Source organism: Ranitomeya variabilis, chromosome 2 (genome assembly GCF_051348905.1).
Source record: "Ranitomeya variabilis isolate aRanVar5 chromosome 2, aRanVar5.hap1, whole genome shotgun sequence".
Classification (NCBI taxonomy): Eukaryota; Metazoa; Chordata; class Amphibia; order Anura; family Dendrobatidae; genus Ranitomeya; species Ranitomeya variabilis.
Window position 1 is genome coordinate 194,964,257 of NC_135233.1, and position 576,716 is coordinate 195,540,972.

The 576,716-nt window shown below is 45.9% G+C and overlaps 1 protein-coding gene across 2 annotated transcripts; it reads right to left on the bottom strand.

The window, feature by feature from the left end:
• Positions 1–85,152: 85,152 nt before the first annotated feature.
• Positions 85,153–456,444, bottom strand: FRMPD3 (FERM and PDZ domain containing 3). Of its 2 annotated transcripts, XM_077283386.1 has the most exons (17): positions 456,236–456,444; positions 337,840–337,926; positions 315,860–316,003; positions 307,241–307,386; positions 268,339–268,441; positions 265,588–265,633; positions 252,001–252,105; positions 221,463–221,579; positions 220,948–221,079; positions 217,926–218,045; positions 195,917–196,053; positions 151,444–151,567; positions 151,276–151,365; positions 148,265–148,444; positions 122,565–122,709; positions 90,777–91,670; positions 85,153–89,471 (listed from the first exon to the last, which is right to left on the bottom strand). In XM_077283386.1, exons 4-17 carry the CDS (start codon positions 307,377–307,379, stop codon positions 86,971–86,973), a joined length of 4,833 nt encoding a protein of 1,610 aa, XP_077139501.1. In that variant the 5' UTR covers positions 307,380–307,386; positions 315,860–316,003; positions 337,840–337,926; positions 456,236–456,444; the 3' UTR covers positions 85,153–86,970. The 2 variants fall into 2 exon arrangements, with proteins under 2 accessions (XP_077139501.1, XP_077139502.1); XM_077283387.1 differs by lacking the exons at positions 265,588–265,633; positions 315,860–316,003; positions 337,840–337,926; positions 456,236–456,444 and having other exon boundaries at positions 307,241–307,276.
• Positions 456,445–576,716: the final 120,272 nt, after the last annotated feature.

Consider the following 576,716-nt stretch of genomic DNA (forward strand, 5'->3'; position numbering starts at 1 on the left):
AATACATTCCCTTTATTATAAGTTGTTATAAAATTAAACTGTGACCCAATCAGCGATATTGAAGAAAAGGTTCAGGGATAAGAAATATCCAGAAAAACTAATCGAGGCAGCATACAGAAGGAATTTGGACATAGAACAGTTGGATTGTCTCCCAAGTAAGAAGGGAAAAGATTGTAATGCAGAGGAAAGTAGAGGGAAAGAACGGACAGCAAAAAATGAGGAGAATAGGAGAAATCTTTGGCAGTTTCATTTTATAACACACCCTTTGTATTCAGTGTATGCGCACATGTCAGATTTTTGACATGGGCCGTATCTCAGTCTGCAAAACCAGCAGACGTGTCCCTTTTTTTCCAGCATCACAAACGAAATGAGTGTCTCACATGTGCACACTGATGACACATGGATGAGTATCATTATGACATGAGTCGCCCACCAGGGCAATGGGGATACTCGGTACTGAGTCCGGTCACCCTTAAAGGGGATGTCACGGTGGCTGCGACCCGGTCCGTGGCCCTGGGCACTCAATTGAAAGGGAAAAGTCTTTTAAGGGGCTTTGTAATAAAGTTTGTATTCATGACGCCACCTGTGGTTCTCGGTCAGAGGTGACCAACGCTGCTTAAAGGGGTCCTCTGGGGGTGATGTTACTGCAGCATAGATGGTGACGCTTCTCACAGGTGAAGCGGGGTTCTCAGGCTCCCAGTGGAGTGGACAAGGATGGTGGGTTGCCAGTAAATAAATGGAGAACACAGGGTTGCAGTCTTTACCTGGTTTACTGATGGTAGCAGGCCACAGTCCAGGATACCGGCAACAAGTGTAGATGGAGTCCAGGCAGCCTGAAGACAGGTGGAAACCCCCTTGGCAGGTCAGGTTGGGAGCCTTCCACTTTGCGCTGGCTATTAGTCCCTTGCAGCCTGAAGTGTCTTAACAAGGTCCTTGTTCTCTCCTGTCCTGGGACAGTACCTGTATGGTAGGCAATTTGAGCCGTTTCCCTAGAGTCTCTGTATACGGTGACTCTGGGCTCTAGAATGCTGTTGTACCTCAGGTTTAATGGGGCAGGTTACTTTCAGCTCTCTGCCCTCTTGTTCTGCTGTGGGACTTGCAGTTACTCACAACCTCAGGCTCCCGGTGCCCGGTTTCTGCGCTTCAGCTCTGAGAGGCTCAATCATAGCCCTCCTCAAGCTCCTAATCACTCCTCTGCTCTTTCCCTGTCTCTTGTCTGCACCGGACTAACTTCTCCTCCAGACCAGGATGGAAATAGGGAAGTTTCCCTGAAAACCAGGTTTTGAGCTCCCCCTTCTGGCCTGGAGTCAGAAAGTGTTGTATGTGAGATTACCTGCCAAAGGAATCCCTCCTGTCTCCAGGCATGGTATTACCCTCCCCGAGATTAAGGCAGCACCACTGGGGTACCCGAACTCCTGGGGTGCCACAGACACATCCTGGAATTAAATGCTCTGGTGGCATAATCCTGCGTCTGCGAAAAGCTTTACAGTTAGCATTGTTCCCAGGCTCTGGGTGCTGAATCCAACTCTCATCATTGTCTCCTGGTCTCCCTGCGATCAGCAAGATCAGGGGATGCTCATGACAGTTGTAGTCAGCACCGGCCATCTGTTTATCATGCTTATTAAATAAATAATAATTAAAAAAAAACTTTGTGGGTCCCCTTAATTTTCCTTATCAGCTGAGGGAAAGCCGACAGCTGGGGGTTGGTGTTAATATTCTGGGAAGGTGCCAATAAACATAATGGTTCTCAGCCTCTTAATAGCTCACAGCTGTTTGCTTAGCCTTTACTAGTTAGTAAAAAGGGGACCAAAAAAATGACTTGAGGTCCCCCCTAAATTGACTAACCAGCAAAGGCTAAACAGACAGCTACAGAGTGATATTAATAGGCTGGGAAGGGGGATGGACATTGTAAGGGAAGGAACTGTTCTGGTGTGGTGCATTAACTTAGAAGATCAGGACATTACGGTCATTCCCAGAAGTGTGGTGGCCCAAATCAGGAACCTCCCGGAAGAAGTAATACCCCCCAAACAGTGCAATTGGAGGTACAACCTGGAGACCCCTGAACTGTGTCAGTGAACTCCATCTCAGTGTCAGAACCTCGTTACATCAAGGAAGGCCGGCCAATATTGGAATAAATGCGGGCTGAACTGGCCGAACTCGAACCCGCTCAGGTATGACAGGTAGAAGCTCTGCTGGGGAAGTATAAGGATGTCATTGCCCTCCACGAAGATGATTTTGGCTGCACCGTGGCCATTGCGCATGAAATACCAACTGGATGTGCCATACCCATCTGAGAGCTTTACCGACAAATTCCCCCACAGTTGTACCAGGAAGTGAAAAACATGCTGAATCAGATGTTGTAGGCTGGTGTGATCCGAGAGAGCCAGAGTCCGTGGGCTGTCCCAATTATTTTGGTGCGAAAGAAAGACGGCACCTTGCGGTTTTGTGTTGGCTACTGAAAACTTACCGCCTGTACGGTGAGGGACTAGTACCCGCTGCCCCGGATTGAGGAGTCCCTGTCTGCTCTGGGTAAAGCCAAGTACTTCTCTACACTGGACCTCGCCAGTGGCTACTGGCAAGTCCCCATGTCTGAACAAGATCGTGCAAAGCATTCTTCCCATGGGTGTATACGAGTTCAACCGCATGCCGTTTGGCCTAGCTAATGCTCCTTGAACTTTCCAACATCTCATGGAGAGGTTCCTGGGGGACTTGAACTTTGAGTCGACACTCATCTATCTGGATGACATTATAGTCTTTGCAGCTTCATTTGAGGAACGTCTGCCATGCCTGAAACAAGTGTTGGCCCGCCTTCAGAAGCATGGACTAAAGATGAAGCCCCAGAAGAGTAATTTGTTCGCAACACAGATTGAATTCCTGGGTTATGTCATTTCTGCTGAAGGGGTGGAACCCTCCAAGAGAGAAGGTCGCCGTGATTCAAGACTGGCCCACTCCAGAGACCGTGAAAGATGTGCGAGCATTCCTGGGACTGACTGGTTATTATAGGCAGTTTGTGAAGAATTTCACTCAACGGGCAAAGCCCTTACAGGAACTGTTGAAGAAGGTACCCCCTGGTGGCAAGAACTGGAAAATTTGTTGGCAGGAGTCTCAAGAAGAAGCCTTTCAAGATCTCAAAAGGACACTCACTGAAGCTTCCATCCTGGCCTACACGGATTTCTCTCAGCCGTTCATTCTCCACACTGATGAGAGTCTGCTGTGACTTGGGGATGTGTTGTCGCAGATGCAGGACAGAAGAGAGAGGGTGATCGCTTACGCCAGTCAGTCCCTTCACGATTCCGAAAGCAATCCGGACAATTACGGTTCTTTCAAGTTGGAGCTGTTAGTGTTGGTGTGGGCTATGACGGAGAGATTCGCGGAATATCTGTCTGGCTCAGAAGTCTTGGTATGGACCGATAACAACCTGCTTGCGCACCTGGAGAATGCGAGACTGGGGGCCTTGGAACAGCAGTGGGTAGCCAGGATGGCGAAGTTCCATTATAAAATCGCATACAGAAGAGGGGCAGAAAATACCCACGCCGTTGGCCCAAGCGGGACAGAGATGAAGAGCTAGAGGATGAAGAGGTACCTAGATTTTGGAGGTCCACCAGGACGGTAGTGGCAACGCAGGGACAGAAACATACCCCAGCCCAAGACGACATACTGGGACAAACCCAAGATGAGTGGGCTCAGCTTTAACAGGAAGATGGTGAACTGGCTTTACTAAGACGATGTGTGGCTTCTCAGAGACTAACAAGCTCGTCGGAAAGGGGGACCTGGCCCCTGGATGTGTTGTGGATCCTACGACAGTGGGAACAACTACAAATGAAGAACGGCTTACTATATCGAAAAATGCAACTGTGGACTGAGCCGAATGTGACCTGGCAAGTCCTCGTTCCAACAATGTCACTATCTGAAATTGCTGTCACTGCACAGGAGCAAGGAGCCCACTTCGGTCCAGAGAAGACCTTCCAATGGCTACAAGGGTTCATCTTCCATCCTCAGTTGAAGGTGAAAGTGGATGAGGCCTGTAAAAAGTGCCGAACATGTGAGCTAGCTAAGCCACCAGAACAGAAGACTCCCGTTCAGTCCATTAAAACCTCTGCTCCTCTGGAACTCCTGACAACAGACTATCTGACCATCGGACCAGCCCATCAGGGCTATAAACATTGCCTGGTAGTGGATTGTAGCGCCCCCACTGCCGCAGGGCCGAGAGGTACCCGGTACCGGGCCTCTGAGTCTCTGCTCTGGGGTTGTCACGGTGGCTAGACCCGGTCCGTAACCCTGCTGAGGGGCGCCCAATGAAAGGTGTGGGTGGTGATGCTGTAGTGGTGCGGTGCAGGTCGCAGTAAATAACGAGGACACCAGGTTGCAGTCTCTTTACCTCTTTACTGAAGGCTTCAGGATCCTCGGTCCGGAATACGGTTAACCGGGCTGTGGGAGTCCGGCCGGTCCGATGGCACCTACAGAGTTCTGTCATGATTCCCAATGGCAAGGGAATGTCAGAGAACTTAAATAACCGACTAGCTCTTGGGTGATGGAATCTAGAGCTGACCGTGAGCTAAACCTACCACACAACTAACAGTGGCCGGGTGACGTACCTACGTTTTATCCCTAGACGCCCAGCACCAGCCGGAGAACTAACTAACCCTAATAGAGGAAAAAACAGACCTGGCTTACCTCTAGGGAAATTCCCCCAAAAAGGAGACAGAAGCCCCCCACATATATTGACGGTGAGTTCAGAGGAAAAGACATACGCAGTATGAAGGTAGGTTCAGCAAAGCGAGGTCCGCTTACTAGATAGTAAGAAGATACAATAGGGAACTTCACGGTCAGCTGAAAACCCTATTAAAATACCATCCAGAAATTACTTTAAGACTCATGTGTCAACTCATGACACCGGAGTGGTAATTTCGGCCCACAAGAGCTTCCAGCTACAGAAACATAACATAACTGTGAACTGGAACAAAAATGCAAACAAACTTAGGACTAAGAGTCCAACTTAGCTGATAGTAGTCTAGAAGCAGGAACATGAACAGAAAGGCTCTGGTTACATTGATGGCCGGCACTAGAATAACTGAGCAGCAAGGCTAAATAGGATACTCCCACATCCTGATGGAAACAGGTGAACAGAGAAAGTGAAGCACACAAGTCCAGTACCACCAGCGACCACCGGGGGAGCCCAAAAACCAAATTCACAACAGTACCCCCCCCCTCAAGGAGGGGGCACCGAACCCTCACAAGAACCACCAGGGCGATCAGGATGAGCCCTATGAAAGGCACGGACCAAATCAGAGGCATGAACATCAGAGGCTGTCACCCAAGAATTATCCTCCTGACCGTAGCCCTTCCACTTGACCAGATACTGAAGTTTCCGTCTGGAAACACGGGAGTCCAAGATCTTCTCCACAACGTACTCCAATTCACCCTCAACCAACACCGGAGCGGGAGGCTCAACGGAAGGCACAACCGGTACCTCATACCTGCGCAACAATGACCGATGGAAGACATTATGGATAGAAAAAGATGCCGGGAGGTCCAATCAAAAGGACACAGGGTTAAGAATCTCTAAAATCTTATACGGGCCGATGAACCGAGGCTTAAACTTAGGAGAAGAAACCCTCATAGGGACAAAACGAGAAGACAACCACACCGTCCCCAACACGAAGACGAGGACCAACACGACGACGGCGGTTAGCAAAATGCCGAGTCTTCTCCTGGGACAACTCCAAATTGTCCACCACCTGTCCCCAAATCCGATGCAACCTATCCACCACAGTATCCACTCCAGGACAATCCGAAGACTCCACCTGACCAGAAGAAAAGCGAGGATGAAACCCCGAATTGCAAAAGAAAGGAGAAACCAAAGTGGCAGAACTAGCCCGATTATTGAGGGCAAACTCCGCCAACGGCAAAAAGGCAACCCAGTCATCACCCCATCCTTAAGGATACCTGTAGGTTCAGAATCACCAGGGAAATCAGGCTCAAAACTCCTAGAAAGGGCATCCGCCTTCACATTTTTAGAACCTGGTAAGTATGAGACCACAAAATTAAACCGAGAGAAAAACAACGACCAGCGCGCCTGTCTAGGATTCAGGCGCCTGGCAGACTCAAGATAAATCAAATTCTTGTGATCGGTCAATACCACCACCTGATGTCTAGCCCCCTCAAGCCAATGACGCCACTCCTCAAAAGCCCACTTCATAGCCAAAAGCTCCCGATTACCAATATCATAATTTCGCTCGGCGGGCGAAAATTTTCGAGAAAAGAACGCACAAGGTCTCATCACGGAGCAATCGGAACTTTTCTGCGACAAGACCGCCCCAGCTCCGATCTCGGAAGCATCGACCTCAACCTGAAAAGGAAGAGTAACATCAGGCTGACGCAACACAGGGGCGGAAGAAAAGCGGCGCTTAAGCTCCCGAAAGGCCTCCACAGCAGCAGGGGACCAATCAGCAACATCAGCACCCTTTTTGGTCAAATCAGTCAAAGTTTTAGCAACATCAGAAAAACCAGTTATAAATCGACGATAAAAATTAGCAAAGCCCAAAAATTTCTGAAGGCTCTTAAGCGAAGAAGGTTGCGTCCAATCACAAATAGCCCGAACCTTGACAGGATCCATCTCAATGGAAGAGGGGGAAAAAATGTACCCCAAAAAAGAAATCTTTTGAACCCCAAAAATACACTTAGAACCCTTCACACACAAGGAATTAGCCCGCAAAACCTGAAAAACCCTCCTGACCTGTTGGACATGAGAATCCCAGTCATCCGAAAAAATCAAAATATCATCCAGATACACGATCATGAATTTATCCAAATATTCCCGGAAAATGTCATGCATAAAGGACTGAAAGACTGAAGGGGCATTTGAAAGACCAAAAGGCATTACTAAATACTCAAAATGGCCCTCGGGCGTATTAAATGCGGTTTTCCACTCATCCCCCTGCTTAATTCGCACCAAATTATACGCCCCACGGAGATCAATCTTAGAGAACCACTTAGCCCCTTTTATTCGAGCAAACAAATCAGTCAGCAGTGGCAGAGGATACTGATATCTGACTGTAATTTTATTCAAGAGTCGATAATCAATACACGGCCTCAAAGAGCCATCTTTTTTAGATACAAAGAAAAAACCGGCTCCTAAGGGAGATGAAGAAGGACGAATATGTCCCTTTTCCAGGGACTCCTTAATATATTCTCGCATAGCAGCATGTTCAGGTACAGATAGATTAAATAAACGACCCTTTGGAAATTTACTGCCCAGAATCAGATCTATGGTACAATCGCAATCTCTGTGAGGAGGTAGTGAACCAAGCTTAGGCTCCTCAAAAACATCACGATAATCAGATAAAAATTCCGGAATCTCAGAGGGAATAGATGACGAAATGGAAACCAAAGGTACGTCCCCATGAGCCCCCTGACATCCCCAGCTTAACACAGACATTGCTTTCCAGTCAAGAACTGGGTTATGAGATTGTAACCATGGCAATCCGAGCACCAAAACATCATGTAGATTGTACAACACAAGGAAGCGAATCGTCTCCTGATGGTCTGGATTCATACGCATAGTCACTTGTGTCCAGTATTGTGGTTTATTACTAACCAATGGTGTAGAGTCAATACCCTTCAGAGGTATAGGAACTTCCAGAGGCTCTAGATCAAACCCACAGCGCCTGGCAAAGGACCAATCCATGAGACTCAAAGCGGCGCCAGAGTCGACATAGGCATCCGCGGTAATTGACGATAATGAACAAATCAAGGTCACAGACAAAATAAACTTAGACTGTAAAGTGCCAATTGAAATAGACTTATCAACCTTTTTTGTACGTTTAGAGCATGCTGATATAACATGAGTTGAATCACCACAATAGAAGCACAACCCATTTTTTCGCCTAAAATTCTGCCGTTCGCTTCTGGACAGAATTCTATCACATTGCATATTTTCTGGAGCCTTCTCAGAAGACACCGCCAAATGGTGCACAGGTTTGCGCTCCCGCAAACGCCGATCAATCTGAATAGCCATTGTCATGGACTCATTCAGACCTGTAGGTGCAGGGAACCCCACCATAACATCTTTAATGGCATCAGAGAGACCCTCTCTGAAATTCGCCGCCAGGGCGCACTCATTCCACTGAGTAAGCACAGACCATTTACGAAATTTTTGGCAGTATATTTCAGCTTCATCTTGCCCTTGAGATAGGGCCATCAAGGTTTTTTCAGCCTGAATCTCTAAATTAGGTTCCTCATAAAGCAACCCCAAAGGCAGAGAAAACGCATCCACATTGAGCAATGCAGGATCCCCGGGTGCCAATGCAAATGCCCAGTCTTGAGGGTCACCCCGCAGCAAGGAAATTACTATCCTAACCTGCTGTGCGGGATCTCCAGCGGAGCGAGATCTCAGGGAAAGAAATAATTTACAATTATATTTGAAATTCAGGAAACGAGATTTATCCCCGGAGAAAAATTCTGGTATAGGAATTCTAGGTTCAGATATAGGAGCATGAATAACAAAATCCTGTAAATTTTGAACCTTCGTAGCAAGATTATTCAAACCTGTAGCCAAACTCTGAGGATCCATTTTAATCAGGTGAGATCAGAGCCATTCAAGGATTAGAAGGAGAGAGAGAGGCAAAGGCTGCAATTAGAGCAGAAATACAACTGAGTCAACTATAGAGCAAGCTCAGAAGAAAAAAAAAAAAAAATCTGCAGACTTCTTTTTCTCTCCTTTCTTCTGCCAACGGTTTTAACCCTTGGCCGGCCATACTGTCATGATTCCCAATGGCAAGGGAATGTCAGAGAACTTAAATAACCGACTAGCTCTTGGGTGATGGAATCTAGAGCTGACCGTGAGCTAAACCTACCACACAACTAACAGTGGCCGGGTGACGTACCTACGTTTTATCCCTAGACGCCCAGCGCCAGCCGGAGAACTAACTAACCCTAATAGAGGAAAAAACAGACCTGGCTTACCTCTAGGGAAATTCCCCCAAAAAGGAGACAGAAGCCCCCCACATATATTGACGGTGAGTTCAGAGGAAAAGACATACGCAGTATGAAGGTAGGTTCAGCAAAGCGAGGTCCGCTTACTAGATAGTAAGAAGATACAATAGGGAACTTCACGGTCAGCTGAAAACCCTATTAAAATACCATCCAGAAATTACTTTAAGACTCATGTGTCAACTCATGACACCGGAGTGGTAATTTCGGCCCACAAGAGCTTCCAGCTACAGAAACATAACATAACTGTGAACTGGAACAAAAATGCAAACAAACTTAGGACTAAGAGTCCAACTTAGCTGATAGTAGTCTAGAAGCAGGAACATGCAACAGAAAGGCTCTGGTTACATTGATGGCCGGCACTAGAATAACTGAGCAGCAAGGCTAAATAGGATACTCCCACATCCTGATGGAAACAGGTGAACAGAGAAAGTGAAGCACACAAGTCCAGTACCACCAGCGACCACCGGGGGAGCCCAAAAACCAAATTCCCTTTGCAGGTGGAAATCTGTGCCTACCTTCTAGCGCTTGTGTGTTGTGGTCCTCCCCTGCTGTGCTTACGGGATAGTCCCCACAACTGTTGTGTCTGTTTCTGAAGTTCCCTCACAACTCGATTATGATGTTCTTCTTCGTCCCACAGATGATATGGCTAGGACGCACCCGTATGACGGGTAGGCTCGGAGCTCTTCCTGGACCCTAGTGTCGCCCCTCTCCTGTTGTTGCCCCCTATGTCTTCTTAGGTGATTTGGGTGAGACAGCCCGCCTATAACTGACTGTCCTGCCGTAGGTTTGAAGTTAGGCCTGGAGCTCTAAACTTCCTCGGCGTTCCAGCCACCGGCTGCGCGCCTCAGTAGGATGTTGCCTCATCTTACAGCACGACTCCTACTAGTGTTTCTCCTTGTTGCGTTGATCTCGTTTCTCACTCAGCACAATAAACCTCGCTTCTTGTCCTTTCTTAGGGTACCGCCGCGATCAGGTGCAGGCGCGGTCCCGTAACGTTCTCTCAGTTCGCTAGGCCTCTGTCAGGATCCCACCCCTGACAGGGACCCCCCCTGAATCTTCCCCTGCAACACCCTCTGCCACAGGATGTTGCCTGGTTCCAACCCAGTCAGCTTTCTAACTAACTTCCTATCCAACCCCCAGTTTTACCAGATTGTGAGGAGTGGCCTAATACATAGCACCCTTAGCTCCCCCTGGAGGCCAGACTGTGAAGTGTATTGGTGTCTGTGATACCTGGTCAGGTGAACTCCTTCAGTGCCATCAGACGTACCATAGCCCCCCTTAGCGGCGGAGCATCAGTACTGCAACGACCAGGACTCTGGGGCGCTGCACTCCCCCCCGGTTAAATCCAGTACTCCTGGACTGGGAAGAAAACAACAATACATGTCAGCAAAAAGCCATACAATTTTGAAACACAGTAACAATAAGCAAATTTGAACAGAGCTTCCCTTTATGGGAGGTGCGGACACTTGAACGTTACAAACATGGTTAAATACTTTAAATAACGTACTATAAATAACTTTTTCTTACCCAACCGGGTATTCTACTAAGTGCAAATTTTTGAACAATAATTTAACGTTGCCTTTAAGGACGTACACACTGAATCCACTAAAGACCTTCTTATAAAACACTATAAGGCTAATCAACTTTTCCTTCATTTTCCATCCTTACATCTGCAGGACCGCCTGTCTATCTGCCCCAGGCCTACTGCCTCTCGTTCTGTTGCAGGACCGCCCCTTTCCGCCCGGGCCTACTGCCTTTCTGCTACTATACACAGTATAGAACTTATCAACCTTCTCTCAGTTCAAGATCACTGAGCCATCTCTGTACGGCTCCTAGGAGGACTCACCGACTAACCCCATACGGGTTGTAGCAGCAGAAAGACGCATAGAAAGACAAACAGTTAACTATTTACATCCTTGTCGAGCATTAGGGCTTCATAGTATATTGCAAGACATCAGCCGGTAGTGGACATCTCCTGACCATGGTGGCTTCGGTCCCTGATCTCCGGCTGATGCGGTATCAGTATCGGTGGTTGGTCTCTCAGGTGCAATCAGGTCACCCAGTGTCTGGATTCGAAGGCTAACCCTGGCTGCAAGCTCGGTAGCCGCAACAAGGCATACAGTGGCGATAGTAACAAGATCTGTCAAGTCCGGATCGGTCATGGTCGAGGCAACAGGTGACGCCCCCTCAGGCCCACATCGTTGGACGTTCCGAGCGCACCATCCTTGTCCACTCCGGTGGCGGGTGTAGGTCACCTGATCCCCCCTTTGCAATAGTGGGTCACCATATCGGCTGCGGAAAGGAGTCTTCACATCGTGACTAGTAACGAAGACGTCAGTCGGTAGTCCCGGTTCCTGTATGGAGCCCCAATCCCGCTTTGGGTGAAAGGCCAGCACAGTTCCCCGCTTTACCACGTCTTTCCTGCCGTGCGCAGGCTTTGGGTGTTTCACTTTTGGCGCATCAGTTTGTTCTGTCTTTTTTCGGTTTTCCCAGTGTGAGATCAGGCATTGTTTATATTGTTCCCAAGTGACCACAGCAAGGGTGAGGCCTTCCTCCCGAGCTCCATCTGGCCCGATCCAGGGGGTGTCCCACTGGAGGATCACCCCGTCTGAGCTCACGTCTAGGGGTTCTCCCATCTTGGTCGGTAGTGGAAATACCAGCTTCCCCATCGTGTTGGGGGTGAGGATCACCCGCTCCACTGAGAGGAAACGGTTATTGTCGGGGTGAGGGGCGGTCGCGGGGGCGGAACCGGTCAGGGGAGCAGGATCGGTCGGGGGAGCAGGATCGGTCGGGGGAGTAGGGGCGCCTTCCATACCTGCGCCTGATGTGATTCCACCGATGTCGATCTGTTCCGTTAACAAGGACACTGGAGTCGGCTGCAGCCCGGACCGCGGCTCCTCCAAGGCGGCCTCCCGATGTGGCTCCGCTCGCCATGGCTCCGTGGTCGGGATAGGCGGGCTCGGATCCTCCGCCAGCGGCTCCAAGGAGTTCAGATCTGTTGTGAACTCTGTTTCCGGGCTCCCTCCTGTGGTCGTGAGTGGTACTGTGTGAGTTCTCTCTTTGGGCTCCCCCTGGTGGCTCTTTTTGTTATTTTGCAGGTTCTGGCTGGGATCAGCTGTCTCGTCATCTGCTAGTTAGGTTTCCTATTTAATCCACCTGGTCCTTCATTCCTTGCCTGTTGTCGTTGTATTCAGTGCTATTCTGATTGCTCCTGTCTATATCCGTTTTCAGTCTCTCCAAGAGAAGCTAAGTTTTGTTTGCTTATTTTTGCTCATCTGTGTTCAAGATGTTTCCTAGTATATGATGGGTTTTGTCCAGCTTGCTATTATGTGATTTCCCTGCTTGCTGGTGCTCTGGGGTGCTGAGTTGCTCCCCCCACATCGTTAGTTGGTGTGGGGGTTCTCGCATTCTCTGCGTGGATATTTTTGCATAGGGTTTTTTACTGACCGCACAGATCCCTTGCTATTTTCTGCTATCTAGCGTTAGCGGGCCTCATTTGCTTAACCTGTTTCATCTCTGCGTTTGTCTTTTCCTCTTAACTCACCGTTATTATTTGTGGGGGGCTTCTATATCTCAGGGGTTATTTCTCTGAGGCAAGTGAGGTCTTTACTTTCTCTTTAGGGGTAGTCAGTTTCTCAGGCCGTGAAGAGACGTCTAGGATTTCAGGAAACGTTCCACGGCTACCTTTAGTGTGTGCGGTTAGAATCAGGTTTTGCGGTCAGTCCAGTTACCACATCCCCAGAGCTCGTCCTATTATCTTCTACTTGCTGGTTAGATTTGTGATCCTAAGCCACTGAGGATCATAACAGTACAACAGGCCCAAAGTGTTAAATGCATCGCAAAAGTGGGATAAGAGAAATCCTGAGTTAAATTTTTTTTTTTTCTGCTCTGCAGTGTGTCCTGCTTCTCTCCTCCCCTTAATCTCTGGGTGGCTTTGAGTTCAGCTGCAGACATGGATATTCAGAGTCTGACTTCTAGTGTGGATCATCTTGCTGCAAGGGTGCAAAGCATTCAGGATTTTGTTGTTCGCAGTCCTATGTCTGAGCCAAAAGTACCTATTCCTGAGTTTTTTTCTGGAGATAGATCTAGGTTTCTGAATTTTAAGAATAATTGTAAATTATTTCTTTCTTTGAGACCTCGTTCCTCTGGTGATTCCGCTCCGCAAGTTAGAATTGTTATCTCCCTGTTACGTGGCGACCCTCAAGATTGGGCTTTCTCCCTGGCGCCGGGAGATCCTGCATTGCTGAATGTGGATGCGTTTTTTCTGGCGCTTGGATTGCTTTATGAGGAACCTAATCTTGAGAACCAGGCAGAAAAGGCCTTGCTGGCTCTCTCTCAGGGTCAGGATGAAGCTGAGGTGTATTGTCAAAAATTTCGGAAATGGTCGGTGCTTACTCAATGGAATGAGTGTGCCCTGGCTGCAAATTTCAGAGAAGGTCTTTCTGAAGCCATTAAGAATGTTATGGTGGGGTTCCCCACGCCTGCGAGTCTGAATGAGTCAATGGCTTTGGCCATTCAGATTGATCGGCGTTTGCGGGAGCGCAAACCTGCGCACCATCTGGTGGTGTTTTCTGAACAGAAACCTGAGTCTATGCAATGTGATAGGATTCTGACCAGAATTGAACGGCAAAATCATAGACGTCAGAATGGGTTGTGCTTTTACTGTGGTGATTCTGCTCATGCTATCTCAGCTTGCTCTAAGCGCACAAAAAATTTCGCTAGATCTGCCACCATTGGTACTGTACAGCCTAAATTCATTTTGTCTGTTACTTTGATTTGCTCTCTGTCATCCTACTCAGTTATGGCTTTTGTAGATTCAGGTGCCGCCCTGAATCTGATGGATTTGTCATTTGCCAAGCGCTGTGGTTTTATCCTTGAGCCATTACAGTTCCCTATTCCATTGAAGGGAATTGATGCTACACCATTGGCCAAGAATAAACCTCAATACTGGACTCAAGTGACCATGTGTATGACTCCTGCACATCAGGAGGTGATTCGCTTTCTTGTGTTATATAATTTGCATGACGTTGTCGTGTTGGGTCTGCCATGGTTGCAGGCTCATAATCCAGTCCTGGATTGGAAAGCAATGTCTGTGTTGAGTTGGGGTTGCCAGGGAATTCATGGCGATGCTCCCTTGGTATCTATTGCTTCCACTACTCCTTCTGAAGTCCCTGAGTTTGTCAGACTACCAGGATGTATTTGATGAGCCCAAATCCAGTGCCCTACCTCCTCATAGGGATTGTGATTGTGCTTTAAATTTGATTCCTGGTAGTAAGTTCCCTAAGGGACGACTGTTTAATTTGTCTGTACCAGAGCATGCCGCTATGCGGAGCTATGTAAAAGAGTCTTTGGAGAAGGGACATATTCGCCCCTCCTCGTCCCCTCTTGGTGCGGGATTCTTTTTTGTGGCCAAGAAGGATGGTTCATTGAGACCCTGTATAGATTATCGCCTTCTAAATAAAATCACGGTCAAATTCCAGTATCCCTTACCATTGTTGTCTGATGTGTTTGCTCGGATTAGGGGGTCTAGTTGGTTCACCAAGATAGATCTTCGCGGTGCGTATAATCTTGTGCGTATAAAACAGGGCGATGAATGGAAAACAGCATTTAATACTCCCGAAGGCCATTTTGAGTACTTGGTGATGCCTTTTGGACTTTCTAATGCCCCTTCTGTGTTTCAGTCCTTCATGCACGATATCTTCCGAGAATATGTGGATAAATTTATGATTGTGTATCTGGATGATATTTTGGTCTTTTCAGATGATTGGGAATCCCATGTGAAGCAGGTCAGGATGGTATTTCAGGTCCTGCGTGCCAATGCCTTATTTGTGAAGGGTTCCAAATGTCTCTTCGGAGTCCAGAAAGTTTCCTTTTTAGGCTTTATTTTTTCTCCTTCTTCTATTGAGATGGACCCAGTCAAGGTCCAGGCTATTCATGATTGGACTCAACCTACATCGGTTAAGAGTCTTCAGAAGTTCTTGGGTTTTGCTAATTTTTACCGTCGCTTCATTGCTAATTTTTCTGATGTGGTTAAACCTTTGACTGATTTGACCAAGAAGGGTTCTGATGTGACTAACTGGTCTCCTGCAGCCGTTGAGGCCTTTCAGGAGCTGAAGCGCCGGTTTTCTTTGGCTCCAGTTTTATGTCAGCCAGATGTCTCTCTTCCCTTCCAGGTCGAGGTTGATGCTTCTGAAATTGGAGCAGGGGCTGTTTTGTCACAGAGAAGCTCTGATTGCTCTGTGATGAAGCCATGTGCCTTCTTTTCAAGAAAATTTTCGCCGGCTAAGCGAAATTATGATGTTGGTAATCGGGAGTTGTTGGCAATGAGGTGGGCATTTGAGGAGTGGCGACACTGGCTAGAGGGAGCTAAGCATCGTGTGGTGGTCTTGACTGATCATAAAAATTTGATTTATTTTGAGTCGACCAAGCGGTTGAATCCTAGACAGGCTCGTTGGTCGTTGTTTTTCTACGTTTCGATTTCGTGGTCTCGTACCTTCCTGGTTCAAAGAACGTGAAGGCTGATGCTCTTTCTAGGAGTTTTGTGCCTGACTCCCCTGGAGTTTCTGAGCTGGTTGGTATCCTCAAAGAGGGGGTAATTTTGTCTGCCATTTCCCCAGATTTGCGACGGGTGTTACAGGAATTTCAGGCGGATAGACCTGACCGTTGTCCATCAGAGAGACTGTTTGTCCCAGATAGATGGACCAGCAGAGTTATTTCCGAGGTCCATTCTTCAGTGTTGGCGGGTCATCCTGGGATTTTTGGTACCAGAGATTTGGTGGCTAGATCCTTCTGGTGGCCTTCCTTGTCGCGGGATGTGCGTTCCTTTGTGCAGTCCTGTGGGATTTGTGCTCGGGCTAAGCCTTGCTGTTCTCGTGCCAGTGGTTTGCTTTTGCCTTTGCCGGTTCCTAAGAGGCCTTGGACGCATATTTCCATGGATTTTATTTCGGATCTTCCGGTCTCTCAGAGAATGTCTGTCATCTGGGTGGTTTGTGATCGTTTTTCTAAAATGGTCCATTTGGTGCCCTTGCCTAAGTTGCCTTCTTCCTCTGATTTGGTTCCGTTATTTTTTCAGAATGTGGTTCATCTGCACGGCATCCCTGAAAACATTGTGTCTGACAGAGGATCCCAGTTTGTGTCCAGATTTTGGCGGTCCTTTTGTGCTAAGATGGGCATTGATTTGTCTTTTTCGTCGGCCTTCCATCCTCAGACGAATGGCCAAACCGAGCGAACTAACCAGACCTTGGAAACTTATTTGAGATGTTTTGTTTCTGCTGACCAGGATGATTGGGTGACTTTTTTGCCATTGGCCGAGTTTGCCCTTAATAATCGGGCTAGTTCGGCTACTTTGGTTTCGCCTTTTTTTTGTAATTCTGGTTTTCATCCTCGTTTTTCCTTGGGTCAGGTTGAGTCTTCTGACTGTCCTGGGGTGGATTCTGTGGTGGATAGGTTGCAGCAGATTTGGAACCGTGTGGTGGACAATTTGATGTTGTCACAAGAGAAGGCTCAGCGCTTTGCTAACCGTCGTCGCTGTGTGGGTCCCCGACTTCGTGTGGGGGATTTGGTGTGGTTGTCTTCTCCTTATGTTCCTATGAGGGTTTCTTCTCCTAAGTTTAAACCTCGTTTTATCGGTCCTTATAAAATTTTGGAAATCCTCAACCCTGTGTCATAATGTGTTCCATAGGTCTTTGTTGCGGAGGTATGTGGTGCCTGTGGTTCCTTCTGTTGAGCCTCCTGCTCCGGTGCTGGTTGAGGGAGAATTGGAATATGTGGTGGAGAAGATCTTGGATTCTCGTATTTCAAGACGGAGGCTTCAGTATTTGGTTAAGTGGAAGGGCTATGGTCAGGAGGATAATTCCTGGGTTGTCGCCTCTGATGTTCATGCGGCCGATTTGGTTCGTGCCTTCCATGTGGCTCACCCTGATCGCCCTGGGGGTTCTGGTGAGGGTTCGGTGACCCCTCCTCAAGGGGGGGTACTGTTGTGAACTCTGTTTCCGGGCTCCCTCCTGTGGTCGTGAGTGGTACTGTGTGAGTTCTCTCTTTGGGCTCCCCCTGGTGGCTCTTTTTGTTATTTTGCAGGTTCTGGCTGGGATCAGCTGTCTCGTCATCTGCTAGTTAGGTTTCCTATTTAATCCACCTGGTCCTTCATTCCTTGCCTGTTGTCGTTGTATTCAGTGCTATTCTGATTGCTCCTGTCTACATCCGTTTTCAGTCTCTCCAAGAGAAGCTAAGTTTTGTTTGCTTATTTTTGCTCATCTGTGTTCAAGATGTTTCCTAGTATATGATGGGTTTTGTCCAGCTTGCTAATATGTGATTTCCCTGCTTGCTGGTGCTCTGGGGTGCTGAGTTGCTCCCCCCACATCGTTAGTTGGTGTGGGGGTTCTCACATTCTCTGCGTGGATATTTTTGCATAGGGTTTTTTACTGACCGCACAGATCCCTTGCTATTTTCTGCTATCTAGCGTTAGCGGGCCTCATTTGCTTAACCTGTTTCATCTCTGCGTTTGTCTTTTCCTCTTAACTTACCGTTATTATTTGTGGGGGGCTTCTATATCTCAGGGGTTATTTCTCTGAGGCAAGTGAGGTCTTTACTTTCTCTTTAGGGGTAGTCAGTTTCTCAGGCCGTGAAGAGACGTCTAGGATTTCAGGAAACATTCCACGGCTACCTTTAGTGTGTGCGGTTAGGATCAGTTTTTGCGGTCAGTCCAGTTACCACATCCCCAGAGCTCGTCCTATTATCTTCTACTTGCTGGTTAGATTTGTGATCCTAAGCCACTGAGGATCATAACACAGATCCTTCAGCTGCGGTGGATGCGGATCCGCCTCTGGTGGGTGAGGGCAAGCCGGGATCATTTCGCCGTCGCTCGGGCACTTGCTGATCATCATCGCTGTCTGGCATTCGGCGGCAACGCATGCACCTGGCTCCGCCATTTCTCCAAGGTCGAGCTCCCTCTTCACCTCGTTCCCGCCGTTGCAAATCAGGGGGCGGTTCTCCTCTGCTGCTGGGCAGGTCGTCATCTCGCAGCAGAAGTCGGAGGGGGCGGTCGCTGCTTTTGGCGCCGCTTTGGTAGTCTCCTCCCATGACACGCCCTTCTTCTTCCTCTGCGCTCTCCTTAGCACTGTAATGGCGGCGGGTTTTGGCAGGAACTTTTGGCGGCAAGTGGCAATACACAGTCTTTGCAAGAAGTCACAGTCCAAACACAATAAATCACAGTTCCAAGGCACACATGACCTGATTCTTCAGGCTTAAGTAGATCCTGTTCGTTACGCCAAGTTGGAGCGCCCCCACTGCCGCAGGGCCAAGGGGTACCCGGTACCGGGCCTCTGAGTCTCTGTTCTGGGGTAGTCACGGTGGCTAGACCCGGTCCGTGACCCTGCTGAGGGGCGTCCAGTGAAAGGAGTGGATGGTGATGATGTTGTGGTGGTGCGGTGCAGGTCGCAGTAAATAACGAGGACACCAGGTTGCAGTCTCTTTACCTCTTTACTGAAGGCTTCAGGATCCTCAGTCCGGAATACGGTTAACCGGGCTGCGTAAGTCCGGCCGGTCCGATGGCACCTCCAGGGTTCCCTTTGCAGGTGGAAATCTGTGCCTACCTTCTAGCGCTTGTGTGTTGCGGTCCTCCCCTGCTGTGCTTACGGGATAGTCCCCACAACTGTTGTGTCTGTTTCTGAAGTTCCCTCACAACTCGATTATGATGTTCTTCTTCGTCCCACAGATGATATGGCTAGGACACACCCGTATGACGGGTAGGCTCGGAGCTCTTCCTGGACCCTAGTGTCGCCCCTCTCCTGTTGTTGCCCCCTATGTCTTCTTAGGTGATTTGGGTGAGACAGCCCGCCTATAACTGACTGTCCTGCCGTAGGTTTGAAGTTAGGCCTGGAGCTCTAAACTTCCTCGGCGTTCCAGCCACCGGCTGCGCGCCTCAGTAGGATGTTGCCTCATCTTACAGCACGACTCCTACTAGTGTTTCTCCTTGTTGCGTTGATCTCGTTTCTCACTCAGCACAATAAACCTCGCTTCTTGTCCTTTCTTAGGGTACCGCCGCGATCAGGTGCAGGCGCGGTCCCGTAACGTTCTCTCAGTTCGCTAGGCCTCTGTCAGGATCCCACCCCTGACAGGGACCCCCCCTGAATCTTCCCCTGCAACACCCTCTGCCACAGGATGTTGCCTGGTTCCAACCCAGTCAGCTTTCTAACTAACTTCCTATCCAACCCCCAGTTTTACCAGATTGTGAGGAGTGGCCTAATACATAGCACCCTTAGCTCCCCCTGGAGGCCAGACTGTGAAGTGTATTGGTGTCTGTGATACCTGGTCAGGTGAACTCCTTCAGTGCCATCAGACGTACCATAGCCCCCCTTAGCGGCGGAGCATCAGTACTGCAACGACCAGGACTCTGGGGCGCTGCACTCCCCCCCGGTTAAATCCAGTACTCCTGGACTGGGAAGAAAACAACAATACATGTCAGCAAAAAGCCATACAATTTTGAAACACAGTAACAATAAGCAAATTTGAACAGAGCTTCCCTTTATGGGAGGTGCGGACACTTGAACGTTACAAACATGGTTAAATACTTTAAATAACGTACTATAAATAACTTTTTCTTACCCAACCGGGTATTCTACTAAGTGCAAATTTTTGAACAATAATTTAACGTTGCCTTTAAGGACGTACACACTGAATCCACTAAAGACCTTCTTATAAAACACTATAAGGCTAATCAACTTTTCCTTCATTTTCCATCCTTACATCTGCAGGACCGCCTGTCTATCTGCCCCAGGCCTACTGCCTCTCGTTCTGTTGCAGGACCGCCCCTTTCCGCCCGGGCCTACTGCCTTTCTGCTACTATACACAGTATAGAACTTATCAACCTTCTCTCAGTTCAAGATCACTGAGCCATCTCTGTACGGCTCCTAGGAGGACTCACCGACTAACCCCATACGGGTTGTAGCAGCAGAAAGACGCATAGAAAGACAAACAGTTAACTATTTACATCCTTGTCGAGCATTAGGGCTTCATAGTATATTGCAAGACATCAGCCGGTAGTGGACATCTCCTGACCATGGTGGCTTCGGTCCCTGATCTCCGGCTGATGCGGTATCAGTATCGGTGGTTGGTCTCTCAGGTGCAATCAGGTCACCCAGTGTCTGGATTCGAAGGCTAACCCTGGCTGCAAGCTCGGTAGCCGCAACAAGGCATACAGTGGCGATAGTAACAAGATCTGTCAAGTCCGGATCGGTCATGGTCGAGGCAACAGGTGACGCCCCCTCAGGCCCACATCGTTGGACGTTCCGAGCGCACCATCCTTGTGCACTCCGGTGGCGGGTGTAGGTCACCTGATCCCCCCTTTGCAATAGTGGGTCACCATATCGGCTGCGGAAAGGAGTCTTCACATCGTGACTAGTAACGAAGACGTCAGTCGGTAGTCCCGGTTCCTGTATGGAGCCCCAATCCCGCTTTGGGTGAAAGGCCAGCACAGTTCCCCGCTTTACCACGTCTTTCCTGCCGTGCGCAGGCTTTGGGTGTTTCACTTTTGGCGCATCAGTTTGTTCTGTCTTTTTTCGGTTTTCCCAGTGTGAGATCAGGCATTGTTTATATTGTTCCCAAGTGACCACAGCAAGGGTGAGGCCTTCCTCCCGAGCTCCATCTGGCCCGATCCAGGGGGTGTCCCACTGGAGGATCACCCCGTCTGAGCTCACGTCTAGGGGTTCTCCCATCTTGGTCGGTAGTGGAAATACCAGCTTCCCCATCGTGTTGGGGGTGAGGATCACCCGCTCCACTGAGAGGAAACGGTTATTGTCGGGGTGAGGGGCGGTCGCGGGGGCGGAACCGGTCAGGGGAGCAGGATCGGTCGGGGGAGCAGGATCGGTCGGGGGAGTAGGGGCGCCTTCCATACCTGCGCCTGATGTGATTCCACCGATGTCGATCTGTTCCGTTAACAAGGACACTGGAGTCGGCTGCAGCCCGGACCGCGGCTCCTCCAAGGCGGCCTCCCGATGTGGCTCCGCTCGCCATGGCTCCGTGGTCGGGATAGGCGGGCTCGGATCCTCCGCCAGCGGCTCCAAGGAGTTCAGATCTGTTGTGAACTCTGTTTCCGGGCTCCCTCCTGTGGTCGTGAGTGGTACTGTGTGAGTTCTCTCTTTGGGCTCCCCCTGGTGGCTCTTTTTGTTATTTTGCAGGTTCTGGCTGGGATCAGCTGTCTCGTCATCTGCTAGTTAGGTTTCCTATTTAATCCACCTGGTCCTTCATTCCTTGCCTGTTGTCGTTGTATTCAGTGCTATTCTGATTGCTCCTGTCTATATCTGTTTTCAGTCTCTCCAAGAGAAGCTAAGTTTTGTTTGCTTATTTTTGCTCATCTGTGTTCAAGATGTTTCCTAGTATATGATGGGTTTTGTCCAGCTTGCTATTATGTGATTTCCCTGCTTGCTGGTGCTCTGGGGTGCTGAGTTACTCCCCCCACATCGTTAGTTGGTGTGGGGGTTCTCGCATTCTCTGCGTGGATATTTTTGCATAGGGTTTTTTACTGACCGCACAGATCCCTTGCTATTTTCTGCTATCTAGCGTTAGCGGGCCTCATTTGCTTAACCTGTTTCATCTCTGCGTTTGTCTTTTCCTCTTAACTCACCGTTATTATTTGTGGGGGGCTTCTATATCTCAGGGGTTATTTCTCTGAGGCAAGTGAGGTCTTTACTTTCTCTTTAGGGGTAGTCAGTTTCTCAGGCCGTGAAGAGACGTCTAGGATTTCAGGAAACGTTCCACGGCTACCTTTAGTGTGTGCGGTTAGAATCAGGTTTTGCGGTCAGTCCAGTTACCACATCCCCAGAGCTCGTCCTATTATCTTCTACTTGCTGGTTAGATTTGTGATCCTAAGCCACTGAGGATCATAACAGTACAACAGGCCCAAAGTGTTAAATGCATCGCAAAAGTGGGATAAGAGAAATCCTGAGTTAAATTTTTTTTTTTTCTGCTCTGCAGTGTGTCCTGCTTCTCTCCTCCCCTTAATCTCTGGGTGGCTTTGAGTTCAGCTGCAGACATGGATATTCAGAGTCTGACTTCTAGTGTGGATCATCTTGCTGCAAGGGTGCAAAGCATTCAGGATTTTGTTGTTCGCAGTCCTATGTCTGAGCCAAAAGTACCTATTCCTGAGTTTTTTTCTGGAGATAGATCTAGGTTTCTGAATTTTAAGAATAATTGTAAATTATTTCTTTCTTTGAGACCTCGTTCCTCTGGTGATTCCGCTCAGCAAGTTAGAATTGTTATCTCCCTGTTACGTGGCGACCCTCAAGATTGGGCTTTCTCCCTGGCGCCGGGAGATCCTGCATTGCTGAATGTGGATGCGTTTTTTCTGGCGCTTGGATTGCTTTATGAGGAACCTAATCTTGAGAACCAGGCAGAAAAGGCCTTGCTGGCTCTCTCTCAGGGTCAGGATGAAGCTGAGGTGTATTGTCAAAAATTTCGGAAATGGTCGGTGCTTACTCAATGGAATGAGTGTGCCCTGGCTGCAAATTTCAGAGAAGGTCTTTCTGAAGCCATTAAGAATGTTATGGTGGGGTTCCCCATGCCTGCGAGTCTGAATGAGTCAATGGCTTTGGCCATTCAGATTGATCGGCGTTTGCGGGAGCGCAAACCTGCGCACCATCTGGCGGTGTTTTCTGAACAGAAACCTGAGTCTATGCAATGTGATAGGATTCTGACCAGAATTGAACGGCAAAATCATAGACGTCAGAATGGGTTGTGCTTTTACTGTGGTGATTCTGCTCATGTTATCTCAGCTTGCTCTAAGCGCACAAAAAATTTCGCTAGATCTGCCACCATTGGTACTGTACAGCCTAAATTCATTTTGTCTGTTACTTTGATTTGCTCTCTGTCATCCTACTCAGTTATGGCTTTTGTAGATTCAGGTGCCGCCCTGAATCTGATGGATTTGTCATTTGCCAAGCGCTGTGGTTTTATCCTTGAGCCATTACAGTTCCCTATTCCATTGAAGGGAATTGATGCTACACCATTGGCCAAGAATAAACCTCAATACTGGACTCAAGTGACCATGTGTATGACTCCTGCACATCAGGAGGTGATTCGCTTTCTTGTGTTATATAATTTGCATGACGTTGTCGTGTTGGGTCTGCCATGGTTGCAGGCTCATAATCCAGTCCTGGATTGGAAAGCAATGTCTGTGTTGAGTTGGGGTTGCCAGGGAATTCATGGCGATGCTCCCTTGGTATCTATTGCTTCCACTACTCCTTCTGAAGTCCCTGAGTTTGTCAGACTACCAGGATGTATTTGATGAGCCCAAATCCAGTGCCCTACCTCCTCATAGGGATTGTGATTGTGCTTTAAATTTGATTCCTGGTAGTAAGTTCCCTAAGGGACGACTGTTTAATTTGTCTGTACCAGAGCATGCCGCTATGCGGAGCTATGTAAAAGAGTCTTTGGAGAAGGGACATATTCGCCCCTCCTCGTCCCCTCTTGGTGCGGGATTCTTTTTTGTGGCCAAGAAGGATGGTTCATTGAGACCCTGTATAGATTATCGCCTTCTAAATAAAATCACGGTCAAATTCCAGTATCCCTTACCATTGTTGTCTGATGTGTTTGCTCGGATTAGGGGGTCTAGTTGGTTCACCAAGATAGATCTTCGCGGTGCGTATAATCTTGTGCGTATAAAACAGGGCGATGAATGGAAAACAGCATTTAATACTCCCGAAGGCCATTTTGAGTACTTGGTGATGCCTTTTGGACTTTCTAATGCCCCTTCTGTGTTTCAGTCCTTCATGCACGATATCTTCCGAGAATATGTGGATAAATTTATGATTGTGTATCTGGATGATATTTTGGTCTTTTCAGATGATTGGGAATCCCATGTGAAGCAGGTCAGGATGGTATTTCAGGCCCTGCGTGCCAATGCCTTATTTGTGAAGGGTTCCAAATGTCTCTTCGGAGTCCAGAAAGTTTCCTTTTTAGGCTTTATTTTTTCTCCTTCTTCTATTGAGATGGACCCAGTCAAGGTCCAGGCTATTCATGATTGGACTCAACCTACATCGGTTAAGAGTCTTCAGAAGTTCTTGGGTTTTGCTAATTTTTACCGTCGCTTCATTGCTAATTTTTCTGGTGTGGTTAAACCTTTGACTGATTTGACCAAGAAGGGTTCTGATGTGACTAACTGGTCTCCTGCAGCCGTTGAGGCCTTTCAGGAGCTGAAGCGCCGGTTTTCTTTGGCTCCAGTTTTATGTCAGCCAGATGTCTCTCTTCCCTTCCAGGTCGAGGTTGATGCTTCTGAAATTGGAGCAGGGGCTGTTTTGTCACAGAGAAGCTCTGATTGCTCTGTGATGAAGCCATGTGCCTTCTTTTCAAGAACATTTTCGCCGGCTAAGCGAAATTATGATGTTGGTAATCGGGAGTTGTTGGCAATGAGGTGGGCATTTGAGGAGTGGCGACACTGGCTAGAGGGAGCTAAGCATCGTGTGGTGGTCTTGACTGATCATAAAAATTTGATTTATTTTGAGTCGACCAAGCGGTTGAATCCTAGACAGGCTCGTTGGTCGTTGTTTTTCTCACGTTTCGATTTCGTGGTCTCGTACCTTCCTGGTTCAAAGAACGTGAAGGCTGATGCTCTTTCTAGGAGTTTTGTGCCTGACTCCCCTGGAGTTTCTGAGCTGGTTGGTATCCTCAAAGAGGGGGTAATTTTGTCTGCCATTTCCCCAGATTTGCGACGGGTGTTACAGGAATTTCAGGCGGATAGACCTGACCGTTGTCCATCAGAGAGACTGTTTGTCCCAGATAGATGGACCAGCAGAGTTATTTCCGAGGTCCATTCTTCAGTGTTGGCGGGTCATCCTGGGATTTTTGGTACCAGAGATTTGGTGGCTAGATCCTTCTGGTGGCCTTCCTTGTCGCGGGATGTGCGTTCCTTTGTGCAGTCCTGTGGGATTTGTGCTCGGGCTAAGCCTTGCTGTTCTCGTGCCAGTGGTTTGCTTTTGCCTTTGCCGGTTCCTAAGAGGCCTTGGACGCATATTTCCATGGATTTTATTTCGGATCTTCCGGTCTCTCAGAGAATGTCTGTCATCTGGGTGGTTTGTGATCGTTTTTCTAAAATGGTCCATTTGGTGCCCTTGCCTAAGTTGCCTTCTTCCTCTGATTTGGTTCCGTTATTTTTTCAGAATGTGGTTCATCTGCACGGCATCCCTGAAAACATTGTGTCTGACAGAGGATCCCAGTTTGTGTCCAGATTTTGGCGGTCCTTTTGTGCTAAGATGGGCATTGATTTGTCTTTTTCGTCGGCCTTCCATCCTCAGACGAATGGCCAAACCGAGCGAACTAACCAGACCTTGGAAACTTATTTGAGATGTTTTGTTTCTGCTGACCAGGATGATTGGGTGACTTTTTTGCCATTGGACGAGTTTGCCCTTAATAATCGGGCTAGTTCGGCTACTTTGGTTTCGCCTTTTTTTTGTAATTCTGGTTTTCATCCTCGTTTTTCCTTGGGTCAGGTTGAGTCTTCTGACTGTCCTGGGGTGGATTCTGTGGTGGATAGGTTGCAGCAGATTTGGAACCGTGTGGTGGACAATTTGACGTTGTCACAAGAGAAGGCTCAGTGCTTTGCTAACCGTCGTCGCTGTGTGGGTCCCCGACTTCGTGTGGGGGATTTGGTGTGGTTGTCTTCTCCTTATGTTCCTATGAGGGTTTCTTCTCCTAAGTTTAAACCTCGTTTTATCGGCCCTTATAAAATTTTGGAAATCCTCAACCCTGTGTCATAATGTGTTCCATAGGTCTTTGTTGCGGAGGTATGTGGTGCCTGTGGTTCCTTCTGTTGAGCCTCCTGCTCCGGTGCTGGTTGAGGGAGAATTGGAATATGTGGTGAAGATCTTGGATTCTCGTATTTCAAGACGGAGGCTTCAGTATTTGGTTAAGTGGAAGGGCTATGGTCAGGAGGATAATTCCTGGGTTGTCGCCTCTGATGTTCATGCGGCCGATTTGGTTCGTGCCTTCCATGTGGCTCACCCTGATCGCCCTGGGGGTTCTGGTGAGGGTTCGGTGACCCCTCCTCAAGGGGGGGTACTGTTGTGAACTCTGTTTCCGGGCTCCCTCCTGTGGTCGTGAGTGGTACTGTGTGAGTTCTCTCTTTGGGCTCCCCCTGGTGGCTCTTTTTGTTATTTTGCAGGTTCTGGCTGGGATCAGCTGTCTCGTCATCTGCTAGTTAGGTTTCCTATTTAATCCACCTGGTCCTTCATTCCTTGCCTGTTGTCGTTGTATTCAGTGCTATTCTGATTGCTCCTGTCTACATCCGTTTTCAGTCTCTCCAAGAGAAGCTAAGTTTTGTTTGCTTATTTTTGCTCATCTGTGTTCAAGATGTTTCCTAGTATATGATGGGTTTTGTCCAGCTTGCTAATATGTGATTTCCCTGCTTGCTGGTGCTCTGGGGTGCTGAGTTGCTCCCCCCACATCGTTAGTTGGTGTGGGGGTTCTCACATTCTCTGCGTGGATATTTTTGCATAGGGTTTTTTACTGACCGCACAGATCCCTTGCTATTTTCTGCTATCTAGCGTTAGCGGGCCTCATTTGCTTAACCTGTTTCATCTCTGCGTTTGTCTTTTCCTCTTAACTTACCGTTATTATTTGTGGGGGGCTTCTATATCTCAGGGGTTATTTCTCTGAGGCAAGTGAGGTCTTTACTTTCTCTTTAGGGGTAGTCAGTTTCTCAGGCCGTGAAGAGACGTCTAGGATTTCAGGAAACATTCCACGGCTACCTTTAGAGTGTGCGGTTAGGATCAGTTTTTGCGGTCAGTCCAGTTACCACATCCCCAGAGCTCGTCCTATTATCTTCTACTTGCTGGTTAGATTTGTGATCCTAAGCCACTGAGGATCATAACACAGATCCTTCAGCTGCGGTGGATGCGGATCCGCCTCTGGTGGGTGAGGGCAAGCCGGGATCATTTCGCCGTCGCTCGGGCACTTGCTGATCATCATCGCTGTCTGGCATTCGGTGGCAACGCATGCACCTGGCTCCGCCATTTCTCCAAGGTCGAGCTCCCTCTTCACCTCGTTCCCGCCGTTGCAAATCAGGGGGCGGTTCTCCTCTGCTGCTGGGCAGGTCGTCATCTCGCAGCAGAAGTCGGAGGGGGCGGTCGCTGCTTTTGGCGCCGCTTTGGTAGTCTCCTCCCATGACACGCCCTTCTTCTTCCTCTGCGCTCTCCTTAGCACTGTAATGGCGGCGGGTTTTGGCAGGAACTTTTGGCGGCAAGTGGCAATACACAGTCTTTGCAAGAAGTCACAGTCCAAACACAATAAATCACAGTTCCAAGGCACACATGACCTGATTCTTCAGGCTTAAGTAGATCCTGTTCGTTACGCCAAGTTGGAGCGCCCCCACTGCCGCAGGGCCGAGGGGTACCCGGTACCGGGCCTCTGAGTCTCTGTTCTGGGGTAGTCACGGTGGCTAGACCCGGTCCGTGACCCTGCTGAGGGGCGTCCAGTGAAAGGAGTGGATGGTGATGATGTTGTGGTGGTGCGGTGCAGGTCGCAGTAAATAACGAGGACACCAGGTTGCAGTCTCTTTACCTCTTTACTGAAGGCTTCAGGATCCTCAGTCCGGAATACGGTTAACCGGGCTGCGTAAGTCCGGCCGGTCCGATGGCACCTCCAGGGTTCCCTTTGCAGGTGGAAATCTGTGCCTACCTTCTAGCGCTTGTGTGTTGCGGTCCTCCCCTGCTGTGCTTACGGGATAGTCCCCACAACTGTTGTGTCTGTTTCTGAAGTTCCCTCACAACTCGATTATGATGTTCTGCTTCGTCCCCCAGATGATATGGCTAGGACGCACCCGTATGACGGGTAGGCTCGGAGGTCTTCCGGGACCCTAGAGTCGCCCCTCTCCAAATGTTGCCCCCTATGTCTTCTTAAGTGATTTGAGTGAGACAGCCCGCCTATAACTGACTGTCCTGCCATAGGTTTGAAGTAAGGCCTGGAGCTCAATACTTCCTCGGCGTTCCGGCCACCGGTTGCGCGCCTCAGTAGGATGTTGCCTCCACTTACAGCACGACTCCTACTGGTGTTTCTCCTTGTTGCGTTGATCTCGTTTCTCTCTAAGCACAATAAACTTCTTGTCCTTTCTTGGGGTACCGCCGCAACGAAGTGCAGGTGCGGTCCAGTAACGTTCTTTCTGTTCGCTAGGCCTCTGTCAGGATCCCACCCCTGACAGGGACCCCCCTGAATCTTCCACTGCAACACCCTCTGCCACAGGATGTTGCCTGGTTCCAACCCAGTCAGCTTTCTCTCTAACTTCCTATCCAACCCCCAGTTTTACCAGATTGTGAGGAGTGGCTTAATACATAGCACCCTTAGCTCCCCCTGGAGGCCAGACTGTGAAGTGTATTGGTGTGTGTGATACCTGGTCAGGTGAACTCCTTCAGTGCCATCAGACGTACCATAGCCCCCCTTAGCGGCGGAGCATCAGTACTGCAACGACCAGGACTCTGGGGCGCTGCACTCCCCCCCGGTTAAATCCAGTTCTCCTGGACTGGGAAGAAAACAACAATACATGTCAGCAAAAAGACATACAATTTTGAAACACAGTAACAATAAGCAAATTTGAACAGAGCTTCCCTTTATGGGAGGTGCGGACACTTGAACGTTACAAACATGGTTAAATACTTTAAATAACGTACTATAAATAACTTTTTCTTACCCAACCGGGTATTCTACTAAGTGCAAATTTTGAACAATAATTTAACGTTGCCTTTAAGGACGTACACACTGAATCCACTAAAGACCTTCTTATAAAACACTATAAGGCTAATCAACTTTTCCTTCATTTTCCATCCTTACATCTGCAGGACCGCCTGTCTATCTGCCCCAGGCCTACTGCCTCTCGTTCTGTTGCAGGACCGCCCCTTTCCACCCGGGCCTACTGCCTTTCTGCTACTATACACAGTATAGAACTTATCTTCCTTCTCTCAGTTCAGGATCACCGAGCCATCTCTGTATGGCTCCTAGGAGGACTCACCGAATAACCCCATCCGGGTTCACATCCTGTCCTCATTCTTCTAGCAACATCATTAAACATTTCTCACAATTAACTAGCTCACTACATATAACTCTCATATGTAAGCATTATTAGTACTTCCTTTCAAAGCATCATCATTCTGCAAGTGCTATGGATGAACGTTCCCTTTAAGAAGGGACCAAGTCTCTATGAGGTAGTGCAACTTCTCAAGCTGCAAGTTCATTTACCGCAAGGACTCCGGTACTGCTTCCACGAACAGTTTCTTTGCAAAGAGTCCTTTTCTTTGTAAAACCAGTAGAGGGCACCTTTAAGAAGGTGCAAACTATTTACAATGAGTTTGTAATCATGCAGTGTTCATGATCCAGCAGTTCTTTTAACAATGATAAAACAGGAAACAAAAGCAGGAGAAGGGATCCCAGGTAAACAAAGGGATCCCTTTAAGAGTTAACCCTAATCGGGTTGTAGCAGCAGAGAGAACACAAAAAGGACAGCCAGTTAACTATATACAGTTTGCAAAGCACTTTAAAGCTTCACAGCAAATTGCAAGACATCAGCCGGTAGTGGACTTCTCCTGACTGTACAGGCTTCAGTCCCTGGTCTCTGGCTGATGCGATGTCAGTATCGGTGGTTGGTCTGTCGGGTGCAGTCAGGTCACCCGGTGTCTGGATTCGAAGGCTAACCCTAGCTGCAAGCTCAGTAGCCGCAACAAGGCGTACGGTGGCGATAGTAGCAAGATCTGTCAAGTCTGGTTCAATCATGGTCGAGGCAACAGGTGACGCCCCCTCAGGCCCACATCGTTGGATGTTCCAAGCGCACCATCCTTGTGCACTCCAGTGGCGGGTGTAGGTCACCTGATTCCCCCTTTGCAATAGTGGGTCACCATATCAGTTGCGGAAAGGAGTCTTCACATCGTGACTGGTAACGAAGACGTCACTCGGTAGTCCCAGTTCCTGTATGGAGCCCCAACCTCACTTTGGGTGAAAGGCCAGCACAGTTCCCCGCTTTACCACGTCTTTCCCGCCGCGTGCAGGCTATGGGTGTCGTATCTTTGGCGCATCAGTTTGTTCTGTCTCTTTTCGGTTTTTCCAATGTAAGATCAGGCATTGTTTATATTGTTCCCAAGTGAGCACAGCAAGGGTGAGGCCTTCCTCCTGAGCTCCATCCGGCCCGATCCAGGGGGTGTCCCACTGGAGGATAACCCCGTCTGAGCTCACGTCTAGGGGTTCCCCCATCTTGGTCGGTAGTGGAGGCACCAGTTTCCCCATCGTGTCTGGAGTCAGCACCACCCGCTCCACTGAGAGGAAACGGTTATTGTCGGGGTGAGGAGCGGTCGCGGGAGCGGGACCGGTCAGGGGAGCAGGATCGGTCGGGGGAGTAGGGGCGCCTTCCATACCTGCGCCTGATGTGATTCCACCGATGTCGATCTGTTCCGTTGACAAAGACACTGGAGTCGGCTGCAGCCCGGACCGCGGCTCCTCCAAGGCGGCCTCCCGATGTGGCTCCGCTCGCCATGGCTCCGTGGTTGGGATAGGTAGGCTCGGCTCCTCCGTTGGCAGCTCCAAGGAGTTCAGATCCTTCAGCTGCGGTGGACACGGGTCCGCCTCTGGTGGGTGAGGGCAAGCCGGGATCACTTCGCCGTCGCTCGGGCACTTGCTGATCATCATCACTGTCCGGCATTCGGTGGCAACGCATGCACCTGGCTCCACCATTTCTCCAAGGTGGAGCTCCCTCTTCACCTCGTTCCCGCCGTTGCAAATCAGGGGGCGGTTCTCCTCTGCTGCTGGGCAGGTCGTCATCTCGCAGCAGAAGTCGGAGGGGGTGGTCGCTGCTTTTGGCGCCGCTTTGGTAGTCTCCTCCCATGACGCGCCCTTCTGCTCCCCCTGCGCTGTAATGGCGGCGGTTCTTGGTGGGAACTTTTGGCGGCAAGTGGCAATACACAGTCTTTACAATAAGTCACAGTCCAAGTATAATAAATCACTGTTCCAAGGCACACATGACCTGATTCTTCAGGCTTAAGTAGATCCTGTTCGTGACGCCAAGTTGTAGAGCCCCCACTGCCGCAGGGCCGAAGGGTACCCGGTACCGGGCCTCTGAGTCTCTGCTCTGGGGTTGTCACGGTGGCTAGACCCGGTGTGGGTGGTGATGCTGTAGTGGTGTGGTGCAGGTCGCAGTAAATAACGAGGACACCAGGTTGCAGTCTCTTTACCTCTTTACTGAAGGCTTCAGGATCCTCGGTCCGGAATACAGTTAACCAGGCTGTGGGAGTCCGGCCGGTCCGATGGCACCTCCAGAGTTCCCTTTGCAGGTGGAAATCTGTGCCTACCTTCTAGCGCTTGTGTGTTGTGGTCCTCCCCTGCTGTGCTTACAGGATAGTCCCCACAACTGTTGTGTCTGTTTCTGAAGTTCCCTCACAACTCGATTATGATGTTCTTCTTCGTCCCCCAGATGATATGGCTAGGACGCACCCGTATGACGGGTAGGCTCGGAGCTCTTCCTGGACCCTAGTGTCGCCCCTCTCCTGTTGTTGCCCCCTATGTCTTCTTAGGTGATTTGGGTGAGACAGCCCCCCTATAACTGACTGTCCTGCCGTAGGTTTGAAGTTAGGCCTGGAGCTCTATACTTCCTCGGCGTTCCGGCCACCGGCTGCGCGCCTCAGTAGGATGTTGCCTCGTCTTACAGCACGACTCCTACTGGTGTTTCTCCTTGTTGCGTTGATCTCGTTTCTCACTCAGCACAATGAACCTCGCTTCCTGTCCTTTCTTAGGGTACCGCCGCGATCAGGTGCAGGCGCGGTCCCGTAACGTTCTCTCAGTTCGCTAGGCCTCTGTCAGGATCCCACCCCTGACAGGGACCCCCCTGAATCTTCCCCTGCAACACCCTCTGCCACAGGATGTTGCCTGGTTCCAACCCAGTCAGCTTTCTAACTAACTTCCTATCCAACCCCCAGTTTTACCAGATTGTGAGGAGTGGCCTAATGCACCCTTAGCTCCCCCTGGAGGCCAGACTGTGAAGTGTATTGGTGTGTGTGATACCTGGTCAGGTGAACTCCTTCAGTGCCATCAGACGTACCATAGCCCCCCTTAGCGGCGGAGCATCAGTACTGCAACGACCAGGACTCTGGGGCGCTGCAGGATCATTTTACAAAGTTCGCCATAATGACTCCGACACGGGATCAGACTGCAGTGTCCCCTGCATGTGTGACGCCCCAGGGTCCTGGTTGTCACAGTGACATTGCTTTCTTCACGGGGAGAGTGATGTTATGTTTGGAAGCGATGAAGGATATCTCTTTATCAGGTAATCACAATGCACACAACATGTTCACACTCCAGGCCAGAAGGGGGAGCTCTAAACCTGGTTTAGGGTGAACTCCCCTATAAATACATTCTGATCTGGAGGGAAAGCAGTCAGTCAGTGAGTTTAGTTCAGTCAGACTGTCAGAGACAGAGGAAGAGAGGAGACAGACACAGAGTGTCAGACGGTCTGAAGGGGCCCTGTAGTCTGAGGTACTACAGCCTTTGGAGAAAGAGAACAGAAAAGGAAAGAACATCATTCAGTGAGCGTGAAGGAGAGTGAGGCACAGGAGAGTGACAACAGGGGAGGACAGCTGCGAATGAGCTATCTCCCTGTGAAGCGCATATTACCGGTAGCCGGAAGACCTACGTTGTGAGGGACTTTAAGATTCACAGCAGAAACCGGCAGGACAGCTGAACTGCAAGTTACCTGTCCGCCTCAATACCCAGGAGGCACAGTGACACATAGAGCCCGAGTCATGATAGAGACCCTGTAAAAAGGCTCGAGTCACCTGTCATACAGATTTGTGTCCTAACCTATATGGGGACAGAGAAGAACTGTGAGGACCTTATCAGAAGCCATAGGCAGTAAGGGACTACAACACCACCGTGCTATAGGAAGGCTTTTAACTTCACCTGGTAAATGAAAATTCTGGATTCACTTCCAAGCCGGCCGCACCCTGCCTGTACCTGTGATCTGGTGCCCTGGACTGCGGCTGCCTGCTACCATCAGTATACCAGGTAAAGAGATTGCACCCCTGTGTCCTCTCTTCTTTACTACACCGTTCACCATCTCCATCTACACACAGGAGCCCTGGGGACCTACTTCACCTGTGGGAAGTTATACCATCTAGTTGCCATACCATCACCCCAGAGGACCCCTTTAAGCAGCCTCGGTCCCTACTGACCGAACACCACAGGTGGCGTTGTAATAGAGTGCAGGGTTGCGTATGTCACCACGGAACAGACAGATCAACTGTCGAGGGGAATTTATTAACAGGAGTAGATTCTCCTCGCAGGGAGTAAACAGGGGGTTAATAGAGGTAAAACAAAAGTAAACAGTTAAATGGAAACGAAAGGGTTAACGAGTGTTCTTGTAACTTATCAGTCCATGGAGATCCTGACTGGAGGGTCCTTTTACCAACGTGGATACAGTCACCAGCAGGGCTTGAGATTCTGGTCTTTTCTGTGTCTCCTGGAAAGTCCGGGGTTAAGTCTCTGCAGCCTGTTCTTCTCAAAGTGGAACTGGAACCAGGAAATAGCACAAACTTTCCTTCACTGCTGCAGGAGTCTCCGTAAGTCTGGCAGCTTCTCTTTAATAACGATGTCACACACACTGGACAGTTACTAATCTCACTCAGGGATCTTTGCTTGTCACTGCGGTCACCAGGGCTGCACTGAGTCACTGTCTTGCACTGTCAGGGGAAGAGTCTTCTCAGATTATGGAGGCTTCCAAGTCCCCACTCTCACCCCAGCCTTAGTGCCCTCACGGGGAGCACTCTGTCATGGGGAGCGCGGCGCTGCAGCCTGCTTTCTCTCTGGCACGCTGTCCCCTCTCTGGCGCGCTCTCTCTCCCGCACTTTTCTGACCACTCCCCTCTCTTTTCCCAGCAGTCACCACGTCCCCTCTCTCCAGGGCAGAAAGTCTTCCCCCCAACAACCCAGCTGTCTGACTAAGTGGTTCCAGGCAAGGAGCAGGGAAAGCAACCTCCTTACATTCCCCCTCTCTTAAAGCTCGCCATTCCACGGGCGAGGACTCTTCGTGCTTCTCTTTGTTCTTTGGAGGGGAGTCAGATACCTGCGATTCTCGCATCTCCTTCTGCCTTTCTTCTTGTACATACTCCCAGACTAAATGGTTTAGGAGCTGCTCATCAGTCAGGTTGAGATATGCTTTCTCTGCTTCATCAACAACTGCTGACTTCTTCTTTTTCTTCTTCTTCTTCTTCTTAGCTTTGCCGCTAGCAGATGTCTGCGTAGAGGATTCATCCTCCTCCTTGTCGTTATCGGAAACTTTAGGGACTTCTTGTTTAGGCTCCTCAGTTTGGGGGCTTAGTACAAGCAATTCTTCTCCATAGCTCCCCCTCTCTTTGACAGGAGCATTCTCGTCAAAGCTTGAGTCAGATGAATTAAGACCATGCAGGCCGGACTCTTTGTCATCTGCGCCGGGCTCTGCGGACATCACTTCCCAGGGCTTCTCAACCACACGCCCTGTCTCACACAGCTGTTCCATTTCCCCTGTCCGATCAGGAACTGGTGAGCTGACAGCCAGCACATTCTTCACCTCAGGGGACGACATCAGTGGTTCCTCCTTCTCATCGGCTCGGACCTTGAAAACGAGTGTCGCAGGAACACTTGGCACTTTCTCTCCTTCTTCAGGACCTCGTGCTGGGCAGGGTAGTAAAGCACTTTGGTGGTCCTCTCGAGTGAACGTCACTTTCTTCCTGCCGGACTGAGTCTCACCAACAAAACCTTCAGACCCAGGCTGTAGATCCACCAGGTTCGCCTTTACGTGTTGGGACAGCGCAGTCATTTCACCAGAGATGCTTGACACCTTCTCCACCTCTCCTTGGTGTCCGACATTGTGGTACTGTCTTGTCCTAGGTGGAACTCTTCTCTTCCTGCCGTACCATTCCCTCCAGGGGCGACGTTCCCTCCAGTTAGCAGGACCCTCAGAGGGGTGAGCGGATCTCTGCCACCGCTCTTCTCGGGTAGGGCAATTTCTGGACATGTGTCCCACCTTTCTGCACGTCCAGCACTCACGTCTGCGTCTGTCTGGAGGGCGCTTCAGTTTGGATCGTCGACCTCGGCAGGGGACATCTCTCATCTGCGGTTGCTCTTCATCCCAGGATACGGAGTTACACTCTGGGGCCGCCACCGAAGCCTTCTTTATGTGGCGCACCTCTCCTATATCTCTTTCTGGCGGCTTCCGCACGTTACCTCGGGATATGCCACTGGTCCCCAAAACAGCAGTAAGGGCTTTCCCCAGACTCTCAATCTCCTCCCAGATTCTTCTTATCTTCAGCTGGGAATCCCGGGTCCACATCGCCTCCTCTTCATTTTGACTGGGTGCTCCGCAGTTGTAGCATCTAGGCAGTCTTCTTCGCCGAGAGGCACTAGTCTCACTTTGGAGGGCGGTCTCTGCAGCAGGGATCTTCTTATATTCAGCCACCTCCTCACGGACTCGCTTAAGCTCCTTCTTCAAGTCTTCTACCCATTGAGGGGCTGTTACCTCCCTGCTCCATACCTTTCCCACTGGCACTACCACCCCTTGCTCTTGCTCGCGTGTGCGTGCCTCACTCCCGACCTCAGAGAAAGTCATATCTAGCTTTACATGCATGCGCTCTCGCAGGGCCTGTTTCATCAATACATCTCGCAAGCCTGTCACCAGTTGGTCTCGCAGTACAACGTCAATTGACCCCACACCTATGCCGTCCTTCCGTATAATGGCAGTATGAAGCTCCTGCAGTGCGTTCATATTTTGCGTCACGGTCTCCCCCTCTCTTTGTACCCACCAGAACAGTCACATGCGCAGCTCCCCTACGTCAGTGGGGTCCCCATGCGTCTCCTCAAGTATACGTAATACTTTGTCCAGGGTATCTCTCGCCTGGGGGGGTCTTAGCATAACAGAGTCCCGTGCATCCCCCTCTAAGGCCATCACAGCTATTTCCGCCTGCAGAGCCGGTGTCATAGGATGCATCCGCATCATCCCTCGGATGCGCTCCGTCCAACCCCACAACATGACATTACTCCCTGAAAATTTTGGCAGGTTAGCTAACATGGCTCCCAGGGAGATGCTAGACCTGGGGCTTCCCTCAACTGCTTGGTCTGCCCCTTCCGCGCTACCGTGTGACATCCTGCCGACTACGCCAAGTGTAATAGAGTGCAGGGTTGCGTATGTCACCACGGAACAGACAGACCAACTGTCGAGGGGAATTTATTAACAGGAGTAGATTCTCCTCGCAGGGAGTAAACAGGGGGTTAATAGAGGTAAAACAAAAGTAAACAGTTAAACGGAAACGAAAGGGTTAACGAGTGTTCTTGTAACTTATCAGTCCATGGAGATCCTGACTGGAGGGTCCTTTTACCAACGTGGATACAGTCACCAGCAGGGCTTGAGATTCTGGTCTTTTCTGTGTCTCCTGGAAAGTCGGGGGTTAAGTCTCTGCAGCCTGTTCTTCTCAAAGTGGAACTGGAACCAGGAAATAGCACAGACTTTCCTTCACTGCTGCAGGAGTCTCCGTAAGTCTGGCAGCTTCTCTGTAATAACGATGTCACACACACTGGACAGTTACTAATCTCACTCAGGGATCTTTGCTTGTCACTGCGGTCACCAGGGCTGCACTGAGTCACTGTCTTGCACTGTCAGGGGAAGAGTCTTCTCAGATTATGGAGGCTTCCAAGTCCCCACTCTCACCCCAGCCTTAGTGCCCTCACGGGGAGCACTCTGTCATGGGGAGCGCGGCGCTGCAGCCTGCTTTCTCTCTGGCACGCTGTCCCCTCTCTGGCGCGCTCTCTCTCCCGCACTTTTCTGACCACTCCCCTCTCTTTTCCCAGCAGTCACCACGTCCCCTCTGTCCAGGGCAGAAAGTCTTCCCCCCAACAACCCAGCTGTCTGACTAAGTGGTTCCAGGCAAGGAGCAGGGAAAGCAACCTCCTTACAGCGTCGCAAACAAACTTTATTCCTAAAACCCCTTTAAAGACTTTCCCTTTTATATGGGCGCCCAGGGCCACGGACCGGGTCACCGCCACCATGACATCCCCCTGTGAGTACCGGACCCGGTACTGAGTACCCCACGGCCCTGGCGGGCGACTCACATATGCAATATGTAAGAACTTCATTCAACCCTAGGGGTGTCCGAACAAAATTCACTCTGATCAGGGAGCTTGTTTCTTGGGAAATGTAATGAATTGCACAGTCTGTACTGGATTGACAAATCCTGCACCACACGGTTCCACTCTCAAGGGAATGGTGCATGTGAACAATTTAACCGTACACTGATCCAGCTGTTAAGAACTCTAGAGGAAGATCGGAAGGCCCGATGGCCAGAATATGTCTCGGAACTGGTGTGGGTGTACAATAATCGAATACACCGAACCACGGGATATAAACCTTATTCCCTTCTGTTCGGCCGAGATGGAAAAGGAATCACCGAGTTGGTGTTGGACCCAGAAGAGGACTACCCACAGATGGGGGTGTCCTCCTGGGTTCAAGAACACCGACACCGCCTGCAGACCTTACACTGGTTGGTCCAGTCATATTGAACAGAACCAAAGGAAGCTTTTTTTCTTATAAAATTAATAAACCTTTATTATAACAATACTGACAATTTAAAAATCCTTAAAAATACCAGCACATAACAGTAATGAAAGTGCACAAAACACAAAAGTGCAATAAAGACACCAGAAAAACTAATGAGGCACCCTGCATGGACTATTCATATCCCATATAAGCGTCATACAATTGTGCATATGGTGCAGACATGTTGCTCACCTACACGCCCATCAGAAGGAAAAATGTTCCTATATAGAAATCACCTGCTCTATGGCATTAGTCAGTATCACAATAGATAATAATATGGTTTAGGCCATAATAATAGTAAATATAGGAGCGCTGTATGGGGCACGCGCACTACAGCAGGGGTATCTGTACTCTATATTAGTTAAATATAGGGTTAGGGGCATAGATGTAGTACATGTTGACATCAGAGGTGGAAATATAAAAAAATTGTTAGCACAACGTGAACTTAAATGTGCCTCATTAGTTTTTCTGGTATCTTTATTGCACTTTTGTGTTTTGTGCACTTTCATTACTGTGTTATGTGCTGGTATTTTTAAGGATTTTTAAATTGTCAGTATTGTTATAATAAAGGTTTATTAATTTTATAAGAAAAAAGCTTCCTTTGGTTCTCTTCAATATGATATGGCAGATTTAAGGAGGTAGATAAGATTGTCGTGTGACAAATGGCAGTCACAAATATGAATCTGGAAATTCTGTTATTTATACTGGTTGGTCCAGACCAGGTTACAGGAACTAGAACATGCAGAGAGGACCTCGTCCGGAGCCACAGAGTTTTGAGTTGGAGACCGTGTCTTAGTACGGGAGAAGCGCCCTCGAGACAAGCTTGAAAATCATTGGGAGAAAGACCCGTATCGGGTGAAGAGAAGAGTTAGTCCACAGGGACCTGTTTACGAAGTTCAACCTGAGGGAAGAGAAGATGCCATCACTTGAATTCTTCATCGGAACATGCTCCAACCCTGCTTGTCTTAGAACCCTGTTTGAGTAGAAGAAGAGCCCGAGGCTCCTGAAATGGTCCATATGCTGGTAGAAGCAGAGGACGAAGAAGGGGTGAAGGAGTAGGCTCTGAGAGGTTAGAACCAGAGGATGCAAGCTCCCCATGGCTCATCCCCCGCAGCCGGACTCGGCCCCACAAGAGGGCTCCACTACTTCTTCTGAACTGAGACGCTCCGATCGAACAACAGCTGGCAAGCCTCCCAAACCCTAAGACCAAAAGAACTTTGTCTGGCAACAACTCACACAAAGGAAGAGAAGATGGACATATACTTCTCGAAGAGTCTTGCCCATGGAATGGTGAGGAAAAAGATCGGGGGAGTGTAGGGAGGAGAACCAAGTTGATGGTCTCTCCTGCGTATCTGGGCCGGAACTGTCGGGGCTGTCACCAGTGTTACAGGGGGAAGAAATTACTGACCGGAGCAGTACAGGGCACCTGACTGATGGGGGCGGGTCAGATTTAAATAGTAGTTTGAGCGGGAAGACAGGACACTTGGCGGGGACCGAGCTTGTGAGTAGTAAGACGGTTAACTCCCTCCTCACGGACCCACGCCCGCTGGCTGTGCCTATACTCCCAGCTAGCTAGACTGCCGATGCTTCCTACCCTCAGTACAAAGAGACTTCACCAGGTAGTGACCAGGATAAAGTACAGATCTTCACTCCACTCAGCCTGTGGCTGTGTTCGCTGGACCGTGTGCTCATACTGCGGCCTTGCTCACAGAACTCTCTGCTTCTTCTTCTGTGCCGCCTACCATCACCCCTGCCTCACCGGTCACACGGATCAGGAGATCGCGTGATGAAAAACCCGGACTGGATCGGAGACATCTCACACCACCTGTGGCGCCGCCGTGGGATCTTCCAGCCACCTTGCTCCAGCGCACAGAGACTGATAATTTAACCTGTTACACTCTATTGCATTTGACTTATCCTCTTTTCTCCAATCATGTTCCTTACCCCCCTGCTTGTACCATTATTGTTCTTATACATAAAGATCCTGTTAACCCTTGTTCTGCCTCCTGTGTGTCACTGCATCATATGCACTTGCTAGCATCCTACTGGTGCTGTATGCCCCGACAGCCGAATCTGGGGGGCAGGGGACTGCAAGTTCCCTGGCCACACTGAACACCTGAAGGCACGGTAGCAGACCAAAAGCCCGGCGTTGACAGTGAAAAGGACAGTGACCGTGAAATATGCTCACGCTGTCTGCCATACAGGTTAGAAATCATCACACAGGAGAGGGCTGCAGCTTAGCTACAAGCAGCAGGAACCCTAAAGGAAAGCGCAGAAGGAAAGTCATCAACCCCACCTGGCAGGGTGGATCCCCTGAAAGCCTCCAGGCAAGCTGGACTCAATCCGTCATCTGTAATTGGCACCCCAGATTGTATCTACTTTCAAGTAAAAGGTAAAGAAAACTGCACCTCTCTGTGTCCTTCACTTATTCTCTGCACCCCAACATTCAGCACCATTTGAACAATCAAATATATTTGCCCTGGGGCCCTGCTCTACCCATGGGGAGCTGAACCATATTTTCTGCATCATCATCAGCCTCAGTGGACCTAAACAACAGCGTCGGCCACCTTTTGCAGAACACCACGGGTGGCGTCATGACTAGTGTTGAGCATTCCGATACCGCAAGTATCGGGTATCGGCCGATACTTGCGGTATCGGAATTCCGATACCGGGATTCCGATACTTGCCGCGTATCGGATACCGGAATCGGAAGTTCCCAGATTCAAAATGCACAAATTCAGCCAATGAGAATGATTTCAAGTGTGGGCACATCCTGTTCAGCATGGAGGGCATGAAACTACTGGCTGTGATTGGCTGCTGAAATGATGTCATGATGCAGTTTAAAAGTCGCTGGCGCCATTTTGCGATCACTCTGCTGTGAATTCAGTTAGTGACAGGACGCTGTTTGCTGACTGAGGGCCAGTTTAGAGATAGCGATTTGCTTCTTTGTGCTTTCCAAAGGCTAATTTAGCAACCGCTGTGTTCACCTACTATTCACCTTGCTTTTGCCTTGTAGCGCTGTTTTCAAAGCGATCTGCAAGGTCTGTGTGTGTGTGTGTGTGTGTGAGTGCAGCCCACTCTCTAGTCTGAGTGCAGCCACATAGGCCATCCATAGCTGGTTGTATTCAGTTCAGGGAGGGTGGTTCATTGCCTCATACTGTCCTTTTTTTTTTTTTTCCAAGTAGTGTAGTCTGCTGCTAATTTATTCAAAAAAATCCTATTAGTGTCTTTCCACCCGTCTCCAGCTAACTTGTGGAAAAACACTACATAGGATAACGTAGAGGAGGGTTTTTGGGCCTTGCAGCGCCGTTTACGTCTGTCTGCACGGTCTCCGTGTGACTGCAGCTCTATCTGTTCTCAGTTCAGCCCCCAAAAAATAAATAAATAATAAAGTTCACCAAACACACCAGTGACACCACTTTACATTTGTGTAGGCCACATTAGCTCATATTAAAGTCTAGTCCACACTTTAGAAAATTAGTGTTTCTTATACCTGTTAGGAGGAGTTGTTCAGGAATAAGCACACAAATCCGTTAGTACTTTTCTGCTTATCTTTATCAGTCAACCAAGATGAAGAAGGCAGTGAGTAAGGCACGTGGGCGTGGGCGTGGGCGCGGAGCAGGGAGGGGACGTGGGGATTCTGTGCCTGCTGCGGGCACCGGTGACTCATCAGCACCCACTTTCACAAGGGAACAGTCATTCATGCGCAGCTTTGTCGCAGAGCGCCGTACACCGCTGCTGCGTGAAGAACAAATTGAAGCCGTTGTCGGATGGATGGCAGCTAATGCATCAACTTCAATTAGTGCCACATCCTCTCAGACACAGAGCACTGGAGAGCAGCCATCTGTCTCTTCACCACCTGCCAAATTGCCCAGGCAGACAGAGAGCCCAGGACAGGAGCCGTCTCTACTTCTGTTCTCTGAATCTCTTGGCTTGGAAACAGGGGGCCAGCCAAGCAGCATTGGAGAAATGGAAGAAGAGGCAGGGTGCAGTGATGCCCAACAGCTTTTTCTCTCTTCCTCTGAAGAGGCGGGTGGGCCAGTGGCTCCGTTCACCACATCGCAGGCCGCATCAGCTGATGATGACACTCAGGTGCCACTTACTGGTGCGTGCTCTGCTGCTGAGACTACCCAGGAGGAGCAGTTGGGGGCAGAGGGTAGTGTAGATGATGAGGTCCTTGACCCATCTTGGCGTGAGGGACAGGAAGGTGGTGGGAGCAGCTCTGAGGAAGAGATTCACCGTACGGCCCAAAGAGGGAGAGGGAGGGGGAAGACTGCGGATCCTGCAGACTCCGCTTTGGCACCCGTTAGGAGCATGTCTCTTCCAAAAGCCAAAAAGGGCGCTCCCAAGACTTGCAGTGCCTGGTCCTTTTTTGACACAGTTGCAGATGACATTTGCTATGTCAAATGCAAGGTGTGTCATCACAAAGTAAAAAGAGGGAAAAATGTCAGCAACCTCAATACCTCCAACATGTGGAAACATGTGCGCACCAGGCACCCGGCGGAGTTAGAAAAACACACTGAAGAGCTAGGCCAACCAACAGCGGCAGCTACCACCTCTTCAGCTCGTGTTGCCTCTTCCTCCAGCTCACACGCAGCTGGTTCGGCTTCCTCCCAGGATCGCCGTGGAAGAACCTCTGGCCCTGTTGTCCAGAGACCCGCTGTAATTCCACCCGCAGCACCACTTTCCCAGTCATCCACACACTCCCAGCCCAGTCTACAGCCATCGGTAGTACAGGCATGGGAGAAAAGGCGGCCTTTCTCGTCAAACCACCCACGAGCACAGGCTCTGACTGCAGGCATTGCCAAACTTCTGTCACTGGAAATGCTGTCATTCAGGCTGGTGGAGACTGACAGCTTCCATGACTTAATGTCATTGGCAGTCCCACAGTACAATGTGCCCAGCCGCTTTTACTTCAGCAGGCAAGCCGTCCCTGCCCTGAACAAGCATGTGGAGGGACACATAAAACACGCGCTACTGAACGCCGTCAGTAGCAAGGTCCACCTCACCACCGATGCGTGGACCAGTCAACATGGACAGGGGCGATACCTTTCCCTCACTGCCCATTGGGTTAATGTCGTTGAGCCGGGTACAGACCGTGCGAGTGGCGCAGGACGTGTCCTGCCCACTCCAAGGATTGCAGGAATCCATTCTGTACGCATTGACTCCTCCTCCTACACCAGTTCCTCAGAATCATCGCTGCAGGAGCCGTCACAGTCCACCTCCACATGGACCCGTGATGAACGTGTACCTGTTACGACCGACATGAGCACAGCCGTGGCCAAACGTCAACAGGCCGTCTTGAAATTAATTTATTTGGGGAATCGAAGCCACACAGCGCAGGAGCTCTGGAATGCCATCAAGCAGGAGAGCGATGTGTGGTTTGTGCCAGCGAATCTCCAGCCAGGCATGGTAGTGTGTGATAATGGCCGAAATCTGGTGGCAGCTCTGGGCCTCGGCAACCTCACTCACATCCCATGTCTGGCACATGTGCTCAATTTGGTCGTGCAGAGTTTTCTGAGGGACTATCCGGATCTTGATGCACTGCTGCACAAGGTCCGCCTAGAGTGTGCTCACTTGCGGCGTTCCAGCACGGCAAAAGCGCGCATTGCGGCTCTGCAGCGCCGACACCGCCTGCCGGAACATCGCATCATATGTGACCTACCTACCAGGTGGAATTCCACGTTACATATGTTGGAGCGGTTGTGTGAGCAGCAGCAAGCTGTAATGGAGTACCAGCTGCTTCAGGCGCAAAGAAGTCGCAGTCAGCGCCGTACAGACTTCACAACCACAGAGTGGGCCACTATGAAGGACGTCTGCCAGGTTTTGCGTCCCTTTGATTATTCCACGCGGATGGCGAGTGCAGATGATGCACTAGTCAGCATGACTGTCCCCCTTATCTGCCTGCTTGAAAAATCACTGCAAGCGCTAAGGGATGATGTTGTGGAAGAGGTGGAGGATGAGGATTCAGCATTTCCATCATCTTCTGGACAGTCAGCGCCACGTGGTTCCTCACAAACGCGTAGGCAGGGGACAGTTTGTGAGGAGGATGAGGAGGAGTCAATGGAGGAGGAAGACATCCGTCCAGAGGAGGGAGTTACACAATTGTCCAGTACTCAGTGTGTACAGCGAGGGTGGGGTGATGACGAGCGGGCAGAGATCACGCCTCCAGCAGGGGACAGCGTTTCTTGGGCAGTTGGCAGTCTGCAGCACATGGTGGATTACATGCTGCAGTGCCTGAGAAACGACCGCCGCATCGCCCACATTCTCAACATGTCTGATTATTGGGTGTTCACCCTCCTCGATCCTCGCTACCGGGACAACGTAGAAAGCCTCATCACACCGTTGAACCGGGAGTGAAAAATGCAGGAGTACCAAGACACACTGGTGAATTCCATCATCTTCTCCATTCCAACTGAGAGAAGTGCTGCTACTGCATTCCAAAGCAGCTCAGTGCGTCCAGGCAGTGGTGGAGGCTCTGCACAAAGAGGGAGCAGAAGCAGTGCCTCTGCCCAAGGCAAGACCAGTATGGCCCAACTGTGGCACAGTTTTCTGTGCCCGCCACAAAAGTCTACACCATCACAGACGGCTCCAGTCAGCAGGAGGCAACGGTTCCGTCAGATGGTGACAGACTACATGTCTTGCCCTCTTGCTGTACTCCCAGACGGCTCTTCCCCTTTCAAGTTTTGGGTCTCAAAGCTGGATACATGGCCAGAGCTAAGCCAGTATGCATTGGAGGTGCTGGCTTGCCCTGCGGCTAGTGTATTATCGGAACGTGTCTTTAGTGCTGCAGGTGGTGTACTACCTGACCGTCGCATGCGACTATCCTCCGATAACGTTGACCGGCTTACTTTCCTGAAAATGAACAAGGCCTGGATCTCGCAGGAATTTGCCACTCCTCTTCCTGATTAAATAATTAGGTCACTGTATACGTTATCCAGGTCTCCTGTTGTGTTCATCTTTCTACCACCTGAACTTAAATTCCTGGGCTCCAACACCGCCAGTTGAGGCTCAGAAGTGCCGTCTGCACAGTCAAAACATACGACCCAGTGTTATTGGGTTTCAGTAACGTCAGCTGATCCCCAGCTGTGTAGCCGGCAATGTGTCCTGCGACCGCCACGCTGACACAACAACTGAAATGTAAGGGAACCTGTCCCCCCCTCCCAAGGCGTTTGTTACTGAAAGAGCCACCTTGTACAGCAGTAATGCTGCACAAGGAAAAGGTAGCTATTTTTGTTTAGCTCCTTGCACACGCAGAACTTAAAGGGAAGGTGCCATAAAAAAATTTTTTTTTACAGCAATTGTAAAAATGTAAAGAATTAATGTTTAAATTTTCTTAAAAAATATTTTCATTTGTTTATAATTTAGTAAAATATGAAAAATAATTTGAAAAGGTTTGGCATTTCCACTTTTAAACACTAGGGGGAGCAGCTGCTGAAATTTCAGAAAAACCTAGTGTACAACTAGCTCACATTACTGCACTGCAGTAATTATGGGCGGAGTCTGCTGACGTGTGTGATGTCTCCTCTCCTTCCCTTCTAGGTGTTTGCTAAGGGATAAGAGGATGAGATTCAGGAACCCAGTGAGCAGCCATTTTGTTGGTGACTGCAGAGTAAGGCTGCCGTCACACTATCAGTATTTGGTCAGTATTTTACATCAGTATGTGTAAGCCAAAACCAGGAGTGGAACAAATAGAGGAAAAGTATAATAGAAACATATGCACCACTTCTGCAGATATCACCAACTCCTGGTTTTTGCTTACAAATACTGAGGTAAAATACTGACCAAATACTGAATGTGTGACGGCAGCCTTATACTAACAAGTAGACCGTCACCGAGGATGGCAGGCAGCAAGGATTCTGGGAGATATGTGGTGGAGGGAGCAGGGTGACAGCAGCACAGAGTATTTCAGGAGAGCAGTGTGCTGGTCTATGGAGGGGGCACCATGTTCAGTGCGCAGAGCAGCCAGGGATTGTACATAGAGCGCTGTCTTTTATACACATGGATGGACCGTCTGCTCCACAGAAATCCAGGAAACATTTCTGCGGATTGATGGCCTGTTCTGATCCAGACTTTGCATGCAGCCCTTAATCCCCTCCTCAGATCCTGTCTTCTCCATCCTGTCCTGGCGATGTGTGAAAGTGAGACGTCAGGCGCAGTCTGGGGTGACGCTGGGAAGGAAATGTAGCCATATAGTAACGATAAAAATGAGACCCCTCTCTTCAGCTGCATCACCAGCCCTGACTGCACCTAACTGGAGGTCATGCTGCCCCCTCTATTACCCTAGACCCACGTGCAGGTGCTCAGCCAGAACCACCATAGAATGGGTCCGCTTTCTGAAGATAATACTGCCATAGTGTTCTCACATAATGCCACCATATAGATCACACATAATACTATCAAATAGATCACACAATACTGTCATACAGTTCTCACATACCATCATATAGATCACAAATAATACCGCCATATAATTCTCACCTAGTACTTCCACATAGATCACACATAATCCCACAATATAGTTCTCATATACCACCGTCATATAGTTTTTACATCATTCCACAACACTGAGCAAACATAATATTGCCATATAGATCACATATAATACCGTCACATAGATCACACAATACTTGGCGGCATAATGTGTGATATTATATATAATAATATCCCGGCATAATGTGTGGTCTTTATGGGAGTATATGTGATATATATATATATATATATATATATATATATATCGGCATTATACGTGATCCATATGGTATTGTGCTGCTCTAGGGAGGTGAGAGACATATGGTGGAAGGAGCAGGGTGACAGGAGCACAGTATTTCAGGACAGCAGTGTACTGGTCTGTGGGTGGGAGGGTGTGCTCACACTCACACGCTCGCAACTGTATACTTATAGCCTTTACTGGCTATTAAAATGGGGGACACCCCCCAAAAAAAGACGTGGGGCCCCCTTATAATTAATAACCATCAAATATTATGCAGACAGCTGCGGGCTGACATTAATAGCCTAGGAAGGGGCCATGGATACTGTCCCCCCCCCAGGCTAAAAACATCAGCTCTCAGCCGCCTTTTACATGCGCCTTTTCTGGCGCTTTGCCTGGCAATTTCCACTTACCCTGTAGCGGTAGCAAGTGGGGTTAATATTTGTGGGGTTAATGTCACCTTCATATTGTCCGGTGACATCAAGCCCACGGCTTAGTAATGGAGAGGCGTCTATAAGGCACCCATCCATTACTAATCCTATAGTTGTATTGTAAATAAAGACTCGGCCAGTCCTTTATTAATCTTTTTTAAACCATACCGAACGCATAATCCTCGACTCCCTCATCTCCCACAACAAAAATAATAAACCACATTGAGGAAAGACACGCAGGGGGGAGAGGAGTGCATAGGAGAGGATTAGATACTGACTGCTGAGCCGTGTATCTAATCCTGGCCTGTGTGATACCGACAGCTGAGCCGTGTATCTAATCCTATCCTGTGTGATACCGACTGCTGAGCCTTGTATCTAATCCTGTCCTGTGTGATACCGACTACTGAGCCGTGTATCTAATCCTGTCCTGTGTGATACCGACTGCTGAGCCGTGTATCTAATCCTGTCCTGTGTGATACCGACTACTGAGCCGTGTATCTAATCCTGTCCTGTGATACCGACTGCTGAGCCGTGTATCTAATCCTGTCCTGTGATACCGACTGCTGAGCCGTGTATCTAATCCTGTCCTGTGATATCGACTGCTGAGCCGTGTATCTAATCCTGTCCTGTGTGATACCGACTACTGAGCCGTGTATCTAATCCTGGCCTGTGTGATACCGACAGCTGAGCCGTGTATCTAATCCTGTCCTGTGATACCGACTGCTGAGCCGTGTATCTAATCCTGTCCTGTGATACCGACTGCTGAGCTGTGTATCTAATCCTGTCCTGTGATACCGACTGCTGAGCCGTGTATCTAATCCTGTCCTGTGTGATACCGACTACTGAGCCGTGTATCTAATCCTGGCCTGTGTGATACCGACAGCTGAGCCGTGTATCTAATCCTGTCCTGTGTGATACCGACTGCTGAGCCGTGTATCTAATCCTGTCCTGTGTGATACCGACTGCTGAGCTGTGTATCTAATCCTGTCATGTGTGATACCGACTGCTGAGCCGTGTATCTAATCCTGTCCTATGTGATACCGACTGCTGAGCCGTGTATCTAATCCTGTCCTGTGTGATACTGACTGCTGAGGACACAGTACACGGGACAGGATTAGCTACCCAGGACAGAGGTAGCAGTGGTAGGTGTATATAGAGGCAGGTAGCAGTGGTACATTGAGGCAGATAGTGGTATACAGAGGCAGGCAGGCAGTGGTATACAGAGGCAGGCAGGCAGTGGTATACAGAGGTAGGCAGGGGTATACAGAGGCAGGCAGGCAGGGGTATACAGAGGCAGGCAGGCAGTGGTATACAGAGGCAGGCAGGCAGTGGTATACAGAGGCAGGCAGGCAGTGGTATACAGAGGCAGGCAGGCAGTGGTATACAGAGGCAGGCAGAGAGTGGTATACAGAGGCAGTCAGAGAGTGGTATACAGAGGCAGGCAGAGAGTGGTATACAGAGGCAGGCAGTGGTATACAGAGGCAGGCAGGCAGTGGTATACAGAGGCAGGCAGTGGTATACAGAGGCAGGCAGACAGTGGTATACAGAGGCAGGCAGTGGTATACAGAGGCAGGCAGACAGTGGTATACAGAGGCAGGCAGACAGTGGTATACAGAGGCAGGCAGTGGTATACAGAGGCAGGCAGGCAGGTAGCAGTGGTATACAGAGGCAGGCAGGCAGTGGTATACAGAGGCAGGCAGACAGTGGTATACAGAGGCAGGCAGTGGTATACAGAGGCAGGCAGACAGTGGTATACAGAGGCAGGCAGACAGTGGTATACAGAGGCAGGCAGGCAGGTAGCAGTGGTATACAGAGGCAGGCAGACTGGTATACAGAGGCAGGCAGTGGTATACAGAGGCAGGCAGTGGTATACAGAGGCAGGCAGGCAGGTAGCAGTGGTATACAGAGGCAGGCAGTGGTATACAGAGGCAGGCAGACAGTGGTATACAGAGGCAGGCAGGCAGGTAGCAGTGGTATACAGAGGCAGGCAGGCAGTGGTATACAGAGGCAGGCAGGCAGTGCTAGGTGGTATATAGGGGCTGGTAGCAGTGGTAGATGCATAAGAAAATAAAAACCCTGTACTTACCTTCTTTCCTCTACCAGGAAGTGCTGAGTCATGTTCAGGGCAGAGCAGTGCGACGATCTCCCTGCTGTGCTCTGAACAGGTCGGCAGTGATTGCAGCCTGTAATGTAATACTAAGTACAGGCTGCAATCACAGCTCCTCCCTGCAGATATTTACCCTGGACCCTCGGCAGCAGCTTCTCCCAGCAGCAGCTTCTGCCATCGCACGCACTGAGCTGTGTGTGCGATGGCAGAGGGAAATAAACAAAATGGCCGCGATCTCCTCTCACAGCTGTGACGCGGCAGCTCAGTGGGCGTGGCCAAGTCACAGCTGAGAGGCAGGAGATGGGGTCGGAGCCCAACCGTTGGCTCCTATGTACATGGCTGCCGTAAGTGAGGTGTGCAAGTGTCGTGCCCAGAGACTTACACCCACACTAATGAAAATGGCGGCCTCCAGTGGTGAATGTAAAAGTGAATAAATAAAAATGTATGAAAGAGGTACATTTACTTTTGTATTAAAAATAATTGATTGTATAATCAATAATTATTAATACAAAAACTAAAATCACGGCACCCTCCCTTTTTATAAAATGTGTCCACTGATACCGTAAAACCGTCCCGGAGGTGGGACTTTCCTTCGTAATATGACGCAGCACAGCCGTCATTCCTACCCCCTTGGTGCCGTGCCCCGGCTCCTCAGCGTTGTTTGATTCCGTCCCGGAGCCTGCGCTGTTATGTTATCCCTTGGCCAGGCACACTTAGCGCTGCCCGTCTTCTGACATCATTTGGTGTCAGGATGGCTGCGCCTGTGGGGCCACGCTGGCCGAGAGCCCGCCTCGCAGTGTCTTCTGATTTAATCCCACTGGGGGCCTGAGATCCATGGACATGCGCAGTGCATATCTGAACCTCCACCTCTCACTCATCTCCCTACGGCTTCTTCAGACTGTGCGGTGTCAGCTGGTCCCTAATAGCATGCCACGGCCGTGACACCGCACAGTCTTAAGAAGCCGTAGGGAGGGGAGTGAGAGGCGAGGATATGCACTGCGCATGGCCACGGATCCCAGGCCCGCGGTGGGATTACATTAGACGACACTGCGAGGCGGGCTCTCGGCCAGCGCGGCCGCACAGGCTCAGCCAGTCTGACACCAAATGATGTCAGAAGATGGGCAGCGCTAAGTGTGCCTGGCCAAGGGATAACATAACAGCGCAGGCTCCGGGACGGAATCAAACAACGCTGAGGAGCCGGGGAACGGCGCCAAGGAGGTAGGAATGACGGCTGTGCTGCGTCATATTACGAAGGAAAGTCCCACCTCCGGGACGGTTTTACGGTATCAGGGGACACATTTTATAAGTGTTTAGTTCTGTGTTTGCAAGGAGCATCATGAAAAGAGCCACCTTTTCCATCTTTTTTGCTGCACAAGCTGGCTCTTTCAGCTACAAACGCCTTGGGGGGGGGTTAAAGGTTCCCTTTCGACTTTCTCCAATCAGGCTTCGGCCTACATTGTGTTCCTCTGCTTCTCCTCCTGTCCCTGGGCTCCAACACCGCTAGTTGTTGCCTGGTAGTGCTGTACGCACAGTCAACAGTCCCTCCTCTGTTATTGGGGTTCAGTAACGTCAGCTGTTCCCCTGCTGTGTGTGTGGCAATCCCTCCTATCTCCTCCACCTCCACCTCCCCCTCCTATCCCTGGGCTCCAACACCGCTAGTTGCCGTCCAGTAGTGCTGTACGCACAGTCAACAGTCCCTCCTCTGTTATTGGGGTTCAGTAACGTCAGCTGTTCCCCTGCTGTGTGTGTGGCAATCCCTCCTACCTCCTCCTACCTCCTCCACCTCCTCCTCCTCCACCTGTCCCTGGGCTCCAACACCGCTAGTTGCCGTCCAGAAGTGCTGTACGCACAGTCCCAACAGTCCCTCCTCTGTTATTGGGGTTCAGTAACGTCAGCTGTTCCCCTGCTGTGTGTGTGGCAATCCCTCCTATCTCCTCCACCTCCCCCTCCTGTCCCTGGGCTCCAACACCGCTAGTTGCCATCCAGTAGTGCTGTACGCACAGTACCAACAGTCCCTCCTCTGTTATTGGGGTTCAGTAACGTCAGCTGTTCCCCTGCTGTGTGTGTGGCAATCCCTCCTATCTCCTCCACCTCCACCTCCCCCTCCTGTCCTTGGGCTCCAACACCGCTAGTTGCCGTCCAGTAGTGCTGTACGCACAGTACCAACAGTCCCTCCTCTGTTATTGGGGTTCAGTAACGTCAGCTGTTCCCCTGCTGTGTGTGTGGCAATCCCTCCTACCTCCTCCTACCTCCTCCACCTCCTCCTCCTCCACCTGTCCCTGGGCTCCAACACCGCTAGTTGCCGTCCAGAAGTGCTGTACGCACAGTCCCAACAGTCCCTCCTCTGTTATTGGGGTTTAGTAACGTCAGCTGTTCCCCTGCTGTGTGTGTGGCAATCCCTCCTATCTCCTCCACCTCCACCTCCCCCTCCTGTCCCTGGGCTCCAACACCGCTAGTTGCCGTCCAGTAGTGCTGTACGCACAGTCCCAACAGTCCCTCCTCTGTTATTGGGGTTCAGTAACGTCAGCTGTTCCCCTGCTGTGTGTGTGGCAATCCCTCCTATCTCCTCCACCTCCACCTCCCCCTCCTGTCCCTGGGCTCCAACACCGCTAGTTGCCGTCCAGTAGTGCTGTACGCACAGTCCCAACAGTCCCTCCTCTGTTATTGGGGTTCAGTAACGTCAGCTGTTCCCCTGCTGTGTGTGTGGGAATCCCTCCTACCTCCTCCTACCTCCTCCACCTCCTCCTCCTCCACCTGTCCCTGGGCTCCAACACCGCTAGTTGCCGTCCAGAAGTGCTGTACGCACAGTCCCAACAGTCCCTCCTCTGTTATTGGGGTTCAGTAACGTCAGCTGTTCCCCTGCTGTGTGTGTGGCAATCCCTCCTACCTCCTCCTACCTCCTCCACCTCCTCCTCCTCCACCTGTCCCTGGGCTCCAACACCGCTAGTTGCCGTCCAGAAGTGCTGTACGCACAGTCCCAACAGTCCCTCCTCTGTTATTGGGGTTCAGTAACGTCAGCTGTTCCCCTGCTGTGTGTGTGGCAATCCCTCCTATCTCCTCCACCTCCACCTCCCCCTCCTGTCCCTGGGCTCCAACACCGCTAGTTGCCGTCCAGTAGTGCTGTACACACAGTCCCAACAGTCCCTCCTCTGTTATTGGGGTTCAGTAATGTCAGCTGTTCCCCTGCTGTGTGTGTGGCAATCCCTCCTATCTCCTCCACCTCCACCTCCCCCTCCTGTCCCTGGGCTCCAACACCGCTAGTTGCCGTCCAGTAGTGCTGTACGCACAGTCCCAACAGTCCCTCCTCTGTTATTGGGGTTCAGTAACGTCAGCTGTTCCCCTGCTGTGTGTGTGGCAATCCCTCCTATCTCCTCCACCTCCACCTCCCCCTCCTGTCCCTGGGCTCCAACACCGCTAGTTGCCGTCCAGTAGTGCTGTACGCACAGTCCCAACAGTCCCTCCTCTGTTATTGGGGTTCAGTAACGTCAGCTGTTCCCCTGCTGTGTGTGTGGCAATCCCTCCTATCTCTTCCACCTCCACCTCCCCCTCCTGTCCCTGGGCTCCAACACCGCTAGTTGCCGTCCAGTAGTGCTGTACGCACAGTCCCAACAGTCCCTCCTCTGTTATTGGGGTTCAGTAACGTCAGCTGTTCCCCTGCTGTGTGTGTGGCAATCCCTCCTATCTCCTCCACCTCCACCTCCCCCTCCTGTCCCTGGGCTCCAACACCGCTAGTTGCCGTCCAGTAGTGCTGTACGCACAGTCCCAACAGTCCCTCCTCTGTTATTGGGGTTCAGTAACGTCAGCTGTTCCCCTGCTGTGTGTGTGGCAATCCCTCCTACCTCCTCCTACCTCTTCCACCTCCTCCTCCTCCACCTGTCCCTGGGCTCCAACACCGCTAGTTGCCATCCAGAAGTGCTGTACGCACAGAGCCAAACACCTCGCCAATGTGTTAGTGGGGTTCAGCACCGCCAGCTGTTCCCCTGCTGTGTATACGGCAACGTGTACTGCGACCGCCACGCACAACAAGTTAAATTTAAGGGAACCTGTCCCCCCCCCCCCCAGGCGTTTGTTACTGAAGGAGCCACCTTGTGCAGCAGTAATGATGCAAAGGGAAAAAGTGCCTCTTTTCGTGGTGCTCCTTGCACATGCTGAACCTAACACTTATGAAAAGTGTCCCCTCCTACCGTGATACCGTCCGGTTGGTGGAACTTTCCTTTGTGATGTGACGCAGCACAGCCGTCATTCTTACCCCCTTGGCGCCGTGCGCCGCCTCCTCAGCGTTGTTTGAATCAGTCCCGGAGCCTGCGCTGTTAGGTTAGCCCTTGGCCATGCACACATTTTGCGCTGCCCGTCTTCTGACATCATTTGGTGTCAGGCTGGCTGCGCCTGTGCGGCCGCGCTGGCCGAGATCCCGCCTCGTACTGTCTTCTGATTTAATCCCACTGGGGGCCTGAGATCCATGGACATGCGCAGTGCATATCTGAACCTCCACCTCTCACTCATCTCCCTACGGCTTCTTCAAACTGTGCGGTGTCAGCTGGTCCCTAATAGCATGCCACGGCCGTGACACCGCACAGTCTGAAGAAGCCGTAGGGAGGGGAGTGAGAGGCGAGGATATGCACTGCGCATGGCCACGGATCTCAGGCCCCCAGTGGGATTAAATCAGAAGACAGTACGAGGCGGGATCTCGGCCAGCGCGGCCGCACAGGCACAGCCAGCCTGACACCAAATGATGTCAGAAGACGGGCAGCGCAAAATGTGTGCATGGCCAAGGGCTAACCTAACAGCGCAGGCTCCGGGACTGATTCAAACAACGCTGAGGAGGCGGCGCACGGCGCCAAGGGGGTAAGAATGACGGCTGTGCTGCGTCACATCACAAAGGAAAGTTCCACCTACCGGACGGTATCACGGTAGGAGGGGACACTTTTCATAAGTGTTAGGTTCAGCATGTGCAAGGACCATAATTAAAAGAGCTAAGTTTACCTTTTCCAGCATTAGTGCTGTACACGATGGCTCTTTCAGCTACAAACGCCTGGGGGGGGGGTTAAAGTTTCCCTTTCAACTTGCTCCAGTGCAGGCTTCGGCCTACACTCTGCTCCCTCTCCTCCTCCTGCTGACCCTGGGCTCTAACACCGCCAGTTGGGGCCCAGATGTGCTAGCTGCACAGAGCCAAACACCAGCCAATGTGTCAGTGGGGTTCAGCACCGCCAGCTGTTCCCCTGCTGTGTAGCCGGCAATGTGTCCTGCAACAGCCACGCAGACACAAGAACTGAAATTGAAGGAAACCTGTCCCCCCTCCCCCAGGTGTTTCTATGTTTTACAGCCACCTTGTACGGCAGTAATGCTGCATGTGTGCAAGGTGGCTCAGAAACTTATTCTCCTTGCCCATGTTGAACTGAACACGTCTAAAATGAGTCCTCTGCGACCATTAAAACGTCCCTCAGGTGTGATTTTCCTTTGTATTGACACGCAACAAGCTCCTTGGTAGCGCTGCCCGTCTTCTGGCATCATGGTTTGGCTGCCGGCGCCTCTGCGGCCGCCTTGCCCCACACAACGCCCCTCGGTGTCTTATTTATTGGAACTGCGAGGGTGTGATTGATGGGCATGAGCAGTGCATCAGTTCGCCTGTCCCTCATCTCCTTCCGCCTTCTTCGGACTGTGCGTCTTCATGGCCGTGGCATGCGATAAGGGATCAGCTGACGCCGCATAGTCTGAAGCGGGTGTAAGGACCCGAGTGTGAGAGGCGAACATATGTGCTGTGCCAGGCCATGAATCCCAGCCCCGCAGTGTTTTAACAATGTTAAGATGTGTCAGTGGGGTTCAGCACCGCCAGCTGTTCCCCTGCTGTGCAGCCGGCAACGTGTCCTGCAACTGCCACGCAGACACAACAGACCCAAAGCTGCCGCCAGTGCAGGCTTCGGCCTACACACTGCTCCCTCTCCTCCTCCTGCTGACCCCGGGCTCTAATACCGCCAGTTGGGGCCCGGTACTGCTAGCTGCACAGAGAAAAACACCAGCCAATGTGTCAGTGGGGTTCAGCACCGCCAGCTGTTCCCCTGCTGTGCAGCCGGCATCGTGTCCTGCAAAAGCCACGCAGACACTTGCTCTTGTACCTTCTGCTCCCCATCCTGGTTCCAGTACCGTCAGCTGGTTCCGGGCAGAGCCTTTGGCTTAGGTGCCTCCCTCTGGGTATCCGAGTTCCACCAACGTCAGGTGGTCCTTGGTATTGCTTTCAGGCACGGGTACCTCCTGCTTAGTAACCGGGTTCCAGTAACGTCAGCTGGTCCTCGGTAGTTCCATTGGCTCTTGGACCTTCGGCTACCCATCCGGGTTCCAGCACCGTCAGCTGGTTCTCGGCAGTGTCTTTTGCTCTTGTACCTTCTGCTCCCCATCCTGGTTCCAGTACCGTCAGCTGGTTCCGGGCAGAGCCTTTGGCTTAGGTGCCTCCCTCTGGGTATCCAAGTTCCACCAACGTCAGGTGGTCCTTGGTAGTGCTGTTGTAGCGCCCCCACCGCCGCAGGGCCGAGGGGTACCCGGTACCGGGCCTCTGAGTCTCTGCTCTGGGGTTGTCACGGTGGCTAGGCCCCGGTCCGTGACCCTGCCGTGGGGCGCACAGGGGAATTACTATGTGTGGATGATGGTGGTGCGGTGCAGTAAATAACGAGGACACCAGGTTGCAGTCTCTTTACCTCTTTACTGAAGATCTCTGAGTCCGCAGTCCAGAATACGGTTCACCAGGCTGCGCAAGTCCGGCCGGTCCGATGGCACCTCCAGAGTTCTCCTCACAGGTGGAAATCTGTGCCTTCCTTCTAGCGCTATGTGTTGCGGTCCTTCCCTGCTGTGCTTACGGAAAGTCCCCACAACCGTTGTGTCTGTTTCTTAAGTTCCCTCACAACTCAATTAAATGATGTTCTTCTAATCCTCCGTCCCTCCCTGATGTTCTGGTTGGGACGGCACCCGTTTGACGGGTAGGCTCGGAGCTCTTCCGGGACCCTAGAGTCGCCCCTCTCCACAAGTTGCCCTCCAAGACTGCATAGGTGATATGTGTTAGACAGCCCGCCTTAACCCCTTCACCCCCGGAGCTTTTTCCGTTTTTCCGTTTTCGTTTTTCGCTCCCCTCCTTCCCAGAGCCATAACTTTTTTATTTTTCCGTCAATATGGCCATGTGAGGGCTTATTTTTTGCGGGACGAGTTGTACTTTTCAACGACATCATTGGTTTTAGCATGTCGTGTACTAGAAAACGGGAAAAAAATTCCAAGTGCAGTGAAATTGCAAAAAAAGTGCAATCGCACACTTGTTTTTTGCTTGCCTATTTTGCTAGGTTCACTAAATGCTAAAACTGACCTGCCATTATGATTCTCCAGGTCAGTACGAGTTCATAGACACCTAACATGACTAGGTTATTTTTCACCTAAGTGGTGAAAAAAAATTCCAAACTTTGCAAAAAACAAAACAAAACAAAATTGCGCCATTTTCCGATACTCGTAGCGTCTCCATTTTTCGTGATCTGGGGTCAGGTGAGGGCTTATTTTTTGCATGCCGAGCTGGCGTTTTTAATGATAGCATTTTGGTGCAGACACGTTCTTTTGATCGCCCGTTATTGCATTTTAATGCAATGCCGTGGCGACCAAAAAAACGTAATTCTGGCGTTCCGATTTTTTTTCTCGTTACGCCGTTTTGCGATCAGGTTAATGCTTTTTTTTTATTGATAGATCGGGCGATTCTGAACGCGGCGATACCAAATATGTGTAGGTTGGGCGCTTTTTTTATTGATTTATTTTGATTGGGGCGAAAGGGGGGTGATTTAAACTTTTATGTTTTTTTTTTTTTTTTCACATTTTTAAAAACTTTTTTTTTTTACTTTTGCCATGCTTCAATAGCCTCCATGGGAGGCTAGAAGCAGGCACAGCCCGATCGGCTCTGCTATGCAGCACCGATCATAAGATCGCTGCTACACAGCAGAATTGCAGGTGTGCTGTGAGCGCCGACCACAGGGGGGCGCTCACAGCCACCGGCAATCAGTAACCATAGAGGTCTCAAGGACCTCTATGGTTACTGTCCTGATGCATCGCCGACCCCCGATCATGTGACGGGGGTCGGCGATGCGCTCATATCCGGCCGCACGGCCGGATGCGGTAGTTAAATGCCGCTGTCTGTGTTTGACAGCGGCATTTAACTAGTTAATAGCGGCGGGTGATCGCGATTTCACCCGCCGCTATTGCGCGCACATGTCAGCTGTAAGAAACAGCTGACATGTCGCGACTTTGATGTGCGCTCACCGCCGGAGCGCACATCAAAGCGGGGGTCCCGACATGTGACGTACTATACCGTCACATGTCGGGAAGGGGTTAAACTGACTGTCCTGCCGCTGTTTGGAGTATTGCTTGAAGCTGAATGTTATTATACTCCCTCGGCGTTCCGGCCACCGGTAGTGCGCCTCAGCAGGGTGTTGCTCCGGTCTTACAGCACGACCCCTACTGGTATTTCTCCTTTTGCTTGATCTCGTTTCTCACTCAGCACAATCTATCTCGCTTCTCGTCCTTCCTTGGGCACCGCCGCTATCCTGAGCAGGCACGGTCCCGTTACGTTCGTTCAAGTTGCCAAGCCTCTGTCAGGATCCCACCCCTGACAGAGACCCTACTGTATCTTCCCCTGCAACACCCTCTGCCACAAGGTGTTGCTTGGTTCCAACCCAGTCAGCTTTTTGTCCTAACTTCCTGCCTGACCCCCAGTTTACCCACTATGGTGGGGAGTGGCCTAGTGAATAGAACCCTTAGCTCCCCCCGGAGGCCCAGCTGTGAAACGTATTGGTGTCTGTGATACCTGATCAGATGAACTCCTTCAGTGCCATCAGACGCACCATGGCTCCCCATAGTGGCGGAGCCACAGTACTGCAACGACCAGGACTCTGGGGCGCTGCACTTTCAGGCACGGGTACCTCCTGCTTAGTAACCGGGTTCCAGTAACGTCAGCTGGTCCTCGGTAGTTCCATTGGCTCTTGGACCTTCGGGTAGCCATCCGAGTTCCAGTTCCATCAGCTGGTTCTCGGCATTTTCTCAGCCTTCTTGTACCTTCTGCTACATTTCCAAGTTCAAGAGACTAAACACGATGACCCGGAAGACCACCCCTAAGATGACGACGACACCAGAGACGACAACCATCGTGATGACGACGACCCTGGAGACGATGACCCTGAAGACCACCCCGATGACGACGACCCCGGAGACGATGACCCTGAAGACCACCCCGATGACGACGACCCCGGAGACGACGACCCTGGAGACGACGACGACCTGGAAGACCGAGAAGCAGAAGAACAAGAGGCTGCAGAACAAAGAGCAGAAGAACATTAAGCATAAGACTAAATATCAGAGCAAAAAATATTATCTAAATTATAAGCAGAAGAAGACTAAGCAGTGTATGGGGGTGAGTCCGTTCCTCCTCGTGGTGCCCCTGGATAAAGCCTGATGCTGCAGGCCAAACTGAACGCGGACAAATGTAACTGTTTTGTGACAGGCAGAACGGAAGGTGTAATCTTCAAACTTTTATAGATAACAACTACGGGAATGCCTGTCACAAATAAGAATATGATGAAGAAGTAGAATATGATGAAGATAATAGTAAAATAAAAAGAATATGAACAATGTAACCAAAAAAATAATAGGTAGAAGATGAAGAAGAAGATGAATAAGGTGAAGAAGTTGATGTCAAAGAAGCTGATGATGAAGATAATGAAGAAGAAAGTGTGGGAGAAGTAAAAAAGAAGGTGAAGGGCGTGGAAGTAGTGAAACATCAATATCTGACAAAATAAAAAAAAAATTAACATAGTCAAAATCTTTCTACCGCCGAACGTCATAAAAAACAAAACAAAATCCTGCTATTCTATTACATTGGGCTAAACCTCTGTGCCTTTAATGTCTCCGCCACGTCCCCCAATACATCCTACACTATTCTTAGTTGTTTTCCTTCATGTAGAATGAACCTACAAGTTTATAAAGGGTTTATTTTAATTCTGATATTTTCGTCCCATTGACTTGCATTGGGATCGGGTATCGGTATCGGATTAGATCCGATACTTTGACGGTATCGGCCGATACTTTCCGATACCGATACTTTCCGATATCGGAAGGTATCGCTCAACACTAGTCATGACCAAACACTGCATAATTATCCTCCATTTTATGACACGGCAAGGGCCATGGAAACAGATCACGGCCCTGTGACCTCCCACATAGCACTGTACGGGCCGATCCCGGGTACCCCACGGCCCTGGCGGGCATGTCACATCCATTAGATGAGCCAATTATGGCTCTTAGTAATGGCCCTTCCCACTTGCCTTGTTGGCAAGTGGGGTAATGGTTTGGGGGTTGATGTCAGCTGTATTGTGTCTGCTGACATCAATCTCTGACATCCCCATTACTAACCCCATAGTCTAAATTAATAAAGTCACACACAGAGAAAAGTCTTTTAATTAAAAAAAAACACTCCCCAACCCTCTTTTACCCATGTTGCAACCTAAAAATAAAAATAAAATATAAAAGTAAACCTCACCTTTCTGCTGTTAATCCATAATGATGAGGTCCCATGACAATTCCCAAAATCTGCTACATCCAGATGGTATGGTGAGTGGTAACATCAAGAACGTGACCGCTCACAACACCAGCCAGAACACACTGAGCTTAACGTGAGAACGTGGCTGAAATGACAAGTGGTGATAGCCTTAAGGTTACCGCAGGTCACAGACAGTGGTTCTCATGGTTAGCTCTCTGTGAGCCAGCCTGTGCACTGCTTTAACCTTACTGAACCTTATTGCATGCCAGTCTCTATACCAGACCTTGGGCTCCGAATGTGACAGGGGCATTCACTTGGGATTCTAGTAGGGCTTCTCACTGCTTCGAATGACTGGCACAAGCTAGCCCTAGCAGGCCACTGCACCTGAATTTTACCTTGTCACGGTACTTCTGTCACGAGTGGGCCACATCCTGCTGAGACATTTGGGATATCTGGGATCAGAAGGTCACCGCGACTAGCAAATTGCAAGTCATCTTTGGAGTCCACCTATCATTTAACTTGACTGGTTCAGATTAATTTTCACTTGGTATGGAAGGGATTAAGATTTCTTTTTTGACCCTGCTGGGTTTCCATATGGCTCTAATCATCACTCAAATCTGACACTCCCTTTCATTATTTAAACTAACTCCTTGCTTTCTCCTATGCCAGTTATAGATTTCCTAATCTGACCTCCCTTGAGAAATTGTTCCAGATAAGTTGCTTAGCTCTGGTTGTTTCTCCCTGTATGTCTCCATTCCTGTATCCTCTTATTTTAGTAGTGACACTAGTGTCTTACTGCCCTGCTCACTAGTTAGGGCTAGCTCAGGGCCAGCACAGGGTGAAGGACCCGTCTAGGGATGATAGGGAGCATAGGGTGCAGTCTCAGGTGAGTGTTTAGGGGTGTCCCTTCCCCCTTTCAAAATCACCTGAGTTCTCTGCTACCTAATTTCCTTCGTTTGCGCCGCACACCGGGCATTTTTTTGCTCTGGCGTGACAAATTCCTGTCTGAGTCACTACCAGGAAGTGCCTCCCTTTCCACTTCTAGTCCCCATCCACTGGGCTAGTTCTATCATTAACTATGTCCTACCCTATAGACTAAACCTATTGTCCTATGCCATTGCTAAGCCACTTAACTACATGAACAGCACCCATACTATCCAAAGTCTAAAGGTACCGTCACATTTAGCGACGCTGCATCGATATCTACAACGATGCCGATCGCTGCAGCGTCGCTGTGTGGTCGATGGAGAGCTGTCACACAGACAGCTCTCCAGCGACCAACGATGCCGAAGTCCCCAGGTAACCAGGGTAAACATCGGGTTACTAAGCGCAGGGCCGCGCTTAGTAACCCGATGTTTACCCTGGTTACCAGTGTAAATGTTAAAAAAAAACAAACACTGCATACTTACATTGCCGTGTCTGTCGCGTCCCTCGCCTTCAGCTTCCCTGCACTGTGTAAGCGCCGGCCCTAAAGCACAGCGGTGACGTCACCGCTGTGCTTTGCTTTACAGCCGGCACTGACACAGTCAGTGCAGGAAGCTCTGAGCAGCAGCGCGGACGCCGGGGAACGTGACAGACATCAGGGGGGTGAGTATGTAGTGTTTTTTTTTTTACTTTTACAATGGTAACCAGGGTAAATATCGGGTTACTAAGCGCGGCCCTGCGCTTAGTAACCCGATATTTACCTTGGTTACCATTGTAAAACATTGCTGGCATCGTTGCTTTTGCTGTCAAACATGACGATACACGCCGATCTGACGACCAAATAAAGTTCTGGACTTTCACCAACGATATCACAGCAGGATCCAGATCGCTGCTGCGTGTCAAACACAACGAGATCGCTATCCAGGACGCTGCAACGTCACGGATCGCTATCGTTATCGTTGCAAAGTCGTTTAGTGTGAAGGTACCTTAACCCTTTGCTTACCCCACAATCTGCACTGCTCACATTATAGATTTACACTTTACATTCTTATACACTGTACATTACCATCTTACAATATAAGAGACGCACATCACTATTCATAATACATATAAAACTGCATCACACTGTACACAATGCGATTGTTGTCTCCAGGGGTAGGCGCACAGCAGAACAGTCCATCATTCTTAGGCCTCCTTCACATGTCCCAGTGATTTATGTACTGGAAAAACTAGTACTGGAGAGATCCGTGGTCCATCTCTGTGTGGAATCCGTGTGCTTTCCATGTCCGTGTGTCTGTGTGCTGTCAGTGTGACACGTATGTAATAAAATGCAGCATAGAAATTAAATAGTTTTATGTGTTAAAGATATTTATTCTGACTCCATGACTAAGGCTACTTTCACACTAGCGTCAGTACGGGGCCGTCGCCATGCGTCGGCCCGACGTACCGACGCATGCTGTGAAATAAATTTACAACGTGGGCAGCGGATGCAGTTTTACAATGCATCCGCTGCCCCATTGTAATGTCCGGGCAGGAGGAGGAAGAGTTTTGGCTGCGCATGCGCGGTCGAAAATGGTGGACACGACGCACAAAAAAAGTTACATGGAACGTTTTTTGTGCCGATGGTCCGCCAAAACACGACGCATCTGTCGCACAACGGTTGCGACGTGTGGCACTCCGTCGCAATGCGTCGCTAATGAAAGTCTATGGAGAAAAAACCCATCCTGCGGGAAACTTTGCAGGATGCGTTTTTTTCTCCAAAACGACGCATTGCGACGTGCGTCGAATGACGCTAGTGTGAAAGTAGCCTAAGCTGCAAGCGTAGGGCGCTGTGAGACACCGTTTCTAGGCTGTCTCTTTTAAACCATACTCAGTTAGTTTTAACTCGACTGTAGGAGGCACGTATGAAGATTTGTAGATAATAATAGATAAAATTGTGCTAAGAATGCCTTCCTTAGCGGGAGATCAAGAGTATAAATAGACCTATGAGGATATAGGACCATGCAGGAGCCGCACATTAGCGGGAGGTAAGCCACTGGCGGCCAGTGGTGCCGGCTGAATCTGTGGATTCTGATATAATCTAGGTACACCCCAGGTGATCAATCTGAATGTTCCAATGTCTGTAGTGGCAGGCAATCACGTGGGGTTCAATTGAGTCCCTCCGGTCTGATAAAGGGTGTTACTAGAAGTTCAAATAAAATCAAATAGGCAAAACCCTGAGCTCAAAGAGCTACTGAAAGTCATCCCACCAATAGACATGCTGACTGCAGTAAAGGGAAAGTAGGTTTACCTTTCTTGTGGTGAGTTGGATGGCAGATCTGTAGTTGAATGATGCAGGGTGATGGTCTTCCGTGCTGTATCTTGACAACGTGGAGGCAGACGGTGAGCAGATAAAATGTCCCGGTCGGTGACAAGCGCTCTGTGTGGCTCCTCCGACCAACCGCGGGAATGTCGCCACTGCAACAAGATCATGCGTGCTAGTAGCATCCGGATTGTGCATGACCTGTGTGATGTAGGTGGACACGTGGGATCCGCATGACTGATGGATGGTAAGAGGCACTGAGAGGACCAATATCCTACGTGTTTCGGAAACTCCGGTTTCCTTCCTCAGGGATGGTCCTGCTCGTAATAAGGAGGCTTTAAATACATTTCTTGATAACTGACAGGTGTGGATTAACAAAATACAAATAATTCTACCTCGCTGTTTAAGCCCTTTGGTTTAAAAGAGTCCAACAGGAAAATCCAACAGCTCTCAGCCCGTGACATTTGTTTTATAAAGTCCCCTTTCCCACAATGCTGGTGGACGATCTCTATGCCCATTACAACCATATCGTGTACCAAACCTCCATGATGTTCCAAAAAATGTTTGGACAAGGGTTGACCCACAAATTTCTTCTTAATCATCCTAAGATATTAATTGATTCTCACATTCATGGGGCATTTGGTGCGTGTAGCGCCCCCACTGCCGCAGGGCCGAGGGGTACCCGGTACCGGGCCTCTGAGTCTCTGTTCTGGGGTTGTCACGGTGGCTAGACCCGGTCCGTGACCCTGCTGAGGGGCGTACAATGATAGGTGTGCGTGATGGTGCAGTAAATAACGAGGACACCAGGTTGCAGTCTCTTTACCTCTTTACTGAAGGCTTCAGGATCCTCAATCCGGAATACGGTTAACCGGGCTGCGCAAGCCTGGCCGGTCCGATGGCACATCCAGAGCTCCCTTTGCAGGTGGAAATCTGTGCCTACCTTCTAGCGCTTGTGTGTTGTAGTCCTTCCCTGCTAAGCACCACGGGATAGTCCTCACAACTGTTGTGTCTGTTTCTCGTGTTCCCTCACAACTCGATTCTGATGTTCTTCCACGTCCCCCAGATCTTATGGTTAGGACGCACCCGTATGACGGGGAGGCTCGGAGCTCTTCCGGGACTCTAGCGTCGCCCCACTCCTGTTGTTACCCCCCTGTGTCTTCCTAGGTCAATTGGGTGAGACAGCCCGCCTATAACTGACTGTCCTGCTGTAGGTTTGAAGTTTGGCCTGGAGCTCTATACTTCCTCGGCGTTCCGGCCACCGGTTACGCGCCTCAGTAGGATGTTGCCTCGTCTTACAGCACGACTCCTACTGGTATTCTCCTTGTTGCGTTGATCTCGTTTCTCACTCAGCACAATATACCTCGCTTCTTGTCCTTTCTTGGGGTACCGCCGCTATATCGGGCAGGCGCGGTCCCGTAACGTTCTCTCTGGTTGCTAGGCCTCTGTCAGGATCCCACCCCTGACAGGGACCCCTCTGAATCTCCCCCTACAACACCCTCTGCCACAAGGTGTTGCCTGGTTCCAACCCAGTCAGCTTTCTCATCTACCTTCCTGCCTAACCCCCAGTTTTACCAGACTGTGAGGAGTGGCCTAATGCATAGTGCCCTTAGCTCCCCCTGGAGGCCAGACTGTGAAATGTATTGGTGTCTGTGATACCTGGTCAGATGAACTCCTTCAGTGCCATCAGACGTACCATAGCCCCCCTTAGTGGCGGAGCAACAGTACTGCAACGACCAGGACTCTGGGGCGCTGCACTAAGATATTAATTGATTCTCACATTCATGGGGCATTTGGTGCGTCCTACATACACTTTATTACAAGGACATTTGATTGTATACATAACCCCTTGGGTGGTGCACGTGATAGAGTCACGGATTTTTTATTCCTTGCCTCCTCTATTGATTGTAGTTTATATTTTTTGGTATGTAACTGTTGCCAGGTTTTGCATTAACGACGGGAAAAAAAACCTGCCAAATTGTTCTGAAAAAACGAGGATGATTTTTTAGAAGGATTTCCATGGACAGATGGAGCAATTATGTTACTCTAGTTACAGGCTTTTTGTATGCAAACCTAGGGAATGTGGGCAGTTGTTCCCCCTAATATTTTGTCGTCCAATGTGTTCTTATAATTCTTGAAAGTATGTGAGCCTTAGAATTGTATTGTAAAATAATAGGAACAAAGTCGTTGGAATTTTTAGTCTTTTTATTTCCATTGAGGAGGTCTGTCCGAGATTTCTCCTCCATTGACTTTCTAGCTGCTGCAAGAAGTTGCTTATCATACCCTTTGTTTAAAAATGTATTGGTCAGTGTTTATAACGTATGAAGATTTCAAAGGTTTATTTTCCAGTTGAATTCTTTTAAATATGCACATACACACAGCAGGCAAAGACTTTTCAGAAACAGACCTGCTTGCACAAGAGCTTCTAAGATGGCTGATATATGGTGAATGAGGAAGAAGAATGAGGAAAAGGGAGGGATTACTGACATCAGAGCTACATCAGAGAAAGACAGGAAGAGAGGTAGGACAAACTTCTAAAGAGAGCTCACCTTATTGCATAGCAACTGCCGTGGTAACCCCTTCCCCTTCCAAGAAGATCTAATTTGGGTTGTGATACAAACGATCTCCAGATCTGCCATTATTTGTCCAAACTAAATAAATATGATGCACCGGAGATAAGAAAATAACACACAGCCAGTGTCTGTCAGTGTACAGTTCTTGTCTGAATCTCAGATGCCCAGTCACAAGTCTTTATTACAACCAGAAAGATAAGGAAAGTGGGAATGGCTTTATACATTAACTAACAAAGAAAGTATTATGGTTGGCAATAACAAGGTTGTAAATTATGGAAACTGCTGAATTACTTGAAACTGGTTCTACCCAGATTTCTATGCCTTCTGTAACTAAGAAAACTTATCTAAAAGACACCTCTATATCAGAAACTATTCCCTGTGTTATTGCGTTTATGAATAGCACTTATAAAGCTAATTATTACTAAAATATTACATTACCAAAGATAATTAAATTGTCTAAATAATAATCAAAGCAAAGTATAAAATATTTACCATAAATAGAAAAGGCAACACTCACCGTTCCTGGTGCAATCCTTTATTCAATGGCATACATTCATGGCGGTGGGAGGTATGCGGACTGTATTAATACAGTATATGTGGAATGTAAAATATTTACCATAACAATTTCTCCCTTTTTATTATCTAGAGACAATTTATCCATCAGCTACTTCTCTATGCTATGAGAGCCTGGAGGGGATGAATCCCGTTCACTGACGGACATCTTGTTTGTAAATCTCATCATATATGATTACTGGAGGAGCTCTGTGATATTTTGCAGATGTGATAACTGATGATCTATGATGTCTGATCTTGCGTCTCTTTACATAGTGTCGTCATAACAAATATACCAATTCTAGCGGTAACATACACTAGTAATAACAACATTTATGTATGAAAGGGTAAATTAATATACTCTTGTTACCTATCCTCATTTCCACTATATGATGCCTACCATTCAGTCTGGGGCAATTGTCAGCAGCTTCTTTATATAGGAAATGTTTGCGGACGGCATTTATATCTAGAACACCATCTGAAAGTATGAAGGTTGCAGGTGTAAGGTGTGCTGAGGTGCAGGTTCCTTCTGCCCCCAGGGGGAAGTCATTCAGAGGCTGGTGACCACATACTAGATATAAATCCTGTGGCAGTATGCATAGTATGATGTCAGTGGGTCTCCCAAGACAATGTCTAAAATTCAAAAGGCCTTGCATTGGATGTTTGGCACACCAAGTTCGGCTGTTTTGGAAACCAACCTCATTCCTTCGGTATGTCTTAGGGTACCGTCACACATTGAAATTTCCATCGCTACGACGTTACGATTCGTGACGTTCTAGCGATATCGTTACGATATCGCTGTGTCTGACACGCTACTGCGATCAGACACCCTGCTGAGAATCGTACGTCGTAGCAGATCGTTTGGAACTTTCTTTCGTCGCTTGATCACCCGCTGACATCGCTGGATCGTTGTGTGTGACAGCGATCCAGCGATGTCTTCGCTTGTAACCAGGGTAAACATCGGGTAACTAAGCACAGGGCCGCGCTTAGTAACCCGATGTTTACCCTGGTTACAAGCGTAAACGTAAAAAAACAAACCGTACATACTCACCCGTCGGTGTCCTTCAGGTCCCTTGCCGTCTGCTTCCTGCTCTGAGTGCCGGCCGGAAAGTGAGAGCAGAGCGCAGCGGTGCTGCGATCTGCTCTCACTGTACGGCTGCACTCAGAGCAGGAAGCAGACGGCAAGGGACCTGAAGGACACCGACGGGTGAGTATGTACTGTTTGTTTTTTTACGTTTACGCTGGTAACCAGGGTAAACATCGGGTTACTAAGCGCGGCCCTGCGCTTAGTTACCCGATGTTTACCCTGGTTACCCGGGGACTTCGGCATCGCTCCAGCGCCGTGATTGCAACGTGTGACCGCATTCTACGACGCTGGAGCGATGATTATACGACGCTGCGACGTCACGAATCGTGCCGTCGCAGCGATGAAAATTTCAATGTGTGACGGTACCTTAAGACACAAAAGTGTAATCAAATGGTTCAAACAAGTCTGGGCATAATCTGTAAACCACAACTCAATATTGTCAAAATATCGATGGTTATTTCCCTGAAAATATCTATCATCACAAATCATAGAAGGGTTCTCACACCTTTCCTAGTCCTCGGAGTGTGGGCATCGCAAACTTAACTTTTAGTTCTTTTACTAGAATCTTACCTAATGGAAACTTCATACCAACTTTTTTAAGCTACCTGTAAGATTTACCTGTAACCATGGACTCTCCACCCACCCCACAATCTGGATCAGAATCACATGGATGTCGATAAGGTTTCCTCTATCATAATGGGTAGAATCAAAAGTCTCTTCATGGAAACAGCTATAGTTGAAAGCCTCATATGGGGTTAGGGGCACTGCAAAAAATGGCATGGTATTAGAGAATATTGGGCTATGGGTCGATAACCAGCAGTTTTTAGGAACATCTTTAGAAACTGTGTCTCACAAAAGGACTTGGTGATACTTATCAGCTTATTGTTTCAGTCCTGAGGGGGCCCAGCCGTTATGGGAGGCCCCTTGACTGTCTGGCGAGTTTGGTAAAAAATTCCCCCTTCTTCGCTTTTCTCCAGTGTGGCCAAATAAGGGGTTAATAAAGTTTTGGTGCTCCGTAGTGAGGATTGTGGGCTGACAGCGTCACTTCCGGTGGGTTCGTTACTATAAAAGGCGAGGCCGGAAATGCTCCGGCCTCTTTGAACGTGTGAGTTACGGAGCTGCCCACCCTCCCTCCCATTTTGGTTTGATTAGATGATAATTGGTGGTTTGTTAAGTTGTGTAATTTTAGGTGTATGAAGTCGCAGCGGTTGGTGGAAGAGCAATACGGGAACATGTGCCGGGAGTCCAGTGGCATAACCCCACAGAAAATTCCTCATGTGCCTCTTGACCACGACCCAGTCTCCTGGTGCCAGTGTGTGTGCTGCTTATGTAGTTGGGGTCCGAGATGGAGGAAAGAACACGGTTATGAGTAACAGTCAAATGTTTGTGCAATTCCAAGATATATTCAGTGAGGGAACTGTAGGAGGCCTGCAGCTGTCGTGGGAAATACAACCCTGTCTCAGGGACATCACTAAACAGTATTTCATACGGGGAGAGCTTCTCTCTACCCCTAGCGACTGTCCTCGCTGAATACAATGGCAAGCAATCTACCCAGAAAAAGGGGGGTTTCCTCCATGACCTTCTGGATTTTTTAATTTCAGAGCACCATTAAGGCGTTCCACCTTCCCTCTACTCTGATACATTCGGTTACTAAGACCTCTGGGGTAGCCACGTCTGCTATGACTAATATAGCTGTCAGTGGCAGTCGTACTGCTTCCTTAGCCATCTGGTCGGCCAAGGCATTCCTTACAGCAGGGGAGTTTGTTCCCATGAGAGGAGACATATGGGGCCACATGGTATGATCTAGTCTTGGTCATTTCACAGTGACCTCTTACTATTGCTGCAGTCCTTAGTGAATGGCCTTAGACCTATAATTCCGACCGCAGTATGTACTAGTTGCCCAGAGTGGCACAATATGCCCCCGTTAATCTGAAGGAAATATCCCAGGGTGCTGAACTAGAAAGCATGTCAAAGAAAGTTAATTAGGACCCATGCAGCCCAGAAAGGAAAGAGGGAGGCGTAGAGGGGGAAGCAACCATCAAGGCAAAATTCTGTAAAAGAAAAAAACAACAATATCCCATACCTTTCCGGCGCTCAGTCACGTCCCACGCTGTAAATCCATTTGAAGGGGTTAAATAATTTTACAGCCAGGAGCCTGCTAATGCAGCTGTGCTCATGACTGTAAATGGGGAATGAATTGAAAGCAGGGGAACGTAGCATCGTAGACTTGCGGTGCTGGGCCCCCTGCTGGTATAAACTCATATGAACTCTAGCGTGAGAAAATATTCAGAAAAATTCCCACGCTAAAGTTCATATGAGGTTATGCCAGCAGGGGGCGCATTACCGCAAGTCTACGATGATACGTTCCCCTGCTTTTAATTCATTCCCCAGATTTTACAGTCAGGAGCACAGCTGAATTAGCAGGCTCCTGGCTGTAAAATTATTTAACCCCTTCAGATGGATTTACAGCGTGGGACAAGACTGAATGACAGAAGGTATGGGATATTGTTGCTTTTTTCTTTTACTGAACGATGGTCTTCAGTTGGATTAAGTGTATAATAAAGATTTTACAACCCCATGTGTATTTTTATTTCAATAAAATACTTTCTTCTTCTTGTGTGTGTATTATTAACCCTTTAATATTATTGGATTAATCATGGATAGGTGTCTTATTGATATCTCTCCATTATTAACCAGGCTCAATATCACCTTACAATAGCAAGGATGACATTAACCCTTTATTACTCCATATCCCACCGCTACAGGGGAGTGAGAAGAGAGAGGATAAGTGCCGGAATAGGCGCATCTTACAGATGTGCCTTTTCTGGGGTGGCTGGGGGCAGATGTTTTTAGCCGGGGGGGGGGGGGGGCAATATCCATGGTCCCTCTCTAGGCTATTATTATCTGCCCATAGTCACTGGCTTTCCCACTCTGGCAGAGAAAATTGTGCGTGAGCCCACGTCAGTTTTTTCCGATAATTAACCCTTTATTTTAACAGCTAGAGCCCCCAAATTTTGCACACAGACTCTACTAACATTAGTAGTGATGAACATGCAAAAAAAAGGGATATGAAATGGTTTACTGTATGTAACCATGTCTCATATCCTGAAAACAAAAGTTGCCGCGCTGCAAGGCACTTACTGGTTCACGCAGAGTCCTGAGTATTGCCACTAGTGCACCGAAAACTTCTCCACCGTCCGGTGGTCTCTACTGAAGGGAGCGTCCTCCCCAAGAATGCAGATCCCCTGTGGAAACTCGTCGCCGCAGCTCAGCGGAAGCCTCGGCCGATGGCGCCGCTGCCAGCGACGCGAGGTGTGCAGGGGGCGTGGTTAGATGGTTACCTTGAGGAAGAGGGACGTTACCCTCGAAACGCGTCGGGATTGGCCCCCGCTCACGTCCGTTACACACGGCTAGGTGACATCACCATCTAACCACGCCCCCTGCACACCTCGCGTCGCTGGCAGCGGCGCCATCGGCCGAGGCTTCCGCTGAGCTGCGGCGACGAGTTTCCACAGGGGATCTGCATTCTTGGGGAAGACGCTCCCTTCAGTAGAGACCACCGGACGGTGGAGGTTTTCGGTGCACTAGTGGCAATACTCAGGACTCTGCGTGAACCAGTAAGTGCCTTGCAGCGCGGCAACTTTTGTTTTCATTTTTGATTCATCTTTGGGCAGTTTCACACACCTACTGGCTTGTTTGCCTGCTGCTGCTTTATTCAGGCACGCGTGTCTAGCGCCCCTGTGATCCACAATCACAATATTTTGAGATGTCTCATATCCTGTCGGGTTTGATAAGGAGATAGCAAAAGCTGGTAATTGAATTACCGGCTTTTATGCTATCTAGCGCTGTATGAAATATAAATATATATATATATGTATATGTATATATATATATATATATATATATACAGTATGTGTCTCAATGACATATATACAGTACAGACCAAAAGTTTGGACACACCTCATTTAAAGATTTTTCATGACTATGAAAATTGTACATTCACACTGAAGGCATCAAAACTATAAATTAACACATGTGGAATTATATACTTAACAAAAAAGTGTGAAACAACTGAAAGTATTCAGTAGGACTATCAGCTGTGTATCCACCAGACTTCTGCACAACACAACTGATGGTGCCAACCCCATTTATAAGGCAAGAAATCCCATTTATTAAACCTGACAGGGCACACTTGTGAATAGAAAACCATTCCCGGTGACTACCTCTTGAAGCTCATCAAGAGAATGCCAAGAGTGTGCAAAGCAGTCATCAAAGCAAAAGGTGGCTATTTTGAAGAACCTAGAATATAAGACATATTTTCAGTTATTTCACACTTTTTTGTTAAGTATATCATTCCACATGTGTTAATTCATAGTTTTGATGCCTTCAGTGTGAATGTACAAATTTCATAGTCATGAAAATACAGAAAAATCTTTAAATGAGAAGGTGTGTCCAAACTTTTGGTCTTTGGTCTGTACTGTATATATATATATATATATATATATATATATATATATATATATATATATATATATATATATATATATATATATATACCTATACTATGTGTAGACATTTATTCGATCTATTCTATTCTAACCTGTCAGTGTAATTTTACTGTACACCGCACTGAATTGCCGGCTTTTCTATAGAACACCGGTGCGTATTTCTCGCAAGTCACACGCATGGTCCATGTGTAATCCGTATTTTTCTCGCCCCCATAGACTTTCATTGGCAGATTTTTTGCGCAATACGCTGACAAACGCAGCATGCTGTGATTTTCTCAGCCCGTAAAATACGGCTGAGAAATATACGGCAGATAGGAGCTACCCCATAGAGAATCATTGGTTCATGTGCAATGTGTAGTTTTTGCGCCTCTCATACGTCCATAAAACTCTCTAGTGTGATGCTGGCCTAGTACCTAACCTGATCCTCCCTCCTCCCACCATGTTGAGTCCCAGGAGACTAGTGATCCTACACTAGGAAAATCCGAGGAGCTACATACCTCATTATTTCTTGATTGTGGCCTCTTACCCTGCATGTTCCAAGAGGGACAGGAGGACATGATGTTTAGTGATGCACAAAACTTAGAGCAGCCATGGTCACAAGAAGATGATGGTGGGGAATGGAAAATTTTGTCTAACAAGGTGGATGATGGATAGACACAGTTGCCGATAAGTCAGGTTGTTATTAAGTCACAAAGTCAGGAGGACCAGGGTGCAGTGGTGGAAGACGAGGTGGTGGATGACAAAGTCACTAATCCAATCTGGGAAGCAGGCATGAAGAGCAAGACCAACAGGGCCGAGGGGTAGGGATTGGCATCACCTAAACAGGCAGGAAGAGGCAATGGGGCGACCAGAAAGAGAAAGTGGGCAATTGTTGCACAGAGCACCGACACTTGTGAATTTCACCATTTAAGGCTACGTTCACATTTGCGTTGTGCGCCGCAGCGTCGGCGCCGCAGCGCACAACGCAAACAAAAACGCGGCAAAACGCACGCTAAAACGCTGCGTTTTGCGCCGCATGCGTCCTTTTTGGCCGAAAGTTGGACGCCAAAAAAATGCAACTTGATGCGTTTCTTGCGTCCAACGCTTGCGGCCATGCAGCGCAAAACGCAGCACAACGCATGTCCATGCGCCCCCATGTTAAATATAGGGGCGCATGACGCATGCGGCGCCGCTGCGGCGCCCGACGCTGCGGCGCTGACCGCAAATGTGAACGTAGCCTAAGAGTGAGGTGTTCCTCAGTCTGGGACTTTTCTAAAAGAGTTGTGAGACAAAAAAATGGTCATTTTCAAACTGTGTCATGCCAAGACCAGCAGGGGCCTGATCACCAAGAGCCTAACCACCACCAGCATGATCAAGCACATATCATCTAAGCACTAGGGATGAGCAGATGTGCTCTGTGATACTCAGTTATCAGTCAAGTATCACGGTGCTCGGATGTGCTTGTTAGTCCGCGAGTAATGGGTGGAGCTCGATGTAAAACTCAAATGCCCGCCCCACATCTTTGACGCCTCTTATGCAGCCATTAAACATGTGGGGATTGACTGTGAGACACTGTAATGCCTTAGCCATCTTGGTTGTGGCATTACTGTGATTGGCTGGCTGTGTCACATAATCAGGGGTTATAAAAGGACAGGCGCCGCCCGGCTCAGCACACCATTGCACAGCTCTGTGATACTTCATGTTGGTGAGAGAGAGTGCTTGTCTAGGCCTGTATGCTCATGATAACAAATTAGAGGCCTATAGTGTAGATACTGATGCTGAAGCTGAGCCATCATACTAACATCCCTAACAGCAAATTGTTGTCAACACATACAAACTGCATTTAGCCTAGAGAGGAAGAGAGAGTTGCTGGTGCAGCAAGCGTGACAGAATCCAGTCTGTAGAGAGGGATTAGGGCTGTGCAGTCTGCTGGGCAAATATATAGCTGCATTTTTTTGTTGGTGCTGGAAAAATTTAATATATTTTGGTTCAGCAAGTATTATGTGCTTCGAAGTTCTTTTTTGTGTTATATAACACACTCAAAAATCATTGAAATAATTTGCTGGGATACATTTCTCAGCCAGACACTATTCCGCAGTGTGGAGTACATTTCTATGATCTCTAAAAGTGAACAAAAGTTTTATGCAAATTGCCTCTTCAGAGAAAAAGAGGACTTAAACTCTATAGCGCCATCTGTTGGAAGTAGCGATCCTACAAGTCACAATCAACCCTTTAACGAGTCGTGTAATATGACTTAGGATAAAAGCCAAATCAGTATCTCAATTCACAGACACTGCGTTTCGGGCAGTTGGCCCTCATCAGTGCGAAGCATGAGAACTAATTTGGCTAGGTGAGAGGCTCTGGACTGGGGCTAAGGGGCAACGTTTCTCCTTATGGAGAGCGACATACCAGCTTTTAAAAATGTTGTAGGCCTCAATTTCTCAGACATACAGTGTTACGTTGTCTGTGAACATTTATGTGATCTCTAAAACTGCTAAACATTTTTTACAATTTTGTTGACTTCCATTTCTCAGATTTATTCTGTTACTTGGTCTGTGAATATTTCTGTGATATCTAAAAGTGAACAAAAGCTTTTAAACATTTTTAGGCTTCCATTTCTCAACCATTCAGTGTTACATGGTCTGTGAACATTTGTGTGATCTCTAAAACTGAGAAAAAGCTTTGACACATTTTCTGGATTGAATTTGATTGTCATCCATACACTTTTGTGTTCTTTCTGTTATGTTACATTGTTGTGGAGTAAACCCACAGAAACCACTTTGATTCCAGTGGGTGACCATTTTTTTCTTTTATTAAAATTAAACTTGGTTTCAAGAGATCTAACAACTATAAAATGCGTTAGGCGTGTGTTAAGGGACAGAGAAGTGGAGGTGCTGATCATGGTGCACTGATGAGAGTCAGCACAGCCCATGTACAGAGAACCATAAGTATCGCTGGTTGCTATGGACAATAGCTGTTTTGTTTGATGGATCTGGGTCTAGCTCAGCAGTGTATGAGTTGTCAGGGTCTGTTTTGTTTAATTAATGCCTGGATAAGGCTAGAGATTTATGTCTATGAGTTTGTTTTGGTGCTGTGCAACCTGTGGAAAGCAATAAAAACTGCATGTTTTTGGACCAAAACTACATTGCCTGTGTACAGGTACGGACTGGGGCAGAAATTCAGTCCTGGCATTTGAAATCAGACAGGCCCATGTTGTCCCCGTCCCCATGAACCAGATGGCATATATTACTAATATTACCCTGGAAGGAGGAAAGGAAGATTTCCTACAAGTCCAATATTTCTAATGATACCCGTGGCCTGTTCGGGTAAGTGACGGATTCAGCAACTTTGTGCTCCATCACAACTCTTAACAGTATGGGTATCTTGAGAACACCAATTCTATTAACAACGTAGCAGGCAAGGCGGCCCATGACCAGACAGGCCCTTCTGGCATTTGCCAGAATTGCCAGATGGCCAGTCCGGCCCTGCCTGTGTGAACGCTCCCTAAGGCCTAATACCGACCAAAGAGACTGAAACCCTACAATATATAAGGAAATCGAGGATCTCTGTGCAGTGAGGATCTCTGGAGGAAAGAGGCAGAGGGAGATGGGGTCAGATGCAGAGATCCTCACTGCACAGGGCCAGATTCCCAGCCCCGCAGTGTGAATACATCATAACACACTGAGGGGTGGGATCTGAGGCCTCCGCTACATGCAGGCGCAATATCCTTACATTACCTGATGTAAGTTCAGGGGCAGCGGACACGGCACATGCCCGAAAACTGATTGCAGAGCGCAGGCGCCGGTGACGTCACGAGAAAGAGAGAAGGCGGCGCCCGGAGGCCAGAGGGGGATGATGGATGGCTGCAAGGCAGTTGAGTCAGGGGGAGAAAACATACCTTCCTGACTCAATAGAGGTATGGCGGGAAGTTTATAAAACTCATTACTTCATCATTCCTAGTGTGATGCAGTGACCCCTGTTGCAGCTAGGGGGAACTGTGTGTGCTCCTCGGGATATGTATAGAGGCATTTCTGTTGTTATAATGGTGGTGAAACAGCAACTGGCAGAATTGTAAGTGACCGATATGTGTCACAGAGGGAGTCTGCGTGTTAAGTCTGAAGTAATGTTGTTCTGGGACCTGTAGTGTTATGAACCCAGTGGCTTAGGATCACAAATCTAACCAGCTAAGTCAGAGATAATAGGACAAGCTCTGGGGATGTGGTAACTGGACTGACCGCAAACCTGATCCTAACCAAACACACTAAAGGCAGCCGTGGAACGTTTCCTGAAATCCTAGACGTCTCTTCACGGCCTGAGAAACTGACTACCCCTAGAGATAAAGTAAGACCTCACTTGCCTCAGAGAAATAACCCCAAAGATATAGAACAGCCCCCCACAAATAATAACGATGAGTTAAGAGGAAAAGACAAACGCAGAGATGAAACAGGTTAAGCAAATGAGGCCCGCTAACACTAGATAGCAGAAAATAGCAAGGGATCTGTGCGGTCAGTAAAAAACCCTATACAAAAATATCCACGCAGAGAATGCGAGAACCCCCACACCAACTAACGATGTGGGGGGAGCAACTCAGCACCCCAGAGCTACCAGCAAGCAGAGAAATCACATATTAGCAAGCTGGACAAAACTCATAAAATTCTAGGAAACATATTGAACATAGATGAGCAAGAATAAGCAAACAGAACTTAGCTTCTCATGGAGAGACTGATAACGGATGTAGACAGGAGCAATCAGAATAGCACTGAATACAACGACAGCAGGCATAGACTGAGAGTCCAAGTGAGCTTAAATAGAAAACCAGCCCACAGATAACGAGACAGCTGATGCCAGTCACAAACCTGCAGAAAGACAGCACTCACACAGTACCACTTGTGACCACAAGAGGGAGCCCAGAAATAGAGTTCACAACACTGTAGTTCCACAAGTGTTTGTATAGTAAGGGAGACTGACGGGACCAGTTATGAGAAAAGGGCGGGTCGAACTAGCCACACACACACTCCCACCTGTGGGAGTGGTTACTGCTTCATATTATGACCAGGGTGTGGGTCACATGGTCTCTTGGTCTCTGAGTGTGGACCTGAATGGTATATACTGGAATATCCTGGAGAGCCTATGAGTTGGGAGTGCCGCCTCCCTGAAGAGCATGTGGTGGGGCTTTGGACCTGGTGGCCTAGGGTATTGGACAAACGTCCTGAATAGCACCCAGACAGGACACATGCCTATGTGTTGGACAGTCACCTGTAGGGACGGACGTCCTGAATAGCGCACTGAGTAGCCTGTGTTGGAAGTCCTGGGAGTAGGCTTCCTGAAGAGCACAACCTGTGTTGGATGTCCTGGGAGTAGGAGTCCTGGAGAGCACATACCAGTGTGTTGGACGGACCCAGGTGGGATGGACATCCTGAATAGTGCACAGTGAGACTGTGGTCCTGGACGGTCTGTGTTGGAATTGGAAGCTCCTGTGAGTGGAGTCTTCCTGGAGCACCTGAGAGACCGTGGACCTGGACGGTCTGTGTTGGGGAAGCTACCGACCTTCAGTGGCTCTGGACTAACTGATGTGTGCCTGCCAGGCAAGTTGGTGAACCCCGTAAGGCAGCTTCCCTGAGAGAGAGAGGACTGACAGGAGGTCAGCATGTGGAGCAGGAGCTCCAGAAAGGTAACACCCGGGAAGGGGGGCTATCATAACGGCAGAGACGTATCTGCCAGTGGAACAAACTGTTGGTGCTTGTTGTGTTCCATGGATAGTGATGAACTGTGTGGTCTCCCACGGTAACTGGATGAAGTGAGGTCCAGCGTGTTTAGAGATGGCGAGCCAATGTTGTGTGCGCTATATGACATGGACATTGATACGGCGTATGGACACCCCCGGGAACTAGTCAAGGAGGGCTGGTGGGTGTAGTGTCTGAACTGTGAGTTAAAGCCGTATATGAAATATCCAAATCAAAGCTGCAACTTAATGTCACTGGTTAGTGCCTATTGTGTTCTATGAAGTTTATAAACAAACTGTGCATAACCCGGTTTATGATGCTATATTAAACCGCATGGACTGTATTTGTGTTAAAAAAATGTTCCTGTGTGACTGAATCCCGTTGCTAAGCGAGTGTCCCCCAACACATTCAGTAAGCACAATCTTACACTAGGGATAATAAACATAAGAGCCACCTTCACAGAATACAGCCTTAGTGCTGCTGAAGGCGGCTCTTTTACTTTAATAGGCCCTGAGGGGGTGACAGGTTCCCTTTAAGTGATGACAGTAGTGACCGCAGGGCAGACTCTGACACTTCATAGACCGAGGTGTTAGATCGAGATATTAATACTTATTAATACTTATAATAATTGTACACTTATTTGCATAGCAGAGATAAAATTTGTTTGTTTGGAGAATCTCTTTATTCAGAATTAGCCTATTCATTTTGTAAATACTTTGCTGCGTTTCAATCCCTTTGTTAACTCATTAATATTGTACCTCAGTTACCCAACTTTTTCCGTGTCAAGCAAATAAATAATTTTGGTTAAAGTTACCATTGTGTCTTCCTTTTTTGTCTTTGTTGCATCCACGAACCTCTTTACATGTGCACGCTGAAACTGAGCTAAAAGCAAGTCTAAAATGGAATCTATCTAATATATAAAGCTGAATGTGTGTGTATGTGTGTGAGTGTGTGTGTGTATGTATCTAATATATAAAGTGTATATAGCTGAATGTGTGTGTATGTGTGTGAGTGTGTGTGTGTGTGTATGTACCTAATATATAAAGTGTATATATATATGTGTGTGTATGTGTGTATGACCGGGATTGGCATCTGCACCGTCGCAGCTACAGCCACAAACTTTTGCACAGCCACACTGGACCCCGAGAGCGTCATAGGCTATGTTGTGAGGTGAAATTTTAACCCTGCGCGTTCCAATTCACAAAACAATTTTGCCCCTATCTACATAATGGGGAAAAAGTGAAAGGAAAAGTGTTGGAGGCAAATTGACAGCTGCGAGATGTGAACAAGGGGGACTTAAAGAATGAGAGCGGTGGCGCCAAAGAGTATATACTGTACAGTTGCTAAGGTGGGGCCCCGACATGGGATACTCACCACACACGGGGATATGAACACACAAACAAAATGCGCCACACACTACCACGTGCTTGAACACATATATCACCCTCAGCACACATTTCACCACACATACACCAACCTCGCCACATAAAAGTCAAAACACAAAAGTCGCCACTGAAAACTCGCCACGCGAAAAATTCGCCATGCTCAAAACTCGCCACATGCAAAACTAGGCTCACGCAAAACTCGCCACACGTGCAAAACTCACCTCATGGAAAACTCGCCATATGCAAAACTTGCACACGCAGAAAAATTGCCACATGCACAAAAGTTCCAACACTTGCAAAATTGCCTCACATAAAACTTGCACATACTCAAAACGCACCACACATAAAACTCGCCACGCGCAAAACTCGCCATGCGCAAAACTTGCTGCACACAACTTGCTACACTAACCTGACACAAAAAGTTGCTACACGCATGTCGCCACACAAAACTCATCTCACAAAAGTCGCTACATGCATGTCGCCACACGCAACTCAACACACACAACTTGACACATGAAACTCGCCCTAAAACCCACACAAGTCTGGTATTATCCTTCAAAATTCTGATTAATAAGCAGACAAACTACAAGAGCAACAAATGTACCATATAGAAAATACGGCAGCTGTCAGTCACATGACCTGTCTATTATGTGTATGTGTGAGCTAATATATACTTCCAGGAAGGAGGGCTTCCTGTTGGCTGGGGATTTATCAGGTTGCCAATAGCAACCAATCACAGCTCAGCTTCTATTTTGCTACAGTTAATTAATCTGAGCTCTGATTGGTTAATATAGGCACAAAGGACATTCTCAGTATAACAAAGCTCGTGTGAGGTAATGTCAGTAAGGGTGTGTTGGTGGAAAGGCTGGTCAGTCACATTACCTCTATGTGGGAGGATATAGAAACTGCCAGTTACAGACTATTTTTACCACAATAATGCCTCATAAGAAAAGGAATTCCATGGCACGAATGTCAGCTGATGCGAAAATAAAAGCTGCATTACGGGCCAATGAAAAATGTGAAGACGGAGAAACAAGGCTGACACACATGAGAACAGTAGCTGCTTCATCAAGAGCCAATGAACTTTCTGAGGAGAGGGAAGCAAGGCTTGCAGACAAGAGAACAAGAGCTGCTTCCTTAAGAGGCAATGAACTTTCTGAGGAGAGGGAAGCGGAGCTTGCAGACATGAAAACAAGAGCAACTTCCTCAAGAGCCAATGAACTTTCTGAGGAGAGGGAAGCAAGGCTTGCACACATGAGAACGGCAGCTGCTTCCTCAAGGGTCAATGAACTTTCTGAGGAGAGGGAAGCGAGGCTTGCAGAAATGAAAACAAGAGCTGCTTTCTCAAGGGCCAATTAACTTTCTGAGGAGAGGGAAGCAAGGCTTGCAGATAAGAGAAGAAGAGCTGCTTCCTCAAGAGCCAATGAGTCATCTCAGCAGAGAGAAGGCCGACTTGCCACTAAGAGAATTGCTATTTCTTCCACCAGGGCACAGGAAATGGTTGGAGATTTAAAACATGTGCCTTTTGTTACCAGTCAGACATAAACTATCAGGATAATCCTAAAGTTCAGATAGGAAAAATGGATGTGGTCTGCATGTACTGCAGTGCCCTGAAATGGAAAGATGAACCGCCAGGTTTATGCTGTGCAAATGGCAAGATAAAACTTCCACCTCTCCTGTCACTACCAGATCCCCTAAAGTCTATGATGACAGGTACCAGTACAATATCAAAGCATTTCTTGGACAACATCAGGAAGTACAACTCCTGCTTCCAAATGACATCATTTGGTGCAACAAAAGAAATGTTTACTACAGGATTTATGCCGACATTTAAAGTTCAAGGACAGGTTTACCACTCAGTTGGCTCACTGCTTCCATTACAAGGAGAAGAACCTCAATTTCTTCAACTCTTCTTCATGGGAAATGCAGAAGCAGAGGCTCAGTGGAGCAGTTATTAACCCGGGCGAAGACGGGTTGTACAGCTAGTCTATACTATAAAATACTAAAGTTTTAGAACAGGTTATTATTCCATGAAAGTTTCAGTTTAATATTTTTTTTGCCGATCAATAAATAATTCAGTTGAATGGAAATTAAATCCAGAGATAAATAAAACTGAACTGAGCCTAACGGTCTATGTGCTTCACACAATGACCCATACTAGTACCGTACCTGACAGCTGAGCTTTCTGATACCTTCTTTCCAACTGTAGAAACATATGCAAATGAAAGTTATGTAAAACAAAAAAACTGGATAACAACAAGTTTACACTTTTTAATATTTTTTTTAAGCAGAGCAAGAAATAAAATCTTTATATATAGTGAAATATATATATATCTGTATTTATTAATTATTTATATGTATATATAATCGGATATTTATATATATTTATTTATACATACATTTTTCACAAGAAAGTTCCCCTCCAGAAAGCAAGAAAACAGCAATTTAGTTTACAGACATAAAAGTTGCACACGTATGACTCAACTCAATTGGCAGATCCCGGTTTTAATAAAATCCTTGACTTCACCTCATTTTCAGACTCCGGTTTTCTGATTTGTATCTTCCGGTTCCACAAGCATTCTACCACAAGTACTGCACTGACGCTCTGACTTTCAACCTTGGCACAATACTTCTGAGATCCGCACAGCACCATTTACTACACTGGCGAGAAAGCACATCTACCTTTGCGGCAATATAAGTTCTCATTTTCTGTACATAACATTATTTATTGCAAAGCTCTTATGTTTTTACATATGGAAGTAGTGGAATACCTGTCATTGTATAAAATTATATTTTTATGTAGAGATTTGATGTGCCAGTCATGAGACATCTAGTGTACAAACATTTACAAATTAAGCTGGAAGTGCACTGGGGGCGTGGCAATGCACTAAGAAGAATCAGTCAAAGTATATGGGCACGCCCCAGCGCACTTCCAGCCTGATTTGCATATATATTTTGCTGTAAGTTTCTCATGACTGGTGCATTGGATCTCTGCAAAAAAGTATATTATTTTTTACAGGGGACAAATACCTATATAGACAAACCACTACTTCCACATGTAAAATAGCAATGACAGTTTCCCTTTAATTTTGGATACTTAACAAGGAGTATAACTCTTTTGCTGCCTTGTGTCCATTGCCAACTGTGTCCATAAAATCCATTAGGATCCATTTGATTTTTTTTATTCAGAAGTCCTGTAGCATAATTATTTCCATTTTTAATGTTTATGTGTCTATGTTTTCAACTTTTACTTTTTAGACCCTATTTATGGAAAATACTTTCATCTCTACATCATTACTTTGATTGTTTTTTTTTTCAAAACTAATGTATATATATAATATTGGTAATATTTATTACTTTTTAGCTACTTAGTTATTTTTGCCCTAGAAATTAGACAGAAGATCGACCTTCTTAAAATATGATGAAATTCCAGCCATTTTGTACCAAACACTGCGTAATTGCATCTATAAATATAAAATTTCAATCTCTTTTTATTTGCTAAAATCTTCGTTTCCACAATGCCAGGAGTAAACTTGGCTGGAAATGAGTCGTCTCTGGATCCATAATTCTGCATCTATGCAATCACGTACATTCATTGAGAAGGCGGGAATCGTGCTGAATGTCAGGGCTGCCTTCCTGCGATGACAGGGCGCCATTAGTTTACCCAGTTCTGCTAATGACAAATGCCCCCGCTAAGAAAATGAGCGTAGAAAGCCGATGTCCAATCCTGAGTGCGAGGCTCGATGCTCCGCTTCTAGTTCCCGTTATAGACTCCTCTATTCAGGCACATTAGGAAAGCTGTACATGGCCTGTCGGGGAGTTTATCATATAATAAATAACTATTATAAATAATTCACACAGGAAAGTCGCCGGCTCCTAAGGCCTCATCCAGATGTCCGTGTTCCATTCATGGTTCTCACGGATATAACATGTATCCATTATAAGCTATGGGGCTCTTCACATGTTTGTGTGTTTTTAAGGACCGCGTGTCTGCAAAAAATCATGACGACATGTCTGTTTTTTTATTAGTGTCACAGGTGAAAGACATCCATACAGCCCCCAACAGTTTGATGGCCACCAAAGCCTGAAGAGTTTCCCCATACAGTATAATGCTCCTATGACCATCACTATTAAATATGATGAAGGCATCCACAGCTTTCCAACCCCACACAGCATGATTGTCCCACAGTCCCAAAAACAGTATGACAGCCCCCCACACAATAAATGGTCCCTCAGCTCTTCACACAGTTTGATGGTTCCACAGCATCCCACACAGTATGATGGTCTCTACATGGTATAGCCCCACACACACAGTATGATTTCCCTTAGAGCCCCTTACAGCAGTATGATGGGCTCCACAACCCGTGCACACGCAAAGTATGATGGTCCCACAGCAACCCACACAGAATAATGGCACCCACACTAAGTACAATGGTCCCACAGCCACCCACACAATATGATAGCCCACATAGTCCCCCCACAGCATGATGATCCCAAAGCCAATCAAATAGTATGATGGTACCACAGCCCACCCCCATAGCACTATGATGGCCCCCACACACATTATGATGGTCCTAAAGCCTCCCAAACAGTATGATAGCCCCACAGTGCCAACAAAATGGCCCCCATAGCTACACATGCAGTATGATGGTCCCACAGCTCTCCTACAGCAGTGTGTTGGCCCCCACATCCCCTGCCCCTACACACAGTATGATGGCTCCTACAGCCTCCCACACAAAGTATGATGGTCTCCAAACCCCTCCACAGCGATATGATGGACACCACAGCCACCCACACAATATGATGACCCTCACAGTCCCCCAACAGTAGGATGATCCCAAAGCCAATCAAATAGTATGATGGTACCACAGCCCACTCCCACAGCACTATGATGGCCCCTACAGCCCCCCACACAAAGTATGATGGTCTCCAAACCCCTCCACAGCAATATGATGGACACCACAGCCCCACACAAATGTTGATGGTCTTATAGCCCCCAAACAGTATGATGGTCCTACAAACCAAATCTGGGACTGTTGGCGGTATCCATGATAGTTGGGACTATAGATAAGTGGATCAATTCACGGGAGTCCGGTCCACATCTAGATCAGTGGTACAGTGGGTCTGGATGAGAGGCAGCAAACCTCTAACCTTCCAACGTTCCCGGTGACTTTTGATCCCCCAGGGCCGGTGGGACGTTATCTGTTCGTCCTGCTCATCTCTAGTTGGGACCTGGGGATTATTTTTTGTTCCTTCATTCACAGTCGCAGCCGCCAGAACTTTTTCTCATCTTTATGTAGCTCCATTATACGACATCTGTCTTTTTTGTGTCTGTAAGGCCGTGTTCACACGGTGCAGAAATACTGTGGTTTTTATTTTTCTGCAGGATCCGCACTAGACTACACAATAACAATCTTCACTGATTACTGTTGCATTTCTTATGCATTTTCCCCTTATTTGTTGCATTTTTAGTGCAGATAAGAATCCGCGTTTTTTAAGTGCTTTTTTATAGTACAGAAAAGTTTTGATTCTGCACTTAAAAAAAAGTGATTGCAGTTTTTACATGCTTATTTTTTAGGCTCCACATAGAAGTGTCCAGAGGAAAAAAAGCACCAAAACCGCACAGCTATGCAGCGTCTTTACACGGACTGTGAGCGCTGGTTTCATTAAATCACATCCACTCTGCTTGGACAGCTAAACACAGCAGAATTTCTGTGCAAAAAAAGGCAGAATAAACGCAGCATTTACGCTACATGTGAACGCAGTCTAAATGTTTAAGCACAGGTGATTCCATGAAATCACCCATAAGTTTTAATTTTTTTTTAAAGTTTTATGTAGGATTATTTCTTCGCCTCGTTTTGGTGTGTAAATAAATTATTGTGCAATTAATATAATTTTTTTTTTACTATAGAAAAAAAACCTTTTTTTTGTTTATATTCTTTGGTGTTCATATTTCAAACTAAATAACCTGCCGAGTGAATTCTCCAAGACATTACAGTCCGGTGGATTCCTAATACATGCAGATGTTTATGTATGTAAGGCTACTTTCACACTAGTGTCGGGCCCGGCCCGTCGCAGTGCGTCGGGCCGAGGTTCCCGACGCTAGCGTTCTCTGCGCCGCACAACGGGGGCAGCGGATGCATTTTTCCAGCGCATCCTCTGCCCCATTGTGAGGTGTGGGGAGGTGGGGGCGGAGTTCCGGCCGCGCATGCGCGGTCGGAAAAAGCGGACCGTCGGTAGCAAAAAACGTTACATGTAGCGTTTTTTGCAGCCGACGGTCCGCCACAACACGGCGCAACCGTCGCACGATGGTTGCGACGTGTGTCAATGCATCGCAAATGCGTCGCTAATGTTAGTCAATGGGAAAAAAACGCATCCTGCAAGCACTTTTGCAGGATGCGTTTTTTTGCCAAAACGACGCATTGCGACGTATTGAAAAAAACGCTAGTGTGAAAGTAGCCTTAGCAAATGTATATTGTATGAAAAATAAACTTTTCTTTTTTGTATTTTTTGCACTGTTTTTTTTTAATTTTTGCTTTTGAAACCTGAGCAGCTCACGCTGGATTGCATCAGTAGAAGCTTTAATCCTGCCCCATAAACTTGGCGTTGGAGGAAAGGTTATCAGATTACTAGTACACTACCACTGTAGCATCGTGTTACACATAAATCAAATTATGTATCTTCATTTTTTTTCTTTGTCCAATGCTCAGAAGTCATCAATGTTTGGTGATGGTCTGTCACCCCGAAACGTCACTAATTGAAGAGAAAAAGAGCTGATCTGCAGCAATGGCTCCATACACTGTTTGCTTTCAGCCGCTGATGAAGATGAAAATATCTGATCAATGGGGCTGTCAGGCATCTTCCCTCCATCAGTCTTATATTAGGCATCTTAACCTTAAAGGGAATCTCTCCGTAGGTTTTTGTTATGTAATTTTATAGCAGAATGATGTAGGGGCAGAGACCCTGATTCCAGCGATGTGTCACTTAGTTTACTGGGTGTAGCAGTTGTGATAGAATCAGTTTTCTCTGCTGCAGATGTAGCAGATCTCAGCATTCTGTGCTGTGTATACCCCGCCCACACCACTGATTGGCTGATTTCTGTGTACATGTTTCATAGGCAGAAAGCTGCCAATCAGTGGTGGGGGCGTGGTTGGACCAAAAGGCATGAGACACCTAGTCCTGTAGTGATAATCTCCTGCAGATAAAACACTGATTTTATTGAAACAGCAAAACACATCGCTGGAATTAGGGTCTCTTCTCTACATCATGCCACTCTCAGGTTACATAATAAAGTCTTTCATATTAAAGAAGTGGAGAATCCCTTTAACGAATATATTTTTACAGTTCACAGTTCTGGTTTTGGCGAAAGTGTGAATGTGTCAGGAAGAATGGAGATCTGGAAAAATGATCTTTATCTTACAATTATAATCATCTTATAATAATCTTATAATTTAATTTATAATTATCGTAAGTAACTTTTTTTTTTCTTTTAAAACCTAAGACTTGGACGCGGCAGAAATCGAGCTACCCTCCCTGTTATGCTTGACATGATCATATCACACAGAAAAGTTCAACTGTAGGCACATTTATACGAATATACTGTTAGGAAAAAAAACAAAAAACATCGAAGGTCCCATTGTGATGATTACTATCCAGTTATAGAAGTATATTCCCTAAGTTAAGAAACATTTTTGAGGCTTGAACCTTGAAGTTAGTTGACCGACTCCAAGCTGGCCATCAATTAGTGATTCCTCCATGTTTGTCCCCAAAAGTCGGCAAATTGGTAGAAATAGCGACTATAGCCAAGTTGTAGGACTACAATCTCTAGTTAATGGCAAGCTTGAGTTTGCACTTAGGCTTGTAGGTCAGTCACCAGTATAGTAATACAACCAAGCACTTTGTATTGCTTGTCGGAGCTGCTCCACATCGGATGAGATGCAATTGCTATACTACACACATAGAATATTCACTTTGTATCACAGCCATTATTTTGCCTATACATCTTTTTTAGTCTGCTAAGGTCACGAGCAGGTACGGTAATTGCTATGATGGTTCTTTATAATAATATTTTACATTTTGAATGTTAAATACGTACATTAGTAGAAAAATAGACTTATTAAATTAAAACTTTTATTTAATATATATATATTTTTGGCCTATGCTCATGCTCAAAGTTTCTTTTTCAGTTGAGGGGAATATACGCATGCTCCACCCATTTTCCTTTTTTTGGGGGGGGATTTTTTTTAGCTACAAAAATCCTTACGTATTAGAAAGGAAAAGTTGTGGAACCAAGAAAATCACAGTGGGATGGTAGCTATGTACAGAGGCAATTCTATTATTGATGTTTTATAATCAGACGTCTCGGTGTGGCACAGTGACACAGATTTCGAGTCACCAAAGAACGTTGATGAACTTGATCGATATTATACAGTCATAAGCACTTAAGAATCTCTTACCAAAACTCCAATTTCCCGTAGGCATATTAAGGCTGGTAGTATCCAAAAGGGATAATTTTTTTTTAGAGTTTTCATATAAGTTCAAGCATGTTTAGTATATAAGGAGCTTTCTACACTACTTGCTCATTAGGGTTTTTATAGATCGGGAAAAGGTGCTAACCGCTGTAGCTACTGTAGCAGATTGCTTGGCTAACTGGCCCACCACAGTATGACTATGTCCAGCTGTCCTAGCACTGGATTCCTCTGCTGCTCTGAGCAAGAACGTATAATTTCTCACCACTTCTTCTACTTTGCTCAACAGTTCCTGACGTTGACTTTCTGATCGGATCACAAACACCAGTTTTACAAAAGTCTCAATCAAGCCACAAAGAACCTGAAAGCTGGAAGTCACTGCTGTCAACATATGTTCTGGATTCTTATCTACTCCAGCCATTCTTCTGCAAGATGCCCTGAATTCCTTAAAACGCAATGTTAATTCTTGTTTGCGTTTGCTCAGGTGCACTGAATTAAGCTTAGGTGCTCCAGCTTCAGTGCTGACCAGGCACTGGCGCAAAATGGTGAGAAGTTCACTGGTGTCAAGTTGGACAGACATGAAGCCATCAGGTAGGGAGTAAGAACGTCCGCGTAATGCATTAACTTTCGCAAGACTGCCCTCAAAAGTGGCAATGCGGAGATCAATTTCTTGGGTTTGAACATCTTCTGAGCCACTACACACAGTAGCATCCAGGACTTGAAGGGTGTGACTTAAAACAGGTGTGTTATCTGAATTTATTCGCATCCCTGGGAGTATCTGCATTGGAATGGAGTATGATAATTCATCTTTGTCGTTGTTGTCATCAGCAGATAAGCATCTACGGCAGTTAAAGCAATGACGAAAAGAACAACATTTTTCCCCTGTAAATGACCCTTCTTCTCCAGGCAACTTGGTTTGCACAGAAATAATGTCTCCTTGCCGTGGAAGAATAACTGGATTCTTTGTTTCCTCCTTGCTCCCTGTTGTATCTACAGTTTTGGTTTTATGCATCGAAGGTTCACTGTCTTTCTTCTGTGATTTAGTAGGAGGAGGAATTTTGGGGGCTTCCTTTTTATCTCCATCAGTTACATTACTTTTTACCGGTAACTTAGTAAAAAGCACATTACTTTCATCATGTGTCGTTGAAGAACTAATACATGAAGACATCTTTTCTGTTCCCCGGGACTCAAGACTTGAAGAACGGACAAGTCTAATTCCTGTAGGTCCTGTGCCAGGCACTCTTGATTTGCTTCTTGGCTCTGGTTCAAGAACAGGGTTAGGTGGAACACGTATACCTCTTATAATACGCTTACAATCACAGCTGCGCCTCTGTTCACGAGACATTCCCGGAACTTTTTGAAGAGGACTGCTACGTACCTGACATGAGCATCGTCCAGGTACCAATGAGGGTGGAGCTTCACTGCGTTGACCACTTATTTTTCCCTGTGGCTTAAGCAGTTCTTCGAGAAATTCCATTTCATACTGCTTAACCTTAAGCAGCTGTGCTTGGCGCTCATCTGTTTCTCGTCTCATACGCGTGGGGAATGTTGCAGAAAACAGTTTCCGTAATCTAAAAGGGGCTCGAGCTCTAGGTTTAGCTGGTGCATCACAATCTTCTAGCTGAATTGGAGTAGGCACTTTTTCAGATATTCTTAAGGTTGATGCTATGTCAATGTCTGATTTGGCTGCTATTTTTGCGTTGTCTCGTGCATGCAAGAGGCTATTGGAGGCAGAAGGGATTTGCTCCGTTTTGACACCTTTTTCATTTGTTTCTTGCTTTGTTTTGCTCAGGTTTGGTGAAACTATATTTTCTACTTGGAATTTGTTGACCTCCTTTTTTTCAACTATTGCTTGGCTTTTACGCTGTTCCTCCAGCGTCTTGGCAGAACAAGCTTTAGCATGGAGTCTCTCATCATCTGTTGGAGATAAGTGAAGCACATCATGTCCACCATTACTTCTCTCGCCCAATATTACTGGGGAGGAATGTCCTTGTATTCGGCAATCACAATGGCTATCTAGTAAGGGTTTACTTTCTCCTAGATCTTTATCCTTTTGAATTGTAGAACCTTTCTTATGGCCATTTTCTGTTGGCAATGACAAAGTTGCATCAACAGTGCTTTCAGTGAAAGCTGAGGAAGGACCTGTACTCTTTTTTGGAACACTTTGTGAGATTTTTGTGGTCCTCAGGGGTGTGGTAAAGCAACGGTCTTCCATAGATGTTTCAGGAGATATGTGCGTGGATACTTCATTATTTAAATGAAACAGTGAATTTGAAGCTGCATCTGTTGACTCTTGTTGAAGGCCGGCCCCAATCAAATGCTGTTGTAAAACTGAAGGCTTTAACAAAGGGCTTGTGTCCAAGTGACCTAAAGAGTAAGGAGAAGAGAGGACGGCCTGAGCAGTACATGTCTGTATTCTGAATGGGAGATCCTTCCGAGAAAGCAGACTCTCCTTGTTAAGGTGTTGGGCCAAGAAGTAGGCAGTGTTGTGATGCTGTTTCATAGCTGTCACCATCTCGGAAACATCTGTGAGTTCTGAGGAGTTTGTTTCATGACCTGAATCAAGGGACGACTCAGGAGTAATGGTTGCGAGGACAATGAGGCCTGGAAAAAACAGCACATTCAGTGACTAAAAAAATATGGTTGCAAAAATATTCATTTTTATTTTAAGAAAGCTATAAATAGTATACAAATGTTCATATTTTGTGTTAATATAATGTATACTGACTAATAATGTAATTAACTTTATGCAAATAAGTACAATTAACCACAGGATGTAAATCAGGTAGAAAATGCAAGTCAAAATGCCCCATGCAGTTGTGCAATTAAATCACGTAGTATCTAAAATCGTCAATCAAAACCAGTAAAAACAGAGTTCAAGTCCTCGTCCTCTCTGAAGAGGCAATTTGCGTATTTTAATCTGAGAAATATAACTTGCAATGGAGTTCAATTCATTAGAATATTAAACCTTAAATTTTGGCAGTTTTCCTACGTATTTTTTTAGAGCTAGGAGTCCAACTCCCATTATCCACACTACCTGATGAATTGTTCAGTGAGAATACATTTCACAGTGCAAAACTTTAAAGGGTCTTTTCTGCTTTGGAAAACCCATGCCTTCTTCCTGTGGTTTGTTTTTAAAAAACAAACTTGCTTTATTAAGTCTTTCCACTGCTGCTCCTGGTGTCTGTTATTGTCTGCATTGCTGATGTCATGTTGATAACGCTGCAGCCAATCAGTGGCTATGAGCAGGTTGTACAATCAACACGAGCCAGTGAGTATTAATGGTGGCTCTGGTGCTGTATTCATATAATGGAGTAGTTCTATTGCTGTATTCATGTACTGATGGTGGTTATGGTAATGTACTCAAGTACCATTGGTTGCTCCGGTGCCATATTCATGTACTGATTCTGGTGATGTATTAATTTATTGATGGTGGCTCTGGTGATGTATTAATGTATTGGTGGCAATTTGGGTGATATATTCATGAACTAATGGTGATTGTGGTGATGTATTCATGTTCTTATGGTGGTTCTGGTGGTGATGATATGCCTATGTCAATAGCGTGGTCCAAAAGTTAAGAGAAGATACTGATACCTTGCACCAACAACTAAAACGATACAACAAGGCCTTAAAAAAAGGCGTTTAATTTTCCTAGAAATATAGTTTGAAACCTATTTTGTAAGTTCAACTGGTATTTTGCGTTTAATGTGGAAAAACCAATTATTAGGTGTATTGAGCTATTGAAATAGTTCTTGTTTGATTGGTTTATTGTATTCTAGAAAGTTAGTAAGCAACTGTATATGGTAAACATTGCAAATTTTGAAAGTGCTACAAGATTAAGGTTTCTGATCATCTTTTAGGTTACTATTACTGTATATATTTTGACATGGCCAAAGTAACACAACATACCTGCTGTTGGTTGTGGTGCAGGACTGGGAAAGTCCTCAGAAGCAGCAAGAGCCTCCAAAGCTTGAAGAGTGGAAACTAGAGCATCATCAAGTTCTTTTGCATGATCTTTGACAGTCCGTGTTTGGACACTGTCAATTAAGGTGACTGGTAACTCCTCATATCCACATACTGGCATCACACTGTCTTTTTGATGTTCCCTGATGTTTCCTTTCAGATGTTCCCTGCCCTTTTCCTGACCCTTTACATCAGTTTGTTTGGTTTCTTCCTCATCTGAACTGTTATCCCCAAATCCTGGGGGAGGTGGTGCTGCAGAAGGCAAAAGAGTTGCTGTCTCACAGGTCTCCCTTTCATCTGATCCACCTTCTCTTTCATCCTCACCCTCTTCTTCCTCTTTATTTTTCATATGTTCAGGAGGCGGCAAGGATATGAGATCAACCATGTTGTCCCTACAGGTTGAAGATCCACACGGGTTTTTACATTGCACATCCATGTCGCCTCCCCCCAACTGGCTCTTTATTTTGGCCTTACAGGAGTCACAATAGAATTGGGTGCTCTCCAGTTTCACCTGGGTATCCATTGTGAAGGAACGGGACCTGCTGACCTCGGGCGAATCCTTGATCCCCACCGTTCCATGTTGGTTGGATGTCCCTTTGGGTGTGGGATCAGATTTTGTTCTTGGCCTGGCTTCTTCTGTAACAAGATTTTGGTTGACATCTCTCCCCTCCTTGTCGTGTAGGTTGAGGTAGCACAAACCGACAGGCTCCTTGTCCTCTGAAAGGTTATGGGGTGTAGGAGCTGGGCCCTTTGAGAGGGGGAAATTCGCAGATGAGTGGGAGGAGGCAGTTGCCTTAACTGAGACTGGCACGCGTGGCACTGTGGGCATACTGATGTGATCTAAAAAGAATATGAACAATACAGTCAATTAAGTGACAGTAAAAGTTATCAGTAAAATATAATTATTGCATTATGAGTTGATGTACAATACAGTCTGTTTAAGAAGGAAAATGACTTTTGAGGTTTAGGCACTATTATTCCTGGTAAGTGAAAATTTGCCTTTAAAGTAGTTATTTTTTATAACAAGGTTGGAAAACCAGAGATCAGCATTCAACATTTAAATTGTAGAAAAAAATGTAAATGAATAATCTATTTTTATTGGTTATTATTAGAGAAGGGCGGGCAAACCCAAACAGTAAAGTTCGATGTCTGTACCAAACACCTACTGTTCATGCATGGACACCGAACACGGACTTCATCAGGAAGTCTATGTTACTGTTCAGGTTCGGCTGCCCGAACACCAGGTGTTTGTCATGTGTTTGTTATGTGCATGACAGCGCGGCAAACACCACTTCTGATTGGAGGTGAAATCATCCCCGACTGTCAGTCAGCTGTCAGTCACTGGTGTCAGCTGATGGGAGTACAGCTCCCATGATCTGACACTGGCTGTCGCTAATAAAAGTGAGAGCAGGAGCGGCTGATGGGAGTGTTCATTAGCCAGCTCCTGTGCTGTAAATAAATTATTTTAAAAAACCCAGCATGGGTTCCCCTGTATTTTTGATAACCAGCCAGGCAAAACTCACAGCTGCAGGCTGCAACCCTCTGTAGTCAGCTTCAAAAAGGCTGGTTATCAAGAATAGATGGGTCACCATGCCGTATTTTACAATTATTTAAATAAATCATTTAAAAAACGATGTGGGGCCCCCCCATTTTTGACAACAGCCTTGCTAAAGACAGTTGGGGGCTGGTATTCTCAGGTTGGTAAGGAGCCATGGATATTGCCCCCCCCCAGCCTATAAATAGCAGCCCGCAGCTGCCCAGAAAAGGCACATCTATTAGATGTGCCAATTCTGGCACTTTGCCCGGCTCTTCTCACTTGCCATGTAGTGGTGGCAAGTGTGGTTAATATTTGTGGGGTTGATGTCACCTTTGTATTGGCTGGTGATATCAAGCCCACTGCTTAGTAATGAAGAGGAGTCTATAAGGCACCTAACCATTACTAATCCTATAGTTGTATGGTAAATAAAGATGCAGCCAGAATAAAGTCCTTTATTTGAAGTAAAACAAAACACAGTTTTACCATTTTATTTAACCCTAGAACGCATACCCATAGAAATCTACACATTCACGCACCTGGGGCCTTTTAGGCCTGTTTACAATTATCATGGAATAACTCAAATAAAAATACTTTTCAAAGTTTATTGCAAAGTAAGGATGCATTCCCACTAGCGCAGGGGTCCGCCAGGACGGGATTCCGTAATGGATCTGACCTCCTGGTGACCCCAGCTAAGGCTGGCGGATGCATACCTGGGGCCTCGCAGGCCTGCCAGGTTACTTGTTTTCTATTTTCTGTAAAATTACCGTATTTTCCGGCGTATAAGACGACTTTTTAACCCCTAAAAATTGTCCCAAAAGTCGGGGGTCGTCTTATACGCCGAGTACGGCGTGTGCAGGGAGCGATCCTGGATGTTCCCAGGGTCTGAAGGAGAGGAAACTCTCCTTCAGGCCCTGGGATCCATATTCATGTAAAAAATAAAGAATAAAAATAAAAAATATGGATATACTCACCCCTCCGGTCACCTGAGCGGTCACGGACCAATCATAGGACTGTGACGTCATCGAAGGTCCTTCACGCTCTGCAATTCTTAGGAACGGAGGCAGACGCTTGCAGCGGTGACAGCCAGGCTTCTCGGAGGGGTGAGTATATCCATATTTTTTATTTTTATTCTTTATTTTACACATGAATATGGATTCCAGGGCCTGAAGGAGAGTTTCCTCTCCTTCAGACCCTGGGAACCACACGCCGTATAAGATGACTGGGCGTATAAGATGACCCCCGTCTTATACAGCAGGCATATCTCAAATTCCATATTTTATATGGAAAAGTTGGGGGTCGTCTTATACGCCCAGTCGCCTTATACACCAGAAAATACGGTACTTTAGTTAGAATTTTGAAACTCTAGGTATTCCTCAGGTATATAGTTGTTAGTAATTTCCAGTTGTTCATATATTTTTATGTTATAGGCATTTCGGTATAACAACCTTTTTTTGGGACTACCACATATTCACGCACCTGGGGCCTTTTAGGCCTGTGTGCAAATAACACGGAATAACTCAAATAAAAATACTTTTCAAAATTTATTTTACAATTGCAAGGTAAGGATGCATTCCAACTAGTGCTGGGGTCTGCCAGGAGGGGATCCGTAATGGATTTGACCTTCTGGTGACCCCAGCTAAGGCTGGCGGAATCCCGCCATTCCGGCAGCCTTAGCTGGAGTTACCAGGAGCTCAGATCCATTATGGATCCCCTTCTGGCGAACCCCAGCGCTACTGGGAACACAGCCTAAGATGTGTATATTTCAAAACATAATTATGTGCATAAAACAACAAAAAAGTAAGTTAACGGGCACGCCAAATATAGGCATTCTATATGCAATTTTTTTATGAAAACATTTTTTGGTTGTAGCAAACTTGGTGCAGGAATATTTATTTGTAATCATCCAAGAAGAGAAAAGAAAGGAAAATATGTGGCACTCACCCTTCTTTTGCTGTGCGTTCGTGTTCTTTATTGGATATAACTAAAACAGGTTACAAACATCCATGCTTGGACATCAGGTTTACGGGAGGGTGCGGAGGTGGAGCGTGGATATTTATTTGTAACTTTACATATTCCCCTGACAATTCTCGCATATTATTTTTTCGGCTGAATGTTCCCTGCATACATTTTGTCCGCAAGTAGAACAGAAACGCTCCGATTTTCTTTCCTTCTTTGCTGGACAAATATAGCAGCGCTTTCTTTTTTTTTTCTCTTTGCTCTGGATGTTCCAGAAAGCGTATTCCACATCGGATCATTGCCTCCATAATTTGCCTTGATAAGCATATCATGCTGCTTCTCTCCATCATAGTAGGCATCAAAAGTTCATAACAAAGTTCTGTCAAAAATAGACGTCTCTTGTCTTTCCAGTTGGCATGGAATTCTGGATTAGTTTGACAATAAACAATGTAGCTATTGAGGGCTGACACATCAAGGATATTGGAAAAAAGGGAATGCAGAATCCACACTCTTCCCAGCAATAGCAGCAATAGCAGAGTCATAAAAGTTCTTCCCCAGCAACAATACAGACAAAAAGACTGAGTATCACATGCAAACCTAGTACAGGCCTAAAAGGCCCCAGGTGCGTGAATATGGGGTAGTCCCAAAAAAAGGTTGTTATACCGAAATGTCTGTAACATAAAAATATATGAATAACTGGAAATTACTAACAACTATATACCTGAGGATTACCTAGATTTTCAAAATTCTAACTAAAGTACTTTTACAGAAAATAGAAAACAAGTAACCTGGCAGGCCTGCGAGGCCCCAGGTATGCGTTCTAGGGTTAAAAATCACAAACGCAGTTATACTCACCTAAAGCCTAATTCCACCGAAGCCCTCGTCTTCTGTAAGAAAACAAAAATAATTCAGGTCTGGGGGAAAAACAGTTTTCAACCTGGACAGTGCCAAGATGTAAGAAGGTGGCGGGGACTGTTGTGAACTCTGTTTTCGGGCTCCCTCTTGTGGTCACACGTGGTATTGTGTGAGTTTTGTTTTTGGGCTCCCCCTGGTGGCTTTGTTTGTTATCCTGCGGATCTGTGGCTAATCAGCTGCCTCGTTATGCACTAGGGAGTTTTCTATTTAGCTCTGCTTCACCTCCACTTGTTGCCGGCTGTCGATGTATTCTGTGCTATTCTGATCTTCCCTGATTATCTTCGTTTTCGGTCTCTTCTGGAGAAGCTAAGTTTCTGTTTGATTATTTTTTGCTCATCAGTCTGCAATATGATTTCAGTGTATGATGAGTTTAGTCCAGCTTGCTAATATGTAGTTCTTGCTGCTGGTAAGCTCTGGGGTACGGAGTTGCTTCCCCCGCACCGTTAGTTGGTGGGGGGCTCGAGCAATCTCTGCGTGGATATTTTGCTTAGGGTTTTCTATTGACCGCACAGCTCCCTTCCTATTTTCTGCTATCTAGTGTTAGCGGGCCTCATTTGCTAAATCTATTTCATCTCTGCGTTTGTGCTTTCCCCTTAACTCACCGTTAGTATTTGTGGGGGGCTTTTCTATATCTTTGGGGGCATTTCTCTGAGGCAAGTAAGGACTTTACTTTCCCTCTAGGAATAGGTAGTTTCTCAGGCCGTGAAGAGACTTCTAGGATTTTCAGGTAACGTTCCACGGCTGCCTATAGTTGTTTGCGGATAGGATCAGGTTGCAGTCAATCCAGATACCACTTCCCCAGAGCTGGTCGTCGGTTTAGTTACTTAGCTAGTCAAACTTGCGATCCTTGCCACTAGGATCATAACAGGGGACCCTCACATGCCTTCTCTCTCCTGAACACTGAGCACATGTGTCACATGCGTCACCCTGTTACTAATGTAATGTGCGGTTTCCTAATGTTATTATATTGTGATGTGATGCACTTGTTATATACTGTGTGTAAGTTTAGGGATAGTTTAGGACCATAGGGGGACTAGAATAAAGGGGGGCATCATAGAGATAGGATAGTATAGAATAGACAGAAGTGTTAGATACAGGCAGCTTAGAGGTTAAGCAGATGGGAGGAGTTACAGAGCAGAGCAGCACAGAGCAGGGAGGTATAGGACAGGCACTTCCTGATTGGAGGCAGAAGCCTGGGCAGCCTTGCCCAGGGTAAACTGCAGCAGTGAAAGTGAACAGTTGGACAGCTGTGGGGATAGAGCTGCTATGGCAGGAAGGGGCCCCTGGCATGGGAGTCATGCAGGCAGTCACCAGCAAGAATAGAACCCAACCTGAAAAGGATCTGGGGTCTAAGATCGGGGCAAGAGGAGCTGAGATGGCGATCCTGGCACCTTTCCCAATTGGAACCTGACCTGGGACTGGTAGGAAGCTGGTGGGCCTGGAGCACAAGTGGAGCAGAGATTGTCCAGAAGAGAGACAGGGATCGTCCAATAGTGGGTCAGAGATTGAGCAAGAGTGAGACAGAGGCTGCAAAGATATAGACAGAGGCTGCAAGGATTTAGACAGAGGCTGCAAAGATATAGACAGAGTTGACAGGAAGAAACGAGGCTGCCTGGAAGGCAAGGAAAGATAAAAAGATGTCTCTGTGTTTAACTTGTGCTGCCTGTGTGATGAATACAGATAAGAAGATAGCTCTGTGTTTAACTTCACAAGATCTCCTTCTCTACTCCCGTCTTATCTCCTCTTCCCACAATCGCACACAAGATTTCTCTTGCGAATCACCCCTACTCTGGAACTCTCTACCACAACATATCAGACTCTCACCTACCATCAAAACCTTCAAAAAGAACCTGAAGACCCACCTCTTCCGACAAGCCTACAACCTGCAGTAACCACCGATCGACCAAACCACTGCACGACCAGCTCTATCCTCACCTACTGTATCCTCACCCATCCCTTGTAGATTGTGAGTCCTAGCGGGCAGGGTCCTCTCTCCTCCTGTACCAGTTGTGACTTGTATTGTTCAAGATAATTGTACTTGTTTTTATTATGTATACCCCTCCTCACATGTAAAGCGCCATGGAATAAATGGCGCTATAATAATAAATAATAATAATAATAATAACTTGTGCTGCCTATGTGATAAATACACTGCTGTCCAGTAAAGTTAAGGTGCTTGAAAAAGACCTCGACTCCGAAGTGATTTATGGGGCTCATGAATGCGGAGTCGGCGTGACCGCAGCCAAGGGAAACCTGACAGTGACTGTGAGTGTTCTGCTGTGCATGCTGCATATGTAGCCAAAGGGACATTGTATTTTATCTATGGAGCACCAGGGTGCGGGAACCGTACAGCCCATTGCCACGACTACCAACCTTACAAAGAAACAACCGTCCAGACTGACAACCACTGGTGAATTAGCTGCTGCGACGCAGACTCAGTGATCAGCGGTGACGTCATTGAAGTTACCTCCGGTCACTGAGGCTATGCTCCCAGCTGAACTGCGGTGACCTCAGTGAGATCCCCATTAGCACTGTAAACTCTCACTGGCTGCTATTTTTAGGCTGGGGGGCAATATCCATGGCTCTTTACCAGCCTGAGAATACCAGCCCCCAGCTGTCTGCTTTAGCAAGGCTGGGTGTCAAAAATGGGGGGGACCCCACACTGTTTTTTTAAAATTATTTAAATAATTAAAAAATATGGCATGGTGACCCCTCTATTCTTGATACCCAGCCTTGTTGAAGCTGACAGCTGAGTGTTGCAGCCCCCAGCTGTGAGTTTTGCCTGGCTGGTTATCAAAAATACAGAGGAACCCATGCCATTTTTTTTTTTTATTATTTATTTTAAACGCACGAGTCGGCTAATGAATACACTCATTAGGTGCTCCTGCTCTCCCTGTTCGTCAGGCAATACATGCATATGATTCGGCTGTTGAACAACCACAAGACATGCAGCCACACTGACTTGAGCATATTGTAGTATTTGGGCATGCCAAATATGCTCTATTAGCAGTCGAGCATGTTCGGATAACACCTTATCTGAGCACACTCGATTATAACTAATAATATTCCCGTTCTGGTATAATATCCCCATCCTATTATACGGTAATATCCCCATACTGGAATAATGTCGTCATTCTGGTATAATATCTCCATTCTGGCATAATGTTCCCATTCTAGTGTAATGTTCAACCGTCCTTGTACAATGTTCCCATATTGGTATAATATCCCCATTCAGGTATAATGTCACCCATGCTGGTATAATGTCCCATGTGCTGGTATAATGTCCCATGTGCTGGTATAATGTCCCCATTCTGTAATAATGTCTCCATTCTGGTACAATATCCTCATACTGGTATAATGTCCACCATCTTGGTATTATGTCCCCAGCCTCTTGTAATGCACACAGTACTGGTATAATGTCCCCGTTGTGGTATAATATTCCGATTCTGGTATAATGTTACCCATGCTTTTATAATGTCCAGTGTCCTGGGCCCCATCCGTTTTTCTCCAGTATATTTTAAAAAGAACCAAACAATTCTACTCAGCATCTCCTGCTCTCATGCCAAGCATTGTCCTCTTCAGGAGCCGGGAGCTATCTTCGGTGCATTGGCACGGACAGCACATGACGTCACCGCCATGTGCCGCATGTCATTGGCAAGCTGACAGCTGCTGCTGGCCTGTGATTGACCGGTGGTGCGTATTGCAGCACAAGGAGGCAGTGGCTCTCTGCGCTGCAATATATTTCATCTGAATGTGCGTCCTCGAATGCACATCCAGGTGAAATTGGCATTGGTGGGCCCCCCTTCTGCAGTTGCCCAGTCGCAGTCACACCTTCTGTGACCATGATCGTTACACCCCGGATAATGTAGTACTGGGACGACGGCATATGAGCCATAGGTTCGCCACCCCTGCCTTAGTTTCCATGCAATGATCCTTGGACTCAAAGGTTATATATAACCAACAGCTCTATTTCTAAACACTCGCACAAACATTCATCCTTATATCTTCTGATTGTGAAAGTGTAATGCCATATTGAAGAGAGATACATATCTAGCAGGTACATCTGGGGCCAATTATCTCCTATCGGGGAAAACAAATCCAATATGGCCAATTATATTGCACAACCTTCCATCTTATTGGTACATGTATCAATTTTTAAACCATATCTGTCAATGTGAGCTCCCATTATTACCTTTCCAGCTACAAATAATAAAGTATTGTGCATGTCTTTATTTGTCAATTATTAATTATCTGTTTTGTACTATAGGGTAACATTTACATACTACAACTTCATAGGTACCATTCCTCCATGTCCTGAGTTTTAACAGACACAAAAAGAGAAGATCTTGTTAAGAATGACCATTCTTTATGTTGACTTTTAAATTTATTCTGTTTGTTCTTTGGTTGGTAAAGACACACAGGCTATTGTTTGTACGAAACTGGATGTGACTCTGTAGTTGCTGTTTGTTGTAACATAATGTGATGTTATCCTGGATGGCAAAGATACAGGGTAATAGAACAATAGATGTTTGTCAATATATTGATTACACATTGTGCAGACCAGCTAGCTTGTTGACTTGAAAAACAGAGGAGGAAAAACTATGCAAATTGATTAAATACTCAAACAATGAGAGTTAAACTCACCCCCCCCGACCATCCAGGAACACGCTATAGGACAGCAGCCAGGACATCATGGCTCCGTCACAAGGGACACAGATTTGACCTTCTACAGGATACCAGCTTAGGGGACCACAGCCCCGGCTGAAAGAATACAGATGTGCTCCATTGACCATCACTGAACCCATGGATACATTTGGAGAAACTAGGATTAGGACCTATCGGTCACCTGAGTCCCATGGATGCGTTTGGGAAAGCCAGGATTGGAACCCACCAGTCACCTGGCTCTATGGAGATGTTCAGAGAAGCCAGGTTATGAACTTACGGTCACCTGGCCTCATGCGTCAATGGACTGTTGTGCCAATTCAACTGCTATATCTCAGATATCTATTACATAGGACTGTAGGGAATACCCACTATCTTATCCAAACTTAAAGAGAACCTGTCATGTGTAAAAAACACTACTAACATGCAGTTATGGGGTTAGTCTGCGGATTAATAGCATTATCAACCTGCCCGGTCCCTACGCTTATAACCTCACTGCCAGAAGGAAATTAACATTATTACCCATGGCTGTCAGTCAGTGCCAGAGGCACTCACTATATACAGAGCAATGACTAATGCCGTGCTGGTGTCACCTCCGTGACTGAAACCAGAATGCTGCCAGGAGGAATAAAGTTAATTTCCTCCCGGAAGAGGGGCTCTAAGTGCCGCTCCAGTGTAGGTTCAGAATGCTATTAATAGCATTTTTTCATGTGACAAGTGACAAGTTCTCTTTAACACATGATAAGTAGTGATGGATGAATCTGTGGATGTTCGGGTCCGGCGGGTATGACCAAACATCTAAAACAAAGTTTGGTGTGGGTACCAGAACAGTACAAGAACCCATACTTAAACCCATTCACATGACTTTGGGGCCCAAACATCGAGGGTTTCCCATGCTGTCATCTGTATGACAGGGAAGCAAATACAGGCTCTGATCAATACCGCCGGTCAGAGAGCTGCGATTCCCACGCTGTTATATGACAGCGTCAGCAACCAGGTGTCACTGGCGGTAAAAAGGTTACCAACGGTCATACACATGATAACAGCGAGAGGAGGTGCCACTGATAGGAATTTTCATCAGCCGCCTCCTGTGCTATAAATAAATAAAACAAATATTATGTGGGGTCTCTTCTATTTTTGATAACCAGTGTAGGAAAAACTGACAGCTGCAGGCTGCAATCCTCAGCTGTCAGCTTTATCATGGCTGGTTATTAAAAATACAGGGGTCCCTATGCCATTTTTAAAATTATTTAAATAAATATTTTTTTAAAATAGCGTACGGTCCCCCCATTTTTGACAATCAGCCAAGATAAACCAAACAGCTGGGGGATGGTATTCTCAGACTGGAAAGGGGCCATTGACATTAGCTCCTCAATCTTAAAATAGCAGCCTGCAGCCTCCACAGAAAAGGTGTATCTATTAGATGTGCAAATTCTGACTCTTTGTCCAGCTCTTCGCACTTACTCTGGTACGGAGGCATGTAGTGGTTGTGGGGTTGATGTCAGCTGTTTTATTGAAGCTGACATCAATCCCACAGGTTAATAATGGAGAGGCATCTATAAGATGCCCCAATTACTAACCCCATAGTTAGATTGTAAAAAATACACAGCCAGAATAAAATCCTTTAATTGAACGACAGACACTGAAACCTTTACTTGAAATAAAAATGAAAAGCACAGTTATACTTACCTTACACCTAATCCACCAATGCCCATGTCATCTGTAAAAGATGAAAAATAGTAAACAACCATATCCTTCACCTGTCCCCATTGTGAACATAATCCTTCAATGCCCATTTCCCCTGGAAAAGAAGAAAAATAATAAACAACCATGTCTTTCACTTGTCCGAAGTGAAGATAGATAATCCATATTGTCTCATGACGATCCAGATGATTTGGAGAGTTGGTAATCGCTCCTGCAGTGTCTAGCACTGAGCTGCCATGATAACGTTTACCGGAGTTCAAACCCGATGAACCCCAGTGACCTCACTTATGACACGGCTCGCTGCGTAAGAAAATTCTCCTGCAGTGAGCAGTGCCATAAGTGAGGTCACTGGGATTACCAAGTTTGAACTCCGGTGAACTTTCTGATGGCAACTCAGCTCTAGACGCTGCAGGAGTGATTACACTCCTGTCAGTGTGTTACAGTTGGTGGGGATAGCGGTCGCATCACTCAAGTGACTACTATCTAAGGCCGGGTTCACATTTGCATATATGTGCGCAGCGTTTTATCCGCACAGATCCGCATGCGTCTTGCGTACCTATCTTTAACATGGTGTACGCAGGGACATGCATTTGCATCAGTTCGCATGTGGATGCGTACACATGCGTAGTTTCGCAGTGTGCGGTGGGGTCCGGCGAATGCAACATGTTGCATTTTTTGAGGTGTCAATTATGCGCAATCATTTGCATGCAGATGATTGCGGATGGAGTGCATCAAAACAACGCATTACTGTCTATGGGAATGCATTGGTACGCAAGGACATGCGTACGCATGCGTTTGATACGCATGTGTACTTCAGAATGAGCAGGTGCAGGAACTGGTTTCAGGTATCCCCAAAACAGAGCTGTATAAAAGGAAGTGTGGAAACTGCAAGGCCATTACTTTCAAGACTCTGGATCTGACAACACTGGCTATGTAAGTATAGAACCTTTGAAAATGTCCTGGTGCTGCCATCTGTCCTGGTATTGCTGTCCTGGTGAGGACAACACTGTCTATGTAAGTATAGACTTTGAAAATGTCTGTCTCTCTCACTGCTTTTTCTGTTCCTTCCAATATTGATGCACAATACACAGTGTGTCAACACAATACACCTGTGCCCAATCAGGGGATTAAATATACAAAATCCCATGCAGCAAATATATATATCCTACAGAGAATAACTGCAAAAGCCAGGATACACAAACATATAAATTTTATTAAATAATACAAAACTTTTGGCCAACCATAAACCAGAATGTTTTGAAAGGTGAATGCTACAAAGGAGCCGCAGATCGGAGGTTAAACACATGCTAATTTAAATACCATTGTCCACATTAACATAGATTGGTGTGAATAGCAAGTCCAAAAGTAGGAACAATACACTAAGCTGGTGAAAAACATCCAGCAACAACACCCAATGCAGACAAAAAAAGACATAAAGAATTGGAGTAAAGCATAGTTACCTCAGACCTGCGGCACCACCACCCCAACGCGCGTTTCGGCGTGCGTGCCTTCTTCCGGGGAGTCCCCCTTTATGTCTTTTTTTGTCTGCATTGGGTGTTGTTGCTGGATGTTTTTCACCAGCTTAGTGTATTGTTCCTACTTTTGGACTTGCTATTCACACCAATCTATGTTAATGTGGACAATGGTATTTAAATTAGCATGTGTTTAACCTCAGATCTGCGGCTCCTTTGTAGCATTCACCTTTCAAAAAATTCTGGTTTATGGTTGGCCAAAAGTTTTGTATTATTTAATAAAATTTATATGTTTGTGTATCCTGGCTTTTGCAGTTATTCTCTGTAGGATATATATTTTTCTGTTCCTTGTAGACTGGTTGTCTCTCCTGGTGTTTCAGGAGAAAAAACAGGGTGTAAGTAGTTTTTTCATCAGAGTTGTAATGAATTTGTCTTCAGTTTTATTTAAAATTCTTTTGTTTTATTTGATCTATAGGTTCCACAACGGGAAGAAGCCAAACAGAACATTGACAACTAGCAACTAATTAACCTTGTGCAAGAGCGAGTACCGTTGTGGGACACCTGTGATCGTCAGCACTCCGACATTGTTGTGATTCGACAACTCTGGGAAGAAGTGGCCAGATCGCTGTTGCATGATTGGGAATGTGCGACGCCACATGCCAGAAATGATTTTGGTAAGTATTGCAATGTGGTCTGACGCGCCAGTGAACCTGTAAATGTAGGTGTATTGTTTTACATTTAATTTTTTCCTTTCTTTCCCCCTTCACAGTGAAGAGAATAAGAGTCCGTTGGCATTCGATTAAGGATTGCTTCAATAAGAACATGAGAGCCGAGAATCAGGTTAAAAGTGGTGCTGCTCAAAGGCTAAGGAAATACAAATACCTCCGTAACCTTGCTTTTCTGAGGCCTGCGCTTGCTCAGCGAACTTGAGTATCTTTTGTGTTGTCTTACTATTAAACTTTTTTTTTTTTTTAACTAATGTTTTTCTTTTATTTTCCACACAGAACCTGGTGCAGCACAACACAACCTGGATCGTCCTCTGTGTTGAAGCGGCCCCTCATCTACCAGCCACCGAACAGACACAGTCCCAATCATCCACCAGCGATGGAGCAACCTGGCAGGCTTCATAGGTTGGGGAACAGGCAGCCAGTCCATCTGGTTTTCCCCTCTCCCAGCCCTCTGGCGCTGCTTTTGTTGGGTCTTCTCATCAGCTGCAGAGGGCCTGGGAGAGGCCAGTCATGCCCGAATTTATGCACTCAAGCTCGGTCTTCCAGGATGGGATTAAGGTGCTTGGTGATAGACTGAAGAGTGGGTTCACCTATGTGAACACACTTCTACAGGATGTCAACAAACGCTGAGGATATTACTGGCAGCCGAACATCTAGTTTCCAACTCCCACAGCACCAAACTATCCTCCACCACCACCGCCTCCATTTCACAGATCCACCACGCTGCAGAGTTCAGGACCCCTGCAGCCAGCAGCATCCACCACGCTCCCAAGTTCAGCACCCTTGCAGCCAGCAGCATCCACCACGCTCCCGAGTTCAACACCCCTGCAGCCAGCAGCATCCACCACATAGCCGAGTTCAGCACCCCTGCAGCCAGCAGCATCCATGACGCTGCCCAGTCCAGCACCACCCCAGAAGACTGCTACAGAGGCCACCACTCCCACTTGGTCAAGAAAACAAAGGACAAAAACAAAACATTCCTATCAGGATGAAGACCCGGAGCCAAAAACCCTGCCAAAATTGAACCCACCACCTCCACCCTCACCTACAAATGTGTCTGTTTTCAAATGTGTCACTGCCTTCCCTTGTGTCAGTGTCTGTCCCTTCCTGTTTGTCTATCCATTCCCATGATTCCACTGTGTCGTCTACTCCGAGTGTGTCCAGTCCCATCCTTCAATTTGTTGCCCCTTCCCCTGTAACCCCTTCCTCATCAACTACCACCCAATCCTCACAGCTCCACACCCCCAAGGTCCACCACATCTTACATAGACCCTGATCCTAAACCCATTTTTTTTGTTAAATAAAATTTTTATTTTGTTTGCACAATATCTGTGTTTTCTTGGTCTCTTACCATGCCGACGCCGCAAACACACATATGTGTGTATTGTATTGTTAATGGAACTTGTAGCAGGTGTTTTACTGGAGGTCTTTTATTATTTAAGTCAGCAAACATTACAGGTACATTTTAATATTATAGGTACATTTTAACATTACAGGAACTTTTTAACATTACAGTTACATTTTAAAATGACAAGAACATTTTACTTAGCGGCTTAAACCATTCAGTCTTGTCATGCCACACGTCCATTATCAGAAACAAAGTAAGCAGCAAACTTATTCCTCATCTGGGCAACTTCCACTGTAGCCCTCAGAGGGTGATGTTGGTAATCCTGCAATGTAACAGGTTCCTCAGGTTTTAAGTTGGGTCGCTCTTTTGTCTGGATGTAATTGTACATAACAACACACGCTTTAACAACCTCATACAATTCTCTCAATTTTTAGATTGATGGCTGTTCCCAAAATGCGCCATTTAGATACCAGCAATCCAAAGGCACACTCCACAGTTCTTCATGCCCTTGTCAGTCGATAGTTCTAAATCTGTTTGGTGTGATTGAAGTCCCGACTTGAGTACAGTTTTATGAGGTTGGCACACATTTGAAAGGCTTCATCCCCAACCACAACAAACGGCATTGGCGGTCCTTCAGTGTTTGGAAGAGGTCGTGGCTGTGAAAAATTGAAATTATTATCATACAAACGTTGGCCCATGTCAGAGTTTTTGAAAGTCTGAGACTCATTTCCTTGTCCAAATGAGCAAACATCCACGGCAACAAATCGTCATTCAGCATCTGCAATCGCCATGAGAACAGTCAAAAAGTATTTTTTGTACTCGGTTCCACTTCCAGCTTGTTTCATAATCTGAATGTGTTTGCCGTCCACAGCCCCCACACAGTTAGGAAAATTACAAATGTCCTGGAATTTTGCAGCATTTTCCAGCCAGAGTTCAGTTGTGGGTTGGGGAGGAATTCTTGACACAGAACGTCACACAATGCACGACAGGTGTCTCCAACAATCCCAGAAAGGGTGGACTGTCCAATCCTGAATTGGAAATGTAGAGATCTTAAGGTCTCTCCGGTAGCCAGGAATCCTCCAAACATAAAAGGGAGAAAAAAAATTAATACCTGGCTTTTCTAACAATAATACTATCGACATGTGTTTGTTTTTCAAAATTACGAACCTCAGGGTCACCAACAGACGTTCCTCAGCAGGAATTCCTTGACGGAGTTTTGTGTCCTGCCTGCTGATGGACCCTCGGACACGTTGCAGCAATTCATTGAAGCTCTGTTCTGACATTCTCGTGTACTCAAAAAAACTTCTCCGGGTTTTCACGCAGCTCATTGTACAATGAGTGGTAGGCTCCACGGCTCTCTCGGAGTTCAAGGATGGGGTGTTGCAAGTAGCAACGACGACATCTTCTCTGTCTTTTTCTTCTCCTTTCTTCCTCACAAGCCACAGCAAAAGCTAAAGCCAATTTCAATTGTAAATCTAGATTATCATAGAAACTCTCCATGTCAAGATCCATCTTGCAGCTGGATACAGTAGCCAAAGACAAGGATATCATCAGTGCACTGTGCCTATATATATAGAAATCCCATGAGCCACGCCTATTGGGTGGCTGATGTCAAGGAAAAGCTACTGTAAAAAGCATTAGAAATATTGAAAGCATGGGCATAAACAACGCAAACACATGCCAAAACGCATGCACACGCAGCGTTTTTTTGCCGTCATGAGTAAGATGATGCGGATAAAAAATGCTGCGTAAGCTTGCGTTTTTGCATGTTTTTGTGCATGCAGATGATATGCTGCGCACACAGACGCTAATGTGAACCTAGCCTAAATCATCACTATCTTTGTGAGACAGTATGGATTATCTTCAGTTCGGACAGGTGAGGGATATGGTTGTTTATTATTTTTCTTCTTTTCTAGGGGACATGGTCATCGGTGGATTAAGTGTAACGTGAGTATTGTGGTTGTATATTATTTTTCTTCTTTTCCAGGGGACATGGGCATCAGAGATTTATCTTCGCAATGGAGACAGGTGAGGGATATGGTTGATTTTTATACATGGGCATCGGTGGATTAGACGTAAGGTGAGTGTACACTGGGACTTCTGACACTCTGGGTATCTATTCTACCCTTTGGCTCCTCACTTTATATCTATGATTGATATTGATTTTTCTACTCTGCACCTTGAGCCATGGTATGCATTTTTCTTTGTGTCTGGCTTCTCTCATTTACTTATTTGATTATGTTTTGAGGTACCGTATTTTTCGGCATATAAGACGCACCGGACCATAAGACGCACCCCAAATTTGGGGTGAAAATTGCAGAAAAAAAGATTTTTTATAAGATGGGGGTCCATCTTATTGTCCGAATTTACAGTATCTTACCTGTGGGCTGGTGGTGGCAGAGCAGGGTCACAGGAGGCATGGTGTTGGCAGAGGTGGGGTGAGGCGGTACAGCGTGCACCTGAGCAGGGTCCCTTCCTGCTTAGGTGGGCGACGCCACGGCCTGGTGTCCATGGGAGGGTGGCAGCAGTGGTTACCGACAGAGGTGCTGGGATGAGGAGGCACAGTGAGAGGTATGGCGTGAGAGGGGTCCCTTTCCCCGGTGAGGTGATGCAGCAGCCCGGTAATGCAGCAGAGCCGGGTGAATCCTGTTGTTACCGCGGTGGCAGAGGTGTGGAGATGAGGAGGCGCAGTAAGCGGGGTCCCTTTCCCCGGTGAGGTGATGCAGCAGCCCGGTAATGCAGCAGAGGCGGGTGAATCCTGTTGTTATCGGTGCGCGCGGCCATCTTCCTGAGGCCGCGCGTGTGCAGATGGAGGTCTCTGCTGCCCGGGGCTTCAGGAAAATGGCCGCGGGATGTCGCGCGTGCGCAGATGGGGATCGCAGAGGCCATTTTCCTGAAGCCGAGTTCGCATCAGGAAGATGGCCGTGCGCACCGATAACAACAGGATTCACCCAGCTCTGCTGCATTACCGGGCTGCTGCATCACCTCACCGGGGAAAGGGACCCCGCTCACTGCGCCTCCTCATCTCCACACCTCTGCCACCGCACCTCTGTCGCCACGGTCCACGGTAAGCCTGCACTGCGAATATAAGACGCACCTCCCATTTCCCCCCCTTTTTTTGGGGGGAAAAAGTGCGTCTTATATGCCGCAAAATACGGTATTTACCAATTGCAATCATAATATTAACCCGCTGCAAGCCTCATTAGGGGCAGTCAGGGATGTAGTGTCTAGGTATATTTATTTACCATATATACTCGAGTATAAGCCGACTCGAGTATAAGCTGACCCCCCTAATTTTGCCACAAAATACTGGGAAAACTTAATGACTCGAGTATAAGCCTAGGGTGGGAAATGCAGCAGCTACCGGTAAATGTCAAAAGTAAAAATAGACACCAATAAAAGTAAAATTAATTGAGACATCACTAGGTTAAGTGTTTTTGAATATCCATATTGAATCAGGAGCCCCATATAATGCTCCATACAGTTCATGATGGGCCCCATAAGATGCTCCATACTAAAATATGCCCCATATAATCCTGCATAAAGGTTAATAATGGCCCCATAAGATGCTCCATAGACACATTTGCCCAATATAATGCTGCACAAATGTTGATTATGGCCCCATAAGATGCTCCATAAAGATATTTGCCCCATATAGTGCTGCACAAACGTTATGGCCCCATAAGATACTCCATACAGACACTTGCCCCATTTGCTGTTGCTGCGATTTAAAAAAAAATCACATACTCACCTCTCTGTCGCTCAGGCCCCTAGCACTTTCAATATTCACCTGCTCCTCATTCCGGCGCCGCTCCATCTTCAGCGTCTTCTGCACTGACGTTCAGGCAGAGGGCGCACACTGACCACATCATCGCGCCCTCTGACCTGAGCGTCACTGCAGAAGACGCTGAAGACGGAACGGCAGCTGGAACGGGGAGCAGGTGAATATCGTGCAGCGCTGCGCTCCCCCTCCCCATTATACTCACCTGCTCCTGGCGCGGTGCAGTCCCTGCTTCCTCGGCGACGCAGATTCTCCCTGTACTGAGCGGTCACCGTTACCGCTCATTACAGTAATGAATATGCGGCTCCACCCCTATGGGAGGTGGAGCAGCATATTCATTACTGTAATGAGCGGTACCATGTGACCGCTCAGTACAGGAAGAAGCTGCCAGCGCCGGGGAAGCCAGGGACCTGCAGGGACCGCGCCAGGAGCAGGTGAGTATAATTAGACAGCCCCCGCTCTCCCTCCCCTGCCGACTCCTGGGCATGACTCGAGTATAAGCCGAGAGGGGGACTTTCAGCCATAAAAATGGGCTGAAAATCTTGGCTTATACTCGAGTATATACGGTACTTATTTTGCACCCTATTGTTGCAAATTGTTTGCACTTTATTTACTTCTATAGATGATTATTGCATACTACTGCTTTATAAGTGAACCTTGTAATTAAAATTCATTATGCAGGTAGTTGCAGATTGCGTATAATTATGGATACAATATAATTATTATTTTGATATTATCCATCTATTTTTTAATCCCAGTGCTTTGCTTGTTTTTTTCTGCATGGTCTGTGTATATCTCAAAAACACTTTCTTGTAACATTTTAAGTGTATGTTTTAATAAAATTTATTTTTTATGCATTACTATGTTTGGAGGACTTTTTTGCTCCACATAGGTGGCCTCCATGCTTATGATTTAGGGCATTTTTTGTTCTAACACTGGGGGCGTATACAACTGTTCCACAAGCCAACTATGAGGTAATGATGGCGTGCTGAGCAGTGATCGCTATTTCAGATTAACCCCTTTGACGCTGATTAGTCAGTAACTATTGTTCAGTCAATCAGTGCCAAAGGGGTTAATCAGGAGATGTGAAGAGTAGACGCGATCAGCCAATCCAGACAGCATCAATCATCGCATGTCACATGTTTTTTTGTTTTTTTTAACTTTATTGTGTCTTTGCTGTGATTGGCTGGTCAGAATTAATCAGTCAATCACAGCGATCACTGACGCGTGGGTGGCGGTCTAGTCCGACAACAGCCATCTTAACTCGTTCATTGAGCGGTGCAACGTGGTCACCGGAAATTGTGGCGCCGTATATATAGTACACTTTGCGGGAACGCAACTCTGGCAGCGCCGTATATATATGGTGCATGTCATGAAGGGGTTAATGTACGACCTACATTTTGGAAAAAGATGAGCGTACATTATGCAAATACAATATTTCTGTGTTTCATCTTTCCAAAAAATAAACTATAGGGGAGTATCCAACAGCACCACCAAACAAAAAACCTACCCCTTAAAACCATCAATCTTTATTAATATTCCCGTATAATACCAAAAATCCAAAAACCTGGATAAAACACATCCCTATAGGGACTACATATACCAGGAATAAGGGATACAGCCTACAGATAGAACCTCTTATACAGACGGCATTTAAATCCCTAACAAACTGGTAATCACAGACAAGACACACCCACAAATGGATCAAATTAGATCCATGATGAATATATTTAAGCACTATAATGTATACTCTAACCTATGGCTGTCACTATTCCTATCAAATTATAGGCCTCAACAACACTATAGTAAAGCTATGTAGTGTAACAAGGCACAAGCCAGCCAAAGTGAGAGCTATAGTAAACCCAAGCTGCCCTGTGTGGATCTAACAGAAAAAATGCTTCAACAGCTTAAGATTATTAAATATAGCTAACACTGGATCTCAACTGCCTTTCTAAGTTACACAGACAGGTTAGATATACCTCCCAATGACATGGTTAGAGGAATATACCCATATCAAAAATTAACTGATGCCTAAGTGGATAAAGTGCTTAATGTGCTAATTATGCACCATATACTGCAAAAGTCATAACTCATATGAGGGATTACCTAGGGATATAAGGGACAGCCGTCGAGGAGCGGGGGCTCCTCATCGCATATCTAGGGTGCCAACCTCCGCTGTTAGGAAGGACATCAGACTTTAGGGCCTATTAGGGCCAGCAGAGGCATATTGTATTCAACAATATTTTTCTTTTTTCAAATATTTTTTCATTTTTGATAATTTTTTCTTGTTACTTTTGATTTTTTCATTTTTTTCCATATTTGTGTTATTTTTGGTAGTATTTAAATGCCGTCTGTATAAGAGGTTCTCTCTGTAGGCTGTATCCCTTATTCCTGGTATATGTAGTCCCTATAGGGATGTGTTTTATCTAGGTTTTTGGATTTTTGGTATTATATGGGAATATTAATAAAGATTGATGGTTTTAAGGGGTAGGTTTTTTGTTTGGTAGAGCTGTGTTTCATCTTTCTAACCTCATGACAACACCACAATAGACAGAGATTATCCATCGTAGCTATGGATACAATTGTTCATACTGTGCTCCCATGCCTCAGTTATTCTCAAGGTCTTCCTAAGAACTCATTTCCACAACTATTATGCATATAGTGTTCCCAAGGTCATAAACATTAGATTATTGCAGGATGTAAGATGTTTCTGATAACAGGAGAATCTTTTTTGAAAACTTTTTTTTCACAAAGGTGTAAATGTACTTTTTAACAGAAATACCTTAATACATTGTACTGCACATCAATGGCATGGGCCAGGGGGGTCTATGGTTGGCACAAATTACTTAAGTTTAATAAAATGTTATTAAAATGAAGAAAGACAGTATATGGAGAGAGGTATAAAAACATGTCCGAATTGCTTCATACATGTATTCTCCTCTCTGAAAAATGTGAATGAAATGCATAAAAGCTAGGGCAGCATCAGAAAGGCATAGTTGAATCTTTGAATTTTCGGCAAATAAAACTACCGGTATTTGGGGATTTTTCCAGGACTGGGCGGCTTTCTTAAATTTTGTTTGGGCAAAGTCTAATCAGGGCTTTCTATTTTTAATGCTGATTTATGGTTTGCCTCTTGTGGTGAACCCTCTGCTGTTAATTTGGCCATTCCCAACATTTCTGCAATCTCTGATGAATTTCTTCTTTTTTGCAGCCTAATGATGGTCTGTTTCTCTTCCATTGAGAGCTCCTTTGATCGCCTGTTGTGGGTTCACAGCAACAGTTTCCAAATGCAAATCCTACACCAGGAATCAGCTCCAGAACTTTTCCCTGCTTCGTTGATGATCAATTAATGAGGGAAAAGCCTACACAGCTTATTAAAGAGCTTTTGAGATAATTGTCCAATTACTTTTGGTCCCTTTAAAAAGAGGCAGCTCCATATAAAAGAGCTGTAATTCCTAAACCTTACTCCAATGAGGGTGTGAAGACCCTCAAATTAAAACTGAGAGTCGGCATGTTAAGATCATATTCATTATATAACTGGATCTAGAATATATTTGGGAAAACAGCTAAAATGGCAAAACTTGTACAAATATTTCTGGACCTAACTGTACTCTGATTTTACAGTATTGTAATTTCACATAACTATATGGCATGCTGATTTCACACAGTGTAGCAGAGCTCAGTTTGTCAGCCGTACTTTAGGTTTTCCTGCAGTCCTGCGTTTTCCTGCAGTTTTCTGGAGTTACCATCATTTTAATTTTATAAATCAATAGTTCTGGTGAAAATAAGAAACATTGTAATATATCTTATCAGAGAAATCTGCTCCTCTCTTCCCTAGGACTAATCAGTCATTCTCAAAATTTTCAATTCCTGGGCAAAATTTGTATTGAATGAAGACAGATTGTAAAATTAGTGAGATGGGAGATGCTGGTTGCTACTGCAAAGATTCTATGTTGAGGCAGAGCTTCCTCAAATCTTTTATACAGAATCTTACAAAAAAAACAACCGTCATCTCCGATCTCACTAATAGGTAAAAAAAAATTTCATTAAATACAGACTGTCTAGTATTTACCCATGAACTGAGAGTGAAAAATCAGTCCAGAAGGAGAAAAAAGCAGATTTTGTTGCAAAGTTTCTCATTTTCATGGGTACTATTGATTTACAAAATGAAAACTAAAACACATTTTACCAAATATTGCAATTTTTTGGCGCTTTTCTCTCGAGTTGGATTCTTGAGGAATTTTCAGTTTGGTGCATTTTTGCGAATTTTCTAAGTATTTGCGACTTTCGATGCTGAAATGTTGCAAAAATGGCTAAAAACAAAAATATAGAGCATGTGTGATTTTTAGAAGTATTCATGCACAGCATGTGCCATTTAGGCCGGTTTCACACGTCAGTGTCTCCAGTACGTGAGGTGACAGTTTCCTCACGTACCGGAGACACTGACACACGTAGACCCATTAAAATCAATGCATCTGTGCAGATGTCATTGATTTTTTGCGGACCGTGTCTCCGTGTGCCAAACACGGAGACATGTCAGTGTTCATGGGAGCGCACGTATTACACGGACCCATTAAAGCCAATGGGTCCGTGTAAAACACGGACCGCACACGGACGTTCTCCATCTGCAGTCCGTTTGCGTGCAGGAGACAGCGCTACAGTAAGCGCTGTCCCCCCACATGGTGCTGAAGCCGCGATTCATATCTTCTCTCCAGCAGCGTTTGCTGCAGAGAAGATATGAATAATAGTGTTTAAAAGACAGATCTATGTGTCCGCCGCCCTCCCACCCCCTGTGCGCCCCCCCCCCGCTGTCCTGAAAATACTCACCTGCTCCCTCGTTGGCTGTAGCTTCTTCCTGGTCTGACCGCGGCTTCTCTACTGTATGCGGTCACGTGGGGCCGCCGATTACACTCATGAATATGTGGCTCCACCTCCAATAGGGGTGGAGCCGCCTATTCATGAGTGTAAATGAGCAGCCCCACGTGACCGCATACACTAGAAGCCGCGGCCAGACCAGGAAGCAGCGAGGGAGGCGGGTAAGTATTTTCTGACCAGCAGGGGGGCGCACAGGGGGTGGGAGGGCGGCAGGCACATAGATCTTTATTTTAAACACTATTATTCATATCTTCTCTGCAGCAAACGCTGCTGCAGGGAACATATGAATCGCAGCTTCAGCACCAGATGCTCCTACGTGTGGTACCCAGCACGGTGCGTGTGGTACCCAGTGGGAACATGGGCGGCACACGTGTGCCGCAAGTGTGACACACTGATGTACACAAGAAACGTAGGGGCACACGGACACGGATAATTCCGGTACCGATTGTTTCCGGTACCGGAATTATCTGGACGTGTGGGACAGCCCTTAGAAGAATTTGTTGTAGAAAATGTCAGTGAATAACACGAGACAAAAAAAGAAAAGTGACTTCAATAAATTACAAATGATGAATCGGCCCATTGAGTTTTCAGATCTGTAGCTTTGTGTATCTTTATGCTGGGCTATCTGGCCTCTCCAGTATTGTTTTTGTATTTTTTCTTAGGGCACCGAGTGTGTGGGATCAATGATGGGATAGTTTTAAGTGTGGGTTGATATTAATTATAATGCTACCCAATTTATCACAGTTTTGATCATTTTGCATAAGAAAAATCACTTTTTAACCATTTTTGTTTTGCATCTTATTCTGAGAGCTTTTACATTGTTTTTATTTTACAGAGCTGTGAGCGGCTTTTATTGGGACCGTACAACTTTTTGATCACTTTTTATTTCATTTTTTTATAAGGTGGAATGAACCAAAGCAGCACTTTTGGCATTGCTTTTTCTTTTTTTTTGCGGCATGGATAAATATTCATATTGTGTATGTATCATTACAGACATGGTGATATCAAATATTCAAAATTTAGATTAAACCATTTTTTATTGAGAAAACTGGGATTTTGGGGAAGGTGTGTTTACTTTTTTTTTATTGTTTACAATATTTAATAGTCCACAATGGGGACTCGAACATGCGATCCTATGAACGCACGGGTACTACTTTTGTAGTGTGATGTAGTGTTTGGCTGACAGGCAGCTATACTAAATAGAGAGTTCACATAACTGCATGAACCGGTCACCAGCCAGTGTGTGCACATTACAGACACAGAGGGTTAATCATTGCATGGAGGGTGTGTGTACAGATGATACGGGTGTCCTAATTTTGAAGAAAATTTTGTATGGGCAAAATGCGGATCATTAGGTAAGTGGGGTAAGGCAAAAGGCCAGTCTAAACAAATGCATTTTTAGGCCACACTTTGAGCTGTGTGTATTGAGAATTAATCTAATTGTCCTGGGTAGTGCATTCCAAAAAATTGCCGCAACACACGGGATGTCTTGGAGAATGGGAGGTTCAGATTATTGATGAGTTAGGCTACTTTCACACTAGCGTTTTTTGCAATACGTCGCAATGCGTCGTTTTGGCGAAAAAACGCATCCTGCAAAAGTGCTTGCATGATGTGTTTTTTCACCATTGACTAACATTAGCGACGCATTTGCAACGCATTGCCACACGTAGCAACCGTCGCGCGACGGTTGCGCCGTGTTGTGGCGGACCGTCGGATGCAAAAAACGTTACATGTAACGTTTTTTGCTGCCGACGGACCGCCATTTCCGACCGCGCATGTGCGGCCGGAACTCCGCCCCCACCTCCCCGCACCTCACAATGGGGCGGCGGACGCGCAGGAAAAATGCATCCGCTGCCCCCGTTGTGCGGCGTGTACAACGCTAGCGTCGGTAACCTCGGCCCGACACACTGCGATGGGCCGAGCCCGACACTAGTGTGAAAGAAGCCTTAGTCTTAGGTCATGAGCAGAATGGAGGGCACCTGAAGGATGGTAGACTGAGACCAGGGAAGAGATGTAGAGTGGGGCAGAACTGTGGAGCGCTTTGTTGGTGAGAGTGATAAGTTTATATTAAACTCTGTATCAGATGAGTAACAGGTGCAATGACTGGCACTGGGTGGAGGCATCGGTGTAGCGGTTGGAAAGGAATATGATTAGTGTTGAGCATTCCGATACCGCAAGTATCGGGTATCGGCCGATACTTGCGGTATCGGAATTCCGATACCGAGATCCGATACTTTTGTGGTATCGGGAATCGGAATCGGAAGTTCCCAGTGTATGGTTCCCAGGGTCTGAAGGAGAGGAAACTCTCCTTCAGGCCCTGGGATCCATATCCATGTAAAAAATAAAGAATTAAAATAAAAAATAGGGATATACTCACCCTCTGACGCGCCCTGGTAGTAACCGGCAGCCTGCTTTGCTTAAAATGAGCGCGTTCAGCACCTTCCATGACGTCACGGCTTCTGATTGGTCACGTGCTGCTCATGTGACCGCCACGCGACCAATCACAAGCCGCGACGTCATCCCTCAGGTCCTAAATTCCCTTCTAGGAATTTAGGACCTGAGGGATGACGTCACGGCTTCTGATTGGTCGCGTGACGGTCACATGAGCGGCACGCGACCAATCAGAAGTTGTGACGTCATGGAAGGTACTAAACGCGCTCATTTTAAGCAAAGAAGGCTGCCGGTTCACAGCGGTAAGGTCCAGGCTGCGTCGGAGAGGTGAGTATATCAATATTTTTTATTTTAATTCTTTATTTTACACATTCATATGGATCCCAGGGCCTGAAGGAGAGTTTCCTCTCCTTCAGACCCTGGGAACCATCAGGGATACCTTCCAATACGTGAGTCCCATTGACTTGTATTGGTATCGGGTATCGGTATCGGCGAGATCCGATACTTTGCCGGTATCGGCCGATACTTTCCGATACCGATACTTTCAAGTATCGGACGGTATCGCTCAACACTAAATATGATCCTGGCTGCTGCATTCTGGAAGGATTGGAGAGGGAAGAGTTTGTTAAGAAGAGGACAATAGTCCAGACAAAAATGAATAAGAGCTACAGCAAGAGTTTTTGCAGAGTCAAAGGTAAGAAAAGGTAAATTCTAGAGATGTTTTTGAGTTGTAGGTGACATGAGAGAGAGAGAGTGATCGGATGTGGGGAGTGAAGGAAAGATCTGAATCAAATATAATCCCAAGACAGTTACTGGGGACACACGGACATGATATCGCGCATAGGTAGGTTGAGGGTGGGAGGAAAGACAAGGAGTTCAGTTTTTGATAGATTCAGTTTTAGATGGAGGAAGGACATAATGTTAGAGACAGGCGATTATGTGCTGCTGTCACAGTTAGGGAAGGAACTATGTATATCAGGCGGGCTCCTAGAGCTGATCACACCAGTATAGAAGCCGTGCCATGCAATTGGCACGATGTACATATCCATCACAGAAAGTGACATATGTTCATGACAGACATCCAAGACATATGGCATTAAGGCCTAAACAGCTGTATCCTAAAGGATTATTCCCTGAAATCAAAGTTATATCACACCCATATGTAAATGTGGAGATGATGGCTAACACCACTCTGAAGACCTCTGTTGATTTATTGTGTGTAAATTGTATTGCATGTTTTACCCTCCTGGAGGCTGCAATTCCTGTTAGTCAGGGGTAAGAGGGTGAACTGTAGGGCCGGTCCAGAGTTGGGGAAAAGTAAGGGGCACCAGTGCTTTAGTTCCTGGTTTTATAAGAGTCGAGAGAGAGCTGGTGAGCAGAATGGACACACACGCCAATGTCATCATTGGTTGTGTGTTAAGTAACAGACCTACAAGGGAACACAATATTCAGCAAGTAATCTACACTGGGGAGAGTCATCCTCATAACAGGCAAGTTAGGGTACCTATGCAAGAAAATATTATGCAAGTTTCAGTGTTAGCCAGACCTGGAGATCAGCAGTGAAAGAATATGGGATCAGCCAGGTTAGGGTACGTCAGTAAGGTAGGAACAAGTGAGAGTTCCCTTACATTGTTCACCAGAGTGCAGTTAGGGTGCAGTGGGCACAGCGTAACACATTGACCCATGTGTCCCTGTACTGGGAAGATGGAGGCATCCAGCTTAACCTGTTGTGCATATGTAACATTCTTCACAGGAAATGTGCCGCTGTTCATAACCACTACGAATGTGCCTTTGCATTGTGCAGAAAGGAAAGTTAAGCATTGTTCGTGCTACCCCTTTTATACCGGGGCGATGAGGGTGGTGGAGAGGGCAATGATGGGGGTGGTGAAGAGGGCAACGATTGGGGAGAGGATAAGGCAATGATGGAGGTGGGGGAGAAAGCAATGATGGGGTGGTGAAGAAGGTAATGATGGAGGTGATGGAGAGGACAATGATTGGGGTGGTGGCAAGGGCAATGATGGAGGTGGTAGAGAGGCAATGATAGAGGTGGGGGAGAAGGCAAAGATGGAGGTGGTGGAGAGGGCAACAATTGAAGTGGGGAGAAGACAATGGTGGAGGCGGGGGAGAAAGCAATGATGGAGGTGGTGTAGAGGACAATGATGGGATGCGGGGTGGAGGAGGACAATGATGGATGTGGGGGATTGGGATAGGAGAAAGGGGGACTTATAATGGACTTGTGAATAGAGGGAGGGGAGAAGGATGTTAGATATGGATGTAAAATTAATTGGGTAGTGGAGGATGGTGCTAAGACCCTGATAGTGTCCATTTTTACTTTTATGAACGAACCTATAAAAGAAAAATATATGAGTATATATGTATAATTATTTTGTTTGAAACTAATTTTGTAATGATAATCAACATTTGTCATGTGCTATACCATGTGTCCATTAGTTGAACTTTGACACTGTTTGACATGATATTCATTTTGAGCGCCAGATTTAAATGTGTAATCTATTTAAACAGCATGTAGTGATATTGTAAGCTTTAAGCATCTCCCGAGGAAGAAGTCCTAGTGACTTCGAAACACGTTTAGAATAAACCATCAATTTTATCTCCAATACGCCTGGACATTCATCTTTACAGCAGCGCGGATATTAACCACAAAACTTCTAGATTAAGAATGTAGAATAAGGGATTTTACAGATAATGTGGTGGTGCACCATCTTGGGTGTCAGGTCCGAGCATTTCTACAAGAACAGTTTCCTGGAAAGTGGATTTGTCGTCGTGGGCCAGTTGAATGACCACCCAGGTCTCCCAATCTGACCCCTTTAGACTTTTATCTTTGGGGTCATCTGAAGGCAATTGTCTATGCTGTGTAGATACAAGAGGTGCAGCATCTGAAACAAGGTTACTGGAAGTCTGTGCTAGCATTTCTTCTGAGGTGTTGCTATCTGTGTGTCAAGAGTGGGAGAAGAGGGTTGCATTGACAATCCAACATAATGGGCAGCACTTTGAACATATTTTATAAGTGATCATAAACTTGAAAATAACTCATGAAAGAATAAAGTTACATGAAAACCAAGCACACAACTGGTTCTCTTGTGAAATTCTCAATAAGTTTGATGTGTCACATGATCCTCTTCCCATTGGAAAAAATAAAGTTGGATCCAAAATTGCCGACTTCAAAATGGCCACCCATCTTGAAAAGTTTTCCCCCTCCCATATACTAATGTGCCACAAACAGGAGGTTGATATCACCAACCATTCCTATATATATATATATATATATATATATATATATATATATATATATATATATATATATATATATATATATATATATATATATACAGTATATATATATACAGCTCTGGCAAAAATTAAGAGACCACCACATCAGAACCCTGTCATGGGCAGCCAAATCTCCAGACCTGAACCCCATTGAAAACCTCTGGAATATAATCAAGAGGATGACGGATAGTCACAAGCCATCAAACAAAGAAGAACTGCTTACATTTTTGCGCCAGGAGCAGTGTGAAAGACTGGTGGAAAGCATGCCAAGACGCCTGAAAGCTGTGATTAACAATCGTGGTTATTCCACAAAATATTGATTTCTGAACTCTTCCTGAGGTAACACATTAGTATTGTTGTTTCTAAATGATTATGAACTTGTTTTCTTTGCATTATTTGAGGTATGAAAGCACTGTTTTTTTTTTTTTTTGTAATTTTGACCATTTCTCCTTTTCAGAAAAAAAACAACTAAATATATAGCTTGGAATTTCGGATACATGTTGTCAGAAGTTTATAGAATAAAAGAACAATTTACATTTTACTCAAAAACATACCTAGAAAGAGAAAAATCAGACCAGCTGAACATTTTGCGGTGGTCTCTTAATTTTTGCCAGAGCTGTATATATACTGTAAATACAGTATATATATACCTGTAGCTGTGTCGTCAGAAAAGGAGGGTGGTCCAGACACATTTCTTGCACAGGGGCCCCAGGCTGTCAGTGTCCACTCCTGCTTGTATATCTGTTTCAACCTCGGTAAACAAGCCTTTATTTTTGCAAAACCATCTGTTTTCTTCATCGTGAAATTAAAGGGGGTCCGGTGCCACACAAATTATGCCAGAAAGGACAAGGGATAGCATACAGTGTGACCGCTGGGCCCACCGCTGATCCCCAAAATGGGGCTGTGCATCCCCATAACTGAACTCTGCAGAGTGCCATCTTGAATTGCGAAGAACTACACATGCTTAACCTCTGCCATATTCTTTCACTATAGGACTGTCAGACAAAGTCAAGCACAGTGCTCTCCTATTTTTCGCAGTACCATAGACAAGTATACGCACCTCCGCTCTATGCAAGATAGGGCTTTTCAGAGATTGGTTTCCAAGATCCAGTTCACTGTTCTCGGGATTGTTGGTAGTCCCTATGGTCAGACCTCCAGTGATCAGTAAGTTATAGCTGATCTTCTGGATAGGGTAAACCTATGATCCTGGGAATAACCTTCTAAGGGTGGTTTTACACACAGCAGTTTTTGGAGTAAAGCACTCGAGGGAGATATTTATTTATTTGTTTCCCACTTCTGGTGCATTTTCTGAGCTGTTGGTAGCTTTTTTTAAAAGCCTAGCATGAACAATTTATAAAAATGTCTGAACAAATAAAAATAAATGGTCATCAACCATTCCCTCCTCTATTTCAAACCGGGTACAGCGTGAACTAAAAAAATATATACCAACATTCTTCCTGTGTAACACTGGTTCCCTGCCAGTCCCCTTGCTTTGTCTTCTGGTAGGGATGGCACCGGACCACAATCAAACAGTGGCTTCATCGGGTGGACAAGACCTTTTAAATATTTTCAGGGTCATTTTATTTGCTAATTGTGCCCCTTTGTCTCAAGTTGGTCATATAACACTGCAATAAAATCTACAGTGTATTGAAAAAGTATTCATACCCCTTGAACTTTTCCTCATTATTTCACATTGCACCCACAAATTTAAATGTATTTTATTGAGATTTTCTGTGACACCAACACACAGTAAAAAGTATTTTTGAGGTGTAAAGGAAATAATGCAGGGTTTGCTAATTATCTAAAAAAAATAAATCTGATAATTGTGATGTGCATTTGTATTCACTCCCTGAGTCAGTACTATGTAGGACCACCTTTCTCTGCAGTTACTGCTGCAGTCTTTTGGGGTCTGTGTCTCCAGCTTTGCTCATCTAGAGGTGACATTTTGCGCCTTCTTTTGCACACTCGCTCTAGCTCAGTGAGATTCGATGGAGATGTCTGAGATCAGTAATTTTCAAGTCTTAACACAATTTCTTAATGGGATTTAGGTCTTGACTGTGACTGGGCCGTTCACACACATGAATATGCTTTGATTCTAAAAAATCCACTGTAGCTGTGGTAGGATGTGTGATGGTGGGGACGGTGTTTTTGGGTGATGTCTGGTGTTAGTTGTCCACCACACATAGCCTTTTTACATTTAGACCAAAAAGTTCTACTTTGGTCTCATCTGATCAGAGCACCTTCTTCCACATGCTCACTGTGTCCTCTGTAATCACATAATCCACAGGACACAGTTGTCCTGTTTACACATACTCCCACCTGAGCTATTGATATCTGCTTCTCTAATTCGTGCTCTCCTTGCTTGGGATGTCAGGTTAGGTGGATGGCCTTGACTTGGTAGGTTTCCAGTTGTGCCAAACTCCTTCCAGTTTTGTATGATGTATTGAACAGTGATGTTCAGAGCTTGGGCCATTTTCTTTATAATCTTACCCTGCTTTACTCTTCTCCACAACTTTATCCCTAACCTGTCTGGTGTGTTCCTTGGTTTTCTTGATGCTGTTTGTTCACTAATGTTCTCAAACATCTGAGGCCTTCACAGAACAGCTGTAGTTATGCTGAGAACAAATTATATACAAATGGACTCAATTTACCAATTATTTGACTTCTGGAGACAACCCGTCACTCAGGATTTTATTTAGGGGTCTCAGACTACAGGGGCTGAATACAAATGCACATCCAAATTTTTCAGATTTATATTTTTTTAAATAATTCAAAAACCAAATATAATTCCCTTTACATGTCACAAATACTTACTACTTTGTATCAGTATCACATAAAATCCCAATAAAATACATTTAAGTTTGTGCATGCAACATGAATAAATGTGGAAAAGTTCATGGGGTATGAACACATTTTCAAGAAGAGTGCGTGTGGGCTCTTTTGTCAATAATGTTATGAGCATGGATGTTTAAATTTCCTTCAATCTAGGCAGCACTAACAATCAATGTTATATTGTTTATTGTTTATATTTATGGCTTACATTAGATGAATAATAGAGCAGATGAAAGTCATACCTGCCTTGATAATCTGAGGTGGAGGCAAGTGACCTGTTGTTCTGTAAAATATGCCTTTCTTGGGGTCCACCAGCAGACGAAAATATCCTGCCACCAAACAGGCGAAGCTTGTGGCTTCAGGCCAATCCATAAGTAGCACAAGTGACTGATAAATAGGAACATAAAAAAAGGGTCAGAAACCGGGTCAGAGATAAATGATAACGAGAGTTACATGTTTCGAGATGTTCACACCCACCACTTTGATATTGATCACCTAGTCTCAGATTAGGCTATCAGTGACAGACCAGTGGGAGAGGGTGGGAAACACTTGTCACCTCCGCCCTTCACCTATTATCAGCTCCGATTGTGGTTGAAGGTGAACAATCTATGGAGCAGAACAGCACAACTCCAGATTCTGGTTAGTGGTTGTTGCCAATAACTGCATCTCTAGAGAGCGCAGAAACCAGCTCTGTTCTGCTCCACACTCCATTCTCCTCCGTCTGCTGTCGGAGCGGAGAAGCGCTAATTAGTCGGGGTGATGGCTTATCCTAAGTATAGGAAATCAGTTTCAAAGAAGCGGACAACCCCTTCTATGCCATTAATATAAAGCACAAAGGCTATGTTCACACTGAATTTTTAGAGAAGTTCAAAAATTCATCATTTTCCCGTTTTGGGGAGTTTCAGGAGACATTTTCGTCTTCTGAAGCAGTTTTGAAGAGTTTTGGAACTGTTTTTTGAAGCCATTTCATTGGACAGTGCTGAGTTTGGAAAATGTTCCTTCTCTGTGGATTTCCTATGAAAATGTATTGGAAGGGTTTTTAAGAGTTTTTGAAGCAGTTTGTGAGGAGGACTTGGAAGATGATGACCCCTATTGAAAAAAAACTAAAAAAAAAAAATAGTGTAAACACATGTTCACACTCCGTCTAGTTATGTTATTTTTTTAGTGAATATGTTGAAAAAATTGGAAAAAATCATAGAAATTTTTAAACACACCCCTAAAAAACATTTCATTTTAATGCTGATGTGCAGAGATGGTCAGATGAGGTTTATCGGGCTACAGTATAAACAATGAATAATAGGGAGGTAAAGAATAGGGATGTAATAGCTAAAAGTAGCGTTCGGTGCATTATACGCATTACATATACAACAAGCTGCTGCGCACACATACACGCAACACTTCTGCACTTAAGGCCCAGTCACACTTAGCGACGCTAAAGCGATCCCGACAACGATACGACCTGTCAGGGATCGTTGCTGCGTCGCTATGTGGTCGCTGGTGAGATGTCAAACAGTGAGATCTTCCCAACGACGCAGCAGCGATGCGGCGACCTGTAGCGACCTGTAGAACGATTGACGTGATGACGTTTCAGACCTCGATGAGGGACTGAGTCGTCAATGAGGTCGTTGGTAAGGTGTCAAACACAGCTTGTGTGCTACCCAGCGGGACCTCAACGATCAAAAAAAGGTCCAGGCCATTCCGACACGACCAGCGATCTCACAGCAGGGGCCTGATCGCTGGTACGTGTCACACATAGCGAGATCGCTACTGAGGTCGCTGTTGCGTCACAAAACTTGTGACTCAGCAGCGATCTCGCTAGCGACCTCGCTTTGTGTGACGGGGGCTTTACAGTAGATGTACACACACAACCACAAATACACACAGCACTGCTACACACACAGCTCTACTGCACACATACATACAATTATACAGCTCTGCTGCACACATTGCTGTGATGCCACTTTCCTGGTAATTTTAGTAAACAGGAAGCACATGGTTGTGATCTATAAGGATGAAAATGGTGTTTGACGTTGTTTTTTTCTTTTTATGTGTTACTTTTCAACATTTGCTTTGCCAAATGTTTTGCATATTTTGGCATGGGAAGTCACATTTTTGGGTAGTCATATGTAGTCAAATTTATTTATATTTGTTTGTGTGTTTTTCAGTTAAAACATGGCAAAGACAAAGCCAAATTTATAACCAGATGTCAGGAAGCTTATTATTCTGAGCATGAAGTCAGGCAAAAGCCCATAAGAGGAACTATGGAATTCATCGGCTCTCAGAGTCAAGTGCCACCTTTATTAAAGAAAGAAAAAGAAGGTTATGGAACAGCTGACAAACCTAGAATTTGGGATGACCACAGAAAACTTCCTCCAAAGTTGATCACGTTATTATGAAAAAGTCAGTTTCCGACACCCATAAAAGTGCTGTACAGATTTCACATGAAATGAATGAAAAATATGGGGGTCAACATGACTCGCCAAACTGGGGTGTGACGGCTAACAGCAGTAGGGTTGAATGTATGAGTTCCAGTCAAGGAGCCTTTCATCTCTGCAAAGAACCAGAAGGTCCGACTTGAGTTTGCCAAAGAACATGGCCAATGGAAAGAGTCAGATTGGTCTAAGGTGTGTGGTCGGATGAATCCAATCTGTTTGCTAGTGATGGCAAGCACTACATATACTGCCTGACTGGAAAATGCAATGATATAAGGTACCAAATACCTACAGTGAAGCATGGTGGTGGCAATGTCATGGTTTGGGGCTGCTTTTCTTCATCTGCCATTGGCCTTCTGATTAGAATCGGTGGAAATATGAATGCTACCATGTACAAGGTAAAAACAATGTAGGCAGGGGCTGGACAATGATCCTAAGCACACATCCAATTTAGTCAACAATTGGTTAGCAAAGAAAAATGTTCGCCTGTTGCAATGGCCAAGCCAATCACCTGATTTACACCCTATAGAGCACCATTGGGATGAGTTAGGGTGAAGAGTTGGGGCCTTTACACATAGCCATAAAGATGAATTATTTGCAGATTTGCAAATGGAATGGAACGAGATCCCTCAGTCTGTCTTATACCCGAGTGGCTTCAATGCCCGTCGGTGCAGTAATTAAAGGAAGAGGTTATGCTACAAAATACAAAGTTATGGCATTGTAACAATGAATTACTCTCTATGTTGTGATCAATAAATAGTGTATGCAAAACTTTTGGCAGTCAGTTTTCTTTCATTACATTACAATACCGATATTCTATGGCATTTTGGTTAAAACTAACGTCTTGCACGATGACAACTTCATGCACTGTCAATTCATCACAAGGAAAATGGCGTCACAACAACCAGACAGAAGTAATCATACTTTAAAAAAATGCAAAGCTTTTTGTTGCCACTGTAGATTCAGATACTCACACAGCTCTGTGGCATACGAGGGGTGTTCAATAAGTTGCCTATCCCAGCATGTTCTGTCTGTGTTAGAAAGCTGATTTTTTTCAGTCTTATGAATGCACAGGAAGTGACAGGATGGCAAGTGCAGTACAGTGTGGCTCTACAAAGAAAGTGAGGGATTTGGAGCTTCGTTCTGAGATTAAATTCCATAGAAATGAAGAAAAGAAGCCTAAAGAAATTAGTGAAATGATGACTTCTGGATTAGGTGATGATGCACCTTCCTACTACCAAGAAAAGTTTTGGGCCAAGCCATTTATATGGGGTAGGGAATCAATTGAAGATAATCCATTTTCAGGCCAACTTGTCGAAACATCTTCAGCAAGTGTGCTGTGAAGTGTGTGTGTGTGTGTGTGTGTGGGGGGGTGCCATGATTTTTGAAGATCGTCGGGTCACAGTCAGTGTTATAGCTCATGAATTAGGCATTTCACTTTGCACAGTTATAAATATCATTCACAATCTTTGGATGATCTCAAAGATCGTGGTGTGCCACGGATGTTGATGCCTGAGAAAAAAACATGTTGGCAGTAATTTAGCCAAGAGAATTTAGATATGCTTAGAGAAAAACCAGAAGATTTTTACTCTCGAATTACTATGGGTGATAAAACATGGGTCCACCTCCATGATCCTGAGACCAAACAAGAGTCCATGCAATGGAATCACAAGGGGTCACCAACTCTGAAGAAATTTTGTGTCCAGCCGTCAGCTGGAAAGATAATGGCAACATTTTTTTGGGATACAGAAGGTGTTTTATTACTAGATTTGATGCCACACAAGACAAGTGCTGGACACACGTGCTTCAACAATGAAGGCATTACATGAGTCAATCAAAGAGAAAAGTTTCCAGCAGCTGTGCTTGTCATAAGCTCACAAGTCTTGAAAATGACAAGTTGCTTCATCCTTCCTATAGTCCAGACCTGACTCCCACTGATTTCTCTCTATTTCATTTCGGTACATGAAGAAAAATCTGCTTGGGCAGCGATTTCCTGATGATAATGCAGTCAAATAAGCAATACCAGGATTGTTGCAGCAGTAAGAAGTCTCCTTCTATTCTGAGAGCATCCAATTGTCATGATCCAGGCTGGGGTTAGTTTCTTGTTATTCTCTCCCCAGTCTGGTCATGCAGAGGTTAACCTTCTCTGCCTTGTTTTGGGTTCTGTGCGGCTATTTTGGTCTTCTGTGGCCTGCAGATTAATGTCAGTGATAGTTCATGCTCCCAGGCTAGAGAAGCTGTCCCCTTGAAACCATGTTTTTGTCCCCTGCCCGTTTACTCTGTTCCCATGACTTCCCTTTCCTGCCACCCGGCTTGTATTAATGTTCGCTCCATGTGCTTGGACCTTTAGGTATGTGACCTGGCTTGTCTTCTGACCCGCTTTACTGTCTCACATCTGTTAGGGGTCGAGTTCCCTCATCTGCACAGGGGGAATCTTGAGCCATCTTGGCTGCGGTCTCCCATTCTTCTCCAGCCGCAGTGGAGCCTGCTCAGCGGAGACGTCGGTCCCAGTGTCTGGCTCAGCCTGATACTGTGCAGATCGTTTCTGCTGTCTTCCCAGGCCATTGTAGCCAGTACTCATCAGCGGTGAGCAGATGTCTCTGGGACTAAGTCCTACTTTTTCCTGTCTGAGCATGCCCAGAGTAGGGCCTCTCAATGGAGGTCGGGGGTATCATGCTCAGGTACTGCTGCAGCTCTCATTGGTCCTCTAAGAAGGTCCTGAAGTTGCTCAGGTATTGAAGCAGCTTCCATTGGTCCTCTAGGAAGGTCCTGAAGCTGCTGCAGCTATAAAAGGTTTGCATGGCTGCACGGCCATGCGCTAGTATCACTTCATGTTATGAGCTTGCTATTTGTGGTCGCACCTGTATGTGGATAAGGTTGGGCTGAAATAAGCCCCTAGAATACCGGCACCTCCGGTGAGGAGTTTGTATAAATGTATTCAGGGCTAATAGCCACTAGAATTCCGGTTCCACCGGAGAGGAGTGTTTGTGTGCTTCTCTGTGTGCGTGACCACTGACTGCCATCAGCTCAGCAGTTAGCTGTGTTCATCTGTGATGCTAACAGGGCACAGCGTGTTCTGTGCAGTGCGATTCAGTGAAGTAACTGAGTTCACTTATACCTCCATATAGTGCTACCATCTTCTCCTGCACGGTGGACCCTGGACTGCGACTGCACCAATTATAACAGCTATATTAACTCGGTGAGTTCCGCCAGTCCTTACAACGTCTCGGGTATCTCTGCTCCCTGGAACTTCTGCTCCCGACTGTTTTTGACTTGGCTCGTCTGACTACTGTTTTACCACTAGGTGGCGCCTGGTGCTGCTGCCCAGTGGTGTTATGCTGTTTGTGCAACCTCACTTCTCTCACCAGCATCCCCTGGTGGAGGTTGCACTATACTGCACTGCAGCAGCATTACACCAATCACTGGAGGTGAAGTGGGATAAGTGTGCTGAAGACAAGGGGGATTACATTGAAAAGTAGTAAATTCCATTTTCTCAGAACATTTTGTTTTCATATTCAGGTAGATACATTATTGAACGTCTTTCATATATAGAAAACTATCATACAGATGTGCTGCAAACATACACATGCATCTACTGTACAGAAACACACTCAACAATGCTGCATACACACAGCTGAGCTGTAAACCTGCACACACTCACATTGCACTGCTACAAACATACACACAGACCTACTGTATACATACGCAACACTGCTGCATACACACAGCTGAGCTGCAAACATACACACACTCATATTGAACTGTTACTAATATACACACACACAGATCTACTGTATATGCAGCACCCCAGGGTCCTGGTCATTGCAGTAATATCATTCTCCCACCAGGGGGGAGTGATGTTACGTTTGGAGGCAATAAAGGAGATCTCACCACCAGGTAACACCAACACACAACACACTTCATACTCCAGTCCACCAGGGGGAGCTATGCTCCTATTTAATAGGGCACTCTTCACAATTAGGTAAAACTGGTGGTCTGGATACGAAGTTAGGCAGAAGCTGGCTGGGCTTCACCCAGTGAGCTGCTATCTGAGCTCCGCTCAGGTAGTTGGTCCCTGACAGGGGTGGGATCCTGTCAGAGGCCTAAACAGAAGGCCACGGAGCTGCGCCTGCCCCACGTGCGGCAGCTCCCAATAAAGAGACACGAACAGAGAACTGTATTGTAGAGAGTGAGAAGAAGTCATAGCAAAAGGAGAGGAAACCAGAAGGAGTTTTGCCCTACACAGGCTGCCTCCTTCTGAGGTGCAGGATCCCGGTAGCCGGAACACCGAGGGAGCAACAGTTCTCTATGCCTTGCTCCAGAGACCGTCAGGACAGCTAATTGCAAGTTACTGATCCACCCCACACCCAGGAGACACGGTGGCACTCCTCGGAGGCCGGGCCGTGCTAGAGTCCCTGTAAAAAGCCTCAGGCCACCAGTCATACGGGCTTGTCCTATCCATCGGGGGACAGAGAGAGACATAACATCTAGAACATCTATAACAGTTGTGAGGACCTTATGAGAGGTGTTGTGAATTCCGTTCTTGGGCTCCATCCTGTGGCTATGAATGGTATTTTTGGGAGTTCTGCTCTTGGGCTCCCTCTGGTGGTTTCAAGTGGAACTTAGCAGCTGCCTTCACTAATCGGTTCCCTGGCCTTGTTATTTAACTGGGCTCTAGCCTGTAGTCGATGCCAGCTGTCAATGTTTTCCTGTTGGATTCAGTCCTCTCCTGGATGTACTCTGTTGGCTAGTCCATTTCAGCTTAAGATAAGTTCTGCTAGTTCTTGGGTGTATCCCTGCTTTTGACCTTCTGTTCAGGTTTAAGTTATGTCTCTTTTGTCCAGCTTGTCATTATGAAATATTCAGGCTAGTTGGAAGCTCTGGGGTGCAGATTTGCCCCTCCACACCGTGAGTCGGTGTGGAGGTTATTTTTGTAAACTCTGCGTGGATTTTAGTTTTTATACTGACCGCACAGTATCCTTTTCTATCTCTGTCTATTTAGATAGTGTTGGCCTCCTTTGCTGAAATCTATTTTCATTTCTGAGTTTGTCATTTCCCTCTCCACTCACCGTTAATATTTGTGGGGGGCTATCTTTCCTTTGGGGGTTTCTCTGAGGCGAGATAGTTTTCCGTTTCCATCTTCAGGGGTAGTTAGTTCTTAGGCTGTGTCGAGGCGTCTAGGCAGAGATAGGAACGTCCCACGGCTATTTCTAGTGTTGGTGTCAGGAGTAGGGATTGCGGTCAGTAAAGCTACCACCTCCTCAGAGCTTGTACATTTTACCCACCAGGTCATTTCTGTGCTGCTCCGTAATCACCAGGTCATAACTGTGATTGTTGTCGGTGGAGCTGCCACCTCCTCGGAGCTTGTCCATGATTGGTTTTACCCACCAGGTCATCTCAGTGCTACTCCGTAACCACCAGGTCATAACAGTACAGCTGGCCTGCAATGTGTTAAATGCATCTCAAAAGAGGGAAAAGAAAGTTCTGAGTCATTGTTTGTTTTTTTCCTTGTTGCCTGTTTTGTCCTTTTTTTTCCCCTTGATCTTTGGATGGTTCAGGAGCTTGGTGCTGATATGGAGGTTCAGGGTCTGTCTGCGCGTGTTGATCATCTCGCTGCAAGGGTACAGAGTATCCAAGATTATGTTATTCAAACTCCTGTTTCTGAGCCTAGAATTCCTATCCCTGATTTGTTTTCTGGAGATAGATCTAAGTTTTTGAATTTTAAAAATAATTGCAGATTGTTTTTTGCTCTGAGACCCCGTTCCTCTGGTGACCCCATTCAGCAGGTGAAGATTGTTATTTCTCTGCTGCGCGGAGACCCGCAGGACTGGGCATTCTCGCTTGAGCCAGGGAATCCTGCATTGCTTAATGTAGATTCATTTTTTCAAGCGCTTGGACTGCTTTATGACGAACCTAATTCTGTGTATCAGGCAGAAAAAATCTTGCTGGCTCTTGGTCAGGGTCAGGAAGCAGTAGAAATATATTGTCAGAAATTTAGAAAGTGGTCTGTGCTTACAAAATGGAATGAGGGTGCCCTGGCAGCTATTTTCAGAAAGGGTCTTTCTGAAACCCTTAAAGATGTTATGGTGGGGTTCCCCACGTCTGCTGGTTTGAACGAATCAATGTCTCTGGCCATTCAGATTGATCGACGCCTACGTGAACGTAAGGTGGTGCACCATATGGCGGTGTCCTCTGGGCAGAGTTCTGAGCCTATGCAATGTGATAGGATTTTGACTAGAGCAGAATGGCAGGAGTTCAGACGTCAGAATGGGCTGTGTTTTTACTGTGGTGACGCTACTCATGCTATCTCTGACTGCCCGAAGCGTACTAATAGGGTTGCTAGGTCGGTTACCATCAGTACTGTACAGCCTAAATTTCTCTTGTCTATTACCCTGATTTGCTCATTGTCGTCCTTTTCTGTAATGGCATTTGTGGATTCTGGCGCTGCCCTGAACTTAATGGACCTAGAATTTGCCAAGCGCTGTGGTTTTTCCTTGGAGCCCTTGCAGAGCCCTATTCCCTTGAGGGGGATTGATGCTACGCCATTGGCCAAGAATAAACCTCAGTACTGGACACAGTTAACCATGAAAATGGCTCCAGCACATCAGGAAAATATTCGTTTTTTGGTGTTGCATAATTTGCATGATGTGGTTGTGCTGGGGTTTCCATGGTTACAGGTACATAATCCAGTGCTGGATTGGAAATCTATGTCTGTGACTAGTTGGGGTTGTCAGGGGATACATAGTGACATTCCTCTGATGTCAATTTCCTTGTCCCCTTCTTTTGAAGTTCCTGAGTTTTTGTCGGATTTCCAGGATATATTTGAGGAGCCCAAATCCAGTCCCCTGCCTCCTCATAGGGACTGTGATTGCGCTATTAATTTGATTCCTGGCTGTAAGTTCCCTAAGGGCTGACTTTTCAATCTGTCTGTGCCAGAGCATGCAGCTATGCGGAGTTATGTAAAGGAGTCCTTGGAGAAGGGGCATATTCGCCCGTCTTCGTCACCGTTGGGAGCGGGGTTCTTTTTTGTTGCCAAGAAGGATGGCTCCTTGAGGCCCTGTGTTGTGAATTTGCTTTTTGCTCCCTCTAGTGGTTACTAGTTTTTTGACTCTGGTTTTTCTGTCATTCCTTTTATCCGCACCTGGGTCGTTAGTTAGGGGTGTTGCTATATAAGCTCCCTGGACCTTCAGTTCAATGCCTGGCAACGTAGTTATCAGAGCTAGTCTGCTGTGCTCTTGTCTACTGATCCTGGTTCCAGTTATATCAGCTAAGTCTGCCTTTTGCTTTTTGCTATTTGTTTTGGTTTTGTATTTTTGTCCAGCTTGTTCCAAATCTGTATCCTGACCTTTGCTGGAAGCTCTAGGGGGCTGGTGTTCTCCCCCCGGACCATTAGACGGTTCGGGGGTTCTTGAATTTCCAGTGTGGATTTTGATAGGGTTTTTGTTGACCATATAAGTTACCTTTCTTTATTCTGCTATCAGTTAGCGGGCCTCTCTGTGCTAAACCTGGTTCATTTCTGTGTTTGTCATTTCCTCTTACCTCACCGTCATTATTTGTGGGGGGCTTCTATCCAGCTTTGGGGTCCCCTTCTCTGGAGGCAAGAAAGGTCTTTGTTTTCCTCTACTAGGGGTAGCTAGATTCTCCGGCTGGCGCGTGTCATCTAGAATCAACGTAGGAATGATCCCCGGCTACTTCTAGTGTTGGCGTTAGGAGTAGATATATGGTCAACCCAGTTACCACTGCCCTATGAGCTGGATTTTTGTATTCTGCAGACTTCCACGTTCCTCTGAGACCCTCGCCATTGGGGTCATAACAGTTTGCCAGGCCAATATTAAATGTTTAATGCATTGCAGAAGAGGGATTATAAGAAAGAAGATTCTGAGTTTTTTTTTTTTTTTTTTTCTTCTTCCCCTTTACCTCAGAGTGGCTATGCTTGCTGCAGACATGAATGTCCAGACCTTGATTACAAGTGTGGACCAGCTGGCTACTCGTGTGCAGGGCATACAAGACTATGTTATCAGAAATCCTAGGTCAGAACCTAAAATACCGATTCCTGAACTGTTTTCCGGAGACAGGTTTAAGTTTAGGAATTTCGTGAATAATTGTAAATTGTTTTTGTCCCTGAGACCCTGTTCATCTGGAGATTCTGCTCAGCAAGTAAAAATTGTGATTTCGTTCTTACGGGGCGACCCTCAGGATTGGGCTTTTTCGCTGGCGCCAGGAGATCCGGCATTGGCTGATCTTGATGCGTTTTTTCTGGCGCTCGGTTTACTTTATGAGGAACCCAATCTTGAGATTCAGGCAGAAAAGGCCTTGCTGGCTATGTCTCAGGGGCAGGACGAGGCTGAAGTGTATTGCCAAAAATTTCGGAAATGGTCCGTGCTGACACATTGGAACGAGTGTGCACTGGCCGCTAATTTTAGAAATGGCCTTTCTGAAGCCATTAAGAATGTTATGGTGGGTTTTCCCATTCCCACAGGTCTGAATGATACTATGGCACTGGCTATTCAAATTGACCGGCGGTTGCGGGAGCGCAAAACCGCAAATTCCCTCATGGTGTTGTCTGAACAGACACCTAATTCGGTGCAATGTGATAGTAAAACCGCAAATTCCCTCATGGTGTTGTCTGAACAGACACCTGATTTAATGCAATGTGATAGAATCCTGACTAGAAATGAGCAGAAAATTCATAGACGCCGGAATGGCTTGTGCTACTACTGTGGTGATTCTACACATGTTATCTCAGCATGCTCTAAACGTATAGCTAAGGTTGTTAGTCCTGTCACCGTTGGTAATTTGCAACCTAAATTTATTCTGTCTGTAACTTTGATTTGCTCACTGTCATCTTATCCTGTCATGGCGTTTGTAGATTCAGGTGCTGCCCTGAGTCTCATGGATCTCTCATTTGCTAAGCGCTGTGGTTTTACTCTTGAACCATTAGAAAATCCTATTCCTCTTAGGGGTATTGATGCTACACCATTGGCAGCAAATAAACCGCAGTATTGGACACAGGTTACCATGTGCATGACTCCTGAACACCGCGAGGTGATACGTTTCCTGGTTTTACATAAAATGCATGATTTGGTTGTTTTAGGGCTGCCATGGTTACAGACCCATAATCCAGTCCTGGACTGGAAGGCTATGTCAGTCTCAAGTTGGGGCTGTCGTGGTATTCATGGGGATTCCCTGCCTGTGTCTATTGCTTCTTCTACGCCTTCGGAAGTTCCGGAGTATTTGTCTGATTATCAGGATGTCTTCAGTGAGTCTGAGTCCAGTGCACTGCCTCCTCATAGGGACTGTGACTGTGCTATAGATTTGATCCCAGGCAGTAAATTTCCTAAGGGAAGACTGTTTAATCTGTCGGTACCTGAACATACCGCTATGCGTTCATATATCAAGGAGTCTCTGGAGAAAGGACATATTCGTCCGTCTTCTTCCCCTCTTGGTGCGGGATTCTTTTTTGTGGCAAAAAAGGACGGATCTTTGAGACCTTGTATTGATTATCGGCTTTTAAATAAGATCACTGTCAAATTTCAGTATCCTTTACCGCTGTTGTCTGACTTGTTTGCCCGGATTAAGGGTGCCAAGTGGTTCACCAAGATAGACCTTCGTGGTGCGTACAACCTTGTGCGCATTAAGCAAGGTGATGAATGGAAAACCGCATTCAATACGCCCGAAGGTCATTTTGAGTACTTGGTGATGCCTTTTGGGCTCTCCAATGCGCCTTCAGTTTTTCAGTCCTTTATGCATGACATTTTCCGGAAGTATCTGGATAAATTTTTGATTGTTTATCTGGATGATATTTTGGTTTTTTCTGATAATTGGGATTCGCATGTGGAGCAGGTCAGGTTGGTCTTTAAAATTTTGCGTGAAAATTCTTTGTTTGTCAAGGGCTCAAAGTGTCTCTTTGGTGTACAGAAGGTTCCCTTTTTGGGGTTCATTTTTTCCCCTTCTGCTGTGGAGATGGACCCAGTCAAGGTCCGAGCTATTCTTGATTGGACTCAGCCCTCGTCAGTTAAGAGTCTTCAGAAGTTCTTGGGCTTCGCTAACTTCTACCGTCGTTTTATCGCTAATTTTTCTAGCATTGTGAAACCTTTGACGGATATGACCAAGAAGGGCTCCGATGTAGCTAACTGGGCTCCTGCTGCCGTGGAGGCTTTCCAGGAGTTGAAACGCCGGTTTACTTCGGCGCCTGTTTTGTGCCAGCCTGACGTCTCACTTCCCTTTCAGGTTGAGGTGGATGCTTCGGAGATTGGGGCAGGGGCCGTTTTGTCGCAGAGAGGCCCTGGTTGCTCTGTTATGAAACCTTGTGCCTTTTTCTCTAGGAAGTTTTCGCCTGCCGAGCGAAATTATGATGTGGGCAATCGGGAGTTGTTGGCCATGAAATGGGCATTTGAGGAGTGGCGTCATTGGCTCGAGGGTGCTAAGCATCGTGTGGTGGTCTTGACTGATCACAAAAATCTGATGTATCTCGAGTCTGCTAAACGCCTTAATCCGAGACAGGCCCGCTGGTCATTGTTTTTCTCCCGCTTTGATTTTGTTGTCTCGTATTTACCAGGTTCAAAGAATGTGAAGGCCGATGCTCTTTCTAGGAGCTTTGTGCCTGATGCTCCTGGAGTCGCTGATCCTGTTGGTATTCTTAAAGATGGAGTTATCTTGTCAGCTATTTCTCCGGATCTGCGACGTGTGTTGCAGAGATTTCAGGCTGATAGGCCTGAGTCTTGTCCACCTGACAGACTGTTTGTCCCGGATAAGTGGACCAGCAGAGTCATTTCCGAGGTTCATTCCTCGGTGTTGGCAGGTCACCCGGGAATTTTTGGCACCAGAGATCTGGTGGCCAGGTCCTTTTGGTGGCCTTCCTTGTCAAGGGATGTGCGGTCATTTGTGCAGTCCTGTGGGACTTGTGCTCGAGCTAAGCCTTGCTGTTCTCGTGCCAGCGGTTTGCTCTTGCCCTTGCCTGTCCCGAAGAGACCTTGGACACATATCTCCATGGATTTCATTTCTGATCTTCCGCTATCTCAGGGCATGTCCGTTATCTGGGTGATATGTGATCGCTTCTCCAAGATGGTCCATTTGGTTCCTTTGCCTAAGCTGCCTTCCTCTTCCGATCTGGTTCCTGTGTTTTTCCAGAACGTGGTTCGTTTGCACGGCATCCCTGAGAATATTGTGTCAGACAGAGGATCCCAGTTCGTTTCCAGGTTCTGGCGATCCTTTTGTAGTAGGATGGGCATTGATTTGTCGTTTTCGTCTGCTTTCCATCCTCAGACTAATGGACAGACGGAGCGAACCAATCAGACTTTGGAGGCTTATTTGAGGTGTTTTGTCTCTGCTGATCAGGACGATTGGGTGACATTCTTGCCGTTGGCTGAGTTTGCCCTTAATAATCGGGCTAGTTCCGCCACCTTGGTTTCGCCTTTTTTCTGCAACTCTGGTTTCCATCCTCGCTTTTCTTCGGGTCATGTGGAGCCTTCTGACTGTCCTGGGGTGGATTCTGTGGTGGATGGGTTGCAGCGGATCTGGAATCATGTGGTGGACAACTTGAAGTTGTCACAGGAGAAGGCTCAGCGCTTTGCCAACCGCCGCCGCGGTGTGGGTCCCCGACTACGCGTTGGGGATTTGGTATGGCTTTCTTCCCGCTTTGTTCCTATGAAGGTCTCCTCTCCCAAATTTAAACCTCGTTTTATTGGGCCTTACAAGATATTGGAAATCCTTAATCCTGTATCTTTCCGTCTGGATCTTCCTGTGTCGTTTGCTATTCACAATGTATTTCATAGGTCCTTGTTGCGGCGGTACATTGTGCCTGTAGTTCCTTCTGCTGAGCCTCCTGCTCCGGTGTTGGTTGAGGGCGAGTTGGAGTACGTGGTGGAGAAGATCTTGGATTCTCGCCTCTCCAGGCGGAGGCTTCAGTACCTGGTCAAGTGGAAGGGCTATGGTCAGGAGGATAATTCCTGGGTGGTCGCCTCTGATGTTCATGCGGCCGATTTAGTTCGTGCCTTTCATGCCGCTCATCCTGATCGCCCTGGTGGTCGTGGTGAGGGTTCGGTGACCCCTCACTAAGGGGGGGGTACTGTTGTGAATTTGCTTTTTGCTCCCTCTAGTGGTTACTAGTTTTTTGACTCTGGTTTTTCTGTCATTCCTTTTATCCGCACCTGGGTCGTTAGTTAGGGGTGTTGCTATATAAGCTCCCTGGACCTTCAGTTCAATGCCTGGCAACGTAGTTATCAGAGCTAGTCTGCTGTGCTCTTGTCTACTGATCCTGGTTCCAGTTATATCAGCTAAGTCTGCCTTTTGCTTTTTGCTATTTGTTTTGGTTTTGTATTTTTGTCCAGCTTGTTCCAAATCTGTATCCTGACCTTTGCTGGAAGCTCTAGGGGGCTGGTGTTCTCCCCCCGGACCGTTAGACGGTTCGGGGGTTCTTGAATTTCCAGTGTGGATTTTGATAGGGTTTTTGTTGACCATATAAGTTACCTTTCTTTATTCTGCTATCAGTTAGCGGGCCTCTCTGTGCTAAACCTGGTTCATTTCTGTGTTTGTCATTTCCTCTTACCTCACCGTCATTATTTGTGGGGGGCTTCTATCCAGCTTTGGGGTCCCCTTCTCTGGAGGCAAGAAAGGTCTTTGTTTTCCTCTACTAGGGGTAGCTAGATTCTCCGGCTGGCGCGTGTCATCTAGAATCAACGTAGGAATGATCCCCGGCTACTTCTAGTGTTGGCGTTAGGAGTAGATATATGGTCAACCCAGTTACCACTGCCCTATGAGCTGGATTTTTGTATTCTGCAGACTTCCACGTTCCTCTGAGACCCTCGCCATTGGGGTCATAACAGCCCTGTATAGATTATCGCCTTCTCAAAAAGATCACTGTCAAATTCCAGTACCCTTTGCCTTTGCGCTCTGATTTGTTTGCTCGGATTAAAGGGGCTAGCTGGTTTACCAAGATTGACCTTCGAGGGGCGTATAATCTTGTCCGCATCAAACAGGGTGATGAATGGAAAACAGCATTTAATACGCCCGAAGGCCATTTTGAATATCTTGTGATGCCTTTCGGGCTCTCTAATGCTCCATCTGTGTTTCAGTCCTTTATGCATGATATTTTCCGGGAGTATCTGGATAAATTCATGATTGTATATTTGGATGATATTTTGTTTTTTTCCGATGATTGGGAGTCTCATGTGAAGCAGGTCAGGATGGTATTTCAGATTCTTCGTGATAATGCACTGTTTGTGAAGGGGTCTAAGTGCCTTTTTGGAGTTCAGAAGGTTTCTTTTCTGGGGTTCATTTTTTCTCCCTCGGCTATTGAAATGGACCCTGTTAAGGTCCTGGCTATTTATGATTGGACTCAACCCACATCTGTGAAAAGCCTCCAGAAATTTTTGGGCTTTGCTAACTTTTATCGCCGCTTCATTGCTAATTTTTCTACTGTGGTTAAACCTCTGACCGATTTGACCAAGAAAGGTGCTGATGTGGTGAATTGGTCCTCTACGGCTGTGGAGGCCTTTCAGGAGCTTAAGCGTCATTTTACTTCTGCCCCTGTGTTGCGTCAGCCAGATGTTTCTCTCCCTTTTCAGGTTGAGGTTGACACTTCTGAGATTGGAGCAGGAGCTGTTCTGTCTCAGAGAAGTTCTGATGGCTCTGTGTTGAAACCGTGTGCTTTCTTCTCCAGAAAGTTTTCGCCTGCTGAGCGTAATTATGATGTCGGCAATCAGGAGTTGTTGGCTATGAAGTGGGCATTTGAGGAGTGGCGACATTGGCTTGAGGGAGCTAAGCATCGTGTTGTGGTCTTGACCGATTATAAGAATCTGATTTACCTAGCGTCTGCCAAGCGGTTGAATCCTAGACAGGCTCGGTGGTCTTTGTTTTTCTCCCGTTTTGATTTTGTGGTCTCGTATCTTCCGGGATCTAAGAATGTGAAGGCTGATGCCCTGTCTAGGAGTTTTTTGCCTGATTCTCCGGGAGTCCTTGAGCCGGCTGGTATTCTCAAGGAGGGGGTGATTCTTTCTGCTATCTCCCCTGATTTGCGGCTGGTGCTTCAGGAGTTTCAGGCTGATAGATCCGACCGCTGTCCTGTAGGGAAATTGTTTGTTCCTGATAGATGGACTAGTAAGGTGATTTCTGAGATTCATTGTTCTGTATTGGCTGGTCATCCTGGGATCTTTGGCACCAGAGATTTGGTTGCCAGGTCCTTTTGGTGGCCTTCTTTGTCACGGGATGTGCGTTCCTTCGTGCAGTCCTGTGGGACCTGTGCCCGGGCTAAGCCCTGCTGTTCTCGTGCTAGTGGGTTGCTTTTGCCTTTGCCTATCCCTGAGAGGCCCTGGACGCATATTTCCATGGATTTTATTTCTGATCTTCCTGTTTCTCAGAAGATGTCTGTCATCTGGGTGGTTTGTGACCGATTTTCTAAAATGGTCCACTTGGTACCTTTGCCTAAGTTGCCTTCCTCCTCTGATTTGGTTCCTTTATTTTTTCAGCATGTGGTTCGTTTGCATGGTATTCCGGAGAATATTGTGTCTGATAGAGGTACCCAGTTTGTTTCTAGGTTTTGGCGGTCCTTTTGTGTTAGAATGGGCATTAATTTGTCTTTTTCTTCGGCATTTCACCCTCAGACAAATGGACAGACGGAGCGAACCAATCAGACCTTGGAAACCTATTTGAGATGCTTTGTGTCTGCTGATCAGGATGATTGGGTTACCTTTTTGCCGTTGGCCGAGTTTGCCCTTAATAATCGGGCTAGTTCGGCTACCTTGGTTTCGCCTTTCTTTTGTAACTTCGGTTTTCATCCTCGTTTTTCTTCGGGGCAGGTTGAGCCTTCTGACTGTCCTGGTGTGGATTCTGTGGTGGACAGGTTACAGCAAATTTGGACTCATGTAGTGGACAATTTGGCGTTGTCCCAGGGGAAGGCTCAACGTTTCGCTAACCGCCGTCGCTGTGTTGGTCCCCGACTTCGTGTTGGGGATTTGGTTTGGTTGTCTTCTCGTTATGTTCCTATGAAGGTTTCTTCTCTTAAGTTTAAGCCTCGTTTCATTGGTCCTTATAAGATTTCTGAAATTCTCAATCCTGTGTCATTTCGTTTGGACCTTCCAGCCTCTTTTGCCATCCATAATGTGTTCCATAGGTCGTTGTTGCGGAGATATGTGGCGCCTATGGTTCCTTCCGTTGATCCTCCTGCTCCGGTGTTGGTTGAGGGGGAGTTGGAGTATGTGGTGGAAAAAATTTTGGATTCTCGTATTTCGAGACGGAAACTTCAGTATCTGGTCAAGTGGAAGGGTTATGGCCAGGAGGATAATTCTTGGGTTTTTGCCTCCGATGTCCATGCTGCCGATTTGGTACGTGCTTTTCATTTGGCTCGTCCCGATCGGCCTGGGGGCTCTGGTGAGGGTTCGGTGACCCCTCCTCAAGGGGGGGTACTGTTGTGAATTCCGTTCTTGGGCTCCATCCTGTGGCTATGAATGGTATTTTTGGGAGTTCTGCTCTTGGGCTCCCTCTGGTGGTTTCGAGTGGAACTTAGCAGCTGCCTTCACTAATCGGTTCCCTGGCCTTGATATTTAACTGGGCTTTAGTCTGTAGTCGATGCCAGCTGTCAATGTTTTCCTGTTGGATTCAGTCCTCTCCTGGAAGTACTCTGCTGGCCAGTCTGTTGTGAATTCCGTTCTCGGACTCCCTCCTGTGGTCATGAATGGTACTTTGGTGAGTTCTGTTCTTGGACTCCCTCTGGTGGCCTTGAGTGGAACTGCTGGTCCTTGAGGTTGGCTTTCTCAGCTGCCCTCGTTTATTTCTATGCTGGCTTCCCTATTTAACTCCACTCAGATCGTTACTTCATGCCAGCTGTCAATGTCTCAGTATTGGTTCAGATCTCTCTTGGACTTCTCTGATGACCTGTCTACTCCAGCAGAAGCTAAGTCCCTGCGAGTTCATTTGTTGTTACTGCTGCCTGAATATATTTCTTAGTACTGCTAAATTCTAGTCCAGCTTGCTATCATGATATTTCCTTGCTAGCTGGAAGCTCTGGGAGTGCAGGGTTGCACCTCCACACCGTGAGTCAGTGTGGAGGTCTTTTTGCATACTCTGCGTGGTTTTTGTAGTTTTTTGTGCTGACCACATAGTTCCCTTTTCTATCCTCTGACTATTTAGTGAAGACTGGCCTCCTTTGCTTAAACCTGTTTCATTCCTGTGTTTGTGACTTTCCTCTTAACTCACAGTCAATATATGTGGGGGCTGCCTTTTCCTTTGGAGAATTTCTCTGAGGCAAGGTAAGGCTTCTATTTCTATCTTTAGGGGTAGTTAGCTCTTAGGCTGTGAAGAGGCGTCTAGGGAGAGTTAGGTACGCTCCACGGCTATTTCTAGTGTGTGTGATAGGAGTAGGGTTTGCGGTCAGCAGAGTTCCCACTTCCCCAGAGCTTGTCCCTATTTCTAGTTTAACCATCAGGTCATTCCGGGTGCTCCTAACCACCAGGTCCATAACAGTGCAGCTGGCCCACAAAGTGTTCATGCATCTCAAAAGAGGGATAAGAGAAGTTCTGAACCCATTTTTTTTTTGCAGTGTGTTTTGTTTCTCTTTTCCCCTTAACCTCTGGGTGGTTCAGGACTCAGGTGTAGATATGGATATTCAAGGTCTGTCCTTTTGTGTGGATCAACTCACTGTAAGGGTACAAAGCATTCAAGATTATGTAGTTCAGAATCCGATGTTAGAACCTAGAATTCCAATTCCTGATTTGTTTTCTGGGGATAGATCTAAGTTTCTGAATTTCAAAAATAATTGTAGACTGTTTCTTGCTTTGAAACCCCGCTCCTCTGGTAACCCCATTCAGCAAGTAAAAATTATTATTTCTTTGTTACGTTGCGACCCTCAAGACTGGGCATTCTCCCTTGCGCCAGGAGATCCTGCATTGCTAAATGTAGATGCGTTTTTTCTGGCGCTTGGATTGCTTTATGATGAACCGAATTCAGTGGATCAGGTAGAGAAAATCTTGCTGGCTTTGTGTCAGGGTCAGGATGAAGCAGAGCTATATTGCCAGAAGTTTAGAAAATGGTCTGTGCTTACTCAATGGAATGAGTGTGCCCTGGCAGCAATTTTTAGAAAGGGTCTTTCTGAAGCCCTTAAGGATGTTATGGTGGGGTTTCCTACGCCTGCTGGTCTGAATGAATCAATGTCCTTGGCCATACAAATTGATCGGCGTTTGCGCGAGCGCAAAGTTGTGCACCATTTGGCGGTGTCCTCTGAGCAGAGGCCTGAGCTTATGCAATGTGATAGGACTTTGACCAGAACTGAACGGCAAGAACACAGACGTCAGAGTGGGCTGTGTTTTACTGTGGTGACTCCACTCATGCTATCTCTGATTGTCCTAAGCGCACTAGGCGGTTCGCTAGGTCTGTCACCATTTGTACTGTACAGCCTAAATTTCTTTTGTCTGTTACTCTGATTTGCTCTTTGTCCTCCTACTCTGTTATGGCATTTGTGGACTCAGGTGCTGCCCTGAATTTGATGGACTTGGAGTTTGCCAGGCGCTGTGGTTTTTCCTTGGAGCCTTTGCAGTATCCTATTCCACTAAGGGGAATTGATGCTACGCCTTTGGCCAAGAATAAACCTCAGTACTGGACTCAGTTGACCATGTGCATGGCTCCTGCACATCAGGAAGATATTCGCTTTTTGGTGTTGCATAATTTGCATGATGTGGTCGAATTGGGTTTGCCATGGCTACAGGTTCATAATCCAGTATTGGATTGGAAAACAATGTCTGTGTCAAGTTGGGGTTGTCAAGGGGTACATGGCGATGTTCCGTTGATGTCAATTTCTTCTTCCACTCCTTCTGAAGTCCCTGAGTTTTTTTCGGATTACCGGGATGTATTTGATGAACCCAAATCCAGTGTTCTACCTCCTCATAGGGATTGTGATTGTGCTATTAATTTGATTCCTGGTAGTAAGTTTCCTAAGAGCCGACTTTCAATTTATCTGTGCCAGAACACGCCGCTATGCGGAGTTATATAAAGGAGTCCTTGGAGAAAGGGCATATTCGCCCGTCTTCATCACCGTTGGGAGCAGGGTTCTTTTTTGTGGCCAAGAAGGATGGTTCTCTGAGACCCTGTATAGATTACCGCCTTCTCAATAAGATCACGGTCAAATTTCAGTACCCTTTGCCTCTGCTGTCTGATTTGTTTGCTCAGATTAAGGGGGCTAGTTGGTTCACCAAGATAGATCTTCGAGGGGGCGTATAATCTTGTGCGTATTAAACAGGGCGATGAATGGAAAACAGCATTTAATACGCCCGAGGGCCATTTTGAGTATCTGGTGATGCCATTCAGGCTTTCTAATGCTCCATCTGTGTTTCAATCCTTTATGCATGACATCTTCCGAAAGTATCTGGATAGATTCATGATTGTATATTTGGATGATATTTTGGTCTTTTCGGATGATTGGGAGTCTCATGTGAAGCAGGTCAGATTGGTATTCCAGGTCCTTCGTGCTAATTCCTTGTTTGTGAAGGGGTCTACATGTCTCTTCGGTGTTCAGAAGGTTTCCTTTTTGGGCTTCATTTTTTCCCCTTCTACTATTGAGATGGATCCTGTTAAAGTTCAGGCCATTTATGATTGGACTCAACCTACATCTGTGAAGAGCCTTCCGAAATTCCTGGGCTTTGCTAATTTTTACCGTCGCTTCATCGCTAATTTTTCTAGTGTCGTTAAACCTTTGACTGATTTGACAAAGAAAGGTGCTGATGTGGTGAATTGGTCCTCTGCGGCCGTTGAGGCTTTTCAGGAGCTGAAACGTCGTTTTTCTTCGGCCCCTGTGCTGCGTCAGCCAGATGTTTCGCTCCCTTTTCAGGTCGAGGTGGATGCTTCTGAGATTGGAGCAGGGGCTGTTTTGTCTCAAAGAAGTTCTGATGGCTCTGTGATGAAGCCATGTGCTTTCTTTTCTAGAAAGTTTTCGCCTGCTGAGCGTAATTATGATGTTGGCAATCGGGAGTTGCTGGCTATGAAGTGGGCATTCGAGGAGTGGCGACATTGGCTTGAGGGAGCCAAGCACCGTGTGGTGGTCTTGACGGATCACAAGAATCTGACTTATCTCGAGTCTGCCAAGCGGTTGAATCCTAGACAGGCTCGATGGTCACTGTTTTTCTCCCGTTTCGATTTTGTGGTCTCATACCTTCCTGGTTCTAAGAATGTGAAGGCTGATACCCTTTCTAGGAGTTTTGTGCCTGATTCTCCGGGAGTCCCTGAGCCGGCTGGTATTCTCAAAGAGGGGGTAATTCTGTCTGCCATCTCCCCTGATTTGCGGCGTGCACTGCAGGAGTTTCAGGCCGATAGACCTGACCGTTGTCCAGCGGAGAGACTGTTTGTCCCCGATAGATGGACTAGTAGAGTTATTTCTGAGGTTCATTGTTCGGTGTTCGCTGGTCATCCTGGGATTTTTGGTACCAGAGATTTGGTGGCTAGGTCGTTTTGGTGGCCTTCCTTGTCACGGGATGTGCGTTCTTTTGTGCAGTCCTGTGGGACTTGTGCTCGGGCCAAGCCCTGCTGTTCTCGTGCCAGTGGGTTACTTTTGCCCTTGCCGATCCCAAAAAGGCCCTGGACGCATGTTTCCATGGATTTTATTTCAGATCTTCCTGTCTCTCAAAGGATGTCTGTCATCTGGGTGGTTTGTGATCGCTTTTCTAAGATGGTCCATTTGGTACCCTTACCTAAATTACCTTCCTCCTCTGATTTGGTTCCACTATTTTTTCAGCATGTGGTTCGTTTGCATGGCATTCCGGAGAACATTGTGTCTGACAGAGGTTCCCAGTTTGTCTCTAGGTTTTGGCGGTCCTTTTGTGCCAAGATGGGCATTGATTTGTCTTTTTCTTCGGCTTTCCATCCTCAGACAAATGGCCAAACCGAACGAACCAATCAGACTTTGGAAACCTATCTGAGATGCTTTGTTTCTGCCGATCAGGATGATTGGGTGACCTTCTTGCCATTGGCTGAGTTTGCCCTTAATAATCGGGCTAGTTCGGCTACTTTGGTTTCGCCTTTTTTTTACAATTCTGGTTTTCATCCTCGTTTTTCTTCGGGGCAGGTTGAGCCTTCTGACTGTCCTGGTGTGGATTCTGTGGTGGACAGGTTACAGCAAATTTGGACTCACGTAGTGGACAATTTGGCGTTGTCCCAGGAGAAGGCTCAACGTTTCGCTAACCGCCGTCGCTGTGTTGGTCCCCGACTTCGTGTTGGGGATTTGGTTTGGTTGTCTTCTCGTTATGTTCCTATGAAGGTTTCTTCTCCTAAGTTTAAGCCTCGTTTCATTGGTCCTTATAAGATTTCTGAAATTCTCAATCCTGTGTCATTTCGTTTGGACCTTCCAGCCTCTTTTGCCATCCATAATGTGTTCCATAGGTCGTTGTTGCGGAGATATGTGGCGCCTATGGTTCCTTCCGTTGATCCTCCTGCTCCGGTGTTGGTTGAGGGGGAGTTGGAGTATGTGGTGGAAAAAATTTTGGATTCTCGTATTTCGAGACGGAAGCTTCAGTACCTGGTTAAGTGGAAGGTCTATGGTCAGGAGGATAATTCCTGGGTTGTTGCCTCCGATGTCCATGCTGCCGATTTAGTTCGTGCCTTTCATTTGGCTCGTCCTGATCGGCCTGGGGGCCCTGGTGAGGGTTCGGTGACCCCTCCTCAAGGTGGGGTACTGTTGTGAATTCGGACTCCCTCCTGTGGTCATGAATGGTACTTTGGTGAGTTCTGTTCTTGGACTCCCTCTGGTTGCCTTGAGTGGAACTGCTGGTCCTTGATGTTGGCTTTCTCAGCTGCCCTCGTTTATTTCTATGCTGGCTTCCCTATTTAACTCCACTCAGATTGTTACTTCATGCCAGCTGTCAATGTCTCAGTATTGGTTCAGATCTCTCTTGGACTTCTCTGATGACCTGTCTACTCCAGCAGAAGCTAAGTCCCTGCGAGTTCATTTGTTGTTACTGCTGCCTGAATATATTTCTTAGTACTGCTAAATTCTAGTCCAGCTTGCTATCATGATATTTCCTTGCTAGCTGGAAGCTCTGGGGGTGCAGGGTTGCACCTCCACAATGAGTCGGTGTGGAGGTCTTTTTGCATACTCTGCGTGGTTTTTGTAGTTTTTTGTGCTGACCACATAGTTCCCTTTTCTATCCTCTGACTATTTAGTGAAGACTGGCCTCCTTTGCTTAAACCTGTTTCATTCCTGTGTTTGTGACTTTCCTCTTAACTCACAGTCAATATATGTGGGGGCTGCCTTTTCCTTTGGGGAATTTCTCTGAGGCAAGGTAAGGCTTCTATTTCTATCTTTAGGGGTAGTTAGCTCTTAGGCTGTGAAGAGGCGTCTAGGGAGAGTTAGGTACGCTCCACGGCTATTTCCAGTGTGTGTGATAGGAGTAGGGTTTGCGGTCAGCAGAGTTCCCACTTCCCCAGAGCTTGTCCCTATTTCTAGTTTAACCATCAGGTCATTCCGGGTGCTCCTAACCACCAGGTCCATAACACCAGTCCATTTCAGCTTAAGATAAGTTCTGCTAGTTCTTGGGTGTATCCCTGCTTTTGACCTTCTGTTCAGGTTTAAGTTATGTTTCTTTTGTCCAGCTTGTCATTATGAAATATTCAGGCTAGTTGGAAGCTCTGGGGTGCAGATTTGCCCCTCCACACCGTGAGTCGGTGTGGAGGTTATTTTTGTAAACTCTGCGTGGATTTTAGTTTTTATACTGACCGCACAGTATCCTTTTCTATCTCTGTCTATTTAGATAGTGTTAGCCTCCTTTGCTGAAATCTATTTTCATTTCTGAGTTTGTCATTTCCCTCTCCACTCACCGTTAATATTTGTGGGGGGCTATCTTTCCTTTGGGGGTTTCTCTGAGGCGAGATAGTTTTCCGTTTCCATCTTCAGGGGTAGTTAGTTCTTAGGCTGTGTCGAGGCGTCTAGGCAGAGATAGGAACGTCCCACGGCTATTTCTAGTGTTGGTGTCAGGAGTAGGGATTGCGGTCAGTAAAGCTACCACCTCCTCAGAGCTTGTACATTTTACCCACCAGGTCATTTCTGTGCTGCTCCGTAATCACCAGGTCATAACTGTGATTGTTGTCGGTGGAGCTGCCACCTCCTCGGAGCTTGTCCATGATTGGTTTTACCCACCAGGTCATCTCAGTGCTACTCCGTAACCACCAGGTTATAACAGAGAGGCTCAGCAATAAGGTACTACAACACCCAGGCTCTAGAGGAAGGCTACTGATTTCCACCTGGATAGGGGACTCTGGATTTGCCTCCAAGCCGGCTGGACTCTGCCTGCCCTGTGATCTGGTGCTCTGGACTGTGGATGCTGATGTTTACAGTAAAAAAGGTAAACAGACTGCAACCTTGTGTCCTCGTTCTTCACTGCGTCTCACACCATCCACCATTTACCATCCACCATCTACACACCGGAAGCCCTGGGGATATACTTCACCTGTGGGAAGTTATACCATCTAGCTGCCATAACATCACCCCAGCAGACCCCTAAGCAGCGTCGGTCACCCTGACCGAATACCACAGGTTGTGTCATGAACATTTTCCCTTTAAAGACCTTTCCCTTTTACAATGGACGTCCTGAGTGCCACGGACTGGGTCAGCCACCGTGACATCTCCCTTGAGAACCGAAGGACCCAGTACCGAGTACCCCACTGCCCTTACGGGGGCGATCCATATACAGTACATACGCAACACTGGTGCACAGATACACACAGCTCTGCAGCATACATACAATCACACAACACTGCTGCATACACACACAGCTCTACAGCATACATACAATCACACAACACTGCTGCATACACACACAGCTCTGCAGCATACATACATAACATCACACAACACTGCTGCATACACACACAGCTCTACAGCATACATACAATCACACAACACTGCTGCATACACACACAGCTCTGCAGCATACATACATAACATCACAACACTGCTGCATACACACACAGCTCTACAGCATACATACAATCACACAACACTGCTGCATACACACACAGCTCTGCAGCATACATACATAACATCACAACACTGCTGCATACACACACAGCTCTACAGCATACATACAATCACACAACACTGCTGCATACACACACAGCTCTGAAGCATACATTCACACACTGCACTGCTACATAGACATACACACAGCTTGGAAGGCAACAACAATCAGTTTTACTCATGAACACAACGGTATCTTCCACATTTTCTATTTCCTTGCAGATGGCTGTGACATCATGGAATGCTCTTATAGCTAATTAGGACCTTTGATCTCCTAGCCTGCTGCCCTTTACCATAGTTTTCTTTTTCAGGATCTGACACATGGAGTGACCTATGCATGTGCGGTTCAGCTTTCTCTCCTGCCCTGAACTCACTGTCACCAAGAAAGAGTCGTTGTCTGTCGTCCTGGGCCCCATAACAGTCACTATGGCTGCTACAGATAAACAGTACATCCGCTCCTGATTATACTGGAAATGCTGTGGAAATTGAATGCAGCATGTCTATCACAGTTTCTTTTTACCTTTGTGTCCGTTACACTTGTCTCAACACGTGCCACTCCTTGGGATTCTCGGAACAACTGGACTTTTGTAACTTGACTGAATTCAAAGAGTACTGTAGTGAGATTGGTCTTCAGATCAATGACATGACTGATTCCATGGCGGGGACCAACAAGAAGCGTGGTTGCAGCAGTTTTTTCATCCTGAGATTAAAATAATACAATATAAAGTACATAGGACATAAGATGGGGAAAGATAAAGAAGTTCAACATATTTGGTACAAGTATTGGATCAAATCAAGACAACTATTGAGTCTAAAGATGCTCCTAATTTATCATCTATCATGAACCTCAACGATAAATTTGCTGCATTTTACAATTGTCTGAAAGTAGGACAGCTTAGGAAAGCCAGACCCCAATAAGGGAGAGTTATCAAGCTAAATGTGCCAGAATTCTAGTAAATCTTCATCTGAAGTCCAGAGTGAATCCACCGTAAAGGACAGCGGGTATAGATGAACCCTAATACTGCGTAGAATGGGCACATGTAAGAGTAGACTTGGACTACTGACATAGAAAAAAAACAAAAAAGTTTTTCTCTGCAGGGAGTCAGTAAGAGCATATTAAATGACTCCAGAGGAGCTTCAGATGAAGCCTTTCTTAAACTGACAAATATTCCCAACGCAGAAACTTTACATGCAATGATACAAATTATGATGGTGCACCATATTAAGGGTTTCAGGTCCGAGCGTTCCTACATGAACAGTTTTCTGGAAAGTGGATTGGTCGTCGTGGGCCAGTTAAATGGCCACCAAGGTTTCCCGATCTGACACCCTTAGACTTTTATCTTTGGAGTCATCTGAAGGCAATTGTCTATGCTGTGAAGATACGAGATGTGCAGCACCGAAACAACGGATACTGGAAGCCTGTGCTAGCATTTCTTCTGCGGTGTTGCTATCAGTGTGTCAAGAGTGGGAGAAGAGGGTTGCATTGACAATCCAACACAATGGGCAGCACTTTGAACACATTTTATAAGTGGTTATAAACTTGTAAATAACTCATGAAAGAATAAAGTTACATTAAAACCAAGCACACCATTGTTTTTCTTGTGAAATTCCCAATACGTTTGATGTGTCACATGACCCTCTTCCCATTGAAAAAAATAAAGTTAGATCCAAAATGTCCAACTTCAAAATGGCCGCCATGGTCACCACCCATCTTGAAAAGTTTCTCCCCTCCCATATACTAATGTGCCACAAACAGGAAGCTGATATCACCAACCATTCCCATTTTATTTAGGTGTATCCATAAAATTGCCCACCCTGTACATTAACTGTTTGAAACACTTTATATCATTTTTCTTGTTTTAAGCATTTTGTAGTTCCAGAAGGTGACTTTAACATGTGATCCTTTGATCTCATAGATAATAACCTGTATTCATGTTTTTAATGTAGTGCGTTATCCAGCCTGTCAATGTCAAAGGGAATCTAAGCTGTGTATATTTTCATGGAGGTCAGTGGCATATATGTCCGGCCCAGAGATCTGAATAGCTCATTTACATACTAAGAAAAACAATGGATTTCTCTGGAATAAAACATCATATCCCAGATATGATGCTCACCTCGGCCACGGCTACCCCTCTGCCCACTGCATGTGTATGACGAATGGGTGGTTAGAACAGCGCGTCCCTTTCCTAGGGCCGCTCCCTACAAATGTCACTGTTGGAAATCTGCTCCACTTCCGACTATTAGAGGCAGATGATGGCTTAATAGCAGCCATCATCTGCCGTAAATGGAGTGGGCTCAGCTTTCCATACATGTTTGGAGCTTGTTGATAATGGATTGACCCATTCATGACTGGGCTATTTTCTATTTTTCATTTTTGTATTTTTCTCTCCTTCTTCCAAGACTAATAACTTTTTTATTTTTCGGTCTATATATAAGGCCATGTTTTTTGCAGGACAAGTTGTATTTTTTATTGACACCATTCCTTTTTATATTGCAATGCACTGGAAAGCAGGAAAAAGTGCAATTCCACAATTGTTTTTTTTTATTTACCTTGTTCAATGCCAATGCACCAGACAAGTGGGAAGAGCGAGACTAAGATCCATATTTGGTGCACAGATCTTATGGATGCACCACTTCTGGGGTGGCTGAGTTCTGATATTCTTAGCCTGGGAGGGGGACAATATCCTTGGCCCCTTCCAGGCTATTAATATCAGCCCACAGCTGTCTGTTTAGCTTTTGCTGGTTAGAAATTATAGGGGGACTCTATGTCATTTATTTTCTAGGGTCCCCTGTAAACTAACTTGTAATGGCTTAGTATACAGCTGTGAACTGTTATTAATAGCCTTGGAACCTTTTGGGATATTGGCCCCTTTCCCAGATTTTTAACATCAGCCCCCAGCGGTCGACTTTCCCTCTGCTGGTTATGAAAATTATGCGTGAGGCCACACCATTTGTTTTTGTTATTTATTTTATTCACGATGTACACAGTAGGTGTGGACTATAACTCCCATCATTGTCACATGGTTACACTGACCTCAGGGAGTCCAAGCGACAATGATGAGAGCTGCCTTCAGCACCCAGTTCCTGTACAGCTTTTCTCAGGCGCCGGTACATGGCACACATGTGGCACACAGATGCCACACTTATGTAACACACGGACAGCACCGGTACTGGTTTTTCTCGTACCGTAAACATCAGGACGTGTGAAAGAGACCGAACACAGTTTATTCTCCTCCATCCATGATGCAACAACAATGCCACATATTCACTGCTTTTCTTACATGCAGCTACTGTATGAGTTAGGAGGAAATTGAAAAGCATCACCATTACAATGAATCAGACTGTAGCCACTGGGACATTTAGGGCCGTTTTCCTCCTATTCAATATATTAATCAAATTACGCAAACTCTATCTTCATCTCAAAATCTTAACAGACGTTCTTGTTGGACTAATTATTTTTTGTTGGTACAATATGTAGACTTAAAGACAATCTGCATGGCATCTGTGGACATAGTGGAGGCTGTGTGTTACCATGGCGACGGTGTTGAAGAGGACACCAGCAAATGTTGGCAGCTCATTGAGGATACGAAGGTAACGCAGCTTGGCTTGGATGATAGACATCTGTGTGAATGAGAAGGTACACCGTTACACGTCCATCAGTGAAACGCCCACACAATGATTGTTCATTAGATCCCTTACCTTGTTGCCGGATAATTGGTTTTGGTGGATTTTCAGATGTTGTGCCAATGCTTTACGGAGAGATTTTTCTTTATAAACCTGTAAGAGGGATGGAGGAAGGAAAGGTTCCAAGCCCCACTCTTTCCTAAAGGAACACAAGAGGAGAAGATTGATTAAGACAAGCCTCCTTACACTTGTTATCTTGATTTGTCACTACACGCACATATATATATACCCACCCACCCAAACACATATGTACACCCACCCACCCAAACACACACATATATATATATATATATATATATATACACACCCACTCAAACACACATATATATACACACCCACCCAAACACACATATACACACACCCACTAAAAACACACACATATATATACACACACCCACCCAAACACATATATATACACACACACCCACTCAAACACATATATACACACCCACCCAAACACACATATATACACACCCACCCAAACACACGCACATATATATATATATATATACATACACACACACCCAAACACACACAAATATATACACCCACCCACCCAAACACACACATATATATATACACACACCCACCCAAACACACATATATATATATACACACCCACCCAAACACATATATATACACACACCCACCCGAACACACATATATATACATCCACCCACCCAAACACACATATATATACACACACACACACCCAAACACACATATACACACACCCACCCAAACACACATATATATACAAACACATACAGTATATACACCCCCACCCAAACACACATATATATACACACCCACCCAAACACATATATGTATATATACATCCACCCACACACATATATATACACACACACCCAAACACATACATATGTATATATACACACACATACACAAACCCACCCAAACACACACATACGCATATATACACTAACACACACATATATATATATATATATATATATATATATATACACACACGCATATATACACACACATAAATATATACAGACACATATGTATATACACACAAACACACAAACATACACATCTACTCAAATACAAACACACAAATACAAACAAATATACAGAGATACTCATATACACACACATGTAGACACACACAGAAATACACACACATACTCTAAGGCCGGCGTCACACTCAGCGTATGAAAATACGGTCCGTATTTTACGGCCGTAATACGCAGAAATGTTCCCAAAATAGTGATCCGTATGTCATCCGTAGGCAGGGTGTGGCAGCGTATTTTGCGAATGGCATCCTCCGTATGTAATCCGTATGGCATCCGTACTGCGATATTTTCTCGCAGGCTTGCAAAACCGACATCTAATGGATTTTTCAGCTCAAATGATCATTAAAATATATATACAGTCTATATATATATATATATATATATATATATATATATATATATATATATATATATGTCATTGAGACACATATATATACATGTATATATATATATATATATATATATATATATATACTGTATTTATATTTAATTCAGCGCCTAAAAGCCGGTAATTCAATTGCCGGCTTTTCATTTCTCCTTCACAAACCCGACAGGATATGAGACATGGTTTACATACAGTAAACCATCTCATATCCCTTTTTTTTGCATATTCCACACTACTAATGTTAGTAGTGTGTATGTCCCAAATTTGGGTGCTGTAGCTGCTAAAATAAGAGGGTTAAATGGTGGAAAAAAATTCAATATACAATATACATACCTTCTGATGATCTGTCACGTCCCACGAAGTAAATCCATCTGAAGGGGTTAAATCATTTTACAGCCAGGAGCTGTGCTAAAGCACTCGCTCGTGCCTGTAAACCCCGGGTACTGAAAGGAAAGCTGGGTGATCTGTACTTACATTGAGTCGCGGTGAGGCACCCTCTGCTGGATGAACTCATATGAACTCGAGCGTGGGAACTTTTCCAAGGCTCCAGTTCATGAGGACATCCAGCAGAGGGCGCCTCACCGCGACTCAATGTAAGTACAGATCACCCAGCTTTCCTTTCAGTACCCGGGGTTTACAGGCACGAGCGGGTGCATTAGCACAGCTCCTGGCTGTAAAATGATTTAACCCCTTCAGATGGATTTACTTCATGGGACGTGACAGATCATCAGAAGGTATGTATATTGTTGGTTTATTATTTTTCAGAGCGAGGGTCTTCAGGTGGATTGAGAGAGCAATAAAATATTAAAACAACCTGTGTGTTTATTTCATTTAAATACTTTTTAATAATGTGTGTTTTTTTAACCCTTTCATACAATTGGATTAATAATGGATAGGTGACATAATTGACGCCTCTCCATTATTAATCTGGCTTAATGTCACCTTACAATAGCAAGGTGACATTAACCCTTCATTACCCCATATCCCACCGCTACACGGGAGTGGGAAGAGAGTGGCCAAGTGCCAGAATAGGCGCATCTTCCAGATGTGCCTTTTCTGGGGTGGCTGGGGGCAGATGTTTGTAGCCAGGGGGGGGGGGCCAATAACCATGGACCCTCTCCTAGCTATTAATATCTGCACACAGTCACTGGCTTTACCACTCTGGCGGAGAAAATTGCGCGGGAGCCCACGCCAATTTTTTCCGTCATTTAACCCTTTACTTTACAAGCTACAGCGCCCAAATTTTGCACATACACACTACTAACATTAGTAGTGTGGAATATGCAAAAAAGGGATATGAGATGGTTTACTGTATGTAAACCATGTCTCATATCATGTCGGGTTTGGGAAGGAGAAATGAAAAGCCGGCAATTGAATTACCGGCTTTTCACATACATCGCGCTGAATTAAATATAAATTCAGAATATACACTCACCGGCCACTTTATTAGGTACACCATGCTAGTAATGGGTTGGACCCCCTTTTGCCTTCAGAACTGCCTCAATTCTTCGTGGCATAGATTCAACAAGGTGCCGGAAGCATTCCTCAGAGATTTTGGTCCATATTGACATGATGGCATCACACAGTTGCCGCAGATTTGTCGGCTGCACATCCCAAAGATGCTCCATACAAGGCAGGATGGATCCATGCTTTCATGTTGTTTATGCCATTCTGACCCTACCATCCGAATGTCGCAGCAGAAATCGAGACTCATCAGACCAAGCAACGTTTTTCCAATCTTCTACTGTCCAATTTCGATGAGCTTGTACAAATTGTAGCCTCAGTTTCCTGTTCTTAGCTGAAAGGAGTGGTACCCGGTGTGGTCTTCTGCTGCTGTAGCCCATCTGCCTCAAAGTTCGACGCACTGTGCGTTCAGAGATGCTCTTAGGCCTACCTTGGTTGTAACGGGTGGCGATTTGAGTCACTGTTGCCTTTCTATCAGCTCGAACCAGTCTGCCCATTCTCCTCTGACCTCTGGCATCAACAAGGCATTTCCGCCCACAGAACTGCCGCTCACTGGATTTTTTTTCTTTTTCGGACCATTCTCTGTAAACCCTAGAGATGGTTGTGCGTGAAAATCCCAGTAGATCAGCAGTTTCTGAAATACTCAGACCAGCCCTTCTGGCACCAACAACCATGCCACGTTCAAAGGCACTCAAATCACCTTTCTTCCCCATACTGATGCTCGGTTTGAACTGCAGGAGATTGTCTTGACCATGTCTACATGCCTAAATGCACTGAGTTGCCGCCATGTGATTGGCTGATTAGAAATTAAGTGTTAACAAGAAGTTGGACAGGTGTACCTAATAAAGTGGCCAGTGAGTGTATATATATGTGTCTCAATGACATATATATATATATATATATACATATATATATACTGTATATATGTTTTAACGAACATTTGAGCACATAAATCCATTAGATGTCGGTTTTGCAAGCCTGCGAGAAAATATCGCAGTATGGGTGCCATACGGATTACATACGGAGGATGCCATGCGCAAAATACGCTGACACACCCTGCCTACAGATGACATACGGATCACTATTTTGGGGACTTTTCTGCGTATTACGGCCGTAAAAAACGGACCGTATTTACATACGCTGAGTGTGAGGCCGGCCTGAACGTGACCTTACACAGGCGATTTTAGCACAAACGTATTTGGTAAGGATTCTTTAAAATAATCAAAGAAAAATGTGCATGAATAGACTCCTGTTAGAAACCATCGTTTACCCTTACATTCACGATCATGAGAGACAATCCCAGAATGTCTCTCTTCTGATGTGCCATTAGACTTGTTGGCAGTGTGACAAACTACTGTTTAAGTGCATTAGTTAAAATAACATACGGTACGTTTGCTCGGTGGACAATAATATGGTGCGTCATGATCAGTTGTTTTCACAGATAAAATACTTGAAGTTTTTTTCCACCATTTGCCACCAATTTTTTCCTCAATGACAAATAATAGGTATGTGGACACTTGTTTGCAGAACGCTTTTTTGGCAAAAGAGCCACTAAATCAAGCATTTTCTTACCCATAACCTCACACCGGACACTCTGCTTCCTATTCTGCATATTTTCATTATAATTTTATGAAAGTCTCATCCCCAATCTCAGACCAATGATTGGGAGTGAAATGGGGAGAAAGCCTGATGACAACTGCTGCATTTTTTATGCATTTTTTTCAGCAATTTTGCTAGCAGTTGTGATCCAGTTGAGTTGCATCAGGTTCAAGAACTATTGAACTTATATGCATCCAGCTTAAGAAAAAAAGCTCAGACGGGGTAAGGCTATGCTCACATGTTGCGTTTTTGCAGCAATTTTCTTTGTCAGCAGCCAAAATCTGATCTCTTGGCATTAAAAATGCTGCCAATTTTGGGCATTTTTGGAGCAATTTTTGCAACGTTTTTGGTGCAGATTATTTGTTGGATTTATCTACAGTGCATGTTTAATAACGTTGGTTTTATTCACCAAAACCGATGCAAAAATGCGTTATTGCACTTTCTCTTTACTTTCCATATGTGAAAAATGCTGCAAAAACTTTGAAAGAATTGCCATGCTGCAGATTTCAAAAAGTTGCAGTTTTCCAATTCAGTCAGGAAAAAGAAGTGTGCACATGACATTTCTGAAATCTCACAGCTTTTGCTGATACTGTGAAAAGCAGCTTTTAATTTTCATTAAAGAACGTTGCCAAAATGCAATGTGTGAACGTAGGCTGAGGCTGGGTTCACATGTCAGGCTCAGTTTTATCAGCCTAAATTGCTCAACACGTTCACGACTGATGGCTTTTCCACCATTTCAATCCCCAGCAGTGGTCAAATGCTCCATCAAACATTATGATCCATTCATCAGACCAGGACCTGTCTGGCGTAACAACTGATGGACCAGACAAGCGTGAAAGAACACACGTCAAATAATGGGATCAGTTCCTCCACCGGTTTCTATCCACCATTCTAGTGAACCGCTGAGTGGAAATGTTGATTCAGCGCAGAACATACTGTATGTACAGAGGGCTTAAAGAAGTTGTCCACTACTATAACCTTTTTTTTTTCATAAATCTTGCCATTATGTGCCACTGAAAACATGTACTGTGTTTATTTTAGCAATATTACCTTTTATCATGCTGTAGCAGCACATCTTTAGTGCTGGATCAAGCTCTCATGGGGTTAATCGACAACTTCCTTTCTCCTGACTTACTGTCCTCTAATACTACAAGTTCCATGATGCATTGCACTCGCCTGTAACTCTGCACCTGGCACACCCACTCCAAAACACACCCCAACCCCTCCCTCCTCTATCTTCAAAAAGATTTGTGATGTAATTTCTGTCCAACCTCCTCTGGATAGATAGATGGATAGATGGATAGATAGATGATAGATAGATAGATAGATAGATAGATAGATAGATAGATAGATAGATAGATAGATAGATAGATATAGATCAAAAGAAGAGGCAGCACTCCATTTTCAAAAAAAGGTGCAGGATTTATTCAAACCCACATGTCTGTGCGACGTTTCAGCTCTACTGAGCTTTTCTCAAGCCTTGAGAAAAGCTCAGTAGAGCTGAAACGTCGCACAGACATGTGGGTTTGAATAAATCCTGCACCTTTTTTTGAAAATGGAGTGCTGCCTCTTCTTTTGATCTATACTGAATGTGGACGACCAGTGGACGGATTGCCTGGAGGCTCTGCACCCTGAGATAAGTTATACCAGTGTGCTGTTCCTTTTTTACTATTTTAGATAGATAGATAGATAGATATATCTAGGTCTATTTCCATAGATATATCCATATCAATGTTTCTAAACCCCTTCACCCCTGGAGCTTTTTTCGTTTATCGCTCCCCTTCTTTCCAGAGCCTTAATTTTTCCGTCAATATGGCCATGTGAGGGCTTATCTTTTGCGGGACAAGTTCTACTTTTGAACGACATCATTGGTTTTACCATGTCGTGTAACAACAGAAAATGTGAAAAAAATTCAAAGTGCAATGAAATTGCAAAAAAAGTGCAGTCCCACACTTGTTTTTTGCTTGGCTTTTTTGCTAGGTTCACTAAATGCTAAGGCTGTGTGCACACATTGCGGATCTGATTGCAGATCCGCAGCTTTTTTTGCCGCACTGAATTGCATCAAATCCGCAGTGTAGTGCACAACCAATGTAAGTCTATGGGAGCCGCAGACTTGTTGTGCACATGCTGCAGAAAAAGCCGCACCGAAACACAGCTTTTTTTTCTCGCAGCATGTCACTTCTTTTGTGTGGAACTGCAGCGTTTCTGCACCTTTAGACTTTCATTGAGTCGGGCACATCCACAGCAAAACCACAGATGTAAAAAAGATCTGCAGTTTTGCTGCGGATGTGGGTCCGAGAAACGCTGCAGCTCGGGAGGAGGGAAGTGTGTGGGCGGTGACGGTGTGCGTGTATGTGTGTGCGGGCGGGGTCTGCGGGCTGTTCAGATGTGTGCGGCGCTGTGCGGGACTGTTCAGGTGTGTGCGGGGTCTGTGGGCTGTTCGTGTGTGTGCGGCGCTGTGCGGGACTGTTCAGGTGTGTGCGGGGTCTGCGGGCTGCTCGGATGTGTGCGGGACTGTTCAGGTGTGTGCGGGGTCTGCGGGCTGCTCGGATGTGTGCGGGACTGTTCAGATGTGTACAGCCCTGTGCGGGACTGTTCGTGTGTGTGCGGGGCTGTTCGGGTGTGTGCGGGACTGTTCAGGTGTGTGCGGGGCTGTGCAGGGGGTCTTTTGGGGTGTGTGTACAGGCATCATCCGATGGGACTACAAGTACGCAGCATCCAATCTGCAGCTCATTCGGATGTAATCCGGACAGTGGACACACACCCTATGCTATCCATACATCTATCAATAGATATATCTATCCAGACACATCTACAGATAGATATATGAATAGATAGATGTATGCATCTATAGAACTATCTATATGTAGATCTGTCTATCCATTTCATCTATCATCTATCTGTCTATCTGTGTGTTTAATGGAGTGTGGGTTGGACAAATGTAAAAGAGGAGGTTGGACAATAATGACATCACAAATCTTTTTCTTTTGTTCAATAATACATCTTTATGTAGCTTTCAAAAACGCACCAAAAACGCCTAAAAACCGTGCAAAAACGGCACCAAAAGCGAATTAAAAAATGCATCAAAACCGTGCAAAAAACTGCATAAAAAACGCATCAAAACTGAAAAAAATGCATCAAAACTGCATCAAAACCGCACCAAAATTGCATCAACACTGCACCAAAACCGCACCAAAAACTGCATCAAAACTGCACCAAAACCACACCAAGAACTGCATGAAAAATGCACCAAGAACTGCATCAAAACCGCACCAAAAACTGCATCAAAACAGCACCAAAACTGCAAAACTGCACCAGGTTTTGATGCAGTTTTTGGTGCAGTTTTGATGCAGTTTTTGGTGCAGTTTTGATGCTTTTTTTGGTGCGGTTTATGCGCGGTTTTAATGCCGTTTTTGGAAATAAGTAAATAAACAGAAAATGTGCATGATTTGAATGGAAACATGCATGAAAAAACGGATTCCAAGGCCGGATTCATCATTTCAAAGCTCAGTTTCATACTTTTTTTGCCGGATCCATCGCTGTGCATTTTTTCGCCGGACAGAAAAAACGTTCCTCTGTATGTGTTTTCCATCCGGCGGAAACAGCTTTTTTGACAAATCCAGCAAAAAACGGATGAAACGTGTGGCCATCAGGCGCAATCCGGTGCTAATACAACTCTATGAGAAAAAAACGGATCCGGCGGAAAAAAATGGATCCGTTTTTTTCAAAACTCGCCGGATTGTGCCTCACGGCAAAAACCTGATGTGTGAAAGCAGCCAAATATATGGATATGTATCTATACATCTATGTATCTATAGATATATCATTAAATATATCTATGGATAGATATATCCATAGATATATAATAGAAAGGCCGATGTTTCTAAGGCCTCTTTCACACTAGCTTCGTGCACTGCACGTCGCAATGCGTCGTTGTGGAGAAAAAACGCGTCCTGCAAAGTTGTCTGCAGGATGCGTTTTTTCTCCATAGACTTTTATTAGCGACGCAGCGCGACGGCCTCTTACCGATGCTAGTGTGAAAGCAGCCTAAGGCTACTTTCACACTTGTGTTTTTAGCAATCCATCTTTTTGGGAAAGGATCCTGCAAATGTGCTCGCAGGATGCGTTTTTTTACCCATAGACAGTTAGTGACGGATCGCGACGGATGCCACCCTCGGGCATCTCGCCGACAGCGGTGGACACCGCGTCAGGACCCGCACTGCACCAGCATTCAGATGTGCTGCTTCCTCTTTTCTTTTCACAACGGACATAATCCTCCAGTGTTTAACTACATATCCAACAGACTTACTGAGTGGATTCTCAGTTCTCTCATAGTACGTAACTGACGAAGGCCAGACCAGGCCGAAACGTTTTGCTCGTACTACAGAATAAAAAATTCTCAGTTTAAGTTGAGTGCCGGGTTCTTTGTATATTCACGTATATGGTTTGGGAACCTACCCGTGCACCTTAGCGGCTGTGCTCACGTGTTTTGTTTCACCTTATAGAACAGTGACATCGGGTGATGTCACTGCTCTATAGGACCCTCAGTGACACACTGACAGGAGACAATGGCTCCTGCAGTGCATCACTGAGGTTACTAAAGTTCAAAGTCTTACTTTATGGCAAAAAGCTGCATACAATTTCTCATACAGCAATGCCATAAAGTGAGACTAGGGACTATTTTCTCACAGGGGCGTAGGAATACATTGTGAGGAATACATTGTGTAAGGATACCTTCCATCATTGTGTTCCTGGAGCCCCTGGAGAGCAGTCGCATCAGCAGATGCTCCTGCTCTCCACGGGAGATCGTCGAGGGACACTCGTTTTAATTGGATTTCTGCGGATCAGGGAGTATATTGGTTGTTTATTATTTTAATATTTTTTACAGATGACAATGGCTTCGGGGATCAAGGTGACAAGTGATGGTGAGCATGTACTCTATGTTATATGTACTGTATGTCTGTATGTATGTTGTATGTATGTACGTACTGTATGTGGCATGTTGCATGTCGCATGTTGCATGGTGTTGTCACATGGTGTGTGTTGTATGTATGTATGTATGTACTGTATATGTGTATTTATTTATTTAATTTTTACATTCAACACATTAGCCGGATGATGGAACTACTACTGTCCCATCATTGGCTAATGTGTCACTCACTGTCACTGTAGCAGGCAGAGCCCGATGGGACTTGTAGTCCCATCGGACGATGCCTGCACACAGAGACACACACACACACACCAAAGACCACCCCCCAGCAGACCCCAGCACATACCGGCGCCGGCCCGCACAGCACCGGCCCGCACAGCATCGGCGCTGGACCGCAGAGCACCGGCGCCGGACAGCAGAGCACCGGCGCCCACACAATCATCCCTGCCTAGCCCCGCCCGCGCATCCCTGCCTAGCCCCACCCGCCCCCAGCACAGGTCTGCAGCCACCAGCCCCGCCCACAGCCCAATCACTCTTGATGAGTGACTGCTGACTGTGAGGCTGGCTGACGCCTGCTACTGACGTCACGTCAATTTCCAGAGTCTGGAAATTGACGTGACGTCGGCGGAAATAAGCGGCTGCAGCAGCCTGGGGGTCACGTGACCTGGACTCAGCCGCCGGAATAGCGCCGCTCACAGGTGAAAATGGCAACGCAAGGTAATTACACAATTCATCAGGGGCCCCGGGGGGATACATTGGGGGGTTAATTGAAAGTAGTGGACAACCCCTTTAAGATTAAGAATCCAGCTAATGAGACAGCCATCCGAATTGCTGATACCTATGTACGGTATGTCACTGCCAGCAGGGCCACAACATTTATATATCAGTAAGTAGTGAAGGGTGACCCCGAACAGTAAAGGTTGGGGTCCGTACCAAACACCTACTGATCGGGCATAGACCCCAAACACGGACTTCTCCAGGATGTCCGTGTTATTGTTCGAATTTGGCACCATGAACATCAAGGAACACTGGTGGCTCTGAAAAGCAATAAGATTATTACCACCGGTCAGAGTGTCAGCAGCAGTGACCAGCGGTAAAGTTTACCTCCGGTCACAAAGGTGTTAGCTGATCAGAGAGTTTTTCTCCCATCAGCCTATGCATGCTGACCCTAATAATACCAAGAGCAGGCATCGCTGATAGGAGTAAACAGCTGGCATCTACACTAAAAATAAATACTTTTTTTAAAATGATGTGGGGTCTGTGTGTGGCGGCTGGCTGGGAGAGCAGTCACTGATGTGACTGCTCTTCAAATCATCCAAATCGTCATAGGACAGTATAGATTAGCTGCACTTTAGACAGGTGAGGAATGTGGTTGTTTATTATTTTTCTTTTTTATAGGGGACATGCGCATCGTGGATAAGGCATATGGTGAGTATTTTTGTTGTTCATTATTTTCTATTTTTTACAGGTGAAAAGGGCTTCAATGGAATGGACGTAAGGCGAGTGTAACTGTGTTATTTTTAAATAAATTTGTAAAACATGGTGTGAAAGTTGTCTCTTCAGAGAGGAAGAGGACTAGAACTCTAGTGCCACCTATCGGAAGCAGGGATACTAAAAGTCAATGTCTACCCTTTAATGAGCCTTGTCACATGACTTAGGATAAAAGCCAAAATCAGTATCTCAATTTGCAAACACTGCATTTTGGGGTACTGCCCTTCGTCAGTGCAAATTGTGAGATATGGTTTGCCTGTGTGACAGGCATCTGACTGGGATCAAAGGGGCAGCATGCCGAGATGAGGAGACTTAATATGCAAATTGTCTCTTCAGAGAGGAAGAGGACTAGAACTCTAGTGCCACCTATAGGAAGTAGCAATCCTAAAAGTCAATGTCGACCTTTTAACGAGCCTTGTCACATGTCTTAGGATAAAAGCCAAAACCAGAATTTCAATTTGGAGACACTGTGTCTCGGAGTACTGCCCCTTGTCAAGGCAAAGTGTGAGATCTGGTTTGGCTGATTGAAAGTCGTCTGATCGGGATCCAAGGGGTAACGTTTCTCCTTGACAGGTTAAGAACAGGGTGTGAATTTTTATTTCAAATAAAGGACTTTACTTTGGGTCTTTTTTGTTTAAAAAATGACTATGGGGTTAGTAATGGATTATAGATGCTTTTCTAACCTGTGAGTTTGATGTAAACTGACAATACAAAGGTGACATCAATCCCACAAAAATTAACCCCACTTGCCACTACCACAGGGCAAGTGGGAAGAGCCGCGCAAAGTGCCAGAACTGGCACATCTAATAGATGTGCCTTTTCAGGAGTGGCTGCGGGCTGCTTTTTTTTTTTTTTTTCCTTTAAATGTTTATTTTATTTTCAATGATAACACATAACAACACAAACATAAAATATTCCAATACAAATTATAATTACAACACCAAAAAAAAAATAAAAAAAATAAATAAATAAAGAAATAAAAATATATATATATATATTATAACAACTGTTTTAGGACAAATGGTATTAACTCGCTGTCCAGGTTTGCCAAATCTTTGCTACCTTTTTTCTCCTAGTGCGAGACTGAGACAACATTAATTCATATTTACAATTCACATTCAGCTTTTCGGTCAGCTCTTTTAGGGTTGGAGGAAAGGTCTCCTTCCATTTTCTAGCCAACAATATTCGAGCTGCTATCAGTATATGTGATATCAACCCTCTAATTTGTTTAGGAAATATTTCCAAACCAATGTGTAAAATCGCCATTGAGGGTGTAATTTGTGCCGTTACCCCTGAAATCTCCATAATCAGCTTCAACACACTGCCCCAAAAGGATAGAAGCCTCGGGCACGAGTACCAGATATGTCTCTGGTTGCCTACTTGTCCACATCCTCGCCAGCATAAATGGGAGGATTGCGGATTAAATTTTGCAATTCTCTCTGGGCATAGATACCATCTCATTTGAGTCTTCTTTAATTGTTCCACGTGATTTATACACGATGACACTCTCTTAACCTCCTTTATGCTATTTCCCCATAGTTCTAATTCTAATACCTCCCCTAACTCTAGCTCCCATTTTTTTAGGCTGGGGGTGGGAAATATCTATGTCACTTTACCAGCCTCAGCATACCAGTCCCCAGCTGTCTGCTTTAGCTTGGTTGTCAAAAATGAAGGGGGGATGCCACACCATTTTTTAAATTTATTTGAATAATTTTAACAAACAGCATGGGGACCTCTCTATTCTTGATAACGAGCCATGATAAAGCTGACAGCTGAGGGTTGCCGCCCGCAGCTGTCAGTTTTGCCATTTTGGTTATCAAAACTAGATCAGACCTCACTTAATTTTTTTAAATGTATTTATTTATAGCACAGACACCAGGTGATGAATACTCCCATCAGTGGTGCCTGCTCTTGCTGTTATTAGCATCAGCAGGCGTAGGCTGATGGGAATAGGATTCTCTAATCAGCTGACACCTTTATGACCGGAGGTAAACTTTTTACCGCCGGTCATAGCTGCTGGTTCACGCTGTCCTCTGACAGTGTGGGAACCACAGCTCTCTGATCACTAATTATAATCAGTAATAATCTTACTGCTGATCAGAGGCAGTGTTTGCCGATCTGTCATGCAGATGACAGCGTGGCAAGCAACGGATGTTAGTGAATGGGGTAGGGGTTCGGATACTGTTCTGGTACCCAATCCAAACTGTTTTTAAATGTTCGGCCGAACCCAACAGACGCAAACATCCAGGGGTTTGCCCACCACTATTAGTAAGCCCTGTATATATACAGTATATATATACATACATTACCTTTCAAAAATTTAGGGTCACCCAGACAATTATGTGTTTTCCATGAAAACTCATACTTTTATTAATCAAATGAGTTGCCAAATGAATTTAAAATCTAGTCCAGACATTGACAAGATTCAAAAAAAAGATTTTTATTTGAAATAATAATTTTCTCCTTCAATCTTTGCTTTCATCAGAGAATGCTCCCTTTGCAGCAATTACAGCATTGCAGACCTTTGGCATTCCAGCAGTTAATTAGCGGAGGTAATCTGTAGAAATTTCACCCAATACTTCCAGAATCCCCTCCCACAAGTTGGTTTGGCTTTATGGGCACTTTTTGTGCACCATATGGTCAATCTGCTCCCACAACAGCTCAATGGGGCTGAGATCTGGTGACTGCGCTGGCCACACCATTACAGATAGAATACCAGCTTCCGGCTTCTTCCCTAAATAGTTCTTGCATAATTTGGAGGTGTGCTTTGGGTCATTGTCCTGTTGGAGGATGAAATTGGCTCCAATCAAGCGCTGTCCACAGGGTATGTGTTGTGAACTCTGTTTTCAGGCTCCCTCTTGTGGTCACTGGTGGTATGGTTTGACTTTTGCTTTGGGCTCCCCCTGGTGGCTTTGTTTGTTATCCTGCTGGTCTCTGGCTATCACCTGGTTCGTTATCCTCTGGGAGGTTCCTATATAGCTCTGTTTTGCTTTCACTTGTTGCCGGCTGTCGATGTAATCAGTGCTACTCAGATTCCTTCTGACTACCTTGCTCCCAGTCCATCCAGGACAAGCTAAGTTTTGTTTGCTCATTTTTTGATCAGCAGTGTTTATCATGTTTTCTTGTCCAGCTTGCTAAAATGTGATTCCCTCGCTTGCTGGATGCTCTAGTGGACTGAGTTTCTCCCCACACACCATTGGTGCGTGGGTTCTTGAAATCTCAGGATGGATATTTTGTAAGGGTTTTTTATTGATCGCATAGACCCCTGCTCTATTTTCTGCTTTCTAGTACTAGTGGGCCTCTTTTGCTGAATCTGATTTCATCCCTACGTGTGTGCCTTCTTCTTACTTCACCGTTAATATTTGTTGGGGGCTTCTATATCTTTGGGGATTATTTCTCTGGAGGCAAGCGAGGTCTTTGTTTCTCTTTAGGGGTAGCTAGTTCCTCAGGCTGGCTCGAGACGTCTAGGAATTTTTTTAGGCACGTTCACCGGCTACCTCTATTTGTGTTGGATAGGTTCAGATTTGCGATCAGTCCAGTTACCATCTCCCTAGAGCTTGTCCTTAGTTTATTCACTTGCTGGTCTATTCGTGATCTTCAGCCACTAAGGATCATAACAGTACAGGCGGCCCGTAAAGTGTTAAATGCATGGCAGAAGCAGGAGAAAAGAAGCTTTGAGAAAATTTTTTTTTTTTTTTTTTTTTTTGTTGCTGTGTGTCTAGCTGCTGTGGCTAGCTTCTATCCTCCTCTTAATCTTGCTGTGGCTCTGAGTTCAGCTGCTGACATGCATGTCCAGAGCTTGGCTTCCAGTCTGGATCATCTTGCTGCTAGGGTTCAAAGTATTCAGGATTTTGTTGTTCACAGTCCTATGTCAGAGCCTAGAATACCTATTCCGGAGTTGTTTTCTGGAGATAGATCTAGGTTCCTGAATTTTAGGAACAATTGTAAGTTGTTTCTTTCTTTGAAACCTCGTTCCTCTGGTGATGCCGTTCAGCAAGTTAAGATTATCATTTCCTTTTTGCGTTGTGACCCTCAAGATTGGGCCTTCGCATTGGCGCCAGGGGATCCTGCATTGCTTAGTGTAGATGCGTTTTTTCTAGCCCTTGGATTGCTCTATGAGGAACCTAATCTTGAGAACCAGGCTGAAAAAACGTTATTGGCCCTCTCGCAGGGGCAAGATGAAGCAGAGGTGTACTGCCAGAAATTTCGGAAATGGTCGGTGCTTACTCAGTGGAATGAGTGTGCCCTTGCTGCAAATTTCAGAGAAGGTCTTTCTGAAGCCATTAAGAATGTCATGGTGGGGTTCCCTATGCCTGCAGGTCTGAATGAGTCAATGACTCTGGCCATTCAGATTGATCGGCGTTTGCGGGAGCGCAAACCTGTGCACCATTTGGCGGTGTCTTCTGAACAGACACCTGAATCTATGCAATGTGACAGAATTCTGACCAGAAGTGAACGGCAAAATTATAGACGGCAAAATGGGTTGTGCTTTTACTGTGGTGACTCATGTTGTGGGCTCATGTTATCTCAGCATGCTCTAAGCGCAAAAAAAAAGTTGATAAATTTGTCACCATTGGTACTTTACAGCCTAAGTTCATTTTGTCTGTTACCCTGATTTGTGCCCTGTCATCTTACCCGGTTAATGCTTTTGTAGATTCAGGTGCCGCCCTGAGTCTGATGGATTGGTCATTTGCCAGGCGTTGTGGTTTTGATTTGGAGCCTTTAAAATTCCCTATTCCACTAAGGGGAATTGATTCTACACCATTGGCTACGAATAGACCTCAGTACTGGACACAAGTGACCATGTGCATGACTCCTGTTCATCAGGAGGTGATTCGCTTTCTTGTACTGCATAATTTGCACGATGTCGTCGTGTTGGGTCTACCATGGTTGCAGACTCATAATCCAGTCCTGGATTGGAAAGCTATGTCGGTGTCAAGTTGGGGTTGTCAGGGAATTCATGGTGACGCTCCTGTGGTATCAATTGCTTTGTCCACTCCTTCTGAAGTCCCTACGTTTTTGTCAGACTACCAGGATGTATTTGAGGAGCCCAAACTCAATTCTCTACCTCCTCATAGGGACTGTGATTGTGCTATAAATTTGATTCCTGGTAGTAAGTTTCCTAAGGGACGACTTTTCAATTTATCTGTGCCGGAGCATGCTGCCATGCGGAGTTATATAAAGGAGTCTTTAGAGAAGGGACATATTCGCCCGTCCTCATCCCCTCTTGGTGCAGGATTCTTTTTTGTGGCTAAGAAGGATGGTTCCCTGAGACCCTGTATTGATTATCGCCTTTTGAATAAAATCACGGTCAAATTTCAGTATCCTTTGCCATTGTTAACTGATTTGTTTGCTCGCATTAGGGGGTCTAGTTGGTTCACCAAGATAGATCTTCGTGGTGCGTATAACCTTGTGCGTATAAAACAGGGTGATGAATGGAAAACTGCATTTAATACACCTGAAGGCCATTTTGAGTACTTGGTGATGCCTTTTGGACTTTCTAATGCTCCTTCAGTCTTTCAGTCCTTTATGCATGACATCTTCCGTGAATATCTGGATAAGTTTATGATTGTGTATCTGGATGATATTCTGTTTTTTTCGGATGATTGGGAGTCTCATGTTAAGCAGGTCAGTATGGTCTTTCAGGTCCTGCGTGACAATGCTTTATTTGTGAAGGGCTCAAAATGTCTTTTTGGAGTCCAGAAGATTTCTTTTTTGGGTTTCATTTTTTCTCCTTCTACTATTGAGATGGACCCAGTCAAGGTTCAGGCTATTCATGACTGGACGCAGCCTACATCTGTTAAGAGTCTTCAGAAGTTCTTGGGTTTTGCTAATTTTTACCGTCGCTTCATAGCTAATTTTTCTGGCGTTGTTAAGCCTTTGACGGATTTGACCAAGAAGGTATCATGATCTCTGCAGGCAGAGATCATAGCAAGCCTATAGAGGGACAAGCTCTCGGAAGATGGAACTATACTGACCATGAACTAAGCCTGCCGCGCAACTAGAAATAGCCAGGTAGCATTTCCTATTTATCGCTAGATGCCCAGCTCTGGCCTAAGACCTAAATAGCTAGCAGAGGGAAATATAAGACCTGGCTCACCTCTAGAGAAATATTCCAAAGAAGACAGTAGCCCCCCACATATAATGACGGTGAGTTCAGATGAAACAACAAACGCAGCAGGAAAATAGTCTTAGCAAATTTGAGGTCCGCTTACTAGATAGCAGAAGACAGATAGTATACTTTCATGGTCAGCAGAAAAACACTAACAAAACACCATCCAGAGATTACCTTAAACTCTGGCATTAACTCATAACGCCAGAGTAGCAATCCCTGATCAACGAGAGCTTTCCAGACACAGTAACAAAACTTCAGCTGTGAACTGGAACAAATAGGCAAAACAAAACATGGACAAAAGTCCAACTTATCTAGTAGTAGTCTAGAAGCAGGAACAAGCACTGAGAGGCATCAGATAACATTGTTGACCGGCAAGAAACCACCAGAGAAATGAGCTTAAATAGCGACACCCACTACTGATGGAACCAGGTGAAACAGGAAAGAGGATGACAAGTCCAATTCCACAAGCGGCCACCGGGGGAGCCCAGAATCCAAATTCACAACAGTACCCCCCCCTCAAGGAGGGGGCACCGAACCCTCACCAGATCCACCAGGGCGACCAGGATGAGCCCTATGGAAGGCACGAACAAGATCAGAAGCATGAACATCAGATGCATTGACCCAAGAATTATCCTCCTGGCCGTAACCCTTCCAGTTGACCAGATACTGGAGTCTCCGTCTGGAAACACGAGAGTCCAAAATTTTCTCCACAACGTACTCCAACTCACCCTCAACCAACACCGGAGCAGGAGGCTCAACTGAAGGTACCACAGGTACCTCATACCTGCGCAATAACGACCGATGAAAAACGTTATGAATGGAAAAGGACGCAGGGAGGTCCAAACGGAAAGAAACAGGATTAAGAATCTCCAATATTCTATAAGGGCCGATGAACCGAGGTTTAAACTTAGGAGAAGAGACCCTCATAGGGACAAAACGAGAAGACAACCACACCAAATCTCCAACACAAAGCCGAGAACCAACACGACGATGACGGTTGGCAAAACGCTGAGTCTTCTCCTGGGACAACTTCAAATTGTCCATAACCTGCCCCCAGATGTGATGCAATCTCTCCACCACCGCATCCACTCCAGGACAATCCGAGGATTCCACCTGACCGGAGGAAAATCGAGGGTGAAACCCCGAATTACAGAAAAACGGGGACACCAAGGTGGAAGAGCTGGCCCGATTATTGAGGGCGAACTCTGCCAATGGCAAAAAAGCAACCCAATCATCCTGGTCAGCAGAGACAAAACACCTCAGATATGTCTCCAGGGTCTGATTAGTCCGCTCGGTCTGGCCATTAGTCTGAGGGTGAAAAGCAGATGAAAAAGACAAATCTATGCCCATCCTAGCACAGAATGCCCGCCAAAATCTAGACACAAATTGGGTACCTCTGTCAGAAACAATATTCTCAGGAATACCGTGCAATCGGACAACATTCTGAAAAAACAGAGGAACCAACTCAGAAGAAGAAGGCAACTTGGGCAGAGGAACCAAATGGACCATTTTAGAGAAACGGTCACAGACCACCCAGATGACAGACATCTTCTGGGAAACAGGCAGATCTGAAATAAAATCCATCGAGATGTGTGTCCAAGGCCTCTTAGGAATAGGCAAGGGCAACAGCAGTCCGCTAGCCCGAGAACTACAAGACTTGGCCCGAGCACAAACGTCACATGACTGCACAAAGACTCGCACATCTCGTGACAGGGAAGGCCACCAGAAGGATCTTGCCACCAAATCCCTGGTACCAAAAATTCCGGGATGACCTGCCAATGCAGAAGAATGTACCTCAGAGATGACTCTGCTGGTCCAATCATCCGGAACAAACAGTCTATCAGGCGGACAACGATCCGGTCTATCCGCCTGAAACTCTTGCAAGGACCGCCGCAGATCAGGAGAAACGGCCGACAAAATTACTCCCTCCCTAAGGATACCTGTGGGTTCAGAATTACCAGGAGAGTCCGGGTCAAAACTCCTAGAAAGGGCATCTGCCTTAACATTCTTAGAACCCGGTAGGTATGACACCACAAAATTAAAGCGAGAAAAAAATAAAGACCAGCGCGCCTGTCTAGGATTCAGGCGTCTGGCAGTCTCAAGATAAATCAAATTTTTGTGGTCAGTCAATACCACCACCTGATGCCTAGCCCCCTCGAGCCAATGGCGCCACTCCTCAAACGCCCACTTCATGGCCAAAAGCTCCCGATTCCCAACATCATAATTCCGCTCTGCGGGCGAAAATTTGCGAGAAAAGAAGGCACAAGGCCTAATGACGGGGCAGTCGGAACCTTTCTGCGACAACACTGCCCCAGCTCCGATCTCCGAAGCGTCAACCTCAACCTGAAAAGGCAGATTCACATCAGGCTGACGCAACACAGGGGCAGAGGCAAAACGGCGCTTAAGCTCCTGAAAGGCCTCTACAGCATGAGGGGACCAATTAGCAACATCAGCGCCTTGTCTGGTCAAATCAGTCAGTGGTTTAACGACATCCGAAAAACCAGCAATAAATCGGCGGTAAAAGTTGGCAAAGCCCAAAAATCTCTGAAGACCCTTAAGAGAGGAGGGCTGAGTCCAGTCACAAATAGCTTGCACCTTGACGGGATCCATCTCAATGGAAGAGGGAGAAAAAATATACCCCAAAAAGGAAATTTTCTGGACCCCAAAAACGCACTTAGACCCCTTCACACATAAAGAATTAGACCGCAGAACCTGAAAAACTCTCCTGACCTGCTGGACATGAGAGTCCCAGTCATCAGAAAAAATCAGAATATCATCCAGATATATTATCATAAATTTATCCAGAAAATCGCGGAAAATATCATGCATAAAAGACTGGAAAACTGAAGGGGCATTAGAAAGACCAAAAGGCATGACCAAATACTCAAAGTGGCCCTCGGGCGTATTAAATGCGGTCTTCCACTCATCCCCCTGCCTGATCCGCACCAAATTATACGCCCCACGAAGATCAATTTTAGAGAACCACTTAGCACCCTCTATACGAGCAAACAAATCAGTAAGCAATGGCAATGGGTATTGATACTTAACAGTGATCTTATTCAGAAGCCGATAATCAATACATGGTCTCAAAGAGCCGTCTTTTTTTGAGACAAAGAAAAACCCAGCTCCCAAGGGAGAAGAAGATGGACGAATATGTCCCTTTTCCAAAGACTCCTTTATATATTCCCGCATAGCAGCATGTTCCGGCACAGACAGATTAAACAAACGACCCTTGGGATATTTACAACCCGGTATCAAATCTATGGCACAATCGCACTCACGGTGCGGAGGTAACGACCCAAGCTTGGGTTCGTCAAAGACATCTTGATAATCAGAGAGGAACTCAGGGACTTCAGAGGGAATGGACGACGAAATAGCAACCAAAGGTAAGTCCCCATGAATACCCTTACATCCCCAGCTCAACACAGACATTGCTCTCCAGTCCAAGACTGGGTTGTGAGACTGCAACCATGGCAATCCCAGTACCAAATCGTCATGTAAATTATACAGCACCAGGAAACGAATAATCTCCTGGTGATCCGGATTGATACGCATGGTTACTTGTGTCCAGTATTGTGGTTTATTATTAGCCAATGGGGTGGAGTCAATCCCCTTCAGAGGAATAAGAGTCTCCAAAGGCTCTAAATCAAAACCACAACGATTGGCAAAGGACCAATCCATAAGACTCAGAGCGGCGCCAGAGTCAACATAGGCGTCCGTGGCAATGGATGACAAAGAGCAAATCAGGGTTACAGACAAAATAAACTTAGACTGAATGGTGCCAATGGAAACAGACTTATCAAGCTTCTTTGTACGCCTAGAGCATGCTGATATAACATGAGTAGAATCCCCACAATAGAAACACAATCCATTCTTCCGTCTAAAATTCTGTCGCTCGCTCCTGGACAGAATTCTATCACACTGTATACTTTCTGGCGTCTTTTCCATAGACACCGCCAGATGGTGCACCGGTTTGCGCTCCCGCAGACGCCTATCAATCTGAATAGCCATTGTCATGGACTCATTCAGACCTGCAGGCACAGGGAACCCCACCATAACATCCTTAACGGCATCAGAGAGACCTTCTCTGAAAGTTGCCGCCAAGGCGCACTCATTCCACTGAGTAAGCACAGACCATTTACGGAATTTTTGGCAGAAAACTTCAGCTTCGTCTTGCCCCTGAGATAGTGCCATCAAAGTTTTTTCTGCCTGAAGTTCCAAATGAGGTTCCTCATAAAGCAAGCCCAAGGCCAGAAAAAACGCATCCACATCGCGTAACGCAGGATCCCCTGCTGGCAATGAGAAGGCCCAATCTTGAGGGTCACCCCTGAGCAAGGAAATCACAATCCTAACCTGCTGAGCAGGGTCTCCAGCTGAACGAGACTTCAGGGACAAATAAAGCTTACAATTATTTCGGAAATTCTGGAAGCTAGCTCTATTCCCTGTGAAGAACTCCGGCAAAGGAATTCTCGGCTCAGATACCGGAGCATGTACCACAAAATCTTGTAAATTTTGTACTTTCGTGATGAGATTATTCAAACCCGTAGTTACACTCTGGAGATCCATTATTGTCAGGTGCACACAGAGCCATACAGAGATTAGGAGGAGAGAGAGAAAAAAGACTGCAGCAAGGCAGACTGGAGGAAAAAAAAAAAAAAAAAAAAAAAAATTCCAGCAGACTTCTTATAACTCTCCTTTCTCAACCTGGGTCTTTAACACTTTATGGGCCGGTCAAACTATCATGATCTCTGCAGGCAGAGATCATAGCAAGCCTATAGAGGGACAAGCTCTCGGAAGATGGAACTATACTGACCATGAACTAAGCCTGCCGCGCAACTAGAAATAGCCAGGTAGCATTTCCTATTTATCGCTAGATGCCCAGCTCTGGCCTAAGACCTAAATAGCTAGCAGAGGGAAATATAAGACCTGGCTCACCTCTAGAGAAATATTCCAAAGAAGACAGTAGCCCCCCACATATAATGACGGTGAGTTCAGATGAAACAACAAACGCAGCAGGAAAATAGTCTTAGCAAATTTGAGGTCCGCTTACTAGATAGCAGAAGACAGATAGTATACTTTCATGGTCAGCAGAAAAACACTAACAAAACACCATCCAGAGATTACCTTAAACTCTGGCATTAACTCATAACGCCAGAGTAGCAATCCCTGATCAACGAGAGCTTTCCAGACACAGTAACAAAACTTCAGCTGTGAACTGGAACAAATAGGCAAAACAAAACATGGACAAAAGTCCAACTTATCTAGTAGTAGTCTAGAAGCAGGAACAAGCACTGAGAGGCATCAGATAACATTGTTGACCGGCAAGAAACCACCAGAGAAATGAGCTTAAATAGCGACACCCACTACTGATGGAACCAGGTGAAACAGGAAAGAGGATGACAAGTCCAATTCCACAAGCGGCCACCGGGGGAGCCCAGAATCCAAATTCACAACAGAAGGGTTCTGATGTGACTAATTGGTCTTCTGCGGCTGTGGAGGCCTTTCGGGAGCTGAAGCGTCGGTTTTCTTCGGCTCCGGTCTTGTGTCAGCCAGATGTCTCACTTCCCTTCCAGGTGGAGGTTGATGCTTCCGAGATTGGAGCGGGGGCTGTTTTGTCGCAGAGAAGCCCCGATGGCTCTGTGATGAAGCCATGTGCTTTCTTTTCAAGAAAGTTTTCGCCTGCCGAGCGGAATTATGATGTCGGTAATCGGGAGCTGTTGGCTATGAAGTGGGCATTTGAGGAGTGGCGACATTGGCTCGAGGGAGCTAAACATCGTGTGGTTGTCTTGACTGATCACAAGAATTTGATTTATCTCGAGTCGGCCAAGCGGCTGAATCCCAGACAGGCTCGTTGGTGGTTGTTTTTCTCTCGTTTTGATTTCATGGTCTCGTACCTGCCGGGTTTGAAGAATGTGAAGGCTGATGCTCTTTCTAGGAGTTTTGTGCCTGACTCTCCTGGAGATTCAGAGCCGGCTGGTATCCTTAGAGAAGGGGTGATTTTGTCTGCCATCTCCCCAGATTTGCGACGTGTGCTGCAAGAGTTTCAGGCGGATAGACCTGACCGCTGTCCACCGGAGAGACTGTTTGTCCCGGATAGATGGACCAACAGAGTCATCTCCGAGGTTCATTCTTCGGTGTTGGCGGGCCATCCTGGAATATTTGGTACCAGAGACTTGGTGGCCAGGTCTTTTTGGTGGCCTTCCTTGTCGCGGGATGTGCGTTCCTTTGTGCAGTCTTGTGGAATTTGTGCTCGGGCGAAGCCTTGCTGTTCTCGTGCCAGTGGTTTGCTGTTACCTTTGCCTGTCCCGAAGAGGCCTTGGACGCACATTTCCATGGATTTTATTTCAGATCTCCCTGTCTCTCAGAGAATGTCTGTCATCTGGGTGGTGTATGATCATTTTTCTAAGATGGTCCATTTGGTGCCCTTGCCTAAGTTGCCTTCCTCCTCCGAGTTGGTTCCACTGTTTTTTCAAAATGTGGTTCGTTTGCACGGGATTCCTGAGAACATTGTTTCTGACAGAGGATCCCAGTTTGTGTCTAGATTTTGGCGGACCTTTTGTGCTAAGTTGGGCATTGAATTGTCTTTTTCGTCGGCCTTCCATCCTCAGACGAATGGCCAAACCGAGCGAACTAATCAGACCTTGGAGACTTATTTAAGATGTTTTGTTTCTGCTGACCAGGACGACTGGGTTACTTTTTTGCCGTTGGCCGAGTTTGCCCTTAATAATCGGGCTAGTTCTGCTACTTTGGTTTCTCCTTTTTTTTGCAATTCGGGGTTTCATCCTCGTTTTTCCTCGGGTCAGGTGGAGCCTTCTGACTGTCCTGGAGTGGATGTTGTGGTGGATAGGTTGCATCAGATTTGGAATCATGTGGTGGACAATTTGAAGTTGTCACAAGAGAAGGCTCAGCTCTTTGCCAACCGCCGTCGCTGTGTGGGTCCCCGACTTCGTGTTGGGGACTTGGTGTGGTTGTCTTCTCGCTTCGTTCCTATGAAGGTCTCCTCTCCTAAGTTCAAGCCTCGGTTTATCGGTCCTTATAAGATTCTGGAAGTCCTTGGCCCTGTGTCATTCCGTCTGGACCTCCCGGCATCATTTGCTATTCATAATGTGTTCCATCGCTCGTTGTTGCGGAGGTATGTGGTACCTGTGGTTCCTCCGGTTGAGCCTCCTGCCCCGGTGCTGGTTGAGGGAGAATTGGAATACGTGGTGGAGAAGATCTTGGATTCTCGTGTTTCTAGACGGAGGCTCCAGTATTTGGTCAAGTGGAAGGGCTATGGTCAGGAGGATAATTCTTGGGTTGTCGCCTCTGATGTTCATGCGGCCGATTTGGTTCGTGCCTTCCATGTGGCTCATCCTGATCGCCCTGGGGGTTTTCATGAGGGTTCGGTGACCCCTCCTTAAGGGGGGGGGTACTGTTGTGAACTCTGTTTTCAGGCTCCCTCTTGTGGTCACTGGTGGTATGGTTTGTCTTTTGCTTTGGGATCCCCCTGGTGGCTTTGTTTGTTATCCTGCTGGTCTCTGGTTATCACCTGGTTCGTTATCCTCTGGGAGGTTCCTATATAGCTCTGTTTTGCTTTCACTTGTTGCTGGCTGTCGATGTAATCAGTGCTACTCAGATTTCTTCTGACTACCTTGCTCCCAGTCCATCCAGGACAAGCTAAGTTTTGTTTGCTAATTTTTTGATCAGCAGTGTTTATCATGTTTTCTTGTCCAGCTTGCTAAAATGTGATTCCCTCGCTTGCTGGATGCTCTAGTGGACTGAGTTTCTCCCCACACACCATTAGTTGGTGCGTGGGTTCTTGAAATCTCAGGATGGATATTTTGTAAGGGTTTTTTATTGATCGCATAGACCCCTGCTCTATTTTCTGCTTTCTAGTACTAGTGGGCCTCTTTTGCTGAATCTGATTTCATCCCTACGTGTGTGCCTTCTTCTTACTTCACCGTTAATATTTGTTGGGGGCTTCTATATCTTTGGGGATTATTTCTCTGGAGGCAAGCGAGGTCTTTGTTTCTCTTTAGGGGTAGCCAGTTCCTCAGGCTGGCTCGAGACGTCTAGGAATTTTTTTAGGCACGTTCACCGGCTACCTCTATTTGTGTTGGATAGGTTCAGATTTGCGATCAGTCCAGTTACCATCTCCCTAGAGCTTGTCCTTAGTTTATTCACTTGCTGGTCTATTCGTGATCTTCAGCCACTAAGGATCATAACAGGTATGGCATGGTGTTGCAAAATGGAGTGATAGCCTTCATTATTTAAAATTCCTTTTACATTGTACAAATCTCCCACTTTACCAACACGAAAGCAACCCCAGACCCTCACAATACCTCCACCATGCTTGACAGATGGCGTCAGGCACTCTTCCAGCATCTTTTCAGTTGTTCTGCGTCTCACAAAGGTTCTTCTGTGTGATCCAAACACCTCAAATGTGGTTTCGTCTGTCCATAACACTTTTTCCCAATCTTCCTCTGTCCAATGTCTGTGTTCTTTTGCCCAAATTAATCTTTTCCTTTTATTAGCCAGTCTCAGATATGTTTTTTTCTTTGCCACTCTGCCCTGAAGGCCAGCATCCCGGAGTTGCCTCTTCACTGTAGACATTGACACTGGCATTTTGTATGTACTATTTAAAGAAAGCTGCCAGTAGAGGACCTGTGGTGCGTCAATTTCTCAAACTACAGACTCTAATGTACTTGTCTTGTTGCACAGTTGTGCAGCGGGGCCTTCCACTTCTCTTTCTACTCTGGTTAGAGCCTGTTTGTGCTCTCCTCTGAAGGGAGTAGTACACACCATTGTAGGACATCTTCAGTTTCTTGGCAATTTCTCGCATAGAATAGCCTTCATTTCTAAGAACAACAATAGACTGTCGAGTTTCACACAAATTGTTTTTTCTGGCCATTTTGAGAGTTTAATGGAACCAACAAATGTAATGCTCCTGATTCTCAACTAGCTCAAAGGAAGGTCAGGTTTATAGGTTCTCTAATCAGCCAAACTGTTTTCAGCAGTGCTAACATACTTGCAGAGGGGTTATCAAGGGTATTCTACCCATCCATTACCCTTCTTACACAGTTAGCAAACACAAAGTACCATAAGAACACTGGAGTGATGGTTGCTGGAAATGAGCCTCTATATACCTATAACGATATTGCATTACAAACCAGACGTTTGCAGCTAGAATAGTTATTTATCACATTAAAAATGTATAGAGTGTATTTCTGAATAATTTAATGTTAACTTCATTGAAAAAACTGTGCTTTTCTTTCAAAAATAAGGACATTTCTAAGTGACCCTAAACTTTTGAATGGTAGTGTATATATATATATATATATATATATATATATTGTGAGGCAGTGACCGTTGTCACATGTAAGTGTAGCTGTGTGTTCTTCCCAGGATGCGGACAGAGCCCTATTAGACCCGATAGAGTGCCTTGTGGTTATAGCAGGATGCCTGTGAGTCACAGGGAAAAATAAATGTAAGCGTAGACCTGGTCAAGCTTTTTGGCCTGGGATTGTTCAGGAAAAGCCGGTATAGGTTCTTGGAAAAGGACTGCAGGAAGGAAGTGGGGCTGGTCCGTTTCCTCCAAGCCGCGTCTTACATGCGGCTGAAGGCCATAGACTCTAGTTTAAAATCCCTTCAGTAAATGGTATGGGTGTGTCAGTATCAAAGTGGAGTTTTCAACAAGCAAAGGAGAAGGCTCTGCAAAAGCTCTGTGTGAGAGTAACACAGAGCCCAGCAGAGTGAACGCCTTGCACCTGCAGCGTACACAGTGGTGCAGTCACCCACGTCAATCAGTCAGAGGTGGACCGGCGTATTTAGGGACTGTAATCTGGAGGATATGGTTCGTGGCTACGATTCAGAGGATACCATTTACTATGTAGAGCTGTGAGTTGGACATTTAATGCTGTGAAGTAAACACACTATAGAGACTTTTTGTTTGGAACTGTGCCGGGTCACTGCCTCATGACTGCATAAGTGTGCTATCGCTGCAATATAGTTGTGCTCAAAAGTTTACATACCCCGGCAGAATTTTTGCTTTCTTGGCCTTTTTCAGAGAATATGAATGATAACACCCAAACTTTTTCTCCACTCATGGTGAGTGGTTGGGTGAAGCCATTTATTGTCAAACTACTGTGTTTTCTCTTTTTAAATCAAAATTACAACCCAAAACATCCAAATGACACTGATCAAAGTTCACATACCCTGTCAATTTTGGCCTGATAACATGCACAGAGGTTGACACAAATGTGTTTGAATAGCTACATATTCTCTGAAAAAAGGCTGAGATAGCAAAAATTCTGCAGGGGTATGTAAAATATATATATATATATATATATATATATATATATATATATATATATATATATATATATATACACTGCTCCAAAAAATAAAGGGAACACTTTAACAACAGACTATAACTCCAAGTAAATCAAACATCTGTGAAATCAAACTTTCCACTTAGGAAGCAACACTGTTTGACAATCAGTTTCAGATGCTGTTGTGCAAATGGAATAGACAACAGGTGGAAAGTATTGGCAATTATCAAGACACACTCCATAAAGGAGTGGTTCTGCAGGTGGGGGCCACAGACCATATTTCAGTACCAATGCTTTCTGGCTGATGTTTTGGTCACTTTTGAATGTTGGTTGTGCTTTCACACTCGTGTTAGCATGAGACGGACTCTACAACCCACACAAGTGGCTCAGGTAGTGCAGCTCATCCAGAATGGCACATCAATGCAAGATGTGGCAAGAAGGTTTGCTGTGTCTGACAGCGTAGTGTCCAGAGGCTGGAGGTGCTACCAGGAGACAGGCCAGAACACCAGGAGATGTGGAGGGGGCTGTAGGAGGTAGCCTGACTGCCATTAGGTACCGAGATGAGATCCTCAGACCCCTTGTGAGACCATATGCTGGTGCGGTTGGCCCTGGGTTCCTCCTAATGCGCAGGACAATGCCAGACCTCATGTGGCTGGAGTGTGTCAGCAGTTCTTGCAAGATGAAGGCATTGAAACCATGGACTGCCCCACCCATTCCCCAGACCTGAATCCGATTGAACACATCTGGGACATCATGTCTTGCACCATCCACCAACGTCACGTTGCACCACAGACTGTCTAGGAGTTGGCGGATGCTTCAGTCAAGGTCTGGAAGGAGATCCCTCAGGAGACCATCCCACGCCTCATCAGGAACTTGCCCGGGTGTTGTAGAGAGGTCATACAGGCACGTGGAGGCCACACACACTATCATTTCCTTGTCTTGAGGCATTTCAACTGAAGTTGGATCAGCCTGTAATTTCATTTTCCACTTTTTTCGGACTGACTGACCTTCATTTCTTAAAGTAATGATGGCCACTCGTTTTTCTTTACTCAGCTGCTTTTTTCTTGCCATAATACAAATTCTAACAGTCTATTCAGTAGGACTATCAGCTGTGTATCCACCAGACTTCTGCACAACACAACTGATGGTCCCAACCCCATTTATAAGGCAACAAATCCCACTTATTAAACCTGACAGGGCACACCTGTGAAGTGAAAATTATTACCAGTGACTACCTCTTGAAGCTCATCAAGAGAATGCCAAGAGTGTGCAAAGCAGTCTTCAAAGCAAAAGGTGGCTACTTTGAAGAACCTAGACTATAAGACATATTTTCAGTTGTTTAACACTTTTTTGTTAAGTATATAATTCCACATGTGTTAATTCATAGTTTTGATGCCTTCAGTGTGAAAGTACAATTTTCATAGTCATGAAAATACAGAAAAATCTTTGAATGAGAAAGTGTGTCCAAACTTTTTGTTTGTATTGTATATATATCTTTTTTTTTACACAATAATGGTCAAAAATTAAGACATTTGTTCATGCAATGGTTTTCCTTATTCTTATTGGAATGTGCACACTGTAGTTTCGGATGGCAGAAAATCCATGAAGTAAAGAAACACTCATGAAATATGTATTATACGTTAGATTACTCACAGTATCCCCCTTTTATTCTGATGACAGATTTACACTTCCTTGGCATTCTCTCAAGAAGCTTCCTTGGGTGGTCACCTAGAATGGTTTTCCAACTGTCTTGTAAAGAGTTCCCAGAGGTGTAGTGCACTTGTTGCCTGCTTTGCTTTCATTTTCCTGTCCAATTTATTTAAATCCATCTCAATTGCGTTGGGTCAGTGTGGTATTTCTGTTAAAGCCGTCATATATCTCTGTGCTCTAAGTTTGGGCATTGGAGGCCGGTGTACTTATTTTTTGGCTGTTTGATACTCTAATACTATACAGCGCTATTTAGCATAAATTAACTTAAAAAAAAAATAAAATTGAATACAGTCTGTTAGGTCAGGCTGAGGCCTGCCTGGTGTTTGGGTTTGAAAAATCGTAGATTTGCAGTCATACTGATCACCGATTATTTCGCTACTAATAAAGACATTTCTGTTGAGCATTTGAAATAGTGCAGCAGTCCATTTAAAATGGTTAAGGCAAGGGGCAAGGGACGGGGAAGTGGACGTGATACCGATGGCGCATCCAGAGGACGAGGCCGAGGGCAAGGTGAAAGTGGGCAACAAAATCTTCTCGCTACACCTTCCTGTCCCAGTTTCTAGGGGACCGCAGCACACTACTATTGAAGCCAGAGCAGTGTGAATCGGTTGTTGGTTGGATAGCGGATAATGCTTCCAGTCACTTAGCCACCACCACCACCTTGTCTACCACACGGTCAAGTCTGAGTAGCCGTGAGTGTGGCCAGGATATTCCTCACTCTGATCCTCCTTTCTCCCACCATGCCGAGTGCCCTGAGACAACTGATCCCACACTTGGACACTCTGAAGATCTGTTCAGTTTTCCATTTCAAGATTCAGAAATCTCTGCCTGTCAACTTGAAGTGGGGAAAGATGAGATCGCATGTAGAGCTGCCCAAAGCTTTGACCAGCCCCGGTCACATGAAGGCAATGTTGGGAAAGTGTCACAAGAGGTGGACGATGATGAGACACAATTGCCAGAAAGTCAGGAGGAGGAGCAGGGTGCGGATGTGGAAGACGAGGTGGTGGATGACATAGTGACTGACCCAACCTGGCAGGAGGACATGCATAGTGAGGACAGCAGCACAAATGGGGAAGGAGGCATATCCCCCCAACAGGCAGGAAGAAGCAGTGTGGTGGCCACAGACAGAAGGCGTGCATCCGGTGCCAGTAACACCAACATGGGGGAAGTTGCCATTCCAACTGTTAGATCTTCCTGAGTCTGGTTAGTTTTTAAAGACTCTGCCGATAACCCCAAACAGGCCATTTGCAGCACCTGCCATGCCCGCATCAGCAGGGGTAACAAAACAACCAGCCTGACCACCACCAGCATGATCAGGCACATGCAAGCAAAGCACCCGACTTTGTGGGCTGAACCCCAGGCTCCAGGACCACTGCCTTCTGGTCACACCACTGCTTCGTCCACTGTTTTGTGTAGAAGCCAATCCCCAGTACACCGTGCATGTGAAGATGCCTCTAGCCCTGCACCTGTTGTGGCCCACAGTCAAGCAGCACCATCAGCAAGCACGTCCACGTCCTTGTCCCAGCACAGCGTTCAGTTGTCTATAACCCAGTCTTTGGAATGCAAGCGGAAATACCTAGCCAACGCCCCACAGGCCACAGTCCTCAATTCTAATATATCTCTTCTGCTTGCGCTAGAAATGTTGCCTTTTAGGCTTGTTGAGAAGGAAGCTTTCCGAAACCTGATGGCGGTGGCCGTCCCAAGGTATCTCTGCTCCAAGTTCGGGCTGTGGAGGCAAATGTATTTATTTTTTGGCTGTGTGATACTCAAATTCTATACAGCGCTATTTAGCCTAAATAAAATTTGAAAGGCCACAGATTTGCCAGTGTGGTATTTCTGTTACAGCCGTCATATATCTCTGTGCTCTAAATTTGGGCATTGGAGGCCGGTGTACTTATTTTTTGGCTGTGTGATTAAAAAAATTGAATACAGTCTGTTAGGTCAGGCTGAGGCCTGCCTGGTGTTTGGGTTTGAAAAATCGTAGATTTGCAGTCATACTGATCACCGATTAATTCGCTACTAATAAAGACATTTCTGTTGAGCATTTGAAATAGTACAGTAGGCCATTTAAAATGGTTAAGGCAAGGGGCAAGGGATGGGGAAGTGGACGTGATACCGATGGTACATCCAGAGGACGAGGCCGTGGGCAAGTTGAAAGTGGGCAACAACATCTCGCTAGACCTTCCTGTCCCAGATTCTAGGGGACCGCAGCACACCACTATTGAAGCCAGAGCAGTGTGAATCGTTTGTTGGTTGGATAGCTGATAATGCTTCCAGTCACTTAGCCACCACCACCACCTTGTCTACCACACGGTCAAGTCTGAGTAGCCGTGATGTGGCCAGGATATTCCTCACCCTGATCCTCCTTTCTCCCACCATGCCGAGTGCCCTGAGACAACTGATCCCACACTTGGACACTCTGAAGAGCTGTTCAGTTTTCCATTTCAAGATTCAGAAATCTCTGCCTGTCAACTTGAAGTGGGGAAAGATGAGATCGAATGTAGAGCTGCCCGAAGCTTTGACCAGCCCCGGTCACATGAAGGCGATGTTGGGAAAGTGTCACAAGAGGTGGACGATGATGAGACACAATTGCCAGAAAGTCAGGAGGAGGAGTATTATGATCCGGTGACCCTGGAGCCACATGAGACGTTCTCTGGAGTAGGTGGTACCTGTACTGACCGCAATCCCTGAACTGACACCGCAACTAGAAGTAGCCGTGGGGTGTACCTAACACGTCCTAGACACCTCGACACAGCCGGAGGACTAAATACCCCTATAGATGGAAATGGGAATTCTATCTTGCCTCAGAGCAGAACCCCAAAGGATAGGCAGCCCCCCACAAATATTGACTGTGAGTATAAGAGGAAGGACATACGCAGGCAGAAAGCAGAATTTAGCAAAAGAGGCACTTCTAGCTAAATAGAAAAGGATAGGACAGAATTCTAAGCGGTCAGTATTAAAACCCTAAAAATATCCACAGCAGAAAATACAAAATATACTACATCTAACTAAAGACATAGAATGTATATCTGCCTCTCCAGAGAATCCAGCATGACTGAAAAATCCAAACAAAGTCTAAGCTGGACAAAAACACAATGGATTGCACTGAGATGTAAAGCACACTACATATGTGCTACAGAGACAAAAAAAAAACAGAACTTATCTTAGCTGAATTGACAGCAGGGCATGAGGAGCCAGACAGAGATGCAATCCCTCCAAGTACAATGGACAACTGGCAGGGAATCATGGATCCTGCACACCTAAATACCTAGTAGAGCTGCAATCAGCAGAAACACCTGCCCTGGATTACAACCCAGAGACAACTGCACTACCACCAAGAACCACCGGAGGGAGCCCAAGAGCAGAATTCACAACAGTACCCCCCCCTTGAAGAGGGGTCACTGAACCCTCACCAGAGCCCCCAGGCCGATCAGGATGAGCCAGATGAAAGGCACGGACCAAATCAGCAGCATGGACATCAGAGGCAAAAACCCAAGAATTATCCTCCTGGCCATAACCCTTCCATTTGACCAGATACTGAAGCTTCCGCCTCGAAAAACGAGAATCCAAAATCTTCTCAACCACATACTCCAACTCCCCATCAACCAACACAGGGGCAGGAGGATCAACAGAGGGAACAACGGGTACCACATATTTCCACAATAAAGATCTATGGAAGACATTATGGATAGCAAAAGAGGCCGGAAGCGCCAATCGAAAAGACACCGGATTAATAATCTCAGAAATCCTATAAGGACCAATAAACCGAGGCTTAAACTTAGGAGAAGAAACCTTCATAGGAACATGACGGGAAGACAACTGTTATGGACCTGGTGGTTAGGAGCACCTGGAATGACCTGATAGTCAAACTGCCAAAATAAAGCGAGCTCTGGGAAGTGGGAGCTCTGCTGACCGCAGCCCTAATCCTATTATCACACACACTAGAATTAGCCGTGGATCGTGCCTGACTCTGCCTAGACGACTCTTCACAGCCTGAGAGGTAACTACCCCTAAAGAGAAATATAGCCTCACCTTGCCTCAGAGAAATTCCCCAAAGGAAAAGGGCAGCCCCCCACATATATTGACTGTGAGTTAAGAGGAAGGCACAAACACAGGAATGAGACAGGTTTCAGCAAAGGAGGCCAGACTTACTAAATAGACAGAAGATAGATAAAGGGATCTTTGCGGTCAGCACAAAAACTACAAAAAGCCACGCAGAGTGAGCAAAAAAAAACCCACACCGACTCACGGTGCAGTAGGTGCCACTCTGCAACCCAGAGCTTCCAACTAGCGAGACAATATCATGATAGCTAGCTGGACAGAAACTTAGCAGGTACTCAGAAATATATTCAGCACACAAATGAACAACAAATGAGCTTAGCAGGGACTTAGCTTCTGTTGAAGTAGACAGGTCATCAGGAGATCCAAGTGAGATCTGAACCAGTACTGATACATTGACAGCTGGCATCAAGTAACGATCTGAGCAGAGTTAAATAGAGGAACCAGCCCAGTACTAAACGATGCAGCTGAGGAAGCCACTTTAAGACCAGCAGCTCCACTTTCAGCCACCAGAGGGAACCCATGGACAGAACTCACAGAAATACCATTCCTGACCACAGGAGGGAGTTCGAGAACAGAGTTCACAACAGACAACCAGACCAGATCCCCAACACGAAGCCGGGAACCAACACCCCGACGACGGTTAGCAAAACGTTGAGCCTTCTCCTGAGACAACACCAAATTGTCTACCACATGAGTCCAAATCTGCTGCAACCTGTCAACCACAGAATCCACACCAGGACAATCAGAAGGCTCAACCTGCCCTGAAGAAAAACAAGGATTAAAACCAAAATTACCAAAGGAGGGCGAAACCAAGGTAGCCGAACTAGCCCGATTATTAAGGGCAAACTCGGCCAATGGCAAGAAAGCCACCCAATCATCCTGATCAGCAGACACAAAGCATCTTAAATAAGTTTCCAAAGTCTGATTAGTTCGCTCGGTTTGGCCATTTGTCTGAGGATGAAATGCAGAAGAAAAAGACAAATCAATGCCCAGCCTAGCACAAAAGGCCCGCCAAAACCTAGAAACAAACTGGGAACCTCTGTCGGACACAATATTCTCCGGAATACCATGCAAACGAACCACATGCTGAAAAAACAACGGAACCAAATCAGAAGAGGAAGGCAATTTAGGCAAAGGCACCAAATGAACCATCTTGGAGAACCGGTCACAAACCACCCAGATAACCGACATCCTCTGGGAAACCGGAAGATCTGAAATAAAATCCATAGAAATATGCGTCCAGGGCCTCTCAGGGACCGGCAAAGGCAAAAGCAACCCACTAGCACGGGAACAACAAGGCTTGGCCCGCGCACATGTCCCACAGGACTGCACAAAAGAACGCACATCACACGACAAAGAAGGCCACCAAAAGGACCTACCAACCAAATCTCTGGTACCAAAAATACCAGGATGGCCAGCCAACACTGAACAATGAACCTCAGAAATCACTCTACTAGTCCATCTATCAGGAACAAACAGTTTCCCCAGTGGACATCGGTCAGGTTTGTCAGCCTGAAATTCCTGAAGAACCTGTCGTAAATCAGGGGAAATGGCAGAAAGGACCACCCCTTCCTTCAGAATGCCGATCGGTTCAAGGACCTCAGGAGAATCAGGCAAAAAACTCCTAGAGAGGGCATCAGCCTTAATATTCTTAGAACCAGGAAGATACGAGACCACGAAATCAAAATGGGAGAAAAACAGGGACCATCGAGCCTGTCTAGGATTCAACCGTTTGGCAGACTCGAGGTAAATCAGATTTTTATGATCGGTCAAGACCACAATACGGTGCTTGGCTCCCTCAAGCCAATGTCGCCACTCCTCAAACGCCCACTTCATAGCCAACAACTCCCGATTGCCGACATCATAATTGCGTTCAGCAGGTGAAAACTTACGGGAAAAGAAGGCACAAGGCTTCATCAAGGAACCATCAGAATTCCTCTGAGACAAAACGGCCCCTGCCCCAATCTCAGAAGCGTCAACCTCAACCTGAAATGGAAGAGAAACATCTGGCTAACGCAACACCGGGGCAGAAGTAAATCGGCGTTTAAGCTCCTGAAAGGCAGAGACAGCCGCAGAGGACCAATTCGTCACATCAGCGCCCTTCTTCGTCAAATCGGTCAGGGGTTTAACCACACTGGAGAAGTTAGCAATGAAACGGCGATAAAAATTAGCAAAGCCCAAAAATTTCTGAAGGCTCTTCACGTAAGTGGGCTGAATCCAATCATGAATGGCCTGAACCTTTACCGGATCCATCTCCATAGATGAGGGAGAAAAAATGAAGCTCAAAAAAGAAACCTTCTGCACTCCAAAGAGACACTTAGACCCCTTCACAAATAAAGCATTATCACGAAGGATCTGAAATACCATCCTGACCTGTTTCACATGAGACTCCCAATCATCGGAAAAAATCAAGATGTCATCCAAATATACAGTCATGAATTTATCAAGATAATTCCGGAAGATATCATGCATGAAGGACTGAAAAACAGATGGAGCATTAGAGAGCCCGAATGGCATCACAAGGTATTCAAAATGGCCTTCGGGCGTATTGAACGCAGTTTTCCATTCATCACCCTGCTTAATACGAACTAGATTATATGCCCCTCGAAGGTCAATCTTAGTAAACCAACTAGCCCCCTTTATCCTAGCAAACAAATCGGAAAGCAAAGGCAAGGGGTATTGAAACTTGACCGTGATCTTATTCAAGAGGCGATAATCAATACAGGGTCTCAAGGAGCCATCCTTCTTAGCAACAAAAAAAAATCCCGCTCCCAACGGTGAAGAAGATGGCCGAATATGCCCTTTCTCCAAAGACTCCTTAACGTAACTCCGCATGGCGGTATGTTCTGGCACAGACAGGTTGAAAAGTTGGCCCTTAGGAAACTAACAGCCTGGAACCAAGTCAATAGCACAATCACAGTCCCTATGCGGTGGAAGGGAACTGGACTTGGGCTCGTAGAATACATCCTGAAAATCAGACAAAAACTCAGGAATTTCAGAAGAGGAGGAAGAGGAGATTGACATCAAAGGAACGTCATTATGAATCCCCTGACATCCCCAACTAGTCACAGACATAGATTTCCAATCCAACACCGAATTATGTACCTGCAACCATGGAAAACCCAGCACAATAGCATCATGCAAATTATGCAACACCAGAAAAGGACAATCTTCCTGATGGGCTGGCGCCATACACATGGTCACCTGTGTCCAAAACTGGGGTTTATTTTTAGCCAAAGGTGTAGCATCAATGCCCCTTAAAGGAATAGGGTTCTGCAAAGACTGCAAGGGGAAACCACAACGCTTGGCAAATTCAAAGTCCATTAAGTTCAAAGCGGCGCCAGAATCCACAAACGCCATGACAGAAAATGACGACAATGAGCATTTCAAGGTCACAGATAACAGAAATTTAGGTTGTACAGTACTGATGGTAACTGAACTAGCGATTCTCTTTGTACGCTTAGGGCAGACTAAAATGACATGAGAAGCATCGCCACAGTAAAAACACAACCTATTCTGACGTCTAAATCCTTGTTGTTCCGCTCTAGACAGAATCCTATCACACTGCATAGGCTCAGGTATCTGTTGTGAATTCCGTTCTGGAGCTCCCTCCTGTGGTTGCTAATGGTATTTTTGTGAGTTCTGCCCTTGGGCTCCCTCTGGTCGTTTCGAGTGGTACTGCTGCTCCTTTAGGTAGCTGTAGCAGCTGCCTTCACTAATCGCCTTGCCTGGGTTTGTTATTTAAACCTGCTCTGGGCTTTAGTTCATGCCAGCTGTCAATGTTTCAAGATTGGATTTAGTCTTCTCCTTGGATATTTCTCATGGCCTGTTCATTTCAGCAAAAGATAAGTTCTTGCTAGTTCTTGTTAGTCCATTTGCTTGGACCTTATTTCTCAGTTTTTGTTAGGTCTTTTTGTCCAGCTCGTCATTATGATATATTCAGGCTAGCTGGAAGCTCTGGGGAAGCAGATTTGCCCCTCCACACCGTGAGTCGGTGTGGAGATAATTTTTTGTGAACTCTGCGTGGATTTTTAGTTTTGAATTCTGACCGCACAGTATCCTTTCCTATTTCTGTCTATTTAGATTAGTATTTGGCCTCCTTTGCTAAAATCTGTTTTCATCTCTGTGTATGTTATTTCCCCCTCCACTCACAGTCAATATATGAGGGGGGCTATCTTTCCTTTTGGGAATTTCTCTGAGGCAAGATAGTTTTCTATTTCCATCTTTAGGGGTAGTTAGTTCTTAGGCCGTGACGAGGCATCTAGGGAGAGCGACCCACGGCTATTTCTAGTGTTGGCGTTAGGAGTAGGGTTTGCGGTCAGAAAAGTTACCACCTCCTCAGAGCTTGTCCATGTGTCCTTTTAACCACCAGGTCATTTCAGTGTTGTTCCCTAACCACCAGGTCATAACAGGTATCTGCTCAGAGGACAACGCCACAGTGCGCACAGTTCTGCGCTCCCGCAAGCGCCGATCAATCTGAATGGCCAGAGACATAGAATCACTCAGACCAACAGGCGTGGGAAACCCCACCATAACATCTTTAACAGATTCAGAAAGACCCTTTCTGAAAATTGCCGCCAAAGCATCCTCATTCCATTTAGTCAGCACAGACCATTTTCTAAATTTCTGACAATACAATTCTGCCGCTTCTTGACCCTGAGACAGGGCCAACAAGGTCTTCTCCGCATGATCCACAGAATTTGGTTCATCATATAATAACCCTAGAGCCTGAAAAAAGGCGTCTACATTAAGCAAGGCCGAATTCCCAGATTCCAGGGAAAATGCCCAATCCTGAGGATCGCCACGCAGCAGGGAGATGACAATTTTAACCTGCTGAATGGGATCACCCGAGGAACGAGGTTTCAGAGCAAAAAACAGTTTGCAGTTGTTTTTAAAACTCAAAAATTTGGACCTGTCCCCAAAAAATAAATCAGGAGTAGGAATCCTAGGCTCTAAAACCGGAGACTGAACAATATAATCTGAAATACCTTGCACCCTAGCAGCAAGCTGGTCTACACGAGAAACTAATCCCTGAACATCCATATTAGCACTAAACTCCTCAGTCACCCAGAGGAAAAGAGGGAAGGAAAGACAAAACAGGCTACAGAAAAAAAAATTAAAAATGGCTCAACACCTTTCCTCCATTCTTCTGAGATGCATTTAACTCATTGTCGGCCAGTTGTACTGTTATGATCCAGTGACCCTGGAGCCACATGAGACGAGACGTTCTCTGGAATAGGTGGTACCTGTACTGACCGCAACTAGAAGTAGCCGTGGGGTGTACCTAACACGTCCTAGACACCTCGACACAGCCGGAGGACTAAATACCCCTATAGATGGAAATGGGAATTCTATCTTGCCTCAGAGCAGAACCCCAAAGGATAGACAGCCCCCCACAAATATTGACTGTGAGTATAAGAGGAAGGACATACGCAGGCAGAAAGCAGAATTTAGCAAAAGAGGCACTTCTAGCTAAATAGAAAAGGATAGGACAGAATTCTAAGCGGTCAGTATTAAAACCCTAAAAATATCCACAGCAGAAAATACAAAATATACTACATCTAACTAAAGACATAGAATGTATATCTGCCTCTCCAGAGAATCCAGCATGACTGAAAAATCCAAACAAAGTCTAAGCTGGACAAAAACACAATGGATTGCACTGAGATGTAAAGCACACTACATATGTGCTACAGAGACAAAAAAAAACAGAACTTATCTTAGCTGAATTGACAGCAGGGCATGAGGAGCCAGACAGAGATGCAATCCCTCCAAGTACAATGGACAACTGGCAGGGAATCATGGATCCTGCACACCTAAATACCTAGTAGAGCTGCAATCAGCAGAAACACCTGCCCTGGATTACAACCCAGAGACAACTGCACTACCACCAAGAACCACCGGAGGGAGCCCAAGAGCAGAATTCACAACAGAGGAGCAGGGTGCAGATGTGGAAGACGAGGTGGTGGATGACATAGTGACTGACCCAACCTGGTAGGAGGACATGCATAGTGAGGACAGCAGCACAAATGGGGAAGGAGGCATATCCCCCCAACAGGCAGGAAGAAGCAGTGTGGTGGCCACAGACAGAAGGCGTGCATCCATTGCCAGTAACACCAACATGGGGGAAGTTGCCATTCCAAATGAGTCGTCGGTCCCAGCGTCTCACTGAGACCGATACTGTGCAAAGGGTTACTGCTGCCTCTCCAGGCTCTGCTATTGTACCCTGCACTGATCTGCGGTGAGCAGGCTTTTCTGGGACTAAGTCCTGCTTTGCACACACTGAGCATGCCCAGGGTAAGATCTCTCAGTGGAGATCAAGGGTCACATGCTCAGGTACTGCAGCCAAACCTATTGGTCCTTCTAGGAAGGTCCTGTAGGTGCGCAGGCTCTGTGGCAGCCTCTCATTGGTCCTTCTAGGAAGGTCCTGTACGTGCTGCAGCTATTTAAGGCTCACATGGCCGCACAGCCATGCGCTATTGTCTTCCTAAGTTATGTGCTTTGTGCTAGTGTGGTCATGTGTTTGTATGTGTTCAGGGACCCGGCTGAAATAAGCCCCTAGAATGCTGCCACCTCTGGCGAGGAGATTGTGTTTGTGTGTATTCAGGGACCTGGCTGAAATAAGCCCCTAGAATGCTGGCACCTCCGGCGAGGAGTTTTGTGTGCATGCATGACCACTGACTGCTCTCATTTGGGTAGTTAGCCTGTGCCTCTGTGAAAGTCTAACAGGGCACAGAGCTTTGCTTTCTCGGGCGCTCTGTGAAGCTAACAGAGCTGGTTCATACCGCCATATAGTGCCGCCATTTACTTAGCAGCAGGTTCTTTCCTGCACGGTGGATCCCAGGTTGTGAACGCACCAATCCCATCTAATAAATATATTCGGTGCGTTCCGCCAACCCTAACACAATGTGTCCTGAGTATGCTGATACCCCATATGTTGGGGTAAACCCCTGTTTGGGCGCACGGGAGAGCTCGAAAGGAAAGGAGCAGTTTTACTTTTTCAACGCAAAATTGACTGGAATTGACATCGGACGCCATGTCGCGTTTGGAGAGCCCCTGATGTGCCTAAACAGTGGAAACCCCCCCAATTATAACTGAAACCCTAATCCAAACACACCCATAACCCTAATCCCAGTGGTAACCCTAACCACACCCCTAACCCTGACACACCCCTAACCCTAATCCCAACCCTATTCCCAACCTTAAATGTAATCCAAACCCAAACCCTAACTTTAGCCCCAACCCTAACCCTAACTTTAGCCCCAACCCTAACTGTAGCCTTAAAGGGAACCTATCACCCCGTTTTTTTCGGTATGAGATAAAAATACTGTTAAATATGGCCTGAGCTGTGCATTACAATAGTGTAGTTTGTGGACCCCGATTCCCCACCTATGCTGCCGAAATACGTTACCAAAGTAGTCATTTTCGCCTGTCAATCAGGCTGGTCAGGTCGGATGGGCGTGGCTTCTTCCCCCAGATATTGCGTAGTTTTCCGTTGGTGGCGTAGTGGTGTGCGCATGTCCAACGTCCCCAATCCTGCACGGGGGGGTGAAAATAGCAGCGATGTCCGTTATTCCATTGGTGGTCGGTGGGCGCGGCCATCTTCCTTTGGCCGCGCGTGCGCAGAAGCGGCGCTCTGCTGGCCGCGGCTTCAGGAAAATGGCCGCGGGATGCCGCGCGTGCGCAGATGGAGATCGCGGCGGCCATTTTCCTGAAGCCGCGGCCAGCAGAGCGCCGCTTCTGCGCACGCGCGGCCAAAGGAAGATGGCCGCGCCCACCGACCACCAATGGAATAACGGACATCGCTGCTATTTTCACCCCCCCGTGCAGGATTGGGGACGTTGGACATGCGCACACCACTACGCCACCAACGGAAAACTACGCAATATCTGGGGGAAGAAGCCACGCCCATCCGACCTGACCAGCCTGATTGACAGGCGAAAATGACTACTTTGGTAACGTATTTCGGCAGCATAGGTGGGGAATCGGGGTCCACAAACTACACTATTGTAATGCACAGCTCAGGCCCTATTTAACAGTATTTTTATCTCATACCGAAAAAAACGGGGTGATAGGTTCCCTTTAACCATAGCCCCAACTCTAACCCTAGCCCTAACCCTAACCCTAGCCCTAACCCTAGCCCTAACCCTAACCCTAGCCCTAACCCTAACCCTAATGGGAAAATGGAAATAAATACTTTTTTAAATTTTTCCCTAACTAAGGGAGTGATGAAGTGGGGTTTGATATACTTTTATATAGGGTTTTTTAGCGGATTTTTATGATTGGTAGCCGTCACACACTAAAAGACGCTTTTTATTGCAAAAAATATTTTTTGCGTTACCACATTTTGAGAGCTATAATTTTTCCATATTTTGGTCCACAGAGTCATGTGAGGTCTTCTTTTTTGCGGGACTAGTTGACATTTGTATTGGTAACATTTTCGGGCACGTGACATTTTTTGATCACTTTTTATTCCGATTTTTGTGAGGCAGAATTACCAAAAACCAGCTATTCATGAATTTCTTTTGGGGGGGGGGGGGGCGTTTATACCGTTCCGCGTTTGGTAAAATGTATAAAGCAGTTTTATTCTTCGGGTCAGTACGATTACAGCGATACCTTATTCATATTTTTTTTATGTTTTGGCGCTTATATACGATAAAAACTATTTTATAGAAAAAATAATTATTTCTCCATCGCTTTATTCTGAGGACTATAACTTTTTTTTTTTTCGCTGATGATGCTGTATGGCAGCTCATTTTTTGCGGGACAAGATGACGTTTTCAGCGGTACCATGGTTATTTATATCCGTCTTTTTGATCACGTGTTATTGCACTTTTTGTTTGGCGGTATGATAATAAAGTGTTGTTTTTTGCCTCTTTTTTTTTTTTACGTTGTTCACTGAAGGGGTTTACTAGTGGGGCAGTTTTATTGGTCGGGCCGTTACGGACGCGGCGATACTAAATATGTGTACTTTTATTATTTTTTTTTATTTAGATAAAGAAATGTATTTACGGGAACAATGTATATATGTATATACAAATATTTATATTTTTTTTTAGGAATCTTTTTAATTTTTTTTATACATGTGAATATTTCTTTTTACACTTTAACATTGCCCGGGGGGGGGCATCATGTTATAGTGTAAGATCGCTGATCTGACACTTTGCTGTGCACTGTATCAGATCAGCGATCTGACGTGCACTCCTGAAGGCTTGCCAGCGCTTGCTCTGAGCAGGCGCTGGTAAGCCACCTCCCTGCAGGACCCGGATGTAGCCCCGTGGCCATTTTGGATCCGGGGCCTGCAGGAAGGAGGAGGTAGGAGAGCCTCGGAGCAACGCGATCACATCGCTCCGGGGGTCTCAGGGAAGCACGCTGGGAGCCCCCTCCCTGCACAATGCTTCCCTATACCGCCGGAACACTGTGATCATGTTTGATCGCAGTGTGCCCCGGGGTTAATGTGCAGGGGGCCACTCCTGGCACATAGTGTCGGATGTCAGCTGTGATAGTCAGCTGACACCCGGCCGCGATTGGCCGCGTTCCCCCCGTGAGCGCGGCCGATCACTATGACATACTATCCCGTCGGTGGTCATACGGGCCCACCCCACCTTGACGGGATAGTACATCTAATGTCAGAAAGGGGTTAATACATAAAACTCTTTAATTTCTATACTGTATTTCATTCCTTACGTGTCACACTGACAGCACATGGACACACAGATGTCATACGGATGTCACATACATCCACATGGTTGGCACACAGACAAGGACCCCGAATCTTACCAGTAATGTTTTTTCCAGTATAGGAATCACCAGGACATGTGAAGGGGGCCTATATATATATATATATATATATATATATATATATATTTATTATACTACAGAAGAATTGCCAGGGAGCTAGTAGCTGGGTCTGTTTGGACTGTTTTTCATTTTATATGGGGTACAGAATTGATTAGGCTGGGACTGTTCAGTAATGGACAACCTCTTTAGGTAAATCTCCCCATAGTGTTGAGGAAGTAAAAGTAGTTATGTGTACGAAAACAAAATTAAGTAACTTGAAGTTAGTGCAAAATCAGTAAAACAAACTATTTGTAAAGATAATCAACTTTTTCTTTTTTTTTCGATTGAACTTTTGTTCAGTGGCGGAATTTCGCTATTAATATTTGAGGTCTGTCATTAAAATATGAGAATGCTGTAATTTTTGCTGCTGTTTTCATCATAATATATTGCTTTTATCCAAGACAGCATATTTTATTGATAAAAGGCACTATAATTTCTACAGAACATATGGATGTATGCCATCTGGCATTGTTAATTTTTTTTTTAGAATTTTTTTCCAGGTGCACTGCACTTCTTTTAGAGTTAAGTATGTGACATTTCATAGAGACATGACTTCAACACCTGTTATTGCATTTCCCTCTGTAGGAAAGTAAGCATTTCTCAACCACCAATCTAGATTATTTTTAGACAGCATTGTCAGCTTTGATCATTTTTGTGGCTAAATTATTGCTTGCTAGGCATAGACTGAAAATGTCAGCTTAGTAGATGCAAGTCACATAGATATACAGTCATGGCCGAAAGTGTTGGCACCTTTGTAATTGTTCCAAAAAATGAAGTATTGCTCCCAGATTGTAATTACACACGTTTAGTTATACATATGTTTATTTCCTTTGTGTGTATGGGAACAACACAAAAAAAACTGAAAAAAAAATCAACTTGGACATAATTTCACACAAAACCCCCAAAATAGGCCAAATAAAATTGTTGGCACTTTTCCACAATTGTGCGTAAACAACTTTGTTTTAAGCATGTGATGCTCGTTCAAACTCACCTGTGGTAAGTAACAGGTGTGGGTAATATGAAGATCACACCTGAAGCCAGATAAAAAGGGAGAAGTTGATTTAATCTTATGTGTGCCACACTAAGCGCGGAGAACAGAAAGAGGAGAAGAGAACTGTCTGAGAGCTTGAGAACTTAAATTGTTTTAAAAAATCAACAATCTTAAGGTTACAAGTCCATCTCCAGAGATCTTGATGTTGCTTTGTGCACGGTACGCAACTTAATCAAGAAGTTTACAGCCCAAGGCACTGTAGCTAACCTTCCTGGACATTGACGTCAGAGAAAAAGTAATGAAAGGGTGTCAAAACTTTCAGCAATGACTGTATTAAATATGTATCTTTGTATAATGAAAAATTCTCTAGCACTATGTAGTATTTAGTGACACCTGGTATTTCAGAGTCTTTGATACACTAGATGACAAAAATAAAAAAAACACTAAAAAGCAAACGAGTCCACACAGACTCTTCACTATACATAAGACTTTTTTTCTGTATCTGAAAATATTGTGATAAATATAACAAAAACAACAATTGTTCTTACTCAACTCCACGAAGTGAAATCTTGTGACCTGGACGAGAAGAGCTCACACTAATGTAGATGTGTAATGCACTTAGTACCAGGAGAATTTCAGGCTTCAATTCAGCTCCTAGACGTTCTCTAATCACATCATTACGACTCTAAAAAGAAACCAGAAACATAGTAAGACCATGGGAATTTAAGCTTGATTACATTCATCACATTTACATTAAATGGGAATTCTACTTTCATTTAACTTTGTATAAATTAATAGTACAGGCAAATATAATAAACTTTGTACTGTATCTTATCAGAGAAATCAGCTCCTTATTCTTCTCCTCCTTCCTCCTGAACTTACTATCCAAACAGCTCAACTTGATCTTGCTCAAGACAAGGAGGACTGCCAGCAGTCATGTGTCAGGTTACACTTCCTATTATACATTATGGTTGGGGAGGATGTGAAGAATTGAGGAACACAGTGAGAAAATAGGAATATGGAAAGATTTCATTGAGCTTTCTAACAAGTCTTTTATCTCACCAAAAGCTGAATTCACATCTACACTGCTTAGTACTACGGTATAATCTTCTCATTGCTAACTAAGGAGTTAAGAGCAGGAATCTCTCTCTCTCTCTGTGCTCTTTATAGGATAAATTACAGCAGCTAATTTCCACCCTCAAGTTCATAGTGAGCTGTAAATTAAAAGACAGATATTCACCTATGCAGGATATAAGTAATATAATAATCGAAATAATGGTATTTCACATGTACACATGGAACATTTTATTTTGAGAAGTTACTTAAAACTATAGCCTAAATTTAAAGTCAAATTCGCATAATTAAATTAAAATCTGTATAAATATTTAACCATGTATATATAGACATATACAGCTATACCTAGAGAATGCCTCTAAAGTTGTCCTTAAAGCCTGAGATTATTTGGTCTATACACTGGATACTCAGCCTTCATGCTTATACATTTGCCTAACTTAAAAAAAATGCTAGTTTGGTTACACTTTTTGCACAAATACTCATATTTTCTATGTGAACATTGTTGGTGTTGCTCATGTCTCATTGTGGTGGACTCTACTGTCCATGTGTGTTATAGGTGGCCATTCATTCATTTTCTTCTGACACTAAAGAAACAATGGAGTCAGCAGCTTAATTTTACATAATTTTGTGTATGCTGTTTAGATCACCAAGACGCTAAACCGTCACTGACTATTAAAGGTACAGGGTCCAATTTATCATTGCATTTCCACTTGTTTTGTTTTTTTGCTTGAATACCTCTCAAATAATGACTTTGTGATTTGTGACAAAATCATCAACAGATTTGCACCTTTTTTTCCAGTTATGTTTTGTGGTTAATTTTTTTTATTTTTATGTCAATGTGGCTTATTCAGATGTTTTAGACTAATTTGTGAAAATTTTCAAAATTTTGTGATTTTATGTAGGTCAGGTAATAACGCACATTTTTCAGACGTTTTGTAAAAAGTATGAATGTTTACACTAAAAAGTCGCAAAAACAGTTACAGGCTGAAAAAAGAACAGATTTGGGCTTTGCACAAAAATTCATAAGTTGCGTGCATCATTTTGAATAATTTGGCAAAAGAGATGACAGTAGAAACCATAAATCAGAAAAGAAAAGTGGCGCTGGTTCAGTCACTGCTCTGTGTATGGAGAGCCTCAGCATTGAAGCCAGCTGTCAGTCAGGGCCACGGCGCAGTTACAGTTGCCCACGTCGACCCCGTGACTGAAACCTAAACTATATTGGGGAGAATAAAGCTAATTTTCTCCTCGCAGTGATCGGGTAAGAGCGGGCATCGGGAAGGTTAGTAACGCTATTACTGAAGATTATCCGAATATCTGCAGGTTAATAGCAATTTTTCTGGTGAAAGGTTCCCTTTAAATGCTGGTCCCTGGACACATGTTTATTGAGGGAGATAATGTCTAATTAAGGTGTGAAATTATGCGCTGAGAGGCAAGAATCCTGACAATGTATTGCTACAACATTGAAATAACTAGAATATTAGCATCTTTAAAAGGAATCAGTTAGTAGGATCGTCCTCCTGAGCCATCTATATGGGCATGTAGGTCATAGGAAGCTGAAAAACAGGACATCTTGATAACTGTGATCCGATGTCTTATTCCAGAAAAATCCATGTTTTTCTCATACGTAGATGAGCTGTTAAGATCTATGGGCCGGACATAGATCTCCCTGAAAATCTGCCTCCAGAGCTTGTTTTAAATGTGTAAGGGTTAATCACACTTAATAAGCCCGAAAAATGAAAACGTTACAGGTCTCGGAAAATGGTGACAAAAGCAAAACCTTTTCTTAAATATTTAGGAATTTTTTTCACCACAAAAACTATATATGTTTGCTATCTGACCTGGGGAATCATATTGCCATATCCCTTTTACCATGTAGTGAATGTGGTAAATAGAAAACCCCCAAAACATTGTGGAATTGCACTTTTTGTTTTTGCAATTTCAACACACTTGGTATTTTTTCCCGCTTTCCTGTGCATCGCATGATAAAATGAATGGTTTCGTTGAAAGGTACAACTAGTCCTGCAAAAAAAACAAGCTATGGGGCAGAAAAATAAAAAAGTTACGGCCCTTTAAATAATAATAATAAGAATAAACAAAAGCGTAAAAAAAAAAGAAAATCACAAGGTCAAATTGGGGGTCAAAGGTGTTCATATTCTGTGTGTTACAATTATTTTGATTTTTTAGTAATACATTTAGAATATCGTTTTGACAAAAATGACAATTTAATAAGTTTAATATGTTTAATATGTTTCATTTTACTGGGAATGATGAAAAATGCATTGGGGTATAAGATCGAATTGAAGTCACAATATAAACACAGCATGGAATACAGGAACTCCATCGATTTAAGTGATCGCGGTGGTCACAAGTTGTGCAGCGTGGCTACTGTGGACTTTTAGCATTTGACACTTTTACCAATTCATATCGTCCATAGTTACGAGTGGTTTTGAACATTTTTCCAAGCTTATGTATAAGATAGTTCATCACCTTGAATATAATATTTATATTCATACTAGCTGTACTGCCCGGCTTCGCCCGGGGTAATAACTGCTGTTAGCAAAATAGGATGTGTTAACAAAAATGTATTCTGCACAAAAAAAAACACAAAACAAATAGATAGAAATGTAATTATTAAAAGGCAAAAACTAAGCTAATAGAAGCATTTTACAACATATATTTCAACACCAGAGATATTCCACACAGATTTAACTAAATTGGCCAAGTAATGTGAAGTAATCTTCTACTACTTATTCGAGAGCCTTTTGATAAATGACATTCTTAGTTTTTCCTTCAGGTGCAAAGACAAACAGATTTTTGGCTGTTCCAACTCTTGAACAGGCCACATAAAGTTGACCATGAGAAAAGCATGGAGATTGTAAATCTAAGCTAGCTGAAGAGCCCGGCGTTGCCTGGGCATAGTAAATATCTGTGGTTAGTTATAGCACCTCACTTCTCTTATTTTCCCATCACGCCTCTCATTTTCCCCATCACATCTTTCATTTTCCCCCTCACATCTCTCATTTTCTCCCTCACACCTCTCATTTTCCCCCTCACTCCTCTTATTTTCCCCCTCACTCCTCTCATTCCCCCCTAACACTTGTCATTTCGACCTCACATCTGTCATTTTCCGATCACTCCACTATTTTCCCTCACTCCTCTCATTTTGCACTCACACCTTTTCATTTTCACCTCACACCTCTCATTTTCACCTCAGTATATACATGTTTGTCATCTCCCTTATATATAGTATACACCTGTATGCCATCTCCTGTATATAGTATATACCTGTATGTCATCTCCCCTGTATATAGTATATACCTGCTGTGTCATCTCCCCTGTATATAGTATATACCTGTATGTCATCTCCTCCTATAGTATATACCTGTATGTAATCTCCTCCTGTATATAGTATATACCTGTGTGTCATCTCACCTATATATAGTATATATCTGTGTGTCATCTCCTCCTGTATATAGTATATACCTGTATGTCATCTCCTCCTATACATAGCATATACCTGTATGTCATCTCCTCCTGTATATACTATATACCTGTAGGTAATCTGCTCCTGTATATAGTATATACCTGTGTGTCATCTCCTTCTGTATATAGTATATACCTGTATGTCATCTCCTGCTGTATGTAGTATGTACCTGTATGTCATCTCCTCCTCTATATAGTATATACCTGTGTCATCTCTCCTGTATATAGTATATATATGTGTGTCATCTCCTCCTGCATATAGTATATACCTGTGTGTCATCTCCCCTGTAAATAGTATATACCTGTGTGTCATCTCCTCCTGTATATAGTATATATCTGTATGTCATCTCCTCCTGTATTAGACCTCGTTCACACGTTATTTGCTCAGTATTTTTACCTCAGTATTTGTAAGCTAAATTGGCAGCCTGATAAATCCCCAGCCAACAGTAAGCCCACCCCCTGGCAGTATATATTAGCTCACACATACACATAATAGACTGGTCATGTGACTGACAGTTGCCGGATTCCTATATGGTACATTTGTTGCTCTTGTAGTTTGTCAGCTTATTAATCAGATTTTTATTTTTGAAGGATAATACCAGACTTGTGTGTGTTTTAGGGCGAGTTTCATGTGTCAAGTTGTGTGTGTTGAGTTGCGTGTGGCGACATGCATGTAGCGACTTTTGTGAGATGAGTTTTGTGTGGCGACATGCGTTTAGCAACTTTTTGTGTGTCGAGTTGCATGTGACAGGTTGGTGTAGCAAGTTGTGCACAGCAAGTTTTGCGCATGGCGAGTTTTGCGCGTGGCGAGTTTTATGTGTGGTGCCTTTTGAGTATGTGCAAGTTTTGTGTGAGGCAACTTTTGCATGTGTTGCAACTTTTGTGCATGTGGCAATTTTTCCGCGTGTGCAAGTTTTGCGTGTGGCGAGTTTTCCATGAGGTGAGTTTTGCACGTGTGGCGAGTTTTGCATGTGGAGAGTTTTGCGCGTGGCGAGTTTTGAGCGGCGACTTTTGTGTTTCAACTTTTATGTGGCGAGGTTGGTGTATGTGTGGTGAAATGTGCGCTGAGGGTGGTATATGTGTTCGAGCACGTGGTATGTGTGTGTTCATATCCCCGTGGTGGTGTGGTGATTATCCCATGTCAAGGCCCCACCTTAGCAACTGTACAGTATATACTCTTTTGCGCCATCGCTCTCATTCTTTAAGTCCCCCTTGTTCACATCTGGCAGCTGTTAATTTTCCTCCAACACTTTTCCTTTCATTTTTTCCCCATTATGTAGATAGGGGCAAAATTGTTTGGTGAATTGGAAAGCGCGGGGTTAAAATTTCACCTCACAACATAGCTTTGACGCTCTCGGGGTCCAGACGTGTGACTGTGCAAAATTTTGTGCCTGTAGCTGCGACGCCTCCAACACTTTTCCTTTCACTTTTTCCCCATTATGCAGATAGGGGCAAAATTGTTTGGTGAATTGGAAAGCGCGGGGTTAAAATTTCACCTCACAACATAGGCTATGACGCTCTCGGGGTCCAGACGTGTGACTGTGCAAAATTTTGTGGCTGTAGCTGCGACGGTTCAGATGCCAATCCCGGACACACATACACACATACATACACACATTCAGCTTTATATATTAGCTATATAGATCCCATGGAATATGTTTTCTCTGGATTTCACTTTTGTTTTACATTTTTGTTGTTTGTGTGTCTTTTAATATATTTTAAACTCTATGTCACCTTTTTATAATAAATGGATTTATTTTCATGGATTAATGTAATCTAGTTTTTAGAGGGATTCTCAAGTTTCGGTATTAGTGTTATAAGGTCTGAGACAGACCTGACAGTAGAATTTGTAAAAACCAGTCTAGTAGATGAATAGCAGAGAAAGAAGGTACTTGTACAGAATCCATAAAGGGTAATCACTCTTAATGTGATGGATACAAGGTCACACAAAAAGAAACTAGAGCATGTTTCAGATGCCATAAAGAGGGACAAAGCAAAAAATCTACAATATGGAAAGCAAAACAGAAACAAAAAAATGACAAATAATCAGAAAGGACAAGGATGGTGGATTGGCTGCAGAATGACAAGTCAGACGGCAAGTGCTAGAAGTTGTTTTTGTTTTTTTTCAGAACTTAACTTAAATAACAAGGAAGCAATCTGTCTTTGTGATTGAACTAAATGAAATTCAGGAGGTACTGGACATGGTTTACTCATCTGCCCCAGTAAAAATGTATTGAATTTAACCATACCAATAAAAGACGTGTTGTATGTTCCCAGTCTAGAAGGAGGACTGCTATCCTCAATGAATATGACAGCTAAAGTACTCACTGTAAAATTCCAAAATGTCAAGTATGCTACATTGGATATAAAGGAGGTAATAACTAATTCCAAAATGAATAGCGTAAGTATTTTTATGCAGTAAATTCAGCAAAGTAACAGGTGTGAAGCTGTACACATGGCACAATTACTGTATTCATACATTGCATAGACATTTGGGTCACAGAAATTCAAACAAAATTAATAAACTTCAAAAATTGAACCTGACAAAGGACTTTATGGTGCTTCATTAAATCCTTGGGCACCGCTCTGTATGAAAAGTCAAATGTAGGGTTTCTTGACCAATTAACTTAATACAAAATGACATGTGTGGTACATTGAAAGACTCTTGGAGGAAGCAGGTATAAAATGGCAAATCTCAAAACTGACAGGTACTAAAGATGAGAGGATCTTTCAAAATTGAAATTTGCTTACTTTGCCGAATTTTCCCAAAATATTTGATTTGCGATGAATAAATTCACCCCAATCTCAATACTGAAACGATTGTTATTTCTTGGAAAATAGAAGTGAGAGAGAGAACCCCCATGACTATAAAAACTTACACTTTACAGGCGAGAGAAAGAGAGAGCATCCCGCTGACCATAAGAGCTTACAATCAACAGGAGAAAGAGAGGACTCTGCTGACCATAAGAGCTTACACCCCAGAGGAGAGAGAGAGGACCCCACTGACCGTAAGAGCTTACACTCTACAGGAGAGAGAGGACCCTGTTATGACCTGGTGGTTAAGAGGCAACATGGGACAAGCTCTCAGGAGGTGGTATCTGTACTGACCGCAGTTCCTAATCCTAACACCAACACTAGAAGTAGTCGTGGGATGTTCCTGTCACTCCCTAGACACCTCGTCACAGCCTGAGAACTAACTACCCCTAAAGATGGAAACAGAAAGCTATCTTGCCTCAGAGAAAACCCCCAAAGGAAAGATAGCCCCCCACAAATATTGACTGTGAGTGGAGACGGAAATGACATACACAGAATGAAAACAGGATTTAGCAAAGGAGGCCAAAACTACCTAAATAGACATAACAGAAAAGGCTACTGTGCGGTCAGTATTAAAAGCTAAAAAATTCCACATCACATAAAAATTCATCACATCAGCGCCTTTCTTCGTCAAATCGGTCAGGGGCTTAACCACACTGGAAAAGTTAGCAATGAAACGGCGATAAAAATTAGCAAAGCCCAAAAATTTCTGAAGGCTCTTCACAGATGTGGGTTGAATCCAATCATGAATGGCCTGGACCTTAACAGGATCCATTTCTATAGCCGAGGGAGAAAAAATGAAACCCAAAAAAGAAACCTTCTGAACTCCAAAAAGGCACTTAGACCCCTTCACAAACAAAGCATTAGCACGAAGGATCTGAAATACCATCCTGACCTGTTTCACATGAGACTCCCAATCATCGGAAAAAAACAAAATATCATCGAAATATACAATCATGAATTTATCAAGATAATTCCGGAAGATATCATGCATGAAGGACTGAAACACAGATGGAGCATTAGAGAGCCCGAATGGCATCACCAGGTATTCAAAATGGCCTTCGGGCGTATTAAATGCTGTTTTCCATTCGTCACCTTGTTTAATACGAACAAGATTATACGCCCTTCGAAGGTCAATCTTAGTAAACCAACTAGCCCCCTTAATCCGAGCAAACAAATCAGAAAGCAAAGGTAAAGGGTATTGGAATTTGACCGTGATCTTATTGAGAAGGCGATAATCTATACAGGGTTTCAAGGAGCCATCCTTCTTGGCAACAAAGAAGAATCCAGCTCCCAACGGTGACGAAGACGGGCGAATATGCCCCTTCTCCAAAGACTCCTTTACATAACTCCGCATAGCGGCATGCTCTGGGACAGACAGATTGAAAAGTCGGCCCTTAGGGAACTTACAGCCAGGAATCAAGTTAATAGCACAATCACAGTCCCTATGAGGAGGAAGGGAGCTGGACTTGGGCTCATCAAATACATCCTGGAAATCCGACAAAAACTCAGGAACTTCAGAAGAGGGGGAAGAGGAAATTTACATCAAAGGAACATCACTATGCATCCTTGACAACCCCAACTAGTCACAGACATAGATTTCCAATCCAGCACTGGATTATGTACCTGTAACCATGGAAAACCCAGCACAACAACATCATGCAAATTATGCAACACCAGAAAACGACAATCTTCCTGATGTGCTGGAGCCATGTACATGGTCAACTGTGTCCAGTACTGAGGTTTATTCTTGGCCAATGGTGTAGCATCAATCCCCCTTAAGGGAATAGGGCTCTGCAAAGGCTGCAAGGAAAAACCACAGCGTCTGGCGAACTCTAAGTCCATTAAGTTCAGGGCAGCGCCTGAATCCACAAATGCCATAATAGAAAAGGACGATAATGAGCAAATCAGGGTAACAGACAAGAGAAATTTAGGCTGTACAGTACTATTGGTAACAGACCTAGCGACCCTCTTAGTATGCTTAGGGCAATCAGAAATAGCATGAGCAGAATCACCACAGTAAAAACACAGCCTATTCTGACGTCTGAATTCCTGCCGTTCTGCTCTAGTCAAAATCCTTTCACATTGCATAGGCTCAGGACTCTGCTCAGAGGACACTGCCATATGGTGCACCACCTTGCGCTCGCGCAGGCGCCGATCAATTTGAATGGCTAGAGACATTGATTCATTCAAACCAGCAGGCGTGGGAAACCCCACCATAACATCCTTAAGGGCTTCAGAAAGACCCTTTCTGAAGATTGCTGCCAGGGCATACCCATTCCATTTAGTGAGCACAGACCACTTTCTAAATTTCTGGCAGTATACTTCTGCCGCTTCCTGACCCTGACACAGAGCCAGCAAGGTTTTTTCTGCCTGATCCACAGAATTAGGTTCGTCATACAGCAATCCGAGCGCTTAAAAAAATGCATCTACATTAAGCAATGCAGGATCCCCTGACTCAAGGGAGAATGCCCAGTCCTGAGGGTCTCCACGCAGCAGAGAAATGACAATCTTCACCTGCTGAATGGGGTCACCAGAGGAACGGGGTCTCAAAGCAAAAAACAATCTGCAGTTATTTTTAAAGTTCAAAAATTTGGATCTATCCCCAAAAAACAAATCAGGAGTAGGAATTCTAGGCTCTAAAGCCAGAGTCTGAACAACATAGTCTTGGATACTCTGTACCCTTGCAGCGAGTTGATCCACACGAGAGAACAAACCCTCAATATCCATGTCAGCACCAGAATCCTGAACCACCCAGAGATTAAGGGGAAAAAAAAGGACAAAACAGGCTGCAGAGAAAAAGAAAAAAAAATGGCTCAGAACTTCTTTTTCCCTCATTTGAGATGCATTCAACACATTGTGGGCCAGCTGTACTGTTATGACCTGGTGGTTAAGAGGCAACATGGGACAAGCTCTGAGGAGGTGGTATCTGTACTGACCGCAGTTCCTAATCCTAACACCAACACTAGAAGTAGCCGTGGGATGTTCCTGTCACTCCCTAGACACCTCGTCACAGCCTGAGAACTAACTACCCCTAAAGATGGAAACAGAAAGCTATCTTGCCTCAGAGAAAACCCCCAAAGGAAAGATAGCCCCCCACAAATATTGACTGTGAGTGGAGAGGGAAATGACATACACAGAATGAAAACAGGATTTAGCAAAGGAGGCCAAAACTACCTAAATAGACAGAACAGAAAAGGCTACTGTGCGGTCAGTATTAAAAGCTAAAAAATTCCACGCAGAGTTTACAAAAATAATCTCCACACCGACTCACTTTGTGGAGGGCAAATCTGCTTCCTCAGAGCTTCCAGCTAAGTTGAATATATCATACTGAAAAGCTGGACGAGAAAAAACATAACATGAGCTGAGCGATTAAGTCCACAGCAGGTGGACAACAAAAGATCAAGCAAGGACTTAGCTTTGCTGAAATGGACCGGCAATCAGAGAAATCCAAGGAGAGATCTGAATCCAACCAAGAAACATTGACAGCTGGCACTGGCTGAAGCCCAGAGCCAGGTTAAATAGCAGAGCCAGGAGAGACGATCAGTGGAAGCAGCTGCTAATGCTAAACCCAAGGAGCAGCAGTTCCACTCAAAACCACCAGAGGGAGCCCAAGGGCAGAATTCACAAAAGTGCCATTCACAACCACCGGAGGGAGCCCAAGAACGGAATTCACAACAGGACCCCATTGACCATAAGAGCTTACACTCTACAGGAGAGAGAAGACTCCACTGACCATAAGAGCTTACACTCTACAGGAGAGAGAGGACCCCGCTGATTGTAAGAGCTTACACTCTACAGGAGAGAGAGGACCCCACTGATCGTAAGAGCTTACACTCTACAGGAGAGGGAGAGGACCCCACTGACCATACGAGCTTACACGCTACAGGAGAGAGAGGACCCCACTGATCATAAGAGCTTACACTCTACAGGAGAGAGAGGACCCCACTGACCATAAGAGCTTACACTCTACAGGAGAGAGAGGACCCCACTGACCGTAAGAGCTTACACTCTACATGAGAGAGAGGACCTCACTGACCATAAAAGTTTACACTCTATAGGAGAGAGGACCCCACTGACCGTAAGAGCTTACACTCTACAGGAGAGAGAGGACCCCAGTGATCATAAGAGCTTACACACTACAGGAGAGAGAGGACCCCACTGACCATAAGAGTTTACACTATACAGGAGAGAGAGGACCTCACTGACCATAAGAGCTTATACTCTACAGGAGAGAGAAGACTCCACTGACTATAAGAGCTTAGACTCTACAGGAGAGAGAGGACCCCACTGACCATAAGAGCTTACACTCTACTGGAGAGAGAAGACTCCACTGACCATAAGAGCTTACACTCTACAGGAGAGAGAGGACCCTGCCTACCCTAAGAGCTTACACTGTACAGGAGAGAGGCACTGAGACACGCCACACTTGACCCCATCGAAGTACAGGTTAGTCACCGGTCTGGCATTTCTATCTTCACCAACTTCCAGGCAGTTTATGTTCAGATATTTAATGATGTGCATCCCTTCACAGGCCCTAACATCTCCACTCCTAAACTTTATGACGGAAAGTCAGATTGGTATGTGTTATTATTATCCACCATATGTTACACTGCGTATCCACTTGCCCTACCTTGAACTAGGTAATTTTCCATTTTAGATCAAGTATTCTTCCACTGAACCTATTGGTCCACCTGATCCAATAGACGCACTGTAATCTGGTATGTGTGAATACACATTTTTATCACCATCTACTCTCTAGCTTCACTCCTCTTGCTATGCTCTTATTGCCTCTGATGTCACATTCCTTTGTACTCGAGATCATGATGTTGGTCAAAGCTGCTATAGTATCAACGTTTTCTATTGCTTTCCAAACTGACCATCCTTATAACTTATTGTATATACTTTATTTTGTTTACTTTTTTATTTGTTCTTTTGATTCTGTAATCCTTTTTTTATTAACTGAAGAAGGTCTGATGTAAGATCGAAACGTTTTACTACTACAGTGGACAACAGTAAATTACCGTCTGATCACTGAAGTTGAGTGACGAATTTCTTAATATATATTAACGGTGTGGGAAAGGTCAGAGAGGCCCGGCGCCTACACACTACAATACTTTACACTGCCCACAACAGGGCAAATCAGTACGCCTGCGCAGGAGCCGCAACAGAAGCAAGAAGAGGACATCATCGTATGAAGATGGGAGGCCCCGGACCGGACCACGACGCCCATCGGACCGGACCGCAGCGGGACCGCCCCTGGGTGAGTATAATCTAACTTTTTTTTTTTTTTCAGGTTACACCAGGGGCTTATCTACAGCATTACAGAATGCATTACAGAATGTTGTAGATAAGCCCCTGATGCCGGTGGCCACAGCTTATAGGGCGAAAATGAGATGACAGATTCCCTTTAGAGAGTTCTTCTTATGTGTCCTCAGCCAATTGCAGCATTCTCCTTTAGTGTTGGTGCAACTACTAAGTTGCCAGGGCCTGTCTAGTTACTGTAGCTGAACTCTGAACTTGCTCCCCTAGGTCTGTATGGCCCATTCCTAAACTCTGAACCAGTACCTGTATCTGTTCCTTCCTGAACCTGTTTCCATGGGTCTGTATACCCTGAACCTGTTTTTGTGTCTGAATTAGGACTTCTTCCTGAATCAGTTTGTATATAAATCTAGATCTTTTCTTAAAACTTGTGTCTGAACCAGTACCTATCTCTAAACCTGCAGTTTCTGAACCAGTACCTATCTCTAAATCTGCAGTTTCTGAACCAGTACCTTTCCTAAACCAGCAGTTTCTGAACCAGTACCTTTCCTAAACCAGCTGTGCCTGAATTAGTACCTATCTCTATTCTATTGTGGCTGTACAACATTAGTGACGTGTGTGTACTCTTGCTACCTCACTGTAAGTACCCTGTGCGAGTCTGGTCCTGTCTGTCCTGTGTGTACTTGTCCTTGTGTTTTTTTCTGTGTGTACCTGACCCTCTCTGTTCTATGTGAACCTGCTCTTGTCTGTCCTGTAGGAATCTGCAGATTCCTGAATATTAGTACCTGCAGTGCCCTGCCTTTCAGCACGCATCTGCGGACCAGAACCTTTCCTGGCAGGGACCCAGTTCTTCCTGAACCAATTCCTGTCCGTCAGAAGGCTAACGACTCACAGACTGGCTAGTCTACTGAATCTGCCTCTCAACGGTCTTGCAGGTTACCCCTTTGGAAATGGTGGAACTGGGGTATTGCCCAGTTTGCCCTCTATCCCTTAATGCTGAATCTGCTAACTACTTTACTGGTTGCCCTGTTAAGTTCCTCTTTTCTTTTTTTTTCTAGATTTAACCAAGGATGTCTGCCACTTGCAAAGAAAGCGTTAACCAAGGATCAGTTGTGACGCCCGGGAGACCGAGGTACCCAGCACCAGATCAATGAGGTCCGTCTCTTGAGGGGGATGTGCTGTGGTCTCAGGCGATGCACAGTGTAAGGGATATCATGAAGGAACAGACACTTACTTGATCAGCAGCAGGTCCTCTCAGCTGTGATGACCCCGATCCTGGATCGACGGCTATTGTCCAAATGAAAGACTGAGGCGCTGAAACGTTTAACCAATTTACTTCAACAAAAAGGGATTTGCCACCAATACTGTCACCGGAGTCTGTATAAGAACCCTGAATTACTTTGACCCTGTCAGGATTTCCACCTCTTATTATGCGCAGTTTCTGTATGGCCCTGCTGCTGTTTGTGAACTGGCTGCCGACCCAATCTGTCTCTTCTGTGCTCTGGTTCGACGGACAACCCGAGTCCTTTTTGTCGGCTTACCCCCTCTGGGAGTACCGCTGAACTCTGTGTCTGTTGCTGTGTCTTACCCTAGTGAAGCTGATATCACCTCACTTCCTTCCGGTTGCTGTATTATATAATGAATATAGCCACGGATCCGGTATCCGTCTCTGCGCCTATTCTGGGTAGAGGTTATTGCTACCCGGTTCTCACAATGTCCTTTTTCTCTATTCCTCTTTTCCTACTATCGGTATTACGGGCCTATAATCCGTCATAGGGCTTTTAGGAGTTCAGTTATACGACCTCTTACTTTCAGCTCCTCAACCCAACTGCCAATCTTTTTCTCAGACCAGAATAGATCAAGGGGAGTCTCTGGAGCTCCCCCTTCTGGCCGGAGATGGTAGTGCAGTCTTGCTATTTTAATATTTGTATTTGGTGTCAATAACTATTTTTTGTGGCAAATACCCCTAGGGGCGCCACATTCCCCCTTAGTTAAGAACAGTACTCCGGGACTGTGGGACGATAACATTTTGAAATAACAATTGATATATACAGAGTCTTAAAAATGAAAAGTTACAAAAACCACTCAAAGAAACACAAAAAAAAAATGGAATTCCGTAAAAAGTCACTTCAAATAGCGTCCATTAATACAGTTCTATCCTTGAAGGTACTAGGAAACAAAGTTCACAAAGCAGTCTTTCCCGAGCTTTGATTTAGTGTTTCCGGGCTGATAAAAAGTTCAAGAATATGCAAGAAGTTCATACAGGCAAGTCTCTGTAGGTACTGGGCTTAAACGTTACAGAACGATAACAATGACTGTAGTCTTATAGTTGGTAATCCGCATACCTGGCCGGTAATTGACCCTGGGTACTACGGTGGGATCTACGTAATAGCGGTGTCTCTTTATGTGGTGTACTACTGTCTACTGCGGATATAGTATCTGCCCTCTCTGCTAAAGATAATTCCACCACTATGGGGTTGGCAAGTCCACCGTGAATGGGATCATTCTGATCAGGAATCTGTTCTTCCTGACCTGGAACCTCTTGTAGTACGGGGTCAGCCTCTTCCTGTCTTGGGACTTCTAATATTGGGTTCGGTGTTGGATAAAAGGCCACCATGGGAACCACTACTGCACCATGGTATGTTAGTAGGGTTTTGGGAAAGTCTCCTATACAGGTGTGATACATTTCCTCCTCTTTTTCCTTTACTGGTTGAACCTGTATAGGTTGAATAACTTCTGATTCTGGCTGGACAACTTCTGGCTCTTTCAACGTTTCCGGACATAATTTAAGATTGTCTCTTGACACTAGTACAGATGTTAAACCTCCGTTTTTGCTAATGAGACACATTTTAGGATTATCAATTCTTGTTGGTAAAACTGTGTAGAGTACGGCTTCCCATTGATTATCCAGTTTATTGGTTCGACGATTCCTCTTGAGTACTTGGTCACCCGGTCTTAATGGAGTTGCTAGAGCATTCTGGTTGAAAGTTCGCTCTTGTCTTTCTCTGGTTTGCTTGAGGCTTCTTTCCACACTCTCTTGCACTTGGCGATACTGCTTTTACCGTACAACATCCCAATTGGAGTCTTGAACTTCTGCATCTGGTTTCAGAATTCCCATTTCTAGATCGATTGGTAATTGGCCGGGTCTTGCACGCATAAGATAAGCTGGGGTGCAGTTGGTAGAGCTCACCGGGACATGATTATACAGATCCACCAAGTCAGGCAATTTCTCTGGCCATTGATTCCTTTCCGTTTCAGGTAAAGTCTTTAGTAGGTCTATCACAATATGGTTCACCTTCTCACATAAGCCGCTTGTTTGCGGATGATAGGCCGTCGTCCGGATCTTTTTGCAACCATACATATTACAGAATTCTCTGAAGATCTCTGATTCAAAGGCTGTACCCTGGTCAGTGAGAACCTGTTCCGGATATCCATGGGGTCTACAAAAGTACGTTTGGAACGCTTTGGCTGCTGTTTTGCAGTCAGATCTTTTACAGGTACTACTACCAAGAAGCGCGAATAATGGTCCACGATGGTCAAGGCATAGACGTAACCGGACCGGCTCAGTGTCAACTTCACGTGGTCCATGGCTACCAGTTCAAGTGGTTGTTTGGTGATTATGGGCTGCAGTGGTGCTCTTTGGCTCTTTTGATCATTCCTTCTGAGGTTGCACGGGCCACAGTTTCTACACCACTGTTCGATTGATTTTCTCATCCCGACCCAATAAAATCTTTCTCTCAGAAGTACTTCTAGCTTTTTCCAACTAAAGTGACCAGCACCATTGTGGTAAGCCTCGAGGACCATCCTCACATCTTGTTTAGGCACGATAATCTGTCAAACCAATTCATGTGTTTTCGGATTGGTGTATCTTCTACAGATTTTCCATTGATACAGGAACATTTTGCCTCTCTCTTTCCAGAGTTGATGCGTCTCTTCTGGGGCATCCTCATCGGGATATGCACTTTGCTCAGTCAATAGTTCCTTCACTATCTTCACAGCCGGATTGCTATCTTGGGTGTCAGCCCATCTATGATGTGCTAACGGATTAAAATTCACGTCTTGTTGTTTCTGATAGGTATTTGACTGACGATGTTTTGCCTTGGGCTGATGAAAGGCTGGTAGTTCAATTTCTTCAAGATCCCCCGTTTCTTCTTCTACATCTCTCAAGTGTGGCATCCGGGATAGGGCATCGGCATTTCCATTCTTGCGACCTGCTCGATACTTGATCACGAAGTTGTAATTAGATAACCGGGCTATCCATCGCTGTTCTAACGCACCTAATTTAGCCGTGTCTAGGTGGGTCAATGGATTGTTGTCAGTATAGACAATAAATTCTGCACCGGTCAAATAGTGTTTGAAACGTTCAGTCACAGCCCAAACTACTGCCAGTAGCTCCAATTTGAAGGAACTATAATTTTCAAAATTTCTTTCAGTAGGCCAGAGTTTTCTACTTGCAAAGGCGATGACTTTCTCCCGACCTTCTTGCTTTTGTGACAGCACCGCTCCCAATCCCACATTACTGGCATCGGTGTAGAGGATGAAAGGTTGATGGTAATCCGGGTACGCCAGAACTTCTTCTCCGGTTAGTGCCTTCTTTTGTTGTTCAAAGGAGTCTTCTCTTTCGTCGTTCCACTGAAAGGGAGGGTTTCGGTTTGAAGGTTTCTTCGTCTGCCGTATCAAAGTATCTTGCAAGGACGCTGCCAATTTGGTAAATCATTTTATAAATCTACGATAGTAACCCACTAATCCCAAGAATTGCCTCACTTCTTTTGCGTTGGTAGGTCTTGGCCAATCCCTTATGGCAGTTATTTTCTCGGGATCCGGTGCTACTCCCTCCGAACTCACGATGTGCCCTAAGTATTGTACCTTTGGCTTGAGAAGGTGACATTTGGATGGTTTGATTTTCATACCATACTTGGATAAGGCTTCGAACACCTCTGCCAGGTCTGTTAAGTGCTGTTCGTAAGTCTTTGAGTAGACAATCACATCATCTAGGTACAGGAGGACGGTCTCAAAGTTCTTGTGTCCGAGGCAACATTCCATCAGTCGCTGGAAAGTACCGGATGCGTTGCAGAGTCCGAACGGCATGCAATTAAATTCGCTTAGACCCATTGGTGTGGTGAATGCTGTTTTTTCTTTATCTCTCTCAGCCACAGGGACTTGCCAATACCCGCTTGTTAAGTCTAAGGTGGAAAAATAATTAGCAGATTTCAAAGCAGTCAAGGACTCTTCTATCCTAGGCAAGGGATAGGCGTCTTTATGGGTGATGTTATTAATCCGCCGGTAGTCTACGCACATTCTCATGGTTCCGTCCTTTTTTTTGACAATCACCAGAGGGGCCGCCCAAGGGCTACAACTATCTCTTATTACCCCGGCCTGTTTCATCTCTCTCAGCATGTCCTTCGCGCATTGATAGTGAGCGGGCGGTATGGGTCTATATCTTTCTTTTATCGGGGGATGGTCACCGGTGGGGATTGTATGTTCCACCCCTTCTATCCGTCCGAAGTCCAATGGGTGTTTACTGAAGACCTGTTCATATTCCGTCACTAATCTATATACCCCTTGTCTTTGATGGGTAGGTGTTGAATCTACACCCACGTCTAGCTGTTGGCACCAATCCTCCGATTCTCCATCTGAGCCGTTATTTTCCAGGTCGATTCTAAGGGCTCAACGGTTGTGATGGCATTGTTGTCAACAGTATATAACTTTGCCACTGTAGCGTACCTTGGCAAAGTGACCTCTTCCTCTCCACAGTTCAAAAGTCGTACCGGCACCCGTCCCCGGTGTACCTCGACCACCCCTCGTGCCGTGAGTATAGTGGGTCTGCTGTCGGTGTACGCTGGTTCTATTAAGGCTTGATAGTCTCGTCCTTTAGTACCAATGGCCGCTCTACACCATACCAGCATTTCTGTTTTTGGTGGGATTACAATAGACGTTGGATCACTCACCCTCACACTGCCGATTTCTCCACCTGCAACCTCTATCTGTTGCCTTAACATTAATACTTTTATTTCCCTCCGTAGAACTCTCTGCTGGCAGGATCGGGCGGTTTCAGCAATTTGTTGTAAGACAGAAATAACTTCGGAAAAGCATTTTTCTAACACATTCATTCCTATCAATACAGTTGGTTCACAGTTCTGCCGGTCAACATCAACGACAATTATACCCTGTTTCTTCAATTCTGCTTTACCAATCTTTATGGTCATCTCCCTGAATCCTAGTTTCGGTACCAACTTACCATTACTGGCCCATATATCTAGTTCAACATCAGAGGGTCCTTTATCAATATCTACCTCAGCCCAGTACCTCTTATAAAGGATATATGGTATAGATGAAATCTGGGAACCTGTATCCAGCAAAGCGTTGAGGGGAATTCCGTCCAGCACGATAGGGATGATGGGTCGTCCTCCGATGTACCTGTCGTGCCAGGGTGTTGGGCCTTGAAAATTCATTCCTGCGAAGTGGCCCGCATTCCCAGGGGATTCCCATTTAAATCACAATTTCGTGCGAAGTGGCCTGGCTGCTGGCAACGGCGGCAAATGGGCTGTCCATCCGGTTGGTAGCGGTCACAGGGTCGTCCTCTCCATGTCGGGTATCTCCGGGACCTCATCCATGGAACATCCTCTCTACGGTTTGCCAACTCCATCTTGGGTTCTCTCATCTCCTGCATGGTTTTAGCCATTGAAGCAACAACATCAGTTAAAGAGTCAAGCTTTTGCTGAAGAGCCTCATTAGTAATGGGCCCCAGGGACTTAGCACTGGCACCGGACGTAGCTGATGTCACTGGCATTCCCCGTTGCTGAAGTGCATCTGCCATGGGTTGTGTGAGATCCTGATCCCGAGGTGCCTCTGCCAGCTGGAGACGTATAGTGCTCTCCTTTAATTGGGCAAATGTCAATTCAGGGTTCTTAAAAACAAGCATGCTCACATGCCCCCGGTGAGAAGGGGTGTAGAGTCCCTCAATAAATTGATCTCTTAGCAGTTTATCAGCTCCTGTGTTAAAAATGGGTTCAGCCAGTGTAAGTGATTTAAGGGCTTCCTGCAGGTTTAAGGCAAAATCTCTCACGCCCTCATTAGCTTTTTGTTTGCAATTAAAGAATCGTACTTTAGCTTTGCTGCTGGCAGTGGTTTCAAATGTAGCTTTTAATCCAGCAAATATGCGTTCAACAGTACCTTTTAGATCAGTTGCCCATGCCGTGACTTCTCGCTTAGCATGGCCACTTAACTGCATCATCAGGAGACTAACACGCTGAGCTTCACCCACGGGAAACGTATCAAAATGAGCCAGCATCTTTTCCCTGAAACCGTCAAGGGTATTAGGTTCACCTTCATACATTGGAAGCCACGGGCCACCCGGGGTAAATGGCATTAACACCGGCATGATGGGCGCCACTCCTTGCACTGCTGCGCTGCCAGGCTCTCTATCGACACTCTGTCTTTCAGCTGCATTAGCGTCGCCGGGTGCTGCGGCGTCTCCGTGCTGCGACATACTGTACCCCCTTAGTTAATCCAGACCCCTCCGGTCCCAGCTTCCGTCTAGATAATGTAGATTCGTTCCTCTGTGCAGCAGGATGACAATGACACGCCCCCTGCTGCCTCTAACTGCCGCACGCTCTGTGATGGTGGATTTTGAAGTTTTTCAGTTAGACTGGGCCTTGGGTAATGACGTAGCTCGATTAACAGTTTTGTGCCTAACGGTTATGAGATGATTACTTCAGGGGATGGCAGCCATTTTTACCCCATTATAACCAATGGAGAAAAGTCACTTTCAATTGTTTTCAATGGGGAACGGGATTTTCTTTAACAAAGTCAATTTCCAAGATTTTTCATCCAAATTTTCACAGTTTCAGACTCCAATTACGGCACACAATACCCGGTGTACGGGCTGGCCCAATCCTGTTCGTGATGCCAGTTGTGACGCCCGGGAGACCGAGGTACCCAGCACCAGATCAATGAGGTCCGTCTCTTGAGGGGGATGTCACTAGTGGCTTGACCCGGTGCTGTGGTCTCAGGCGATGCACAGTGTAAGGGATATCATGAAGGAACAGACACTTACTTGATCAGCAGCAGGTCCTCTCAGCTGTGATGACCCCGATCCTGGATCGACGGCTATTGTCCAAATGAAAGACTGAGGCGCTGAAACGTTTAACCAATTTACTTTAACAAAAAGGGATTTGCCACCAATACTGTCACCGGAGTCTGTATAAGAACCCTGAATTACTTTGACCCTGTCAGGATTTCCACCTCTTATTATGCGCAGTTTCTGTATGGCCCTGCTGCTGTTTGTGAACTGGCTGCCGACCCAATCTGTCTCTTCTGTGCTCTGGTTCGACGGACAACCCGAGTCCTTTTTGTCGGCTTACCCCCTCTGGGAGTACCGCTGAACTCTGTGTCTGTTGCGGCGTCTTACCCTAGTGAAGCTGATATCACCTCACTTCCTTCCGGTTGCTGTATTATATATAATGAATATAGCCACGGATCCGGTATCCGTCTCTGCGCCTATTCTGGGTAGAGGTTATCACAATGTCCTTTTTCTCTATTCCTCTTTTCCTACTATCGGTATTACGGGCCTATAATCCGTCATAGGGCTGTTAGGAGTTCAGTTATACGACCTCTTACTTTCAGCTCCTCAACCCAACTGCCAATCTTTTTCTCAGACCAGAATAGATCAAGGGGAGTCTCTGGAGCTCCCCCTTCTGGCCGGAGATGGTAGTGCAGTCTTGCTATTTTAATATTTGTATTTGGTGTCAATAACTATTTTTTGTGACAAATACCCCTAGGGGCGCCACACAAGCATATTGAACTTCAAGAAAAATGACTTTTAGACATACAGTACCGCCCAACTGAGGAAATGATTAGGATATCTTTGCACAGCATTTGAGTATAGAGATGAACATTGTGATCTGGTTAGGAGGCTGGGTGTAATAGACTATGGGCCCAGTTCATTAAGACTTGAGTTTTGTATGCTAGTCTTAATGAAGGGAGCACTGGAGGAAGGTGAGGAAGATTCATCAAGAGAAAATCGCCAGAAAAGTACATCAGTCAGGGCTAGTCTATATTTCTGTCTAAATTTACACCACTTTGTATTTTAAATTTTGATGAATTTGCTGGGTGCGCTTGGCCACTTTTCTAAAAGTTGTCACAGCAATCCAGGACTAGCCTAAAAAGTCATAACTTTGAGTTGCACAAAACTTTTGCAACACTCCAGGAAATTTTAAGTCTGAATAAAAACTGCTTGATGAATCGAGCCTCAAGACTCCTCAAGACTCCGATAAGGGGTGTTGAAGTTTACAATCGCATCCTTTTATGCTGGGGGACTGTGTTAAGCAGACAGTAGATGGCGCTGCATTAACTGTTATAATAGTTTATTTATATGCAGGCCTGGACTGGCCCACTGGGTAACAGATGAATTCCCAGGTGGGTCACTGTCCTGGAGTGGGTACCCATCCCTCTACATGAGCAGTTGCGAGCACAATACGGTAGATTCACTGCAAACAGACAAAGCCAACAGCTAAGTATTCATTTTATCAAAGTTATTATATAGAAGCAGAGATAATTTAGTGACTGAGGGTAAAGTAATATTGCATGCAGCTGGACAGTGGGCACCTAGCGTCAATGTTACTGGTGGACCCTTGGCACCCCAGACCAACACTATTTGTGTACAGTATATGTAATTCCACTAGATTTTATCATTTGACTTCTCAATTTTGTGTCTGTCAGCAACCAATATCTGCACTATCAAGAGCATGAGGTGCAAACTGTGTCTCAAGTGAAACAGTTCATTTTCTCACATTGTCTAAGCACTGAATGATTCTCCTGTAAGCAGAAATCTGCAGCATATATAGCCTCTGATGTACTCTGCTTACACAGCAATACTCTAAAAGTAATTCTAAATGATCTGCATGCTTATAGTTTCATCATTACCTGGATGTATAGATATTCAAAAGCAGCGGGGTCAGAATGGAGAATATCAGCTGGATCTTTGGGGAAGAAGCTGATTCTGAACAAACATCTCATACCTTGATAGTGAGTTCTATGCACCACCTGGAAAAATGGAATGCACAATCACAGATTGCTTAGAGAGAACCTGTCAGCATGATTTTGTAATGTGAAGTAAAGGCATAGCCATAATGGCCCTGTAATGCTGATTATATTGATAACTTTGGAGAAGAAATCCGCTTAGTTGTTCTTCTTTAATCCCCATTTGAAGTTTTTTGCTAATTAGATTTTGGTGCACAGGGGCCGTATTGTACACTGAGACTTCTACTCCCTATGTGTGAGTCTTTGGCCCCTCTGCCTGCTTCCAGTCTGTAATTCCCTATCCCCCTCCCTGTCTCTGGTGTGTCATTCCCCACTTCTCCACCTGCCCATAGTCTATGATTCCCAGTCTCTTCTCCCTGCCCTGGGTCTGTGATTTCCTGGCCCCTCTGCCTTCTTCTAGTCTGTGATTACCCGGCCCCTCCAGCTGACTTCAGTCTGTGACTCCCTGTCCCTCTGCCTGCTTCTGGTCTGTGATTCCCTGTCTCTCCGCCTGCCTTCGGTCTGCTGTGATTCCTCGGCCCCTTTGCCTGCCTCTGGTCTGTGATTACCTGTCCCTCTGCCTGCCTCCGGTTTATGATTGTCTGGCCCCTCTGCCTGCCTCTGGTCTGTGTTTCCCCAGCCTATCCACCTGCCCCCGGTCTGTGATTCCCCAGCCCCTCTGTCTGTCTTTGGTCTGTGATTCCCCAGCCTCTCCATCTGCCTGCAGTCTGCGATTCCCAGCCCCTCCACTTGCCCTTAGTCTATGATTCCCTGTCTCTTTTCTCTGCCCTCGTTCTGTGATTCCCTGGCCCCTTTGCCTGCCTCCAGTGTGTGACTTCCTGTCCCACTGCCTGCCTCAGTCTGTGATTCTCCGTCCCTCAGCCTGCCTCTGGTCTGTGATTCCCCATCCCCTCCACCTGCCTTCGGTCTGTGATTCCCTGGCCCCTCTGCCTGCCTCCAGTCTGTGACTCCCTATGCCTCTGCCTGCCTCTTGTCTGTGATTCCCCGTCCCCTCCACCTGCCTCCGGTCTGTGATTCCCCGGCCCCTCTGCCTGTGATTCCCAGACCCTCTGCCTGCCTCCGGTCTGTGATTCCTGGCCCATCCGCCTGCCTCCGGTCTGTGATTCCCCGGCCCCTCTGCCTGCCTCTGGTCTGTGATTCCCAGGCCATATGCCTGCCTCCGATTTATGATTGCCTGACCCCTCCACCTGCCCCTGGTCTGTGATTCCCCGGTCCCTCTGTCTGCCTCCGATTTATGATTGCCTGACCCCTCCATCTGCCTCTGGTCTGTGATTCCCATGCCCTTCCCCTTCCCTCCAATCTGAGATTCCGAAGCCCCTCTGCCTGCCTCCGCTCTGTGATTTCCTGTCCTTCCACCTGCCTCCGGTCTGTGATTTCCTGTCCCTCTGCCTGCCTCTGGTCTGTGAGTCTATGGTTCCCGGTCCCTCTGTCTGCCTCCGGTGTGGGAAATAAAGCGTGAATATTCTAAAAAATTCAAACGTTTTGTTTTAAATAAACCTTTTTGCTTAATTATAGAAATATAAAATACCAATATTTTTTACAAAGATTTCACTCCTCTGTATTTAATTTTTTTTAAATATTACATTACATTACATACTTCGCAAGCAGTATAAAATAAAAAAAGTGTATCAATAAATAAATAAATTAAAATTATGTGTAAAATATACAAATTTATCTAAAAATATATCAATGTAAAAACTTTTATGCACCAAAAAGGCAAAAGTATACTAGTAGTGATATCTTTATTGGCTTACTAGAAAAATAACACTTCCAAGCTTTCAGAGCCTCATGAAAGAGTATATGTGCTCTGAAAGCTTGCAAATATAATGTTTCTGATTATCCAATAAATCTATCTCTCTTAATATACATTTGCCTTTTTTTGGCATGAAAGTAGTAACAAATATATGGAAAAAGAAGACCGTTATTCCTCCTGGAATGTTACGCTGAATGATCTGCATTCATGTGTAGGTGACTGATGGCGCCATATTTCCATGCCCTTTTTCTGATTCTCTCATTATTTATCAGAAATTAGGCTTTTATCAAATACTCATAAAAGGCTTGTATATTCTAATTCATTTTTTTAAATACGGTACTTCTTTAAATCATATTAACCAGTTCATGACGGGGCGTATTTTGGGGATTTATCCCACATGTGCTTTTGACGGCTCCAAATGATTTCTCATTTGGACATTTGAGTAATTTTTGCCTCTTCTTTTTGTGATAAATGGGGCTTAATTTTTATGCCACTTTAATTTAAAATTTTTTGCTGATATTTGGGGAAAATATAACGAAAAATAGGAAATATGTCTATTTTTCACAATTTTTTTAACCAAAGAACAGCTAAGAAACATTTTCAATTGTGTTTCCAGTAGAAAGGACTTGTATATTGGGCATCTTGTTTTTGTAATGGGGAGGGGCTAGAAACAGCTCAGCTATTCTGACTTTTTTTTGTTCAGTTTTACTTATTTCTTTTTTTGGTTTAATAATTTTTTCATTTATTTTACACACTGTGTCCCGCAATAAGGTCTCAAAAGTTCTTTTGGGTCAGACTTTTAACAAATTAATACTGTACAGTGTTTTTGTTTCCAATTTCCTTCTGCAACTGGGGCCGATATATTAGCCCCAGTTACAGTGGAATTTCAGCTTCCTGGTTGCATAGCAGAGATGACTAAGGACCTCCTAGGACCTAGCAGCGGCCTATCCCTCCCTACACCAAATAATCGCTTGAATGTTAGAATATATGCATGCACATACAGGCACACAAATGCACACTAAGATATTTTACACCCGTAGTATTAATAGATCACCCCCTCTGTACCCAAATGTGCACTATTATCTTGCTTTTTTGCATCTCTGACCCTTCTTTTTTTATCAATTATAAGTGTGATTGGTGTCCATTTCTCACATGAGCCAGTGGTTGCTTGTCTTGAAGTAATAAATATTTCTGGTTTTGATCTGATGCAGTGTACTCCAGCACAAGAGAAAAATGGTCGCGGTGACGAAGTGAAAGCCGATCCTGAAGAGTGACCATGACATCCTGGAAAAGAAAGAGGTTGAGTTACACATTCATCCAGTCTTTTCTGTTTTTTAAAAAGCCCTCCTTCTCCTCCTCCTCATCCTCATCCTCTATCCCCTCCTTTTCCTCCTGCTCCTCTCCTCCTCTATCTCCCCCTTCTCCTCTTGCTCCTCCTCTCCTCCTCCTTCCATCAAAGATTTTATTAGCTGGGTGGAAAGGCAAAACGAGCAATTGTAAGTACACAGTGCTATATAATATGATGACTGCAATATATTAAGAGGATAAAAACTTTGATGTGAGGAAGGGAAGGTGAAGGAGAAGGAGTTGGAGTGCTTCTTTAATTAATTTTGTATATTTTACATAGAAGTGTTACTATTTGTTGGCTGAACTCTAAAATGTCTTGCCTTTACTGTGGTCCTTCCATCAAAGGTAAACGATTTGATTTGTCCATTCTCCAAGAACACTTTTAAGACGTTAGGTATGAGCAAAAGAGGGGCAGAATCCTTCATTTTCAACATGTCCTAACGAAAAAAATAAGAAATAGGAAAAAAAAACCTTTAATAAAAGTAATTAGAATAACATTATTACTAGTGATGAGCAAGTATACTTGTTGCTTAGATTTTCCCGAGCACGCTCGGGTGGTCTCCGAGAATTTGTGACTGCTCAGAGATTTACTTTTTGTTGTCGTAGCTGCATGTTTTACGGCTGCTAGACAGCTTGAATATATGTGGGGATTCCCTAGCAACCAGGCAACCCCCACATGTACTCAGGCTGGCTAGCAGCCGTAAATCATGCAGCTGCATCGCTGACAAAAACTAAATCTCCAAGCACTAATAAATACTCGGAAACCACCCGAGCATGCTCAAGAAAACCCGAGCAACGAGTATACTCGCTCATAACTAGTTATTACTGAATGAACAGAACAACAAAGTATATATATAAAAGGGGTAGCCCACTTCTTTTTATTAAAAATGGCCTATCCTCAGGATGCCTTGCACTGTTAGATGTTACCAGTGGAGGTGGCTGGAAGTTCTTGGATGCTGCCGAAACACAGCAGAACTGTCATTTCTGTAGTGGCCGTGACAGGGTACTGCAGTACCCGGCTATAGCCACTATAGTTTTGATGTGTCTGCTATGTTCTGGCATCATTGAAGACCTTCTGGCTGCCACCGGTGCCAGATGATCAGCAGATGTGCTAGGTGTAACACTCTCATCAATCAGATACTAATCTTTTTATCCTTGAAATTTAGACAGAAAGCCTGATTTAAGTGCTTAAAATAGAGCACAGTATAATTGTGAAACTGACCTTAAAAGCAATCAAAAAATGTTATGTGCCCAAAATGAAACCATCAAAAACTTCAAATCATCCTATAAAAAACAATTGAGGAAAATCATCAGTCACTATACTCGTATATATATATAAATAGGGCACATCTAATTCATATGAAGCTCAAAAGCACTGGAAAAGTGACATGGCTCTCCCCTTCAAATAAGATTGTATGAAATCTGCACTCTCAAATCCAAATACACCCTCTCACCATGCCTTTTGAACCCCACAATTCCCTCTTCATACCTGTGCCTGTCATACCATGCCTATCCATAACTGTGCAGCCATAGAGTTCATCTCCATAACTGTGCAGCCATAGAGTTCATCTCCATAACTGTGCAGCCATAGAGTTCTTCTCCATAACTGTGCAGCCATAGAGTTCATCTCCATAACTGTGCAGCCATAGAGTTCTTCTCCATAACTGTGCAGCCATAGAGTTCTTCTCCATAACTGTGCAGCCATAGAATGCCTCTCCATAACTGTGCAGCCATAGAGTTCATCTCCATAACTGTGCAGCCATACAGTTCTTCTCCATAACTGTGCAGCCATAGATTTCATAACTGTGGAGCCATAGAGGTCATCTCCATAACTGTGCAGCCATAGAGGTCATCTCCATAACTGTGCAGCCATAGAGTTCATCTTCATAACTGCGCAGCCATAGAGTTCATCTCCATAACTGTGCAACCACAGAGTTCTTCTCCATAACTGTACAGCAATAGAGTTCTTCTCCATAACTGTACAGCCATAGAGTGCCTCTCCATAACTGTGCAGCCATAGAGTGCCTCTCCATAACTGTGCAGCCATAGAGTGCCTCTCCATAACTGTGCAGCCATAGAGTTCTTCTCCATAACTGTGCAGCCATAGAGTTCATCTCCATAACTGTGCAGCCATAGAGTTCATCTCCATAACTGTGCAGCCATAGAGTTCATCTCCATAACGGTGCAGCCATAGAGTTCATCTCCATAACTGTGCAGCCATAGAGTGCCTCTCCATAACTGTGCAGCCATAGAGTTCATCTCCATAACTGTGCAGCCATAGACTTCATCTTCATAACTGTGCAGCCATAGAGTTCATCTCCATAACTGTGCAGCCATAGAGTTCATCTCCATAACTGTGCAGCCATAGAGTGCCTCTCCATAACTGTGCAGCCATAGAGTTCATCTCCATAACTGTGCAGCCATAGAGTTCATCTCCATAACTGTGCAGCCATAGAGTGCCTCTCCATAACTGTGCAGCCATAGAATGCCTCTCCATAACTGTACAGCCATAGAGTTCATCTCCATAACTGTGCAGCCATAGATTTCATAACTGTGCAGCCATAGAGGTCATCTCCATAACTGTGCAGCCATAGAGGTCATCTCCATAACTGTGCAGCCATAGAGTTCATCTTCATAACTGCGCAGCCATAGAGTTCATCTCCATAACTGTGCAACCACAGAGTTCTTCTCCATAACTGTGCAGCCATAGAGTTCTTCTCCATAACTGTGCAGCCATAGAGTTCATCTCCATAACTGTGCAGCCATAGAGTTCATCTCCATAACTGTGCAGCCATAGAGTTCATCTCCATAACTGTGCAGCCATAGAGTGCCTCTCCATAACTGTGCAGCCATAGAGTTCATCTTCATAACTGTGCAGCCATAGAGTTCATCTCCATAACTGTGCAGCCATAGAGTTCATCTCCATAACTGTGCAGCCATAGGGTGCCTCTCCATAACTGTGCAGCCATAGAGTTCATCTGCATAACTGTGCAGCCATAGAGTTCATCTCCATAACTGTGCAGCCATAGAGTGCCTCTCCATAACTGTGCAGCCATAGAGTTCTTTTCCATAACTGTGCAGCCATAGAGTTCATCTCCATAACTGTGCAACCATAGAGTTCTTCTCCATAACTGTACAGCAATAGAGTTCTTCTCCATAACTGTACAGCCATAGAGTGCCTCTCCATAATTGTGCAGCCATAGAGTGCCTCTCCATAACTGTGCAGCCATAGAGTGCCTCTCCATAACTGTGCAGCCATAGAGTTCATCTCCATAACTGTGCAGCCATAGAGTTCATCTTCATAACTGTGCAGCCATAGAGTTCATCTCCATAACGGTGCAGCCATAGAGTTCATCTCCATAACTGTGCAGCCATAGAGTTCATCTTCATAACTGTGCAGCCATAGAGTTCATCTCCATAACTGTGCAGCCATAGAGTTCATCTTCATAACTGTGCAGCCATAGAGTTCATCTCCATAACCGTGCAGCCATAGAGTGCCTCTCCATAACTGTGCAGCCATAGAGTTCATCTCCATAACTGTGCAGCCATAGAGTTCTTCTCCATAACTGTGCAGCCATAGAGTTCATCTCCATAACTGTGCAGCCATAGAGTTCTTCTCCATAACTGTGCAGCCATAGAGTGCCTCTCCATAACTGTGCAGCCATAGAGTTCATCTCCATAACTGTGCAGCCATAGAGTGCCTCTCCATAACTGTGCAGCCATAGAATGCCTCTCCATAACTGTGCAGCCATAGAGTTCATCTCCATAACTGTGCAGCCATAGAGTGCCTCTCCATAACTGTGCAGCCATACAGTTCTTCTCCATAACTGTGCAGCCATAGATTTCATAACTGTGCAGCCATAGAGGTCATCTCCATAACTGTGCAGCCATAGAGGTCATCTCCATAACTGTGCAGCCATAGAGTTCATCTCCATAACTGTGCAGCCATCGAGTTCTTCTCCATAACTGTGCAACTGCAGCGCCCCAGAGTCCTGGTCGTTGCAGTACTGTGGCTTCGCCACTAAGGGGAGCCATGGTGCGTTCGATGGCACTGAAGGAGTTCCTCTGATCAGGTATCACAGACACAAATATGTTTCACAGCAGGGCCTCCGGGGGGAGCTAAGGGTGCTATTCATTAGGCCACTCCCCACCATAGTGGGTAAACTGGGGGTCAGGCAGGAAGTTAGTTAGAACGCTGACTGGATTGAACGAAGCAACACCTAGTGAGAGAGGGTGTTGTGGAGGAAGAGACAGTAGGGTCTCTGCCAGGGGTGGGATCCTGGCAGAGGCTTGGCATCGGAAAGAACGTAACGGGACCGTGCCTGCTCAGCATAGCGGCGGTGCCCAAGAAAGGACTAGAAGCGAGATAGATTGTGCTGAGTGAGAAACGAGATCAAGCAGACGGAGAATACCAGCAGGGGTTTTGTTGAAAGAGGCAGCACCTTGCTGAGGCGCATTACCGGTGGCCGGAACGCCGAGGGAGTGGAATAATATACAGCTTTAAGCCATACTCCAAACAGCGGCAGGACAGTCAGTCTCAGGCGGGCTGTCTACCACATATCACCTATGAAGTCTTGGGGGGCAATTGCGGGAGAGGGGCGTCACTAGGGTCCCGGAAGAACTCCAGGCCTACCTGACAAACGGGTGCCGTTCCAACCTGAATAACAGGGAGGGATGGAATAAGAGAGGAACATCTAATCGAGCTGTGAGGGAACTTAAGAAACAGACACAACAGTTGTGGGGTACTTTCCGTGAGCACAGCAGGGAAGGACTACAACACACAGCGCTAAGAAGGAAGGCACTGATTTCCACCTGTGAAGAGAACTCTGGAGGTGCCATTGGACCGGCCGGACTTGCGCAGCCTGGTGAACCGTATTCTGGACTGAGGACTCAGAGATCTCCAGTAAAGAGGTAAAGAGACTGCAACCTGGTGTCCTCGTTATTTACCGCGACCTGCACCCCACAACTGCACCGCTACACCACCGTTATCACCACCTATTTCACCGGACGTCCCCCACTGACGGACAGGGCCACGGACCGGGTCTTGCCACCGTGACAACCCCAGGACTGAGACCTAGAGGCCCGGCTCCGGGTACCCCTCGGCCCTGCGGCGGTGTGGGGGGCGCTCCTCACAACCATAGAGTTCTTCTCCATAACTGTACAGCAATAGAGTTCTTCTCCATAACTGTACAGCCATAGAGTGCCTCTCCATAACTGTGCAGCCATAGAGTGCCTCTCCATAACTGTGCAGCCATAGAGTGCCTCTCCATAACTGTGCAGCTATAGAGTTCTTCTCCATAACTGTGCAGCCATAGAGTTCATCTCCATAACTGTGCAGCCATAGAGTTCATCTCCATAACTGTGCAGCCATAGAGTTCATCTCCATAACTGTGCAGCCATAGAGTTCCTCTCCATAACTGTGCAGCCATAGAGTGCCTCTCCATAACTGTGCAGCCATAGAGTACATCTCCATAACTGTGCAGCCATAGAGTTCATCTCCATAACTGTGCAGCCATAGAGTTCTTCTCCATAACTGTGCAGCCATAGAGTGCCTCTCCATAACTGTGCAGCCATAGAATGCCTCTCCATAACTGTGCAGCCATAGAGTTCATCTCCATAACTGTGCAGCCATACAGTTCTTCTCCATAACTGTGCAGCCATAGATTTCATAACTGTGCAGTCATAGAGGTCATCTCCATAACTGTGCAGCCATAGAGGTCATCTCCATAACTGTGCAGCCATAGAGTTCATCTTCATAACTGCGCAGCCATAGAGTTCATCTCCATAACTGTGCAACCACAGAGTTCTTCTCCATAACTGTACAGCAATAGAGTTCTTCTCCATAACTGTACAGCCATAGAGTGCCTCTCCATAACTGTGCAGCCATAGAGTGCCTCTCCATAACTGTGCAGCCATAGAGTGCCTCTCCATAACTGTGCAGCCATAGAGTTCTTCTCCATAACTGTGCAGCCATAGAGTTCATCTCCATAACTGTGCAGCCATAGAGTTCATCTCCATAACTGTGCAGCCATAGAGTTCATCTCCATAACGGTGCAGCCATAGAGTTCATCTCCATAACTGTGCAGCCATAGAGTGCCTCTCCATAACTGTGCAGCCATAGAGTTCATCTCCATAACTGTGCAGCCATAGAGTTCATCTCCATAACTGTGCAGCCATAGAGTTCATCTCCATAACGGTGCAGCCATAGAGTTCATCTCCATAACTGTGCAGCCATAGAGTGCCTCTCCATAACTGTGCAGCCATAGAGTTCATCTCCATAACTGTGCAGCCATAGACTTCATCTTCATAACTGTGCAGCCATAGAGTTCATCTCCATAACTGTGCAGCCATAGAGTTCATCTTCATAACTGTGCAGCCATAGAGTTCATCTCCATAACTGTGCAGCCATAGAGTGCCTCTCCATAACTGTGCAGCCATAGAGTTCATCTCCATAACTGTGCAGCCATAGAGTTCATCTCCATAACTGTGCAGCCATAGAGTGCCTCTCCATAACTGTGCAGCCATAGAATGCCTCTCCATAACTGTACAGCCATAGAGTTCATCTCCATAACTGTGCAGCCATACAGTGCCTCTCCATAACTGTGCAGCCATACAGTTCTACTCCATAACTGTGCAGCCATAGATTTCATAACTGTGCAGCCATAGAGGTCATCTCCATAACTGTGCAGCCATAGAGGTCATCTCCATAACTGTGCAGCCATAGAGTTCATCTTCATAACTGCGCAGCCATAGAGTTCATCTCCATAACTGTGCAACCACAGAGTTCTTCTCCATAACTGTGCAGCCATAGAGTTCTTCTCCATAACTGTGCAGCCATAGAGTTCATCTCCATAACTGTGCAGCCATAGAGTTCATCTCCATAACTGTGCAGCCATAGAGTGCCTCTCCATAACTGTGCAGCCATAGAGTTCATCTCCATAACTGTGCAGCCATAGAGTTCATCTTCATAACTGTGCAGCCATAGAGTGCCTCTCCATAACTGTGCAGCCATAGAGTTCATCTCCATAACTGTGCAGCCATAGAGTTCTTCTCCATAACTGTGCAGCCATAGAGTTCATCTCCATAACTGTGCAGCCATAGAGTTCATCTCCATAACTGTGCAGCCATAGAGTTCATCTCCATAACTGTGCAGCCATAGTGTGCCTCTCCATAACTGTGCAGCCATAGAGTTCATCTTCATAACTGTGCAGCCATAGAGTTCATCTCCATAACTGTGCAGCCATAGAGTTCATCTCCATAACTGTGCAGCCATAGAGTGCCTCTCCATAACTGTGCAGCCATAGAGTTCATCTGCATAACTGTGCAGCCATAGAGTTCATCTCCATAACTGTGCAGCCATAGAGTGCCTCTCCATAACTGTGCAGCCATAGAGTTCTTTTCCATAACTGTGCAGCCATAGAGTTCATCTCCATAACTGTGCAGCCATAGAGTTCATCTCCATAACTATGCAGCCATAGAGTTCTTATCCATAACTGTGCAGCCACAGACTTCATCTCCATAACTGTGCAGCCATAGAGTGCCTCTCCATAACTGTGCAGCCATAGAGGTCATCTCCATAACTGTGCAGCCATAGAGTTCTTCTCCATAACTGTGCAGCCATAGAGTTCTTCTCCATAACTGTGCAGCCATAGAGTGCCTCTCCATAACTGTGCAGCCATAGAGTTCATCTCTTTATAACTGTGCAGCCATAGAATGCCTTTCCATAACTGTGCAGCCATAGAGTTCATCTCCATAACTGTGCAGCCATAGAGTGCCTCTCCATAACTGTGCAGCCATACAGTTCTTCTCCATAACTGTGCAGCCATAGATTTCATAACTGTGCAGCCATAGAGGTCATCTCCATAACTGTGCAGCCATAGAGTTCATCTCCATAACTGTGCAGCCATAGAGTGCCTCTCCATAACTGTGCAGCCATAGAGTTCATCTCCACAACTGTGCAGCCATAGAGTTCATCTCCATAACTGTGCAGCCATAGAGTGCCTCTCCATAACTGTGCAGCCATAGAGTTCTTTTCCATAACTGTGCAGCCATAGAGTTCATCTCCATAACTGTGCAGCCATAGAGTTCATCTCCATAACTGTGCAGCCATAGAGTGCCTCTCCATAACTGTGCAGCCATAGAGTTCATCTCCATAACTGTGCAGCCATAGAGTTCTTCTCCACAACTGTGCAGCCATAGACTGCCTCTCCATAACTGTGCAGCCATAGAGTTCATGTCCATAACTGTGCAGCCATAGAGTTCTTCTCCACAACTGTGCAGCCATAGAGTGCCTCTCCATAACTGTGCAGCCATAGAGGTCATCTCCATAACTGTGCAGCCATAGAGTTCATCTCCATAACTGTGCAGCCATAGAGTGCCTCTCCATAACTGTGCAGCCATAGAGTTCTTTTCCATAACTGTGCAGCCATAGAGTTCATCTCCATAACTGTGCAGCCATAGAGTTCATCTCCATAACTGTGCAGCCATAGAGTTCTTATCCATAACTGTGCAGCCACAGACTTCATCTCCATAACTGTGCAACCATAGAGTGCCTCTCCATAACTGTGCAGCCATAGAGTTCATCTCCATAACTGTGCAGCCATAGAGTTCATCTCCATAACTGTGCAGCCATAGAGTTCTTATCCATAACTGTGCAGCCACAGACTTCATCTCCATAACTGTGCAGCAATAGAGTGCCTCTCCATAACTGTGCAGCCATAGAGTTCATCTCCATAACTGTGCAGCCATAGAGTTCTTCTCCACAACTGTGCAGCCATAGAGTGCCTCTCCATAACTGTGCAGCCATAGAGGTCATCTCCATAACTGTGCAGCCATAGAGTTCATCTTCATAACTGCGCAGCCATAGAGTTCATCTCCATAACTGTGCAGCCATAGAGTTCTTCTCCATAACTGTGCAGCCATAGAGTTCATCTTCATAACTGCGCAGCCATAGAGTTCTTCTCCATAACTGTGCAGCCATAGAGTTCTTCTCCATAACTGTGCAGCCATAGAGTTCATCTCCATAACTGTGCAGCCATAGAGTGCCTCTCCATAACTGTGCAGCCATAGAGTTCATCTCCATAACTGTGCAGCCATAGAGTTCATCTCCATAACTGTGCAGCCATAGAGTGCCTCTCCATAACTGTGCAGCCATAGAGTTCATCTCCATTACTGTGCAGCCATAGAGTTCATCTCCATAACTGTGCAGCCATAGAGTGCCTCTCCATAACTGTGCAGCCATAGAGTTCTTTTCCATAACTGTGCAGCCATAGAGTTCATCTCCATAACTGTGCAGCCATAGAGTTCATCTCCATAACTGTGCAGCCATAGAGTTCTTATCCATAACTGTGCAGCCACAGACTTCATCTCCATAACTGTGCAGCCATAGAGTGCCTCTCCATAACTGTGCAGCCATAGAGTTCATCTCCATAACTGTGCAGCCATAGAGTTCTTCTCCATAACTGTGCAGCCATAGAGTTCTTCTCCATAACTGTGCAGCCATAGAGTGCCTCTCCATAACTGTGCAGCCATAGAGTTCATCTCCATAACTGTGCAGCCATAGAATGCCTCTCCATAACTGTGCAGCCATAGAGTTCATCTCCATAACTGTGCAGCCATAGAGTGCCACTCCATAACTGTGCAGCTATACAGTTCTTCTCCATAACTGTGCAGCCATAGATTTCATAACTGTGCAGCCATAGAGGTCATCTCCATAACTGTGCAGCCATAGAGGTCATCTCCATAACTGTGCAGCCATAGAGTTCATCTCCATAACTGTGCAGCCATAGAGTGCCTCTCCATAACTGTGCAGCCATAGAGTTCATCTCCATAACTGTGCAGCCATAGAGTTCATCTCCATAACTGTGAAGCCATAGAGTGCCTCTCCATAACTGTGCAGCCATAGAGTTCTTTTCCATAACTGTGCAGCCATAGAGTTCATCTCCATAACTGTGCAGCCATAGAGTTCATCTCCATAACTGTGCAGCCATAGAGTTCTTATCCATAACTGTGCAGCCACAGACTTCATCTCCATAACTGTGCAGCCATAGAGTGCCTCTCCATAACTGTGCAGCCATAGAGTTCATCTCCATAACTGTGCAGCCATAGAGTTCTTCTCCACAATTGTGCAGCCATAGAGTGCCTCTCCGTAACTGTGCAGCCATAGAGTTCATCTCCATAACTGTGCAGCCATAGAGTGCCTCTCCATAACTGTGCAGCCATAGAGTTCATCTCCATAACTGTGCAGCCATAGAGTGCCTCTCCATAACTGTGCAGCCATAGAATGCCTCTCCATAACTGTGCAGCCATAGAGTTCATCTCCATAACTGTGCAGCCATAGAGTGCCTCTCCATAACTGTGCAGCCATACAGTTCTTCTCCATAACTGTGCAGCCATAGATTTCATAACTGTGCAGCCATAGAGGTCATCTCCATAACTGTGCAGCCATAGAGGTCATCTCCATAACTGTGCAGCCATAGAGTTCATCTCCATAACTGTGCAGCCATCGAGTTCTTCTCCATAACTGTGCAACCATAGAGTTCTTCTCCATAACTGTACAGCAATAGAGTTCTTCTCCATAACTGTACAGCCATAGAGTGCCTCTCCATAATTGTGCAGCCATAGAGTGCCTCTCCATAACTGTGCAGCCATAGAGTGCCTCTCCATAACTGTGCAGCTATAGAGTTCTTCTCCATAACTGTGCAGCCATAGAGTTCATCTCCATAACTGTGCAGCCATAGAGTTCATCTCCATAACTGTGCAGCCATAGAGTTCATCTCCATAACTGTGCAGCCATAGAGTGCCTCTCCATAACTGTGCAGCCATAGAGTACATCTCCATAACTGTGCAGCCATAGAGTTCATCTTCATAACTGTGCAGCCATAGAGTTCATCTCCATAACTGTGCAGCCTTAGAGTTCATCTTCATAACTGTGCAGCCATAGAGTTCTTCTCCATAACTGTGCAGCCATAGAGTTCATCTCCATAACTGTGCAGTCATAGAGTTCATCTCCATAACTGTGCAGCCATAGAGTGCCTCTCCATAACTGTGCAGCCATAGAGTGCCTCTCCATAACTGTGCAGCCATAGAGTGCCTCTCCATAACTGTGCAGCCATAGAGTTCATCTCCATAACGGTGCAGCCATAGAGTTCATCTCCATAACTGTGCAGCCATAGAGTTCATCTTCATAACTGTGCAGCCATAGAGTTCATCTCCATAACTGTGCAGCCATAGAGTTCATCTTCATAACTGTGCAGCCATAGAGTTCATCTCCATAACTGTGCAGCCATAGAGTTCTTCTCCATAACTGTGCAGCCATAGAGTTCATCTCCATAACTGTGCAGCCATAGAGTGCCTCTCCATAACTGTGCAGCCATAGAGTTCATCTCCATTACTGTGCAGCCATAGAGTTCATCTCCATAACTGTGCAGCCATAGAGTGCCTCTCCATAACTGTGCAGCCATAGAGTTCTTTTCCATAACTGTGCAGCCATAGAGTTCATCTCCATAACTGTGCAGCCATAGAGTTCATCTCCATAACTGTGCAGCCATAGAGTTCTTATCCATAACTGTGCAGCCACAGACTTCATCTCCATAACTGTGCAGCCATAGAGTGCCTCTCCATAACTGTGCAGCCATAGAGTTCATCTCCATAACTGTGCAGCCATAGAGTTCTTCTCCATAACTGTGCAGCCATAGAGTTCTTCTCCATAACTGTGCAGCCATAGAGTGCCTCTCCATAACTGTGCAGCCATAGAGTTCATCTCCATAACTGTGCAGCCATAGAATGCCTCTCCATAACTGTGCAGCCATAGAGTTCATCTCCATAACTGTGCAGCCATAGAGTGCCACTCCATAACTGTGCAGCTATACAGTTCTTCTCCATAACTGTGCAGCCATAGATTTCATAACTGTGCAGCCATAGAGGTCATCTCCATAACTGTGCAGCCATAGAGGTCATCTCCATAACTGTGCAGCCATAGAGTTCATCTCCATAACTGTGCAGCCATAGAGTGCCTCTCCATAACTGTGCAGCCATAGAGTTCATCTCCATAACTGTGCAGCCATAGAGTTCATCTCCATAACTGTGAAGCCATAGAGTGCCTCTCCATAACTGTGCAGCCATAGAGTTCTTTTCCATAACTGTGCAGCCATAGAGTTCATCTCCATAACTGTGCAGCCATAGAGTTCATCTCCATAACTGTGCAGCCATAGAGTTCTTATCCATAACTGTGCAGCCACAGACTTCATCTCCATAACTGTGCAGCCATAGAGTGCCTCTCCATAACTGTGCAGCCATAGAGTTCATCTCCATAACTGTGCAGCCATAGAGTTCTTCTCCACAATTGTGCAGCCATAGAGTGCCTCTCCATAACTGTGCAGCCATAGAGTTCATCTCCATAACTGTGCAGCCATAGAGTGCCTCTCCATAACTGTGCAGCCATAGAGTTCATCTCCATAACTGTGCAGCCATAGAGTGCCTCTCCATAACTGTGCAGCCATAGAATGCCTCTCCATAACTGTGCAGCCATAGAGTTCATCTCCATAACTGTGCAGCCATAGAGTGCCTCTCCATAACTGTGCAGCCATACAGTTCTTCTCCATAACTGTGCAGCCATAGATTTCATAACTGTGCAGCCATAGAGGTCATCTCCATAACTGTGCAGCCATAGAGGTCATCTCCATAACTGTGCAGCCATAGAGTTCATCTCCATAACTGTGCAGCCATCGAGTTCTTCTCCATAACTGTGCAACCATAGAGTTCTTCTCCATAACTGTACAGCAATAGAGTTCTTCTCCATAACTGTACAGCCATAGAGTGCCTCTCCATAATTGTGCAGCCATAGAGTGCCTCTCCATAACTGTGCAGCCATAGAGTGCCTCTCCATAACTGTGCAGCTATAGAGTTCTTCTCCATAACTGTGCAGCCATAGAGTTCATCTCCATAACTGTGCAGCCATAGAGTTCATCTCCATAACTGTGCAGCCATAGAGTTCATCTCCATAACTGTGCAGCCATAGAGTGCCTCTCCATAACTGTGCAGCCATAGAGTACATCTCCATAACTGTGCAGCCATAGAGTTCATCTTCATAACTGTGCAGCCATAGAGTTCATCTCCATAACTGTGCAGCCTTAGAGTTCATCTTCATAACTGTGCAGCCATAGAGTTCTTCTCCATAACTGTGCAGCCATAGAGTTCATCTCCATAACTGTGCAGTCATAGAGTTCATCTCCATAACTGTGCAGCCATAGAGTGCCTCTCCATAACTGTGCAGCCATAGAGTGCCTCTCCATAACTGTGCAGCCATAGAGTGCCTCTCCATAACTGTGCAGCCATAGAGTTCTTTTCCATAACTGTGCAGCCATAGAGTTCATCTTCATAACTGTGCAGCCATAGAGTTCATCTCCATAACGGTGCAGCCATAGAGTTCATCTCCATAACTGTGCAGCCATAGAGTTCATCTTCATAACTGTGCAGCCATAGAGATCATCTCCATAACTGTGCAGCCATAGAGTTCATCTTCATAACTGTGCAGCCATAGAGTTCATCTCCATAACTGTGCAGCCATAGAGTGCCTCTCCATAACTGTGCAGCCATAGAGTTCATCTCCATAACTGTGCAGCCATAGAGTTCTTCTCCATAACTGTGCAGCCATAGAGTGCCTCTCCATAACTGTGCAGCCATAGAGTTCATCTCCATAACTGTGCAGCCATAGAGTGCCTCTCCATAACTGTGCAGCCATAGAATGCCTCTCCATAACTGTGCAGCCATAGAGTTCATCTCCATAACTGTGCAGCCATAGAGTGCCTCTCCATAACTGTGCAGCCATACAGTTCTTCTCCATAACTGTGCAGCCATAGATTTCATAACTGTGCAGCCATAGAGGTCATCTCCATAACTGTGCAGCCATAGAGGTCATCTCCATAACTGTGCAGCCATAGAGTTCATCTCCATAACTGTGCAGCCATCGAGTTCTTCTCCATAACTGTGCAACCATAGAGTTCTTCTCCATAACTGTACAGCAATAGAGTTCTTCTCCATAACTGTACAGCCATAGAGTGCCTCTCCATAATTGTGCAGCCATAGAGTGCCTCTCCATAACTGTGCAGCCATAGAGTGCCTCTCCATAACTGTGCAGCTATAGAGTTCTTCTCCATAACTGTGCAGCCATAGAGTTCATCTCCATAACTGTGCAGCCATAGAGTTCATCTCCATAACTGTGCAGCCATAGAGTTCATCTCCATAACTGTGCAGCCATAGAGTGCCTCTCCATAACTGTGCAGCCATAGAGTACATCTCCATAACTGTGCAGCCATAGAGTTCATCTTCATAACTGTGCAGCCATAGAGTTCATCTCCATAACTGTGCAGCCATAGAGTTCATCTTCATAACTGTGCAGCCATAGAGTTCTTCTCCATAACTGTGCAGCCATAGAGTTCATCTCCATAACTGTGCAGTCATAGAGTTCATCTCCATAACTGTGCAGCCATAGAGTGCCTCTCCATAACTGTGCAGCCATAGAGTGCCTCTCCATAACTGTGCAGCCATAGAGTGCCTCTCCATAACTGTGCAGCCATAGAGTTCTTTTCCATAACTGTGCAGCCATAGAGTTCATCTTCATAACTGTGCAGCCATAGAGTTCATCTCCATAACGGTGCAGCCATAGAGTTCATCTCCATAACTGTGCAGCCATAGAGTTCATCTTCATAACTGTGCAGCCATAGAGTTCATCTCCATAACTGTGCAGCCATAGAGTTCATCTTCATAACTGTGCAGCCATAGAGTTCATCTCCATAACCGTGCAGCCATAGAGTGCCTCTCCATAACTGTGCAGCCATAGAGTTCATCTCCATAACTGTGCAGCCATAGAGTTCTTCTCCATAACTGTGCAGCCATAGAGTTCATCTCCATAACTGTGCAGCCATAGAGTTCTTCTCCATAACTGTGCAGCCATAGAGTGCCTCTCCATAACTGTGCAGCCATAGAGTTCATCTCCATAACTGTGCAGCCATAGAGTGCCTCTCCATAACTGTGCAGCCATAGAATGCCTCTCCATAACTGTGCAGCCATAGAGTTCATCTCCATAACTGTGCAGCCATAGAGTGCCTCTCCATAACTGTGCAGCCATACAGTTCTTCTCCATAACTGTGCAGCCATAGATTTCATAACTGTGCAGCCATAGAGGTCATCTCCATAACTGTGCAGCCATAGAGGTCATCTCCATAACTGTGCAGCCATAGAGTTCATCTCCATAACTGTGCAGCCATCGAGTTCTTCTCCATAACTGTGCAACTGCAGCGCCCCAGAGTCCTGGTCGTTGCAGTACTGTGGCTTCGCCACTAAGGGGAGCCATGGTGCGTTCGATGGCACTGAAGGAGTTCCTCTGATCAGGTATCACAGACACAAATATGTTTCACAGCAGGGCCTCCGGGGGGAGCTAAGGGTGCTATTCATTAGGCCACTCCCCACCATAGTGGGTAAACTGGGGGTCAGGCAGGAAGTTAGTTAGAACGCTGACTGGATTGAACGAAGCAACACCTAGTGAGAGAGGGTGTTGTGGAGGAAGAGACAGTAGGGTCTCTGCCAGGGGTGGGATCCTGGCAGAGGCTTGGCATCGGAAAGAACGTAACGGGACCGTGCCTGCTCAGCATAGCGGCGGTGCCCAAGAAAGGACTAGAAGCGAGATAGATTGTGCTGAGTGAGAAACGAGATCAAGCAGACGGAGAATACCAGCAGGGGTTTTGTTGAAAGAGGCAGCACCTTGCTGAGGCGCATTACCGGTGGCCGGAACGCCGAGGGAGTGGAATAATATACAGCTTTAAGCCATACTCCAAACAGCGGCAGGACAGTCAGTCTCAGGCGGGCTGTCTACCACATATCACCTATGAAGTCTTGGGGGGCAATTGCGGGAGAGGGGCGTCACTAGGGTCCCGGAAGAACTCCAGGCCTACCTGACAAACGGGTGCCGTTCCAACCTGAATAACAGGGAGGGATGGAATAAGAGAGGAACATCTAATCGAGCTGTGAGGGAACTTAAGAAACAGACACAACAGTTGTGGGGTACTTTCCGTGAGCACAGCAGGGAAGGACTACAACACACAGCGCTAAGAAGGAAGGCACTGATTTCCACCTGTGAAGAGAACTCTGGAGGTGCCATTGGACCGGCCGGACTTGCGCAGCCTGGTGAACCGTATTCTGGACTGAGGACTCAGAGATCTCCAGTAAAGAGGTAAAGAGACTGCAACCTGGTGTCCTCGTTATTTACCGCGACCTGCACCCCACAACTGCACCGCTACACCACCGTTATCACCACCTATTTCACCGGACGTCCTCCACTGACGGACAGGGCCACGGACCGGGTCTTGCCACCGTGACAACCCCAGGACTGAGACCTAGAGGCCCGGCTCCGGGTACCCCTCGGCCCTGCGGCGGTGTGGGGGGCGCTCCGCACAACCATAGAGTTCTTCTCCATAACTGTACAGCAATAGAGTTCTTCTCCATAACTGTACAGCCATAGAGTGCCTCTCCATAACTGTGCAGCCATAGAGTGCCTCTCCATAACTGTGCAGCCATAGCGTGCCTCTCCATAACTGTGCAGCTATAGAGTTCTTCTCCATAACTGTGCAGCCATAGAGTTCATCTCCATAACTGTGCAGCCATAGAGTTCATCTCCATAACTGTGCAGCCATAGAGTTCATCTCCATAACTGTGCAGCCATAGAGTTCCTCTCCATAACTGTGCAGCCATAGAGTGCCTCTCCATAACTGTGCAGCCATAGAGTACATCTCCATAACTGTGCAGCCATAGAGTTCATCTCCATAACTGTGCAGCCATAGAGTTCTTCTCCATAACTGTGCAGCCATAGAGTGCCTCTCCATAACTGTGCAGCCATAGAATGCCTCTCCATAACTGTGCAGCCATAGAGTTCATCTCCATAACTGTGCAGCCATACAGTTCTTCTCCATAACTGTGCAGCCATAGATTTCATAACTGTGCAGTCATAGAGGTCATCTCCATAACTGTGCAGCCATAGAGGTCATCTCCATAACTGTGCAGCCATAGAGTTTATCTTCATAACTGCGCAGCCATAGAGTTCATCTCCATAACTGTGCAACCACAGAGTTCTTCTCCATAACTGTACAGCAATAGAGTTCTTCTCCATAACTGTACAGCCATAGAGTGCCTCTCCATAACTGTGCAGCCATAGAGTGCCTCTCCATAACTGTGCAGCCATAGAGTGCCTCTCCATAACTGTGCAGCCATAGAGTTCTTCTCCATAACTGTGCAGCCATAGAGTTCATCTCCATAACTGTGCAGCCATAGAGTTCATCTCCATAACTGTGCAGCCATAGAGTTCATCTCCATAACGGTGCAGCCATAGAGTTCATCTCCATAACTGTGCAGCCATAGAGTGCCTCTCCATAACTGTGCAGCCATAGAGTTCATCTCCATAACTGTGCAGCCATAGAGTTCATCTCCATAACTGTGCAGCCATAGAGTTCATCTCCATAACGGTGCAGCCATAGAGTTCATCTCCATAACTGTGCAGCCATAGAGTGCCTCTCCATAACTGTGCAGCCATAGAGTTCATCTCCATAACTGTGCAGCCATAGACTTCATCTTCATAACTGTGCAGCCATAGAGTTCATCTCCATAACTGTGCAGCCATAGAGTTCATCTTCATAACTGTGCAGCCATAGAGTTCATCTCCATAACTGTGCAGCCATAGAGTGCCTCTCCATAACTGTGCAGCCATAGAGTTCATCTCCATAACTGTGCAGCCATAGAGTTCATCTCCATAACTGTGCAGCCATAGAGTGCCTCTCCATAACTGTGCAGCCATAGAATGCCTCTCCATAACTGTACAGCCATAGAGTTCATCTCCATAACTGTGCAGCCATACAGTGCCTCTCCATAACTGTGCAGCCATACAGTTCTACTCCATAACTGTGCAGCCATAGATTTCATAACTGTGCAGCCATAGAGGTCATCTCCATAACTGTGCAGCCATAGAGGTCATCTCCATAACTGTGCAGCCATAGAGTTCATCTTCATAACTGCGCAGCCATAGAGTTCATCTCCATAACTGTGCAACCACAGAGTTCTTCTCCATAACTGTGCAGCCATAGAGTTCTTCTCCATAACTGTGCAGCCATAGAGTTCATCTCCATAACTGTGCAGCCATAGAGTTCATCTCCATAACTGTGCAGCCATAGAGTGCCTCTCCATAACTGTGCAGCCATAGAGTTCATCTCCATAACTGTGCAGCCATAGAGTTCATCTTCATAACTGTGCAGCCATAGAGTGCCTCTCCATAACTGTGCAGCCATAGAGTTCATCTCCATAACTGTGCAGCCATAGAGTTCTTCTCCATAACTGTGCAGCCATAGAGTTCATCTCCATAACTGTGCAGCCATAGAGTTCATCTCCATAACTGTGCAGCCATAGAGTTCATCTCCATAACTGTGCAGCCATAGAGTGCCTCTCCATAACTGTGCAGCCATAGAGTTCATCTTCATAACTGTGCAGCCATAGAGTTCATCTCCATAACTGTGCAGCCATAGAGTTCATCTCCATAACTGTGCAGCCATAGAGTGCCTCTCCATAACTGTGCAGCCATAGAGTTCATCTGCATAACTGTGCAGCCATAGAGTTCATCTCCATAACTGTGCAGCCATAGAGTGCCTCTCCATAACTGTGCAGCCATAGAGTTCTTTTCCATAACTGTGCAGCCATAGAGTTCATCTCCATAACTGTGCAGCCATAGAGTTCATCTCCATAACTATGCAGCCATAGAGTTCTTATCCATAACTGTGCAGCCACAGACTTCATCTCCATAACTGTGCAGCCATAGAGTGCCTCTCCATAACTGTGCAGCCATAGAGGTCATCTCCATAACTGTGCAGCCATAGAGTTCTTCTCCATAACTGTGCAGCCATAGAGTTCTTCTCCATAACTGTGCAGCCATAGAGTGCCTCTCCATAACTGTGCAGCCATAGAGTTCATCTCCATAACTGTGCAGCCATAGAATGCCTCTCCATAACTGTGCAGCCATAGAGTTCATCTCCATAACTGTGCAGCCATAGAGTGCCTCTCCATAACTGTGCAGCCATACAGTTCTTCTCCATAACTGTGCAGCCATAGATTTCATAACTGTGCAGCCATAGAGGTCATCTCCATAACTGTGCAGCCATAGAGGTCATCTCCATAACTGTGCAGCCATAGAGTTCATCTCCATAACTGTGCAGCCATAGAGTGCCTCTCCATAACTGTGCAGCCATAGAGTTCATCTCCATAACTGTGCAGCCATAGAGTTCATCTCCATAACTGTGCAGCCATAGAGTGCCTCTCCATAACTGTGCAGCCATAGAGTTCTTTTCCATAACTGTGCAGCCATAGAGTTCATCTCCATAACTGTGCAGCCATAGAGTTCATCTCCATAACTGTGCAGCCATAGAGTGCCTCTCCATAACTGTGCAGCCATAGAGTTCATCTCCATAACTGTGCAGCCATAGAGTTCTTCTCCACAACTGTGCAGCCATAGACTGCCTCTCCATAACTGTGCAGCCATAGAGTTCATGTCCATAACTGTGCAGCCATAGAGTTCTTCTCCACAACTGTGCAGCCATAGAGTGCCTCTCCATAACTGTGCAGCCATAGAGGTCATCTCCATAACTGTGCAGCCATAGAGTTCATCTCCATAACTGTGCAGCCATAGAGTGCCTCTCCATAACTGTGCAGCCATAGAGTTCTTTTCCATAACTGTGCAGCCATAGAGTTCATCTCCATAACTGTGCAGCCATAGAGTTCATCTCCATAACTGTGCAGCCATAGAGTTCTTATGCATATCTGTGCAGCCACAGACTTCATCTCCATAACTGTGCAGCCATAGAGTGCCTCTCCATAACTGTGCAGCCATAGAGTTCATCTCCATAACTGTGCAGCCATAGAGTTCATCTCCATAACTGTGCAGCCATAGAGTTCTTATCCATAACTGTGCAGCCACAGACTTCATCTCCATAACTGTGCAGCAATAGAGTGCCTCTCCATAACTGTGCAGCCATAGAGTTCATCTCCATAACTGTGCAGCCATAGAGTTCTTCTCCACAACTGTGCAGCCATAGAGTGCCTCTCCATAACTGTGCAGCCATAGAGGTCATCTCCATAACTGTGCAGCCATAGAGTTCATCTTCATAACTGCGCAGCCATAGAGTTCATCTCCATAACTGTGCAAGCACAGAGTTCTTCTCCATAACTGTGCAGCCATAGAGTTCTTCTCCATAACTGTGCAGCCATAGAGTTCATCTCCATAACTGTGCAGCCATAGAGTGCCTCTCCATAACTGTGCAGCCATAGAGTTCATCTCCATAACTGTGCAGCCATAGAGTTCATCTTCATAACTGTGCAGCCATAGAGTTCATCTCCATAACTGTGCAGCCATAGAGTTCTTCTCCATAACTGTGCAGCCATAGAGTTCATCTCCATAACTGTGCAGCCATAGAGTGCCTCTCCATAACTGTGCAGCCATAGAGTTCATCTCCATAACTGTGCAGCCATAGAGTTCATCTCCATAACTGTGCAGCCATAGAGTGCCTCTCCATAACTGTGCAGCCATAGAGTTCATCTCCATAACTGTGCAGCCATAGAGTTCTTCTCCATAACTGTGCAGCCATAGAGTTCATCTCCATAACTGTGCAGCCATAGAGTGCCTCTCCATAACTGTGCAGCCATAGAGTTCATCTCCATTACTGTGCAGCCATAGAGTTCATCTCCATAACTGTGCAGCCATAGAGTGCCTCTCCATAACTGTGCAGCCATAGAGTTCTTTTCCATAACTGTGCAGCCATAGAGTTCATCTCCATAACTGTGCAGCCATAGAGTTCATCTCCATAACTGTGCAGCCATAGAGTTCTTATCCATAACTGTGCAGCCACAGACTTCATCTCCATAACTGTGCAGCCATAGAGTGCCTCTCCATAACTGTGCAGCCATAGAGTTCATCTCCATAACTGTGCAGCCATAGAGTTCATCTCCATAACTGTGCAGCCATAGAGTTCTTCTCCATAACTGTGCAGCCATAGAGTTCTTGTCCATAACTGTGCAGCCATAGAGTGCCTCTCCATAACTGTGCAGCCATAGAGTTCATCTCCATAACTGTGCAGCCATAGAATGCCTCTCCATAACTGTGCAGCCATAGAGTTCATCTCCATAACTGTGCAGCCATAGAGTGCCACTCCATAACTGTGCAGCTATACAGTTCTTCTCCATAACTGTGCAGCCATAGATTTCATAACTGTGCAGCCATAGAGGTCATCTCCATAACTGTGCAGCCATAGAGGTCATCTCCATAACTGTGCAGCCATAGAGTTCATCTCCATAACTGTGCAGCCATAGAGTGCCTCTCCATAACTGTGCAGCCATAGAGTTCATCTCCATAACTGTGCAGCCATAGAGTTCATCTCCATAACTGTGCAGCCATAGAGTGCCTCTCCATAACTGTGCAGCCATAGAGTTCTTTTCCATAACTGTGCAGCCATAGAGTTCATCTCCATAACTGTGCAGCCATAGAGTTCATCTCCATAACTGTGCAGCCATAGAGTTCTTATCCATAACTGTGCAGCCACAGACTTCATCTCCATAACTGTGCAGCCATAGAGTGCCTCTCCATAACTGTGCAGCCATAGAGTTCATCTCCATAACTGTGCAGCCATAGAGTTCTTCTCCACAATTGTGCAGCCATAGAGTGCCTCTCCATAACTGTGCAGCCATAGAGTTCATCTCCATAACTGTGCAGCCATAGAGTGCCTCTCCATAACTGTGCAGCCATAGAGTTCATCTCCATAACTGTGCAGCCATAGAGTGCCTCTCCATAACTGTGCAGCCATAGAATGCCTCTCCATAACTGTGCAGCCATAGAGTTCATCTCCATAACTGTGCAGCCATAGAGTGCCTCTCCATAACAGTGCAGCCATACAGTTCTTCTCCATAACTGTGCAGCCATAGATTTCATAACTGTGCAGCCATAGAGGTCATCTCCATAACTGTGCAGCCATAGAGGTCATCTCCATAACTGTGCAGCCATAGAGTTCATCTCCATAACTGTGCAGCCATAGAGTGCCTCTCCATAACTGTGCAGCCATAGAGTTCATCTCCATAACTGTGCAGCCATAGAGTTCTTCTCCACAATTGTGCAGCCATAGAGTGCCTCTCCATAACTGTGCAGCCATAGAGTTCATCTCCATAACTGTGCAGCCATAGAGTGCCTCTCCATAACTGTGCAGCCATAGAGTTCATCTCCATAACTGTGCAGCCATAGAGTGCCTCTCCATAACTGTGCAGCCATAGAATGCCTCTCCATAACTGTGCAGCCATAGAGTTCATCTCCATAACTGTGCAGCCATAGAGTGCCTCTCCATAACTGTGCAGCCATACAGTTCTTCTCCATAACTGTGCAGCCATAGATTTCATAACTGTGCAGCCATAGAGGTCATCTCCATAACTGTGCAGCCATAGAGGTCATCTCCATAACTGTGCAGCCATAGAGTTCATCTCCATAACTGTGCAGCCATCGAGTTCTTCTCCATAACTGTGCAACCATAGAGTTCTTCTCCATAACTGTACAGCAATAGAGTTCTTCTCCATAACTGTACAGCCATAGAGTGCCTCTCCATAATTGTGCAGCCATAGAGTGCCTCTCCATAACTGTGCAGCCATAGAGTGCCTCTCCATAACTGTGCAGCTATAGAGTTCTTCTCCATAACTGTGCAGCCATAGAGTTCATCTCCATAACTGTGCAGCCATAGAGTTCATCTCCATAACTGTGCAGCCATAGAGTTCATCTCCATAACTGTGCAGCCATAGAGTGCCTCTCCATAACTGTGCAGCCATAGAGTACATCTCCATAACTGTGCAGCCATAGAGTTCATCTTCATAACTGTGCAGCCATAGAGTTCATCTCCATAACTGTGCAGCCATAGAGTTCATCTTCATAACTGTGCAGCCATAGAGTTCTTCTCCATAACTGTGCAGCCATAGAGTTCATCTCCATAACTGTGCAGTCATAGAGTTCATCTCCATAACTGTGCAGCCATAGAGTGCCTCTCCATAACTGTGCAGCCATAGAGTGCCTCTCCTTAACTGTGCAGCCATAGAGTGCCTCTCCATAACTGTGCAGCCATAGAGTTCTTTTCCATAACTGTGCAGCCATAGAGTTCATCTTCATAACTGTGCAGCCATAGAGTTCATCTCCATAACGGTGCAGCCATAGAGTTCATCTCCATAACTGTGCAGCCATAGAGTTCATCTTCATAACTGTGCAGCCATAGAGTTCATCTCCATAACTGTGCAGCCATAGAGTTCATCTTCATAACTGTGCAGCCATAGAGTTCATCTCCATAACTGTGCAGCCATAGAGTGCCTCTCCATAACTGTGCAGCCATAGAGTTCATCTCCATAACTGTGCAGCCATAGAGTTCTTCTCCATAACTGTGCAGCCATAGAGTTCATCTCCATAACTGTGCAGCCATAGAGTTCTTCTCCATAACTGTGCAGCCATAGAGTGCCTCTCCATAACTGTGCAGCCATAGAGTTCATCTCCATAACTGTGCAGCCATAGAGTGCCTCTCCATAACTGTGCAGCCATAGAATGCCTCTCCATAACTGTGCAGCCATAGAGTTCATCTCCATAACTGTGCAGCCATAGAGTGCCTCTCCATAACTGTGCAGCCATACAGTTCTTCTCCATAACTGTGCAGCCATAGATTTCATAACTGTGCAGCCATAGAGGTCATCTCCATAACTGTGCAGCCATAGAGGTCATCTCCATAACTGTGCAGCCATAGAGTTCATCTCCATAACTGTGCAGCCATCGAGTTCTTCTCCATAACTGTGCAACTGCAGCGCCCCAGAGTCCTGGTCGTTGCAGTACTGTGGCTTCGCCACTAAGGGGAGCCATGATGCGTTCGATGGCACTGAAGGAGTTCCTCTGATCAGGTATCACAGACACAAATATGTTTCACAGCAGGGCCTCCGGGGGGAGCTAAGGGTGCTATTCATTAGGCCACTCCCCACCATAGTGGGTAAACTGGGGGTCAGGCAGGAAGTTAGTTAGAACGCTGACTGGATTGAACGAAGCAACACCTAGTGAGAGAGGGTGTTGTGGAGGAAGAGACAGTAGGGTCTCTGCCAGGGGTGGGATCCTGGCAGAGGCTTGGCATCGGAAAGAACGTAACGGGACCGTGCCTGCTCAGCATAGCGGCGGTGCCCAAGAAAGGACTAGAAGCGAGATAGATTGTGCTGAGTGAGAAACGAGATCAAGCAGAAGGAGAATACCAGCAGGGGTTTTGTTGAAAGAGGCAGCACCTTGCTGAGGCGCATTACCGGTGGCCGGAACGCCGAGGGAGTGGAATAATATACAGCTTTAAGCCATACTCCAAACAGCGGCAGGACAGTCAGTCTCAGGCGGGCTGTCTACCACATATCACCTATGAAGTCTTGGGGGGCAATTGCGGGAGAGGGGCGTCACTAGGGTCCCGGAAGAACTCCAGGCCTACCTGACAAACGGGTGCCGTTCCAACCTGAATAACAGGGAGGGATGGAATAAGAGAGGAACATCTAATCGAGCTGTGAGGGAACTTAAGAAACAGACACAACAGTTGTGGGGTACTTTCCGTGAGCACAGCAGGGAAGGACTACAACACACAGCGCTAAGAAGGAAGGCACTGATTTCCACCTGTGAAGAGAACTCTGGAGGTGCCATTGGACCGGCCGGACTTGCGCAGCCTGGTGAACCGTATTCTGGACTGAGGACTCAGAGATCTCCAGTAAAGAGGTAAAGAGACTGCAACCTGGTGTCCTCGTTATTTACCGCGACCTGCACCCCACAACTGCACCGCTACACCACCGTTATCACCACCTATTTCACCGGACGTCCCCCACTGACGGACAGGGCCACGGACCGGGTCTTGCCACCGTGACAACCCCAGGACTGAGACCTAGAGGCCCGGCTCCGGGTACCCCTCGGCCCTGCGGCGGTGTGGGGGGCGCTCCGCACAACCATAGAGTTCTTCTCCATAACTGTACAGCAATAGAGTTCTTCTCCATAACTGTACAGCCATAGAGTGCCTCTCCATTACTGTGCAGCCATAGAGTGCCTCTCCATAACTGTGCAGCCATAGAGTGCCTCTCCATAACTGTGCAGCTATAGAGTTCTTCTCCATAACTGTGCAGCCATAGAGTTCATCTCCATAACTGTGCAGCCATAGAGTTCATCTCCATAACTGTGCAGCCATAGAGTTCATCTCCATAACTGTGCAGCCATAGAGTTCCTCTCCATAACTGTGCAGCCATAGAGTGCCTCTCCATAACTGTGCAGCCATAGAGTACATCTCCATAACTGTGCAGCCATAGAGTTCATCTCCATAACTGTGCAGCCATAGAGTTCATCTTCATAACTGTGCAGCCATAGAGTTCTTCTCCATAACTGTGCAGCCATAGAGTTCATCTTCATAACTGTGCAGTCATAGAGTTCATCTCCATAACTGTGCAGCCATAGAGTGCCTCTCCATAACTGTGCAGCCACAGAGTGCCTCTCCATAACTGTGCAGCCATAGAGTGCCTCTCCATAACTGTGCAGCCATAGAGTTCATCTCCATAACTGTGCAGCCATAGAGTTCATCTTCATAACTGTGCAGCCATAGAGTTCATCTCCATAACTGTGCAGCCATAGAGTTCTTCTCCATAACTGTGCAGCCATAGAGTTCATCTTCATAACTGTGCAGCCATAGAGTTCATCTCCATAACGGTGCAGCCATAGAGTTCATCTCCATAACTGTGCAGCCATAGAGTTCATCTTCATAACTGTGCAGCCATAGAGTTCATCTCCATAACTGTGCAGCCATAGAGTTCATCTCCATAACTGTGCAGCCATAGAGTTCATCTCCATAACTGTGCAGCCATAGAGTGCCTCTCCATAACTGTGCAGCCATAGAGTTCATCTCCATAACTGTGCAGCCATAGAGTGCCTCTCCATAACTGTGCAGCCATACAGTTCTTCTCCATAACTGTGCAGCCATAGATTTCATAACTGTGCAGCCATAGAGGTCATCTCCATAACTGTGCAGCCATAGAGGTCATCTCCATAACTGTGCAGCCATAGAGTTCATCTCCATAACTGTGCAGCCATCGAGTTCTTCTCCATAACTGTGCAACCATAGAGTTCTTCTCCATAACTGTACAGCAATAGAGTTCTTCTCCATAAATGTACAGCCATAGAGTACCTCTCCATAACTGTGCAGCCATAGAGTGCCTCTCCATAACTGTGCAGCCATAGAGTGCCTCTCCATAACTGTGCAGCTATAGAGTTCTTCTCCATAACTGTGCAGCCATAGAGTTCATCTCCATAACTGTGCAGCCATAGAGTTCATCTCCATAACTGTGCAGCCATAGAGTTCATCTCCATAACTGTGCAGCCATAGAGTTCATCTCCATAACTGTGCAGCCATAGAGTGCCTCTCCATAACTGTGCAGCCATAGAGTACATCTCCATAACTGTGCAGCCATAAAGTTCATCTTCATAACTGTGCAGCCATAGAGTTCATCTTCATAACTGTGTAGCCATAGAGTTCTTCTCCATAACTGTGCAGCCATAGAGTTCATCTCCATAACTGTGCAGTCATAGAGTTCATCTCCATAACTGTGCAGCCATAGAGTGCCTCTCCATAACTGTGCAGCCATAGAGTTCATCTTCATAACTGTGCAGCCATAGAGTTCTTCTCCATAACTGTGCAGCCATAGAGTTCATCTTCATAACTGTGCAGCCATAGAGTTCATCTCCATAACGGTGCAGCCATAGAGTTCATCTCCATAACTGTGCAGCCATAGAGTGCCTCTCCATAACTGTGCAGCCATAGAGTTCATCTCCATAACTGTGCAGCCATAGAGTTCATCTTCATAACTGTGCAGCCATAGAGTTCATCTTCATAACTGTGCAGCCATAGAGTTCATCTCCATAACTGTGCAGCCATAGAGTTCATCTTCATAACTGTGCAGCCATAGAGTTCATCTCCATAACTGTGCAGCCATAGAGTTCATCTCCATAACTGTGCAGCCATAGAGTTCATCTCCATAACTGTGCAGCCATAGAGTTCATCTCCATAACTGTGCAGCCATAGAGTGCCTCTCCATAACTGTGCAGCCATAGAATGCCTCTCCATAACTGTGCAGCCATAGAGTTCATCTCCATAACTGTGCAGCCATAGAGTGCCTCTCCATAACTGTGCAGCCATACAGTTCTTCTCCATAACGGTGCAGCCATAGATTTCATAACTGTGCAGCCATAGAGGTCATCTCCATAACTGTGCATCCATAGAGGTCATCTCCATAACTGTGCAGCCATAGAGTTCATCTTCATAACTGCGCAGCCATAGAGTTCATCTCCATAACTGTGCAACCACAGAGTTCTTCTCCATAACTGTGCAGCCATAGAGTTCTTCTCCATAACTGTGCAGCCATAGAGTTCATCTCCATAACTGTGCAGCCATAGAGTTCATCTCCATAACTGTGCAGCCATAGAGTGCCTCTCCATAACTGTGCAGCCATAGAGTTCATCTCCATAACTGTGCAGCCATAGAGTTCATCTTCATAACTGTGCAGCCATAGAGTTCATCTCCATAACTGTGCAGCCATAGAGTTCTTCTCCATAACTGTGCAGCCATAGAGTTCATCTCCATAACTGTGCAGCCATAGAGTGCCTCTCCATAACTGTGCAGCCATAGAGTTCATCTCCATAACTGTGCAGCCATAGAGTGCCTCTCCATAACTGTGCAGCCATAGAGTTCATCTTCATAACTGTGCAGCCATAGAGTTCATCTCCATAACTGTGCAGCCATAGAGTTTTTCTCCATAACTGTGCAGCCATAGAGTTCGTCTCCATAACTGTGCAGCCATAGAGTGCCTCTCCATAACGGTGCAGCCATAGAGTTCATCTCCATAACTGTGCAGCCATAGAGTTCATCTCCATAACTGTGCAGCCATAGAGTGCCTCTCCATAACTGTGCAGCCATAGAGTTCTTTTCCATAACTGTGCAGCCATAGAGTTCATCTCCATAACTGTGCAGCCATAGAGTTCATCTCCATAACTGTGCAGCCATAGAGTTCTTATCCATAACTGTGCAGCCACAGACTTCATCTCCATAACTGTGCAGCCATAGAGTGCCTCTCCATAACTGTGCAGCCATAGAGTTCATCTCCATAACTGTGCAGCCATAGAGTTCTTCTCCATAACTGTGCAGCCATAGAGTTCATCTCCATAACTGTGCAGCCATAGAGTTCTTCTCCATAACTGTGCAGCCATAGAGTGCCTCTCCATAACTGTGCAGCCATAGAGTTCATCTCCATAACTGTGCAGCCATAGAGTGCCTCTCCATAACTGTGCAGCCATAGAATGCCTCTCCATAACTGTGCAGCCATAGAGTTCATCTCCATAACTGTGCAGCCATAGAGTGCCTCTCCATAACTGTGCAGCCATACAGTTCTTCTCCATAACTGTGCAGCCATAGATTTCATAACTGTGCAGCCATAGAGGTCATCTCCATAACTGTGCAGCCATAGAGGTCATCTCCATAACTGTGCAGCCATAGAGTTCATCTCCATAACTGTGCAGCCATAGAGTGCCTCTCCATAACTGTGCAGCCATAGAGTTCATCTCCATAACTGTGCAGCCATAGAGTTCATCTCCATAACTGTGCAGCCATAGAGTGCCTCTCCATAACTGTGCAGCCATAGAGTTCTTTTCCATAACTGTGCAGCCATAGAGTTCATCTCCATAACTGTGCAGCCATAGAGTTCATCTCCATAACTGTGCAGCCATAGAGTTCTTATCCATAACTGTGCAGCCACAGACTTCATCTCCATAACTGTGCAGCCATAGAGTGCCTCTCCATAACTGTGCAGCCATAGAGTTCATCTCCATAACTGTGCAGCCATAGAGTTCTTCTCCATAACTGTGCAGCCATAGAGTTCATCTCCATAACTGTGCAGCCATAGAGTTCTTCTCCATAACTGTGCAGCCATAGAGTGCCTCTCCATAACTGTGCAGCCATAGAGTTCATCTCCATAACTGTGCAGCCATAGAGTGCCTCTCCATAACTGTGCAGCCATAGAATGCCTCTCCATAACTGTGCAGCCATAGAGTTCATCTCCATAACTGTGCAGCCATAGAGTGCCTCTCCATATCTGTGCAGCCATACAGTTCTTCTCCATAACTGTGCAGCCATAGATTTCATAACTGTGCAGCCATAGAGGTCATCTCCATAACTGTGCAGCCATAGAGGTCATCTCCATAACTGTGCAGCCATAGAGTTCATCTCCATAACTGTGCAGCCATCGAGTTCTTCTCCATAACTGTGCAGCCATAGAGTTCTTCTCCATAACTGTACAGCCATAGAGTGCCTCTCCATAACTGTGCAGCCATAGAGTGCCTCTCCATAACTGTGCAGCCATAGAGTGCCTCTCCATAACTGTGCAGCCATAGAGTTCATCTCCATAACTGTGCAGCCATAGAGTTCATCTCCATAACTGTACAGCCATAGAGTGCCTCTCCATAACTGTGCAGCCATAGAGTACATCTCCATAACTGTGCAGCCATAGAGTTCATCTTCATAACTGTGCAGCCATAGAGTTCATCTCCATAACTGTGCAGCCATAGATTTCATCTTCATAACTGTGCAGCCATAGAGTTCTTCTCCATAACTGTGCAGCCATAGAGTTCATCTCCATAACTGTGCAGTCATAGAGTTCATCTCCATAACTGTGCAGCCATAGAGTGCCTCTCCATAACTGTGCAGCCATAGAGTGCCTCTCCATAACTGTGCAGCCATAGAGTTCTTTTCCATAACTGTGCAGCCATAGAGTTCATCTTCATAACTGTGCAGCCATAGAGTGCCTCTCCATAACTGTGCAGCCATAGAGTGCCTCTCCATAACTGTGCAGCTATAGAGTTCTTCTCCATAACTGTGCAGCCATAGAGTTCATCTCCATAACTATGCAGCCATAGAGTTCTTATCCATAACTGTGCAGCCATAGAGTTCTTATCCATAACTGTGCAGCCATAGACTTCATCTCCATAACTGTGCAGCCATAGAGTTTTTCCATAACTGTGCAGCCATAGAGTTCTTCTCCATAACTGTGCAGCCATAGAGTTCATCTCCATAACTGTGCAGCCATAGAGTTCTTCTCATAACTGTGCCAGCAATATAGTGCATCTCTATAATGCGGCCAGTCATATAGTGCCTCTCCATAACAGTGCCAGTCATAGTCCCTCTCTATAACTGTGCAAGCTATACAGTGTCTCACTATAACTGTGCAGCCATAGAGTTCATCTCCATAACAATGCCAGCTACACAGGGTTGCTCCATAACGGTGCCAGCCATGTAATGCCGCTCCATAACTGTGCAAGCCAAATAGTATATCCCCATAACTGTGCCACCAATACAGTACCTTTCCATAACTGTGTAGCCGTACAGTGCTCCTCCAGGACAGTGCTAGCTACATACTGCCTCTCCCTAACTGTGCCAGCCATACAGTCCCTCTCCATAATGGTGTCAGCCATACAGTCCCTTTCCATAACTGTGCCAGCCTTACAATACATTTCCAGAGTTGCACCAGAAAGGTATATTGTATTAAGACAGCTATGATTTATATACTGCTTTGTCAGCTTCCTTATGTTTGGTGGAAATAAGTCAAAACATAAAAAAATTAGCAATATTAAAAGTAATGTATACGGAACAACAAAAGCTACTGTGAACAGAAGTGCCAAGCAGGTTTACCCCTAACACAACCACAGTTTTGTGTATAACTTACTGCATCTGTGTCTCCCACAGTCACAAGTTCAGAAAATCGCACTCTTCCTGGATTGGAGCGAAGTTTCTCCTTCTTGGCTGCACTTATAAAGGCAGATTTAGGAGACTGTTTAGGAAACAGAAATACCGAAGTCTTAATACAGTAGTTGTGCATATGCAGAACAATGATGACATGAAAGATTTGTTTCACTTTGAAACGTCTGTGATCTCACATGACAAGAGGGTATACTATTGGGATTTGTGGCAAAAAGAACTTATGAAAATAGATCAAGGAAATAGTGTGACAGTGTTTACCTTTACTAGATACAAGGAGCCCCAGTGTTCTATGAGCATAATCCTTTGTACTGGGTTTTCTGCAGTGATACATTTTAAGCGTGTAAGCCCAAAATCACAGTATAAACTAAGCACACAGCCTTTTCAAGGATATACAAGTGCTTCTCACTAAAATAGAATATCATCAAAAAGTTAATTTATTTCAGTTCCTCAATACAAAAAGTGAAACTCCTATATTAGGCTATGTTCACATTTGCGTTGTGCGCCGCAGCGTCGGCGCCGCAAGGCACAACGCAAACAAAAACGCAGCAAAACGCATGCACAACGCTGCGTTTTGCGCCGCATGCATCCTTTTTTTCATTGATTTTGGACGCAGCAAAAATGCAACTTGCTGCGTCCTCTGCGCCCGGACGCGGGCGCCGCAGGGACGCATGCGGCGCAAAACGCAAGTGCGACGCATGTCCATGCGCCCCCATGTTAAATATAGGGGCGCATGACGCATGCGGCGACGCTGTGGCGCCCGACGCTGCGGCGCCGACCGCAAATGTGAGCGTAGCCTTATATAGAGTCATTACACACTGAGTGATCTATTCCACGTGTTTATTTCTGTTAATGTTGATGATTATGGCTTACAGCCAATGAAAACCCAAAAGTATTTACCTCAGTAAAATACAATAATTAACAAAAAACAACTGCAATTGCTTCCTAAGCATTTACAGTGGATACGGAAAATACTCAGACCCCTTTACATTTTTCACACTTTGTTTCATTGCAGCCATTTGGTAAAAAAAAAGTTCATTTTTTTCTCAATAATGTACACTCTGCGCCCCATCTTGACTGAAAAAAAACCTCAGAAATGCAGTAATTTTTACAAATCTATTAAAAAACAAAAACTGAAATATCCCATGGTCATAAGTATTCAGACCCTTTGCTCAGTATTGAGTAGAAGCACCTTTTGAGTTAGTACAGCCATGAGTTGTCTTGGGAATGATGCAAAAAATGTTTCACCCCTGGATTTGGGGATCCTCTGCCATTCTTCCTTGCAGATCCTCTCCAGTTCCATCAGGTTGGATGTGAACGTTGGTGGACAGCCATTTTCAGGTCTCTCCAGAGATGCTCCATTGGGTTTAGGTCAGGGCTCTGGCTGGGCCAGTCAAGAATGGTCACAGAGTTGTTCTGAAGCCACTCCTTTGTTATTTTAGCTGTGTGCTTAGGGTCATTGTCTTGTTGGAAGGTGAACCTTCGGCCAAGTCTGAGGTCCAGAGTGCTCTGCAAGAGGTTTTCATCCAGGATATCTCTGTACTTGGCCGCATTCATGTTTCCTTCAATGGCAACCAGTCGTCCTGTCCCTGCAGCTGAAAAACACCCCCATAGCATGATGCTGCCGCCACCATGTTTCACTGTTGGGATTGCATTGGGCAAGTGATGAGCAGTGCCTGGTTTTCTCCACTCATACTGCTTAGAATTATCACCAAAAAGGTCTATCTTCATCTCATCAGACCAGAGAATCTTATTTCTCATAGTCTGGGAGTCATTCATGTGTTTTTTAGCAAACTCTATGTGGGCTTTCATATGTCTTGCACTGAGGAGAGGCTTCTGTCTGGCCACTCTGCCATAAAGGCCTAACTGGTGGAGGGCTGCAGTGATAGTTAACTTTGTGGAACTTTCTCCCATCTCCCTACTGCATCTCTGGAGCTCAGCCACAGTGATCTTGGGGTTCGTCTTTACCTCTCTCACCAAGTTTCTTCTCCCATGATTGCTCAGTTTGGCTGGATGGCTAGGTCTAGGAAGACTTCTGGTGGTCCCAAACTTCTTCCATTTAAGGATTATGGAGGTCATTGTGCTCTTAGGAACCTTGAGTACTGCAGAAATTCTGTTGTAACCTTGGCTAGATCTGTGCCTTGCCACAATTCTGTCTCTGAGCTCCTTGGCCTTTGACCTTATGATTCTCATGTGGTCTGACATGCACTGTGAGCTGTGAGGTCTTATATAGACAGGTGTGCGCCTTTCGAAATCAAGTCCTATCAGTTTAGTTAACCACAGATGGCTTCCAATGAAGGAGTAGAACCATCTCAAGGAGGCACACAAGGAAATGGACAGCATGTGACTTAAATATACTCATATTTGCTATATACTCATATCGGACATATTTATCTGAGGAAAGGGTCTGAATACTTATGACCATGTGATATTTCAGTTTTTCTTTTTTATTACATTTGCAAAAATGTCTACATTTCTGTTTTTTTTCAGTCAAGATGAGGTGCAGAGTGTACATTAACCCCTTTCTGACATTGGACGTACTATCCCGTCGAGGTGGGATGGGCCCGTATGACCACCGACGGGATAGTACGTCCAGCGCGATCGGTGGCGCTCACGGAGGGAGCGCCGCCGATCGCGGCCGGGTGTCAGCTGACTACCGCAGCTGACATCCGGCACTATGTGCCAGGAGCGGTCACGGACTGCCCCTGGCACATTAACCCCCGGCACACCGCGATCAAACATGATCGCGGTGTGCCGGCGGTACAGGGAAGCATCGTGCAGGGAGGGGGCTCCCTGCGGGCTTCCCTGAGACCCCTGGAGCAACGCGATGTGATCGCGTTGCTCCGAGGGTCTCCTACCTCCTTCCTCGCTGCAGGTCCCGGATCCAAGATGGCCGCGGCATCCGGGTCCTGCAAGGAGGGAGGTGGCTTACTGAGTGCCTGCTCAGAGCAGGCGCTTGGTAAGCGTGCAGCGCTCTAAGTCAGATCGGTGATCTGACAGAGTGCTGTGCAAACTGTCAGATCACCGATCTGTGATGTCCCCCCCTGGGACAAAGTAAAAAAGTTAAAAAAAATTTCCACATGTGTAAAAAAAAATTAAAAAAAAAATTCCTAAATAAAGAAAAAATATATATATATTATTCCCATAAATACATTTCTTTATCTAAATAAAAAAAAAAACAATAAAAGTACACATATTTAGTATCGCCGAGTCCGTAACGACCCAACCTATAAAACTATATCACTAGTTAACCCCTTCAGTGAACACCGTAGGGGGAAAAAAAAAACAAGGCAAAAAACGACGCTTTATTATCATACCGCCAAACAAAAAGTGGAAAAATACACGATCAAAAAGACGGATATAAATAACCATGGTACCGCTGAAAATGGCATCTTGACCCGCAAAAAACGAGCCACCATACAGCATCATCATCAAAAAAATGAAAAAGTTATAGTCCTCAGAATAAAGCAATGCAAAAATAATTATTTATTCTATAAAATAGTTTTTATCGTATAAAAGCGCCAAAACACAATAAAATTATATAAATGAGGTATCGCTGTAATCGTACAGACCCGAAGAATAAAACTGCTTTATCAAGTTTACCAAACGTGGAACGGTATAAACGCCTCCCCCAAAAGAAATTCATGAATAGCTGGTTTTTTGTCATTCTGCCTCACAAAAATCTGAATAAAAAGCGATCAAAAACTGTCACGTGTCCAAAAATGTTATCAATAAAAACGTCAACTCGTCCCGCAAAAAACAAGACCTCACATGACTCTGTGGACCAAAATATGGAAAAATTATAGCTCTCAAAATGTGGAGACGCAAAAACTTTTTTGCTATAAAAAGCGTCTTTTAGTGTGTGACAGCTGCCAATCATAACAATCCGATATAAGAAATGCTATGAAAGTAAATCAAACCCCCCTTCATCACCCCCTTAGTTAGGGAAAAATAATAAAATTTAAAAAAATGTATTTATTTCCATTTTCCCATTAGGGTTAGGGTTAGGGCTAGGGTTAGGGCTAGGGTTAGGATTAGGGTTAGGGTTAGGGCTAGGGTTAGGGCTAGGGTTAGGGCTAGGGTTAGGGTTAGGGTTAGGGCTAGGGTTAGGGCTAGGGTTAGGGTTAGGGCTATGGTTAGGGTTGGGGCTAGGGTTGGAGCTAAAGTTAGGGTTAGGGTTGGGGCTAAAGATAGGGTTAGGGTTGGGGCTAAAGTTAGGGTTTGGATTACATTTACAGTTGGGATTAGGTTTGGGATTAGAGTTAGGGGTGTGTCAGGGTTAGGGGTGTGGTTAGGGTTACCGTTGGGATTAGGGTTAGGGGTGTGTTTGGATTAGGGTTTCAGGTAGAATTGGGGAGTTTCCACTGTTCAGGCACATCAGGGCTCTCCAAACGCGACATGGCGTCCGATCTCAATTCCAGCCAATTCTGCATTGAAAAAGTAAAACAGTGCTCCTTCCCTTCCGAGCTTTCCCGTGCGCCCAAACAGGGTTTTACCCCAACATATGAGGCATCAGCGTACTCGGGACAAATTGGACAACAACTTTTGGGGTCCAAGTTCTCTTGTTACCCTTGGGAAAATATAAATTTGGGGGGCTAAAAATCATTTTTGTGGGAAAAAAAAGATTTTTTACTTTCACGGCTCTGCGTTGTAAACTGTAGTGAAACACTTGGGGGTTCAAAGTTCTCACAACACATCTAGATAAGTTCCTTGGGAGGTCTAGTTTCCAATATGGGGTCACTTTTGGGGGTTTCTACTGTTTGGGTACATCAGGGGCTCTGCAAATGCAACGTGACGCCTGCAGACCAATCCATCTAAGTCTGCATTCCAAATGGCGCTCCTTCCCTTCCGAGCTCTGCCATGCGCCCAAACAGTGGTTCCCTCCCACATATGGGGTATCAGAATAGTCAGGACAAATTGGACAACTTTTGGGGTCCAATTTCTCCTGTTACCCTTGGGAAAATACAAAACTGGGGGCTAAAAAAATCATTTTTGTGGAAAAAAATATTTTTTATTTTCACGGCTCTGCGCTATAAACTGTAGTGAAACACTTGGGGGTTCAAAGTTCTCACAACACAACTAGATAAGCTCCTTGGGAGGTCTAGTTTCCAATATGGGGTCACTTGTGGGGGGTTTCTACTGTTTGGGTACATCAGGCGCTCCTTCCCTCCCGAGCTCAGCCATGCGCCCAAACAGTCAGTCAGGACAAATTGGACAACAACTTTTGGGGTCCAATTTATCCTGTTACCCTTGTGAAAATATAAAACTGGGGGCTAAAAAATCATTTTTGCGAAAAAAAAAAGAAATTTTATTTTCACGGCTCTGCGTTATAAACTGTAGTGAAACACTTGGGGGATCAAAGCTCTCAAAAGACATCTAGATAAGTTCCTTAGGGGGTCTACTTTCCAAAATGGTGTCACTTGTGGGGGGTTTAATGTTTAGGCACATCAGGGGCTCTCCAAACGCGACATGGCGTCCCATCTTAATTCCTGTCAATTTTGCATTGAAAAGTCAAATGGCGCTCCTTCCCTTCCGAGCTCTGCCATGCACCCAAACAGTCGTTTACCCCCACATATGGGGTATCGGCATACTCAGGACAAATTGCACAACAACTTTTGTGGTCTAAATTCTTCTCTTACCCTTGGGAAAATAAAAAATTGGGGGTAAAAAGATAATTTTTGTGAAAAAATATGATTTTTTATTTTTACGGCTCTGCATTATAAACTTCTGTGAAGCACTTGTTGGGTCAAAGTGCTCACCACACATCTAGATAAGTTCCTTAAGGGGTCTACTTTCCATAATGGTGTCACTTGTGGGGGGTTTCAATGTTTAGGCACATCAGGGGCTCTCCAAATGCAACATGGCGTCCCATCTTAATTCCAGTCAATTTTGCATTGAAAAGTCAAATGGCGCTCCTTCCCTTCCGAGCTCTGCTATGCGCCCAAACAGTGGTTTACCCCCACATATGGGGTATCGGTGTACTCAGGACAAATTGCACAACAACTTTTGGGGTTGAATTTCTTCTCTTACCCTTGGGAAAATAAAAAAATAGGGGCGAAAAAAATAATTTTTGTGAAAAAAAATTATTTTTATTTTTACGGCTCTGCATTATAAACTTCTGTGCAGCACTTGGTGGATCAAAGTGCTCACCACACATCTAGATGAGTTCCTTAGGGGGTCTACTTTCCAAAATGGTGTCACTTGTGGGGGGTTTCAATGTTTAGGCACATCAGGGGCTCTCCAAACCCAACATAGCGTTCCATCTCCATTCCAGTCAATTTTGCATTGAAAAGTCAAATGGCGCTCCTTCCCTTCCGAGCTCTGCGGTGCGCCCAAACAGTGGTTTACCCCCACATATGGGGTATCAGCGTACTCAGCACAATTTGTACAACAACTTTTGGGGTCCATTTTCTCCTGTTACCATTGGTAAAATAAAACAAATTGGAGCTGAAATAAATTTTGTGTAAAAAAAATTGAAATGTTCATTTTTATTTAAACATTCCAAAAATTCCTGTGAAACACCTGAAGGGTTAATAAATTTCTTGAATGTGGTTTTGAGCACCTTGAGGGGTGCAGTTTTTAGAATGGTGTCACACTTGGGTATTTTCTGTCATATAGACCCCTCAAAATGACTTCAAATGAGATGTGGTCCCTAAAAAAAAATGGTGTTGTAAAAATGAGAAATTGCTGGTCAACTTTTAACCCGTATAACTCCCTAACAAAAAAAAAATTTTGGTTCCTAAATTGTGCTGATGTAAAGTAGACATGTGGGAAATGTTACCTATTAAGTATTTTGTGTGACATATCTTTGTGATTTAAGGGCATAAAAATTCAAAGTTGGAAAATTGCAAAATTTTCAAAATTTTTGCCAAATTTCCGTTTTTTTCACAAATAAAAGCAAGTTATGTCGAAGAAATTTTACCACTATCATGAAGTACAATATGTCACGAGAAAACAATGTCAGAATCGCCAAGATCCGTTGAAGCGTTCAAGAGTTATAACCTCATAAAGGGACAGTGGTCAGAATTGTAAAAATTGGCCCGGTCATTAACGTGCAAACCACCCTTGGGGGTGAAGGGGTTAATGAGAAAAAATTAACATTTCTGAATTCACTCAATGGCTGCAATTAAACAAAGAGTAAAAAATTTAAAGGGATCTGAATACTTTCCGTACCCACTGTAAAAAGGTCCCTTAGTCTGTTTCAGTAACTCCACAATCATGGGGAAGACTGCTGACTTGACAGATATCCAGAAGTCAGTCACTGACACACTCCACAAGGAGGGTAAGCCACAAAAGGTCATTGCTAAAGAAGCCAGCTGTTCACAGAGTGCTGTATCCAAGAATATTAATAGAAAGTTGAGTGGAAGGAAAAAGTGTGGTAGAAAAAGGAGCACAAGCAACCTGGATAACCACAGCCTTGAAAGGATTGTTAAGAAAAGGCCATTCAAAATTTTGAGGGAGATTCACAGGGAGTGGACTGCTGCTGGAGTCATTGCTTCAAGAGCCACCACACACAGACGTATCCAGGACATGGGCTACAAGTGTCGCATTCCTTGTGTCAAGCCACTCATGACCAATAGACAATGCCAGAAGCGTCTTACCTGGGCCAAGGAGAGAAAGAACTGGACTGTTGTCAGTGGTCCAAGGTGTTGTTTTCAGATGAAAGTAAATGTTGCATTTCATTTGGAAATCAAGGTCCCAGAGTCTGGAAGAAGAGTGGAGAGGCCACAATCAAGCAGCTTGAGGTCTAGTGTGAAATTTCCACGATCAGTGATGGTTTAGGGAGCCATGTCATCTGCCAGTGGAGGTCCACTGTGTTTTATCAAGACCAAAGTCAGCGCAGCCATCTACCAGGAAATTTTAGAGCACTTCATGCTTCCCTCTGCTGACAAGCTTTTTGGAGATGGAATTGTCATTCTCCAGCAGGACTTGGCACCTGTCCACACTGCCAAAAGTACCAATACCTGGTTTACAAATAACAGTATCACTGTGCTTGATTGGCAGCAAACTCGCCTGACCTTAACCCCATAGAGAATCTATAGGGTATTGTCAAGAGGAAGATGAGACACCAGTCCCAACAATGCAGATGAGCTGAAGGCTGCTATCAAAGCAACCTGGGCTTCCATAACCCCTCAGGAGTGCCACAGGCTGATCGACTCCATGCCACGCCGCATTGATGCAGTAATTGATGCAAAAGGAGCCCCAACCAAGTATTGAGTGCATTTACTGAACATACATTTCAGTAGGCCAACATTTCGGATTTTAAATTCATTTTTCAAGGTGGTGTTATAAAGTATTCTAATTTTCTGAGATAATGACTTTTGGGTTTTCATTGGCTGTAAGCCATAATCATGAACATTAACAGAAATAAACACGTAAAATAGATCACTCTGTGTGTAATGACTCTATATAATATATGAGTTTCACTTTTTGTATTGAAGAACTGAAATAAATTAACTTTTTGATGATATTCTAATTTTATAAGAAGCACCTGTAGTTCCAATTAAATTTGTACCTCTAGCGTTTTCATTGCTGCCTCCATTTTGCAGAGACTGATGTGTAATAACATATGCTAATTAGACTGCTTGGTGCACCCCTGGCGTGGCCAAGAGTCTCAGTGCACTGATCAACCCACTGGCTGGGCATGTCCCCGCCTCTCTCACTGGTGATTGACAGTGCTGGATCTCCTGGGAAGGGCATTGTATGTAGAGACCTTTCCATATTGAAAATGGTGTAATATCATGTAGAAAAGGAACCATTGGGAACCAAACCAGTGTTAGAAGAGAAGCAGGAGGAATCGGTCAGGTGAGTAAGTTTTTTGTTTTTTTGTACATATTTATTTTTTTGATCGGGCAGGAAAATAATTTTAATTAAAAGCAATGATAATGAATTATACAGGGTGGGCCATGTATATGGATACACCTAAATAAAATGGGAATGGTTGGTGATATCAACTTCCTGTTTGTGGCACATTAGTATATAGGAGAGGGAAAACTTTTCAAGATGGGTGGTGACCATGGCGGCCATTTTGAAGTCGGCCATTTTAGATCCAACTTCATTTTTTCCAATGGGAAGAGGGTCATGTGACACATCAAACGTGTTGAGAATTTCCCAAGAAAAACAATGGTGTGCTTGGTTTTAACGTAACTATATTCTTTCATGGTTATTTACAAGTTTCTCTTTGTTTACAGCCATTGACATGTCGCAGAGGTTAACATGTGAGGAGCGGATAGAACTTGTGTTCATGTCTGGTGAACGCAGTACCCGGGTCATTGCAGCAGATTTCAATGCAAGACACCCTGCATAAGAAAACTGTCACCATTCCTATTTTATTTAGGTGTACCCATATAAATGGGCCACCCAAAAAAGTTTCCCTCATCACTGAACATAATGTTCTGTGTAAATTGAGGGTCCTGTTCCAATTTTTGTTTTGCCCATTCTGCAAATTCAGCGCGCCGATCTGGCATCAGTCAAACATCTCTTCGGCAGATATTAGCTACTCACAAAGGGCACCCTTACAAAATCCAGCTGCTGCAGCACCTCAAAGAGGATGACCCAGGTCGGTGTGCTGAATTTGCAGAATGGGCAAAACAAAAATTGGAACAGGACCCTCAGTTTACACAGGACATTATGTTCAGTGATGAGGCAAACATTTTTGGGTGGGCCATTTATATGGATACACATAAATAACATGGGAATGGTGACAGTTTTCTTGCGTAGAGTGTCTTGCATTGAAATCTGCTGCCGGGTACTGTGTTCACCAGAAATCAACATAATTCCTATCCGCTCCTCACGTGTTAACCTCTGCAACATGTCAATGGCTGTAAACAAAGAGAACTTGTAAATAACTCATGAAAGAATACAGTTATGTTAAAACCAAGCACACCATTGTTTTACTTGTGAAATTCTCAATAAGTTTCATGTGTCATGCAGTGCCCCCACTGTCGCAGGGCCGAGGGGTACCCGGTACCGGGTCTCTGAGTCTCTGTTCGGGGGTTGTCACGGTGGCTAGACCCGGTCCGTGACCCTGCTGAGGGGCGTACAATGAAGGTGGAGGGGAAGGTGGTGATGTTGTGGTGGTGCGGTGCAGGTTAAATAACGAGGACACCAGGTTGCAGTCTCTTTACCTCTTTACTGAAGGTCCCAGGATCCTCAGTCCGGAATACGGTTAACCGTGCTGCGCAAGTCCGGCCGGTCCAATGGCACCTCCAGAGTTCCCTTTGCAGGTGGAAATCTGTGCCTACCTTCTAGCGCTTGTGTGTTGTGGTCCTCCCCTGCTGTGCTTACGGGATAGTCCCCACAACTGTTGTGTCTGTTTCTGAAGTTCCCTCACAACTCGATTAAGATGTTCTTCTTCGTCCCCCAGATGATATGGCTAGGACGCACCCGTATGACGGGTAGGCTCGGAGTTCTTCCGGGACCCTAGCGTCGCCCCTCTCCTATTGTTGCCCCCTATGTCTTCGTAGGTGATTTGTGTGAGACAGCCCGCCTATAGCTGACTGTCCTGCCGTAGGTTTGAAGTATTGCTTGGAGCCTAGTACTTCCTCGGCGTTCCGGCCACCGGCTACGCGCCTCAGTAGGATGTTGCCTCGTCTTACAGCACGACTCCTACTGGTATTTCTCCTTGTTGCGTTGATCTCGTTTCTCACTCAGCACAATATACCTCGCTTCTTGTCCTTTCTTCGGGTACCGCCGCGATCAAGTGCAGACGCGGTCCCGTAACGTTCTCTCTGTTCGCTAGGCCTCTGTCAGGATCCCACCCCTGACAGGGACCCCCCTGAGTCTCCCCCCGCAACACCCTCTGCCACAGGATGTTGCCTGTTCGATTCCCAGTCAGCTTCTATCTAACTTTCTGCCTAACCCCCAGTTTTACCAGATTGTGAGGAGTGGCCTAATACATAGCACCCTTAGCTCCCCCTGGAGGCCAGACTGTGAAGTGTTTTGGTGTCTGTGATACCTGGTCAGAAGAACTCCTTCAGTGCCATCGGACGTACCATAGCCCCCCTTAGCGGTGGAGCATCAGTACTGCAACGACCAGGACTCTGGGGCGCTGCAGTCACATGACCCTCTTCCCATTGGAAAAAATAAAGTTGGATCCTAAATGGCCGACTTCAAAATGGCCGCCATGGTCATCACACATTTTGAAAAGTTTCCCCCTCCCATATACTAATGTGCCACAAACAGGAAGTTGATATCACCAACCATTCCCATTTTATTTAGGTGTATCCATATAAATGGTCCACCCTGTAGAGAGGGAGAACTACCGAAATTGATGGAATTGGGTCTTTTTTCAATCTTAGTAAATGTATGTGTTTATGACTAAAGTGATATTAGAGGATGTCTATATTCATGGAAGAGAAAAGGTGACGGTGTATGGATTACAATACCCAGACAAAACCCCTAAAATTTACCTTACAGTGCTCAGATTGGGCCATCTGCACTATTACCAGTAGTCTGTATGGGGACCATGGCCATCTGCACTATTACCAGTAGTCTGTATGGGGACCATGGCTGTCTGCACTATTACCACTAGTCTGTATGGGGACCATGGCCATCTGCACTATTACCAGTAGTCTATATGGGGACCATGGCCATCTGCACTGTTACCAGTAGTCTGTATGGGGACCATGGCCATCTGCACTATTACCAGTAGTCTGTATGGGGACCACGGCCATCTGCACTATTACCAGTAGTCTGTATGGGGACCATGGCCATCTGCATTATTACCAGTAGTCTGTATGGGGACCATGGCCATCTGCACTGTTACCAGTAGTCTGTATGGGGACCATGGTCATCTGCACTATTACCAGTAGTCTATATGGGGACCATGGCCATCTGCACTGTTACCAGTAGTCTGTATGGGGACCATGGCTGTCTGCACTATTACCAGTAGTCTGTATGGGGACCATGGCCATCTGCACTATTACCAGTAGTCTGTATGGGGACCATGGCCATCTGCACTATTACCAGTAGTCTGTATGGGGACCATGGCTGTCTGGACTATTACCAGTAGTCTGTATGGGGACCATGGCCATCTGCACTATTACCAGTAGTCTGTATGGGGACCACGGCCATGTGCACTATTACCAGTAGTCTGTATGGGGACCATGGCTGTCTGCACTATTACCAGTAGTCTGTATGGGGACCATGGCCATCTGCACTATTACCAGTAGTCTGTATGGGGACCATGGCCATCTGCACTATTACCAGTAGTCTGTATGGGGACCATGGCTGTCTGCACTATTACCAGTAGTCAGTATGGGGACCATGGCCATCTGCACTATTACCAGTAGTCTGTATGGGGACCATGGCTGTCTGCACTATTACCAGTAGTCTGTATGGGGACCATGGCCATCTGCACTATTACCAGTAGTCTGTATGGGGACCATGGCCATCTGCACTATTACCAGTAGTCTGTATGGGGACCATGGCTGTCTGCACTATTACCAGTAGTCTGTATGGGGACCATGGCCATCTGCACTATTACCAGTAGTCTGTATGGGGACCATGGCTGTCTGCACTATTACCAGTAGTCAGTATGGGGACCATGGCCATCTGCACTATTACCAGTAGTCTGTATGGGGACCATGGCTGTCTGCACTATTACCAGTAGTCTGTATGGGGACCATGGCTGTCTGCACTATTACCAGTAGTCTGTATGGGGACCATGGCTGTCTGCACTATTACCAGTAGTCTGTATGGGGACCATGGCCTTCTGCACTATTACCAGTAGTCTGTATGGGGACCATGGCTGTCTGCATTATTACCAGTAGTCTGTATGGGGACCATGGCCATCTGCACTATTACCAGTAGTCTGTATGGGGACCATGGCTGTCTGCATTATTACCAGTAGTCTGTATGGGGACCATGGCCATCTGCACTATTACCAGTAGTCTGTATGGGGACCATGGCCATCTGCACTGTTACCAGTAGTCTGTATGGGGACCATGGCCATCTGCATTATTACCAGTAGTCTGTATGGGGACCATGGCCATCTGCACTATTACCAGTAGTCTGTATGGGGACCATGGCCATCTGCACTATTACCAGTAGTCTGTATGGGGACCATGGCCATCTGCACTGTTACCAGTAGTCTGTATGGGGACCATGGCCATCTGCATTATTACCAGTAGTCTGTATGGGGACCATGGCCATCTGCACTATTACCAGTAGTCTGTATGGGGACCATGGCCATCTGCACTATTACCAGTAGTCTGTATGGGGACCATGGCCATCTGCACTATTACCAGTAGTCTGTATGGGGACCATGGCCATCTGCACTGTTACCAGTAGTCTGTATGGGGACCATGGCTGTCTGCACTATTACCAGTAGTCTGTATGGGGACCATGGCTGTCTGCACTATTACCAGTAGTCTGTATGGGGACCATGGCCATCTGCACTATTACCAGTAGTCTGTATGGGGACTATGGCCATCTGCACTGTTACCAGTAGTCTTTATGGAGACCATTGTCGTCTGCACTATTACCAGTAGTCTGTATGGGGACCATGGCCATCTGCACTGTTGCCATTTATTAGTAAAGGTACCGTTCTCACCTGGTGGGGATGTAGTACTGTCAAAGTGATTGAGTCCTTTGCATTCCTGCAACAATTCATAAAAAAACAAACTGCGGCTCATTTAAAAAAATAAATAGACAGTACTGGTAAATATATTAATATTTATAAAGGCATTAAAATTCGGTAAAACATTTTTTGCTCCTTGCTAGGAAAAGGACTGATTTTGCTTTAAAGTGTTATTGGAATCTACATACATGGGTGCTGTCAGACTGAGCTTGTAATAAATACAAGCAATTTTTCTATGTAAATCCATATTCAAATTTTTCAGCCATTCCTGAGTCACTAACACTTTTCTTTTGTTTACTGCTCGTTGCCTTGGCGCTCGACCACCGCTGCTAATTAGCAGTGTATGTGGAACGCCTGTCAGGGCCGTGTTGTACTCGGTACCGGGTCCGGTTGCAATTAAAGGGGTTGTCACAGTGGCAGCGACCCGGTCCGTGGCCATGGGCGCCCAAGTAAAAGGAACGGTCTTTAAAGGGGTTGTGGAAATAAGGAAAGTTCGTGACGCCACCTGTGGTTATCGGTCAGAGGTGACCGACGCTGCTTAAAGGGGTCCTCTGGGGGCGATGGTGCTGCAGCAAAGATTGTGTCGCTTCCCACAGGTGAAGCAGTGTCCCCAGGGCAGTAATGGTGAATGCTGCAAATAATTGGAGGACACAGGGTTGCAGTCTTTACCTGGTTTACTGAAATGGTATTCAGCCTCAGTCCAGGGTACTAGTAACAGGAGTAGCTGGAGTCCAGGCAGCCTGAAGACAGGTGGGAATCCCCTTGACAGGTCAGTTTGGGAGCCTTCCACTATGCGCTTCCACTCTGTGGTCCCTTGTAGCTCTCTAACTAGGTCCTCTTTCTTCCCTGTCCAGGGACAGTACCTGCACGGTAGGCAACTTGAGCCGTCTCTTTTGGGTCTCTGTCCACGGTCACTCCAGACTCTGATTGCTGCTGTACCTCAGGTATTATGTGGGCAAGTCCCTCTGGTTCTGCCGTGGGGCTTGCAGTTCCACACAGCCTCGGGCTCTCGGTACCGGTTACTGCACTCAGTTTAGAGAGTTCCAGTAGCAGTCCTTCTCTAGCTCCTAAGTCATTCTGTGCTCTTTCACTGTCTGCTACCAACTGTCAACTGTCTGCTTGTCTGCCTAGCAACTGACTCATCCTCCCGACCAGAGAGAGCAGCTCCCCTCAAGTCGGCTGTAGAGCTCCCCCTTCTGGCCTGGAGTCAGAATGTGTTGCATGTAAGGTTACCTGCCAAAGGGGTTCCTCCTGTCTCGAGGCATGGCATTACCCTCCCCGAGAGGAAGGCAATACCACTGTGGTACCTGAACTCCTGGGGTGCCACATCCGCGCAGTGATTACAAGATCTATTCAGCTTGTAAGCGCTGTTTTGAATCTGCCAGGATCACTGGAGCTCACCGTTATTTCCTTAGCCTGGTCAGCTTCACCACAGTCTTTACAAGCTAGACAGCAGCGGTGGTCGGTCTCCTAGGCAACAATCTGTAAACGATAGAAAAGTGTTCACATCTCAAGAATGGCTGAAAATTATAATTATAATTAGCAGTAAATTGGAAAAGTGATTGTTTTTGCAAGCAACCTCTGACAATATGAAGATGGGAATAACCCTTTAATTATTATTTTTTGTCGTCACTTTGGTATATAACTTATATTTCATTTTTTTTGTGAGGTGAGATAATGAATAACAGATATTCGAATTTCTTATATCTTTTACGTATTTAATACATTACACATTTTTTCACACTTATAAAGATTTTTATAAACATCCCCTCTGTACCTGTCTGTCACTATTAGTTTGTTCACTGTAATTTCTAATTGTAATTTGTATGTAACCTGCCCTCATGTACAGCACCATGGAATCAATCTGTGGTAGCCTCGGGTCTGAGGCAGGGGGTTGCTTGGACTCAGCCATGCATCGGCATTATTTTAGTTTAGTTGTGTGCAGATGACCAATGTCTGTATGAAAGAATTCTTACTTAAAGGGGACTTTGTGAAAAATAAAAAACATGCCTAAGCAGTAACAGACAGGTAGTAGATACTTACCTGCCTGTTGTGCCCATCACAGACCGCTCCTGCCGGCAATTCAGCTGCCTCTGCTGACGTCACGTCCACAGAGCGGCAGCTTCTTTTTTGCTCCGCTCTGTTCAAGGGGCAGGACTTCGAAGTCATTCTGATTGATAGCCAGATTCTCACTGCCTAAATGTGGGAGTTGACTGCCAATCAGACTGATGCGATAAGCCACGCCCACAGAGCAGGGTGGAAAAGAAGCCACCGCTCGGTCGATGTGACGTCAGCAGTGGCAGCGGGATCCCTGTAGGTGAAGAAGGCGGCGTGCACAACAGGCAGGTAAGTAGCAACTACCTGCTCGTTAGTGCTTAGGCACATTTTTTGTTTTTAACAGAGTCCCCTTGAAATACTGCACCCTCTAATTAGCAAGTCAGACTTTTTATCCCTATGTCACTGAATCTCCCTGCACCCATCACTTTTATCTCTTTTCTTTATCCTTTATTAATTGTAACTCTTATTCTTATTGAAATCACCTGCGATGACCGGCTCTTTTGCTTTTTCCATATGGTTCCTCACAATTTTCACACCGTGTATCAGGTGTTTTATGGATACTTTGTGCTCATTTTATGAAAAGAAGCAGGAATCAGTAGATTCGCATCACTTGTGAATCACTTTCTTTTACATTATATCTTAGAAAGTTTATAGCTTCTTTGTTACCTGACCAGTTCAATGAATCTCTCCCTGGAGGCCTCACTCACGTCCTCGTCATTTATTGCCAGAACCTGATCTCCAGAAAGTAGCTTGTTTTCTGATGGACCTCCTGAAAAGAAGGAAGCTAAAAGTCATCCATAATCTAGAACCATCGGTGCTTTCACACAGTAATCAGATGTCATGTCTGGCTCCTGAGGATGGCCTTGTTTATTAGCCGCTGTGCTGCTCTCACTTTTGGATGTGCTTAAAAAATCCCTAGTTTCATCTTGCCCTAATTTCAGAAATGTATTTTAGGAAACAATAAGGATTGTTGTTACTTCTCTTAGAAAAAGATTGAAAAATGCTGTGGTATAGAATATTAAGTCTCTCGAAAATCCTTCTAAAATGACTCGCACTTTGAAATGCTTAGATAATTGTTTGTAGCCTTGTTTCGCATCGATGTTTTCTGCTCAGCTACACCCAGGGCAAGTCATTTGTTTCCTATGGGGAAGAAGGTTACAAGCAAATTTTCTAATGGAGGTTGCCTTATGCTTTATCCTCCTATTTTGATCACAGTGTTACCATGTTAATATTCGCAAGACTTACAGTCGCTCCATAGTCACAGACTAAATCAGTATTTTATAACCCTAGCATTTGATGTTTTTAAGTGTTCTTAGGATTTCTTAATTATACAGAGACTTTATCATCCCCATTAATTGATTTCACGGATCCTTACGACTCATAAAATTTTGAATAGCCTAATTAAATTTCATTATTTTAAGTTCCTACTTCCCGTAAGGTTGGCTTTACGCAGCCATATTATAGCCAGATTTTAACCTCTGTATTAAGCCACAACACCAGGACCCGTCTGTCTACCGATCTTAGATCACCATATACATCAATTGTCTTAAACATTTTGCTTTCAGCATTTCAGTAAATGCAATTAGTAAAATTTTGAAGACCCCTATTGACATATCGTAAATCTGTAGGGCTGCCGCCAAGTGTTTAGTGCATCTCAAAATACATGTACGTGGATGAAGGAAGTTCAGGAACTGAGCCTTCTCCATCAACAGTGGGTATCAGCAATATATTACGGCTGGCACTCTGCCGCTATCAGGTTAATCCTGTAGGTGCGACTTTAATTAGCAGAAACTAAATGGTTGACAGAGGAAAGGGCTCCATCTGTACCCCACTGGCACAAAACACAATGTGATGGCAACCAGAGGTCAATCAATGGCCTCTGGGCTCGCCATCTATGGAAGCCTTGTTTTATGTAGGCTCAGATAGGCTGTATGTCAGTGTGAAACTAACCGGTATAATGCTCAAGCAATCAAGGATGTTCAAATCCCATAATGGAACTTAGTAAAATAGTGATAACATGGGAAAGTAAGTAAAAAGGCTTCCAGTTCTGGTATGCACGTGATAGCAAGGTAGAAGAAGAGGCCTAGTAATACTTCACGTAAACCCAGGGGATTTATTCAATACTCCTTGGAAAAATCAGACCGCCCCTTTCTGCTACCCTCCAAGTACTGTATATACAGAAGTTTGGGGTGGGAAGAGAGACATAGAGATAGACTAGACAGACATGAGGCAAGATGGTGTCTGACACTGGCTGGTCCACATGAAGTCACAAGTCAGTCTCACAATTGCCAGTGCAAATTATGACATTGGAGAGAATGATGTCAAACCAAGTATTCCAGGTCTCTCAGTTTTTTTTGTAAAACATTAGCTATTGAAGTAGCTAAACTGCTGGCAGACAAAAGTAAGGCTCCTAGAGGCAACAATAGCTGCCACACTGGCACAGATGTAATAACGTGATATAACAGCACAGAGCAGGCAAAAATGGAGCCGAAGGAGAAACAAAGTGTTCTGGAGGATGGAATTATAAGTGTTAGACCACAGCTAAAACAACATTGATCAAAAACTAGGCTCTGAAGGAGAAGGTGGAAGACTCTGATATTAACTAGTGATGAGCGAACACTAAAATGTTCGGGTGCTCGTTGTTCGAGTCGAACATCTCCCGATGTTCGAGTGTTCGTTTCGAATAACGAACCCCATTGTAGTCAATGGGAGACTCGAACATTTTTCAGCGGGACCAAAGCTCTGCACAGGGAAGGTCGCCTAAAAACCTGGGAAGCTCAGAAAATGATGGAAACAACACTGGAATGGACAGGAAACAGCAGGGGCAGCATGCATAGTTGCCTCTGAGGCTGCCCAAATGCACCATTACGCCAAATTATGGCCAACAGCTTTGTGGTGACAGAGTGACCCACTTTGATGAGGTAGCAGGTGAAACACACCGAAATTGAGCCTGACACAGCATGGCAGCTATGGGCACGGCATGCGGAGGCAGCATCAGGCCGGAGAGCGGCACAGTGACGGACCCTTGAGGAGGCGGCAGCAGCATCATTCCTTACACATTGAGGCCACAGAGTGGCACAATTACATAGTTTGGAGGTAGCGAAGACCCAGCATGTGGAGGCGTCAGCACGGAGAGTGGCACGGTGACGGACCCTTGAGGAGGCGGCAGCAGCATCATTCCTTAATCCTTACACATTGAGGCCACAGAGTGGCACAATTACATAGTTTGGAGGTAGCGAAGACCCAGCATGTGGAGGCGTCAGCACGGAGAGTGGCACGGTGACGGACCCTTGAGGAGGCGGCAGCAGCATCATTCCTTTCACATTGAGGCCACAGAGTGGCACATTTACATAGTTTGGAGGTAGCGAAGACCCAGCATGTGGAGGCGTCAGCACGGAGAGTGGCACGGTGACGGACCCTTGAGGAGGCGGCAGCAGCATCATTCCTTACACATTGAGGCCACAGAGTGGCACAATTACATAGTTTGGAGGTAGCGAAGACCCAGCATGTGGAGGCGTCAGCAGCGTCAGCACGGAGAGTGGCACGGTGACATGACAGACTTCAGTTTGAGCTGCTTTAACACGGTGGCGAGTGGAAATCTGTAGAAATCCATGCTTTATTCATCTTGATAAGCATCAGCCTGTCAGCGCTGTCAGTTGACAGGCGTGTACGCTTATCGGTGATGATGCCACCAGCTGCACTGAAGACCCGCTCTGACAACACCTCCAAGGCGTACAGTGCCAGTTCTGGCCACGTGTCCAGCTTTGAAACCCAGTAGTTGTATGGAGCAGAGTGATCATGCAGGACGTTGGTATGGTCACCTAGGTAGTCCTTCACCATCTTTCTGTAAATCTCGCCTCTACTCTGTCTAGACTGTGGATTGGTGGCATACTCTTGCATGGGTGACATAAAACTGGCAAAGGCCTTGGAGATTGATCCTCTGCCAGCGCTTGACAAGCTGCCTGCTCCCCTCCTCTCCCTCGCTTGTTGGCCCTCAGAACCACGTCCTCTGCCGCTAGCGGTGTCAGATGGGAAGGCTATTTTCAGCTTGTGCACCAGGGCCAGTTGGTATTGATGCAGTCTCATACTCCTTTCCTCTATAGGAATTAGAGTGGAAAAGTTGTGCTTGTACCGGGGGTCCAAGAGGGTGAACACCCAGTAATCGCTGGTGGAAAATATTTTTCTCACGCGAGGGTCACGGGAAAGGCAGCCTAACATGAAGTCAGCCATGTGCGCCAGAGTCCCAACACGTAAGAATTCCCCCTCCGCAACAGGCCGACTCTCCATTTCCTCCTCCTCCTCCTCCTCCAACTCCTCCTCCTCAGCCCAAACACGCTGAACTGAGAAGAGGGAATGGGTACCGTCTTCAGTCTCGCCCACAGTCTCCTCCTCTTCATCCTCATCTTCCTCCTCCCCCTCCTCAGTTACACTCTGAGAAACAGACTGGCTGGTGTTCTGGCTCTCAGTCAACTCTTCTTCCCCCATCTCCTGTGACAATCGATGCGCCTCAGACTTCATGCTGAGCAATGATTTTTTCAGCAGACAAAGCAGCGGGATGGTGACGCTGATTATGGCGTCATCCCCGCTGACCATCAGTGTTGACTCGTCAAAGTGGCTTAACACCTTACATATATCAGACATCCACGTCCACTCCTCATTGTAGATTTGAGGAAGCTGACTAACTTGACTACCGGTTCTGGTGGAAGTGGTCATCTGACAGTCTACAATGGCTCTGCGCTGCTGGTAAACCCTGTTTAACATGTGTAGGGTGGAATTCCATCTCGTTGGCACGTCGCACAACAGTCGGTGAGCTGGCAGTTGTAAGCGCCGTTGCACTGCCCTCAGGGTGGCAGCATCAGTGGTGGATTTGCGGAAATGGGCACAGATGCGTCTCACCTTGGTGAGCAAATCTGACAGATTGGGGTAGGTCTTGAGGAACCGCTGAACCACCAGATTGAACACGTGGGCAAGGCATGGAACGTGTGTGAGTCTGCCCAGTTGCAGAGCCGCCACCAGATTACGCCCGTTGTCACACACGACCATGCCTGCTTTCAGGTTCAGCGGCGCCAGCCAAAGATCCGTCTGAGCCGTCATGCCCTGTAACAGCTCCTGGGCAGTGTGCCTCTTGTCACCTAAGCTCAGCAGTTTTAGCACCGCCTGCTGGCGCTTGCCCACTGCGGTCCTGCTGCGACTGCAGCTGCCGACTGAAGGTGGCGTGTCCACGGATGGAAATTTACAAGTGGTGTTTGTGGAGGAGGAGGAGGAGGAGGAGGAGGAGGGGGGAGAAGTATAGTAATCCTGGGAAACAGTCACCGAGGTAGGCCCCGCAATCCTGGGTGTGGGCAACACATGAGCTGACCCCGGTTCAGACTCTGTCCCAGCCTCAACCAAATTAATCCAATGTGCCGTCAGGGAGATATAGTGTCCCTGCCCCCCAGCACTGGTCCACGTGTCCGTGGTTAAGTGGACCTTTTCTGTAACCGCGTTGGTCAGGGCACGGTTGATGTTCTGAGACACGTGCTGGTGTAGTGCTGGGACGGCACATCGAGAAAAATAGTGGCGGCTTGGGACGGAGTAGCGAGGGGCAGCCACCGCCATCAGGTTGCGGAATGCCTCCGTCTCCACCAGCCTGTAGGGCAGCATCTCCAAACTCAGGAGTTTGGAGACGTGGACATTTAAGGCCTGTGCATGTGGGTGGGTGGAGGCATATTTGCGCTTGCGCTCAAATGTTTCATGCAAAGACAGCTGAACACTGCGCTGGGACACATTGGTGGATTGTGGGGGGGATGGTGAAGGTGCAGGGGTGGTTGCATGGCGGGAGTCGCTGGTGCCGGGCTCCTGGGCTGGGGAGTTACTGGCAGAGCCAGCATGTGACACAGGGGAAGGAGCAGCGGTGCGACCAGAAGGAGGTGAACGGCCTTGATTCCAATGAGTTGGGTGTTTAGCACTCATATGCCTGCGCATGCTGGTAGTGCTTAGGTTGCTAGTGGTGGCTCCCCTACTGAGCTTGGTGTGGCACAGGTTGCACAACACAGTCCGTCGGTCCTCCTCACTTTCTTTAAAGAAGCTCCAGACTTTAGAACACCGAGGCCTCGACCAAACTGGTTCACTTGTTGAACCTCTGTCTGATGAAATTACTCTGGCCCTGCCTCTCCCTCTGGTCGCACGTCTACCTCTTGCAACGTTTTCTGATGTTACACTTGCCTCCCCCTCCGAAGCACTCTCTTGACTAGGCCTAACAACCCAGCTGGGGTCAGTCACCTCATCATCCACCGGCTCCTCCTCCTCCCATTCATCAGCCTGCTCCCCCCTGGGAATTACTGCACTGACAAGCACCTCACTGTCTGACACCCGTGTCTCATCCTCAGACACCTCTCCACAGACTATTTGTAAATCCCCACTTTCATCACCCACAGACTGGGAAAGCTCTCTATTTTGGGCATCGGGACAGACCCACTGGTCAGGTTGCTGCTCAGCAGTGCTTTGTGAATCTAGGAAGGGTTGGGAAAACAGTTCCTGGGAGTATGCAGGATTTGAATCACTAATTTCCAAGGAGGGGCCAGGCTGGGCGGGAGGAGGTTGAGCTGAAAGATCCTGAGGTCCACTCCCTTGGCTAGCGTTGGTGGACTGCGTGGAAGACTGGGCGGTGGATAAACTACTGGATGCATTATCCGCTATCCAGTTGATCACCTGTTCGCACTGCTGGGGATCCAATAGGGGTGTGCCACGTGACACTGTAAATTGGGACAGGAAGCTAGAAAAGGGTACTCTGCGGCGTTCCAGTGCTCCATCAGAAGCAGGTACTGTGTCACCCTGCCCAGGACTACGGCCTCTGCCTGCAACCTCACTTTGACGCCCACGACCACGTCCTCGTCCTCGTCCCTTACCCCTGGGGTTCACCATTGTAAAGGTTATGCTAGAAAAGCTAGTTATGAAGGTGAAATACACTCTATTTGTCCAAACAGAGGATATATTGCGTGTTGCAAAAAGGACTATTCGGTAAAGAGCGTATTTTATGCAACCAAACCTTGGTTTACAGCAAACTGATGTGTATCAGTAACAGATATAAAACTGTGTTTTATATTTGTGGTATTTCTTCAGATCAAATACCCCTTCTTTATGTAACTATTAGATATGGCGTGCACAAAACTGGCCACAGGCCTAGTCACTAAATACAGAGCTTATTTTTGGACCACAAAACTTGGGTACCAGTAACAGATATAAAACTGTGTTTATATTTGTGGTATTTCTTCACATCAAATACCCTTTATTTCTTTAACTATTAGATATGGCGTGCACAAATCTGGCAACAGGCCTAGTCACTAAATACAGAGCGTATTTTTGAACCACAAAACTTGGGTACCAGTAACAGATATAAAACTGTGTTTATATTTGTGGTATTTCTTCACATCAAATACCCTTTTATTTCTTTAACTATTAGATATGGCGTGCACAAATCTGGCAACAGGCCTAGTCACTAAATACAGAGCGTATTTTTGAACCACAAAACTTGGGTACCAGTAACAGATATAAAACTGTGTTTATATTTGTGGTATTTCTTCACATCAAATACCCTTTATTTCTTTAACTATTAGATATGGCGTGCACAAATCTGGCAACAGGCCTAGTCACTAAATACAGAGCGTATTTTTGAACCACAAAACTTGGGTACCAGTAACAGATATAAAACTGTGTTTATATTTGTGGTATTTCTTCACATCAAATACCCTTTATTTCTTTAACTATTAGATATGGCGTGCACAAATCTGGCAACAGGCCTAGTCACTAAATACAGAGCGTATTTTTGAACCACAAAACTTGGGTACCAGTAACAGATATAAAACTGTGTTTATATTTGTGGTATTTCTTCACATCAAATACCCTTTATTTCTTTAACTATTAGATATGGCGTGCTATAAAAATGCAATTTTTATCTAATGCGGTTTTTTGGACACACAAAACCTTGGATTAGAATGTAGGGTATTCTATACTATATATATATATACTATATATGTGGCAGAATTGCGTATTCTGTACACTGCGCTTATGTGTACGCTAAACAAATATTTTTGGGCCAGGTGTGGTATATCTGTATCACTCAAAAATGCATTTTTATATCTTATGCGGTTTTATTTTTAGGCCGCAAATATTTCCTTTTTTAATTTATTAATTATTGTTATTAATTAATATTATTATTATTAAATGAGGTGACAGCGTGTGCTGTACCACTCTACGGAGTCTGAGGCACTACAAGTCCCAGACAGCAGCACAAATGAGGTTACAGCGTGTGCTGGAGTCTGAGGCACTACAAGTCCCAGACAGCAGCACAAATGAGGTTACAGCGTGTGCTGGAGTCTGAGGCACTACAAGTCCCAGACAGCAGCACAAATGAGGTTACAGACAGCGTGTGCTGGAGGCTAAATGGAGTCTGAGGAACATCCAGCAGCCGATATTCTAATAGTGCGGCGTTCGCCCAAAATGGCGGACGCCGCACTATAAAGCCCAGCCTAATGCACACACGATCCCTGCCTAATGCCTAATGCCTATAAAGATTGACTTGGAGACTGAGATTGAGACTTGGCACTGAGACAGTGAGTGCGCAGCTAAGATGGCGGCCGCTGCACTCCTGGTCCCAGCTGCCACACAGCTAGCCAGCAAATACAAGAGAGGACTAGTAGTAGTAAACGTAGATTAGCCCTGACAAGGGCTGTTGATTTCTGCACCCTGCCTGCCTGATTAATTCTGGTCTTTGTCCCTGCTCTAGTCCCTATCAATTCCCAGTCCCCCCAGCACGTCTGTCCCTATGCTCTTTCACACTGCAAATGGCTGAAAGCGCCGAACATAATGAAAGCAGTCTATTGGCTGGTCAGGTCACCTGATCTGGCCAGCCACTCACTGCTCTCGTCTTGTACATGTCCCTACGTCATGCTAGTAGCTTAGAAGGCTCACCTAACATGATTGGCTCCTTGAAAAACCGCCAAAAATGAGAAAAACAAAAACGAGATTTCACTCGAGTACCGCGAGATGTTCGGCCGAATACCGAACACCTTCGAACGCCCTAATGTCCGATCGAACACCAGGTTCGAGTGAACACGTTCGCTCATCACTAATATTAACCTTCAGAACATTCTTTTCGATGATCTTCATGCCTATTTCCTTTATTTTTCCTCTGTAGCCTTAACAAATCCATACACTTTCTGTCTGAAAAGTGATGGAGTACACCAGTTGTTTTTCTCTTTTTCATATATCCTCCTCTCTTACTTTCTTGCATTTTATCTTCCAAGCTTTGTCTCAGCTGTTTTTAGTTCATAGTTTTATAGTGTAAAGGATTAAAGTAATATAGAAGTCCATCAAGTTCACCTTTTAACCTAATAAGTTGATCAATAAGGCAAAAACCCCATGAGGTAAATATTAATTGCTACTTACATGGAGAAAATTTCTTCCCAACATGACTAGTTCCCTAGATCTGTTCCATTAGAAGTTTCATCTGCCTTTCCATACATTATGATTCTTCCACAGATTTTGAGAGCTGAAATATGTCTTCCAAGATGTGGATTTGTGGCACCCCCGGAGTCCGGTTGCCACAGTGGCATTGCCTCTTTCACAGGGGGTGAAGTCATGCCTGGAAGCAAGGAGGGGTCCCCTTACCAGGGAACACCAGCATCCAACACTTTTTCCTTACTACAGACCAGAAGGGGGAGCTCTAACACCCGGTTTCAGGGGAGCTTCCCTATAAGTTCTGGCCTGAAGGCGGAGTTAGTGAGTCTGAGAGAGTTAGAGGGGAAGAGAGGAGTTGAGGAGAACCTGGGGAGTGGAGCTCTAACCAAGCTCACCCTAGAGCTGAGCGCTAGAAACTGGACACTGGAGCTCGTGGTTGGGCGGGTACTGAAGTCCCGGCAGCTAAATCCAGAGGGTAGGAGACTGCAGGTCTCCTGGCCCAGCTAACACCCAGTGGCACAGCAGCATCCCTGAGCCGGGAGCCGCTGCAAAGGAGCAACAACTGTAATAGGCTCAAGCGGCCTGCTATGTGGGTACTGTTTTATTTTAACTGCCAGACAGTAAGAGAAACTTGAGCAGAGCTTAAAGCAGCAGGGACCTAACAGGACAGTGCAGTAGGGAGACCTCCAAACCATCCTGGCTAGGTGGATCCTAAATTGCTTCCAGGCTGCCCGGATCTCCATTACCATCTGTTACCCATGCCCCGGACTGCACCTTCAGCCATCGAGTAAAGGTAAAGGTAAAGTAAAGGTAAAGAAAACTACAGCCCTTGTGTCTTCCAGTCATTTCTAGCAACGTCAGTCCTGCACCCCAACGTCCATAATCCCTTACAACAGTACCGGTAGCCCTGGGGCAACGCTCCACCTGTGGGGAGCAGAACCATCCCAGCTGCATCACCATCGGCCCCAGTGGTCCCCTTAAGCAGTGTAGGCCATCCATTGCTGAACATCATAGATGGCGTCAAGTTAAGTCCCCTACAAACTTTCCCTCATTATTTTATTGCGTGCCCAGGGCCATGGACCGGGTCACTGCTGCTGTGACAACCCCTGAAGAACTGCCCGACCCAGACCGAGTACCCCACGGCCCTAGCAGGCATCGCAGATTCACACACTAACATCTACAACCCCTGGCAAAAATTATGGAATCACCGGCCTTGGAGGATGTTCATTCAGTTTTTTAATCTTGTAGAAAAAAAGCAGATCACAGACATGGCACAAAACTTAAGTCATTTCAAATGGCAACTTTCTGGCTTTAAGAAACACTAAAAGAAATCAAGTACAAAAAGTGTGGTAGTGAGTAATGGTTACTTTTTTTAACCAAGCATAGGGGAAAAATTATAGAATCACTCAATTCTGAGGAAAAAATTATGGAATCACCCTGTAAATTTTCAATCCCAAAACTTACACCTGCATCAAATTAGATCTGCTCATTAGTCTGCATCTAAAACGTAGTGATCACACCTTGGAGAGCTGTTGCACCAAGTGGACTGACATGAATCATGGCTCCAACACGAGAGATGTCAATTGAAACAGAGGAGAGGATTCTCAAACTCTTAAAAGAGGGTAAATCATCATGCAATGTTGCAAAAGATGTTGGTTGTTTACAATCAGCTGTGTCTAAAATCTCAACTAAATACAAACAACATGTGAAGGTTGTTAAAGGCAAACATACTGGTAGACCAAGGAAGACATCAAAGCGCCAAGACCAGAAACTTAAAGCAATATGTCTCTAAAACAGGAAATGCACAATAAAACAAATAAGGAATGAATGGGTGGAAACTGGAGTCAACGTCTGTGACCGAACTGTTAGAAACCGCCTAAAGGAAATGGGATTTACATACAAAAAAACTAAACGAAAGCCATCATTAACACCTAAACAGAAAAAAACAAGGTTACAATGGGCTAAGTAAAAGCGATCATGGACTGTGGATGACTGGATGAAAGTCATATTCAGTGATCAATCGCGAATCTGCATTGGGCAAGGTGATGATGCTGGAACTTTTGTTTGGTGCTGTTCCAATGAGATTTATAAAGATGAAGGCCTGAAGAGAACATGCAAATTTCCACAGTCATTGATAATATGGGGCTGCATGTCAGGTAAAGGCACAGGGGAGATGGCTGTCATTACATCTTCAATAAATGCACAAGTTTATGTTGATATTTTGGACACTTCTTATCCCATCAATTGAAAGGATGTTTGGGGATGATGAAATCATTTTTCAAGATGATAATGCATCTTGCCATAGAGCAAAAACTGTGAAAGTATTCCTTGAAAAAAGACACATAAGGTCAATGTCATGGCCTGCAAGTAGTTCGAATCTCAATCCAATTGAAAATTTTTGGTGGAAGTTGAAGAAAATGGTCTATGACAAGGCTCCAACCTGCAAACCTGATCTGGCAACAGCAACCAGAGAAAGTTGGAGCCAGATTGATGAAGAGGACTGTTTGACACTCATTAAGTCCATACCTCAGAGACTGCAAGCTGTTATAAAAGCCAGAGGTGGTGCAACAAAATACTAGTGATGTGTTGGAAGGTTTTTTTGTTTGTTTGTTTTTCATGATTCCATATTTTTTTCCTCAGAATTGAGTGATTCCATAATTTTTCCCCTATGCTTGGTTAAAAAAACTTAACCTTTACTGACTACCACGTTTTTTGGTCTTGATTTCCTTTAGTGTTTCTTAAAGTCAGAAAGTTGCCATTTGAAATGACTTTAGTTTTGTGCCATGTCTGTGATCTGCTTTTTTTTCTACAAAATTAAACAACTGAATGAACATCCTCCAAGGCCGGTGATTCCATAATTTTTGCCAGTAGTTGTACAGGTGGTTTACCTTTGTTTCCTCCTGTTGAACACCTTGGATTTGATGGAATTTGCTCACTGAAATTGTTTGGGCTTGCCTTGATGTTGGTCGTTTAGAAGTAGTCTGATCACTGTCAGATTTCTCTATGGGAAGTGGTGTGCTTTTAGCCTTGCATTTAATGCATCTTTCACATTCCACAGCATTTGCACACGTGGATTCCAGTCCTACCTCCAAGCTGGGAACACACAAAACATCTTTTGCTGACGTGGCTTAATTATGGCCAGGTTTTCTTGGTCACATGTGCAGTACCTTCTGCATTTATTCTGCCTCCATCAACAAGATAGAATATTTACTTATTATGTAAGTCAAGTTCAGCAAAAACGTTTCTACCACTTGTCATCAAGTGAATTGTTGCTCCGAAATAGAGTTATCACTTTGAGGTACCAGTCCAGTTATTTCATCACTAATCAGAGATTGTAGTTTTGATCTTTTGCTTTTTCCCTTTTGGGAATTTTTTGGTTTGTTATGTTTTGCACATTGTAGAGTTTTCCATTACGTGCTCCTTCTTCGGGCATCTGAAGCATTCTCTTATTTCCTTCTTGTGTGTCCTTACATTTGTTGCTTTAAAAGCAATTTCACTGTCACTTTCTGTGGCGTCCTGCCCAAGTTCTTTTCTTCTTTGGCATTCATCCACTATCTTGGTCTCTACAAACTCTAGGGTCAGGTCTGTCTTCGTCCTTGTCTGCAGTGTATAATTTTGTGTATTGTATATGTCACGTAAACTTCATAGCAATGTGGCTGCAACATGGCTGTCTTTTGTATCCTCACCCACAGATTTCTGATCACTTCCAACATTGCATTTATGTGTTCCCACATATCCTTTTCATTGTGGAGTCTTGTTTCCTTAGCAGAAAGAACCAGCTATTTGTTAGGTTGGGTCTCAGTTGCAAGCCTTTATCGGTGTTCTCATATCTTAGGCTAGGTTCCCACTGATACAGTGGAAAAATCATGGTGGCTCAGTGGTTAGCACTGGAGCCTTGCCGAAGTGGGGTCCTGGGTTCAAATCCCACCAAGAACGACAAGTACAAGGAGTTTGTATCTTCTCCATGTGATTGTGTGGGTTTCCTCTGGGTTCTCCGGTTTCCTCCCACACTTCAAAGACATACTGATAGGGAATCTAGATTATGACCCCCAATGGGGACAGCGGTGATAATGTCTGTAAAACGCTGTGGAATTAATGGCGCTATATAAGTGAGGAAATTAGTTGAAATAAGAGGATTTGCGTCAAAGTGATTACTATTTCGATGATGAAGCGAGAGCCCAAAGCATGTAGGTTAAGTATAAAGCCTGGTCTTTTGTCTTTTCCATAAACCACCTTCTTTAGTAGTCACTCCTATTTTTGCAGTGACTTGCTGATCAAATATCACCTTGTGAAAAACTCTTCCAGCTGACATCTCAGTAAAGTATGCAAAATGATGCTTTTCAGCAATTTTACTGCCATGGTTGCAAAGAAGAGAGGAGACTTTCAGTCATTCTGCTCGTTTGTAGCAAAGAAGAATTTGCAACACCGAAGGAAGTGAAGAAATACCGGAAAAAGCTACAGCAGAGCACACTGCACAGACATACCTGAGAGGAAAGAAAAGAGGACGAGGCTCAAGGCCAGAGAGATTTGATAATGGTTAGATGGTGACAAAGCGCAGCCAGCTAAAGGTACCTTCACACGAAGCGACGCTGCAGCGATAGCGACAACGATTCCGATCGCTGCAGCGTCGCTGTTTGATCGCTGGGGAGCTGTCACACAGTCAGCTCTCCAGCGACCAACGATGCCGAGGTCCCCGGGTAACCAGGGTAAACATCGGGTTGCTAAACGCAGGGCCGCGCTTAGTAACCCGATGTTTACCCTGGTTACCAGCGTAAAAGTAAAAAAAACAAACAGTACATACTTACATCCGCGTCCCCCAGCGTCTGCTTCCTGACACTGACTGAGCTCCGGCCCTAACAGCACAGCGGTGACGTCACCGCTGTGCTTTCACTTTCACTTTAGGGCCGGCGCTCAGTAAGTGTCAGGAAGCAGACGCTGGGGGACGCGCAGGTGAGTATGTACTGTTTGTTTTTTTTACTTTTACGCTGGTAACCAGGGTAAACATCGGGTTACTAAACGCGGCCCTGCGCTTGGTAACCCGATGTTTACCCTAGTTACCAGTGTAAAACATCGCTGGTATCGTTGCTTTTGCTGTCAAACACAACGATACACGGCAATCGGACGACCAAATAAAGTTCTGGACTTTATTCAGCGACCAGCGACATCACAGCAGGATCCTGATCGCTGCTGCGTGTCAAACGAAACGATATCGCTAGCGAGGACGCTGCAACGTCACGGATCGCTAGCGATATCGTTACAAAGTCGTTTCGTGTGAAGGTACCTTAAGAATAAATGTCTCCTGTCTGAATGCATGTGCTTTGTTGGAGCCGGACAAAACACAGCATGAGAACGCCAACACTCGCAAAAATTTTAGGGCAGCTTTACAGTGCGCCAACATTTTGCAACTTATCAATGATTTTTACACCAGAGTTCATAACTGAAAATCATACGAAAAAGGATCCATGGTTGTGTATTATTGAAGATTATTTTATTCATGTTTTGTCTTTGCTTAACTGCTTACTGGGGGAAGGTGGGATCTCAGTATATTTTCTATCTATATGACTGCGCTACGTAACAACCATTGGTATAGAGATGACAGAATTTACAGAATTTAAGCTCACCAGCTTAGCCAATTTTTTTTTCAAATATTTGATTTAGGGTGTACTAATTTGCCAGAGATTGAACATATTGCAAAGCCTACAAGTGCACGTAAAAGACACACACACACACACACACACACACACACACACACACACACACACACATATATATATACACTCACCGGCCACTTTATTAGGTACACCATGCTAGTAACGGGTTGGACCCCCTTTTGCCTTCAGAACTGCCTCAATTCTTCGTGGCATAGATTCAACAAGGTGCTGGAAGCATTCCTCAGAGATTTTGGTCCATATTGACATGATGGCATCACACAGTTGCCGCAGATTTGTCGGCTGCACATCCCAAAGATGCTCCATACAAGGCAGGATGGATCCATGCTTTCATGTTGTTTACGCCAAATTCTGACCCTACTATCCGAATGTCGCAGCAGAAATCGAGACTCATCAGACCAAGCAACGTTTTTCCAATCTTCTACTGTCCAATTTCGATGAGCTTGTACAAATTGTAGCCTCAGTTTCCTGTTCTTAGCTGAAAGGAGTGGTACCCGGTGTGGTCTTCTGCTGCTGTAGCCCATCTGCCTCAAAGTTCGACGCACTGTGCGTTCAGAGATGCTCTTAGGCCTACCTTGGTTGTAACGGGTGGCGATTTGAGTCACTGTTGCCTTTCTATCAGCTCGAACCAGTCTGCCCATTCTCCTCTGACCTCTGGCATCAACAAGGCATTTCCGCCCACAGAACTGCCGCTCACTGGATTTTTTTTCTTTTTCGGACCATTCTCTGTAAACCCTAGAGATGGTTGTGCGTGAAAATCCCAGTAGATCAGCAGTTTCTGAAATACTCAGACCAGCCCTTCTGGCACCAACAACCATGCCACGTTCAAAGGCACTCAAATCACCTTTCTTCCCCATACTGATGCTCGGTTTGAACTGCAGGAGATTGTCTTGACCATGTCTACATGCCTAAATGCACTGAGTTGCCGCCATGTGATTGGCTGATTAGAAATTAAGTGTTAACAAGAAGTTGGACAGGTGTACCTCATAAAGTGGCCGGTGAGTGTATATACAGTATATATATATATATATATATATATATATATATATATACAGTACAGACCAAAAGTTTGGACACACTTCATTTAAAGATTTTTCAGTATTTTCATGACTATGAAAATTGTAAATTCACACTGAAGGCATCAAAACTATGAATTAACACATGTGGAATTATATACTTAACAAAAAAGTGTGAAACAACTGCAAATATGTCTTATATTCTAGGTTCTTCAAAGTGGCCACCTTTTGCTTTGATGACCGCTTTGCACACTCTTGGCATTCTCTTGATGAGCTTCAAGAGGTAGTCACCCGAAATGGCCTTCCAACAATTTTGAAGGAGTTCCCAGAGATGCTTAGCACTTGTTTGCCCTTTTGCCTTCACTCTGTGGTCCAGCTCACACCAAACCATCTTGATTGGGTTCAGGTCTGGTGACTGTGGAGGCCAGGTCATCTGGCGTAGCACCCCATCACTCTCCTTCTTGGTCAAAAAGCCCTTACACAGCCTGGTGGTGTGTTTGGGGTCATTGTCCTGTTGAAAAATAAATGATGGTCCAACTAAACGCAAACCGGATGGAATAGAATGCCGCTGCAAGATGCTGTGGTGGCCATGCTGGTTCAGTATGCCTTCAATTTTGAATAAATCCCCAACAGTGTCACCAGCAAAGCACCCCCACACCACCACACCTCGTCCATGCTTCACGGTGGGAACCAGGCATGTAGAGTCCATTCGTTCACCTTTTCTGAGTCGCACAAAGACACGGTGGTTGGAACCAAAGATCTCAAATTTGGACTCATCAGACCAAAACACAGATTTCCACTGGTCTAATGTCCATTCCTTGTGTTCTTTAGTCCAAACAAGTCTCTTCTGCTTGTTGCCTGTCCTTAGCAGTGGTTTCCTAGCAGCTATTTTACCATGAAGGCCTGCTGCACAAAGTCTCCTCTTAACAGTTGTTGTAGAGATGTGTCTGCTGCTAGAACTCTGTGTGGCATTGACCTGGTCTCTAATCTGAGCTGCTGTTAACCTGCGATTTCTGAGGCTGGTGACTCGGATAAACTTATCCTCAGAAGCAGAGTTGACTCTTGGTCTTCCTTTCCTGGGGCGGTCCTCATGTGAGCCAGTTTCTTTGTAGCGCTTGATGGTATTTACAACTGCACTCGGGGACACTTTCATAGTTTTCCCAATTTTTCGGACTGACTGACCTTCATTTCTTAAAGTAATGATGGCCACTCGTTTTTCTTTACTTACCTGCTTTTTTCTTGCCATAATACAAATTCTAGCAGTCTATTCAGTAGGACTATCAGCTGTGTGTCCACCAGACTTCTGCACAACACAACTGATGGTCCCAACCCCATTTATAAGGCAAGAAATCCCACTTAGTAAACCTGACAGGGCACACCAAAGAAGTGAAAACTAGTGTTGAGCGATACTTTCCGATATCGGAAAGTATCGGAATCGGAAAGTATCGGCCGATACCGTCACAGTATCGGAATCCAATCCGATACCGATACCCGATCCCAATGCAAGTCAATGGGACGAAAATATCGGAATTAAAATAAACCCTTTATACACTTGTAGGTTCATTCTACATGAAGGAAAACAACTAAGAATAATGTAGGATGTATTGGGGGACGTGGCGGAGACATTAAAGGCACAGAGGTTTAGCCCAATCTAATAGAATAGCAGGATTTTTTTTTTTTTTTTATGACGTTCGGCGTTAGAAAGAATTTGACTATGTTATTTTTTTTTTTTATGTCAGATATTGATGTTTCACTACTTCCACGCCCTTCACCTTCTTTTTTACTTCTCCCACGCTTTCTTCTTCATTATCCTCATCATCAGCTTCTTTGACATCAACTTCTTCACCTTCTTCATCTTCTTCTTCATCTTCTACCTATTATTTTTTGGGTTACATTGTTCATATTCTTTTTATTTTACTATTATCTTCATCATATTCTACTTCTTCATCATATTCTTATTTGTGACAGGCATTCCCGTAGTTGTTATCTATAAAAGTTTGAAGATTACACCTTCCGTTCTGCCTGTCACAAAACAGTTACATTTGTCCGCGTTCAGTTTGGCCTGCAGCATCAGGCTTTATCCAGGGGCACCACGAGGAGGAACGGACTCACCCCCATACACTGCTTAGTCTTCTTCTGCTTATAATTTACATAATATTTTTTGCTCTGATATTTTGTGTTATGCTTAATGTCCTTCTGCTCTTTGTTCTGCAGCCTCTTGTTCTTCTGCTTCTCGGTCTTCCAGGTCGTCGTCGTCTCCAGGGTCGTCGTCTCCGGGGTCGTCGTCATCGGGGTCGTCTCCGGGGTCGTCGTCATCGGGGTGGTCTTCAGGGTCATCGTCTCCAGGGTCGTCGTCATCACGGTGGTTGTCGTCTCTGGTGTCGTCGTCATCTTAGGGGTGGTCTTCCGGGTCATCGTGTTTAGTCTCTTGAACTTGGAAATGCAGCAGAAGGTACAAGAAGGCTGAGAGAATGCCGAGAACCAGCTGATGGAACTGGAGCTCAGATGGCTACCCGAAGGTCCAAGAGCCAATGGAACGACCGAGGACCAGCTGACGTTACTGGAACCCGGTTACTAAGCAGGAGGTACCCGTGCTGAAAGCACTACCAAGGACCACCTGACGTTGGTGGAACTCAGATACCCAGAGGGAGGCACCTAAGCCAAAGGCTCTGCCCGGAACCAGCTGACGGTACTGGAACCAGGATGGGGAGCAGAAGGTACAAGAGCAAAAGACACTGCCGAGAACCAGCTGACGGTGCTGGAACCCGGATGGGTAGCCGAAGGTCCAAGAGCCAATGGAACTACCGAGGACCAGCTGACGTTACTGGAACCCGGTTACTAAGCAGGAGGTACCCGTGCCTGAAAGCACTACCAAGGACCACCTGACGTTGGTGGAACTCGGATACCAAAGGGAGGCACCTAAGCCAAAGGCTCTGCCCGGAACCAGCTGACGGTACTGGAACCAGGATGGGGAGCAGAAGGTACAAGAGCAAGTGTCTGCGTGGCTTTTGCAGGACACGATGCCGGCTGCACAGCAGGGGAACAGCTGGCGGTGCTGAACCCCACTGACACATTGGCTGGTGTTTTTCTCTGTGCAGCTAGCACATCTGGGCCCCAACTGGCGGTGTGTTAGAGCCCAGGGACAGCAGGAGAAGGAGGAGGAGCAGGAGCAGGGGGAGGGGAGTGTAGGCCGAAGCCTGCACTGGCGGCAGCTTTGGGTGTGTTGTGTCTGCGTGGCGGTCGCAGGACACGTTGCCGGCTACACAGCAGGGGAACAGCTGGCGGTGCTGGACCCCACTGACACATTGGCGAGGTGTTTGGCTCTGTGCAGCCAGCACTTCCGGACAGCAACGAGCGGTGTTGTAGCCCGGGCTCTGCAGGGGGAGCAGAGTGTAGGCCGAAGCCTACTTGAACCAATTTCAAAGGTAACCTTTAACCCCCCCTCAGGGGTTAGAAAGTAGAAGAGCCACAGCTTATGCAGCAGTAGTGCTGCGCAAGTCAAAGGTTGCTCTTGTAATTTTTCTCCTTGCACACGCTGAATGGAACACGTATAACATTTAGCCCTTTATACAGTCAAACTGTGTAATGGAGGCGAGAGTTCCCTTTGTAATGAGACGCAGCACAGATGTCAAGAATCCCACCTTGGTGCTGGGTGCAGCCTCCTGAGCGTTGTTATTTGCTGTACAGGAGTCTGCGCTGTCGTGTTATCCCCTGGCCTAGCGCCGTTAGCGCTGCCCATCTTCTGACATCATTTAATGTCGGCCGTTGCGGTTCGCGATGACCATGAATCCCAGCCCCGCAGTGTCTTAACATTGTTAAAACACTGCGGGGCTGGGATTCAGGGCCTGGCGCAGCACATATGTTCGCCTCTCACACGCGGGTCCTTACACCCGCTTCAGACTGTGCGGCGTCATCTGATCCCTTATCGCATGCCACGGCCATGAAGCCGCACAGTCCGAAGAAGGCGGAAGGAGAGGAGGGACAGGCGAACTGATGCACTGATCCTGCCCATCAATCACACCCTCGCAGTCCCAATAAATAAGACACCGAGGGGCGTTGTGTGGGTCAGGGCGGCCGCAGAGGCGCAGCCAGCCAAACAATGATGCCAGAAGACGGGCAGCGCTACCAAGGGGGTTGCAGCGTGTCATTACAAAGGAAAGTCACACCCCCGGGACGGTTAAATGGTCACACAGAGGACACATTTCAGACGTGTTTTCAGTTCCACATGTGCGAGGAGAATACGTTTATGAGCCACCTTGCACACATGCAGCATTACCGCTGTACAAGGTGGCTGGATAACGTAAAAACGCCTGGGGGAGGGGGGACAGGTTCCCTTCAATTTCAGTTCTTGTGTCTGCGTGGCTTTTGCAGGACACGTTGCCGGCTGCACAGCAGGGGAACAGCTGGCGGTGCTGGACCCCACTGACACATTGGCTGGTGTTTTTCTCTGTGCAGCTAGCACATCTGGGCAAAAACTGGCGGTGTGTTAGAGCCCAGGGACAGCAGGAGGAGGAGCAGGAGGAGGAGGAGCAGGGGGAGGGGAGTGTAGGCCGAAGCCTGCACAGGCGGCAGCTTTGGGTGTGTTGTGTCTGCGTGGCTTTTGCAGGACACGTTGCCGGCTACACAGCAGGGGAACAGCTGGCGGTGCTGGACCCCACTGACACATTGGCGAGGTGTTTGGCTCTGTGCAGCCAGCACTTCCGGACAGCAACTAGCGTTGTTGGAGCCCGGGCTCTGCAGGTGGAGCAGAGTGTAGGCCGAAGCCTAATTGAACCGATTTCAAAAGTCACCTTTAACCCCCCCTCAGGGGTTAGAAAGTAGAAGAGCCACAGCTTATGCAGCAGTAGTGCTGCGCAAGTCAAAGGTTGCTCTTGTAATTTTTCTCCTTGCACACGCTGAATGGAACACGTATAACATTTAGCCCTTTATACAGTCAAACTGTGTAATGGAGGCGAGAGTTCCCTTTGTAATGAGACGCAGCACAGATGTCAAGAATCCCACCTTGGTGCTGGGTGCAGCCTCCTGAGCGTTGTTATTTGCTGTACAGGAGTCTGCGCTGTCGTGTTATCCCCTGGCCTAGCGCCGTTAGCGCTGCCCATCTTCTGACATCATTTAATGTCGGCCGTTGCGGTTCGCGATGACCATGAATCCCAGCCCCGCAGTGTCTTAACATTGTTAAAACACTGCGGGGCTGGGATTCAGGGCCTGGCGCAGCACATATGTTCGCCTCTCACACGCGGGTCCTTACACCCGCTTCAGACTGTGCGGCGTCATCTGATCCCTTATCGCATGCCACGGCCATGAAGCCGCACAGTCCGAAGAAGGCGGAAGGAGAGGAGGGACAGGCGAACTGATGCACTGATCCTGCCCATCAATCACACCCTCGCAGTCCCAATAAATAAGACACCGAGGGGCGTTGTGTGGGTCAGGGCGGCCGCAGAGGCGCAGCCAGCCAAACAATGATGCCAGAAGACGGGCAGCGCTACCAAGGGGGTTGCAGCGTGTCATTACAAAGGAAAGTCACACCCCCGGGACGGTTAAATGGTCACACAGAGGACACATTTCAGACGTGTTTTCAGTTCCACATGTGCGAGGAGAATACGTTTATGAGCCACCTTGCACACATGCAGCATTACCGCTGTACAAGGTGGCTGGATAACGTAAAAACGCCTGGGGGAGGGGGGACAGGTTCCCTTCAATTTCAGTTCTTGTGTCTGCGTGGCTTTTGCAGGACACGTTGCCGGCTGCACAGCAGGGGAACAGCTGGCGGTGCTGGACCCCACTGACACATTGGCTGGTGTTTTTCTCTGTGCAGCTAGCACATCTGGGCAAAAACTGGCGGTGTGTTAGAGCCCAGGGACAGCAGGAGGAGGAGCAGGAGGAGGAGGAGCAGGGGGAGGGGAGTGTAGGCCGAAGCCTGCACAGGCGGCAGCTTTGGGTGTGTTGTGTCTGCGTGGCTTTTGCAGGACACGTTGCCGGCTACACAGCAGGGGAACAGCTGGCGGTGCTGGACCCCACTGACACATTGGCGAGGTGTTTGGCTCTGTGCAGCCAGCACTTCCGGACAGCAACTAGCGTTGTTGGAGCCCGGGCTCTGCAGGTGGAGCAGAGTGTAGGCCGAAGCCTAATTGAACCGATTTCAAAAGTCACCTTTAACCCCCCCTCAGGGGTTAGAAAGTAGAAGAGCCACAGCTTATGCAGCAGTAGTGCTGCGCAAGTCAAAGGTTGCTCTTGTAATTTTTCTCCTTGCACACGCTGAATGGAACACGTATAACATTTAGCCCTTTATACAGTCAAACTGTGTAATGGAGGCGAGAGTTCCCTTTGTAATGAGACGCAGCACAGATGTCAAGAATCCCACCTTGGTGCTGGGTGCAGCCTCCTGAGCGTTGTTATTTGCTGTACAGGAGTCTGCGCTGTCGTGTTATCCCCTGGCCTAGCGCCGTTAGCGCTGCCCATCTTCTGACATCATTTAATGTCGGCCGTTGCGGTTCGCGATGACCATGAATCCCAGCCCCGCAGTGTCTTAACATTGTTAAAACACTGCGGGGCTGGGATTCAGGGCCTGGCGCAGCACATATGTTCGCCTCTCACACGCGGGTCCTTACACCCGCTTCAGACTGTGCGGCGTCATCTGATCCCTTATCGCATGCCACGGCCATGAAGCCGCACAGTCCGAAGAAGGCGGAAGGAGAGGAGGGACAGGCGAACTGATGCACTGATCCTGCCCATCAATCACACCCTCGCAGTCCCAATAAATAAGACACCGAGGGGCGTTGTGTGGGTCAGGGCGGCCGCAGAGGCGCAGCCAGCCAAACAATGATGCCAGAAGACGGGCAGCGCTACCAAGGGGGTTGCAGCGTGTCATTACAAAGGAAAGTCACACCCCCGGGACGGTTAAATGGTCACACAGAGGACACATTTCAGACGTGTTTTCAGTTCCACATGTGCGAGGAGAATACGTTTATGAGCCACCTTGCACACATGCAGCATTACCGCTGTACAAGGTGGCTGGATAACGTAAAAACGCCTGGGGGAGGGGGGACAGGTTCCCTTCAATTTCAGTTCTTGTGTCTGCGTGGCTTTTGCAGGACACGTTGCCGGCTGCACAGCAGGGGAACAGCTGGCGGTGCTGGACCCCACTGACACATTGGCTGGTGTTTTTCTCTGTGCAGCTAGCACATCTGGGCAAAAACTGGCGGTGTGTTAGAGCCCAGGGACAGCAGGAGGAGGAGCAGGAGGAGGAGGAGCAGGGGGAGGGGAGTGTAGGCCGAAGCCTGCACAGGCGGCAGCTTTGGGTGTGTTGTGTCTGCGTGGCTTTTGCAGGACACGTTGCCGGCTACACAGCAGGGGAACAGCTGGCGGTGCTGGACCCCACTGACACATTGGCGAGGTGTTTGGCTCTGTGCAGCCAGCACTTCCGGACAGCAACTAGCGTTGTTGGAGCCCGGGCTCTGCAGGTGGAGCAGAGTGTAGGCCGAAGCCTAATTGAACCGATTTCAAAAGTCACCTTTAACCCCCCCTCAGGGGTTAGAAAGTAGAAGAGCCACAGCTTATGCAGCAGTAGTGCTGCGCAAGTCAAAGGTTGCTCTTGTAATTTTTCTCCTTGCACACGCTGAATGGAACACGTATAACATTTAGCCCTTTATACAGTCAAACTGTGTAATGGAGGCGAGAGTTCCCTTTGTAATGAGACGCAGCACAGATGTCAAGAATCCCACCTTGGTGCTGGGTGCAGCCTCCTGAGCGTTGTTATTTGCTGTACAGGAGTCTGCGCTGTCGTGTTATCCCCTGGCCTAGCGCCGTTAGCGCTGCCCATCTTCTGGCATCATGTAATGTCGGCCGGTGCGGTTCGCGATGCCCATGAATCCCAGCCCCGCAGTGTCTTAACATTGTTAAAACACTGCGGGGCTGGGATTCAGGGCCTGGCGCAGCACATATGTTGGCCTCTCACACTCGGGTCCTTACACCCGCTTCAGACTGTGCGGCGTCATCTGATCCCTTATCGCATGCCACGGCCATGAAGCCGCACAGTCCGAAGAAGGCGGAAGGAGAGGAGGGACAGGCGAACTGATGCACTGATCCTGCCCATCAATCACACCCTCGCAGTCCCAATAAATAAGACACCGAGGGGCGTTGTGTGGGTCAGGGCGGCCGCAGAGGCGCAGCCAGCCAAACAATGATGCCAGAAGACGGGCAGCGCTACCAAGGAGCTTGTTGCGTGTGTCAATACAAAGTCAAATCACACCTGAGGGACGTTTTAATGGTCACAGAGGACACATTTTAGACGTGTTCACTTCAACATGGGCAAGGAGAATAAGTTTCTGAGCCACCTTGAACACATGCAGCATTACTGCTGTTCAAGGTAGCTGTAAAACATAGAAACACCTGGGGGAGGGGGGACAGGTTCCCTTCAATTTCAGTTCTTGTGTCTGCGTGGCGGTCGCAGGACACGTTGCCGGCTACACAGCAGGGGAACAGCTGGCGGTGCTGAACCCCACTGACACATTGGCTGGTGTTTTTCTCTGTGCAGCTAGCACATCTGGGCAAAAACTGGCGGTGTTAGAGCCCAGGGTCAGCAGGAGGAGCAGGGGGAGCGGAGTGTAGGCCGAAGCCTGCACTCGAGCAAGTTGAAAGGAAACCTTTAACACCCCCCCCCCCAGGCGTTTGTAGCTGAAAGAGCCATTGTGTACAGCACTAATGCTGGAAAAGGTAAACTTAGCTCTTTTAATTATGGTCCTTGTACATGCGGAACCAAACATTTATGAAATGTGTCTCCTCACAGCGTTAAACCGTCCGGTAGGTGGAACTTTCCTTTGTCGTGTGACGCAGCACAGCCATCATTTTTACCCCCTTGGCGCCGTGCGCCCACTCCTCAGCGTTGTTTGAATCTGTCCCGGAGCCTGCGCTGTTAGGTTAGCCCTTGGCCATGCACACATGTTGCGCTGCCCGTCTTCTGACCTCATTTGGTGTCAGGCTGGCTGCGCCTGTGCGGGTGCGCTGGCCGAGATCCCGCCTCGCAGTGTCGTCTAATGTAATCCCACCGCGGGCCTGTGATCCGTGCCCGTGCGCAGTGCATATCCTGTCCTCTCACTCCCCTCCCTACGGCTTTTTCAGACTGTGCGTTGTCACGGCCGTGGCATGCTATTAGGGACCAGCTGACATCGCACAGTCTGAAGAAGCCGTAGGGAGGGGAGTGAGAGGAGAGGATATGCACTGCGCACGGGCACGGATCACAGGCCCGCGGTGGGATTACATTAGACGACACTGCGAGGCGGGATCTCGACCAGCGCACCCGCACAGGCGCAGCCAGCCTGACACCAAATGAGGTCAGAAGACGGGCAGCGCAACATGTGTGCATGGCCAAGGGCTAACCTAACAGCGCAGGCTCCGGGACAGATTCAAACAACGCTGAGGAGTGGGCGCACGGCGCCAAGGGGGTAAAAATGATGGCTGTGCTGCGTCACACGACAAAGGAAAGTTCCACCTACCGGACGGTTTAACGCTGTGTGGGGACACATTTCATAAGTGTTAGGTTCAGCATGTGCAAGGAGCATCACGAAAAGAGGCACTTTTTCCCTTTGCATTATTACTGCTGCACAAGGTGGCTCCTTCAGTAACAAACGCCTGGGGGGGGGGGGGGTCAGGTTCCCTTACATTTAACTTGTTGTGTCTGCGTGGCGGTCGCAGTACACGTTGCCGTATACACAGCAGGGGAACAGCTGGCGGTGCTGAACCCCACTAACACATTGGCGAGGTGTTTGGCTCTGTGCGTACAGCACTTCTGGACGGCAACTAGCGGTGTTGGAGCCCAGGGACAGGTGGAGGAGGAGGAGGTTGGAGGAGGTTGGAGGAGGTAGGAGGGATTGCCACACACACAGCAGGGGAACAGCTGACGTTACTGAACCCCAATAACAGAGGAGGGACTGTTGACTGTGCGTACAGCACTTCTGGACGGCAACTGGCGGTGTTGGAGCCCAGGGACAGGTGGAGGAGGAGGAGGTAGGAGGAGGTAGGAGGGATTGCCACACACACAGCAGGGGAACAGCTGACGTTACTGAACCCCAATAACAGAGGAGGGACTGTTGACTGTGCGTACAGCACTTCTGGACGGCAACTGGCGGTGTTGGAGCCCAGGGACAGGTGGAGGAGGTAGGAGGAGGTAGGAGGGATTGCCACACACACAGCAGGGGAACAGCTGACGTTACTGAACCCCAATAACAGAGGAGGGACTGTTGACTGTGCGTACAGCACTTCTGGACGGCAACTGGCGGTGTTGGAGCCCAGGGACAGGTGGAGGAGGAGGAGGTAGGAGGAGGTTGGAGGAGGTAGGAGGGATTGCCACACACACAGCAGGGGAACAGCTGACGTTACTGAACCCCAATAACAGAGGAGCGACTGTTGACTGTGCGTACAGCACTTCTGGACGGCAACTAGCGGTGTTGGAGCCCAGGGACAGGTGGAGGAGGAGGAGTTTGGATGAGGTTGGAGGAGGTTGGAGGGATTGCCACACACACAGCAGGGGAACAGCTGACGTTACTGAACCCCAATAACAGAGGAGGGACTGTTGACTGTGCGTACAGCACTTCTGGACGGCAACTGGCGGTGTTGGAGCCCAGGGACAGGTGGAGGAGGTAGGAGGAGGTAGGAGGGATTGCCACACACACAGCAGGGGAACAGCTGACGTTACTGAACCCCAATAACAGAGGAGGGACTGTTGACTGTGCGTACAGCACTTCTGGACGGCAACTGGCGGTGTTGGAGCCCAGGGACAGGTGGAGGAGGAGGAGGTAGGAGGAGGTTGGAGGAGGTAGGAGGGATTGCCACACACACAGCAGGGGAACAGCTGACGTTACTGAACCCCAATAACAGAGGAGCGACTGTTGACTGTGCGTACAGCACTTCTGGACGGCAACTAGCGGTGTTGGAGCCCAGGGACAGGTGGAGGAGGAGGAGGTTGGAGGAGGTTGGAGGAGGTAGGAGGGATTGCCACACACACAGCAGGGGAACAGCTGACGTTACTGAACCCCAATAACAGAGGAGGGACTGTTGACTGTGCGTACAGCACTTCTGGACGGCAACTGGCGGTGTTGGAGCCCAGGGACAGGTGGAGGAGGAAGGAGGAGGTAGGAGGGATTGCCACACACACAGCAGGGGAACAGCTGACGTTACTGAACCCCAATAACAGAGGAGGGACTGTTGACTGTGCGTACAGCACTTCTGGACGGCAACTGGCGGTGTTGGAGCCCAGGGACAGGTGGAGGAGGAGGAGGTAGGAGGAGGTAGGAGGGATTGCCACACACACAGCAGGGGAACAGCTGACGTTACTGAACCCCAATAACAGAGGAGGGACTGTTGACTGTGCGTACAGCACTTCTGGACGGCAACTGGCGGTGTTGGAGCCCAGGGACAGGTGGAGGAGGAGGAGGTAGGAGGAGGTTGGAGGAGGTAGGAGGGATTGCCACACACACAGCAGGGGAACAGCTGACGTTACTGAACCCCAATAACAGAGGAGCGACTGTTGACTGTGCGTACAGCACTTCTGGACGGCAACTAGCGGTGTTGGAGCCCAGGGACAGGTGGAGGAGGAGGAGGTTGGAGGAGGTTGGAGGAGGTAGGAGGGATTGCCACACACACAGCAGGGGAACAGCTGACGTTACTGAACCCCAATAACAGAGGAGGGACTGTTGACTGTGCGTACAGCACTTCTGGACGGCAACTGGCGGTGTTGGAGCCCAGGGACAGGTGGAGGAGGAAGGAGGAGGTAGGAGGGATTGCCACACACACAGCAGGGGAACAGCTGACGTTACTGAACCCCAATAACAGAGGAGGGACTGTTGACTGTGCGTACAGCACTTCTGGACGGCAACTGGCGGTGTTGGAGCCCAGGGACAGGTGGAGGAGGAGGTAGGAGGAGGTTGGAGGAGGTAGGAGGGATTGCCACACACACAGCAGGGGAACAGCTGACGTTACTGAACCCCAATAACAGAGGAGGGACTGTTGACTGTGCGTACAGCACTTCTGGACGGCAACTGGCGGTGTTGGAGCCCAGGGACAGGTGGAGGAGGAGGAGGTAGGAGGAGGTTGGAGGAGGTAGGAGGGATTGCCACACACACAGCAGGGGAACAGCTGACGTTACTGAACCCCAATAACAGAGGAGCGACTGTTGACTGTGCGTACAGCACTTCTGGACGGCAACTAGCGGTGTTGGAGCCCAGGGACAGGTGGAGGAGGAGGAGTTTGGATGAGGTTGGAGGAGGTTGGAGGGATTGCCACACACACAGCAGGGGAACAGCTGACGTTACTGAACCCCAATAACAGAGGAGCGACTGTTGACTGTGCGTACAGCACTACCAGGCAACAACTAGCGGTGTTGGAGCCCAGGGACAGCAGTAGAAGCAGAGGAACACAATGTAGGCCGAAGCCTGATTGGAGAAAGGGAACCTTTAACCCCCCCCCCCAAGGCATTTGTAGCTGAAAGAGCCAGCTTGTGCAGCTCAAAAGATGCAAAAGGAAAAGGTGGCTCTTTTAATTATGCTCCTTGCAAGCACAGAACTAAACACTTATAAAATGTGTCCCCTGAAACCGTGAAACTGTCCCGGAGGTGGGACTTTCCTTCGTAATATGACGCAGCACAGCTGTCATTCCTACCCCCTCGGCGCCGTGCCCCGGCTCCTCATCGTTGTTTGATTCCGTCCCGGAGCCTGCGCTGTTAGGTTATCCCTTGGCCAGGCACACTTAGCGCTGCCCATCTTCTGACATCATTTGGTGTCAGGCTGGCTGCGCTTGTGCGGCCGCGCTGTCCGAGAGCCCGCCTCGCAGTGTGGTCTAATGTAATCCCACCGCGGGCCTGGGATCAGTGGCCATGCGCAGTGCATATCCTCGCCTCTCGCTCCCCTCCCTACGGCTTTTTCAGACTGTGCGCTGCCACGGCCGTGGCATGCTATTACGGATCAGCTGGCACCGCACAGTCTGAAGAAGCCGTAGGGAGTGGAGCGAGAGGCGAGGATATGCACTGCGCATGGCCACTGATCCCAGGCCCGCGGTGGGATTACATTAGACCACACTGCGAGGCGGGCTCTCGGACAGCGCGGCCGCACAGGCGCAGCCAGCCTGACACCAAATGATGTCAGAAGATGGGCAGCGCTAAGTGTGCCTGGCCAAGGGATAACATAACAGCGCAGGCTCCGGGACGGAATCAAACAACGATGAGGAGCCGGGGCACGGCGCCGAGGGGGTAGGAATGACAGCTGTGCTGCGTCATATTACGAAGGAAAGTCCCACCTCCGGGACGGTTTTACGGTATCAGTGGACACATTTTATAAGTGTTAAGTTCTGCGTGTGCAAGGAGCATAATGAAAATAGCTACCTTTTCCTTGTGCAGCATTACTGCTGCACAAGGTGGCTCTTTCAGTAACAAACGCCTTGGGGGGGGGGGGGGACAGGTTCCCTTACATTTCAGTTGTGTCAGCGTGGCGGTCGCAGGACACATTGCCGGCTACACAGCTGGGGATCAGCTGACGTTACTGAAACCCAATAACACTGGGTCGTATGTTTTGACTGTGCAGATGGCACTTCTGAGCCTCAACTGGCGTTGTTGGAGCCCAGGAATGTAAGTTCAGGTGGTTGAAAGATGAACACAACAGGAGACCTGGATAACGTATACAGTGACCTAATTATTTAATCAGGAGGAGGAGTGGCAAATTCCTGCGAGATCCAGGCCTTGTTCATTTTCAGGAAAGTAAGCCGGTCAACGTTATCGGAGGATAGTCGCATGCGACGGTCAGTTAGTACACCACCTGCAGCACTAAAGACACGTTCCGATAATACACTGGCCGCAGGGCAAGACAGCACCTCCAATGCATACTGGCTTAGCTCTGGCCATGTATCCAGCTTTGAGACCCAAAACTTGAAAGGGGAAGAGCCGTCTGGGAGTACAGCAAGAGGGCAAGACATGTAGTCTGTCACCATCTGACGGAACCGTTGCCTCCTGCTGACTGGAGCCGTCTGTGATGGTGTAGACTTTTGTGGGGGGCACACAAAACTGTGCCACAGTTGGGCCATACTGGTCTTGCCTTGGGCAGAGGCACTGCTTCTGCTCCCTCTTTGTGCAGAGCCTCCACCACTGCCTGGACGCACTGAGCTGCTTTGGAATGCACTAGCAGCACTTCTCTCAGTTGGAATGGAGAAGATGATGGAACTGACCAGTGTGTCTTGGTACTCCCGCATTTTTCGCTCCCGGTTCAACGGTGTGATGAGGCTTTCTACGTTGTCCCGGTAGCGAGGATCGAGGAGGGTGAACACCCAGTAATCAGACATGTTGAGAATGTGGTCGATGCGGCGGTCGTTTCTCAGGCACTGCAGCATGTAATCCACCATGTGCTGCAGACTGCCAACTGCCCAAGAAACGCTGTCCCCAGCTGGAGGCGTGATCTCTGCCCGCTCGTCATCACCCCACCCTCGCTGTACACACTGAGTACTGGACAATTGTGTAACTCCCTCCTCTGGACGGATGTCTTCCTCCTCCATTGACTCCTCCTCATCCTCCTCACAAACTGTCCCCTGCCTACGCGTTTGTGAGGAACCACGTGGCGCTGACTGTCCAGAAGATGATGGAAGTGGTGAATCCTCATCCTCCACCTCTTCCACAACATCATCCCTTAGCGCTTGCAGTGATTTTTCAAGCAGGCAGATAAGGGGGACAGTCATGCTGACTAGTGCATCATCTGCACTCGCCATCCGCGTGGAATAATCGAAGGGACGCAAAACCTGGCAGACATCCTTCATAGTGGCCCACTCTGTGGTTGTGAAGTCTGTACGGCGCTGACTGCGACTTTTGTGCGCCTGATACAGCTGGTACTCCATTACAGCTTGCTGCTGCTCACACAACCGCTCCAACATATGTAACGTGGAATTCCACCTGGTAGGTAGGTCACATATGATGCGATGTTCCGGCAGGCGGTGTCGGCGCTGCAGAGCCGCAATGCGCGCTTTTGCCGTGCTGGAACGCCGCAAGTGAGCACACTCTAGGCGGACCTTGTGCAGCAGTGCATCAAGATCCGGATAGTCCCTCAAAAAACTCTGCACGACCAAATTGAGCACATGTGCCAGACATGGGATGTGAGTGAGGTTGCCGAGGCCCAGGGCTGCCACCAGATTTCGGCCATTATCACACACTACCATGCCTGGCTGGAGATTCGCTGGCTCAAACCACACATCGCTCTCCTGCTTGATGGCATTCCAGAGCTCCTGCGCTGTGTGGCTACGATTCCCCAAAAAAATTAATTTCAAGACGGCCTGTTGACGTTTGGCCACGGCTGTGCTCATGTCGGTCGTAACAGGTACACGTTCATCACGGGTCCATGTGGAGGTGGACTGTGACGGCTCCTGCAGCGATGATTCTGAGGAACTGGTGTAAGAGGAGGAGTCAATGCGTACAGAATGGATTCCTGCAATCCTTGGAGTGGGCAGGACACGTCCTGCGCCACTCGCACGGTCTGTACCCGGCTCAACTACATTAACCCAATGGGCAGTGAGGGAAAGGTATCGCCCCTGTCCATGTTGACTGGTCCACGCATCGGTGGTGAGGTGGACCTTGCTACTGACGGCGTTCAGTAGCGCGTGTTTTATGTGTCCCTCCACATGCTTGTGCAGGGCAGGGACGGCTTGCCTGCTGAAGTAAAAGCGGCTGGGCACACTGTACTGTGGGACTGCCAATGACATCAAGTCACGGAAGCTGTCAGTCTCCACCAGCCTGAATGACAGCATTTCCAGTGACAGAAGTTTGGCAATGCCTGCAGTCAGAGCCTGTGCTCGTGGGTGGTTTGACGAGAAAGGCCGCCTTTTCTCCCATGCCTGTACTACCGATGGCTGTAGACTGGGCTGGGAGTGTGTGGTTGACTGGGAAAGTGGTGCTGCGGGTGGAATTACAGCGGGTCTCTGGACAACAGGGCCAGAGGTTCTTCCACGGCGATCCTGGGAGGAAGCCGAACCAGCTGCGTGTGAGCTAGAGGAAGAGGCAACACGAGCTGAAGAGGTGGTAGCTGCCGCTGTTGGTTGGCCTAGCTCTTCAGTGTGTTTGTCTAACTCCGCCGGGTGCCTGTTGCGCACATGTTTCCACATGTTGGAGGTATTGAGGTTGGCGACTTTTTGACCTCTTTTGATTTTTTGATGACACACCTTGCATCTGACATAGCAAATGTCATCTGCAACTGTGTCAAAAAAGGACCAGGCACTGCAAGTCTTGGGAGCCCCCCTTTTGACTTTTGGAAGAGACATGCTCCTTACGGGTGCCAAAGCGGAGGCTGCAGGATCCGCAGTCTTCCCCCTCCCTCTCCCTCTTTGGACCGTACGGGGAATCTCTTCCTCAGAGCTGCTCCCACCACCTTCCTGTCCCTGACGCCAAGATGGGTCAAGGACCTCGTCATCCACACTACCCTCTGCCCCCAACTGCTCCTCCCGGGTAGTCTCAGCAGCAGAGCACGCACCAGTAAGTGGCACCTGAGTGTCATCATCAGCTGATGCGGCCTGCGATGTGGTGAACGGAGCCACTGGCCCACCCGCCTCTTCAGACTCAGAGAGAAAAAGCTGTTGGGCATCACTGCACCCTGCCTCTTCTTCCATTTCTCCAATGCTGCTTGGCTGGCCCCCTGTTTCCAAGCCAAGAGATTCAGAGAACAGAAGTAGAGACGGCTCCTGTCCTGGGCTCTCTGTCTGCCTGGGCAATTTGGCAGGTGGTGAAGAGACAGATGGCTGCTCTCCAGTGCTCTGTGTCTGAGAGGATGTGGCACTAATGGAAGTTGATGCATTAGCTGCCATCCATCCCACAACGGCTTCAATTTGGTCTTCACGCAGCAGCGGTGTACGGCGCTCGGCGACAAAGCTGCGCATGAACGACTGTTCCCTCGTGAAAGTGGGTGCTGATGAGTCACCGGTGCCCGCAGCGGGCACAGAATCCCCACGTCCCCTCCCTGCTCCGCGCCCACGCCCACGTGCCTTACTCACTGCCTTCTTCATCGTGGTTGACTGATAAAGAAAAGCAGAAAAGTACTAACGGCTTTGTGTGCTTATTCCTGAAAAACTCCTCCTAACAGGTATAAGAAACACTAATTAGCTAAAGTGTGGACTAGACTTTAATATGAGTTAATGTGGCCTACACAAATGTAAAGTGGTGTAACTGGTGTGTTTGGTGAACTTTATTATTTATTTCTTTTTTGGGGGCTGAACTGACAACGGATAGAGCTGCAGTCACACGGAGACCGTGCAGACAGACGTTAACGGCGCTGTAAGGCCCAAAAACCCTCCTCTACTTTATCCTATGTAGTGTTTTTCCACAAATTAGCTGGAGACGGGTGGAAAGACACTAATAGGATTTTTTTAAATTAATTAGCAGCAGACTACAGTACTTGAAAAAAAATTAAAATTGATTTGGCGGTATGACGCAGTTAACAACCCTGAGCTGGAGACAACCAAGCTACGGCTGCTCACAGACTACAGGGCGAGCTGCAGTCACACGGAGACCGTGCAGACAGCCGTAAACGGCGCTGCAAGGCCCAAAAACCCTCCTCTACTTTATCCTATGTAGTGTTTTTCCACAAATTAGCTGGAGACGGGTGGAAAGACACTAATAGGATTTTTTTAAATTAATTAGCAGCAGACTACAGTACTTGAAAAAAAATTAAAATTGATTTGGCGGTATGACGCAGTGAACAACCCTGAGCTGGAGACAACCAGGCTATAGCTGCTCACAGACTACAGGGCGAGCTGCAGTCACACGGAGACCGTGCAGACAGCCGTAAACGGCGCTGCAAGGCCCAAAAACCCTCCTCTACTTTATCCTATGTAGTGTTTTTCCACAAATTAGCTGGAGACGGGTGGAAAGACACTAATAGGATTTTTTTAAATTAATTAACAGCAGACTACAGTACTTGAAAAAAAATTAAAATTGATTTGGCGGTATGACGCAGTGAACAACCCTGAGCTGGAGACAACCAAGCTACGGCTGCTCACAGACTACAGGGCGAGCTGCAGTCACACGGAGACCGTGCAGACAGCCGTAAACGGCGCTGCAAGGCCCAAAAACCCTCCTCTACTTTATCCTATGTAGTGTTTTTCCACAAATTAGATGGAGACGGGTGGAAAGACACTAATAGGAATTATTTGAAAAAATGTGCAGCAGCCTGCACTACTTCAAAAAAAAAAAAAAAAAGGACAGTATGAGGCAATGAACCACCCTCCCTGAACTGAATACAACCAGCTATGGATGGCCTATGTGGCTGCACTCAGACTAGAGAGTGGGCTGCACTCACACACACACACACAGAGAGACCTTGCAGATCGCTGTGAAAACAGCGCTACAAGGCAAAAGCAAGGTGAATAGTAGGTGAACACAGCGGTTGCTAAATTAGCCTTTGGAAAGCACAAAGAAGCAAATCGCTATCTCTAAACTGTCCCTCAGTCAGCAAACAGCGTCCTGTCACTAACTGAATTCACAGCAGAGTGATCGCAAAATGGCGCCAGCGACTTTTAAACTGCATCATGACATCATTTCAGCAGCCAATCACAGCCTTGCCAGTACTTTCATGCCCTCCATGCTAAACAGGATGTGCCCACACTTGGAATCTTTCTCATTGGCTGAATTTCTGAATTTTGAATCATGGAACTTCCGATTCCGGTATCCGATACGCGCCAAGTATCGGAATCCCGGTATCGGAATTCCGATACCGCTAGTATCGGCCGATACCCGATACTTGCGGTATCGGAATGCTCAACACTAGTGAAAACCATTCCCGGTGACTACCTCTTGAAGCTCATCAAGACAATGCCTAGAGTGTGCAAAGCAGTCATCAAAGCAAAAGGTGGCTACTTTGAAGAACCTAGAATATAAAACATATTTTCAATTGTTTCACACTTTTTTGTTAAGTATATACAGTAATTACACATGTGTTAATTCATAGTTTTAATGCCTTCAGTGTGAATGTACAATTTTCATAGTCATGAAAATACAGAAAAATCTTTACATGAGAAGGTGTGTCCAAACTTTTGGTCTGTACTGTACATGCATTGTGGAACAAGAATTTGGCACAAAACTCTGGTCTGGTAAGTGAATGGTCCACTCAAGGAGGTGGCTTATCGGAAACATTAATCAGTGTGTTTATATACTATGCATGTTTATTAGTGTTGAGCATTCCGATACTGCAAATATCGGGTATCGGCCGATATTTGCTGTATCGGAATTCCGATACCGAGTTCCGATATTTTTGCGATATCGGAAATCGGAATCGGAAGTGTTCCCAGTCATCTTCGGCGTGTGCTGTGCGTATGGTTCCCAGGGTCTGAAGGAGAGGAAACTCCTTCAGGCCCTGGGATCCATATTCATGTAAAAAATAAAGAATAAAAATAAAAAATATGGATATACTCACCCCTCCGAGAACCCTGGCTGTCACCGCTGCAAGCGTCTGCCTCCGTTCCTAAGAATGCAGAGGGTGAAGGACCTTCGATGACGTCGCGGTCTTGTGATTGGTCCGTGACCGCTCATGTGACCGGTCACCTGACTGCGACATCATCGAAGGTCCTTCACGCTCTGCATTCTTAGGAACGGAGGCAGACGCTTGCAGCGGTGACAGCCAGGGTTTTCGGAGGGGTGAGTATATCCATATTTTTTATTTTTATTCTTTATTTTTTACATGAATATGGATCCCAGGGCCTGATGGAGAGTTTCCTCTCCTTCAGACCCTGGGAACCATCCAGGATAGCTTCCGATACTTGTGTCCCATTGACTTGCATTGGTATCGGGTATCGGTATCGGCGATATCCGATATTTTTTGGATATCGGCCGATCCCATCCGATACCGATACCTTTGAGTATCGGAAGGTATCGCTCAACACTAATGTTTATACATACAGTGTATATACAGGCAGTGTAGTGAAAACTATTCATACCCTGTGAAAACTTCCACATTTTTTCATGTTGAACCCACAGATGTAAATGTATTTTATTTGGATTTTATGTGGTACCAACACCAAGTAACACGTATTTGTGAAGTGTAATGGAAATGATTATTGGTTTTCTATGTATTTTCAAAAGAAAAATCTGAATATTGTAAGGTGCATTTGTATTCAGCCCACCTGAGTCAGTACTTTGTAGGACCACCTTTCACTGTATTTACTACTGCAGACTTTTGGCGTCTGTCTCTCCAGCTTTGCTCTCGCTCAGTACGATTGGATGGAGACATCTACACTGGGCCATTCACAAACATGAATGCACTGTGATTTAAACCCTCCATTGTAGCTCTAGCAGTGTGTTTAGGGTTATTGTCCTGCTGGAAGGTGAATCTATGCCCCAGTCTCAATTCTTCTGCAGCCTCTAACAGGTTTTCTTTCAGGATTGCCATACATTTAGCTCCATCCATCTTCCCATCAACTCTGACCAGCTTCCCTGCCCCTGCTGAAGAAAAGCCTCCCCACAGCATGGTGCTGCCTCCACCAAGTTTGACAGTGGGGTTGGTGTTTTCAGGGTGATGTGTAGTGTTAGGTTTCTGCCACAAATAGCATTTTGCTTCTAGATCAAAAAGTTTTACGTTGGTCTCATCTACCTTCTTCCACCTGCTCACTGTGTTCCCTAACTGGCTTTTTGCAAATAAAACAGCAAATTAGACTTCTTATAGTTTGCATTTAAGTTTGTGGGTGTAACATGAAAAAATGTGGACAATTTCGCTGGGTATGAAGACTTTTTCAAGGCACGATATATATAGTACTGTGCAAAGATTTTAGGCAGAAGTGGGAAAAATGCTGCAGACTGAGACACTTCCAGAAATAGAAGTGTTAATAGTTTATTTTTATCAATTATCAAAATGCAAAGTAAATAAACAAATGATTAAGCTAAATAAAATAATATTCGGCGTGACTGTCCTTTATCTTTGGTAAAATACTAGGGAGAAAATAGTGCAAATATGGTCTTATCTGATGTACAATTATACGTCTTAATCAGATTGTACTAACCTGATTTATGATTTCAAAATAATTTTTATAAAACCCCCGAGTATGAAGATAGGAATAATTTGTGGATTTCTCCCGCTCTGCTGTGTACGGAAGACGTAAAATCTCAGCAATTTATTCAAACATGTGGTTTTTATTCAACGCGTTTCAGAGTGTCAAGCACTTCTTCTTCCTTAAAAGATGTTCCCAGTATTAGAACGTGAGCGGGAGAGATCACCAGTAATCCTCATAAGTGTGTTTTACTGAGTGGACGGCTTCAGTCAGTAAAACGCACTTGTGAGGATTACTGGTGATCTCTCCCGCTCACATTCTAATACTGGGAACATCTTTTAAGAAATTAAAACAACAAACTTACTTTCACAAGAAACACTTATTTTCATTTAGTATAATTCTCACAGTGTTAGCAAATAAATATTACTATATGAAGGCAGAATAATAAATACAAAATAAATACAAAATAAAAAACCTAATAGTTTTGAAAAGACGGGGATAAAAAAACAGCATTCCTTTAAAACTGCCTTGAATGTCTGATACTTGTATGTGGTCATTTCCTGAGGAAGAAGAAGCGCTTGACATTTTGAAACGTGTTAATTAGAAACCACATGTTTGAAAAAATCACTAAGATTTGACGTCTTCCATACACAGCAGCGCGGGAGACATCCACAAATTGTTCCTATCTTCATCTTTATCTTTAAAATAGCATCAAAGCATAATTTCCTCTAGATACACTTGCACACAGTTTTTGAAGGAACTTGGCAGAGAGGTTGCTCCAAACACGTTAGAGAGCTAACCACAGATCTTCTGTGGATGTCACTTGCACAAATCCTTCTATCTTTTCATGTGATCTCAGGCAGAGTTGGCCTTGTTTCCATGTTTTTTGGGCTGCAATTCTGCCATGAAGACCACTTCTGGCAAAACTTCTCTGAACTGTAGACGGATGTAGCTGGGTCCGTTTGATTGCTCCCAATTCTGAGCTCTGGGCATCTAACAATTTTGCTTTCATCTGCTGCACTAAGTTTCCCTGGTCAACCTCTGAGTTTACGGCCCTCAACGGTTTCAATTTTTTTGTATCCTCAATTATGAAGAATCCGAACATAAACTTTTCCATCATTCATTTCCATCAGGGAGGCTTCTCATTGGCTTCAAATTTATTCTGCAGCCAGACAATGACCCCAAACTTCCTGTTTATGTCATTAAGATCTATCTTAAGAGTAAAGAATAACAAGTAGTCCTGGAAGTGATGATCTGGCTCTGGAGCTCTGATCTCAACATCCAATCTGCATGGGATCACATGAAGAGATGTAATAGCCTACATCTGTAACAAGGTGGCACGGGGTGGTAATCTTGGGCGAGTTCACTAGGTCACAGTCAGTGAGCAACCCTGCCCCTTGCACATAAAAAGACAGTTTAAGTCCCAGCCCTGTAGCACAGTCAAATTACCCTCAACACTCGGTTGCTTTCCACACAGGAACGGCATTCTCCATATGCATCACACGGCATGCACCAGTTCCAACAGTAGAAAACTTGTTTATTAAAGATGAAATGAAGGAGATGTGACTTCCTGTGCTTTCCCTAGCAAAGTCTATCACATCGGCAGCAGCTGCAGCTCCCATTCGGCTCCTGGGAGCTAACAGTCTCTTGGAGGGCACCTCCTTAGTCCTAGTGCCCGTTCCAGCTACCCAGCAGTCCTTTAGCAGCACTTTCTCCCCTCCAGGGGTATATTTTGTCCCATCATAGGAGCACCTCTTGCCATGGTCAAACCTGCCTGGGCTCTGCTGCAGAAGCAGGAAATTGCTGCTTATTCCAGGCTGCTAACCCAGCCCCTTTTTGGTTAACCCTTACTGTCCCTGAACTAGTCATGTTCAATACAGTGCAACATAATACAAAGACATGAAATCAGGTAAACATCACACAGTACACGTACAGCAAGAAAAGTGTAGTTCATAACAGCAATACGTTGATACATAGCCAAACTATCAGAGCACCGTATGAGGGACACGTTCCCGACATAAAGGAGAAGAGGGACCACTGAGGGTCCTGATCACCTCCTTACACATCCACAGAACACTTGTGATTAGTTCTCCAAGATGTTGGGAACGACTTTCCTGTTGAGTTTCCTCACAACCCGTGTGCAAGTACAAGTGTACTGAGATGAATTGATGCTGTTTTGAAGGCAAAGGGTGGTTACACCGATAATTTGTTTGATTAAGATTTCTTTTTTTATTCGTTCACTTTCCTTTTTATTAATTGATAAAATTATTTTAAGAACACTTCTATTTTTTAAAGCACTCTTACTTTAAGCTTTTGCATAACATTGTACATATATTTGCAATTATACCAATGAATGGATGAATGACTGATAGAATGAATGAATGATTGAGTGAACTTTAACACTACTGAATGGCTCAAAAAATATGGAATCATGAATTACTGATATTCCAGTTTCACCTGAGATGACAGATCGTACTACAACAGGTCGTGCACTGCCAGCCACAAATCCAAAGCCAACTCCGGGATGTCGTAAAATGATGACCTTACGTACAGACTGAGGGGTCAGCTGACCACATTCCATAGCACCATTCCACATCACATGACTGTTTAAACAAAGAGGACAAAAATAATGATTTAATGTATAATTTACAAAAATATAATGTACTTTGCTTCTTTTTTTTGCTCTACATTCTTTTCCATTTTTACATGTTTAAAAGAGGTTGTCCACTACTTTAACAATGATGGTTTAGGCTAGGTTCACATTGCGTTAGCAGCAGCCCGTTCAACACATGCGTTAACAGGCTGCTGTTAATGCAAGTGCCGACTTGTCATACCGCTAGAACAGATAGAGCTAGCAGAAGCTCTGTCTGCACTAGCAGTGATGGTCCCGGAAACGCTGCAGCCCGCGTCCCAGGGTCCGTCACTCAATGACGGCACATCGCTAGTGCACGCTCATTATGGGCATGCACTAGCGATGTGTCCACCATAGGGCTTAATGGCGGTGTTAACGGACTGCATTATGCCGTGGTTGTGACGATCCGTACAAAAACAGAAGTGGACCCTCTGGAACGTGACGACGATCCCCTCACGGACGAGCTAGCCAGATAGACCGCCCCTATACAGGGAGAGTAAGGGGCAGGCCCGTGAGGGACTATCGCCATGGAAGCTGGAGGACCAAGACAGAAAAAGGACGAGAAAACGGACTGGTGGGAGCGGTAGGGACTCAGGATAGGTGGATACTGCAACACTGCAGCAACAGTGGGACTGACAGGAGTACTGCAGAGGCAAAGGAACTGGCAAGGTAACCAGGTACCGCAGAGACACAGGGAATGATGGAACACGCCAGAGACACAGGAACTGGCGAGGTACCGTATAGACACAGGGACTGACGGGGACACGGCTGAGACACAGGAACTGGCATGGTACCGCAGACACCGTAGGGATGCAGGAACTGGCGGGATACTGTGGAGAAAGAAGAGACCCAAAGTCAGAGAGCATAGCATGCACAGGGACCACGGGAGGCCAAGAGCACATGAAAGCACAAATGATCATAGGCACAAGGGAAAGAAAGAGACAGGAAGATATAGCAGCGCTGTGCCTTACTTCCGGGTGAGGATCCTCCAAGGTGATAGAGAGGACCGGATAGGAAGTACAGGAAGCGAGGTTAGAAGTGCGCACGTGCCGAACTGAACCTGGCCTGAGTAGAAGCTGGGAGCGAGCGCTGGGAGGAGGACACTGCAGCGGAGGAGCCGCAACGGGACGCCGAGGACAGGTGAGTATAACAGGGCGCGGGCAGTGGCATGACAGTACCCCTGTCTTTATGCCCCTTTTTCTTAAGACCAGAAAGAAATTTAGCCAAAATTCGAGGGGCCTGAATATTCTCCTGGGGCTCCCAGGATCTCTCCTCAGGACCGAACCCCTTCCAGTCAACCAAAAACAAAGTTTTTCCTCTAAGTTTTTTTAATAGCTAGAATGTCCTTAACCTCAAAGACATTCTCCGCGGAAATAGGAGAAGAACAAAGAGTTGAAGCATGGAACTAATTGAAAACTACAGGTTTAAGGAGAGACACATGAAAAGAATTAGGAATACCAAGAGAGACAGGTAACTTAAGTTTGTAGGAGACATCATTAATGCGAGTCAGAACCTCGAAAGGACCAATATAGTGGGGACCCAAGTTATGCGAAGGGATCTTAAGATGGATAAATTTTGAAGAAACCCAGACCTTATCCCCTGGATTAAATGTAGGAGAATCAAGACGCCTCTTATCCACATGTTTTTTCATCCTAAATTGAGCTAGTTTGAGAGTGGACTTGGTCTCCTGCCATACCCTGGAGAACTCTCTAGACAGAAGATCAGCCGCTGGTACAATAGAGACAGGAGGAAACAGTAGAGAAAGACCAGGATGTTGACCATAGACAACAAAAAATGGAGACTTGGTAGAAGCTTCACTGGAATGGTTATTATAGGAAAATTCAGCCCACGGTAATAGGTCAGACCAATCATTCTGATGGGCATTTGAGAAATGACGAAGATGGGTCACCAAAGTCTGATTAATACTCTCCACTTGGCCGTTGGCCTGTGGATGGTAGGCCGAAGAAAAGTCAAGCAAGATGTTCATTGACTTACAGAGAGATCTGCAGAATCGAGTAACGAACTGGACTCCTCGGTCAGAAACAATATGTTGGGGTAGACCATGAACACGAAAAATATGGTGGACAAAAATCTTCGCCAATTCAAGGGCTGAAGGCAAACCAGGAAGAGCATTGAAATGGGCCATTTTAGAAAAATGGTCCATGACCACAAAGATAACGATGCAACCAGAAGAACGAGGCAGGTCAGTAATAAAATCCAATGCTAAATGTTGCCACGGAGCAGAAGGTACCGGAAGAGGATGTAGAAGCCCAGAGGGTAAACTTCTAGGAATCTTATTCTTGGCACAGGAAGGACAAGAGGCGACAAAACTTCGGACATCCTTAGACACGGACGACCACCAGTAGTGGCGAGAGATCAGACGGAAAGTCTTTTTGAAACTGACATGTCCTGCCAGTTTGGAGGCATGACCCCAAAGTAAAACGCGTTTCCTGCTCCCTACAGAAACAAAAGTCTTACTCGGAGGCAATGAGGTGAGAGAGACGGGAGCAACCGTGATGACTCGGGCAGGGTTGATGATGTGCGTAGGCTCCTCCTCAATATCCACTGGCTGGAATGACCTGGATAATGCATCGACTTGGAAGTAAGGCCCCCTCTAGCAGATACTGCCACTCCTCCAGCTCCAACCTAATGGCCAAAAGTTCTTTGTCACCGATGGAATAATTTTTTTCCGAAGAAGAGAAGATCTTGGAGAAAAAGCCACAGGGCAGAAGACGACCAGAAGAGGACCTTTGAGAAAGTACAGCTCCAGCTCCGAAAGCAGAAGCATCAACTTCAATGATGAAGGGTTTATTGGCTTCAGGATGTTGAAGCATTGGAGCGGAGGCGAAAGCTTGCTTGAGGGACCGGAAAGCCTCCTCTGCCTTAGCCGACCAAAGATGAGGGTTAGCACCCTTACGTATCATAGAGGAGATGGGAGCAGATAAAGAGGAAAAGTGAGGGATAAACTGACGATAATAATTCGCGAATCCAAGAAATCGCTGAATGGCTTTAACTCCAAGTGGAAGCGGCCAGTTGAGTACAGCAGAAACTTTTTCCGGATCCATACGTAAACAGCATCGGAAACGATGAAACCCAAGAAAGGTAGCAATGACTGTTCAAAGACGCACTTTTCCAAGTTTGCGTACAGCCTCTCTCAATCGCAGAAGTACTTGCCGAACATCTCTTCGATGGGAAGACAGGTCTGGTGAAAACACGAGAATATCGTCCAAGTACACTACGACACAAGTGTAAAGTAGATCTCGGAACACATCATTCACTAACTCCTGGAAGACTGCGGGCGCGTTGCATAACCCGAAGTGCATAACCAAATATTCATAATGGCCATCTCTGGTGTTAAACGCAGTCTTCCATTCATCTCCAGCACGGATACAGATCAAGTTATAAGCTCCCCTAAGATCCAGTTTAGTGAAGATTCGTGCCCCACGCAGGCGATCAAAGAGTTCCGGAATGAGAGGAAGTGGGTACTTGTTCTTAATCGTGATACTGTTGAGACCCCGGTAATCAATACAAGGACGAAGAGAACCATCCTTCTTCTTAACATAGAAGAAACCAGCTCCTGCAGGTGAAGAAGACTTTCGAATAAAGCCTCTGACCAGATTCTGTTGGACATATTCGGACATGGCTAGAGTCTCGGTAGGAGACAGAGGATAAATACGGCCTCTAGGGGCAGTATAACCAGGAACAAGGTCTATCAGACAGTCATAAGGGCGATGCAGTGGTAGAATCTCTGCCTCTTTTTTGTTAAATACGTCCGAAAAAGAGCAATAGGCTGAAGGAATGTTCACAGACTCCGGAGCAGGCCGAGAGGAGCTTGCAGGTTTGATGGAGAGCAGACACCTATTCGGACAAGATTGTCCCCAACGTAAAAAAACTTCTCCAGTACGCCAGTCCAGGGTGGGCTCGTGATTCCTTAACCAGGGAAGTCCCAAGAGGAACGAATGAGACAGACAAGGCAGGACATAAAAAGCCAATTTCTCACGGTGAAGAGCTCCAATCTGAAGTTCAACCTCCTCAGTGACCAAGTTGATGGTCTCCCGCAAAGGCTGACCAGCGCAGAAGCTATTTGTCTAGGAGTCTCCAAGGGTCTAACAGGAATCCCAAGTCTATTGACTACCTCAAGTTGAACAAAATTTCCAGCTGCACCAGAATGAATATAAGCTTCCATAGAGAAGCGACAGGAACCCAAATGTAAAATAACGGACAGAATCAGAGGGGGAGAGGAGTCATAGCTACTTAGGGAGGCCTCTCTTACCTGTCCTAGGCGGAAGAGTTTCCCGGCTTCTGAGGACAGGAATGCAGAATATGAGAGGCACTGCTGCAATAAAAGCAGAGACCCTGCGCGAGTCTCTCCTTGCGGCGTTGCTCGGCAGACTTAAGACGATCTACCTGCATGGGTTCTGGTGAAAGTGCGGAGGCAACCAAAGCGGTTTGGGAAAAAGCAGCACCTCGTATAGCGGAAGAATGATGAAGCGGTCTCCTTTCTCTGACAACCTCGCGAGAACGCTCCTGGAAGCGCAAATCAATGCGTATTGCCAAGGAAATAAGATCATCTAGAGTAATTGGAGTATCCCGTCCCACCAGCTCATCCTTAACCCGGGAAGATAAACCACGCCAAAACACACCAACCAAAGCCTCATTGTTCCATCCTAAATCTGAAGAGAGCGTCCGGAACTGGATGGCATATTGGGCTACAGAAAGAGTACTCTGGTGCAGGTTGAAAAGGGACTTGGTGTTAGAGACTAGACGACCAGGTTTGTCAAAAACCTTGTGAAAGGTCTCCAAGAAAGTAATGAGTTGAGAGACCAGAGGATCATCTCGCTCCCAGAGAGGGTTAACCCACGCCAACGCCTCACACTCCAAATGGGAAACCACAAAAGCTACCTTAGCTCGGTCGGTGGGGTGAAGTAAGGGGGACAATTCGAAATGTAGTTGACACTGATTAAGGAACCTGTGACATAATTTAGGATCCCCACCATACCGAGGAGGCCTGGCAAGACGAGGCGAGGGTTGCGGAGCGGAGGCTTGAATTGGAGCAGGAGCGACATTTTGGAGAGCAAGAAGCCGGTTATCAACTGAGGCCATAAAATTCAAAATATGGGACTGAGTGTCTCGCTGTTGGCCAAGCTCCTGCTGAAGAGCAGCCAACTGTGAGGCATTGCCAAGGTCAGAGGACTGTAATGCCGCCAAACGGGACTCCATATTCTTTAAAAAAGACATGATCCTAGTTTGGTTTTCCTGCAAAAAAGTAACTCTTTTTGAGTAGCGGAGACACCAGCGGGGTCCATGGCCTATGATACTATGACGATCCATAATAAAACAGAAGTGGACCCTCTGGACCGTGACGACGATCCCCTCACGGATGAGCTAGCCAGATAGACTTGCCCCCTATACAGGGAGAGTTAGGGGCAGGCCCGTGGGAGACTATCGCTGTGGAAGCTGGAGGACCAAGATGGAAAAAGGACAAGAAAATGGACTGGTGGGAGCGGTAGGGACTCAGGATAGGTCGATACTGCAACACTGCAGCAACAGTGGGACTTACAGGAGTACTGCAGAGACAAAGGAACTGGCAAGGTAACCAGGTACTGCAGAGACACAGGGAATGACAGGAACACGCCAGAGACACAGGAACTGGCGAGGTACCGTAGAAACACAGGGACTGACGGGGACACGGCTGAGACACAGGAACTGGCGCGGTACCGCAGAGACACAGGGACACACGGGAACACCGCAGGGATGCAGGAACTGGTGGGATACTGTGGAGAAAGAAGAGACCCAAAGTCAGAGAGCATAGAATTCACGGGGACCACGGGTGGTCAAGAGCACATGAAAGCACAAATGATCATAGGCACAAGGGAAAGAAAGAGACAGGAAGATATAGCAGCGCTGCACCTTACTTCCGGGTGAGGATCCTCCAAGGTGATAGAGAGGACCGGATAGGAAGTACAGGAAGCGAGGTTAGAAGTGCGCACGCGTCGAACTGAACCTGGCGTGCGCCCGCACCCGAAGAGCAGCAGAAGCCGGGAGCAAGCGCTGGGAGGAGGACGCTGCAGTGGAGGAGCCACGCCAGGATGCCGAGGACAAGTGAGTATAACAGGGCGCGGGCAGCGACATGACAGCGGTGTAACGTCCATCTAATGGACCGCTAAAACGCAGTGTGAGCCTGGCCTTATCTTTAGGATAGGTCTTCAATGTCTGATCAGTGGGGGTGCGACTCCTGCATCCTCGCCTATCAGTTGTTCTTGGTGTCAGCGGTAGCCAGAACTGCCCGGTTAAGGAGTTGTACAGCACAGCTTTGTCGACGGAATAGTGTCCGCGACCTGGTCCTGCATATTCACCCCTATTGATTTGAATTGAGGGCGGCTGTGCAGTATCCGGGCACAGCCATTATTCAGCATAGGCTGCTGTGCAGTACTGTAACTGAGCACTTCTGGATGGCTTTGACACCAAAAACAGCTGATCAGTAGGTGTGCTAGGTTTCGCACCCTCACCAATTGGACATTGATGACCTATCCTATGGAAAAGTCAGTGTCGCACCCTCACCGATTGGACATTGATGAACTATCCTATGGAAAAGCTATCAATGTTAAAGTAGTGGACAACCTCTTTAAAGGATACATGCTTTTATAACCATACCATATAGTTATTGTCTTATGTATATAACAATATTGCATTTTATTTATACACATTAGACAAAAGCTACATTTTTATTGCTTATGAGCACTGGCCAGTCATTACGAGCATTGGCCAATTATTATGAGTACTGGCTGATCATAATGAGCACTGGCCAATCATTACGAGCATTAGCCAATCATTACGAGCATTGGCCAATCATTACGAGCATCGGCCAATCATTACGAGCATTAGCCAATCATTACGAGCATTGGCCGATCATTACGAGCATTGGCCGATCATTATGAGCATTGGCAGATCATTACGAGCAATGGCCAATCATTACGAGGCATTGGCCAATCATTACGAGCATTGGCTGATCATTACGAGCATTGGCCAATCATTATGAGCATTGGCCAATCATAGCATTGGCCGATGATTACGAGCATTGGACAATCATTACGAACATTGGCTGATCATTATGAGCATTGGCTGATCATTACGAGCATTGGCCGATCATTACGAGTATTGGCCGATCATTATGAACACTGGCCAATCATTATGAGCACTGAACAATCATGAACAGTGCTTCAAATGCTTTCCAAGTGCTTGTAAGCACTGGTCCGAACCTGGCTGGCATTGTTGGAAAACACTTTTGGCTCCTTTTATCGGCCAATGCGGGCGCCACTACAGCTCTGATGCAACAGAGGCAAAGCAGTCTCATATAGCAGCAGAGAGAGAGAGAGATATTCAGGATAGCGGTGCAGCAAAATGCTAATCAACTGTCAATCAAACAGGAGTTCCCCTTCCCCAGCAATCAGGAAGTTGGCTGCCTGGGGAACGGTGTGTTCCTGATCAGACAACATGGGACCAATCCTTTAACACCCTTTAAATCGCTGTAACCCGCATGAACCCAGGAGCTTGAGTACCCAGACCCTTTTCCCTTATTTCTTTGTAATAACATGAACTCCCAAGTCATGGTGGTACAAGCTACATGAATATTGCCGCATTAACCTCAATTACAGAAGACATTTTCAGTAACTATCGCTGTAAGGGTGGTTTCAAATTGCAATTTGTATTTAGGAAGGGGAGAGAAACACTGTTTTTTGTGGCAGTAATTCTTGCAGTTTTCTGTCCTGTCAGCAGACACTCATTGAAATCAATGGATGCATTGGTGGCATGTCTCACCAACATCATCTCTTCAGACAGAAGCCCTCAATGGATCGCTGAACAGGAAGAAAACGTGGTGTGAACCTAACGCTATAATTTTTACTGCTGGATTCTCATTTTTCCAAAAATCTCTGTGTACAACAGTATCTTAAGTAGAAAATGAGGAGATTTTGAGGTCTTGAAGATGCAAATATAATTTTGAACAAGTAAACAAATACTTATATAGATACAAACATAAAGACGTGGATATGTACTTGACCTGTTACTGAGTCCGTCCTCATTGGACTACATGACCTTTTTTTCTATGGTTTTTCCTTGTTCATAATTGGTTGGAAATCTTTGATAAATGAGTCTTTCTTAGGATTATGAGGGCTAGTCCACGTTCCCTAACGCATGTGTATTGGACAGAAAACGTGGCACCAAGTATCAGTATTACACTATATGGATAAACTATTGGGACAGACATCTTACTCCTTGAATTTAGTTTTCATCCAGTCATTGCCAGAGGTTTACTAAGAACCAATTGCAAAAAATGATTTTCATACAAAATACATTTATTTAAGTACAAATAAATCATCCCCCAAAGTGGACAACCCCTCTAATGTCATAATTTAGTGTATAAAAGAGTCTAAATATTACAATACCTGGACAGCACTGAGATCAGACTTTGTCTGTTCCTCTGTCAGAAGTTCTTGGATAGACCGCTCTGAAATGTCTCCTGCTCGTCACTCCACAATCCCTTAAAGAATAGATAGGAGCCAGAATAATGGATGCAGCTGAGGCCATTCCTGGAAAAGTAAAAACAGTCAATGTTCAAAACTCTGAAAACTTTGTGATAAACTAAATTAATGCAACTTTTAATATATATTTTAAAGAAAATAATGCATTGGTTATTGTGCCATTACTTTCTGGTGCTTCAAAATGAGATTCTTGAAGACAAAAGGATTCACAATGGCTTCTACAGGAGGGAATACAAATATTTGTGGAAATTCAGTGACATTTTCCTGTAGACTATGTGCACCAATACCTTTAAAGCGAACCTGTCAGCAGTTTTGGCCGATATTAGATGCGGCCACTGCCTTTCAGGGCTTATCTACAACATTCTATAATCCTGTAGACAAGCCCCCAGTCTGACCAGAAAGATAAGAAAAATAAGTTTTATTATACTCACCCTGGGAGGCAGTCCGGTCCAATGGGTGTCGCAGGTCCAGGTCCGTAGCCTCCCATCTTCTTGCGATGCCGTCCTCCTGTTGCTTCATAGGTCCCTGGCATCGCGCTCCTTACCTGTCCTGTTGCACTGCAGGACTTTACCCTCAACAATGCAGATAAGTACGCCTGCGCAGGAACACTATGCCGGGGAGCAATGAAGCAACAGGAGGGCGGCATCGCAAAAAGACGGGAGGCGCCAGACCCGGACCTGCGACACCCATCGGACCGAACCATCCCCCGAGTGAGTATAGTAAAAGTTATTTTTCTTATCTTTCAGGTCATACCGGGCGCTTATCTACAGCATTATAGAATGCTGTAGATAAGCCCTGAATGGCAATGGCCGTATCTTATATCGGCCAAAACTGCTGACAGGTTCCCTTTAAGACCTTTACTTTTTGAAGATATCAAGTGAGGCTTATGGAAAAGTTCCACTAATTTTAAAGAAAGACATCTAGTTACTTTTGATCTCGGCTTGTTGAAGAAGCAAGGGAAAGGCTTGGTTCACATCTGGGTTGGAGCCTTTGCTATGGAGCACCCGCTAGGACCTTGGGGTACTCGGGCCGGGTATGGTGGTCGTTAAAGGGGTGGTCAAGGTGGCAATGACCCGGTCCGTGGCCCTGGGCGTCCAAGTTAAAGGAAAGTCTTTAAAGGGGTTGTTTTGAGTAAAGAATAAAGTTTGTTTGTGACGCCACCTGTGGTATTCTGTCAGGGATGACTGACGATGCTTAAAGGGGTCCACTGGGGATGATGTTATGGCAGCAGGGATGGTGTGGCTTCCCACAGGTGAAGCTTAGTCCCCAGGGCTCCCGATGTAGTAGGCAAAGATGACAGACGGTGTAGTGCCCGAAAGAATTGGAGGGCACAAAGTTGCAGTCTCTTTACCTTTTACTGGTAGTATGCAGCCAAAGTTCAGGGTACAGATCACAGGTGATGATGAGGTTCGGCCAGCCTGGAAGTGATTCAGAATCCCCTAGTCAAGTGGGGTTGGAAGCCTTCCTTACTGTGCTGTGTTGTAGTCCCTTGCTGACTAAGGCTTCACACAAGGTCCTCACCTCCTCTCTGTCCCATTAGCAGCACAATAATCCGTATGGCAGGCAACTCAAGCCTTTTTACAGGTGTCTGGTTGCGGCAACTCCGGGCTCTATATGCTGCTCTGCCTTCGGATGTAACGGTGGACAGGCAACTTGAAATCTCATGCCCGCCGGTTTCTGCTGTGGGGCATACAGTTACCCCCACAACCTCGGAATTCCGACTTCCGGTTACTTGCGCTGATTCTGGAGTGAGCCCTCTCACAGCTCCCAGTATCATTCCTCTCATTTACTCCTTCTCCCCTCACAGTCTCTTACAATCTGTTCTGTCTCTTCTCTTTCCAGGAGCTGCAGAACCTCGTGTCTCCACGGCCCCAGCTTTCCTCAAGACTGCCTACTTAACTCCTCCTCCAGCCAAAATATATAAGGAAGCCACCCACAAACTGGATCAGAGCTCCCCCTTCTGACCTGGAGTCAGAACAGTGTTGTGTGTATGTGTCACCTGTTAGATGGATCCTTCCTCGCTTCCAGGCATGCCATCACCCTCCCTGTGAGGAAGGCAATACCACTGTAACAACCGGCTTCCTGGGGTGTTACAGACCTCCATGCTGAGATTTTTGTTTTTTTCAGTGAAATGACAAACTCCATTATGGAACCCTGAAGGACCTCATTATCACCAAGTCAATTCGGTGTATCTGGAGCAAATGGTGTTGGTGACAGATCAGTCCGTGAATTATTTTCTTTCCATTTCTAATACTGAACGGAATAACGGATTTGGGAAAGTAGATGGAAGCCGAGTCTTCCATGTCCTCAGACTCACCTGTAAAGTGACATTTATAAAGCTTTTCTCTTCGAAGAGCAGACATTTCTTTCATCTAAATTCAATAATATTCTGTAGCCTGCTACGTTTTAACTCTGCTCAATATGTTTTTTAAACTCCCTTTGGAACATATTTAAAGAATGTCTTCTGACTACAACTTAAAGAAATCTGTCAGCAAGATTTCACCCCCAAACTACTGCACATGTAGTTTTATCAAAGACAAGTAAAGCAATACCTTTACATGGCTGTTCCATTCATCCAACACTGAGAAATCAACATTTGAATTGACATGCAAATAAAGATGAAGAGCTATGGCAGCTCTGATGCCTCTGTCCCTCCAGCTCTAATCTCTACTCAGCGCCAACTCCTCCTTTTTGATTTTTTGATTCACAACTACTTTGCCTGAAGTCACTCAACATAGAGGTTGAAAGTTAAGCAGGAGGAGATGACGCAGGGTGGGGAGTAGACCTGGAGTGACAGAGGATTAGATCTACCATAGCTCTTCAGCATCATGTCAATTGAAATGCTGATTTCTCAGTAGCGGAAGAGCAGACTGGCCGTGTGATGGTATTGCTGGACTAGTCTTTGAGAGAGCTACATATAAATAGTTTGGGGGTTAAATTTTGCTCAGATATCACTTTTGAAGGCTTTTTAGACATCTTCTAATATTTTGATTAAAAGTCTTGCACCCTCATTTTGCAGCGCCCCAGGGTCCTGGTCGTTGCAGTGATATTATTCTCCTCTAGGGGGGAGTGATGTTACGTCTGAAGGCAATAAAGGAGATCTTCTTACCAGGTATCACAAACCACACAACACACTTCACACTCCAGCCCACCAGGGGGAGCTATGCTCCTATTTATTAGGGCACTCTTCACAATTAGGTAAAACTGGTGGTCTGGATAGGAAGTTAGGCAGAAGCTGACTGGGCTTCACCCAGGCAGCACCTGTCAAGCAGCCAGAGGGGAAGGAGGAACATCTAAGAGCTGCAGACAGAGAGGTCCCTGACAGGGGTTGGATCCTGTCAGAGGCCTATACAGAAGGCCACGGAGCTGCGCCTGCCCCACGTGCGGCAGCATCCTAAGAAAGAGACACGAACAGTGAATTGTATTGTAGAGGGTGAGAAATGAAGTCATAGCAAAAGGAGAGGAAACCAGAAGGAGTTCTACCCTGCAAAAGGCTGCCTCCTTTCTGAGGCGCAGGATCCGGTAGCCAGAATACCGAGGGAGTAAGGATCTATACGCTTTACTTCAGAGACTGGCAGGACAGGTAATTCCACGTTACCCGCCCGACCCACACCCAGGAGACACGGTGGCAACTTGTGGGGGCTGGGGCATGCTAGAGTCCCTGTAAAAAGCCTCAGGCCACCAGTCATATGGGTTTGTCCTATCCTTACCATCAGGGGGACAGAGAAAGAGACATAACATCTAGAACACCAACATCAGTTGTGAGGACCTTACCGAGACGCTCAGCAGGGAGGTACTACAACATCCAGGCGCTAGAGGAAGGCTACTGATTTCCACCTGGATAAGGGGACTCTGGATTTGCCTTCAGACCGGCCGGACTCTGCCTACCCTGTGGTCTGTACCCAGGAATGTGGATGCTGAAGCCTTCAGTAAAGGTAAAGAGACTGCAACCTTGTGTCCTCGTTCTTCACTGCGCCTCACACCATCCACCATCTACACTCTGGGAAGCCCTGGGGATACACTTCACCTGTGTGAAGGTATACCATCTAGCTGCCATTACATCACCCCAGCGGACCCCTAAGCAGCGTCGGTTACCCTGACCGAATACCACAGGTGGCGTCACGAACATATCCCTTTAAAGACCTTTCCCCCATTTACAATGGACGTCCCTAGGGCCACGGACCAGGTCAGCCACCGTGACATCCCCACTGAGCACCGAAGGACCTGGTACCGAGTACCCCACTGCCCTACTGGGGGCGCTCCAATTTTTCTATAGAAAGCCCACAATTCTTACTTTGTTTCGGGTTGTCTATTTTCCAAATCATCTTAGCTAGCAATGTCGCTGTGTTTTTACTCCTCCATACATCTTGTTGTACAGTTGGTAGTTGGTTCTGCAGAACACTGACTTCATCTTCTAGTGCAGTGGTCCTAACAAACACTATTTGTGGATGTTAATGCTGATGTTCACGTCCTATACTTGTAGGCTTATAAAGGATAGAGCTTCATCCCATAGGGTACTAGACTGAAAAACAGATCTGAAAAACATCATTATTGTTGAGATCTGAATGTTCTGAGTGTTGTGAATTCTGCTCTTGGGTTCCCTCCGGTGGTTGTTGATAGTAATGCAGTTTTACTGGGTTGCAATCCTGGGCAGGTGTCCCTGCTGATTGCAGCTCTGACTGGGATATTTAGGTGTGCAGGATTCATTAGCCCTTGCCAGTTGTCCATTGTTCTTGGAGGTTTTGCATCTATGTCTGGTTCCTCCTGCCCTGCTGCCAAATCAGCAAAGATAAGTGTCTGGTTTTTGTTTCTACAGCACACATGCTGTGTGCTTTACAATTCAGTGCTATTCATGGTTTTTTCTTGTCCAGCTTAGACTGTGTTTGGATATTTTCAGTCAAGTTGGATTCCCAGGAGAAGCAGATTTACATTCCATGTCTTTAGTTAGATGGTGGAATTGTTGTATTATCTGCTGTGGATATTTTTAGGGTTTTAATACTGACCACTTAGTATTCTGTCCTATCCTTTCCTATTTAGCTAGTGTGGCCTCTTTTGCTAAATCCTGATTTCTGCCTGCGTGTGTCTTTTCCTCTAATACTCACAGTCAATATTTGTGGGGGGCTGCCTATCCTTTGGGGTTCTGCTCTGAGGCAAGATAGAATTCCCATTTCCATCTATAGGGGTATTTAGTCCTCCGGCTGTGTCGAGGTGTCTAGGATGTGTTAGGTAGCTACTTCTAGTTGCGGTGTCAGTTTAGGGTTTGTGGTCAGTACTGGTTCCACCTACTCCTGAGAAAGTCCCATGCGGCTCCAAGGTCACCAGATCATAACAGGTGTGTGTGTCATGTGATTGCTAGAAACTCAATAACATCAGTGACTGTCGATTGTGCTGTATCAGAGGATGTACAGATTGGGTGCAAGTTAGTGTTCAATTGAATAGTGCCCTTACTCCACCATGTCTCCTACACAAAGACATATGAAAAAGCTGGGCTTTATTTCCTTTCTAACACTTGTCATAAGATTTTGGCAGCTTTGATAAAAAACAATAATTGTGGTTGGATTCCAAAATGTAAGCTCCTGAAATCCCGCATTCCACTGCCAGTTATAGTTAATCTTTATCTAGTTCTGTCCTGTGTTTTCAAGCTTGCTTAGCCTTTTTGTATTCTCGTTGTCTGACCTCACACCATATTTTGACATTTTCAGCCTTGCAGTTTTTGTTCCTGTTTGGGCATGGTTTCTTGACTAACCTCAGGCCGCTCGTTCCACTGCCTAGCAGCCTACTCTGTTGCCCCAACTCAGGGGCCTCTGTGTAAGGTCAGATCCTTTTACAGGAGTTAAAGGGTGAAGGCCAGGGAAACTCCTGGGATCTAGAGGGATTGGTTAGTGCTCAGCCTGTATGTTCCCTATAAACCCTTTATTCAGACCTTGTTACTGTAAGGGGGTTGCCTTTTCTGCTCCGTGCCTGGAACCACTTAGCTGTGCAGCAGGTTTCCCTGGGGGCAGACTTAGAGGCCGGGACAGGAAGGAAGCTGGGCTGAGAGAGAAAAGAGGCGCGCTTTCCAAGGCCAGAGCAGCGTGCACAGCAGAGAGAGATCAGAGTGTGCCGCAGAGAGAGCAGCGTGCACAGCTGAGAGAGCAGAGTGTGCAGCATGTGCAGCATAGAGAGCAGCGGATACAGCGGACAGAACAGCATGCAGCTGTGCTCCGGGGAGGAGAGAGAGCTCCCGGTCAGAGGACTGAGACAGGAAGATTGTCCAGAAAGACTGCATCTTGTGAGTACATGAAAGCGGACTCTGCTGTGACTGAAGAGGTGCGCCCTGACGCTCATGCAAAGACTTTGACCCATGCAAAGACAGTGACCCATGCAGAGACAGTGGCCTCTAGCACCTACGGCTTAGTGCAGAGCACTAATTAGAGCAGAGGGGACCCCGTTTGCCTAGCATCCCCTCTACTCACCATAGTAACCCCTCAAACCCCAGGTTGCGGGTTCCTAGAGACTACACAGCTCACGGATAACAGAGGGACGACAAGTGCCGCTGTTTTCCCGGCGCCTACGTTGAAGAAGACAACCCTACAAGCAAGTCCTCATCAGACTGATAAGTGTTTTTCCCTAGAACTTCCATTTACTACTGTTATACTGCTTCCCATATATTTTGCACCGTTATTTCTGCAGTTTATATTCTATTGTTTTCTCCCTGTGAGGAGAATATCGAACCCGGTTAATAAACCCCCCCTCAACAGTTGGGCTGTCTGTTCCGTGGTGAAATAGTCTACCCTGCACTCTATTACACTTGGCGTAGTCAGCAGGATGTCATGCGGAAAGAGCAGACCAAGCAGTTGGAGAAGCTCCCAGGTCTAGGATTTCTCTGGGAGCCGTGTTGAATAATTTTCCAAGGTTCACTGGGAGCAATGTGATGCTGTGGAGCTGGATGGAGTATATCCGGGGAATGATGCGGATGCACCCCATGACACCAGCCCTGGAGGCAGAAAGTGCATTAATGGCCCTGGAGGAGGAGGCACGGAATTCTGTCATGCATAGGTCTCCCCGGGAGAGACATACCCTAGACAAAGTGCTGCGCATACTGGAGGAGACGCATTGGGACCCCACTGACGTAGGAGAACTTCGCATGCGACTGTTTCACTGGGTACAAAGAGAGGGGGAGACCGTGACCCAATTCATGAATGCCCTACAAGAGCTCCACACTGGTATTAGACGGAAAGACAGTGTAGGTGTAGGGCCAGATGATGTGGTGCTTAGGGATCAGCTGATGATTGGACAGCGTGACGCAATGAGGAAACAGGCGCTGCAAGACGCATGCGGGTGAAGCCAGACATGACTTTCTCCGAAGTTGGCAGTGAGGCACGTGTGCAAGAACAAGAGCAGGGAGTGACAGAGCCAATGGGGAGGGTACGGAGTGGGGAGATAACCACCACCGCAGACAATATCCCTCAATGGGTGGAGGACCTGAGAATGGAGATTAAGCAGGTCCATGAAGAAATGGCGGCCTCAAGAAGAACTCTGGCAGTAGGGTCCAGCCCTTTGGTGCGAGGCGGAGAAGCTGCCCCCTGAAAGGAGGGTGAAGCTACCAGGATGAGAAGCCCTCCTGTTGTGATCCGCTTTTTGGCTCCCCTGGTGGTGGCTGGTGGTACTGGAGACTTGTGTGTGCTTTTCTGCCTCAGCTCACCTGCTTCCATCAGTTTTGGGAGTTCCCTATTTAGCCTTGCTCTCCAGTCACTTCCTTGCCGGTCATCATTGTAACCTGAGTCATTCAGTTGCATGTTCCTGCTACTAGTCTGCTGATCAGCTAAGTGGACACTTGTCCTTATTGTTTTGTTTTTCTTGTCCAGTTTACAGTTTTGTCATTTCCTGTTACTGGAAGCTCTTGTGGACTGAAATTGCCACTCCTGTGTCATGAGTTGACACAGGAGTCTTAAAGTAATTTCAGGATGGGTTTTTTGAAAGGGTTTTTCAGCTGACCGTGAAGTCCTCTTTTGTATCCTTCCTCTATCTAGTAAGTGGACCTCGCTTTGCTAAATCTACCTTCATACTGTGTATGTCTTTTCCTCTGAACTCACCGTTAATATACGTGGGGGCTACTATCATCTTTGGGGAATTTCTCTAGAGGTAAGCCAGGTCTGTTCCTTCCTCTTCCAGGCGTAGCTAGTTCTCCGGCTGGCGCATGGCATCTAGGCAGCCGTAGGAATGCTTCCTGGCTACTGTTAGTTGTGTGGTAGATTTAGGTCACGGTCAGCTTGAGTTTCCATCACCCGAGAGCTAGTCTGTTATTTTTGTGTTTCTGATGTTCCCATGCCATTGGGGAATCATGACAGTATGACCGGCCGCTGTTAAAGTAATTGGCAGAAGAAAGGAGAGTAAAAGAAGTCTGTAGATTTTTTTTTTTCCTCTCATGTTTGCTACTTAGTTGGCTCAGTTGTATTTCTGCTCTATTTACAGCCTTGCCTTTCTCTCCTTCTAATCCTTGAATGGCTCTGATCTCTCCGGTTTAAGGATGGACCCTCAGAGTTTGGCTGCAGGTTTAAATAATCTTGCTACGAAGGTTCAGAATTTACAAGATTATGTTATACGTACTCCTATTTCTGAACCTAAGATTCCTACACCAGAGGTATTTTCCGGAGATAGATCTCGGTTTCTGAATTTCAAATGTAATTGTAAATTATTCCTTTCTCTCAGACCTCACTCCTCTGGAGATCCTGTTCAGCAGGTTAAGATTGTGATTTCTTTGCTGCGAGGTGACCTTCAAAATTGGGCATTTTCATTGACACCAGGGGATCCTGCGTTGCTCAATGTGGATGCGTTTTTTCTGGCTTTAGGGTTGCTGTATGAGGAACCTAATTTGGAGATTCAAGCTGAAAAAGCTGTAATAGCCCTGTCTCAAGGGCAAGATGAAGCTGAGATATACTGCCAAAAATTTCGTAAATGGTCTGTGCTTACTCAGTGGAATGAGTGTGCCCTAGCGGCAAATTTCAGAGAGGGCCTTTCTGATGCCGTTAAGGATGTCATGGTGGGGTTTCCTACACCCACAGGTCTGAATGAGTCCATGACAATGGCGATTCAGATTGATCGGCGTTTGCGGGAGCGCAAACCCGTGCACCATTTGGCGGTATCTTCTGAAGGGACGCCAGAGAAAATGCAATGTGAGAGAATTCTGTCAAGAAGCGAGCGGCAGAATTATAGGCGCAAAAATGGCTTGTGCTTCTACTGTGGTGATTCCGCGCATGTTATATCAGCATGCTCTAAACGTACTAGGAAGGTTGACAAGTCTGTTTCTATTGGCACTTTACAGTCTAAATTTCTTCTGTCTGTAACTCTGATTTGTTCATTATCAGTTATTACCGTGGATGCCTATGTGGACTCTGGCGCCGCTCTGAGTCTCATGGATTGGTCCTTCGCCAAGCGCTGTGGGTTTGATATGGAGCCTCTGGAAGTTCCTATACCTCTGAAGGGTATTGATTCTACACCTCTGGCTTGTAATAGACCACAGTTCTGGACGCAAGTGACTATGCGTATGACTCCAGACCATCAGGAGATGATTCGCTTCCTCGTGTTGTATAATTTACATGATGTTTTAGTGCTTGGATTACCATGGTTACAATCTCATAACCCAGTACTGGACTGGAAAACTATGTCTGTGTTAAGCTGGGGATGTCGGGGGGCTCATGGGGACATACCTTTGGTTCCTATCTCGTCATCTATTCCCTCTGAGATTCCTGAATTTTTGTCAGATTTTGGGGATATTTTTGAAGAGCCTAAAATTGGTTCTCTCCCTCCCCACAGAGAGTGTGATTGCGCCATAGATCTGATTCCAGGCAGTAAATTTCCAAAGGGTCGTTTGTTTAACCTATCTGTACCTGAGCATGCTGCCATGCGAGAATATGTTAAGGAGTCCCTGGAAAAGGGACATATTCGTCCTTCTTCATCACCTTTAGGAGCTGGGTTTTTCTTTGTCTCTAAAAAGGATGGCTCGCTGAGGCCTTGTATTGATTATCGACTCCTGAATAAAATTACTGTCAAATATCAGTATCCGTTGCCGCTGCTTACTGATTTGTTTGCTCGCATAAGGGGGGCTAAGTGGTTCTCCAAGATTGATCTCCGTGGGGCGTATAATTTGGTGCGAATTAAGCAAGGGGATGAGTGGAAAACCACATTTAATACGCCTGAGGGCCACTTTGAGTATTTAGTAATGCCTTTCGGCCTTTCTAATGCGCCTTCAGTTTTTCAGTCCTTTATGCATGATATTTTCCGTGAATATCTGGATAAATTTATGATTGTGTAGTTGGACGATATTTTGATTTTTTCTGAGGACTGGGAGTCTCATGTTCAGCAGGTCAGGAGGGTTTTTCAGGTCTTGCGGGAGAATTCTCTGTGTGTAAAGGGTTCTAAGTGTGTTTTTGGGGTTCAAAAGATTTCCTTTTTGGGGTACATTTTTTCCCCTTCTTCTGTTGAGATGGACCCTGTCAAGGTTCGGGCTATTTGTGACTGGACGCAGCCTACTTCTCTAAAGGGTCTTCAGAAGTTCTTGGGCTTTGCTAATTTTTATCGTCGATTTATAACTGGTTTTTCTGGTGTTGCTAAGCCTCTTACGGATTTGACTAAGAAGGGTGCTGATGTTGCCAATTGGACCTCTGCTGCTGTGGAGGCCTTTCGGGAACTTAAGCGCTGCTTTTCGTCTGCCCCTGTGTTGCGCCAGCCCGATGTCTCTCTCCCCTTTCAGGTTGAGGTCGATGCTTCCGAGATCGGAGCGGGGGCGGTTTTGTCGCAGAAAAGTTCCGATTGCTCAGTGATGAGACCTTGTGCGTTCTTTTCTCGAAAATTTTCTGCCGCCGAAAGAAATTATGATGTCGGTAATCGGGAGCTTTTGGCCATGAAGTGGGCATTTGAGGAGTGGCGTCATTGGCTTGAGGGTGCTAGACATCAGGTGGTGGTTTTGACTGATCACAAGAATCTGATTTATCTTGAGTCTGCCAGGCGCCTGAATCCTAGACAGGCGCGCTGGTCGTTGTTTTTCTCTCGGTTTAATTTTGTGGTCTCATATCTACCAGGTTCTAAGAATGTGAAGGCGGATGCCCTTTCTAGGAGTTTTGAGCCTGATTCCCCTGGTGATTCGGAACCTACAGGTATCCTTAAGGATGGGGTGATATTATCCGCTATTTCCCCAGATCTGCGACGTGCTTTGCAAGAGTTTCAGGCGGATAGACCTGATCGCTGTCCACCTGGTAGACTGTTTGTTCCTGATGATTGGACCAGTAGAGTCATCTCGGAGGTTCATTCTTCTACACTGGCGGGTCATCCTGGAATTTTTGGTACCAGGGATTTGGTGGCTAGATCCTTCTGGTGGCCATCTCTGTCTCGTGATGTGCGTGTTTTTGTGCAGTCTTGTGATGTGTGTGCTCGGGCCAAGCCTTGTTGTTCTAGGGCTAGCGGGTTGTTGTTGCCCTTGCCTATTCCGAAGAGGCCTTGGACGCACATCTCGATGGACTTTATTTCTGATCTTCCTGTCTCTCAGAGGATGTCTGTTATTTGGGTGGTGTGTGACCGTTTTTCTAAGATGGTTCATTTGGTGCCATTGCCGAAGTTGCCTTCCTCGTCTGAGTTGGTTCCTTTGTTTTTTCAAAATGTGGTTCGCTTGCATGGTATTCCTGAAAATATCGTTTCTGATAGGGGTACCCAGTTCGTTTCTAGATTTTGGCGGGCATTCTGTGCCAGGTTGGGCATTGATTTGTCTTTTTCGTCTGCCTTCCATCCTCAGATTAATGGCCAGACGGTGCGAACTAATCAAACTTTGGAGACGTATTTGAGGTGTTTTGTGTCTGCGGATCAGCATGATTGGGTTGCCTTTTTGCCGTTGGCGGAGTTTGCTCTTAATAATCGGGCCAGTTCTGCCACTTTGGTTTCCCCTTTCTTTTGCAATTCGGGGTTTCATCCCCGTTTTTCTTCTGGTCAGGTGGAGTCTTCGGATTGTCCTGGAGTAGATGCTGTGGTGGATCGGTTGTATCGGATTTGGGAACAAGTGGTGGACAATTTGAATTTGTCCCAGGAGAGGACTCAGCGGTTTGCTAACCGCCAGCGTCGGGTTGGTCCTCGCCTTCGTGTTGGGGACTTGGTGTGGTTGTCTTCCCGTTTTGTCCCAATGAGGGTTTCTTCTCCTAAATTTAAGCCTCGGTTCATCGGTCCCTATAGGATTTTGGAGATTATTAATCCTGTTTCCTTTCGTTTGGACCTTCCGGCATCTTTCGCTATCCATAATGTGTTCCATCGGTCGTTGTTGCGGAGATACGAGGTGCCGGTGGTTCCTTCTGCTGGGCCTCCTGCTCCTGTGCTGGTTGAGGGTGAATTGGAGAACGTTATAGAGAAGATCTTGGACTCCCGTATTTCCAGGCGGAGACTCCAGTACCTGGTTAAATGGAAGGGCTATGGTCAGGAAGATAATTCTTGGGTAACTGCCTCTGATGTTCATGCCTCGGATTTGGTTCGTGCCTTTCATAGGGCTCATCCAGGTCGCCCTGGCGGTTCTTGTGAGGGTTCGGTGCCCCCTCCTTAAGGGGGAGGTACTGTTGTGATCCGCTTTTTGGATCCCTTGGTGGTGGCTGGTGGTACTGGAGACTTGTGTGTGCTTTTCTGCCTCAGCTCACCTGCTTCCATCAGTTTTGGGAGTTCCCTATTTAGCCTTGCTCTCCAGTCACTTCCTTGCCGGTCATCATTGTAACCTGAGTCATTCAGTTGCATGTTCCTGCTACTAGTCTGCTGATCAGCTAAGTGGACACTTGTCCTTATTGTTTTGTTTTTCTTGTCCAGTTTACAGTTTTGTCATTTCCTGTTACTGGAAGCTCTTGTGGACTGAAATTGCCACTCCTGTGTCATGAGTTGACACAGGAGTCTTAAAGTAATTTCAGGATGGGTTTTTTGAAAGGGTTTTTCAGCTGACTGTGAAGTCCTCTTTTGTATCCTTCCTCTATCTAGTAAGTGGACCTCGCTTTGCTAAATCTACCTTCATACTGTGTATGTCTTTTCCTCTGAACTCACCGTTAATATACGTGGGGGCTACTATCATCTTTGGGGAATTTCTCTAGAGGTAAGCCAGGTCTGTTCCTTCCTCTTCCAGGCGTAGCTAGTTCTCCGGCTGGCGCATGGCATCTAGGCAGCCGTAGGAATGCTTCCTGGCTACTGTTAGTTGTGTGGTAGATTTAGGTCACGGTCAGCTTGAGTTTCCATCACCCGAGAGCTAGTCTGTTATTTTTGTGTTTCTGATGTTCCCATGCCATTGGGGAATCATGACACCCTCCTACATGCTACACCTGTGGAGAGCCCAGCCACATCGCCCGGTGGTGTCCCCGCCGGAGCCGACCATCCCAGCGCCCTCCTTTAAACTAGGTGGCTCCAAGCTTGAGGGACGTCGCTCGGAGTGTGGAGAACAGAAGAGAAGTAGTAAAAGTCCTCCCAGCCTTGTTTCCACGTGCCCCCTGGTCTGGGCAGAAATTAATGGAAGAGCAGTGCAGTGTCAGGTGGACACAGGCTCACAAGTGACCACCATGCCTGAGGGATATTTCCGCCGTCACTTCACGGAGGCGCTATGGCCCGAATGGGGCCCTGTGATCAAACTCATGGTGGCCAATCACTTGCCCATCCCAGTCGCAGGGGTGGTATGGATGAACATAGAGGTCTGCGGTAAAGATGTTGGGAGAAGAGGAGTAGTATTGGTGGATGGAGAAGTAGCTAAAGACCATACCGTGACCCTTGGCATGAATGTGTTAAAAGACCTCGGGAACCTTCTTTTCAATGAGTCCCCGGAACAGTTCCCACAACAATGGAGCAACCAAACGCCCCAGAAAAGGGTTTTTCAACAGCTGATATGGACTGCCCAGGTCCAGGAAGCATACAGCTACAGAAAGGAACTCTGCAAAGTAATCTTCCCCGCCTCTGTCAATCGAGTGTTGCCCCCTGGACAGACGGTCCTTCCCCTGCCTATATGAACTGGTATCCCGCTGGAAGGGGTGGAAGTCCAGATTGAGCCCAGCAGAGTCGACCAGCTGCCGTCATGAATATTAGTCGCGCGGTCCCTGGCTACCGTGCGGGACGGTACTGTCCTTGTGCTCTGCATGAATTTGGGGGAGACAGATGCAACTTTACCCCCCAGGAGTGAAGTTGCCAAAGTCCTGGGCCTCCCAGATGAGTTGGTCCCATCGGAAATGGTGCAGCTGACCGCTAGGCCAGAAGATCCATGGCTGGTGACTGTCAAAGTGGAGGCAGCTCTGGACCCCAGACTGCTGCAAGAGGGGCGACAGATATTGGAACGCATGAGGGCGGAGCTCTCAGAGCTTACCCCACAGCAGGTACCTAAGGTGGAAGCCTTACTGGGGAAACATCGGGAGGTGTTCACCAGAGATGAAGGCGACTTTGGATGTACCACGGCCATCACCCACGAGATACCCACCGGGGATGCGGCCCCAATCTGGGAACGGTACCATCAAATACCCCCACAGATGTACCAGGAGGTGAAGGGAATGCTGTCACATATGTTGAAGAAGGGAGTCATACGTGAGAGTCAGAGCCCGTGGGCTGCCCCTATAGTCTTGGTGAGGAAGAAGGACGGGTCCTTGCGGCTCTGTGTGGACTATCGCCGGATCAATGCTTGCACTGTGCGAGACTCATACCCACTGCCCAGGATAGAGGAGTCCCTGTCGGCACTGGGGAATGACAGGTATTTCTCCATGTTGGACTTGGCCAGCAGCTACTGGCAGGTGCCCATATCCGAGCGAGACCGAGCCAAGATGACTTTCATCCTTCCGATGGGACTGTATGAGTTCGACCGGATGCCCTTTGGCCTAGCCAACGCCCCTGAAACATTTTAGCGACTCATGGAGAGATGTCTGGGAGACTTGAACTTTGAAGCCACCTTGATTTACTTGGATGATATCATCGTCTTTGCCCCCACCTTTGAGGAGCATCTGCAGAGACTGGGGCAAGTTCTGAGTCAGCTACAGAAGTACAGCTTGAAAGTGAAACCCCAGAAATGTCACCTCTTCCGGACTGAGATTGAATACTTGGGGCACATTGTCTCCGCTGAGGGGGTGAGGGCTTCCCAGGAGAACATTGCTGCGCTACAAGAGTGGCCAACTCCAAAAACTGTGAAGGATGTGCGTGTGTTCCTGGGACTCACAGGATACTTCAGACGCTTCGCAAAAGACTTTGCTCGCCTTGCTAATCCACGCCAGGAGTTGTTGAGGGGAGTGCCCCCCTGCGCCAAAATCAGGAACATACAGTGGGGGGATCATCAGAAAGAGGCATTCTTAGCTCTGAAGAAGGCTTTGACGGAGGCCCCTGTGCTGGCCTACGCCGACTTCACGCAGTCGTTCATCTTGCACACTGATGGGAGCCTGCAGGGCCTCGGGGCAGTACTATCGCAGATGCAGGATGGAAAGGAGCGCGTCATCGCATACGCCAGTCGGTCTTTGCATGACTCGGAAAGAAAGGAATCCAGAAAATTACAGTTCATTTAAGCTGGAGTTGTTGGCGCTGGTGTGGCCAATGACTGAGAAGTTCGCGGAATATCTGGCTGGCTCAGAAGTTCATGTGCACACTGATAACAATCCGCTGGCCCATCTCGAGACTGCCAAGTTAAGGGCCCTAGAACAACATTGGGTAGCCTGAATGGCCAAGTTTCAATACAGAATTTCGTGTAAAAGAGGCACCGAGAATGTTCATGCAGATGCCCTCTCTCGAGTGAACTATCGCAAACCAACGCCCAGCCAGGATGAAGAACTGGAAGATGTGGAAGTTCCAGGTTTTGGAGAGACTGCCAGGACGATGGCAGAGGCGTGGCAAATTGAACAGGAAGAGGCCTGTGTGAATTTGTTGGATCAGCCCCACGATGAGTGGGTCCGAGTGCAGCAAGAAAATCAGGAACTAGCTCAGTTGAGGCGATGGGTCGTGTCTGAACAAATACCCAATCGTAACGAGAGGAGGTCCATGTCATCTGTAGCGCTGAAGATGTTACGCCAGTGGGAGAGGCTCCAGGTGCGGGATGGTATCCTGTACCAGAAGGTATTCCTGCAAACAGAACTCGGTCCTGTATGGCAAACGGTTATTCCCTCATCTCTGATAGATCAGGTGGCTAAGGAGGCGCATTTGAAAAGAGCACACTTTGGTGCCGGAAAAAACTTTCCAGTGGTTGCAGCGCCTATTTTATCATCCCCACCTGAGGAACATCGTGGAGAAAGTATGCCAGCATGCAGGAGTTGTGAGCTGGTCAAACCACCAGAACAACGAGCTCCCACAGAGACGGTGAGGTCTTCTGGCCCCATGGACCTCCTGGCCATAGATTACTTGACAATCGGATCATGTTTTTAGCCAGGGGGGCCAATAACCATGGACCCTCTCTAGGCTATTAATATCTGCCCTCAGTCACTGGCTTTACCACTCTGGCGGAGAAAATTGCGCGGGAGCCCACGCCAATTTTTCCCCGCGATTTAACCCTTTATTTTACAAGCTAGAGCACCCACATTTTGCACATACATACTACTAACATTAGTAGTGTGGAATATGCAAAAAAAAAGGGATATGAGATGGTTTACCATGTCTCATATCATGTCGGGTTTGTGAAGGAGATAGCAAAAAGCCGGCAATTGAATTACCGGCTTTTCTATAGAACACCGCTGCGTATTTCTCGCAAGTCACACTGCTGGTCCGTGTGTAATCCGTATTTTTCTCGCCCCCATAGACTTTCATTGGCGATTTTTTTTGCGCAATACGGTGACAAACGCAGCATGCTGCGATTTTCTACGGCCGTACAAGACCTTATAATACGGATCAGTAAAATACGGCAGATAGGAGCAGGGCCATAGAGAATCATGGTACCGTATGCAATCCGTATTTTCTGCGCCTCTCATACGTCCGTAAAACACGCCAGTGTGACGCCGGCCTCACCCTTTTAAGTCTTCGGTTTTGCAAAAATTATCAGATCCCATACAGAGCCACAGTGCAGAATTAGTTTTTGACAGATATATTACAATTCTGTAACACGGGTAACTGAAAATGGTCTTGTAAATTATTAATAGTAATAGCTGCTGGTGTAAAAAAAGATTACATACGGACTGAAGATGGATGAAAAGTGAGAACAGGTAACAAGGGAGAAAAATATCAACTGGGTTTCCTGGATGAACCTCTGAACCATTTTCTATACACTCGTGTGAACCTACCCTATGGGTGACAATTTATACTTCCAAAGATAATGCCTGCTACTCCGGAAATTGAAAGAAAAGCTGGATATTTGGATTAACTTTCCTAATTCAGACAACATATTTGCTTAAAGTGATAAGAATTTAAAGCTTCTGCACATTCTTAGCATCTTACAAACATGGATCCTGTTATGAGATGTTTGTGGGATCTATTCTGACTCCATAACTAGGCTGTGAGTGTGCGGCTTTGGATATACCGTTTTTTGGCTGTCTCTGTGCACCTGTACTCACACAAAGTAATTTCATCAGATAGCTTGACTCAACTGCAGAGGCATGTATGAAGATTCCAGAAGAAATTTTATTTTCAAGTTGAATTCATGTAGTTATACACAGTTAGGTGAAAAAAAGTATTTTGATCAATAAATGTGAGACATGAGCCTCATAACATGGCTGACATACTCAGAATGAGGAAGAAGAAGGGTGAAGTTACTTACAGCAGAGCTGGGGAAGCAGACAGGGAGAGAGGGAGGACAAACTTCTAATAGGCAAATCTTATTTCATAGCAACACAACAGCAACAATACAACACAGTACTGTATGATTCCAATGTCGTAAGACTTGAGAGGTTCTGAAAACTCTTAAAGGGAGTTTCAGGGACAGTTTTGATCCAAACTCCCATACTCCTATTATTTAATCTGGTCTTTGCTGCAAAGTGCAATAGGTTGCCTTTATGAAGTAGCGGCTGGCCAGTGAAGCGAGTTGGCAGTAATTGGTTAGTTAGTCTGATTAATAGGAGCAGAATAATGACAGAATCAGCACACAGATGTAAACAGGTGAAGTCTGGAATGTCAAGCAGGCACGACAAGTTAGGAAAGGTCACACAGTCCAGAGAAAAAATTGAAATAGAAAATCAAGGGTCAATCAATCAGAAACCTGGTTCAGGTTTCAGGAATTAAAAGTAAATAAATATATAACATGCCAGGAGCTATAAACAATGCTAGAATTATAATGATCAAGGGAGAGAGTGCACTAATGAGATTTAAATAGAGTACTCCTGAAACCGACCCCTGAGTTTTATGTACTAAAATCTTTATTCAGAAAGCTGTACATGGAATAAGAGCTAAGGCCGGGCAGCAAACACCCCCTCCGTCACATACAGTACAGGCAGTGTGCGTGTTGTCCAACACTCCACCATCTCCTCAATTGTCAGTGCTGCTCAACGATCACAAAAAAGTCAGAATAAACACACCTCCTCGAAATTGTAGCAAAACTTGTTGTATTCTAATATCCAATGACCGGCTATGCTTGCTGAGCGTTATAAGGCTGAACCAAGGCAAGATTGTAAAACTAACTGACCGTAATACAAAAAACTCTAGATATGATCTGTGTAATGTTTTGTAACCCTAGGTTAAAACCTGTTTCCACTAGTCTTTTATGGCAATGGACTTTTTTTCTATCATGTTTTTTCTTGGTATTTTGGCTGGTTTCTTAAGAAAATGGCTGGGAAGGACAAAGGTTTTGTTCTGTGTCTTGGTGATGTAAAAATTAAAATTTGTAATATTCAGCAAAGTTTTCATTAAAATCCTACCTGATTTAAAAAAAGAAAGAAGGAGAGAACAGATGGTATATCGCAGTAATGGAACGTTTGCAGAACACCTGGGTTCTCCTAATTGTATCAAGAAAAGTGTCTTTGACATTTTTCAATGAAGTTGTCTTCTGAATAAATCCATACCATAGTGCTTAAAGTTTAACTATCATTATACTTTTTTTTACTTTCTATAAACACTGGAAATAGCTTCAGATCGGTGGGGATCTATGCCCTGAGACCCCAATAATATCACTCTGAAGTGAGCAGGTCTCGTATTCAGAGCACACACAAAGCCTTGTATGCAGGAGCATAACAATTGCAGCTGCAGATGGTGCCACCATGACCAGGCCCATGCTGAAGGAGGTCCCGTAGACCCCACTGCCTCCTTCAGCTGGCTGGCAGCTGACGTCGGCGTGCTAGACATTGACATCACATGGCAGTCCCATCATGTGTCACCATAGCATTCACGCTGATGTCAGCTGCTGGCCTCTGCTGCTGCTACAGAAGAGGACGCTGCGAGCCGTGGGAGTGGAGAAAGGTGAGTAGAATATTTTTTTTTTCAGGATGGGGGATATGTATACCAGGATGGGGGACATATATGCCAGGATGGGGGACATATATACCAGGATGGAGGATATATATACCAGGATGGAGGACATATATACTAGTATGGAGGACATATATACCAGGATGGGCGACATATATACCAGGATGGGCGACATGTATAGCAGGACCAGGGACATATGTACCAGGATGGGGACATATATAATAGGACTAGATTGTGGCCCGATTCTAACGCATCGGGTATTCTAGAATATGCATGTCCCCGTAGTATATGGACAATGATGATTCCAGAATTCGCGGCAGACTGTGCCCGTCGCTGATTGGTCGAGGCAACCTTTATGACATCATCGTCGCCATGGCAACCATTATGACATCTACGTCGATACTGTGCCCGTCGCTGATTGGTCTAGGCCTGGCGGCCTCGACCAATCAGAGACGCGGGATTTCCATTATGACATCATCGTCGCCATGCTGTTCCCGTCGCTGATTGGTCGAGGCCCAGGCGGCCTCGACCAATCAGACGCGGGATTTCCAGGACAGACAGACAGACAGACAGATGGAAAAACCCTTAGACAATTATATATATAGATGGGGATGTGTATACCAGGATGGGGAACATATATACCAGGATGAGGGACATATATACCAGGATTGGTGACATATATACCAGGATGGGGGACATATATAATAGGATGGAGGACATATATACCAGGATGGAGGACATATATACCAGGATGGGGGACATATACACCAGGATGGGTGACATATATGCCAGGATGGGGGACATATGTACCAGGAAGGGGGACATATATACCAGGATTGGTGACATATATACCAGGATGGGGGACATATATAATAGGATGGAGGACATGTATACCAGGATGGGTGACATATACAGTATACCAGGATGGGTGACATATATGTCAGGATGGGGGACATATATAATAGGATGGAGGACATATATAATAGGATGGAGGACATATATAATAGGATGGAGGACATATATACCAGGATGGGGGACATATATACCAGGATGGGGACATATATAATAGGATGGGGGACATATATACCAGGATGGGGGACATATATACCAGGATGGGGACATATATAATAGGATGGGCGACATATATACCAGGATGGGGGACATATATACCAGGATAGGTGACATATATACCAGGATGTGGGACATATATACCAGGAGCGGGGACATATATACCAGGATGGGGGACATATATACCAGGATGGGGATATATATACCAGGATGGGGATATATACCAGGATGGGGGATATGTATACCAGGATGGCGGACATATATACCATTATGGGGGACATATATACCAGGATGGGGATATATATACCAGGACCAGGATGGGGGACATATATACCAGGATAGGTGACATATATACCAGGATGTGGGACATATATACCAGGAGCGGGGACATATATACCAGGATGGGGGACATATATACCAGGATGGGGATATATATACCAGGATGGGGATATATACCAGGATGGGGGATATGTATACCAGGATGGCGGACATATATACCATTATGGGGGACATATATACCAGGATGGGGATATATATACCAGGACCAGGATGGGGGACATATATACCAGGATGGGGGACATATATACCAGGATGGGGAAATATATACCAGGATGGGGATATATATACCAGGATGGGGATATATATACCAGGATGGGGGATGTGTGTACCAGGATGGGGGACATATATAATAGATGAGGGAAATATATACCATCATGCGGGACATATATACCAGGATGGAGGACATATATACCAGGATGGGGGACATATATACCAGGATGGAGGACATGTATAACTGGAAGGGGCCCAGGATGGACATTAATATATAATGAAGGGGAGGGGCAATACTTGTGTATTTATAGGATTTAGAATGCTACAAGCTCTCACACATCTGACCAACATGAAGAGGGAAGCCCAGTGCAAATTTTGGTGCACATTGGGCCCCATTGGATTCTAGTTATGCCACTGGTTGTAGGGGCTGACTAGGTTGTTTATGGGTTTCTTTAACATACTGCATGATGGACTCATAGACAATATTAAGCCCTCACCCAGCTCTCTCAGTACAAGCAAAAAGTGTGTACTTCAGAGCAGTATTTTGTGTGATCAGTGGAGGTCTAAGGCCTTGGATCCGCACCAATCGGCATGTACTTGCAGTGTCTATAATAATTAAAACAAATTGCATAATGAAAGTTACACTTTAAAATAGCGAAATGTTGTTTTTATAGACTCCGCTTCTTGGTAAGTATAAAATACAATTGTAGCAGGAACATCGTACATTTTTTATTGTCGGGATAATCTTTCTAGTAGACCAAAATGTCATCTATGTAACACATCCAACTTGCTTTCTCATTGCCCCATAAAACAATCCAAAAAAATAGCACAGCATCCAGCAATTCTGCAATCATCCCTTGTATTTCTAAATAAAATCTACTGATAAATTCAACAACATTTCTGTTCAGCATAAAATGTATCATAAGAAAATTAAGTCTTACTTTTCATGCTGCAACTTTTGTCTTGATCCATGATCTCCAAGATCCATGCAAAGAAATCATCCTGTTCCTCAGATGGGAAACTGAGATCTGCAAAAATGGCACGATTATTCATCTATCGACCTTCCAAAAAGTATTTTTGTGACAAGATAATGAAACCTTTTTTTTTTCTATTGGAGAAATTCCTAATATTGTTTGGACTCTAAATATAGAAACACATAGATGCATTTCTTGGACGTTGCTGTAAAAAATGATATTTCGAGAAGAGTAATCATTTTGTCACTTGAACAGCATTATAGGCACATAGAGTTCTGCAGAAAATGAGAACTTTGTATTTTCATTAACAATTTATTTCAGGACAGTATAACCCGATCATGAAGCAACGGCACAGAAATATATAGAAATAGCAAATTTATCTCTTGAAGTTAAATATTTAACTTCCATAAAACTTCAGTAAATATTTATAAATGATAATAAACTTGATGGATTTTTGCTGGCATAGACAAATGCTTTAATTTTCTGGCTGTAAATAGTTTTGGAAGACATATGCACTGAAATAAATACATGGGAATAGATACACTGAACATTATATACGAGGAAATTGCGTAATCCCAATCCCTGGTCCAGGTCAGTGTTCTCTGGCTGTGGATAGAAGCAGCACAAATTTTCTGAGCCCCCAATGCCGTGACCATGAATGGCAGCGCTTCCCAGGACTCACGTTCAAAGATGATATTTCATATATTTTTATTTGATAAGTTAAAGTAGAGGAGATACAACGCATTTCGGATACAGTATATACAGTACAGACCAAAACTTTGGACACACCTTCTCATTTAAAGATTTTTCTGTATTTTCATGACTATGAAATTTGTACATTCACACTGAAGGCATCAAAACTATGAATTAACACATGTGGAATTATATACTTAACAAAAAAGTGTGAAACAACTGAAATTATATCTTATATTCTAAGTTCTTCAAAGTAGCCACCTTTTGCTTTGATGACTGCTTTGCACACTCTTGGCATTCTCTTGATGAGCTTGAAGAGGTAGTCACCGGGAATGGTTTTTTCACTTCACTGGTGTGCCCTGTCAGGTTTAATCAGTGGGATTTCTTGCCTTATAAATGGGGTTGGGACCATCAGTGCAGAAGTCTGGTGGATACACAGCTGATAGTCCTACTGAATAGACTGTTAGAATTTGTATTATGGCAAGAAAAAAGCAGCTAAGTAAAGAAAAACGAGTGGCCATCATTACGTTAAGAAATGAAGGTCAGTCAGTCTGAAAAATTGGGCAAACTTTGAAAGTGTCCCCAAGTGCAGTGGCAAAAACCATCAAGCGCTACAAAGAAACTGGCTCACATGAGGACTGCCCCAGGAAACGAAGACCAAGAGTCACCTCTGCTTCTGAGGATAAGTTTATCCGCGTCACCAGCCTCAGAAATCGCAGGTTAACAGCAGCTCAGATTAGAGACCAGGTCAATGCCACACAGAGTTCTAGCAGCAGACACATCTCTACAACAACTGTTAGGAGGAGACTTTGTGCAGCAGGCCTTCATGGTAAAATAGCTGCTAGGAAACCACTGCTAGGGACAGGCAACAAGGAGAAGACACTTCTTTGGGCTAAAGAATACATGGAAAGGACATTAGACCAGTGTAAATCTGTGCTTTGGTCTGATGAGTCCAAATTTGAGATCTTTGGTTCCAACCACCGTGTCTTTATGCGACGCAGAAAAAGTGAACGGATGGACTCTACATTCCTGGTTCCCACCGTGAAGCATGGAGGAGGAGGTGTGATGGTGTGGGGATGCTTTGCTGGTGACATTGTTGGGGATTTATTCAAAATTGAAGGCATACTGAACCAGCATGGCTACCACAGCATCTTGCAGCGGCATGCTATTCAATCCGGTTTGCGTTTAGTTGAACCATCATTTATTTTTCAACAGGATGACCCCAAACACACCTCCAGGCTATTTAAGTGCTATTTGACCAAGAAGGAGAGTGATGGGGTGCTATGCCAGATGACCTGGCCTCCACAGTCACCAGACCTGAACCCAATCGAGATGGTTTGGGGTGAGCTGGACTGCAGAGTGAAGGCAAAAGGGCCAACAAGTGCTAAGCATCTCTGGGAACTCCTTCAAGATTGTTGGAAGACCATTCCCGGTGACTACCTCTTGAAGCTCATCAAGAGAATGTGTGAATGTACAATTTTCATAGTCATGAAAATACAAAAAAATCTTTAAATGAGAAGGTGTGTCCAAACTTTTGGTCTGTACTGTATATTGAATATATTGAATTTTATACTAGTAGGATTTGTACTGTGTTTTTATGATGCCTGAAGAAGGATATATACTGTATCCGAAACGCGTTGTATCTCCTCTATTTTAACTTATCAAATAAAAAAATATGAAATATCATCTTCGGATGTGAGTCTGCCATTCATGGGCTGGATGTGCTTTTCTTGATCTACTCATCCTGTGTGAGCTTGTCTTTGTCTCTTTCACTTGGATCCACCCAAGGCAAGCTGCAAGCCCTGTCTACTGAAAAGTATCCCAGAGGGATCTTTGAGGATACAGAATCTAAAGCCATATTAGTCTTCTATCAGGTGAGTGCATAAAACTGTGCACCCTTTAAAGACTATAATATTGTGTTTGCGCACTTAAGGCGCCGCGATTTGTCTGTTCTTATCTCCCAAACAGGGTTTTTTGTCCAATGTCGTGACGTCATTGATGTGGCGGTGGCACAGAGGGGACGCTTTTCTCGCCTGGCTAATTCTAATGTGCGCTTCAGGTCCAGCAGCATAAGGACATTTGTGCAGGTACTGTTTATGACCAGACTGTGGACCTGGGTTGCGCCAAGTGATCTGCTCTTCTCTACTGCACATGTCGTCATTTTTTCAGCCAATCTACGGTACTTAAAAAATCTTCCAGCCATCAGTTATAGGAAATACAACTGAAATTCCTTCTCCTGCAACAATCTGATTGTGAAACATTCCAAATATAAATATAAAACATTCCAACATCTCCTAGCAACAGGAAAAAGGAAAGTTTGGAAAAGGCCACCTGAAGGAGTCTGACTGGTGGTAAACTTAAGGCAACGTCCATATATTTAAAATCGGAAATGCATTTTAGTTGAAGCAATCTCTTTGTCAGGTTAAACGCAAATGTGTCCATGTATAAAATTACAAATTGGTTTTCAGGCACAAAACAAATAACATAATATGAAATATAAAAACCCAATCGGGTAAACATGCAAATTACTAGATAATCGTCAATGTTTTCTAGCAGACTAACAATGTCCCAATCTTATAATGTCCGTTCACAGAGTCAACTACTTTGGAAACTTCACACAAGAAGACAATTTTTAAAATAATTCTACTCATTTAGAGGCATACGGCAGGAGTAAATGAGCAACTACACGAGGCTACTGCAGCAAAGCTGTGTTATACTCTTAGGCCGGGGTCACACTAGAGAGGAATATGGACGAGGGAGAGGCGCAAAAACTACGCATTGCACTCGGACCAGTGATTCTCTATGGGGCAGCTCCCATCAGCGGTATATTTCTCTGCCATATTTTATGGGCTGAGAAAATCACAGCATGCTGCGTTTGTCAGTGTATTCCTCCAAAAATCCAACAATGAAAGTCTATGGGGGCGAGAAAAATATGGATTCCACACGGACCATCAGTGTGACTTGTGAGAAATAAGCAGCGGTGTTCTACAGAAAAGCCGGAAATTCAGTGCAGTGCACAGTAAAATCACACTGACAGGTTACAATAGAATAGATAGAGTAAATGTGTACACATAGAATAGGTATACACTCACCGGCCACTTTATTAGGTACACCATGCTAGTAACGGGTTGGACCCCCTTTTGCCTTCAGAACTGCCTCAATTCTTCATGGCATAGATTCAACAAGGTGCTGGAAGCATTCCTCAGAGATTTTGGTCCATATTGACATGATGGCATCACACAGTTGCCGCAGATTTGTCGGCTGCACATCCCAAAGATGCTCCATACAAGGCAGGATGGATCCATGCTTTCATGTTGTTTACGCCAAATTCTGACCCTACCATCCGAATGTCGCAGCAGAAATCGAGACTCATCAGACCAAGCAACGTTTTTCCAATCTTCTACTGTCCAATTTCGATGAGCTTGTACAAATTGTAGCCTCAGTTTCCTGTTCTTAGCTGAAAGGAGTGGTACCCGGTGTGGTCTTCTGCTGCTGTAGCCCATCTGCCTCAAAGTTCGACGCACTGTGCGTTCAGAGATGCTCTTAGGCCTACCTTGGTTGTAACGGGTGGTGATTTGAGTCACTGTTGCCTTTCTATCAGCTCGAACCAGTCTGTCCATTCTCCTCTGACCTCTGGCATCAACAAGGCATTTCTGCCCACAGAACTGCCGCTCACTGGATTTTTTTTCTTTTTTGGACCATTCTCTGTAAACCCTAGAGATGGTTGTGCGTGAAAATCCCAGTAGATCAGCAGTTTCTGAAATACTCAGACCAGCCCTTCTGGCACCAACAACCATGCCACGTTCAAAGGCACTCAAATCACCTTTCTTCCCCATACTGATGCTCGGTTTGAACTGCAGGAGATTGTCTTGACCATGTCTACATGCCTAAATGCACTGAGTTGCCGCCATGTGATTGGCTGATTAGAAATTAAGTGTTAACAAGAAGTTGGACAGGTGTACCTAATAAAGTGGCCAGTGAGTGTATATATATATATATATTTATATATATATATATATATATATATATATATATATATATATATATATAAATATGTATGTCAGTGAGACACATATATATATGCTTATATTTAATTCAGCGCTAGATAGCAGAAAAGCCGGTAATTCAGTGCGGTGTACAGTAAAATCACACTGATAGGTTACAATAGAATAGATAGAATAAATGTGTACACATAGAATAGGTATATATATATATATATATATATATATATATATATATATATATAAATATATATGTCAGTGAGACACATATATATATATTTATATTTAACTAGCTATTGAACCCGTTCTATGCCCGGGTGGCGAGCATTTATATTGGTATATGGTCTCCATCCTGGTATGTGCTGCTCCCATCTTGCTCTCCCATCCTGTTATGTGCTGCTCCATCCTGCGCCCCCATCCTGTCATGTGCTGCTCCACCGTGTCATGTGCTGCTCAATCCTGCATCCCCATCCTGTCATGTGCTGCTCCACCGTGTCATGTGCTGCTCCATCCTGCATCCCCATCCTGTCATGTGCTCCCATCCTGCGCCCCCATCCTATCACGTGCTGCTCCATCCTGCGCCCCCATCAGTGCGGGCGGCTGTGCTGAGTGCGGGCGGCTGTGCTGAGTGCGGGCGGCTGTATGTGGCTGTGCTGAGTGCGGGCGGCTGTATGTGGCGCAGCTGTGCGTGGCTGTGCTGGGTGCGGGTGGCTGTGGGTGGCTGTGCGTGGCTGGGCTGGGTGCGGCAGCTGTGGACGGCTGTGCTGGGTGCAGTGGCTGTGCTGGGTGCAGCGGCTGTGCGTGGCTGTAGGCGGCTGTGCGTGGCTGTGGGCGGCTTTGCTGGGTGCGGCGGCTGTGCTTGGTGCGGCCGCTGTGCTGGGTGCGGCGGCTGTGCTGGGTGCGGTGGCTGTGGTGGGTGCGGCGGCTGTGGGTGGCTGTGCTGGGTGCGGCGGCTGTGGATGGCTGTGCTGGGTGCGGTGGCTGTGCGTGGCTGTAGGCGGCTGTGCATGGCTGTGGGCGGCTGTGCGTGGCTGTGGGCAGCTGTGCGTGGCTGTGCGTGGCTGTGCGTGGCGGCTGTGCTGGGTGCGGCAGCTGTGCTGGGTGCGGCGGCTGTGCGTGGCTGTGCTGGGTGCGGTGGCTGTGCTGGGTGCAGTGGCTGTGGTGGGTGCGGCGGCTGTGGGTGGCCGTGCTGCGTGCGGCGGCTGTGGACGGCTGTGCTGGGTGCGGCGGCTGTGCGTGGCTGTAGGCGGCTGTGCGTGGCTGTAGGCGGCTGTGCGTGGCTGTGGGCGACTGTGCGTGGCTGTGCTGGGTGCGGCTGCTGTGCTTGGTGCGGCGGCTGTGCGTGGCTGTGCTGGGTGCAGTGGCTGTGGGTGGCTGTGCTGGGCGCGGCGGCTGTGGACGGCTGTGCTGGGTGCGGTGGCTGTGCTGGGTGCAGCGGTTGTGCATGGCTGTAGGCGGCTGTGCGTGGCTGTGGGCGGCTGTGCGTGGCTGTGGGCGGCTGTGCGTGGCTGTGCTGGGTGCGGTGGCTGTGCTGGGTGCGGCGGCTGTGCTGGGTGCGGTGGCTGTGGTGGGTGCGGCGGCTGTGGGTGGCTGTGCTGGGTGCGGCGGCTGTGGATGGCTGTGCTGGGTGCGGTGGCTGTGCTGGGTGCAGCGGCTGTGCGTGGCTGTAGGCGGCTGTGCGTGGCTGTGGGTGGCTGTGGGCGGCTGTGCGTGGCTGTGGGTGGCTGTGCGTGGCTGTGCTGGGTGTGGCGGCTGTGCTGGATGCGGTGGCTGTGGTGGGTGCGGCGGCTGTGGGTGGCTGTGCTGGGTGCGGCGGCTGTGGACAGCTGTGCTGGGTGCGGTGGCTGTGCTGGGTGCAGCGGCTGTACGTGGCTGTGGGTGGCTGTGGGCGGCTGTGAGTGGCTGTGGGCGGCTGTGCTGGGTGCGGCGGCTGTGCTGGGTGCGGCAGCTGTGCGTGGCTGTGCTGGGTGCGGTGGCTGTGGTGGGTGCGGCGGCTGTGGGTGGCTGTGCTGGGTGCGGCGGCTGTGGACGGCTGTGCTGGGTGCGGTGGCTGTGCTGGGTGCAGCAGCTGTGCGTGGCTGTAGGCGGCTGTGCGTGGCTGTGGGCGGCTGTGCGTGGCTGTGGGCGGCTGTGCGTGGCTGTGCTGGGTGCGGTGGCTGTGCTGGGTGCGGCGGCTGTGCGTGGCTGTGCTGGGTGCGGTGGCTGTGGTGGGTGCGGCGGCTGTGGGTGGCTGTGCTGGGTGCGGCGGCTGTGGATGGCTGTGCTGGGTGCGGTGGCTGTGCTGGGTGCGGCGGCTGTCGCCACCTGATTCATTTCCGCCGCCATTTTCTTGGTCCTGCTCCCGGAATCGGCGCCTGCGCAGTCCGCGCTTTCCGGCACCATTTTCTTGAAGACACACTGCAATGTGTCTTCAAGAAAATGGCGCCGGAAAGCGCAGACTGCGCAGGCTCCGATTCCGGGAGCAGGACCAAGAAAATGGCGGCGTAAATGAATCAGGTGGTGTAAGTAACAAATAGCTGTGGCATGAAGTGCCACAGCCTCATGGCACAGCAATTTGTTACTTGCGCTACCTCATTCATTTCCGGCGCCATTTTCTGTGTCCTCCTGGTGCCGGAATCGGCGCCTGCGCAGTCCGCGCTTTCCGGCGCCATTTTCTTGAAGACACACTGCAATGTGTCTTCAATAAAATGGCGCCGGAAAGCGCGGACTGCGCAGGCGCTGATTCCGGGAGCAGGGGGACATTCATGGCCCGGAATTGCGTCGGTGGAACGGGACAGGTAAGTATACTCACCCTCCGCCTCCTGGCTCGTCCCTGCTTCTCCGTTGGAGATCGCGGTGTGCGTTCAGCGCTTACGCATACCGCGATCTCCTGGGAGCGTCGCTCTGTGGGGTCCAGACTGCGCCGGCGCTTGCGCTTGCGCAGTCTATAAAGGCTTCGGACAGAGTGACGCTCCCAGCGTTATATTATAGATTCAGCGCTAGATAGCAGAAAAGCCGGTAATTCAATTGCCGGCTTTTGCTCTCTCCTTATCAAACCCGACAGGATATGAGACTTGGGCATTGTTTCGGGGAGCTTGCTGATTAGCACTTCATTCATCATCTCAGTCCATACAATCGTGCCTTCTGGGTATCAGGACGATGCACCACAACTAACAGATGAGTACTGATGCTGGTGGATATGCTTTCAAGGGATGATTGTGTCCTATATTATTAGTACTGACAGCTAAAGGGTTCCTTTATGTCGGTATATGATTTGCACTGCACCATGCACTTTAAATCTTGTGGTATTTATTAATTAAGTCACATTTTTGGGGAATATTGTATGGTTTGGATAATATTATAATTATTACATCCTGCTGGGTATGATTTGGAATGTTTGCTGATTAGCGCTTTGTTCATTTTTTGATTCCATAAAAGTGTGTCTTCTGGGTGTTAGGATGAAACACCACAATTAATTTAGGAGTACTAATACGGATGTTTACTTCCTCTATGCTGGGAAGGATGTGGGTGTCTTATACTATAAGTACAGATGTTGAAAGGACTCCATTATGTTGATGTAGGAGACGATAAACATTTTTCCACGCACCTTTATATTGTGGTATTTATTAATTAATTTCCATATCCTGGGAACACTGTATGGAACTACTGGGACAATATTAGATTTATTACATCCTGGCTATCCAGACAATATCAGGTTTATTGCATTTTGTCTATTTGTATTCTAACCTATTGTCTCGGGGTATTTTTTGTCTCATCTATGCTTAGTACATCACTTGTCTATGTTGATAAAAACTTTTGCCTTACATTACATCTGTGATATTTGAGACATTTTTTTCTTCACTATTTTTTTTTCTTTCTTTCTTTCTTTATTTCATTTGGTTGCTTTTCTGGGAACCAGGGTGTATTAAGACATTTTCTGCATTCTCTATCTCCATTGTAGGGAATTTTGAGGGACCCTAGGGTCAGTCGACGCTGAGTGGGGGCGCCTACTGTTTCAAATTAGGGTGCGTACCTCCACTGCCAGGTAGTTGTTTCCCGATAGGGACCTCCTAAGCTGTACCAGGACTCCTGCATTGTAGGGACCTCCAGGGATTTTTGAGGGTGAGCCGACAAGGAGTGGGGGCGCCTATCGCAGTAAATTAGGGTGCCTACCCCCACTGTTAGGCAGTTTGGAATATAGTGACCCCCTAGGGCCCAATAGGTACATACCTTGTGGTTTTTATATTGTTGTATTATTGATGATGAAAATAGATCTTTTTACTTAGTTGTAATAAAAGTTATATTTTAGGGAGCCTTGTTTTCTTAGGTTTTCTCTTACATACAGTAAACCATTTCATATCCCTTATTTTTTTACATATTCCTCACTAATAATGTTAGTAGTTTCTATGTGCAATATTTGGGAGCTCTAGGTGTTAAAATAAAAGGGTTAAATCATGGAAAGAACTGGCGTGGGCTCCCGCGCAATTTTCTCTGCCAGAGAGGGAAAGCAAGTGACTGAGGGCAGATATTAATAGCCTAGAGAGGGACCATGGTTATAGGACCCCCCCTGGCTAAAAACATCTGCCCCCAGCCACCCCAGAAAAGGCACATCTGTAAGATGCGCCAATTCTGGCACTTAGCCTCTGTCTTCCCACTGCCCTGTATCAGTGGGATATGGGGTAATAAGGGGTTAATGTCACCTTGCTAATGTAAAGTGACATTAAGCCTGGTTAATAATGGAGAGATGTCAATAAGACACCTATCCATTATTAATCCAATAGTAATAAATGGTTAAAAATACACACACATTATGAATAAAGTATTTTAATGAAATAAACACATGGGGTTTTAATATCTTTATTGCATGCTCAATCCAACTGACAACCCTCGTTCTTCTGAAAAAAAGGAAAATAAAAAAACAACAATATCCCATATCTGTCTGCCGTACAGTCATGTCCCACGATGTAAATCCATCTGAAGGGGTTACATAAATTTACAACCAGGAGCCTGCTAATGCAGTCGCCCCTGGCTGTAAAAACTGGGGAATGGATGGAGGGCAGCTTCAATGACTTGCGGTGCTGCGCCCCCTGGTGGCATAAACTCATATGAACTCTAGCGTGGAAATTTTTCTGAAAATTTTCTCATATATATATATAGACTGTATATATATTTTCACAAATATTTGAGCCCATGGATCATTCTATGTCCATTTTGCAAGCCGGCGAGAAAATCTCGCCATACAGATGCCATACGGATGCCATATACACGGATAATTTTTGGAGAAAAAAAATCGCATCCTCGCATTGAATAAGGATCACTGTTCAGAGGACGTTTCTCGGCCGTAAAAAAACGGACCGTATTTTTATACGTTAGGTCTGACCCCGGCCTTAGTCTATGTTCACACCATACTAATTTGCTGTGGTTTTATTTTTCTGCAGCCAAAATCTCATCTCAAGGCAGTAAAAATGCTGCAGCCAAAAAGCATTTTTTGTATTTCTTCTAATTGCGTTTTTTGCTCTTTTTATCAGGATCCCAAACTTAAGTTTAGCTTCCACCATACAACCATCAACAATGCAAGGTGTTAGGCCACCGATGCATCTTCATCGTGGCTTGTCCTGATGAAGACGTTTTATACTTTGAAACGCATTGACGAATAAAACCACCTGAAATTGGATCTGCAGCTTTCATTTTTTCTCTACGCCAGCTCAGATTAACCCATTTGTTTCTCCAGTTCTATGCATTTATCTCCTCGTGGGTCTGCCGCAGCACCATAAGTGGTTGTCTACACACAACCCATCGTGGTCCTACTATATTGTTCCACAGATAAGACACCATCTGTGCTTTGTCTCCTCTCCAGTTTCTCTCTCTCTTAGTCCACAAATGCAAGACGTATGTGACACCATAAAACATTTTTTTGGAAAAAGAGCAATTTATTTAGTGGAAAAATATTTTTATGTCTGAAAAAATAGTGACTCTTCTGAACAATAAACTGGATTCAAGTACGAAGCGCAGCCAGAAACGAAGGTTGCATGAGTGCATGACAAACTACGAAATTGTCAACATATAAACATCAGGAGAAGATGACTTGGTCAGGCATTTTTTACTGTAACACATAATACTAAGTTAATTATCACTAATTTGATTAAACTGTACTTGAAGTCAGGAGTAGAGATGCCAAACGGTCTGACAAACGTACACAATCCCCATTAGATTCAATGGAAGGCAAAACCAAATGTATACACAACACCTTGCCACTGTCACCCCCCCCCCAGGCGTTATAAACTAAAAGAGCCACCTTGTGCAGCAGTAATGCTGCAGTCTAACAAGGTGGCTCTTTTAGTTTTTGATTAAGTTATTACCGCAATAAAACGTTTTAAAAATTGGCCAAACGTACCAGCGATTGTACCGGGAGGCGGTCCGAAGCGTCCTCTATGAATCTTCAAACTGCCGTCACTCTTCTCTTCAGGGCCGATGGTACCCGCCCCCTTCGCGTTGTTGCTTCAAATCCGGCGCCTGCGCTGTGCGTGCCTGCCTGGGGCCTGCGCAGTCTTCTTTGGACGTCATCACTCACACGCAGGGTGCCTGACTGCGTCTGTGCGGGCAGTGCGGCCGCCCTGTTACTGAATCCCCGCCCCGCACTGTGTTATTCATTATGCACACTGCGGGGCTGGCATTCCTGGGCATGCGCACTGCACTGCGCTGTTCAGGCCCTCCCCCAGCTCGGACGTTCTCCCTTGTCTGACGTTCCCCCTGCTCCCCCGCCTTCCGGCATTATTTTCGGCTGCCAGATTCCAAAATCTGGTGAGGATTAGTGTATATGGCGGCAAGCTGCTGTGTGCTTTGTCTCTCTCTATGTGTTTGTATGTTTTAATGCAAATGCATATTTACACCAGCAGCAATGAAAATTTGGTACTTGTGTGGGTGGCCATAAATTACAAAGCACTGATGATCAATACTGTTTTTTGGGGGAGCATTATAGGTTTACATTGCGTTCGGGCAATACGTTTTGCGAATATAGCTAGCGTATTGCACCAGCGCAATGTCTTTAGCGGGATTGCTTTTGCCGATCCTGCTATCGCAGATCCACAATCTGCGCTAGCGAGGAACGGAGCTGGGACGCTGAAAGCAGCATCTGAGGTCCGACTGAAAATAACGGCACATCGCAAGGGCGTGCCTAAAAAATGGCATGCGCTAGCGATGCGATCCAGATCCTAAACACATTGCCGTCAATGGGTGCGCTAACGGACCCGTTGCATGGCGTAACTTGCGACAATCACGCCATGCAGCGTACTCCTTTAGCGTTAACCCATTAACGCTTAGTGAACCTATTCGTAACGCACTGAACATCACTAAAGGAGGAGGGGTCTGCATTATACCACATCAAAGAACAATAAACGTTGAGGGGTGACCATTATTACACCGTACTGCAGATCAATGCACGGTCAGGGGTCTGCATTATTATACCGCACTGATCATCAATAAACGGTGAGGGGGGATCATTATTATTCCGCACTATAGATCTATAAACAGTCATGGTGGAGCATTGAGTGGAGCACTTAAATACGTGGCACTGAAATACGTGGCACTGAAATACGTGGCACGTGGCAATGAAATACGTGTCACTGAAATACGTGGCACGTGGCAATGAAATACGTGGTACGTGGCACTGAAATACGTGGCAATGAAATGCGTGGTACGTGGCACTGAAATACGTGGCACTGAAATACGTTGCACATGGCACTGAAATACGTGGTACGTGGCACTGAAATACGTGACACGTGGCACTGAAATACGTGGCACTGAAATACGTTGCACTGAAATACGTGGCACGTGGCACTGAAATACGTGACACGTGGCACTGAAATACGTGGCACGTGGCACTGAAATACGTGGCACGTGGCACTGAAATACGTTGCACTGAAATACGTGGCACGTGGCACTGAAATACGTGGCACGTGGCACTGAAATACGTGACACGTGGCACTGAAATACGTTGCACTGAAATACGTGGCACGTGGCACTGAAATACGTGGCACGTGGCACTGAAATACGTGGCACTGAAATACGTGACACATGGCACTGAAATACGTGACACGTGGCACTGAAATACGTGGCACTGAAATACGTTGCACTGAAATACGTGGCACGTGGCACTGAAATACGTGACACGTGGCACTGAAATACGTGGCACTGAAATACGTGACACGTGGCACTGAAATACGTGGCACTGAAATACGTGGCACTGAAATACGTGGCACGTGGCACTGAAATACGTGGCACTGAAGTACGTGACACGTGGCACTGAAATACGTGGCACTGAAATACGTGGCACTGAAATACGTGGCACGTGGCACTGAAATACGTGGCACGTGGCACTGAAGTACGTGACACGTGGCACTGAAATACGTGGCACTGAAATACGTGACACGTGGCACTGAAATACGTGACACGTGGCACTGAAATACGTTGCACTGAAATACGTGGCCCGGCGTCTCTATTTACGGCACTACAGGTGCGGGTGAACTTTCCCACGCTGTAGTGCCGTAAAGCGAGAGTACCGGGGTCAATGACCGCAGGTAAACTCTCGCGCATGTACAGTAAGACACCGACAGGTGCTGGAGCACCTGTCAGTGTGTTGCTGCAGCCGTGGAGAGCAGACACATCTCCGGATGTGTCTGTTCTCCATGGCAGATCGACGTGGGACCCTCGTTGGATTTCTGCGGACAGGGCCAGGGAGTATTAATTTTTTTTTTTTTAATTTCTGTTGCAGGTCGAGGGTCTTCAAATGGATTAAGCGTAAAATAAAGTACTTGTCAAAAAGTGTGTGTTTTTATTTCATTAAAATATTTTTTCCAGTATTTCAGTGCCACGTATTTCAGTGCCACGTATTTCAGTGCCACGTGTCACGTATTTCAGTGCCACGTGCCACGTATTTCAGTGCCACGTGCCACGTATTTCAGTGCCACGTATTTCAGTGCCACGTATTTCAGTGCCACGTATTTCAGTTCCACGTGCCACGTATTTCAGTGCCACGTATTTCAGTGCCACGTGCCACGTATTTCAGTGCCACGTGTCACGTATTTCAGTGCCACGTATTTCAGTGCCACGTGTCACGTATTTCAGTGCCACGTGCCACGTATTTCAGTGCAACGTATTTCAGTGCCACGTATTTCAGTGCCACATGTCACGTATTTCAGTGCCATGTACCACGTATTTCAGTGCCATGTGCAACGTATTTCAGTGCCACGTATTTCAGTGCCACGTACCACGTATTTCATTGCCACGTATTTCAGTGCCACGTACCACGTATTTCATTGCCACGTGCCACGTATTTCAGTGACACGTATTTCATTGCCACGTGCCACGTATTTCAGTGCCACGTATTTCAGTGCCACGTATTTAAGTGCTCCACTCAATGCTCCACCATGACTGTTTATAGATCTATAGTGCGGAATAATAATGATCCCCCCTCACCGTTTATTGATGATCAGTGCGGTATAATAATGCAGACCCCTGACCGTGCATTGATCTGCAGTACGGTGTAATAATGGTCACCCCTCAACGTTTATTGTTCTTTGATGTGGTATAATGCAGACCCCTCCTCCTTTAGTGATGTTCAGTGCGTTACGAATAGGTTCACTAAGCGTTAATGGGTTAACGCTAAAGGAGTACGCTGCATGGCGTGATTGTCGCAAGTTACGCCATGCAACGGGTCCGTTAGCGCACCCATTGACGGCAATGTGTTTAGGATCTGGATCGCATCGCTAGCGCATGCCATTTTTTAGGCACGCCCTTGCGATGTGCCGTTATTTTCAGTCGGACCTCAGATGCTGCTTTCAGCGTCCCAGCTCCGTTCCTCGCTAGCGCAGATTGTGGATCTGCGATAGCGGGATCGGCAAAAGCAATCCCGCTAAAGACATTGCGCTGGTGCAATACGCTAGCTATATTCGCAAAACGTATTGCCCGAACGCAATGTAAACCTATAATGCTCCCCCAAAAAACAGTATTGATCATCAGTGCTTTGTAATTTATGGCCACCCACACAAGTACCAAATTTTCATTGCTGCTGGTGTAAATATGCATTTGCATTAAAACATACAAACACATAGAGAGAGACAAAGCACACAGCAGCTTGCCGCCATATACACTAATCCTCACCAGATTTTGGAATCTGGCAGCCGAAAATAATGCCGGAAGGCGGGGGAGCAGGGGGAACGTCAGACAAGGGAGAACGTCCGAGCTGGGGGAGGGCCTGAACAGCGCAGTGCAGTGCGCATGCCCAGGAATGCCAGCCCCGCAGTGTGCATAATGAATAACACAGTGCGGGGCGGGGATTCAGTAACAGGGCGGCCGCACTGCCCGCACAGACGCAGTCAGGCACCCTGCGTGTGAGTGATGACGTCCAAAGAAGACTGCGCAGGCCCCAGGCAGGCACGCACAGCGCAGGCGCCGGATTTGAAGCAACAACGCGAAGGGGGCGGGTACCATCGGCCCTGAAGAGAAGAGTGACGGCAGTTTGAAGATTCATAGAGGACGCTTCGGACCGCCTCCCGGTACAATCGCTGGTACGTTTGGCCAATTTTTAAAACGTTTTATTGCGGTAATAACTTAATCAAAAACTAAAAGAGCCACCTTGTTAGACTGCAGCATTACTGCTGCACAAGGTGGCTCTTTTAGTTTATAACGCCTGGGGGGGGTGACAGTGGCCCTTTAAGGGGTGTCAAAAAGCTTTCCAAACAGCTAAAATTAGGGGCAGAGACCATGAAAAGTGGCATCAATTGACCCTCAGTAGAAATTTGTAAATTGCATGGCAGCAGTCAGCCATTGGCCATACATAAGTTATCACAGTCCGGCCCAGCATTTACAGCTTGGAATTGAAGTTTCAATGAGGACCTGGTGGTTAAGGGAGGGGTGTAAGCCTTCTTAGCTGGGATACCTCATGTAACACATCCATTTTTTTTTTAAATACAGCCACACTCAGATAGCACAAACATCAGTTTTATAGAACATAAGAATAGTTACTTAGGTAGTTGACTGATCGATTGACCCACAACAGAACCTGTTATAATGGCACAGAAGCAGTCAGCCATGGGCCATTCATTGGGTATCAGGCTCTGGCCCAGCATTTACAGCTTAGAGTTGAAGTTGAGAACCTGGTGGTTAATAAGGCTAGGTTCACATTGCGTTAGGGCAATCCTTTTAGCGCTAGCGCTTGTGGATTGCGCTTAACGCAATGTTTTTGTAGGGGCCGCATTTAGGGGTCGCGCTAACGTCCCCGCTCTCGCAGATCCCCGATCTGCGAGAGCGGGGAACGGACCTCGGGCACGCCGCGGACACTGCAAGCAGCGTCCGAGGCGCGCTACAAAAGAACGGCACATCGCTAGTGCGAGCCGAAAAAGGCACGCGCTAGCGATGCACTACAGGCGAAATTTACATTGCTGTCAATGGGTGCGCTAACGGACCCATTGCACGGCTTTAATTGCAACATTTTTGCCGTGCAACGCTGTCCGTTAGCGATCACCCACTAACGCAATGTGAACCTAGCCTAAGGGAGCGATGTAAAACCTTTTTAGCTGGAAGACCTCACACCTGATGCAACACCTCCAATTGTTTTTTTTTATTCCAGCCACACTCAGATGGCACAAACATCAGTATTATACAGTACTATTGGTGGAAAAATGTAAGGAAAGTAACACAGGTAGTTGAGTGAAAGTGCAAGCCTGCCTGTCTGGGAGACCTACTTACACAGGCAACCAACCAAATGGAGACCCAACTTGGAGTCTCTACATTTCAAAAAAATAATTGTCACACAGCACAAAAGTGGCATCAATTTCCACAGAGTAGAACTATTACAGTTGGCCTCTGACACACCTTCCTCCACAGGCAACCCACCAGATGGAGACCCAACTTTGAGTCTCCACGTTTCAAGAAATTGTTTGTAACATCAGCAGCTTCCATGAGGTCCAAATCCAAGCTGTGTTGGTTGCACGGTAACACTCAATGATAATTCCTCGGTCCCCTCCTGCCAACCACGGAAATAAGAGAGCATATCATTATCCTCTTCATCTCCTGACTGTTGTGCGTCCATCACCTCATCCTCCTCCAGTTATTCTTCGTCTACTGCATCTTCACTATCAGTTTGTCTGGCACCATGAGCCCCCTTTCATCGCTGTAAGCCACCCTCCCATGGCACCTGCCTGTGCGACGACAGTCTTGAACTTAGAGACAATGTTATCCCTTCCGCATCCTCCTCTGCTTCCAACTCTTCCTCTGGGACCATCAACTTCCCCCACAGACTATTCAAATTGTGCTCCAGTATGTAGATGACAGGAATAGTGATGTTGATGATGCCGGTGTCAGCGCTAACCATCTTAGTAGCCATTTCGAAACTGTGCAGAAGGGTGCAGGGGTCCTTAATCTGTGCCCACTCTGTAAACTTGATATGTGCCACGTCCGTACTGTGATAGCCCAGGCAATACGACATGACATACTGCGTCAGGGCTCGCTGCTGATTCCACAGTTGCTGCAACATGTGCAGAGTGGAATTCCATCTTGTCGGCACATCGCATATCAACCTGTTAAGTGGCATGAACAAAGGCCTCTGTATCGATGCCAGTCAATGACCAGAGGGGTGAGAACTGCAGAAATGAGCACACAGCTTACATGCTTTCTGGAGCAGGTCACTCAGGCCAGGCGGACAAAAAACTGTACCACCAGGTTGAGAATGTGAGCCATGCAAGGCACGTGTGTGAGCTTGCCTCGCTGTAGGGTCACCAGCAGGTTCGCACCATTAGTGTAACGCATGCCTCGTGAAGACGGAGGTTGAGGGCACAGGTGGAGGCCCTAGAGGAGATAGAGACCATAATTGGACGCGGCCTTCCCTGGATTGATAAACTCATGGTGTGCTCGTTCTCTGAAATTGGATAAAAACAGCAGGCATGTCCGCTTCCATTACATCTGACGGCAGGCTCTCAGTCTGCGTGACTGGAGTGGGTAAAGAAACCAAGGTTCTGCGGTCAAAGACCTGCATCTCAATACTTAGCATGGTAACAGAGGAGGAGGAAGAAGCAGCAGGTGTGATTGATGGGGTGGATGATGATTGTTGAGGTCCGCTGGTCCGCATTTTTGCACAGTGGAATTTTCACAGTAAATCAAATTGCGCATGTGAAGGTTCATACATGTAGTAGTCAAATTATTGCACTGTTTAACTCGACTCAGTTTTTTTTGCACAGCTGGCAGATTGTGTGAGTTGACTCATCCTTTGCAGTGTCAAAAAAGGCCCAGGCTAGGCAACCCTTGCCACCTCTGCGAGCTGCAGACCCCCAGATGCTGATGGTCACAGGCACAGTTGTGGCTGAGGATGCATTTCTTGTCGCGGCTGCATCACTAACTGTCTGCGACATACGGCGCAATGTAACTTGCTCGCCTTCCTCCTCAGATGATCTACTCAGCTGTGTGCCTCTATGTTCATGCCAACTGGGATCTAACACCTCATCATCATCATCTTCTGTGTTATCACATACCTTGCCCTTGGAGTCACCCTCCTCCTCTTCTTGCTCTGACAGCACAGTACAGTCCGCATAAGCCTCAGATATCTGAATATCTGAGCCTCATCAGGATCACCTCCCCTCCCAGGGGTTAACGTCTGATGACAAGGGTTAGGATGCTGTTCGGATACTTCTTCGTCCTGCCCTGGATCCAAGCTAAAACAATTTTCGGTATCGGTGCAAATTTCCTCCTCTTGATTCTGTGAAGCTTTTGAGTACACTTCTGATGATCATGGCATAGAATGTGTGAACAGCTCTTCAGACTCACCCATCTATGGTTCTGTACAGTCAGTTGTCAGTCAGTTGTACGGTTGAAGAGTTGGGACGTAGGGGGATGCAAAGGGAATCTTGGTGATGTTGGTGTGATGTTGAGATGGAGTAAGAGGAGGAGAGGCCACTTGAAGCTGCGCTTCCCATCCACTCGCTCTTTCTGGGCATCATCAACAAGGCATACCACTGTGCGTCTGCCAAAGAAAACTAGTGAAGTAGCCTGTCCAGTAAAATAAGTTGTCAGTTGTCTTTGCATAGGCCGTGACGTTGCTTCCCTAGTGCTTTCACTAACCTTGCCACCTACCAAACTTACACCTTGAACACCAAGCCTAATTCCCCTTCCACTACGGCGTCGCTCTTTCCCCATCATATTGCTCAGATAGTGTGGTAGAAGCACAGTATTAGCAACAAAAGATAGATTTTAAACTCTGCACCAGATCTGCAAACAGCTGAATTTCAGCGACAGTAAATTCCAAGCTAAAATATGGCATGCTGTATCGTGTTAGTCACAGAAAAAAGAATTGTTTGAGTGTGGATGAGGCCTGTATGACAAAGAAGATATGCCATAAACTATTCAAAAGTCAAGTCCCCTACTGTATGATGCTAGGAATAGAATAATTTTTTGTGGCCTCTGTGTCAGGCTTCTATAACACACTAGATGCTGCAAACTATTTAAAAGTCAGGTCTCCTACTGTATGACACTAGGAACAGAAGGATTTTTTGTGTCCTCTGTATCAGGCCTCTATAAAATACTAGATGCTGCAAACTATTTGAATAATAATTATCTTTATTTTTATATAGCGCTAACATATTCCGCAGTGCTTTATGTATGTTATCATCTCTGTCCCCAATGGGGCTCACAATCTAAATTCCCTATCAGTATGTTTTTGGAATGTGGGAGGAAACCGGACAGGAGGAAACCCATGTGAACACGGGGAGAACATACAAACTTCTTGCATATGTTGGCCTAGGTGGGATTTGATGTCCCCTAGTGTATGACTCTAGGAACAGAAGAATTTTTTGTGGCCTCTGTATCAGGTCTCTATAACAAACTAGATGCTGCAGACTATTTGAAAGTCAGGTCTCCGACTGTATGACACTAGGAACAGAAGAATTTTTGTGGCCTCTGTATTAGACCTCTATAACACACTAGATGCTACAATCTATTTGAATATGAGATGTCCCCTATTGTATGACACTATGACCAGAATATGTGCTGAAAATACTTTTGTGGCAACACAAATATTTCCCCATGCTCTTATCGAATGTTACCGATTTTTTAAAATTTTGCTCGTGTTTCCGATCACAAATCCGATCATTTTCCAAACAAATTCGCTCATCACTAGTTAGTAGTCTTTGGATAGGATGAGACAGTTTTTGTTCAGCTGAGCTTTCATTCACGCTAACACCTAAACCTCATGCACATCAAACATCAAGCCTATTCCACTTTCCACCACGACCTCGCTTACTCCCATTCACGTTGTAAGTAGCCTTCCCCTCATGTAACCTGCTGTTTCACAACCTTAGGCCAATTTCACATATCGGTGTCTCCGGTACGTGTGGTGACCGAAAACAGTGCACACTGTCCTCCATGTGCACGGATGGCCGCCAGGGAAGTAGCGCTACTGTAAGTGCTGTTCCCCTGCGTGTGGTGATGAATGCGGCTTTCATCCATTCTCCCCTGCTGTGCCGACGAGCAGAGTAAACGGGAGAATGAATGAATGAAAAACCCAACAGGGGGACCCCTTATGTTTTTAAAGCATCCCGGCAAACTCACAGGTGCGGGCTGCTATTCTCAGGCTGGTAAAGGGCCATGGATGCTTTGCCTCATTCTTCCCACTTGCCCTGTAGCAGTGGAAAGTGGGGTAATGAGGGTTAATGTCACCTTCCTATTGTAAGGTGACAATAAGCCGGCTTAGTAATGGAGAGGTGTCAATAAGACTCCACTCCATTACTAATCCTATAGGTAGTAAAGGGTTAAATAAACACATACACATGCAGAATAAAGTCTTTTAATGAAATCATACACCACACAGTTTTTCCATCTTTATTGTACTGGTAATCCAAGCAACGCCCTCGATCTCCTGTAAAAAAACTAAAAATAGCAAACCAACAATATACCCATACTTTTCTGGTGTTCAGTCAGCCCCACGCTGTAATCCATGTCTGGGGAATGTACAATTTACAACTAGGAGCGGTGCTAATGTGACCTGCCCGGCTGTAAACTACTGGGGAATGAATGATGTGCAGCGGGTGCAGGCTCAGTAACTAGTGTTGACGTCACTGAGTCTGTGCTCGCTCGCCGGCCTGAACTCCTGTAACCTCAGGGCCATGGGAGAATGCAAGTGATGAGGTCACTGTGACAGAGCTTCAACTGCCGTGACCTCATCACATTTATGAAGTCTCATAGCTTTTGTTGGTTCTGTAAAAAAAGCAAAGTGAACATAGCCTTACTGTTCTTATGGAAACAGCACCAATTACGGATAGTTTCCTTCATTGCAGATAGACATGGATTTACCCTTGCTATGTTAATTGTGACTGCTCCTCAACTCAGTGGTCCATTTGATCTGCTATTCTCTTCTTGCAGTACTACAGGAGTTAGAAATATATACTGTGGGAAAACTACTAAAGGTTTTTTCTTTTATTACCATCACCTCCCCCTCTTTAATTGATGGTGTAGTATGCCACATCCTTTCCCCTACTTTTTTCCTTTCTTGGCATACTGCTCCTCTGTATAAAGTACACTCTCTGTTATTTCTGGCCTCCTCCCCGGCAATGTCTGCCTCTGGAGCTTCACGTCCTCCAACCCCTTTTTGGATAAAAGATTTGTGATCTGTTTTGATGCTATCTTCGATGTTAATTTTCTGCTTCAGTTCAGTTTTATTGAGAAACCAAATAACAGCTTGCGGTTAGTTATATGAAGATGGATTGGAGCCAGAGGCGGACGTGCCCACCGGGAGACCAGTGGTGGCATGCCATTTTGGACTACATAATGAAATTTGATTATTGACATGCAGAAGTTAAAGCTAATGAGAAAATAAATCTGTGGCCGACCCTGTCTATCAAAATAATAGACCGTTGTTTCTGTTTTAATTATTAGTTGATTGAGTAACATCCAGAGGTGGATTTATAAATATGGTATCTGCAGTTTGTGCTCTGCTGCTATTCAAGATGATATCTCCTGAGCTGCTTCTCATGATGCTCTCAAGGATTGCTATTTAAAGCTCACGTAGTTTCATTGCTTTTTGATTGCTTTTGTTGACCTTGACTATACTTGTACTTTGATTTTCAGATACCCCACCTGGTACTTGCAATAAGTCTCTTGGCTTTTACTGGTTATAATTCATCCTTGACCCTTCTGTACTACATACTAGAGACAGATGACTGAATCCTTTGACTTTTCATTTCACTAGGTTTAGCAAATTTTTCCCCAAAAATATGATTTACAGTAAAATGATTTGCTGCAATTTGGAATATTGCAAATTCTCTGATTACCCTGAAAAGATGTGTGTAACGCTGTGAGGTCTCCTATGACTGTATCCAACCAATTTCTAGCTCTATAACACAAATACAGCCTTACCATAGAAACGAATGGTAGCCCATAAGTTACCAACAGCATTTAACAAAACAACACACTGACAGAATTTTTATGTGTAGTCCAAAAATTATCCCATTCATTCATAATCAGGAAGATTTTTCTGTGCAGATTACAGACCCAAACAGTGTCACTGTCAGAGGTAACATCATCCTTTTGTGATTGAGATGAGTAATGTGCCAAATATCCCATAATGCCCCCCACTTCCATCCCACTAATACAGCTACTAGAGGCAAATGAGGCTAATTGTGAACTGTGTTTGATAGTACTCCAATAAAGGACAACTGGTGCCAGTGGTGGTGTTTCTGCTGCTGCTACTAGCAGGTCCTGCATTCTTAGCCATGGTATCAGATTTTTTTTCCTTTACACTACCCAATCCATTACCACTTTTTCTTTTACCATACATTTTGCATAACACTATAAATATTGACAATCTTTTCAAACCCAAATATTCAACACTTGCCAAAAAGGATACAAGAATTACTAGGTAGGTATATGTACAAAAAACAAAATGTGGCAGCAAACCACTGTATATGTGTGGTTTTAGTAAAACGAATACATACAACACATGCACAGATCATTGCCTACAATTTTTAAACATTTTTTCTGTTATTATTTGACAAAATTCAACCGCTATCCCAGAAATGAAATGATAAGAAATGCTCAGTAGTAGTATGTCCAAAAAGTTAGCACCTGCACAAGTGCACTGTCTTGGAGTGGTATGTACAAAAATAAAGTAGAAATGCAAAAAAAATTGCTTCCAATTTGCAGAATTTGCGATGCAGTCACAGTTAAATTTCTGGATTTAAAGGTATTTTCTTGTGTATGAAATAAAACTATTCCTTCATATTACTGATCAATCACACTGAGTCTGACACTGCTGCTGGCACTTCCTATATTCCCCGCCATCCTCATCAATTGAAGTTCTGCATTATTCACAGACTACTACTTCACTGGCCCAGTTGTATAACACATCACTGTCTGGAGTATGTGTCCAATGTTTTAGGGCTGTATCCTCTCTATTGCTGAGCTTTGAGCTTTTACACCTTCACATTGTTCAAAATCACCCGAAAATGGCTGCTACATTCCCTACTTAAGCTTTTATACAGTTTTTGAGAGTTCCTCCTGCATTCTTGTGCTTGAGGTCAGGTCAGCTTTAGGTGGATGATGCAATCATCTGCAATGTGTAAAAAGTCATGTCATTTTTCGCCAATTTGTACAAATCAAATCACAAATTGTTCAAATTTACCAGTCCTGTGATTTTATTAGAAGTAGACTAAAATTTGATTTTCTTTGAATCAAATAGATCACTTCTAGTCTCAGCAGTGGCTTTTTTGTAGTAATTCAACCATAGAGGCCTGCCTCTCCTAGTCTCGTCTGGACAGTTGATGTTGATATGTGGCAGCTACTTGATGTCTGTGCATCATTTATGAGGGCTGTTATTGGAGGTGTTGCTAATTTGTGGTTTCTGAGGTTTGTAACGCTGATGAACTTATCCTCTGCTGCAGAAGTAATTTTTGGTTTTCCTGAAATTATGGTCCTCATTAGGGCCGGTTTCATCATAGCAATGGTAATGGATGGTTTTCATGACTGCGCATTAGGATACCTTCAAGGTTTTAGCAATGTTTTGGATTGACCTTTCAACAAATTTTACATATTGAATGGAACACATAATGTAATAGTGGCTGTTTCTTTTCAATGGGGGCATTTACTTTTCTCCCTGTACTAATTGCTCTCTGATAACGATCACATGGACTTAACAAAAGTTAACTCATTATTTGCCAAATGCGTTGATTTATAATATCTCTGAAAAAAAAATGTTTTATTCTGCTTTACAGCCACTATTACATTATGTGTCCAGTTCAGCATGAAAAATTTGGTGAAAGGTCCTTGGACTGCTCTTTTTCTTCACTTAGTTGACAGCTTCTTGCCATATTAAGGCTTTAAACAGTTGAATAAAACTTCTCTTTCTCACTCCAGTCGATGTTGCCGTTACACTGTCAAACATGATTAAAATGTTGCTTACCTACTGCTTACTGCTATGTCAGCTGGAAAATAGAGTTTTTGTGGGTGACAGGTTCCATTTAAAAAGCATACTTGCACAATGTGCACAATTGTGTAGTGCTATTCTAGCAAAAATAGCATATAGATTTCTTTTGCAATTAACATGTATTCATCAAGGTTACATTTTTTTTTCCTTTTTTTAAATAACAACAGAGATTGTTGCATAAAGGTTAATTCATGCTGACAAAAAAATAAGGATGTAGGAAATATGTGACAAATTTAACAGAAAAGCAACTATAGGGAATAAATACAACAATATGAATGTTACCACCAATTGTAGCTAAAATAAAAGTAGGTTTTCTATGAATAACTGACTTGGAGTTCTGGAAAAACCTTTTGATACAGGTTCTGTTGAATAGCATAAAATAACACAATGTATAGCACAGAAGGACAGCGAGGAGCAGCGAGGACAGGGAGGACAGCGAGGAGCAGCACAGAATGAAATGGATGAAAATGTCAGAGGAGAATCAGAGAAGAAGTAACTACAAAAAGAGAAATAAGATTGAGGGACAAAGGTGGATATCAAGTAGTCTGCAACAGAATCTATCATAATTTACTCAGCGGGAGGATGACTTAGAGTGTTGTTATTGCCCTTTAAGCCATTATTCGGGAATTACAGTTATATTGTAGGATTTTAAGATAACTCTGCAGGTGTAATTGCTAGGAAAAAGAATAAGTTATCTTGCCAGAGAAAGGCGTTAAGTCTGGCCAGTGGGAAATATTTCCTCCACCAGTGATGATAGAAATAGCATTTTACATGTTCCTAAGGCGAGAAGCGGACATTAGATTGCTGCCAGATGGACATTTGCTACGCCAGCTTCAAATGTGCAGAAAGAGATATACCAAAAATAAAATCAATTATCAAAGATTTCTTCTTTATCGTTCTGTATGACTATCCCACTGTATATTCTGCAAAGCGAGACTTAAGTACAATATTAAACTGTTCATAGTTTTATATTCAGTGATGTTTGCAATACATGGGATTAGTTACCTTGTATTGTCTGGCAGGTAGATTTATATGCAGCAGATGCATTACAGACATTATGGCGACTATCGCACTGTATGTTGTAGATTTCAGCTTTCAGCAGAATCATCACAATTCAAACATTGCAATAGAATTAATTGTTTTACTTGGGGCAGAGGTGTTCAGCTCGGGGGGTGAAACATCTGAATGGCCTACATGTATATTTTTACCCTCATTATTTAGTTTCCCACAATTACCAGTGTACGTAAAAAATATACAGTATGTGTAAATATACAGTTTTATGAAAACGTTTGGGCATCCCTATTAATCTTAAGCTTAATGTTTTATAAAAATTGTTTTTTTTTTTGCAACAGCTATTTCAGTTTCATATATCTAATAACTGTTGGACACAGTAATGTTTCTGCCTTGAAATGAGGTTTATTGTACTAACAGAAAATGTGCAATCTGCATTCAAACAAAATTTGACAGGTGCATAAGTATGGGCACCTCACCAGAAAAGTGACATTAATATTTAGTAGATCCTCCTTTTGCAAAATTAACAGCCTCTAGTCGCTTCCTGTAGCTTTTAATGAGTTCCTGGATCCTGGATGAAGGTATTTTTGACCATTCCTCTTTAAAAAAACAATTCCAGTTCAGTTAAGTTTGATGGTCGCCGAGCATGGACAGCCCTCTTCAAATGATCCCACAGATGGTCAATGATATTCAGGTCTGGGGAATGGGATGGCCATTCCAGAACAGTGTAATTGTTCCTCTGCATGAATGCCTAGTAATAAGGTGCTATCCAGTAGAAGACAACTCTTTAAAAAGTGTTCAAAGTTACAAGAAAGCATTTAAATTGCAAGAATCAAAACAAAAATCTTTCCTTGCAATCATGACGGTACTCAATAATCAATTTATTAGTTTTTTTTTTTCTTTTTTTTTTAAATTCGTTTATTAATTTCAGAATAAATCGAATAATACACACATTTGTATTTGTGTCCATCATTAACAATTAGAGCATGAAGTACAAATAATTATATTGCTTCATCACATCAAAAATATTGCGAGGATAACAAATGGTGTATGTCAATCACTGATACCTTATAAAACACCTAGTATATAACATTAACTACATTAACTATTGATAGTTCGCCACCAAAAAGAGAAAAAAGGAAATTCCGGATAAATTTCACCCTTGAAGTAATGCCCCCGAAACCAACCAGCTTCTTGTACAAGTATTAAATTAAATTATTATAGACTATATAGTATTATAGGAGGAGTTCCATCTACCCCAGATTTTCTCAAATTTGCCTGAACTCCTCTATTCTGGTACATTGTTCATTCATACGGGATAATTGAGTTCACCAAGTCAACCCAAGCTCTAAGAGATGGGCAAGAACCACCCATCCACCGCAACACTAACACCTTCCGTGCCAGGAAAAGTGCCTCGCGTAAAATGATTCCAGTATAATGGTCCCAGGTTTCCGCATCCCACACCCCAAATAGGCAGGTCAGTGGCTCAAGTGGGACAGGGATCGACAGTAGAGATGTTAATAGTGCTGTCACCTCTTTCCAATAATGAAGAACAACAGGACACTTCCAAATCATATGAATGAAATCTGCATCACCTGAGTGACACCTTAAAGGGAACCTATCACCCCGTTTTTTTCGGTATGAGATAAAAATACTGTTAAATATGGCCTGAGCTGTGCATTACAATAGTGTAGTTTGTGGACCCCGATTCCCCACCTATGCTGCCGAAATACGTTACCAAAGTAGTCATTTTCGCCTGTCAATCAGGCTGGTCAGGTCGGATGGGCGTGGCTTCTTCCCCCAGATATTGCGTAGTTTTCCGTTGGTGGCGTAGTGGTGTGCGCATGTCCAACGTCCCCAATCCTGCACGGGGGGGTGAAAATAGCAGCGATGTCCGTTATTCCATTGGTGGTCGGTGGGCGCGGCCATCTTCCTTTGGCCGCGCGTGCGCAGAAGCGGCGCTCTGCTGGCCGCGGCTTCAGGAAAATGGCCGCCGCGATCTCCATCTGCGCACGCGCGGCATCCCGCGGCCATTTTCCTGAAGCCGCGGCCAGCAGAGCGCCGCTTCTGCGCTCGCGCGGCCAAAGGAAGATGGCCGCGCCCACCGACCACCAATGGAATAACGGACATCGCTGCTATTTTCACCCTCCCGTGCAGGATTGGGGACGTTGGACATGCGCACACCACTACGCCACCAACGGAAAACTACGCAATATCTGGGGGAAGAAGCCACGCCCATCCGACCTGACCAGCCTGATTGACAGGCGAAAATGACTACTTTGGTAACGTATTTCGGCAGCATAGGTGGGGAATCGGGGTCCACAAACTACACTATTGTAATGCACAGCTCAGGCCATATTTAACAGTATTTTTATCTCATACCGAAAAAAACGGGGTGATAGGTTCCCTTTAAACAATCCGCTGAGTGGAGGCGACCCATTTTAAAAAGACGAGTTGGAGTCAGATAGGACTGGTATATAATATATAACTGGGTCATCCTATTATTAATTGATGGGGAGACTTTAGATGGAGATTCCAGAATATCTTCCCAATCTTCTCCCAGTACATCAGGAAGAAGTCCCTCCCATTTCCCTTTAATTGAATTTATAGTAGGCCCCGTACCTATGGATAACAGATAAGTATATAAAGAAGAAATAAGTCCTTGGGGACCTTGCGAATTGAGAATTCCTATTAAGGGTAAAGATGAAATAGCTCGACCTGTACCCACATTCCACATGTGCGATTGGAAAGCTGATCTTAACTGTAGATAACGGAAGAATTGAGATCTCGGGATATTATAAGTGTTTTGTATTTGTTCAAACGATATAAAGACCCCCTGGTTATGTACATTACCCACCGAGAGAACACCATATGAAATCCAAAAGTCCGTGGACGGGTGATTCAGTAATCCCAGAAAATAACTATTATTCCACAGTGGCATTTCAGCTACCATATCTGCAAATTTAGTGACATTTTTAATTTGTCTCCATATTAAGCGTGCCAACCGGAGTAAAGGTAGCAACCGAGGGGCATTGACTTTCTCCAGCTCCAGAAACCCCAATGGACAATCAGCCCGGACAGAGTGTAGCAGATGGCTCTCAGAGTTAGGTAAAAAACAATTGGGCATCTATTTATTTATCGCCTTTGCTTGCCCGGCGAGATAATATAGGTAAAAGTCCGGCAGAGCCGCCCCACCCCCCCGCTTCGGTCTCTGCAAAGCAGATAGCTTAAGTTTAGGCCTAGCCTTCCCCCATATAAAGGACGTAATTAAGGAGTTTAAAGTTGCAAAGAGGGATTTAGGTATTGGCACAGCACTATGTTGAAAGCAATAGCTTAACTTGGGGAGTAGTATCATTTTGATTAGATTAATGCGACCGGCAACTGAGAGTGGGAGTTTGTCCCAGGTTGCAAATTTAGATTTGACCAGATCCAATAATGGATAAATATTAAGTTGGAAATCCAGCTGACTATACTGAGACATGTAGATACCTAGATATTTGAAGTTAGAGACAATGGGCAGCGGCGAGAGAGTTTCAAAACATGACATTGGGGTATGAGAAAGAGGCATCAGAGCAGATTTACCCCAGTTTATATAAAGACCGGAGAATTTACTAAATTTATCTATAGTCGTTATTACTTGCGGCAGCGTTTCCTCTGTTTTATCCATGAATATCACCATATCATCAGCGTAAAGACCGATAATGTCCACTCGATCCACGATATGTATACCCTTAATATTATTGGAAGATCGTATACGTATTGCCAAAGCCTCTATCGCTAAGGCAAATAGAGCCGGGGATAGAGGACATCCCTGACGAGTTCCCCTATGCAAGAAAAAAGGCTCAGAAATAGAATTATTCACAACCATATGTGCCCTGGGTTTCGTATATATCTATCCCTCTCAGAAATTTTTCCCCAAAACCGTATTTCCGCAAACATGCAGATAGAAAGGGCCACTCAAGAGAATCAAAAGCCTTAGCCGCATCCAGTGACGCCAGTGTCCAGTTATTGTCTGGTTCTAGAGAACTGTATTGAATGACTGACTGAACCCGCCTTATATTGATGGAAGTACTTTTTCCAGGCATAAAACCCGTTTGGTCTGGATGTATAAGGTCCAGTATAATCGTATTCAGCCTAGTTGCCAGAATTTTAGTGAAAATTTTATAATCTACGTTTACCAGAGATATGGGTCGATACGATCCACAGTCCAGAGGGTCTTTCCCCTCTTTCCTAAGCACAATAATGTTTGCATCATAGAATGTTTCGGGCAAAGACCCTCCCTCCCATATTCCCCTAAGTACCTTCAATAAAAGTGGTGCCAGCTCGATATTTCCTATACAGCTCAATAGGAAACCCATCAGGCCCCGGGGCCTTCCCAGTAGCCATATCCGCTATAGCGTGTTCTACTTCCTCCAAGGTAAACTCGGCATCCATAAAGGCCCACTGGGTTGGGGTTAATGAGGGAAACACTATATCCGATAAGTAATCTAAACATTCAGAAACATCAAGACCACTACTAGATTCATATAATGATTTATAATAATCATGAAAACACCGAAGTATCCCATCAGTGGAAGATATTAATGAGCCATCCGGTGCACGAATCTGCAGTATTGTATTAGAGGCATTATGTTGGCGTACTAAAAAAGCCAGAAGCGTGTCGGTCTGATTCCCCAGTTCAAAGTAGGATTGACGGGTAAAAAATAATTTGCGTTTCGACTTAACGTCTGCGTGCTGAGTATACAACCTCTGGGAAGTAAGCCACTCAACCCTGTTACCGCTTGTTTGATTAGATATATATGCGGCTTCCGAGTTTTTCAATTGCTGCTCTATCTCCTCATCCTCCCTCGCCGTTATCCTTTTGATATAAGAGATTGTGGAGGACAAGCATCCTCTTAAGTATGCCTTTAGGGTGTCCCAGAACAGGCCAAGATTTTGGGGTTCCGGATGAGTTAAAATGAAACAGTTTAACTGGTCTACCGTCCTGTCACTGGAATCTATTAATTTCAACCAGAAAGGGTTCAATTTCCAGGATATATTCTTATTAGATTGACCATATTTAAGTTTAAGAATAACCGGACTGTGATCTGAAATCCCCCTATTGCCTGTTGTGGATTCTGTTTTTGGGCTCCCTCTGGTGGTTACAACTGGTACTGGGTGACTTTGGTGGGTTGCGGTCTCTGGTTTCCACCTGTCCATCAGTGGCTGGGTGTTTCCTATTTAACCTGGCTTTCCTGTCATTCCCTTGCCGGCTATCAATGTATCAGTGTGTGTCTCTGTTACCTGCTCCTAGGCCTTCAAGACAAGCTAAGTCTGTATTTCCCTGTTTCATGATTGCTTTCATGTTTTTTAGTCCAGCTTGCAGATATGTAATTCTCTGCTGCTGGTTGCTCTAGTGGGCTGAAATTACCACTCATGTACCATGAGTTTGCACATGAGTTCAAGTAATTTCAGGATGGTATTTTGAAGGGTTTTTCAGCTGACCGCGCAGTTCACCTTTTGTATCCTCTGCTATCTAGCTTAAGCGGGCTTCATTTTGCTGAATCTGTTTTCATAACTACGTTTGTGCCTTCCTCTCATTTCACCGTCATTATATGTGGGAGGCTGCTATCTCTGTGGGAATATTTCTCTGGAGGCAAGTGAGGTCTGTTATTCTTCTGATAGGGGAAGCTAGATCTCCGGCTGGCGCGAGACGTCTAGGGGCCCCCCAGGAGCGTCCCCCGGCTACTGTTAGTTGAGTGTTGAGGTTCAGGATCGCGGTCAGCTCAGGTTCCATCACCCTAGAGCTCGTCCTGTTGTTGCCCGTGTTATGTTGACAAATTCCCTGCCATTGGGAATCACGACAGTATAGCCGGCCCACAAAGTGTTAATTGTTTGGGCTGAAGCAGGAGAAAAAGAAGTGTTGAAGGGAAATTTTTTTTTTTTCCCCTCAGAGTTTTGCTGCCTAGCCCTTAATTGCTGTCTAGCTGCTTCTTACCTCCTCTTAACCCTTGAATGGCTCTGACCTTAGCTGTTTAACATGGATGTCCAGAGTTTGGCTTCCAGCCTGAATAATCTTGCTGCAAAAGTTCAAAATATACAGGATTTTGTTGTTCACACTCCTATGTCTGAACCTAGAATTCCTATTCCAGAGTTTTTTTCTGGAGATAGATCTACCTTCCTGAATTTCAGGAACAATTGCAAATTGTTTCTTTCTTTGAAATCTCGCTCCTCTGGAGACCCTGCTCAGCAGGTCAAGATTGTAATATCTTTCCTGCGGGGCGACCCTCAGAATTGGGCATTTGCATTTGCACCAGGGGATCCTGCATTGCTCAGTGTGGATGCGTTTTTTCTGGCACTGGGATTGCTCTATGAGGAACCTAACCTGGAGATTCAGGCTGAAAAGACTTTATTGGCCCTCTCTCAGGGGCATGATGAAGCGGAAGTATATTGTCAAAAATTTCGGAAATGGTCGGTGCTTACTCAGTGGAATGAGTGCGCCCTGGCTGCAAACTTCAGAGATGGTCTTTCTGAGGCCATTAAGGATATTATGGTGGGGTTCCCTGCGCCTACAGGTCTGAATGAGTCTATGACTATGGCCATTCAGATTGATCGGCGTTTACGGGAGCACAAACCTGTGCACCAGTTGGCGGTGTCTTCTGAACAGGCACCTGAGACTATGCAATGTGATAGAATTCAGTCCAGAAGTGAACGGCAAAATTATAGGCGGAAAAATGGATTGTGTTTTTATTGTGGTGATTCAGCTCATGTTATATCAGCATGCTCTAAACGCACAAAAAGGGTTGATAAATCTTTTGCCATTAGTACTCTGCAGTCTAAGTTCATTTTGTCTGTAACTCTGATTTGTTCACTGTCATCCATTTCCGTCGATGCCTATGTGGATTCGGGCGCTGCCCTGAGTCTTATGGATTGGTCTTTTGCCAAACGCTGCGGTTTTAGTCTGGAGCCTCTGGAAGTTCCTATTCCTTTGAAGGGAATTGACTCTACACCATTGGCTATGAATAAACCGCAGTACTGGACACAAGTGACCATGCGCATGACTCCCGTTCATCAGGAGGTGATTCGCTTCCTTGTACTGTATAATTTACATGATGTACTAGTGCTTGGTCTGCCATGGTTACAAACTCATAATCCAGTCCTGGATTGGAAAACAATGTCTGTGTTAAGCTGGGGATGTCAGGGGGTTCATGATGATGCACCTCTGATTTCAATTGCTTCATCTACTCCTTCTGAGGTCCCTGCGTTTTTGTCTGACTATCGGGATGTTTTTGAGGAGCCTAAGCTCAATTCGCTCCCTCCTCATAGGGATTGTGACTGTGCTATAGAATTAATTCCTGGCAGTAAGTTCCCTAAGGGTCGTTTATTTAATCTGTCAGTGCCAGAGCATACTGCTATGCGGAATTATATTAAGGAGTCCTTGGAAAAGGGACATATTCGTCCATCTTCGTCCCCTCTGGGAGCAGGTTTTTTTTTCGTGGCTAAAAAAGATGGTTCCCTGAGGCCTTGTATAGATTATCGCCTTCTGAATAAGATTACAGTCAAATATCAGTATCCATTGCCATTATTGACTGATTTGTTTGCTCGCATTAAGGGGGCTAGGTGGTTCACTAAGATAGATCTTCGCGGTGCGTATAATCTTGTGCGGATAAAGCAGGGTGATGAGTGGAAAACCGCATTTAATACGCCTGAGGGCCATTTTGAGTATTTGGTAATGCCTTTTGGACTTTCTAATGCTCCTTCAGTCTTTCAGTCCTTTATGCACAATATTTTCCATGAATATCTGGATAAGTTTATGATTGTGTATTTGGATGATATTTTGGTGTTTTCTGATGACTGGGAGTCTCATGTTCTACAGGTCAGGAAGGTGTTTCAAGTCCTGCGGGCCAATTCTCTGTTTGTGAAGGGCTCAAAATGTCTCTTCGGAGTCCAGAAGATTTCTTTTTTGGGGTACATTTTTTCTCCTTCTACTATTGAGATGGATCCCGTCAAGGTTCAGGCGATTTGTGACTGGACACAACCTACATCTGTTAAGAGTCTTCAGAAGTTCTTGGGTTTTGCTAATTTTTATCGTCGGTTCATTTCTAATTTTTCCAGTGTTGTTAAACCTTTGACTGATTTGACTAAAAAGGGTGCTGATGTTGCTGATTGGTCTCCTGCGGCTGTGGAGGCCTTTCAGGAACTTAAGCGCCGGTTTTCTTCTGCTCCTGTGTTATGTCAACCAGATGTTTCACTTCCTTTTCAGGTTGAGGTTGATGCTTCCGAGATTGGAGCGGGGACGGTTTTGTCACAGAGAAGTTCCGATGGCTCGGTGATGAAGCCATGTGCGTTCTTTTCTAGAAAATTCTCGCCCGCCGAGCGCAATTGTGATGTGGGTAATCGGGAGCTTTTGGCCATGAAGTGGGCATTTGAGGAGTGGCGTCATTGGCTTGAGGGTGCTAGACATCGTGTGGTGGTCTTGACTGATCACAAAAATCTGATTTACCTTGAGTCTGCCAGGCGTTTGAATCCTAGACAGGCTCGTTGGTCGTTGTTTTTTTCTTGTTTCAATTTTGTGGTTTCATACTTGCCAGGTTCAAAGAATGTGAAGGCAGATGCTCTTTCCAGGAGTTTTGTGCCTGACTCTCCTGGAGACTCTGGGCCTACTGGCATCCTTAGGGATGGGGTAATATTGTCCGCCGTCTCCCCAGACTTGCGACGTGCATTGCGGGAGTTTCAGGCGGATAAACCTGATCGGTGTCCACCAGAAAGACTGTTTGTTCCGGATGATTGGACCAGTAGAGTCATCTCCGAGGTCCATTCTTCTGTGTTGGCTGGTCATCCTGGAATATTTGGTACTAGAGACTTGGTGGCCAGGTCTTTTTGGTGGCCTTCCTTGTCAAGGGATGTGCGCACCTTTGTGCAGTCTTGTGAAGTGTGTGCTCGGGCTAAGCCTTGCTGTTCTCGGGCCAGTGGGTTGTTGTTATCCTTGCCTATCCCGAAGAGGCCTTGGACGCACATTTCCATGGATTTTATTTCAGATCTCCCTGTCTCACAGAAAATGTCCGTTATCTGGGTTGTGTGTGACCGCTTTTCTAAGATGGTTCATTTGGTACCCTTGCCTAAGTTGCCTTCCTCCTCTGAGTTGGTCCCTTTGTTTTTTTAGAACGTGGTTCGTTTGCATGGGATTCCGGAGAATATCGTTTCGGACAGGGGATCCCAGTTTGTGTCTAGATTTTGGCGGACGTTTTGTGCTAAGATGGGCATTAATTTGTCTTTCTCGTCTGCATTCCATCCTCAGACGAATGGCCAGACGGAGCGAACTAATCAGACCTTGGAAACTTATTTAAGGTGTTTTGTTTCTGCTGATCAAGATGACTGGGTTGCCTTTTTGCCACTGGCCGAATTTGCCCTTAATAATCGGGCTAGTTCTGCTACTTTGGTTTCTCCTTTCTTTTGTAATTCGGGGTTTCATCCTCGTTTTTCCTCTAGTCAGGTGGAGCCTTCGGATTGTCCTGGAGTGGACGTGGTGGTGGATAGGCTACATCAGATTTGGAATCAGGTGGTGGACAATTTGAAGTTGTCTCAGGAGAAGGCTCAGCAGTTTGCTAATCGTCGTCGCCGTGTGGGTCCCCGACTTCGTGTTGGGGACTTGGTGTGGTTGTCGTCTCGTTTTGTCCCTATGAAGGTCTCTTCTCCCAAGTTTAAGCCTCGGTTCATCGGTCCTTATAAGATCTTGGAGATTCTTAACCCTGTATCTTTTCGTTTGGATCTCCCAGCATCGTTTGCTATTCATAATGTGTTCCATCGGTCGTTATTGCGGAGGTATGAGGTGCCCGTTGTTCCTTCGGTTGAGCCTCCTGCTCCGGTGCTGGTGGAGGGAGAATTGGAGTATGTTGTTGAGAAGATCTTGGATTCTCGTGTTTCCAGACGTAAACTCCAGTATTTGGTTAAGTGGAAGGGTTATGGTCAGGAGGATAATTCCTGGGTGGTCGCCTCTGATGTTCATGCGACTGATTTGGTCCGCGCCTTCCATAGAGCTCATTCTGATCGCCCTGGGGGTTCTCGTGAGGGTTCGGTGACCCCTCCTCAAGGGGGGGGGTACTGTTGTGGATTCTGTTTTTGGGCTCCCTCTGGTGGTTACAACTGGTACTGGGTGACTTTGGTGGGTTGCGGTCTCTGGTTTCCACCTGTCCATCAGTGGCTGGGTGTTTCCTATTTAACCTGGCTTTCCTGTCATTCCCTTGCCGGCTATCAATGTATCAGTGTGTGTCTCTGTTACCTGCTCCTAGGCCTTCAAGACAAGCTAAGTCTGTATTTCCCTGTTTCATGATTGCTTTCATGTTTTTTAGTCCAGCTTGCAGATATGTAATTCTCTGCTGCTGGTTGCTCTAGTGGGCTGAAATTACCACTCATGTACCATGAGTTTGCACATGAGTTCAAGTAATTTCAGGATGGTATTTTGAAGGGTTTTTCAGCTGACCGCTCAGTTCACCTTTTGTATCCTCTGCTATCTAGCTTAAGCGGGCCTCATTTTGCTGAATCTGTTTTCATAACTACGTTTGTGCCTTCCTCTCATTTCACCGTCATTATATGTGGGAGGCTGCTATCTCTGTGGGAATATTTCTCTGGAGGCAAGTGAGGTCTGTTATTCTTCTGATAGGGGAAGCTAGATCTCCGGCTGGCGCGAGACGTCTAGGGGCCCCCCAGGAATGTCCCCCGGCTACTGTTAGTTGAGTGTTGAGGTTCAGGATCGCGGTCAGCTCAGGTTCCATCACCCTAAAGCTCGTCCTGTTTTTGCCCGTGTTATGTTGACAAATTCCCTGCCATTGGGAATCACGACAATTGCCATGTTCAATGCTATCCACCCCCAATGCCAAGCCACTAGACCCAAATATACAGTCTATACGGGATAGAGATCGCCTTGTAGACGAGTGGCAAGTATATTCCCTAACCTCAGGGTGACTCATTCTCCATAGGTCCAGCCACCCGCTACCACCCATAAACAGCGCCTATTGGGAAGCGGGTTGAGATGGGGGCTCCCCAAATATTGTGTCATCCAGACTCAATCTATCTAAGGAATTATCCATAACTAAATTAAAATCGCCCATACAGATAACATTAGCCTCAGGATAATTTAGGGAAAAACCCATTGCCATACGGAGAACCGACATGTTAGCGCGGGGGGGGGGGGGGGGTTTATAAACACATAATATCACATATTCACTCGAATTGATGAATGCATGCACAAAGACAAAGAGACCCTCAGGATCTCTCCGTGCCTCCCTGGCCTCCCATCTAACATCCCTGTGTATTAGCAGGGAGACCCCTCTTGAGTAGCTGGTATGAAACGCGTGAAGAGACCATTGTACCCACAGATTTTGTGTACATCGAGCCGTATCTCTAGTCAAATGCGTCCCCACCAGTGCCACAACATGAGGGCGGTAATGCCTAATCTGCAAAAATACCTTGATTTTCTTCCGGGGAGTCTTAATACCCCATATATTCCAGGTCATACATATAATCTCAGACCCCATGTTTATATGTGAAAGAAAGAATAATGTGCAACATAATTCGGGCTAGGCTCAGAAACATCACACAGAGTGCAAATATAGTATTGGCGGCGACTATGTACATCAAACAATCAAAACTGGTATGGAAAACCAAATTAAACAAAACTTGAACAAAGGAGGAGTAAGGTCCTGTACTCCTACAGTCAAATATAGAAGGGGATACCCTCACTGAATCCAGCATCCGGTATTATTGATAACCTCAGCACCTGCATAAGGAGCTCTATTTATACACTATGTTCCAAATTATTATGCAACTGACATTTTTATCGGATTTTCCTAAATGGTTGGTGCAAATGACAGTAAGTCTAATAAAAGTCATCACCCGTTAGAGTATACATCAAATTTTATTGAAGAAACCTCCCAATGATAACAGTATAATCTCCAAAATGAATAAAAACTTAAAATGCACTGTTCCACTGTTCCAAATTATTAGGCACAGTAGAATTTCTAAACATTTGATATGTTTTAAAGAACTGAAAATGCTCATTTGTGGAATTAGCAGCATTAGGAGGTCACATTAACTGAATAAAAAATCTCCAAAACATCCTAACAGGCCAAGTTATATGTTAACATAGGACCCCTTCTTTGATATCACCTTCACAATTCTTGCATCCATTGAACTTGTGAGTTTTTGGAGAGTTTCTGCTTGTATTTCTTCCCTCCCAGAGCAGCTGGTTTGATGTGAACTGCCTCCCACACTCATAGATCTTTTGCATGATGATACTCCAAAGGTTCTCTATAGGTTGTGGTCAGGGGAAGATGGTGGCCACACCATGAGTTAATCTCCTTTTATGCCCATAGCAGCTAATGAGGTATTCTTTGCAGCATGAGATGGTACATTATCATGCATGAAGATGATTTTGCTCCTGAAGGCACATTTCTGCTTTTTATACCATGGAGGAAAGTTGTCAGTCAGAAACTCTATACAGTATACTTTGCAGAGGTCATTTTCACACCTTCAGGAACCTTAAAGAACCCTACCAGCTGTTGAATCCATGATTCCGGCCCAAAACATGACTCCTTGACCTCCTTGCTGACGTTGCAGCCTTGTTGGGACATGGTGCCATCCACCAACCATCCACTACTCCATCCATTTGGACCATCCAGGGTTGCTCAACGCTTATCAGTAAACAAGACTGTTTGGAAATTAGTCTTCATGTATGTGTGGGCCCAATGCAACCATTTCTGTTTGTGAACACTGTTTAAGGGTGGCCGAATAGTAGGTTTATGCACCACAGCAACCCTTTAAAGGAGCCTACACCTTGAGGTTCGAGGGACTCCAGAGGCACCAGCAGCTTCAAATATCTGTTTGCTGCTTTGTAATGGCTTTTTAGCAGCTGCTCTCTTAATCCGATGAACTTGCCTGGCAGAAATCTTCCTCATTATGCCTTTATCAGCATAAACACATCTGTGCTCAGATACAGCCACAAATCTCTTAACAATACGATGATCACGCTTACGTTTTCGGGAAATTTCTAATGTTTTCATCCCTTCACCAAGGCATTGCACTATTTGATGCTTTTCGGCAGCAGAGAGATCCTTTTTCTTTCCCATGTTACTTGAAACCTGTGGCCTGCTTAATAATGTGGAACATCATTTTTAAGTAGTTTTTCTTTAATTAGAATCATCTTGAAAACCAATTATCACATGTGCTTAAGATTGATTTCAGTGATACATTGAGCCTTGAGACACAATACCATCCACGAGTTTAATTGAAAAACAAAACAATTAAATCTTTATGACACTTAAATCCAATTTGCATAATAATTTGGAACACAGTGTATTGCCATTAGACAAAAAAGGCACAAATTAGGAGTTTTTCACATTAGAAACCCTGCGAGACCGCAACCATTCGGCCGCCTCCGCCGGGTCTGTAAAGAATAAAGAGGAACCATCATGGACAATGCGGAGCCGGGTTGGATAGAGCATGGAATAGATAATATTCTTATCTCTAAGCTGTTTCTTGATGTCCATGAACCGTGCCCGCTGCTTTTGGAGTTCCATGGAGAAATCCGGGAAAATCGATATAGTAGCGTTGTTGAACTTGATAGGGCCCTTCTGCCACGCCAAACGAAGAACAGCATCCCTGTCCCTACAGTTGAGGAGACATGCCAAAAAAGGCCGGGGTGGAGTTCAAGGGGGAAGAGGTCTCGTTGGGACTCTATGGGCCCTCTCCACCGAGAATGTTGAGGAGAATCCATCTCCTAGGGAGCTCTTAAGCCAATCTTCCAAAAATTGCTCAGGTTGCTGACCCTCCGAGCGTTCCAGCAAACCGATAATTCGAATATTATTTCGGCGTAATCTATTCTCCAAGTCATCTGCCTTTTGTTTCCAGGCGTTCACAGAGCCAGCGGCTTTTATCAATTTAGCTTCCATAGGTGTAATGGTATCTTCTATATGAGACACTCTCGTTTCGACCTCCGAAATGCGCCCTCTCATCGCTTGCATGTCATGTCGCAGACGACCCACTTCAGTATGTACGTCCTCTATTTTTTCCATGAGAGAAGATCTAGTGAAACATATAGCCTGCATCAATTGCTCAGACGCTTGTTTAAGAGTCAGTTCGTCTTGTTCTCCCTCCTCATTACTGTCAGAAGGGCGATTTTTACATTGGAACTGCGTAGGATTATTTCTGAGAGTGCGCACATTATCAGGGGCCTCTTCCCTGGCATACTTCCTTAATTTATCAGCAGTCCCTGTTCCTTTGGAGTGCTGCATGGTGAACGGTGGAAGGATTCCACAAGATGACCACACTTGTAGTTATGGCTGATCCACTCTCAGCAACGGACACAGCAGGGTTAAATACTGGAGTTTATCCTAGGGATATCACCGGGTGGGCAGGGAGAATGTCAAAGGTTGTATAAACAGTAAGGGTACCGTCACACAGTGCCATTTTCATCGCTACGACGGCACGATTCGTGACGTTGCAGCGTCGTATAAGTATCGCTCCAGCGTCGTATACTGCGGTCACACGTTGCAATACACGGCGCTGGAGCGATAATTTCATGACGTATTTGCGATGTAGAAGCCGTTGGTTACTGTGCGCACATCGTATACAACCTGTGTCACACAATGCAATCATGCCGCCACAGCGGGACACTAGACGACGAAAGAAAGTTTCAAACGATCTGCTACGACGTACGATTCTCAGCGGGGATCCGGATCGCAGTAGCGTGTCAGACACAGCGATATCGTAAATGCATCGCTGGAACGTCACGAATCGTGCCGTTGTAGCGATCAAAATTGCACTGTGTGACGGTACCCTAACTGAATATTCCCCCAGGCACTGCCTCGCAGCCTCACAGCCCCCACAGGCAGAACAGCAGGGAGGGAGTTAATCCCTCTAGATTTATGGCGCCACAGGAGAAATATCTGTCTGGTAAGGGAGCGCGGGGCCCAATCTTCCAGGGCACACACCGCGCTACCCCTCTGTTATCTCAGGTCAAATCACCCATTCACCTCCCGAGTGGCACCGCAGATGTGTAATGCAAAGCGCCGCTCCCCTTACTGCTGAGGTGCGCGCTGCAGTGATGGCCGCTGTCTCCCTCAGGCACCGCCGGCCGCTCCAGACTCCAGCACCTGTGCTCCGATGTTCAGCAGCGTTCCCCCACTGCAATGAGAAGATCCGCCGCACCTCAGGGAAAAAAGGCCGGTACCGACAGAGGCCGGCGCCGCGTGTTCAAAGATGGCCGCCGCTGCTCCTGGGCCTCTCAGCTCGTCCAGGCCGCTCCAGTCTCCGACGTCCTGGGGCTCCACAGCTGCCGTCCAGAAAGGCCACCAGACTCCCGGGGTCCCAGAGGTATAGTACCAACGGTACAAACTGCAAATCAGGGTTTTTTTTATGGCAGGATAGGTCAGGATGGCAGGAGCTCTCACCAGGTGCGTCCTCTCTGCTGCGTTACATAGCCACGCCCCTAGTATTTTTTTTTTTTTCTTCCCATTTTTTTCTTTCCTTTTCCCCAGGACAGATATTGGGTGTGTTTATGTGGCATGGGTTCTTGTGTTGCTGTTTTAAATGCATTTACTTTTGGACATAAAAATCTATGCAAAATAAAGTACAGAAAAAAGACAGCAATAATTTGCAACTTATCCATGCTAAAATCTCTCATCTCGGCTATTGTAACTACTGACTGTATTTTCTTTTTCATGGCCAATGCAATCTGTCATCAACAAAGCCACTAATTTAATCTAAAAACTATAGAAACACTGCATCCTTCTGCAAATCCCTCCTTGCACCTTCATAAATATTAAATCTGTTTATCTTTACTGAACTGGATACTGTCTTGTAGAACTGCCTGTATTATAGATCTGTATGGAGGAGGTGGGAAGTAGAAACTCCTATCACAGTTACTGATGATGACTAGAGAACCCTTGTTACACGGTTGTAAGTTAAAGGAGATTGCAGTTCAGACTCCACAACAGAGATTGTACTGGCACTAGATGCCCATGTGTGGCTCTACTAATGTATCATTGGATTGATAGCTGAGCATAGAGGAAAAAATGGCTTAACTGTATTGATGTAAGTACATCATATAAAAAAGAATTGTGATAAATAAGACACAGATACAGATCACCCCATCCAGTATACGGGTGATGTTCAATCTGTTTTCTTGACAATTCACTCCACTGTGCATGGATAAGGCTTGTGATGTATCAAGCTGCTTTGTTGAAAGTGATGAGAACATTTTTTAATCAAGCACAGAAAATAAAAAGCAAAAAAATATTTATTGTGACTTCACTCTGATGAATTTGGAGTCTAGCTGACTTTTAATCATAGATAAGTAAGATTTTACCGGGGATTAAAAGTCAGCTGGACTCAAAATGCGTCACTCATTTTTCTATGCCTATTCTACTATTTTAATGAAGTCACAATTTATTTTTTTTTCACCAGTAATTCATTGTGACTGAATGAAAAAAATGTTATCATAATTGTGATAAATATTCAGGTGGGGGGCTGCAAGGATGGAAAAACATTTCTCTGCACTATTTTTGACCGATGGAAATATTTCACAATATTTGCTCAGCCACCTGCCATTAATACAATTATATTACAATCTAGATCTACTGCCATATATTCTTTCTAGGGTACGGTATATTTGGAAAAGCTTTTTTGCTGTTTTTTTAAGTAAGTCAAAGAAAATCTCTTACTGAGATTGAAATTTGTTAAGCGGCACAAGATGCCTGCTAAGCTGGTCTTCATTTTGAGAGCATAACATGACTGTTGGGGAAAACTATTTGTAGTTTATTGTGTTCGACTCTAGATTATTCTCGTAGCTTGTTATGCTTTTCTCCGCTAATGTATTTTTCACTGCGCTTACAAGAGATTCATCTTTTCCAGATCATGCCACTTTTGTTACATCAGTTCACATACTTTTTTTTTACTTCTTTTGAGAATTATCATGTAAATTGCTTAGATTGCTGAATCACTCCCAAATACATATTTGCATTTGTACTAGAGAAATGCTAGTGAATATTACTAAGAAATTAGGAATGATCATTTTTGTTAGGCGATTGGTTATTATTATTAATATTCATAATGTGCTCAATGTAGATCATAAACTGCATCTCATCACCTGTCTGGACAATGAGAAGTTCTTATACTGAAGGCTCAACCAACTGTCTCATAAAAAGTTTGCAACATTTCATTGCTCAGATCGTAGTCTGAACAACAGTTGAAAGGACCAATGGCAGAAAGGACTGGTATATGGAGGCCACAATATAGTGTAAACTTTATCCATCTTCTCTGCTTTTCCTACTGCTTAAGTTTATCATGTCTGTTTTCAAAACTGGAGTGTTCTGTGCATATGCCAAGTGGACCACACATGAACCATTGAAATTGACCGATCTCAGACACCAATCACATCACATCTTTTTCAATCTGCCATAACATATCTTCCTGCACCTCATTCACAGTCCAACAGTTTGTCGTGTTCACCCTACTCCACCCTGTTTCAGCATATAAGCCAGCCCTCAGTCCTACAGTTGTGGTCACGTAAAATATTTTTTACTCCTACACTTGCCAAAGCTAAGAGTTTGAACTTCACCACCTCCAATCTGTTGGCCACAGAAATGCAGCCTTTCCACCTGGTGTATACAGAAGCTTTCCGAAAGCTGATGGCCGTCGCAGTCTCCCAGTACCAGTTGCCATTACTTCTCTAAGAAAGATGTGCCTGCGCTACAACAGCAAGTTGCAGACATCACCAGTTCCTTGAAAAGATCTATGTCTGCCAGGGTGCATTTTACCACTGACATCTGGATGAGGAGGCATGGCCAGGAGCATTACATCTTGGTAACTGGGCACTGGGTGAGTCTGGTGGCTGTGGGGGCAGGCAGTCAAGAGTCTGCTCACAAGTTTTGGAATGCCAAAGACTTGCAGGGCACTTTGGGATGGATAACTAAACCACTGCACATTAGAGAATGAAGAACTAAACTACTAGAAAACAGGGGTTGAGAACTAAACTACCAAACACCTAGGATTGGATAACTAAACCACTACACAAAAGGGGGTAGTGAACTAAACCACTAGACACCAAAGGATAGAGATCTAAACCACCACACACAAGAAGACAGAAAACTAAGCTACTAGACAACAGGGGTTGGAGAACTAAACTACTAAACACCTAGGTTTGGAGAACTAAATGACTAGACACCAGTGGATTAGGAAATAAACCACTTGACACCAAGGGATGGTGAGCTAAGCCACTAGACACCAATGTGTCACTAGACACCAAGTCTTGTCATCCCCAAGGGACAAACCTCTGTATCTAACACTTCCTCCACTGCTTCTGCCTTGTTCACCTCCTGTAGGGCCTCCACCTGTGCCCTCAACCTCTCCATTAATCCATAAATCTGTTGTTTGCCCCCCAGGCAGACCGATTGTATCTGGGATCGGGTCGCTCACTGAGCCCCTATCCCAATACATTGATTGGCTTTTATGTCCCTTACTTAAAGACATCCCCTCGTACCTCAAAGATACGAATTCCTTTCTTAGACATATTCGAAATTTTGTCTGGCAGCCGGGGTTCTCCTTGGCGTCCATTGATGTGGTCAGCCTGTATACCAATATCCCCCAAAGCCTGGGGGTAGATACCATCAGAAGAGTATTACATACAACTGCCAAAAGTCTTGAATACATTAATTTTGTGTGTGAAGGTTTGAGTTTTATACTCACACACAATGCCTTCACGTTTTTGGACAGTTGGTACAGGCAGACCACAGGGACTGCCATGGGGACCCCGGTTGCATGTACGTTCGCCAATTTATATATGGCGGCTTTTGAAGAGGATTACGTTTATTCTCATAAGAACAGTTTTCTAAAACACATTAAACTCTACATGAGGTACGTGGACGATGTAATTATAGTATGGGACGGCACTGAAAGTGAGTTTGCTACGTTCGTTGCCTATCTTAATGAGAGCAACACCATGGGCATGTCTTTCACACACAATTTTGGGGGTCAAACTATAGATTTCTTAGATGTTTCGATTCGGGTGGAGGAGGGAGAGATTTGTACCTCCATTTTCCGCAAACCCACTTCGGTGAACTCTCTCTTGCACTACAATAGCTATCATCCTAACCATGTAAAGAAATCTCTACCATATAGTCAGTTTCTTAGAGTACGGCGTCTCAATAATACACCGAGTGGTTTCCAGGCACAATCTAGGGAACTTTTTCAGAGATTCCGGGACAGAGGATACCCGGAGGACGTACTTGAATCTGCAGTGAAACGAGCTAATACTGAGACACAGCATAGTGACACATCCGCGGACACTTCCAAACAGAGGTTCACTTTCTGCTTCCAATACGGCCCTATGGATGACGCGATATGTTCCACCATTCGCCGACATTGGCACGTTTTGGAGAGGGATTGTGACCTCTCTAGTAAAGCTGCCTCAGGTCCTCTGATTTCTAACAGGAGGAGTACCAGAGTTAGAGATGTGCTAGTACGCAATAGAGTTCTAAAAGATAAAAAAAAGTACATGGTTGAATCAGACCGCCCCTAAAGGAAATTTTCGTTGTGGACAATGTCCGTTCTGTCAATACCATAGGACAGGACAAACCCTAGAAATTGGCCCTTGTATACATCATGTCCATCATTTTATTTCCTGTAAAACGGAATATGTTGTCTACGTATTATTCTGCCCTTGTAAACGCTTCTACATAGGGAAAACTATACGTAAGTTATATATCAGATTCAGGGAACATTTTAAATCTATTTCCTCAGGTAAAGGAGTACCTAGGCTTATCAACCATGTCAGAGAATGCCATGGAGGAGATCCTACTGTTCTCACTTTTGCAGGGTTAGAAAAGGTTATTCCTACTGCACAAGGAGGTGACTTGGGAAAAATTCTACTCCGACAAGAAGCCAGGTGGATTATGAGGACTCGGGCCACTGGCCCTGCTGGCTTTAATGATAGGACAGATATGTCCATTTTCTTATAGTATGGTTCTATTAACCCCTTCACTAGAATGGCGGGTAGATTGGGAATTCTGTATACCCCTGTAGTCTTTTAAATATAGTTGCTGTAAAAAAGTTTTTAAAAAAAGGATAAAAAAAGTTTAAAACATTAGCACTGTATTCTACGAGAGCTGAGGCTGTTTAGTTATATCTTTTCATTTATATTATTTTGTCCTTGGATCTACATTGACAGGTTAAGCCGGAGTTAGTTACATCGGTCTCATGGTTTTCGCACTATATGCCTGCAGGTAGGGTTCTCTTAAATAACTTAAAACAATATGGCTTTTGATCAAGTGTTACTAAATAATATATTTTTCTATACATGTCCATCATCTAATGTAGTTTGTATATATCCTGCCTGATTCCTTTGATTTTAATTTTCCCTTTACGCACATAGCACTTTTCCTATTGTCCGATTGGAGGCTACGCTATAGGGGAGGGGTATCTTACCTATTTCTCTTGGCGTGACTTCCTCCCAGACATGGACCCGTAGAAGCGCTACTTATCAGCGTGAAACGGCCGTCGTCCCGCCTCACATGCTCCTCACCTCGTCACTCCCCCGTGCCGTGAAGCTGTAACTTTTCATGTCGTAATAAAGAAGACATCTGACCTGGGTGCTGGTGAGTGCTGCGTTATCTTTTTTCTGATTTTGCTACTCTCCATTAATGAGACATGCGTTCCACAGTGCAGAGCGAATCCCCTCCACCTCCGTATTGTGCAGCCAGGGCTCACCGCAATCTGGCAGTGATATTGCATCGCTACAGAGGTCTTTCGGCCTTCCGGATAACTCATTGATATGCAATGTGCCAATGCAGTGGAATTCCACTCTGCACATGTTGCAACGACTGTGGCAGCAGCAATGAGCCCTGGTGCAGTATGTCATAGCCTGTGGTGCAAATCACACTTGCAAAGTGGGCACAGTTAAAGAAGCTTTGCACCCTTCTTCACAGTTTCAAAAAGCCTACTAAGATGGTTAGCACTGATAATTATATCATCAGCATCACTATTCTGGTTAATTATATAAACACTTTATATACAGTAGTCTGTGGGAAAAGGTGGTGATCCCAGAGGAAGAGGAGAAAGCATAGGAGGATGCGGAAGGGTTAACAAAATATTTCTAAGTTCCGGACTGTCATTGCACAAGCGGAGAGTGGATTACAGTGATCGAGCGGGGCTCATATTACCAGACAAAATGTTGGTGAAAGTGTAGGAGCCGAAGAACAAATGGAGGAGAAAGAGGTGACGGGCGCCCAACAGTCAAGAGATGAAGAGGAAAGAAAGAAAAGAAAGAAGGAAAGTTTTACCCCGCCACCAACACACCATGGATTTGGACCTCATGGAACCCTCCGACACATGAGCGTGCTAAATGCTGGGTTGCCACTCTGTTACATACACGGTATAAGAGTAAATTTTGCCAGATGTTTTTCCCCTGGAAAGGGACGTGAGCATGCTAGAGTATTGAAACACGCTTGTAGACAATCTTTAGAGTGGTTTCCCCAAGACAGCAGTGAGGAACACAGTGTGGATCACAGTCATAGACATCCAACACTATGAACGTCGAGTCATCAATACAAAAACAGTAGCAGCTGCAGTGTAAGTGGCAGAAGCAATTTCTGTGAGTTGTTTCTCACATTTTTTAGACCAGCACGTGCACCAGCAGCATAGAGTACAAGTCTGACACATTTGTGAGCAACATGAGAGGATGGTACAGGGGTATCTCGAGCTCAATATCAATGGCATCAGGTGGGGTTTGGACCCTTTTGTATTTTGGAGTTCAAAAATGGAAGAGTGGCCTGAGCTTGCCAGTCACGCCTTGAAGATTTTGTTATGCCCGGCAGCCAGGGTTCTCTCAGAATGTGTCTTCAGCACTGCTGGTGGTGTCCTGATGGATAAGCACACCCAGCTGTCCCCTGAAAGTGTAGATCGCCTAACTTTCATCAAAATTAACAAGTCATGGATCTCCAATGACTATTGCATCCCAGTCGCAGACTGGGCAGACTACAGTTGGCAATGGTCTCGTTTTTAGTGTGCTGTATTGATCTTGCACTATTGCAGTCTGTGACCCCTTTATCATGGCTTTTCTACCTGCTATTGCTACTGCTGTTGATGATATTAGCAATTTTTTGAAACGTGTAGACTCCAAGTTATGTCTCCATCTGGTGGATTGCCTGTAGTGGCAGGAGTGTCAGAGACCAATTACACTATTTCTACTCTGGGAGAATTTATGACATTTTATTGATGTCTGCCCCTAATTTTTGGAATTGTATAGACTCCTGGTTGGGTCTTCTTCATGTATGTTGCCTGTAGCAGAAGGGCTCCCAGACCAGCAGACCTGAATTTACTTTCAGTCAACTACCTGTGAAACTATCCTATAATTTTTTAAACTATAGTAGTCTACGAAGCTGAAATTTGTGCCATCTGAGTGTGGCTGAGCAGAAAAGCAGTTTGACCTGTTGCATGAGGTATCAGGGCTCCCAGCACAGCAGGTCTACACTGGTCCCTCACCCATCACTTAATCTGAATTTAAATTCAAAGTTGTAAATGCTGGCCCAGATTCTGGCTTATAAATGGCCCATGGCTGACTATGCCACTATTAAATTTCTACTTTGGGTCACCACTTTTCCTGGTGTCTGCCATTAGTTTTTTGCAAATGTTTGAACTCCAAGTTGGATTTCTCTGTCATGTGTGTTGCCTGAATTTTTCAGGGGTCTCAGAGCACCAGGCCTACACTTGTCACTCATCCACCTGTTACTGATCAATGTTTACCCCCTTAATGACCGCCAATACGTCTTTTAACTGACCTGAGATATAAGAGAATAGCTTCCCCATACAGGTGACAATCCAGCAGCTGTCGGATGTACACTATAGCTGACAACTTACTGCATCAACCACAATCAGTGTTTGCACTGTCCAAATCTGTTTAACCCCTTAGATGCTGCTGTCAATAGTGACTACTTCATTATAAATGATTAGAGTGTGGGGGCTCCCTCTTTATCCCAATTGGTGCCCTCAGATCATGATTTTGTGGTCCTGATGTTTGCCGTGGCAATTCATGACCAAATAGTGGCCTTAGAGTCTGACAGTTGTAGTAATCTGTTCAGAAATTAGCAGCATTTAGGTGGTAACATAGTAACATAGTAACATAGTTAGTAAGCCCGAAAAAAGACATTTGTCCATCCAGTTCAGCCTTTATTCCATCATAATGAATCCCCAGATCTACATCCTTCTACATAACCTAAAAATTGTATGATACAATATTGTTCTGCTCCAGGAAGACATCCAGGCCTCACTTGAACCCCTCGACTGAGTTCGCCATCACCACCTCCTCAGGCAAGCAATTCCAGATTCTCACTGCCCTAACAGTAAAGAATCCTCTTCTATGTTGGTGGAAAAACCTTCTCTCCTCCAGACGCAAAGAATGCCCCCTTGTGCCCGTCACCTTCCTTGGTATAAACAGATCCTCAGCGAGATATTTGTATTGTCCCCTTATATACCGTACTTATACATGGTTATTAGATCGCCCCTCAGTCGTCTTTTTTCTAGACTAAATAATCCTAATTTCGCTAATCTATCTGGGTATAAATACACATTTTCATTTCTGTCATGTCACTTTGCATTAATTCCTGAAAAGCACCTGAAGGGTTAATAAACTACCTGACAGCAGTTTTCAGTATGTCAGGGCGTTCTGTTTTCAAAATGGTATCACTTTTTGGATTTCTGAATATATGGGACCCCTAAAGGCACTTCAAACCTGGATAGGTCCCTAAAAAAATACAGTTAGGTCCATATATATTTGGACAGAGACAACATTTTTCTAATTTTGGTTATGGACATTACCACAATGAATTTTAAACAAAACAATTCAGATGCAGTTGAAGTTCAGACTTTCAGCTTTCATTTGAGGGTGTCCACATTAAAATTGGATGAAGGGTTAAGGAGTTTCAGCTACTTAACATGTGCCACCCTGTTATTAAAGGGACCAAAAGTAATTGGACAATTGACTCCAAGGCTATTTCATGGACAGGTGTGGGCAATCCCTTCGTTATGTCATTCTTAATTAAGCAGATAAAAGGCCTGGAGCTGATTTGAGGTGTGGTGCTTGCATTTGGAAGGTTTTGCTGTGAAGTAAACATGCGGTCAAAGGAGCTCTCCATGCAGGTGAAGCAAACCATCCTTAAGCTGCGAAAACAGAAAAAACCCATCCGAGAAATTGCTACAATATTAGGAGTGGCAAAATCTACAGTTTGGTACATCCTGAGAAAGAAAGAAAGCACTGGTGAACTCAACAATGCAAAAAGACCTGGGCGCCCACGGAAGACAACAGTGGTGGGTGATCGCAGAATAATCTCCATGGTGAAGAGAAACCCCTTCACAACAGCCAACCAAGTGAAGAACACTCTCCAGGAGGTCGGCGTATCAATATCCAAATCTACCATACAGAGAAGACTGCATGAAAGTAAATACAGAGGGTTCACTGCACGGTGCAAGCCACTCATAAGCATCAAGAATAAAAAGGCTAGACTGGACTTTGCTAAAAAAACATCTAAAAAAGCCAGCACAGTTCTGGAATAACATTCTTTGGACAGATGAAACAAAGATCAACCTCTACCAGAATGATGGAAAGAGAAAAGTATGGTGGTACAGCTCATGATCCAAAGCATACCACATCATCTGTAAAACACGGCGGAGGCCGTGTGATGGCTTGGGCATGCATGGTTGCCAGTGGCACTGGGTCACTAGTGTTTATTGATGATGTGACACAGGACAGAAGCAGCCGAATGAATTCTGAGGTATTCAGAGACATACTGTGTGCTCAGATCCAGCCAAATGCAGCCAAACTGATTGGTCGTCATTTCATACTACAGATGGACAATGACCCAAAACATAAAGCCAAAGCAACCCAGGAGTTAATTAAAGCAAAGAAGTGGAATATTCTTGAATGGCCAAGTCAGTCACCTGATCTCAACCCAATTGAGCATGCATTTCACTTGTTAAAGACTAAACTTCAGACAGAAAGGCCCACAAACAAACAGCAACTGAAAACCACCGCAGTGAAGGCCTGGCAGAGCATCAAAAAGGAGGAAACACAGCGTCTGGTGATGTCCATGAGTTCAAGACTTCAGGCAGTCATTGCCAACAAAGGGTTTTCAACCAAGTATTAAAAATGAACATTTCATTTAAAATTATTGAATCTGTCCAATTACTTTTGGTCCCTTTAAAAACAGGGTGGCACATGTTAAGTAGCTGAAACTCCTTAACCCTTCATCCAATTTTAATGTGGATACCCTCAAATGAAAGCTGAAAGTCTGAACTTCAACTGCATCTGAATTGTTTTGGTTAAAATTCATTGTGGTAATGTCTATAACCAAAATTAGAAAAATGTTGTCTCTGTCCAAATATATATGGACCTAACTGTAAATTTAGTAAATTTCCTTGAAAAAATGAAAACTTACTGCTCTATTTTTAAACCTCCTAAAATGCTAAGAAAATAAAATAATATTTTACAAATGGTGCTGATGTAAAGCAGACATGTGGGAAATGTTATTTATTAATGTTTTTGTGTGGTATGACTATCTGGATTAAAGGGATAATCATTCAAATTTGAATATTGCTAATTTTTTTTACATTTTTCTCAAACTTCTGATATTTTTCATAAATAAACACAAAACATATCAACCTAAATTTACCATTATCATAAAGTATAATGTGTCACGAAAAAACATTCTCAAAATCACTGGGATTTGTTGAAGTATTCCAGAGTTATTACCACTTAAAGTGACACTGGTCAGATTTTAAAAATTTAGCTCCGTCACTAAGGGGTTACACTATAAATGCTGGTCCAAGCCCTGCCCCATGCATTTATGCTGCACAATTATACTATTTTACTCTGGGTTAGTTGGGCGGTTAGGGTACCGTCTCACAGTGGCACTTTTGTCGCTACGACGGTACGATCCGTGACGTTCCAGCGATATCCATACGATATCGCAGTGTCTAACACGCAGCAGCGATCAGGGACCCTGCTGAGAATCGTACGTCGTAGCAGATCGTTTGGAACTTTCTTTCGTCGCTGGATCTCCCGCTGTCATCGCTGGATCGTTGTGTGTGACAGCGATCCAGCGATGCGTTCGCTTGTAACCAGGGTAAACATCGGGTTACTAAGCGCAGGGCCGCGCTTAGTAACCCGATGTTTACCGTGGTTACCAGCGTAAAAGTAAAAAAAAAAAAAACGTACATACTCACATTCCGGTGTCCTTCAGGTCCCTTGCAGTCTGCTTCCCGCTCTGACTGACTCCCGGCCGGAAAGTAAGAGCAGATCACAGCGGTGACGTCACCGCTGTGATCTGCTTTCACTTTACGGCGGCACTCAGTCAGAGCGGGAAGCAGACGGCAAGGGACCTGAAAGATACCGGTATGTGAGTATGTACGGTTTGTTTTTTTTTACTTTTACGCTGGTAACCAGGGTAAACATCGGGTTACTAAGCGCGGCCCTGCGCTTAGTAACCCGATGTTTACCCTGGTTACCTGGGACCTCGGCATCGTTGGTCGCTGGAGAGCGGTCTGTGTGACAGCTCTCCAGCGACCACACAACGACTTTCCAACGATCACGGCCAGGTCGTATCGCTGGTCGTGATCGTTGGAAAGTTGCAGAGTGTGACAGTACCCTTAGAGAGTTGTGACACAGGAGGAAACAAAGGTAATCGGGGTGTCACTGCTGAGGACTGCACTGTGTAATGTTAAGGTGGAGGAAGAGAAGAGGCCTCTTGATTCAGCGCTTGCGAACCAATCGAGCACATGCACTTTCATGCCCTCATCTACAAGGCATAAAACTGTGTGGTTTACAAAGAAAGGTAGTCAAGTAGCCCATCCAGTAACGGAAATTGTCAGTTGTTTCTCGATAGGAAAAGCTGGTGTTTGTTTATTAGAGCTTTCATTAACATTACCACCTAGCCCAAGTACACCTTGAACACCAAGTCTATACCCCTGTCCACCACGACCTCATTTTTTCCCACTCTTGTTGGATGTACCCTTCCCCTCGATTAACCAGCTGTTTCACAACCCTTACCCCACACCTGTCATTCACCTCTCAGTAAATGAACAATCTGTATTTATCTGTTGAGATAATGTGGCTGGACCACACAGCACAAGATATTTAGATGCTGAAATGTGGACTGAAGTCTGGACCACACAATTTGCACAAAGGATTTAGTTGCAGAAATGTGTACTGCTGGCTAGACCACACAATTTGCACAAAGGATTTAGATTTAGAAATGTGGACTCCTGGCTGGACCACACTATTAGCACAAACTATTTAGATTCTGATATGTGGCCTGGTATCTGGATCACATTATTATTACAAATGATTTAGAACATGAAATGTGGCTTGGTGCCTGCTCAACAGCATTAGCCCAAATGATTTAGAATATGAAATGTGGTCTGGTAGCTGAACCACAATATTAGCACAAACAATTTAGATTAGGAAATGTGGCCTCCTGCCTCTACCACAGTATTAACACAAATGATTTAGATTAGGAGATGTGCACCACCAGATTAGCATAAATGAGTTAGATTAAGAAATGCAGTCTCCTGCCTGCACTACAATATTAGCGCACACAAATTAGATTAGGAAATGTTGCCTGCTGCCTGCACAACAGTATTAGCCCAAACAATTTAGATTATGAAATGTGGCCTCCTGCCCATACCACAGTATTAGCACAAATTATTTAGATTAGGAAATGTGGCCTCCTGCCTGCGCCACAATATTAACACAAACGATTTAGATTAGAAAATTTTGCCCCTTTTTCTTTGTACACTCGCTCTCACTCAGGGAGATTGGATGGAGACATCTGTGATCAGCAATTTCCAAATCTTGTCACAGATTCTGAAAGGGATTTTGGTCTTATTGATACCACTTTTGGGCAGATACGTTCTTTTGATTGCCCGTTATTGCATTTTAATGCAATGTCGCAGCGACCAAAAAAACATAATTTTGGCATTTTTATTTTTTTCTTGCTACGCTGTTTAGCGATCAGGTTAATGCTTTTTTTATTGATAGATTGGGCGATTCTGAACGCCAAATATGTGTAGGTTTGATTTTTTTTTATTGTTTTATTTTGAATGGGGCGAAACGGGGGTGATTTAAACTTTTATATTTTTTTATTTTTTTCAAATTTTTTTTTCTTTTTTTAACTTTCGCCATGCTTCAATAGCCTTTATGGGAGGCTAGAAGCTGGCACAACGTGATCGACTCAGCTACATAGCAGTGATCATCAGATCGCTCCTATGTAGCTGAATTGCAGGCTTGCTATTAGCGCCGACCACAGGGTGGCGCTCACAGCAAACCGGCATCAGTAACCATAGAGGTCTCAAGGACCTATATGGTTACTATGCAGAAGCATCGCTGACCCCCGATCATGTGATGGGGGTCGGCGATGCGCTCATTCCCGGCCCAATGGCCGGAAGTGCCGGTTAAATGCCGCTGTCTGCGTTTGACAGCGGCATTTAACTAGTTAATAGCGGTGGGTGAATCGCGATTTCACCCGCCGCTATTGCGGGCACATGTCAGCTGTTCAAAATAGCTGACATGTCCCGGCTTTGATGAGGGCTCACCGCCAGAGCCCTGCATCAAAGAGGGGGATCTGATCTCGGACGTACTATCCCGTCCGAGGTCAGAAAGGGGTTAATGAGATAGGAGATGACGGTCACAACTGATAAGATTTTATGTAGAAGGGAGGAGATAAAGGCAGAGCTCCTTCCCCTCCAGTCTATATAGAATCTTATTAGTAGAGACCGTCATCTCCTATCTCGTTCATGTAAAAATCTGTCTTCAGTGAACACAGATTTTACCCATGAATCGAAAATTATTGCTCTCCAAAGACTGACCGTCACTTCCAAACAGAAATCAGGTGTGAACGGGTGATTGCTTAAGAGCAGCCATTTCCATATACAACCAACAAATAAAGTAGCACTCTGTAGCGCTATAGCATGCAAACATAAAATATGTGAAATCTAAATTGCATTTCTGCACTAGAAAATATGAAAAATTGAGAAAACTTAGCACATAAATTGGCCAATTCATGTTTACCTTCCCATATAAATGTAGACCAGTCTAAGAGAGGATTCACAATAGACAGGTTCCCTTCTGCAAGAATCACCTTATTGTGGCTGATGGGTACACATGAAGTGGCTAATTTATTAGCTAAGTATTCTCAATTTTTCATATTTTCTAGTGCAGTAATGCAAGTCATATCCTTATATGTTATTTCTAAACAGTCTTTTTCGGTGATTAATTTGTATATCCGTTCATACTGCACCTACACACACAAATGATACACTATTTGAAAGGTAAACTTGTCCCCTTCAGCAAGAAAAAAGCCAAACAAACCACACATTCACAATGTGATCACAAATTACAGTTTCATCATTAATTTTCATAAACCTGCAGTAAGGAAAAATTACCTGCAGGTGGCACCACACTACCAGAAAGCACACTACCACAAAGCTGATAATGAACATCACAAACAAATCCAAACAGATTGCACACTTCACTGCAGGTGAGCCACATATGCAAACACATAAATTCAAAAAAGGTGGAGGGCACCGCTAGATATACAAAGATATTGGGGCTCACCATGGACTTGAGAAACTACGTACTAACCAAAAAAGAAAAAGATCATGCCCACACATATGGGAGTACCTCAACATATAGAAAATGCATAGTTTTACTGATAAGCATACAAAAATACAAAGAAACATGTACAAAAACATTTCACACAGAAAAAAAGGTTAAAAACATTTAAAAGTGCAACAAGCAACACAAGCCTATACATGAGTCATATCCTAATATGGGGAAAATGACAACCCACATCCCTATCCCCACCAAAATAGTCATACGATGCAGTAACCCAGAATGTAGCCGTTTACAATTAATGTAATCGGTATAACAACAAATATAGTTCTCAAATCAAAGCAAAAAATCCAGTATGCATATGTAACCCTCCCAATATCACAGTACCATATAGACCTACAAAAAGGACCAAAATAAGTCATAGCAAGAGACAAGTGGTGCGAGCCTAAAAGGCTACAAACAGAGCCATTGGGATCAAAGAACAACAGGAATTAATAAGGTCCATGCGTACCTAGACTAAGAATTTACACACGCCTTTTGGGCTCCAAGTGCTGGTATTAGGCTAAGGCCATATGCGCAATGATAGAGGAGAGAGGAGGGAAAAAGAGAAAGGGATGTGGGGTAGGCTCCAATATGCAAACACATTTGGAACCATGCACTGCTTATTCTACTGGAAACATGCACTGCCTATTGTACATTTCAAGCTGCATTTGGAGCGCAGACCTGACATTGTTTGGGTTTGGAATTACTTTGCCGGATGACTAGGAAGAGGTATATAAAAAGCAGGCCTCGAGGCAGGCCAACACGAACAAGACGTCCCAGACGTCTTTAGACACCATCTCAGCGAACATCAAACAGGACACAACCTCATGAACAAAGGCAACAAAGACTTGAAAACCATAGACAGGCTAGACAGAAGGACAGACAGCAGAGGGTGAGTGAGCATAGAACACTACTGCAAGAGCACTGTATTGATTTAGTTCCACATGATTATTTCCTGTGTCTACAATACGACATCTCTGCAAGGAGGTGCCAACATTCACTTCCAAAGACATACTGTTGTGCTCACTTATTACATCCAGACAATGAAGTTAAAACCCACAGTGTTGGGAGTATGGATAAAGTATGTCCACATTGTTCTGCAAAGCTCTATTTAGGTGAAGTCAACCAAAGCTGACTTGCTTCTCTTCCCCACTTTTGGTTTCTGAAAGGACCCAAAATCCTGCCTGTAGCTACAATCCCTCTAAAGCAACTCTGTCTCCCTCTGTGAAATTCTACTCCCTAATGCCCCTATCGTTGCCCTGTGAGCTTTCGAGCCAAAGATGTGGAAATTAGGAGTATTGATAACTTCCAAAGAAAGGTGTATCTTCTGGAAAACAGCCAACCAGTGAGGTGAGCAAGGGAGGAGTCTCTAAGTTTGTGGACAAAGCAAAAAACAGAAATGTACATTTTTGGAGGTGTTCAGACCTCGGAGAGACAGCGGGACGACATGCTGTGGACTGAATCTTTTTTTGGAGCCCCCGCACTTCCAGTTTACATTGCAGTGGACTTCATGACCACCAATTGCAGCGCGAAGATCTCATCTCCCAAAATCTTGGCAACGAGATCTTCAAGTGTGGGGGCTCCGGGCTTTAACAAAATGTTATCTGAGCCCCCACCCCACCGAACACCCCCAGCGTCGCACCTTTGAATATCCTCTCCCCCCAGCCTGAGACATACAGCATAGCTCCACTCCTGACTCTGCCAGCAGCGACCCTGGGACCCCGCTCAACAGCAGCCTGTAAGGTATATTTGAATTATAAAACACGCCCCAATTTAGCATCTTATAATACGAAAAATACAGTAAGTGTGACAAACATGCAAAAGAATAGGAAATCAGGAAGGGGCAAACATTTTATCACACCTCTGTATATGAGGACAGAATAATCATTAATCATTATGTCCCCACACAGTGTGCATGTTGTTAGCAGACATCCCGTTGTTGTAGGACAATATGCTACGATAATTTCCATCCCATTATAAATGATTTAATCAAATATCAAACAAGCATTTTATTTGATTTTTAACATCTTTAAAGCTTTGTTAATTTTTTTCCTTCATCTTTTATGTTTTCTCTGTTAGCCTACACCATGATTAACTAGTCTTATCAAGAGAACAGTAGACCTGTCATTCTGTCAGTCATTCCACTTCTCTGACTACTATTTATTTGTTTAATTTACTCTCTTATTGATCACCATTAATTTCTACAGCGCTTTACAGATATCATCACAAACTAAAAGCAGAAAGTCTTTGAAGTGTGGGAGAAAACCGGAGCACCCGGAGGAAATCCATGTGAACATACAAACCCTTAGCGGATGTTGAAAACCACTAAGCCAACGTACAACCTATTATAAGGGGCACCATGCTGCTGATACTATTAGAATGAGTTTACTACACAGTCCTTTCTAGGGTCAAACTGGCCTGGCGAGATACCGGAGAAATGCCCTGTGGCCAGAGAGAGATAAAAGGAAGGGGGAAAAAAAACACCATTTTTAGGGGTACGGGCCTTTTAAAAGCGTAGGCAGGGGCACGCGCATGTAGGGTTAAACTTGACCACCAGGGCCGGCGTCATCACCCAGCACCCTGGACAATTGAGGGGGACCACTCACCATCGGAGACATTATTTGGGACGCTATGGGGCTGGTGAATTGGGACGAGCCCGATGCTAGCACTGGCACCTGGGCCTCCTCAAACACTCACCTTTCCTCATTCCCTGCAGCTGAGAATCTCCAATGTTTTCAGCATTTTCTTACTCTGGAATGTCTCAGGGCAAAGGGTGCCATGACATCACTACAGCGGATCCTCTGTGCTGAGCACTGCAGAGAGAGAGAAGAAGACGAGGAGACTGGACCTGTGAGGAATAGGAATGGAGAGAGCTTGATTTTTTTTAATGAAGGGAGAAATATATAGGGAGTATTATACTGTATGGAGCATTATATTGTGGCCATTACATACTGTATGGAGCAATACATGATGCCCATCAAGGCCATTATACTGTGTGGAGCAATATATGCGGCCCATTATACTTTATGGAGCAATATATGGGGTCACTATTCGGTATGGAGCAATATATGGGACCCATTATACTGTATGGGGCAATATATGGGGCCATCGTACTGTATGGGGCAATATATGGGGGCCATTATACTTTATGGATCAATATATAGGGCTCATTATACTGTATGGAGCAATATATGGAGCCATTATTCTGTATGGAGGAATATATGGGACCATTATTCTGTATGGATCATTATATGGGGGCCATTATTCTGTATGGAGCAATATAATGGACTTATTATACTGTATGGAGCAATATATGGGGTCATTATTCTGTATGGAGCAATATATGGGGTCATTATTCTGTATGGAGCAATATATTGGACCCATTATACTGTATGGAGCAATATATGGGGCCATTATTATATATGGAGGACTATGTGGTGTCAATAATACTGTTTGGAGGACTATGTGGTGACCATACTACTGAAGATCAGGATTGAGACATTATTTAAAAAAATCTGAAAAAGTATACATGACTGATGAGTTCTAGATGTCCACTGGCTGATTTGACTGCATGTAACTCTGCTCTTTTATATTTTTATACTATTTTTCAATAAAATGGAAATTTTATACACATAAGACCTCTGAAGGTGCAGCGCATTCTTTATCGCCGGGTCATTTATACTATTTCGGATTTCTTTGCTGTGGCCATCGAGCAGTGAACATGGACGGACTGTTGGAGAGAGACGAGGACTAGGGTTGAGCGAAACGGATCGGACATTTTCAAAAATCGCCGACTTTCGGCAAAGTCGGGTTTCGTGAAACCCGACCCGATCCCACTGTGGGATCGGCCATGCTGTCGTCGATCTTCGCGCCAAAGTCTCGTTTTGTATGACGCTTTAAGCGCCATTTCTCAGCCAATGAAGAAGCACGCAGAGTGTGGGCAGCGTGATGACATAGGTCTCGGTCCCCACCATCTTAGAGAAAGGCATGGCAGTGATTGGCTTGCTTTCTGCGGCGTCACAGGGGCTATAAAGGGGCGTGCACGCCGACCGCCATCTTACTTCTGCCGATCTGAGCATAGGGAGAGGTTGCTGCAGCTTCATCAGAAGATGGGATATAGTTAGGGAGAGAAGATTAACCCCCAAACCGCTTGTGCTGTAGCGATTTCCACTGTCCAACACCACCTTTTCTTTGCAGGGACAGTGGAGGCTAGATTTCTGTGCATCAGCTCTGTAGCTCATTAGGCTGCCTTATAAGGCTCCCTGATAGCTGCATTGCTGTTTGTATGCCGCTGTACAAACCAACTGCTTTTTTAAAAGCAAAAATCCTGTTGCTCCTTTCTGCACAGTTCTATTGTTTATTTGTCCACACTTTTGTGTGCAGCAGTCCTTTTTATTGCTGCCATACTTTTCCTGAGATAATTGTAGGGAGATTGTTATTGTAGTACAGTCCCTTTTTTTATATATATATATCTGCCAGCCACTTTCAGCCACTTATACTGTGTAGTGTAATACAGTGTGCCTGAATTTTGCAGCAGTCTCCCCCACATAAAAAGGGAGATTTATATTGCCACTAAGTGCATCTGCGTCCGTTGTGTTTGGCGTATATCTGCCAGCCAATTTCTGCCACTTATACTGTGTAGTGTAATACAGTGGGCCTGTTTTTTGCAGCAGTCTCCCTCACATAAAAAGGGAGATTTATATTGCCACTAAGTGCATCTGCGTCCGTTGTGTTTGGCGTATATCTGCCAGCTACTTTCTGCCATTTATTCTGTGTAGTGTAATACAGTGGGCCTGTTTTTTTTTTTGCAGCAGTGTCCCACACATAAAAAGTGAGATTTATATTGCCACTAAGTGCATCTGCATCAGTTCTGTTTATGCAAATTGCCTCTTCATAGAAAAAGAGGACTTAATTCTATAGCGCCACCTGTTGGAAGTAGCGATCCTACAAGTCACAATCAACCCTCTAACGAGTCGTGCAATATGACTCAGTTCTGTTTGGCGTATATCTGCCAGCCACTTTCAGCCACTTATACTGTGTAGTGTAATACAGTGGGCCTGTTTTTTGCAGCAGTCTCCCACACATAAAAGGGAGATTTATATTGCCACTAAGTGCATCTGCGTCCGTTCTGTTTGGCATATATCTGCCAGCCACTTTCTGCCACTTATACTGTGTAGTGTAATACAGTGGGCCTGTTTTTTGCAGCAGTCTCCCACACATAAAAAGGGAGATTTATATTGCCACTAAGTGCATCTGTGTCCGTTCTGTTTGGCGTATATCTGCCAGCCACTTTCTGCCACTGAAACTGTGTAGTGTAATACAGTGGGCCTGTTTTTTCCAGCAGTCTCCCACACATTAAAAGGGAGATTTATATTGCCACTAAGTGCATCTGCGTCCGCTGTGGTTGGCGTATATCTGCCAGCCACTTTCAGCCACTTATACTGTGTAGTGTAATACAGTGGGCCTGTTTTTTTTTTTTTGCAGCAGTCTCCCACACAAAAAAGGGAGATTTAAATTCTCAACAAGTTTATATACACCTTCTACCTTGTTTTACAGTACCATATAATGGTTGTTACTTTGGTTACATTTTCCCAAAAATGAGGAAGTCTGGTGGAAGAGGCCGTGGTCGGTCATTGCCAGCTGGTAATGATGGTGGTGGTGGTGGAGCATCTGGTGGTAGTTGGAAAAGCAAAATAGCACCTAAGGCTCGAGTTGTTGAGCCAGCGTCATCGCCTGGCTACACAAGGCCTTCGAAGGCTCCCGTATCTTGGAGTAGGAAAACCGCTTTTAAAGCCGGAGCAGCAGGAAAAAGTTTTGGCTTTCCTTGCTGACTCAGCCTCTAGCTCTTTCGCCTCCTCTTCCGAAAGTTCCAAATTTAAAAGCAGCGAGTCGTCAGTGGGTGCTCCGGGGCAGGAACAAGTCGCTTCCTTGTGTCCTTCACCCAAACCAACAGTGAAGGATGCGGCAGGCGACACCACAGTTTACTCCATGGAGCTCTTTACACATACTGTGCCAGGGTTAGAAAGGGAAATAGTTCACAGCCCATTACAAGATGAATCAGACATGGAGTGCACAGATGCACAGCCACAGCTAGATTTTTATGCTGTTCCATTGACTCAGATCACAACATTGCCCTCGCAGTGTACTGAGCCAGAACCTGACCCTGATGAGACTATGGTGCCCCGTCCTGACCGCTATACCACCTTACACGGTGACACAGAGGAAGGTGCACAGGACATTGAAGAGGAGGTGATATATGACCCAGTTGTTGACCCAGATTGGCAGCCATCGGGGGAACAGGGTGCCCCTGGCAGTAGCTCAGAAGCGGAGGAGGATGAGCCACAGCAGGCATCAACATCGCAACAGCTTTCATCTGGCAGGCCCGTATCAGGCCAAAAACGTGTGTCAAAAACAAAAACAGCTTTAGGACAGCGTGGCCATTCGGTGAAAGTAGCACAGCGTGCAATGCCTGAAAAGGTATTTGATAGTAAGAAGAGTGTAGTGTGGCAATTTTTTAACCAAAATCCGAATGATCAGTGCAAAGTTATCTGTAAGAAATGCTCAAAGACCTGTAGCAGAGGGCAGAATGTCAAAAATTTAAATACAACGTGCATGCGTAGACATTTAACCAGCATGCACTTGCAAGCCTGGACTAACTACCAAACGTCCCATTATGTTGGTGCACCCGCTCAGAATGAAGGTAGTCAGCAACGCGACATTGCTTCCCTCACTGTAAGCCCACCGTTTAGGACACCACCTGCAACAAATGCGGAGGTATCGTCGCAAGGCCAAAGCAGTCAGGGAATCACAAGGTTTTTGGTAGGAAACACTGTATGTAGGTCAACATCAAGAATACCATCACCAACCCTCTCTCAATCCGCCATGTCCACCACCACCACCACCGCCGCTTGTTCCACCATATGCAGCTCTCCAGTCCAGCTCACCCTACAAGACACTCTCATTAGGAAAAGGAAGTACTCATCCTCACATCCGCGTACACAGGGTTTGAATGCCCACATTGCTAGACTAATCTCGTTAGAGATGATGCCCTACCGGTTGGTTGAAAGTGAAGCTTTCAAAGCCCTGATGGCCTACGCAGTACAACGCTATGACCTACCCAGTCGACACTTCTTTGAGAGAAAAGCCATCCCAGCCCTCCACCAGCATGTCAAAGACCGCATTGTCCATGCACTCAGGCAATCAGTCAGTAGAAAGGTGCACCTCACAACAGATGCATGGACCAGTAGGCATGGCCAGGACGTTACATGTCCATCACGGTGCACTGGGTTAATGTGGTGGATGCAGGGTCCACAGGGGACAGCCATAGTGGGACAGTTCTGCCTAGCCCACGGTCTAAGAAACAGTTGGCAGTAGGCGTTCGACACCCCTCCTCCTCCTCCAGAAGCGAAACCTCGTCCACAGAGCGCAGTCGCCCTACCACTCCATCCGCATCTGCCAGTGTTGCACACGAGGTGTCCCATTATGGAACAGCTAGTGGTAAGCATCAGCAGGCTGTGTTGGAAATGAAGTGTTTGGGCGACAACAGACATACCGCGGAAGTTCTGGCCGAGTTCTTACAGCAAAGTCATGGCTGGGCAGTGTACATCTTGAGGCAGGCAAGGTAGTCAGTGATAACGGAAGGAATTTTATGGCTGCCATAGCCCTTTCAGAACTGAAACACATACCTTGCCTGGCTCACACCTTGAACCTGGTGGTGCAATGCTTCCTGAAAAGTTATCCGGGGTTACCAGCCCTGCTCCTTAAGGTGCGAAGACTTTGCTCGCACATCCGCTGGTCACCCGTACACTACAGCCGTATGCAGAACCATCAGTGATCGTTGAAGCTTCCCCAGCACCGCCTAATAATTGACGTTGCAACAAGGTGGAACTCCACAATACACATGCTTCAGAGGCTGTGCGAACAGAGGCGTGCTGTAATGTATTTGTGGGAGGATACACATACACGGGCAGGCAGTTGGATGGCAGACATGGAGTTGTCAGGTGTGCAGTGGTCGAAGCTCCAAGACCTCTGTCAAGTCCTTCAGTGTTTTGAGGAATGCACACGGCTGGTAAGTGCAGACGACGCCATCATAAGCATGAGCATCCCACTAATGCGTCTGCTGATGCAAAGTTTGACGCACATTAAGGAGCAGGCGTCTGCAGCCGAGGAGGAGGGAAACCTTGATGGCAGTCAGCCATAGTCTGCTCAGGGGAGTCTACTGGACGAGGTGGCGGACGAAGAGGAGGAGGAGGATGATGGGGATGAATATTTATGGGAGGAATATGGAGGAAGCTTCTCAGGGGGCAATAGAAACTGGTGTCGTTGCAAGGTCAGGTACAGGGTTTTTGTGGGAGACAAGTGATGTTGATTTACCAGAAAGTGCTCCCCAACCAAGCACAAGCAGTGAATTGACGCCTGGAACATTGGCCCACATGGCTGATTATGCCTTGCGTATCCTAAAAAGGGACCCCCGCATTATCAAAATGATGACCGATGACAATTACTGGTTGGCCTGCCTCCTGGATCCACGCTATAAAGGGAAATTGCAAAATATCATGCCACATGAGAACCTTGAGCAAATATTGGCTACCAAACAAGCAACTCTTGTAGACCGTTTGGTTCAGGCATTCCCAGCACACAGCGGCGGTGATGGTTCTCACCCGAGCCGCAGGGGGCAACATGGCAGAGGTGTTAGAGGTGCACAAATCAGAAGTGGCGTTGGACAGAGGGGTTTTATGACCAGGTTGTGGAGTGATTTCGCAATGACCGCAGACACGACAGGTACTGCTGCATCAATTCAAAGTGACAGGAGACAACATTTGTCCAGTATGGTTACGAACTACTTTTCCTCCCTTATCGATGTTCTCCCTTACACGTCTTTCCCCTTTGATTACTGGGCATCAAAAATAGACACCTGGCCTGAATTGGCAGAATATGCATTACAGGAGCTCGCTTGCCCAGCTGCTAGTGTGCTATCAGAAAGAGTCTTCAGTGCTGCTGCTTCAATACTGACCGAAAAAAGGACTCGTCTGGCTACCCAAAATGTTGATGATCTAACCTTCATTAAAATGAACCAATCATGGATTTCTAATTATTTTGCCCCACCTTCCCCTGCTGACACGTAGCTTGCCTGAAAATTGTCTTATTTTTGGTCTCCTCTTACTGACTGCTCCAATTCCTCCTTTTGCAGCTGCTTAATGTCCACCATAAACCATTTATTTACCTCCCTAAATGGGCTGACTCCCCCCACAGGGCCGTGGTCACCACCTAGCTCAAGCTCCCGTGCGAGTGCCGTTTGCCTGGACAGGTGGGTGTGCCCACTCTTGGGTGACGGCACTGGCACAGGGTCCCTCATAGTACAATGAAGTGTCTCTGACGGTGGTGGTGCACAACCGTCAGACACACCATGGTAATATGAGGGGCCCTTGGCCAGTACCACCGCCCACAAGAGAGTGTCCCCCCCAGCTCGAACTGCGCTCTAACACTTGCAAAACTTACCTCTCCCGGCTCCACCACTGTGTAGTCTGTACTGTTAAATCCTGCAATGGCACTGCCAATAAAATTTAGTTTAAATGATAGATGACAGCAAAAATATACAGGGGCCCTTGCCTCCATTTACACCAGTTAATACTTTGCGCCATCTACCACTGTCTGCTACTCAGCAGAGGAGCCCACCCCTGTACATAGCTATGCCACCTGTTTATGTATGAACATTTCTTGGGAAGACATTTACCTCACTTTATTATTTTGTCCTACTAACTGTGTCATCCACTCCTTACAGTTGTCCTCCGCAGAACAAACCAATGCCGCCTGTGTATCCCTGTAACCTATTTTAAACTGCATTTAGCCTACTTTTTTACTTTAGGCCTACTAAGTGTGTCTGCGCCACTCCTTACAATCGTCGTCCGCTGAACAAACCAATGCCGCCTGTGTACCCCTGTAACCTATTTTACACTGCATTTAGCCTACTTTTTTATTTTAGGCCTACTAAGTGTGTCTGCGCCACTCCTTACAATCGTCCTCCGCTGAACAAACCAATGCCGCCTGTGTACCCCCGTAACCTATTTTAAACTGCATTTAGCCTACTTTTTTATTTTAGGCCTACTAAGTGTGTCTGCGCCGCTCCTTACAATCATCCTCTGTTGAACAAACCGATGACGCCTGTGTACCCCTGTAACCTATTTTAAACTGCATTTAGCCTACTTTTTTATTTTAGGCCTACTACCTGTGTCTGTCTGCGCCACTCAATACAGCTGTCCTCCACTGAACAAAAGCTGTGCTTAAATCTTCAGGCTTTCAGCCTATTTCAAATAAGAAACTGCATTTGGCCTACTTGTTTGGCTGGGCCGACTAATGGTGTCTGCTGCTCCTTGCTGTTCTCCTCCACTGAACAAAGCTGAGCTTCAATCTTCAGGCTTTAGGCCTATTTCAAATATGAAACTGCATTTGGCCTACTTGTTTGGTTGGGCCTACTAACGGTGTCTGCCTCTCCTTGCCTGTCTCCTCCACTGAATATAGCTGAGCTTCAAACCTCAGGCTTTCAGCCAATAGGAAATATTAAACTGCATTTGGCCTACTTGTTTGGTTGGGCCGACTAACGGTGTCTGCCGCTCCTTGCTGTTCTCCTCCACTGATCAAAGCTGAGCTTCAATCTTCAGGCTTTCGTCCTGTATATAGAATATGAAACTGCATTTGGCCTACTAGTTTGGTTGGGCCTACTAATGGTGTCAGCCCTCCTTGCTTTTCTCCTCCACTTTACAAAGCTGAGCTTCAATTTTCAGGCTTTCGGCCTGTATAAAATGTTGAACTGCATTTGGCCTACTTGTTTGGTTGGGCCCTACTAACGGTGTCTGCCGCTCCTTGGTGTTCTCCTCCACTGAACAAAGCTGAGCTTCAATTTTCAGGCTTTCGGCCTGTATAAAATGTTGAACTGCATTTGGCCTACTTGTTTGGTTGGGCCCTACTAACGGTGTCTGCCGCTCCTTGCTTTTCTCCTCCACTTTACAAAGCTGAGCTTCAATTTTCAGGCTTTCGGCCTGTATAAAATGTTGAACTGCATTTGGCCTACTTGTTTTGTTGGGCCCTACTAACGGTGTCTGCCGCTCCTTGGTGTTCTCCTCTACTGAACAAAGCTGAGCTTCAATTTTCAGGCTTTCAGCCTGTATAAAATGTTGAACTGCATTTGGCCTACTTGTTTGGTTGGGCCCTACTAACGGTGTCTGACGCTCCTTGATGTTCTCCTCCACTGATCAAAGCTGAACTTCAATTTTCAGGCTTTCGGCCTGTATAAAATGTTGAACTGCATTTGGCCTACTTGTTTGGTTGGGCCCTACTAACGGTGTCTGCCGCTCCTTGCTTTTCTCCTCCACTTTACAAAGCTGAGCTTCAATTTTCAGGCTTTCGGCCTGTATAAAATGTTGAACTGCATTTGGCCCACTTGTTTGGTGTGGCCCTACTAATGGTGTCTGCCGCTCCTTGCTTTTCTCCTCTACTTTACAAAGCTGAGCTTCAATTTTCAGGCTTTCGGCCTGTATAAAATGTTGAACTGCATTTGGCCTACTTGTTTGGTTGGGCCCTACTAACGGTGTCTGCCGCTCCTTGCTTTTCTCCTCCACTTTACAAAGCTGAGCTTCAATTTTCAGGCTTTCGGCCTGTATAAAATGTTGAACTGCATTTGGCCTACTTGTTTGGTGTGGCCCTACTAACGGTGTCTGCCGCTCCTTGCTTTTCTCCTCCACTTTACAAAGCTGAGCTTCAATTTTCAGGCTTTCGGCCTGTATAAAATGTTGAACTGCATTTGGCCTACTTGTTTGGTTGGGCCCTACTAACGGTGTCTGCCGCTCCTTGGTGTTCTCCTCCACTGAACAAAGCTGAGCTTCAATTTTCAGGCTTTCGGCCTGTATAAAATGTTGAACTGCATATGGCCTGCTTGTTTGGTTGGGCCCTACTTACGGTGTCTGCCACTCCTTGGTGTTCTCCTCCACTGAACAAAGCTGAGCTTTAATTTTCAGGCTTTCAATCTGTATAAAATGTTGAACTGCATTTGGCCTACTTGTTTGGTTGGGCCCTACTAACGGTGTCTGCCACTCATTACAGTTTTCCTCCACTGAACAAAGCAATGCCGCCTGTTTAGTCCTGTTACCAATTTTGAACTGCATGTAGCCTACTTTATTCTTTGGGCCTATAACTGTGTTTCCTCCTCATCCTGCCCATTGCCCAGCCACTGCTAGATGAGTCTGCTGGTACATTGACCCAGACCACTACATTCCCCTTGCACTCTACACAGCCAGAATCTGACCCTGCTGAAAGTCAGGTTCCCTTTCCCGCATACTATACCACCTTACACAGGGACAAAGAGGAAGGTGCAGATGAAAGTGCAGGTTCCTTCCTCAGGTGGGGGGCATTCTCATTGGCGACGTCACTGGCACAGGGCCCCTCATAGTATGCAAAAGTGTCTCTGCCGGTGGGAGGCACCCCCGCCGTCAAACACACCGCCGTACTTTGAGGGGCCCTGTGCCAGTGCCAACGCGAACGAGTGTGCCCCCTCTACTTGCTCAGGATCACAGCACTTTCAAAGTTGAAATACTTACCTATCCCTGCTCCACCGCGGTGACGTAGTCAGCGTTTCCTGGGCCCACGAAAAACTTGAGCCAGCCCTACCTTCCCCACACACAACTTTAGCCAAATGACCCCCAATTTTCAATGCCTAACTATTACACAGGTCAACAACAAAAAAATTTTTTTCTGGTGTCCAAAATATTTTAATGAATTTGGGGTATTTTTGGGGTGCTGATTCTGAATATGCTATCAGTTTTGCCAGATTGGCTCAAGTTTTTGACATTTTTGGTATCTTATTTATAGCACTTGTTGGTAAATGCGACGCATCATCTCATTAATTTCTTTGGATTAGTACTTGAACTGAGCAGTTCTCAATATAGTTTTGTGTTAATTAGTGTTCTAAAAGTTTGTTCATAGCTTGATTTTTGCACTAACTTTATGTTGTTGTCTGTTTTCCAGTGAAAAGCATGAACTCATCAAGAAGAAGTTGTCTTAACGATCCAGACTCATTCTGTTACATTTGTGGTGAATACACACTGCCAAAACATAGAAGAAACATAACAGACTTCGTAAAAAAAGTGTATTTTGCCTATTTTGGGGTTATGCTTGGGGACCAAGACAAGTTTTGGGCACCACACATAGTGTGCAAAGCATGTATCGAATTATTACGAAAATGGAGCAAAGGACAAAGAAAAAGCTTCAAATTTGGTGTTCCAATGGTGTGGAGAGAGCCAAAAAATCATCATGAAGACTGTTATTTCTGTGCAGTGCAAGTGCAAGGATTCAATAAGCATAAGAAACGAAAATGGGAGTAACATAGAATCTGCAAGAAGGCCTGTCCCTCATTGTGAAGATGTGCCTGTGTTTACCATAAATAACAGTCATCTTGATGATTTTTTGGCTCTCTCCACACCATTGGAACACCGAATTTGAAGCTTTTTCTTTGTCCTTTGCTCCATTTTCGTAATAATTCGATACATGCTTTGCACACTATGTGTGGTGCCCAAAACTTGTCTTGGTCCCCAAGCATAACCCCAAAATAGGCAAAATACACTTTTTTTACGAAGTCTGTTATGTTTCTTCTATGTTTTGGCAGTGTGTATTCACCACAAATGTAACAGAATGAGTCTGGATCGTTAAGACAACTTCTTCTTGATGAGTTCATGCTTTTCACTGGAAAACAGACAACAACATAAAGTTAGTGCAAAAATCAAGCTATGAACAAACTTTTAGAACACTAATTAACACAAAACTATATTGAGAACTGCTCAGTTCAAGTACTAATCCAAAAAAATTAATGAGATGATGCGTCGCATTTACCAACAAGTGCTATAAATAAGATACCAAAAATCTCAAAAACTTGAGCCAATCTGGCAAAACTGATGACATATTCAGAATCAGCACCCCAAAAATACCCTAAATTCGATGAAATATCTTTGGCACCAAAAATGCTGTTGACCAGTGTTATAAGGTAAATTAAGATTGACAAGCTTAAGTAACAAGAATTGATGTTTTTGGCATTAAAATGGGAACTGTAGGTGTTTTCCTGTCCTCCACTCACTGCCGACTTTGCTTCCCCATTGATTTGCATTGGGTTTCGTGTTTCAGTCGGATCCCCGACTTTTCGCAATAATCGTCCGCTTTCACCCGACCCGACTTTTGAGAAAGTCTCGACTCGATCCTAAAAAAGTAAAAGTCGCTCAACTCTAACGAGGACGGTGAGCTGACAAAAAATTATTTTTTACCGTAAAATTACTGTATGGAGGTCAGGTTGAGGAGCATACATTATTGGTTAATCGTGACAAGTGGGGACATAATTTCTGTAGGGGCCAAGCACGGGACATTATTACTGCTGTAATTGAATTTACTTTTGTAAATTGGGGGTGGAACAAAAGGGGTTCCTGTTACTGTGCAGGACTGCACTATGTCGTTTTTTTTCTTCATTTGATGTAGTGTAGAAGTTGGGTAAAAAGTGGTGAATGTACTCTGTAAGCGATCAGCTATAGATAACTGTGTCTTATTTTCTGCAGAAACGAGTCTGATCTGGAAAAAGTTATGGCGGTCTGAACTGAATGAAGAAGAAAAGCAAAGATAAATTACTTAAACTCCAGACATCACTGTTGAGTCAGTGTGTTACCTGTACACTTACAATATACACTGTATACTATATACAGAGCTCCTGTGTATAATGTCCCTGTATTACCTGCATACTAAATACATTATATACATTATTAAGTCACTACATGGTGGTAATATGTGATCTGGTCATGGTGTGACTGTATTTACCCCCTGTATGTGGATTTATACGGAAAGTACTGTATGTGGTGGTAATATGTGGTCTGTTCATTGTGTGGTAGTATTTATCCCCTGTATGTAGTATTATTCATTCACTATGTGATTGTGATATTTGGTCTGGTCATGGTGTGGTTGTATTTATCCCCTGTATGTGTTATTATTTGCTCACTGTATGGTGACAATATGCAGTCTGGTCACAGTGTGGAAGTATTTGCCTTTTTATATGTTATTATTGATCTTGGTATAGTGGATTGTGTTGTGTACAGAAGTCACATCTTCACTCTGAAATCAATAAGGGAATGGTTCTTCATTTCGAATAGAGATTTAATATTTGGACTTTTAACCCCTTCCTGTCCTGTGACTGCTACACAATAGCAAATATGTACTTATAGGGGTTTTACAGTGAAAACAAGTAATTACCTATCCTAAGGCCATGTTCACACATTCAGTATTTGGTCAGTATTTTGCCTCAGTATTTGTAAGTCAAAACCAGGAATGGGAGATAAATGAAGAAGTGGTGATGTGTTTCTATTATACACTGCTCAAAAAATAAAGGCAACACTAAAATACACATCCTATATAAATATTCCAATTGCAAATCTTTATTCATTACATAATGGAATGCATTGAGAAGAATAAAATAAAAATAATCAATGCAAATCAAAATTAATATCTCATGCCAGTTTGGATGTGGAATGATACTCAAAATCAAAGTGGAAAATCAAATTACAGGCTGATCCAACTTCAGTGGAAATGCCTCAAGACAAGGAAATGATGCTCAGTGGTGTGTGTGGCCCCCACGTGCCTTTATGGCCTCCCTACAACACCTGGGCATGCTCCTGATGAGGCAGCAGATGTTCTCCTGAGGGATCTCCTCCCAGACCTAGATTAAAGTATCAGTCAACCTCTGGACAGTCTGTGGTGCAACGTGGCATTGGTGGATGGAATGAAACATGATGTCCCAGATGTGCTCGATTGGATTCAGGTCTAGGGAATGGTCAGGCCAGTCCATAGCATCAATGCCTTTATCATGCAGGAACTGCTGACACACTTTAGCCACATCAGGCCTAGCATTGTCATGCATCAGAAGGAACCCAGGGCCCAGTGCACCTGCATATGGTCTCACAATGGGCCTGAGGATCTCATCCTGGTGCCAAAGGTCAGTCAGGGTGCCTCTGACTAGCACATGGAAGGCTGTATGGCCCTCCAAAGAAATGCCTCCCCACACAGTTACTGACCCACTGCCAAACCGGTCATGCTGGAGGTTTTTGCAGGCAGCAGAACATTCTCCATGGCGCCTCCACACTCTGTCACGTCTGTCACATGTGTTCAGTGTGAGCCTGCCTTCATCCGTGAAGAGCACAGGGCATTAATGTTGAGTCTACTAAACTTGGTGTTCTCTGATAAATGCCAATCACCCTGCACGGTGTTGGGCTGTAAGCACAACACCCACTCCTGGACGTCAGGCTCTCATGTCACACTCATGGTGTCTGTTTGTGACAGTTTGGTCAGACATATGGATGTTAGTGACCTGCTGGAGGTCATTTTGCAGGACTCTGGCACTGCTTCTCCTGTTCCTCCTTGCAAAATGGAGGAGGTAGCGGTTGTGCTGCTGTGTTGTTGCCCTCCTACAGCCCCATCAATGTCTCTTGGTGTAGTGGTCTGTCTACTGGTATCTGCTCCATGCTCTAGACTCCATGCTGACAGACACAGCTACTCTTTTTGACACAGCTCGCATTGATGTGCCATCTTGGATGAGCTGCACTACCTGAGCCACTTGTGTGGGTTGTAGACATGGCATAATGCTACAGTATATTACTTCTAGGGGTGAGAGCAATGACAAAATGCAAAAGTGAACAAAACAACAGCCAAAAAGGATGACAACAGAGAAATGGTCTGTGGTCACCTCCTGCATAATTACTCCTTTATAGGGGTTGTCTTGCTAATTGCCTGTCACTTCTACCTGTTTTCTTTTCCATTTGCACGACAGCAGGAGAAATTAATTCACAATCGGTGTTGCTTCATAACAGGACATGGTGATTTCACAGAAGTGTGATTGACTTGGATTTATATTGTGTTTAAGGGTATGTGCACACGTCCGGATTTCTTGCAGAAATTTCCTGAAGAAAACCGGAAATTTTCTGCAAGAAATCCGCATTTTTTTTTTGCGTTTTTTTTCCGTTTTTTCGCGTTTTTTTTAGCATTCTGCAAGCGTAATTAGCTTGCAGAATGCTAAAGTTTTCCAAGCGATCTGTAGCATCGCTTGGAAAACTGACTGACAAGTTGGTCACACTTGTCAAACATACTGTTTGACAAGTGTGACCAACTTTTTACTATAGATGCTGTTTATGCAGCATCTATAGTAAAAGATAGAATGTTTAAAAATAATAAAAATTAAAAAATGGTTATACTCACCCTCTGCAGACAGCCAATCTCCTCAGCGGCGTCCGTTCCTATAGATGCCGGTGTGGTTCAGGACCTTCGATGACGTCGCGGCTTGTGATTGGTCGCGTGAGTCACATGAGCGGTCACGCGACCAATCACAAGACAGCGACGTCTTCACAGGTCCTGAACCACACCATCTATAGGAACGGAAGAGAGAGCATGCACCGGAGAGGCTGGAACACTTCGGGGGCCATCAGAGGGTGAGTATATCACTATTTTTTATTTTAATTCTTTTTTTTTTACCAATTATATAGTGCCCAGTCCGTGGAGGAGAGTCTCCTCTCCTCCACCCTGGGTACCAACCGCACATAATCTGCTTACTTCCCGCATGGTGGGCATAGCCCCGTGCGGGAAGTAAGCAGATCAATGCACTCCTAGGTGTGCGGAATCCCTGCAATTCCGCATTTTTAATGAACATGTTGCTTTTTTTTCCGCGATGCGATTTTTTCGCGGAAAAAAATGCAACATTTGCACAAAAAATACGGAATACCCTGTAAATAATAGGAGGCATATGTAAGCGTTTTTTTCACGTTTTTATCACGTTTTTATATCGAAAAAAACTCAAAAAATCCTGAACGTGTGCACATGGCCTAAGTGTTCCCTTTGGGTTTTTTTAGCAGTGTTTTTGAGATTGTTTTGAGATTGTTCCACTACTGGTTTTGGCTTACAAATACTGATGTAAAATACTGAACTTGGTCAAAGGATAAATTATGAGTTATTTATTGGTGGGGGTCCGACTGCTGGGACCTGCAATGATCTGCAGAATGTGCAACTTTTATCCCTATCAGTATGGAGCGGCATGTACAACTTGACCACTGATTCACTCATTCCCTAAGAGGCTGCACTTGGCTTTTTCTGGAAGCCCCCAAAGAGGATAAATGGAGCTGCTGTCAGACATCCCACCTGCCACTCCATTTTAAAATGGGATAAATGTGTCCGGTCAGGGATAAAAGTTCCCCATTCTTACGAGTGGTGCGATTTCCAATGATCGGATTCAATAAGTTACCACCGACCTAACGTGTGGATAACTTGATTTCATAAAAAAGAACCTTTAATGCAAACTACCGTATTTGTACATCCCAGTAATGGGGGCGCACAGTAGATGTGAATGAGCCGCTGGTGTTTTACACTCGATGATTCACTATAACAGGGATAACGGCTAATAGATATTTACATATAGCTCTACGGTGGGACCCTAGGGTCAATTCCCCCTGTGGGCCCCAGACATCCCAATTTGACCCTGGTCCCTTCTAAGGCCTGCGTCACACTAGCGAGTTTTACGGACATATGAGCTCAGAAAATACGTCCAGAAAATACGCATTGCACACGGCCCAATGATTCTCTAAGGGGCAGCTCCTATTTGCAGTATATTACGCATCCGTAATATACGGCATGTTATGGGCGTAGAAAATCGCAGCATGCTGCATTTGTCAGTGTATTGCACAAAAAATACGCCAATGAAAGTCTATGGGGCGAGAAAATTACGGATTACACACGGACAATGCGTGTGACTTGCGAGAAATACGCACCGGTGTTCTATAGAAAAGCCGGCAATTCAGTGCGATGTACAGTAAAATCACACTGACAGAATAGAATAGGTAGAATAAATGTGTACACATACAGTAGAATAGGTGTATATATATATATATATATATATATATGTCAGTGAGACATATATATATATATATATTTAATTCAGCGCTAGATAGCAGAACAGCCGGTAATTCAATTGCCGGCTTTTTCTCTCTCCTTCACAAACTCGACAGGATATGAGACATGGTTTACATACAGTAAACCATCTCATATCCCTTCTTTTATTACATATTCCTCTTTACTAATGTAACAAGTGTCCGTGTGTCAAATTTGGGGTCTCTAGCTATTAAATTAAAGGGTTAAATCCCGGAAAAAATTGGCGTGTGCTCCCGCACAATTTTCTTCGCCAGAGTGGGAAAGCCAGTGACTGAGGGCAGATATTAATAGCCCCAAGGAGGTACCATGGTTATAGGACCCCCCCTTGCTAAAAACATCTGCCCCCAGCCACCCCAGAAAAGGCACATCTGTAATTAGATGCGCCTATTCTGGCACTTAGCCTCTCTCTTCCCACTCCCCTGTAGCCGTGGGATATGGGATAATGAAGGGTTAATGTCACCTTGCTATTGTAAGGTGACAGTAAGCCAGGTTAATAATGGAGAGGCGTCAATTATGACACCTATCCATCATTAATCCAATAGTCATATAGAGGGTGGATACAATTTTTTTCTTTTTTTTATATGTATATGTATGAATGAGGCCTTCCATTGTTTTCTAGGTAACTAAGAACTTTTGGGAAGAGTTAAACGAGTTGATGATGAAAATAAAAGACAAATCCTAGTGAACCCTAAGATTATGTTATTTCACGTTATCTGAATTTAAAATAAAAACAACTGAAACAGATATAAGATATTGCAGATTGGATCTAAGTAACATCTGCCAGCAATACAAACAGTGATGGATGAAAGTATTGGCACCCTTGAAATTGTTCCAGAAAATTAACTACTTCTCCCCGAAAGTCATTGTGATTTCACTCTTTGTTAATTGTCTCTTGAGAGAGGAACAAAATTGTTGGCACCTTTAACAATTCCATACAGTATGGACAACTGAGCTGAGTAAAAATATAGATTTTTATTCACAAAATATTAGATAAATAAATAAATGCAATGAAGACGAAACAAGTAAAAAGGGAACAACACCAAAGCGCCACGTCCCTGCAGGGAATAAATATAGATATAAATGAATATAAAAATAATCTAGCTATTGAACTAGGCAGCTCAATTAGAATAGATATGGACGATAGCTAAACTCTATATAAACACTATTAGGCCGGTTTCACACGTCAGTGGCTCCGGTACGTGTAGTGACAGTTTTCTCACGTACCGGAGACACTGACCCACGTAAACCCATTCAAATGAATGGGTCTATGCACATGCCTGTGTGTTTCCACGGACCGTGTGTCCGTGTACAAAACACGGAGACATGTCCATGTTTCTCCGGCAGCACGGTCCGCAAAGCGTCCCGCACATGTACACACGGAGAACAGTGTGCACTCTCCTCCGTGTGCACGTACCGCTGCATGAGAAACAGCGCTACAGTTAAGCGCTGTCCCCAGCGTGTGGTGCTGAAGCCGGCATTCATCTCTTCTGTCCTGCTCGGCTGAAAGCAGCGCTTGCAGGACAGAAGGGATGAAAGATCAAGTTTTTTTTTGTTAAACATAAAGTTTGGGGTCACCTCCCGCGTCCCACCCCTCCCCACCCCCGTGCACCTGCCCGCTTGCAGAGAAATACTCACCCAGCTCCCGCGATGCCTCCTCTCAGCGCCGGCAGCTTGTCCTGTGTGAGCAGTCACGTGGTACCGCTCATTACAGTGATGAATATGCGGCTCCACCTCCCATAGGGAAAATCAACATATATGTGTGGACATCCAAATGTTAGATATAAAGTTCAATGTAGAGTTCATATAAAGGCCACATATACAGGGGTTGGACAAAATAATGGAAACACCTGGAAACATCAACAAAAGTTAGTTTAATATGGTGTAGGTCCACCTTTTGCGGCGATTACAGCCTCAATTCTCTGAGGTATGGATTCATACAAGGTGAGAATTGTTTCCAAAGGAATTTTAGCCCATTCTGTAGTTAAAACACCCTCCAGTTCTTTGAGCGACGATGCCGGCGGAAATCGACTTGTAACTTGAATCTCTAAAATCGACCATAAATGCTCAATAATGTTGAGGTCTGGGGATTGTTGGGGCCAGATGAGATGCTCAACTTCATTAGAATGTTTCTCGTGCCATGCTTTAACGATTCTAGCTGTATGAATTGGTGCATTATCATCCTGAAAGATGGCGCTTCCCTCTGGGAACAGTGCTTGAACTATTGGATGCACTTGGTCGCCCAAAATGCCTAAATAATCTCGGCTGTTAATACTTCCATGAAGGGATATCATTGGCCCAGCTGATCTCCACGAAATAGCACCCCAGATCATCACAGAACCTCCGCCATATTTTACGTTTGGGAGAAGGCAGTCTGGATGGAATGCTTCTTTCGACTGTCTCCAAACGTACACTCGGCCGGAGGTCGGAATTAGGGTAAATGATGATTTGTCTGAGAATATCACGTTTCCACTGCTCGAGGGACCAATTCTGGAGGTTTCTACACCACTCTAAATGCTTGGAAACATTTGTCATTGAGAGCAGTGGTTTTCTAATTGCAGCTCTTCCGTGGAATCCAGATTTGTGCAGCTCCCGATGAACAGTTTTCATGGAAACTGGGTTCTGTAGGTGTTAATTGAGCTCCGCAGTGATTTTTGAAGATGTGGTCTTGCGATCCTCTCTCACAATTCGCTTTAGAGTCCGACGATCTCTCTCAGTGTAATAATTATAGGGGATAACTCAGGAGACTCTTTGCTTGGAACAAGACAACTACAGGACACAGTTTTATAAGTGGTAAAGTCTATATTATCACACGGTGGTTCAAACATGTGCAGAGAGAAACTCAAGTCCACAACACTTGGTGCAAATATCAAATGCAGCTCAGCAGTCTATAGGAAACTTCAGAGGAAAATGCAATCATGCAGAAAGTCTATGAAGCACAATTATTCTTGGGGATACTTGACATGAATAAGTCCTTGCTTAGTCCAAAACACAGATAGATATGCTTATAAGGCAGTTCAAATAATATCTTAGCTCAACCAGGGAGGTCTAGGTAATAGTCTCAGGTTCTTGCAAAGCAGAAACAGCTTACATGTCCAGCAAATGCAGATGGAAATAAACACGAGCAGCAGATGAAGAAGGATTACTGGAACTGGTGTATGCAGCAGGAACTCAGAGCAGAGTAGCAGGATCACCAAACAGGTTCACAGGAGCAGGTATATAGCCAGGGAGTCACCAGAGGTCAGGAGCTGGATGCAAGGCAGAATACTCTAGCACAGACTGAATGCTGGGGTGGAGTTTTATAGCAGGAACACACAGTGCACATGAGACCAAAGATGCCATCTTGGAAAAGGGCAGCAATGCACAAAAAGGTAATAAAAAATGTTCAGAGTCCTGACATTACTCCCTCCTTAGAAGCGGCCTCAGGACGATCCTGGACCTGGTTTCTCAGGGAATTTCTGATGAAAACGAGAAATCTTCTGTTGGGCATTGATGTTTTCCACAGGTTCCCAAGAGTCTTCCTCAGGGGGATATCCCTGCCATCTTATCAGATATTGGAGCCGATTCCTGCGAATCCTGGAATCAACAATTTCCTCCACCACAAATTGTTCTTGCCCATCAATCACCACAGGCTGCGGAGGTGACAACACATCCCTGGAAGGTGTTAGGAGATACATGCTTTAGTAAAGATACATGAAAAACTGGGTGTACCTTCATAGTCCTAGGCAGCTTCAGCCGGCAGGCCACAGAGCTCACAATACCATTGATCTTGAAAGGGCCAATCAAGTCTGTAAAAGTTTTTGTGAAGGAACGTTTAACTTCAGATTCTTAGTTGCTAACCACACGGAATCTCCTACCTTGAACATGGGTGTAGGTTTACGGAATCTATCAGCCGATCTCTTATAATGTTCTTGAGCTGTGGTCAGGGATTCCTTCAGAACCTCCAGATTTTGCCTCATCGCAGTCAGCCTTTCCTCCACTGCCGGAACCGGAGAATTAATTGGAGACCTAGGTAAGTGTTATGACCCCAATGGCGAGGGTTTTAGAGATATCAGCAAGTCTGCGAAGTACAAAAATCCAGCTCATAGGGCAGTGGTAACTGGGTTGACCATATATCTACTCCTAACGCCAACACTAGAAGTAGCCGGGGAACATGCCTACGTTGGTCGCTAGATGTCTCGCGCCAGCCGGAGGACTAACTACCCCTAGAAGAGGAAAACAAAGACCTCTCTTGCCTCCAGAGAATAGACCCCAAAAGTTGGATACAAGCCCCCCACAAATAATAACGGTGAGGTAAGAGGAAATGACAAACACAGAGATGAACTAGGTTTAGCAAAGAGAGGCCCACTCACTAATAGCAGAATGTAGTAAGATAACTTATATGGTCAACAAAAACCCTAACAAAAATCCACACTGGAGATTCAAGAACCCCCGAACCGTCTAACGGCCCGGGGGGAGAACTCCAGCCTCCCTAGAGCTTCCAGCAAGGATAGGATACAGATTATGTACAAGCTGGACAAAAATACAAAACCAAAACAATAGCAAAAAGCAAGAAAGCAGACTTAGCTTAATCAAGCAGGAACCAGGATCAGTAGACAAGAGCACTACAGATTAGCTCTTATATCAACGTTGCCAGGCATTGAACTGAAGGTCCAGGGAGCTAATATAGCAACACCCCTGACCTAACGACCCAGGTGAGCATACAAGGGATGATAGACATACCCAGAGTAAAAACACTAGTAGCCACTAGAGGGAGCCAAAAGGTAAATTCACAACAGTACCCCCCCCTTAGTGAGGGGTCACCGAACCCTCACCAAGACCACCAGGGCGACCAGGATGAGCGGCGTGAAAGGCGCGAACTAAATCGGCCGCATGCACATCAGAGGCGACCACCCAGGAATTATCCTCCTGACCATAGCCCTTCCACTTGACCAGGTACTGAAGCCTCCGCCTGGAGAGACGAGAATCTAAGATCTTCTCCACCACGTACTCCAACTCGCCCTCAACCAACACCGGAGCAGGAGGCTCAGCAGAAGGAACCACAGGCACAACGTACCGCCGCAACAAGGACCTATGAAATACGTTGTGAATGGCAAACGACACCGGAAGATCCAGGCGAAAGGATACAGGATTAAGGATCTCCAATATCTTGTAAGGACCAATGAATCGAGGCTTAAATTTGGGAGAGGAGACCTTCATAGGAACAAATCGAGAAGACAGCCATACCAAATCCCCAACACGAAGTCGGGGACCCACACCGCGGCGGCGATTGGCAAAACGCTGAGCCTTCTCCTGTGACAACTTCAAGTTGTCCACCACATGATTCCAGATCCGCTGCAACCTATCCACCACAGAATCCACTCCAGGACAGTCAGAAGGCTCCACATGTCCCGAGGAAAAACGAGGATGGAAACCGGAGTTGCAGAAAAATGGCGAAACCAAGGTGGCAGAACTAGCCCGATTATTAAGGGCAAATTCAGCCAACGGCAAGAAGGTCACCCAATCATCCTGATCAGAAGAGACAAAACACCTCAAATACGCCTCCAGAGTCTGATTAGTTCGTTCCGTTTGTCCGTTAGTCTGTGGATGAAAAGCGGACGAAAACGACAAATCAATGCCCATCCTACCACAAAAGGATCGCCAGAACCTGGAAACAAACTGGGATCCTCTGTCCGACACAATATTCTCAGGAATGCCGTGCAAACGAACCACGTTCTGGAAGAACACAGGAACCAGATCAGCAGAGGAAGGCAGCTTAGGCAAAGGAACCAGATGGACCATCTTGGAGAAACGATCACATATCACCCAGATGACAGACATGCCTTTAGACACCGGGAGATCCGAAATGAAATCCATAGAGATGTGTGTCCAAGGTCTCTTCGGGACAGGCAAGGGCAAGAGCAACCCGCTGGCACGAGAACAGCAAGGCTTAGCTCGAGCACAAGTACCGCAGGACTGCACAAATGACCGCACATCCCTTGACAAGGAAGACCACCAAAAGGACCTGGCCACCAGATCTCTGGTGCCAAAAATTCCCGGGTGCCCTGCCAACACTGAGGAATGAACCTCGGAAATGACTCTGCTGGTCCATTTAGCAGGCACAAACAATCTGTCAGGTGGACAAGAGTCAGGCCTACCAGCCTGAAATCTCTGCAACACACGTCGCAGATCTGGAGAAATCGCTGACAAGATAACTCCTTCCTTAAGAATACCCTCAGGTTCAGCGACTCCAGGAGCATCAGGCACAAAGCTCCTAGACAGAGCATCGGCCTTCACATTCTTAGAACCTGGTAAATACGAGACCACAAAGTCAAAACGGGAGAAAAACAATGACCAGCGGGCCTGTCTAGGATTCAGGCGTTTAGCAGACTCGAGATACATCAAATTTTTGTGATCAGTCAAGACCACCACCCGATGCTTAGCACCCTTGAGCCAATGACGCCACTCCTCAAATGCCCACTTCATGGCCAATAACTCCCGATTGCCCACATCATAATTTCGCTCTGCCGGTGAAAACTTCCTAGAGAAAAAGGCACAAGGTCTCATAGTAGAGCAACCAGGGCCTCTCTGCGACAAAACGGCCCCTGCCCCAATCTCCGAAGCATCCACCTCAACCTGAAAGGGAAGTGAGACGTCAGGCTGGCACAAAACAGGCGCCGAAGTAAACCGGCGTTTCAACTCCTGGAAAGCCTCCACGGCAGCAGGAGCCCAGTTAGCTACATCAGAGCCTTTCTTGGTCATATCCGTAAGCGGTTTAACAACGCTAGAGAAATTTGCGATAAAACGACGGTAGAAGTTAGCAAAACCCAAGAACTTCTGAAGACTCTTAACTGACGAGGGCTGAGTCCAATCATGAATAGCTCGGACCTTGACTGGATCCATCTCCACAGCAGAAGGGGAAAAAATGAACCCCAAAAAGGGAACCTTCTGTACACCAAAGAGACACTTTGAGCCTTTCACAAACAAAGAATTTTCACGCAAAATCTCAAAAACCATCCTGACCTGCTCCACATGCGAGTCCCAATCATCAGAAAAAAACAGAATATCATCCAGATAAACAATCAAAAATTTATCCAGATACTTCCGGAAAATGTCATGCATGAAGGACTGAAAAACTGAAGGTGCATTAGAGAGCCCAAATGGCATCACCAAGTACTCAAAATGACCTTCGGGCGTATTGAATGCGGTTTTCCATTCATCGCCCTGCCTAATGCGCACAAGGTTGTACGCACCACGAAGGTCTATCTTGGTGAACCACTTGGCACCTTTAATCCGAGCGAACAAATCTGACAACAACGGCAAAGGATACTGAAATTTGACAGTGATCTTATTTAAAAGCCGATAGTCAATACAAGGCCTCAAAGATCCGTCCTTTTTGGCCACAAAAAAGAATCCCGCACCAAGAGGGGAAGAAGAAGGACGGATATGCCCCTTCTCAAGAGACTCCTTGATATATGAACGCATCGCGGTATGTTCAGGTACCGACAGATTAAACAGTCTCCCCTTAGGAAACTTACTGCCAGGGATCAAATCTATTGCACAGTCACATTCCCTATGAGGAGGCAATGCACTGGACTTAGACTCGCTGAAGACATCCTGATAATCAGACAAATACGCCGGAACTTCCGAAGGCGTAGAAGAAGCAATAGACAAGGGCAGGGAATCTCCATGAATTCCACGGCAGCCCCAACTTGACACTGACATAGCCTTCCAGTCCAAGACTGGATTATGGGTCTGTAACCATGGCAAACCCAAAACAACCAAATCATGCATTTTATGCAGAACAAGAAAACGTATTACCTCCCGATGTTCGGGAGTCATGCACATGGTAACCTGTGTCCAAAACTGCGGTTTATTTTTTGCCAATGGCGTAGAATCAATACCCCTAAGAGGGATAGGATTTTCCAATGGCTCAAGAACAAATCCGCAGCGCTTGGCAAATGACAGATCCATAAGGCTCAGGGCCGCACCTGAGTCCACAAACGCCATGACAGGATACGATGACAGTGAGCAAATCAAAGTTACAGATAGAATAAATTTAGGTTGCAAATTACCAATGACGACCGGACTAACAACCTTAGTAAGACGTTTAGAGCATGCTGAGATAACATGTGTAGAATCACCACAGTAGTAACACAAGCCATTCTGGCGTCTATGAATTTTCCGCTCATTTCTAGTCAGGATTCTATCACATTGCATTAATTCAGGTGCCTGTTCAGACAACACCCTGAGGGAATTTGCGGTTTTGCGCTCCCGCAACCGCCGGTCGATTTGAATAGCCAGGGCCATAGAATCATTCAGACCTGTGGGAATGGGAAAACCCACCATCACATTCTTAATGGTTTCAGAAAGACCATTTCTAAAATTTGCAGCCAATGCACACTCGTTCCACTGGGTCAGCACGGACCATTTCCGAAATTTTTGGCAATACACCAGCCTCGTCCTGGCCCTGAGACATAGCCAGCAAGGCTTTTTCTGCCTGAATCTCAAGATTGGGTTCCTCATAAAGCAAACCGAGCGCCAGAAAAAACGCATCAATATCAGCCAATGCCGGATCTCCTGGCGCCAGCGAGAAAGCCCAATCCTGAGGGTCGCCCCGTAAAAAAGAAATAACAATTTTCACTTGCTGAGCGGAGTCTCCAGAGGAACAGGGTCTCAGGGACAAAAACAATTTACAATTATTCCTGAAATTTCTAAACTTAAATCGGTCTCCGGAAAACAGTTCAGGAATCGGTATCTTAGGTTCTGACATAGGATTTCTGGTAACATAATCTTGTATGCCCTGCACACGAGCAGCAAGCTGGTCCACACTTGTAATCAAGGTCTGGACATTCATGTCTGCAGCAATCACAAGCCACTCAGAGGTAAAGGGGAAAAGAAAAAAAAATGAGAGAGAGAAAAAAAAACTCAGAACTTTCTTTCTTATAATCCCGCTTCTGCAATGCATTTAACATTTAATACTGGCCTGGCAAACTGTTATGACCCCAATGGCGAGGGTCTCAGAGATATCAGCAAGTCTGCGAAGTACAAAAATCCAGCTCATAGGGCAGTGGTAACTGGGTTGACCATATATCTAATCCTAACGCCAACACTAGAAGTAGCCGGGGAACATGCCTACGTTGGTCGCTAGATGTCTCGCGCCAGCCGGAGGACTAACTACCCCTAGAAGAGGAAAACAAAGACCTCTCTTGCCTCCAGAGAATAGACCCCAAAAGTTGGATACAAGCCCCCCACAAATAATAACGGTGAGGTAAGAGGAAATGACAAACACAGAGATGAACTAGGTTTAGCAAAGAGAGGCCCACTCACTAATAGCAGAATGTAGTAAGATAACTTATATGGTCAACAAAAACCCTAACAAAAATCTACACTGGAGATTCAAGAACCCCCGAACCGTCTAACGGCCCGGGGGGAGAACTCCAGCCTCCCTAGAGCTTCCAGCAAGGATAGGATACAGATTATGTACAAGCTGGACAAAAATACAAAACCAAAACAATAGCAAAAAGCAAGAAAGCAGACTTAGCTTAATCAAGCAGGAACCAGGATCAGTAGACAAGAGCACTACAGATTAGCTCTGATATCAACGTTGCCAGGCATTGAACTGAAGGTCCAGGGAGCTAATATAGCAACACCCCTGACCTAACGACCCAGGTAAGCATACAAGGGATGATAGACATACCCAGAGTAAAAACACTAGTAGCCACTAGAGGGAGCCAAAAGGTAAATTCACAACAGGTAAGATACACGGTTGATAACCCAGATTGGCAAAGAAAGGTGTAAATTTAGTGGAGGCGCTCTGAGAATTGTTATATGAAAATTCGGCTAACGGCAGTAACTCCAACCAATCATCCTGGAGATGGCTGACATAGCATCTTAGATATTGTTCCAGCGTCTGGTTGGTACGCTCAGTCTGACCATTTGTCTGGGGATGGTAAGCGGAAGAGAGACAGACATTAATATTGAGTGCAGAGCAAAACCCCTTCCAGAATCTTGAAGTGAACTGCACTCCACGGTCAGAGATGATCTCATCCGGAACCCCATGCAACCGAAAGACATTCTGTATAACCAAGTTCACTGTATCTTTAGCTGAGGGGAGGCCGGTGCACAGAACAAAATGAGCAGCTTTAGTCAGGCGATCAACTACCACCATGATTGTATTCATGCCCCCGATGTAGGCAGCTCCACAATAAAGTCCATTGATATAGACCCCCAAGGGCAGGACGGAACAGGTAATGGTTGTAGAAGACCCGTAGGTGCCACATGAGGAGTCTTGTAATGAGCACATAGCTCGCAAGAGAGAACATAGTCCTTGGTATCCTTCAGGCAAGTTGGCCACCAGAAGAATAGGCTCAGGAACTCTTGTGTCTTCTGTACCCCCCTGTGACCAGCCAACTTGGAGTCATGTACCAACTTGAGGATCTGCAGACGGACGACCTCAGGGATGTAGATATGTCGATCTCTGAACCACATGCCACCCTTAAAGACAAGATTAATATCCACAGGTGGGTTGGCCAGAAATACATCACCATCATAGGCCTCCCTGCACTCCTTCCACAAGTCCTGATCATGGATAACTCCGATGAAATTGGCATCAGATAGAATGGTCTTGGATGTGGAGCGCCCCCACTGCCGCAGGGCCAAGGGGTACCCGGTACAGGGCCTCTGAGTCTCTGCTCTGGGGTTGTCACGGTGGCTAGACCCGGTCCGTGACCCTGCTGAGGGGCGTCCAATGAAAGGTGTGGATGGTGATGATGTTGTGGTGGTGCGGTGCAGGTCGCAGTAAATAACGAGGACACCAGGTTGCAGTCTCTTTACCTCTTTACTGAAGGCTTCGAGATAGTCAATCCAGAGCACTATTAACAGGGCTGTCTGAGACCGGCCGGTCCAAAGGCACATTAGGAGTTCCCTTGACAGGTGAGAATCAGCGTCTACCTGCTAGCGCCTATGTGTTGTAGTCCTTCCCTGCTGAGCACCCCGGGATAGTCCTCACAACTGATTCTGTCTGCCTCTGATGTTCGTTCTCTCTCCGTCCCCCAGATGATATGGTTAGGACGCACCCGTATGACGGGGTAGGCCTGGAGTTCTTCCGGGACCCTAGAGTCGCCCCTCTCCCACAGCTGCGTCCGTTGTCTGCTTAGGTGTTTAAGTGAGACAGCCAACCTATAATTGGCTGTCCGGCCATGGTTTGAAGTAATGCTTGTAGTCTCTTACTTGCTCGGCGTTCCGGCCACCGACTGTTTGCGCCTCAGAAGGATGTTGCCTCGCTCTTACAGCACGACTCCTTCTGGTCCTATCGCCTCTCTCTGCTGTATTCCCGTTGCTCACTTGTTGCGTTGTTCTCTTAGGAGTCTGCCAGGATCCCATCCCTGACAGGTCCACTCTCTAGCTCTTCCCAGTTACTTCTCTCTCTGTCTTCCTGTCCAACCCCCAGTTTTACCAGAGTGTGAGGAGTGGCCTACTAGATAGAACCACCCCCCCTGGTGGCCGGAGTGTGAAGTGTAGTGTGTGATACCTGGTCAGGTGAACTCCCTTAGTGCAATCAGACGCAACATCACTCCCCTTAGCTGCAGAGCAACGTTACTGCAACGACCAGGACTCTGGGGCGCTGCACTCCCCCCCCCGGTTAAATCCAGTACTCCCGGACTGGGAAAATAAGAACAACAATACATGTTAACAGAAAACACACAAAATTTTGAAATATCATTAACAATTAAACATAACAGTGCTTCCCTTTATGGGAGGTGAGGACTCTTGAACGTTGCAAAAGTTAGGTCATGCACAGTTTATGACTCTCAGTTCAGTGGTTGAAACAGCGGGGACCCCGGGTAAACAAAGGGGTCCCCTTTTAGAAGTTTTTTGGATCAATTCACTGTCCATTTTAAAACCTGTAACAAAAGATTTGCACACAACCAATTTTTACTAAATAGCAGCCCTCACTAATACCTCCAAGTTTTGTAGCGGAGGGGAGTTTGATTCTTGGTGCTGCGTGTCGACCTTCGCGGCGTAGGGGTTGCTACTGGCCTAACAGGGCCCACTATGCTTGCTACTGCTGGTGTAGTGCACTGCCTTCTAGCTACACTTCTAGTGAGTCTGGGTAGCACTGGCAGGCTGGAGCTCTCAGGGCTGCTGCTACCAACAGTGGGTACGGCAAGTGCACCGATAGCAGAGGGAGGATTTGCCAGTTCAACGGTCGGCACGGCATCTTCAGGTAGGGCTTGTTGAGGTTGCGGGGCCGGATGATCTGGTACCACCATTGGTTCTGGTGGGTTCGGCTGGTGGAACGTTAGAACAGGTACCACGATGGCCTGATTTATCTGAGTCCAGGACTGGGGAAAATCACCAAGGACAGTGTAGATCATCTTCTCCTTTTCTACAGGTGGGGAGGTTCCTGGATCCATTTCCCTCGCTCTCAGCTTATCAGGGCAGGCTTTAAGGTGGTCCCTGGATATCACCGTCGAGGTCTCCCCTCCATCCTTGCTGATGAGGCAAACCTTCGTGTTGTCGAAATCGGATGGCAGGACGGTATACGGTTCCGCTTCCCATTGGTCGTCGAGTTTGTGTAGCCTCCTCTTTCATTTGAGTACGTGCTCACCAGGTGGCAAGGAAATTGCAGGGGCATGCTGGTTGTAGTCCCTTTCCTGTTTTTGTCTGGCCTGAGCAAGGCTTCTTTCCACGCACTCCTGTACCTTGCGGTACCTTTGCCGCCTCTCGGTATCCCAATCGGCATCCGGCGAGGTATCTTCGGGGGTTAGGACCCCCATATCCAGATCAACGGGTAACTTGCTAGACCTTCCTCGCATCAGGTATGCTGGAGTGCAGTTGGTGGAATTTACTGGGATGTGATTATATATGTCCACCAAGTCAGGCAACTTCATTGGCCACAGGCTCCGTTCCTCTACGGGCAAGGTCTTTAGTAAGTCGATCACCACCTGGTTCATCTTTTCGCACATCCCATTGGTTTGGGGATGGTACGGTGTGGTTCTGATCTTCTTACACCCGTACAGTTGGCAGAACTCTTGGAACACTTCCGCTTCGAATGCTGGTCCCTGATCGGTCAGAACCTTCTCCGGGTAGCCATGGGGCCTACAAAAGTACTGCTGGAAAGCCTTGGCGGCCGTCCTGGCCGTTAGATCCTTGACAGGCACAACCACCAAAAATCTGGAGTAGTGATCCACGATGGGAAGAGCGTAGACATAGCCTGACCGGCTAGGTGTCAGCTTCACATGATCCAGCGCGACCAGTTCGAGCGGCCACTTGGTGTTGATAGGCTGCAAGGGTGCCCGTTGGCTGCCACGGTCCCTCCTGCATAGGCTACATGGACCGCACTCTCGACACCACTTCTCAATGGCTCTCTTCATGCCAATCCAATAGAACTTCCCTCGGAGTAGCCTCTCCAGCTTCTTCCATCCGAAGTGTCCGGCTCCATCGTGGTAGGCTCCCAGAACCATGGGCGCATCTCGCCTTGGCACTACTATCTACCATACCAATTCGTGAGTATGTGGGTCGATGCTTCTCCGGCACAGCTTGCCATCATGGATAAACAGTTTGCTTCTCCCCTTCCACAGCTGTTGGGTCTCCTGTGGATCATCTGGGCCGGGATGCAACCCTGCCTGCGTCAAGAGCTCTTTCACCCGACGGACCGCGGGGTCACCATCCTGGGTGTCATGATTCTCAATGGCGAGAGAACATAGCCCAGCATATATGAGAGCTAGCTCTTGGAAGATGGAAACTATACTGACCATGAACTAAACCTGCCGCACAACTAGAAGTGGCCGGGTAGCATGCCTACGTTTTTTTATCCCTAGATGCCCAGCGCCAGCCGGAGAACTACCTAATCCTAGCAGAGGAAAAGACAGTCCTGGCTCACCTCTAGAGAAATTTTCCCAAAAGGCAGACAGAGGCCCCCACATATATTGGCGGTGATTTTAGATGAAATGACAAACGTAGTATGAAAATAGGTTTAGCAAAATCGAGGTCCGCTTACTAGATAGCATGAAGACAGAAAGGGCACTTTCATGGTCAGCAGAAAACCCTATCAAAACACCATCCAGAAATTACTTTAAGACTCTAGCATTAACTCATAACACCAGAGTGGCAATTTCCGCTCACAAGAGCTTTCCAGACACAGTAACGAAACAGCAGCTGTGAACAGGAACAAAATGCAAAAACACACAAGGACAAAAGTCCAACTTAGCTGGGAGTTGTCTAGTAGCAGGAACATGCACAGAAAGGCTACTGATTACATTGTTGACCGGCATGAAACTGACAGAGGAGCAAGGTTATATAGCGACTCCCACATCCTGATAGGAGCAGGTGAACAGAGGGGATGATGCACACAAGTTAAATTCCACAAGTGGCCACCGGGGGAGCCCAGAATCCAATTTCACAACAGTACCCCCCCCTCAAGGAGGGGGCACCGAACCCTCACCAGAACCACCAGGGCGATCAGGATGAGCCCTATGAAAGGCACGGACAAGATCGGAGGCATGAACATCAGAGGCAGTGACCCAAGAATTATCCTCCTGACCGTATCCCTTCCATTTGACCAGATACTGGAGTTTCCGTCTGGAAACACGAGAGTCCAAGATCTTTTCCACAACGTACTCCAACTCACCCTCAACCAACACCGGAGCAGGAGGCTCAACGGAAGGCACAGCTGGTACCTCATACCTGCGCAACAATGACCGATGAAAAACATTATGAATCAAAAAGGATGCAGGGAGGTCCAAACGGAAGGACACAGGGTTAAGAATCTCCAATATCTTGTACGGGCCGATGAACCGAGGCTTAAACTTAGGAGAAGAAACCCTCATAGGGACAAAACGAGAAGACAACCACACCAAGTCCCCAACACAAAGCCGAGGACCAACACGACGACGGCGGTTGGCAAAAAGCTGAGTCTTCTCCTGGGACAACTTCAAATTGTCCACCACCTGCCCCCAAATCTGATGCAACCTCTCCACCACAGCATCCACTCCAGGACAATCCGAAGATTCCACTTGACCGGAGGAAAATCGAGGATGAAACCCCGAATTACAGAAAAACGGGGACACCAAGGTGGCAGAGCTGGCCCGATTATTGAGGGCGAACTCCGCCAAAGGCAAAAAAGCAACCCAATCATCCTGATCCGCAGACACAAAACACCTCAAATATGTCTCCAAGGTCTGATTAGTCCGCTCGGTCTGGCCATTAGTCTGAGGATGGAAAGCAGACGAAAAAGACAAATCTATGCCCATCCTAGCACAGAATGCCCGCCAAAATCTAGACACGAATTGGGTCCCTCTGTCAGAAACGATATTCTCCGGAATACCATGCAAACGAACAACATTTTGAAAAAACAGAGGAACCAACTCGGAAGAAGAAGGCAACTTAGGCAAGGGAACCAGATGGACCATCTTAGAGAAACGGTCACACACCACCCAGATGACAGACATCTTCTGAGAAACAGGCAGATCCGAAATAAAATCCATCGAGATGTGCGTCCAAGGCCTCTTCGGGATAGGCAAGGGTAACAACAATCCACTAGCCCGAGAACAACAAGGCTTGGCCCGAGCACAAACGTCACAAGACTGCACAAAGCCTCGCACATCTCGTGACAGGGAAGGCCACCAGAAGGACCTTGCCACCAAATCCCTGGTACCAAAGATTCCAGGATGACCTGCCAACGCAGAAGAATGAACCTCAGAGATGACTCTACTGGTCCAATCATCAGGAACAAACAGTCTACCAGGTGGGCAACGATCAGGTCTATCCGCCTGAAACTCCTGCAAGGCCCGCCGCAGGTCTGGAGAAACGGCAGACAATATCACTCCATCTTTAAGGATACCTGTGGGCTCAGAATTACCAGGGGAGTCAGGCTCAAAACTCCTAGAAAGGGCATCCGCCTTAACATTCTTAGAACCCGGTAGGTAAGACACCACAAAATTAAACCGAGAGAAAAACAACGACCAGCGCGCTTGTCTAGGATTCAGGCGCCTGGCAGACTCAAGGTAAATTAAATTTTTGTGGTCAGTCAATACCACCACCTGATGTCTGGCCCCCTCAAGCCAGTGACGCCACTCCTCAAAAGCCCACTTCATGGCCAAAAGCTCCCGATTCCCAATATCATAATTCCGCTCGGCGGGCGAAAATTTACGGGAAAAAAAAGCACAAGGTCTCATCACGGAGCAGTCGGAACTTCTCTGCGACAACACCGCCCCAGCTCCGATTTCAGAAGCGTCGACCTCAACCTGAAAAGGAAGAGCAACATCAGGCTGACGCAACACTGGGGCGGAAGAAAAGCGGCGCTTGAGCTCCCGAAAGGCCTCCACAGCATCAGGGGACCAATCAGCAACATCAGCACCCTTCTTAGTCAAATCAGTCAATGGTTTTACAACATCAGAAAAACCAGCAATAAATCGACGATAAAAGTTAGCAAAGCCCAAAAATTTCTGAAGACTCTTAAGAGAAGAGGGTTGCGTCCAATCACCAATAGCCTGAACCTTGACAGGATCCATCTCGATGGAAGAGGGGGAAAAAATGTATCCCAAGAAGGAAATCTTCTGAACCCCAAAAACACACTTAGAACCCTTCACACACAAGGAATTAGACCGCAAAACCTGAAAAACCCTCCTGACCTGCTGGACATGAGAGTCCCAGTCATCCGAAAAAATCAGAATATCATCCAGATACACAATCATAAATTTATCCAAATAATCGCGGAAAATGTCATGCATAAAGGACTGGAAGACTGAAGGGGCATTTGAAAGACCAAAAGGCATCACCAAATACTCAAAATGGCCCTCGGGCGTATTAAATGCGGTTTTCCACTCATCCCCCTGCTTGATTCGCACCAAATTATACGCCCCACGGAGATCAATCTTAGAGAACCACTTGGCCCCCTTTATACGAGCAAACAAATCAGTAAGCAGTGGTAACGGATATTGATATTTAACCGTGATTTTATTCAAAAGTCGATAATCAATACACGGCCTCAAAGAGCCGTCTTTCTTAGACACAAAGAAAAAAACGGCTCCTAAGGGAGATGACGAAGGACGAATATGTCCCTTTTCCAAGGACTCCTTTATATATTCTCGCATAGCAGCGTGTTCAGGCACAGACAGATTAAATAAACGACCCTTAGGGTATTTACTACCCGGGATCAAGTCTATGGCACAATCGCACTCCCGGTGCGGAGGTAGTGAACCAACCTTGGGTTCTTCAAAAACGTCACGAAAGTCAGACAAGAATTCAGGAATCTCAGAGGGAATAGATGATGAAATGGAAACCAAAGGTACGTCCCCATGAGTTCCTTTACATCCCCAGCTTAACACAGACATAGCTCTCCAGTCGAGGACTGGGTTATGAGATTGCAGCCATGGCAATCCCAGCACCAAAACATCATGTAGATTATACAGCACCAGAAAGCGAATAACCTCCTGGTGATCCGGATTAACACGCATAGTCACTTGTGTCCAGTATTGTGGTTTATTACTAGCCAATGGGGTGGAGTCAATCCCTTTCAGAGGTATCGGAGCCTCCAATGGCTCCAAATCATACCCACAGCGTTTGGCAAAGGACCAATCCATAAGACTCAAAGCAGCGCCAGAGTCGACATAGGCGTCCGCGGTAATAGATGACAAAGAACAAATCAGGGTCACAGATAGAATAAACTTAGACTGTAAAGTGCTAATTGAAACAGACTTGTCAGGCTTCTTAGTACGCTTAAAGCATGCTGATATAACATGAGTTGAATCACCACAATAGAAGCACAACCCATTTTTTCGTCTAAAATTCTGCCGCTCGCTTCTGGACAGAATTCTATCACATTGCATATTTTCTGGCGTTTTCTCAGTAGACACCGCCAAATGGTGCACAGGTTTGCGCTCCCGCAGACGCCTATCGATCTGAATAGCCATCGTCATGGACTCATTCAGACTCGCAGGCACAGGGAACCCCACCATAACATCCTTAATGGCATCAGAGAGACCTTCTCTGAAAATCGCCGCCAGGGCGCACTCATTCCACTGAGTAAGCACAGACCATTTGCGGAATTTTTGGCAGTATATTTCAGCTTCATCTTGCCCCTGAGACAAGGACATCAAGGCCTTTTCCGCCTGAAGCTCTAAATGAGGTTCCTCATAAAGCAACCCCAAGGCCAGAAAAAACGCATCCACATTGAGCAACGCAGGATCCCCTGGTGCCAATGCAAAAGCCCAGTCTTGAGGGTCGCCCCGGAGCAAGGAAATTACAATCCTGACCTGCTGTGCAGGGTCTCCGGCAGAGCGAGACTTCAGGGACAAAAACAATTTGCAATTATTTTTAAAATTTTGAAAGTGAGATCTATTCCCCGAGAAGAATTCAGGCAAAGGAATTCTAGGCTCAGACATAGGTGCATGAACAACAAAATCTTGCAAATTTTGTACCTTTGTGGCGAGAGTATTCAAACCTGTAGCTACACTCTGAAGATCCATTTGAAACAGGTGAACACAGAGCCATTCAAGGATTAGAAGGAGAGGAAGAGAGGAAGGCTGCAGTATAGGCAGACTAGCAAGTGATTCAATTAAGAGCACACTCAGAACTAGAGGGAAAAAAAAAAAAAAAAAATTGTAGCAGACTTCTTTTTTCTCTCCTTTCTCAGCCAGTAATTTAACCCTTTTTTGGGCCGGTCAAACTGTCATGATTCTCAATGGCGAGAGAACATAGCCCAGCATATATGAGAGCTAGCTCTTGGAAGATGGAAACTATACTGACCATGAACTAAACCTGCCGCACAACTAGAAGTGGCCGGGTAGCATGCCTACGTTTTTTTATCCCTAGATGCCCAGCGCCAGCCGGAGAACTACCTAATCCTAGCAGAGGAAAAGACAGTCCTGGCTCACCTCTAGAGAAATTTTCCCAAAAGGCAGACAGAGGCCCCCACATATATTGGCGGTGATTTTAGATGAAATGACAAACGTAGTATGAAAATAGGTTTAGCAAAATCGAGGTCCGCTTACTAGATAGCATGAAGACAGAAAGGGCACTTTCATGGTCAGCAGAAAACCCTATCAAAACACCATCCAGAAATTACTTTAAGACTCTAGCATTAACTCATAACACCAGAGTGGCAATTTCCGCTCACAAGAGCTTTCCAGACACAGTAACGAAACAGCAGCTGTGAACAGGAACAAAATGCAAAAACACACAAGGACAAAAGTCCAACTTAGCTGGGAGTTGTCTAGTAGCAGGAACATGCACAGAAAGGCTACTGATTACATTGTTGACCGGCATGAAACTGACAGAGGAGCAAGGTTATATAGCGACTCCCACATCCTGATAGGAGCAGGTGAACAGAGGGGATGATGCACACAAGTTAAATTCCACAAGTGGCCACCGGGGGAGCCCAGAATCCAATTTCACAACACCTGGGTCTCCGCCCATCCGTGGTGGGGCAGGGGATTCAGCGTGGCATCCGGTTGGTTCTTGTGCCTGTTCTTCACATGATGGGAGTTCTGAGTGGCTTTGAGGCGATGGAATGCAGGCAGCTCCACCTCTTCAAGTGCCTCTGGGTCTTCCCCCATTTCTGGCAAATTGGGCATTCGGGACAAGGCATCGGCATTTGCATTCTTGCGTCCTGCCCGGTACTTGATGGTGAAGTCGTAGTTGGACAGCCGGGCCATCCACCGCTGTTCCAAGGCCCCGAGTTTGGCGGTATCCAGATGCGTTAGCGGATTGTTATCCGTGAAGACGGTGAATTTCGCTGAGGCCAGGTAGTGTTTGAACCTCTCTGTCACTGCCCAGACGATGGCAAGGAATTCCAGCTTAAAGTAACTGTAGTTGTCAGGGTTCCTTTCCGTGGGACGAAGCTTCCTGCTGGCGTAAGCGATTACCCTCTCCTTGCCTTTCTGGACCTGGGACAGCACGGCTCCCAATCCTACATTGCTGGCATCCGTGTACAGCACAAACGGTTGGTCGTATTCGGGGTAGGCCAGTACCTCTTCTCCAGTCAGTGCCGACTTTAAGCAAGTGAAGGATCCCTCCAGCCCCTCGTTCCAATCAAATGGGGTGTTCCTCCCCTTGGTCTTCTTTGATTGGCCCACCAACAGGTCTTGCAAGGGCGCGGCCTTCTTGGTGAAGTCCTTAATGAACCTCCGGTAATAGCCTACCAGCCCGAGGAACTGCCGGACTTCGTGGAGGTTGCTGGGCTTTGGCCAGTCCTGGATCACTGTGACCTTGTCGGGGTCTGGGGCCACTCCTTCGGCGCTCACCACATGGCCCAGGTACTGCACTTTAGGTTTCAGCAGATGACATTTGGACGGTTTCACCTTTAAGCCAAAGTTGGACAGGGCTTCAACCTCAGCCAGGTGCTTCAGATGGTCTTCGTAGGTCTTAGAGAAGACAATGACATCATCCAAATACAGCAGTATGGTTTCAAAGTTCTTGTGCCCCAGGCAGCACTCCATCATCCTCTGGAAAGTCCCCGGGGCATTGCACAATCCGAAGGGCATGTAGTTAAATTCGCAGAGACCCATCGGTGTCGTGAAGGCCGTCTTCTCTTTGTCTGCCTCCGCCACGGGAACCTGCCAGTACCCACTGGTGAGATCTAAGGTAGAGAAGTAGTTAGCAGATTTTAAGGCAGCCAGAGACTCCTCTATCCTGGGCAGTGGGTATGCGTCCTTATGTGTAATGCGATTCAACTGCCTGTAATCAACACACATCCTCATTGGTCAGGTGAACTCCCTTAGTGCAATCAGACACAACATCACTCCCCTTAGCGGCAGAGCAACGTTACTGCAACGACCAGGACTCTGGGGCGCTGCAGATGGGGCTCCAGGTACGGAATCCGCAGCATGGATTCGGGATAAAGCATCAGCCTTCCCATTACGAGAACCTGGACGGTATGAGATAACAAAGTTAAATTGATTTAAAAATAAGTTCCAACGAGCCTGACGAGGAGAAAGACATCTAGCAGATCTAAGGAACTCTAAATTGCGATGGTCAGTTAGCACTATGATCTGTTGTGCAGCTCCTTGCAGATGATGCCTCCATTCTTTGAAAGCCGCAATAATAGCCAGCAATTCCTTGTCTCCCACGTCGTAATTCTTCTCTGCTGAGGTTAGTCTATGGGAAAAGAAAGCACAAGGATGTAGCAGACCCTTCTCTCCAGTTCTTTGGGAGAGAATAGCCCCCAAAGCATTATCAGAAGCGTCCACCTCCACAATGAAAGTAAGTGTTGGATCTGGGTGTATCAACAGCGGTGCTGATGTGAAACAGATCTTAAGCCGATCAAAAGCTTCTTGAGCCTGTGATGACCACTTAAAGGGCTTTTCCTTCTTTGTCAAGGAAGTAATGGGACGGACAATATCAGAAAAATTTCGAATGAAGCGTCTGTAGAAATTTGCAAAACCAATAAAACGTTGGACCTCCTTAACGTTCTTGGGTACCGGCCAGTCAAGGATAGCCTGAATCTTACCAGATTCCATGTTCAGCCCCTGGGGAGAGATGATATAACCTAAGAACTGTATCTCAGAACGATGGAACTCGCATTTCTCTGGCTTAATATACAGATGGTTCTCTTTCAGACGTCTTAAAACAGTTTTGACATGTTCTTCATGTTCCTGTAGACAGTCAGAAAAGATTAGTATATCGTCCAAATAGATCACTACAAACTGGTCCAACAAATCTCTGAAAATGTCATTAGCAAGGTGTTGAAATGTTGCAGGGGGTGACAAAGCCCAAAGGGCATCACAAGAGATTCAGTGTCCATACCGGCATCTGAATGCTGTCTTCCACTCATCCGCTGGACGAATATGCACCAAATTATAAGCCCCACGAAGATCCAATTTGGGGTGGAGTTTTCTAGCAGGAAGACACAGTGCACATGAGACCAAAGATGCCATCTTGGAAAAGGGCAGTAATGCACAAAAAAGTAATAAAAAATGATCAGAGTCCTGACAAGAGCTCAGAATGCTGAGCTATGTATTAGAATGCTGAGCTGTGTATAACCCCACCCACATCACTAATTGGCAGCTTTTGAGCACACTCTCAGCAAACTGCCAACACCTTCCACTTCCAGGCCAGGAGGGGGAGCTCCAAGCCCTGTTTTAGCTCAGCTTCCCTCAATAAAGGTCCTTGTTTGGAGGCGGAGACAGCTCAGTTTGTAGCAGAAGTCTGTGTGCGAGGACAGACAGGAGTGGAGCACAGAGGAAAGAGAGCGCTCCAGGAGGCCATGAGCAGGCCTCTGAAGAGTATCAGTGCAAGAATCTGGGTACCGGGAGCCTGAGGCTTTTGTGGATTATAAAACACAGAGCAGAACCAGAGGGTATTGTTCTACAAGGACTTTGCCCATAATTACCTGTGGCACAGCAGCACCTAGGAGCTTGGAGTCACCGAGAACAGACCCCATGTAACACAGCCCGAGCTGCCAGCCATACAGGTACCTGTCCTAGGACAGCAGAACGATTATAGACCTTGTTGAGACACTTAATGGCAGCAGGGACTTAGAGACAGAAAGTGCAGAGTGGTAGGCTCCCACCTGACTTACCCAGGGGAACTTGCTTGTCTCTGGACTGCCTGGACTTCTCTGCCTGCCCTGTGGTCTGGTGCCCTGGGCTGTGGATGCTGAGGTCTTCAGTAAAGGTAAAGAGACTGCAACCTTGTGTCCTCGTTCTTCTCTGCACCTCTCACTATACCCCCATCTACACACCGGGAGCGGAGGGGATATACTTCACCTGTGGGAAGATATACCATCTAGCTGCCATAACATCCCCCAGCTGACCCCCTAAAGCAGCGTCGTTCATCCTGACCTAATACCACAGGTGGCGTCACGAACATAAACTTTATCCCTTTAAAGACCTTTCCCTTTTACATGGGCGCCCAGGGCCACGGACCGGGTCACAGCCACCGTGACATCCCCCTGTGAACACCGGACCCGGTACCGAGTGATCCATAGCCCGCAGGGCGACTCATACTGAGTGCTTTGTCATCTTAGCCACTCCCTATGCAGAGCTCAGCAGCCGATGACTTGTCTGCTGCTGTGCTTAGCAGAGGCACTACTGTCAGCAGAGAGCGATTACCTTAGAATAAATGAAGCTAGTGCTTGATTGGTGCTGGGCATTTACTTTTCCCATGTGCACCTGATAGAAGCAGCACTAAGGCTATGTGAACACGTTGCGGATTTGCCTCTGGAATTTTTTGTGTGGATTCTGCATCTCTTGACATCTCTCTCAAAATTTCTGTTATTGTGAACAGTTAAGCAAGTTCAAGATTAAATTATCTAAAAATACATATTTCTTTGATATTTAAGGCCAAAAAAAATTGTCATTTTTTTAGATTTTAAAATTTACAAAAAACGAAACTGGGCCAATGCAAAGGTTTGAGCACCCTTTGAGATTTGTGTACTCAGAAAACTTTGTCCAAGGTTTCAGACCTTAAACAGCCTGTTAGGGTTATGACTTGCTAACTAGGGAAGGTCAGGTGATGCAAATTTCCCAATTTTATAAAACCCCAGCCTCCTCTAACCCTTTGCCAAAAAACTGGGTTGTTCTAAGCAGCTGCCTAGCACTGTGAAAATGAAAATGGTGGAGGCCTACAAAGCAGGTGAAGGCTATAACAAGATAGCAAAGCGTTTTCAAGTTACCCTTTGAAATGTAATTAAGAAATTGCAGTTAGCAGGAACAATGGAGGTCAAGATAAGGTCTGGAAGTCCAAGCAAAATGTAATTGAGAGCTGCTCATAGGATTGCTAGAGAGGCAAATCAGTACCCCCCGCTTCACTGCAAAAGATCTTCAGAAGGATTTGGCAGACTCTGGAGTTGTGGCACATTGTTCTACTGTTCAGAGACACCTGAACAAATATGACTTTCATAGAAGAGTCATCAGAAGAAAACCTCTCTCTCTTCACCATAAAATTCAGCATCTGAAGCATGGAAAAGAATATCTAAACAAGCCTGGTGCATTTTGGAAACAAGTCCTGTGGACCAATGAGATTAAAATAGAACTCTGGCCACAATAATCAAACAATGTGTTGCAGCTAATGGCATGGGGAACATTTCACAGATGGAGGGAAGAATGGATTCAATGAAATTTCAACAAATTCTTGATGTAAACTGTTATGGACCTGGTGGTTAGGAGCACCAGAAATGACCTGATGGTTAAAATGGAAAAACCTGGGACAAGCTCTGAGGAAGTGGTAACTCTACTGACCGCAATCCCTAATCCTATCACACACACTAGAAATAGCCGTGGAGCGTACCTAACTCTCCCTAGACGCCTCTTCACAGCCTAAGAGCTAACTACCCCTAAAGATAGAAATAGAAGCCTACCTTGCCTCAGAGAAATTCCCCAAAGTAAAGGTAGCCCCCACAAATATTGACTGTGAGTTAAGAGGAAGTAACAAACACAGGAATGAAACAGATTTTAGCAAAGGAGGCCGAATCTTCTCTAGACAGACAGAGGATAGGAAAGGGAACTATGCGGTCAGTATTAAAAACTACAAAAACCACGCAGAGTGTGCAAAAAGACCTCCACACCGACTCACGGTGTGGAGGTGCAGCTCTGCACCCCCAGAGCTTCCAGCTAGCAAGGAAATATCATAATAGCAGGCTGGACTGAAACATAGCAAGTACTAAGAAATATATTAAAAAACCAATGAACAGCAAATGAACTAGCGAGGACTTAGCTTCTGCTGGAGTAGACAGGTCATCTGAGAATTCCAAGAGCGATCTGAACCAGTACTGAGACATTGACAGCTGGCATGAACTAAAGACCTGGGCAGAATTAAATAGGGAAGCCAGAAGCAGCAATAAACGAGGGTAGCTGAGAAAGCCAACCTCAACGATCAGCAGTTCCACTTAAAGCCACCAGAGGGTGTCCAAGGACAGAATTCACCAAAGTACCATTCACGACCACAGGAGGGAGCCCGAGAACGGAATTCACAACACTAAACATAACACCATCTGTAAAAAGCTGAAGGTGAAGAGAGGATGACTTCTACAAATAGATAATGATCCTAACCACACGTCAAAATCCACAAAAGATAACCTTAAAACTCGGAAAAGATTTTACAATGGCCCTCACAGTTCCCTGACCTGAACATTATTGAAAATCTGTGGCTAGAACTCAAAATGGTGGAGGATGCAAGATGCCCCAGGAATCTCACAGAATGGGAAGCATTCTCCAAGGAAGAATGGAAGAAATTCCCTCAAACAAGAACTGAAAGACTCTTGGCTGATTACAAAAAGTATTTATATGCTGAAACTTGCAAAAATGGGTGTTACTGGGTAGTAACCATTCAGGGTGCCCAAACTTTTGCATTGGCCTCCCATTTTGCTTTTTGTAATCTTTAAAATGTTAAACCTGTAAAAGATGAATATATATATATATATATATATATATATATATATATATATATATATACACACATTTGCCTAAAATACAAAGGAAATGTGTCATCTTTAACTTTAGGCTATTTAGATCATTTAATCTTCAACTTTCTTAACTCTTCACAATACCAGTCATTTTGACCAGGGGTGCCCAAACCTTTACATGCAACTTTATAGGCTTCATTCTTTGCTGTGCCTCCTTTCTCTGGATCATCATAAAGCATTAATTTAGACACATTGAGATCATGCTCACAAAATGCATATTTTCTGCATTTATTTGCCACAATTTTTCAAAATTGCTGTAAAATTGACTTTTTTTAACTATAATTTAAAAAAATTGTGGAAAAAATGCTGGTTGTTTGCATCGTATGAGCATGTCCTAAAAGTTTTACACTGATTATAATAATCTCTGAACTAACATAATAATTTTTATTTATATAGCGCCAACATATTCCGCAGCGCTTTACAAATTATAGAGGGGACTTGTACAGACAATAGACATTACAGCATAACAGAAATCACAGTTCAAAATAGATACCAGGAGGAATGAGGGCCCTGCTCGCAAGCTTGCAAACTATGAGGAAAAGGGGAGACACGAGAGGGGGATGGTAACAATTGCTTTAATTATTTGGACCAGCCATAGTGTAAGGCTCGGGTGTTCATGTAAAGCTGCATGAACCAGTTAACTGCCTGAATGTGTAGCAGTACAGACACAGAGGGCTATTAACTACATAAAGTGTATGAGAACATGATGCGAGGAACCTGATTATGTTTTTGTTTTTTTTTAAATAGGCCACACAGGGATAGTTAGGTTAATGCGTTGAAGCGGTAGGCCAATTTGAACAAATGAGTTTTTAGGGCATGCTTAAAACTGTGGGGATTGGGGATTAATCGTATTAACCTGGGTAGTGCATTCCAAAGAATCGGCGCAGCACATGTAAAGTCTTGGAGACGGGACTGGGAGGTTCTGATGATTGAGGATGCTAACCTGAGGTCATTAGCGGAGCGGAGGGCACGGGTAGGTTGGTAGACTGAGACGAGAGAGGAGATGTAGGGTGGTGCTGAGCCATGGAGTGCTTTGTGGATGAGGGTAGTAGTTTTGTACTGGATTCTGGAGTGGATGGGTAGCCAGTGTAATGACTGGCACAAGGTAGAGGCATCGGTGTAATGGTTGGTGAGGAATATGATCCTGGCTGCAGCATTCAGGACAGATTGGAGCGGGGAGAGTTTAGTAAGAGGGAGGCCGACTAGTAGAGAGTTACAATAGTCCAGACGAGAATGAATAAGTGAAACAGTAAGAGTTTTTGCAGAGTCGAAAGTAAGAAAAGGACGAATTCTAGAAATGTTTTTGAGATGCAGATAACTAACTGAAAGCTATTCTCATTTCAGATCTTTTCTTGTACATAATGACACTTCCTGACAAGTTAAAGCAAATCAAATTTCCTATCCTAAATTGCTCTTTATTATTCTTTTTTCAGCTCAGCACTCCCTAGTATGTGGACAGCCATGTGTCACTTGTAGTGCTGTGGCGACAATGTTTATGCTCCGTCAATAGTAAAAAAGTTGCCTGCTGCACTCATCTTGGATACGTAAGAATCCGGGTATTTTTGTTCTTAAGGTGACGCGTCATCCCAAGGATCTCACATGGAAATATATACAAGTAGAAAATAGTAGACAGCATTCAAGCTTGGGTGGTACAAAAAACTACTTTTTTTATCCTGCCATACAGGAAGCAGCGTTTAGATAATAAAGAGAGCACCAATCAGGACTCTAGTTTCCGCCCCATATCTAAAATTTCATCCATCATACTCAAAAATGTCATATATAATATATAATCCCATAGTGCATAACATACAATAGATCATTATATCAACAGGATATTTCATCATATATATACAGCGGCTTGCAAAAGTATTTACCTTGAGTTTTTTTTTACCTATTTTGTTACATTACAACAACCTTTGTTTAAATATTTTTGTAATCCGATTTGTGTGTGATGCATCAGAACAAAATAGTTCACCAAAAGTTGGTGAAGTGAGAATAATATAGGCATAAATTAAATTTATGGGATCAAATAACTAAAAATTGTCATGCATAAGTATTCACCCCTTTTGCTATGAAGCCTCTAAACATTTCTGATACAAGCAATTTCCTCCATAAGCCACATGCTTAGTGACAGGACGCTTCTCTGTGTGCAATCTAAGTGTCATATATCTGTTAGTATATACACTTTACCTTTTCTGAAAAGTCACAGAAGCTGCAACACCATTAACAAGAGGCACCACTAACCAAACAACACCATGAAGACTAAGGAGATCTCCCAACAACACCACGAAGACAAAGGAGATCTCGCAACAACACCACGAAGACCAAAGAGATCTCCAAATAAAACTATGAAGACAAAAGAGATCTCCAAACAAGACCATGAAGATCAAGGAGATCTCCAAACACCACCATGAAGACCAAGGAGATCTCCAAACAACACCATGAAGACCAAGGAGATCTCCAAACAACACCATGAAGACCAAGGAGATCTCCAAACAACACCATGAAGGCCAAGAAGATCATCAAACAAGTCAGGGACAAAGTTGTTGAGAAGTCCAAGTCAGGGTTGCGTTATAAAAAAATCTCCCAATTTCTGATTATTCCCCGGAGCACCATGAAATCCATTATCATCAAATTCAAAGGACATGATACCACAACAAACCTACAAAGAGAGGCTTCCCACCAAAGCTCTCAGCCCAGGCAAGGAGAGCATTAATCAGAGAGGCAGCACTGAGCACAAAGGTAACCCTGAAGGAGCTGCAGAGTTCCCAAGCAGAGACTGGAGTATCTGTCCATAAGACCACAATAAGCCGTTCACTCCAGGTGGTCTTTATGGAAGAGTGGCCAGAAAAAAAACGTTACTAACACAAAAATTGTTAGGCTCATTTTGAGCTTGCAAAAAGACATGTGGGAGACTCCCCAAAAGTATGGAAGAAGGTGCTGTGGTCAGATGAGACTAAAATTGAACGTCTTGGCCACCAAGGTAAACTCTATGTCTGGTGCCAAATCAACACAGCTTATGACCCCCAGAATACCATCCCCGCAGTGAAGCAAGGTGGTGGCAGCATCATGCTGTGGGGATGTTTTCCGGCAGCAGGGACAGGGAAAATGGTCCAAGTTGAGGGGAAGATGGATGGTGCAAAATACAGGGATTTTCTTGAGCAAAATTCATCTCTTGAGCCAATTCATACTGCTAAAGCAACACTCAAGTGGTTTAAAGGGAAATATGTAAATGTTTTGGAGTGGCCTAGTCAAATATCTTCCTCCAATTGAGAATCTGTAGTCAGACTTGAAGATTGCTATTCACCATAGGAAACCATCTAACTTGAAGGCGGTTGTGCAGCTTTGCCTTGAGGAATGGGCAAAAATACTAGTGGCAAGATGTGGAAAGCTCATAGAGACTTGTCCAAAGCAACTTGCAGATGTAATTGCTGTAAAAGGAGGCTCTACAAAGTACTGATTTTAGGGGAGTGATTTCATATGCACATGCCAATTATTAGTTATTTAATCCTGTAAACTTAATTTATGCCAATATTTTTCTCACTTGTCTTCACCAATTTAGGCTATTCTGTGCTGATGCGTCAAACACACAAATCGGATTACAAAAATATTTAAACACAGGTTTGAATATAACAAAATAGGTAAAACGCCAGGGGTGGAATACCTTCGGAAGACACTGTAACATTTAATGCTACATAGATATAAATCGCAAAGCCGGAATATCTGAAAGTGAGTGGCGTCCTGGCGCTCCAACTTTGTACAAACATCCTCAGCATCCAGGCAACCATATATCCAATCAAAGGAACGCATGTGTCGATGCTATCCAATCCTGGACTAGTCCGAGTCAGGTCATCTAGCTGCGGTCACATGATCAAGGCCGTATGATTAATAAAAAGCTTACTGTGCATGCGCGAGTGCCATCTGCATCTCGATACCATGGAAACAGCGATCACATGGTCGCGAGCACACCGCGGTCTATCATCATAGAGATGGCAGACACATGACCTCACAGCCATATCACATAAAAAAATAAATGTTACATAAGCATCAATGCTAAAGCAAGAGTAGACAAAGGGAAAATGGGGGGAAAAAAAAAAAGAGGGGAAGAATAGGGAAAGGGGAGAAAAAACAATGCAAATAGAGAGGACAAGAGGCACAACAAAACGGCCATTCGGACCTGTCTTCAAATTAGTTTTCCAGTCATCTCCTTACTCTAATGTCCCATAATTAGATGGGTGGAATTTTAGATAGTGGGCAGGAACGAGAGTCCTGATTTGTGCTTTCTTGATTATCTGTGCTATATAAATCTGTTGTTTGCACCACTTCTATGCTTGAAAAAAGACCTGTATTTGGTCGAAATATTGCACCCTGTCAGGCACATTAAAAGTTGTTTTTTGTACCACCCAAGACTGGACGCGGTCTACGGTTTTCTAAATGTACCTTCTCCAGTCCCAAGTGCACCAGTACAGAAAGTCTACAGGAGTTTTGTACAGGAACCACCTTACAAGAAGTGGCTGAGTGGTAACAACTGTGCGAACTCCAGCATGCTTGCTACCAAAATTCCAGCCATTCTTAATGTAAAATGATGGGCAGTGATGGATATGCTGAAATATGAAAGGAATGTTAGCCATAGAATAAAATATATTTATGTACCTGGATAATAATACACTTTGAAGCATTATGGCTCAGTGGTTAGCACCACAGCCTTGCAGCGCTGTGACCTGGGTTCAAATCCCACCACGGAAACATCTGCAAGGAGTTTGTATGTTCTCCCCGTGTTTGCATAGGTTTCCTCCAGATTCTCTGATTTCCTCCCACATGCCAGAGCATACTGATAGGGAATCTAGATTGTGAGCCCCAATGGAAACAGTGATAATGATGTCTATAAAGTGCGGCGGAATAAGATGGCGCTCTATAAACAACGGATAATAACATTGTATTGTTCCTGTATAATCTGTCTTATACTTGAAAATGAAAAAATGAACATATAACATTTCTGTATGTATATTACCATTCAATAGTCAAGTACTTTGTTCTCTACAGACTCTTCTGTTTGCCTGATGTCCCCAAAGCCGATAAATGTAATTATAAAATATATCTTATAACCGCCATAATGGCAGTTTAGGAACCTAAAAACCTGTGAATGGTTCCTCAAACAAACCCAATGTCTCCCTCGCTCCAACAATCTTTTGTTCATAGTTTGTTGTATGAGATTAAAAGTCTGCCCAATTCAGATAGAACAGAAATATCAGAAATAGGGCAGAGTTAGACAGCCGTATAACACAGACGACAATTGCGTCGCAATGCTTGGACTGGCCAGTGGCTCTCCTGACACATGCTGTCACGCTAAGGTTAGGAGAGCCGTCGGACAGTCTGAGCATTGCATTACGATCATCGTCCGTGTTACATGGCCTTCGTACTGCGCTGTTAAACTCATTCCTCTGTCTGTACCTGACCACGAATAATTTGTGTTCCCATGTGGTGGTGAACAAATCTGAATTAAATACGGCTATACCCTTCTGCCTTTTTCAATTTTTTTTAACTGCAGTACTAGACAAAGTCCACAGACCAGAGTTGTATGTTTACCTAATTTGTTGAAGGGATATTCACAGATTATTTAATTGCTTTAGTTAGCTAAAAAGCAGGAAAATAAGCAAATTTGCAATTGACTTGCTTTTTTCTGTCTGCTGTAATGCTTCTGCAATGAGAGCTTTTATCGTTTTAAGTGTAAAGCTGATTTCCATGGAGTTCAGCCACCATTGCCTGCCCAGACCCTGGGCGAGAGTGCAGTGGCTACATTACAGAGGAGGAATATGCCAGCCACCACTCACCAACTCTTCAATTTATATACAATAGTTAGCTGCTCTTCTCCTTCCCTCACTGTCTTCGCTCCTGACAGGCTATCGTTATAAATCTTGCAAAATCACCAGCCCCCACCATCGACTGTTCCCAGAGCAAGTTTCCTAATTACTTGCTGTCGAGAGCCGTCTGCTGGTCAAATGTCCTCTTTTCTCTGTATAATACAGTGATAGCTGTGTAGACTCCACAACAAACCACTGATGATGACTGAATGCGTTACAGCAGAACTTACATAGTTACATAGTTACATAGTTATTAAGGTTGAAGGAAGACTTTAAGTCCATCTAGTTCAACCCATAGCCTAGCATGCCCTAACATGTTGATCCAGGGGAAGGCAAAAAAAACCCATGTGGTAAGTGTAAGCTCCACCATGGGGAAAAAAATTCCTTCCCGACCCCACATACGGCAATCAGACTAGTTCCCTGGATCAACGCCTTATCAAGGAATCTAATATATATACCCTGTAATATTATACTTTTCCAGAAAGGTATCCAGTCCCCTCTTAAATTGAAGCAATGAGTCACTCATTACAACATAATACGGCAGAGAGTTCCATAGTCTCACTGCTCTTACAGTAAAGAATCCGCGTCTGTTATTATGCTTAAACTTTTTTTCCTCCAGACGTAGAGGATGCCCCCTTGTCCCTGTCACCGGTCTATGATTAAAAAGATCACCAGAAAGGTCTTTGTACTGTCCCCTCATATATTTATACATTAAAATAAGATCACCCCTTAGTCTTCGTTTTTCCAAACTAAATAGCCCCAAGTGTAATAACCTATCTTGGTATTGCAGACCCCCCAGTCCTCTAATAACCTTGGTTGCTCTTCTCTGCACCCGCTCCAGTTCAGCTATGTCTTTCTTATACACCGGAGACCAGAACTGTGCACAGTATTCTAAGTGTGGTCGCACTAGTGACTTGTATAGAGGTAAAATTATGTTCTCCTCATGAGCATCTATGCCTCTTTTAATGCATCCCATTATTTTATTTGCCTTTGTAGCAGCTGCCTGACACTGGCCACTGAATATGAGTTTGTCATCCACCCATACACCCAGGTCTTTTTCATTGATGGTTTTGCCAAGAGTTTTAGAATTAAGCACATAGTTATACATCTTATTACTTCTACCCAAGTGCATGACCTTTCATTTATCCCCATTAAAGCTCATTTGCCATTTATCAGCCCAAGCTTCTAGTTTACATAAGTCAGCCTGTAATATAAAATTGTCCTCCTCTGTAATGATTACCCTGCAGAGTTTAGTGTCATCTGCAAATATTGAAATTCTACTCTGAATGCCTCCTACAAGGTCATTAATAAATATGTTAAAAAGAAGAGGGCCCAATACTGACCCCTGTGGTACCCCACTACTAACTGTGACCCAGTCCGAGTGTGCTCCATTAATAACCACCCTTTGTTTCCTATCCCTGAGCCAACTCTCAACCCACTTGCACATATTTTCCCCTATCCCCATTATTCTCATTTTATGTATCAACCTTTTGTGTGGCACCGTATCAAAAGCTTTTGAAAGGTCCATATACACTACATCTACTGGGTTCCCTTGGTCCAGACCGGAACTTACCTCTTCATAGAAGCTGATCAAATTAGTCTGACATGATCGGTCCCTAGTAAACCCGTGCTGATACTGGGTCATGAGATTATTCCTCTTCAACTTGTGCTGAGCTTCATAGTTTTACAAATACTATAGCTCTGCCTCTCACCAGAACTGCCACTCATGGAGGAGAGCCGTCCTGCCAGAACCCAGGAAGTAAGGAGACTGCAGAGATCTGAGCTGCTCAAGAGACAACTTGAAAATAATTCTATAAAGCTTCCTTCATGTGTAATAGGAGGCTTCCCAGCGTCTTTCTTCTTATAACAAAGAAGAAAACACTCTTGTCAAATGAACACATAATAGTGTTCTTGATGAGTAATTTTCCAGAAACATCACTGGTTTACCCATTAAACTCCTATCTCCCTGAGGATGTTGTACTACAGTAAATCCACAATATTTAGTACATGGGGTATAAACGATGAACCCACTCACCAGAAAAGTTTTAGAAAAAAAGACTTTTAAAAAAAGAAGAAAACCAAACCATTCACAAACTTAAAGAAGCACACTCTCACTAACGTTATTATACATTAAATATGTGTGTACATGCATGTTATGTAGTGTAAATGTTAATATACTCACCATACGCCGCTTTTTCCAGTGTCCAGCGGCGTTCTTTTCTCCTGCTCACTGACGTCACCGTGATTCTGACTAGCTGGCTCCTTCCATGCTCTATGCGAGAGCAGGATGTAGATTATACAATGATAGCCTATGGAGCTTTGTTGACTCTACATAGGTTTTCATTGTAAAACTGACTTCCTGGTCATGTAGAGTGCAACGTGACCCCGCCAGACTGCAGAACGGTGACATCTATGAGAAGGAGAGAACGGCGCTGGACATCGGAGAAAGCAGTGGAAGGTGAGTATATTAATACATTCATACTACAGGACATGCATGTACACACGTTTATTGAATAAAAAAGTTGGCGACAGTGCTTCTCTAAAAATAACGAAATTATATAAAACTATGTAAGGTAATCAGACAGGTGGATTGAATCCATTCCCGGTATGCTATTTTAGCCATGTAGAAAACGTACAAATCCTGGCCGTTTGTTGAATAAAATTACTCTATTGGGACATTAGATCATAAAAAGACCACAGGATCATGAAGTATATTCACTTTGTCCATTTGGACTCAAAATCCAATCAACATTGATTCTTCTTTAGTAAATTTTGCATTGAGATTTAAACAACCCTCCACCTTGAGACAGAAAAGTGATTATATATTTCTTATAGATATTTCTGATAGATAGTTACCCATCCTGGTATCCTCTACTTGCCTCCAGAAGAGGACACTTCAACCTAGAGTAGCACTCTGTTCCATCACATCCAAAATAGACACACTAATGTCTATTTTAGGGGTACAGTAGTAAGTTTGAACCATTTCACTCCTGTTTTTCTATAGCACTAGACAGGAAAGGCAAGGGGGGCATGGCATAGACTTACCACTGCGCTCCCTATGCCATTGCATTGGCCATCTTGGAGGCAGGAGGAACAGGACATCAATCTCAGAGGCAAATAAAAGGCACCTTGTAAGGGGACTGTGCATCAGTAATAATTAGCCATGCATCATTCCCAGGCTGGAGTATCGCTTTAAATATTCTTTTAACCCCTTAACGACAGCCGATATGCCTTTTAACGGCGCCTTTTAACTAGCATACCAGAGGAGAGAGAAATGAGGCCACCCGAGCATCCCCCCAGTACCTCCGTCATCCCCAGACCCTCAGGCTACATCCCTTGGTCATTTGCGTGTTCTTCCTGGAAGAAAATAGCGGGCGCATAAGCAGTGCACCCACAGAGATCTGCTGGCTGATACCCGGCAACAATATGAGATTTTTCCTATTGGTACATTTTGATCACTGTGATAGATGCTATCACAGTGCTCAAAATAGCAAAACATACAGTTGTGGTGTTGGGGTTAAGGTGGTGTCAGGGTTAGGGTTGTGCTTAGGGTTATGGTTGTGCTTAGGGTTGGGATTAGGGTTAGGGTTGGGATTAGGGTTAGGGGTGTGTTGGGGTTAGGGTTGGGGATAGGGCTGTGTTAGGGTTGTAGTTAGAATTGTTTTTTTCACTGTTTAGGTACATCAGGGAGTCTCCAAACACAACATGGCGCCTGCCATTGATTCCAGACAATTTTGCATTCAAATAGTCAAACAGTGCTCCCTCCTTTCTGAGCCCTGCCATGCACCCAAACAGGGTATCAGCATACTCAGGAGAAATTACACAACACATTTTGTGGTCCATTTTCTCCTGATACCCTTGCGAAAATAAAAAAGTTTGGTTCCAAAGTAAATGTTTTGTGAAAAAAGCAAAATGTTCATTTTTTCCTCCCACATTGCTTTAGTTCTCGTGAAGCAACTGAATGGTTAATAACCTTCTTGAATGTGGTTTTGCTCACCTTGAGGGGTGCAGGTTTTAGAATAGTGTAACTTTTGGGTATTTTCAGCCATACAGACCCCTCAAAGTCACTTCAAATGTGATGTGGTCCCTAAAAAATGGCTTTGTAAATTTTGTTGGAAAAATGAGAAATCGCTAGTCAAATTTTAATCCTTATAATGTCCTAACAAAAAAAAATATATTTCTAAAATTGTGCTGTTGTAAAGTAGACATGTGGGAAATTTTATTTATTAACTACTTTGTGTGACATAACTCTCTGATTTAAGGGTATAAAAATTAAAAGTTTGAAAATTGCTAAATTTTCAACATTTTTGCCAAATTTCTGTTTTTTTTTCATAAATAAATGGAAGTTGTATCTAAGAAATTTTATGACTAAGATGAAGTACAATATGTAACAAAAAAACAGTCTCAGAATCACTGGGATCCGTTGAAGCATTCCAGAGCTATAACCTCATAAAGTGACAGTGCTCAGAATTGTAAAAATTGGCTTGGTCATTAAGAACAAAATTGGCTCTGTCACTAAGGGGTTAAGTTAAAAATGTCTGTGTCTCCCTTTTTTCCCATTTTATATTATGTTATTGCATTACATATCATATTATTCATTTGCATCAAATTCATGATCTTTGATCGGTTCTACTTTCTAATCCTAATTTCTCTATTCCTATATGTAATCGCATTTCTGGTCAGCAGCATAATAATACTCTATGTTTTACTTATATACCATAAAATCTGATGTTTTAAGAAATATAGACACCTTTGGGGACATTTTTTACTTACCATAATAGCATGTACTGTATTCTGGCCTAAAATTTATTTTGCCATGGGATTTCATTAAAAATACTGGATTTTTTTTCGCTTCTACAGCCTCTAAGTGTCACAGTACATTGCAGACTGCAGAATATCGTATTAGATAACTCCATCAGAGAGTTTGTCTACTGTAAGGGTGTTATAACCATTCTATTTCCTATCTTGGATTTCCTAAGGTTTTTCTATAACCAAATCTCATAAATCAGCTTTGAAGATTATTTGGGATTTGGGAGAAGAGGAATAAGAATTACAAATTGTGCTGTCAGACAGATTTCAGTGTTAGCTCTTTCGGTTTTCTGCAATGTACTATGATATATACAGTGCCTAGAAAAAGTATTCACACCCCATGAACTTTTCCACATTATTCACTTTACACCCACAAAATAAATGTACTTTATTGGAATTTTCTCTGATACCAACACATGGCAAGTTTTTGTGATGTGTAAAGGAAATGATACAAGGTTTTATAAATATTTAAAAAATATAAATCTGAAAATTGTGATGTGCATTTGTATTCATCCCCTGAGTCAGTACTTTGTAGGACCACCATCAGCAATTTTTGCGTCTTGTCATAGATTTTCAGTGGGATATGGGTCTGGATGGTGACTGGGCCATTCATACATATGAATATGATCTGATCTTTACCTTCCGTTGTGGCTCTGGCAGGATGTTTAGGGTGGTTGTCTTGCTGGAAAGTGAACCTACGCTCTAGTCTCAAGACTATTGCAGCCTCTAACAGGTTTTCCTCCAGGTTTGCCCTGTATTTAACGCCAACCATCTTCTCATCAACTCTGACCAGCTTCCCTGCCTCTGCTGAAGAAAAGCCTCCCCGCAGCATGGTACTGCTTCCACTATGTATGACGGTGGGGTTGATCTTTCAGTTTTCCATCACACATATTGTTTTGCATTTGGGCCAAAAAGTTCTACTTTGGTCTCATCTGACCCTTCTTCCACATGCTCACTGTGCCCCTTACATTGTTTTTTGCAAACTACAAGCAGGACTTCTTATAACTTGCTTTTAAAAATGTATTTCTTCCTGCCACTTCCATAAAGGCCAGATTTGTGGAGAATACGATTAAGGGCTCATTTCCACTTGTGAGGAAAACAGACTAGTGCAATCCGAAAAAAAATCGGATTGCACTCGGACCAATGTTATTCAATAGGTGTCTTTTCATTTGCGATTTTTTTCTCAGCCGAAATCGGACTGAGAAAAAAAAATCGCAGCATGCTGCGTATTGCTGCGATTCTCGGATGAGACTCGCCAATGTAAGTCAATGGGTGTGAGAAAAAAATCGCACAGCACTCGCACCATGCGAGTTCTGTCCGATTTTTACGCTCCGGTGTCCTTTGAAAAGTGGGTAATTCAGCGTGATGTACAGTAAAATCACACTCACAGGTTAGAATAGAGCAGATATATACACATAGAATAGGTATATATACATATATATATGTCAGTGAGACACCTATATATATATTTATATTTAATGCAGCGCTAGATATCAGAAAAGCCGGTACTTCAATTGCCGGCTTTTGCTATCTCCTTCACAAACCCGACAGGATATGAGACATGGTTTACATACAGTAAACCATCTCATATCCCTTCTTTTATTACATATTCCTCTTTACTAATGTAAGAAGTGTCTGTGTGTCAAATTTGGGGCTCTAGCTATTAAATTAAAGGGTTAAATCCTGGAAAAAATTGGCGTGGGCTCCCGCGCAATTTTCTCCGCCAGAGTGGTAAAGCCAGTGACTGAGGGCAGATATTAATAGCCTAGAGAGGGTCCATGGTTATTGCCCCCCCCCCTGGCTAAAAACATCTGCCCCCAGCCACCCCAGAAAAGGCACATCTGTAAGATGCGCCTATTCTGGCACTTGGCCACTCCCGTGTAGCGGTGGGATATGGGGTAATGAAGGGTTAATGTCACCTTGCTATTGTAAGGTGACATTAAGCCAGGTTAATAATGGAGAGGCGTCAATTATGACACCTATCCATTATTAATCCAATAGTACGAAATGGTTAATAAAACACACACACATTATTAAAAAGTATTTTAATGAAATAAAGACACAGGGTGTTGTAATATTTTATTATACTCTTAATCCACCTGAAGACCCTCGTTCTGTAAAAAAGGAAAAATAAAAAATCAACAATATCCCATACCTTCCGTCATTCAGTCACGTCCCACGCTGTAAATCCATCTGAAGGGGTTAAATCATTTTACACCCAGGAGCTCTGCTAATGCAGCTGTGCTCCTGTTTATAAAATCTGGGGAATGAATGGAATGCAGGGGAATGTCCTGTAGTTACCTTGAGTCATGGTGATGCGCCCTCTGCTGGATGTCCTCATATGAACTCGAGCATGGGAACTTTTCCCAGGCTCGAGTTCATGAGTTCATCCAGCAGAGGGCACATCACTGCGACTCAAGGTAACTACAGGACATTCCCCTGCATTCCATTCATTCCCCAGATTTTACAAACAGGAGCACAGCTGCATTAGCAGAGCTCCTGGGTGTAAAATGATTTAACCCCTTCAGATGGATTTACAGCGTGGGACGTGACTGAATGATGGAAGGTATGGGATATTGTTGATTTTTTATTTTTCCTTTTTTACAGAACGAGGGTCTTCAGGTGGATTAAGAGTATAATAAAATATTACAACACCCTGTGTCTTTATTTGATTAAAATATTTTTTAATAATTTGTGTGTGTTTTATTAACCATTTCATACTATTGGATTAATAATGGATAGGTGTCATAATTGTATATATATAGGTGTCTCACTGACATATATATATATGTATATATACCTATTCTATGTGTATATATCTGCTCTATTCTAACCTGTGAGTGTGATTTTACTGTACATCGCGCTGAATTACCCGCTTTTCAAAGGACACCGGTGCGTAAAAATCGGACAGCAATACGGATGTCATACGGATGTTGCGATAAAAAAATCGCATGACAATCGCATGATTTACCTCCGTCTTTTCGGTCCGTAAATCGGACCGTTTTTCCTCTCGCAAGTGGAAATGAGCCCTAATAGTTATTCTGTGAATATATTCTCTCACCGGAGCTGTGGATCTCTGCAGCTTCTCCAGAGTGACCATGGGCCTCTCAGCTGCTTCTCTAATAATTAGTGCTCTCCTTGCTTGGGATGTCAGGTTAGATGGCCATGTCTTGGTAGGTTTGCAGTTGCGCCATACTCCTTCCATTTTTGGACTGTAACCTTAATTTATTGGAGTGCACCTTGCACTATTGGAGTGCACCTTATGTTATTGGAGTGCACTTTGCATTATTAGAGGGCACCTTGCACTATTATTCTTATTATTATTTATTTATATAGCACCATTAATCGCATGGTGCTGTACATGATAAGGGGTTACATCAAAAACACTAGTGCACCTTGCATGATTAGAGTGCACATTCCATTAATAGAGTGCACCTTGCAGTATTGGCGTGCATCTTGCATTATTGGCATGCACCTTGGTTATTGGAGTGCACCTAGTATTATTGGAGTTCACCTTCTGTTATTGGTGTGCACCTTGAATTACTGGAGTGCAGCTTGCACCTTGCATTATTGGAGTGCATCTTGCGTTATTAGAGTACACTTGCATTAATATAGCACACCATGCATTATTGGAATGCAACTTGCATTATTGGACTGCACCTTGCACTATTTCAGTGCACCTTGCATTATTGGAGTGCACCTTGCCTTATTGGAGTGCACCTTGCCTTATTGGAGAGCACCTTGCATTATTGGAGTGCACCTTGCCTTATTGGAGTGCACCTTGCCTTATTGGAGTGCACCTTGCATTATTGGAGTGCACCTTGCATTATTGGAGTGCACCTTGTGTTATTGGAGTGCAACTTGCATTATTGGAGTGCACCTTGTGTTATTGGAGTGCAACTTGCATTATTGGAGTGCACCTTGTGTTATTGGAGTGCAACTTGCATTATTGGAGTGCACCTTGTGTTATTGGAGTGCAACTTGCATTATTGGACTGCACCTTGCACTATTTCAGTGCACCTTGCATTATTGGAGTGCACCTTGCCTTATTGGAGTGCACCTTGCCTTATTGGAGTGCACCTTGCATTATTGGAGTGCACCTTGCATTATTGGAGTGCACCTTGTGTTATTGGAGTGCAACTTGCATTATTGGAGTGCACCTTGTGTTATTGGAGTGCAACTTGCATTATTGGAGTGCACCTTGTGTTATTGGAGTGCAACTTGCATTATTGGAGTGCACCTTGTGTTATTGGAGTGCAACTTGCATTATTGGACTGCACCTTGCACTATTTTAGTGCACCTTGCATTATTGGACTGCACCTTGCCTTATTGGAGTGCACCTTGCCTTATTGGAGTGCACCTTGCCTTACTGGAGTGCACCTTGCATTATTGGAGTGCACCTTGCATTATTGGAGTGCACCTTGTATTATTGGAGTGCACCTTGTATTATTGGAGTGCACCTTGCATTATTGGAGTGCACCTTGTGTTATTGGAGTACACCGTTACAACTGTCCAACCAATTTCTTACAGGGGAGTATATAACAACACTACCAAACAAAAAACCTACCCCTAAAACCATTAATCTTTGTTAATAATCCTATATAATCCCAAAAATCCAGAAAGCTAGATAAAACACATCCTTATAGGGACTCAAACACCAGGAATTAGGGATAAAGCCTATATATAGAGACGCTTATGCAAAAAGGAATTTTTTGTGATACCAAAAAACATAAGTATGAAAAAATGAAAAAAATGCCAAAAATAACAATAAAAAATTATCAAAAAATGAAAAAATGAATAATTGAACATTTTTTTTAATAATATGCCTCTGCTAGCCCTAATAGTCTTTGGCAGACGGGATTATGTTTCCTGCCTGTAGCTCCATTACCTATTAAGGACAAGTAATCTCTAAGTCCCCTGATGAACCCCTGAGAAAAGATTATGGGGGAGAAACGCGTCGGGCAGCGTGAGCTAACGTATTTACATGGCTATTTAAAGGGAATGCCTGAGGAGCTAAGAGAATGATCTTTATGAGCAATGGTTTTTCTATTATATGTTGCATATCTAGCACATTAAGCACTTTATCAATTTAGACATTCATCATATATGACAATGATGTGGATATATCTTTCTGATGTTAAATTATTGAGCTGTGAATGTATATTTAACCTATTTGTGTAGCCCAAAAGGCAATTTAGGTTCAGAACAGCTGAATAGTCAATCCCAAGCGGTCAAAGCATTTGTGGCTGTAAGATCCATACAGGACAGCTTAGATTTAGTATAGCTTCTTTGGTGTTGGTTTGAGCTTTGTTACATTCTATAGCCTTACCACAGTTTCAAGTCTTATAGTGACTACTACTAATTTCAAAAGTAATAGTGGTAGCCATAGTGCAAAGTATTTATAGTAGTGCTTATGTGTGTTTATTATGGATCTATTTTGATCCATATTTGTGTGTTTTGTCTGTAGTTATTAGATTATTAGGGATCACCCAGGGATATAAGGGACAGCCATCGTTGAGCGGGGGCGCCATATCGCATATTTAGGGTGCCAACCTCCGCTGGTAGGAAGGATATCAGATTCAAGGGCCTATTAGGGCTAGCAGAGGCATATTATAAAAAAAAAATCAATTATTCATTTTTTTCATTTTTTGATAATTTTTTATTGTTATTTTTGGCATTTTTTTCATTTTTTCATACTTATGTTTTTTGGTATCACAAAAAATTCCTTTTTGCATAAGTGTCTCTATATATAGGCTTTATCCCTAATTCCTGGTGTTTGAGTCCCTATAAGGATGTGTTTTATCTAGCTTTCTGGATTTTTGGGATTATATAGGATTATTAATAAAGATTAATGGTTTTAGGGGTAGGTTTTTTGTTTGGTAGTGTTGGAGTACACCTTGCATTATTGGAGTGCACTTTGTATTATTGGAGTGCACCTTTCCTTACTGGAGTGCACCTTGCATTGTTGGAGTGCACCTTGTATTATTGGAGTGCACCTTTCATTACTGGAGTGCACCTTGCATTATTGGACTGCACCTTGCACTATTTCAGTGCAACTTGCGTTATTGGAGTACACTTTGTGCTATTGGAGTGCACCTTGCATTAATGGAGAGCACTTTGCATTACTGGAATTCATCTTGCGTTATTAGAGTGTACTTTGCATTATTGGAGTGTAAGTTGCATTAGTGGAGTGCACCTGGCATTGTTGGAGTGCATCTTGTATTATTGGAGTGCACCTTGCATTGTCGGAGTGCACCTTTCATTATTGGAGTGCACCTTGCATTATTGGAGGGCACCTTGCATTATTGGAGTGCACCTTTCATTATTGGAGTGCATCTATCGGTATTGGAGTGCACCTTACGTTATTGGAGTGCACCTTTCATTATTGGAGTGCACCTTTTATTATTGCAGTGCACCTTGCATTATTGGAGTGCATCTTTCATCATTGGAGTGCACCCTGCATTATCGGAGTGCACCTTTCATTATTGGAGTGCACCTTTCGTTATTGGAGTGCACTTTGCATTGTTGGAGTGCACCTTTCATTATCGGAGTGCACCTTTCATTATCAGAGTGCACCTTTCATTATCGGAGTGCACCTTTCATTATTGGAGTGCACCTTTCATTATCAGAGTGCACCTTTCATTATCGGAGTGCACCTTTCATTATCGGAGTGCACCTTTCATTATCGGAGTGCACCTTTCATTATTGGAGTGCACCTTGCATTATTGGAGTGCACCTTGCATTATTGGAGGGCACCTTTCATTATTGGAGTGCACCTTTCATTATCGGAGTGCACTTTGCATTATTGGAGTGCATCTTTCATCATTGGAGTGCACCTTTCATTATTGGAGTGCACCTTTCATTATTGGAGTGCACCTTGCATTATTGGAGTGCACCTTTCATTATTGGAGTGCACCTTTCATCATTGGAGTGCACCTTTCATTATTGGAGTGCACCTTTCATTATTGGAGTGCATCTTTCATCATTGGAGTGCACCTTTCATTATTGGAGTGCACCTTTCATTATTGGAGTGCACCTTGCATTATTGGAGTGCACCTTTCATTATTGGAGTGCACCTTTCATCATTGGAGTGCACCTTTCATTATTGGAGTGCACCTTTCATTATTGGAGTGCATCTTTCATCATTGGAGTGCACCTTTCATTATTGGAGTGCACCTTTCATTATTGGAGTGCACTTTGCATTATTGGAGTGCACAGCTTTGGTTTGATACATAAGAAAAAGGCTTTTATTAGAGGCAGAACTTATGAATCTAACCCCCACCACATCACAGACCACCATGAAGCTGTGCGGTGTTCAGGCAGTAATCACTATCGGAGAGGTGTAATTATGCACACACAATAAATTCCTCTGCTTTGTCAGGAGAAGAATACGTTACACAATGAATATTATTGTGAAGAATCTGATTTGATGTCGGATTGCATGTAACCGTGCAATCGTAATGCAACCTGTTGTTCTGGCTTTAGCCATTTTCTTGCACACGGAAGACTGAATGAGGATGACTGCAGTGAGCCTGGGTGCAATCACAGCGCTCTGCTCCTGTGTATGGAAACAGCTCGCCCTATGATCAGAACTTTGCCTTGGATGCCTCCTTCATATCAAATATATCGAAAAACATTATATCTATTGCGGGATGCTAACAGTGACTTGTGACACAAGACGTCTTATTTGTCTTGTAGGTTAATAAACTCCACCCTATTAGCATTAACAGTACAGAATTAATTACCCATTAATTCTCCTAGAATAAAAAAATTACTTTTACATTTTTTTCTGTTCCGTTACCTTTTTTTTTAATTAAAATCATAGATTTTCTAATAATTAACAGTAAAGATGCCCATTCATGCACAGCTTCTAAATAAACTTTCGACACTGATACACTGCGTAAAGCACCCACCATATACATAGATCTATTTTTTTCTCATTTCGCACATTAATAGCCCTGGCCATCTCCTATGCAGCAGCCAAGTTCCTAAGTGCTTTTTTTTTTTGTCCGTCACATCTTCTTGCAGTAATTCAGCTGAACCCTTTATTGCTCTAACATCATATCTGCATTCTCCAGACCGGGTTCTCTCGGCGCTCATTGCCCCTTTAGCATCTGTTTGCAGTAACCCAGCTGCCGAATCCCTTGGTCTCTGGTGTCAGAGAAACCCTTTCAATATGAATTTTCCAGAGCGCCCAATTGCGGTGCAGGGTAATCTGGAAGTTCAAGGGTTAAATAATACCTCACGCCTCGGAAACGCGACCGGCATACAAAATAGTCTTCGAAGACGCGTAGCAGATATGGATCGGACGTGCAAGAATGCTCAAAATTGAGAAAAAGAAAAATAGACACAATATTTTATGCACATATATATATATATAAATATATATATTATGTAAATAATGTGCATAGAACGCCCTAAGTAAAATGCCACTCTGCACCTGCCGTGTTCACATATAAGACACATATAAAGGCACGGATGCAATCTACGGATGTCCGTTACCTGTTTGATGGCTGCAGCAGGATGGGGGGCCAGCCGGTGTTTGGTTCTACAGAAAAGAAGTCAGTGCAGATGAGAGGGAGAAAAGGGGAGGAGAGGACTGGAAAGAGATGGTGGAAACATCCATTCATTCAGGGCATAGAGGGAAAGAGTCAGACAGAGGGAGGGGGAATTAATTTTTGCTAGTGTGAGAGAAGGAAGAAAGACTGGGAGGTGGGGAAAAAAGCAGGAGGAAAACAAGTAAAGCAGAGGGAGGGAAAGAGAGAGAGACGCACAGGGTGTATAGCGTATAGAAATGTAGATACAGTCATGGTGACATTGCAGTGGGTGTGATATTCAAGGTATATGGAATATTTGCCAATATTGGACACAGCACCGTGCCTGAAAAGAGTACTCAATACATATCTGCTTAATTCTGGCTATCTATAGGCTCAGAATAGCATCTCCGTTGTGTCGCTACTAGAAAAATACAAGATCTCCTGTTTGAAGAACAATGACAATAGGAAAAACAAATGTAAATCTTGCCATGGGGGTCGCTAAATGTGAATAAAATGGAAATACACTAGAATTTGTGTCGAAATTGTGCACTTTTTGGTTACTTTTTTACTATTTTATCGTTCTCACTACATATGTAATTTGCAGAAGAATCTGCGTATGTAACAATATTTAGGGCAAATATCGGTTTATTTAGTAAACAACAACCTAAATGGTTAAAAAAGTGAGCAAAATGTCATTGAAGATTCAGCTAGTATAATCAAGGACCAAAAAGAGAAACTGCATCAACTTAGCAGTAAAATATAGTATGAGATGGGAGGGGGCAACACCTTGCAAGTAAGAAGTAGTGATTTGGAAATACAAAAAAATATATACTACTCGAGGTGGTTGGTATGACGAAATCAATTTTTTAATATTCTGATGGGCTATTATAGCAACAGTCCAGACATGGGCTCAATAGCAGGCCTGGGCAAAGTGCGGCACGTGGACTGAGACACCGTGGGGCTAGAAATCAGAGGTCCACGGGCTGCATGGTGCCTCCGGTCATTTCCTCCACCAATCAGCGTGTGAGTGGAGGCAGGGAGAGAAGCAGAGCGCCGGGAAACGGGACAGAGGTATGTGGTGTTTTTTTTCTCATGTGTATGGGCTGTTTGGGTGGGCATGGGGAGGCTATGGGGGTGACATGGTGCCGCACACATGATGCTGCGTGTCACGTTTCACAGGGATGATACCTTTATCATCCCCACCGCTCACGCCAATTTGTCATGAACCGGAGTTGTTTGGTTGCCCCTGGTTCTTTTCTGAAGGGGATTTATCTATATCCCAGTTCCGGTTTGGAACTTGCAGCACTCTGGCTCCCCCCTTACTCTCAGGTCAGACAGGGTACTGCACCTAGGACAATTAGTCGTCAGAGAGGATGCCTTACTTTGCACTGGCTAATGGGCACGCTGCAGCAAGGGCGATATACAGTAACTACTCCCACTCAGGCGGGAAGAATAATTATCAACGCTGTAAGTTGCTACAAAGCGTTCCAAACGCACAGGACAAATCCGCTGCCACCAGCTCTGATTCTTAATTAATCACGGGTCCGGAGCCAACCCAAATTAGTAGCATAATTCACTTCAGGGGTTGTGACAGTTCGTTATAGAGCAAAGAGAAACAAAACTAGTAATTTTATATATTTTACTCCAAAAAGATAGGCAGTGTTTACAGAAGAATAAAAATATATTACAAAAGTAGACAAGTATCGTATGTACAGTACAATTACAAATAAAATGGGATTAAAGTTGAAAAACACTTACAGTTCGTTTATATGATTTCATCTCATGGCTATGGCTGACCATGTTCTGTGGGGGATGGATCACAGATCTGTCTCGCAGCTAGACATGGGACAAAAAACTAGGGCAGACTGATATCTCACTCAGTTATCTCCGTGCCCAAAACCAAGGCACTCCCCCTGTGGTGACCTCACTTAGAGGCTGAATACTCCCCTTTCTTAGGGTTATGGCAAACCATTTCAATACATAACTCCCTGTATGAACCTCGTAGAAGAATACCACAAAGATCATGATGCTCACCACGTCAGGGGGGTTCGTTTAAGTATAAACACAGCATAGATATTTGACCCGATTACGGAGAAATTCATTCCTTGCATTTCCTTGGCTTAGATCCTAGCGATTTCAGTGAGTTACAGATTTCTCGGTGGACATTTGGAATATGTAACCCTTACATCGCTATTCCTGATCGGTGCCCTTGTACATAACTTTTCAAGAACAATAGAGTCCCATGCGGTTGGCAGTTGCTATACCAGTTGTAGCTAGTATCAGATGGGAGGGGAGATGAGGTGCTTAGGGAGAGACTAGCTTTTGCAGCACAAAGCCATAAAAATTCCTCAGTGGGGCTGGCATGCTGGTCTCATACTGCATATGGGGGAGGCTGTGTGGGGCTCATGCTGTATATATAGATCGGCTGTGTGTGGCTCATGCTGTATATATAGGGAGGCTGTGTGGGGCTCATGCTGTATATATAGATCAACTGTGTGGGGCTCATGCAGTATATATAGGGAGGCTGTGTGGGGCTAATGCTGTATATGGGGAGGCTGTGTGGGGCTCATGCTGTATATGGGCAGGCTGTGTGGGGCTCATGCAGTATATATATAGGGAGGCTGTGTGGGGCTCATGCTGCTTATGGGGAGGCTGTGTGGGGCTCATGCAGTATATAGGGAGGCTGTGTGGGGCTCATGCTGCATATGGGGAGGCTGTGTGGGGCTCATACCACATATGGGGGAGGCTGTGTGCGGCTCATGCTGTATATATAGGGAGGCTGTGTGGGGCTCATGCTGTATATATAGGGAGGCTGTTTGGGGATCATGCAGTATATATAGGGAGGCTGTGTGGGGCTCATGCTGTATATATAGGGAGGCTGTGTGGGGCTCATGCAGTATATATAGGGAGGCTGTGTGGGGCTCATGCAGTATATATAGGGAGGCTGTGTGGGGCTCATGCAGTGTATATAGGGAGGCTGTGTGGGACTCATGCTGTATACGGGGAGGCTGTGTGCGGCTCATGCTCTATATGGAGGACACTATGTGGGGCTCATGCAGTATACACTCACCGGCCACTTTATTAGGTACACCTGTCCAACTTCTTGTTAACACTTAATTTCTAATCAGCCAATCACATGGCGGCAACTCAGTGCATTTAGGCATGTAGACATGGTCAAGACAATCTCCTGCAGTTCAAACCGAGCATCAGTATGGGGAAGAAAGGTGATTTGAGTGCCTTTGAACGTGGCATGGTTGTTGGTGCCAGAAGGGCTGGTCTGAGTATTTCAGAAACTGCTGATCTACTGGGATTTTCACGCACAACCATCTCTAGGGTTTACAGAGAATGATCCGAAAAAGAAAAAAAATCCAGTGAGCGGCAGTTCTGTGGGCGGAAATGCCTTGTTGATGCCAGAGGTCAGAGGAGAATGGGCAGACTGGTTCGAGCTGATAGAAAGGCAACAGTGACTCAAATCGCCACCCGTTACAACCAAGGTAGGCCTAAGAGCATCTCTGAATGCACAGTGCGTCGAACTTTGAGGCAGATGGGCTACAGCAGCAGAAGACCACACCGGGTACCACTCCTTTCAGCTAAGAACAGGAAACTGAGGCTACAATTTGTACAAGCTCATCGAAATTGGACAGTAGAAGATTGGAAAAACGTTGCTTGGTCTGATGAGTCTCGATTTCTGCTGCGACATTCGGATGGTAGGGTCAGAATTTGGCGTAAACAACATGAAAGCATGGATCCATCCTGCCTTGTATGGAGCATCTTTGGGATGTGCAGCCGACAAATCTGCGGCAACTGTGTGATGCCATCATGTCAATATGGACCAAAATCTCTGAGGAATGCTTCCAGCACCTTGTTGAATCTATGCCACGAAGAATTGAGGCAGTTCTGAAGGCAAAAGGGGGTCCAACCCGTTACTAGCATGGTGTACCTAATAAAGTGGCCGGTGAGTGTATATACTGTATAGGGAGGCTGTGTGGGGCTTATGCAGTATATGAGGAGGCTGTGTGGGGCTCATGCTGTATATGGGGAGGCTGTGTGGGGCTCATGCTGTATATGGGGAGGCTGTGTGGGGCTCATGCTGTATATATAGGGAGGCTGTGTGGGGCTCATACTGTGTATATAGTGAGGCTATGTGGGGCTCATGCAGTATATAGGGAGGCTGTGTGGGGCTCGTGCAGTGTATATAGGGAGGCTGTGTGGGGATCATGCAGTATATATATATAGGGAGTCTGTGTGGACTCATGCAGTATATATATATAGGGAGGCTGTGTGGAGCTCATGCAGTATATATAGGGAGGCTGTGTGGGGCTCATTCAGTGTATGTAGGGAGGCTGTGTGGGACTCATGCAGTGTATATAGGGAGGCTGTGTTGGGCTCATGCAGCGTATATATAGGGAGGCTGTGTGGGGCTCATGCAGTGTATATAGGGAGGCTGTGTGGGGGTCATGCAGTGTATATAGGGAGGCTGTGTGGGGGTCATGCAGTATATAGGGAGGCTGTGTGGGGCTCATGCAGTGTATATAGGGAGGCTGTGTGGGGCTCATGCAGTGTATATAGGGAGGCTGTGTGGGGGTCATGCAGTATATAGGGAGGCTGTGTGGGGCTCATGCAGTGTATATAGGGAGGCTGAGGCTGTGTGGGGCTCATGCAGTGTATATACGGAGGCTGTGTGGGGGTCATGCAGTATATAGGGAGGCTGTGTGGGGCTCATGCAGTGTATATAGGGAGGCTGTGTGGGGCTCATGCAGTGTATATAGGGAGGCTGTGTGGGGATCATGCAGTATATATATAGGGAGTCTGTGTGGACTCATGCAGTATATATATAGGGAGGCTGTGTGGGGCTCATGCAGTGTATAGGGAGGCTGTGTGGGGCTCATGCAGTATATATATATATATATATATATATACAGTGGGGCAAAAAAGTATTTAGTCAGTCAGTAATAGTGCAAGTTCCACCACTTAAAAAGATGAGAGGCGTCTGTAATTTACATCATAGGTAGACCTCAACTATGGGAGACAAACTGAGAAAAAAAAATCCAGAAAATCACATTGTCTGTTTTTTTATCATTTTATTTGCATTTTATGGTGGAAAATAAGTATTTGGTCAGAAACAAAATTTCATCTCAATACTTTGTAATATAGCCTTTGTTGGCAATGGCAGAGGTCAAACGTTTTCTGTAAGTCTTCACAAGGTTGCCACACACTGTTGTTGGTATTTTGGCCCATTCCTCCATGCAGATCTCCTCTAGAGCAGTGATGTTTTTGGCTTTTCGCTTGGCAACAAGGACTTTCAACTCCCTCCAAAGGTTTTCTATAGGGTTGAGATCTGGAGACTGGCTAGGCCACTCCAGGACCTTGAAATGCTTCTTACGAAGCCACTCCTTCATTGCCCTGGCGGTGTGCTTTGGATCATTGTCATGTTGAAAGACCCAGCCACGTTTCAACTTCAATGCCCTTGCTGATGGAAGGAGGTTTGCACTCAAAATCTCATGAAACATGGCCCCATTCATTCTTTCATGTACCCGGATCAGTCGTCCTGGCCCCTTTGCAGAGAAACAGCCCCAAAGCATGATGTTTCCACCACCATTCTTTACAGTAGGTATGGTGTTTGATGGATGCAACTCAGTATTCTTTTTCCTCCAAACATGACAAGTTGTGTTTCTACCAAACAGTTCCAGTTTGGTTTCATCAGACCATAGAACATTCTCCCAAAACTCCTCTGGATCATCCAAATGCTCTCTAGCAAACTTCAGATGGGCCCGGACATGTACTGGCTTAAGCAGTGGGACACGTCTGGCACTGCAGGATCTGAGTCCATGGTGGCGTAGTGTGTTACTTATGGTAGGCCTTGTTACATTGGTCCCAGCTCTCTGCAGTTCATTCACTAGGTCCCCCCGCGTGGTTCTGGGATTTTTGCTCACCGTTCTTGTGATCATTCTGACCCCACGGGGTGGGATTTTGCGTGGAGCCCCAGATCGAGTGAGATTATCAGTGGTCTTGAATGTCTTCCATTTTCTAATTATTGCTCCCACTGTTGATTTCTTCACTCCAAGCTGGTTGGCTATTGCAGATTCAGTCTTCCCAGCCTGGTGCAGGGCTACAATTTTGTTTCTGGTGTCCTTTGACAGCTCTTTGGTCTTCACCATAGTGGAGTTTGGAGTCAGACTGTTTGAGGGTGTGCACAGGTGTCTTTTTATACTGATAACAAGTTTAAACAGGTGCCATTACTACAGGTAATGAGTGGAGGAAAGAGGAGACTCTTAAAGAAGAAGTTACAGGTCTGTGAGAGCCAGAAATCTTGATTGTTTGTTTCTGACCAAATACTTATTTTCCACCATAAAATGCAAATAAAATGATAAAAAAACAGACAATGTGATTTTCTGGATTTTTTTTTCTCAGTTTGTCTCCCATAGTTGAGGTCTACCTATGATGTAAATTACAGACGCCTCTCATCTTTTTAAGTGGTGGAACTTGCACTATTGCTGACTGACTAAATACTTTTTTGCCCCACTGTATATAGAGAGAGAGGCTGTGTGGGGATTATGCAGTACACATATAGGGAGGCTGTGTGGGGGTCATGCAGTATATATATAGGGAGGCTGTGTGGGGCTCATGCAGTGTATGGTTAGGCTGTGTGGGGATCATGCAGTGTATATATATGGAGAGGCTGCGTGGGGCTCATGCAGTATATATAGGGAGGCTGTGTGGGGGTCATGCAGTGTATGGGGAGGCTGTGTGGGGCTCATGCAGTGTATATATAGAGAGAGAGAGGCTGTGTGGGGCTCACGCAGTATATAGGGAGGCTGTGTGGGGCTCATGCAGTGTATATAGGGAGGCTGTGTGAGGCTCATGCAGTGTATATATAGGGAGGCTGTGTGGGGCTCATGCAGTATATATAGGGAGGCAGTGTGGGGCTCATGCTGCATAGAGGGAGGCTGTGTGGGGCTCATGCAGTATATATATATATAGAGAGAGGCTGTGTGGGGCTCATGCAGTGTATATATAGGGAGGCTGTGTGGGGCTCATGCAGTGTATATATAGAGAGGCTGTGTGGGGCTCATGCAATGTATATAGGGAGGCTGTGTATGGCTCATGCAGTATATAGGGAGGCTGTGTGGGGCTCATGCAGTGTATATAGGGAGGCTGCGTGAGGCTCATGTAGTGTATATAGGGAGGCTGTGTGGGGCTCATGCAGTATATATAGGGAGGCCGTGTGAGGCTCATGCAGTATATATAGGGAGGCGGTGTGGGGCTCATGCTGCATAGAGGGAGGCTGTGTGGGGCTCATGCTGCATATAAGGGGCTGTTGGGGGCAGGGCCAGTTTTAGGCAAAGTGGGGCCCTAGGCAAAGTTTAAAATGGGGCCCCAAATGCTAACATATTGCACGTCACACAGAAGCATTTCGGTTGTATTTACCTGCGCTGATCTCAGGCCGCTAAACGAGTGTGATCGACAATACTGAAGTCGTTGGACGCTTGTTTCCCGGCCTCTTTCCACCATCTGAGAAAGAATGATGGGACAGAACCATCACTAATAGATCACTAACAGATCACCATACAGGATCATGTTATCAGCAGCACATCTACAGTTTATACTGGCGATGTGCTGCTGAGAACAATGATTTTTATTCCGGCATAAACAATCCAATCACCCAATGAATATGCAGCATTTTGCTTGTTTAGTATAATACACCCCATAGTCCTCCATATATTATAATGTGCACCACAGTCCTCCATATTGTAAAATGCACACCCCATAGTCCTCCATATAGTTTTATACTCTTCCCATAGTCCTCCATATAGTATACAGCAGAGCCCACAGTAGTATACAGCAGAGCCCCCAGTGGTATACAGCAGAGCCCCCAGTGGTATACAGCAGAGCCCCCAGTGGTATACAGCAGAGCCCCCAGTGGTGCACAGCAGAGCCCCCAGTAGTGCACAGCAGAGCCCACAGTAGTGCACAGCAGAGCCCACAGTAGTGCACAGCAGAGCCCACAGTAGTGCACAGCAGAGCCCACAGTAGTGCACAGCAGAGCCCACAGCAGTGCACAGCAGAGCCCACAGTAGTGCACAGCAGAGCCCATAGTAGTGCACAGCAGAGCCCACAGTGGTATACAGCAGAGCCCCCAGTGGTATACAGCAGAGCCCCCAGTGGTATACAGCAGAGCCCCAAGTAGTATACAGCAGAGCCCCCAGTTGTATACAGCAGAGCCCCCAGTAGTATACAGCAGAGCCCCCAGTAGTGCACAGCAGAGCCCCCAGTAGTGCACAGCAGAGCCCACAGTGGTATACAGCAGAGCCCCCAGTGGTATACAGCAGAGCCCCAAGTGGTATACAGCAGAGCCCCAAGTGGTATACAGCAGAGCCCCAAGTAGTATACAGCAGAGCCCCCAGTTGTATACAGCAGAGCCCCCAGTAGTATACAGCAGAGCCCCCAGTAATATACAGCAGAGCCCCCAGGGGTATACAGCAGAGCCCCCAGTAGTATACAGCAGAGCCCCCAGTAATATACAGCAGAGCCCCCAGTAATATACAGCAGAGCCCCCAGGGGTATACAGCAGAGCCCCCAGGGGTATACAGCAGAGCCCCCAGTAGTATACAGCACAGCCCCCAGTGGTGTACACCACAGCTCACATCCCCCCTCCCCTCTCCTCTCCTCTCCTCTCCTCCCCTCTCCCCGTCCAGTAAAAAGAAAAAAAAAAACACAAGCTCCTCACCTCTCCACACGTGCCCGCGCTGCGCGCTGCTCCTGTGTCGGCGGCTGCAGCTGCTCTGCCTGGGACACAGTGAGTGCGCGCGCACCCGCTGTGTCAGAGGCAGAGCGGGGAATGATGGGAGAGGGGGCGTCAGGTGACGCTCTCTCCTCCATCATTGCTTTGAACTGTACCGGCAGACGCCGGTACAGTTCAATGCGGCGGGGGAGTCGGCGCTGACGGCAGGCGGGCCCCCTGCCTCACAGGGGCCCCATAGCGGCTGCGTGATTTGCCGCTAGCTGGGGGCCCCTGGGGGAGTGGGGGCCCCAGGCAGCTGCCTGGTCTGCCTGCCCCTAACGCCGGCCCTGGTTGGGGGGCTCATACGATATGCAGAAGGGGCTGTGCTCAGGTTCAAACGATATATAGGGGGATGTCAGCATTCTTAATTCTGCTCAATATTAATTGATACAACTAATATTAATACAATTATCAATAATATAATAATTATAATATATCGATATTAATATTGAGCAGAATTAATTTCAGCCTCTCCCCTTCCCAATCCCCCACACCCTTTATTGTTCTCCTCCCCCTGCATCCCATCATTCGCCTTTCCCCCACCTACATCATTGCCCGCTACATCACCTCCATCATTGCCCTCTACACCACCCCCATCATTGCGTTCTCCCCCACTTCCATCATTGCCCTCTCCATCACCCCATCATTGCTCTCTCCACCACCCCAATCATTGCCCTCCCCCATTACCTACATAATTACCCTCTCCACCACGTCCATCACTGTTCTCCCCTTTACCCCATCACTGTCCTCTCCACCATCTCCATCATTAACTTCTCCCCCAACATCCCCATCATTGCCCTTTCCACCACCCCCATCATTGCCCTTTCCAGCACCTCCATCATTGCCCTCTCCACCACCTCCATCATTGCCCTCTCAACCACCCCATCATTGCCTTCTCTCCAACCGCCATCATTGACCTCTCCACCACTTCCATTATTGCCCTTGCCACCACCCGAATCAATGTCCCCCCAATGTATTGTTTAAAAAACCCACACCACCACTTTCCTCTCCACATGTTCCCCCACAGCTGCAGCACCATCGCCGCCGGCAGCTCTATCTCTGACACAGGAGGATCGCCCTCATGGGGCCGTGGGGTACTCGGTACCGGGTCCTGCGGTTCACACGGGGATGTCACGGTGGCTGACCCGGTCCGTGGCCCTGGGACATCCGTGTTAAAGGGGAATGTTCATGACGCCACCTGTGGTATTCAGTCAGGATGACCGACGCTGCTTTAAGGGGTCTGCTGGGGTGATGTTATGGCAGCTAGATGGTATACCTTCCCACAGGTGAAGTATATCCCCAGGGCTTCCCAGGGTATAGATGATGAATGATGAATGGCGCAGTGAAGAACGAGGACACAAGGTTGCAGTCTCTTTACCTTTACAGAAGACTCCAGCATCCACAGTCCAGGGCACCAGATCACAGGGCAGGCAGAGTCCAGCCGGTTTGGAGGCAAGTCCAGAGTTCCCTTATCCAGGTGGAAATCAGTAGCCTTCCTTTGCGCTGCAGTGGTGTAGTCCCTTACTGCCTATGGCTTCACATAAGGGTCTCACAAATGCAATGTTTCGCTCTCTCTTTCCCCCACATAGGATAGGACAAAACTCATATGACTGGTGACTTGAGCCTGTTTATAGGGTCTCTTAGATACCCCGGCTCTGTAGTTGTCACCGTGCCTCCTGGGTGTAAGTGTGAACAGGTAACTTGCAATTTGCTGCCCTGCCGGTCTCTGAACTAATGCATAGAGGTCCTTACTCCCTCGGTGTTCCGGCTACCGGGATGTTGTGCCTCAGAAGGAGATAGCTTGAGCAGGGCTGGTCCCCTTCTGGTATCCTCTCCTTTGCTGAGACTCCCTTCACACTCACTGCAATACAATTCTGCCTTATGAATATCTCTTTCTGGGAGCTGCAGCTCTGAGGGCATGCACAGCTCCTTGGACCCTCTGTCCACCTCAGACTACTGTCTGGAATGTTCTACCTTTCCCTACAGACTACCAGTTATATATATATATATATAGGGAGTGACCTAATAAATAGGGTCAGGAGCTCCCCTTGGTGGTCGGGAGTGTGAATGTGTTGCATGTTTGTGATACCTGGATGCAGTTATCCTTCTTTGCCTCCAAGCGCAGTATCACTCTCCCCGAGAGGAAAGCAATACCACTGTGATGACCAGGACCCTGAGGCGCCGCACAGGCGCTAGCTGAATGCTGACGTCATCCAGCCGCGCACCTGTGTCAGACAGAAGGCGCCGGAGAAAAGTAGAGGATGGATCCCTGCAGCTCCACTCTGCTGCCATTTTCCCCAGTAGGCTGTGCATGAGGGCAATCTGGCATTGCTTTCTCTCCCACCACCCCCATCATTGCCTTTTCCATCACCTCCATCATTGCCTTCTCCCCCACCACCACCATCATTGCCCTCTCCACCACCTATACACGCACACATGGACACACACACACCTCTCCTCACGTTTCCCACAGCCACAGCATCTTCATCGCCGGCAGCTTTTTCTTTGACAGCGCCGCACGCTGAATGCTGATGTCATCCAGCCGCTCTGCTGTGTCAGGGAGTGCAGGCAGGAAGCAGGATGAATCTCTGCAGCTCCGCTCTGCTGTCATTTTTCCTGTAGGCAGCTGAGCTGCAGGGATCGCTCCCTGCCAGCCGCACATGAGGGCAATCTAACAAGGGCCCTCTGGTGCCTCGGGGCCGGATAAACAGGCCAAATTGCCCTCAGTGTTAGCTGCCCTGTACGGCCTCCCCTCCACCTCTGGGCCCCGGCGCAGTTGCAAAAATCTGATGAAAGAATCTTTTAAATGTTGAGCCATACCTCAAGTACCAACAATGAGCAGTAGATGGTGCCGAAACCTCATTGTACAGTGCCCAGAATGGGAAACATGCACCACAATTACAGTCTATTGTGCATAGAGCACCATTCACACTGGAGTAGCTAACTCACTATCCTGTAAGCTCCCCAAACTCCTCTCAATTACATGGCTGGCCAGTTGTTACTCTTCGCTGCACAACTGCCTATTCTAACATTACTTTTTCATAAAAGGGGTTACAATATACCAAGCAATACCCATAAAATCCCCATACTTTGCATCATTGTCATGTAATAACAGTATATCATGCAGCCACATAACAGGTATGAGGGCATACATGCTGTACCAGGTGGCAAGTGTGCTTTACCCAACTGTCTTACCAATGCGGCTTGTTGGTGGCACAATGCTCCTGTGCCAATACTGTCTCGGGCTACCATTTACCATTGACTGTATGTTTATATAGTATTTAGCAGATTTAGTTCAGTGAATGTTATATTGTGTATATAATATATATATATATATATATATATATATATATATATATATATATATATATATATATATTGTATATTTAATTGGGATATGATATTTTGTCAATTATATATGTTTACAATATACATGGCACAGACCAGAAAACAATAGTGGTATAGTCAAATGGCTGGATATGCAAAGTCCTATCTGGATTTTCAGGGTGAAAAATCCACAACTCTTTACAGGACAAGTTGTACAAGGCAGTGTAAAGAAACTCTTCTGTGAAAATTGGTCATCTACACCACCTCAATTTATGCTGCAGATTTTCACCATGGAGATTTCACCCATTGCTATGGAAAGGGTGAAATCTACAGAAAATCTGCTGCAGAACCTCATCTTGAATGGAGTGGAGGTGCACACTGCTCAGTCTCCACTCCATTCATTGTCAGATATGACACCAGGGAAAAATTGGTCCCGTTGCGAGATTAACATATAATATCGGTATTACTACTATTATAAAGTTAATATAACGTACTCACGAGCCAAAATAGGACAGTCGGAACATTACCAGGACAAAAAGGAAAAAAATCAGACCATAAAAGGCCCAATACATCAGAGTTGGTGAAACAGAATTATATTTTATTAGGAACAGGTAAAAACAAATAGAATACCAAATTAATGCCATAAAACCATAAAGGATAAAAAAGGTAAAAACAAGGGGTGCACACGCAGAAAGATATTTGCAAATGTCCAGGAGGGAGAAGAGCAGTTGAGATAATTATATATGTTGTCCATAGAAATTGGCACATTTAGATGTTACATATATAATTGATGTGAAACTGATATCAGTGTAAAATATAAGACAAAGTTTGTCTATAAGGTGCTACTGTGAAATTTTTTTTTAACACAGTCTTATACTGTGTAGTACCGTATATAGAAAATGATTGCATAGTCAGCTGATGCATACGAAATCCACATGCATACAAAGTGCCAGTGCAAAAAGCAAGGTTACAACATGAGTACTACCTAATATGACAATTATAATCAAATAATCACTTTTCTTGCCGCATATCTGTCATGTGAGAGCCAGTATCCGCCACTTATAATGCTCATCCTCACAGGAAATTAAGTACTGTTATAAATTAATAAGGCTAGAATAAAGACTTACACTATCTAGCTCCCTCTTCCGAGTGGCACCCAACCCGAAGCGCATTTCAGGAACCGCCTTTGCCAAGGGTTGGAGTCATCAGGAAAGGATGGTTGTATATGAAGTGATATAACCAAATCAAAATTGTGTGTGAGTGCATGCTGTAAAATAGTCAGGGAAGCGGCATGATGTGACTCATGAAGGGGAATAGATAGCCGGCAGCAACCATGATGGCCAAGTCATGTGGCGCGTGGCGCCACGTTCATGTCGAGGACCACGTGACACGATTAGTGTTCAGCGATACCTTCCGATATCGGAAAGTATTGGTATCGGATTGGATCGGCCGATATTCAAAAAATATCAGATATCGCCGATACCGATACCCGATACCAATGCAAGTCAATGGGACCAAAATATCGGAATGAAAATAAACCCTTTCTTTCCTTGTAGGTTCATTCTACATGAAGGAAAACAACTAAGAATAATGTAGGATATATTGGGGGAGGTGGCGGAGACATTAAAGGCATAGAGGTTTAGCCCAATCAAATAGAATAGCAGGAATTTTAATTTTTTTTTTAAAGACGTTCGGAGTTACAAAGATATTGACTATGTTAAGATTTTTTTTATTTTGCCAGATATTGATGTTTCACTACTTCCATGCCCTTCACCTTCTTTTTTACTTCTACAACAATTTCTTCTTCATCATCCTCAGCAGCAGCATCTTTGACATCAACTTCTTCTTCACCTTATTCATCTTCTTCTTCATCTTCTACCTATTTATTTATTTTTGTTACATTCTTCATATTCTTTTTATTAAACTATTATTCTTCTTCATATTCTACTTCTTCATCATATTCTTATTTGTGACAGGCATTCCTGTAGTTGTTATCTATAACAGTTTGAAGATTACACCTTACGTTCTGCCTGTCACAAAAGAGTTACAACAGGATTTGTCCGCGTTCAGTTAGGTCTGCAGCAGCAGGCTTTTTCCAGGGGCACCACGAGGAGGAACGGACTCACCCCCATACACTGCTTAGTCTTCTTCTGCTTATAATTTAGATAATATATTTTGCTCTGATGTTTAGTCTTATGCTTAATGTTCTTCTGCTTTTTGTTCTGCAGCCTCTTGTTCTTCTGCTTCTCGGTCTTCCGGGTCATCGTCTTTAGGGTCTTGAACTTGGAAATGTAGCAGAAGGTACAAGAAGGCTGAGAAAATGCCGAGAACCAGCTGATGGAACTGGAACTCGGATGGCTACCCGAAGGTTCAAGACCCAATGGAACTACCGAGGACCAGCTGACGTTACTGGAACCCGGTTACTAAGCAGGAGGTACCCATGCCAGAAAGCACTACCAAGGACCACCTGACGTTGGTGGAACTCGGATACCCAGAAGGAGGCACCTAAGCCAAAGGCTCTGCCCGGAACCAGCTGATGGTACTGGAACCAGGATGGGGAGCAGAAGGTACAAGAGCAAAAGACACTGCCGAGAACCAGCTGATGGTACTGGAACCCGGATGGGTAGCCGAAGGTACAAGAGCCAATGGAACTACCGAGGACCAGCTGACGTTACTGGAACCCGGTTACTAAGCAGGAGGTACCCGTGCCAGAAAGCACTACCAAGGACCACCTGACATTGGTGGAACTCGGATACCCAGAAGGAGGCACCTAAGCCAAAGGCTCTGCCCGGAACCAGCTGACGGTACTGGAACCAGGGGGACCTATTCAAGATTGTCTTCCTAGAGCCCCAACTAGCGGTGTTGGAGCCAAGGGTCAGCAGGGGGAGCAGAGTGTAGGCCGAAGCCTGCACTGGAGGTAGCTTAGTGTCTGTTGTGTCTGCGTGGCGTTTGCAGGACACGTTGCTGGCTACACAGCAGGGGAACAGCTGGTGTTACTGAACCCCACTGACACAGTGGCGAGTGTTTTTCTCTGTGCAGCCAGCACTTCCGGGCACCAATCTGGCGGTGTTAAAGCCCAGGGAATCAAGGAGGAGCAGAGGAGCAGAGTGTAGGCTGAAGCCTGCACTGGAGGCAGCTTAGTGTCTGTTGTCTCTGCGTGGCGTTTGCAGGACACATTGCCGGCTACACAGCAGGGGAACAGCTGACATTACTGAACCCCACTGACACAGTGGCGAGTGTTTTTCTCTGTGCAGCCAGCACTTCCAAGCACCAACTGGCGGTGTTAGAGCCCAGGGAATCAAGGCGGAGCAGAGTGTAGGCCGAAGCCTGCACTGAAGGCAGCTTATTGTCTGTTGTGTCTGCGTAGCATTTGCAGGACACGTTGCTGGCTACACAGCAGGGGAACAGCTGACGTTACTGAACCCCACTGACACAGTGGCGAGTGTTTTTCTCTGTGCAGCCAGCACTTCTGAGCACCATCTGGCGGTGTTAGAGCCCAGGGAATCAAGGAGGAGCGGAATGTAGGCCGAGGCCTAATTGGAGCAAATTGAAAGGGAACCTTTAACCCCCCCAGGCGTTTGTAGCTGAAAGAGCCATCTTGTACAGCACTAATGCTGCAAAAGGAAAAGGTGGCTCTTCAAATTATGTTCCTTGCAAACGCAGAACTAGACACTTATGAAATGTGTCCCCTCACACCGTGAGACCGTCCAAGAGGTGGGACTTTCCTTCGTAATGGGATGCAGCACAGCCATCATTCCTGCCCCCTTGGTGCCGTGTGCCACTTCCTCAGCGTTGTTTGAATCTGTCCCGTAGCCTGTGCTGTTATGTTATCCCTTGGCCATGCGCACTTAGCGCTGCCCGTCTTCTGACATAATTTGTTGTCAGGCTGGCTGCGCCTGTGCGGCCGCGCTGCCCAAGATTCCACCTCGCAGTGTCGTCTAATGTAATCACACTGCGGGCCTGGGATCCATGGGCATGTGCAGTGCATATGTTTGCCTCTCACTCCCCTCCTTCCGGCTTCTTCAGACTGTGCGGCGTCACGGCCGTGGCATGCTAATAGGGATCAGCTGACGGCGCGCAGTCTGAAGAAGGAGGAGGGAGATGAGTGAGAGCCTGAGGTGAAGATATGCACTGCACATGCCTATGGATCCAAGGCCCGCAGTGTGATTAAATCAGAAGAGACTGCGAGGCTGGATCTCGGGCAGCGCGGCTGCACAGGCGCAGGCAGCCTGACAACAAATGATGTCAGAAGACGGGCGGCGCTAAATGCGCATGGCCAAGGGATAACATAACAGCGCAGGCTACGGGACAGATTCAAACAACGCTGAGGAGGCGGCGCACGGCGCCAAGGGGGTAGGAATGATGGCTGTGCTGTGTCCCATTACGAAGGTTTCACGGTGTGAGGGGACACATTTCATAAGTGTTAGGTTCAGCGTGTGCAAGGAGCACAAAGAAAAGAGGCACCTTTTCCTTGTGCAACATTACTGCTGCACAAGGTGGCTCTTTTAGTAACAAACGCCTGGGGGGGACAGGTTTTCTTAAATTTCAGTAGTTGTGTCAGCGTGACGGTCGCAGGACACATTGCCGGCTACACAGCTGGGGATCAGGTGACGTTACTGAAACCCAATAACACTGGGTCATGTGTTTTGACTGTGCAGCCTGCACTTCTGAGCATCAACTGGCGGTGTTGGAGCCCAGGGATTACAGTTCATGTGGTAGAAACATGAACGCAACAGGAGACCTGGATACTGTAGACAACCAATTATTTAATCTGGAAGAGGAGTGGCAAATTCCTGCGAGATCCAGGCCTTGTTAATTTTCAGAAAAGTAAGCCGGTCAACGTTATCAGAGGATAGTCGCATGCGACGGTCTGTTAGTACACCACCTGCGGCACTAAAGACGCGTTCCGATAATACACTAGCAGCAGGGCAAGCTAGCACCTCCAATGCATACTGGCTTAGCTCTGGCCATGTATCCAGCTTAGAGACCCAAAATTTGAAGGGGGAAGAGCCGTCTGGGAGTACAGTAAGAGGGCAAGACATGTAGTCTGTCACCATCTGACGGAAACGTTGCCTCCTGCTGACTGGATCCGTCTGTGATGGTGTAGACATGTGTGGCGGGCACACAAAACTGTGCCACAGTTGGGCCATACTGGTCTTGCCCTGTGCTGAGGCACTGATTCTGCTCCCTCTTTGTGCAGAGCTTCCTCCACTGCCTCGACGCACTGAGCTGCTTTGTAAAGCACTAGCAGCACTGCTCTCACTTGGACTGAAGAAGATGATGGAATTCACCAGTGTGTCTTGGTACTCCCGCATTTTACGCTCCCGGTTCAACGGTGTTATGAGGCTTTGTAAGTTGTCCCAGTAGCGAGGATCTAGGAGGGTGTACACCCAATAATCAGCCCTGTTAAGAATGTGGGCGATGCGGCGGTCGTTTCTCAGGCACTGCAGCATGTAATCAGCCTTGTGCTGCAGACTGCCAACTGGCCAAGAAATGCTGTCCCCTGCTTGAGGCGTGATCTCTGCCTGCTCTGCATCACCCCACCCTCGCTCTACACAACAGACTACTGGAGAATTGTGTAACTCCCTTCTCTGGACCGATGCCTTCCTCCTCCATTGACTCCTACGCATTCTCCTCACAAAGTGTCCCCTGCCTAGGCCTTTGTCAGGAACCAGGTAGCGCTGACTGTCCAGAAGCTGATGGAATTGGTGACTCCTCATCCTCCACCTCTTCCACAACATCATCCCTTAGCGCTTGCAGTGTTTGTTGAAGCAGGCAGATAAGGGGGACAGTCATGCTGACTAGTGCATCATCTGCACTCGCCATCCGCGTGGAATCATCGAAGGAACGCAAAACCTGGCAGACGTCCTTCATAATGGCCCACTCAGTGGTTGTGAAGTCTGAACAGCGTGGAGTGCGACTTCTTTGCGCCTGATGCAGCTGGTACTCCATTACTGCTGGCTGCTGCTCACACAACCGCTCCAACATATGTAACGTGGAATTCCACCTGGTGGGTAGGTCACATATGATGCGATGTTCCGGAAGGTGGAATCGGTGCTGCAGAGCTGCAATGCGTGATCTTGCCATGCTGGAACGCCGCAAGTGAGCACACTCTAGGCGGACCTTGTGCAGCAGTGCATCAAGATCCGGATAGTCCCTCAAAAAACTCTGCACGACCAAGTTGAGCACATGTGCCACACATGGGATGTGAGTGAGGTTGCCTAGGGCCAGAGCTGCCACCAGATTTTGGCCATTGTCACACACTACCATGCCTGGCTGGAGATTCGCTGGCACAAACCACATGTCGCTCTCCTGCTTGATGGCATTCCAGAGCTCCTGCGCTGTGTGGCTTCGATTCCCCAAAGAAATTAATTTCAAGACAGCCTGTTGACGTTTCGCCATAGCTGTGCTCATGTCAGTCGTAACAGGTAAACGTTCACGGGTCCATGTGGAGGTGGACTGTGACGGCTCCTGCAGCGATGATTCTGAGGAACTTGTGTATGAGGAGGAGTCAATGCGTACAGACTGGATTCCTGCAATCCTTGGTGTTGGCAGAACACGTCCTGCGCCACTCGAACGATCTGTACCCGGCTCAACAACATTAACCCAATGGGCAGTGAGGGAAAGGTATCACCCCTGTCCATGGTGACTGGTCCACGCATCGGTGGTGAGGTGGACCTTGCTACTGACGGCGTTCAGTAGCGCGTGTTTTATGTGTCCCTCCACATGCTTGTGCAGGGCAGGGATGGCTTGCCTGCTGAAATAAAAGCGGCTGGGCACATTGTATTGTGGGACTGCCAATGCCATCAAGTTACGGAAGCTGTCAGGCTCCACCAGCCTGAATGACTACATTTCAAGGGACAGTAGTTTTGCAATGCCAGCATTCAGAGCTTGTGCTCGGGGGTGGTTTGCTGAGAATGGCCGCTTTTTCTCCCATGCCTGTGCTACCAATGGCTGTAGACTGGGCTGGGAGTGTGAGGATGACTGGGAACGTGGTGCTGCAGGTGGAATTACAGTGGGTCTCTGGACAACAGTGCCAGAGGTTCTTCCATGGCGATCCTGTGAGGAAGGTGAACCAGCTGTGTGGGAGCTGGAGGAAGAGGCAACAACACGAGCTGAAGAGGTGGTAGGTGCCACTGTAGGTTGGCCTAGGTCTTCAGTGTGTTTTTGTAAATCCACCGCATGCCTGGTCCGCACATGTTTCCACATATTTGTGGTAATGAGGTTGCTGACATTTCTCCCACTTTTGACTTTCTAATGACACACCTTGCATTTGACAAAGCAAATGTCATCTGCAACTGTGTCAAAAAAGGACCAGGCACTGCAAGTCTTGGGAGAACCTGTTTTGGCTTTTGGAAGAGGCATGCTCCTAACGGGTGCCAAAGTGGAGGCTACAGGAACCGCAGTCTTCCCCCTCCCTCTTTGGGCCATTCGTGGAATCTCTTCTTCAGAGCTGCTCCCACCACCTTCCTGTACCTCATGCCACGATGCGTCATGGACCTCATCATCTACAGTACCCTCTGCCACCAACTGCTCCTCCTGGGTAGTCTCGGCAGCACAGCACGCACCAAAAAGTGGCACCTGAGTCTCATCATCAGATGCGTACTGCGGTGTGGTGACCGGAGGCACTTGGCCACCCGCCTCTTCAGAGTCAGAGAGACAAAGCTGTTGGGCATCACTGCACACTGCCTCTTCTTCCATTTCTCCAATGCTGCTTGGCTGGCCCTGTTTCCAAGCCAAGAGATTCAAAGAACAGAAGTAGAGATGGCTCCTGTCCTGGGCTCTCTGACTGCCTGGGCAATTTGGCAGGTGGTGAAGAGACAGATGGGTGCTCTCCAGTGCTCTGTGCCTGAGAGGATGTGGCACTAATTGAAGTCGATGCGTTAGCTGCCATCCATCCGACAACAGCTTCAATTTGTTCTTCACACAGCAGCGGTGTACGGCGATCTCCTACAAAGCTGCGCATGAAGGACTGTTCCCTGCTGAAACTGGGTGATGATGAGTCACCGGTGCCCGCAGCAGGCACAGAATCCCCACATCCTCTCCCTGCTCCGCGCCCACGCCCACACCCACGTGCCTTACTCCCTGCCCTCTTCATCTTGGTTGACTGATAAAGATAAGCAGAAAAGTACTAAGGGCTTAGTGTTATGATCCTTAGTGGCTGAGGATCACGAATAGACCAGCAAGTGAATAAACTAAGGACAAGCTCTAGGGAGATGGTAACTGGACTGATCGCAAATCTGAACCTATCCAACACAAATAGAGGTAGCCGGTGAACGTGCCTAAAAAATTCCTAGACATCTCGAGCCAGCCTGAGGAACTAGCTACCCCTAAAGAGAAAGAAAGACCTCGCTTGCCTCCAGAGAAATAATCCCCAAAGATATAGAAGCCCCCAACAAATATTAACGGTGAAGTAAGAAGAAGGCACATACGTAGGGATGAAATCAGATTCAGCAAAAGAGGCCCACTAGTACTAGAAAGCAGAAAATAGAGCAGGGGTCTATGCGATCAAAAAAAACCCCTTACAAAATATCCATCCTGAGATTTCAAGAACCCACGCACCAACTAATGGTGTGTGGGGAGAAACTCAGTCCACTAGAGCATCCAGCAAGCGAGGGAATCACATATTAGCAAGCTGGACAAGAAAACATGATAAACACTGCTGATCAAAAAATGAGCAAACAAAACTTAGCTTGTCCTGGATGGACTGGGAGCAAGGTAGTCAGAAGGAATCTGAGTAGCACTGATTACATCGACAGCCGGCAACAAGTGGAAGTAAAACAGAGCTATATAGGAACCTCCCAGAGGATAACGAACCAGCTGATAGCCAGAGACCAGCAGGATAACAAACAAAGCCACCAGGGGGAGCCCAAAGCAAAAGTCACACCATACCACCAGTGACCACAAGAAGGAGCCTGAAAACAGAGTTCACAACAGTACCCCCCCCTTAAGGAGGGGTCACCGAACCCTCATGAAAACCCCCAGGGCGATCAGGATGAGCCACATGGAAGGCACAAACCAAATCGGCCGCATGAACATCAGAAGCGACAACCCAAGAATTATCCTCCTGACCATAGCCCTTCCACTTGACCAAATACTGGAGCCTCCGTCTAGAAACACGAGAATCCAAGATCTTCTCCACCACGTATTCCAATTCTCCCTCAACCAGCACCGGGGCAGGAGGCTCAACCGGAGGAACCACAGGTACCACATACCTCCTCAACAACGAGCGATGGAACACATTATGAATAGCAAATGATGCCGGGAGGTCCAGACGGAATGACACAGGGCCAAGGACTTCCAGAATCTTATAAGGACCGATAAACCGAGGCTTTAACTTAGGAGAGGAGACCTTCATAGGAACGAAGCGAGAAGACAACCACACCGAGTCCCCAACGCGAAGTCGGGGACCCACACAGCGACGGCGGTTGGCAAAGAGCTGAGCCTTCTCTTGTGACAACTTCAAATTGTCCACCACATGATTCCAAATCTGATGCAACCTATCCACCACAACATCCACTCCAGGACAATCAGAGGGCTCCACCTGACCCGAGGAAAAACGAGGATGAAACCCCGAATTACAAAAAAAAGGAGAAACCAAAGTAGCAGAACTAGCCCGATTATTAAGGGCAAACTCGGCCAACGGCAAAAAAGTAACCCAGTCGTCCTGGTCAGCAGAAACAAAACATCTTAAATAAGTCTCCAGGGTCTGATTAGTTCGCTCGGTTTGGCCATTCGTCTGAGGATGGAAGGCCGACGAAAAAGACAATTCAATGCCCAACTTAGCACAAAAGGTCCGCCAAAATCTAGACACAAACTGGGATCCTCTGTCAGAAACAATGTTCTCAGGAATCCCGTGCAAACGAACCACATTTTGAAAAAACAGTGGAACCAACTCGGAGGAGGAAGGCAACTTAGGCAAGGGCACTGTTATGATCCCAATGGCAGAGGATCTCTGATATTCCGGCAAGATAGCAAAAATATAAATACTGCTCTAGGGAGGTGGAAACTGGGCTAACCGCATACCTGATCCTAACACAAACAACTAAAAGTAGCCGGTGAACGTGCCTACGTTGGTTCTAGACGTCTCGAGCCAGCCGGAGAACTGACTACCCCTAGAGAGAAAAAATAAGACCTCACTTGCCTCTAGAGAAATTGAACCCCAAAGATATAGAAAGCCCCCAACAAATAATAACGGTGAGGCAAGAGGAAAGCACAAACGTAGAGATGAACTAGATTCAGCAAAGTGAGGCCCAATAGTCTAAATAGCAGAAAATAGATAGTGGACTATGCGGTTAGCAGAAAACCCTACAAAAACATCCACGCTGAACATTCAAGAACCCCCACACCGACTGACGGTGTGGAGGGAGAATATCAGCCCCCTAGAGCTTCCAGCGAGTCAGAAAATCAAATGTAAAGCAAGCTGGACAAAAACACTGAATAATGCAAACGATCCAAATTGTACAAAACAGACTTAGCTTTTCTTGCATGAGGCAGACTGAAAGGAATCTGGAGGAGACCATATAGGTCTGGATACAACGATGCCAGGCAAGAGACTGAGTCCAGAGGAGACTTAAATAGGGAACACCCGCTGCTTAACGACACAGCTGGAGCTCAGGCCTGCAACAAGACATGCCTAACACAATACCGTTAGTGACCACCAGAGGGAGCCCAGAAACACAGTTCACAACAGTACCCCCCCTTGAGGAGGGGTCACCGAACCCTCACCAAGACCCCCAGGGCGATCAGGATGAGCAGCGTGAAAGGCATGAACCAAATCAGCCGCATGAACATCAGAGGCGACAACCCAGGAATTATCCTCCTGACCATAGCCTTTCCATTTAACTAAATACTGGAGTTTCCGTCTAGAGATACGAGAATCCAGAATCTTCTCCACCACGTACTCCAACTCGCCCTCAACCAAAACCGGGGCAGGAGGCTCAACAGCAGGAACCATAGGCACCACGTACCGCCGCAACAAGGACCTATGGAACACATTATGAATAGCAAATGACGCTGGAAGGTCCAAGCGAAAAGACACCGGGTTAAGGATTTCCAAAATCTTATAAGGACCGATAAAGCGAGGCTTGAACTTAGGAGAGGAGACTTTCAAAGGAACATGCCGAGAAGACAACCAAACCAAATCCCCAACACGAAGTCGGGGACCCACACCGCGGCGGCGGTTGGCAAAACGTTGGGCCTTGTATTGTGACAATTTCAAATTGTCCACCACATGGTTCCAAATCCGCTGCAACCTATCCACCACAGAATCAACCCCAGGACAGTCAGAAGGTTCAACCTGGCCCGAGGAGAAACGAGGATGAAAACCAGAGTTGCAGAAAAAGGGTGAAACCAAGGTGGCAGAACTAGCCCGATTATTAAGGGCAAACTCGGCCAGTGGCAAAAAGGTAACCCAGTCGTCCTGATCAGCAGAAACAAAACATCTCAAATAAGTCTCCAACGTCTGATTAGTTCACTCGGTCTGGCCATTAGTCTGAGGATGAAAAGTCGACGAAAAAGACAAATCAATACCCATCTTAGCACAAAAGGATCGCCAGAATCTGGACACAAACTGGGATCCTCTGTCAGATACAATATTCTCAGGGATGCCATGCAAACGAACCACATTCTGAAAGAACAAAGGGACCAAATCAGAGGAGGAAGGCAACTTAGGCAAGGGCACCAAATGGACCATTTTAGAAAAACGATCGCACACCACCCAGATGACAGACATCTTCCGAGATACCGGAAGATCCGAAATGAAATCCATGGAAATGTGCGTCCAAGGCCTCTTTGGGATAGGCAAGGGTAAAAGCAACCCGCTGGAACGAGAACAGCAAGGCTTAGCCCGAGCACAAATCCCACAGGACTGCACAAAAGAACGCACATCCCGCGCTAAGGAAGGCCACCAAAAGGACCTAGCCACCAAATCTCTGGTACCGAAAATCCCAAGATGTCCCGCCAACACCGAAGAATGAACCTCAGAAATAACTCTGCTGGTCCATCCATCAGGGACAAACAATCTCTCAGGTGGACAACGATCAGGCCTATCAGCCTGAAATTTTTACAGCCCTCGTCGCAAATCTGGGGAAATGGCAGACAAAATCACTCCCTCTCTGAGAATACCAGCCGGCTCAGAGACTCCCGGAGAGTTAGGCACAAAACTCCTAGAAAGTGCATCAGCCTTCACGTTCTTCGAACCAGGCAGGTACGAGACCACAAAGTCAAAACGGGAGAAAAACAACGACCAACGAGCCTGTCTAGGATTCAGGCGCTTGGCAGACTCGAGGTAAATCAGATTTTTATGATCAGTCAAGACCACCACACGATGTCTAGCTCCCTCGAGCCAATGTCGCCACTCCTCAAATGCCCACTTCATAGCCAACAACTCCCGATTACCAACATCGTAGTTCCGCTCAGCAGGCGAAAATTTCCTTGAAAAGAAGGCGCATGGCTTCATCACGGAGCCATCAGAACTTTTTTGCGACAAAACAGCCCCTGCACCAATCTCAGAAGCATCAACTTCAACCTGGAAGGGAAGAGAGACATCCGGCTGGCACAAGACTGGCGCTGAAGTAAACCGACGCTTCAGCTCCCGAAAGGCCTCCACGGCCGCAGGAGACCAGTTCGCAACATCAGAACCCTTCTTAGTCATATCCGTCAAAGGTTTAACCACGCTGGAGAAATTAGCGATAAAACGACGGTAAAAATTAGCAAAGCCCAAGAACTTCTGCAGGCTCTTAACAGACGTGGGCTGAGTCCAGTCATGAATGGCACGGACCTTGACTGGGTCCATCTCCACAGTAGAAGGGGAAAAAATAAAACCCAAAAAAGAAACCTTCTGTACCCCAAAGATACATTTTGAGCCCTTCACAAATAGAGCATTCTCCCGCAGAACCTGAAACACCATCCTGACCTTGTTCACATGGGACTCCCAATCATCAGAAAAAAACAAAATATCATCCAGATAAATAATCATGAATTTATCCAGATATTTCCGGAAGATGTCATGCATGAAGGACTGAAACACAGAAGGAGCATTAGATAATCCGAAAGGCATCACCAGGTACTCAAAATGACCCTCGGGCGTATTAAATGCCGTTTTCCATTCATCTCCCTGCTTTATGCGCACAAGGTTATACGCACCACGAAGATCTATCTTGGTGAACCAACTGGATCCCTTAATCCGAGCAAACAAATCAGACAACAATGGCAAAGGATACTGAAATTTAACCGTGATCTTATTCAGAAGACGATAATCAATACAAGGTCTCAGAGACCCGTCTTTCTTGCCCACAAAAAAGAATCCTGCACCAAGAGGGGACGAGGATGGGCGAATATGTCCCTTCTCCAAAGACTCCTTTATATAACTCCGCATCGCGGCATGCTCTGGCACAGATAAATTAAAGAGTCGTCCCTTAGGAAACTTACTACCAGGAATCAAATCTATAGCACAATCACAGTCCCTATGAGGAGGAAGGGCACTGGACCTGGCCTCATTAAATACATCCTGAAAGTCTGACAAAAACTCAGGGATCTCAGAAGGAGTAGAAGTAGCAATAGACACCAATGGAGAATCGCCATGAATCCCCTGACACCCCCAACTAGACACAGTCATAGCTTTCCAATCTAAAACTGGATTATGGGCCTGTAACCATGGCAGACCCAAAACGACAACATCATGCATTTTATGCAGTACCAGAAAACGAATCACCTCCTGATGTACAGGAGTCATGCACATGGTCACTTGCGTCCAATACTGAGGTTTATTCTCTGCCAATGGCGTAGAATCAATTCCTCTAAGAGGAATAGGATTTTCCAAAGGCTCCAGGACAAAACCACAGCGCTTGGCAAACGACAAATCCATTAGACTTAAAGCAGCATCAGAATCCACAAAAGCCATAACTGAGTAAGAAGATAATGAACAAATTAAAGTCACCGACAAAATAAACTTAGGCTGAAAAGTACCAATGGCGACAGGATTAACTTCTTTTTTTAAACGTTTAGAGCATGCTGAGATAACATGTGTTGAATCACCACAGTAGAAACACAACCCATTTTGACGTCTATGATTTTGTCGCTCGGCTCTGGTCAAAATTCTGTCACATTGCATAGAATCAGGTGACCGTTCAGACAGCACCGACAAAGGATTAACAGATTTGCGCTCCCGCAAACGTCGATCAATTTGAATGGCCAGAGCCATTGAATCATTCGGACCTGTAGGGAAAGGAAACCCCACCATCACATCTTTAATGGCTTCAGAAAGACCATTTCTAAAATTTGCGGCCAGTGCACACTCATTCCATTGAGTAAGCACGGACCATTTCCGAAATTTTTGGCAATATACCTCAGCTTCGTCCTGACCCTGAGAGATAGCCAGCAACATTTTTTCAGCCTGATATTCAAGATTAGGCTCCTCATAAAGCAAACCAAGCGCCAGGAAAAACGCATCAACATTCACCAATGCAGGATCTCCTGGCGCCAGAGAGAAGGCCCAATCCTGAGGGTCGCCGCGCAAGAAGGAAATAACAATCTTAACTTGCTGAGCGGAATCACCAGAGGAACGAGGTTTCAGAGACAGAAACAATTTACAATTATTCCTAAAATTCAGGAATTTAGATCTATCTCCAAAAAACGGCTCAGGAATAGGTATTTTTGGTTCAGACATAGGGCTATGGATAACAAAATCCTGAATGCTTTGCACCCTAGCAGCAAGCTGATCCACACTAGAAGTCAGAGTCTGGACATTCATATCTGCAGCAGAGTTTCAGCCACTCAGAGAAAAAGGGGATGGAAGAAGCTAGGCAAACTGCAGCAAAAAAAAAACAAAAAAAACTCAGAACTTCTTTTTAATCCCGCTTCTGCGATGCATTAAACATTTTCTTTTGGCCTGGCATTCTGTTATGATCCCAATGGCAGAGGATCTCTGATATTCCGGCAAGATAGCAAAAATATAAATACTGCTCTAGGGAGGTGGAAACTGGGCTAACCGCATACCTGATCCTAACACAAACAACTAAAAGTAGCCGGTGAACGTGCCTACGTTGGTTCTAGACGTCTCGAGCCAGCCGGAGAACTGACTACCCCTAGAGAGAAAAAATAAGACCTCACTTGCCTCTAGAGAAATTGAACCCCAGAGATATAGAAAGCCCCCAACAAATAATAACGGTGAGGCAAGAGGAAAGCACAAACGTAGAGATGAACTAGATTCAGCAAAGTGAGGCCCAATAGTCTAAATAGCAGAAAATAGATAGTGGACTATGCGGTTAGCAGAAAACCCTACAAAAACATCCACGCTGAACATTCAAGAACCCCCACACCGACTGACGGTGTGGAGGGAGAATATCAGCCCCCTAGAGCTTCCAGCGAGTCAGAAAATCAAATGTAAAGCAAGCTGGACAAAAACACTGAATAATGCAAACGATCCAAATTGTACAAAACAGACTTAGCTTTTCTTGCATGAGGCAGACTGAAAGGAATCCGGAGGAGACCATATAGGTCTGGATACAACGATGCCAGGCAAGAGACTGAGTCCAGAGGAGACTTAAATAGGGAACACCCGCTGCTTAACGACACAGCTGGAGCTCAGGCCTGCAACAAGACATGCCTAACACAATACCGTTAGTGACCACCAGAGGGAGCCCAGAAACACAGTTCACAACAGGGCACCAAATGGACCATCTTAGAAAAACGATCACACACCACCCAGATGACAGACATTCTTTGAGAGACAGGGAGATCTGAAATAAAATCCATGGAAATGTGCGTCCAAAGCCTCTTCGGGACAGGCAAAGGTAACAGCAAACCACTGGCACGAGAACAGCAAGGCTTCGCCCGAGCACAAATTCCACAAGACTGCACAAAGGAACGCACATCCCGCGACAAGGAAGGCCACCAAAAAGACCTGGCCACCAAGTCTCTGGTACCAAATATTCCAGGATGGCCCGCCAACACCGAAGAATGAACCTTGGAGATGACTCTATTGGTCCATCTATCCGGGACAAACAGTCTCTCCGGTGGACAGCGGTCAGGTCTATCCGCCTGAAACTCTTGCAGCACACGTCGCAAATCTGGGGAGATGGCAGACAAAATCACCCCTTCTCTAAGGATACCAGCCGGCTCTGAATCTCCAGGAGAGTCAGGCACAAAACTCCTAGAAAGAGCATCAGCCTTCACATTCTTCGAACCCGGCAGGTACGAGACCACAAAATCAAAACGAGAGAAAAACAACGACCAACGAGCCTGTCTGGGATTCAGCCGCTTGGCCGACTCGAGATAAATTAAATTCTTGTGATCAGTCAAGACCACCACACGATGTTTAGCTCCCTCGAGCCAATGTCACCACTCCTCAAATGCCCACTTCATAGCCAACAGCTCCCGATTACCGACATCATAATTCCGCTCGGCAGGCGAAAACTTTCTTGAAAAGAAAGCACATGGCTTCATCACAGAGCCATCGGGGCTTCTCTGCGACAAAACAGCCCCCGCTCCAATCTCGGAAGCATCAACCTCCACCTGGAAGGGAAGTGAGACATCTGGCTGACATAAGACCGGAGCCGAAGAAAACCGACGCTTCAGCTCCCGAAAGGCCTCCACAGCCACAGAAGACCAATTAGTCACATCAGAACCCTTCTTGGTCAAATCCGTCAAAGGCTTAACAACGCCAGAAAAATTAGCTATGAAGCGACGGTAAAAATTAGCGAAACCCAAGAACTTCTGAAGACTCTTAACAGATGTAGGCTGCGTCCAGTCATGAATAGCCTGAACCTTGACTGGGTCCATCTCAATAGTAGAAGGAGAAAAAATGAAACCCAAAAAATAAATCTTCTGGACTCCAAAAAGACATTTTGAGCCCTTCACAAATAAAGCATTGTCACGCAGGACCTGAAAGACCATCCTAACCTGCTTAACATGAGACTCCCAATCATCCGAAAAAAACAGAATATCATCCAGATACACAGTCATAAACTTATCCAGATATTCACGGAAGATGTCATGCATAAAGGACTGAAAGACTGAAGGAGCATTAGAAAGTCCAAAAGGCATCACCAAGTACTCAAAATGGCCTTCAGGCGTATTAAATGCAGTTTTCCATTCATCACCCTGTTTTATACTCACAAGGTTATACGCACCACGAAGATCTATCTTGGCGAACCAACTAATGCGAGCAAACAAATCATTTAACAATGGCAAAGGATACTGAAATTTGACCGTGATTTTATTCAAAAGGCGATAATCAATACAGGGTCTCAGGGAACCATCCTTTTTAGCCACAAAAAAGAATCCTGCACCAAGAGGGGATGAGGACGGGCGAATATGTCCCTTATCTAAAGACTCCTTTATATAACTCCGCATGGCAGCATGCTCCGGCACAGATAAATTGAAAAGTCGTCCCTTAGGAAACTTACTACCAGGAATCAAATCTATAGCACAATCACAGTCCCTATGAGGAGGTAGAGAATTGAGTTTGGGCTCCTCAAATACATCCTGGTAGTCTGACAAAAACGTAGGGACTTCCGAAGGAGTGGACGAAGCAATAGACACCACAGGAGCGTCACCATGAATTCCCTGACAACCCCAACTTGACACCGACATAGCTTTCCAATCCAGGACTGGATTATGAGTCCGCAACCATGGTAGACCCAACACGACAACATCATGCAAATTATGCAGTACAAGAAAGCGAATCACCTCCTGATGAACAGGAGTCATGCACATGGTCACTTGTGTCCAGTACTGAGGTCTATCCATAGCCAATGGTGTAGAATCAATTCCCCTTAGTGGAATAGGGAATTTTAAAGGCTCCAAATCAAAACCACAGCGCCTGGCAAATGACCAATCCATCAGACTCAGGGCGGCACCTGAATCTACAAAAGCATTAACCGGGTAAGATGACAGGGAACAAATCAGGGTAACAGACAAAATGAACTTAGGCTGTAAAGTACCAATGGTGACAGATTTATCAACCTTTTTTTTGCGCTTAGAGCATGCTGAGATAACATGAGCTGAGTCACCACAGTAAAAGCACAACCCATTTTGCCATCTATAATTTTGCCGTTCACTTCTGGTCAGAATTCTGTCACATTGCATAGATTCAGGTGTCTGTTCAGAAGACACCGCCAAATGGTGCACAGGTTTGCGCTCCCGCAAACGCCGATCAATCTGAATGGCCAGAGTCATTGACTCATTCAGACCTGCAGGCGTAGGGAACCCTACCATGACATTCTTAATGGCTTCAGAAAGACCTTCTCTGAAATTTGCAGCCAGGGCACACTCATTCCACTGAGTAAGCACTGACCATTTCCGAAATTTCTGGCAGTACACCTCTGCTTCATCTTGCCCCTGCGAGAGGGCCAATAACGTTTTTTCAGCCTGGTTCTCAAGATTAGGTTCCTCATAGAGCAATCCAAGGGCTAGAAAAAACGCATCTACACTAAGCAATGCAGGATCCCCTGGCGCCAATGCGAAGGCCCAATCTTGGGGGTCACCACGCAAAAAGGAAATGATAATCTTAACTTGCTGAACGGCATCACCAGAGGAACGAGGTTTCAAAGAAAGAAACAACTTACAATTGTTCCTAAAATTCAGGAACCTAGATCTATCTCCAGAAAACAACTCCGGAATAGGTATCCTAGGCTCTGACATAGGACTGTGAACAACAAAATCCTGAATACTTTGAACCCTAGCAGCAAGATGATCCAGACTGGAAGCCAAGCTCTGGACATCCATGTCAGCAGCTGAACTCAGAGCCACACCAAGATTAAGAGGAGGAGAGAAGCCAGCCACAGCAGCTAGACACACGGCAACAAAAAAAAAAAAAAATAATAATTTCTCAAGGCTTCTTTTCTCCTGCTTCTGCCATGCAATTAACACTTTACAGGCCGGCTGTACTGTTATGATCCTTAGTGGCTGAGGATCACGAATAGACCAGCAAGTGAATAAACTAAGGACAAGCTCTAGGGAGATGGTAACTGGACTGATCGCAAATCTGATCATATCCAACACAAATAGAAGTAGCCGGTGAACGTGCCTAAAAAATTCCTAGACGTCTCGAGCCAGCCTGAGGAACTAGCTACCCCTAAAGAGAAAGAAAGACCTCGCTTGCCTCCAGAGAAATAATCCCCAAAGATATAGAAGCCCCCAACAAATATTAACGGTGAAGTAAGAAGAAGGCACATACGTAGGGATGAAATCAGATTCAGCAAAAGAGGCCCACTAGTACTAGAAAGCAGAAAATAGAGCAGGGGTCTATGCGATCAATAAAAAACCCTTACAAAATATCCATCCTGAGATTTCAAGAACCCACGCACCAACTAATGGTGTGTGGGGAGAAACTCAGTCCACTAGAGCATCCAGCAAGCGAGGGAATCACATTTTAGCAAGCTGGACAAGAAAACATGATAAACACTGCTGATCAAAAAATGAGCAAACAAAACTTAGCTTGTCCTGGATGGACTGGGAGCAAGGTAGTCAGAAGGAATCTGAGTAGCACTGATTACATCGACAGCCGGCAACAAGTGGAAGTAAAACAGAGCTATATAGGAACCTCCCAGAGGATAACAAACCAGCTGATAGCCAGAGACCAGCAGGATAACAAACAAAACCACCAGGGGGAGCCCAAAGCAAAAGTCACACCATACCACCAGTGACCACAAGAGGGAGCCTGAAAACAGAGTTCACAACAGCTTAGTGTGCTTATTCCTGAACAGCTCCTAACAGGTATAAGAAACACTAATTTTCTAAAGTGTAGACTAGACTTTAATATGAGCTAATGTGGCCTACACAACCTACACAACTGTAAAGTGGTGTGTTTGGTGAACTTTATTATTATTATTTTTTTTTTTGCAGAAATGACTACAGAGCGATGTGCACTCACACAGAGACCGTGCAGACAGCCGTAAATGGCGCTGCAAGGCCAAAAAAAGCTCCTCAATGTAATCCTATGTAGTGTTTTTCCACAATTTAGCTGGATACGGGTGGAAAGCCACTAATAGGAAATATTTGAAAAAATGTGCAGCAGGCTGCACTAATTGCAAAAAGGACAATGGATTTAACGGTATGAGGCAGTGACACACCCTGAGGTGACTACAACCGGCTGTGGCTGCAGACAGACTACAGAGCGATGTGCACTCACACGGAGACTGTGCAGACAGCCGTAAACGGCGCTGCAAGGCCAAAAAAACCTCCTCTATGTTATCCTATGTCGTGTTTTTCCACAATGTAGCTGGATACGGGTGGAAAGCCACTAATAGGAAATATTTGAAAAAGAGTGCAGCATGCTGCACTAATAGCAAAAAAGGACAATGGATAGAACGGTATGAGGCAGTGACGCACCCTGAGCTAAATACAACCGGCTGTGGCTGCACTCAGACTACAGAGCGATGTGCACTCACACAGAGACCTTGCAGACAGCTGTGAACAGCGCTGCAAGGCAAAAGCAAGGTTCTCACACAGCGGTTGCTAAATTGGCCTGGGTAAAGCACAATGAAGCAAATCACTAGCTCTAAAATGGCCCTCAGTCAGAACACAGCATCCTGTCCCTAACTGAATTTACAGCAGAGTGAGCCCAAAATGGCGGCAGCGACATTTAAACTGCAGCATGACATCATTTCAGCAGCCAATCACAGCCATGCCAGTAGTTACATGCCCACCATGCAGAACAGGATGTGCCCACACTTCTAATCAGTCCTCATTGGCTGAATTCGGGCAGTTTGAATTCTGGGAACTTCCGATTCCAGTATCCGATATTTGAAAAATATCGGAACTCGGTATCGGAATTCCGATACTGCAAATATCGGCCGATACCTGATACTTGCGGTATCGGAATGCTCAACACTAGACACGATGTAACAGGGCACATAAAGATACAGTCGGCAAGGAAGGTCCTGGATGCCAAAGCGTGAATGCGGCTTCGTAGACCACTAATGTTCGAACATTTTAAGGAAAGTAACACAGGTAGTTGACTGATCAATTCACTCACAATAGATAATGGCAGAGCAGCAGTAAGCCATGGGCCATGCATGAGGTATCAGGGTCTGGGTGTGCTGCCTGGTGTCGTAGAGAGGCAGCCTTAGAGGGAGCTATCTGGAGCACAGGGAGAGGGAGGAATGAGGCATGCAATGCACACAGGACCTGAACTAAGCTGGTCACGTGATCACTGCAGGGACGATGGGGCGGCGCTACCATACGAGAACGGAGGGTCTGCAAAAAATGCAGGACACAGAGTACTAACACAGAGACAGAGTCAAAGGAAAAGCCGAGGGTCGGGAGCCAGACGGGAGCAAAGTACCAAGGGGCAAAACAGCAGATTAGTCAGAGACTAGTCAGAGACAAGCCAAGGGGTCAGAATGCCAGAACAGACGTGAAGTACCAAGCAGAAAACATGGGCAGTAGTAAGGGAACAAGCCGGGTCATACACAGCAAGGCACACAAGCACAGAGTCACAATGATTACAGACGAATAACCTGGGTCAGCTATCTCAAACCAAGTAGACATAAGTATAACTGACTCAGAACCCAGCAACCACAAGCATTAAATAGTCGCCCCAGAACCAAAGGGAGGCAGATTAATTTAACCCAGAACTGACCAGGGCAGAGCCAGAACCAGTCCATCCAGAGTCATGACAGTAACCCCCTCGGACCACCAGGTTTCTCAGGAAACTGAGCATGAAAAGACCACACCAGACAGTCGGCATGAACCGATCGAGCAGGAATCCAAGAACGGTTCTCAGGACCATACCCTTTCCAGTGCACCAGATACTGGAGAGTACGATGGACCATCCAAGAGTCCATGATGCGCTCCACCTCGTACTCCTCCTGACCATCGATCAACACAGGTGGTGCGGGTGTAGTATGTTAGCAGGTGTGTAGGATGCAGTGACACACAGGAGGCAGAGCAAGGGTTAACAGGTTCTCTATATCAAACACTGATAGCACAAGCAGGGGGGTAAAGGGTGTGAACTTGCGGATGGGAAAAGTCAAACGTGGGAGATAATAACAGGTTAACTAATCAGTCTCTGTGCGGTGGTGGAAGGTGGCTGGAAGATCCCTCTGAAGTGCCGCAAGCAGCGCAAGATGTCTCTGATCCAGTCCCTCAGAAGGGTGATGCACTGTCTCCTTGCGATGACATATCCTCCGGGTCTTTCGGCACGTGGTCTCCTGATCCGGGAACATGGTGGGGTAGAGATGAAGGTAGGCGGCACAGTGGAAGAAGCAGAAAGTTCAGTAGGCAAGGCCGCAGTAGAATCACACAGTGCAGTGGACACATCTGCAGGCACGGGCCTGTCCTTAGCAGGCACCGCAAGGATGGGACCAAGCGGTGCCAGAGCAAAGGTATGCACTCAATCCTGGTCACTACCTGGTGTGGAAGTCTCTCTGGGCTGAGGGTAGAATGTGTCGGCACTGGCAGCCTTGCTAGCCGGGAATACAGGCACAGCTACCTGACGTGGATTCGTCAGGAGGGAGTCAACCATCTCACTGCTCACAAGCTAGTTCCCCGCCAAGAGTCCTGTCTTCCCGCTCAGACTGATATTTAAAATATTCACAGGGTTGACCATTTCCATGATTTCATAGGGGCCAATAGACTTAGGTTCCAATTTCGCCAAAGGAACCCTAAGCTTAATTTTCCTCGTGGACAACCACACTTTATCCCCAACACGGACAGAAGGTCCCACAGCCTGTCTCCTGTCTGCAAAAACCTTAAACTTCCTCTGAGATGCCTCAATGTTCCTTTAGTCCTCCCACCATAAACCTCTCAACCACTGTACAGCAACATCAGCCCCAGGGCACTCGGCATCCAAATAAGACAACTCCCCGAAGTGTAGATTGAACCCATACTTGCAGAAGAAGGGGAGATGCCTGTGGAGTGATTCACACGGTTATTAAAAGTGAACTCCGCTAACGGCAAGGCATCACACCAATCCTCCTGTCTGGAAATGGAAAGACAGCGCAAAATTTGTTCCAACAACTGGTTGGTCCGTTCCGTCTGACCATTGGTCTCCGGATGGTATGCAAATGTTCCGTCTGACCATTGGTCTCCGGATGGTATGCAAATGAAAAAGACAATGCAGTACCCAATTTTTAGTAAAATGCCCTCCAAAACCTGTACACTCACTGCACTCGACGATCAGACACCACACTCAAGGGCTCACCATGCAAACGAACCACATGTTGTACAAACAACCTAGATTTCTGGTTTCTGCAGAAGGTAAAGCCCCTAAGGGTATAAAGTGTGCTAGTTTAGAAAACCTGTCCACCACTACCCATATGACAGTATTACCTTTAAAAGAGGGAAAATTGGTGATAAAATCCATGGACAAATGTGTCCATGGTCTATCAGGAACTGGCAAAGGCACCAATTCCCTGGCCGGCCGACTATGAGAGCTCTTAGCGCGGGCACAAACTTCACATGCAGACACAAACTTCTTCACGTCAGACATAAGCGAGGACCACCAGAACACCCTGTCACAGGTTCCTTCCCTGGTATCACACAATCAACAGAGCAAGAGAATAGTGAACAATCCCAAGACCTTTATTTAGGCAAAAAGTACGAAAGGTCCATATACGATCCACCACACAAAGGATAAAATATTCCAGAACACGAATGCAGTTCAGTAACAGGATAAAAGTCCAACAATCCAGCACAGAGAATAACAGTCCATATTCCCTTCTTTCTTTCTCTGACGTGCTGTCTTCACATCATGGGTTCCACACAGGATCTGATTTCCCCTCAGCTACTGTCCTCTCCTTATGTCCAGGAGTAGTCAGACAGGTTGGGGTGGTTTTCAGGCCTCCCACACCTGACAAAGGTGCCTGGTGGATTAAGGCACTACAGGGGGTCATTGTTTCAACAAGCTAGTTCAATATGTCATTAGCATATTAGCAAACTGGTTTATTCACTAACCCTGTGGAGAGATAACAGTACAGGAATGTGGGGGCTGATATCACAACACTAAAGGGCTCACAGTATTACCTTTAGAAGAGGGAAGATTGGTGATAAAATCCATGGACAAATGTGTCCATGGTCTATCAGGAACTGGCAAAGGCACCAAGTCCCTGGCCTGCCGATTATGAGAGCTCTTAGCATGGGCACAAACATGCAGACACAAACTTCTTCACATCAGACAGAAGCAAAGACCACCAGAACACCCTCGCAATGGCCCCATGAGTAGCCGAGATCCCAGGATGTCTACCCAATGCCAAGTCATGAAACTCCTGAAGAACCCTGAGATGAAATTGAATTGGGACAAACAGCTTACCAACCAGTTTGGATGGGAGGGCTTGAGATTGGGCCTCCTGAATCTCCCGTTCCAATCCAGACAACACATCAGGCACCACCACCCCAGGTTGAAGAATGGGGGATGGATGGAGGTTCAGGAGGAGAAACCGGATCCATGCTCCGGGACAAGGCATCGGCCCTCACATTTTTGAATCCAGGGCGAAAAGTGATCAAAAACTGGAACCGGGTGAAAAACAGAGACCACCTAGCCTCCCTAGGGGTTAACCTCATAGCCAATTTAATGTACACCAGGTTTTTGTGATCAGTAACTTCCATAATGGAATGAGCTGCTCCCTCCAAAAATGCCTCCATTCCTCAGAAGCCAACTTGACCACAATTAGTTCCCAATTGCCCATGTCATAATTTCACTGTGCTGGGGAGAACTTCTTGGAGAGGAAGGAGCATGGTCTCAGATTGGTCAATGTGGCGGGACCCTGGGACAACACTGCCCCACCCCCACCCCTTAGGCATCAACCTCTACTATAAAGGGCTCAGCTGAATCTGGCTGTACCTGAACCAGGGCAGTCATGAAATGTTTTTAACAATAAAAACGCTGCTACCACTGAGGCATGCCAGTTCTTAACGTCAACCCCCTTCTGTGTCAAATCGGTGAGGGGCTTGACTTCCTATGAGAACTCCTTAATAAACCTCTGGTAGTAATTGGTGAATCCCAAGAAGCGTTGCAGACCTTTCAGGTCACAAAGCTGAACTCAATCTACCATGGCCTGAACCTTCTTTGGATCCATGCAAACCCTTTCCTGGAGACAATGAACACCAAGAAAGACAGTTCCTGGACAAAAAATGAGCATTTTTCCAACTTAGTGAAAAGTAGGTTCTCCCTGAGACTTAGGAGAATTTCCCGAAGATGACCAACATGGGCCTGCTTATCAGATGAATAAACCAGAATGTCATCTAAGTAGATAACCACAAACCGCTCAATAAAATCAGAGAACACAAAATTGATGAAGTTTTAGAAGACCGCAGGAGCATTGGTCAAACCAAATGGCATAACTAAATTTTCCTATAAACCTTCAGAAGTCTTCCACTCAACCCCCTCCCGTACCTGAATCAGATTATATGCCTCCCGCAAATCCATTTTAGAAAACCATTAGGCCCCAGACAATTGATTACACAAATTGGGAATGAGTGCAACGGGATACGTGTTTCTCACGGTAATCTTATTAAGTTCCCAAAAGTCAAGGCATGGGCGGAGGCCACCGTCTTTTTTTTTTTTACAAAAAAGAATCCTGCAGCCACAGGGGACACAGAAGGGTGGATATGACCCTTGCGGAGACTTTCAGATATGCACTCCTTCATGGTGGACCACTCAGGACCAGAAAGGTTGAACAACCTGGCCTTGGGCAACTTAGCCCCAGGAATAAGATCAATAGAAGAATCAAAAGGGCAGTGCGGTTTTCAGAGAACACGGTACTCCGGAATACCCTCCAGAGCAACGGATGACACAGATACAGAAATCAAACAGATGTTTTTACATTTAGGCCCCCATTTAACAATCCCAGTCAATGACCGGATTATGACAGTGCAACCCGACCAACCCGGCGAGGAGGTTGTCTAGAACAAAACAGGCTATATGCTCAGTATGAACAGGGCCCACCCTAAGGATGAATTCCTTAGTAATGGAGATGATCCCGTCCTTGGTGAAAGGAGTAGAGTCAATAGCCACGACCTTCATCGGTTTCCCCAACCTGACTGTCCCTATCTCACAATGGGCCACCAACTTAGAGTCAATCAGATTCACAGTAGACCCGCAATCCACAAAAGCAGAAGAGGGGAAAAAAATTGTTCACACCAAGTTACACTTTCAATAATAATTTGAAGATTGAGGAAGACAGTACCTGGGAGTCTGGGCAGCCTCCTCGGCAGCGACACAGACCCAGGCGTTTCCCTAGACCTTGGAAACCGGCGGAAAGGAAGGGCAGTCTCTTCTCCAATGGCCCAGTGCTCCACAATGAAAACAGAAATTTTTCTCCCTTCGGTGTCTCCTTTCCCTTTCCTGCGTACAGCTGCAGCATCCAATCCGCAGCGTCCAGATGTTACAGCATAGTGAAGGGGATTTTATGATATCTCGTCTCCACTATGCGTGCAGAGCCGCATCTGGCGGCTCTGCATATCCGGACATGCGGCACGTCTTTACTGACCACAGCATGTCTATTTATCTTGTGGAGACGCTCCGTTTCCATAAGATAAATAACCCGGTCTATGAATACGATGCAGAGATTCTGCATGTGTTCAATGAACACATGCGGAATCACCGTGCATACAACAGGGGGCGGCACTTTGGGCAGAGCGGGGTATTCGCTGCATCCAAAGCGCAAAGCTTCTGGACCGTGGAAACATACACTAAACTTGCTGTGCTGGGAGCCCTGATACCTCAAGCAACAGCTCAACGTGCTTTTCTGATCAGCCACACACAGGTTGCACAAATATCAGTTTTTTAGACTAAAATTGTTAAAAACATCTAAGAATAGTAACATAGATAGGTGATTTAAAGTATGTGCAGGCCTGCCGATCTGGCAGCACTACTGTTACAGGCAACACGCATGAAGGAGACCCAACTTGGAGTCCAAACATTTCAAAAAATTATTGCCACACATCACTGCTAAAGTGACAATAATTTCCCCACAAGAAATGGTATAAGAGTGCTCTGATACCCCTTACAGTACAGGAACCCACCAGATGGAGACCTAAGTTGGAGTCTGCACATTTCAAAAAAGTGTTTGTAGCAACAGCAGCAGCAGTAACAGCAGGCATAGAAGTCACCACAAAGGAGTCAGAAAATTCTCATCGGTTGTCCGGTGCCGGCCGGCAGATCTTGGCGGGCGCACTGCGCATGCGCCCCCCATTTTATTTCTGCCGGAGAAAGGAGGGGGGCTGGGGGATCGGGAGACAACTTATCCTGTACATAAGGTACTGTGGGGGGCTCGGGGGACCCTATTTCTCTCTTCTCTGATATGCGATCACATCAGAGGAGAGAAATTAAATGAAAATCGCACTTTTTTTTGCGGTCGCCGTTATAACGTTAATGTTAATAACTGCGATCGCAACACTGGAGTCAGTAAAGACCGACAGCTGAGACCCCCGGAGAAATTCCGACTATGGGGGGCGCTGTGGTTTAAGTACCCTTAACTACCGCCGTTAAAATGCGTATCGGCAGTCGTTAAAAGGGGTTAAATAAGCAGGAAACAGATTTAAGAAATATTTGCAAGTTTTAGGCTCCATTCTGAGTATTTGGCGTATTTTCTTTCACAAAGAACAGCATATTACTTTCCAGCTCTGTGGATGGGATTTCTTGAAATCTTCTGCCCTCTATGATTTATTTATCCCAGTATAAACTAACCTGCGGTTCGTGTTAGAAATCCGCGACAGGTCATTTTTCCCTTGTGGTAAATATCGGCTTCATTTGCAGATTTTCCAGATAGACTTGAATGAGATGACAAAAATCTGCAGATAAAAAACGCACTAAAAATTCACTAAAAGGTATCAACCGCTGAGGACTCTCAAATTCTAATATTTTTTAATAATCCATCCATGACTTTATGAATAAAATGTTATCACAGCCAAATATCAGGAAGTGTGAAAAACAAAGCAGTGTAATAGAAAACATGACAAACCAAAAAGAGAAAAAAAATGCTGCTAAAAAAACGCGATACAAATGCATGTAAAAAAGAGCTCTCAGAAACGTCATTTATCTAATAGGATACAGAAAACCTGCAGCATCAAAAACTCACCAAATGTTTGTGGGAAGCTAGCCTAGACTTTCTGTAACTACTAGTTGAGGCGTTCTTCTAGGCTGCGTTCCCACAGTGAGTAGTTTGTGGGTTTTTGATGTTGGATACTTTCTGAAGCTTTTCTGCACCCATTAGCTAAATTACAGTAAGTTACTCACATTTTTCATTGTGCTTTTTAGCATGTTTTCTCATCTGCAGTTTTCTGTCTATTTTTGATGTGTCATATTTAAATAAAGTTACTTTGATTTTGATACTTCCTGGTATTTGGCTTTTACGTAACCGTACTGATACAGTGAGCGGATTTCATTAGCTTTTGCTGTCTTTCCACTGTAGAAATACAATAAAATGTATGTGTGTTTTTATCTGCAGATTTTCCACATCTCATTCAAGTCTATGGTGAAAATCCGTTAATAAAATCCATATTTATTGCAAGGAAAATTGACAAGTTGAAGATTTAAAAAAAAAAAAAAAAAATGCAGCGGAGGTTAGTTAGTTAGTGGAAAAAAGAAACCACAGTGGGCAGGAGATTAACCCCTTAACAACCAGAGGTATTTTTGGTTTGGCATTGTCGTTTTTCGCTCCCCTCCTTCCCAGAGCCATAACTTTTTTATTTTTCCGTCAATATGGCCATGTTAGGGCTTATTTTTTGCGGGATGAGTTTTACTTTTGAATGATACCATTGGTTTTACCATGTTGTGTAATAGAAAATGGGAAAAAAAATTCCAAATGCTGTGAAACTGCAAAAAAGTGCGATCCCACACTGTTTTTTTGTTTGTGTTTTTATTACTAGGTTCACTAAATGCTAAAACTGACCAGCCATTATGATTCTCCTGGTCATTATGAGTTCATAGACACCAAACATGTCTAGGTTATTTTTATCTAAGTGGTAAAAAAAAATTCCAAAATTTGTAAAAAAAAAAACGTTACAATTTTCCGATATCCATAGCGTCTCCATTTTTCATGATCTTGGGTCTGTTCAGGGCTTATTTTTTGCTTGCCGAGCTGATACCATTTTGGTGCAGATGCGATCTTTTGATCGCCTGTTATTACATATTATTGCAATGCTGCAGCGACCAAAAAAACGTAATTCTGGCATTTTAAATTTTTTTCTCACTACGCCGTTTACCGATTGGATTAATTCTTTTTATATATTGATAGATCGGGCAATTGTGAATGTGGCGACACCAAATATGTGTAGGTTTGATTTTTTTATTGTTTTATTTTGAATGGGGCGAAAGGGGGTGATTTCAACTTTTATTTTTTTGTTATTTTAATATTTTTAACAACATTTTTTTTTACTTTTTACTTGATTCAATAGTCTCCATGGGAGACTAGAAGCTGCACTTGTCTGATCGCCTCTGCTACATAGAACATGGCTGCAGCCCTCCTCTATGTAGCAGATATGCTCACTTGCCACCAGGCGGCGCTCATAGCGATCCAGCAATGACAACTAGTGTTGAGCGATACTTTCCGATATCGGAAAGTATCGGTATCGGAAAGTATCGGCCGAAACCGTCACAGTATCGGAATCCAATCCGATACCGATACCCGATCCCAATGCAAGTCAATGGGACGAAAATATCGGAATTAAAATAAACCCTTTCTTTCCTTGTAGGTTAATTCTACATGAAGGAAAACAACTAAGAATAATGTAGGATGTATTGGGGGAGGTGGCGGAGACATTAAAGGCACAGGGGTTTATCCCAATCAAATAGAATACCAGTATTTTTAATTTTTTTATGACGTTCGGCGTTAGAAAGAATTTGACTATGTTAATTTTTTATTTATTTTGTCAGATATTGATGTTTCACTACTTCCACGCCCTTCACCCTATTTTTTACTTCTCCCACACTTTCTTCTTCATTATCCTCATCATCAGCTTCTGTGACATCAACTTCTTCACCTTATTCATCTTCTTCTTTTCTACGTATATATATATTTTTTTTTTTACATTGTTCATATTCTTTTTATTTAACTATTATCTTTTTTATATTCAACTTCTTCATCATATTCTTATTTGTGACAGGCATTCCCGTAGTTGTTATCTATAAAAGTTTGAAGATTACACCTTCCGTTCTGCCTGTCACAAAACAGTTACATTTGTCCGCGTTCAGTTTGGCCTGCAGCATCAGGCTTTATCCAGGGGCACCACGAGGAGGAACGGACTCACCCCCATACACTGCTTAGTCTTCTTCTGCTTATAATTTAGATAATATCTTTTGCTCTGATATTTAGTCTTATGCTTAATGTTCTTCTGCTCTTTGTTCTGCAGCCTCTTGTTCTTCTGCTTCTCGGTCTTCCAGGTTGTCGTCGTCATCTCCAGGGTCGTCATCTCCAGGGTCGTCGTCATCGGGGTCGTCGTCATCGGGGTCGTCGTCATCGGGGTCGTCTTCAGGGTCATCGTCTCCAGGGTCGTCGTCATCTCGGTGGTTGTCGTCTCTGGTGTCGTCATCATCTTAGGGGTGGTCTTCCGGGTCATCGTCTTTCGGGTCTTGAACTTGGAAATGAAGCAGAAGGTACAAGAAGGCTGAGAAAATGCCGAGAAACAGCTGATGGAACTGGAACTCGGATGGCTACCCGAAGGTCCAAGAGCCAATGGAACTACCGAGGACCAGCTGACGTTACTGGAACCCGGTTACTAAGCAGGAGGTACCCGTGCCTGAAAGCACTACCAAGGACCACCTGACGTTGGTGGAACTCGGATACCCAGAGGGAGGCACCTAAGCCAAAGGCTCTGCCCGGAACCAGCTGACGGTACTGGAACCAGGATGGGGAGCAGAAGGTACAAGAGCAAAAGACACTGCCGAGAACCAGCTGACGGTACTGGAACCCGGATGGGTAGCCGAAGGTCCAAGAGCCAATGGAACTACCGAGGACCAGCTGACGTTACTGGAACCCGGTTACTAAGCAGGAGGTACCCGTGCCTGAAAGCACTACCAAGGACCACCTGACGTTGGTGGAACTCGGATACCCAGAGGGAGGCACCTAAGCCAAAGGCTCTGCCCGGAACCAGCTGACGGTACTGGAACCAGGATGGGGAGCAGAAGGTACAAGAGCAAAAGACACTGCCGAGAACCAGCTGACGGTACTGGAACCCGGATGGGGACCTATTCAAGCTTGTCTTCCTAGGGCCCCAACTGGCGGTGTGTTAGAGCCCAGGGACAGCAGGAGGAGGAGCAGGGGGAGGGGAGTGTAGGCCGAAGCCTGCACAGGCGGCAGCTTTGGGTGTGTTGTGTCTGCGTGGCTTTTGCAGGACACGTTGCCGGCTACACAGCAGGGGAACAGCTGGCGGTGCTGGACCCCACTGACACATTGGCGAGGTGTTTGGCTCTGTGCAGCCAGCACTTCCGGACAGCAACTAGCGTTGTTGGAGCCCGGGCTCTGCAGGTGGAGCAGAGTGTAGGCCGAAGCCTAATTGAACCGATTTCAAAAGTCACCTTTAACCCCCCCTCAGGGGTTACAAAGTAGAAGAGCCACAGCTTATGCAGCAGCAGTGCTGCGCAAGTCAAAGGTTGCTCTTGTAATTTTTCTCCTTGCACACGCTGAATGGAACACGTATAACATTTAGCCCTTTATACAGTCAAACTGTGTAATGGAGGCGAGAGTTCCCTTTGTAATGAGACGCAGCACAGGTGTCAAGAATCCCACCTTGGTGCTGGGTGCAGCCTCCTGAGCGTTGTTATTTGCTGTACAGGAGTCTGCGCTGTCGTGTTATCCCCTGGCCTAGCGCTGTTAGCGCTGCCCATCTTCTGACCTCATTTAATGTTGGCTGGTGCGGTTCGCGATGCCCATGAATCACAGCCCCGCAGTGTATTGACATAGTTAAAACACTGCGGGGCTGGGATTCATGGCCTGGCGCAGTACATATGTTCGCCTCTCGCTTGGGTTCTTACACCTGCTTCAGACTATGTGGCGTCAGCTGATCCCTTATCGCATGCCACGGCCATGAAGCCGCACAGTCTGAAGAAGGCGGAAGGAGATGAGGGACAGGCGAACTGATGCACTGCTCATGCCCATCAAACACACCCTCGCAGTCCCAATAAATAAGACACCGAGGGGCGTTGTGTGGGTCAGGGCGGCCGCAGAGGCGCAGCCAGCCAAACAATGATGCCAGAAGACGGGCAGCGCTACCAAGGGGGTTGCAGCGTGTCATTACAAAGGAAAGTCACACCACCGGGACGGTTAAATGGTCACACAGAGGACACATTTCAGACGTGTTTTCAGTTCCACATGTGCGAGGAGGATACGTTTCTGAGCCACCTTGCACACATGCAGCATTACCGCTGTACAAGGTGGCTGGATAACGTAAAAACGCCTGGGGGAGGGGGGACAGGTTCCCTTCAATTTCAGTTCTTGTGTCTGCGTGGCTTTTGCAGGACACGTTGCCGGCTGCACAGCAGGGGAACAGCTGGCGGTGCTGGACCCCACTGACACATTGGCTGGTGTTTTTCTCTGTGCAGCTAGCACATCTGGGCCCCAACTGGCGGTGTGTTAGAGCCCAGGGACAGCAGGAGGAGGAGCAGGAGGAGGAGGAGCAGGGGGAGGGGAGTGTAGGCCGAAGCCTGCACAGGCGGCAGCTTTGGGTGTGTTGTGTCTGCGTGGCTTTTGCAGGACACGTTGCCGGCTACACAGCAGGGGAACAGCTGGCGGTGCTGGACCCCACTGACACATTGGCGAGGTGTTTGGCTCTGTGCAGCCAGCACTTCCGGACAGCAACTAGCATTGTTGGAGCCCGGGCTCTGCAGGTGGAGCAGAGTGTAGGCCGAAGCCTAATTGAACCGATTTCAAAAGTCACCTTTAACCCCCCCTCAGGGGTTACAAAGTAGAAGAGCCACAGCTTATGCAGCAGCAGTGCTGCGCAAGTCAAAGGTTGCTCTTGTAATTTTTCTCCTTGCACACGCTGAATGGAACACGTATAACATTTAGCCCTTTATACAGTCAAACTGTGTAATGGAGGCGAGAGTTCCCTTTGTAATGAGACGCAGCACAGGTGTCAAGAATCCCACCTTGGTGCTGGGTGCAGCCTCCTGAGCGTTGTTATTTGCTGTACAGGAGTCTGCGCTGTCGTGTTATCCCCTGGCCTAGCGCTGTTAGCGCTGCCCATCTTCTGACCTCATTTAATGTTGGCTGGTGCGGTTCGCGATGCCCATGAATCACAGCCCCGCAGTGTATTGACATAGTTAAAACACTGCGGGGCTGGGATTCATGGCCTGGCGCAGTACATATGTTCGCCTCTCGCTTGGGTTCTTACACCTGCTTCAGACTATGTGGCGTCAGCTGATCCCTTATCGCATGCCACGGCCATGAAGCCGCACAGTCTGAAGAAGGCGGAAGGAGATGAGGGACAGGCGAACTGATGCACTGCTCATGCCCATCAAACACACCCTCGCAGTCCCAATAAATAAGACACCGAGGGGCGTTGTGTGGGTCAGGGCGGCCGCAGAGGCGCAGCCAGCCAAACAATGATGCCAGAAGACGGGCAGCGCTACCAAGGGGGTTGCAGCGTGTCATTACAAAGGAAAGTCACACCACCGGGACGGTTAAATGGTCACACAGAGGACACATTTCAGACGTGTTTTCAGTTCCACATGTGCGAGGAGGATACGTTTCTGAGCCACCTTGCACACATGCAGCATTACCGCTGTACAAGGTGGCTGGATAACGTAAAAACGCCTGGGGGAGGGGGGACAGGTTCCCTTCAATTTCAGTTCTTGTGTCTGCGTGGCTTTTGCAGGACACGTTGCCGGCTGCACAGCAGGGGAACAGCTGGCGGTGCTGGACCCCACTGACACATTGGCTGGTGTTTTTCTCTGTGCAGCTAGCACATCTGGGCCCCAACTGGCGGTTTGTTAGAGCCCAGGGTCAGCAGGAGGAGGAGGAGCAGGAGCAGGGGGAGGGGAGTGTAGGCCGAAGCCTGCACTGGCGGCAGCTTTGGGTCTGTTGTGTCTGCGTGGCGGTCGCAGGACACGATGCCGGCTGCACAGCAGGGGAACAGCTGGCGGTGCTGAACCCCACTGACACATTGGCGAGGTGTTTTTCTCTGTGCAGCTAGCAGTACCGGGCCCCAACTGGCGGTGTTGGAGCCCAGGGTCAGCAGGAGGAGCAGGGGGAGCGGAGTGTAGGCCGAAGCCTGCACTCGAGCAAGTTGAAAGGAAACCTTTAACCCCCCCCCCCCCAGGCGTTTGTAGCTGAAAGAGCCATTGTGTACAGCACTAATGCTGGAAAAGGTAAACTTAGCTCTTTTAATTATGGTCCTTGCACATGCGGAACCTAACAGTTATGAAATGTGTCCCCTCACAGCGTTAAACCGTCCGGTAGGTGGAACTTTCCTTTGTCGTGTGACGCAGCACAGCCATCATTTTTACCCCCTTGGCGCCGTGCGCCGCCTCCTCAGCGTTGTTTTAATCTGTCCCGGAGCCTGCGCTGTTAGGTTAGCCCTTGGCCATGCACACATTTTGCGCTGCCCGTCTTCTGACATCATTTGGTGTCAGGCTGGCTGCGCCTGTGCGGGTGCGCTGGCCGAGATCCCGCCTCGCAGTGTCGTCTAATGTAATCCCACCGCGGGCCTGTGATCCGTGCCCGTGCGCAGTGCATATCCTCTCCTCTCACTCCCCTCCCTACGGCTTTTTCAGACTGTGCGGTGTCACGGCCGTGGCATGCTATTAGGGACCAGCTGACATCGCACAGTCTGAAGAAGCCGTAGGGAGGGGAGTGAGAGGAGAGGATATGCACTGCGCACGGGCACGGATCACAGGCCCGCGGTGGGATTACATTAGACGACACTGCGAGGCGGGATCTCGGCCACCGCACCCGCACAGGCGCAGCCAGCCTGACACCAAATGAGGTCAGAAGACGGGCAGCGCAACATGTGTGCATGGCCAAGGGCTAACCTAACAGCGCAGGCTCCGGGACAGATTAAAACAACGCTGAGGAGGCGGCGCACGGCGCCAAGGGGGTAAAAATGATGGCTGTGCTGCGTCACACAACAAAGGAAAGTTCCACCTACCGGACGGTTTAACGCTGTGTGGGGACACATTTCATAAGTGTTTGGTTCAGCATGTGCAAGGAGCATCACGAAAAGAGGCACTTTTTCCCTTTGCATCATTACTGCTGCACAAGGTGGCTCCTTCAGTAACAAACGCCTGGGGGGGGGGGGGTCAGGTTCCCTTACATTTAACTTGTTGTGCCTGCGTGGCGGTCGCAGTACACGTTGCCGTATACACAGCAGGGGAACAGCTGGCGGTGCTGAACCCCACTAACACATTGGCGAGGTGTTTGGCTCTGTGCGTACAGCACTTCTGGACGGCAACTAGCGGTGTTGGAGCCCAGGGACAGGTGGAGGAGGAGGAGGTTGGAGGAGGTTGGAGGAGGTAGGAGGGATTGCCACACACACAGCAGGGGAACAGCTGACGTTACTGAACCCCAATAACAGAGGAGGGACTGTTGACTGTGCGTACAGCACTTCTGGACGGCAACTGGCGGTGTTGGAGCCCAGGGACAGGTGGAGGAGGAGGAGGTTGGAGGAGGTTGGAGGGGGTAGGAGGGATTGCCACACACACAGCAGGGGAACAGCTGACGTTACTGAACCCCAATAACAGAGGAGGGACTGTTGACTGTGCGTACAGCACTTCTGGACGGCAACTGGCGGTGTTGGAGCCCAGGGACAGGTGGAGGAGGAGGAGGTTGGAGGAGGTTGGAGGAGGTAGGAGGGATTGCCACACACACAGCAGGGGAACAGCTGACGTTACTGAACCCCAATAACAGAGGAGGGACTGTTGACTGTGCGTACAGCACTTCTGGACGGCAACTGGCGGTGTTGGAGCCCAGGGACAGGTGGAGGAGGAGGAGGTTGGAGGAGGTTGGAGGAGGTAGGAGGGATTGCCACACACACAGCAGGGGAACAGCTGACGTTACTGAACCCCAATAACAGAGGAGGGACTGTTGACTGTGCGTACAGCACTTCTGGACGGCAACTGGCGGTGTTGGAGCCCAGGGACAGGTGGAGGAGGAGGAGGTTGGAGGAGGTAGGAGGGATTGCCACACACACAGCAGGGGAACAGCTGACGTTACTGAACCCCAATAACAGAGGAGGGACTGTTGACTGTGCGTACAGCACTTCTGGACGGCAACTGGCGGTGTTGGAGCCCAGGGACAGGTGGAGGAGGAGGAGGTTGGAGGAGGTAGGAGGGATTGCCACACACACAGCAGGGGAACAGCTGACGTTACTGAACCCCAATAACAGAGGAGGGACTGTTGACTGTGCGTACAGCACTTCTGGACGGCAACTGGCGGTGTTGGAGCCCAGGGACAGGTGGAGGAGGAGGAGGTTGGAGGAGGTTGGAGGGGGTAGGAGGGATTGCCACACACACAGCAGGGGAACAGCTGACGTTACTGAACCCCAATAACAGAGGAGGGACTGTTGACTGTGCGTACAGCACTTCTGGACGGCAACTGGCGGTGTTGGAGCCCAGGGACAGGTGGAGGAGGAGGAGGTTGGAGGAGGTTGGAGGAGGTAGGAGGGATTGCCACACACACAGCAGGGGAACAGCTGACGTTACTGAACCCCAATAACAGAGGAGGGACTGTTGACTGTGCGTACAGCACTTCTGGACGGCAACTGGCGGTGTTGGAGCCCAGGGACAGGTGGAGGAGGAGGAGGTTGGAGGAGGTTGGAGGGGGTAGGAGGGATTGCCACACACACAGCAGGGGAACAGCTGACGTTACTGAACCCCAATAACAGAGGAGCGACTGTTGACTGTGCGTACAGCACTTCTGGACGGCAACTGGCGGTGTTGGAACCCAGGGACAGGTGGAGGAGGAGGAGGTTGGAGGAGGTTGGAGGAGGTAGGAGGGATTGCCACACACACAGCAGGGGAACAGCTGACGTTACTGAACCCCAATAACAGAGGAGGGACTGTTGACTGTGCGTACAGCACTTCTGGACGGCAACTGGCGGTGTTGGAGCCCAGGGACAGGTGGAGGAGGAGGAGGTTGGAGGAGGTTGGAGGAGGTAGGAGGGATTGCCACACACACAGCAGGGGAACAGCTGACGTTACTGAACCCCAATAACAGAGGAGGGACTGTTGACTGTGCGTACAGCACTTCTGGACGGCAACTGGCGGTGTTGGAGCCCAGGGACAGGTGGAGGAGGAGGAGGTTGGAGGAGGTAGGAGGGATTGCCACACACACAGCAGGGGAACAGCTGACGTTACTGAACCCCAATAACAGAGGAGGGACTGTTGACTGTGCGTACAGCACTTCTGGACGGCAACTGGCGGTGTTGGAGCCCAGGGACAGGTGGAGGAGGAGGAGGTTGGAGGAGGTAGGAGGGATTGCCACACACACAGCAGGGGAACAGCTGACGTTACTGAACCCCAATAACAGAGGAGGGACTGTTGACTGTGCGTACAGCACTTCTGGACGGCAACTGGCGGTGTTGGAGCCCAGGGACAGGTGGAGGAGGAGGAGGTTGGAGGAGGTTGGAGGGGGTAGGAGGGATTGCCACACACACAGCAGGGGAACAGCTGACGTTACTGAACCCCAATAACAGAGGAGCGACTGTTGACTGTGCGTACAGCACTTCTGGACGGCAACTAGCGGTGTTGGAGCCCAGGGGCAGGTGGAAAAGCAGAGGAACACAATGTAGGCCGAAGCCTGAGAAAGTCGAAAGGGAACCTTTAACCCCCCCCCCCCAAGGCGTTTGTAGCTGAAAGAGCCAGCTTGTGCAGCACAAAAGATGCAAAAGGAAAAGGTGGCTCTTTTCATCATGCTCCTTGCAAACACAGAACTAAACACTTTTAAAATGTGTCCCCTGAAGCCGTGAAACCGTCCCGGAGGTGGGACTTTCCTTCGTAATATGACGCAGCACAGCCATCATTACTACCTCCCCGCCGCCGTGCCCCGGCTCCTCAGCGTTGTTTGATTCCGTCCCGGAGCCTGCGCTGTTATGTTATCCCGTGGCCAGGCACACTTAGCGCTGCCCATCTTCTGACATCATTTGGTGTCAGGCTGGCTGCGCCTGTGCGGCCGCGCTGGCCGAGAGCCCGCCTCGCAGTGTCTTCTGATGTAATCCCACTGGGGGCCTGGGATCCATGGCCATGCGCAGTGCATATCCTCGCCTCTCACTCCCCTCCCTACGGCTTCTTTTTCAGACTGTGCGGTGTCACGGCCGTGGCATGCTATTAGGGACCAGCTGACACCGAACAGTCTGAAGAAGCCATAGGGAGATGAGTGAGAGGTGGAGGTTCAGATATGCACTGCGCATGTCCATAGATCCCAGGCCCCCAGTGGGATTAAATCAGAAGACACTGCGAGGCGGGCTCTCGGCCAGCGTGGCCGCACAGGCGCAGCCAGCCTGACACCAAATGATGCCAGAAGACGGGCAGCGCTAAGTGTGCCTGGCCACGGGATAACATAACAGCGCAGGCTCCGGGACGGAATCAAACAACGCTGAGGAGCCGGGGCGCGGCGCCGGGGGGGTAGGAATGACGGCTGTGCTGCGTCATATTACGAAGGAAAGTCCCACCTCCGGGACGGTTTTACGGTATCAGTGGACACATTTTATAAGTGTTAAGTTTTGCGTGTGCAAGGAGCAAAACCAAAATAGCTACCTTTTTCCTTGTGCAGCATTACTGCTGCACAAGGTGGCTCTTTCAGTAACAAACGCCTTGGGGGGGGGGGGACAGATTCCCTTACATTTCAGTTGTTGTGTCAGCGTGGCGGTCGCATGACACATTGCCGGCTACACAGCTGGGGATCAGCTGACGTTACTGAAACCCAATAACACTGGGTCGTATGTTTTGACTGTGCAGACGGCACATCTGAGCCTCAACTGGCGGTGTTGGAGCCCAGGAATTTAAGTTCAGGTGGTAGAAAGATGAACACAACAGGAGACCTGGATAACGTATACAGTGACCTAATTATTTAATCAGGAGGAGGAGTGGCAAATTCCTGCGAGATCCAGGCCTTGTTCATTTTCAGGAAAGTAAGCCGGTCAACGTTATCGGAGGATAGTCGCATGCGACGGTCAGTTAGTACACCACCTGCAGCACTAAAGACACGTTCCGATAATACACTGGCCGCAGGGCAAGACAGCACCTCCAATGCATACTGGCTTAGCTCTGGCCATGTATCCAGCTTTGAGACCCAAAACTTGAAAGGGGAAGAGCCGTCTGGGAGTACAGCAAGAGGGCAAGACATGTAGTCTGTCACCATCTGACGGAACCGTTGCCTCCTGCTGACTGGAGCCGTCTGTGATGGTGTAGACTTTTGTGGCGGGCACAGAAAACTGTGCCACAGTTCGGCCATACTGGTCTTGCCTTGGGCAGAGGCACTGCTTCTGCTCCCTCTTTGTGCAGAGCCTCCACCACTGCCTGGACGCACTGAGCTGCTTTGGAATGCACTAGCAGCACTTCTCTCAGTTGGAATGGAGAAGATGATGGAACTGACCAGTGTGTCTTGGTACTCCCGCATTTTTCGCTCCCGGTTCAACGGTGTGATGAGGCTTTCTACGTTGTCCCGGTAGCGAGGATCGAGGAGGGTGAACACCCAATAATCAGACATGTTGAGAATGTGGTCGATGCGGCGGTCGTTTCTCAGGCACTGCAGCATGTAATCCACCATGTGCTGCAGACTGCCAACTGCCCAAGAAACGCTGTCCCCAGCTGGAGGCGTGATCTCTGCCCGCTCGTCATCACCCCACCCTCGCTGTACACACTGAGTACTGGACAATTCGGGAACTCCCTCCTCTGGACGGATGTCTTCCTCCTCCATTGACTCCTCCTCATCCTCCTCACAAACTGTCCCCTGCCTACGCGTTTGTGAGGAACCACGTGGCGCTGACTGTCCAGAAGATGATGGAAGTGGTGAATCCTCATCCTCCACCTCTTCCACAACATCATCCCTTAGCGCTTGCAGTGATTTTTCAAGCAGGCAGATAAGGGGGACAGTCATGCTGACTAGTGCATCATCTGCACTCGCCATCCGCGTGGAATAATCAAAGGGACGCAAAACCTGGCAGACATCCTTCATAGTGGCCCACTCTGTGGTTGTGAAGTCTGTACGGCGCTGACTGCGACTTTTTTGCGCCTGATACAGCTGGTACTCTGTTGTGAATTTGGATTCTGGGCTCCCCCGGTGGCCGCTTGTGGAATTGGACTTGTCATCCTCTTTCCTGTTTCACCTGGTTCCATCAGTAGTGGGTGTCGCTATTTAAGCTCATTTCTCTGGTGGTTTCTTGCCGGTCAACAATGTTATCTGATGCCTCTCAGTGCTTGTTCCTGCTTCTAGACAACTACTAGTTAAGTTGGACTTTTGTCCATGTTTTGTTTTGCCTATTTGTTCCAGTTCACAGCTGAAGTTTTGTTACTGTGTCTGGAAAGCTCTCGTTGATCAGGGATTGCTACTCTGGCGTTATGAGTTAATGCCAGAGTTTAAGGTAATCTCTGGATGGTGTTTTGTTAGTGTTTTTCTGCTGACCATGAAAGTATACTATCTGTCTTCTGCTATCTAGTAAGCGGACCTCAAATTTGCTAAGACTATTTTCCTGCTGCGTTTGTAGTTTCATCTGAACTCACCGTCATTATATGTGGGGGGCTACTGTCTTCTTTGGAATATTTCTCTAGAGGTGAGCCAGGTCTTATATTTCCCTCTGCTAGCTATTTAGGTCTTAGGCCAGAGCTGGGCATCTAGCGATAAATAGGAAATGCTACCTGGCTATTTCTAGTTGCGCGGCAGGCTTAGTTCATGGTCAGTATAGTTACTGTCATGATCTCTGCAGGCAGAGATCATAGCAAGCCTATAGAGGGACAAGCTCTCGGAAGATGGAACTATACTGACCATGAACTAAGCCTGCCGCGCAACTAGAAATAGCCAGGTAGCATTTCCTATTTATCGCTAGATGCCCAGCTCTGGCCTAAGACCTAAATAGCTAGCAGAGGGAAATATAAGACCTGGCTCACCTCTAGAGAAATATTCCAAAGAAGACAGTAGCCCCCCACATATAATGACGGTGAGTTCAGATGAAACTACAAACGCAGCAGGAAAATAGTCTTAGCAAATTTGAGGTCCGCTTACTAGATAGCAGAAGACAGATAGTATACTTTCATGGTCAGCAGAAAAACACTAACAAAACACCATCCAGAGATTACCTTAAACTCTGGCATTAACTCATAACGCCAGAGTAGCAATCCCTGATCAACGAGAGCTTTCCAGACACAGTAACAAAACTTCAGCTGTGAACTGGAACAAATAGGCAAAACAAAACATGGACAAAAGTCCAACTTAACTAGTAGTTGTCTAGAAGCAGGAACAAGCACTGAGAGGCATCAGATAACATTGTTGACCGGCAAGAAACCACCAGAGAAATGAGCTTAAATAGCGACACCCACTACTGATGGAACCAGGTGAAACAGGAAAGAGGATGACAAGTCCAATTCCACAAGCGGCCACCGGGGGAGCCCAGAATCCAAATTCACAACAGTAAAATTTTGTGGTCAGTCAATACCACCACCTGATGCCTAGCCCCCTCGAGCCAATGGCGCCACTCCTCAAACGCCCACTTCATGGCCAAAAGCTCCCGATTCCCAACATCATAATTCCGCTCTGCGGGCGAAAATTTGCGAGAAAAGAAGGCACAAGGCCTAATGACGGAGCAGTCGGAACCTTTCTGCGACAACACTGCCCCAGCTCCGATCTCCGAAGCGTCAACCTCAACCTGAAAAGGCAGATTCACATCAGGCTGACGCAACACAGGGGCAGAGGCAAAACGGCGCTTAAGCTCCTGAAAGGCCTCTACAGCATGAGGGGACCAATTAGCAACATCAGCGCCTTGTCTGGTCAAATCAGTCAGTGGTTTAACGACATCCGAAAAACCAGCAATAAATCGGCGGTAAAAGTTGGCAAAGCCCAAAAATCTCTGAAGACCCTTAAGAGAGGAGGGCTGAGTCCAGTCACAAATAGCTTGCACCTTGACGGGATCCATCTCAATGGAAGAGGGAGAAAAAATATACCCCAAAAAGGAAATTTTCTGGACCCCAAAAACGCACTTAGACCCCTTCACACATAAAGAATTAGACCGCAGAACCTGAAAAACTCTCCTGACCTGCTGGACATGAGAGTCCCAGTCATCAGAAAAAATCAGAATATCATCCAGATATATTATCATAAATTTATCCAGAAAATCGCGGAAAATATCATGCATAAAAGACTGAAAAACTGAAGGGGCATTAGAAAGACCAAAAGGCATGACCAAATACTCAAAGTGGCCCTCGGGCGTATTAAATGCGGTCTTCCACTCATCCCCCTGCCTGATCCGCACCAAATTATACGCCCCACGAAGATCAATTTTAGAGAACCACTTAGCACCCTCTATACGAGCAAACAAATCCGTAAGCAATGGCAATGGGTATTGATACTTAACAGTGATCTTATTCAGAAGCCGATAATCAATACATGGTCTCAAAGAGCCGTCTTTTTTTGAGACAAAGAAAAACCCAGCTCCCAAGGGAGAAGAAGATGGACGAATATGTCCCTTTTCCAAAGACTCCTTTATATATTCCCGCATAGCAGCATGTTCCGGCACAGACAAATTAAACAAACGACCCTTTGGATATTTACAACCCGGTATCAAATCTATGGCACAATCGCACTCACGGTGCGGAGGTAACGACCCAAGCTTGGGTTCGTCAAAGACGTCTTGATAATCAGAGAGGAACTCAGGGACTTCAGAGGGAATGGACGACGAAATAGAAACCAAAGGTACGTCCCCATGAATACCCTTACATCCCCAGCTCAACACAGACATTGCTCTCCAGTCCAAGACTGGGTTGTGAGACTGCAACCATGGCAATCCCAGTACCAAATCGTCATGTAAATTATACAGCACCAGGAAACGAATAATCTCCTGGTGATCCGGATTGATAAGCATGGTTACTTGTGTCCAGTATTGTGGTTTATTATTAGCCAATGGGGTGGAGTCAATCCCCTTCAGAGGAATAAGAGTCTCCAAAGGCTCTAAATTAAAACCACAACGATTGGCAAAGGACCAATCCATAAGACTCAGAGCGGCGCCAGAGTCAACATAGGCGTCCGTGGCAATGGATGACAAAGAGCAAATCAGGGTTACAGACAAAATAAACTTAGACTGAATGGTGCCAATGGAAACAGACTTATCAAGCTTCTTTGTACGCCTAGAGCATGCTGATATAACATGAGTAGAATCCCCACAATAGAAACACAATCCATTCTTCCGTCTAAAATTCTGTCGCTCGCTCCTGGACAGAATTCTATCACACTGCATACTTTCTGGCGTCTTTTCCATAGACACCGCCAGATGGTGCACCGGTTTGCGCTCCCGCAGACGCCTATCAATCTGAATAGCCATTGTCATGGACTCATTCAGACCTGCAGGCAAAGGGAACCCCACCATAACATCCTTAACGGCATCAGAGAGACCTTCTCTGAAAGTTGCCGCCAAAGCGCACTCATTCCACTGAGTAAGCACAGACCATTTACGGAATTTTTGGCAGAAAACTTCAGCTTCGTCTTGCCCCTGAGATAGTGCCATCAAAGTTTTTTCTGCCTGAAGTTCCAAATGAGGTTCCTCATAAAGCAAGCCCAAGGCCAGAAAAAACGCATCCACATCGCGTAACGCAGGATCCCCTGCTGGCAATGAGAAGGCCCAATCTTGAGGGTCACCCCTGAGCAAGGAAATCACAATCCTAACCTGCTGAGCAGGGTCTCCAGCTGAACGAGACTTCAGGGACAAATAAAGCTTACAATTATTTCGGAAATTCTGGAAGCTAGCTCTATTCCCTGTGAAGAACTCCGGCAAAGGAATTCTCGGCTCAGATACCGGAGCATGTACCACAAAATCTTGTAAATTTTGTACTTTCGTGATGAGATTATTCAAACCCGCAGTTACACTCTGGAGATCCATTATTGTCAGGTGCACACAGAGCATACAGAGATTAGGAGGAGAGAGAGAAAAAAGACTGCAGCAAGGCAGACTGGAGGAAAAAAAAAAAAAAAAAAAATTCCAGCAGACTTCTTATAACTCTCCTTTCTCAACCTGGGTCTTTAACACTTTATGGCCGGTCAAACTGTCATGATCTCTGCAGGCAGAGATCATAGCAAGCCTATAGAGGGACAAGCTCTCGGAAGATGGAACTATACTGACCATGAACTAAGCCTGCCGCGCAACTAGAAATAGCCAGGTAGCATTTCCTATTTATCGCTAGATGCCCAGCTCTGGCCTAAGACCTAAATAGCTAGCAGAGGGAAATATAAGACCTGGCTCACCTCTAGAGAAATATTCCAAAGAAGACAGTAGCCCCCCACATATAATGACGGTGAGTTCAGATGAAACTACAAACGCAGCAGGAAAATAGTCTTAGCAAATTTGAGGTCCGCTTACTAGATAGCAGAAGACAGATAGTATACTTTCATGGTCAGCAGAAAAACACTAACAAAACACCATCCAGAGATTACCTTAAACTCTGGCATTAACTCATAACGCCAGAGTAGCAATCCCTGATCAACGAGAGCTTTCCAGACACAGTAACAAAACTTCAGCTGTGAACTGGAACAAATAGGCAAAACAAAACATGGACAAAAGTCCAACTTAACTAGTAGTTGTCTAGAAGCAGGAACAAGCACTGAGAGGCATCAGATAACATTGTTGACCGGCAAGAAACCACCAGAGAAATGAGCTTAAATAGCGACACCCACTACGGATGGAACCAGGTGAAACAGGAAAGAGGATGACAAGTCCAATTCCACAAGCGGCCACCGGGGGAGCCCAGAATCCAAATTCACAACAGTACTCCATTACAGCTTGCTGCTGCTCACACAACCGCTCCAACATATGTAACGTGGAATTCCACCTGGTAGGTAGGTCACATATGATGCGATGTTCCGGCAGGCGGTGTCGGCGCTGCAGAGCCGCAATGCGCGCTTTTGCCGTGCTGGAACGCCGCAAGTGAGCACACTCTAGGCGGACCTTGTGCAGCAGTGCATCAAGATCCGGATAGTCCCTCAAAAAACTCTGCACGACCAAATTGAGCACATGTGCCAGACATGGGATGTGAGTGAGGTTGCCGAGGCCCAGGGCTGCCACCAGATTTCGGCCATTATCACACACTACCATGCCTGGCTGGAGATTCGCTGGCTCAAACCACACATCGCTCTCCTGCTTGATGGCATTCCAGAGCTCCTGCGCTGTGTGGCTACGATTCCCCAAAAAAATTAATTTCAAGACGGCCTGTTGACGTTTGGCCACGGCTGTGCTCATGTCGGTCGTAACAGGTACACGTTCATCACGGGTCCATGTGGAGGTGGACTGTGACAGCTCCTGCAGCGATGATTCTGAGGAACTGGTGTAAGAGGAGGAGTCAATGCGTACAGAATGGATTCCTGCAATCCTTGGAGTGGGCAGGACACGTCCTGCGCCACTCGCACGGTCTGTACCCGGCTCAACGACATTAACCCAATGGGCAGTGAGGGAAAGGTATCGCCCCTGTCCATGTTGACTGGTCCACGCATCGGTGGTGAGGTGGACCTTGCTACTGACGGCGTTCAGTAGCGCGTGTTTTATGTGTCCCTCCACATGCTTGTACAGGGCAGGGACGGCTTGCCTGCTGAAGTAAAAGCGGCTGGGCACACTGTACTGTGGGACTGCCAATGACATCAAGTCACGGAAGCTGTCAGTCTCCACCAGCCTGAATGACAGCATTTCCAGTGACAGAAGTTTGGCAATGCCTGCAGTCAGAGCCTGTGCTCGTGGGTGGTTTGACGAGAAAGGCCGCCTTTTCTCCCATGCCTGTACTACCGATGGCTGTAGACTGGGCTGGGAGTGTCTGGTTGACTGGGAAAGTGGTGCTGCGGGTGGAATGACAGCGGGTCTCTGGACAACAGGGCCAGAGGTTCTTCCACGGCGATCCTGGGAGGAAGCCGAACCAGCTGCGTGTGAGCTAGAGGAAGAGGCAACACGAGCTGAAGAGGTGGTAGCTGCCGCTGTTGGTTGGCCTAGCTCTTCAGTGTGTTTGTCTAACTCCGCCGGGTGCCTGTTGCGCACATGTTTCCACATGTTGGAGGTATTGAGGTTGGCGACTTTTTGACCTCTTTTGATTTTTTGATGACACACCTTGCATCTGACATAGCAAATGTCATCTGCAACTGTGTCAAAAAAGGACCAGGCACTGCAAGTCTTGGGAGCCCCCCTTTTGACTTTTGGAAGAGACATGCTCCTTACGGGTGCCAAAGCGGAGGCTGCAGGATCCGCAGTCTTCCCCCTCCCTCTCCCTCTTTGGGCCGTACGGGGAATCTCTTCCTCAGAGCTGCTCCCACCACCTTCCTGTCCCTGACGCCAAGATGGGTCGAGGACCTCATCATCTACACTACCCTCTGCCCCCAACTGCTCCTCCTGGGTAGTCTCAGCAGCAGAGCACGCACCAGTAAGTGGCACCTGAGTGTCATCATCAGCTGATGCGGCCTGCGAGGTGGTGACCGGAGCCACTGGCCCACCCGCCTCTTCAGAGGAAGACAGAAAAAGCTGTTGGGCATCACTGCACCCTGCCTCTTCTTCCATTTCTCCAATGCTGCTTGGCTGGCCCCCTGTTTCCAAGCCAAGAGATGATTCAGAGAACAGAAGTAGAGACTGCTCCTGTCCTGGGATCTCTGTCTGCCTGGGCAATTTTGCAGGTGGTGAAGAGACAGATGGCTGCTCTCCAGTGCTCTGTGTCTGAGAGGATGTGGCACTAATGGAAGTTGATGCATTAGCTGCCATCCATCCCACAACGGCTTCAATTTGGTCTTCACGCAGCAGCGGTGTACGGCGCTCGGCGACAAAGCTGCGCATGAACGACTGTTCCCTTGTGAAAGTGGGTGCTGATGACTCACCGGTGCCCGCAGCAGGCACAGAATCCCCACGTCCCCTCCCTGCTCCGCGCCCACGCCCACGCCCACGTGCCTTACTCACTGCCTTCTTCATCTTGGTTGACTGATAAAGATAAGCAGAAAAGTACTAACGGCTTTGTGTGCTTATTCCTGAGCAACTACTCCTAACAGGTATAAGACACACTAATTTTCTTAAGTGTGGACTAGACTTGAATATGAGCTAATGTGGCCTACACAAATGTAAAGTGGTGTGTAACTGGTGTGTTTGGTGAACTTTATTATTTATTTATTTTTTGGGGGCTGAACTGACAACGGATAGAGCTGCAATCACACGGAGACCGTGCAGACAGCCGTAAACGGCGCTGCAAGGCCCAAAAACCCTCCTCTACTTTATCCTATGTAGTGTTTTTCCACAAATTAGCTGGAGACGGGTGGAAAGACACTAATAGGATTTTTTAAAATAAATTAGCAGCAGACTACACTACTTTGAAAAAAAAGAAAATTGATTTGGCGGTATGACGCAGTGAAAAACCCTGAGCTGCAGACAACCAGGCTACGGCTGCTCACAGACTACAGGGCGAGCTGCAGTCACACGGAGACCGTGCAGACAGCCGTAAACGGCGCTGCAAGGCCCAAAAACCCTCCTCTACTTTATCCTATGTAGTGTTTTTCCACAAATTAGCTGGAGACGGGTGGAAAGACACTAATAGGATTTTTTAAAATAAATTAGCAGCAGACTACACTACTTTGAAAAAAAAGAAAATTGATTTGGCGGTATGACGCAGTGAAAAACCCTGAGCTGGAGACAACCAGGCTATAGCTGCTCACAGATTACAGGGCGAGCTGCAGTCACACGGAGACCGTGCAGACAGACGTAAACGGCGCTGCAAGGCCCAAAAACCCTCCTCTACTTTATCCTATGTAGTGTTTTTCCACAAATTAGCTGGAGACGGGTGGAAAGACACTAATAGGAATTTTTGGAAAAAATGTGCAGCAGCCTGCACTACTTCAAAAAAAAAAAAAAAAAGGACAGTATGAGGCAATGAACCACCCTCCCTGAACTGAATACAACCAGCTATGGATGGCCTATGTGGCTGCACTCAGACTAGAGAGTGGGCTGCACTCACACACACACACACAGAGAGACCTTGCAGATCGCTGTGAAAACAGCGCTACAAGGCAAAAGGAAGGTGAATAGTAGGTGAACACAGCGGTTGCTAAATTAGCCTTTGGAAAGCACAAAGAAGCAAATCGCTATCTCTAAACTGGCCCTCAGTCAGCAAACAGCGTCCTGTCACTAACTGAATTCACAGCAGAGTGATCGCAAAATGGCGCCAGCGACTTTTAGGGTACGTTCACACAGGACTTTTTTGCTGCTTTTTTTTGCTGCTTTTTTTTATGCTAATTTTCAGCTGCTTTTTACAGTACCAGTAAAGCCTATGAGATTTCAGAAATCTCATGCACACACGTTGGTTTTTTGTTTGATCAGTTTTTTCTGCTTTGCTGCTTTTTTTGGACATAGGGCATGTCACTTCTTTCAGCGTTTTTGCTGCGTTTTTGCAGCGTTTTTTCACCCATTGACTTGAGTGGGTGATGAAAAAAACGCTGCAAAAACGCTGAAAAAACGCATGTAGCATTATTTGCTGCGTTTTTTGTGCAGAAAATCATGGCCAGCAGGAAGGGATCTCACAGCCAAGAGCTTAGGGGTGTGGTTAGTGAAGTGTGAAGAGCCATTGTGAGCCATTGTGAGGTGTGAAGAGCCATTGTGAGGTGTCCTGTTTGTGATCTATTGTGAGGGAGTTCCTGGTAGTGAGGTGTGAAGAGCCATTGTGAGCCATTGTGAGGTGTGAAGAGCCATTGTGAGGTGTCCTGATTGTGATCTATTGTGAGGGAGTTCCTGGTAGTGAGGTGTGAAGAGCCATTGTGAGCCATTGTGAGGTGTGAAGAGCCATTGTGAGGTGTCCTGATTGTGATCTATTGTGAGGGAGTTCCTGGTAGTAAGGTGTGAAGAGCCATTGTGAGGTGTCCTAGCAGCTGAAAATTGGCATAAAAAAAGCAGCAAAAATCTGCAGCAAAAATCTGCAGCAAAAAAGTCCTGTGTGAACGTACCCAAAAAACGCACCAAAAACGCACCAAAAAACGCACCTAAATTAGCATAAAAAAAAGCAGCAAAAAAAAGCAGCAAAAAAGTCCTGTGTGAACGTACCCTTAAACTGCATCATGACATCATTTCAGCAGCCAATCACAGCCTTGCCAGTAGTTTCATGCCCTCCATGCTAAACAGGATGTGCCCACACTTGGAATCTTTCTCATTGGCTGAATTTCTGAATTTTGAATCATTGAACTTCCGATTCCGGTATCCGATACGCGCCAAGTATCGGAATCCCGGTATCGGAATTCCGATACCGCTAGTATCGGCCGATACCCGATACTTGCGGTATCGGAATGCTCAACACTAATGACAACCACAGGGGTCTCCTGTTGACCCCGGGTTGTCATGCCAACCCATCGGCGACCCGCAATCATGTGATATGGGCACCAATGGGAGGAGGTAATGACGCATTTCCTGTGCGCGCATGTTAAATGCTACTGTCAGCGTTTGGGTGGATCGTGATTTCCCCGCGGCTGTTTCAGGCACATGTCAGGTGATTGGATTAGCTGCCATGTACCGGAAAAGGTGCAGGCTCTGGCGATGAGCCCGCAACAAACAAGGGGAGGCGTCCAATGATGGACAGAGTTATGGGGTTAATACAAATCCCATTTACTTTGCTGGAAGATGATACGTGTTTTGTGTACAAATTCACACAGTAGTAAAAACGCACCAAAAACTGATTGTGAGGACTTAGTATTAAAGTTCTTTCAAGAGCTATAAATTATTTTATTAGTGTTTTTTATGCTAGTTTTAGATGCATTTTGCAGTACCAGCCATAGCTATAAGAGTTCAGAAATCTTGTGCACACAGCTTGACTTTCTTGTCCTTAGTATTTTGTGCATGTTACTTTTTTCAGTGTTTTTTCAGCATTTTTCACCCATTAAAAGTAATTGATGGTGAAAAAAAACACTGAAAAAACACAAGGATCAGGTCTTGCTCATGAAACAGAATCAGATTTTGGGGGGGGGGGCACTAATCTTTATCAGCACGCACAAGAGACAAAAGTAACATGACAAAAACACTGCAAAAAAACCACCAAAAAGGCAACAAAAAACACAACAAAAGCCAAGCAACACCTGCTTCCTTACTGCTAAGAGAGCAGGTTTTGATGCAAAAAAAAATGCAGGAAAAACACAACTTGTGAACATAAGGGTGGCTTTTTGTTTACCCCTTAATCCCATATGACGTCAGGGACCGCTCCTGGCACATTAACCCCCGGAACATTGCGATCAAACATGACCGCAGCATTCTGGCGGCATAGGGAAGCATTGCGCAGGAAGGGGGCTCCCTGCGTGCTTCCCTGAGACTCTTGGAACAACGCGATGTGATCGCGTTGTTCAGAAGGTCTCCTACATCCTCCTCCCTGCAGACCTGGATCCAAAATGGCGGCGGGGCTCCTTCTGGGTCCTGTAGGGAGGTGGCTTGCAAGCGGCTGCCCAGAGCAGGCGCCGGCAAGCCTGGAGCACTGCCTGTCAGATCGCTGATCTGACACAGTGCTTTGCAAAGTGTCAGATCAGCGATCTGACACTATACTGTGATGTCACACCCTGGGGCAATAAAGTAAGTTATAAAGTAAAGTAAGTTATAAAGTAAAAAAAAAAAATATTTACATGTGTAAAAAAAAAAAATTCCTAAATGAAGAAAAAAAAATATTGTTCCAATAAATATATTTCTTTATCTAAATAAAAAAACAATAAAAGTACACATATTTATTATCGCCGCATCCGTAGCGACCCGACCTATAAAACTGTCCCATTAGTTAACCCCCTCAGTGAACACGGTAAAAAAAAAATGAGGCAAAAAAACTAATCATTATTATCATACCGCCAAACAAAAAGTGACAGATATAAATATCCATGGTACCGCTGAAAACGTCATCTTGTCCCGCAAAAAACGCGTCACCATACAGCATCATCAGCGAAAAAATGAAAAAGTTATAGTCCTCAGAATAAAGCAATGCAAAAATAATTATTTTTATATGAAATATTTTTATCGTATAAAAGCACCAAAACATAAAAAAATGATATAAATGAGGTATCGCTGTAATCGTACTGACCTGAAGAATAAAACTGCTTTATCAATTTTACCAAACATGGAACAGTATAAACGCCCCCCCCCCCCAAAAAAAAAAAAAAAAAAAGAAATTCATGAATAGCTGGTTTTTGGTCATTCTGCCTCACAAAAATCGGAATAAAAAGCGATCAAAAAATGTCACGTGCCAGAAAATGGTATCAATGAAAACGTCAACTCGTCCCACAAAAAACAAGACATCACATGACTCTGTGGATCAAAATATGGAAAAATTATAGCTCTCAAAATGTGGAGACGCAAAAACTATTTTTTGCAATAAAAAGTGTCTTTTAATGTGTGACAGCTGCCAGTCATAAAAATCTACTAAAAAACCCGCTATAAAAGTAAATCAAACCCCCCTTCATCAACCCCTTAGTTAAGGAAAAATAATAATATTAAAAAAATGTATTTATTTCCACTTTCCCATTAGGGTTAGGGTTAGGTTTCGGCTTAGGGCTAAAGTTAGGGTTAGGGTTGGGGCTAAAGTTAGGATTAGGGCTAAAGTTAGGGTTAGGGCTACAGTTAGGTTTGGGTCTACAGTTAGGGTTGGGCTTAAGTTAGGGTTGGGGCTAAAGTTAGAGTTTGGGCTACATTTACGGTTGGGATTAGGGTTGGGGTTAGGGGTGTGGTTAGGGTTATGGTTGGGAGTAGGGTTAAGGATGTGTTGGAGTTACGGGTGTAATTAGGGTTGGGATTAGGGTTAGGGGTGTGTTTGGGCTAGGGTTTCAGTTAGAATTGGGGGGTTTCCACTGTTTAGGCACATCAGGGGCTCTCCAAACGTGGCATGGCATCTCAATTCCAGCCAACTCTGCATTGAAAATGTAAAACAGTGCTCCTTCCCTTCCAAGCTCTCCCGTGCACCCCAAACAGGGGTTTACCCCAACATAGGGGGTATCAGTGTACTCAGGACAAATTGTACAACAACTTTTGGGGTCCAATTTCTCCTGTTACCCTTATACAAAACTGGGGGCTAAAACATAATTTTTTGGGAAAAAAAATAATTTTCATTTTCACGGCTCTGCGTTATAAACTGTAGTGAAACACTTGGTGGGTCAAAGTGCTCACCACACATCTAGATAAGTTCCTTAGGGGGTCTAGTTTCCAAAATGGTGTCATTTGTGGGGGGTTTCAATGTTTAGGCACATCAGGGGCTCTCCAAATGTGACATGGCGTCCCATCGCAATTCCAGTCAATTTTGCACTGAAAAGTCAAATGGTGCTCCTTCCCTTCCAAGCTCTGCCATGCGCCCAAACAGTGGTTTAACCCCACATATGGGGTATCAGCGTACTCAGGACAAAATGCACAACAACTTTTGGTGTCCAATTTCTTCTGTTACCCTTGGAAAAATAAAAAATTGGGGACAAAATATCCTTTTTGTGAAAAAATATGATTTTTTATTTTTACGGCTCTACATTTTAAACTTCTGTGAAGCACTTGGTGGGTCAAAGTGCTCACTACACATCTAGGTAAGTTCCTTAGGGGGTCTACTTTCCAAAATGGTGTCATTTGTGGGGGGTTTCAATGTTTAGGCACATCAGGGGCTCTCCAAACGCGACATGGCGTCCCATCGCAATTCCAGTCAATTTTGCATTGAAAAGTCAAATGTGCTCCTTCCCTTCCGAGCTCTGCTATGTGCCCAAACAGTGGTATCAGCGTACTCAGGACAAAATGCACAACAACTTTTGGGGTCCAATTTCATCTGTTACCCTTGGGAAAATAAAAAATTGGGGACGAAATATTCGTTTTGTGAAAAAATATGATTTTTTATTTTTACGGCTCTACATTATAAACTTCTGTGAAGCACTTGGTGGGTCAAAGTGCTCACTACACATCTAGGTAAGTTCCTTAGGGGGTCTACTTTCCAAAATGGTGTCATTTGTGGGGGGTTTCAATGTTTAGGCACATCAGGGGCTCTCCAAACGCGACATGGCGTCCCATCGCAATTCCAGTCAATTTTGCATTGAAAAGTCAAATGGTGCTCCTTCCCTTCCGAGCTCTGCCATGCATCCAAGCAGCGGTTTACCCCACATAAGGGGTATCAGTGTACTCAGGACAAATTGTGCAACAACTTTTGGGGTCCAATTTCTCCTGTTACCCTTGGGAAAATAAAACTAATTGGAGCTGAAATAATTTTTTTGTGAAAAAAAAGTTAAATGTTCATTTTTTTTAAACATTCCAAAAATTCCTGTGAAACACCTGAAGGGTTAATAAACTTCTTGAATGTGGTTTTGAGTACCTTGAGGGGTGCAGTTTTTAGAATGGTGTCACACTTGGGTATTTTCTATCATATAGACCCCTCAAAGTGACTTCAAATGTGATGTGGTCCCTAAAAAAAATGGTGTTGTGAAAATGAGAAATTGCTGGTCAACTTTTAACCCTTATAACTCCTTAACAAAAAAAATGTTGGTTTCAAAATTGTGCTGATGTAAAGTAGACATATGGGAAATGTTACTTATTAAGTATTTTGTGTGACATACAGTATCTCTGTGATTTAAGGGTATAAAAATTCAAAGTTGGAAAATTGCTAAATTTTCAAAATTTTCGCCTAATTTCCATTTTTTTCACAAATAAACACAGGTAATATCAATGAAATTTTACCACTACCATGAAGTACAATATGTCACCAGAAAACAATGTCAGAATCATCAGGATCCGTTGAAGCGTTCCAGAGTTATAACCTCATAAAGGGACAGTGGTCAGAATTGTTAAAATTGGCCTGGTCATTAACGTGCAAAGCACCCTTCGGGGTTAACTGTTACATATTGTGAAGATTGTTTTTTTTTCCTAATATCTTGCGTGGTGTTATAGAAAAACAAAAAAGAAGTTAGCTTGTCAGTAGGAAAAAATGAAAAGCGCTAACAACTCTGATTATTGATACGTTTTTAGATGAAATTTTTCCCAAAATTCTGCTTTATTGATGATGTTTGTTTTCTTTATTTTCTAATATGCGTCTCTACGCTTTTGCAGTCTCTTTAGTCAATCATCCATATCAGCTTCTGATGAACTGTTTGAGTAAAATGCATCAGATCTTTGTACGATCAAGGCTGATAAATGAGTTGGGTTATCGTGACACGAGGTTGTCCATGCAAAATACCGAAGGATCAAACCAAAGTGGGTAACTGCTTTATCTACCATGGGAAGAACATAAAACAGTGGTGATACGGAGCGATCAGTCAACACAGCGACACAGCTCATGACCAAACTGATAACATTTTGATAGCCCTATCTAATGGAATAATTGCCATGATATTTGTGCATTAATATTTCTGTTGCTACATTGCACTTGGCATCAAGAAATACCTGAATTTGCTTTATTCAGTCTCTTAATTGCCATCTTTATCAAGTCTATGTATTATCTATTTCATTATCTTATGTAAGGTTTTTTTTTTTATTATTACTAACAACTCTTTGCCCTTGCCACCACTTACTGTACAAACACGAAGATTAAATACAGCTGTTTTCTCATGTGACAGATAGCGAAGGCATTGGCCAATATTTCTGAAGAACGATGCATTTCTGTAAATGTACGCAGTTCGAGGAGTTATTCTGAAAGGCTCATTTCTCTTAATTGATTTAGAGCCTGACAGTAAGAAAATGAAATGCTCTCAAAACGTGTTGACATGACTTCAAGGTCAGCAATAAAAACATGTCCTGTTCTAATCCTTTCATCACAAGGAGCAAAAACATGGTGTAAATAAAATAGTGTCCCTAAAGGATTGTGTGACTAAGCTCCTTGTACAACTCACCACAATACCTAATAATTCAAAACTTCAACTTTCCTTTATAAGAACTACTACGTAGCACAGAATCAAATCTGACATGTAAACCACTTGCAAAATGAAGGTGGATGGAATCTTCTCTTTATTCTTAATTTCTACAGTGAAACATTATTAGGACAGGTTCAATTGTTGTGGCTAAATGATACCTCCAAATCACAGGTCAATATTGAAACATCCATTAAATAACTGTATTTTAACACAAGACTAGAGACGGATGTTGGGGTCCGGTGGGTTTGGCAGAACAGTCAAAAAAAGTTTGGGTTCAGGTACCAGAACAGTACCTGGACCAGAACCCAGACCCCATTTATGTGCATGACAGCGTGGCAAACACAGCTTCTGATTGGTGGTAAACTCATTACCGCCAGTCAGACAACAGCGGTTCCCATGCTGTTAAATGAAAGCGTGAGCCCGGAGCTGTGATTGGAGGTATAAAGTTTACCTCTGGTCACTGGCATGGGCTGATGAGACCACTGCTCCTATCTACCTACGCCTTCTGCCACTAATAACAATGAGAGCAGGAGCGGCTAATTGGAGCATTCATCACCCGGCACTTGCGCTGTTTTGCAAATGATAAAAAAAAAACTGTATTTTTGATAACCAGCCAGTCAAAACTGACAGCTGGGGGCTGCAGCCCTCAGCTGTCAGCTTCAGCAAGGCTGGTTATTAAGAATAGAGGGGTCCCCACGCTGTTTTTTTTAATTACTTAAATAAATAATTTTAGAAAACTATGCGGGGTCCCCCAGTTTTTGACATTCAGCCTTGCTAAAGCAGGCAGTTGAGGGCTGAATTTCTCAGACTGATAAGGGGCCATAGATATTGGCCCCCTAGCCTTAAAATAGCCACCTGCAGCCGCCCCAGTAAAGGTGCATATATTAGATGAGCCATAATAAGAGGGAGGATTAAAGGCAGGCACCTGGGTGTTGTAATCATTGCAAGTACATGCTGCAGATCTCTGCTATTTTCCACTGTGTTGTATAGAAATTAGTATTAGGCACAGAGTCACACTCAACGTATAAAAAATCAGTCTGATTTTGATGGCCGAGAATCGCACCAATGTTCTCCGTATGGTGATCCATGTGTAATCGGTTTGCAATGCCATGATACGATTTCCTTGCATCTAGTATCCATATCACATCCGTATGCAATCCGCATCCAATGCGATTTTAACATGAGTTTTTACATACAGCAGTACTCTGTCATTGACACATCGTTTTAAAACAAAATATTCTTCAAAACATATATATACACTCACCGGCCACTTTATTAGGTACACCTGTCCAACTTCTTGTTAACACTTAATTTCTAATCAGCCAATCACATGGCGGCAACTCAGTGCATTTAGGCATGTAGACATGGTCAAGACAATCTCCTGCAGTTCAAACCGAGCATCAGTATGGGGAAGAAAGGTGATTTGAGTGCCTTTGAACGTGGCATGGTTGTTGGTGCCAGAAGGGCTGGTCTGAGTATTTCAGAAACTGCTGATCTACTGGGATTTTCACGCACAACCATCTCTAGGGTTTACAGAGAATGGTCCGAAAAAGAAAAAAAATCCAGTGAGCGGCAGTTCTGTGGGCGGAAATGCCTTGTTGATGCCAGAGGTCAGAGGAGAATGGGCAGACTGGTTCGAGCTGATAGAAAGGCAACAGTGACTCAAATCGCCACCCGTTACAACCAAGGTAGGCCTAAGAGCATCTCTGAACGCACAGTGCGTCGAACTTTGAGGCAGATGGGCTACAGCAGCAGAAGACCACACCGGGTACCACTCCTTTCAGCTAAGAACAGGAAACTGAGGCTACAATTTGTACAAGCTCATCGAAATTGGACAGTAGAAGATTGGAAAAACGTTGCTTGGTCTGATGAGTCTCGATTTCTGCTGCGACATTCGGATGGTAGGGTCAGAATTTGGCGTAAACAACATGAAAGCATGGATCCATCCTGCCTTGTATGGAGCATCTTTGGGATGTGCAGCCGACAAATCTGCGGCAACTGTGTGATGCCACCATGTCAATATGGACCAAAATCTCTGAGGAATGCTTCCAGCACCTTGTTGAATCTATGCCACGAAGAATTGAGGCAGTTCTGAAGGCAAAAGGGGGTCCAACCCGTTACTAGCATGGTGTACCTAATAAAGTGGCCGGTGAGTGTATATATATATATATATATATATATATATATATATATATATATTTATATACTGTATATATATATATATATATATATATATATATATATATATATATATACAGCTCTGGCAAAAGTTAAGAGACCACTGCAATATGTTCAATTTGCCAGATTTTTCTCTTCATAGGTATATTTTTGAGTAAAATATAAATTTGTTCTTTTATTCTATAAACTTCTGACAACATGTCTCCTAATTTCCAAGCAATACATTTTGTATTTAATTTCTGAAAATGAGAAATAGTCAAAATAACAAAAAATGCATTGCTTGTAGACCTCAAATAATGCAAAAAAAAAAAACAAGTTCATAATCATTTAGAAACAACAATACTAATGTTTTACTTCAGGAAGAGTTCAGAAATCAATATTTTGCGTAATAACCATGATTTTTAATCACAGCTTTCATGCGTCTTGGCATGCTTTCCACCAGTCTTTCACACTGCTTCTTTAGGCAGTTCTTCTTTGTTTGATGGCTTGTGACTATCCGTCATCCTCTTGATTACGTTCCGGAGGTTTTCAAATGGGGTTCAGGTCTGGAGATTGGGCTGGCCATGACAGGGTTTTGATGTGGTGGTCTCTTAATTTTTGCCAGAGCAGTACATTTATATATATTAGTGATGAGTGAGTATACTTGTTGCTCGGGTGGTCTCATGCCTCAGCTGCATGATTTTTGGCTGATAGACAGCTTGAACATATGTGGGGATTCCCTAGCAACCAGGCAACCCCTGGCTTGTACATGTTCCTGACATGGGTTTCAGGCCTGACAGACTGAGCACAATACAGGCCCTCGCTTGCATACACTATATTCAGAATGTAATTCTAATACTTCTGGTGTCTGGTAGAATCCATTTTCCTGATATAGATCATACAGCTCCCCCAACTCCTGTATTATATTCATCTTACAGCTGCTTCACCCGTTATGACAGTGGTTCCATTGGGGTCCAGTGGCCAAAATGAACTGTGAAGTTCACAAAACACAGGTTTCTCAGCATCTGGTGACCCTCTGCTAATTGTCAGCAAGGGACACATAATGACTTGGCGGTGGACATTGTGTGGGTGGCGGGCGAAGCCCAAAATTCAAATGGGCAGGTTTGAAATGACATTGTAAAGGGATGGGGAATATGTATTCTAAGATATTCCTGACTATTTGGCATGAGGGAGGGACCTGCCAAATGTAGGAGTAAGGCCGGCGTCACACTCGGCGTAAGACAATACGGTCCGTATTTTACGGCCGTAATACGGCCGTAATACGGAGAAATGTTCCCAAAATAGTGATCCGTAGTCAGGGTGTGTCAGCGTATTTTGCGCATGGCATCCTCCGTATGTAATCCGTATGGCATCCGTACTGCGAGATTTTCGCGCAGGCTTGCAAAACCGACATCTAATGGATTTATGTGCTCAAATGTTCATTAAAACATATATACAGTATGTATATATATATATGTCATTGAGACACATATATATATATATTCTGTATTTATATTTCATTCAGCGCGATATCTGTGAACAGCCGGTAATTCAATTGCCGGCTTTTCATTTCTCCTGCACAAACCCGACAGGATATGAGACATGATTACATACAGTAAACCATCTCATATCCCTTTTTTTTTGCATATTCCACACTACTAATGTTAGTAGTGTGTATGTGCAAAATTTCAGCGCTGTAGCTGCTAAAATAAAGGGTTAAATCGCGGAAAAAATTGGCGTGGGCTCCCGCGCAATTTTCTCCGCCAGAATGGTAAAGCCAGTGACTGAGGGCAGATATTAATAGCCAGGAGAGGGTCCATGGTTATTGGCCCCCCGTGGCTAAAAACATCTGCCCCCAGCCACCCCAGAAAAGGCACATCTGGAAGATGCGCCTATTCTGGCACTTGGCCACTCTCTTCCCACTCCCTGTAGCGGTGGGATATGGGGTAATGAAGGGTTAATGCCACCTTGCTATTGGAAGGTGACATTAAGCCAGATTAATAATGGAGAGGCGTCAATTATGTCACCTATCCATTATTAATCCAATTGTAGGAAAGGGTTAAAAAACACACACACACATGATTAAAAAGGATTTTAATGAAATAAACACAGCGGTTGTTGTAATAATTTATTGTTCTCGCAATCCATTTGCAGACCCTCACTTGGAAAAATAATTAACGCACAATATACATACCTTCTGATGTCAGATCACGTCCCACGAAGTAATCCATCTGAAGGGGTTAACTAATATTACAGGCAGAGCTGCGATAAACCACTCGCTCGTGCCTGTAATCCCCGGGTGCTGAAAGGAAAGCAGGATCTGTACTTACATTGAGTCGCGGTGAGGCGCCCCCTGCTGGATGTTCTCATGAACTGCAGCCTGGGAACTTTTTCCCACGCTCCAGGTCATATGAGGACATCCACCAGGGGGCGCATCACCGCGACTGAAGGAAATGTAGGTCAATGACCTACATTTCATTCATTCGCCGGGGATTACAGGCACGGAGCACAGCTGCATTTGCAGGGCTCCTGCCTGTAATATTAGTTAACCCCTTCAGATGGATTACCTCGTGGGACGAGACGGTTCACCAGAAGGTATGTATCTTGTGCGTTTATTATTTTTCCAAGCGAGGGTCTGCAAATGGATTGCGAGAACAATAAATTATTACAACAACCGCTGTGTTTATTTCATTAAAATCCTTTTTAATCATGTGTGTGTGTTTTTTAACCCTTTCCTACAATTGGATTAATAATGTATAGGTGTCATAATTGACGCCTCTCCATTATTAATCTGGCTTAATGTCACCTTACAATAGCAAGGTGGCATTAACCCTTCATTACCCCATATCCCACCGCTACAGGGAGTGGGAAGAGAGTGGCCAAGTGCCAGAATAGGCGCATCTTCCAGATGTGCCTTTTCTGGGGTGGCTGGGGGCAGATGTTTTTAGCCACGGGGGGGCCAATAACCATGGACCCTCTCCTGGCTATTAATATCTGCCCTCAGTCACTGGCTTTACCATTCTGGCGGAGAAAATTGCGCGGGAGCCCACGCCAATTTTTTCCGCCATTTAACCCTTTATTTTAGCAGCTACAGCGCCCAAATTTTGCACACACACACTACTAACATTAGTAGTGTGGAATATGCAAAAAAAATGGGGATATGAGATGGTTTACTGTATGTAAACCATGTCTCATATCATGTCGGGTTTGTGAAGGAGAAGGAAAAAGCCGGCAATTGAATTACCGACTTTTCACTAACACCGCTGCGTATTTCTCGCAAGTCACACTGCTGGTCCGTGTGGAATCCGTATTTTTCTCGCCCCCATAGACTTTCATTGGCGTATTATTTGCGCAATACGCTGACAAATGCAGCATGCTGCGATTTTGTACGGCCGTAGAAAGCCGTATAATACTGAACTGTAATATACGGCTAATAGGAGCAGCCCCATTGAGAATAATTGTGCCGTATTTAATGCGAGTTTTACGGACATAGTTTCTGCGCTCTTATGTCCGTAAAACTCGCCAGTGTGACGCCGGCCTAAGAGCGCTCACAAATGTTAAAGTAAATTCTAAAGCCAAAACACTCCTTGTGAACACATGTTAAGGGGAGGTATAATTATCTATTCTTTTTATTTAGCACTATATACATGTAATTATGAAGGAAAAAATGATTCTTAGCATTTTTCCATTTAAAAAAAAAAGTTCTCGTTTGGTTTGGTAGGTCTGTTTTGAAATCTGTAAAACCGGCGCAATAGTCTGACAACATTATTCACATACTGTATACCATATGTGAGTCAGAAAGGCATGCAGGCATCTTCTCCATGCTGTTCCCATTTAGTTTTAGCTCTTTCCCCTCCATTTCAGCTTTTTCTCAGGCCCCCAGACCTGTTTGTTGAGTTCAGCAGAAAAACATTCGGCTTTTCCATTGACTTGCATTGGATTCGTAATTCATTATGAATACACGGATATTAGAAATTATTTGTGCTAATTTTCCCAAATCCGAATATTTCACTATTCAATCATCACTAGCGATGACATCATCGAGGTTACCTCCGGTCACTGAGGCTACGTTCCCAGACGGGCCACTGTACTACGGTGACCTCAGTGAGATTCCCGCTGGCACCGTGAGAATTTCTCACTGTGTAGCGCTGAGCTCAGAGAGTTCACCGCAGTTCACTGTTAGAAATTTCTTAGCTCATTGCTCAGGACTTTGTACTTGCATTTGATAATGTCTGTAGGACAGAACCTTTGTTCCCCTGATGAACCCCAGTGCTTCTGGGGTGAAACGCGTTTGGACATTCAAAGTGTAACTCATCTATGGGTCAGGCTTAATGAAAATTCTGATATGCTTACTAGACATCATAAGATAAGTGCATCATTATTTACCTGTATACCTCTACTTAGAGGTTTTTTTTTGCCAATTATGGCGATGTTATGTGTTTGATTTTTGCCACTTGGGGTTTACAGTTATATTGTATTTGTATATGTATTTTTTGTGTTGATTACTGTTTCGTTTATCCATTGGATTATAATGTGGTTCTGGCACTCCCTATAATAGGCTGCATTTATACATAGTAAGAGGCCACCATATACAACTGCATTCACAGTACATCTTTAGGCAGTGGTCCCTTTTTTTAGTACTCTAGCCTGATCCGCTAGCCTTTCTTTAATACGCACCTTATTAAGCGGTGTTCATACCCCGTGCCTCAAACTCTCCTTTTGTTTTTACATAGTAGTTGTCATTATACTGCACCTACCTCCTACTATTTTGGAAGGAGTATGATTGACTTTCTAGTTACTGAACTGTATCAGTCTATATACCTACAGCATTCATGTTAATGGCCGAGATTACTCATTGCTGTGATACTACATTGGTTTTCTTATAAATTATATTGGCTGCTCTTACACATAGCTGGGTCACTGTATGAACTTGCTTTTACTACACATTATGGTAAGGATGCATTAGGGTTATTAGGGCTAGCTGCCGACAAGTAGGGGCGCCATACCGCAGAAACTAACGGTGCCAACCTCCAATGATGGGTAGGGTATTCCTGAGGGAATCCTAGGGTCTACTAGCCCACACTTATTGTGATTTTTATTGCTCCCTTGGTGGTAAACCTCCTTCATCCTTTTTTCCCTTCCCTCTTTTTTGTTCTTTACATTTGTTTTTTTCATGTGTTTCGTTAACATAAACCTGTAAGTTTTTTTAAAAAACTTTCTAATAAAAGTTACATTTTAGGGGTCCTTTTTCTCTTGTTTTATTTCAAGTATCAAAAATGACCTCAATGTGAATAATGGCTGATCAGTACCGGAGCCCAACTGTGGACACCCAATCATGGGAAGCTATATAAACGTAATGCCCAGCTCAAAGGAAGGGAGGCCACACCATTTTTGGTATAAAATTATACAAAATCCTTTCCCTCAGTGCATAGAAGGGTATAGCATCCCTTTCTTTGAGCTGGGCATTACATTTATTTAGTTTCTAATTGCCGGGTGTCTATAGTCGGGGCTCTGGTCCTGCTCGGCTCTTATTCACATTGAGGTCAGTTTTTACACATGGTAAGGCTTTAATACTAGAGATTAGTACCATCCCTACTGAGTGCACCTTGCTGCTAGTGGGAAGGCTGTTACTCGTTTTATTTTTATCAAAACCAGTGTTTATTAAGTGTCCTACATAATTTATATGCATTATGGCTTTTTACTTATTTGGAATGATATATCTTTTGTTTCTATCTTAGATTTTATCCTATGGATGGTGAATATCTTGATGAGATGGCAATACCTCTTTTAGCGCATTTGGCTCTTCTATAGACACAGATAAAGTGGCCATTCCAAACCTTTCAATATTCAAAAGGTTGCTGATAAACCTAAATTGGAACAACTTTAGTGCAATAATGTATTCATATTACTTTATAAAAAAAAGAGAAAATGTCAATGTATTCTTTAAAGAGGTTAAAGGGACTTTTACATTGATCACCTATACTTAGGATAGGTCATGAATGTCTGATCGGTGGGAGTGCAACACTCGGCACCCCCGCTAAGATGTTCCCGATATTGGTGGCGGCCACAACTGCTCAGTTATGGAGCTACACGGCACAGCTCAGTCACTGTATAGCGGCCGCGGCCTGTTATTGCACATTAATAGGGAGCTGAGATAAACGTATCAAGCTAATGTTATAAAAACATCAAACCTTAATATAATATATCAATATCAATATATTGATAGAAATATCAATTCCTATTGGGAAATAAATGTAGATTTATATCTATTACTGAAGAACAATGATATTTAGCCTTTTTTTCAAATTGATCCAAAAGATTCTCAGTATAGAACCATGACCAAAAGATCCTATATAAATGGAAAAAAACTTCATACTTAAGCAAAATGTTCCCTAACTGTTCCCTTCTATTCACCTCTAAACAAGAGCTTAGTTATTGAGCTTAGTTTTTCCCATTGGCACCATAATGTGGGTCCTTCATATATTAATTAAACCTAGAAAATAAAGAAAGCCAAACTTTGGGGGGGGAAAAAGTTGCTTTTCTCTCACCGATGGACTAAAAGGGATTACTGAGAATTATTGGCACAAATAGGGTGACAGATTCTTCTCTGAAGAATAAAAGATTATTTCACCAGACGGACAAGCGTTTTTGTTCATTTGTTGGATGAGGGGCAGCCTGCTTACGTTAATCGTGCCGTGTGAATGGACCTTTATACTTTCAGCCATGATTTGTGGCTGTATTTTATTTATTGTTTTCCTCACTTATATAGAGATATTAATTCCACAGCACCGTATAGACATCTTCGCTGTCCCCATTGGGTTTCACAATCTACATTCCCTATCAGTATGTCTTTGGAATGTGGGAGGAAACTGGAGAACCCGGGAGAAACCCACGCAAACATGGGGAGAAGATACAAACTCCTCACAGATGTTGTCCTTCATGGGATTTGAACCCAGGACCTCAGTGCTGTTGTTATTGGCATAAAATGTGTTTTTTTCCTTTACAATCTCTTCTACTACCGTACGTGGCAGGAGTGACCTGGGCTAGAGTCCATATATTCTGCAATCTTATCCTGTTTTCTATCAGTTTTGCATGGAAATTTATTTGACCAGTAAGAAAAAAAGGTGCTGGTCGGATCTTTAACCTGTTGTAAATCTGATGTGTCCAATAATGAGATGATGGAATTATTAGGGACTGTGTTTCTATATCATTATGAACCTACTTTTATCTACTGCAATATGATCTCATACATATACATAGTACAGTTTGTTCCGCCACCGCCTGAGTTTAAATGACCCCGCCGGATTATGTAATTGAAGTGCGCTAGATTACTGTAGCAATAATACATGGGCCCAACTAGGGAATCTTTTCAGAACCCCATTGATGGTGTAACATATAAGCTTAGGGGGTATATCAACTGTAGGACCAGATGTGTAATTTATGCTCTAATCTGTCCATGCAAGATGGTCTATGTGGGCCAGACCTCGCAGGAACTGCGACGGAGGGTCCAAAAGTATTTTTCCACAATCAACCTGGCAAGGAGTGATATTGACAAAGGGAGGACCCTGACCCCGGTGGCGGCTCACTTCCTTACACACCACTCTGGGAACATAATGAATACACGGGTAGTTGGCCTAGAAAGGATTTTTATGTCGGAGAGGGGGGGTTCCCCCAAGAAACGGTTACTTCAAGTAGAGTCACGGTGGATTTTTAATTTGGGATCTGTTGCTCCCACAGGTTTGAATGAGGAGTTGTTATTCACCGGATTCCTTGGTTAATCTATATATATCTGGACCGTCGGACCATGTTTTCCTCGCTTGTGGAATTGGAGCAATGATGTCTACATATGGGGGATCCAGGACGTGTATGAAGCAAGCATCATGGACGATTCCTCATAGGGACTTTATTCCTTGGATCCCAGACTATGATTGGACTAAATACATTGGTCTCATGCTCTACATTGGCCTTGGTCTCTTTTGGCCTTCATGTGGGTTTTGTTATTGGTCTATAAGGGTCAGTACTAGCGGCTCAGGTTGGCTCATGGGGGTTGGCTCATAGTATATGTATACATTTGGGGTTGTATGTTTTTCATATGTGGTAGGGTTACTTATGCAGTTGGTTTATTTGGGTGGACCCTTGTGTGTTCTCTTATGGGCCTGGATACCCTAAAAAAAGGGTGGGCTGGTCCCATACCATACACTACATTTTGGATATTTTAAATGGACCTATTTTGGTCTCTCCAAATTGGATCCTTGGCGACAGATAGGACACTTATATACTATAGTTCTATGATAGATTTATTTATATTTATATAGGATATATGTGTGAGTATGTATAATAAATATTTATTTGCAACATTGGTTGTTTATAATCATTATTTGTTTTCCTTTTTTGGATGATGAGTGTCAGTTTTTTTTGTTTTTTTTTCCCATGTGTGCATGTTGACATATGTGGTTGGGGTGGACATGTGTGATTCATATGTAGACTGTATGTTATTGTATGTATATGAATGGCACTCCTCGTTTTGTATATGTGGCCCCATCCTTGTTAGGGGGCATGTGTGTCTATACATGTATGTATTTATCTGGATTGGTTGAGCTTATTTGTTTCCCCCCCTTGATTAGTCTGGTCTATACAGGTTCCATCCCCCCAGGTATTAATGCATTAATACAGTCATGTTTACCCTAAGTGAGTATAATACTCTTTTCCTCTATAATATCTAGGTAGCCCCTCTGCCAATCATTATAAGGTCTTACATACAGTAACCGTGTACCCTTTCTTTTCTGGCCCCCAGCTTGTGGTTGCCTGGGGCACACAGGCAGGTGCATTTCTCTCTGTGGCCGCCGGTGTCAGTATAGAGCTCACTGGCAGGTGCAGTTCTCCCTGTGGCCGCCTTGTCAATATAGAGCACACAGGCAGGGGCAGTTCTCCCTGTGGCCACCGGTGTCAGTATAGAGCACACAGGCAGGCGCAGTTCTCCCTGTGGCCACCGGTGTCAGTACAGAGCACACAGGCAGGCGCAGTTCTCCCTGTGGCCGCCGGTGTCAGTATAGAGCACACAGTCATGTGCAGTTCTCCCTGTGGCCGCCGGTGTCAGTATAGAGCACACAGGCAGGTGCAGTTCTCCCTGTGGCCACCGGTGTCAGTACAGAGCACACAGGCAGGCGCAGTTCTCCCTGTGGCTGCCGGTGTCAGTATAGAGCACACAGTCATGTGCAGTTCTCACTGTGGCCGCTGGTGTCAGTATAGAGTACACTAGCGCGCTCCCAGGGATTTCTTTGCATGTCCGTCGGCGTTCCACATGCTTCACTCTCTGGCTTCCCGCTTATGTCATTTCCTGGGGGCGGGTCATAGCCCCGCTCTCATTGCAGGACGCAGATACACACACACCGGTAAGAGCTTTAAGATAATAATTGTGGACCTATATATACACTTGTGCATTGGCTGGCCATATACTTCCCCTGACGAAGCCTCATTTGGGAGGCGATACGCGTGGGGCTATGATCCACTCAGTCCCCTGGATATTTCGGCTTGCCAGTTCTTAGGTGGGTTTTCATTCCACCGCAGGTATTATGCCTTTTTGATCTGTATTCACCTATAGGACTTTTTTCCACCACTATACATGGGTGGTTTTTTGACTATCTTGTCTATACCTTTTTTGGGTTTTTTATCAGCTACTATTATATAGGGTTATCTGTAGATCCCCCATGAGCCGCTAGACAGGAAGGTATTACCATATACGTGTTTATATCCTATAGGTATATTGACAAGCTGTACTTATTTTCACATATATGTGTATATATTATATATGTACGTTATATATCTAGGTGGTCTGTAGTGGCGTAGTGATTTTAAGTGGTTTTATGTTTTTTTTTGCCAATAAAGTGTGTTTTGCTATTTTGCTATATATTGGGTGGTGTGCATTTTTTGTAGCAGTGTCTTTTCTTCCTCCCCTTCTTCAAGATTACTGTAGCAACTCAACAGGTGGGGAAATAACGGGAGCGGCCAACGCAGAGGACCAATGCCAGAGCCAGAGCTGAGGCAGGCGAGTAACAACTGTATTATCAAAATTTAGAGGACGGAATTTGGTGTTGTTCTTAGGAAGAAATCTCTGAGGCTTACAGTTAGAAACTTATCTAATGGCTAAATGGATCCACTAGATCTGAGACTAACACTGATTTTAGTCCTAAATGTCTGTAAATGTAATAATCTAATTTCTTTAATAATATACTTTAATTCAAAAGTCCCGATCATTCCCTCTCTGATCTAATTGCTTTTTTTCTTACCTACTTGTGTTTTTGATGATGCTTTGTATGAGAATCCCCAGTGCATGCTGGAACCAACTTCGCCCCCAAAACCAACGTCCCTTTCAGAAGCAAGGCTGGAATCTGTTTACCGCGTTCTCTCTTGACAATGCGCATTGACAGTGCACTCTCTTGCTGGCACATCACTTCTCATTAGAGCAGGCAAGGGAGTGCACTGTCACTGTGCACAGAGAAGAATATTGCACAGTGAAAAGATCCTACTGAGCATAAGACAGAATTGACAACTTATGCATGTTCAGTAGAGCAGGGACTAGTTCAGCCCCTGAAATGTAAGTCACTGATGGCACTTAATTTCAGGGTGGGGACAGAGTCTGCAGCAGTGACTGAAGCCTCTGCCCCCTGCTGATGGCACATTTGAGTGTCCCAGCATGCACTGAGGGTTCTCAACTGAAAAGACAAAACAGAAATAGGCAAAAGATAAAAAAAAGCAGTAAAATGAGGAAGAGAGATGAAACGATAGGGAATATTTAATGAACGTATACTAGAAAAGAGATTAGATTATTCATAAATAAATAGACATTTATTATTAAAATCAATGTTAGTTTTGGATCACCCCTTGACTTCAGATATTGGGGCTAAGAAAGATCAGGCATAAATGTTGTATTAGAACATGACTGATCGTTTCTTCACACAGAAGATAACTTACTACCAGAGAAGTCGGACTGCTTCTCTCTCCCTCTCCTGATTGACGGAATCATGGACATAACTACCAGTCATACTAATTTTTTTAATTGTACAGTCACATAAAGAGCGTGAAATATGCCCTAAAAAGCAATGTACTGTATCAGTTTTTATTTTCTATTATTTAATGCTATTATTTTATTGCCAGATTTCTGACTCTCCTCCTCTCTCTCTGAGTTTTGGAGAGTGGAAGAAATTGGGTAAAAAATGTTTGGTATTGTATTTCAAGTCTTTCTTGCTGGCAAAGAAAAAATACAAAAATGTATAAAGAGAAGAAGAAACATGTCTAGCCAAATTTATCTTACAGTGTTGAAGACTGTAGGAAATTTTGTTCCTCTTCTGTCCGGTCTAATTTTAAGCTAACTGTAAGACAGCGCTAATGAGTCTATTCCATTATCCAAAAAGTTGGGAAAGCTTAGTTCATATTCAGAGGCTGAACCCACCCTCTCTGCTCCAACACTAGTGATGGCTTCCTTGTTCCTTTATGTGAACGATGGGAGACAGCAATGAATGCAACTTGCACTCTATAAAATGGCTGCAGAATGTGAACGGGACCCAATCCACTGTCAGATCATGTTAAGAACTTGAAAATCACACTGTCATTAGTGAACTGGTGTGTGGGGGGGGTTAATGCATCTGGATTGTGCAATTTTACCCTAAATACCAGTTCAAGTGGTTGTCCACTACTAGGGCAAACCCTTTTTTTAATATTTATTTATAACAGTCTGCAAAAAAGATAAGAATCAGTAACATACATAGCATATAAAGACAAAGAAGGACATAGCAATATCCAGAAAGTGTAGCTTGAAAGATTCAAAAGAAAACAACAATATCCAGAAAGTGTAGCTTGAAAGATTCAAAAGAAAACGGGGTTATTCAGTATAACAATCAGTCCTGACCCCAACTTCCCCCCTTTCCAGGCACATCTGAAACCCTGCAGGTTTAATTAGGTAAGCCTAATAGGTGTGTTACCAGATATAAGCTCCCTCATATACCAATCGGTGAATTCAAAGCAACCATGTAATGCTTGAGGCACCGATAGTGGCTGCAAATCAATAAAGGAAGACCATGTGAGGAAAAAACGTTCCGTATGACTTTCCTTATGAAATATGGACTCAATCCAATCCATTTTAAACAAATATGTTACCTTCAAACAAATTAGATTTAGTGAAGGGGTTGCGTCCTGTGCAGAATACTCTTGCAGGTAGCCGCCGCCCAAATAGTTAAAACACGTCGTTGCTGAGCAGAGAGTCCGAGTAGTTGATCCCATGGGAGAATATTAAATAACACCCATTCCTGAGATAATGTGAAGCGAATGTTGAAGGTGTTGGTGAGATGGCGAAGAAGCATATCCCAAACCTTCTGTATCATCGGACAATCCCAGAGACAATGAAAGATGACAACTGGAAAGTGTAAACATTTGGGACAAGAGGGATTAGCCAATAGAGACATCCGAGATTTGACCTCCAGGGAAATGTAAGCCCTATGGAAAATCATGAGGGCCATAGTTGAGTAGATGTCATATGGCAATAAAGAATTTAAACGTAGAGTGGCTTTCAAAAGATCAGTGAGTCTATAATTAGATAGTTGTGATACCCATCTGCCCGGGCCTGGTGAAGACTCTGACCATGAAATAGAAGGTTTGATTGATTTATAGATAAGACTTAGCGAATAAACTCCTACAGGAGGGCCAAGGGAGATCAGATGGAGAGGACAGGTTCTGACACTGTCTGGTATGCCTCGGAAGACCAAGTCAACATAATGCTTAACCCAAGTAGCAATAAAAATATTACCCACTAAGATTGGATATTTGGAGAAAATACCCTCCAGAGAAAGAGGACATTGAGCAGTTGTCAGAAGGTCGCAGACCAGTCTACACCCTTCCCCCTCCAGCACTCGGTAATTTGGGGGTGGTTTGCCTTTAAAAACAAAGAGTTACCTTGACAGGAAGGAAAACTGAGGTATAAGGGTATAGTCCGCTGATCCTTCTAGCATGATGCCAAGCCAATACCATGGACCATAGCAGAGGATTATCCCTGATTGTAGTGGGAACTCTATTTTGTTGTAAATGGAGTAAGGTAAGAAGACTGATCGGTCCAGACATTGCTTCATCTAATGGGGTGTTGGTAAATTTAGTATGGGCCCAAATCCAATCAAGAGAATGTCTGAAAATGGCTGCAATGCTGTACAATCTTAAATTTGGAAAATTGAGGCCCCCAAAGATTTAGCCTGTTGCAATTTAAAAATACTGATCCTAGATCTCCCCCTCGAACCCCATATAAATTGTCGAAAAATCTTAGTTAGGAGTTGATCATCAGCGTAGCGTTTGTAAAGGGAAGAGTATTTTAGGGAAGGAAACCATTTTGATAAGGTGAGCTTCACCCGCGAAAGATCATTTAAAAGACGTCCAAGATTGTATTTCCCGAGTAATGGCAGATGTTAAGGGTCGGATATTAAGTTGGTAAATAATATGTGGGTTGGAGGGTAAAAGAATACCAAGATATCGTAAAGAACCATGCCCCCACTGAAATGGAAAAGGAAAGGGCCACCTTTGTCGAGCATCCCTGAAGATTGCTAAAGCCTTGGATGTGTTTAAATTTATGCGGAATCCCGAGATTTCTCCAAACTCATGGAAAGCCTCCATTATGAAAGGAATGGACTCTTTAGGATTGGCTATCATGAGTAGTATGTCGTCGGCGAATGCCATGGACTTGAGTGTAAGGTGGCCTATCCCAATTCCCTCAAAGGAAGGAATCATCTCCAGATATCTAAGTAGAGGGTCTAGGGCAATATTGAACAATAAGGGGGATGAAGGACATCCCTGCCTCATACCTCTGAAAATTGAGAAAGGGGATGACTGAATACAATGGAGCCAAACTGAGGACTGAGGAGTGGTGTAAATCATCCGGATAAAATTGAAAAAGGAAAATCCAAACATTCTGTATTTAAGAGTTCAGATGATGTGGGACCAAGATACCCAGTCAAAAGCCTTATCGGCGTCAAGGCTAGCTAAGATGTGTTGTTTAGTTTTGGTTTGATGACTATGAATAAGAGCGGCTAATGCCGTTCTAATATTGAAGGTGATGGATCGGCCATGGACAAAGCCCGTTTGGGAAGTGGTGAGGATATTTGGAAGTATAGATTGTAATCTGTTAGAAATAATTTTGGTGAGCAATTTGAAATCTACGTTTAAAAGCGAGATTGAGCAGTACGAGGCAAAGAGAAGGTGGTCTTTACCTGGCTTTGGTAGTAATAAAAGGCTCGCTTTATTGAAGCGGTCAGGAAGGGAACTTGAATCTATAATATGATTAAAATGAGAGGTAAGGTGTGGTGTAAGTAATTTTCAATGTCCGGGCCAGGGGCTTTAAGCAATTTAAAAGACCGGATGACCAATCCAACTTCCCCAGGAGAGATAGGTTTATTTGAAATTTGTCTTTGAGAGTTGGAAAGTTTTGGTGGATCAACCTTGTGAAGGAAAGTATAGCCTTCTTCCTGAGAATCGTTGGGTGGGCCAGAGAGAGCTGCATAAAAATCTCTGAAAACCACACATATTTGAACTGAGTCATGGAATGGAACCGATAGGATGTTTGATGTTGGTGATTTTAGTAGCCATTTTGAAGGAACACCCTGCGGATTACCTGTGGATTTACCGCTGATTTACCGCGGTTTTTGTGCGGTTTTCACATGCGTTTTTACACCTGCGGATTCCAATTATGGAGCAGGTGTAAAACGTTGCGGAATCCACACAAAGAATTGACATGCTGCTGAAAATAAACCGAAGCATTTCCGCACGGTATTTTCTGCAGCATATGCACTGCGGATTTGGTTTTCCATAGGTTTACATGGTACAGTACAACGCATGGAAAACTGCTGCGAATTCGCAATGTCAAATCCACTGTGGATCCGCAGCCAAATCCGCAATGTGTGCGCATACCCTGATACTTGATTTAAGGCTGGAGTCACACGAGTATAATACGGACGAGTGCTATGCAAGAAAACATTGCATAGCACTCATACCAATGTTAATCTATGGGGCTGCTCCCATCACCATTTTTTTTCTCGGGCGTATTCTAGGCGTATTCGGGCGGTTTTAGGCATATATCGACCAGGTCTATGGGTGCAAGAAAAATATGCACAGCACTCGCAGCATGCGAATGCTGCCCGTTTTTTACGCACCGGTGTCCTTTGAAAACCCGGCAATTCATGTGTAGTGTACGTGAAGTTTCCACAAACAGTGAATGTTTAGGGAGCCATGTCATCTGCTGATGTAGGTACACTTTGTTTTTTCAAGACCAAAGACAGCGCGGCCGTCTACCAGGAAATTTTAGAGCACTCCATGCTTCCCTCTGCCGACAAGCATTTTGGAGATGGAAATTTCATTCTCCAGCAGGAGTTGGCCCCTGTACACACTGCCAAAAGTACCAATACCTGCTTTAAAAACAACAATATCACTGTGCTTAATTGGCGAGTAAACTTGCCTGACCTTAACCTCATAGAGAATCTATGGAGTATTGTCAAGAGGAAGATGAGAGACACCAGACCCAACAATGCAGACGAGCTGAAGGCTGCTATCAAAGCAACCTGGGCTTCCATAACACCTCAGCAGCACCACAGGCTGATCGGCTCCATGTCACGCCACATTGATGCAGTAATTGATGCAAAAGGTGCCCCGACCAAGTATTGAGTGCATTCACTGAACATACATTTCAGTAGGCCAACATTTTGGATTTTAAAATCATTTTTCAAGCAGGTGTTCTAAAGTATTCTAATGTACTGAGGTAATGACTTTTGGGGTTTCATTGGCTGTAAGCCATAATCATCAACATTAACAGAAGTAAACACGTGAAATAGATCACTCTGCTTATAATGACTCTATATAATATACAAGTTTCACTTTTTGTATTGAAGAACTGAAATAAATTAACTTTTTGATGATATTCCAATTTTGTGAGATGCACCTGTATGTGTCACCGGAAGTGACATCACTATATGAAAAGTGTCGCCTCCATTCGCCATATTGGTGGGAAACAAAGGAAAAAAAGGCATACCAGCAACCCTGGACTGCATTCATTAAAGGGACAGAGCATTTGTGTTTCATCTGATCAGATTGTAGGAAGAATAATAAGTCCAAGAGAGTAATGGCATACTAAAAGATATTGAAGATTAACATAACATAAAGAGTGATGGAAGTTATTAGATATATTTAATTTATGCTATGTAGGTAGAAATAAGAATAAAAATAAACATAAAGAAAAAATAAAAATCATAAAAATAAAGTTAAAAAGAAATAAAAAGAAATAATGAAGAGAATTGGGAATAAAAATGGATGGAAGGGAAGGAGAGAAAAAAAACACAAAGAGAAGAGAAGGGAAAAATGAAAAAAGAGAAAAGAGAAAAACCTAGAAAAAAAATCACCCAATAAAAGAATAAGATACCAAAATAGAATGAAACAGAGTGCCGCCATACCAGATCATGTGATGGAAGGGAGGAAAGAAGGATCAACCTATACCTGTCTCTAGAAAAATAGACATAAAAAACATATTTAGAATATTATGAAATAAAATTGGAAATTTCATACCCCATATTCAATCCCTTGCGTTTAAGGGTGCCCAACCTATGGATCCAGAAAGACTCACTACCCTTCAGTGCTTGAGTTCTGTTACACAAACACAGCCTTGTTAATGCCCAAGTGACCTCATCCTATTTGACTAGGATAAAACCAATACCATTAGTGCAACTTTTGTAGCCTGCAGAGCGGCTCATGAGGTAAGGGGGCCAGCTTCCTCCTCCAAAGGATATAGAATTGTGAAGAATGATAAGCTATTAGACGGCAAAGGGCCCATATCTTGTTCTTTCATAGGGGCCCTCTTCTGTCTGTGTCTGTTCCTGAAGACAACAGATGGTAACCAACAGCCTATTTATCAACACACTACATTATCAGACTATTTAGGCTACTTAAATTGTAAAAATCGTCCTCAAAATTATACTTTTTGGGGGGCAGATATCTACTGTCAGGAAATATGACGTATTTGATTCTATATTATCATGCACACTGAGCTCTGCTACATCCATTAGGTCTGTGTAAGGCACACGCTTCAGCTGTGGCTCCCCCCACAGCCCCTCTTTCTTCTCCCTGCCTAGATAGCTCTCCTTCTCACTCTGTCTGTGTAATTCTAAACCACTCATCCCCCCTCCCTCAAGAATTTGCAGAAACCAGTTCTTTGTTTGCAGCCACGTGTTTCCATTTGTGTATGAGAGTTATTCAAGATGGAATAACTCGACCCCAAGTAGTGATAGAGATATAAAAGTTACATATTCCAAATGTCCACTGATAGATCTATAACCCAGTAAAATCTCTAGGATCCAAACACAACAAAATTCAAGGAATGGATTTCTCCATAAGCAGGTCATGTATCCACTCAGTGTTTATACTTAAATTAACCCCTATGTCATGCTGAGCATAATGATAATTTTGTCTTTCTTCGACGAGGTTCACCCTAAGAGATATGGGTAATAGAGTATTTCATAACTGTTCAGAAAGGGGAATTCCCCAACAACCCAGTGAGGTCAGCACAGTGGGAGTGTCTTGGTTTTGGGCCAAGGTATAAAACTCAGAGGCAGGATGAGAGGGGAAGGTCTTTAGTCTTTTTGCCCAGGAAGTCAGCTAACAGAAACTGTGCAATCTGCTCTGATGCATTGGGATGTGTCACCCTTCCCCCAGCCGCATGGCCAGCCATGATATGAGAGAACTGTAAGTGTTTTCTTTTCAACTTTGATACCTTTTTTTAGTCATTCTGTACATACTATAATTGTCTCATCTTGTAATATCGTTTTTTATACCATTTGTAAACACTGCCTAATCTTTTTGGAGTAAAAAAAGTTATAATATTTACTAGATTCATTTTCCTTGCTCTAAAACATACCTCCAATGTCCTCAGAAGTAAATTACGCTACTGATTGGGCTGGTTCCTGACCCGCTATTATTCATAGGAATACTGAGCTTGTTGGGTATAGCTGGCCATGACGGAAAGGGGTTTATAAGTGTATTGCCCGGCTGCAGCGGGGAATAGGTATATCACCCTCACGGCAGCCTTTCTGGCGACTAATTATCCTAGGTGCAGTTCCCTGACTGACCTGAGGGTAAGGGGGCGCCAGAGAGCAGCAAGTTCCAAACTGGAACTGTGAAGTGGGATATAAATAAATCCATGGAGAAAGAACAGGGGCAACCAAAGACCCCCGGTTCATGACATCTACCTTGCTGTTGTTTATACACTGGTACTGCCAATGGAAGACATTGTGGCTTTTGCTAAAAATGACCCTTATTTAGGGTATATCAAGATCTTTGCTCTATGCTAAATGATTAAGCTATAGCTTTTCAGCAAACATCCAAATGATCCCTTAATATGGGAGCAGGAATAGGTTAGCTGTTTTAAAAGTGAATAAGTAATGGCTTCTCGGCTAGTGAAATAAAATATCCCCTTTTCGGTATCCACAACAGGATAACAATTTTTTCTTTTCTTTTTGACATTGAAGGTACTTAAATTATTGCCACTTAGGATGCATCAAGATTTTTGTTCTTTGCAAATTATCTGGCAGTGAAGAGCCATCCTGCAGCAGGACTACAGTATAGATGGCATGATGGACAGGGGGTAAATGTTTGGTTGAGAATAGGCCATTAGCAGTTTTAGCTCCTCAAGAGGAAAGACGTGCCTGATGCGAGCTCCTGGACAGCCCAAGACAAATTGATAAATAGGAGCATTAATTAAAGGGTAGAAACTCCCGATTTGGACCCCAATTCCATCCTCACAGCCCAGGGTCCAGTCTGTACGGGGTCTGCCAGCCACACGGAGCGGGACAGCGGGAAGTTCTGAGAGGCTGCAGATAGAGAACGGCAGCGGCCATCTTCCTGCACAGAGACGCCACGACTGCCGCGAGACTCAGCGGATAGCCCGAACTGCAGGGACTCTGACGGCGGGATAAGGAGCGACCCTTTGCTGCCTTACCTGGACTGGACTGACTGTAGCTGCGGGTCTGCATGGACACGATCCAGGTCCCTGGCCAGGTGCACGACTGGGAGCGGAGCTTCACGGTGACACACGTGAGTGCCTTTGTGACTCACTAGCTCCCCGGCACATGCAGATCTCTGCCGACTGGTGAGTGTCCCGCGACACCCAGCCGCCACAGAAGGATGAGACGGCTGAGGTGACTTGCCAGCGTGGGCGCAGACCTAACCTGTGGCCCTGATCACCGCACTGGTTGCCACCCGGGGCTGTCTCCACGTGGAGCTGAAGCCATCTTAGACAAACATAAAAATAGCGTCCATCAGCTTCACCCCACCACAAAAGGTGCTGAGTCTCTGTTCAGCCAGAGCAAATAATCTCCCACCACTTCACTTTGAGTGGAAACCGATCAAAAACTTATAACATCAGACAACATAGTGGATTAGCCCGGAAAACAGCACTCTTGAGAGAGACTCGTAACCCCCCTCTTCAGCAAAGACTTTTCTATACACTACAGCGTAGCTCTACTACTCAGAGCAACATCCAGACCTAGACATAGATGGAAAAAACACACTACAACAGCTGGGAAGATCTGAGAGACACACAGGGCTAATAAACTGAACCGAGCCCAGCAAATAGAGGCGCCTGAATCTGTTAAAAAACATAATAAAACAAAAAGCCCCATTCAACCTCCATGCGCTACTACAATAAGCTAGAAGGAATATATCAAAACCCCTCAACATACAAAGATAAAGCGCAATCTTTACTCCACATAGATGTATAATATACAAATAATGACCTGCTAATTCATTGGACTGCCAGCAGGGGGAGACAAATAATACTTAACTACAGTTACACTCCCAAAAAAAAAAAAAAAAAAAGTCATGGGAAAATCTGAGGTGAAAGCTCTAAAAGGATCTTCTAAAACACTAAAATCTATCACGCAAGCAGATGTGGACACATTTTTGAAAAAACAAAATGCCTTATCGGACCACACTAAACCCCCCAAAAATATAGACTCGCAAATGGAAGAAGACACAGACTCAGACCTAGAGAGTGACTCAGACAGAGGGATCTCTACAAAAGATAACTTAGTAACCCGATCATTTATCAGAAGAATACTCTCAAAGGTCATGGAACCTATCGGAAAGGAGTTAGCAGAAATAAAACAAGATCTGACGCAACAGGGCCACAGAATAGAAACAGTTGAAAACTTTCAAACTTCGCTGATGCAACAATCCAATGCATTGCTTGGATGTCTCAATGAGCATTAAAACCAAATCCATACGATACAATCTACACTAGAAGACCACGAAAATCGTGAGAGAAGAAACAATATCTGCATTAAAGGGCTCCCAGAATCAGTGGCATCGGAAGCCCTAACCAAAGCAGCGACAGAAATCTTCAAAAATCTACTACTAGACAGTGACCCCAGCGAAATAGAACTCATTAGAGTCCACAGATCCCTACGTCCCAAACCGAAACAGGGGGACCCCCCGCGAGACGTACTATGCTGCTTTCTTGACTAAAGAGCTAAAGACTTGGTCCTCCGCAGAGCCCGCGAATCACAAGACATTAAATACGAAGACACCCAAATCAGACTCTTTCAAGATCTGTCAGCCACAACACTTCAGAAACGCAGACTCTTAAAACCTTTTACAGAGGCTTTGACCCAAAAAGGGCTTTGATACCGTTGGCTATTCCCATTTGGGATTTTCATAACTTCCGGGGACAAAAAATTCCAGATCTTCATTAGACATTAAAGAAGTGTGTAAATCACTGGACATCACACTGGAGAAATTTCCGGATCTGGAAACATTTCACTCTGCTAGCCAACATCACCCTCTGCTAAACCCAACTCCTTGGCAACTAATGGGGACCCCAAAGTCGCAGAGACAAAAGAAGAAAACTACTAAATCCCCGACCTCAAGAGGGGAGGAAGAAGCGGCAGGATAAGAGAGGACCCCCCAAGTGCCATTACCTCAAGAAGATCCTCATGGAAGATATAGACTCCCACGGGTGTTCCCAAGTTATACAACCTATTATTGCAATGTTAATTACTAGTCTTATGTTTATCTCTACTTCTAATGCTAGAATAATATAAGAGTTATTTAAAGTCCTGGGTATAAGAGATTAACTCTCCCCCCAAGCTTGCAGTTCTAATGTGCTAAATTCTTAATATTAATTACTGTTGTAATTTTATTCTCTTTAAAGTTATATAATGACTAAGATGTTAATATAAATCCTGTTTTCTTATTTCTACCTTTCTCTTGTCATACCTTTTGTTTTCTCCTCCCCAACTCCACAACCCCAACCCTCGCATCATGAGACAATTGGACCTTCGGCGGACGCCCTCACGAAGATCTCAACCTCTTCCCCAAACATACATGGCTCATCTCAACAAGGTAATTACTTTTGCCTCACTTAACGCACATGGGCTTAACTCTCCGATCTCAAGCCAACACACCCTGGACACGCTTAAAAAACAGAAAACAGACATTTTAATGATCCAAGAAACGCATTTTAAACCAGATAAACTCCCCAACTTTGAACGGGCCTATTACGATACATGGTTCCATGCCACGACGACACAAGCAGGTTCAAGAGGCGTATCAGTAGCAATAGCGAGAGGAGTGCCCTTCCAACCTCACAAAACAATGACAGACCCTAATGGCCGATATGTCTTAGTTAAAGGCCTCTTGGCTGGGAATTTAACCACTATCTGCAACCTATACGCACCCAACAAAAAACATTTAAAATGGATATTGAACACACTCAAAAAATAGAAGAATTTAGAGAAGGGACCCTCATCATGGGAGGCGACCTGAACTTAACACTAGAGCCCTTAATTGACACTACAAAAAAGAAAAGTGCTATATCATACAGAGACCTCACTACGATCAAAACACAAATACGAAAAATGCAAATGATAGACATCTGGAGACACCTACACCCAACTGACTATACCTATTACTCTCATCCCCATAAGACCTACCACCGACTAGACTATATCTTTATCCCAATAAAATTACAATCTAATGCTCAAAACTCCAACATATGTCCCAATATACACTCAGATCACTCTATAGTAACCCTACACATGACGTTAGCCAAGCCCCACTCCTCTAACAGACTGTGGCAATTAAATGAAACAATACTGACACATCCAGAGACCTGCACACGTATTGCCAAAACACTCAAACAGTACTTCGACCAAAATACTATGGATGAGATCTCATCCTCAATCATATGGGAAGCACATAAATCTGTAATAAGAGGGGAACTAATTTCAATCACTTCATATCAAAACAAACAGAGACAGAAGGAACTGAACACACTATACAATGAAATATTCGATTTAGAAACACAACATAAAAAACAGGCTAACTCTCAACTAATGACCAATCTAACGAAAAAAAAGACAAAAGCTAAAAAACATATTAAATAAAAAATCTGCAAAATGGTATGCATCATGGCGAACTAGAATGTTCGTTCATGGGGACAAAGCTATGAAATTCATGCTCTCAAGAATTAGACGTCGACAGGCCCGCACCTATATTCACTCAATAAAAATGTCAAACGGACTGAGTACCCAAGACTATACACAAATAGAAACAGAATTCCTGTCTTACTATAAACAACTTTACAATATTCGACCAACAGAATCAGATATAGACAAACAAAAAAGGGGACAGGATATTAAAAATACTCTGGCCCACCTGAAATTACCCCAATTATCAGAGCTACAACAACACCAAGTGACTAGACCATTTCGTGCAGAGGAGCTCCAGTCCGCCCTGTCCAAGAGTCCACTCAGGAAGGCCCCAGGACCTGATGGTCTTCCAATAATATACTATAAGTCCTTCTCCTCTATACTTCTCCCGCACCTACTAAAAGTGTGCAATGGTATCCAGGAAGGGAATCATTTCCCCGCCCAGGAACTGGAAGCTAAAATTACATCTAATATATAAAGCTGAATGTGTGTATGTGTGTGTGTGTATGTGTGTGTGTGTGTGTGTGTGTGTGTGTGTGTGTGTGTGTGTGTGTGTGTGTGTGTGTGTATGTCCGGGATTGGCATCTGAACCGTCGCAGCTACAGCCACAAAATTTTGCACAGTCACACATCTGGACCCCGAGAGTGTCATAGGCTATGTTGTGAGGTGAAATTTTAACCCCGTGCTTTCCAATTCACCAAACAATTTTGCCCCTATGTACATAATGGGGAAAATGTGAAAGGAAAAGTGTTGGAGGCGTCGCAGCTACAGGCACAAAATTTTGCACAGTCATACGTCTGGACCCCGAGAGCATCAAAGCTATGTTGTGAGGTGAAATTTTAACCCCGCGCTTTCCAATTCACCAAACAATTTTGCCCCTATCTACATAATGGGGAAAAAATGAAAGGAAAAGTGTTGGAGGCAAATTAACAGCTGCCAGATGTGAACAAGGGGGACTTAAAGAATGAGAGCGATGGCGCCAAAGAGTATATACTGTACAGTTGCTAAGGTGGGGCCCCAACATGGGATAATCACCACACCACCACGGGGATATGAACATGTGTGAGCTAATATTTACTGCCAGGGGTGGGCTTACTGTTGGCTGGGGATTTATCAGGCTGCCAATTTAGCTTACAAATACTGAGGTAAAAATACTGACCAAATAATGTGTGAACGAGGTCTAATACAGGAGGAGATGACATACAGATATATACTATATACAGGAGGAGATGACACACAGGTATATACTATTTACAGGGGAGATGACACACAGGTATATACTATATACAGGAGGAGATGACACACAGATATATACTATGTACAAGAGAGATGACACACAGGTATATACTATATAGAGGAGGAGATGACACACAGGTACAGTACATACTACATACAGCAGGAGATGACATACAGGTATATACTATATACAGGAGGAGATGACACACAGGTATATACTATATACAGGAGCAGATTACCTACAGGTATATAGTATATACAGGAGGAGATGACATACAGGTATATGCTATGTATAGGAGGAGATGACATACAGGTATATACTATATACAGGAGGAGATGACACACAGATATATACTATATATAGGTGAGATGACACACAGGCATATACTATTTACAGGAGGAGATTACATACAGGTATATACTATATATAGGAGGAGATGACATACAGGTATATACTATGTACAGGGGACATGACACACAGCAGGTATATACTATATACAGGGGAGATGACATACAGGTATATACTATATACAGGAGATGACATACAGGTGTATACTATATATAAGGGAGATGACAAACATGTATATACTGAGGTGAAAATGAGAGGTGTGAGGTGAAAATGAAAAGGTGTGAGTGCAAAATGAGAGGAGTGAGGGAAAATAGTGGAGTGATCGGAAAATGACAGATGTGAGGTCGAAATGACAAGTGTTAGGGGGGAATGAGAGGAGTGAGGGAGAAAATAAGAGGAGTGAGGGGGAAAATGAGAGGTGTGAGGGAGAAAATGAGAGATGTGAGGGGGAAAATGAAAGATGTGATGGGGAAAATGAGAGGCGTGATGGGAAAATAAGAGAAGTGAGGTGCTATAACTAACCACAGATATTTACTATGCCCAGGCAACGCCGGGCTCTTCAGCTAGTTAATCTATAAAGTAGGCAAAGACCAAGAGCTTTGTAGTAGCTACATGCCGATATCATTGCTAAATGCCGACTTGAAGCTGTTTGCGAGTATGCTAGCACGCAGACTAGCCGTTTTTTTTGCCAGAGATTATATCTCCGAATCAGACAGGTTTTGTGGGGGGAAGAGAGGGGAGGGACAATACTCATAAAATATTGCACCTCATGCAATACACGAAAAAGAGCAAACTTCCCTTATTCTACTGGGAACGGATGCGGAAAGGCCTTCGACAGGGTGGACTGGACCTACCTAGAGGAGGCACTGGACAGGTTTGGCTTCCCATTAACTTCATTCTACCATAATGAAGATGTACGCAAACCCAACAGCACGTATAGGAATCAATGGCTCATTAACAGACATGTTCTCAATTTAAAATGGCACACGACAAGGCTGCCCACTATTTCCAATATTGTTTGTGCTAACATTGGAGCCTTTACTGAGTGCCATACAACAAAACCAAGAAATAGAGGGCATAAAAATTGGCAAAACTCACCATAAAACCGTGGCCTTTGCCGATGACCTTTTAATCATAATGACTAGACCTCTGGGAAGTTTTCCTGCTCTTCTAAAGGTTCTAGACGAATATAGTTCTCTATCAAATTTCAAAGTGAACGTGTCTAAATCTGAGGCATTGGATCTAAACGTCCCCCAACATACTCTTAAAAAAGTAAAAGACCTGTACCCATTTTCATGGCCCAAACGCTACATTAATTATCTGGGAATTAAAATAAGTAGAACTGATAGAGAACTGCTCGAAATCAATTATTACCCATTACTAGAACAAACCGCCACAACTATCTGATCCTGGAGGGATTCATACCTCTCATGGATGGGAAGGAAAAATATGATTAAAAGTTTGATCCTGTCCAAATTTACTTACTTGTTCCAAGCACTACCCATTGATATCCCAGAAATTTTCTTTGTCAAGGCAAACTCACTCTTTTCCAATTATATATGGAAAAGTACAAAACCCCGTGTAGTCTTCCGTACACTGACACTACCCAAGACAAGAGGCGGAATGGGTGCTCCTGATATACGGAAATACTATTACACAGCAGTGCTATCTCGTACAATAAACATAATTCGAAACTCCCATGATAAACAGTCTATAGAGATAGAAAGAGAACTATTACCCTCCCCCTTAGAACACTGCTATTGATCCATGCAAAAAATTACCCAACTCCCCCGCATCCTAATCCACTCACTCGAACCCTCCTAAGGATATGGACAAAAAATTCATCATATCTTAGTGCCTCCTTCGTCACCACTGATAACTAGTGTTGAGCGATACCTTCCGATATCGGAAAGTATCGGATTGGATCGGCCGATATTCAAAATATATCGGATATCGCCGATACCGATACCCGATACCAATGCAAGTCAATGGGACCAAAATATCGGAATTAAAATAAACCCCTTTATTTCCTTGTAGGTTCATTGTACATGAAGGAAAACAACTAAGAATAATGTAGGATGTATTGGGGGAGGTGGCGGAGACATTAAAGGCATATAGGTTTAGCCCAATCAAATAGAATAGCAGGAATTTAAAAAAAAAATTTAAGACGTTCGGAGTTACAAAGATATTGACTATGTTAAGATTTTTTTTATTTTGTCAGATATTGATGTTTCACTACTTCCATGCCCTTCACCTTCTTTTTTACTTCTCCCACACTTTCTTCTTCATCATCCTCAGCAGCAGCATCTTTGACATCAACTTCTTCTTCACCTTATTCATCTTCTTCTTCATCTTCTACCTATTTTTTTTCTTTGTTACATTCTTCATATTCTTATTATTAAACTATTATTCTTCTTCATATTCTACTTCTTCATCATATTCTTATTTGTAACAGACATTCCTGTAGTTGTTATCTATAAAAGTTTGAAGATTACACCTTCCGTTCTGCCTGTCACAAAAGAGTTACAACAGGATTTGTCCGCGTTCAGTTAGGCCTGCAACAGCAGGCTTTTTCCAGGGGCACCACGAGGAGGAACTGACTCACACCCATACACTGCTTAGTCTTCTTCTGCTTATAATTTAGATAATATCTTTTGCTCTGATGTTTATTCTTATGCTTAATGTTCTTCTGCTCTTTGTTCTGCAGCCTCTTTTGCTTGTCGGTCTTCCGGGTCGTCGTCTTCAGGGTCTTGAACTTGGAAATGTAGCAGAAGGTACAGGAAGGCTGAGAAAATGCTGAGAACCAGCTGATGGAACTGGAACTCGGATGGCTACCCGAAGGTCCAAGAGCCCATGGAACTACCGAGGACCAGCTGACGTTACTGGAAGGTACCCGTGCCAGAAAGCACTACCAAGGACCACCTGACGTTGGTGGAACTCGGATACCCAGAAGGAGGCACCTAAGCCAATGGCTCTGCCTGGAACCAGCTGACAGTACTGAAAACAGGGGGACCTATTCAAGATTGTCTTCCTAGAGCCCCAACTAGCGGTGTTGGAGCCAAGGGTCAGCAGGGGGAGCAGAGTGTAGGCCGAAGCCTGCACTGGAGGCAGCTTAGTGTCTGTTGTGTCTGCGTGGCGTTTGCAGGACACGTTGCCAGCTACACAGCAGGGGAACAGCTGACGTTACTGAACCCCACTGACACAGTGGCGAGTGTTTTTCTCTGTGCAGCCAGAACTTCCGAGCACCAACTGGCGGTGTTAGAGCCTAGGGACAGCAGGAGGAGCAGAGTGTAGGCCGAAGCCTGCACTGGAGGCAGCTTAGTGTCTGTTGTGTCTGCGTGGCGTTTGCAGGACACGTTGCCGGCTACACAGCAGGGGAACAGCTGACGTTACTGAACCCCACTGACACAGTGGCGAGTGTTTTTCTCTGTGCAGCCAGCACTTCCGAGCACCAACTGGCGGTGTTAGAGCCCAGGGAATCAAGGAGGAGCAGAGGAGCAGAGTGTAGGCCGAAGCCTGCACTGGAGGCAGCTTATTGTCTGTTGTGTCTGCGTGGCGTTTGCAGGACACGTTGCCAGCTACACAGCAGGGGAACAGCTGGCATTACTGAACCCCACTGACAAAGTGGCGAGTGTTTTTCTCTGTGCAGCCAGCATTTCCGAGCACCAACTGGCGGTGTTAGAGCCCAGGGAATCAAGGAGGAGCAGAGGAGCAGAGTGTAGGCCGAAGTCTGCACTGGAGGCAGCTTATTGTCTGTTGTGTCTGCATGGCCATACCTCCCAACTTTCGAGGAAGGGAAAGAGGGGCAAATTTTAGGCCACACCCCTGTCCACACCCATTTCACAACTAGTCACGCCCCAACCACACCCATTTCGCACTTCTGATCACATTCGTAAACAATAATTATAAACAAAAAAAAATATGGCCACACAGTGCTCCATGCTGTATAATGGCCACACATGACGCTCCATACTGTATAATGGCCACACATGATGTTCCATACTGTATAATGGCCGCACATGATGCTCCATACTGTATAATGGCCACACATGATGCTCCATACTGTATAATGGCCACACATGATGTTCCATACTGTATAATTGCCACACATGATGCTCCATACTGTATATTTGCCACACATGATGCTCCATACTGTATAATGGCCACACAGTGCTCCATACTGTATAATGGCCACACAGTGCTCCATACTGTATAATGGCCACACAGTGCTCCATACTGTATAATGGCCACACATGATGCTCCATACTGTATAATGGCCACATGATGCTACATACTGTATAATGGCCACATGATGCTACATACTGTATAATAGCCCCACATGATGCTGAGTACTGTATAATGGCCACACATGATGCTCCATACTGTATAATGGCCCCACATGATGCTGCGTACAGTATACTTGCCCCACACGATGGTTCATACAGTATAATGGCCCCACATGATGCTTTGTACAGTATAATGGCCCCACACGATGCTGGGTACAGTATAATGGCCACACATAATGCTGGGTACAGTATAAGGGCCCCTCACAATGCTCCATACAGTATAATGGCCCCACACAATGCTGGGTACAGTATAATGGCCACACATGGTTACCCCACCCCATTACTGCCTTCTCCATCACTACACACACACCTTTCACCGCGCACCCTCACAGCAGCCGGCAGCTTCCACTCCCACGGTTCTGACTGGTGTCATCCAGCTGCGCCGCTGACTGCTCACGTCGCTGCAGCTGTGATACGCCACTGATAAAGACCTCTCCATGTCTCCTGTGCCAGTGTCAGAGCGAGGAGCAATATCTGCTCCGATCCGACACAGCCAGCATCCGCTCCATACACCTCGTACACATGCGACTCCGCTCCATACACCTCGTACACACACGACTCTGCTCCATACACCTTGCATATGCGGCTCTGCTCCGTATACCTCGTACACACATGGCTCCGCTGCGTACACCTCATACACACACGGCTCCTCCCCATACACCTCGTACACACACGGCTCCACTCCGTACACCTCATACACACACAGCTCCACTCCGTACACCTCGAACACACACAGCTCCGTTCTGTACACATTGCACACGCTGCTCCGCTCCATATACCTTGCACACACACGGCTCTGCTCCATACACCTCATACACACACGGATCCACTCCGTACACCTTGTGCACACACAGCTCCACTACGTACACTTCGTACACACACGGCACCACTCTGTACACCTCGTACACACACGGCTCCACTCTGGACACCTCGTACACACACGGCTCCACTCCGTACACCTCGTACACACACGGCTCCACTCCGTACACCTCGTACACACACGGCACCACTCCGTACACCTCGAACACACACGGCTCTGCTCCTTACACCTCGTACACACATGGCTCTGCTCCATACACATTGCACACGCTGCTCCGCTCCATATACCTTGTACACACATGGCTCTGCTCCACACACATCGTACACACATGGCTCGGCTCTGTACACCTCGTACACATGTGGCTCCGCTCCGTACACACACGACTCTGCTCCAGACACCTTTCACACGCTGCTCTGCTCCGTACACCTCTTACACACACGGCTCCACTCCGTACACCTCTTAAACACACGGCTCCGCTCCGTACACCTTTCACACGCTGCTCCACTTCGTACACCTCGTACACACGGCTCCGTACACCTCGTACACACATGGCTCCACTCTGTACACCTCTTACACACATGGTTCCGCTCCGTACACCTTTCACACGCTGCTCTGCTCCGTACACCTTGTACACACGGCTCCGTACACATCGTACACACACGGCTATGCTACATCCACACTGTAAACACCTCCTGACCTCACACATACACTTACCCTCCTCCAGCGCCATGACAACCAGCAGAGTCCTGTACACAGAGGTCCTACCGATCATGTGACCCCCTGACTCCTCCCATCCTGTGACGTCATCACAGGTCCTGTGCGCACAGAGCAGCCAATATGCTGATCTGCGGGTGCAGGGGCGCAGGGAGCTGACTGGGTGATATACACACCTCCCAACCAGTGCAGGACAACTAATGTCCCGCCCGGGATCGCGGGGCTGACTGTCAAAATCGGGACAGTCCCGCTGGATCCGGGACGGTTGGGAGGTGTGTGCGTGGCGTTTGCAGGACACATTGCCGGCTATACAGCAGGGGAACAGCTGACATTACTGAACCCCACTGACACAGTGGCGAGTGTTTTTCTCTGTGCAGCCAGCACTTCCGAGCACCAACTGGTGGTGTTAGAACCCAGGGAATCAAGGAGGAGCAGAGTGTAGGCCGAAGCCTGCACTGGAGGCAGCTTATTGTCTGTTGTGTCTGCGTGGCGTTTGCAGGACACGTTGCCGGCTACACAGCAGGGGAACAGCTGGCGTTACTGAACCCCACTGACACAGTGGCGAGTGTTTTTCTCTGTGCAGCCAGCACTTCCAAGCACCAACTGGCGGTGTTAGAGCATAGGGACAGCAGGAGGAGCAGAGTGTAGGCCGAAGCCTGCACTGGAGGCAGCTTAGTGTCTGTTGTGTCTGCGTGGCGTTTGCAAGACACGTTGTCGGCTACACAGCAGGGGAACAGCTGATGTTACTGAACCCCACTGACACAGTGACGAGTGTTTTTCTCTGTGCAGCCAGCACTTCCAAGCACCAACTGGCGGTGTTAGAGCTCAGGGAATCAAGGAGGAGCAGAGGAGCAGAGTGTAGGCCGAAGCCTGCACTGGAGGCAGCTTATTGTCTCTTGTGTCTGCGTGGTGTTTGCAGGACACTTTGCCGGCTACACAGCAGGGGAACAGCTGGCGTTACTGAACCCCACTGACACAGTGGCAAGTGTTTTTCTCTGTGCAGCTAGCACTTCCGAGCGCCAACTGGCGGTGTTAGAGCCCAGGGAATCAAGGAGGAGCAGAGGAGCAGAGTGTAGGCCGAAGCCTGCACTGGAGACAGCTTATTGTCTGTTGTGTCTGCGTGGCATTTGCAGGACACGTTGCCAGCTACACAGCAGGGGAACAGCTGGCGTTACTGAACCCCACTGACACAGTGATGAGTGTTTTTCTCTGTGCAGCCAGCACTTCCAAGCACCAACTGGTGGTGTTAGAGCCCAGGGACAGCAGGAGGAGCAGAGTGTAGGCCGAAGCCTGCACTGGAGGCAGCTTATTGTCTGTTGTGTCTGCGTGGCCATACCTCCCAACATTTCGAGGAAGGGAAAGAGGGGCAAATTTTAGGCTACACCCCCGTCCACACCCATTTCACAACTAGTCACGCCCCAACCACACCCATTTCGCACTTCTGATCACATTCGTAAACAATAATTATAAACAAAAAAAAATATGGCCACACAGTGCTCCATGCTACATAATGGCCACACATTACGCTCCATACTGTATAATGGCCACACATGATGCTCCATACTGTATATTGGCCACACATAATGCTCCATACTGTATAATGGCCACACAGTGCTCCATACTGTATAATGTCCACACAGTGCTCCATACTGTATAATGGCCACACAGTGCTCCATACTGTATAATGGCCACACAGTGCTCCATACTGTATAATGGCCACACATGATGCTCCATACTGTATAATGGCCACATGATGCCACATACTGTATAATGGCCACATGATGCTACATACTGTATAATAGCCCCACATGATGCTGAGTACTGTATAATGGCCACATGATGCTGCGTACTGTATAATGGCCACACGTGATGCTCCATACTGTATAATGGCCCCACATGATGCTGCGTACAGTATACTTGCCCCACGCGATGGTCCATACAGTATAATGGCCCCACATGATGCTTTGTACAGTATAATGGCCCCACACGATGCTGGGTACAGTATAATGGCCACACATAGTGCTGGGTACAGTATAATGGCCCCTCACAATGCTCCATACAGTATAATGGCCCCACACAATGCTGGGTACAGTATAATGGCCACACATGGTTACCCCACCCTATTATTGCCTTCTCCATCACTACACACACACCTTTCACCGCGCACCCTCGCAGCAGCCGGCAGCTTCCACTCCCACTGTTCTGAATGGTGTCATCCAGCTGTGCCGCTGACTGCTCACGTCGCTGTGATACGCCACTGATAAAGACCTCTCCATGTCTCCTGTGCCAGTCAGTGTCAGAGCGAGGAGCAATATCTGCTCCGATCCGACACAGCCATCATCCGCTCCATACACCTCGTACACATGCGACTCTGCTCCATACACCTCGTACACACACGACTCCGCTCCATACACCTTGCACATGCGGCTCCGCTCCGTACACCTCGTACACACATGGCTCCACTCCGTACACCTCGAACACACACGGCTCCACTACATACATCTCGTACACACACGGCTCCACTCCGTACACCTCGAACACATGCGGCTCTGCTCCGTACACATTGCACATGCTGCTCCGCTCCATATACCTTGCACACACACGGCTCCGCTCCATACACCTCATACACACACGGCTCCTCTCCATACACCTCGTACACATATGGCTCCGCTCCATGCACATTGCACACGCTGCTCCGCTCCGTATACCTTGTACACACATGGCTCTGCTCCGCACACCTCATACACATGTGGCTCGGCTCTGTACACCTCATACACACGTGGCTCCGCTCCGTACACAAACGACTCTGCTCCATACACCTTTCACACGCTGCTCCGCTCCGTATACCTCTTATACACACGGCTCCACTCCGTACACCTCTTACACACACGGCTCCGCTCCGTACACCTTTCACACGCAGCTCCACTCCGTACACCTCGTACACACGGCTCCGCTTCGTACACCTCTTACACACACGGCTCCGCTCCATACACCTTTCACACGCTGCTCCGCACCGTACACCTTGTACACATGGCTCCGTACACCTCGTACACACACGGCTATGCTACATCCACACTGTAAACACCTCCTGACCTCACACATACACTTACCCTCCTCCAGCGCCATGACAACCAGCAGAGTCCTGTTCACGGAGGTCCTACCGATAATGTGACCCCCTGACTCCTCCCATCTTGTGACTTCATCACAGGTCCTGTGCGCACAGAGCAGCCAATATGCTGATCTGCGGGTGCAGGGGCGCAGGGAGCTGACCGGGTGATATACACACCTCCCAACCAGTGCGGGAAAACTAATGTCCCGCCCGGGATCGCGGGGCTGACTGTCAAAATCGGGACAGTCCCGCTGGATCCAGGACGGTTGGGAGGTGTGTGCGTGGCGTTTGCAGGACACATTGCCGGCTACACAGCAGGGGAACAGCTGACATTACTGAACCCCACTGACACAGTGTCGAGTGTTTTTCTCTGTGCAGCCAGCACTTCCGAGCACCAACTGGTGGTGTTAGAACACAGGGAATCAAGGAGGAGCAGAGGAGCAGAGTGTAGGCCGAAGCCTGCACTGGAGGCAGCTTATTGTCTGTTGTGTCTGCATGGCGTTTGCAGAACACATTGCTGGCTACACAGCAGGGGAACAGCTGGCGTTACTGAACCCCACTGACACAGTGGCGAGTGTTTTTCTCTGGGCAGCCAGCACTTCCGAGCACCAACTGGCGGTGTTAGAGCCCAGGGACAGCAGGAGGAGCAGAGTGTAGGCCGAAGCCTGCACTGGAGGCAGCTTAGTGTCTGCAGAGTGTAGGCCGAAGCCTAATTGGAGCAAATTGAAAGGGAACCTTTAACCCCCCCAGGCGTTAGTAACTAGAAGAGCCACCTTGTGCAGCAGTAATGCTGCACAAGGAAAAGGTGGCTCTTTTAATTATGTTCCTTGCACACGCTGAATGAAACACTTCTAAAATTTTGCCCCTCATGCCGTGAAACCGTCTCGGAGGCGGGACGTTCCTTCTTAATGAGACGAAGCACAGCTGTCAAAAATACCCCCTTGGTCCTGGGCGCAGCCTCCTGAGCGTTGCTTTTTTGTGTTCTGGAGTCTGCGCTGTTGTGTTATCCCTTGGCCATGCGCTGTTACTGCGCATGCCCATGAATCCCAGCCCCGCAGTGTCTTCTGATTTATTCACACTGTGGGGCTGGGATTCATGGCCTTGCGCAGTAAATATCTTCGCCTCTCACTCATGTCCTTACGCCTGCTTCAGACTGTGCGGCGTCAGCTGATCCTTTATCACATGCCACGGCCGTGAAGCCGCATAGTCTGAAGAAGGCGGAAGGAGATGAGTGAGAGGTGAAGATATGCACTGCACATGCCCATGAATCCCAGCCCCGCAGTGTCTTCTGATTTATTCACACTGCGAGGCTGGGATTCATGGCCTTGCACAGTAAATATCTTCGCCTCTCACTCATGTCCTTACGCCTGCTTTAGACTGTGCGGCGTCAGCTGATCCCTTATCGCATGCCACGGCCGTGAAGCCGCACAGTCTGAAGAAGGCGGAAGGAGATGAGTGAGAGGCGAAGATATGCACTGCGCATGTCCATGAATCCCAGCCCCGCAGTGTCTTCTGATTTATTCACACTGCGGGGCAGGGATTCATGGCCTTGCGCAGTAAATATCTTCGCCTCTCACTCATGTCCTTACGCCTGCTTCAGACTGTGCGGCGTCAGCAGATCCCTTATTTCATGCCACGGCCGTGAAGCCACACAGTCTGAAGAAGGCAGAAGGAGATGAGTGAGAGGCGCAGATATGCACTGCGCATGCCCATGAATCCCAGCACCGCAGTGTCTTCTGATTTATTCACACTGCGGGGCTGGGATTCATGGCCTTGCGCAGTAAATATCTTCGCCTCTCACTCATGTTCTTACGCCTGCTTCAGACTGTGCGGCGTCAGCTGATCCCTTATTTCATGCCACGGCCGTGAAGCCACATAGTCTGAAGAAGGCAGAAGGAGATGAGTGAGAGGCGAAGATATGCACTGCGCATGCCCATGAATCCCAGCACCGCAGTGAGAATAAATAAGACACTGCGGGGAGTGATGTCGGGCAAGATGGTCACACAGGCGCAACCAGCCTGACAACAAATGATGTCAGAAGACGGGCAGCGCTAACTGCGCATGGCCAAGGGATAACATAACAGTGCAGGCTCCGGGACAGATTCAAACAACGCTGAGGAGGCAGCGCATGGCGCCAAGGGGGTTGCTGCGTGTCATTACAAAGGAAAGTCACACCTCCGGGATGATTAATCGGTATCAGGGGACACATTTTATAAGTGTTTAGTTCTGCGTGTGCAATGAGTATAACAAAAAGAGCCACCGTGTCCAAATGCAGCATTAGTGCTGCACAAGTTGGCTCTTTTAGTTACAAACGCCTGGGGGGGCAGGTTCCCTTTAATTTTTGTTGTAGTGTCTGCGTGGCGTTTGCAGGACACGTTGCCGGCTACACAGCAGGGGAACAGCTGGCGTTACTGAACCCCACTGACAGAGTGGTGAGTGTTTTTCTCTGTGCAGCCAGCACTTCTGGGCACCAACTGGCGGTGTTAGAGCCCAGGGACAGCAGAAGGAGCAGAGTGTAGGCCGAAGCCTGATTGGAGGAAGTTGAAAGGGAACCTTTAACCCCCCCCCCCAAGGCATTTGTAGCTGAAAGAGCCATCTTGTGCAGCACTAAGGATGCAAAAGGAAAAGGTGGCTCTTTTAATTATGCTCCTTGCAAACGCAGAACTAAACTCTTATAAAATGTGTCCCCTGATACCGTGAAACCGTCCCAGAGGTGGGACTTTCCTTCAAAATGGGACGCAGCACAGTCGTCATTCCTACCCCCTTGGCGCCGTGCACTGCCTCCTCAGCGTTGTTTGAATCTGTCCCGTAGCCTGCGCTGTTATGTTCAACCTTGGCCATGCACAGTTAGCGCAGCCCCTCTTCTGACATCATTTGGTGTCAGGCTGGCTGCGCCTGTGCGGACGCGCTGCCCGAGATCCCGCCTGGCAGTGTCATCTAATGTAATCACACTGCGGGCCTGGGATCCATGAGCATGCGCAGTGCATATCTTCGCCTCTCACTCCCCTTCTTCCGGCTTCTTCAGACTGTGTGGCGTCACGGCCGTGGCATGCTACCAGGGATCAGCTGACGATGCACAGTCTGAAGAAGGCGGAGGGAGATGAGTGAGAGCCTGAGGTGAAGATATGCACTGCGCATGCCCATGGATCCCAGGCCCGCAGTGTGATTAAATCAGAAGAGACTGCGAGGCGGGATCTCGGGCTGCGCGGCCGCACAGGTGCAGGCAGCCTGACAACAAATGATGTCAGAAGACGGGCAGCGCTAAATGCGCATGGCCAAGGGATAACATAACAGAGCAGGCTACGGGACAGAATCAAACAACGCTGAGGAGGCGGCACATGGCGCCAAGGGGGTAGGAATGACGGCTGTGCTGCGTCCCATTACGAAGGAAAGTCCCACCTCCGGGACGGTTTCACGGTGTGAGGGGACACAATTCATAAGTGTTAGGTTCAGCGTATGCAAGAAGCACAACAAAAAGAGGCACCTTTTCCTTGTGCAGCATTACTACTGCACAAGGTGGCTCTTTCAGTAACAAACGCCTGGAGGGGGACAGGTTCCCTTAAATTTCAGTTGTGGTGTCAGCGTGGCGTTCGCAGGACACATTGCCGCAACACAGCAGGGGAGCAGCTGGCGTTACTGAACCCAATAACAGAGGAGCAACTGTTGACTGTGCAGACAGCACTTCCAGACAGCAACTGGCGGTGTTGGAGCCCAGGGAATGCAGGAGGAGCAGGCTAGAGTTATTGCCGCAACACAGCAGGGGAGCTGCTTGCATTACTGAACCCCAATAACAGAGGAGCAACTGTTGACTGTGCAGACAGCACTTCCAGACAGCAACTGGCGGTGTTGGAGCCCAGAGAATGCAGGAGGAGCAGGCTAGAGTTATTGCCGCAACACAGCAGGGGAGCAGCTGGTGTTACTGAACCCCAATAACAGAGGAGCAACTGTTGACTGTGCAGACAGCACTTCCGGACAGCAACTGGCGGTGTTGGAGCCCAGGGAATGCAGGAGGAGCAGGCTAGAGTTATTACCGCAACATAGCAGGGGAGCAGCTGGCGTTACTGAACCCCAATAACAGAGGAGCAACTGTTGACTGTGCAGACAGCACTTTCGGACAGCAACTGGCGGTGTTGGAGCCCAGGGAATGCAGGAGGAGCAGGCTAGAGTTATTGTCGCAACACAGCAGGGGAGCAGCTGGCGTTACTGAACCACAATAACAGAGGAGCAACTGTTGACTGTGCAGACAGCAACTCCGGACAGCAACTGGCGGTGTTGGAGCCCAGGGAATGCAGGAGAAGCAGAGTGTAGGCAGAGGCTTAACTGGAGCAAGTTGAAAGGGAACGTTTAACACCCCCCCCCCAGGCGTTTGTAGCTGAAAGAGCCACCTTGTGCAGCACAAATTATGCAAAAGGAAAAGGAGGCTTTTAATTATGCTGCTTGCAAACGCAGAACTAAACACTTATAAAATGTGTCCCCTGATACTGTGAAACCATCCCGGAGGTGGGACTTTCCTTCGTAATGGGACGCAGCACAGCCATCATTCCTACCCCCTTGGTGCCGTGCGCCGCCTCCTCAGCGTTGTTTGAGTCTGTCCCGGAGCCTGCGCTGTTATGTTATCCCTTGGCCATGTGCAGTTCACATCATTTGTTGTCAGGCTGGCTGCACCTGTGCGGACGCGCTGCCCGAGATCCCACCTTGCAGTGTCGTCTAATATATTCAAACTGTGGGCCTGGGATCCATGGGCATGTGCAGTGCATATCTTTGCCTCTCACTCCCCTCCTTCCGGCTTCTTCAGACTGTGCGGCGTCATGGCAGTGGCATGCTATTAGGGATCAGCTGACGGCGCACAGTCTGAAGAAGGCGGAGGGAGATGAGTGAGAGCCTGAGGTGAAGATATGCACTGCGCATGCCCATGGATCCCAGGCCCGCAGTGTGATTAAATCAGAAGAGACTGCAAGGCAGGATCTCGGGCAGCGCGGCCGCACAGGCGCAGGCAGCCTGACAACAAATGATATCAGAAGACGGGCAGCGCTAAGTGCGCATGGCCAAGGGATAACATAACAGCGCAGGCTACGGGACAGATTCAAACAACGCTGAGGAGGCGGCGCATGGCACCAAGGGGTTAGAAATGACGGCTGTGCTGCGTCCCATTACGAAGGAAAGTCCCACCTCCGGGATGGTTTCACGGTATGAAGGGACACTGTTATGACTTGGTGGTTACGGAGTAGCACTGAGATGACCTGGGGGGTAAAACCAATCATGGACAAGCTCCGAGGAGGTGGCAGCTCCACCGACAACAATCACAGTTTTGACCTGATGATTACGGAGCAGCACAGAAATGACCTGGTGGGTAAAATGTACAAGCTCTGAGGAGGTGGTTGCTTTACTGACCGCAATCCCTACTCCTAACACCAACACTAGAAATAGCCGTGGGACGTTCCTATCTCTGCCTAGACGCCTCGACACAGCCTAAGAACTAACTACCCCTGAAGATGGAAACGGAAAACTATCTCGCCTCAGAGAAACCCCCAAAAGGAAAGATAGTCCACCACAAATATTAACGGTGAGTGGAGAGGGAAATGACAAACTCAGAAATGAAAATAGATTTCAGCAAAGGAGGCCAGCACTATCTAAATAGACAGAGATAGAAAAGGATACTGTGCGGTCAGTATAAAAACTGAAATCCACGCAGAGTTTACAAAAATAACCTCCACAACGACTCACGGTGTGGAGGGGCAAATCTGCACCCCAGAGCTTCCAACTAGCCTGAATATTTCATAATGACAAGCTGGAGAAAAGAGACATAACTTAAACCTGAACAGAAGGTCAAAAGCAGGGATACACCCAAGAACTAGCAGAACTTATCTTAAGCTGAAATGGACTGGCCAACAGAGTACTTCCAGGAGAGGACTGAATCCAACAGGAAAACATTGACAGCTGGCATCGACTACAGACTAGAGCCCAGTTAAATAACAAGGCCAGGGAACCGATTAGTGAAGGCAGCTGCTAAGTTCCACTCGAAACCACCAGAGGGAGCCCAAGAGCAGAACTCCTAAAAATACCATTCATAGCCACAGGATGGAGCCCAAGAACGGAATTCACAACAGGACACATTTTATAAGTCTTAAGTTCTGCGTGTGCAAGGAGCTAAAATAAAAGAGCTACCTTTTCCTTGTGCAGCATTACTGCTGCACAAGGTGGCTCTTTCAGTAACAAACGCCTCGGGGGGGAATGGGTTCCCTTAAATTTCAGTAGTTGTGTCAGCGTGGCGGTCACAGGACACATTGCCGGCTACACAGCTGGGGATCAGCTGACGTTACTGAAACCCAATAACACTGGGTCATGTGTTTCGACTGTGCAGATGGCACTTCTGAGCGTCAACTGGCGGTGTTGGAGCCCAGGGATTACAGTTCAGGTGGTAGAAACATGAATGCAACAGGAGACCTGGATACTGTAGCTAACCAATTATTTAATCTGGAAGAGGAGTGGCAAATTCCTGCGAGATCCATGCCTTGTTCATTTTCAGAAAAGTAAGCCGGTCAACGTTATCGGAGGATAGTCGCATGCGACGGTCTGTTAGTACACCACCTGTGACACTAAAGACGCGTTCCGATTATACACTAGCAGGAGGGCAAGCCAGCACCTCAAATACATACTGGCTTAGCTCTGGCCATGTATCCAGCTTAGAGACCCAAAATTTGAAGAGGGAAGAGCCGTCTGGGAGTACAGTAAGAGGGCAAGACATGTAGTCTGTCACCATCTGACGGAAACGTTGCCTCCTGCTGACTGGAGCCGTCTGTGATGGTGTAGACATGTGTGGCGGGCACACAAAACTGTGCCACAGTTGGGTCATACTGGTCTTGCCTTGTGCTGAGGCACTGCTTCTGCTCCCTCTTTGTGCAGAGCTTCCTCCACTGCCTCGATGCACTGAGCTGCTTTGTAAAGCGCTAGCAGCACTGCTCTCATTTGGACTGGAGAAGATGATGGAATTCACCAGTGTGTCTTGGTACTCCCGCATTTTACGCTCCCGGTTCAACGGTGTTATGAGGCTTTGTAAGTTGTCCCGGTAGCGAGGATCTAGGAGGGTGTACACCCAATAATCAGCCATGTTGAGAATGTGGGCGATGCGGCGGTCGTTTCTCAGGCACTGCAGCATGTAATCAACCATGTGCTGCAGACTGCCAACTGGCCAAGAAACGCTGTCCCCTGCTTGAGGCGTGATCTCTGCCTGCTCTGCATCACCCCACCCTCGCTCTACACACTGACTACTGGAGAATTGTTTAACTCCCTCCTCTGGACCGATGTCTTCCTCCTCCATTGACTCCTCCTCATCCTCGTCACAAAGTGTCCCCTGCCTAGGCCTTTGTGAGGAACCACGTAGGGCTGACTGTCCAGAAGCTGATGGAATTGGTGACTCCTCATCCTCCATCTCTTCCACAACATCATCCCTTAGCGCTTGCAGTGTTTGTTGAAGCAGGCAGATAAGGGGGACAGTCATGCTGACTAGTGCATCATCTGCACTCACCATCCACGTGGAATCATCGAAGGAACGCAAAACCTGGCAGACGTCCTTCATAGTGGCCCACTCAGTGGTTGTGAAGTCTGAACGGCGCGGAGTGCGATTTCCTTGCGCCTGATGCAGCTGGTACTCCATTACTGCTGGCTGCTGCTCACACAACCGCTCCAACATATGTAACGTGGAATTCCACCTGGTGGGTAGGTCACATATGATGCGATGTTCCGGAAGGCGGAATCGGCGCTGTAGAGCTGCAATTCGCGATCTTGCCATGCTGGAATGCCGCAAGTGAGCACACTCTAGGCAATGCCAGCATTCAGAGCCTGTGCTCGGGGGTGGTTTGACGAGAATGGCCACCTTTTCTCCCATGCCTGTGCTACCGATGGCTGTAGACTGGGCTGGGAGTGTGAGGATGACTGGGAACGTGGTGCTGTGGGTGGAATTACAGTGGGTCTCTGGACAACAGTGCCAGAGGTTCTTCCATGGCGATCCTGTGAGGAAGCCGAACCAGCTGTGTGTGAGCTGGAGGAAGAGGCAACAACACGAGCTGAAGAGGTGGTAGGTGCCGCTTTTGGTTGGCCTAGGTCTTCAGTGTGTTTTGTAACTCCACCGCGTGCTTGGTCCGCACATGTTTCCACATATTTGTGGTATTTTTCCCTCTTTTGACTTTCTGATGACACACCTTGCATTTGACAAAGCAAATGTCATCTGCAACTGTGTCAAAAAAGGACCAGGCACTGCAAGTCTTGGGAGCACCCGTTTTGGCTTTTGGAAAGGGCATGCTCCTAACGGGTGCCGAAGTGGAGGCTACAGGAACCGCAGTCTTCCCCCTCCCTCTCCCTCTTTGGCCCGTTCGGGGAATCTCTTCCTCAGAGCTGCTCCCACCACCTTCCTGTACCTCACGCCACAATGGGTCAAGGACCTCATCATCTACACTACCCTCTGCCACCAACTGCTTCTCCTGGGTAGTCTCGGCAGCACAGTACGCACCAGAAAGTGGCACCTGAGTCTCATCATCAGATGCGTACTGCAATGCGGTGACCAGAGGCACTGGCCCACCCGTCTCTTCAGAGTCAGAGAGACAAAGCTATTGGGCATCACTGCATACTGCCTCTTCTTTCATTTCTCCAATGCTGCTTGGCTGGCCCCCTGTTTCCAAGCCAAGAGATTCAGAGAACAGAAGTAGAGATGGCTCCTGTCCTGGGCTCTCTTGACTGCCTGGGCAATTTGGCAGGTGGTGAGGAGACAGATGGGTGCTCTCCAGTGCTCTGTGCCTGAGAGGATGTGGCACTAATTGAAGTCGATACGTTAGCTGCCATCCATCCGACAACGGCTTCAATTTGTTCTTCACGCAGCAGCGGTGTACGGCGATCTCCTACAAAGCTGCGCATGAAGGACTGTTCCCTGCTGAAACTGGGTGATGATGAGTCACTGGTGCCCGCAGCAGGCACAGAATCCCCACGTCCTCTCCCTGCTCCGCGCCCACGCCCACGTGCCTTACTCCCTGCCTTCTTCATCTTGGTTGACTGATAAAGATAAGCAGAAAAGTACTAAGGGCTTAGTGTGCTTATTCCTGAACAGCTCCTAACGGGTATAAGAAATACTAATTTTCTAAAGTGTGGACTAGACTTTAATATGAGCTAATGTGGCCTACACAACTGTAAAGTGGTGTGTTTGGTGAACTTTATTAATTTTTTTCTTTTTTTTGCAGAACTGACTACAGAGTGAGCTGCACTCACACACAGACCGTGCAGACAGCCGTGAACGGCTCTGCAAGGCCGAAACAAGCTCCTCTATGTAATCCTATTTAGTGTTTTTCCACAATCTAGCAGGATACGGAGGGAAAGCCACTAATAGGATAAATTAGAAAAAATGTGCAGCAGGCTGCACTAATTGAGAAACAGACAATGGAACGATATGAGGCAGTCACGCACCCTGAGCTGACTACAACCGGCTGTGGCTTCGGACAGACTACAGAGTGATGTGCACTCACACAGAGACCGTGCAGACAGCCGTAAACGGCGCTGCAAGGCCAAAAAAAGCTGCTCTATGTAATCCTATGTAGTGTTTTTCCACAATTTAGCTGGATACAGATGGAAAGCCACTAATAGGAAATATTTGAAAAAATGTGCAGCAGGCTGCACTAATTGCAAAAAAGGACAATGGATTGAACGGTATGAGGCAGTCATGCACCCTGAGCTGACTACAACCAGCTGTGGCTGCGGACAGACTACAGAGCGATGTGCACTCACACAGAGACCGTGCAGACAGCCGTAAACAGCGCTGCAAGGCCAAAAAAAGCTGCTCTATGTAATCCTATGTAGTGTTTTTTCACAATTTAGCTGGATACGGATGGAAAGCCACTAATAGGAAATATTTGAAAAAATGTGCAGCTGGCTGCACTAATTGCAAAAAAGGACAATGGATAGAACAGTATGAGGCAGTGACGCACTCTGAGCTGACTACAACCGGCTGTGGCTGCGGACAGACTACAGAGCGATGTGCACTCACACACACAGAGACCTTGCAGACAGCTGTGAACAGTGCTGCAAGGCAAAAGCAAGGATCTCACACAGCGGTTGCTAAATTAGCCTTGGTAAAGCACAATGAAGCAAATCGCTATCTCTAAACTGGCCCTCAGTCAGAACATAACGTCCTGTCCCTAACTGAATTCACAGCAGAGTGAGCCCTAAATGGTGGCAGCGACTTTTATAGTGCATCATGACATCATTTCAGCAGCCAATCACAGCCATGCCAGTACTTACATGCCCACCATGCAGAACAGGATGTGCCCACACTTCTAATCATTCCTCATTGGCTGAATTCGGGCACTTTGAATTGTGGGAACTTCCGATTCCGGTATCCGATATACTGAAAATATCGGAACTCGGTATCGGAATTCCAATACCGCAAATATCGGCCGATACCCGATACTTGCGGTATCGGAATGCTCAACACTACTGATAACACTTTCCAACATCTTAACACAACCAATAAAAGATCAAACCAAAAGCATATCATTAGATCAGATGATAAAGGATGGAGAGCTCCTCTCGCTAACAGAACTGCGTAGAATACCTAGTTTAGAGAACTTTAACTTCATGCATTACGCCACACTTAAAGATATACTAAAGAAAATACAATACTATTCAGACATGTCACGTAAACCCACCAAATTTGAAGCGCTATGCTCCATATAATCCAGACCCTTAAAAATACTATCTACAATATATCAAGCGCTCTTAATGACAGACTTAATTCTAAAGAGAGAGCCTACATATTAAAATGGGAAAAGGATCTGGGATATACGTTCACCCAAGAACAAGTTCAACACATATATAACTATTCCCATGGTCCTACACATTGTGTTAAAACACAAGAAAACTCCTATAAAGTAGTGTCCAAATGGTACATTTCACAAACACAAAATCAATTTTGGCGAAAGGATGATCACGTCAAATGCTGGCGCAGCGAATCTGATGACGGAGATTATTTTCACATATGGTGGAAATGCCCATACATACGTGATTTTTGTTTGCTTATGGAGAGAACCATTCAAGACATACTAGGGAAAAAAGTAACTCTAACACCAGAAATTGCACTTCTGAACTTTGCTGTATGGCCCGGACACTCACGTGATACCATTCTAGCCCAAAATATATAGGCTGCTGCCAAATTACTAATACCCACATACTGGAAATCCCAAAACATTCCAAACTCTCAACAACTATTAAAGAAAATTGATCAACTATTCCACATAGCCGAAGTAGAGGCCTTAGTAAATCATACACATACAAAATTCAGGGAGATATGGAACCCATGGATTATTACCAGAGAGGCGACATTGCCAAAAAAGGAATAAATACCTACGACATTAAAACTAAAACATGATGCATCGCCCCTCCACCTGCCCCCCCTTTCCCTCCACCCCACCTTCCCCTGTATTCTTACCCCCTTTATCTTTGTTCAGGTATGTCTCTCTTTACCTGTTTATTCATTTATCATTTACCTAACTCAAGCTCAAGAGAAGTTTACTTTGAGCGATAGACAACTTCGGAACTCATCTGTATACCATAATGGTGTTATGGTCTTATCCACTTCCTCGAGCTATCGTTCAAAAAAAGTTTGTATTTATCCTCAATAGTTTGTGTTTATCTGCATTAAAATTTAATAAAAATAACATTGAAAAGAGAATAGGCCATTAGCACTTGTGGCATCAAAACTGTGTAGAAGACATAAAAATAACAGGCAAGCAGATATTATGGATGATTTAATCACTGGCGTCAATCACAGGTGAATAAAAGTTGCCTGAGAAAGGACACAATCTAGTTGTGACTGAACCTGACTGCTTTGCCTGCGTCTATATTTACTGAAGCATGTCAATTTGTTGCAATGGCAGATAAAATATCTGGTCTATCATTTCAAATATAAGCAGAAGATTCGCAGAGCAGGTAACACATCTTATCCAACAAGCCATTCTGGACTCCTTTTTGGAATCATGAAAAAATTTAATCACTTTGCTATTATAGCGAAGATATAAAAGCATGGCTATCCAATAGTCATCTCTTTGCTTGATGGTTACAATATGCCTGCCATCCCACAAGCATTCCAGCATATAGCATGCCATGATGGCCATTATATCAGATGGCTCCAACTGGCTCATTTTCATTGCCCTCCTGCAATGATTGGTTGTCATAACATTTTTGGCATTGTCCTCATTTTTAATCTGTCAGCCTGCTGCTCTCCCAGCTTCCTTTTTCTAATCCAAATGATGCAGCAAGTAATATCAACCTTGAGGGTCCCCAACAGACATAGTGCAGCAATGGACATGTGCAAGCTGTTGTTTTTCAGCCATCCTTCTACATTCTGGTGATTTATTGTTTTCCAGGATAAATGAGAAGATGACATATTTCATTTCAAAGTTGTCCCTAATGACAAATTTTGTCACCTCTTCGAAGGGCTTCATTAGGTCACACTTATCTCTCTCTTCAGCTCTTCAGCTGCCAATGGCAAATCTCAAAGTAAAACAAAACACCCTACAGTTTGGCTGATGCTTGATATTTTACACCACCTCTTTATGCTGATTTTACAGGAGCTCCAACATATGCAACCTGAAATGCCAGCAGGTTGCTGTGGCAGACTATGCTGTTTTTGCAAAACCAGAAGGGCATGCTTTGCCCCATAAGAACAGTTAAAATTAGCAGACTCTTTCCTGGCCTTAGCCACCACCTTTCTTGAGTAGGTGTATATTTTAAAGAAATTTTGCACAATTAAATTTAGGAGGTGTGCCATGTAAGAAGTGTAAGCTACTTTGCCCAACCATAAGTCACACTTGTTCCAAGCATTGTTGCCCATGATGGGTCACAGCTATAGTTGACAGGGAGACATGCCTCTTAATGCATAGCATAGAATGTTTCCACAAAAAAGAATTAGAGTTATCTGCTGGTGCGATGGAGAAAGAGGCGTATGAGAAGCAGTAGCGGTGAGGGATTGGAATGGTGGTGATGACACCGACCAAATACTACTTCAGGGTGTGGCTTATGGGGAGGTCAACGTGAGGCTTGTTCCAATTGCGTTCCTCTTGCAGCGCCTGCAGACTGCCAAAGAAGCATCTACTGTAACAGCAACGTGCAATGGCAACTCCCTCACATTAGAGATAAGAATTTTGATCCCTGGAGGATTGAGTTTGAGCTGAATTTTCTGAAATTTTCTGTTTCACAAAAATGTGAGCACTTTAAAATTCGATTCACAGTTTTGCAAAACAAATCTGACCCAGCACATCATTTCTCCCACTGCTGAAGCATCAGAGTGCGGGCTAATGTGTCCTTGCATGGCTGTGCGGGTCTCCCCATTATGCACTACAGCTATGATGTTTAGTGGGTTATCATGACAACTGGAAGTCCGGAGCAGTGCGGGAGGACCAAAGATTCCAAAACAAGTGACCAATGAACAAAAGATGCTGCGACGACCGGAGAGGTGAGCAGAGGCTGAGTATGACGATTTTTTTTTCCATCTTTTAATTGTTTGATATAAAAATTTTAGTTTAAAAAAAGTGTAAAAAAATATATATTTTTTATGACATGCACACAGGTAGATAGTTGCATTTATACTTCTGGATTGTGGAGATTTTTCTTTTGTCTATAAAAATAAAAAAATCATGGCTTTCCCCAATCACAAGCCAGGAAGGACATTTTCTCTGTCATGCATGCCTTGGTTTTTGGATTTTTCTTCAGAACAAATATTAGGACACAGGGTAATAAAATTGCCCTCCTTGTTTGCAGAGTGAATCTCAACATTTTTAAATTGTATTGAAGGTCATCAATAAGCAAAAACATAAAGAACCTTTAAAACTATCATTTTTATTACATATATTAAAAGAAAAAAAATCACCAAACAACAACAACATCACCAAATATCACCCTACAAATGTCCTACGTGACAACTACTGTAGATCTGGGTCTATTTAAAGGGAACCTGTCACCCCGTTTTTTCAGTATGAGATAAAAAATACCGTTAAATAGGGTCTGAGCTGTGCTTTACAATAGTGTATTTTTTGTCCCCTGATTCCCCACCTATGCTGCCGAAATACCTTACCAAAGTCGCCGTTTTCGCCTGTCAATCACGCTGGTCTGGTCAAAAGGGCGTGGTGAAATGGCTGTTTCTTCCCCACCTCACGGCGGTCATTTTCCTGAAGACGAGTTCGCATCTTTGCTTCAGGAAAATGGCCGCCGCGATCTCCATCTGCGCATGCGTGGCATCCCGCGGCCATTTTCCTGAAGCCCCGGGCAGCAGAGCACTCCATCTGCGCACGCGCGGCCTCAGGAAGATGGCCGCCGCCACGGAAAAGCCGGTGAATAGCGCAGATCGCGCTCTTTGTCTGCCGCTGCGCAGTGCATTCAGCAGTTGCGCATGCGCAAAACACTACGCCAACGCCGGGAAGATAAGCAAGAGGTGGGGGAGAAACAGCCATTTCACCATGCCCTTTTGACCAGACAAGCATGATTGACAGGCGAAAACATGCAGAATGCATTCTAAATGATAGGATGCATAATGTATGCGTTTTTAATGAGTTTTTAACGTGTGCACATAGCCTAAAGGTGAGGGATAGTGAGATCCTAAAGAATAAGCGACTGAAGGAGACAGTGGCCTACTGGAGAAGGGTCCTAGGAGAGGACACCGAGTCACTAACCCAAAAGCTTGTAATGCAGAAGGTAATGGGCCTAAACAGGGCTGAGTACCTGGGACTAGTTGGGGTTCCGAATGCAAAGGTTCCTGGGCGCCAGTAGTAGAAGAGAAAGACCGTGGAGCCGAAGAGGAAGTGAGAAGAATTGATAGTGAGGACTGTAGCATTACAGCTGGGTTATGGTAAAGTAGGAAGAAACAGTGTGCTTCTGGAGCATCCGCTAGGGCCGTGGGGTACTTGAGCCAAATCGGACAGTTCTTCAAGTTGATTGTCACGGCAGCAGTGACCTGGTCCGTGGCCCTGGGCATCCAATAAAAGTGAATTGAAAGGGGAATAAAGATTATAGGGGATAAGTTTGTGACGCCACCCGTGGTGTTTGGCAATAAGGAAAATGGCCGACCCTGCGGTTCAGGTCCACTGGGGCAGTTGGTGATGGAGCAGAGATGTTACAGCTCTTCACGGGTAGAGCTAGGCCCCAGGGAAGTTAAAGTGTTAAAGTTAATGATGGTCTATTGTAGTGCAGGGCAGGAGGCGCAGTAAATAACTTCGAGTACACATCAGGGTGCAGTCTTCACACTTTTTACTCACAGTCTGATGTTACAGTCCCCAGCCAGGTGCTGTGTCCTCTGGGTCTTTGGTTCAGCCAGCTCCCAGGTAGTTTGGGTGCACTTTTCCAATACTCCTTCTCTTTTGTACCTTCTCTGGCCATCTCTGTGCGCTGGCTTCGCCCTCCTGCTCTGAGCCTCACACACAGTATCCCAAGCCAGCAGCCTCGGGTTCTGTCGGGCGACGTCCTATTGGTCCCCTTGACCCTATGTGGCTGCCTTTTCAGCGAATGTGTGTATGGATGTGGCTGTGGCACATAGAGATACCACAACCTCCGGTTAGCTAGCTGAGACTTGCAGTTCATCCACTAGTCTGGGGCCGGTTCCCTACTGCGACCTGGTCCTTCCACCCAACTATGGTTAAAGTGAATTTGGGTGCCACAAGCAGATTCCTTACTTCCCTGGCCCCTAGGACCCCTTCTCTCTCTCCCAGGAGCTTCTTCCTGCATGTTTGCTCCCTTCAACTCCTTCCCACCAACTCCTCACTAACTGACTAACTCCTCCCTCGTGTGTCCATGACAACTCCTCAACTGTTACTCTCCACTCACACCCTCTACCTAGTTCCCCCTCTAGTCTGAGATGGGGCCCTCTGTTGTGTATCCGCTTTTTGGGCTCCCCTGGTGGTTGCTGGTGGTACTGGTGACTTGTTTGCACTTTGCTTCTTCTGTTCACCTGCTTCCATCAGTGTTTGGGAGTTTCCTATTTAGCCTTGCTCTCCAGTCATTTCCTTGCCGGTCATCATTGTAACCAGAGCCTTCGGTTGCATGTTCCTGCTACTAGTCTGCTGATCAGCTAAGTGGACTTTGTCCTTTTGTTTTGTACCTTTTGTCCAGTTTGCATTTTTTTGTAATTCGCTGTAGCTGGAAGCTCTTGCGGGCTGAAATTGCCACTCCTGTGTCATGAGTTGACACAGGAGTCTTAAAGTAATTTCAGGATGGTTTTTGAAAGGGTTTTCAGTTGACCGTGAAGTCCTCTTTTGTATCCTTCTGCTATCTAGTAAGTGGACCTCTCTTTGCTAAATCTACTTTCATACTGTGTATGTCTTTTCCTCTTAATTCACCGTTATTACATGTGGGGGGCTGCTATCATCTTTTGGGGTATTTCCCTAGAGGTAAGCCAGGTCTGTTTCTTCCTCTACCAGGCGTAGTTAGTCCTCCGGCTGGCGCGTGGCATATAGGAAGCCGTAGGTATGCTCCCTGGCTACTGTTAGTTGTGTGGTAGATTTAGCTCACGGTCAACTCGAGTTTCCATCACCCGAGAGCTTGTTCGTTACTTATGTGTTTTTTACGTTCCCTTGCCATTGGGAACCATGACAGCCCTCCCTCAATAGGGTCCGCCCAGATCCCCTGGGCTGGAGTGGTGTGGTGTTGGATGCAAGTATGAGTCCCGGGTAGTGCCCCCTCCTCACCTGAGAGCGGAGTACCACACCTCTGTGGCAACTGGACCCTCAGGGTCACCACACTTCACTAGCCCTGGAGTAAACTACAGAGGAAGGATACTTTGTAGAAAGTGTGTTATACTGAAAAGGAAGCGTTGATAAGACTTGTACCTGCTGTCCCTTGTATATAACTCTTACCAAGTTACCATTCAGTATACACTTTATTTTTGAATTGTGGTCTCCCTTACTGAACTTGGAAGATTGACATGTTAAGCATGCTGAGATGAGGAGACTTAAAGCTGCAATGCTTTTCTGGGAAATATGCTAATTATGCAAATTGTCTCTTCAGAGAGGAAGAGAAGTAGAACTCTAGTGCCACCTATTGAAAGTGCTTAGCATGTCGATGTCCGCAAGGAGAAATGATACTTCTTGGATCGCGGTCAGACGCCTCTCACACAGCCAAACCAGATCTCCGCTTTGCACTGACGAGGGGCAGTACCCCGAATCACAGTGTCTGCAAATTGAGATTCTGGTTTGGCTATTATTCTAAATCATGTGACAAGGTTCCTTAATGGGTCAATATTGACTTGTAGGATTGCTACCTTCCAATAGGTGCCACTAGAGTTCTAGTTCTCTTCCTCTCAAAAAAAAGAGAACATATTTTAAAGGGGCAGTGAGTGCATCTTTATTCCTTCTTCTTACCAAGATAATTCTAGTCTCTCCATATTGTAAGTAAGATATTAGTGTTTATCTTGCTTTCCCATCACAAAACAGACATAAGTAATTGACATAACACTTAAATGTACAAAATGTTTTCATTGTTGGGACCTTTGGAACTTGATGGGTTGGGGAGAGGATTGATTGGCTTGTTGGGCCTGTGTGTTGGATTGGTTTAAATTATATTTTGGCCCTGATACCGTTATGTCTCTATTTTTCGTGTCTGGCTATATCACAGAAGGCATGTAACACAAGGGAAAGCCACTTGGCCCAAGAATATGTAACAAGTAAATTTATACTTACCGAGGAGTTTTGTATATGTGAGCAAAACTGTTATTTTTCCTTCCATTTTTATAAACATTTACAACAGCTTTAAAAGTCAGGTAATTGTTTTGCAGGCAGTGAATAAATCTGTTTTTTGGATGGAGGCCAGATGTTGTAATGTTCAAGGTGTAATTGCATATAATTGAGAGGGCTGTATTTTTTATAGATAAAAAAAGATCAGCGAGTTCAATGAATGATAAACACATAAGGACATGACACTTAACAAAGATCAAGAAAAGTTATATTTATGGGGTCTAATAAAATACTGCAGCTTCAGAAGGAGTGTAAGGGGCCATGTGAAGATGCATGTGTAGGGAAGAGAACTGATACAATATAGTGAATGCCAGCGATTGAATGACATATAGTGATGAGCGAACACATTCGGCACTATTTGTTACTTGCACGAATTATACACTAGTCGGGCTATTTGTTACTCGGCGAATAATTTGGTATTCACCTCGGTATATTCGAGTGAC

Excerpts from the sequence above, each read along its gene's own strand:
- FRMPD3 (XM_077283386.1), bottom strand. The coding sequence starts at position 307,379 with ATGTGGAATGGTGCTATGGAATGTGGTCAGCTGACCCCTCAGTCTGTA. Across the intron at positions 196,054-217,925 it reads TTGAATATCTATACATCCAG|AGTCGTAATGATGTGATTAG; the intron begins GTAATGATGAAA and ends GTTTCTTTTTAG. Across the intron at positions 148,445-151,275 it reads TCTTCAACACCGTCGCCATG|GATGAAAAAACTGCTGCAAC; the intron begins GTAACACACAGC and ends TTTTAATCTCAG.